This window comes from Eumetopias jubatus, unplaced genomic scaffold, assembly GCF_037043125.1.
Source record: "Eumetopias jubatus isolate StellerSeaLion01/CBP00866 unplaced genomic scaffold, mEumJub1_p1.0 scaffold_2, whole genome shotgun sequence".
NCBI classification, from domain to species: Eukaryota; Metazoa; Chordata; class Mammalia; order Carnivora; family Otariidae; genus Eumetopias; species Eumetopias jubatus.
In genome coordinates this window covers 85,907,299-86,449,930 of record NW_028274808.1, presented here as the reverse complement: position 1 = coordinate 86,449,930, position 542,632 = coordinate 85,907,299, and the positions used below count along the sequence as shown (strand labels likewise).

Below are 542,632 nucleotides of genomic sequence, written 5' to 3'. Positions count from 1 at the left end.
AGCTTGGGTGATTCAGAAATTCAGCAAATCCAAATGGCAGCGGGCTCGTTATCAGGCAGGAAACAAGCCGCACGGAAGGCCCGGCAGGTTCCTCCTCGCGGTTGCGGTAATGGAAAAGGAGCCACCGAGCGGAGCTAATGAGGAAGGACCCTCCGTCTGGCGCGCCTCCTTCTCGCGCCTTCCGCCCTGTACGTGTGATGCCCCAGTGCCTCCAAGTGCCAACCACTCCATAGATTCGGGCTCTTCAAGTGGAGAAAATCACGGGGCACCCAGTTCCCGGCCCAGCCACTTAGAATCATTATGGCATTGCCTCTTACAGGTGGCGGTAAAGGGTGGCTGTAAATAGCTGGTTAAATGGCTGCAAATGTACACAATGTACCGTGGAATTACAGGGTGCTGCTCTGGGCATCTGCCAAGAACAGCTACTGCACGGGAGGAGGGGACAGGAGCGAGCGAAGAAAAGTTGTTCCATTTTGTTTTCTGAACAACGAATGAGACTTGGGGGATTTCAGAGTACTTCCAACACCCGGGCGACCACGCCTTGTTTTTGGCTTTGTGCTTAAGTGCTAGATATTTTTATCGAGTATTGTGAGTTTCTTCTTAAATTCAGTTTTCCCTTTGTGAAAAAAAGAACAATGTTAGGGACACTCGTTCCATACATTGCCAGGAATTTCAATTCCTTGTGACTGTTTTAGAAACAGAGGGAAGGGCTCTGGACCAGGAGTTAGGACACTAGGGTTCTGGTGCTGCTGACCTGCAGAAGGGTCCTGGGAGCCCCCCGCCCCCCCCTTGCCAGCCTGAATTCTTCCTGCAGGAGATAAGAGGCTTAGGCTAGACTACTCTGAGATCCCCAGCTTAGGCTAAAGCACTCAGAGGTCCCTTGGCTTAGGTTAGACCACTCAGAGACCTCCCAGCTTAGGCTAGACCACTTTGAGTTCCTCCTGCTGAGGCTATACTGGTATAAGGTCCCTCCAGCTTAGTCTAGGCCACTCAGCGGTCTGCCATCCTAGGCTTGACCACTCTGAGGTCCCCCCTGGCTGAAGCTAGATTACTCTGAGGTCTCCTGGCTTAGACTACACCTCTCTGAAGTCTTCTGGCTTAAGTTTAACCTCCTGAAAGTCCTCCAGGGCTTTAAAGCTACACAGAGGTGTTGCTGCAGTGGAAGATGAAAGAGCCATTCCGGGTTACATCATTTTCAAACATGAACCATGGTAAGAGGAGTTTATTTCTGATTTTTTAAAAAAGCTATCAGGGGCGCCTGGGTGGCTCAGTTGGTTGAGCGACTGCCTTCGGCTCAGGTCATGATCCTGGAGTCCTGGGATCGAGTCCCGCATCGGGCTCCCTGCTCAGCAGGGAGTCTGCTTCTCCCTCTGACCCTCTCCCCTCTCGTGCTCTCTATCTCTCATTCTCTCTCTCTCAAATAAATAAATAAAATCTTTTAAAAAAAATAAAAAATAAAAAAGCTATCAGGTACTGAACTTGATCACTCACTGGTTTTGAGTTATATGATATTTGTTCTTATTTCCCCCTTTTAAACATAGCATTTCCTCCCTTACGTATTATATGGATGCACAAAAACACACCAGATACTCATCTTATCCAGTTTCCAGTTTACCAGGGGGCAAAAAAAGATGCTGAAAGCTATAGGAAGCAAAAATAATTTGTTCCTTTACTCAAAGGGAGCTAAAGCAGGGGACAGGTGGGCTGGAAGAAATTGCCTCTCACAACACAGATAGAACAACAGGTGATAAGTTTATGGCGAGCGGGTATGTGGTGGTGTGGGGAGAAATCATGTCCCAAGTGTCCTGTCCCTAACTTTAGGTTCAGAGGAGGATGTCTAACTCTCCCCTGGTGCTGTGAGGTCCCACCCCCCCACTGTCAAGTGCTCACTTTCCACCTGCTACTTTGAAAGCACCTGGAACCCTGCCCACGGCCCCTGTCACTGAAGCAGGCCTTCTCTGGACTGTAAGGGTGGGGGTGGGGAGCACCAGGGCCTTCCTGTCAGAATGGGCAGTAGGGAGTGAAAGTTCCCTGAGAACCTTCCTCAGATTTGCACACGAGGCAGGCAGCAGCGGTGGGGACACAGCCACAGGCCCCTTCCCCCTACCATTCATCCTTGCTGGCTCTGGGCCCAAAGTTTAGGCAAAATTGTTTTTATGGTTCCCTTAAGATACATTTACATTTTTACAAATCATTCCGTGTACGTTTTCGATCATCTTCTCTAGACTGATTCTTATTTGTAGCTCCAGAACCCAACACGGTGCCTGGTACAGAGTGAAGGTTAAGCCTTGTCCATGCTGATTTTGCAGAGAGGAATATTTTGTTTTATATAAACAGCGCTGAGTCTCCCAGACTGGATCCTCTTCCTGTGTTTTGGCAAAGTGCTTTGTTTTAGCTCAAGTCTGAAGAGCGATTTTGAGTTGTTCTACTTTCCCACATCTACTGGCCCCAAATCTGCTTCCATCGCATTCTTTCCCACAGTTGCCTTCATTGAGAGCTCATGTCATAAACCCTCTTTGCACTTGGCTCCCCGCCATTCTCCTCTGTCGTACTCTGTCCCCACCAGTGTGGTCACAGGCTAGAAAATCAATCAAGCTCTTAATCAGCATGTGCAGCGGTGGCAGCACGGCCCAGCTCCTCACTCAGCAGATCCAAGAGCACAGCCGCAGCGAGCCCCACCAGGAGGAGGGGGCTGCACCGGACCTCGGACAGCCAGGGCGGGGGGGGGGGGGGGGGCGGGGGGGGCGGGGCGGGCGATGGCCTTCATGCTCACACCAAGACGTGACTTTTCTGAGCTGCTTGGTCTTGCTTCCTTGCATCCCAGGATATACATTTCTCTTCACACTCAGCTTGGGAAACGTAAGTCCCTCTGCCACTGCAGTGAGCAATAGCAATACTGAGTTATCTTCTTCATTTTACTGCCCCTGTTTTTCCCCCAGAGAAGGATGATACTTACAAGACTCAGGGAACTCTTGAGATCAATATATTTTTAGAGGCATCTTGTATTTTATGCACCTTCCTACATTTAGGGGCGACAATTCTGTCAATTCATCTCTATGCACTAAATGAATTGTGAAAAGCCTAGTGGATGGGGAGCTCATGCAGGATTCACTGGTGCTGGCTAGTGACCCCGACATAGGGACTCCGGGATGACTGATCCCTCATCCTGCCCTGCTGGTAGGTCTGGAGGGGCCCCTGGCAGTCTTCTGAGCCTCCATGATCCTGGAAGGCAGGAATGCCTCAGGTGTCTTGGAGGAACTGTGGCTGATATCCTGGCTCTGCTTTATTTGCTTATACGGCCAACAGGGAGACAAGAGCAGAATGGGTGAAGGAACTCTTAAATAACCAGCAAGTCTTAATTTGGCACTGCTCACCCCTTAACAAGATTTTTTCCCACCAAGTTCGCCAATTTGATTGAATTTTCACCCCATTTGTTTTATATCCTTCAAGAACTAGCCATGCAACTGGGCAATTAAGCTCTCTGGACCTTAGTTTTTCCATCTGTAAGTGGGCTCTAAAAATTCTTTTCCTGGGAGAAGTTAAATAGAGCATGAAGAGCCTCAGGGACATGCATAGAAAAGGGAAAGGGGAGGCAGCCAGGGCAACTCTCACAGACTGAATATTCAAGACCCAAGTCATCTCAACTTAACAGCACTGAGATCTGGGGTTGAGAGAGAGACCTTTATCTCAGTCTAGGAAGAGAGACCTGGGCCTTTCAGGAGAAATCAAGGTGCTTGGATCCTGAATTACTGAGTCACTAATCAAGTGGCTGTGTTAGTGACAACTGCAGAAGCTCTGGAGGGAGGGCCGGGGAGAGGAGCAGCGAGGAGAAGGGTGTGGGGGAGGAGATGTGCATGAAAGGGAAGCATTTACAGCATGTGGTGCACAGCAAAGAGCAACGAGGAACATCAAGGGCACCACATACAGGTCCGGGGAGCAAAGGAAGAGATGGCGAAAAATTCATCCTGCTGGAAATAGACATGACTGCAGTCATGAAGAGGACTCCCGAATTCCGGGTGACCTGATTTGATTATGGCAACAGGAAGTGCAGGAGAGGGCAGAATAACCTGACCTGAGGAAGTGAATTGAATAATAGAGAAGACATCATAGTTGCTATGGTATTAAAATACCTCGCATCACATTAAGCTTCTTTTTTTTTTTCTCTTTTGCTTGATTCTTGTTCTTGCAACATGTTAATGTCATTGCAGTATATCCAGTAAACTAAATTTAGATCTTTTGAGACATGGGGGAAGGGAAGAGGCAGCCCAGATCTCCCTATTTGGGTCCACTCTGGGCAAATATTCTTCCTCCCCAGTGTGCCTGGTTCTTTTGGTCCTTTCGTGGTGGGATATGAAAATCCTTGTCGGGCTTGGGTCTGGTGAAGCTGCCGAGTGACGTAATTAAAAAACAAAACAAAACAAAAGTGGGAAACAATTTTCAAAGAGGCACCTGCTTTAGAAATTACTTCAGAAAAATCAGTAGGATGCCGAAATTTGAAAAACACAACTACCATCAAAACCAAATATATTTTCCTAGGTATTATTTGATTTTATTGCTTTAAAAATTATTTTACTTGGCTATAATTAAGACTCTTAGGTCCTGCCATCATTCATATTCAAATGCTACCATGGCCAGGGGTGGGTGTGGTGTGTACTTTATTGACACTGCTGTATACTGAGTGAATAAAAGGGTATTTCTGGCTGACTTATTTACCACAAATGACACCACATTCATCGAGGCCCTGATCTTGCCCTTCCTTCAGTGGATTCACATGAATCAGACCTCAGAGACTGATGTATATACCCAAATGATGACCAACAGCCCAGAAAATTCACGTTGTCATGGCAAGCACAGTCTTCCTCTGTAGATAAATATACTTGAGAAGATAAATTCCATCCAAATGTTTGCTTAGTTAGCCTAAAGTTAGAATAAATGAGATTAGTTGTGTGGTCCTGAGGAGAAATACTCCTGAAATTAGGAGGCTGCCCGCCCACCCCACTCATCCCCGCTTAGATGGCCCTGCCAGCCTCTGAGACTTTGGGCTTCTTTTTCTGCATGCTTTAGCCTCTTCAAACTGGTTTCTCCAGCACAGCATCCTATACAGCCAACTAGGCAGATTTACACTTTTAAAGTCATAATCACATTCTATTTCTACCTTCCCGATATCACAGTCAAGTCACTTTGATGGGGATTTGGGGTCTTGCCAAATTCCTCAGTCACAAATTTAGTCACTGTCTTGGTTTACTCCCTCTGAATTCTAGTCAAATCCCTCGTGTGTGCCGATTTTGCCCATCTAACTTTCTGAGGTCTTAGAGAAGGAGCACATTTTTGCTACATGGGCCACCAACAGCAACCTAGCCTTCCTTAGGTCATCGTGCACTTTGGATAAAGAGATCAGGCTTATTAAGATCATATATTCTGGGCTGTGATAGAGTCATCCATGTTTTCTTGGGTATCCAGCCAAAGGATAGTTCCTCTCCTCTGTTGGGGAGGTTGAGAGGTTTGGCCTTTTGCTATGATGACTTAGGCTGTGAAATTTCACCTTGAGGGTGCAGGTGCCATCCACTAGAACGTAGATGGAGAGCAAAGTGGGCTCCTCATTGTCCAAACAGGACACGGACTTTGAACTCATTATCTAGAAATGGAAATATTCACATGGCCCTGTTAACTCAAGTCATAAACCAGGACAAGTTGATGACATCTTTGGGATCCCTGGCCTCGAAAAGACACTTTTGACCCATAAACAGCTCATAGCAGGAGGAGATTCATGCTAAACCATCCCTTTTCTGAGTGTACTTTGCTGGGCATCAGTCTTTTTTAATGTAGAGTGTCCTTTCAGGTCATTTAAGGTCCTATTGCTCCTCCTTGATTAGTCCATAGCTCAATTCCCAGGAAAAGAGGCTGTGGCCAACATTTTGGAATATCTTTCAGCCAAATTTAAAGAACTCAGCTCCAAAGTCCCCATGCTTAAGATAGAGGAAGATGGAGAAGGGCCCTATGGCAGGCCTTGCTCTGTCTCCACAGAGAACAATCCTAGCTGAGCAGCCTGGGTGTGGGGGCACATCTTGTGTAAGCACTGAGCATCTCTTCCCAACCTGGCATCTGGTCCATGCCTTAAGCCTGGGCTGAGCAAGGGCTCCCCATCAGAACAGGGAGCCTCGTTATTGTTCAGCTGGGAAGGTGGGGCACCTCCTCCACATGGCTTGGGCTCTCCCTCTCTGGACTGGCTTCCCCCTGTGATTCTCTACCCATTCGATGTGGCCAAAGGTGGTGAATTGAAGCAGGCTAGGTTCATTCTCAGTTGTATATAAGATAAGAGAGAGGGGCAAGTCAATTTTCTTTTCTTTTCCCTTCCGCCAATCCTGTATAAGATTTGGGTATTTTGCAATAAACTTCCCTATTTCAAAATGGTCTGAAAATGCTTATTGCAAGTTTTTGGATTATACAGTGGATTTATCTTATTTATAGGTTCATTTTCATCCAAGGGCCATTTCTCTTATTACCATTCTTTCCTAATTTTTGGAGAGCTTTATCTTGAATAAAAAGTAATGTGGTATCTATGACCTCTTTTGTATCTAAGAGTAATCTCCAAGATCATGATGATTCAAAGACTTGCCCAGGATCCCACAACAAAAACATGTCCAGTTGGGGCTGAAACCAAGGCCCATGGGTCCTTCAACCATGCCACACATCTCAGTGCAGAGTATGAGATCCTTTGAAGGGTGGGCACGGGAGGGCAGGTGAGAATTGAGAAGGGAACAGCATGGAGGGACAGTCTACTGGGTCCCAGGAGCTTGATCCTGATGATTTCATTTTATCCTGAAAATGATCTTGCCAAGGATTATCTCCGAATAAGGATTAGGAAACCTGAGGGTCAGAGTCTAAATAACGTGTCTGAGGTCACATAACTAGTGATAGTGGGATTGGAACCATGACTGTCCACACCATGAAAATGCACAGAAAGGAAAGGAAAATAACTGGACAGTGGTGGAGAAACAATTCTAGAGGAAGGCAGAGTAGAGGAAAAGTTCAGGGATAGGCTTCACATCAGATTTCATGGTGTCAGCAAACTGGATGTATGGTGGGCATATACATGTCTAACCTCGGATGGCAGAGGAATTTATGTCTGGAAGTACGCTCTTACAGAGGAGTCTCAAGTGACCCTCTCTTATTTGAGATGACTCTCACTTCTTTTTTTTGAAGATTTTATTTATTTATTTGAGAGAGAGAGAGAGAGTGTGTATGAGTGGGGGAAGGGGCATAAGGAGAGGGGAAAGCAGACTCCCCGCTGAGCAGGGAGCCCAATGCGGGGCTCGGTCTCAGGACCCTGAGATCATGACCTGAGCCCAAGGCAGACACTTAACTGACCGAGCCACCCAGGCGCCCAGACTCTCACTTTTTTAAGATGACATACTACTCAGGCCCAATTTGTTCAGTTTTTCTGGCTATAGCGGCTAAAGTGGAGGGCAGAAACTGAGTCTGCTGCTGCTGCATCAGGCCTCAAGTGCCAGGCACAGTGCTGGATGTGTGGCTGTGCGGGAGATGAGCGCAAGCCTATTGCCGGAGGTGTCCTCTGCCACTGACCGACCCAAACGAGCCCACCGTGGCAGGTGGTTGGGTATGGCCATCTTGGGAGCAATTTGTGTCTGACAGATGATTTTTGAACTCTCGGCACAGAAAAGGACAGAAATATGCTTTTCGGAGAACTTCATTATATTAAAAAAATCCAATCTTACTCTATTAAACCATCATTTACTATGTATTACAATTTGACATTTTTTTCATACTTTCATTCAAGATGGATTTGTGGATAGTATTTCTAAAATTAATAATAAAAATGTAAAAGCCCTGTAATCTAAGAATTATGTCACATACAAGTAAGCAGTCATATGCTTTTGAAAATAGATAATATATTTCACAGCACACATCTCTAAATACATGAACTAAAATGTTAACAGTGGTTAAGTCAGAGTGATGTGATCTCAAGTGATTTAATTTTTTCTTTTTGTCATTTAAGAAAGTTTTTTTATAATAACTATTATTAACTTACATAATTAGGAAAGGAGTTTTTTTTTTTTTTAATCCTACTAGCCAGAGGCAAGCTTCTTTACTTTTCTAGGTTTTATTTTTCCTGTATGTAATATGGAAATTCTAATAATTTCCTTTGGAGAGAGCAGTTGTGAGGATTACTCAATGTATTGCAGGTAAAAGCACTTTAAAGAGTTGCAGGCACAGGGTAAGTGCCCACTAGCCGAATGGCCACCACCGTCCCAACTTCTTCGTCTTAGTGAAAGCTTCTGGTTCTACTCTCACCTTCTCATGGAGTAGGAGTGTGGCCTTTCAAGTCAGATCACATAAGCTGTTGTCCTGCTTAAATCCTTCTGGTGCTGCCCTTGTACTCAGGACCTGATCTAACCAGCTTGGCTGCAAGGCCCTACAGGATTTGATTTCTCACCACCTCTGCAACCAATTCTCACATTACCCTCCCTCCTCAGTTTCTACACTCCAGCTACACTGAAGAAGCTGTGGGAAGCTTTCGTTCATGGAATAAAATCAAGTTCTGGCTAACCTCAGGGCCTTTGCACTCCCTGTTCCCTTTGCCTGGAATTCTCTTCCCTGTGTCTGTTCATAGCTGGGTTTTGGTCTCAGTGCAAAAGTCCCTTCTCAGGGAGGCCTTCCCTGACCATCCAACCAAAAGTAGCTCCCCAAGCACACTTCTCCTGTTCAGTACTCCCCCCCCGCCCTGCTTAATTTTCATCAAAGTATTTGTCACTACTTTACATGTTCTTGTTTGTTTTAGTCTGTTACCTAGTGTCAGTGTCCCCATAAACCTTGTTGGTTTTTTCAGAGGTTTCACTGGAACAGCTAGAGCAGTGTCTAACATATCATAGGTGCTCGATATATGGTTGTTGGATGCTTTAATTAATTAAGTAGATGATCGTTGTCAACTGAACGAACAATTCAACCACCACCTCCCACCACCTTCCCCTTAAAAAAGGCTGACATTTTCCTAAAGAAGAAGAAGGCAATCAAATCACTTTATTTCCACACCCCTCTCCCAGTTAGAAAAAGGATGATAGAATCAAAACGGTCTGTTTCTCAGGGTTCCCCACATGGGGCCAGATTCATAGCTTTCTATCCCAGATTGAGACTTAAAAAAAAAAAAAAATAGGCTGCCCAGATTTGAAAAAGAGAATGCTTGTATGCTTTAACTCTGATACATAAGGCTGGACAGGCAGTCCCCTCTCTACAAAGAGGTCGTGTTCCCAACATTTCTCTGTGTATGTTGTTTGTTTCCAACACAGAATGCATTTTTCACTGGAAACAATGTTCCCAGACTATCCCACAAAAGCCTATTTAACCCACAATGCTCAGTAGAAAAAAGCATGTTGCAATTCTAGGACACAAAATGAGGAAAACGAATGCAAAGTACAATTTAAATGTTTATCTTGAATAGGAGTGCTTGAGGAAAAGCAGCTTCCCACAAAGGAGGATGAGGCGAGGGCCAGGGGTGTGGAAGTTTCGGAGAGCAGAGCAGAGGCCCAGCTGCCCCGGCCCCACACGGCTGAGGGGCTGAGGCTGTGCACTGCACAAGAGCTTCGCCGCCTCTCAGGACGGCTCGGGCATAGGCAGGTCTGAGCCTGTCCGAAGGAACGTTCCTGCAGGTCCGCATGCAACAAAGGGCACGAGCGGGCCGACATCAACGCTTCCACTCGTGGAATTTGAGTGGCTAGATTCAACATGTGAGACTTCTTCCATAAAACCGAAATCCGAGTATGATTACATACATACATACATAAAATCAGTGACTCAGGACCTTTATCCGGGAATTTCGGCTTGAGTTATCTAAGTATAAACATGATAATACAACTTAAAAAATCATTGGTTTAGGGCGCCTGGGTGGCTCAGTTGGTTAAGCGACTGCCTTCGGCTCATGGCTCAGCGGGGGGCGGGGGGGGCGGGGGAGGAGCGGGTCTGCTTCTCCCTCTGACCCTCTTCCCTCTCATGCTCTCTGTCTCTCATTCTCTCTCTCAAATAAATAAATAAAATCTTAAAAAAAAAATCATTGGTTTAGTTTTGGTTTCATCTTTGAAAATCACTGAAATTCCCATTAGGTAACTTAGGAACTTCAGGCATTTTCCTCCTTGTAGCTGATCTTTCTGCCACTACCTTGAGGCCAAAGCTTTTAACACCTAAAATTTAGGCCTCCCAAAGAGGGCGCCCCCCCAAATTAATTTCTTAAGTATTAGAGGCATTTGACTCTTTCATCTATAGCCCTAATAGTTTATATACCCAACTGGGCAAATTCAAGGGGAAAAAAATCTCATTGGAAAAAAAAAAGATCACATTATGTATGTGGAACACATCACACACATGTTTGCTTCTGACAGAGGCAGAGCATTCTGGACTAAGAGTGAGGAGGTTCCACTGCCCAGGCTCTGGTTCTGGATTTGGTGCAGCCACGTCCTCCAGGCAAGTTCCTTCTTGCTCTGAAGTGCTCAGTTTCATTGACTGTAAAATGGAAACAGTCGTACTTCTTACATGACTATGTTTATCATATTTATAAAATATGCAGACTCAATTATTGATTAATTTATACTAAGAGCTAGAAGCAGGGTCTGGACAGTCTCAGATGACTTAATTTAAAACCATTTTATATTTTACATAGTATTGTGTTTTGGTATTTAGCCTTTCTATCTGATCTGCAATTGTACTTTAAGCAAAATAATGAGATGAGGCCATTAATACTAGCCTCAGCGGTTTTCTAGGGATAGCTTAGTTTTCTCTTCTAGATGTGGTTCTTCCATGGAGCCTCCTCTATAGTGTCAGCAGCAACATAACACAGAGGGCTTTGGGGTCATATAGCCCTAGACCAAATCCAAGTCCCACCCTTTTTGAGCTGTCTGATCTTTAGGAAATTTCTCAAGTCTGCCTCTTTTCTAAAATGGGGATGACAGTAAAATGAAAGTGGGGATCATAAACCCAGTTCATTGGGTTATGGATAGGATTAGATGAGATCACACATGTAAAACCCTGGGACCAATGGTGGCCATTGTTTTCGTTATTTTAAAATCCAGGCTGGTCATTGTATCTGTGTCCTAGGGTTGCCACAGAGCACCACAAACTCAGTAGCATAAAACAACAGAAATGTATTGTCTCACAATCCTAGAAGCTGGAAGTCCAAAACCAATGTGTGAGCGGGGCCTGTAGTCCCTCTGCAGCATGCATGGGAGTCCTTCCTCACCTCATCCAGGTGTCATGTTCGTCGGCCATCTTTGGTGTTCCTTGGCTGGTAGATGCATCACTCCCCTCATGTGGCATCTTCAAGTGTGTCTGTCTCTGTGTCTACATTTCCCCTTTTTAATAAAACCCAGGCATACTGGATTAGGCCCCACACTAGTGACCTCATTTTAACTTGATTACCTCTGCACAGATCCTATTTCCAAATGAGGACACGTTCTGAGGTACTGAAATTCAGACTTCAACATATCCTTTTTATTTTTTCTGTGGGGGACACAATGCAACTCTGAAGAGCGATAGTTCTCTCTTTCAAACATTCTCCAAAATAACTGGTGTCTTACATTTTGCTCTCTAAAATCTCTTCCCTGCAAGCTGTTATCATCACAGAGACTTTGCTCAGCAAGAATTTTTTTTTTTTTAAAGATTTATTTATTTATTTTGACAGAGACACAAGCAGGGGGAGTGGGAGAGGGAGAAGCAGGCTTCCCGCCGAGCAGGGAGCCCGATGTGGGGCTTGATCCCAGGACCCTGGGATCATGACCTGAGCTGAAGGCAGACGCTTAATGACTGAGCCACCCAGGCACTCCCCAAGAAAGTTGAGGTATAAAAACAGAAAATCTTAAGTTGGTTCTGTTTGTCAATACACTTGAAAGCAAGGCATCTGCTGTTTAAAGAGGGAGGCATTCTTTCCAGCACAACTCTGTCCAGAGCATGTTGCAAATCGTCACGACCAGGCTGCCCCCAGAGTTAGCTGGAAGCTATCTTAGATATCACCTAGTTCAGTGGTTTCCCAAACTGGCTGCAAGTAAGGATTACCCAGGGAAATTTTAAAACATATTGATTCTTAGCCTTCAGCTGTGAGATCTTCCATCAGAGTTGCAGGGTAGAGTTGACCTTTTGAAAGGCTCTCTAGGTGATTTGGTCACAGTCAAGCTGGCACCCATATCTGGAAGTCCCTGGCGGATGGGGAGCTGAGGCCCAGAGAGGCTGACTGAGTACCAGGATTGGTCAGGTGTCAAGTAGTTGACTGACGCCCCCGTTAAGGGCTGCTTCTGCCCTTCCAACTTTTTCTCCCGGATGGTGCTAGTGCTTTAATACTGGTGGTGTTTGCAAGGAGAGCACGAAGATGCTCTCACTGCCTACAGTGGTTCCAGAGAGCCTTTCAACTGTAAAATAGCTTTGCCATGGGCTGTCCAGGTTTGGTATGTCTCCCTCTAAGCTTTTTTGTTCTTTGTTCTGACATAATTTTCCACTTCACTGAATCATGCTTCCACATTTTAAAATATAAACTTGGGTTTTTTTTCCCATTTTTTTCCCAGAAGAACTGAAAGGTTAGTTATAAAGAGCCATCAACACCCTTCCATCAGAAGCCACCCATGAAAGGTAGAGAGATTAAAGGAAGGAGGGACAGTCCAGAGAGAAAAGTGGGAGGAGATCAGCTTCCTGTAGAGGCGAGAGTTTGGGACGAGGAAGAGGAGGGAGAGGCCACCGTGGGGCATTATCCAGCTCCCTACAGTAAGAGACTGTCTGGTACCAGTGCAGCTTGGGACGAGTCAGCCTTCTCAGAGATAGGGTGACTGTGCAAGAATGGGCGAGTTAAGAACGTGGGTGTTGAAGTCAAGTGGACCTGGGTTCAGATTCAAGCTCTATCACCAGAGGGCCAGTTACTAATGTCTCCAAGCCCTGGCTTTCTCATCTGTCACGTGGGGGTACTAACACCTCATAGGTTGTGGTGAGATGTGGAATTCCTGATTCCTGGCAGACCGTGTATAAACGGTCAGGCTATTATCATGCAAGAATTATGTTTTTTTTTTTAAGATTTATTTATTTATTTGAGACAGAGGGAATGAGAGAGAGACACAGAGCACATGAGAGGGGGGAGGGTCAGAGGGAGAAGCAGACTCGCCGCCGAGCAGGGAGCTGGACGTGGGACTCGATCCCGGGACTCCTGGATCATGACCTGAGCCGAAGGCAGTCTCTTAACCAACTGAGCCACCCAGGCGCCCAAGAATTATGTTTTGAGGACTTGTGGGGGAACTTTTTCTGTCACTTGCTTGAGGCCTTCTGCACATTATCTTTCCACAGGAGAACAGTGGATCTGCATCCCACTTTAGCAGAGTAAGCCGTATGAGTTGAATGTGGCCTCACTTTGCTAGCAGAGAACGAGGCGCTCCTTCTGGCCATCCGTCCCCCTTTCTGGTCTGCCATTCGTGAGTCTGGCATAGAAACCCTTGCTCAGATGAGATCAATGCAGGTAAAGCAAATCGTCTTTGGGAGGGGAGATCAAGTAGGAGGTCTAGGACAGACAAGGGTAGCCGGTTGTGAAGAGGCCTTGGTGCCAGGCCAGAGAGGGAAACCCCACACCCGGTTTTTAGGGCAGGCATGAGGCTCAGGAGATCTCTGCAAGCAAGCAGGGCAAGTAGGAGCAGAGGAAGGGGATTAGAATTAGAATTCTGTCCAGGCCCACCCTGCTGGGGCGGGGGGCGAGGCGGGGGGATCTCTGTCGTAAACTTTGAATTCCTCCTGATTGTGACTGGCCCACCTTGGCAGGATGCTCCTCTCCAAGCCCCAGCTTTTTCATCTCTAAGATGGACAAAACCCAAGGCCTCCCTTATAAATTGATTAGAAAAAGTAAGCAGTAGATCAAGAATGTATATAAAAGTTTTGATTGTATTCGGTATACATTAAGAGATGTCGAGGACACATTCCCTCTCTTCTAGAGCTTTGAGAGGGCGGTCTGTAACCCTGGAAAGGACTAGGCAGGCCTGTGGCAGCCAAATTACATCATCCCTATTTTCAAAAGCTTTATCTTTTGCTCTCTGTGGTTGCGGCTGAATTAGTTGGGGTTGTATCAACACGGGGGGCAAGCACTGCATTGTGTGCGAGTGTGCCTTCATTTCTTAGAGACAATGTCCAGGTGTTATTTATATCCCAAATCCATTCTGCACTTCTGAAGTTTGCTAAGTCTTTTGATACACCGATTAGCATCCAATCACTTGACATATTGACAATGATGTTTCTAGACAGAGCAGAGATCCAGATCATTTCTTCTCTCCGAGCTTCCCTCGCCTATGTAAAAGAAGGTTGCCTGAGCCACAACTAGGGCCCCTCATCATGATAAAATCCTACATCTCAAGAAGCACTGGCCCAGGGCAGTCCACAGTGGGGATAATGCAGGCAACCCATTGTTAGCTGCAAGAAGCAGGTAAAAGTAGGGTAAAATGTGTGTCAGGTGCTCTCGCAAAGGGGAAAAACGAATCCATTCACTCTTCTTTTATCTTTCCTTCAACAAACATGTATCAAATACCTAGAATGTGCAAAGGAACAACAAAGCTAGGATACAGTTCTTAAGGAGCTCCCAATGGAAGGAAATGTGGGCAGATTACAGACCTCTTGGAAGGGCTTATGAAGGAAGCGGGGGGGGGGGGTGAGAGAGATTATCCAGGAGGGGACAGGGAATGCAACCTATGCCCTTTGATTTTAAACATCCTGCCTCCTTTCTCCATAGGCACCTTTCATTTGTTGGGCATGGGCCACTCTATTGGGCTTGAAACATTTGATCACGGTGGCCATGGGATAAGAAAGAATCATGAAAAATCACCGCCCGCTTCTCCCCATCACACTCAAAGTCAGAGAGACAAGCCAAGGCCTGAAGTGGCCCAATAGGCTTTGACAGTGGGGTGGATTCTGGGTTGGCAGCTCAGGTTATGCATGTGGCTGAGCGGAGGGGCCTTTAGGATACTAGCCCTTCCCCCTTATCTCCCTGAGTTTGAGAGAGTAGGGAAGAGACAGGGCTGCGGTACCTTAGGGCCAGCTCTGCGTGTGGCTCTCTTAAAACTTCTTTTCTGGATCATATAATGAATCCACCCACCATTTTGTGATGAAGGAAAGAGGGGTTATTATCTCTCCTACTTCACTCATGGGAATATTAAACAATTAAAAGCTTCAGTAATGTTCCCAAGGTCAGATGGCGAAGTAGGAACAGGGCTAGGGAAAGGATTCCAGTTTCTGGTCCTCCCAGTTTCGTTGACTCAGGCTTAGATCTCGCTGTTGCTTTAAATCCCACATTTAGTTAGGATTCGGGGCTGTAGCTATGAATTATTTCCACCTTAACCTTCCTCATTAAAAAAACAGAAAAAGAAAAAGTGGGGCAACTCTTGCTTTCCTATTCTTCTACTGCAAAACTGCTTTATGACTTTATGGAGCCGACGATGGTCATGGTCGCATTTCGCCCTCAGCATGTATGCATACCCTTGTTCTTTTGGCTATTGGTATTCTGCAGCAGCTGTGCCTTAAGGAGCCTGGAGAGCTCCACCAAGGATGGGCCGGAACTCCAGCTGCTGGTGAGCAAGTGTTCACTATTTATAGCGAAAGGGGGGCTGCAAAGCAATGGAATTTTTTCCTTCTGAGTCGTTTTGATGCAACCGACAGGAAGTGGGCCGTGATAGATGCTAAATTCTATGACATGAATGAAGTCAGTTGCAATACTTTTCAAACTCGGTTGTGCATCAGGAACCGCTGGAGGGGCTCGTTAGAACGTGGATAACTGGGTCTGGCCCCCAGAGTTTCTGCTTTAACAGGTGCATCGTTGACAAGTTTTCAGGTGAGGCTGATGCAGCTGCTTGGGAGCCACCTCTCTGTTATAATGGGGGCGAGGGTCCAGGGAAGGGCCATCCCGCTTGGCTGCGGATTGAACCAAAGCAATGCACTGACAGGCACCAAAAGACTCTTGTTGGTAATCTTACTGTCCTTGTCAGATCAATTTCTGGAGCAAAAGTGTTATTTCATAAGTAAAGAAAACTGCATTAAATGTAAAGGATAAGGTTCATAAGAAATATGTATGCATACTATTTAATAAAAGTTATTTTTCGTCTCCTTTTTCTAGTGAAAAGATGCAATTTACTTGGTCATATTATCACATCATAGTGTTTGGAGTTAAGGCTGGCAGATTTGACCTCCACCATCAAGTTCAAGCAAAGCCAAACCTGGGTCCTGTCGGCAGATGAGGCCATCCAGCCTTGGTCAGGAGCCAGGGAAAAGCAAGCAGGCAGGCAGGGGAAGAAGGTGGCTCATCTGCTGAGCAGATCAAGACCTTGGCTTTGGCCTTTGATTTCTACACTTGATCTTAGCCAAAAGGCCAAGAAGCGATTTTGGCCTTTGATTTCTTCCATGAGATTGACTGTTAAGGTTTTCTGCTTCTTTTGGAATGATATTTGATATTTTATGTTTTCCTCAAAAATTATCCATTTCACTCAGACCTTCAAAATATTAGCACATATTTGTACAAACGATTCTTTAATAAGAATGATAGTTTCCTTTATACAAATATTGAATCATTATGTTGTAGAGCTGAGACCAATATAATGTCAATTATATCTCAAATAGATAAATATAAGGTTTTTTTTTAAAGATTTTATTTATTTATTTGACAGAGAGAGATAGTGAGAGAGGGAACACAAGCAGGGGGAGTGGGAGAGGGAGAAGCAGGCTTTTCTGCCAGGCAGGGAGCCCGATTCCAGGCTTGATCCCAGGACCCTGGGATCATGACCTGAGCCGAAGGCAGACGCTTAATGACTGAGCCACCCAGGTCCACCGATAAATACAAGTTTTTTATTTATTTATTTTTTTAAAAGATATTATTTATTTATTTGAGAGAGACAGAGAATGAGAGATAGAAAGCATGAGAGGGAAGAGGGTCAGAGGGAGAAGCAGACTCCCTGCTGAGCAGGAAGCCCGATGTGGGACTCGATCCCAGGACTCCAGGATCATGACCTGAGCCGAAGGCAGTCGCTTAACCAACTGAGCCACCCAGGCGCCCCAATACAAGTTTTTTAAAAAAGAATTTTGGTTTCTTTTATACATGTGCTAATTCACTTTTGAATTCCTAAGTTTATTCGTATTTTCCCTTTTTCCTTTTCTTTTTTTTTTAAGATTTTATTTATTTAGGGGCGCCTGGGTGGCTCAGTTGGTTAAACCGCTGCCTTCAGCTCAGGCCCTGATCCCAGGGTCCTGGGATAGAGCCCCACATCGGGCTCCCTGCTCATGCAGGAAGCCTGCTTCTCCCTCTGCCTGCTGCTCCCCCTGCTTGTGCTCTCTCCCCCCCCTCTCTCTCGCTCTCGCTCTCTCTGTGTGTCAAATAAATAAATAAAATCTTTAAAAAAAAGAATTCAAAAAAAGATTTTATTTATTTACTTGAGAGAGAGAGTACAAGTCAGGGGAAGGGCAAAGGGAGAGGGAGAAGCAGACTCCCCACTGAACAGGGACCCTGATGTGGGACTCGATCCCAGGACCTGGAATCATGAACTGAGGCAAAGGTAGATGCTTAACCGATTGAGCCTCCCAGACATCCCTTAAAATTATTCTTTATCTTATTTTATCCTTTTTGAATAATCACTTCCTTCACACGCATTCTTCTTAAACCAGAAAGGTTTCGGGGTGCCTGGGTGGCTCAGTTGGTTAAACAACTGCCTTCAGCTCGGGTCATGATCCCGGGGTCCTGGAATCGAGTCCCACAACAGGGTCCCTGCTCAGCGGGGAAGCCTGCCTCTCCCTCTGTCTGCCACTCCCGCACTTGTGTTCCGGCTCTTGCTATCTCTCTCTCTCTGACAAATAAATAAAATCTTAAAAAAAAAAAAAAAACAGAAAGGTTTTAAGATTGTAACTTTTCTTCTGAACAAGTCTTTGACTATATCTCATAGATTTTAAGTAGTATTTTCAGTAAATTCCCCCGATCATTATTTGCTAAATTATATAGCTTTTTTTTTCTTATTTATGGAAGTCAAAGACCTTGAACAAAATTAATCAATCATCACTGGGTGTCCTGGCTTTCTTGGTTCACTCTGGAAGCTACTGTCTTTTCTTCAGTCTCTTGTATTTAATAGGATCTTTGTGACTGGTGTGCTAAACAAGGTTAAAAAGCACTTCGTTGCAATTTAAGAGGAAATGGAATTTGGAATATGAAGATTCGAGTCCTGACTCTGGCACTTCTTACTGGTAACCAAATAAACCACGCACTTTGAGTCTCACTTTTGTCCACAAATGTAGGATTGAATTACATGATCTCTAATGTCCTTTTCAGTGCATGACTCTGAGACATGTGGACTTAGTTTCAATTAAAGTGGTTTTATGATTTCTGGGCTGACTTGTGAGTTGAGGCAGACACTGGAAAAGCTGAGTCCAACCCTTGCCATGTTTTCTTGTGTGACACTCTCAGAGGAGAGAAAACCACATGGCCCTGGAGGCTCATTTCCTTCCCTTTTGTAGTAAGAAGCCAGCTCAGTTGGTGGGAGTTAGCTATGGGAGAGGATGAGGCTGACGCCAGAGGCTGAGCCCTGGAGCCTCTCCTTTCTTTCTTTTTTTTTTTTTTAAAGATTTTATTTATTTATTTGAGAGAGAGAGAGAACGAGAGATAGAAAGCAGGAGAGGGAAGAGGGTCAGAGGGAGAAGCAGACTCCCTGCTGAGCAGGGAGCCCGATGTGGGACTCGATCCCGGGACTCCAGGATCATGACCTGAGCCGAAGGCAGTCGCTTAACCAACTGAGCCACCCAGGCGCCCGAGCCTCTCCTTTCTAACAAGGCTGTTTCACGGCTCAGGAAGCTCCATTGCTACAGAATTATCCAGAAGTTCCTGTGCTTCTTTCCCCAAAGTTGTGTGGAGCACTAAAGGCACAGATTCCCTCTCTTTGGATCTTTCCAGGGTGTGTCTGTCTCCCTCTGCTGAGTCCTACACACCTCTCTGGGGAATCATGGGACCTCAGAGTCTTGTCCACACTCATTACTTCTATGCCTGTATGCTTTTCCCCAATAAATCCTGTTTTTAATTTACCCCACGTGTTCCCATTCCAACACATCCTATTTGATGAATATACTACTAGGTGCTTTACATACATAGTCTCATTTAATCCCCGCAACAAGCTTGATAGGTATATTATCCCTATTTCACAAATGGAGAAAACCGAGTGCTCAGAAAAGGGAAGCCATTTGTCCAAGGTCACATGGCTGGAAGATGCAGAGCTAAAGTTTGAAACCACATTGTTGAGTTTTAGGACCTGTCCTTTTAACTCTAAGAGGGCTCTATTCACATCCTAGATGTCATAGATGTTTTCCTGCAGGTGGTGCTAAAGGGTCTTGGTCAAAAAAAATTAGTATGTTACAAGTTTTTAATAAAGAAAAATTAAAGTGTAAGGGACACCTTTTCTAATTTGTCCCAAAGCACCACATGGATGAGCAGCAGCTCTGATGTAATATGACTATATCATAGGAGACGGTTAATACGTGATGATGAAAATGTATTTTTTTTCAAATGACACATTTAATTCAAGATACATTCAGCACTCATGAGAAGGCAAAGCCAGGTGTCAAGGGTGGGGGTGGGGGAGGGCCAGAGGTGTGGGTTCAGCGAGCCCAATACATTGACCTCAGAGGTCTTAAGGCCAGTGCATTCAAGATAGCTCAGCTTCTCACTCTTTCCTCACTGTGCTCTGTTGGCCCTTATTTCTCGAATCTTCTAGGACAATTATTGGGGACTAGTGTGTCTGCTCGAAGGAAATACCTGCTGTCGATATGGAAGGCTCTGATTAGGAACATCTGTTTTATAAAGGCAGATGGGGGAAAATCTTCGTTGTAAAGAAATTAACTTTATTATCTTTCATGAGCTAAAAATGACCCTTTGGATCCACAGTGCTTCAGGCCCATATGGACTGTAGAGATCCCTTACCTCCTGAATGGCATTTTGTTACAAAGTATCCTTTAATGCTTTTCCATAAGGCTCAAATGTCCTACTTCCACATGCTATTTTCAGTTTTTGTGAGCAAAATACTCTTCTGAGATCTGCCAGCGTCCACATTAACTCATTCTCTGCTTTTCTCCATGGCTGAGAAAATGACAGATTCTCTGGGGTCCAAGAAGGGCCCAGCCTTCTAGATTCCCCCTTGACTCAACGTTCATCTGGTTTAAACAGATTGTCACTTCTGGGCAGCCAGCAGTCCTGCGCAGTCCTCAAGTGCCCCTGAAGAACTCATGGTAGTAAATATATGAATATATTTTCAACAGTAGGTATGTACATGGATGTATCCACGGGTGGCTGATGTGCCTAAGCAGTGAGGTGAAGGTTCACATGGGGCTTGTCAAGTAAAGCACAAGACTTTGCTTCACACTCTAAATCCGCGCATGTAAATGCAGACGTATGGGGAGCCACACAGAAACATGCACATATCCATACAGAAATAGGTATATTATCCAGAGAGAGCACATGGATGCATGGAGGTCTTCCTGTAAGAGGCATACAAAATGCCTCCACAGACTCCTGATTTAAAGAATCCTGGGGTGGGGAGGGGGGCGCCTGGGGGTCTCAATCAGTTAGACGGCTGCCTTCGGCTCAGGTCATGATTCCGGAGTCTTGGGATGGAGCCCCACATCGGGCTCCCTGCTCAGCAGGTAGTCTGCTTTTGCCTCTGCCCCTCACCCCACTCTTGTGCTCTGTCTCACTCTCAAATAAATAAAATCTTTAAAAAATAATAAAATAAAAGGATCGCGGGAATTAGGAAGAAAGTAAAATTGGCACAAGTTCGAGAAGTTGAGTGCCTTGATGAGAATAGGTTCACAACCAAAGGCAAAATAATTCATGAGTGTAGTTCCTAGCTTAGAGTCCAATAACATGATTAGCTGTCATTCTACGAAGACCGGGGGGTGGGGGGGGATCTTTGATCTGCACAGGAATGTCCTTGGTAGGAAAGTAGTTTTCTGTAAGTTGTATGAATGACGTGTGTGAATATCCTTTACATCCAGGTAGTTTCCATTTTACTGATTGCAAGTTCTTCTGTATTAGCCTGTGGATAATTAATTTGGCCCCCCGAAAACATAAATACTGCTCAACTCAACAGAATTTTAGCAATACCGAAGATAGTGCCCCTTGGAATTTGGGGGGGCACTTCCTAGGGAAATATTAAGTCAGGTATATCTCATAATGCAAAAGTAGTAAGTGTATCCTGGTGTGTAAATGAGTCTCCTGAGAGTATGGTTAATATGAATTCATTCGGTAGAATTTGAGCTCAGAAAACTGAGTTTCTTATCTTTAAACATCAGCCAAAATAGCACTTCCTCAAGCAATTCCCCCGACCTCCTCAGAAGTAATCCCATAGCTTTCATTCATTCAACAAATACTTATTTTGCACCGAATCTGTGTCCGGCCACCTTCTAGGTAGGGAACCAAACCCACAAAACTCTTGTGGAGCTTATATTCTGGGGGAGATAGCACTGTGGACTCTCTTTTCCTGGAATGTCACATAAGGTGTGGTCACTCGTTTGGGATCCTTTGATTGTCGGATTTTTCCTCTTGTGTGAGGTCCGTGAGGCCAGGGTCAGTTTCACCAAGTGTTGTACATCTGACATTAACACAGTACCAAGTCGTAGAAAGCACTCAATAAATATTTAAGGGATGAGTAGATCAGTAAATTCTCAAAGCTTCATAACTGGACTCTGGGTCTCACGGAACTGATCCTAAACCCTCAGATCCTTTAACAAGTATGCATACCTGGAAGTTATTAATGAGCATCGCTATCTTGGTACATGATCTCTGTGCCATCCAGTCTTGGACACAGCCATAGAAAAGTCAAACAGTCTGATCAGGTAAAGAGAGGCCCTGAGCTTAGCTTTCCTGAGCTGCCCTCAGCTCTTAAATGGTGCAGAAGCTGAACTGATAGTTGGTGGTCTTACCATGGGGGCCTTTGTGAGCGCTAGATGAGTGGCCCCACAGCAGGGCTTGGGGTGGACCAGCTGGCCATATGGGCTGGCGGGAAGCCCAGGATTTTGCAGCGAGAACGGACATGAGGCTGGGTTGATAAGAGAGGAGTCCCCTACCCCACCCCTGCCACGTTCCTGCATTGCCTGCCCTAGAGTTGCTGAACCAGCATGTTTCAGCATTTGAGGCGAGTAGAACCAGCAAAAAGAGGCGGATCATCTAGAGACCAGCAGATTGTGATCAGCAAGTACGCAGACACATGCACCAAGCCAGGGTCACAACCTCCACCCAGGACCATGGGGACAGTCAAACACGTGTGCTAATCAAACCTATCAGAAAGATGCCAAACAAGACTCTAAGCTGGCTGGTTATCCTGCGATGGTGCATGTGCAAGTGTTTGTCAGTAAGGGAATGAATGGCAGCAAAGAAAGAACTCTGGACCACAGCTACACTGGGACAATCCAGGGGGATAGTACCAGATTTTGCTTGGGTTATACCAAGCTAGAAAACTCTACCTCTCCCCTCTTGGGGAGGCAAATGCAGGTCCCACCCATGTCCTTGTCTTCTCATATTCTATATTCCTCTTCTGTTGGAGAACTGGCTAGACTGTGTTCCAGGACAAGCCAGGGACACAAAGTTCTCTTCCCTCATATACCCTGGGGCCATTATAGGAGAGAAGCAATGGGAGGGAAAGGCTATCTGAAAGAGTGAGATTTTAAAGTTTTTATAATTAACTTTATTTTTTTCACACTATTTTATGTTATATATATTAATTATATATATTATTCATAATATTTTCATATTATTTTTTAAAGATTTTATTTATTTATTTGAGAGAGACAGAGAGAGAGAGCATGCAAGTGCAAGCGGGGGGGAGTGGAGAGAGAGAGAGAGGGAGAAGCAGACTCCCCGCGGAGCAGGGAGCCCATGTGGGGCTTGATCCCAGGACCCTGGAATCATGACCTGAGCCTAAAGCAAGATGCTTAACCGACTGAGCCACCCAGGAGCCGCTACTGAGATATTATTTACATGCGATGAAACAGATTTTAAGTACATAGTTTGAATTTTGACAAATGTATTTACGAAACCAATGAATGCGGCAATGACGACGTAGAACACTTTTATCACCACAGACGTTCATCCAGTCCTGAGGAATATTTTTATCTGAAAAGACTGAATCCTAAAAACACATAAATGATCAGATCAAAACAAACTTAAACATGGTAGGACCTAAGTTAGTTTTTTTCTGACACATCCACAGTTTCAGGGTTAAGAAAGATCAAACTAATTATAGACAAAGTAGGTACATTTTATCTGTATATCTCATTTTAAGTAGGAGCTAACTTTGTGTCCTTGCTATGCTTGAGAAGTTGAAGGATTTGATGTTGGAAATTAAGAGAATTACAGATAGACTAGAATTGGGGAGAAAAGACTATTTAGATGAAGAGGTAGGCATAAGAGGGCTGGTATACCCATATCCATTGCAGCATTATTCAATAGCTAAAAGGTGGATGAAAGCTTAATGTCCATTAGTGGATAAATGGAGTAACCAAATATACACACATACAAATATGTGTATATATAATGGAATATTGCAATATAAATATCGGAATATTGGAATAATTCAGTATCATTCAGCCTTAAAAAGGAAGGAAATTCTGACACATGCTACAACATGGATGAACCTTGGGAATATTATGTTAAGTGAAATAAGCCAGTCACAAAAAGAAATACTGTATGATTCTACTTCTGTGAGAGACCTAGAACGGTCAAATTCATAGACACAGAAAGTAGAATGGTGATTGCTTCGGGGAAGTGGGAATGGGGAGTTGTTTAAGGGGCATGGAGTTTTGCAAGCTGGAAAGGGCTCTGGAGATGGATGGCAGCAATGGTTGTAGTCCATGCCAGTAATCTGTCCACCTAGACATGGTTAAGATGGTAAGTTTTTTGTTAGATCTATTTTATCACAATTAAAAGAAAGAAAAAGCGGGTGATGAGAGGAGTGCCATCTGACTCCAAAGCCAATGCTTTACCATGACATATACATTCTTCCCTAGGCCAAAAGGGTACCGACTCACTTTGTTTTCTTTTAATCATGAGCACAGCTGTGGACCAAAAGGACCGTGTCCCACGAACCCCTGAAGAAGTGTGTCTGTGGCATGCATGCAAATGACCATGCGCTCAGGGGGAGCATTCTCCTTGGTGCAACTCAAGGTGGTAACTGGCATATGGACTTGTGGCAACAGGCTAATCAATAAGCATGGATTGAGTAATTTTTGTGATCACACTGAATTAAGCTCAGTGGAAAATGTCCATAAATTAGCACTCCTCAAAGATTTGCTAAATGACTGCCACGTTTAAGTACTGGGTTAGGAGCTGCGTGCATGTGCGTGCGCGTGTGCGTGCGTGGGTCGGTGTTGGGGGAGGGAACAGCAGGTGGGGGAAGTGAAGAGGGAAGGTCTACCTGTTGCCCAGAAGGAGGTTATGCTGTAGTAGGGGAGGTTAGTTTGTATGCAAATAACTACAGAACAAAGTTCAAAGTTACAAGTGGCTTGGTAGAGGCATAGAGGGGATGTTAGGAGGAGGGCAATTGGAGAAGGAAATTTCTCTACACTGATTTTAGCTCGGTGGTTGGCAGTTTTGCAGAAATAATTTCTCGTGCGATTCTCCAAACAATTTTGAGATGGATATTATAACATGGATCATTGAAGTTTAGAGAAAGCAAGTGACAGCCCTCCCCAGATCACATAGGCAAGAAGTAACAGAGCCAGGATTCAAACCCAGTCTTTCTGACTCAAAGCCAAAGCTTTATTTGCTGTACCAGTAGTCTCAAATTATGGAACCTAACCCAGAGGTATTCCAAGATATTTCAAAGGGTATGTGGGTGAAGACAGTTTTAAGGGTATGGTCAATTTTGTTTTCCAAAAATAGCTTTAACAATATTTCCCACCCATATGCTTTTCTGGAATCTTGCATACCCCGACAAGAAGAAGGAGTGTCTCTTCTCCCCTTGAACTGGGGTAGGCCTTTGTGAATATTTCAACTAATAGAGTTGGCAGAAGTGAAACTGCGAGACTCCCGAGGTAGGTTTACCTGTTCTCTCAGGATGCTCCCTTCTGAGTAGTCCTGCCCAAGTTACAGATTTGTGAGCAAAGTACACTATTGTTAATTGTTTGACCTACAAAATTTTGGGTGGTCTGTTAGGCAGCAGTAGATACGGAGTCATTTTCCAGATTGTAAACTTTCGTATGTATCTCTTCTAAAATGGATCATCCTGAGAACCCAGGATCAAGATAGATCCTTCCCAAAGGCCATTCTTTCATTCTTGTTTGTAAACAAACAAAGTTGTATATGCACCTTCCTGATTCTTACCAGGTTGCTTTGTCCTAGATCAGGAGTTGGAAATCTTTACCTGGTAAGAGCTACAGGGTAAATATTTCAGAATTTGTGGGCCACATTCTGTTTGTATGTTCTTGTGTGTGTGTGTGTGTGTGTGTGTGTGTGTGTGTGTGTATGTGTATGTTACAATCTTTTTAAAAATGTAGAATCCATTATTGGCTCGAGGGCTGTTCAAAAGCAGGCTGGGCAGGATTTGGCCACCACCAGCCAACCTTAGTTTGCTAACCTCTGTCCTAGTAATTAAAAAAGCAACTACCCCAAATCAAAAACCCCCAACCCAGCAAACAAATAAAAGAAAACCTCCAGTGCAGTAAAGAAAGCTACAATTTGAAATAATGGTGTCAATACTGAAAATATTTGGCTAGCAAACCCTTTTGCAAACTACATGTTTTCTAATTCATTGCTTTCAACTGTACTGAGGGAGAACCTAATTAAAATTTTAGCTGATAGATCATAAAGAATAAATTTAGATGTTAGATCGCAATGTGATTGTTGGTCTATAACCTGGAAGGCATTCAGCGAATGAAGTAAAACTGAAGTTACAAAATTCATTCCATTTTCACCTACTTATTCATGTCAACAGTATTCTTTGATGTGTGTGTCTTTATTTTTTTACTTTTATTTGGAACCCAACCTGGGCCTTAAACTGACCACCTTGAGATCTAGACCTGAGCTGAAATCAAGAGTCGGACACTTAACCAACTGAGCCACCCAGATGCCCTGGTGCATGTAACCTTAAAAAATAGGAAAAAAAAAAAGAAAGAAAGAAAAATGGGGTGCCTGGGTGGCTCCGTCAGCTAAGCATCGGACTCATAATTTCAGCTCAGGTTATGATCTCAGGGGTCGTGGGATCGAGCCCCTGGTTGGGCTCTGTGCTGGACGTGGAGCCTACTTGGGATTCTCTTTCTCCCTCTCCCTTTGCCCCATGCCACCACCCCCAAAGGAAATAGAAATAGAACTCATGTAGAAACTTGTGTCATTCTACCAATAAGGAATATTAATGAAAAAATACAAGAACTAATTATAAAAAAGCAGCCCCATCTAGTTAAGAGATACATTTCCAACACAATTTTACATTTCATCTTTAATAAATATATATATGTTGTTTTGTTCAATTGTATACTCCTAATAACTGTGGTTCTAACTCAATCCAAACTAAACATTTCAAACTCTCAGAGCCTAATAGTTATAGGAAATTGAAATGAATTTCCATTCCAATTTCTACACACACATTTATGGCAGAGATGTATGAAAGAATGATCAATAAAATATTTTTAAGAATAAATATAGTGCATTAGCACAAAATTCAATGGGGGAAATAGAATGGAATGAAAGCTCAAGGAGAAAAAGGAACAGTATAATATTTCCAATTGTCAAGAAGAGCTTATTCTTGTATTTTTTTTAAAGTGGATGATGGTGGCTCTCATATTGCTGTGATATTTAGATCTCACTGGATGCACTTAAAAGAGTGATATGACAGTTTATTTTGAAATGTCAATATTTATAACACGCCAGGGCAGCGGTTCTCAAAGTGTGGTTCCTGAGCTAGCAGCATCCGGATCACCTGGGAACTTGACAGATTCTCAGCCTGGCCCCAGCCCCACAGAACCAGAGACTCTGCGAGCAGGCGCAGCCATCCGTGTTTTAACCTGTGCTCCAGGTGACTCTGATGCACGCCCACATTTGAGAACCGCTGCATCAGAAATGACCGTCTTTGCAGTTACTTACACTTAGAATGAATATCTTTTTGTGTCAATTTAAAATATGTGAGGGGACACAGGGTCTCACAAAAAATTATTGAGGTCCTCAGGTGAAAATGTTTGAGGACCGCCACACCGGACCCTGCACCTCTTTCTATCTTTAAACTAAAGAAGGGTTTTCTCCCGAGGAGGGGGTAGCAGATTGGGACAAGCATTGGGGACGGTTTCACGTGGAAGTAAGGAAGGACTGGGACATGCACAGGGAGATGAGCGTGGTGGGCAGAGAGGACAGTGTGAAAAAAGCTCAGAGGTGGGGCCGCACAGGTGTGAGTGAGGAGAGAGCTGGGCTGGAGCCGGGAGTGTGGGCAGAGAGCATTTGGAGGTAAATCTGGAAAGACAAGATCGTGGTGGTGCCAGGACTTTATTTTGAGCAGGAGAAGATGTGGTCAGAGATACACTTGGTTGCAATGAGTCTGGCATAGATCAGATGGGAGGCGGTGGGAGGTGACATTGGAGGCAGTGGGACTAGATGTAGGGCTGCGTCCTGGAGTCCTCACCCCGGGGGTTTACCATCCTTTCTTAGCTGGAGTGGTCCCTGCCCACCATCACTGAAAAGCATGGGTGATGCCCATCAGGGGTATGATAGGAAATATATTTGGTCTTTGTCCCTGGTGTCTGACACAGAGCTCCTCAAACCCTTGGAATTCCCTGAATGATGGAAGGATCTGTTGGTATTCATAAGGAGCCCCTTTAGAGCACACCTGAGTTTATGCTAATGAGGTGACTTAAGGTGGGGCCTCTAGATAGCCTCGGGATGCATCTGGTCCCCGGAAAGACCAAGTGATTAGAAGGTTGGAACATTCAGCCCCACAAGTTCATCTCTGGGAAAGGGGGATGGGGGGCTGTCAATTAAGTTCTACCAAAACTCTGGGCTTTCATCTGGGTTGATGAAAGCATCCACATGCTGGGAAGGTAGTACACCCCAGTTCCATGGGGACAAAAGCCCCTGTGCAGGAAACACTTCTGGACCTTGCCCTATGTACCTTTTCATTGGGCTCCTCCTCTGTGTCCCTTATAATATCATGGCAAAGGTAAATAAATATTTCTCTGAGTTCTGTGAACTGCTCTAGCAAATTAATCAAACCTGAGAAGGGGTTGTGGGGACTTCCGACTTAAAGCCAGTTGCTCAGAACACAAGTTGGACTTTCAGTTGGTGTCTGAAAGGGGGACCGTCGGATTTTAGCCCTTAACCTGTGTGATCTGAGGCTACAGGTCGCATCATAACTGAGTGAAATTTGTAGGACAACCCGTCAGTGTCCCCTCAGAAACGGAGAATTGCTTGATGGTGTTGGAAAACATCCCACACCACCCAACCCAGGGAGACCGGCAAACCCTAGGGACAAGAGAGTCATGTCGCTGCTCTGAGGCAGCTAAGGTCCATCTGTCGCTTTGGGCTCTAGCCTGGTGCCACGTTTGAAATTCTTGCCATTCCCTAAGCAGAGATCATGCCCATCTCTTCAGATCAATGAGATGTCTGCAAAATGCCAGGAGTTGTTTAGGCAAAAGGAATTCACAAACTCCTGAAGCACATTATCATTATCTTTGTTTCTATTTAACCAAGGACTCACCAGGGAGACAGGCATGACATCATCAGAGCAATCTCTCATTGGCTGCCCATTCCCCAAGGGGAGGGTTCTCTTTCCAGTTGCTTAGTTCTTCTAAGTAGTATTTGCAGCACAGAGGCCTGCCCTGTCACTTCCTTTTCCAGATTCAATGCCTCTGATATCATTAGGTTATGGCAAGAGAGTGAGATTAACACCATGATGGTAGATTTTAGGGGACAGAACCGTGCACCTTGGAGGAAGTGGCTCTGAGGCTCCTGCTGTCGCCTTTAAGGTTGCTTCAGGTTTTGCATCACTACATTAATTCATCATGCAATATGCATGAGGGACAGGGATAATGAAACAGTGACACTAACGCTTCTATTTAGTGTCCTATAAAATGGAATGCAAATGAATTGGTTCTGTCGGTGCATTTCATCGCAAAGCTTAGATTTACAGTTCCTGCAAGGATTGCTGTTCGCGTGCTTGGGACGTTCACGTGCCACCTCAGTTTGCATCATCTGTCTCATTTCTTGAAGGTTAATAATTTAACTGTGTTTTTTTTTTTAAGTCTCATACAATTATGGTGAAGAAAAGGAGAAAATTGTCACAATTTCTTTTCTCCAGACTTGAATTTGATGTTTCTTTTGGGTGAAAAGAGTTAAAATGAACATCTCATTTTTGTGGGGCAGTTATAAAGCAACATAATTCTAAAGCGAAATTTCACTTACCCCAAAAAGCGGTTCTAATCATTGGATGATGAAAAAAAATGTAAAGAATAAGATTTCAAAGGGATGTTATTTGAAAGTAGCCACTGGGCAGGTACTGTAATAAAACTTTTAATGACCACTTTATTTTTCATTCCTGAGCTCATCTTTAGAGAAATTGCTTGGTGGTGAACGAAACCAGAGCGATGGCCTGGCAGACAAAACTCCTTGGTTTCTTTTTTCTTTTTTTTAAGATTTTATTTATTTGACAGAGAGAGATACAGTGAGAGAGGGAACACAAGCAGGGAGAGTGGGAGAGGGAGAAGCAGGCTTCCCACAGAGCAGGGAGCCCGAATGGGGCTCGATCCCCAGACTGCGGGATTATGACCTGAGCCGAAGGCAGACGCCTAACGACTGAGCCACCCAGGCGCCCCAAAACTCCTTGGTTTCTGAAATAAAGGTAGCATCCTCCGGTGATGAGCTGCTTCTTCTAAGTAGCCTGGCCCAATCTCCCTGAGCATTCCTTCAAGGCTGGTGGAGGCTGGTGGCGGGGCATCTGACCACACCTGCCACCTTTGTTGGAAACCTTGCAGGTGTGGGGTTGAGGAAGTCCTGGGAGGTGCCATAAATTTACTAAGGACACACAGTTCCCGAATCAAGTGAAACTGGCCCTCGGGACTACTGGCAGGAGGCTTCCTACATATAACTCTCCCAGAGCTCCACTCCCAGCAGCTTCACGGGGCCAGGTTTCTCAGCAGCACAGCGCTTAGGAGGATCTGACCCAGTGTGTGTTTTCTTTCTCGCAAGTATACTAGTCTTTCTGGGGCATGGACCAAATTTACAGCAATGATGTCCAAAGGAACCCATCAATAAAACTGTGTTTTGTGAAGGGCTTTTATGTTTTCAGAGAGGGTTTGGGGTGATATTTTTACATCTGAATGTTAAAAGCTAATATGGCACTGTGGTTCAAAGCTGAAGCTTTGGAATTACAGTGGGTTGGGCTCCTGGATTCAGCTCTTATTAGCTGTGTGGCCTTGTTAATAACTTTCTGAAACTCAATTTGTTTTTCTGTAAAATTGGGATACTAAATCCATGTTATGATCTTGGTGTATGGGTTAAATAAGAATATGTATACACGTATATATAAATACACATATATATGTATACATAAGAAATAAGAATATATTCTTAAATATATAAATATATATTTTATATAAATAAGCACAATGGCTAACAATAGTAAATATTCAAAGAAATTAAGAATCTTCTTTTTTTTTAAGATTTTATTTATTTATTTGACAGAGATAGACAGCGAGAAAGGGAACACAAGCAGGGGGAGTGGGAGAGGGAGAAGCAGGCTTCCCGCTGAGCAGGGAGCCCGATGCGGGGCTCGATCCCAGGACCCTGGGATCGTGACCTGAGCCGAAGGCAGACATTTAACGACTGAGCCACCCAGGTGCCCCAAAATTAATAATCTTCTTATTAACGCTACTATAAATTTGATCCATTGTTGAAAAGTTCCAGGTGGCTGAATCTTTTTCTTTCCTTTTTTTTTTATTTATTTATTTTTATTTTTTATTTTTTAAAGATTTTATTTATTTATTTGAGAGAGAGAGAGAGAATGAGAGATAGAAAGCACGAGAGGGAAGAGGGTCAGAGGGAGAAGCAGACTCCCCGCTGAGCAGGGAACCCGATGCGGGACTCGATCCCGGGACTCCAGGATCATGACCTGAGCCGAAGGCAGTCGCTTAACCAACTGAGCCACCCAGGCACCCTGAATCTTTTTCTTTCTACAAGATAACCTAACACTGTGAATCTGAGAGAACTGGGGTGGAGAAAAAATATATTGTGGTCTCCACTTCAGGAGTCCCTCCCTTTACTCGGGTGCTGGGAGGCTGGGTCAAGGCTAATATAATTCTACTGGTGGGCAAGCCGAGGGTTTTCTGTCAGGTAGAAGGGTATGGAGGCCTGTGGAGGAGCTGAGGCATGGATCTTTCTTCCAAAGGGTTCAAACCACAGCTCTTATTTTCCCTATGGTTCCTGTCTTTTGCTGGAATTGTAAACAGTCTACTGGGCTATCGTTTTAGAAGATAGAACATTTCTAATCATAAAAAAAAGAAAAGCTTTCTAGAGAAATGTCTCAGTTGGAGACAGAGTGGAGATTCAGATGGTTCTGGAAAGTAAAATTAGGTGACAATTATAATCCTCCTCCGTTATCTGCAGGGGAAATATTCCAGGATCACCAGTAGATGCTGGTGCTGGTACTGAACCCTTTATATGCTGTTTTTTCCTATGCATATGAGGGGGATCGGGACAAGTATCCCCAGAATGTGCCACTTTGGCATGTGGGTTATTTTGAACTGAAGGTACTTGAGACCCTGTGGGCTCAAGAGAAACTTTTGTCCCTCCCTTAACCACACAGAAAAATCTAAACCGAGGGTCCTCCCCAGAATAAGGGGTATTACTGGAGATAAATTTTACCTGAGTGACCCATCTGCTTGGCAGAGCAAACGTCTAATTACCAAACATCTGTCTTCTTATCACCCTGCGAAGTGCAGTCCTTTTCTCTGAAGTCCCAGACCCCCACCTCCTTCCCCTTACTTCAGAATGACATGGATACTTCATTTTGCCTGACTTTCTTTGGAATTCCCATGTCTGTGTGGATTCCCTGTACATACACTATTAAATTTGATTTTCTCCTGTTAATCTGTCGCATGGCAATTTGATTCTTAGTCAAGCTAGAAGGACCTTTGAGGGGACAGGATTTCTTTCTTTCTTTCTTCCTTTCTTTCTTTTGATTTTATTTATTTATTTGAGAGAGAGAATCAGAGAGAGAGAGAGCAGGAGGGTGGGGGGTGGGCAAAGGGAGAGGGAGAAACAGACTCCCCACTGAGCAGGGAGCCCGATGAGGGGCTCGATCCCAGCACCCTGGGACCATGACCTGAGCTGAAGGCAGACGCTGCCTGATTGAGGCACCCAGGTGTCCCGGGGGATAAGATTTCTTGCTCCTGACACATACACATCCATGATAAAGCTTAGTTTATAAATTAGGCACAGTAAGAAATTAACAACAACAACAATAAAATGGAACAGTTGTAACAATATGCTGAAATAAAAGTTATGTGAATGTTGTTTTTCTCCCCGAATGTCTTATTGTACTGCACTCACCCTTCTTTCTGTGGTGATATGAAGTGAGAGATGCCTGCATGAGGAGATGAAGTGAGGTGGACCACGGAGGCACTGTGACGCGGCGTTGGGCCACTCCCAACCCTCTGAAGAGCCTTCAGAAGGAGGATCATGTGCTTCTGGACTGCCCCTGGGTGACTGAAACCGTGGATAAGGGAGACCACTGTGCTGATGTCCCCAGGGGTGAGGAGCCCCCTGGGGAGAATGGTAACGCCCTGCCAGCGAGGCAGACTCCACTCAAAGGGCTGTTTTCAGAGCTGCCTCCCACACAGGCAGCACTGACTTCATGCCCTGGGGAGCAGAGGGCTTTGTGCCTGAGTTGAAAGGGCTTGTGACTAAGGCTTGTGGCACTCTGAGGCTCAAGAGCCCTTGTGTTGTCAACCCTCTGAGTAAAAGCAGGGAATGTTCTTTTTATTATTCTTATTAAGATTTATTTATTTATTTGAGAGGGAGGGAGAGAAAGAGACAGAGAGAGAGAGTAGACTCCCCGCTGAGCGCGGAGCCTGATGCAGGGCTCCACTTCACAACCGTGAAATCATGACCTGAGCCGAAATCAAGAGTCGGATACTCAACTGACTGAGCCACCCAGGTGCCCCAGGGAATGTTCTTACTTCACCAGAAACACGAGGCTTTTCTCCCACTTGGAGTTTCAGAGCCGCCCCGGCCCCACAGGCACCCAGGTGGAGCAGCGGCTCTGGGCGAGCAGAATAACCACCAGCTTGGAGGAGCTTCTCTGGGATGAGCGTTGAGGTCCCTTCTCAGCCAAGCTTGCAATTTTGAGGACACTATAAATACATACCTCGGAGATCCCCAGATATACTTCAGTGAGGGGAATCTTGATGTCACACTGGTGGAGGCTGTGAGTCATGGAGATTTAGGTGTTAATATATATGAAATCCGATCTGCGGTCACCGGCTACTGAAACCTGAGACATTTGGGCCACAGATAACACAAAAACAATTCCCACAAGATGTATCTTTAGGATGTAGCACTCAATTCTCTAATTTAACTATTCATGATCATTCACTAAAAAACCAAAAACTGCTCAAGATTTAAGCTGCATCTCTCAGATGCGAAAATCCAGTCAATCACCTCACGCGGCTTTATCCCCCACTGGATGGCAAACAACTTGTTTCAGATGCTTAGCTCCGTTGATGGATTTGGCCGTGTGGGACAGATTTCAGTTAAACCAGTGGAATTAAGGGAGTTTCTCACTGATGGTTGCATTGTTCCTAAAGCGGCTGCACTATTCTCTCGTAAAGCAGTCTCTCTTGAGGGGTTTTCCTCACACAGCCTCCAGGGCTATTAGGGATAACAAGCCCTTTACCTCAGGAACCTAGAAAACTTAAAAGCTTAGGACTCAGTCTTGGCGTCTCTTCTGACCCTGTGTGGGGAGGAGACACGTGCCTTTCTTTCAGAGTCAAGGGCTTGAAACACTGACCCAACAAAAAGTCTTTGCTGATGAACACAAAAACAGAGCACTTTGAAAGTATGCTTCATTGTAAGACAACTTTAGGGTATTTGAGATGATTTCACGTAGACGGCACTTGGCTTTCCCACATCATACAAGAGGAGTTACGTGAAAATGTAAAATCTTATTACAGGAAACCACAGAGGAAATGTCAACTTGTGCCTGGAAAACCAGATCTGAGAATTTGCACGTGTGATGCCACAGTCGGAGTAAGGATCTGATCAATCTTTCCTCCTTGGAGTAAATTCTTCATTTGGCATCTAGGACCTCACCCTTTCCTGCTTCTCCTCCCACCTCCTTGGTTGCTTCTCTCAGTCCCTCAGCTGGGCCCTCTGGATGCTGGCATGCTTCCCACTCCTATCAGCACCCCTCCCCTGGTGGACATCAGGGTCTCGTGGCTTTCAGTGCTATCCACATCCTGGTGCCTCTGTCTTTATATCTCAACCCGTACATTGCCCTGAGCTGCAGGCTTGTTCACCCATCGCCCCTGAATGTTAAATAGACATCTCAAGACTGACGCATCTGACCCTGAGGTCCTGGACTCTTTTCCCAAATCTGTTCAATCCACATTCTTCCCCATCTCAGTTGGTGGTGAGTTCGTCCTTGCGGTTTCTCAGGCTGAAATAACTACAGGGAGTTGAATGGTGGCTCCCAGAAAGAGAAGTCCACATCCTAACCCCCAGTACCTGTGAATGTGCCCTGATTTAGGAAGAAGATCTTTGCAGATGTAATTAAGCTGAGGATCTTCAGATGAGATCACATTGAATATCTGGGTGATATTCAATCCTCAATCCAGTGACAAGTGTCCTTATAAGAGACAAAAGAGATGACATAGACGCAGAGGTGAAGGCCATGTGAGGACGGAGGAAGAGACCCGAGTCCTGCAGCCATGAGCCAAGGAGTGCCTGGGCCCCCCAGATGCTGGAAGAGGTGAGGAACAGAATATCCCCTGGAGCTTCTGGAGACAAAGCAGCCCTGCCAACTCCTTTGTTTCAGGCTCCTGGCTTCCAGAACTGTGAGAGAAGAAATTTCTGTTGTTTTAAGCCTCCAAGTTTGTGGGACTGTGTTATAGCAGCCTCAGGAAACTAACACGGTCATCTTCAGCCTTTCTCTCTCTTTCTCTTGAGACTCATGTCCGTCTCACAGCAAATCCTCTGAACCATGACAGTGGATTTCTTTTTTCTTTTTCTATTTCTTTTCTTTCCTTTCCTTTCCTTTTCTTTTCCCCTCCTCTTCCTCCCCTCCCCTCTCTCTTTCTCTCTTCCTCCCTCTCTTTCTTTCCCTCCTTCCCTCCCCGCCTTCCCTTTTTTCTTCCTTCCCTTCCCTTCCTCCCTCCCTCCCTTCCTTCCTTCCTTCCTTCCTTTCCCTCCCCTCCTCCCTCCCTCCTTTCTCTCTCTCCCTCCATTCCTTCCTTCCTTCCTTCCTTCCTTCCTTCCTTCCTTCCTTCCTTCCTTCCTTCCTTCCTTCCTTCCCTTCCTTCCTTTCTTTTCTTTCTTTCTTTAATGCAAGTGCCGACTTAAGCTTTGATGACTGAGGCATCCACTTCAAAGAGGCATCACTTCAAGGATGGCCGTCTTGAAAAACATGAAAAACACACCGCCAGCCACAGGACTAGGTAAAAAGCCAGGCCACCTTCCCACATGGAAGCTCCTTTGTTTTGGAGGTCTTGGATGATTTCAGTAACTGACCATTTGGACCACTTGTTTTTTGCTTTTCCCACATTTTAAATCCCTGCTCTGGAGTTTTTAATTCAACGGTGAAGAATGAGCCTGGTGAAACCCTAGGGAACCCCCTGACAACCCAATGAAAGCCGAACCTCAGGCCTGTGCCCCCTCTCTGCTGGCCATCTTGCTGTGTGGCGCCAGGTGTGCTAGGCAATTTCCAGGTCCCGTAACTAATAAGCCTTTGTTTTTTCAAAGTTTCCTGAGGGTTATTGCTAATAGATGTCTTATAATCATTAACAAGAACCACAATGGCTGGTCCAACCACACCACTGGTTATCGGTAGACTGAGACTGGCACACAAAACACCCTATTTTCAAACTAGACCCAGAATCTGACAACTTCCTACCACCTCCATTGCTATGTACCTGGCCTGAGCTCCCCGCATGTCTTACCTAGAGTATTGCAATCCCACTAGTCTCCCTGGCTCTGCCTTTGAGCCCCAGCAGTAATCCTTTCAACACAGAAGTCAGAACATGTCATTCCTCTAGCTACCATCTCAGGGTAAGAGCCAAAATCTTCCTAAGAATGGGCTGCCATGGCCTTCATGATCTGTGCTGGCCTCTTATGTCTGTAACCTTGTCTTAGAATACTTCCCCCTTACTGCCTCTGATCCGGCCACTATGGCTCCTCTGCTCTTCCCTGTCTATATCCGTCACACTCCTACTTCAGGGCTTTGCACTCGCTTATTCTTTTGTCTGAAATGTTCTTCCTCCAGACACATACATAACTCTTTCCCTTCTCTCATGCAAGTCTTACATATCATCTTCTCATACTCTGACAACCCTATTTACAATTACAACCCTTATCCATGCTCCGTCTTCTTTCTCTGTAGCTCTTATTGCCATCCAAATACCACATATCTTACTTGTTCATTTTATTTACCATTTCTCTTCACCTGCTGGAAGGTGAGATCCCTAAGGAGAGGGAATTTGGGGGAACTTTTTTGTTCACTGCAGTAACTCCATCCTCTAGAACAAGGCTGAGTACATAGTCATTAATTTTTGTTTAAGGAATAACTGAAAATCAGAAAGCCTCAATGCAGTGGTCTATAGGAATAAATGCAACAAAATGGCACATCCTTGCTATCTTATGTTCCCATTCATCTTCTGGAGACCAAGAAAAGGGAGAGAATTCCATACCACACAAGATGTATTTATATATTTATTTATTTTAAATGTTTAATTGTAGTAAAATACACAAAGTACCATCCTAACCAATTTTTTTTTAAGATTTACTTATTTATTTGAGAGAGAGAGAGAGAGCAGGAGCAGAAGGGGCAGAGGGAGAGAGAATCTCAAGCAGACTCTGCACTGAGCGCAGAACCAGACACGGGGCTCCGTGTGGGGCTCGATCTCACGACCCTGAGATCACAACCTGAGCCAAAACTAAGAGTTGGAGGCTTGCCCGACTGCGCCCCCAGGCGCCCCCCCAATCTAACCATTTTTTTTCCCCAGTTTTATCTATTTATTTGACAGAGAGAGAGAGATTAAGCATGAGCAGGGGGAGTGAGAGGGAGATGCAGGGCTTGATCTCAGGACCTTGAGATCATGACCTGAGCCAAAGGCAGGCACTTAACTGACTGAGCCACCCAGGCGCCCCCATCCTAACCATATTTAGGTATACAGTCCAGTGGTGTTAAGTACATTCATATCTTTGTATAACCGTCACCACCGTCCATCTGCGGAACTCTTTACATCTTGTAAAACTGAAATTCTATACCCATTAAACAATAACTCCCCATTCTTCCCCCCCAACTCCTGACAACCACCATCTTACTTTCTGTCTTTAAGACCTTGATTATTCTATGGACCTCACGTGAGTGGAATCATATAGTATTTGCTTATTTGTGGCTGGCTTATTTCACTTAGCATTACTTCCTCAAGTTTCATCTATATTGTGGCATGTGTCAGAATTTTATTCCTTTTTAAGTTGAAAAGTTGTGCTTTCCAGTAGTGCCTATTATTCCAATTGGGCTCCCCAGGAGTGACCCAACCCCCCTCACCACATTCACTGCCTGTCCAGCTTAGGACAAGTCACCGAACTTGACTCCAGGGGGAAGCCATGATGTTGAAAACCGTGTATCACAGGGTTTCCCCACAAGTTGTTTCCCAAGATGTCAACCAGCTTTGCTGGGCCCATTGCTGGGATGGCAGAGGGAACTGGGCAGGATTATAGGCCAGAAAAAGCCCTCTCCTGCCACAGCATCCTTTCTAGAACTCACCCACTCATCCCTACGTGATCTGTTTAAGGGGCTTTGCTCCCATTTTGGTGGGTACAAGTCAACTCATCATTTCATGAAATAATCTCTATAAACTCTGAGAATTAACTCAGATGGCAGGCAGTCTCTGCAACCAGAGTTAAAGGACTGTCATAGGGAACTTCTTTCCCTGGAAGAAGTGACCCTCTGGCTTAGGCAGAGGGGGCGAAATTGGGCAAAGAGGAACAATCCTTATTGCTGGCAGTGAGGTGCTGTGAGGCTATCAAATAATAATTAGAAAACAATACATGTATATATTTTCTATGTGCCAGAGGCTATTATAAGTGTTTTGCAACACTGACTCATTCAGTTCTCTTAACTTTATTTTATGTATGCATGTAAGAACATTTATATGTGATCCTTTTAACAGAATTTTAAGTGTACAATGCAGTATTGTTATCTATAGGAACAATATTGTACATCTTGCAGAACTGAAATTTTATGTACATTGATTAGTAACTCCCCATTTTCCCCTTACTCCAGCCCTGGGAATCACCATTCTATTCTCTGCCTCTATGAGTTCGACATTTTTTAGATACCTCAAAAAAGTGGAATTATGCAGTAGTTGTCCTTCTGTGATTGACTTATTTCACTTAGCATATACTCCCAAGGTTCATTTATGTTGTTGCACATTGTAGGATTTCCTTCTTTTTAAAGGCTGAATAATGGGCGCCTGGGTGGCTCAGTCGTTAAGCGTCTGCCTTCAGCTCAGGTCATGATCCCAGGGTCCTGGGATCGAGCCCCGCATCGGGCTCCCTGCTCAGCAGGAAGCCTGCTTCTCCCTCTCCCACTCCTCCTGCCTGTGTTCCTGCTCTTGCTATCTCTCTCTCTGTCAAATAAATAAATAAAAATTTAAAAAAAATAAAGGCTGAATACTAGTCTGTGTATTCTTTATCTGTTCAATGGTGGATGGACGTTTAGGTTGTTTCCACATCTTGGCTATTGTGAACAATGCTGCAATAACATGAAAATGCTAATATTTCTTCATTTTGATTTTCATTCTTTTGGATAAATAGCCAGAACTGGAATTGCTGGATCATATGAAATCTATTCAAAAATGTTGAGGCACCTCCATACTGTTTTCCATAGCAGCTGCCCCATTTGGCATTCTCACCAACAGTGCACAAGGGTTCCAACTTCTCTACACCCTTGCCAACACTTGTCTTTTGTTTTTTGATGATAGCCATCCTAATAGGTGTGAGGTGATATCTCATTTGGTTTTGATGTGCATTTCCTTGTTGATTTGTGATGTTAAACATCGTTTATATACCTGTTGGCCATCTGTATGTCTTGTTTGGGGAAGTGTGTATTGAAATCTTTAGCTCATCTTTAAATCAAGTTACTAGGGATGCCTGGGTGGTTCAGTCAGTTGAGCATCTGACTCTTCGTTTCAGCTCAGGTCATGATCTCAGGTTGTGAGATCAAGCCCCACATCAGGCTCTGTGCTCAGCAGCAGAGTCTTCTTGGGATTCTCTCTCCCTCTCTGTCTGCCCCTCCCTCCACCTCCCCGCCCCCTCTCACTCTCCCTCTCTCTTAAATAATTTTTAAAAATCTTAAAAAAATAAATCAAGTCATTAGTTGCTTTGCTGTTGAGCTGTAGGAGTTCATCATGTATTTTGGGAATTAACCTCTTATCAGATATATGGTTGGCAAATATTTCTCTTATTCCATAGGTTGCCCTTTCATTTTGTTTGTGGTTTCATTGGCTGCGCAGAAACTTTTTAGTCTGATACAGTCTCACTTTCTAATTTTGCTTTTGTTGCCTATGGTTTTGGTGTCATATCCATGAAATCATTGCCAAGACCAATGTCATGAGGATTTTCCCCTATGTGTTCTTCTAGGAGTTCGCAATTTCAGGTCTTATGTTTAAGTTTCATTTTCAGTTGATCTTTGTGTGTGGTTTAAGATACAGGTCCAATTTCATTATTTTGCATGTGGGTATTTAGTTTTTCCAAAGCTATTTGCTGAAGGGGCTACCCTCTCCCCAATGTGTATTCTTGGCACCCTTGTCCAAGATCAGTTGACCCATACATGTGTGGATTTATTTCAATGTTATCTACTCTGTTCTATTGATCTATACATTTGTCTTTTTGCCAGTGCCATTCTGTTTAAGTGCTGTAGCTTTGTGATATCTTTTGAAATCAGAAGTGTGATGCTTCTTGCTTTGTTCTTTTTCAAGATTCTTTGGGCTATATGGAGTTAACGGGGTTCTTTACCGCCATTTTACAAATAAGGAATAGGAAGCATAGGCGATAAAGTGACTTTCCCAAGGGTGTAGAACTAGTAAATGGCAACACCTAGTTTCAAACCCAGGGAGTCTGATTTTGAAATTTATACTCAACTATTATACTCTATTGTCTCTCAGGTCTTTAAAACCATCACTTCACCTCTCTGCCCTATTCATATGTATATATTTCTCAACTTATTTCTCTCTAGAAAAAACAAACTGTAAGATCTCACCAACTGAAGAATCATCTTGCAAACAGTTGCATCGTCCAGAAAGCAGTTGCATCATGAGGCTTAATTCTGGCCCTTTGTAAGAAGCAAATTAAGAATGTCAGTGTCTCCTGGGTATATACAGATGTACAGTGCTTTGAACAAATAGGAGAGTGAAACTATGAATATAGAAAACAAAGTCAGAGGGTGGTTGTTTACATTACAAAAGGATTCTTTAATTTAGAAAAGAAACCAATATTGAGTGCCTATAAACAGCAACTCCCTAGTGCAAATGAGGGCTTGTTTGTTTGACTAAATGCTTAGGTCAGAAAAGCTTCCAAACTAAGATGTTTTTAGGTCAATGTGACCTTTTGAAGATTAATCAGAAATGATGGTGAATTATCGCTAAAATGATTATGTAATTGGTGAGAAAAGAGAATTTACTTACTCTCTCCTCTCAGATCATCCTAAAATACACTTTGGAAGACACATCTTTGACATGAAGCTAAGCAGACTTGTACACGGCGTTGCCGTGTGGAACAGTCTGGCTTTGCAACTCACACAGAATGAAAACTGGAAGACAGTGTAGTTGTCAGCATTTTCATAAGCTCCGTTGACAGGCGGCCAGACCATAACTTCTTATTTACAGAGAGCACACATTCCAGTCTTTTTTATGTGTGTGGTTTGTTAAAGAATAACAACTTATTTTTTCTCACAAGGAAGGTTTAAGGGCTTTGGAAAGCACTATGTCTTAGTGATTGTAAGCAGTTGCTTACAAAACGTTGGCTTTCCAAATGCTAATTAAATGTGACCATAAAAACCACAGCTATTGGAGGAGAAAATGCTGTGGCCAACATAACCTGAAATTTTGTTATTTCACAAGAAAATCTTAGTATTCAAAACACTCAATAGGACATCTGCAAAGGCTTTGGAGGTTATATGCTTTTTGTAAGTTCTTTTGATTTTATGATCAAACACATAATTCCAGTAGATTTCTTTTAACTGTAAAGATGAAATTTAATTTCTCCATAATGAGAAAAATCCCATATAGCCGCAGGGAACTAGATGTGTGTCAATCTGGACAGATTTAGAACAAGAAACAATTCATTTCTGGCACCAGAGGGCGCCAAAGCTCAAGTTCCTAGGAAGACCGCAAGCCCCAGGGTCTGGGCGTCATGGGTGAGAAAGCCCCTGCAAGGCCATTCTGTGGCCTTCAGAAGTGGCCTTCCCTAATTATTTCAGAGGACTGAGAATGTCTCCTATAAGGAATAACTTCTCTAGCTTGTGTTTTTGTTTTTTTGTTTTGTTTTGTTTTGTTTTGTTTTGTTTTTTACCTCAGTCTACTATTTAACACTCTCCTGGCCAAGAAATTCTCAATACCATTTGTTCATCCGGCTCATCGATATTTATTGAGCACCTATTATGCACCAGGCTCTGGGAACTCAGAGGCAGACAAGAAAGGCAAAGTCCCTGCTCTCATGAATCTGTGGTCTACAGGGGAAGACTAGCTTCAAACAAACCCCCACAACAGAGTGTGACATGAGCAGCCAGGGGCCATGGGAGTAGAGAGCAGGGGCCTAACCTCATCCGTGAAGTCATGGTCATGTATTGGTTTTCTGCGGCTTCTGTAACAAATGATCACAACTGGGTGGCTTAAAACAACACAACGTTATTCTCTCACGGTTCTGGAAGCCGGAAGTTGAAACAAGGTGTTGGCTGGGCCACTCTCCCTGCCAAGGGACTCCGGAAGAATCTGTTCCTCGTCTCTCCCTCATCTGGTGACTCCAAGCATTCCTCGGTCTGTGGCTGCATCATCTGCCTCTGTGGTCATGTTACCCCTTCCTCCTCTCTGTGTGTCTTCTCCCTTGTGTGTCTACATTATAAAGATACATGTCATTGCATTTGGGGCATGTCATGGATTGAATCCTGTGTCTCCTGCCCTCCCCCTGCCCAAGTCCACGTGGAAACTCTAATCTCTAATGTGATCATGTTTAGAGATAGAGTCTTTAAGATAATTAAGGTGAAATGAGGTTATAAGGGTGGGGCTTTAATTCAATAGAACTGGTGTTTTTAAAAGAAGATGAAAAGATACAAGAGTCTCTCTCTCCCTCTCTCTCCCTGCAAAGAAAGACCTTGTAAGGACACAGCAGGAAAGCACCCATCTCCAAGCCAGGAAGAGAGGGCTCTTTAGAAACCAACCTGGCAGGGGCGCCTGGCTGGCTCAGTTGGTTAAGCAACTGCCTTCGGCTCAGGTCATGATCCTGGAGTCCCTGGATCCAGTCCTGCATCAGGCTCCCTGCTCCGCAGGGAGTCTGCTTCTCCCTCTGACCCTCCCCTCTCTCGTGTGCGCTCTCTCTCTCTCTCTCTCATTCTCTCTGTCTCAAATAAATAAATAAAATCTTAAAAAAAAAAAGATCTTTAAAAAAAAAAAAGAAAGAAACCAACCTGACAGCACCTGGATCTTTGGACTTAGAGCATCCCGAACTATGAGAAAATAAATTTCTGTTATTTAAGCCACCCAGTCTGTGGACTTCTGTTATGGCAGTCCAAGCAGACAAATACAAGGCCCACCTGGATAATCCAAAATTATCTCCTCTCAAGATTCTTAGCTTAATAACATTGTTCGCCATATAAGGTAATATTTGCAGGTCGTGGGTCTTAGGACAATGGCCAGACTTTAGACAGGAAATGACCTGGAGAGTAACTGAGCTCATCCAAGGAGAATTTGGGAGAGTGAAGACAGAGAAGAGCCTAGGGCAAAGCCCTAGGAGAAAATAAAAGACAAAATGCATCCTTTGAGGGTGGAGGGATCTAGAAAGAAGACCAGAAAGGAGACTGGGAAAGGAGAGGAGAGGTGGAGAATATTTGAGACCAAGAGAGAGCTGGCGTCACAGAAGGTGAGAAAGCAGGGCTGAGTCTGCAGTGGCCCAATGCTGCCTGGAGGTCAAGAAAGGAACAAACGAAAGAAGGTTTGACTGCAGAAAGCCTTAACCTCGTCAGTGGGTGGCCCCGGGGAAAGCCATTCTGGTGCTCACGGAGCCAGAGCTGGAGTGGGATGGGTGAAGGGGTGGATGGAGAAAACAGGTCTTTCATAGAGGGGCAGGAGACAGATTAGAAGTGGGGACTCAGGGAGATTTTTATCTTATTTTTTAAGATGAGAGAAAATCAACATGTTTAAATATGAATGGGAAGAGTCCATAGAAAGGGAGAGACTGAAGACAAAAAAGAGGAGCCAGTCCATCCCTGATAAGTGATTGAGGAGGGGTCCAGAGCTCAGGAGGGAAAGATGGATGAAGGTGACCTTGAGTGTTGTAACTAGAGGGAAGGGGGAAGGTGGAAGAAGCCAGGGGGTGAAGACTTGGTGGGAGATGTTATAGATGTTCTTTTCTGGCAAGATCTATTTGCGCCTGGGTGGCCAGGGTGGTGGTGGGGGATCCACTGGGGGTGCCGGGGGTGGGGTTTGAAGCAGCCACCCTGGAGATCAGGAGAGAGTTGACTCAAGAAACAAGGTGGGGCTGTTGATGTCAGAGATGTTATCTCTGAGTAAGCTAGTTGGAAGGGTAACAAGTTACGGTTCTGTGTATTATTTTAGAGGAGGAGCAGGGCTGGTGGGACAAGGTCAACGTCTGTCCATGAAAAGAGGAGCTCTGGTCAGCAACATGGATCTTGAGGTCACCTAAGATGCTGACAGCTCTTGGGGTAGATAGAAAGAGCTCAAAGCAGGTGCCAAGATCTTTACTGGAAGACAGAAGCCTTTTGTGGCTTCAAGGCAAGTAGATGGAAGAGTCTTGGTTGCAGGAGGCTGGACTGGGGACAGGTGTTCCTCTGGCTGGCAAAGGTCTGCAAACCGGTCTAAAGAGTGGCTATGTTTTTTCAAACTGTGATAAAAGCTCATTAAAATGTCTTAGCTAAAAACTTACCAAAAATTATCTACCAACTTACCCAGTCAGTTGTGCAATAAATGGAGGCAGCAGGGGAAAAAAAACCCCACAGAACAGTCAATGGTTGTTTTCATAAAGGCATTCCTTTAAAATAAGTGGACTTATTGGACTTTTGGACTCCTGTCCAAAGCCAAACAATTCTTTACATTATAAACGGGTTTGTATTACCAGTTTCTTTTATTCTAAGTGTGTTTAATCCAGAGTTGGCTAAATCTCTACTTTAAATGCCACACTTAAGCCTCATTATTCATTTCTGGCTCAGTGGGGATGGACCAGAGCTGACCACTGTACTCATCATCAGAGCGTTAATATCCTTATTGAAGACAGCTATTAATTTCACACACCCTGCCTACTTTTTCCCAAGCCAAATCCTGCTTCTGTTACCTCTTTCACAGTGTATACCCCTTAATAAGTTTATATGTAGCCTGAGAATCCCCCTTTTAAAAAACAAGAGCTTTGTAGAACCATGTATTTATTAAGCATGTCTGAAGTCAGGTCAGTACTTGAGCACTGGAGAGATCACGCTTAGGAAAATTTCTACTATAGCAAGGAATTTGTATTCTTTTGCAGATACAATTTTTGCTATCCTGGGGCAAGCCAGGGTCTCTCTTTCTCTGATCTTGAGCAGACGAAAATTAGTCCAGGATGAGTTTATTTTTCCAAACGTCTGTGGTGGCTAGCTCAATGCAGCAGTCCCAGAGAGGCTATGGCGTTAAATGAGAATTTCCAATGTGCCAGGCTCTGGCCTAAATATCTTATATACACCCAATTTAAACATCACAAAACCCCCATAAGGTAGGTATTTTTATTATCCTCATTTTATGGACAAGGACACAAGCCCAGAACTTGAATACATGCCTGATGGGCACAAGCAAATGAAAAGCAGAACTTGAATTCAAAGTTAGATCAGTCCAAATCCAAAATCCATGCTATGAATGAACTGTTTCCTACTGTGGTAAGAATGCAGGGTGTGTGTGTGTGTGTGTGTGTATGTGTGTGCGCGCACATGTGTGTGCACGTGTATGAGAGTGAGAAAGGGATTTTCGGTGAGGATTTGGGAAGACAGGGACAGGCATAGAGAGAATAAAGAGTGTGTGAAAGGTTTGGGAACAAGTGAGACAGAGAAGCACTAGAACTAAGGAAAGGAAAGTAAATAAGCACAGATATAGGGGCGCCTGGGTGGCTCAGTTGGTTAAGCGACTGCCTTCGGCTCAGGTCATGATCCTGGAGTCCCGGGATCGAGTCCCACATCGGGCTCCCTGCTCGGCAGGGAGTCTGCTTCTCCCTCTGACCCTCTTCCCTCTCATGCTCTCTCTCATTCTCTCTCTCTCTCAAATAAATAAATAAAATCTTTAAAAAAAAATAAGCACAGATATATATTTAATGGCAAAACTATGAAGTGAGGTGTGGGAGACCTTTGTCACTTCGAGAATAGGCTTTTTCTCTTTTTTACTCCATGAAAATCCCCAGGATTTGGGATTTGGGACTGCCTTGAATAAATTTTTAGTTTTCACTTATGTATTTATGTATGTATTTATTTTTATTTATTTTTTTAAAGATTTTTAAAATTTATTTGACAGAGAGATAGAGCCAGAGAGCACAAGTGGGGGAATGGCAGAGGGAGAGGGAGAAGCAGGCTCCCTGACGATATGATCTGGGGCTCGATCCCAATCATGACCTGAGCCAAAGGCAGATGTGTAATGACTGAGCACCCAGGTGCCCCAGTAATCATCTCTTTTTCATGAGTGAAAGGACTATAATTCGAAACCCTGCCTTTAGCCTGTGAGCAGGAAAGTGACTACTGCTAAGCCCGTCAGATGTTCATCTTTGGCATTTGACTCTTCGATGTGCCATCCTATGTCAGTGGCAGGTCCTCACCAGAATTTGCCTGCTGTTACCCTTTGAGTTTAAATCTGGACTCATTTATAGTCCATTGATCTATATGTCTTTCCTTATGCCAGAACCACAGTCTTGATTATTGTTGCTCTATAGTAAGTTTTTAAATTGACAAGTATGAATCCTCTTAACTTCATTCTTATTTTTCAAGATTACTTTGGTTATTCTGGCTCCCTTGCATTTCCATTTGAATTTTGGGATCAGCTTGTCCATTCGATTCAGAAAAAAAAAAAGCAGCTGGGATTTTGACAGGGACTGTGTTGAGTCTGTAGATAATTTGGGGAGTGTTGCCATCCTGATGATATAATCTTCCAATCCATGAACTCAGGACATTTTTACACTTATTTAGGTCTTCTTTAATTTTTTCAATGATGCCTTATAGTTTGCAGGTACACATCTTACATTTCTTTTGTTAAATTTATTCCTCAGGGGGCCCCTGGGTGGCTCAGACAGTTAAGCGTCTGCCTTCAGCTCAGGTCATGATCCCAGGCTCCTGGGATCAAGCCCCACGTTGGGCTCTCTGCTCAGTGGGGAGTCTGCTTCTCCCTCTGCCTGCCGCTCCCCCTGCTTGTGCTCTCTCTCTCTCTGTCAAATAAATAAATAAAAGCTTTAAAAAAATTTATTCCTAATATTTTTTTTGATGTGACTTAAACGGAATTGTTTTCTTATTTTCCCTTTGGGGTTGTTCACTGTTAGTATACAAAAATACAGTTGACTTTTTTTTTTAAAGATTTCATTTATTTATTTGAGAGAGAGAGAATGAGGGATAAAGAGTACGAGAGGGAAGAGGGTCAGAGGGAGAAGCAGACTCTTCACTGAGCAGGGAGCCCAATGTGGGACTTGATCCCGGGACTCCAGGATCATGACTGAGCCGAAGGCAGTCGCTTAAAACGACTGAGCCACCCAGGCGCCCTACAGTTGACTTTTTATTGTTTTGATATTGTTTCTTACAACCTTGCCAAACTCAGTTATTAGCTCAATAGTTTTTTGGGTGGATTATTTAGGATTTACTGTATACATCTGCAAACAGAGATAGTTCTATTTCTCCTTTTCCAACTTTTATTTTACTTTCTTGCCTAGTTCCCCGGGTAGAACCTATAGTACAATGTTGAATAGAGGTGGCAAGAACAGACATTCTTGTCTTATTCCTTTTTTTAAAAAAATATTTTATTTATTTATTTGACAGAGAGCACAAGCAGGGGGAGAAGCAGGCGGAGGGAGAGGGAGAAGCAGGCTTCCCGCTGAGCAGGGCCAGGACCGCGGGATCATGACCTGAGCCGAAGGCAGACGCTTAACGACTGAGCCACCCAGGTGCCCCTCTTGTCTTATTCCTGATCATGGAGGGAAAGCATTCAGTTTTTTACCCCTAAGTATGATGTTAGCTGTGGGTTTTTCGTAGATGCCTTTTATTAGGCTGAGGAAGTTCCCTTCTATTTCTAGTTTGTTGAGTATTTTTACCATGAAAGGAAGCAGGTGTTGAGTACAGGAAAAAGACCTGTGTTCCATCTCTCTTTTTCCCTGTATGTGGAGCAGACCCACGCTTGTTAGAGCATAGTGAGGGAAAAGCATATTGATAGGGACCCTGTTGCTAGAGCTTTGATATACATTATAGGATGTTATATCCATTAGGGTTATCTTTGAATGTAAAGAATACTGACCTCAGTGGCTAAGCCATATCATGGCTCATTTTTCTGATGTAACAAACAGTTTGGAGGTGGTCAGTCAAGGGATAGATGTTCATGGATGTCACCAAGGACCCAGGACGCTTCCGGATTCCTACTCTACCCTCATTAGATTTGGTGCTCATCTTCACTGAATGGCTCTCCACCTCCATGACCACATCTGTGTTCTGTGAGGGAAATAGAGGAAAGGAGTGAAGGGCAATAGGGAAGAAGTAGGTGAGTCTGTGCTTTTTTTTTTTAAATATGAAAACAGTAGTATTTCCAGAAACCCCATTCAGCAGAGATTTCTGCTTGCTTTAATGTCATTGATCAAAATGAGTCACAAGGTCATCTCTAGCTGCAAGGGAGAAATGAATATTTTTAATGAGGCACATTGCTACCTGTTTAAAAATTGTGGGTTCCATTGGCTAGGAAGAAGGGGAGAATGGATATTGCTTAAGTTATTAGCTTATAAGTAGAATTGCTGGGAGTTAAACATAGGCAGTTTGATTCCAAAGTCCATACTTTGCATTATGGATTATGATAATAAATGTATTTTCCCTTTATTTATCCAATCAATCATTAGATATTTATTTATTGGGCTTAATATACATCGATAAACAAAACAGATAAACGCTCTGTTCTTTTAGAGGTTTACGCTACAGTGGGGGAGAGAGTAGGGGCCAAGAAAATAAAACAACCGACAATTAACACATTAAACATACTAAATAAGCCAATCATGAAGTATGTTGGAATGTGTTAAGTATAATACAAAAAAGGTAATAGAGCAAGGGTAACGGGGACTGGGAGTGGTTGTATATGGATAGGATTCATTGAGAAGGTGGGTTTGAGCACAAATTAAAGGTGGAGAAGTTCTTTGGAATCCTATCCAATTCCCCTTTTTCTATATTTCTCAGTGAAATTTAAGCCAGTCTAATATCTGCTACCTCCAACCTATAGGGTAATACTGAATTTATAGCACTATATGTAGTCTCCTTCGAATGTTCACTAAGCAGAGGACTCAAACTGAGATATCAAGTTACTGGAAACTGTAATCAATAATATATGCTTAGTCTCAACTATTGGAACAATAGGTGAAAACAGATATTCCTCCCCCCATATCTGATCTACATACATGTGTTGACTCAATCCAAAGGCCATCTATGAAACTCAGGGGCAAGGTAAACATTAAGTGACTGGCCTAGAGACCCAGAGGAGAAGCTATTGAAAAGTAAAGCCAAACATTTCATTCTCAGGCCTTGGCTGCCATGCAAATAATCTTCCCGTGAAATCAGCATGATAATACCCGAGAAGTATTGAGGGTTTTTGGGGGGTGTGTTTTGTTTTCGCTTTAGATGCTTGGTGTCTTGACATAAAATATTGATTGAACTGCTTTAGAGAAATCTTTTGATATGTCAGTTGTTAACAAAAAAAGAAAAAAAAAAGGAACTAAATTGGCGTCGACATTAAGTGTCTGGGCTGAGCCTCCTGTTTGTTTCAACCCCTCCCTGGATTGGAAACTCCATGAGGCCAGGGGATGTGTCTGTCTCCGTGATGCTCAATACTTATTTGTTGAATTAAAGGAGACAAAAAGGAAGGAAGAAGAAAAGAAAAAGAAGTCAAAAGAAAGAAAGGAATTGAAAAAGAAAGGAAGAAAGAAAAGAAATGAAATTCTCTTTATTCAATGGCCTTAGATATACTGCCTGGTATTTGAGTAGAGGACGGTAATGTTAAGCCTTTGCTGCGGGGACAAACATTTGCTTAACTTTCATACTGTGTGTGTACTAATTGTTTTTTACTAAGACAATCGTGAAAGAGGAATTTGTGCTTGAGAAGGCTGACACTAATTTACTCGTCTTTTTTTTTTTTTTTTAAGATTTTATTTATTTATTTGACAGAGAGAGACCCAGTGAGAGAGGGAACACAAGCAGGGGGAGTGGGAGAGGGAGAAGCAGGCTTCCCGCGGAGCAGGGAGCCCAATGCGGGGCTCGATCCCAGGACCCTGGGACCATGACCTGAGCCGAAGGCAGACGCTTAACGACTGAGCCACCCAGGCGCCCCAATTTACTCGTCTGTAACACATTAAAGTGTAATTGAGCTACAACATTGTATTAGTTTTGAGCGTACAAACATAATGCTTTGACATCTGTATTCATTGTGAAACAATCACTGTATTAAGTATATTTACGATCTGTCACCATACAAAGTTACATTTATTTTCTTATGATGAGAACTTTTAAGATTTATTTTCTTAGCAACTTTCAAATTTGCGATACAATATTTTTGACTGTCGTCCCCGTGCTGTACATTCCATTCCATGACTTATTTATTTTATAACTGGAAGTTTATACCTCTTAATCCCCTTCACTCATTTCCCCACCCACCAATCCCCCTCCCCTCTGGGTTCCACTGGCTAGGAAGAAGGGGATCTGTTCTCTCTAACTGTTCTCTCTATAAGTTTTGTTTTGTTTGTTTATTTGTTTGGCTTTTCAGATTCCAGATATAAGTGAAATCATATGGTATTTGTCTTTTTCTGTCTGACTTATTTCACTTAGCATAACACCCTTGAGGTCTGTTTGTGTTGTTGCAAATGACAAGTTTTCATTCTTTTTTTATAATTGAGTAGTATTCCACTGTATGTATATCTGTCTATCTATCTATCTGTCTATCTATCTATCTATATCATATCTTCTTTAGCCATTCATTCATTGATGAACCTTTAGTTTGTTTCCACATCTTAGCTATTGTAAACAATGCTGAAATGAACATAGGGATACATATATCTTTTCAAATTAGTGGTTTTTTTTTTTTTTTCAGATAAAAAACCCAGAAGTGGAATTGCTGAATCATATCGTATATCTATTTTTAATTTTTTGAAGAATCTCTATACTGTTTTCCACAGTGGCTGCACCAATTTACATTCTCACCAACAGTGTACAAGGGTTCCCTTTTTTCCACATGCTCATGAACACATTTTACTTTTTGTCTTTTTGATCATGGCAATTCTGATAGGTATGAGGTAGTATCTCATTGTGGTTTTGATTTGCATTTTCTTGATGATTAGTGATATTGAGCATCTTTTCATGTGCCAGTGGCCATCTGGATGTCTTCTTTGTAAACATGCCTATGCAGGTCCTCTGCCCATTTTTTGATTGAATTTTTTTTTTGTTAGTTATATGAGTTCTTTATATATTTTGGACATTAACCTCTCATTGGATATATGTTTTGTAAATATCTTCTTCCATTCGATAGGTTGCCTTTTTATTTTGTTGATGGTTTTCTTCACTGCGTAGAAGCTTTTTAATTTGATGTAGTCCCATTTATTTTTGCTTTTGTTGCCATTGTTTCTAGAGTCAGATTCAAAAAGATATTGCTAAGACCAATGTCAAGGAGCTTACCATTTACGTTTTCTTCTAGGAGTTTTATGGTTTCTGGTCTTACATTCAAGTCTTTAATCCATTTTGAGTTTATTTTTGTATATAGTGTAAGAAAGCGATCCAGTTTCATTCATTGTGCATATGGTTGACCAATTTCCCCAGCACCATTTATTAAAGAGATTGTCCTTTCCCCATTGTATATTCTTGCCTCCTTTGTTGTAATTTAATTGACCATATATGCATGAGTTTATTTCTGGGTTCTATATTCTGTTAATTGATCTATGTGTCTACTTGATGCCAATACCATACTGTTTTGATTACTATAGGTTTATAATCAAATGTTTGAGATCAGGGAGCATGATACCTCCAGCTTTGCTCTTTTTTCTTAGGGTTGCTAAGCTATTCAGGATTTTTTTTGTGGTTCCATACACATTTTAGGATTGCTTGTTCTATTTCTGTGAAAAATGTCATTGAAATTTTAATAAAGCTTGCATTGAATCTGTAGATTGCTTTGGGTAGTGTGGACATTTTTAACCATACTAATTCTTTTAATCCATGAGCAAGAATATCTTTCCATTTATTTGTGGTTTCTATACTTTTTTTCATCAGTGTTTTATAGTTCTTAGGGTACAGATCTTTCACCTCTTTTGTTAAATTTATTCCAAGGTATTTTATTCTTTTTAGTGCAATTGTAAAGGGGATCACTTTCTTAATTTTTCTGAGAGTTCATTGTTAGTGTATAAAAACACAACAGATTTTTGTATATTGATTTGTATACTGCAACTTTACTGTGAATTTGTTTATTCTAGCAGTTTTTTTGGTGGAGTCTTTAGGGTTTTCTATATATAAAACCATGTTGTCTATGAATAATGATAATGTTACTTCTTCCTTTCCAATTTGGATTATTTTATTTATTTTTCTTACCTAATTTGTCTGGCTAGAACTTTCAATACTATGCTGAATAACGGTGGTGAAAATGGGCGTCCTTTCCTTGTTCTTGATCTTAAGGGAAAAGCTTTCAGCTTTATGCTCTTAAATATGATGCTAGCTGTGGACTTGGCACATATGGCTTTTATTATGTTGAGGTATATTCCACATAGTTTGAGGCTTTTTTTTTTTGTCCTTAAACCAGGTTGTTTATTTTTTTAATTTTTAAAAAAATATTTATTTATTTTAGAGAGGGAAAGCACATACATGTGTGCATGTGAGTGGGGGGGGAGGGAGAGAGGAGAGGGAGAGAGGGAATCCTTAAGCAGACTCCCCACTGAGTGAGTATCCCCAAAATCATGACCTGAGCTGAAATCAAGAGTCAGCCACTTAACTAACTGAGCCACACAGGCGTCCCAGGTTAACTTAATTTTTAAAAATCTATGCCATACATCATTTTGGGAGGAAGTATGTATCTAATGAAATAAAAATAGGGTATCATAACTCCAAAAAGTTGTGAATCTTGGGAGTGAATCATCTTCCTGATAAAGTGGATCAGAGCAATGATGGGCAGTTCTGCATCAAAAATTTAAAATATGATCTGGCATGGGCTAGAATGTTCACAGCAACACTGTACATGTGGTCACAAACCAGACCACTCAAAGGCTCTGATCAGAAGTGATATATATATATATGTAACAGAATACAACAATGAATGCAAAGTCAACAAATTATAATTACATACAACATGGTTGGCTCTCCCAAACATAAGGTTGAGTAACAAAAATGACATAAAAGAGTATACACTGGGGCGCCTGGGTGGCTCAGTTGGTTAAGCGACTGCCTTTGCTCAGGTCATGATCGTGGAGTCCCTGGATCGAGTCCCACATCGGGCTCCCTGCTCAGCAGGGAGTCTGCTTCTCCCTCTGACTCTCCCCCTTCTCATGCTCTCTCTCTCATCCTCTCTCTCAAATAAATAAATAAAATCTTAAAAAAAAGAGTATACACTGTGTGATTCTATTTTTTATGCAAGTTCAGAATGAGGCAAAACAGACTGTCATGGTTAGAAGCCAGTCAAGGTCGTGGTTACACCTGAGGAGGCAGAGGCTGAAAGGGACATGAAGGGGTCCTGGGTGCTGATCATACTCCATCTCAGGACCTGGCTGTGTCTAAGGCTGACTACTATGATTTGTGCATTTTCATGTACATATGTTACACTTATATAAAATTTAAAAATAAATAAGCAAAAGGGGCAGTAGTCTAGTGTTAAGTTAGGCCTAGTCTGCTGGTCTATATCCACTTTGTTGAGAGTTGTTTTTTTTTTAAAGATTTTATTTATTTATTTGACACAGAGAGACACAGCGAGAGAGGGAACACAAGCAGGGGGAGTGGGAGAGGGAGAAGCAGGCTCCCTGATGAGCAGGTAGCCTGATGCAGGGCTTGATTCCAGGACCCTGGGATCATGACAGGAGCCGAAGGCAGACATTTAACGACTGAGCCACCCAGACGCCCGAGAGTTTTTTTTTTTATCATAAATGGATGTTGAATTTTGTCTAATGCCTCTTCTGCATTAATTGATGTGATCAAATGATTTTTATCCTTTTTTTCTTAATGTGGTGTATTATGTTGATTGATTGACAGATGTTGAACCATCCTTGCATCCCTGGAATAAATCCCACTTGATCAAGGTGTATGATCCCTTATGTATTGTTGAATTCGGTTTGCTACATTTTGTTGAGGATTTTTGAATCTATGTTCTTTGTTTATTTATTTATTTATTTATTTATTTATTTATTTGGCAGGCCAACACCTTAGTTTAGTTCAGCATCAGCCACAAAAATAAACTCTACCAAGGGCAACAGAGGTCTCTACAGCAAGGTGAAGGGTTCAGCTGCCAGGTGGTGAACATCAGGGGTGCATGGCAACAATGCAGGGGAGCAAATTAGGAAGCAGCGGGGCTGGTGGTGGTGGCAGGGTGGGCAGGTGCTTCACTTCTGGGCAGGCACGAGGTCGTCAATGGCCTGGCTATGCTCCAGCTGCTGCTCCACCTTGATGAGCAGCTTCACACTGTCCACCACCAACTGAGACATCAAAGACCCCGCCCAGAGCAGCTGTGCCCACACAGCCTGTGCCTTGTTTCCAAAGCCACAGCCGCTGGAGCACCTCTGGGAATTTCTCATGCTTGCCTAGGTGGAACAGTTTGATGTGCACGCCTGCCTGCAGCCCTGGGCCCAGACTGAATGGGCTGGTGAGGATGTAGCCTAGGTTACAGTTCCATGCGAATTCGTAGTTCTTAGACTTGAAGAAGGTTTCAGTCTGGGTGAGGCCATTGCAGAAGTGAGGGAACACCTTCATGTTGCCTCCCTTCTCATGGAGGTGACCCACAGGGGTCTTCCTGGTTGATCCACACCAGGAAGGTCTTATTGTCATTGTGCCCGATGCCGAGGCCAGTGGCAGGGGTGACACGCGCTTGTGGAAGAGGAAGTGGTCCTCGCTGAGCTTCTGCTGCACTCCCGCCGTGCTCTTGAGTGCATAGTACCTGCCCGCCAGGTGCCAGCTCGTGGTGGGAGCTCTGTCAAGCCTAGACTTGAAGGCAGGGTGTGCTCTTGGCACGCAGCTCCTCGTACAGCTCGGGGGGGGCGTCAGTGCCTTGGCCATGTGGTCGTTGTGGCCACTGAGGTCGCAGAACAGTGTGTTGTGGCTGTTTGGAGAAAGGCATGGAGGCCACGGACAGTGGGCGGCGGGTGGGGGCCAGGGCACTAGGTCCATCTTCAGCTCCAGGCGCGGCACAGGCCAACAGCCAGAATCTATGATGTTGTTGTTGTTGTTCTTCTCCTCCCTCTTCTCCTTCTCCTTCTCCTTCTTCTTCTTCAAGATTTTATTTATTTGAGAGAGAGAGCACGAGTGAGCACAGGGGGAGGGACAGAGAGAGAGGAAGAGAAGCTGACTCCACACTGAGTGGGGGAGTAGAGGTGGCTAGATCTCAGGAGCCTGAGGTCATGGACCTGATGGGAAATCAGAAGTTCTCCATTAACTGAGCCACCCAGGGAACCCCCCATCTATGTTCTTGAGGCATATGGGTCCTTGTTTGTCCTTCCTTCCTTCCTTCTTTCCTTCCTTCCTTCCTTCCTTCCCTCCTTCCTTCCCTTTTCTCCTTCTTCTCCTTCTTCTTTCTCTGTGTGTCCTTGTCTGGTTTTGGTTTCAGGGTAATGCTGGCCTTGTAAAATGAGTTTGGAAGCATTCCTTTCTTTTTGTTTTTTTCTGGAAGAATTTGAGGAGGATAGGTATTGAATCTTCTTTGAATGTTTGGTAGGATTCATCAGTGAAGTCATCTAGTCCTGGACTTCTGTTTGTTGGGTGTTTTTTGATTACTGATTCAAACTTCTTACTAGCAAGCAGTCTATTTAGATTTTTTATTTCTTCATGATTCAGTCTTGGAAGATTATACGTTTCTAGGAAGGTATCTGTTTCTTCTAGGTTGTCCCATGTGTTGGCATGTAATTGTCATAGTAGTCTCTTATGATCCTTTGTATTTCTTTTGTATCAGTTTAACTTCTCTTTCATTCCTAATTTTATTTGAACCCTCCCTTTTTTTCCTTAGTGAGTCTAGCTAAAGGTTTGTTGATTTTGTTAATCTTTTCAAAGAACCAGCTCTTACTTTCCTCAATCTTTTCTATTGTCTTTTTAGTATACATTTATTTCCACTCTAATCTTCATTGCTTCCTTCCTTCTACTAATTGTGGGCTTTATTTGTTCTTTTTCTATTCCTTTAGCTGTAGTGTTAGATTGTTTATTTGAAATTTTTCTTGTTTCTTGAGGTAGGCCTATATCATTGTGAACCTTCTTACTGCATGCCATAGATTTTGGGATATTGTATTTCCATTTTCGTTTGTCTCAAGGTTGTTTGTGATTTCTTCATTGATCCATTGGTTGGTTGGTAGCATATTTTTAAATCTCTACCTATTTGTGATTTTTCCAGTTTTCTTTTTGTAACTGATTTCTAGTTTCATACCATGGTGGTCAGAAAAAAATGCTTGATATGATTTCAATCCTCTTAAATTTATTGAGTCTTGTTTTGTGTCCTAACATATGATCTATCCTGGAGATTGTTCTGTGTATCCTTGAGGAGAATGTATATGCTGTTGCTTTTGGATGGAATGTTCTGTATATGTCTGTTAGGTCCATATGGTCTAGGTGTCATTGAAGTTAATGTTTCCTTATTAATTTTTGTCTGGATGATCTATCCATTGATGTAAGTGAAGTCAGTAAATTAAAGTCAGTGAAGTAGATTAAAGTGGTATTATTATATTGCTGTCAACTTCTCCCTTTAGGTCTGTTAGTATTTGCTTTATATATTTCGGTGTTCTGTGTTGGATGCATAAATGCTTACAAATGTATCTTCGTGCTGGTCTGTGTGTGTCCTTACATCTGAAGTGACTCTCTAGCAGGCAGCACATGCATGGGTCTTGTTTATTTAATCCATGCAGCTGCTCTCTATAATTTGTATTGGAGACTTTAGTCTAGTTGTTTCAGATTTGTAGATCCCAGGACTGACTGCAATCCCCCTTGGACATCAGAGCCAGGTGCTCAAAGCCAACTTTGGCAGGGCCACCATGGAGTGATGTGTGGGGACAAGGAGCTCGCCCATCTAGCTTTGACAAGGTTGTGGTGAAGTGGTGTGTGGAGGTGGTGTGCTGGCCTGGCTGGCTGAGGTGGTGCCCAGGGAGCAGCATGTGAGGGTAGGGGTGCCCACCAGTGTTCGCAGATTAGAGGGAGAGAGCAAAATGGCATCTGCCAGAGCCAGAGTAGAGGGAGAACATTAAAAATGGCGCCCACCAGCTTCTCTGTCCGATAGAATCCCAACAGGCTCCTGCCCTTCTGGCAGATGCTTTCAAATGAGCGAATGTATCTCTTTCACTTATGGTCTAGGTGCTTTTCTTTTCTTTTTTTAAGATTTTACTTATTTATTTGAAAGAGAGAGACATAGCGAGAGAGGGAACACAAGCCGGGGAAGTGGGAGAGGGAGAAGCAGGCTTCCCGCTGAGCAGGGAGCCCGATGCAGGGCTTGATCCCAGGACCCTGTGATCATGACCTGAGACAAAGGCAGACACTTAACGACTGAGCAACCCAGGCGCCCCTCTAGGTGCTTTTCAAACTGCAGCTTCCGTGCTGGATCCCAGGGCTCGTGATTCTGCCCCCGAGCCCTTTAAAAAAAATCCCTGTTCCCTGTGGCCCTATGGTTTTCCTGGATGTAGGCCTGGTTGGTTTTCAAAACCAGATGTTTGTTTCTTTGATGCAGGTGCCAAGTGTTGGGATACCTGATGTGAGGCACAAAGCCCTGCTCCTCAGGGAGAAGTTCCGTATTTGTGAGATCCCTCTTGACTCCAGGTTGCCCCACTGGGGTAGGATTTTTGGTGAGACCATGTCTCTGCCTCTTCTACCAGTCTGGTGTTGCCCTTTTATCCTTTGTTATGGAAGAGCTTTTTCAGGTGTTTTTTGGAGGGGAGTTTTTCCATATGTAGTTGTAGATTTGTTCTGTCCATGGAGGAGGTGAATTCAGGATCTTACTCCACCAACATCTCGAACTGCCTTCCTGCTAATTCATTCTTTTGCTAGTATGCTAATGCCTATATTTGGGAGGTAGGAATCAAGGCAGTGGCAATAATTTTCATAAAGTCTTTTTTTTTTTTTTTTTTTACATCAGTGTCAGTCAGTGTTTGACCATGCACATATTTGGGCTGAGAAAAGATCCTTTTATAGTGATTTCCAAATTAGAGAAATCAGGGCACCTGGGTGGCTCAGTTGGTTAAGCATCTGCCTTCAGCTCAGGTCATGATCCCGGGGCCTGGGATTGAGTCCCACGTCGGGCACGTCGGGTTCCCTGATCAGCAAACAACCTGCTTCTCCCTCTTCCTCTGTCTGCCACTCCTCCTGCTTGTGCTCAATCTCTCTCTCTGTCAAATGAATAAATAAAATCTTAAAAAAAAATGAATTACAGAAATCAATCTGTTTGTGACCACATTTTAAAAAATGGCACAGACAGAGAAGGATAAAACAGATATGAGTGCATTGTGCGCCGTGAGGGTGAGAATTGTAGTGTGGAGTGTCTACTGGATTAAGAGGTAAAATACATTTCTTACCACAAAAAGTGTTTTAAAGACAAATTTGAAATTCAGACTTTAAATCAATGAAGTGTTTGAGTTGGGGAAAATACTATCTCTAAATGATAAGTAAGCCACTGAAATCTCTTTGAAGTTCAAATCATAGTGCGTTTAGTTGAGAAGCATTCTGTAAACGTGTATACTGGTTCAAATCCAGCCTCCACTACTTCCTACCAGTGTGACCTTGGACCTTTGTTTCCTTACACATGATATGGGCACAGTGGTATCCACTTCACAAAGTTGTTTTGGGAATTAAAAATGAGTTAATTACATAAACTGCTTAGGAGAGTGTCTGGCACATAGTTCTCTGAGCACCGTCAGAGAACACAGTGTCTTATTTAACCCAAGACCAAGTATGAGTTTCAGTGCATGCAATACTTTGTAATTATCTAGAGTCTGGTTAGCTGGTTTTTATAAGCAGAAGCACCCAATGTCTTAAAAAAAACAAACAAAAAAACCCAACAACAACCATCTTCCCAGTTGCTTCTACATAAGACCGTGTGGAATCAGTAGAGGCTAACATTTTATCTGGATAGGGAGGTTTTTTTTTTTTTTAAAGTGTTTTTCACTTTTAAAACATGAATGCCCATAAGCAGAGTGTATACTCTCCTATTTACCCCAATCCTTATCACTTCTTATTGTCTTAGTTTAGCCACTTGACAATTTATATGACCTGGCTGATCCCTGGATGCATTTGAGTTTTTAAATTTTTGCTGAAGATTCGAGTGCCTGTAACTTTCTCATTCTGTATATTGTGCAACTTCAGACCTTTAAACTGAATTAAAACATGTATTACTCAACGGTGCTTCCCCCTATCCTCCATGTCTCCTGGCATTTTGCCTGGATGCAGACAGAGCAGTGGCTTTGGTAGAAGTATCTTATCCACCTACCTTGTGGAAGTTGCTCTGAAATGGCAAAAAGCCTCAATGAAGTGCATATTTTGCCAGGCATAAAGTCACATACATGTATCTAGGGACAACACCAGAGTTGTGTTCTGAGTTCCAGAACTGTGAAGATGGCAGGTAGAGGAGACGTGGGAATGTTCCATGTTTATACTGCAGCCCAGAGTACAATCAAATACATCTAACTTGGTGTGTTATGGGTCCTGGCTCATTTTTAACTAGGTTTTTTTTTTTTTTAAGATTTTATTTATTTATTTGAGATAGAGAGAGAGAGACACCATGAGCAGAGGGAAGAGGCAGAGGGAGAGCGGGGAGAGCAGGTAGCCCGACGCAGGGCTCGATCCCAGGACCCTAGGATCATGACCTGAGCCGAAGGCAGACGCTTAACCGACTGGGCCACCCAGGAGCCCCTCATTTTTAACAAGGTGTTAAATTTATATGGCACTGTTCTCTAAAAAGCAATGTTACCCATATTGGATCTAAAGCATCACCACATCACTCCTTTAGAGTGGATAAGTGGGTGGCATATGATCTGGAGAAGATATAGCCACCAAATGGCTGCTCATACTAAAAATATCTAAGGTTATATAGATGTAAAAGCCATGGTTTTCATCTCTTCCATGCTAAGAGTACAGAGATTTGACTTTTCTGGTTAATCTGACAGGTTCAGGTAGCCCAGAGCCATACAACTTGGCCACCCCTATTGATAACATTTGCCATTTCACTTAGGGCTATATAAAGACTCTCAATGTCTACAGTTCCCTCAGTGGCCATTAAAGTCACCGAGGAGAAAAAAGATCTTTAGAAAATACAGTGTGAATAATGGCAGCAAGAGAAGAAATTCCTGGTTATAGCCCACTCATATATTTTTGAAATGTAGGTCAGATCTAGAGGAAGTGAAAGAAACTTCCTGTTGAATTTTCATTTATAGCATATGTCTGGAAATCTCTAAATGTAATTTCTTGGTGTAAAATAAACTGCAGAAATCTGGGATGTGTCAGTCTGCTTTATGTTTATTGAAGCCATTCTATTTGAAGCTGAAATGTTGTAAAATTATATAGTGGAGTGAATAGCTACAATTAGTTTAACAGGCATGACTGTATACCTCAATCGAAAAGCTGTCAAGACCTCAAAAATCAGATACAAAAAAGATCTAGGAATCCTATAAAATCCTGTCTCCTAGGAAGGATAACATTTCCCTTTGGTTACTCTACATCTCTTTGCATATTTTACTACTTAGGCCCCCTTTATCTGTTAAAAAAGGAAAGAAAAGAAAAAGGAAAAGCATGTCCCAAAGAGAAACATTCACAAATAATGTTTTTAAAAGTTTTGAACTGATTGGGACAACTTGGATGTTTTGATGACTCCAACCAAGCTCTCAAAATAAAAAGAGTTTGGGAAGAGCTGTAAAGATGTCATCACTATGGTGTGACAGAAATCCCCATTTACCTTATCTACAGTCTACCTTGATTTTGGATTTTTCTAAATTGAGATGAGAACTCTATTAGCTGTTAACGTAATGGCACTCGATAAATGCTAGTTGGTGATGATAAACATTGCTTGATGTCACTTGTAACAGACACTGTTGACTGCCTTTGTACTAACACCAGGAGCTCTGATTTTGTGGTTGTGTCCACCCCTCTTCACATGAAGGGGCTTCACATGCTGTGTAATGGTCACCCTATTTTTCCCTCAAGGGGTAAATGATGATTTCGCTGAGCCAATCATGATAATTCCATTTTCCTTGTCAGTGACTGCTTTAAGGTTGGGCTTCTGACCTAATAAGACACGTGCATTTCCTGGAGAAGGTGTCTTCTCTTCTTTTGGAGGCTGTTGGATCTGTATAGGATGCCTGGGAGCATGGTAGCCATGTTGTGACACTGGCACAAAGCCAACACGTTGAGAGCAGAGAGACGGAGTGAATCTGTGTCCTCCATAGTATCATTAAACTGTCAAACCCTGAAGAAACCTACACTGAAACTTACAAAAATGCGGGATAATTAATTTTTTTTAATGTGGAGACCATATTCAGTTAGGACTTGCTGTTACTTGCTTTCCCAGACATCCTGACTAATACTGCAGCAAAGAAAAGATCTCTATAATGCTACTGGGAGCAGAGCCTTCTGCTTCATAGACTGAGCTAAGACTTGGCTTCTGGGAGACTGGAAAGGCAGCATACTATTGAGCAAAGAGCAATGCACCTTGGGTCAGAATAACTGGTTCTAAATCATACCCCTTATTTTTTTGAAGGTTTTTATTTATTTGTCAGAGAGAGAGCACGCACAAGCAGGGGGAGCGGCACGCAGAGGGAGAAGCAGGCTTCCTGCTGAGCAAGGAGCCCGACGGGGAACTCAATTCCAGGACACTGGGATCATGACCTGAGCTGAAGGCAAACGTTCAACCGATTGAGCCACCCAGGCGTCCCAGATCACACCCCTTATTTATTATTTGTGTGATCCCAGGCAGGTAATTTAATCTACTTCAGCCTCAGATTAACAATGTTAACTCATGGGCTGGTTGTGAAGGTTGAATTAAGTAATACGTGTGAAAGTCCACCAGATGGAGTCTCCTTGAGGGCAAAGGTTGTGTTGTGCTATCTTTGTATCCCTATCACACACTGGTTAGCATATAGTAGCAAATACACATATATCAACTACTCTGGCTAGTGTTTTTCATGTATTAAGTTATGTATTCATTTATTTAATTGTCACAAACACTATATTATTACTCCCCTTTACAGATGAAGAAAAAGGCTCAGAGAGATTATGGTCATTTGTCCAAGGTCATCTAGATAGAAAGTAATAGAGCCAAGATTTGAACCCCGGCAGCCTTCAGAGGCTAGGGTCTCAACTACACCATTTTCTGCATAGTAGGGGCTCACGATTTATCAAATGGATGAACGGTACCCGGTAAATATTTATTGTACAAATGGGACACAGTAATTGAATAACGATTTCACTTTCTTAAGAAAGAATGTGTTGCATCTCGATTTTTTTCTCTTAAAAATTTTTCTTCCAAATTTAATGGGCTTCTGTGACCATGGGTTAATTAGGGGGGCATTTTTCCATTGTAGTAAGAGTGACCTACAAGGCAGCCACCAGCAGGATCAGACCTGAATCCAAGGACTATTCTCTCTCTCTCTCTTTTTTTTAAGATTTTATTTATTTATTTGACAGAGAGATAGAGAGCACAAGTAGGCAGAGAGGCAGGCGGAGGGAGAGGGAGAAGCAGGCTCCCCGCCAAGCAGGGAGCCCGATGCGGGACTCGATACCAGGACGTTGGGATCATGACCCGAGCCGAAGGCAGCCGCCTAACTGACTGAGCCACCCAGGTGCCCCAGACTATTCTCTCTTAAGTCTGGAGACTCTCTGAAATGAAGACTCTGCCTAGGTTCTTTATCTCCTCCTCTCCCAAATGGCTTCTGAGAGCATGTGTTGAAATTCTTCTGGCTAGTAGAACATCCTGGTCGCACCCCCATGACTAGTGGTAGCTAAAAATTAATTATTGTAGGTCAGTACATCTCATTGCTCTGCCATGTCCCTCTACCCTGTGGCACCGCCATGCCTCTGCCCCATCCTCAGCCCCTCTACTGCTCTGCTCAGCACACTACCATCCCCACTCACCCCCCATCAAAATCTGTGGTCAGCAAACAGTCCTGAAGGGAAGAATTCTAACAATGGAGTCAAACACATAAATGATCAAAATAATAAATTCCACACCACGATACAGAATTGGGACTCATAGCTTAATGAATGTGTTCTTTCTCTGTGGACAACTAATAGAAGGACATTTCTCAAATCTGAGAGATCAAGCTGACAGGCCAGTGGGAAAGAGTTGGTCTGGGAAGGAAGAGTGACAAATGACATTTTAGAAGGAGAATATCTACTCCTCTTGCCAGGCCATATATGTAGTTTTCTCAATGATCCTATCACTTCTGAAGTATGTGGCCTTCATTCTTCCCTCTCCATGCTTTCTTTCCCTTTCTCCACACCTCACTTTTTCCCATCTTCCTAGGGAAGCCACAGTTTCCATTATTTGTCTATAGTTGATTATAGGACCAAGAACACCAGCTCTAGACCAGTCTTTGTGGAAATATTGCTTTTAAGTCACTCCAAATCCCATCACTCATACACCTTATAAATACAAACAGAGCAAGAAGTTTAGCAATTTTATAGGAAAAAAGGACCTAATAAACATTAAACTATAAACTAGCACTGCTCAAAGGAATACAATGCAAGCTACCTATGTAATTTAAAATTCTCTGGCAACCGCATTAAAAAAGTAAAAAAAAAAAAAAATAGAGGGGAGGGGGTAGGGGGATGGGTTAGCCTGGTGATGGGTATTGAGGAGGGCACGTTCTGCATGGAGCACTGGGTGTTATGAACAAACAATGAATCATGGAACACTGCACCAAAAACTAATGATGTAATATATGGTGATTAACATAACAATAAAAAAATTAATAAAAAAATAGCATTTATCTGCCTAAAAAAAAGTAAAAAAAGCCAAGTGGAATTAGTTTTAATCATATATTTTATTGAACCCAATATATTAAAAATAGAAACATTTCAACATGAACCCCATAAAATAATTAATGAGATATGTATTTTTTCATACTAAGCCTTTGACTCCTCTTCTACACTCATGACACATCTCAGTTCAGACTAGCCGTATTTCTAGTGCTATTGATAGCAAATGTGGCTAGCGCTACCATGTTGGCGGTGCACCCCTCTACTATTCATATCTTTGCACACATTCTAATTTTTCTGAACAGTCACATATATTTTGCATGCATTTTGAACCAGTGTATTCAAACTCTCTTGCGTTCTTTTCACCTGAATTACTGTATATATAAATAAATTTCACACGTACTTAGATGTTGCATGCATTATGTATACTTAAATAGAAAATATATATTTATCTCTTTGGTTGCTGTGGTCTGTATAAATGACCAATCGGTCATAAAGTCAATCTAATGATCTTCTGTTGTGTCTACTGATTGCGCATTCGCCTATTGGGCATCTGGGCAATTTATCACTCTTCTCTGTTCCAAGTATTGCTGCCACGAATGCCTTTTTTGAGAGCGGAATTCATTTTTTCCTCTTTCTATCTCTCCCGCTTCCCTCTTTCCTATTCTCTTGTCCCTTTCGGGATTATAGAGAGTGAGGTTGAGAAATCTCCCTTCCTCGGTTGGTCCAGGATCAACCAACTTTTCACTCTCCAAGTGCCGTGTGAGGGCATCTGTGTCTTCTGTGATAAAGGAAAGTAAGTGACGAACTCTGGGCCCAGGGCAGTTAATTCATGCATGTGTGTAGAGAAGGAACAAGGGGTGGTGGTGGTGCGGGGGCGGGGGGGAGGACCTTGAAAGGTGTTGAACAAACAGCTTCTTTCATAAAGGTTTTGCAGGAGAAAAGAAGAGCCCTTCATTTTGAAGTGTAATGAGAGGACAGAAAAGCAAAATAGAAAACACAGGCATGAATATGGATACAGTTCTCTACACGGCCCCGCTAACTAGAAAATGACAAGGAAAAGACTATCATGGCTTCTATTACAAAGGTGATGGGCTGGATGTAATTAGGGATTAATCTGAAATTTCTAGTACATCCCCAGTGTCTCAGAGCTTGACAAGCTGCCATCTGTCCAAGATCCCCAGGAGGAGCAGTGTGGCTGGCTTAATCGGGGGGGGGGGGGGGAGTGTTGGGGGTGGGGGGGGCTGCCCATAGCAAGCCCTTATCACAGTGCTAATGAACAGGGAGGCCTTCTAAGGGGGGACCTGGAGTGGTGGTGTCACTTTCCCTTTGTTGTGTGCACATTAGCTGGCATCTCCGCAGGGGCGGTGACTTGTCAGCAAGGAGACCAGTTGCTAGGTAACCAGGGAATTATGAGGGAAGCCCCCTCCCCCAGCCCCAAGGAAGCAGAGTGCCAAGGGGGCTCCGAGAAGGATTTGGTGGTTAGAAACAAACAAAAACAACTACAGCCTTGAAGATGGAAAGACTAAGGGCTATCCTAAGGAGTAGCAGGCGACTGTTTGGGGGAGGGGGAAGTGGAGTAGAAGGCCTAGAGAAGTGGAAGGAGGGGGAAGGAGGGGCCAGAGAATAATGGAGGACAAGCATTAAAAAGGGAGATAAGGAGAAGATTGTCGGGGAAGAACGCATCTCCATCGGTTCCAGAAATGACCTCATTACGAGAAGGGTACCAGAGGCTCCATCAACTCCAGGGGCCTCAGAAGCTTAGAACAGTCTATGCAAAAACCAGGCGAAGTAAGGTCTCTGGACCAGCCATGTCTTAACTGGAGACTTGTTGGAAATGTATCAAACCCCACCCCAGGCCTACTGGTTCAGCAACTGTGTTCTAACAGGTGATTCAGAAACACACCAAAGATTGAGAGCCCCTGCCACAAAGGGATGAGGTGGCTTTTGGAGGGTGAAGAGGGGGGTGTCAATGCAGATTTCACGAGGCAAAGTTAAACGGGCAAGGAAAACTTTATGCAAGACTATTACAAAAAGGAGAGAGGTGGGAACAACCCAGTCTGAACTCAATTGCCCTGCCCCAGAGGAGGGGAGGGATTTTAAAGACTGGGGTGAGGGGCACCTGGATGACTCAGTCGTTGGGCATCCGCCTTCGGCTCTGGTCATGATCCCAGGGCCCTGGGATCGAGCCCTGCATTGGGCTCCCTGCTCAGCAGGAAGCCTACTTCTCCTTCTGACCCTACCCCTGCTTGTGTTCCCTCTCTCACTGTGTTTCTTTCTGTCAAATAAATAAAATCTTAAAACAAACAAACAAACAAAAAACACTTAAAGACTGGGGTGAGCTAGTGGCAAAGTATGAGAGGATGTTGGTGGGAGACGATGGGGCGGGAACGGGGAGGAGTCCTAGTTCATTTGTGTTTGCTAATAAACTTCTATTTTTTTCCTAAAGATTTTATTTATTCATTTGACAGAGAGAGCAAGAGAGCACAAGGGGGTGGGGAGCAGAGGCAGAGGGAGAAGCAGGCTCCCCACTGAGCAGGGAGCCCGGACGTGGATGCGGGGCTCCCTCCCAGGACCCTGGGATCATGACCCGCTGAAGGCAGACGCTTAACCTACTGAGCCACCCAGGCACCAAACTTCTTCTATTTTATGACAGAAGGTAGTTTTACAACTTGGAGCAAGAGGTGCAGCTGAAGTCAACCCCTTGCTGTCCCACAGAGACTGGAGATAGAGGAATTATCTCCTTTGATGATTACATTTCGAAGAGATGGTCCCTAGGTCCTAGAGAAAGACCTTCCTGCGTTGTAACATTGGCAAGAGGCTTTAAAAAGGATTTATATACATCTCAAAGGGGCAGAGAAAGAATTTACCAGTTTTCTAATGAAAATGCTCTAAGAAAAAGGAGGTCAGTTAGGAGTCTGTCTGGAGGGGCGCCTGGGTGGCTCAGGTCATGATCCTGGAGTCCCGGGATCGAGCCCTGCATCGGGCTCCCTGCTCAGTGGGGGGCCTGCTTCTCCCCCTCTCTCTGCTTCTCCCCCTGCTCATGTTGTCTCTCTCTGTATCTCCGTGTCTCGAATGAATAAATTAAAAAAACAAATCTTAAAAAAAAAAAAAGAGTCTGTCTGGAGTTTTTAGAAAAGCTGATGGGAATGGTAAGGCTGTCTTGGTCAGGGGGGAGAAACAGACGCCTGGCACAGTCAAAGGAACTGTTGTCCCCTTTTTGAATTGAATTGTCTTTGAATTTTCTTGCTTCTCTGTAATCTTAACCCAGCACGGTACTACATCTTACAGAGCCCATAGTGGAGGTGACAAAGATGAAAGGCAGCTTATTCCAGAAGACACCGTTTCAGGGGAATGGACAGGAGGGAGAAGGGTGGAGCATGCACTGGGGTGGGATGCAGAAAAGCAGCTTGCGCTGAGCCTCCTCCCTCAGTTTGCTGGTCTCACTTCTTTCAGGGGCAAACAGACCAAGACACACAGAGAGGGAGGGCAGCTTGGGCTCACTTTGCTTGACTCTCTCTCAAGGTTTTCCAAAGCGCTGATACTATTTGCTTGCAACAATGTGGCTGTGGGTAAGATAAGAAGCCAGCTGAAGCCAGGGCTTTTCTGCTGCACTAACACTACCTCGGAGGGACCTGGCCAAGGTGAATTGTCCTCCAAGATGGATTTACAGGAAGGCTTCGTGCCTCTACCTGGGGGGTTCCTGGGGACATGGTTGCCCTTGTATTTGGGCATTAGAAGTCCTGCCAGAAGGGCTGGCTTTCTTCCCATTCCCATTGTCCGCCGTGGGCGTGCTTCTTCCACATAGCTGGTGACTGAGCATGCAGCACTGATTGGGCTTGAACTGTCAAAAAGGACAACAGGCTTTCGCTAGTGACCTTTTAGATAACCTGCCTTTTTGGCTTGGCGGGGCGGGGGGGGGGAGGTGCAGGGAGGAGGGGTGGGGGGTTCTTGGAATGGTAAAGAGGCAGCTGTTCCCGGAAAGGCAGCCAAGAGGCCTGGCATGGGGCCTTGGGTAATGTGCTATGGGAGGCTGAGCAGCCCCTCTCTGCCCAGCCCTGGCCACCACACGCCCTGTAGCACAGTGGCTCAGCTAACCAGCCTCCCGCCCGGAACAAGGGGCGAGGCTGCCACGGCCACAGGGCTCTGAGGCTGGAGCCGGGCTCATCTGAGTACCTGCGTCTGCTACAGCCTATCTGCTTTGTCAGTTGCTTCTGGGCCAATCAAATGGTGGCATTTAGTAAATAGAAAAGCTCTGGAAATATCCATCGTTATCACTTCATCTTGTGATCCTTTCCTTGCGTGTTTCCTTAGACTGGGGGGGGTTCTCCCTGCAGGGCTGAGTCCCAGGCTAATGCAGGTGCCAATGTGTGAATAGGATGCAGGGCCTGTCCCTGCTGCACTCCTTCGTCCACTGTACCGTCGCCTCTTACCATTTTTCATTTCCTCCATAACAATGTTGCTGACCCCAAAAAGGGTGTTCCTCCTTCATCATGCTTAGGAGTTTGAGAACTGCTCCCAGAAGAACTATCAGAAGATGGGCAATCTTGGTCATATTATAGGGATTAATAAGGATTCGTTTAATAAAAAACCAAAAAAACCAAAAAACTAAATTAGACAGAAAAGAACATCATCTAGCACATGGTAACATTTTTTTCCTTGTTCGTTTGAATTGCTACCGATGCAACAAATGGAGGGACAATGCTCATTTGTGACAAAGATTTACAAAATGGCCAAACCAACATTTTAGTGTGAGATAAGAGATTAATGCAACTGCACATAACTCACCAAAGAAATTATTTAGTGAGGGCTTACTGCGTGCTTGGCAGGCACATGACCAGGCACAGAACTGCTAAGAGCACATTTGCCTCCTGTGGGTCTCTGTAAGTAAGATGCCCTGTTGAGGAACAGAAGCCCAACGAGCCTGGAATTGTGCACATCAAAATAACATTTTCAGGGCTGATAGTTTTAAGAGACCCATTTAAAAGACACTATCTTAAATACATTTAAAAACAACATTACACAGTTCCCATGTTAAACTGTTCATCCTGTGGAATAAAGAAATTTTCCTTATGCTGTAAACTCTGAACCCAGCTAAACCGAGGACCGATCTGGAGAAATTAGTTGAAGCCATAAGAGGAAAAGCCTGGAAACAAACCATATCCCTCCCAAGTGTCTTTATTCCATCTAATTCTAAGGAACAAGCTGGGAAGCTCTTGTAAGCATTTGCATTGCAAAGCAGGCTGGAAATTGGCCTTGTTTAAACAGGCGCTCCTTGCAAGGCCGCCCTCCTGTCTCCCACCCCTGGCAGCCGCGAGCTGCCCCGGATAAAAGAAGCTGACACGTGAGCGTTGCTGCTGAAAAGAAGCCTTTGAGACGCTCAACTGTTTAACTAATTAATGCAGTTCCCCCCTTAAGGTTAGCAATGAAGGGGGGTGGATTTGTGAGCGATACACCACTTTGGGTCTATTACACGCTGGCAACGAGAGACGCAAGGTGCGTGCGCTCTGTGCAGTCCTGCCAACCTCGGGCGGAATCCTCCCCAATCCCTGGCGTTGCGGGGATCACAGCGAGGCCTTGGGCTGCAGGGCGGCTCTCCATGGGTCGGTAACAACAGGAAAGGCCCAGCTGCTTTTGATCCTGGCAGAAATCAGAAGGAAAAAAAAAAATCTGCAACTCCCACCGTGGAACTTTTGTCGTCTACACTGGGAGATTTAAAAACTAAGCGGGCCTTTGAGAATGCTACAAAGTGACCCGAGACAAAGGCAGAGAGCTCCCAATGCCAACAATTGCTTATGTTGGAGGCCAAGTGTTTGCTTCAGTCTGATGGCCAGACCCAGAAATCCAGGGAATGGAGGCCTGCGAACAGGGGTGGGGGGAGGTGGGCAGGCTGGTCGGGGAGGAGCCAGTGTCCTGTTGTGTGACAATCTGCGTGTCCCGTTTCTTCCCTTCTCCCTTTCCCACCAATTATGCCAACTAGAGCCAGGCCCATGAAAACTTGTGAAGAAAAATCCAGGTTCAGTATCCTGCACTAACCTCCCCACTTTATTATTATGTTTTGTTTATTTATTGTTGTTGTTGTTATTTTCCTGTATTAGTCTGCTTGGGCTGTCATGACGAAGTACCACAGGCTGGGTGACTTAAACAATGGAAATTCATTTTCTCATGCTTCTGGAGGCTGGAAGTCTAAGATCAAGATGGCGGCAGGGCTAGTTTCTGGTAAAGCCTTTCTTCCTGGCTTGCAGAGAGCCACCTTCTCACTGTGTCCTCCCCTGGCCTCTCCCCCTCCTCCTCTTCCAAGGACTGCAGTCTTAGAGGATCGGGGCCCCATCCTCATGATTTCATCTAACCTTAATCTAACCACCTTAAAGACTCTGTCTCCAAATACAGTCACAATGGGTGTGAGGCTTCAGCATAACGGAATGTGGGGGACACCGTTCTGTCCATAGCACGACGCTTTCCTCTTCTTTCCACATTTGCAGGCCTGTCCTTTTTATTTCTCTCCCTAAAACTCTACCAAAACTTCACTCAGGAAGGGGTGGAGCTGGCAGGGCCCTAGGCCTATGGGGGATGGAGAGCTGGGTGCTGGAAAGGTGTCCTTTGTGTGAAGACATGATGAGTGCAGTGGCTGGGGTGCAGGGCCGAGCACGGGCTGGGACACGGGGTGCTGCAACTAAGTGGTCACTACCCTGTCTATTGCCTTTTTACATCCAGCCTCTAGAAAAGGAGAGGCATACGTGTATCCATTTTCTCATTCCCATCCATTCTCCAACCTAGCCTGGTTTTCTCCACAATTCTGGAATGTTTTTTATTGAGATGGATAAAAACTGCCTGCTGAACATCTCCCTGCGTTGCACTGTAAAGGAACACCCCCCCCCTCCATGTTTCTCTGCTCTCACACTGCTACATGGACCACACTTCTCACACCACATGTGTGTGTTTATTGCCACACTGATCAATTCTGCTGGGGGGGCTATCATTCGATTCAGTTCTGACACTACTAGGAGATCATGTCAGATCCCACAGGAAGTGCACGGCAGATGCCAATTGCAAGTCCAAGTTATCACCTGTGCCTTTGACCTAGAGGCTATACATCAGAGGTTGCAACGATCACCCCTCCCATTGATTAATTTTCTAGAACAGAACTCACAGAACTCAAGAAAATAGTTTATTTACTAGCTTACCAGTGTGTTATAAAAGGATGAAATTCAGGAACAGCCAGATGGAAGAGATGCACAGGGCCAGGCATGTGAGAAGGGGCGAGGACCTTCCACATGCCCTCTCAGGGAGCCACTCTCCCCACACCTTCATGTGTTCACCCCCCAAGGAGCTCTCTGAACCCTTTCCAAATAGGTTTTTACGGAGACTTCATTAGGTAGGGATGACTGATTGAATCACTGGCCATTGGTGATTGATTCAAGCTCTAGTCTCTTTCCTCCGGGGAGGGTTGGTGTGCACGTGCATGTGTGCGTGTATGTGTGTGTGTGTGTGTGTGTGTGTGTGTGTGAAAGTTCTAACCCTCTAATCACAGGGTTGGTTCTCCTGGCAACCAGCCCCCATCCTTATGGGCTTTCCAAAAGTCGCCTCATTAACATAAACTCAGGTGAAGTTGAAAAAGGTTTGTTATAAATAATGACACTCTTTTCACCTTTATGGCTCTGGAGCTATTTCAGGAACTGAGGCCAAAAGACAAAATACTATAACAAAAGACGATCCCATTGTTCTTATCGCCTTGGAAATTCCAAGGGTTTTAGGAGCTCTGTGCCAGAAACTGGGATGAACACCAAATGTACATTTCTTATCATAAATCACAATATCATATAGACCTACCACATTTCATTCATTCATTTAAGCATGCATTCAACTGAGCATCGCATGAAGCCACAACCCAGCTTCCCCACCTTGGCCCAATGAGCGCCCTGCAGACAAATGGATCTTCAGCTCTTGGATCATCTCCTTACTTGACTGGGTTGTGGGATTGTACATAAAATTTCTCTCCTCTTACATTTGAATTAGAAAAGTGCTATCCAGCTTTTAAACACTGTCTGTCGCCCACATGGTGTCATTTTATCTTGGGGAGTAGGAACATGATAAAGTCGCTTTATTAGAACCATGCCATCTGTATTTTGGGAGAGGAGCAGAATTCCTCTTAGATATTGATGGTTCTTTTCTTTAGAAAAATACCTTGAGGGGCGCCTGGGTGGCTCAGTCAGTTAAGCGTCTGACTCTTGGTTTCGGCTCAGATCATGATCTCAGGGTTGTGATATCAAGCCCTAAGCCCTGAGCCCTGCATCAGGCTTTGCACTCAGTGGGGAGTCTGCTCGAGCTTCTCTCTCTTCCTCTCCCTCTGTCCCTCCCCCAGCTCATGCTTTCTCTCTAAATAAATAAATAAATAAAATCTTAAGAAAAAAAGAAAAAGAAAAATACCTTGAGGGGTGCCTGGGTGACTCAGTCCGTTGAGTCTCAGACTCTTAGTTTAGGCTGAGGTTATGACCTCAGGGTCCTGAGATTGAGCCCTGTGTTGGGCTCCGTGCTTAGCTTGAGGTATGCTTGAGATTCTCTCGAACTGCTCCTCTCTCCGCTTGCACTCTTTCTCTTTCTCTCTCTCTCTCTAGAACAAATAAACATATCTTAAAAAAAAAAAAAAGAAAAATACCTCGAAAGCCCTTTTGGAAGTACATGGTGGGACCCCCATGTGGCAAGGGTTGTGGGAGAACTGCCCACTGCATGTGTGTTCACTCACGTGAACGCCAGAGCATTGCCCTGGAAGGTTGCACCAAAGAGGGCTTGGGGGAGCCAGATAACTTGGAGAGGAAGAAAGGTGGAGACCTGAACAAAACTGGCAGAGTTGGAACCCAAGGGATAAAATGGTCCTTGCTATTACGGAATATTCAGTTTTAATTATTTCTGGCCTTATGCTCTTCCGTGGTCTCCTCCTTTATTTGCAAAAACAGGTACACCCTGGAGATGTCACGGGTTTGTTTCCAGACCACCCCAATACAGCAAACATCACAATAAAGCAAGTCAAATGGATATTTTGGTTTCCCAGTACATATAAAAGTTCTGTCTACGCTATACTGAAGATTATTAAGTGTGCAAGAGCATTATGTCTAAAAAGAGTATGTACCTTATCGCTAAAAACGCTGTCATCTGAGCTTTCAGCGAGTCATAATCACTGGTCACAGATCATCATAACAGATATTATAATGATAATGAAAAAGTTTGAAATATTGAAGAGTTATCAAAATGGGACACAGAGACACGAAGTGAGCAAATGCTGTGGGGAAAATGGTGTTGATAGACTTGCTCCAGATAGGGTTGCCAATGACCTTCAATTTGTAAAAAACGCAGCATCTGCAAAGCGCAATAAAGCGAAGCACAGTGAAATGAGGTGTGCCTGTATCTAGTAAATGTCTGTTCTACTTACTGGGCCATTGGGACTAGGAAAATGGAGTGACCGTGGCCACGGACAGAGGGTGATGGTGAGGGAGTGGATGGAGAAGGGAGGAGAACAAGCTGGATCCTGATTCTCCAGGGCTCACGCAAGAGGTGAGAGACAGACCCTTTAGCACCCTCAGGCTGGGCACTGACCTTTAGACAATCCATTCAACACTGTGGCCTCGCTGTCCCTTCCTCTCATTTCCTTGGCTCTCATCCCCCGGCCTGTCTCAGCCACTTGCTCCCACTTCATAGGTAGATCTTGTCAGCAGAAATTGCTGCCTCTCGTCCAAGGTTTTGGCCTCAAGCATCCTAATTGTCGATTACCCTTACATGTCCTTCCTGCTCACTTCCTGCAGCACCTTTGCTCTCAAAACAGTCAAACACGCGTGGATTTTCATTTTTCACCCACTGACTTTCCCATCCTTGCATTGCTGTTCACCCTTTCATGACCTCACTCATCTCCTAACCCAGCCGAGGGTCTTCGGGCCATCCTTAAAATCACCATCAGCTCCTTCTCCTTGCATCAAAATTTCCCCTAGCCCTTGTTAAATTGAATTCTCTCCCTCCTCTGTGCCTGCACCCAAAGAAGAGCTGGGAAAAGTCACACGTGGTCCTGATTATTCTCACTTTAAATTCATGAACTCTAACTTCAAGAGGGTAGACTCAGACTGGGTCCAATCAGGCAAACAGAAACTACTCTGAGCGTCTACAACAGTGGGAATCCAATACAGGGAATTGGTCCCCTAAGGGATGGATGGACTGAGAAGTCAAATGGGCTGAGGAGGCACCTGAAAGTCAGCAACAAACAACATGAAGTTCTACCACCTTTAGGTTGGAGACAGAGATGGAGACAGCATCACCAGAGCCCAGGACCAAAGGTACCAGGTGATGGGCAAAACAATGGTGAGTGTGCTGGGAGGGAGCTGGAGATAGAGAAGAGAGGCAGACAGGGCCAGGTAGGATGTGCAAGCCGAACAAGACAGAGAAATTCCTTGGCTTTGTCTTCCTCTGCCCTCTCAGCTCTCTTAAGGTTTCCACTGGCCGGCTGACGGAGGAGCCTGGGGACACGGAGCAGGGCAGGGAAAGGGTGAGGAGAGATGTAGGGAGAAACAGGACTGGTACAGTCCCTCCCTTTTGTTCCTCTGGCTCTTCTTGTCCTTTCAATCTGTGTGGGTCAGAATTCAGTCTGAGAAGCAGAAACACGCACACACATGCGTGCAAACACACACACACAAACACACACGTGTTTCCGTTATTGTCTGGGCTATGATAATAGAGTATCAGAGACTGGGTAGCTTATAAACAACAGACATTTATTTTTCACAGTTCTTTAGCTGGGAAATCCAAAATCAACATGTCAGCAGATTTGGTGTCTGGCAAGGCTTAGTTCCTGGTTCAGAGATGACCCTCTTTTCACGATGTCCTCACATGGTGGAAGGAGTGAGGAGCTCACTGGGGTCTCTCTTACAGGGGTACTGGTCCCATTTATGAGGCTTTACCCTCATGCCCTAATCACCTCCCCAAAGCCCCCTCCCCTACCAACACATTAGGGGTTAAGATTTCAACATATAAATTTTAGAGAGACACAAAAATTAAATATATATATATTTATATATATATATATATATAGGGATTTTATATATATAAATATATATATAGGGATTTTATGGGAACTTGACCTTGTGCAGTGTGGGACCTGGTTATCCAGTCTCTAGGTGGCTATTGTGTCTGTTGTTGGCGCCTGACGTCAGTAGGGCAGGCAGTTGGGGAGGGAAGATGTGAGGGGAGGAAGCAAGGATATACTAGACTCTCCTAGGTTGGGCTGAAACCATAACGATGGACTGCAAATCATGTCAGCCTTTCATCTCCCCCCCCACCTCCAGCCTGCTTGATGGGAGTGATCTATGGTACAATCTGGTGCCCTTCATCCCAGGATGAAACGTATACCTGGCCCAGAGTCAAAGAGGCTGAGGAAGGAGATCTGCCAGGGGCAGAGGAGCTGCAGACGAGCTGGGCCCCACGCCAGCAAGGAGAACCAGCACACGAGGGCCGTGTACATGAGTGATGACAGCCCCTTGTATTCTGTGGGGTTGACCTTCTCGTACAAAAAGAAGAAAATTGCTGCTTCGCTTCAGCCTTCTGAATCTCACACAAAATGTCCTTGCGGCCCAGATGAACCCAGAACTTCTCAGAAAGGGGACATATTTCTAGCTTAACTAAACTGACACTATACAAACCCACTGGATACATCTCAGGATGGAGTTTGTATTCTTCTTTTAATGATACTTAGGTTTAATTCCAAATTAAGAAAGTAGCAAAACAATGCTTCCATCTATCACACTGTGACTGTCTCTCATACAACCAAAAACATACTCCTCCAAAAGATGACCCAGAGTCCCCTTTTCCCTCTTTGGGTGATAATTATTTGTCTTTCTCACCGAGTTACGTTGTCTCTGGGAAATAGAAAGTTAAAAATTATGAATGCATTTATGTTGGATGGTAGGTGAACAGAAGAGGGGAAAAGAAAGAACTAGTTACTATAGACACAACTTCACATCAAAATAAGAGAGAAATGCTCCTAACTACCACCATTGTTGTTTCCACAGTGGATCATATGGTCTTCGCTGACATTTGTAACTTCCTTCCTCCTTTACTTCCTTCATATTTCCTTTGTCCATAGCAAATTTGACTAGACATGATTCCTTGTCTTCATTCCCAAGAGGTCTGGGCCATTGGCAGTCCTGATAATGTAGTTTTCCGTGGAGTTCAATGCAAGGCCTTAGAGTACTTAGAGACACAGAGGGAAACTCCTGCATTCCACACAGACTCCTCGGGGGGAAACCAAATTCCCCTCGAAAATCAGGACTGATCACCTCAGACAGTACACAACCCCCTTCTTTTTCTGTTGATTCCCTGGCTTGAGGAACCCGAAGTGGCCGGATGGCACGTTTAATGCAACCATTGCTGTGTCCCCACGTGGCAGCATTCCTTCTTTGGGAACTAAAATGTCTAGCCCAGCAAAGCTCGAAGTTGTAGGGATGGGAAGCAGAACTTTCCTAGAGAATGTCCCCTTTCCCCAAGTAATCCTCACGTCCCCTGGTAGCAGGTTGATGACCAAAGACACTTCCACAATGGAAGGGGCACACTTTGTTCTCATTAAAATAGACGCTTATTCTGGATACCGATTCCCCTTCCCTGCCTGCCATGTGTCTGACAAAACCGTGACCCTGACTGTGCAGTTGGCCTTGTGACAGCGGCATATGGACCCCGCTGTGGTGCCTGCACCCTAGGACTTGACGCGACTGTGACAGAACACCCAAGTGCAGAAATCTTGTCTTGAAGAAACCAAGTTGCCCTTTCGAGGGCCGAAGAGGCAGTGGGCCTAGAATGGCTTAGGTTGTTGACTAGTGCTGGTCTGCCCTCTGAGGGGATAGCAGGGCAGTCTGGGAAAAAGCAGGGGCTAGAGACTCATAGCCACCCAAATGAGCACACAGTCACTTCCCAGCTCAGGGAAACCCAGACCTCCATGCCCGGGCCCTGTTGGCCACCACCACACAGGAACTGTCTTCTTTATTCTCTAATTAGGCATTTCCCTTGTCTCCCTTCTATAGTTTTCCCTCAAAGGGACAACTTCTTCGGGATATCTTAATTCTCTATGACCTTCTTCTAAACAAGGCACCATGGAGCCTGGCCCGGGGCACTCCCAGGTTGAACAGACCTGAACTTTCAACCTGGGGACAATTCTGCCACGCCTACAGCCCCCAAAGGTATGTCAAGGAGATCTGGGTAGCCATCCACAAATCACCTCTGGGGTAGAAAGCCCGGCTAACGAGGGAGTTCTATGACCTCTAGTAGTGCTCGGCATTGGAGGGGGTTCAAAAAAGAGACATGAAGGGAAACGGGGCTTTTCATAGAGAAGCAGATAGCTGGTTGTGTTCTAGTTAGTTCATCAGTTAGAGACACGTAGAGATCCATCAGGGCTATGACATGAGCGCCTGGGACAGACCATCTTGCAATTACTTGGATTGCTTCAGCCGTCTTTATCCTTAACATTACACAATTGATGAAGTTCTTGAAGTGAACTTCCTGAGCACATTGTGACCTCTGACTTTTTCCTATACCCTCTTGGGTCCAAAATTAAACAAAAAAATTTTGCCCTTATTTTAAAAAATAAGTGATTGGGTTCTGTTATGGACTGAATTTTGTGCCCCCTCCCTGACTCATATATTGTAGCCCTGATCCCCAGTACCTTAGAATGGGACTGTATTTGGAGATAGGACCTTCCATGACGCGACTAAGTTAAAATGAGGCCGCTAAGGAGGGTCCTAATCCAGTCTGACTGGTGTCCTCATAAGAAGAGGAGATTAGGACACGCCCAGAGACACCAGGGATGCACATACAGAGGACACAGCGAGAAGGCAGCCAACTGCAAGCCAAGGAGAGAGACCTCAGAAGAAAACAAACCTGCCAATACCTTGATGTTAGACTTCCAGCCTCCAGAGCTGTGAGAATATAGATTTCTGTTGTCTAAGACACCCGGTCTGTAGTACTTTGTTATGGCAGCCGGAGCAGACTCAGGTCCCTGAGACCAGCATGTGTGTGTTGTGTGAATGCTGCGTGCATGTGTGTGCGTGCGTGTGTGTGTGCGTGTGTGTTGGGTAAATGGCGGGGAGGGGACCTGTCTGGGGAACAGTCCACCAGTTGCCATGCGGGAGGATTGCAGGCCCCGATTCCACCCTCCAGCTTGGCTCCTGCCCTCTCTCTTCAGGACACACTATTCCCTGATGTGGGTGGGACTAGTGCCCTCATGTCAGGGCTGGAGAGAAAATAGAATCAGAGATGTGGGTTAGCAGTAGGATGGGAAGGAAGAAAGAAGCAAATTCATTTATAGTCTGCAGAGAGCCAACCAAGGATCCCGGTGGGAGACAGGGCCAGGCAGAAGGCTTCACTTTCCTAAATAGAACTCTGTTTTGACATTCTCCTTGCAGCTGTTCTCCCCCACGCTTGTCTGTCTCTCCAAAAGCACTAATAAAAACCCGCAGATTTTAGCCTCTCACTGCGCCATCTGGTGGCGCTCGGGAGAGGTACAGTGGTTCTCGTGCACGCAGCCCCGTCTCCCCAGAACTTCCAGCACTGTCTTCTGTTCCGTAAGAGTGACAGAGAGGTAGCTTCAAAGACCTTTGGGAAGAAGGTGATGGTGCAGAGAGCACCGGGCTGGAGTCAAAAGTGGACTCTGGCTCTGCATCTGATTAGCTGCATAATCTTAGGCAAGTTAATTCATTTCTCGGTCCCCGAGGTTCTTCGTGTAAAACAAAGAATATGGGTCACTAATACCAACAGGATTTTGTAGGATTCACGGAGACAAAAGTCCCAGGAACGGTACAGGAATGTAGTGCCTCAGTAAATGTTTTCTCCCTCCTTCCCTTCTTCATTCTCGTAGTCCTCCCTCCCCCGCTCCCCACCATACCTTCCGTGATTTTGTAAATAGTCAAATGTTATTACCGCTGTAGGCACTGTTCTCCTGATTTGAGCGGTGGGGTTAGGAGGCCTGGAAATACCTGAATCTGCAGGTTGGGAGAACAGGAGCACGTGGGTCATGGGAGTCCCGGCGGAGACTGGGGGACCCCCAGGCACTGCCCTTGAAGGAATCAGAGCTAGGGTCTCGGGCCTGACCTTGACTTCTCAGTTTAGAAGAGGGCCCTGCCTGTTAATGATCAAGAACAGGAGGTGGAGGGCATGGGTAACCGGTTTTACATTCTTACTTTTTGAGACCTCCTCCAGGCCTGGGAATATGATGAGTCCATGAACTAAAGCAACATTGATAAGAACATGAGTCAAAGGCCCAAGTTATCTAAACAATGCAAAACAGACGAACATTATGCTCATGTAGAACATTTTCAATTTGGGTTAAAGGTAAAGAGGGAGGAGATAGAGGAGAGTTCTATGCTGAGAAGGGACTCCAACATATTTGAAAATAATGAAAACATTTTCCCCATACACTAAAAACACTTCTGATGCCATCTCTCCCGTATCTTACTGGGGTGGAGGGTGTGTTTCTGTATATGGCGGCTCTGGCAGACCTCATGTATTCTCCTGGGGGGGGCCACATTTGTCTTCTTCTAACATGCTATTCTTGGAATACATGATGTAGCCAGGCAAGGGTCCCACCCGAAGTCCTGGAAAGTATTCATGACAGAGGAAAGAAGAATCCGGGATAGACCTGAAATCCTTCTGGGGCCTTGCAGCCTTAAGACCAACAACCTTGACCGTCTTTGGTGACCCACGCTCCCTCTTCTTGCCCTGTACAGTGGACCCACAGACCCTTGAAACTGAGCCCTCTCCTTTTATTTAATTCCTATCTCAGGAACCCTACCTGCTTGCTCAAGTTCAGAGACCAGAAATGTGGGAATCCTTACGTCCTGTGTACCCTCCACCTTACTCCCTTCTCAGACATTTCTAGCAGGCCATGCCCAATGTTCTTGGCTTCGTCTCTCTCCTGAGCCCTCCACCTCGGCTCCACTGTGGTGGACTGACTCCCCGTGGGGTATCTGTAATCTGCCACCTGAAAGCCACCAGCCATCCTCCTGGAGTCCGTGGCTCCTGTCTGAGGTGCCACACGGCGGGGCACGGGGTGGTGTGAAAGGGGCAAATGGTACAACTTGGAAGGTGGAGTCATTAACTCGCAATGAGGTTGTGCCGGTGACTGCTCAGGCGTGATAAATTACTTCAAAGTTTAGGGGTTGAAAACACCCACGGAAGTAGGCTCATCCGTTATTTGGGTCAGTAGGCCACCGCAGGCCTGGCTCGTCTCTGCCCCTCAATGTCTGAGGCTGCAGCTGGGGAGCCAGCCTTGGGCTGAGAGCGACTGTGTGATTGTGCACTAGCATCCCCACACACAGGTCTGGCAGTTCGTGCTGGCTGTTGCCTGGGCCTGTAGGCGGAGCTGCCAAGCACAGCCTCCCACTCGGGCTCTCTCCGTGTCCCGGGCTTCATCCCAGCATGGCGGCCATGGGTAGCTGACTTCTGACCAGGCCGCTGAGGGGCTGGTCAGAAGCCGCCGCAGGGCCTATGACCACCGAGCCTTGGAAGTCATAGAACATCACTTCCGCTGCCTGCTCCAGGCTACGAGCGCGTGCTTCACACCAGTCCAGACTCACAGGAGAGGATGTAGCCCCCACTTCATGGTGACAGAAATCTCAAGGAATTTGGAGATATGTATTAAAACTGCCCCAGGGTAAACTTTGACCAATGGGAGACAGGACATGGAAGAAAGATAACATTTTCCTCTCCTCCCTTCAGAGGACGGTCCCGAGGCGCGGTGTCTCCCACAGCCTATCCCCAGACATCCCGAGCGGCTGGCTCCCTCCAGCTCAGCTGGGGCAGTGGCCCAGGTGGAAACACACTCTTCCCATCATTCCGCCCTTTCCCTTCGCTCCCGGCTGCCCGGCTGTTGTACTATCCAAATAAAGCATCAGCATTGACCTCTCGCCTCTGGTTCTGTGCTCTGGAGACACGGGCTAAGCTGCCATCCACAGCCTGTCACCAAATCTGATCTGTGCTTTTATTTTTATTTTTTTAAGATTTTATTTATTTATTTGACAGAGAGAGACAGCAAGAGAGGGAGCACAAGCAGGGGGAGTGGGAGAGGGAGAAGCAGGCTTCCCGCTGAGCAGGGAGCCCGATGTGGGACTCAATCCCAGGACCCCGGGATCATGACCTGAGCCGAAGGCAGATGCTTAACGACTGAGCCACCCAGGCGCCCCTGATCTGTGCTTTTAAATATCTTTCTTAGCCATTCACTTTTCTCCACCCACGCTGACGTTCTCCACCCTCCCTGCCATCTTCTCTTGCTTAGACCACAATATATGCCTTCCTCACAGATCCCTTTATGTCTTCTACGCTCGGGATTCTCCCCCATCAGTCCACACTGAAGTCAGAGTGATCTTTTTGGAACAAATCTCGTTACAACATGGGCCCGCTTAGAACCCGCATCTTCATTATGCAACAGGGCTACTCAGCCTCCGCACTGCTGACATTTTGCGTGGGATCATTCTTTGTGGTGGGGTCTGTCCTGTGCAATGTAGGATAAAGTTTAGCAGCATCCCTGACCTCCCCTCCCTAGTTACCAGTAGCACCTCACTCACCAGCCAGACACTGTCAAATATCCCCAGGGTTGGGGGGGGTGGGGCACAAAATTGTCTTAGTTGAGAACCTCTGGTCTAAAGTTAGCACCTGCAATAAAAAATTATTAAAAAAAATAAAAAATATTAAAAAATAAAAAATAAAAAATAATTAAAAAATAAATAAATAAAGTTAGCACCCTCAGCATGGTCCTGTGTGGGCGGGCGGGGCCCGGGCTCCCTGGCTCCCCAGCACTCCCCCTCCCCCCGCCCCCACGCTCCTACTCTCTCCCTGTCTCTGGGCAACAGCCGCCTTGCACTCCTTTCAGCATTCTGTGACCACGCCAAGGCCTTTTCCTCCTCAGGCCCTTTCACTGCTGTTCCTCAGCCTGGGGCGTTCCCTTTGCTCCTATCTCTCCACCCCCAGCACACACACCTGTAGCCCAGTCACCTAGCTGACATTTTGTTACCAGTCCTCAGCTAAAAGGCCACTTTGGGGAAGGCTCTTCTGCCCCCCAGGCTAGGTTACCCCCCGAATGGCATCCATGACTTCTCCTAGTACTCGTCACAATGATCAAGAATTAATTAGCTTTGTGAAGCCTTGTTAATGCTTGTCCTCACTCCTCTGTTAACTGCATGACCGCAGAGTGGCGGCTGTCTCTCTTACTTAGCACAGAGCTTGGCAGGGGAGAGGTGCTCATTTTGATATCGAATGAATGAATGAATGAATAAATACTCCTTACATGTATTCTTGGGAATATTTTCAGATTCCTTCCTTTCCTTGCTTTAGATTTTTCTCAGTCACTGCAAAGCAGGGCTCTCACTCCAGGTGGGGGCGAAGGCCCCGTTCTCTGATTTTTTACCAACCAAACTGTCTACCTGGTCCTGAGAATCTCTCCAGAGTCTGCCCAGCGTTCTGACCTACTCCTTTGCAATGCGTTTATGCGAATATTATGTGGAGTACTCCAGAATCTTACCGAAACACTCTAGAGGCCAGAGGCACATTGAAGGATCAAATCAAAGTCCAAGATGTTGTATTTGATTCTTTGGATCTCCCCCTGGGCTGCTGTATCCACCAAATGGGATTTCACTAGTGTTTTCTCACCTCTCATTCCTATAGTCTGTAACAGGGATGCCAAATGTGAAGTGTCCTGTTTTGGATCCTGTCTTTGGGGGCACAAACTGTGTTTCAATTGTGTTCAGTTTTGAACAGGTCAGAGTGAAGTCCTGGTATTTTTACATTTAAGCACTTGTGGGTTTTGTGCCTGTTGGAGGCTCCAGAGCGTCGTGAGGCTCCAGAGCATCGTAAGGCTCCTGCTGGAAATGGTCAGTATGTTGATCTCTGAGAACCTGAAAAATATTTTTTAGGGCATTGTTTAGAAATGACCTAGGCAAACAGTTTTTGTTAACTGACTTTTCTAGTCAGTTAATGCTGATGTGCATTCTTGGGAACCTCTGGAAAGCTGCAGGAGGAGACTAACGGAGCGCCTGCCTGGTCCCGAAGCTCCAGCTACCTTCAGAGGTGTGGAATCCTTGGAGTGGTGGCAACGCTGGGATTTACTCCCCCTAGTGGTTTGACAAAATATAACTTCTCTGGATGAAAAGGACAACGTTTAAGCCACAGCTCCCAGCCCTGAATGTGAGGCTGTTCAGAATCAAAGTAGGGATGAACTAAGATGACGAGTCCATGCGAGAAGAGAATGGGAAATGGGCTCACGGAGGCAGGAGGAGGTCGGGTGCGTAGAAGGGCCGATGAAGCTGTTCTGTCTGGAATTCTGGTCCCACCTAAGTTTGCCTGGGACCTGCCAGGGACTGAAATTCTGAGGATGCTTTGCTGACAAAGTCCCAGAAACAAATTCTGAGGATGCTTTGCTGACAAAATCCCAGAAACAAATTCTGAGGATGCTTTGCTGACAAAGTCCCAGAAACAAAGGTGAGAGCCAAATGCAATCTAAGGGAAAGCGGGAGGCATAAACAAAAAGAAAGAAAGGAAAAAAAGAAAACCATCTTTCAACCCATCTTTGAAATTCTTTATCCTCTTGCTAAGGCAGCAGAAGAAAACAGTAGCAGGGCCTCATGCCTCATGGTATTACCCTAGGTTTTCCTGTTTGGGGCTGGTAGACTGTTTTGTTTTGTTCTGTTTCTTTTTCTGCAGGCCCTGCCCTGGCCTACGGTCTGCTCAGATGCCTGTTTCGGTGAGTCAGGTTGTAACAGGCTGCACTGTGTTGGCAATCACTGCTGTTGGTGAGTCCGCCCCCCGCCTCCCCGCGCAGGCTTAGTGCCGCATTGCAAAGTGAGTAAGAGTTGCTCTTAACTGTTTGTTCTCAATCGGAGAACTTTTGTGTTTTCTCATCAAGAGGGGGATAGTTGCCCTTTCTTTTTGCCTTAACAAGCCCCAGAGAGACAGCCGGGGAACCCACAGCCCCCGCTTTTTTTCTTAAGTGGTCCAATCACTCAACACCATCTCCGAGCTAGATTTCTTTCCTGTCTTCAGAGGATGGCTAATGAAGGAAGCAGCGCACCAGAGACAAAGTAACACTGAAACCTTAACGGCCAAGCTGAAGAGAAATGCTGTGTTTTGGGGGCGCCTGGGTGGCTCAGTTGGTTAAGCGTCTGCATTCGGCTCAGGTCGTGATCCCAGGGTCCTGGGATGGAGCCCTGCATCGGGCTCCCTGCTCCGCAGGAAGCCTGCTTCTCCCTCTGCCTGACGCTCCCCCTGCTTGTGCCCTCTCTGTCTCCCTCTCTCTGACAAATAAATAAATAAAATCTTAAAAAAAAAAAAAGAAGAAATACTATGTTTTGGGTGCAGAGGAGGTAAGCTCTCCTCCTTTAGTGCAGAAAAATCTCAGTAAGTTCTCCAAGGCAGTAGTTGGTCTTGCTGGTGTCATAAAATCCACATGATTTCTCAGTTAAATTGATATTTATTTAAAAAGCACCCTTGGTGATTCTAATGTGAGAACAACCGGTCTAGATGCACATCAAAGCCAGTTATCGGGCAAGTGCGGCTAGCTCAAACCTGGAATTAGCCGAGACATGGGCCCCAGCCAGACTTCTCTCTGCTGGTAGCTCAGGGCACCTCGTCTCCCCCAGCTCAGCCTCGATTTCCCTCCTCTGTCTTCTCCTCCTGCCTCCCTCCAGGCACCCAGGAATCCCTTCTGTGGAAATCTCCTTCTGGCCTCCAGCATCCCCCCTGCCCGGCCTGCACCCTCCCCCACACACACAACAGTCCCCTCCAGCCCCACCTCCTCCTTCCTGCCGCCTCAGAAACTTCCATACCCCTTCCTGGCCTCCACTGATGCCCACTGTGGCTTAAACCAGCTAGTTCATTCCCCCTGACCACCGCCAACAGGGTGTGTGATCTCTCCTCTGTGGGGAGCAGTGAGATGGAGCCACTGAGTAAACTCCCAAAGACCCCTGAATCTGGTTCCTTATCTGTAAAATGAGAATAATTTACAACCTCATAGGAGTGATATTATGTGAGGCTGTGCATGCTTAACCAACATGAAATACACGCTTAATAATGGATCCTGGATGAAGCCTAGAAATCTACATGTTTAAATCACCTCAGGTGTTAGGTGTTGGTAGTGGGTGGTGAGGACCCCACTAAGAAATATTGCTTATGATGGTGGTTCTCCTCTTTGGCTGAGCATTAGAATCATCTAGGGAGCTTTCAAAAAGTTGAGGTGCCCAGGCTGAACCTGAGACCAATGAAATCTGTATTGCTGCGAGCAGAGAGAACAAGCATCGGTTATTTTTAATGACTGCTATGTGATTCCAACGTGCAGCCAAAGCTAAGAACAAGGTTTTGGGATCAGGAGGACTGGGTTCTACTGACCTTGAACAGATCACTAACCTCTGAGCCTCAGTTTGTCCCATCAGAAAAATGGGAATAAAATATGTACTTCATTGTTTGATTATGCAGATTAGTTGAGACAATTCTGCACGGGACCTGGCATGGTGCTTAGATCTTCCCTTCTGTTGAGTGGAATTGGGAACTGGGGGGCTGTGGTGGACATCAGAGGCCTTGGCAGACCGAAGCCCTCTCAGCAGCCTGGGGCCCACCCAGAGTGCCTCGGCCCTTGGGCTCAGGGCTTATCTGCCTCGTGCTGCTCTGGTTCCAGCAAATTTATGAATCCAGCTCTGGCCCGGCCCACGGGGAGCCTGGAGTCTCCCCATGGGGCAGGGCAGGGAGTTCATGCCAACGACCCCTGTTTTAAAGTACTTAATTCTACACACTAGTCAGTTAAAAAAAATTAGTAACGATTAAATGAAAGAGGCAAATCAATAGTGTTAGTTCCTTTTGTTGTTGTTCAATCACCAATATGCAATATGGTCTCTCCCTTATGGGTTAAAATTTTGTTTAATGTGTGGCAACCTGGAAATATGGCCACCATTATATTATTTGCATGAGAATATGTGTTCTGAGGTGTAAACATTCCGCTTACACAACCTCTCTTGGGACATGGGTGTAACACACGTGAATGTGCATGGGTGTGTATGAGTGTGTGGGTTTTGAATGTGTGCATGGGTGTGTTTAGTGTGTGTGAGCATATACGTGTGTGGAAGTGTGTATGGGTGTGTGTATGAATGTGCAACGTGTTTGTGTGTGTGAGTGCACCTGTGTGAGTGAGTGTGTGTATGTGTGTGTGTGTGAGAGAGAGGAAGGTTGCATGTGCTGGGAGTTGTCAAGAATGAGAATGAGAATTTCTCATTCTCCTCACTAGTCTCCAGATTCTGCTTTACTTTATCCTCTCCTAAGCCTTATGTAAACTTAAGACAACTCGGGCTGAGACCTTCTATTACTGTCAAAAGCCATTTTGAAGTAATTCAAGCACTCTGTTTCCATTCTTCTGGGAAATCCTTGCGGTCTTGGAAATCGTAACAGCATTCTACGATCATCTGTTGTCTTGTACAATGGCCTTCTCGACAAATAGATCTCGTCTCTTCTGGGCCCACCCAGGGCGGGAGGGCGTGGGGGAAAGTGGCAGAGATGGCCGCTTCTGTGCTATTTACTCTTTTTACTCTACTACACTGGCAACTGATCTCTCTTTTCCTTTCTTTTCCGCTCTTCTTTGTCCCTGTCTTTGAGCCTTGGTGATGCCCCACCATTCCTGGTATTAGGAGACAGTTTGTGTCTGAAGCTTGGTGGAAGCCGATTGTCACCCTCCCTGTGCCCCGTCTGGCCCAGGGCAAAGGTCTCTTCAATGGGGAAGATGCCTCGGCCTTCTTAAACTTCATTGTCTATACCTAGAAACGCAGAGCAAAGAGCTCCAGTTTCTAAAAGGGGAGGATATGCTCTGAGGGTTTGCTGCAATTCTCTCCATTTTTACACCACAAAGGTTGGGGCATGATTTCAAATCTAGTTTATCTGAGTTTTGTTTAAACACGTGCAATGTTGCTACAGGATTCTTCAACTGGTCAGGGCTTCCGGTAAGATAATACAATAAACTCTAGGCACATGGAGAACCTTGCACGGTCTCTTCTCCAGTGAAGAGTATTATGGCTGTTGATGTCATAATCGCTCTGATTATTCCTGGGCATCCTGGGGAAGGGTGTGCATTCTCCGTCTCTCTCTGCCATGAGGGCTTTTGGCAGCAGCGGCGGTCTGCTACTGTGCTAGCAGAAACCAGATGACCAGCTACCAGTTTCTGAGGGCCAGGAATAGAGTGGAGAAGGCAAGGGACGAATTTGGGGGCATGCAATTGGTCTGAGAGGGAGCATGCCTCTAGTTAAAGATATCATTTCTTTTCATCTATTACCACAACTATACGGAAATGGTTGCATTTACAGTTTGCATTTCATGAAAACAGATCTTTCACATGGGTCAGAGTGGTTTTTATGTTGCCAGACCTTGGCCTCCCTGCGTTGCCTTACCCAGAGTATCATTTTAGTAACAAACACTCATGAATAAGGTACATTTGTAGAAACCCTTATAGATTCTTTTGAGTTTCTATAGGTAGTACAAATATTTTAAAAACCACTTTATTGGGGCGCCTGGGTGGCTCAGTCGTTAAGCGTCGGCCTTTGGCTCAGGTCATGGTCCCAGGGTCCTGGGATCGAGCCCCGCATCGGGCTCCCTGCTCGGCGGGAAGCCTGCTTCTCCCTCTCCCTCTGCCCCTGCTTGTGATTCCTCTCTCTCGCTGTGTCTCTCTCTGTCAAATAAATAAAATCTTAAAAAAAAAACCCACTTTATTATAATTACCAATATGCTGCTTCTCCTTTTGTTTTTCTTTTCTTACAAAAAACGTAAGGGATGGGACACTTACCAGAAGGATCTGTGGGGGCAATGCTTTTCATCTTCAATCCATCCAGAAAATGTACAGAGAAACTCACATTTTTGCTAGTTTTTGTTCATGCTCTGGCAGTATTTCAACCATAGGATCATCTGGAAGTTTTGTCACCACAGAAGGTGATGAACATTTCATTATTTAAAACTTCATTGTTTTACACTTTCCTAGAAGCAAAAATTCTACCAACTTTTAATATCTATCAAAGCAGATTACACATGAATGCATGGGGTTTCAAAGCATTTGAGCACTTTTTTTTTTTTAAATTGTATCAATCTCTCTTAGGATCTGGATTTGGGGACTGACTGGGATTGGCTTGGAAAAGTGGGTAGGGAATCTCAAGATTGGTCTGGAAAGTGGGAAGAAGACAAATCAGTGGGAACCAAAGAAGGTCACTCCGGAATTGTTTTGTTTTGTCTTCCAAACTATTTCCCTAGTACAGATGTACCCGAGTTTCTCAAAACAGGAGCTATCAACACCTAAAGGTTGTGGTCATCCGCCAGGGGCCCCGTTCCCGGCTCCCCTCTTCCTTCTGCTGTTTCTCTTTCTCGGAGCAATCCTCTCCCTGTGAGAGCCTCCGTGTGCCCAAGGGCCCAGCCCAGACCTCTTCTTTGAGGCCTGTCATTTGAGGGGGTTATTTTAGTACCTGGTGATGCGAGTTCAGGGCAGCTGGCTTGCAGTTTAGAATCCCTGCCGTGTACTGAAGACCAAAACCATTCAGTCAAATACACAAGGAAGTTTCCGTGCTGTCCTGAACTTCTAGGATCTGCCTTCTTACATAACTGTCCTCTTCAGTGATTTCAAAACAAACGAGGGCAGAGGGAACCTGAAGGGACAACAGGGCATTGTGAGCAGAGCTGGTCTGCAACTCTTTGTAAATTAATTTTAGCATTCCTTATTCCCTATTGTTAAAAACAAGACAACCGGCCCCAAATAGAGTCACTTACGCTAAGTCCCACGTCAACAAACAGAGACTTAACTTAATGATTGTTTCAGCTCTTGGAGAAACGGCATCTTAAACTAGTCCATCAGGAATCACCTGATCCGCATTAGTTAAGTAATCTGTCTGATAAACCCCTGCCATGCCCTAAAGGAAAGTAACCTTGCAAGAAGCAATTTACTTTTTGTCTGGTCTAACTTCCTTGTTCCACCTCCTTTCTGCCTAGAATAGTCTTTCATTTCGTATAGCTCCTCAGAGCTCCTTCCTGTCTGCTGGATGCATGAGTAGTAAATAAAGACTAAGGTCTTTAACATGTACTCAGCTTAGTTTTTGTTTTTTAACACCATATATGTGTGGTTTTTTAAAATTCTCCTTTGAACTAGTTAAAAGGTCATCTAGGTTCTCTCAATGAATTCAATAAAACCTTTGATGTGTTTTCATTTTATATCTGTATGAGAGGCATGATTTTTACCTTTTAAAATATATCTTTTAACATTAGGTACACAATATGCTAAGTACTTTTCTAGATGCTGATGGAGAGCAAGAATTTTCTGTCCCCTCAAGGGTCTTTCTAGCGGGACTAAGAATCAAATTGACTTGAGGCAGATTAACAGGAGAAAGTCAAATTTAATGGTGCACATACGAGGTATCCACATAGACGTGGAAATTCCAAAAACAGGCAAAATGACGTATACATGTCATCCTGAACTAAGGAGAAGGGGATAGAGGTCTGGGACTTCAAAGGGAGGGAATGCACTTCACAGGAAGATGAAAAAGGGTAAATGTTGGGTAAACAAGTGTTTGCTGGGCCATACAGAAATGGGACATAAAGGATTCTGATCAAACAGGCCTTATTAAGTTCCTCTCGGTCTACCACGCCTAATTCATATCATACTGTAGTTATCCATAGCAATACCTCGCTTCCTGAAGCAGGTTCTCTGAATTATTTTTAGGCAGTGGAGTGGGGGGAGGTAAAGAGCTTTTCCTGAATCTCCTGGATTTAACTGAATCTTCATGCCAAAGTGGCCCATCTTGGGGTGGCCTGCCCTGGGCCCCTTGTATAAAGCCCTTTTGTGTGTTTATTTAACAAACCCAGAACACAGTTTTGGATGCTATGTGCTGTTCTAAGTGCTTGATAAATGTTAACTAATTCAATCCTCATAACAGCCCTATAGCACTTCTGTGTCCCTTCAGCCCTTATTAGCCCGTCTTTTCAAACTGAGTTTCAGGCTCAGCATCTGGGGCGAGGTTGTGTCATCACTGAGCGCCAGGGGAGGGAGCCCAAGTGCAAACCTGGGTGAGGCTGAAGCACACAGGCCTTCTGCTGGCCCTGGGGTTCCAAGTGAGCCGGGGGGTGAGATGAGAACGGGGCCCCAACTTTGTTTTGCAGGACGCTGCATCTTTAAGGAGCAAAAGGGTTATGCTGAGAGAGGGGAGGGACTATGATAAATGGGTTCTGTAGAGACGCCCCCAGCCAGGGAGGGGTCAGCACTGGGCCCAGTGGTGTAGGGCATTGCTCAGACTGGCATGATGCCCGTTGTGCTGTGTCTTATAAAAGTCAACTTAGGGGCATCTGGGTGGCTCAGCTGGTTAAGCGCCTGCCTTTGGCTCAGGTCATGATCCCAAGGTCCTAGGATCAAGGCCCTTGAGCCCCACATCCCACTCCCCACTAAGTTTGGAGTCTGCCTCTCCCTCCCTCTCTGTTCCTCCCCCGCTCTCTTTTTCTATCAAATAAAATCTTAAAAAAAAAAAAGTCAACTTAAACTATTGCTCCACTTGTCCCCCCAGGGCCCTCTTTCTTCTCAGAACATACACTTTAGTTTATTATTTTTCTAAATGTATGGTCACCATGCCCATGGGAAAGTCAAGGTGACAGTGGGAGGCAGCAGGATATGGGGGGGCGGCGCACAAATGGAATCTGCTGGACTCGGGTTCAAATCTAAGTTCTGCCACTTACTGGTTAGAATCCACTTAAATGAGCCTTAAATCTCAGTGGGATTAAGTAAATGCTTCCATCTCTTTTCCCACAAGAAGTGAGCAAGGGCTCAGCTGGGCCTTGCAGTTGGGGAAGAGACTCGAGGGTCCGAGGGTCCGGGGGGGGGGGGGGCGTGGGAGAGGGGGAGGGGAAGTCGGTTCCGAATTGGCTGAGAAGAAAGTCTACCTTCTGGTGTAGCTGCTAGAGGCCTGGCTAATCCCGCAGGCTGAGCCGCGTCCCCAGCGCCGGGGAGGAGACAGACTTCCAGCAAGCTCGGGAGGCAGCAACCCGGCCAGATAAAGATCTGTGACTGGCAGCTCCAGATCGACCTGCCTTCCCAATTCCTGTTCCAGAGCAAAGGTCACCCCGCCGTTTGCATCGGCCTCTTTTTTTTTTTCTTCTCCGCTTTGTTTACCTTATAAGGAAGGTCAACATTACAAAGTCGAAAGTGCCTGTTATCCTCCCCTGGATTTCGACAAATAGTTCCCTGAACCAGAACGTTCCATGTGAAAGATGGCTGGGCATTCAATCTTGCTGGCTGCTGTCTCAGTCCTGTCGGCCTGTCAACAAAGTAAGAGTGTCAGGCTGTGTGTGTGTGTGTGTGTGTGTGTGTGTGTGTGTGTGTGTGTGTGTAGCAGGGGGAGGGCGGTCTGGTTTTGAGTTTCATATTTACATCCTGGTGGCATAGGCTACTCTGGGTCATCCACGCCTCTTTCTCTGGAGACAGAGATTTGGAACATTCCAGGAAATAATTCTCGAAAAGGGGCCGAGGTAGGCTCTCTGAGCCCAGCGATTCTGCCACGTTTGTGGTTACAACCCACAGCCCAGTTCAGATGAGCGTTAGAAAAGCACTAGCTAACCCGATGGAAGCGGTCTATCCACACTTATTCGGAGTGTTCCAACGGAAACATCTTACCTGCTTTAGACCATGGCTGTGATTTCTTGAACCCTGATCTTTTATTTTTTTATTTTATTTTTTTAAAGATTTTATTTATTTGACAGAGAGAGACATAGCGAGAGAGGGAACACACGCAGGGGGAGTGGGAGAGGGAGAAGCAGGCTTCCCACGGAGCAGGGAGCCGATGTGCGGGGCTCGATCCCAGGAGTTGGGATCATGACCTGAGCCGAGGCAGACGCTTAACGACTGAGCCACCCAGGCGCCCCAACCCTGATCTTTTTTTTTTTTTTTAAGATTTTTTTATTTATTCATGAGAGACGGAGAGAGAGAGAGGCAGAGGGAGAAGCAGGCTCCCAAGGAGCAGGGAGCCCGATGTGGGACTCGATCCCAGGACTCTGGGATCATGACCTGAGCCGAAGGCAGATGCTTAACCATCTGAGCCACCCAGGCGTCCAACCCTGATCTTTTTAATTAATGTTTCTTAAAAATGAACTGCCTACGGTAGGTATAATAATCAGATCAGGTTTTAAGAAATCTGCAGAAATACGAGCTTCAGGTTAGGTGATGAATTGGAAACCTTAAAACCTTCCCACTAGGATTATTGGGTATCTCAATTGCCTGGTTATGTAAAGAGCATTTGCTCCATGGCGGGGTTGGGGGGGGTCACATTTGCTCAATTCTTACCATCTTATCTATGATATCAGCTTAACATGCTAAATGGGAAAAAGGGTCTGGACATGGGAGCAAGACTGGGAACCAACCGTGCGTATTTCTTTATTTTTCTAAGTGTGCTCCTCCCAGGAAGGGGGTGCAGAGCCAGGGTGCACAGACGGCCACAGCATGAAGGGACCACAGCTTTGGATAAAGTCCCACCCTGCATGCAATTTCAGTGTCTTGCCTAATCAGTTGTTTTGTGTATTTATGAAAATAGGATACCATGACACACCTTTTGGGGTTTGATTCACATTCTAGAGTAGAGCGGGCTGTTTATTGCCAACTAAAGCAGCACTTGGGTCTCGGGCACCCACCGTGCTGACCCACTGATTCACATACACCTCCATGGAAGCATACCAACCCTGTGTGTTTCCTCTTCCTGGTTTTGCAGGGAGCACAGGAGTGGGGCCACAGATGCCCCAGCGCCTCTGTCAGCCTCACAGAGAGGCTTCTGTTTACTGGTGGGTGCAGGGGACAGTGGGCACTGTGGCCAGAGGTCAGGTGGGCGCGTGTGGAGAGGAGAGGAGCCTGGGCCCGTGGTGCTTGGTGGTGTTAGAAAACAAAATTCAACTAAGTTGTAAAGATCTTGTTGGCTTTATTCAACGAGTCATGAATCAGGCAGCATCCCATCTAGCAGATAGAAAGGCTCTCTGGAGAACTGTACAATATGAAAGACTTACAGGCAGAAGCGGGGTTGTTTGTGGCAAAGGTCACATTTTTTAGATAGCATTTATCTATCGGGCAGATTGCCTCACTAGTGCTAACCAGGTAATTGCAGATTGGCTGGTGTAAGATTCCACTTCTGGGAGAGGTTGAAACCGTCACTAAGTGAGGGATTAAGTCTCAGTTCTGTGATACCAGCTTAATGCAAATAACTCCGTTTTGGGCCTGTTGGCTCTTTTTTGTTTTTTTTAAAGATTTTATTTATTTATTCATGAGAGACGGGGTGGGAGAGAGAGAGAGAGAGAGAGAAGGAGAGAGAAGGAGAGAAGCAGCCTCCCAAGGAGCAGGGAGCCCGATGCGGGACTCGATCCCAGGACCCTGGGATCATGACCTGAGCCGAAGGCAGACACTTAACTGTCTGAGCCACCCAGGCGCCCGTGTTGGCTCTTTTTTAACAGTGGTAGACAGGGAACGTTTACTGATTGGGTCGGGGAGAGGGAGAAAGAGAGAAGGAGAAGACAGAACTGTTGAGTTGACATTAAGGACCAGAATTTGCTGCTTCTGCAAAAGTGTGGTGTTTATGGAGAAGGGACACCATGAACCATGGTAGAAGCAGGTCAGGGTTTGAAGACAGACAGTCTCCTATCTGTCCAGCTCAGCCGCTTAGCAGCTGGGTGCCCCTGGCCAGGATATTCTGTCCTTCAATGTCCTTATCAAAGAGCATTAAGCAGGACACTGGGTGAGAAATGCCCACCAGGGTGCCTGGCCTGGGGTTGGCGCTTAGCATGGTCAGTCCCCATCCTCTGCTGCTCCCGCACAGAAAGAAGTTTCCGCAGGACTGAGAGGCAGCCACATAGTCAAGAAGCTGAGCTATGGCTGGGGCAGGGGGAGGGAGTGTCTGGATTCACTCGATTCACTCACCCCAGCATACATACATCCCTCCGGAGAAAGTGAAGAAAAGAGGAGAGACAGGCATAGCAAAAGGAGAGTATTCCCAAGTAGTTTTTAGGCGACTGGTAGGGAGGGAAATAAAATAGTGCCGTCCAGAAAAGGTAAACCAGCCTTTCCACCCTCCTCATGTGATCCCAGCGGTCGCCACGGTCTCTCTAAGGCCCCTGACCTGGAAGCACAGAAAGGGGCTTCTCCTCTGGGAGACGATGGCCCAACTGAATCCTTCTTCCCGGGGCTGGGGGTGGGCTGGGGGTGGGGGGAGAATTCAGACACCCCTGCCGTTGCCAGAAGCTCGTTGCTCAAGGTTGCTGCTGCTGCAGACAGGTGCGGCCAGGTGTTACGCACAGCCAGGAGGCTTTCACATACAGCTTCATTTCGAAGCTCGGTTCTTGCACCATTTACCACGTGTAAATCAAGGAGCACACATCTTTCATTGTTTCCATCTTACAGATGGAAGCAAGAAGGCTTACCAAGTGTTTTCTCCAAGGCCGTGTGGCCATGGTAGCAGCAGGGTACAGAATGGCCTCCGTATTTCCCCTCTGCAGACATAATCTCCTTTTTGGCTCCAGCAGGGCGCATGACTCATCTCCCCTCCCCAGAATCGTGCTGCCTCGTGAGGATTTAGCCAGGGCTGGAAACAGTGCTCAGTCCCACATTTTCCGGATCTTCACCCTGCTCTGTCTGGCTTCAGGGTGGCACTGCGGTTTGAATGAGAGACTCCAGCTAAGCATTTATACTTTAGATGTTCAGCTACAGCGTTTAAATCCTGAGCAACGGTTTATTTGTAGCAGAGAGGAAGTCAGGGGTAGGGAAGAGGCCTGCTGTGCGAGCCCTTACTTAAACCAGGCTCACTATTTACTGACTTGTCAGAGGGGAGATGGTATCGGCTCTCAGGAGGAAATGCATCACGCCTAAGACTGTCACACAAGCCAGGAACGTGGTGCGCTAAAGGAAACTAGTTTTGAAACATGAGCAAGTAGGAAATGGATATGTAGGTACTAAAACAAGTGAGACCATAATTGTGTTGGAGAGAACTGGTAAGGAAATGAAACCAGAAGAAATAATCTAAAGGGAAGTCAAAGACCCCAGAGTTAATTATGAGGCAGAAAGAGGGTGATAAGGATAGGAGGTGAGAACATCTGACCAAGGAGGAAGCCTGGGTCTGGAAGCCAGTGAGCTTTACAGGGCTGGTCATCAGATGTAAGTGACTCTGGCGTTGGGCTTAGATGATCGAATGCAACAAATGTGGCCAAGGAAGGAGGACAAAGTCATAATCATTTCATAGTAGGGAAAGTGAGTCAGGCAGGGAGGCATCGTTCCCAAAAGTTTTCTTGTGACCCTCCCTCCTGGCTCTTGTCCTCTCTAGGTAGCCACTGATCTGTTTTATGTCACTATGGATTCATTTGCATTTTTGAGAATTTTATATAAGTGAAACTATACAGGACTATTCTCTTCTGATCTTGCTTCTGTCATTCAGCATAATATGTTTGAGGTTCATCCATGTTGTTTTATGTGTCAATTGTTCATTCCTTTTTACTGTCAAATAGTATTCTATTATACGGATATACCACGTATACAATTTGTTTATCCATTAGCTTGTTGACCAACATTTATGTTAGGGTTCTCCAGAGAAGCAGAACCAATACAACACACACACACACACACACACACACACACACACACACACACACACAGAGGCATTTATTTTAAAAAATTGGTTCATGCCATCGTGGGGGCTGGCAACTCTGAAATTTGCAGGGCGGGCTAAAGGCTGGAAATTCCAGCAAGAATTGGTGTTGCAGTATGGAGCCTGAAGGTAGTGTGGAGGCAGAATGCCTTTCTCTTTGGGGAACGTTAGTCTTTTCTCTTCAGGCCTTCAGCTGATTGGATGAGGCCCACCCACATAAGGAGGATAATCTGCTTTACTTAGAGTTTACTGATATAAATGTTAATCACATCCAAAAAATATTTTCACAGAAACAACAAGACTGGTGTTTGACCAAACAGCTGGGCACCATGGTCTAGCGTAGTTGACGCAATAAAAGTAACAATTGCAGAGTTGTTCCTAATTTTTGGCTATTATGAATAAAGCTGCTATGAACATTTGTGTACAAGTTTTTGTATGGACATATGATTTAATTTCAGGGAAATAACTAGGAGTGGAGTGATTGGCTATATGGTCTATGTATGTCTAACTAAAAAAATCCATTCCAAATGGTTTTCCAAAATGATGGTACCATTTTATGTTCCCCCCAGAGTGTATGAGAATTCTGGCTGAGGCTTACCTCTCTTTTTAAATTGATATGATCTGTCTTTTTAATTTTATACATTTTAATAGGTACATAGTTGTATCTAATTATGATTTAAATTTGTGTTTTTCTAATCATTAGTGATGTGCCACATTTTAATCGTTAATCCCTCCATATACTTGCAGGTTATTTTGCTTTGCATGTAGGAAAGGCGAGATTAAAATACAAAGTCACACCCCCAGCGGTCTCTGGGTCACCAGAGTTTGAAAGAATATTTCGTGCACAGTAAGTAATGCTTCCCCCACCCTTCTGGGATCCGGGCCTAGCACATATAGAGAATTCTGATCAGGGGAAAGAGGTACAGAGAAGGTATCTCACTGGAACAAACCATGCTTCACAGCCAAACCCCTTTTCATGATCCTTGAAGCTTGAAGCATCTAGTACATGGAGTCTCTACCCACCTAGAGGGTACATTTACAGAAAAGCCTGGGATCTTAAGAAAGACTGCTATACATCTCTAAGCATGGCAGTTTGGTTAAAGAGCCCCTTGAGTACCCTGAGAGTTCGATAGCCTCCAGCTGGACTAGCTACGACATCAATTTTCTATCTTTATTTTTCCTTTCCACGTGGAACAGAGGTGGGTCAGTTTTACCCTCTGCCCATGAACCATTTCCTAAAACCCCAAACCTGTAAGAATGAGAAAGCTTTCCATTTCACACATACTTGTAGTGATTTTGATCATCTTGTCTTTTCAGATGCACACAGAATGTTCCACCATAAACACCATGAATTTGGCTGCTGCAGATGCTAGGGCTCCCTTTAGATTTCATCCCCAAAATAAGTGCTTTTAGAAACATTGCATGTGTCACCATTTATATGTCACTTGGTTCTTTTAATAATACTTGGGGATTTTTCATCTTTGTCATGAGTGATGTGGGCCTGTAATTTTCCTTTCTTCTATGATCTTTGTCTCACTTTTATATCAAGATTATACTAGTCTCATGGAATGAGTTAGAGAATTATTTTCTCAGAGAATTTTAATAAGACTGGGAGAGTGTGTTCCTTCAAAGCTGTTAGAATTTGCCTGTAAAATTATCTGAACTGATGTTTTCCTTATGGAAAAAATTTTAAACTATGGAATTTGATTTCCTTAATGATGATTGGATTATTCAGATTTTTATTACATCTTGAATCACTTTGGGCAAGTCATGATCCTTGAACTGACAGCATTGTTCTCTTGTCCATCTCTTTGTTTCAACAAGAATTGCACAGACTATTCCCCAGGCTTGAAAGTGTGGGATGTTAATAGAAGAGATAATTTTAAGAGGTGCCTAAACATGTTTTTTTCAACAAAATTTTATTGTGGTAAGAACATGTAACATGAGATATATCCTCTTAAAAAATTTAAATGTATAAAACATTATTGTTCGTAGAGGTACCGTGTTGTACAGCAGATCTCCAGAACTTGATCTCTTACTTGACTGAAACTTTGTGCCCAAGATACGATTTTCAGTAATGCTGAACAACATGATGAGAAACTCATTTCCATTCCAGTTGTCTTTGAATCTTTATGATTATGTCAAGTGGAAAACATTGGTTTGATGCCAGTCTGTCCCACACTTCAATATTTATTTTTATCAGAGTAATACACATGTGTGGTCTGAAAATAAAGTGAGGTTACAAGCTTGAAAGCAACAAATAACTCTCCTTACTGCCAATCCAACCCCAGAGACAACCATTGGCACCCTTCTGACTACTACTTTTGGTATTTACTTCCATATTTCTAAACATTATGCTTTCACTGCTATTTATTGATTCACAAATTTTAGACATTATCAATTAGCTTCCTTTTAAGGAAGAAAAAATTTCATGTCTCTCCACTTCCTCATTTCCTTACTTCCACCTTCCAGTACAGTTATATCACTTTATTGAGTTAAACCAATACCAATGTTTATATTATTGTAATTAACTAAGTAATGTTCAAAGCTGAGTCAAATAGTATACTGTGATTTCATCTCCTTCTTGTGAAATTTTTTGTTTTATCTGGGGTTAATGATTGCCTCTTTGTTTGCTTAGTTTCATCCTCAAATCTTTAACTGGAAATCTTCTCTTAATACATTCAAATACATTAATCTAGCAATACCATTTGTGTTTTTTCTTGGATCATTTCTGCTTGAGTCCTCAATCTTTCTGCTCCAGTCTGGAGGAGGCTTTTTAAACCTGCTACATGCTGTCATTGTGGACTTTCTGTCATTATCCCAGGAATTTTCCTCATATCCTCCTAATTTGGATTACCTGTTTTCCTGGATCTCCTATTTTCCTATTTGTTGGTTTTCTCTCATTTTGGTGGAACATACCCTGCAGAAGTTCCCTGAGAGAGGATGAATAGTTGGTCAAATTTTGAGACTTTACTTTTCTAAATATGCCTTTATTCTGCCTCACAGTTGACTGATGGCTTGGTTAGGCATGCATTTCTATGTTAAAAATCCTTACCCTAAGAATTTTGAAAATACTCCTTTATTATTTTCCAGTTTCCACTGATACTGTCATGATGTTCTGTGCCGTTCTAATTCCCGGTTCTTTGTTTGGAAACTGTGGAGGCTTTAGGATCTTCCCCTCATCCCAGTGTCCTAAGATGTTCTGGTGCTGTGCTTGCTTAGAGGCATTTGACTTCACTATGCTGAACCCTAGATAAGGCTTCTTTATAGCCTGAAAACGCATGTCTTTCTGTTCTAGAATTTTTTTAAAATGTCTTTTTCCCCGAATTTCCTCTTCTTCATTTTCTCTGTTCCTTTATTCTTTTTATATATTTGTTTTTTTATTTATTTAAAGATTTTATTTATTTATTTGACAGAGAGAGAGACACACACAGCGAGAGAGGGAACACAAAGCAGGGGAAGAAGGAGAGGGAGAAGCAGGCTTCTCGCTGAGCAGGGAGCCTGATGTGGAACTCGATCCCAGGACCCTGGGATCATGACCTGCGCCGAAGGCAGATGCTTAATGACTGAGCCACCCAGGTGCCCCTGTTCTTTTATTCTTAAAACCTATATTAGTTTTATGTTGACCTCTGGATGGGTCATCTAGTTTTCTTTTATCTTTGGTTTTTCATCTTCTTGGACTTTTGTTCTTTCTGGGAAATTTCTTGAACTTCTGTTTACTAATCTTTAAAAAAAATTCAGATATCAATTTTAATTTCTAAGAATTAATTTTTATTCTTTGTTCTTCAGTTATTGCTGCTGCTATTAAATTATCCCCTTTTTGTTTTATGGATACAGTTTACTCTCTTATATCTGAAGATTTTAATGATAATATTTTTAAAAAAATTTTTGTATCATTTCTGTTTTTTCCAAGTTCCTTATTTGTCGATTTTAGCCTCTGTCTTTCATTTTTATTTATTATTTGCCTATTAAGTATCTATTGAGCACCTCTATATGCCTGGCACTGTTCCAGTAGCTTATCAGTGAAAAAATTAGACAAAGATCCTTGCCCTCTTGAAGTTTACCTTACAGTCAAAGAAGACAGAAAGTAAACAGGTAATATTATAAGAAAATACTATATTATGCAAGAGGTGGTCAGTGTTAAGAAAAAGGAGAGCATTGTAAGGGGGCAGAGGGGTGGGTTACTATTTAGGGTGGTCAGCGTGGACCCCACTGAGAAGGTGACACCTGAGCAAAGGCTTGAAGCAGGTAAAGAGTTAGCCATGTGAACATGCAGAGGAAACCCTCTTGAGGCCGAGGGACTAGCCAGTGCAAAGACCCTCAGTGGGAATGTGCCTGGTGGGTTAGCAAGGAAGTCAGTGTGGCTGAGAGAAGGAGCTGACAAAGTGGTAGGAGGTAAAGTCAGAAAGGTAGTGGGTGGATCATGTAGGGCCTTAAAAGCCGTTGTAAGGACTTTGGCTTTTCTCTGAGTGAAACGGAAAGTCATTATTAGGTTTTGAGCAGAAGAGTAATACGATCTTATATTTTAAAAGGATCACGTGGTCTGCTTTGCTGAGAACAGTCTACATGGAGGCATTGGTAGAAGCAGGAAATTCAGTTAGGAGGCTAACTTGAACCAGGGAGGTAGCAGTAGACATGGTGAGAAATGGTCAGATTCTGGATATGTTTTGAGGATAAAGCCAAGAAAATTTCCTGACATAATAAATACGGAGTGTGAGAAGCGTCAAGAACGACCTAAAAGATTTGGCCCAAGCATCCCAAGAGACAACAGAGAGAGACAACAGAAAGAGAGAAGGCAGCAGGAGGAGCAGTTCTGGGAGGAAGACCGGGAGGTTCTGTTTGACATGTTGTGTCCGAGATGTGACTTAATGCTACAGCTAAGGAGAGGCTGTAAGCATTGTCATTCACTAAGCTACTTGGATCCTTTCTTGTCGCATCAGAAACAGCCTAGTACATTGTTTACACATCTGAGTAGAGAGATAGCAGGCAGGTGGATATACGAATCTGCATTTCAGCAGAGAGATCTGAGCTGGAAATATAAATTCAAGAGTCACTGGCACACGAAGATGATTTAGAACCACAAGAATGGAAGAAATCTCTCTTTTTTGGAAGAACTCTTTAAGGGAGTGGGTGTAGGTAAAGGAGAGAAGAGGAGCAAGGACTGAATCAGCCTTAGAGGTCAAGAAGACAAGGGTCCAGCAAAGGGATCTGAGCAACGGAGATCTTAGAAGCTTTACTCAAATGCCAGTGGTTCTTGATTGGCTATCTGTGCCAATTTAATACAGAGTATCAGAAAATGAATTGGAAGCTCTGTGTGCATGGGTGGGGCTTACCGAGTGGGCAGCTTCACCAAAGGGTGACTGATCAGCAGCAGCTTTTTTTTTTTTTTTGGACAGCCCCAGATGTCAGTATCTGTAGGTTATCTTTCTGGGACCATTTGGTTTCTCTAGAGAAAACCCTTAAGCCCCCTGTGGGGACAGGCAAGAATAGGGTGAGGGAGGAGGATGTGTATAATAGGTCTCACTTCTAGAAACCTGAAAGTGTGGTGGGTGAAGGAAGGAAGGTTCTTCCACTACACGTATGCAGGTGTGCACAGTTTTCAGTACAGAATTTTATCCCTACCCTCCATTATTTCTGAACCCCCCTTGCGACTCTCTGGTTTGGGTTTAGACAACAGACCTCCCATCTCCTGGGATAGGGAAGTAGGGATGGGGCTCGGAGGTGGAGGGGAGCTAAAGCACTCCTTATTATAGTCTGTCAACCGGTTCTTCCCTTTCAGCCTTTGGCCTCAAAGGTACCCGGAGTCCCTAGTTCCTGAGCCTCTTGGGGTTCTGGAATGAGCAGGATCTTAGTCTTCATTGGTCCTTCCTTCTGTAGGCACTGAGCCTTCATCTGTCCGCACTCTGTCAGCTCATCTCCTGTTCCCCTGAGTGCTGTCCTTCCACAGAAATTTGCTAACATCTCTTCCACTGCTGTGTCTGCTCCCACTCTCTTTGTTCTCGATGACTTTATATCTATTTTTTTCCTTTACTGGCATTTCAGTGAGGTTTCAGGAGGGAGAAGAAATAAGCATGGGTTCAGTCTGTCATGTTTAGCACGGAGTCCTCGTGATGTGTTCTCAACACCTCTTGAACATCCATTCTCCTATTCGACAGAGGGAGGGTCTCATGCTCCGAGCCTTCAGCAATCAACAGCATCTAATGAGAACTTGGTAAATTTTGTTCTCATGGGATTTATTTTTATACTTTATTTAGAAAGTGATATTCTTTTTCTACTCATAAAATTTCATTCTCCCTAAATTAAGTAAAAAAAAAAATATAGTTGATTTATAGAAAAATAGTGTTATATGGTGATGCTAAAATTTTGACAGTGATATATTAATACTTGAAGTTTGGGAGACACTGTACTATTTATACAAGTCATCACGGAAGGAAATTCCACATCTTCCTACCTTGTCTTCTGTCATCTAAGAACTTTCTGTTGGGGGGTGTTGGGCTTCTGGCATGCTCAATCTTTGGGCTGCTTCTGGTTCTGTTTGTTCTTATACTTTCCACAAATTTGATTTCTTTCAAGTTATTGCTCTCTCTCTCTCTTTTTTTAAGATTTATATATTTATTTGAGAGAGAGAGAAAGAGCGAGCGGGGGTGGAAGTGAGGAAGAGGAGAAGCAGGCGGAGAAGAGGAGGGAGGGGGAAAGAATCCCAAGCAGACTCTGTGCTGAGCACAGAGCCCGTCTCGGGGCTCAATCTCACAACCCTGAGATCATGACCTGAGCTGAAACCAAGAGTCGGACACTTAACTGACTGAGCCACCCAGGCACCCCCTGTCTCTTCTCTTCTATAGCTGGACACCATTTTGGGAAATATATCTCTTAAGTTTTTGTTTATAAAAAAAAGTATACACACCTAATTTCCTTGTTAGAAGTGTTTTGTTTGTTCTATTTGATTAATCATAGCAGAATGAAGAGGGGTTAAAAAATAATGGCCAATAATTAGGGCAGAGGGAGTGAGGAGTCATCAAATACCCTTAAGAACATAGTAGTAGTTGTCCTGGGTTCTCTCTGAAGAGTGTGTGGGGATGGCCTATTCACTTCCCTGAATTTCTTCTTAGAAGTTCCATAGCACCAGACCAAATCTTGGCTTAGACTATAAGGTTTAGGTAAATCAGGCCAAATCAGATTGAATTCTTTGCTAGTGAAGCCATTTTGATTTTATCTGAGGTAGTTAGGGCGGGATCCCCTGGGATAACCAGGTCATTCCAAAGCCTACTTGGCTATTGTCTTCAAGGGTAGGCTGTCTTGAGCTCTGCAAATCCCTGAGAGGAAATGCACTTTCTTTTCTGGCTCTCCTGAACCAAAGCATTGAGTCCTTCAGCCTCTCTTGAAGGTCTCATGATCGTGGCTAGATCAGAAATGCTGTCTTTTCCCCTACTCTTTTTTCCTTCTGCTTTGTCCTCAGTATGGCCGAGAGGCCTGGTGTTAGGACTAATCCTATCTCTAAGTGGAAACTGACATCTCCTAACAATCACTTTGAGGTCCCTCTGACCACCACAGAAGTAACCTATTTCCTGTCTCAAGCTCACCTCAGGTTGGATATTCATTTGCCAAGCAGAGGTGATTATTGTGGGACCCAGTTTACCCATATTACCAGCTCAGGGCCTCTTCCCCATTCAGTTCCTCTTTCCTTCCTATAGAGAGGGCCTTAGAGAGGACTTCTCTAGAGTTTTGCAGTCTTTTGCCAGAATCCATTTTTAAACTTGTGAACAAAGCAACTGTAGTTTCAACAAGGGCCATTCCTTCATGTTCTTGTTAAGCTTAGGAAATTTTATCTAGTCTAATTTGAGTACCTTGATCCCTTTAGATTGAAGGCTTTTATAAATCTAAAAAGTAGATCCAAGTAATACCTTGATCTTGTTGCAATTTAAGTACATTCCCTCTGATTCTATTCTCACCAGAAGAGAAGAATAGCCGCTAATGACCCCCTCTTTTTCACACAGTTGGGGACCGTTATTAAGTATCTTTCATCTCTGTATTTTGAGGCTAGGTAGTAATAATTCTTCAGCTTTTTTCCCCCAATCATTAAAAAATTTTGGTTGTTCTCTTTAGACTAAGATTTTTCGTATTATTTCTAAACCTGAAGCCTAGAATATATGTAGTGTCCCAACAATGTTTTCATTAGTGCTGGGTAGGATAGAAGAATTTCCTCTCGCTTAGTTCTTTGAATGCACCTCTATTTGCTTGATACTGAATTATTCAGTTCCTGTTCCAGAATTAGCCTGTCACAAGTAAACCCAGTCGTCGTGAATCTGGGCGTTCTTTAGAAATATTACTCTCTTCTTATGCTGCTATAGCTGTAAATTTTTTGTTTTTGCTGTTTCACTTACTTTTTGTAGTTACTTTGAATTCAGATCGTGAAATTTAGAGATTAAAACTAGTGGCTCTAATGTATGTCTAGAAACTATGGAGAAAGGAAAATTCACAAAGAAAAGTTTTCAGGTATTGTGCAACACTGGGATTATAAGTAATGTGGACCACCTATTTTTGTAGTAAGTACAAATAAGTTAAAAAGAGACAGTAAACATAGCCCCATTTTTCTTATAAGAGCACCCATCTTAGATATGATATTAGCTGAAAGCCTAAGGTGTACTTATCCACTGAGTTAGAAAGGGCTAGGGGTCCCCGGGGGAGAGAATGACTCTGAACGATGAGCTCTTCAAACTGCAGCAACCTCCTCCGCAAACCATCTGTATTAAGTCAGCTCGGGCTGCTGGAACAAAATACCACACACCGGGTGGCTTAAACAACAGACATTTGTTTTCTCACACTTCTGGAGACCAGAAGATCAAGATCTTGATCTAAGTTCAAGGTTCTGGCTGCTTGGATTTCTGGTGAGAGCTCTCTTCTTTTCGCTTGCAGATGGCTGCCTTCTTGCCATCTCCTCCCTTGGCGTTTCCTTGGTGTGTGCATGCAAGGACAGAGAAGGGGCTGGGCAGAGTGAGTCTGGGGGGTGTCGAAGAGCTCTCTGGTGTCTCTTCTTATAAGGACACCAATCCCATTAGATCAGGGTCCCACCCTTCTGACCCCATTTAACCTTAATTACTTTTTTACTCCACATACGGCCACACTGGAGGTTAAGCCTTCAACATATGAATTTTGAGGCTCACCAAACAGTCAGTCCATGCCACCACCAAATAGCTCTGTCACCCAAGCTGGCCGAGTCTCAGGTGGTGGGGGGACGAGAAGCAGCAGGAATGTGGACGAGCTGCGAGCCTCACTCTCTTATCTGCTCATCCTGGTGCTTAGCAGCAGCACTCCTGAATGGGGGTTCGATCCTGCCCTCCTACCAATGGTGGCAGCTGCCCTCTGGTGTTCCCACACAAGGGTTGCTCGACAAGGAGCAATTCAGATAGTTAAGAATCTATATAGAAAGATTAGCTCCAGCACCTTTCATCTGTGAACCTTTGCTGAGCATATTAACCTGTTGCTCTGACCCTCAACCAGTGTAATAATCGAAAAGACTTTCGAGGGTCAAAAGCCAGCAGACTGAGGCTGGGTCATCTGCTAATAGAGCAAGCCGCTCATGGCGGTGGGCAGGCCACTGCTTCCGAATGAGTCACCCGAACAGAAGGATAAAGAAAAAGGAGCAAACAAAAACTCAAAAGAGGAAAACCTCCTAAGAAGCTTCCTTTAAGTGGCCTTGTCTGTTTTTATTTCTTAAACATGTTCTACTGCTAGAAAGGTATTCTACCTAATCAGGTTTTCCCCTTGGGTACCTGGTTCACATTTTCTATGAACAAGAGTGTCATACATAGTCTCCTGTTGTGCTTTTATTAGAAATCTACCAAATAGCAGAGCTGTTCAGAAGAGTTTAAGGGCAGAGTTCTTCCAAGTGACGCGTCCATGCTGAGGGTGCACTAAGTAATCTGCTGTGAGGGCGAGGAAATTTGGGAGCTTCTATTTATATTTGCTCTTAAAATCTCATTCTTTAATATCTATTTTGTGTGTGTTTTATCATGTAGATGATACTCTTTTCCAGTTGATTCTATGAGCTGTGCTAACGGATCAACCCTATATTCCCAGTGGTTTAACACGATGGAAGTTTATATCCTGTCACGTAGGGTCCCATATGGGGGTTCCTGGTGGAGTGGCCTTCCACATGGCCATTTAGAGGCCAATGCTCCATCCATCTAAGGGGTGTGTCCCCATCCACATCCTCAGAGCTCTCTCTGTTCAACCAGTGTGTGGGGGAAGGGAGCTTGGCACACCCGCTTCTTAACCATTTGGCTCAGAAGTGACATATTTTACTTTCTCTTTCCATTGGCAGGAAATGGCCCCGCCCAAATCCAGGACGGCCCAGAATCTAATCCCTGGCTGGGCCCCTACTGCACAGCACAAACTTTTGAGGCCAGCTAGCTACCTCTGCTACATATAGGAGGACATATGTTTGTTTGTTTTTAATGGGGTTATGCAACCATGAGAACTATACAATCAGCAAAATTTGGAGACCAGTGTTTTTAGGAACTGCCCTGTTTGGCTGTCAGGCCACAGTTTGATTCTTTTTTCCAAAATGAGGTGAACTGAGCAACACAGTTCATGCTGAGACAGGGTCAGACGGTACTTAGTTCGGGACTGCCCTCACTACTGCCGGCCCTTGGGTCCAAGTGGGACTCTGCGGTGGCCATGAGTCCGGGGCCCCACAGCCAGGCTCCATTGGCGTTGGGGATGAAACCTGAGGGATTTCAGCAGCTTTAACGAGTCAATCTCCATAGGCTCCTTCAGGCCATCCTTTCTGGTGACCAGCTCTTTCTGGGTTGCCTAAGGCTTTCCTACTCAAAGTTCTGTGTCCCAGGAAACCCTAGGACAAACCGAGATAATGTATCTGGGACTGTCCTGGTTATAAAATTCAAAGTCCCGTGTTCAGTCTGGGGCAAACTAGGAAGATTGGTCACCCTACTGTCTTTCTAACAGACTCTTCCTGTTATTGTCCCTGGGTAGACTTTGAGGCATATGGTGACATCTGCCTATAACAAAGGAAAAGCTTCTCCCCTAATCATTTTATGGGGAACTTAAATATCAAAAGAGCACAGGATTACTGAGCACAGAGGGCTTTGTGGGGGAAGAGTAGACAGACACGTTTCCCTCAGTGTGGGCATGCAGGAAAGGGGACAGTCCATCAGTGGCCATAATCAGCTACCCCCTCTCTTCCATGTGAAGGAAAATGGGCGCAGCCGCTTCCATTTGGAAGACTGTTTCCTGGTGCATTTGGAGACTTTGCCTGAGGATCACCTGTCGTAGGGGAACAGAAGATACCTGCTTTCGTGTCCAAAAGAGACCAGAAATGATTTTCATTTTAGTTTTCTTGTCAGTGTAACTGTAATTAGTCACCAGTAGGATTGTTAAGAACACATTTTCCGAGTTTGGTCCCCTTGAGTTAAACAGCGTTTGTGGACAACTCGCTGTGAACAAGCTGTCTTGGGACACGTCCAAGCATGAACCACTTAACTGTGGTGGCAGAAAGACATGGTCGCATGCTGGGGGGTGGCGGGGGGTGGCGGGAAGGGGACCTACTGCACAGGTAGAATGGGATGCAAGGTATGTCAAGACCAAGCAATACCTGGTATTCTCAGCAGGCAACTAGAGAGAAGACCATCTGCAAATAGCCAGGCCCCAGGGCTGGCCGTCAGAGATGATTTTCCATCTCTGAGACATGATACTAAGACAGGGACAGAGCCTCCTTTCAGAGGGACTAGGGCTTAAGGCAGGTGAGCAAAAGTGGGGCTAGGAGCAAAGGATAATGAGCACCACTAAGAGCTGAGGCCAGGGTGGGACCAACAGTGACTGTCTACAAGGGACAGAGGGACAGCAGAACTGCCCAAACGCTCTAGGCTCCGCCCACCCACAGGGAGCACAAATGCACTTAGAGACGCACCCTTGCCTGAATCTCAATGGCTTCTAAGCACCCCTGCTGACTCAGGACCTCAGCACCCCCTCCCCCTGTCTTCTGGGTCACTTCCTGGAGCCCCAGGGGAGGCCCACAGGGACACAGGCCCTGCTGGCAAGCCCTTGAAGAGAGGGATGAGGGATCCTGCCACTGTCCTGCTAGAGTCCTCCCCCAAGTCCTGTGGATGCAAGCCCCATTAGCTTCCAGAGCTAGGGGTTTTGGGGGCCAGCCTTCAAGCAGAAGTCTTAAAAGTCTTGCCTCCACTGTAGGAGTCACTCAGTTGGCTTTTGGGTTCTTCTTTTTTTTTTTTTTTGATGTAGTGTTCCATGATTCATTGTTTGTGCATAACACCCAGTGCTCCACGCAGAAGGTGCCCTCTTTAATACCCATCACCAGGCTAACCCATCCCCCCACCCTCCTCCCCTCTAGAAACCTCAGTTTGTTTTTCAGAGTCCATCATCTCTCCTGGTTCGTCTCCCCCTCTGACTTACTCCCCCTCATTCTTCCCCTCCTGCTAACTTCTTTTTTTTTTCTTAACATATATTGCACTATTTGTTGCAGAAGTACAGATCTGTGATTCAACAGTCTTGCACAATTCACAGCGCTCACCGTAGCATATACCCTCCCCAATGTCTATCACCCAGCCACCCCATCCCTCCCACCCCCACACCACTCCAGCAACACTCAGTTTGTTTCCTGAGATTAAGAATTCCTCATATCAGTGAGGTCATATGATACATGTCTTTCTCTGATGGACTTATTTCACTCAGCATAACACCCTCCAGTTCCATCCACGTCGTTGCAAATGGCAAGATCTCATTCCTTTTGATGGCTGCATAATATTCCATTGTGTATATATACCACTTTTTCTTTATCCATTCATCTGTGGATGGACATCTTGGCTCTTTCCACAGTTTGGCTATTGTGGACATTGCTGCTATAAACATTGGGATGCACGTACCCCTTCGGATCCCTACGTTTGTATCTTTGGGGTAAATACCCAGTAGTGCAATTGCTGGATCGTATGGTAGCTCTATTTTCAACTGTTTGAGGAACCTCCATACTGTTTTCCAGAGTGGCCGCACCAGCTTGCATTCCCACCAGCAGTGTAGGAGGGTTCCCCTTTTCTGCATCCCCGCCAACATCTGTCGTTTCCTGACTTGTTAATTTTAGCCATTCTGACTGGTGTGAGGTGGTATCTCACTGAGGTTTTGATTTGGATTTCCCTGATGCCGAGCGATGTTGAGCACTTTTTCATGTGTCTGTTGGCCATTTGGATGTCTTCTTTGGAAAAATGTCTGTTCATGTCTTCTGCCCATTTCCTGATTGGATGATTTGTTCTTTGGGTGTTGAGTTTGGTAAGTTCTTTATAGATTTTGGATACTAGCCCTTTATCTGATATGTCATTTGCAAATATTTTCTCCCATTCTGTCGGTTGCCTTTTGGTTTTGTGGACTGTTTCTTTTGCTGTGCAAAAGCTTTTTATCTTGATGAAATCCTAATAGTTCATTTTTGCCCTTGCTTCCCTTGCCTTGGGCGATGTTTCTAGGAAGAAGTTGCTGCGGCTGAGGTCGAAGAGGTTGCTACCTGTGTTCTCCTTTAGGATTTTGATGGACTCCTGTCTCACGTTTAGGTCTTTCAACCATTTGGAGTCTATTTTTGTGTGTGGTGTAAGGAAATGGTCCAGTTTCATTCTTCTGCATGTGGCTGTCCAATTTTCCCAGCACCATTTGTTGAAGAGACTGTCTTTTTTCCATTGGACATTCTTTCCTGCTTTGTCAAAGATGAGTTGACCATAGAGTTGAGGGTCCATTTCTGGGCTCTCTATTCTGTTCCACTGATCTATGTGTCTGTTTTTGTGCCAGTACCATACTGTCTTGATGATGACAGCTTTGTAATAGAGCTGGAAGTCTGGAATTCTGATGCCGCCAGCTTTGCTTTTCTTTTTCAATATTCCTCTGGCTATTTGGGGTCTCTTCTGGTTCCATACAAATTTTAGGATTATTTGTTCCATTTCTTTGAAAAAAGTGGATGGTATTTTGATGGGAATTGCATTGAATGTGTAGATTGCTCTAGGTAGCATTGACATCTTCACAATGTTTGTTCCTCCAATCCATGAGCATGAAACGTTTTTCCATTTCTTTGTGTCTTCTTCAATTTCTTTCATGATTTTTTTATAGTTTTCTGAGTACAGATCCTTTGCCTCTTTGGTTAAATTTATTCCTAGGTATCTTATGGTTTTGGGTGCAATTGTAAATGGGATCGACTCCTTGATTTGTCTCTCTTCTGTCTTGTTGGTGTGTAGGAATGCCACTGATTTCTGTGCATTGATTTTATATCCTGCTACTTTACTGAATTCCTGTATGAGTTCTAGCAGTTTTGGGGAGGAGTCTTTTGGGTTTTCCACATACAGTATCATATCATCTGCAAAGAGAGAGAGAGTTTGACTTCCTCTTTGCCGATTTGGATGCCTTTGATTTCTTTTTGTTGTCTGATTGCTGTGGCTAGCACTTCTAATACTATGTTGAATAGCAGTGGTGAGAGTGGACATCCCTGCCGCGTTCCTGACCTTAGGGGATAAACTCTCAGCTTTTCCCCGTTGAGAATGGTATTTGCTGTAGGTTTTTCATAGATGGCTTTTATTATATTGAGGTATGTACCCTCTATCCCTATACTCTGAAGAGTTTTGATCAAGAAAGGATGCTGTCCTTTGTCAAATGCTTTTTCTGCATCTATTGAGAGGATCATATGATTCTTGTTCTTTCTTTTGTTAATGTATTGTATCACGCTGATTGATTTGCGGATGTTGAACCAGCCTTGCAGCCCAGGAATAAATCCCACTTGGTCATGGTGACTAATCCTTTTAATGTACTGTTGGATCCTATTGGCTAGTATTTTGGTGAGAATTTTTGCCTCCATGTTCATCAAGGATATTGGTATGTAATTCTCCTTTTTGATGGGGTCTTTGTCTGGTTTTGGGATCAAGGTAATGGTGGCCTCATAAAATGAGTTTGGAAGTTTTCCTTCCATTTCTATTTTTTGGACCAGTTTCAGGAGAATAGGTATTAATTCTTGAAATGTTTGGTAGAATTCCCCTGCGAAGCCATCTGGTCCTGGGCTTTTGTTTGTTGGGAGATTTTTGATGACTGCTTCAATTTCCATAGTGGTTATAGGTCTGTTTAGGTTTTCTGTTTCTTCCTGGTTCAATTTTGGTAGTTGATACATCTCTAGGAATGCACCCATTTCTCCCAGGTTATCTAATTTGCTGGCATAGAGTTGCTCATAATATGTTCTTATAATTGTTTGTATTTCTTTGGTGTTTGTTGTGATCTCTCCTCTTTCATTCATGATTTTGTTGATTTGGGTCATTTCTCTTTTCTTTTTGATAAGTCTGGCCAGGGGTTTATCAATCTTGTTAATTCTTTCAAAGAACCAGCTCCTAGTTTTGTTGATCTATTCTACTGTTCTTTTGGTTTCTATTTCATTGATCTGTGCTCTGATCTTTATTATTTCTCTTCTCCTGCTGGGTTTAGGCTTTATTTGCTGTTTTTTCTCTAGCTCCTTTAGATGTAGGGTTAGGTTGTGTATTTGAGACCTTTCTTGTTTCTTGAGAAAGGCTTGTATTGCTATATACTTTCCTCTCAGGACTGCCTTTGCTGTATCCCAAAGATTTTGAACAATTGTGTTTTCATTTTCATTGGTTTCCATGAATTTTTTAAATTCATCTTTAATTTCCTGTTTGACCCATTCATTCCTTAGTAGGATGCTCTTTAGCCTCCATGTATTTGAGTTCTTTCCGACTTTCCTCTTGTGATTGAGTTCTAGTTTCAAAGCACTGTGGTCTGAAAATGTGCAGGGAATAATCCCAATCTTTTGGTACCAGTTGAGACCTGATTTGTGACCTAGGATGTGATCAGTTCTGGAGAATGTTCCATGGGCACTAGAGAAGAATGTGTATTCCGTTGCCTTGGGATGGAATGTTCTGAATATGTCTGTGAAGTCCTTTTGGTCCAGTGTTTCATTTAAAGTCTTTATTTCCTTGTTGATCTTTTGCTTAGATGATCTGTCCATTTCAGTCAGGGGGGTGTTAAAGTCCCCCACTATTATTGTATTGTTGTCAATGTGTTTCTTTGCTTTTGTTATTAATTGCCTTTTATAATTGGCTGCTCCCATGTTAGGGGCATAGATATTTACAATTGTTAGATTTTCTTATTGGATAGACCCTTTAAGTAGAATATAGTGTCCTTCTTCATCTCTTATTACGGTCTTTGCTTTAAAATCTAATTTGTCTGATATAAGGATTGCCACCCCAGCTTTCTTTTGGTGTCCATTAGCATGGTAAATGGCTTTCCACCCCTTCACTTTGAATCTGGGGGTGTCTTTGGGTCTAAAATGAGTCTCTTGCAGACAGCATATCGATGGGTCTTGTTTTTTAATCCAGTCTGATAGCCTGTGTCTTTTGATTGGGGCATTTAGCCCATTTACATTCAGGGTAACTATTGAAAGGTATGAATTTAGTGCCATTGTATTGCCTGTAAGGTGACTGTTACTGTATATTGTCTGTGTTCCTTTCTGATCTATGCTGCTTTTAGGCTCTCTCTTTGCTCAGAGGACCCCTTTCAATATTTCTCGTAGGGCTGGTTTCGTGTTTGCAAATTCCTTTAGTTTTTGTTTGTCCTGGAAGGTTTTGATCTCTCCTTCTATTTTCAATGACAGCCTAGCTGGATATAGTATTCTTGGCTGCATATTTTTCGCGTTTAGTGCTCTGAAGATATCTTGCCAGTCCTTTCTGGCCTGCCAGGTCTCTGTGGGTAGGTCTGTTGCCAATCTAATGTTTCTACCATTGTAGGTTACATATCTCTTCTCCCGAGCTGCTTTCAGGATTTTCTCTTTGTCTCTGAGACTCGTAAGTTTTACTATTAGATGTTGGGGTGTTGACCTATTTTTATTGATTTTGAGAGGGGTCCTCTGTGCCTCCTGGATTTTGATGCCTGTTTCCTTCCCCACATTAGGGAAGTTCTCTGCTATTATTTGCTCCAACATACCTTCTGCCCCTCTCTCTCTTTCTTCTTCTTCTGGGATCCCAATTATTCTAATGTTGTTTCGTCTTATCGTATCACTTATCTCTCGAATTCTACCCTCGTGGTCCTGTAGTTGTTTTTCTCTCTTTTTCTCAGCCTCTTTTTTTTCCATCTTTTGGTCTTCTATATCGCTGATTCTCTCTTCTGCCTCATTTATCCTAGCAATTAGTGCCCCCATTTTTTATTGCACCTCATCAATAGCCTTTTTGATTTCGACTTGGTTAGATTTTAGTTCCTTTATTTCTCCAGAAAGGGTTTCTCTAATAACTTCCACGCTTTTTTCAAGCCCAGCTAGTATCTTTAAAGTCATGATTCTGAACGCTAGGTCCAACATCGTAGTAATGTCCGTATTGAGTAGGTCCCTGGCAGACGGTACTACCCCTTGTTCTTTTTACTGAGGTGATTTTTTTCGTCTTGTCATTTTGTCCAGAGGAGAATAGATGAATGAGAGAACAAAATGCTAACAGGTTAACAACGTCCCCAGCAAATATACTCTATAGAAATCAGAAAAGACCTGAAACCAGGGGAAAAGAAAGGGAAAGAAAGAAAAAAGAAAGAAAAAAAAAGAAAAAGATAAAAACAAAAACAGAACAAAACAAAAAAAATCAGAATATGATCATATGTGATCAGGCTAGTGCATAGATCAGTGCCACACACTAGATTTTGGGTGTATTTTGGTCTGTTAGAAGAAAGTGCCTCCTAAAATTTTAAAGGAAGAAAGACTCCTATATGTACAAAATAAGGGTTGATACAATGAAGGGATGGAAGATGACTGTAAAGATGAAAATTATAAAAGATTTTATAAAAGGAATTGATAAGAAGTTGTTTGAAAAAAGAAAGAAGAAGTTTAAAAAAAAAAAAGAAAAGAAAAAAAAGGGAGAGAATGTGATCAGGCAGGAGACTAGAACAAAGCCATACACTAGTGATTTAGGGTATATTTTGATCTGATGGAAGAAACTGTATCTCAAAATTTTAAAGAGAGAACAACTTATATATATATATATATATGCCAAAAATAAGGGTAACTACTATGAAGGGATAAAATATGACTCTAAAAATGAAAAATAAAAAATGTTTTTTTTAAAAAAGGGATTGATAAGATGTTGGTTGAAAAAGGGAAAAAGAAAAATTAAAAAAAACAGTTAAAAAAATTATCTTTGATAAACTAATGAATCATGGTAAAAAAAAAAGCCATGAATTCTATGTGCAGTATTCCCCTAGCGCTGGAGTTCTCCCGTTCTCCTTGATCGGTAAACTTGGTCTTGGCTTGCTGGCTGTTCGTGCTGATCTTCTGGGGGGAGGGGCCTATTGCCGTGGTTCCCAAATGTCTTTGCCGGAGGCGGAATTGCCCCGCCCCTTGTCGGGCTAAGCAATCTGCTTCGGTTTGCTCTCAGGAGCTTTTGTTCCCTGCAATCTCTCAGTACAGCTTTGGAGGACCAGGGTGAAAATGGTGGCCTCCCACTCTCCACCCGCAGGAGCTGAGAACTCGGGGTCCCGCTCCTCAGTGCGCCCCCAGAGAAAAGCAGTCAATCACTCCGACCTCCCCGGTCTCTGGCCGCACTCCGTGCTCACCCGGCCTGTGACCGAGCGTTTCTATCTCTGGCACCCAACCCCGTGTGGAATCTCCAAACCCAGCAGATCCCTGCGGTGCGCTCCTGCGCCACTCCTCCCGGGGGAGGAAGGGGAGTCTCCCCGGCTCTGCCGCTTGTTGGGTCCCTGATGGAGGAGCAGTGGCCCGACTGGGCCGCGGATCACAGTTTATGGCAACCCCGAGCTGAGAGCCCGCGCCTTGGCTCCGTCTCTGCAGCCGGCTTCCCCGCTCCGATACCTGGGAGCTCTGCTGCACTCAGGAACCCCAGGTCTTTCTGTGACCCCGAGGGTCCTGAGACCACACTGTCCCGCGAGGTTTCCACCCCCTGCTTAGCCACTGGAGCGACGTCCCTCAGCAGAGCCGACTTCTAAAAGTTCCGATTTTGTGCTCCGCGGCTCTATCACTTGCCAGAAGCGGCCGACGGAGGCCCCCTCCCCCGCCGTCTATCCTCCTGAGTATTGCCTCGGATTTACTTCTCCGCACGTCCTACCTTCCAGAAAGTGGTCGCTTCTCGGTTCAGAGAGTTGTTGCTACTCTCTTCTTCGATCTCCTGTTGAGTTCGTAGGTGTTCAGAATGGTTTGATCCCTATCCAGCTGAATTCCTGAGACCAGACGAAATCCAGGTCTCCTACTCCTCCGCCATCTTGCTCTGCCCCTAATCCGGCTTTTGGGTTTCTTTCAGAGGGGATCGCTCTGTGTGTGGCTGTACAATCAGTTTATCTGTGGGAGGAAGGAAATTCAGGAGCCATCTGTGTTGCCATCTTGGTGGCAAAAGCAAATAAAACAACTTTTTTTTTTTTAATTAAGAAAAGAAAGCCGGTCACGGTGACCTCAGCTAGAAGATACAGGTGTTAAGAACCGGTATCAACTATTTCTGGGCCAGTTGCCTCATAACCTTAAGCACACAAGCTTTAAGGAAGGATGTGGAATCATTTCTAATTCTCTACACTGTGCCCCTCTCCCCAGGATCAACTCAAGACATGACAGATGACATTAGAGTTCTTTCCAGTTGTGCTACTGTCAGCAAGGAGCTCAGCCAACCTAACCAAGATCACTTGAGGGCGTAGCACGGGAAGGATGAATATAATTCATCTTTTTTCTCTTTGCTAGGTGCAGATGAATTGTAGTTCCCAGAGAACTGTTCCTTTCTGCTTAAAATAGTATCAAATTTTCCGTCCAAGTCGTCTATGAATAGGGGCAATTTGTTTTGATGTTAGGACAGAGCTTTGGAATCTGGTGGTGACACAGTACCTTGGATTCTCTGCAAGGCATCGGTCAGCTTGTGTTCTCAGGACTTAGTTTTTTCCTCCATAAAATGGGAATGAAAAATACTCATTTACTTTAGGAGATTTTAGGGGAATTATTTAAAACTATTTTTTAACTGCTGAATAACTCAGGTGGAAAGCAGTGAGCGTGTAGGAATTTTTGGGAAGAGATCTGATTAATATAAGTTGTGTTATTTTCTGGGTTCTTTAGAGAAGATATGGAATGAATTTTAGGCTTGGAATAAGGGCCATCTCAAGGTCTGTCTTTTGGAAAAGAGCTAGAATTCATTCCTAATACTGGCAGCTTACATGTAGGAAAGTGCTTCCTGGCCCTGATCTGGGATTTGAACAGTGTTCGAGTCTTACCTTGGAAGAATCATTTGACATGAAAAGACATCTAAGTTTTTATGTAATTCTTATAATATTTTTATAAGAAGAGATTAGACATTTACCTCCAGATGAAAGCATAATGTTTTCGTGTTTAGTTTTCTCATAAATTAATCCATGTCTGAGGCGCCTGGGTGGCTCAGTTGTTAAGCGTCTGCCTTCGGCTCAGGTCATGGTCCCAGGGTCCTGGGATCGAGCCCCGCGTCGGGCTCTCTGCTCAGCAGGGAGTGTGCTTCTCCCTCTGACCCTCTTCCCTCTCGTGCTCTCTATCTCTCATTCTCTCTCTCTCAAATAAATAAGTAAAATCTTAAAAAAAAAAATAACCCATGTCTTTATTTTTTCCTGCAGACAAAACTGTGTGGAGTTTTACCCCATATTTCTGATTACATTGTGGATGGCTGGATGGTATTTCAATCAAGGTAATTTTAAAATACGATCAACTCTGTTCTAATGATGACTGTGGTTCTTTGAACCATTAAGGAACAGATGTGCGACCATACATCTACTGATCCCAGAAATTGTTTTAAAACAAAATAATCCATGTATCTGTGCATCAAAGAGCAGTGTTCTGCAGATAAGCTAACTTTGGCTTCATTTCAATTTAATTCAGTAAAAGAAAAAAACAACAACAAACTTGGAACAAACTGTAGGCTGGGCATTCCCGGATGAAAATGACATGAGCTCTGTCTTCCGACTCTGATTCCTTAATTCTAGTTTCTCTGCAACAATTCACCCTAATGATCATAGCTATTATTTATTGAGCACTCACTATGTGCCAGGTACTGTTTTAAATTTTCATCCAATGTACAGGATATGGAGGATTAAAAACCTTCCTATGAGGTAGGTTCTATAATTAATGCCTACTTTACAGATGAGGAAGCTAAATCACAGGTTAAGTAATTTGACCAACTTAACATTCATCGGTGTGGGAGAAAATTGGCTTTCAAGTATAGGCAGGGTCTATAGGTGTTTCCCCAGTAACCCATGTACCTTTTCTTTAGTTCACAAAAATATAGTGTTCCTGTGTGTAGCAACTCTGCAAACATCTGGGAATATCCTTGGTGAGCTGAAGGCTTAACCCAACTCGGCCTGTCTCTTTAACAGGGGTCAGATTAGCACCAGATACCTTAGGTGGAGAAATTCAGTCTCTTCTTGATAACTTTCATCACCTCATTTGGGTCTGACACTTGATGGCTAAGATTGCAGTAAACGCCAATCCAGCTGCTTTCAAAGGCAACCCCATCACTGTCTTCTTGTAATTTTTACTGTCAACTGAGGAATTTCAGATAAAATGTCCTTCAGAGAGAGACTTCTTAACTCTATTCCAACTCACATTTTTGTCCCCTGAGGGCATGAATGAAGGCGGTTGTTCCTTGTCAGGTAAGACTGCATTAACAACTAATAAGAAAAGTGCCTTTGATAATGGGACTCAGTCTCTGCTGTTTGACCCTTTGGATATTTCACTGTAATGGGCTGAATGAGGCCCACTGTCAGAAAAGGATTTTCTGTCATAATTTTCATTCTTTCTCATGAAAAGTTAAGTTGCCTATTAATTGTCCTGAATAGTTCTCATTGGCTTCGCGGGAGTTAAGTCATTAAAGCAGGGGCGGGGCGGGGGGGCCTTCAAAACTGCAGCCTGTTTCAGGATCTCTCCACTTCCTCCCTCACAGGCAGGTGCCCACCCCTCATCTCGTCGCTTGGCCCCCTCCTTCTCACCTGCAGGCCCCACACAAGCGTCCTCCCCTCAGGAGGCCTTCCCTGACCCCTTTTTAAGGGCGGCCGCCTCCGTCCCAGCTGTTCCATCCATCCTGCTTCATTTCCTTCACTGCACTTTCAATTCTGTGATGTTCTTCTAATTTTTCCTCCGTGTTGTCTGTCTTTGCTGATAAACTCTGTAAAGGTAGGGAACTTGTATCTATTTCACTGCTAATCCCAATCCTTAGAATAATACCCGGTATTGAGTAGAAACTAAAGAAAAGGTTTGTGATCTAATAAAATAAGGAATTTAATTTTATCCAGGATATCAGAGCCCTACAGATGGACTTCAGGTGTGTACCAGAGGGCTCTTGAAATTGCTGAGGAAGAGAGAGAGTCCCTGATGGTAAGGGAAGATACTGATATTTTCTGTTGGACAAGATGGCAGAGGATCATGCCACCCTTTACATCTCTTTTAGGTAAAATTTATATTCTGTATAGTGAAAGGCACAGGTCAGACATGTACCATTCAATGAGTTTTAACAAGTGTATACCCATCAAGAAGGAGAACATGACTACCACTCGAAGTTTTTTTTTTAAAGACTGTATTTATTTATTTACTTATTTGAGAGAGAGAGAGAGCAGGGGGAGGGGCAGGGGGAGAAGGACAAGCATGTGGGGCTTGATTTAACGACCCTGAGATTACGACCTGAGCTGAAACCAAGAGTTTCACGCTTAACTGACTGAGCCACCCAGGCACCCCCAGAAAGTTTTCTTATGCCCCCCCTTCATATGCCCCTCCTCATTAGGCACTTTCAGAGGCAAACACTAGTCTGGTCTTTTTCATCATAGTTTAGTTTTGTCCATTCTAGAACTTTCCATAATTGGAATCATATAGTATGTACTCTTGTGCAATGCTTCATTCACTCAGCAAAATGTTGAGACTCACTATGTTGTTGCAGGTATCCGTGTCTTTTCGTTGCTGAGTGGTATTCTGTAGTATGATTATCTCAGTTTGATTATCCATTCTCCTATTGATAGGTTTCTGGGCTCTTTCCTGGTTTTACTATTATGAATGAAGCTGCAATGAACATTCTGTACAAGTCTTTTTATGGACATGGGCTTTCGTTTCTTTTGGGTAAATATATAGGAATGGAATTGCTGGGTCAAAAGTATGTTTAGCTTCATAAGAAACTACCAGAACTTTTCCCAAAGTGGCTGTACTATTTTGCACTCCCACCAATAATGTATGAGGATTCCAACACCACCAACATTTTGTGTTGTTGGTCTGTTTAAATTTTAGCTGTTCCAATGGGTATGCAGTGGTGTCCTCTCATTGAGGTTTTAAGATGCAGTTTGCTGATACTGAATGATGTTGAATAATATTGAAAAAAAACTCTCATGTGCTTATTGGTACATTTGCTTATCTTCCTGCATGAATTGTCTATTCAAATATTTCGCCCATTAAAAAAATGAAGTTGTTTTCCTTTCACGATTGAATTGTTGAAGTTGTTTGTGTATTCTGGACACACACACGTTTTGTGAGCATTTTCTCAGTTGTCATACCACATTTTGAGAGACCGCCATCATATTCGTATCTTCTCTATTTTCTCTCTATAGGTTTTGCTACTTGTCTGGGACTGGTCTATATATATGCCCGTCACCAGTATTTCTGGGGATATTCAGAAGCAGCTAAAAAAAGGTAAGGAGAACCTACGAATTGGGTGTTCAGGCAAAGAGTAGCAAGATGGAGTCTGAATTAGCTGCACGTTCCTGACGGTATTGGTAGCCCCGATGGTCGTGGTTCTTCCCAGGCTGCGAGCAACTAGGGGGAAGAAGGGAACATCAAGTACAAGCTGTACACTCAGTGTGCACTCATGGCCACCACACTTGAACTCCTTGCAAGAATTGTGCACAATCTCCAAAAAGTTGCAAAGGAAATAATCCTGCCCAGTCTTGATCATCCTTCGAATGTGCAAAGGGGCCAGCCTCTGTGGCTAGGCATCCCCTTGAATTTATGGGACGAATCAAAATTTTCAAATGGCAAAAGCATGGAAGTTCTGGGCAGTGCCAGCAACGAGCAGCCTACCTCAGAACGCTTCCCTTCGTCACTGCCGCTGGTTATCACCTCTCTGCCTCATGTCTGTCTTGTAGGATCACCGGTTTCCGGCTGAGTCTGGGGAGTCTGGCCTTGCTGACGGTCCTAGGCGCCCTGGGGATTGCAAACAGCTTTCTGGACGAATACCTGGACCTCAATGTTGCCAAGAAACTGAGACACTTCTGACGTTACCCCCTCCCTTTGCCCACATGCTTGCAGAAGCTATTTCTGCCCTGAAGGTCGTGTGGGGTCAACTGATCAATTCTTAAAAAGAAAAGTCTTTGTTTTGTTTTTCCTGAAATGGCTTTGTAGGAACATACCCACTAGAGAATACATTTCCTGTTTCAGAATTAAAGTCCGCCCTGAGGGGATAGAGCCACATCCTCAGTGGAAGTACACAGGCTCTGGTTCTGGAAGCGTATGCTGAAGTCGCGATTGCTTATGTGGGGAGAAAGCAGCCTGACCATGTGCCGGGTTTTCTGTGGGGCCACCATCATCCCCTGCCTCTGATGACTGTCCCACTTCTGTCTTGATGGAACGTTCCAGACAGATGCTGATAAGGCAGCCGTGCTCACTTTATTGGTTGTAGGAGAGCAACATATGGCTGCATATGGGGGACGTCAGGCAAACACGTAGAATAGCCAGAGAAGAGAGTCATCAACTAATAGCACAAAACAAATCTGGGTGCAAAATTTACTTTTTAAAGAAAAAAGAGGGGGGGGCATTCATTTTTAAGGAACCATTCAGAGACTAGTGTGCAGTGGATGTCCTTGCCCCTGGCCAGGGGAAGGAGGGGCACCGTCACAGCTAGAGCTGGGTTCCGCTGTACGTCCTGTGTCCTGCATGGTTTGGGGCCGGCAGCTCTTGTGACCCTGCAGTGCGGTCACTGTGTGGCACAATGCAAATGGTCCTCCTTTACTTTCTTCATCTTCTTCTTCTTTTTTTTTTTTTAGGATTATTTATTTGAGAGAATGCACAAGTAGGGGGAGCAACAGAGGGAAAGGGAGAAGCAGGCTCCCCGCCGAGCAGGGAGCCCAGATGCAGGGCTTGATCCCAGGACCCTGGGATCATGACCTGAGCCGAAGGCAGACGCTTAACGACTGAGCCACCCAGGCGCCCCTACTTTCACCTCACAGTCTTCAGGGACGTTAGGAAAATGGAGTTATGAGCACAGATAACACATTTTAACATCCGGGAAAGGGCTCTTTGTCCATTTTTCTAAAGAAATCTGGACAGCCTCGAGTCTTTTATGGGCATCTTCAAGAAGCTGTTGACTGGGGGGGCACAAAGGAAGTTTTAAAGACTGAATAATAGGAAAAGAAATAAAGGCAATTAAACACCAGCGTTTCCAGAATAGTGGGGAAGCGATGACACTGCCCTGCACCCCACATAGCGGTACTAAATATTCGCAAATACACTGAGAACACAGCGGTCTGGGAATGGGGCTATCAGGATCCTACTCACTGGCTGTTTGCCTTCGAATAAGGCACCTCAGCAATAGGGGCCGTGCAGTGAAGAAGTGACGCCCGGAGCCAGACAACACTAACCTCCCTATAGCACGTGCTGGGGCCTCCTACTGCGGCTCTTCGTGGCTCTCGGCCTCCGTTTTCCTTGGGCAAAATGGGGCTTCCCTCACTCTAAAATGCTGTGTTTCTCTGGCCTTTTGGCTTGTTAGTATTCTGATCAGTTATGGTGACTTGTATGGTGACATTTAATTGTTTTACACATTGAAGACAATAAGGAAGAAAGAATGCAAATTTCTGACCCCGAAGAACAATCACTGCATAATCATATCCTTCTGAAGTGGGGAAAAGAACACTCGACTTTTCCCAATCTTGCACTTGAGGATTTACAAACAATTTCTATTTTGCATCTAAATTGGAGCTATTTAAAAAGGTAAACTACAGGGGCGCCTGGGTGGCTCAGTCAGTTAAGCATCTGCCTTTGGCTAAGGTCATGACCCCAGGGTCCTGGGATCCAGCCCCGCATCAGGCTTCTTGCTCAGCGGGAAGCCTGCTTCTCTCCCTCTGCTCCTGCCCCTGCTTGTGCTCTCTCTCAAATAAATAAATAAAATCTTAAAAAAACAAAACAAAACAAAAAGACAGACTACAAACACATACACAGCATTTGGTTAAAAATGTGGAAAAAGAAGAATGGGTACACCAGGATATCAGAGCTTTGTATCTTTAAACATCTGAACTGTAAAATTGATTTCCTTTGTTCTAATTCTGTTGTCACCAAGGCAACCTCTTGATTATTTTAATTCCTATAAATTTGGCTACAAGGAGGAAATGTGCTGGCCAGAGAGATGTGTTTCTGATCTGTTCGAGAGTTATATAGGTATATGTTTTGTATATTAATGAGTTGATGGGTTTTATTTTTAGAAATCAGATTCATTGTCTCAAAAAAATGTTAAGAAAAAAGGGGATGGAGAACCATTCTATATTAAAAGAGCCTTAAGAGGCATAAAAACCAAACGGCAATATTGGATCCTTGATCAAATCCTGGTTGGAAAAAAACAGCTATGGAAGACACTTGGGAGACAGTTGGGACAATCTGAATATGAAGTGAGAATTAGGTGATATTAGGGAATTAATGTTAATTGTGTGAGGCGTGAAATTATCTTGTGGCTAGGGAAGAGAATGTCCTAATTCCTCGGAGCTGCGTGTTGAGAGGTTGAAGGGTGAAGTAGCTGAATGGGGATAACTTACTTGAAATGGTTCTGCAAAGTATACATGCAAAGCATATATGGCAAAGTGCTAATAGTTACTAAATTGAGGCTAGTGTGCAGTTATGCATCGTTCTACTTTTCTATTTGATAATGTTCATAATGAAAAGTTTAAAAATCATTTCTAAGAAGTTAAAACCTAAAATCAGATTCTTGGTAGCTGTGAACATTTTTTTTTTTTTTTTTTTTTGATTGAGCACTGTGTGCTTGTTATGGGACCTGTGGGATTGGTAAGGCCACAAGTGTTAGTGGTGGGCCAGCAGCTGTCCGGGACCCGGCAGGGACACTGGGGCCCCGCTTGTGTGGGTACTGCCATAATCCCTTCCACCTGTTGCATGAAATCAGACAGGTTGTGGTAGCTTGCCCAGAAGACACCGGAGTGGGAATCAAATGTTGCTGGAACTTGAAAAAGAGACTAGAGGACAAAACTGAAGAGAGGAGAAGAGGGGAAAAAAAAAGAAAAAACAACAGAGCACGGATTATACAAACAAGTAGCCCTGTCCCTTCCCAGGCATTTCCCCTCCCCTACCTGCCTTTGCAGGGTTGGAGGTGGGTGCGGTGTTAATAAGGAAGAACATACATCCGGTCGTTTTTTTCACACTTTGTCTCCAGACACAGTTTTCCTTGAAAAGAGTGATCACAAGCAGATAGTTCATCTGATGCTTCTGAATGCTCCTTAATTTTCAGCAATAAAATACATCTTTCTCACTGGGACAGATGCTTAGTGACTTCCCCGATAGATGTTCCTTCTCTGCCTCTTCCCCCCTCACACACTTACTGCACTGGGATTACCTATAAGAGATCGTTTCAAAGGAGAAGGGGATGCCATTCATCCAGTGCACAACACACTTTCGTGTGAATGAAAACGTGTGGTTTTAATTACTTGGGTCTAGGAATACTCAACTCTTCTCAGAGCTTCAAGCTTTTACTTCTGTTTATCAGCCTCCCCCCCGCCCCCCATCAGTTCATTCTTCAACTTCTTGTTATCTGGTAGAATACTACGCCCTTATCGGTGGGACAAAGCCCCGTGTCACACAGTTTTCTCCACTCTGTTGTTATTTGCCAGCCAGTCTGGAACCATAGTCTTCCAGGGGTAGGGCCGGCCTCTCCCATAGTCAAGTGCATTCTTTCTCTTGGTTAGTAGGTATTAAACCTCTCCTTTGTTTTGGATCGGTTTTTGAGGATGATTTTATTCTGTGCTTGTGCCCTGTTTTTCTGTTTAACCCAGATAGTTTTGAATCGTGTTGTTTTACTATGCTTTTTCAAGTTTGAGGGAAAGTCTTAGGTCAAGTCTCCTAGAAGGGGAAGGGTGGATTCACATGTGTGTGATTCATTAGTGAAGGTCCCCCAGGAGGGCAATCAGAACAGAGTGGGGAAGGGCCAGAAGCCCCAGTAAGGACAACTTCAAGCAAAGTCCTAGCCTCTGCCTGATCCCACAGGGGAGCTCTAGAACATAAATCCTATTTCAGGGCTGGTCCAGGCCACCTGACTGCGTTCTCACACTCTTGCTCTAGCAGGACACTGACTAGGGTGGACCTGGAGAAATGTAAACTTCTAATCATTTCCAACAGTTTGTGGACGGTGCAGGCCAAGCCAGTCCTAGGCCCAGGGCAGCCCTTCAAAGAGAGATGCAGCAAGGGCTGGTAGAAATGAGGTGTCCGTGGGTTTTGTGTGTGTGTGTGTGTACACAGTGTCCACTACAGTGGGGCAAGACCCTTGTGTTACTCTTCCTTCCACATATTCCTTGAGGTTTCTTTTTTTTTTTTAAATGAAAATTTTACTATCAATTTTCTAATGAGCCAGTTGGAAATTGAAAATACTGAATCTACAAATGGACTTCAGTATGTTCTTTTCAAAGCTGACTTTCTTCTCTTCTGTTTGCTACATCCCTGGGGGTGCAAATTTAGAAAGTTTTAGTTGTGTGGTTGAATTGAAAGACTGGGAATGATTGATCTCCACTGTTAAATAAATGTTTAATGATATCACGAATTTTAAGACAAGAACTGCAGTTAATCAATTAAAACCCAGGCGTAGTATATCCGTTTAATTAAGGTTGGAGATCCAGTGACATTCCTAAAATAAACTATACTTTGGATCGATTCAGATAATGATCTTTTATTTGTTTTCTTTTCTTTAAAAGTGGTATGTCAACATCACTTCATTTCTACATTTCAGAGTTCTGTACATTTCTTAAAAGGAAATAAGCAATGCTCAATGTACAAAGTAAAAACAGAAAACTAGAAAAATCTGAATAAAATGGAGCAAGTTGCCATAGGTCATACAGTACAAATTAGTCATTAGATGTCATCTGAAGTGCAATATACCACTGCTGTGATGATGAGTTAAGGAATGAAATAAAAATACTCTATTTTAAACAAACAGTATATATATATTTATATGTATATTTTTTACAGATAGTAGACCCAGTGATATCTGCAGTATTGTAAAAACTTATTTACAAATAACTTTTTTAGACATTACATATACATCAGCACCGTAGTAAAAACAAAAACAAAAACAAAACAAAACGACCTTATTAAAATCTACCTCTCTATTTAGTTGGTCCCAGTACTAAGCATTTGGAGGAAGCTATTAAAAAGTAATGGAGCCCCCTTCTCCCATCGGCCACCTCCAGCTTCTCATCATTGCTCATATATTTGTTTCCTGTTACCTTTCAGAAAAAGGTAATTATGTTTTCTGTCTTATTTATTTTTATTTTCCTTTTTTGGTTTTTACCTGTTTCTACTCAAGAGTTTCCATGGTAGTGTCCCTCCCTGGGCAAGGAGTTCATGGTCACCTGCCACCAAGTCTTCCTAGGAGGAGACGAGCCCCTGCCTGGGCTCTTGCCCCCCTGGCCTCCTCTGGTCTCCATCCTGCCCCTCGCTCAGTAGATCTACCACCTTGGGCCACGGCGAGCAAGCCAATGACAGTGTTTGCCTGCCTGCCGCCTCGCCGCCCTCTGCCCCCAGCTTTCCGTTCCAGCCCCCTGTCTCAGGAACGCCCTGTGAGTGCAGCCGGTCCAGCTCCCCACAGCCTGGCTGCAGCGAGGTACGAGTAGGTGCACAGAGGGAGCCAGGCTTTTGGATGCTGAGGGAGCGTGTGGTGGGAGAAAAGCATGCTCCACTCTTACTCTGGACAGTAATTATGCCACATGGCCTCCAAAATGGGGCTGTGGGAACAGCAGCAAGGACAAAAGACACAAGCCTTATGTTAAGTAGCAGAGGTTGTCATCCTTTCCGACAGACTTCGCTTGGGGCAGATTGGAGTGAATTACAAAGAGAATGACTGTACCAGGACTTTGGAAGTGGATGACTTTGCCCATATGGAAGCAACTGTATCTTCCTGCTTTTTATCGTCAGAATGTGTCAGGTGGAGCCATTGACATTTCAGTTCATCTCTCAGTGTTTTAGATTTGTCTTTCTGGTCAGGGGGTACTAAGGGCAAGGCCAGTTTCAGAACACAGGGAGCAGGGTCAATGCCTTTGGGTCATGCCTCCCAGGGTAGAGCAGAAGTATCCGGTGTGGGTCACAGTAACCCACCATGGAGCATCAGAGGGGCCTGCTCAGTTCCGGGCAGAGAATATTCACTCAACTACACGTTAGAGAAAGAAAACTCCAGTGTTGCCTTGGCATTTCAGGCCTTGTCTAAGTGCTTGCCTTTATTACGATTCTGCCCAGACCCCCTAAAGACTTTTGTCTTCATTTCTTCTCGTATAGTCTGTAAGGAGAAGCAAGGGCAGGATGGGGTGGAGGCAAGGAGAACAACGGCAGGGGTGCGGGGAAAAGCGGCCACACTGGCAGACACGGCATCCAGTTGGGGTCTCTCCCCACCCTGTGGCCACCGGAAGTAGATGTGAACTGCCTAGCCGCATCGGTATGACACCGGGCCCCCACGAGGCTCCAGGCTGACTACCCGGAGTGCCGGCCGCCACCGTCACGGTCACCGGCAGAGGGCTGCCGGCGCCCCTTCTCCAGGCTCACGTGGCTCTCTTGGAGAGGCAGCTGACAGCAACGCCTCCACAATTCCTGAGGGTCCTCACAGGGCAGCCGACGGGCTTGGAGGAGCCTTTGTGGTCTCCTGTTCGTCGTGCCTCCCCTCCAAACACACCAGCGGGTCCCCACGCCTGACCTCTCTTTCCGGCAGGAGTGCAGCGCATTTCCGACCTGTGCTTTTGGCCCGTGCAACCACGCAGGGCCTCCGCGGGGCGCTCCCGGGCCCGCGGCTCTGCGGTGTGCGGTGTGCGGTCTCCGGCCCGGGCCAGGCGGGGCTGGCGGAGCCCTCACGCTGGGCAGCAGTCTGGCACGGCTGGAGCAGCGCTCCCTGCGCCCGGCGAGCACAGGGGCTGCCAAGCACGGGGGCTTCGGATCCGTCTTCCCCACCGGCCTCCGCGGCGTCCCCTTCTCTTGCAGCCGGGATACGCGTGGCGTGTTGTCTCGAGGGCTGTGTGAAAATCCGGTGAAATGAGGCCCAGCGGGGCTGTGGATTGGCACCTGGATCTTTCACTGTCAGCCAGCTGCAGTTTTGCTCAGTTTACGTGGGTCAAAAAAACAAAAAAAAAACAGGGATGGCTCAACATCCTGTTTCTTTTTCACGTTTTAGGCTTTCAACACTAGACTTGTGGCTCTCGGGGCTCCTCTTGACTAGGGGTTCCCAAACAACTCATCAAGCTCCTGCATCCACTCGTCCCCCGGCCCGCCTTTGATGATGGAGTCCACGAGGTCCGCACTGTCCGAGAGGCCCGGGAAGGAGGCCCCGGCTGCTTCGCCGCTGTAATTGTAGGGCATGTCCTGAGCAGGGTTCCGCTCGTAGGCCTGGCTCTGGCTGCTGGGAGCGAAGCTGCTGCTGGGCATCTGCTGCTGCGCTGGGGGCTGGCTGAACGCTGGCATGCCGGGGACGCCCTGGCTTAGGCCAGACATGACCATGGGTCTGGCCTGGCCGCTGCCTTGCTGCCCCTGGAGCGGCGGCATCATCTGCCGACCCATGGCAGCTGGGTTGAGGGTTCGCACGGCGCCAGTGTTGGCATCCACAACCTGGCTCAGTCCCTGTGGGAAGTGTTGCTTGGTCAGCCTCGGCTGGCCAGCCTGAAGTGGGTAGCTGGCGCCATTGTTGAATGATCCCATTTCTCCACTAGTCCTCCCAGGCATCCCCTGTAAGCTCCTCTGTGGCCAGCTCTGCGTTCCCTGCTGGACTGTTCCCATAATGCCCTGCAGCCTTGGCGGGCCCTGGGGCCTTGGCAGGGCTTGGCTCACCGGCCCTTTCATCTGCTGGTGCTGCTGGGTAATGGCTGAGTTCACCAGCATGCTCTGACCAAAACCACTCACCATCCCAACCCCTTGCCCAGAGGTGGGCTGCCTTGGCCCCTGAGCTTGGTTGTGTGTGATGCTCATGCCACTTTGGTTTGGGTGCTGCAACATTTGGGTCATCCCTGTGCTCATATTGTACATTCCTGGTTGGCTGGTAGGTGTGTTGCTATAAGGGGCCAGTCCCATCTCTGACTGGGCTGCTGCCGCGGCCATCGTCCCTGGGTTCTGGGAGGGTCCCATTCCCATCATGCCTGCGTTCTGTGCCATCAACCGTGACGTTCGAATGCTCTGGAGGGCCGCTTGGCTTCTCACGGCTGCTATATCCTGGGGAGAACCTACAGGGGAAAAAAAGACATACCCATTCACTCGTCCTGATAAGCAGTTTACTGTAACATGTTGTTGGGATTATCTTTAGGCATGACAAAATTCTTTTTTATGAAAGGATCTACTCTGATCATAAGTCCTTAATAAAAATGATTATTTTTCTGACTATAACATATGCTGATTGTAAAAAATTCAGAAAATATTGAAAAGTACAACAATGAAAACTAAAGTTACCCGAACTCCACCCCCCCAGGGATAAACACTGCTATTATATAAATAGACACATGAAAATAGGGATCGTACTGGACACATGATTTTGTAGTTGACTTGATAGACTTATTTTTGTGCACATTTCAAAAGCAAATTGTTTCTCACTCTTCTTGATAGGATGCCATCCTCAACCAATCAGACACCATTATTCTTGGAGGTGAGAGGGAATTCACCTACTGGGCTAAATTAAGAAGCAACGGCTGATCACTTTGTGTATTCTGTTTGTAAAGTGGAACATGGTTCAGTAGAGAACAGTATCAATAAAGACCATTAGACTAATTTCCCTTAAGACTTGAGCAGGATTTGAGAGGTTAAAGGCCACTGCTCCTGCTAAGAAGCTATTTCGACAGATGAGACATTTTTTGGATCCACTCTATAGATTTCCACATGCTCCAGATTCTCTGAATCATAACATGTCAGGGCAAACTGGCCAGCTTCCTGAGCTAGAAAAAGAAATCATCCTGCTACTTCCTCCTTGGCAATGAACTTTATGCATTTTTGCAGCAAAGTCCACTCACTCCTTCAAGTCAGCAATGACCACTTCTCTCAGCAGATCGCTAACATGGTTTTAATGATGCTGTTTATAAGTTGACCAGAGGATGAATGCCAAGTCCCTCAACTCTAATTAGGCATTTGAGTGAGTCCTTCTGTTATGGAAGCTGGACTGGATTGCCCGATGGAAGAACCAAGCGGCACCCAGAGATCTTGGAGGAGGTTTATTTAACGCCTGCGGGCTCAGAGGAGAGTGGTCTCCAAAGGCCTGAGCCCCGAGAACAAACAAAGGGGGCAATTTATACACTTCTACTTCTGCATACCGGGCACTTTTGGCACGTGCGTGAAGCAGGGCAGGGAGAAGGACCTGGATTGGTGTGTGCGGGAAGAAGAGCAGGGAGAAGAACCCGGAAGAGCCCCAGGGCAAGGACTGGGACTCTCTCGCTGGCTCGGTCGGCCATCTTAGGACACAGATTTTCCTTATCACTTCTTTACATGTTCCTAGGAAATTTCCAAATCAGCCAAGAGAATAGAAATGCCCCCCTTAGAACCCCAGTCAATGTTGTAAAGGGCTAGGAGATGCACAAAAATGAGTTTTTTCTATGTCCCTGTTAATAATGATTAAGTCTATGAGACAAAGAAAAATTGTTTTTGTTTTTTTTTTTCTGGACACTGAAAAAAGATGCAGCATGGGAGCCAATCGATATTATAAGCAAATGTGATACTACCTGGAACTGGGATGAGAAACCAGATGAGAACAGTGTAAGCTTGTTAAGCCTGGCACCTGGGCAGTAAGTGTGTTTCTGTCTTCTTGATAGGGTTATTGATTTCTGGGCAGCAAATATGTCTCCATATTTTCTTTCTTTAAGAAAGAAAATCATGGAAATTTTGATTATGACTTAAGTTTTTGTGGCTTGAGATCAATATCATGCTGCATTGAGAAATGAAATGGTTTCTGTGGGGGAAAGCTGGAAGGGCTGGAGGGAGATCCCTAGAAATGTTTCAATTTTCTGTTTTAAGCTTCATTATATCTAAGTGATTTAAAAAAAATCAAAAGTTCCTGTTAAACACTGGATGGAAGTATATATTGCGATTTATAATCTTGTTACGAAGTTTTGTGACCTTAACGACTAAATCTGTATCGACTGCATGGCCAATCTGATCAACTGTGGTGAAATGGGTTATTGAGTTGTTTATAAAAAAATTTTAAGGAGAAAATATTGCTGACCAGGAGAGACTGATTGGCTAGACCCAAATTACATAAATAGGCTGATGAGCTGCTGGAAACAGATGAAAAGACTTCCATATTTTGGACATTTTGTTGTATGTTTATAATGGACATATTGAGGGACTGGAAATGGTCTGGGCTACTTTGGTGAATGAGAAATAGGTTCCTCTTTTTAAAGGACAGAAATGCTGCAGTGCCTTTTAAGAGGTACTGAACCATTAATTCAAGCCAACCTTTATTTTAAGTATAAAAGGACTGTACTATCTAGGTATAACTTTTATGGGGGAAAAAAAAGGGCATTTTAAAACCAGCAATCAGTTCCATATTTTTATCCTAAGTAGTAACAAAATGCTTTTTATTAATCTAATTTTATGCTTTCAGTAATTTTAAATATGTATAGAAAAAATGCAAATGTGTCCAAAGAATTACCTTGCCGTTATCTGATTATTATATATGTTAAATAACAGGCCAATTTTTTTCTTCTTCTTCCATTTTTGTCTAAAACAGATATTATTGTGGGGACACTGTACTCAATATTAATTTTCTTGCCCACCGGTTCACGTCACAATGTCAAAGAAAATCTTCCATATTCAAATAGAGATCATAGGCAATTTTTTCTTAAAAAGGTCTGTTTTCTATTTTCACTTGCAGGAAGCCCGTATTCGTGAAAAATAAGCATTTCTCCATAGGCATGTAACATTGCCCAGAGGCACAAAACTCAATAAGAGAAAGATAGTCATTAAACCTTTGAAATGTGTAGTGGTGAGCGTTCGCGTACATTCTCATGCAAGTTATTCCTAACGGAACTCTCCAAGGACAGTATTTCTTATCTACCAATTTGCTGTTTTCCCAGATACATAACATTATGATATCTAAGGTGTTAGTAAAATAAAATAGGGAGGAGAATAAAAAGAGAAAAAAAGTGTATCAGTCAGCTCAGGGACCCTACAATGTCACTGGTTGTTCAACTTAAGTACAGCTAAATTTCTAGGTTGATTACCTGTGGTGTAGGGTTTTAGACAAGTTCAAAGAGTAGAACCTTTAAAAACTGGACCCAAAGCATACAGAATAACTCATAATACAGAAGAAGTATTACATTTCCGTGGGTCCCTTTATTCCAAAAGATAATAAATGAGTTATGAACCTAGAAAAGTCAAGGGACACTCTGCCGGGTTTATAAGATTTTATATTTTTAATTAGTTCTTAGTAGAAATCACCGGTGCTTAAAGTGTGGCCCTTGGGCCAGCAGCAGCTGCAGAGCAAGTCCTGGGAGCTTGTTCGAAATGCAAATTCTCAGGCCCTACTCCAGACCTCCGAAAACTGGGGGTGGGGCCAGGCCGGCTGTGCTTTTTTTTTTTTTAATTCAATTTAGTTAACATATACTGTATTACTAGTTTCTGGGGTAGAATTTAGTGATTCATCAGTTGCATATAACACCCAGTGCTCATTACATCAAGTGCCCTCCTTAATGCCCATCATCCTGTTACCCCACCCTCCCACCCCTGCCCCCTCTGGCAACTCTCAGTTTGTGCTTTCACAAGCTCTGCTGGTGACTCTGATGCAGCTAAAGTTTGAGAAGTATAAGGATACACCTTGGGGGGGGGTGCTCTGTGTCTGCAAGAAAAACTATGCGTGTAAGAGTGACCGTTTCTACTCCCCTCTACCCATGACCAAATGAGAAACAATTCTTCAAAGAATCTTGGTACTAATTTAGTGCACAAAACACCTGTGCACAGCTTCATTCCTTTTGTCCTTCCCTGGGTCAAGTCCAAAGGGTTCTGAAATGATACATGTGTTCCAGGGGTGGCAGGGACTGGTAGCTACTCAAGCGCCAGTATTTTCCCAGGCAAACTTCAGTGAGATCTGGCAATGAATACCAGTGGCTTTCAGACTCTTTAAAACCACTACTCACAGTGTGTGATCCAGTATATACATGTGTAGGTTTATAACAGAAACAAAAGCTTCCCTTATTATGATATACTCTGATAATTGTTTTCTCTTCTATTTCTTTTATTATTATTTTTTTAAAGATTTATTTATTTGACAGAGAGAGAGAAAGAGCGAGCACAAGCAGGGAGAGCAGGAGAGGGAGAAGCAGGCTCCCAACTGAGCAAGGAGCCTGATGAAGGACTCGATCCCAGAACCCTGGGATCATGACCTGAGCCAAGGGCAGACACCCAACCGACTGAGCCACCCAGGCGCCCCACTATTCTATTTCTCTTAAAAAATGTTGGTTGTGACCCACTGACTTGTCTTTACAACCTCCTTGTGTGTTGTATATATTTACATATATGCCTATTTATGTACAAGGGGATTCATAGCTTCTGGCAGATTCTCGAAGCCATAGATAACACTTGAGAAATTAGAACCTAGGATGTAGGTCCCAGGAAAAGGGTAGAGGATGGGAATTAGGATTTCTACTACTAAAAGCACAGCCGGCCTGGCCCCACCCCCAGTTTCCGGAGGTCTGGAGTAGGCCCTGGAGCCCCCTGAAAACTCCTGTGATGAGATTGGTAAGGGTCTTCAGGCTCACCCTCAACCCCATACAAGACCCTCAGGGGCTCTCTCTATCAGAGATGGAAGGGATTGATATTTGAGGGGACTTTCTACTACATAAAGGAATGGCAACACAGAGCCTACAATGTGCCCATTGCTACTGGGTCACGAGTCAGGATTTCTGCAAAGGGCAGCAGGATCAAGATAGTCCAGTCAAACTCAAGGCCCTGTGCATCTCCTAGATTCAGCAGAGACTGGAGGCTGCTGCAAGCCAGGTTCTTCCATGTCAGTCGTTAGAAGTGAGGGCTTTGGCCTGTTGATGAGTTAGGATTAGCAAGAGGGGTGTAGCACAGGACTGTTCCTCCCGCACTCACCGACATGACGATCCAGACATAAATAAGGCTGATAGGGAACCAACCAGGCACCAGCATGCCCTTGTTGGCTATTCAACTAGTGAAATACTTCTGCATCTTTGGTAAAGAACGGCTGTTCCAGCCCTGCCCCCCCCCCCCCCCCAACAGCCACTCTGACCCCTCCCGGGGCCAACCAGAACCTCTCTGTGACCCAGCCACCCAAAGGTAAATACCTGGCACAGCAGGAGACCAAAAATGCATTCTGACAGATTGGTACCCTCACTTTTTAAATATTTTTACTATGACCTGAACACAACCCCAGCCCAGGAGGCAATGCCCCTTGGCTACACTTGCACTTACACGTCATGGCTGGAAGGTATAAAACGGAAGAGGGGTGCACTGGCCTCACCTTGGAACTGATTGACCTGCTGCACAGGGTAGGGATTCCGCTGCTGCTGGAGGTGCTGACGGGGTAAATGTGATTGCTGCAGCTGCTAGAACGACAGGACAAGAAGGGCGCGGGGGGAGGGGTGTGACAGGGGGAGAGACAATGAAATATTGTGGTAGTTTCGAGGCAGGCACTTTTTTCAAACACTAAACCTTGTGTTGAGGAATCAGGTGCATCCAGGCAGGTACACAAAGCCCGAATTTGACGGATTTTCACAAAGCGAACACATTCCCGGTAACTGGCATCTAGATCAAGAAACTGAGCTCTGCTGGGAGCCCCGCAGGCCCCTTTCCAGTCATTACTGACCCCAGGGAACCACTTCATCTGACCGGGGAACCACTCTCCTGACCTAACAACACAGCCTAGTGATGTCTGCTTTTGTACCTCATGTAAGTGGACTTATACAACGTATTGGTGTCTGGCTGTGGCATCTGGCTTCTTGCATTCATCACTGTATTTATGAGACTCATCCATGTTGATGTGTGTAGCTGTGGTCAGGTCACTGTCACTGTTGAACAGTATTCCATCACATGAATGACTAGACCACGACTTATTTACCTATTCTACTAGTGATGGTCCCTTTAGAGTGTTTCCAGTTTTTGGCTGTCACAAATACTGCTGCTAGGAACTTCCTCGACCATGTCTTTGGGTGAACATCTGGCAGACCTCCTGGCCCATGAGGAGTGTATACTGTGGGAGGCAGTTTTGACTTTGACTACCTGCCATCCCCTTGCATGTTTTCCTTAGTGTTGCAAGACCCAGCGCAAGGGACAAGCAACTAATTTTTGTCCTAAATAGATGCTTCCGGTACAAGAAGATGGGATTCTCAGGGGTTACAAACAAGACTTATCTTATTCCCACGAGGCCACACTGCCTGTAAGATACATCCCCCTCCCGCAAGTAAAATACACAGCATTTAGTGCCGTAAGGAAACCGCGTGGGACTCTGCATGTACCAGGAGCCAGGAGGCTGGCGATTTCGTCTTTCTTCTTCCACTCCCGGGGATTCTGCGCTGCTAGCGCTGTTACCAATCTACTGGAAAGGCTATTATGATCATTACGATGCTGTATGTGAAAAGGGAAAGAAACTGAGAGCGAGGTGGAAAGAGCAGAGAAAGGGGTTTGAGTTTGCACGACCTTCGGCACGTCATTACCTCCTCCTGCCCCTGCTGAATATTCACGGAGCACCTTCCATCCGCAGGGGCTTATAAAGAACACACAACAAGGGCCCTGCTCTTTCAAGTGTTCATTATAAAAATAACACACAATGACCACTTCTTAACACATGTGTTTATTTCTATTTTTTTCCTCTTGTTTTTGTTTCTGGGCAGCTCTATAATTTTCTTTCTCTTTCTTTTTCTTTTCTTTTTCTTGACAAGGCCAGCCCAGTACTCTGGCAACCAAAGAAAAGAAAAGCCTCTGCCCTGCTCACCCCATCCTGTGGTGCCTACCAGGGTGTTTTGCACAAACTGTTGAAATTAATTAACTGTGTAGATAAACTGTAGACAAGAAACCATGCTAATCTTTTAGGCAGCAATAGAAGGGCATTATTGAGAGTAAACTGAGCACTTCAAAGCTTCTCCTCTGCCAAACTTCTCATATTATGTAAGAATTTAAGAGTCCCACTGCCAACTGGGAATAAGCCCTGGGGTGGCCTGGGGTGGGGTGGGGGTGGGGCTCCAGTTCCAGTCCCTGGCTCTGCCTCTTGAGCTCTGCCATCTCTGATAAATCCCATCAGCTGCCTGGCCTCAGTTTCCTCACAGGTAAAATACAAAAGCCTTCATGATCACCAATATTTCTTTCAGGTCTAAAATTCTAGGTTCTGTGGAGCCTTTATGAATGGATGAGAGGTGACCTGCTCCGTGCCTTTTTGAGAATAAGGGATTTAAACCTTAATTCACACCTGCTTTCAACCTGCTCTGTTCGGATTCTTAAATCCACTAGAATCATTTTAAAGTTCCCAAAGATAGGCAAGATCCCAAATCCTTCTGTTTCTCCCTCCAGGAAATCCCAGGATCTCTAATACTCTGCTTTCAAGACTGAAATTCTTAGGACACTTTCACGGCTGCTGCAGAGCTCAAGAAAGTCAGCTTGGCATTGACATGGCAGTATTCATTCTCGAGATGCAAAGCTGACAGGTCACCACCTGTGACCCCTCGCGAGCCTGCGCCCATTAGCTCTGTCTCGGGGCACAGGCAAGACGCGGCGCTGACTTGTTCCCGTGCATGCTCCTCACCTCACTTCTGGGCTAGTCCCACGGCAGGGCTCGCACCCGTGGCTGCTGCTCTCACACCACATTCCGTGACACCAGGACCACGTGACAGGTCCCCCCCCCACACGTGTACAGTTCCAAAGAATTCTACACGCATGATTCCATGTGATCCTTCGAGCAGCTACAGGAGAAAGGCTGGCGGATTATTAAACCTAACCTGGCAGATGACGAGAAGGGGGTGAGAGGTTTTTCCAAAATCACACCACAGGCAAAAGATGGGCCACATTTTGAGTCCGAGTAAAACTGTTCTTTCCCGGGTCCCTCTCCATGACTCGGTTTCCACAACTTGCTAAGAAACTACACCCCTTTCCCCATCTTTTCCAACGGGCCCTGTATTTCTGTGAGTGCTGGGTTCTGAGGGCTGCCCTGTTCTCTCGGCGCCTCGTCTGGGCATGCTCCTGTGGCAGCTCTTCTTCCACTCTTCTGCTTCCCTCCTTGTTCCCTGAGGTGTGGCTGCCCTTGCCGAATGGGACACTGCTGGCTGGCATAGCAGCCTTCGGCCTGGTTACCCCGGCTCCTATTTGTGCCTGGGGTCACGGCACACACATCAAAGGCCAAACTTCCTGGGATTGGCTGAGGAGAGGATTTACACAGCCCAGCTTGCCCTCGGCAGCTCCATTTATCATTGCCTGAGAGATATTAGCATGGTTCCTTGTCACACACCTTATGCAGGGTGAGAGGGATAGAGGTTTGTTTGTACAAGAGCTGCCAGGCGGCTGACTGACCTTGGTAGAAAGGGAGACAGTTACACAGCTGCTCAGGAACAAAAGCAAAGAAGGGAACATAAGTGAACTGTGCTCAACAGTATACTTTTTCTATTTGGGGGATGACTGGTGTTACTCTGAACCGCTGCTCTTAGTAGGGACCTCAACATGTCTGCGTCCCACACAAATATCGTGTGTGTGTGTGTGTGTGTGTGTGTGTATTGAAGGATGCTTGATAAATTTCCAAAATTCTGATTGTATTAGGAACATTCTGGAAGGGGAACTGTCAGGCAGAGCTCCGCTGGGCTCTAAGCCTCATAGGACAACCTCGCACCTACCTCCTATAATCAGAGACAGCTGCCCTGGGCAGACCCCACAGGAGCCAGCTAGAGATCTCTGATGGAAGGCCTCAGGCCTTTCCCAGGATAATACTGAATCAGGCATGGGCGTCTTGAAAAATAGAACACACTGAAACCTACAGAAGCAGCTCTCAGGGAAGGCTTTCTTTCAAAGCTGGAGGAATTATATGGCAAGGGTGGACAAAGATGCCTAAGGTAAGGCTTTATTTGTGTTAGGCCTTCCTTTAACTCAAAGATTTCTTGAGCTGTTTTAAAGCTGTTGGGAATTTTCTTAAGTTTGCACCCTTCCTGTGACCCTGAGTTCAGCTTTCCAGGTAGTTCTGTGGGCCCTATTATTCTTCTATTGTTCCTGTCCCATTGTTCATGACCAATTCTGTAGAATTCTCCTCAATCCCTCCTCCTGACATTTTCCTTCAAGAAATAAAGTTCTCTGAGTTATTTTCTTTTTCTCTTCATGCTAGAAATATTAGCGTCTATGAAGAATGTGAGACAGCCTCCCAACCCCCATACAGATGGCAAAGACTCCTGTACCAGAAACCAGAAGAAAAGGAGTCAGGCTTGAATCGAAGAAATGTCTCTGGCAAACGGGCCTTCAAATTGAGGGCTGAAGGCTGTCTTTTAAAAACAAACTCATTCATTCTAAGAAAAAGCCTAACTAATTGAAAGGTCTAAATTCTGCGGGTTCTTCTGTGATCCCGGGAAATGCTAGACTGTGACTCTCTTGACAAAGGGCATGAACTGGAACTCTCTGGCAGACTCCAGGCCCTGAATAAATAAATGCTTGCTGAATAAATGAATCATGTTACCTGCTCGGCCAGAATCTGTTGTTGTTGCTGCTGCCTCTGCTCCCGCAGGAACTGTTGCTTCTGCTGCTCCATCAGCTGGGCCCGCTGGTCAATGAGCATCTGCTTCATGATGGCTGCCTGGGGCTGGCTGCCGAGGAAGCCGGGGCCCGCGGGACTGGCCCCTGACACCATGCCGCCCGAGCCTGGCGGCACCGAGGACTGCATGGGGCCTGTGTTCCGGGGGAGTCCAACTGGGTGTTGCTCCTGGGAAGACAGGAAGACGAGAGAATGCACAGATTTCATATCTGAAAGGAAGCATGGGGCAGAGAGCCAAGGCTCTCCGTGGACCCAAGGGGTCCTGAGTGGCACACATTCTATTCCACAGAAACAACCCAGTAATCCTCAAATCTGGCCTTACCATGGTGGAACTGGAGAGGTACAGGGGATCAGTAATAGAGGATGGCGCTGGGACATCTGAGACCAAGTCCAGTCTGTTTTGGATGGGGCTGATTAAGGGACAAACGCCAGGTAATCCGCTAACATTCTGCATTTCTCCAAAGGAAAGGGATGAAGACCCTCAGGCTGGACCTTAAACCTCTTAACCTTTACTGCCCACCTGGCCTAAACGGACTCCTTCTTAGCTAGTAGGAGAGACCTTCACGGAAGAATTCTGGAATTTATTAAGCAATAGATCTATGATTCAATGGAATTCTAATTAATTTGCAACATTGGACAGCTTTGCTATACGTAAAAAGAAAAATCCTGCTAGTGGGAGTTGTTGATGGTGAGAACTGGAAATGTGTTACACCGAACAAAGCTACGTAATCTCCCGACATCTTTAAAAATAGAACCAAGCCTCCTATGTCTGGGACAGTTTATAATGTGGGGGTTGATTTGGGTCTTTGATTCTACAATTGTCTCAGTCAAATGATGGCAATTTTTAAGGACTGGTTCTTTTTTTTTTTTTTTTAAAGATTTTATTTATTTGACAGACAGAGAAGGATTGGTTCTTAAGGGAGTAGGAAGTAAAGTGGTGGAAAACTACCCACAGAATCTAGTGACTACTTGGAGAATGTGCCCAGAGGGGAAGCCCGTAACACCCAGATGGTGCTGGCCAGGAAAACTGCTGATGGGAAGAGTTGGTAGGTGATCATAAGATTTGGCTTCTAGATAGTTCCTTTCTTGTTCGTCCGCTAAGCACACGTGGTCATGGGAAGTATTGTCTGAATATTCTGCAGAAATATTCTTTTTAACTCATTCAAGTTTCAAGTAATTAATCTGACCACAGAGGATCTCATGTCTGAGATGAACACAAATTAAATGGGCACGCATGTAGAGACATACCCAGTCCTAGGATGAGGTACCAACATGAAGTCGAAGTCGTTAAGAAATGAGTATGAATAACTCTATAGTTATTTAAATATTTTTGTATCCAGTCAAACTGGATTTTAGTATTTTTTCCTACTTCTCCTTTGCTACCTCTTTTAGTCAATCAGGCTGGCACTGTCCTCTCAAAACATACAGTTGAGTTTGATCTCTGGCTCTCCTAGAGACACAGTTCTGGATCTCATTCCCCCCAGCCTGGGCTCGTGGACCTTCCCTCTGTTTTGTGGTGCTGAGTCACTCCTGCTTCTCCTTCCAGCGGTGAGATACCTCAACCGCATCTTCAGCTGCTCTTCTTCCCTCCCTCCACCGACAAACAACACAAGCAAAACGAACAAAAAACCATTACTCCTCTCGGCCTGGGAACAAGAGGCCAGGAAGTCTTGGGGAGTTAGTGCAGTAGCCCAGGTCACACATAGCCAACGGAAGAATCGGAAATAGCAGAATTGGAACACTGATCTTGAGTCTAAATTTAGTATTCCTTCCACTAGCCCAGGCCCTTCCCAGACTGCGGGTTGGTGGCGCCCAAGGTACACCTAAGAATTGCTTGTAGACTAAATATATAGTGTGTCTCCCGTAAGTGTACTGTGTTCTACTTTTCAAATGTGAGTGTTGTTGCAAAACCCTTTTTGTCTTTGTGTGACAATTATTAGGTAGACAGCTGTGAAATATTTATGTGAAAAAGGACTTATACTAAAAAATGCCAGGAACCTTTATGCTACCACAAAGTTTCCTTTAGGCCTGACCCCCACAGGCATCGTCTCTCCCATCCCCCAGGATTTGCTTTCTGTTTCCAAGCCCTTCCTTCCAATGGGATAAAGCTGCTTCTTGCCACCTTTAGAAACAAATGGCTGATTGACTAACACTTTAACAAATGGACCCGGGGCCCCTGGGTGGCTGAGTCGTTAAGCGTCTGCCTTCGGCTCAGGTCATGATCCCAGGGTCCTGGGATCGAGTCCCGCATGGGGCTCCCTGCTCTGCGGGGAGCCTGCTTCTCCCTCTGCCCCTCTCTCTCTCTCTCTCTGGCTCTCATGAATAAATAAATAAAATCTTAAAAAAAAATAACAAACGGACTCAATAAACAGTTAACCAATCAGCAAAAATACAGAATACAGGTTTTTTTTCCCTCCTGTGTATTTCAGTATATTTAATATTTTCCAGTTTTGATGAGGAGGAGAAAGTTAGGAAAAAAAAATGAGACCCAAGGGAACTTAAGTTTGCTTCAGCTAGTTTTCTGAGGGGGCTGGGCTGGTGCGGTTTATCTTTGGGCACTTTGAGATATTCTTGTCCTGTGTGACCAGCCCTGTGTAGCTGGGGCACATGCCCAGAAGTGGTAAGTAGTCCCGTGTTGCTCTCCTAGCCTTTTCTCCACCCTGGAAAGTAAGGGAGGGGCAAATGAGATGGTGATGTAGATACATCCAGCCACTTTGGGCCCCTCTCTTCTTGGTGGGAAAGAAATACTTCAAAAGCACGGAGGGGAGGAGGGGACGACTTCCCAAAGAGACAGGTAGGTTAGTACTCCCCAGGATTATGCATTTCTCCAAATGACTCCCTCCCAAAGGTTTTGCTTGGGGTTTCCCTGAAGACCTAGGGACAGGAGGGCTATGTGCATTTTAAAGGCTTGCCTTCCAGATGAAACATCCGTGAATCTAAGTTGATACGCCTTTAGGACTTTCCCAACAAACTCTAATACATTCAGTAGCGGGTGAGTGACACCTAGAGCCCCAGCCTCAAGTGTGTATTGCAGTGTGAAGCGCACCAAGTGACTTGCCTTACAAATGGAGCTGGCTGAGGCCATTAACTGTCTCATATTACATGGCAGCTTTTAACCGCCAGTGTAAGGGGGCTTAATGAGCAAGAGGTCTGTAGAATTTCAGGATTTCAAGCCACCGCTCTTGTTTCTAAGGAGGACACACACTGCGTGTGCAATTAGAGAAAGCCAGGCTGAGCTTTCGTCAGAGAAATATAATGCCTTGAAGACAAATGATGCAGTATTTTTAGTTTTAATTACTGGCTCTTTCTCCACCCCGCCCCCTGCCCAAGGACCTCCCTTGCCTTCTCGGTAGCTTCCCCTCAGAAAGGCAACTGGCTACACAGACCCTCATTACTCTCCACACCTTCTCACTCTTCAGTAAAATAAAAGGAGGGGGGGCAAAAATCAAAACCAATGAACCCATTTTACATAGCTTCTTCTCCAGGGAAAAGATCTTGGCAATTTTCTAAGGGCTGGAGAGAGGTAGGAGGTGTAAAAAACTCCCTACCTCCTCCAAAGAGGCAGTTTCCTACTTCAAAAAAACAGCTGTGGTAAAAATATCTCCCAAGAGCAGCCAGCTGTTTATTTATAAACCTGTGCGTAGCGAAGCTTTATTTCTCTTAAGTGTTTTCAAGAACAAGCGTAGTGTTTGGGTGAGAGGGGCCGGGGTGGCTGGCGGCGAACCAAGAGTGCCGGCTCCAGGGAGGGGGCTCCCAAAAGGCTGCCGGCGGAGACAGGGCCGGGGTGCCGGGACTTGGGGGAGAACTGGGGGGGGTGGGCTCGAGGAGGCCCCGGGCTGCAGCCTTTTCCAGGCGGTCCCTCGTCGGAGGAACAAGGAGCAGCTGCTGTTCTCCCCCTGCCCCAGCAGATGGTGGTGTCAGCCCGGCGCTCCGGCTTGCAGAGCCAGCTCCGCCCGCGCGGCGCCCCCCCCCCCCCCGCAGATGGCTTAATCATGACTCCTGTTCCTCCCCCCCACCCCCGGCCCCCGCCCCGCGCGTCTGGGCGGACGCTGCGAACGTGGAGCCAGGCAGTCAAGTGTTACTGCGTACAGCAGGTAGCCTGGCAACTGAGAGCATAATACCGAGCAGATGGTGTTCGCACGGCGTGATGGACATCACACACGACAGCCTGAGACAATCCAGGAATTCCCTGGTGAATCGAGGCCCTCTTTACACAAAATGAGTTCTCTCTCCCTTGCCGTGTATCTCTGGGGTTATCTCCCCCCCCCCCCCTCCGACTGACACCGAACTGGTTTCTTATTACCGACTTTCCTTCCAGCCCGAGGGGAGGGAGATTTCAGGTCGGGGTGGGGAGGCCGGGGAAGGAAACGGAAGGGCTGGGAGCGGGAGGAGATGGCGGGGGGCGGTGGCGCCCCGGAGCGGGGAGGGCGAGCGGCGTACACCAGCCCCCGGGGCTGACCCTCCGAGAGGGGCAGAGTTCCCCGCAGCCCCGGCTGCACAAAGCCGGCGCGGAGGGCGGCGCTGAGGGAGGCCTCGGCTCAGAGTCTTTGCAATCACATGGCCTACGAACAGCCTAAATGAAATTTAGGATTTTACTTAAAAAGTCCCCTGGGGCGTAATTTAGCCTCTTGACTCGATCCTATATGCTTACAAGTCCTTAGGGGGCTCTAAGAACTCAGGAGTGGGGCGGCAGGCCCGAAGATGCCTCTCAGCGCAGGCGTCTCTAACAAAGAAACAGTCGAGGCGGTCCCGGGCGCGGGCGAGTCGCCCGGGGGCCGCGGAGGTCTTCGGCCGGCGCGCGCTGCTGCTGAGCGGGTGAGCCGGGCGCGCTCCGGGGACGCATTTCCCGGGTCCCCGGCACACCGTGCGTGCCCGGGGCCAGGAAGGAAATGGGTACTTAGGGCTACCGAGCAGAGAGGAGGGTTGTTCATGTAGGAAAAAGTAAGAATAATAAAATGGATGTCCCAGAAAACAAATCTATGCTTTTCACACACACTGAACTGGATCAAGTAATTAAAAAAATCAACCTCCAGCCCAAACGGAATTTTGCCTAGATTCTATACATCAAGAGGCTCCTATGTCCAACCAATCACCAGCATCCAGAGGCTTTCTCCTGCAAAGATACTATTCAAGTTTTAAGTTTCAGAAGAAGGAAGTCTTTTCAAAGGCGGAAGCTAACGTTTCACGCAGAGCATCACTCTTGGTGGGAAAGAGTTCAGCAGTTCTCTGTCAGAGGGCAGCACAGGATAAATCCGACACCCACTGCAGCCTGATGGACGCGTCTGGCTGTGACTCCCAGAGGCTCAGGGTGGTGAACCGGCATTCTGAGACTCTGGGAAGCCAACTGACCTTTAGGTTTCAGTCCCCACCTCCTCAAGTGAAGATCGTAGTCATAAAACTCCTTTCTTGACCAACCAACGGAAACTTTGGAGGCGAAAGAGTTACGGAAAGAAAATGGTTAAGAAGGTGCTCACACCTCCCCCCCCTTCCAGTTTGGGCAGTTCAGGAACAATAATGGGCTAAATTCAGTCAGAGGTTCTGAAAGTGGGGTTCCAGGATCAGCAGCACCTGGGAGCTTATTAGAAATACAAATTTTCAGGCTCCACCCCCTGGCCTACTGATTCAGAACCTCTGGGAGCCCTCCAGGTAATTACGATGCCCCACAGTTTGAGTGGGGCAAATAGTACTAGTTTCCGGCACTGACTGCAACCTGGGGCATCTGAGCTCTCTGGGCCCTGATTTAGATTGCAAATCTTGCACCTTCAAAAAAGCAAGTCAGGTTTTGCTTAGGCTTTTATTTCAAATTCTTCAGCATTTGGAACAAAACTCTTAAATTTTCAGAGGGCTGCTCTGGCAATGCAAACCCAAGAATTCTGAAAGGAGCCCATGGCCATGATTCTTCCAGGAAGGCCAGTACCCCTGGAGGGAGTGGGGGTGCTGAGCAGCAGCCAAGATTGAGGAAGGGGTGAGGCCACTGAACTCCCTTGCTCAGGCAGGAAGCATAAACATCACTGGACTTCCCATCTCCTGGTCTGATAGGAGATAGAACTATGGAAAGCTTTGAGGAGAGTTCCCTCTGTTGGAAAAGGTTCTTCAAACATGGAGAAGACCAGAAGCAACAATGGAAGAAGACAAGTTACAATTATGGGGCACCTACTGGATGCGTTCGCCTGCATAATTAAACACATTTTTGTTGGTTAAAAAAAACCCCAAGTCTCTGAGAGGTTAAGAAACTTGTCTGATGACCCACAGCTGGTGGTGGTGTCTTCGGGATTCTCACTTTTCCATTGACCATAACATGCATCTGGTCTAAATTGAGCAGACCACCCAAGAGTAAAGAGAAGTGGGAAGGGGGTGGGGAGGAGAGAGGAATGGGCATAGAATAAAAAGGTAGAATCTCTACAGGGATCAAAGGATGAAGCTGAAAGAGCACAAAAATATGCATCATTTTTTATATGTTGCCTGATACCCAAAATTAGGATGACTTTGTGGTATCAACTTTGACATTTAAAGAAAGGGCATAAGATTAGACCATTCAACCGTAAGTGGAAGGAAGAAACAAAATAAAATAAAACCTTAGAATTCTCTTTGAAGTCGATCAAGTGTCAGGGCAGACACTTGGTTTCAGGATGGTGACTTCTTTTACAGACTTTCTTTGTCCTTGTCCAGAACAATTTTTCACAGCGGATCTGAAGAGTTGCTTACTATAAATTCACAGCAAAGCCCCAACAGGGCCCATCCCATATACAACCCTCTGTTTCTGCACATTATTGAAGAAGGTTGGATAAAAAGGTTTGTTTTATGATCTGTGATGGTTGTGTCCCCATGACAATTGAGTTTTGAGGCAGTTTACAATTTAGGAAGCTTATCACTGAAACAGCAGTGACTTGAGGCCCAGTGGTAAGTCTGCTAAATGGGTTCAGCAAAGTTCATTGTTCAACCTCAAAGAAGGAGCAGTTTACATTGGAGGAACTCACCAGGCCTGGGTAGAAACACAGTTCCATCATAGGCCCAGCAGCTGGCCCTCTGGACAACATAACAAATAGCTTGCTATTATTACTCTTACAGTTTTAACCTCTTGATCATGCAGCCCTACAGAGTCAGGGTGAGGAAAGAGCTGTGTTTCTGTTTCTCGCTTAGCTCCTAAAACAATGAGGACTTAGACTTTAAACTTGGCTTTCTTTCCAGGTTCTCAATGAACAGAATGGAGTTTCTATCCATTTAACTATTTAAAAAATACATGTGTTGCTGATTCCCCCTCCCCCCCATCTTGGGGAATATTTGAAACATTGCCTAAAAGTGTAAGGAACAAGAAAAGCAATATTCATTTTAAACGCTCAGAGGCAACCATGTTAATATTTTGATGTGTTTTTGTATTTCTTCCAGCTTTCCCCTCTGTATACAATAATATACTTACCATGGTCATGGTAATGTTACATGCGTGATTGTACCACTGTTTCTAAGTAACACAGGAGAGTAGAAAGTTCCAGCCTTCCACATGCTTGCAAGTTACACTTTTCTGGAGGAATGACATCCTTACGGCAATGTATCTGCCAGGCCTGTAGGTTCTGTATGAGTCTTCCAGCATCCAGCAGGGAGTGAGGTCCATGGTTGCAACAGAGTAAATATTTGCTGAACTGAACTGACTAAATTGGTGGTGATGAATTATAGCCTAAACCAGTATCATGTATGACTGGAGAGGAGAAAAAAAAAAAGATGGCCCTACAGTGGATGGCTTCTCCAAGCTACAGGAAGGATCCTCCAGTGAAGATGAAAGAAAGGGTTAAATTTGGCAGTCCAGAGCAAGACTAGATGCATCAATGATAGGAAGGTCAGGCTTTCAAGGACTTACGTGGGGGTAAGAACAACAAAAATACCATTTGTCCTTATCACTGCTTTGAACATAGTCACCGTAGGTCCCTCCAATGGAAACACAACTTTGAGAGTTATGTTTTTCCTCTGCCTTTGATGTAAATTATAGAGCCCTTTTGATCCCTTTGTTGTGATTAAAGCAACTCTAAATTGGTTAAAAGTTCATTAGTGCGCAATAGGAGCAATCGGTACATCCATACCATGAATACTAGGCAGCCAATAAAAATCACGCCTTCTTAGATTGTCTAATCACACAGAGAACAGCTTACAATATATAGTGAAGAAGGGGGGAAAAAAGCAGTTTCTAAAACAGTACTCACAGAATAATGTCAGACAAGGATTATAAGTGATTTTTATTTGTATGCCCTTTCAGATTTTCTATTATGAAAATATTACTTTGAATAAATATTATTATTTTTAAAGAATTTATTTATTTGACAGAGACCTAGAGAGAGAGCACAGATAGGCAGAGCGGCAGGCAGAGGGAGAGGGAGAAGCAGGCTCCCCGCTGAGCAGGGAGCCCGACGTGGGGCTCGATCCCAGGACCCTGGGATCATGACCTGAGCCAAAGGCAGACGCTTAACCAACTGAACTGCCCGGGTGCCCCTGAATAAATATTATTTTTTAAAACATGCTCTAAAAAAGAAAGTCTTTAAGTTATCAAAAAAGAGAAGAAAGACACAAAGAAAAGGGAAAGAAAACGGGCCTATTTTCTTGTTTTCAAGGATTCCAAAGTTCGGATGAAGACAGAGGCCTAGGGCGGGGACTGAAGGCTTATCAGAAGAAGTGAGGTCTCAGAGTGGCTCAAGCGGTGGGAGGGGAATGGCTTCCAGAGTAGAGGGACAGAGTGATCAGAGACTTGAATACATCATGCCCTGAAATGCCATTTCTAAGGACTCATCTCACGGAAATAGTCATAGCTTTGTACAAAGATTGATCTCGAATAGCTTGAAGGATTTAGAGTAGCAAAAATTAAAAGCAGCCTCAATGGTCAACATTTAGAGGATTCATTAAACCATAACCCCCCCGCGCCCTTCATTCAGCATACTTCGTCTAAACAGCCGTGGATGGGATGTCGTGAGTTCAAGAGCAGCCCTGGCTGTGTCTGGGCCCGGGACTATCTCCACCTGAGCCCAACCTTATGCGGTGCAGTGTGCTGCAGACATCCTTAAGCTGCAGTTCTCCTCTGGAGACCTGGACATGGCATGAACACGAACCAACTGGGTTTAGCTACAGGCTCAGCAACTGGGCCAGCTTTTCACTGCTTCCACAGAACACTCCCACGTCCCAGGGAAGGCCCTGACCGGCACTCACTGTCTTCCGAAAATTCGCCGATTCACCGGGACGAGCCTATCTGTCCTGCACCACCCTGCTCTCTGTGGTTTTTCTCCAGAGCGTGGCCACAACCAGCCCTATCTCGAACTTGAGAGACCAGTGAAAAGCCACCGTTGGCCTTTACGCCTTGTCTTCTCCGCAGGGGGCTGTAAGAAGACCCCAGCCCCAGGGGCGGCCAGACCCGCCACCGCACAGCATCTGCCCGCATCCAAGTGGCCTGAAGGACACATGGGCTGCAAGTGGTTTGACAGCTGCTGCAGGAATTAGGGTTTTTGTTTTTTTTTTTTTTACCCAGTGTTCGCTGCCTTTCTTCCCTGGATTTAAAAATAGAGAGGGGGAGGAAGGAGCCTCAGCTGTCTTCAGCGGAGCTGCTGGGAAGTGTCTTTCTCTTGAGCTACTGTTACCCCCCCAACTGTACCTTTCTCTTTTATTGCCTCCCCCACTTTCTGATGAAGTCATCACAGCAGAGATTGCATAACTGATGCAGAGGCCTATCTTGTGTTATACTGGGAGACAGGCCAATGTTTCCGTTTATAGACAAGAGCACTACCACGCTGCCAAATGGAGCTTTCTGCTGCAACCACTACAAGACAGGAGGAAGGGAAAGAAAGCTCTGAGCTGGGGGGCGCGCTGTGAGCAGAGGTGGGTACTTCCTCCACCCTCTGGGCAGCCTTGGGAGGGTGATGGAGGGACACCGGCTCCGAGTGCCTGGGCGCAGCCCCTTCTGCAAAGCTGCCTGCGCCTGGCGCTCTGCTCTCCCTGCTCCAGGACACAGGGACGGTTTGTCTGGTCAGCCTGTTTGGCGTGTTTTCGGACTGCTGAACCTGTCTGTGGGCAAACCAGGTGTGATCACCCCGAGGCTCTGGGAGGAGGGCTGGCCTTGCCACACTCCTTCGAGCAGAAACCAGGCCGGCAGTTGTGGAGTCGGAGGAGGCCGGGACTTTGCGGTGGGGGGGGGGGGGGGGATGAGAAAGTAGGAAAAAAGGGAGTAACATTTAGAGATCTGGGGTTGGTCCATCACATACTTAGATATTTTGGCTGAGAACCAGTTTCTCAGAGGAAGCAAGTCTAGAAGAAGGGCTCCCATGGGGTCAAGGAGGGCTTATGGGCAGGTGGGGATGGGGGTGGTCTTTGGACCCTGGATCTTATGTCCTCAATGATCCTCCAGTTGAGATTGTTAGCTGTATTCTTCACACAAGGTTTTACATAGGGTCACTGAGAAACCCTGACAGAAGTGGAAGATAACTTCTATTTTATGCTTTTAAGTTGTACCCTGTTACCAGATCATACTGTTCTAAATCCATTATGAATTAATATTCTTTTTAAGTCCTGTGTTTATCCTGTGAATGGTAGAACACCACACTATTTTTAAAAAATAAAAATATTATATTACATATTTTTTTAACCCTATTGGCATTTCTTCGTTTTGTAAATATATCTGGTGACTCAAAGAAACAGAAGTGGCCAGGATCTTTTGTTAACCTTGAGAAGAGTTGGGGACAAAGTGGGATAAAAATCGTCTTAGAAGAAACGTGGGCCCCAAAGATTCTCTTTGATTTCACCTGCGCTGCAGTACGCACAGCTCCAGACTCCTGCTGCACACTTGCAGTATCCTGGATAACGGAATCTGGAAACAATTCGAAATCATCCTCTATAGATCTTAAACTTTTCACTCATTTTAGCAGAACTTCACTCAGGTAGCATGATTCAACAGCACCTGGCATACAGCAAGTGCTCATAAATGTTTGCTCTCATTAGCACCAATATTAATAATGAGGAAATTAGAAGCTTGAAGTAGGGCCGATATTTTCAGCTCCTATTTTCTTCTTTCTTAATGGTCAGATCAGCTCCTTAGCCTTATCAAGGAAAATACCCTTTTGCTTAGGATAAAAACTAAGTTGAGAGCTAAATAATGGACTCAGACCCTAGGATGATGGTGAAGTTTATGTGAAACTTTCATTTTAGTGAGGAATAAATCCACTCATGTTGACAACAGCATATAGGCTTTTTAAGATGGAGGTTATGTGCGCATTATCTTTTGCCATTTATTCCTGCTCAAAGCATCAGCATTTCTGCTTAACCATCTGGGATAGATCACTGTTTCCCATTCCTTGCTGTCAGAAGCTAAGGCCAAGTCTGACCTCCTTATCATAATATCACCTCAGGTGCCCATCCCCTCCCCCTTTCCCCAAAGTTTCTTGTGCTCTTCTTCCTCTAGCTAGCTGACTGAATCTTCTCCTCCTCTGTGCTTTCCAGAGCTGGGTGAGCCCCCTTACCACATGCACGTGATGCCCGCACCTCCCCCCCCCAAGCAACGCCTCCTCCAAGAGCTTTCCCGACTGCCACTTTTCTCCAGGTTGACTGCTCGTAGGAGGTCAAAATCAGAACAGTAGGGTCGGGTGATTAATGCCGGAGTAGGAAAGGGAGAGCCAACCTGCTGCTCAGGGGATTTATCAAACTGAGAAAGCTTCCCCAGCATGAAGGATCATATTTCTGGTCTTCCTTACCTTTGGCCATTTCCCTAATATGCATATTTAGTTTCCTTGACCGTGGTCCAACTGATTCCTTTCTCCTTTGTGCTTCATCTCTTTATCCTCCCCCAACTTAAGAATAGGCAATTTCTCGATCAGCCATGATGAAATCCCTTCCAAGTCTACCCAACCTGTTCTGGAAGCTGAGGATACATATAAATGGCTGGACACCTGCTGAGGAGTGGGGAGGTGGGGGGATGAACCTCTAAATTGAACTGCAAGTCTGTCTCAGGTTCCCATTACGTGACACACAGGAAAAGCCAGTACATGAGAGATTCCCTTCTTTATTTACCTTAGGGTCTCAGGACTTAATTTTTACTGAAGATTACTTTCTGTATAAGCCCCAGTGAACACTACCTCTTAATTCATATTTAGGAGCATGTAAAAAAGGATGACAGGGCCTATCTTTCATTCCTTTTTAGGTGTAGTCATAGAGAATTTCCAAGGAAAGAAGAAGTCACTGAGTTCTCATCAGTTAGTAAACATAAGCCCCCAGGGAGTCGATGCCCATGCACAGGGCACTGGGGGCTATCTCACGACATGGAGGGGCCATCCCTGTGCCTCAGAGCCCAGCCAGCATTGCCATGGAAACATCTGGAGCTGTAGCAGGGTCCCACTCACTCTCAGTGCCTCCCCAGAGGCTTCTTGGGGACAGAGCCCAAGTATATCCTGAAGGCAGATGCACACACATCCTAGGTGGGAACCTAGAAAGGTCTGGAATATTCTGATTCACTTTCTGCTGAAGGACTCTGATAAGAAAGGGTCCCTAGGTCAGTAAAATGTATTGCCAAGGGTGCTAACCCCACGTAAGCTCAGGGACCTGGTCTGAGAACGTGGAGACTTACACCTCCCCTGGAAGCTGTAGGTACTGCACATCCGTAACGCCATTTTCAGTTTCAGTTGTTCTTAGAGAATACTTGGCCCCCGGTAAAACAAGCAAGCAAACAAATAAACAAAACGAAGCAAACAAGTGACAACTGAACTTGCATAATAGAATATAAAAATCCATGGCTATGGGTTGTGTTTACAAGTTTGCTTTGATTTTCTGGATGGTAAGGTACTACCGCTCCATGGCGAAAAAGCATCCATCACCTTGAAAATGAGCCCACACCACAGACTGTCCACCTGAAATCTGAGTACTAGGACATTATGTATACATTTCCACTGAAGTTTTCTTTCAATCCAACGTAACATCCTGCTATAAAAATGCTTTGATTACTCTAGGAACTCCCAAGGGCCTCCGGCACCCCGCACAATGGCAGGTGTTGTGGCTGGAATCTAAGAGAAGGGCCGCCATGGCCTGGTCCTGTGGGATGCTGAAGTCCCAGGGAAGAGACAAGGTTTCCCTTCATTGAAAAGCTGGAAAATGATCCCAGCTCATCAAAGGTGAACCTGTGCCATGTGCTCTGGTTCCATAGGATTTCCATAAAACCAGCCTGGTCAGACCTGGGATGGTCACAGTTACATGGCAAAAGAGGGTGGGACGGAGGACACATAGGGTTCTAGGGACTGGTTGACCTGGGGCAAGTCATTGAACATCTCTGAGCTTTAGTAGTCCCCCTTATAAAGTGAGGACACCTGCCCAGGTGATCTCTAAGGTCCCACCTGCCCTAAAATTCTCTGGTTCTGCTTGGCAAGAGCTTCACGGACACGGGCACACGTGACCAGGAGCCTCGATGGAAGTAGGTTTGGATTTGAGTGAGCGGAGGAGAAGGAAGGAGCAGTCATTAGTGGGAGGGAGGCGGCTGTGCCCAGGCTCCAAGCTGGGGTGTGCACTGGGGTGTGTGGGAGAGAAGCTGCGCTGGGTGGTCTGGCCATGGACAGGTCTGAATGCAGTCACAGACATGCCACCCAACCAACAGAGGGGAGCCACAGCAGTCTCCTTAAAGGGGATAAAATGATCAAAGCATCACTTTCATAAGATTAAGCTGGGGTCAGGTAAAGCAGGGATCAGAATGGGGCTGGATCAGAAAGGAGAAAACTAGGGGCGCTGGGTTGAGAGGCAGCCATTGGAGTAATCCACCCAGGAGGTGAGGGGAAGGTGGCCGAGACTTGGTGACTGACTGTGGGAACTGAGGAGTGACGAGTCACACAAACTGCAAGGTGTATTTCGGCAAGAGGAGGAATTCACACTCTTCACCATATGCAGTGTCTGGGGTCACGCTCCCATCCACTGGTTCTCACCTCCTCCCGCTCACGGCTGTGTTATTCTCACTCTGCCCTCACGTGGCTACTGGAAATCTGGCCCAAGAATGCGATCCCCATCTAAAAATTGGGCTTGAGCATGAGTGACTCCAGTTTTCTTTGTCTTCCCTCAATTTTCACAACAGAATTTATTTAAATGTGACTACAGTACACCACCCGGCTTCGAACCTGAGTAGGACAGTAGGCGTATGCCTTGAGTATTTTCCAAGCCCTAACAATATCTTTTGGGGCTGAGGAGAAGATGCCAGACAGTCACAGGAAATAGGACCAAAACTGCTTTGCGAAGAAGAAACCTTCTCATTTCTGTTCCTTCCTTCACTTGTTCTCCCAACTTTCTACTTCCTGCGAAGCATTTTACTTAACTCTTTTCGAGAAGGCCTGACGAGGAATAATGAACGTTAGATGGTCCCCGGTTACAGGGGCTTAAAAATGACAAGTGGAATTCATAACAAGAGTGATACCTACGGATCTCCTAGGTTTAAATTCAATAGTGGATTTTAAAAACAAAATCTCTCTCGGGCTTCATGCTGTATCTTGTTTGTGATATAGTTTCTTAAGATAGTTAATGTTGCAATTATAACACCAATGTTTAAAATCTAAACTGGAGATGATAGTGAAAATAACTTCTAACAAAACAGTTAATTACTACAAAACCAGTCAGGCCACTAAAAATTCATGACTGAAGGATACGTTTGGCGGTTCCAGGTGAAAGCATGTTTTTTATCAGCGACTGGGAAACTAGGTGTCTTCTCTGAACGAATAGAAAAATCTTCTCTTTGAAAATCTTCCTATCCCTTATGGAGACAACACGGAGGGGAAGCAGATACTCTGGTCTACAGCACTCTGAAATTACCACCGGGCTCTGGAAAATGGATTGCTTCACCTATTTGTTCTGTCTTTAATCTGAGGGAGGGGCTGCAAATCTCCCCATCTGTCTCTCTTGCTCTCTGGGCCCCTCGTTACCATGGTCTTTCCCACAGCGTCTGAAGGAACAAGATTCTTCTGACGTCTGACACTGGACCTCTGCAGGCAGCCAATTTGTTTTCCTTTTGCCTCCCCACCCCCTCCTCCTCTCTCCCTTTCTAATCGAGGATATTCTTTCTGTGCATCCACCAAAAGTAATGTGTCAAACTATGATTATGTTTTCTTTTATTAAACAAGCAGAAGAGAGACAGATTGCTTTCCTCCTTTGACCAAGTGAAGGTAATAAAAGGCCCAGGGAAAGTGGGGGTAGGAGGGGGGAGGTTGGCGTCTGCTGTCCTGGCCTAGGACAGCTCTTGTCTCGGTTCATCCAAAGGAATTCTGGGCCGCCCGCTGCCCATTTTACTCAGCGGCCCAAGGCTAGCAGCAGTAGCTTCTGGACCAACTGAGTCTGTGTAGTCCTCAGCCAGTTCAGCCTATGTTCTGGGGAGAAGCAAAGGGGCAAGAATAGAGGAAGACCCTGCCCTCCACTGTGCAGGCAAATCAATCCTTAAATAACGTATTTCCTAGGCCCCTGACGATCTGAAAGAAGTTAGCAGGTTCAGGAAAAAAAATCCACTTAAACCCTTACAACTTAATCCACACTTCTGTGCCGTGGAGAAAGCAAATGTAATTTGGGAGTTTTGGGGGGACATGGGGGAGAGGGTACAGAGCACAGGGTAACTCCCTCCCCTCTTAGACAAGGATTTTTCCTTCCAGTGTTTGTATATCCCTTAAGAGAATGAATTTTGGGGGCAGGAACTTTTAGAAATCCTGCATGATCCTTATTTCTTGCACATACGATATAATTACTGATACCTATAAAGAGCAACAGAATGCCCACGCACGGGTGATGGCCTCTGGATTAGGAATGGCAGAAAAGACTCCCAGCAACACGGGCCTGTGGGACACTGGCTTCCCCCTACTCAGAGGCTCTCTGGAAGAGTGCTTCCATCCTTGATGTTTGCTGTCCGGGGAGCTAACGGAGAAGCACGTCCTCGGGGAAGTGAGGTTTAGGGCACTTGGGCCCCAAGAAGAGACACCTACTAGGTGCGAGTTTCCAGTGCCGGTCACCCGGTGACTTGATCCTTACCACTTTCCTTATATGGGCTCCGAAGAAAGAGGCCCACCCCTCAGAACAGTACCAAGGACTTGAGTACCAGGAGGAGGAGCTAGAAACTGGGAGGGATGGAAGTCAGGTCAAAACCGTCGGGGGAAAGGATGTCTGCTTCTGAACAGCAAAACCAGGACTGGGGAGAGGGGAGGGCAAAATACGTAAATGGAAATGGTTGGAACTGAGGAAGCAGGATGTTGCTGCAGAAGAATCAGGTTGAGGCAAGTCCAAGGACAGACCCTGGCTGGCAAGCACCTCCATCCCTGCCCCCCAGCGCAGGATGACGTTTGGCTTGGAGACCTTCTTATCCGAAGCACTACTTTCTGCTGTCTAGATGTTTGGCGCGGAGGTAAAGAACAGAGATGCTATTGCAGTGAAATTTCTTATTTCTCTTTCAGTCTGAATGCAGCTTTGGAACGTTGAACAATCTCAGGTGCCTGCTCCTGAGGTTTTGGCTTGTGAGGGTAGGGAAAAACCTGACCAGCTATTCCGTAGGCAGCCATTCTCAAAGCCTGCTAAACTCACCCCAGCTTTGTTTGGCTGGCCTCAGAAGACAGCCTCTCTTGGGGGTCTCCCTTTGTGCGCACACCATTTCTGATCCTGCATCACTGGCCAGCAGACTGGGGGCATGATTTGCGGCTGCTCGAACCCTCGAAGAGCCAGAGGTCACCTCCCCCTCCCTATCCAGGCCCTCCAAACCCTCAACAGAGAACAGTCCTGCTGTCCTAAACAGGGCCCCAATGGAACAAACATTTTCTTCCTCAGGAAAGATCGGGAATTTCTTCAAATTGAGGAAAAACAAAGGATGGATTATGAATATATAGTTACTACATTTACAAAGATATTATATGCCCTGATTATACAGAATAAGGGTTGAAGTTCATATTTGTCCTAACACTTTCGCTTTTCAGTTTTTTTTTGCATGAATGCAGATTTTTAAAACATAAAACATACATTCATGCTAAAGTACTAAAAAAGTTTTCCCTATGAGAAATGGCTACTTAAGCACCAAGGGGCCAAGTGATAGCTTTTGTGGCATTAACAGAGATATCTGCATACATTTCCCCCCTAATCTGTTTTCTCACAGATCTGAGTGAAAATCAGATTGTTTTGTGAGGCAAAATGCAGCCGCAGGAACAGCTCGTAAAGCTCACCACAGACATAACCCTCATAGCAACGGGAGCCGTTTCCTCTGGCTTATGAGCTCTGGTACTTGTCAAAGGGGGGCCACTGATCAGAGACATTTGGGAAGTCATGAGTCTGTCAGAACACGTGAAAAGGACAGTGGCACGGAGTCCACACTGGTGTCGTGCAATTTGCATGAACACTGCTGGACAAATTCTGTTTTCCCATGCAAGTCACAGGCCCGCAGCAGCGGTGCTAATTGGGCGAGGGTGCCACTCAAGTGTGGGACCGAACAGGAGCTCTCGCTCCCCGGATGGAAAATACGGAGTTCTGAGCAACACAGTAATTATCTTACAGTTATTTTGCATGACCACTGCTCCATTATCTTTGTCCCCCCACCCCCACCCCAAGGTGGAAGTGAATAAGAAAAATCACCACCCGCGCCTTCAAAGTGGGAATCATTTTATCTGAAGTCAGCCTAAGAAAAGGAAAAGAGATGGCAGGGGAACAGTTATCATTTCATTAATATGGATGGATTAGTCATGTCACCAGAGTGACAGTGAATTTGACTGTACCCTGAAGTACCAATAAGGATGCCAAACATAGCCGTGAAAAACGCAAGAAACTCTGAATGGCAGAATGCTTTGGAATTCATCGGTGAGAATGCCAGTCCCCCAAGATAAGGTCGTTGATAGCCCACATGCTATTTCAAGGCTAGGTGAAGGGGAAAGCAGGGTTAAGATTTCTCAGGTGCCTCCCACTAGAAGCTTTAGAACCTTAAGACAGATGCTCTCCTGTGGGTCACTCTCCATCTCCAATAAAATCATTGTTCAGAGGGAAGGAGAGGCCTTCCAAGTGGTGGGTCACTGGTCCTCCTTCTGCAGACTGTCCAACATTTGCTGACTCTGCACTAAATGCAAACCAGACGGACTCTAGAAACGGCCTTTGGGGGCAGGTTTGGGTTTTCTCCCCCTTTGCCCCTTGGCGATATTAAGCCTTAAATCCTCTTTGAATCTGAGAGTTAGCGATGGTGCTGTATCTAAACCATATCACGTCACGTGATGAAACCTGACACAGAGGCCTTCCCTCCTCCATTGTTCCTGGGTCTGACCTCAACGCAGAAGTCTCCCCTGTGCGGCTGAGAAAAAAACACATTTAAAGAGCTAGTTAGGCTCGCCTCAGGTTCAGCTCACCTCTTTTTACATTTAGTAACGGTCTAAGACCACTGTATTTTGAATTTCAAAAGTTGGTGATACATTTTCACCTAGCATTTCCCATCCTCAAGTTTCATCAGTTACTAGCCACCCCCCACCCCACCCCACTCCTTCTCTAATGGGGGTGGGGGTGAGGTTTGGGAAGAAAGGTTTCTGTTCTGCTTTCACGTTTCTGAGTTCAGCCCTAGTTGAAAATGGTCATCCATCTGCGGGTGGTAGGAGTGGGGGCGTCTCCCCCCGTTTGGGACAGCTGGTGAACCCTCTCCAGCGATCCAATTGCTCCTCCCCATGTTAAAGACTTTTAGACCTGGAATCCAGCACAGGTCTTCAGGCTCTAACTCTGGATCGGACACGCAGAGTAGGCAAAAGATGAGTCTCCAGCGCAGGTGGCGTGGGGAGTTACCCATAGGTATGTTTTGCCAGATAACAAAATGCCTCTTAAAAACTCTCTCCGGTGTCTGTCGCAATGTAACATATATTCACATTTGGGTTTAGGTTTTCTAGGAGATTGCTATGATACTTAACATATTACTTGGGGTGGTTAGAGCCCACATTGCCCCTAATCCTAGAGAGTGCCTAGGTTCTAAGTGGTGGCATACAGGATGGGGCAGGCTTGGTGGACCTTAGGGAGGCTTGTGCCTTGCGGGAGGGAAGGAGAAGACACTGATATAAACCCAGCCCGGGTCACAGTTTTGCCCACAGCGGGTCACAGCGTTACATTGACATCTTTGACATCCAATCCACAAAGAAACCATTCTTACTTCTCGCAGTGTCTGCATGCAAGGTTACAATATAGCCCCTTTCATAAAGAAAGGTACGCATTCAAGCAGAGCCCTCCATGGAGCCCCATGCATAAGGAGGCTTGCACTGCATTTATTACTACTGTGGTCTGGGCCCGGCAGCAGAAATTACCAGCCTGACTCTGAAATAGACTTATCTTCTCCCTTGCAGTGTGACTCAGGGATTCAAATTCTAACTTTCCTTGCAGGTAGGGATTGCAAAGATTTCTACAAAATGTTGCAGATGGCTATCTTTAGGTTCTCCCCATATATCGTATTTCATCAAGCGTAAGATTCATACATTTTAAGGCATACATGATGTACTTCTAGAAAGAAAGAAGAAAGCTCCCACTCAACTGTGGCATGCCATTGGCTGTAAGACGCATCCTGATTTCAGAGATGTAAATTTGTGCATCTCGGAATCAGTGAGATATGGTACTTCGGCCTGTTGGTTATGTGGGCGCAGGCCTGGGCCTAGGCACTTACTTGTGCAGCTGGTGAGACCAGGGTGGTGGTCACTCCTCTGCCTACGGGCCATATCTACCCTGGACCTGGCCTGGCTGTCTCTGTGCTCACAGCCCCCCATCAGAAAAGGGGTGAGTGATGACAACCTATCCTTGGTCTCTTTTCTGGGAACCAAGAGAGGAACAGCTGGAGAAAGGGGCTGCAAGTCACCAGAAGCCTGGGCAGCTGAGGCTTCCCTCTCCTGACTTCATTCAGAGCAAGACTTGACACAAAACCTTTTGCATTTTCCTAAATGATCGTTAAAAAAAGTATCTTTACCATGTACCATTGCACATATTTTTTCCAAGAGAGCCTGTGTGTAGATAAGAAGGAACAGGGCCACTCAAAGAAACACAGGATTACCACCAAAAGGATTTTAGATTGATTCTAGAAGAAGAAAAGCTGGGGGCAGGCAATAATTTTAAGGAAAAAAAAAAAAAGGACCCTCTACATTTATAACCGGAGTTCTTCAGGCTGCTAATGCTTCTGGTCATTGGACACTTCCTTGTGGTGACAATAGGAAGAGCGAAGAGGAAGAAAGAAGGCAGGGAGGCAAAGTTTCTGCAGCGGGGTGATTTTTTTGGACCTATCTGCTGGGTCAAGATAATAGGATACAATACAAACCTGAGGAATTTATTCTTCCTGTCTTCAAAAAGACTTACTGCAGTCTCGAATCTTGTTTGGGAAAGGGCTCAGCTAATAGAAACCAGATTTATAGAAAGAGTGGGCGCCACGTGACTCAATATCTATTTTCCTTTCCTTTCTCTTTCCCTCCTTGTTCTAGTTTCCTTTCTTATTGTGGCAAAATATACATAACACATAATAATTTTCATCACTCTTAAAGGTACAGTTCAGTGGCTTTAAGTACATTCCCGGGGCAACCACCACATTATCTCTTTCTAGAACTTTTTCATCATCCCAAACAGAAACTCAGTGCCCAGTAAGCCGCCTTCCTTTCTTTGTTCTTTTCTTTTTTGTTTCCTTAATTATTTTTGCTAGGAGCACTTCAACGCTTATGGATATTGATCCAAATTTGGAAAGGAACGTGACAAATGCAAAATGGGAAAAGTCCTGACCCAAAAGCGAAAAACGATTTTTAGAAGCTGGTAACAGAGCTATTATAAACAGGCCTTGAGAACCCTTGCTGGGAAGATAAAATATGGTTTAACAGAATGATTAGAGGGGAAAACAAATGTGTTAGAGCAACTACAGAACTTTTATGTTCCTTACCTGCGCACTTCACTGAGGCTGAGGCTGGAATGAATGAGTTTGTGAGGCTACTCAAGCCAAATAGATACTAAATCATCAAATCCTAGCCCTTTCACTTCTTCTGTCTGTCCGTTGGTCCACCTCTGTTTCCATTCACAGGTGTACCTTTACTGAGCAAACATTATGTATGTGCCAGGCACGGGGCTCTGCCCGAAAGTAACTCCTGCGTCAGAAGGCAGACAAATATGGAAACAAAGAATTATGCAATGAGCAAGACGCAGACAAGTGAATGATTAATTCTATTCAGGGGCTAGGGTGGGGGCAAGGGGTGGGACTTAATGAGAACCCTCTTCACCCAAGGCAGACTTGGTGTTACCTACTGTGTGTTGGATATTAATATGTGGTAATGTTATAAAGTTATGAATATGAAATTATAGACGATGTACAACATGGAGCTATAATGTTAGTTGAACAGCAGAATGGAAAATCGCATATGCCTTATGACTACAACTGTGTTAAAACTTAAACAAGTATATAATGCGGAAAACATAAATATGCAAAACAAAGTTGTATTAGGGTGCTGAATTATGGATGGCTTTTAAATTTAGAAATGTAAACATGCTCTTATAGTTCCTTAAAATTGTTTTTCTTTTTGATTATAAATTTATCCACTATGGAAAGTTTAGGCAACAAAGAAAAATATAAAACAGGAAAACAAAGTCACTGGTAATCATTACCACAAAATGGGAATCACTTGGTTAATTCTTCCAAAGTCCTCAGTCTACTAAAATAAGGATCATATTATGCCATGCTATGGATGTGGTATTTATTTAACCAGTTGTCTATTGTTGGACATTAAAGCCATTTTCAATTTTTTACCATTTAAGTCACACTGAAATGAGCTGTCTTGTACATAAACCTTTGTGCGTGTCTCTGATTACTTCCTTTGAATAACTGCCTACAAGTAGGAGTTCTGTGCCAAAGAGCATGAATATTTTTAAGACTCCTGTTTTGGAACATATTCCCAAACTGCCCTCTGGAAAGATTTAACCTATTTACGCTCACATCAGGAATACACAAGGGCCTCTGTATTACACTTTGGATTCCATTTTTTAAAATGACCAACAGCCCCAGTGCAATTATGATTCTGGGTGTTTCCTTCCTAATGACTACAATGGAAGATGCTGCAAATAAGATTCATTTATAGCATGTAGTCACCCAAGCTTTTCCCTCTGTTTCTCTTCCCCTACCCAAAGCCCTGCAAATAGGCATGGTCAGTCTTTGCTTCTCCTCATCAGCATGCTGACAACAGATGTCTCCTGCCCTGCCTCTTCAGGGCACTGAATGCCACAAACACTATTCCCGGGGGCTGTCACCTGAGATTCTTCAGCTGTCTGCTCAGAGGCGAAGCCCCTGTGTATCAGAGTGAAAAGGCATGTCTTTATTCCTGTAGTTGGCTGGACCAGCTGGCCAGCACCGATTCTTAGGAATGACAGCTGGTTTGCTGTTCCATATTTCAACAGCCTTAAGCCAGGATAACACCTGCAGGCTCTGGGAAGGAAAAACGCCCGGACCGACACTGGACAAAGCCTGCTCTTGTTATTTGGCGTGGACCTCACACTCCTTAGCATCTTGGATCAAAGATAACTATGCCAGCAATAAGGGCAACCAACCAAGTGAGGGTCTACTGCTCTGTTACTATTGCAGTGGATTTGATTCAGGGTTTCAGATTACTTTTTTGGTTCCCAAAGACGGTTTATTATAATAGCAAAAAAAAAAAAAAAAAGAGGGAGCGTGAGCTTTTGCATGTCAGTATTAGATGAACATCAACGCACGTGACACAGAGAGGGTGGGTGGTCCTGCTGATGAAACTACTGGAAGCTAGGAAGTTCCACCGAAATTTCTGGTTGTCTCAGTTTTAGGTGGTGAGTCAGGATAGGGCAATAGTTCAAACAGAAACAAACAACCCCCCAAAACTCTTAACTCCATAATTTCCAATTTAATTTATTTAATGGACGCTGGTGGTGGTGGTGGGGGCGGTCCAAGGGTGGTGGAGACCATGTTTTCCAAGTTTGAAGTCAAATTTTAGCTTGGCAGAACTTATGAAAGAACACCCTCAGCAGTCCGGGGAGAGGAGATGTTAAGGGTGAGAATGAGAAATGGAAAGTCGCCTCAAGCATCTCCATAATTCCTTAGGAAAGCTGCACATAGTAGAAGAAAATAGCTACTTTGGGCAGAGCACTGGAGCATTGTAGGTTGTTTGCAGAATGCTACTTTGACTCTTCTCATCCCAATTTATTAAGTTGTGTAGTATGTTTTAAAAGTAACTCCCCCCTAACCATGAAAAAAGTTGACGATTTTGAAAACTGTGATATGTATGGATCAATGGTTATTCGCTTTTAAAGTCTACCATGGTGTTGAATGAAATGGACCTCCAGTTTGGAGAAGATGTTTACTAGGCCCCCCAAGACATAGAAACTAAAGCCAGAAGTACGTTGGTCCAGGTAAAACAGAATCACATATGGCTGGCGAGAAAAGGAAGGCCTTAGAAAGTTGGCCCCCTACATTCTCATAGAATATCCCATGAACTCTACCTCGGAGCAAAGGACTCCCAGCCTGAACCTCCAGTGGACCCTGAAGTACCAGCTGACTTCAACCTCAGAGGGAATCTGCCTTGGGGAAGCCAGTGTATACATTCTAGCTGGTAATACATTATTTCTGGAAATGACTGGGATGTGTCTTAGCACTTTGGTTGTGTGAAGCTGGTTTAGGCTCTTACCAGCACGAACAGCTTTTTGCTGACCGCACATTGCTCCTGCCTCTGCAGCTTTTTGCTCCGGACTGGGTCAGTGTCCTACTGCTTGGCACAGGTGAACAGTTGTTATGAGGAATATTAGCACACAGTATTCTTGAGAACCAAAGTAAGAACAATTCCTTAAGGAAACATCCACCTTCTCCCTAAGGTCTTTTCCAGGGGTAGGCTCTCTAGCTTTGCAGGGCCTGATATGAATGTATGACTAAATCTCGTGCCAGTATATCTCCCACCATCAGCAGCTTGAAAGCAGATTCAAATTCACAGCAAGCAGTACTCACAGTGGAACCAGAATGAAATGTTACCTCCGTCCAGCCTCAAACTCATGCCTCTAAAAATGGTGCTACCATCTTGCTAGCCTGGTTTCTGGGCCAGGGAGTCATCCCAGACTTGTCCTTTCCCCTCCCATTCTTCATGTCTAACCCACTAGATAGTCTGGTAGGTTTACCTCCTTCGTATCCTCCTGTCTGGCAGTTTCCTTGGTCCAGGTCATCAACACTTCTCTTCGGGTCACCCTGCTAGTCTCCTCGCTGCCTTGCATTTTCCCTTCTTGTTGCCGTCCCATACACACTCCAGCCACCCGGTCACGAGACCGACCTTTCTAATGATGCTTGTGCTCCTCAGCCCTCCCCCGAAAGCTTCATGCTGGGTAAGAGTCGTAGAGTCCTTCGCGGGGCACGCTTCATGACCTAGCTCTCCAGCCCCGTCTGCTGACTGCCCCCACCCGAGCCCCATGCTAACTCTGGTCCTACCAAATCACTTTTATTTTTTTAAAAAGATTTTATTTATTTATTTGGCAGAGAGAGAGAGAGAGAGAGAGAGAGAGAGAGCACAAGCAGGGGGAGTGGCAGGCAGGGAGCCCGATGCGGGACTCGATCCCAGGACCCGGGGACCAGGACCTGAGCCGAAGGCAGTCGCTTAACCAACTGAGCCACCCAGGCGCCCCCAAATCACTTTTATTTGGCTGAATGTGTCTTGCTCTCCACTGTTTCCTCTGCCTCTAATCCCACCTCCCCCCTTCATTCTTCACCTAACTAACTCCTTCTAGTCATCCTTAAACACTGATCGCTAACATCACACGCAGGATGTTCTCTGTCATCAGCTCCGCTGCTTGCTTCTCCTCTGAGCATCCGAAGCACCCTCTGCTTTCCCTCCACTGGCCTCCTAATTGCCTGGATTACAACCACATGCTCACCAGTCTCTCTGTTAGGCTGTGAGTCCCTTGCTTCTTACAGCGCCTGTCACACAGGGGGGATTCGATGAACGAGTGAATGAGTGACAGAAAATAGGTCTGTGATTAGCTTCTTCAAATAACTTTCCTAAATTCCTACCTGGTCCTTCCACAGATCCATTTTTTTTTTTTTTTTTGGCTTGAGAGAGCGAGCCATTTGCTTTCTCTGAGGTTCCTATCTAAATCACTGTTCCTAGCAGCCATGGAAGAGAAGGTGCGCTTTCCTACTTGGCAGATGTGGGCCGTGTACACATTGCTAGATAAAATAAGTGAGTAGAGTAGGCAGTGAGTAGAATCTGAATATATCTTTTAAAGTTTTTGTTTTGGTAATATTTTAAGATGTGGTTACTACAGCTCTTTGTTATCTGTGTGTACAGAGGTGGCCAGAAAGACTGAGGTATGCCCAACTGTTTATTGGATACCAGACATGTAATTTGATCTGGGTCTGAAACCTCTACCCGTAGGACCTCCTGTTGCCTTACAGGGTACAGTTCTTGACATCACGCTTATTGCAAGTTTCCTGTATCCTTTCCTGCCGTGTTCAACGGCAGGAGTTTTGTATGTTATCAAATACTCCTTCTGGCCCTCTCTTGATTCCCCTCCTTTTATTTTCCATTGACAACTTTCCCCGAATAAGCTTTTCCGCATTTTTTCCTATGCCTTCTGACGACTAGCTTGTCTCCTCTGCAAGCACCTCTGTGGGATCTGTATTTTCCTCAAGGCTTTTCCTGGATTGTACTAAAGTTTCACGAAGATCGCCAGCCACTGACAAATATACCAAGTGATATCCCTGTTTCCAAAATATCAATCACACATTCAGAGAACCACTGAGCTGGAAGGGACCTCTGAGCAGCCTGCACCTGAACTTCTCTTGATGAGAATCTACAAGACATTTGGTTAGATGTTTGTCCATCCGCCCATCTGTGAAAAATCTCCGTGATTGATTGAGAGACTGGTTCTAAACTGAACATAATGCATTTGGAGACAGATGTCCAACATATCACAGTCACCCAAAGGGAACCTTCTCGCCCATATGATTCCTCTTCTAGTCCCTGATGTACAAACTGACATTTGAGGGGAAGAGAGAAATGTGTCCAGATAAAACTCTCAGGCTGGAAAGTATGGAGCACAACAGTTTTGACAGAAAAAGAAAAACTACAGCAGAACAGCAGACCAGTAATTCTCCTGGGGAAACAACATCAAGAGGGTTTGGGGGGCCACCACGTGTTGCGTCAGCACGCTAAAGGGCACAGCATTCACAGAATGGACCTGCCGAACAGAGCGATGTCCTCAGGGCTCACACCACGGGGAGACTGTGCCTCCCACCATCCCACAACCCATCCCACGCTTGCCCTGGGTGCCCGGCCTTCCTCCTCACCTTGAACCAGCATCTCTCTCTTACTAATTTTGTAGCTGCTATTAGGCTGTAGCACCTGCTCTAGGTGAGGGAAACTAGTCCTACATTTTGACCATAAATTATGTAAGCACCTGCGCAGAATGCCTTCTAGATCATAAAAAAAAAAATAAAAAAAAATAGATGTCAGAGGCTATCTCTAGGATTATTGGGCATTTTGGGGGTGCTTTTTTACCTATATTGTACTTCCCATATTTTCATAAGAAGTATGTATTATTTTAATGTTTGGGGAAAAGGAAAAGGATTCAAGATACAACTTTTTTTTTTTGCATCTGGGGTTGTAGAAACACTGTTGATATTGGGAATGAATGAATGAATGAATAATGGAAGACTGGAATGAATAATGAAAGCCAGAGCCAAGGCAATAGCTCACTTTCACACAGAGGGTAAAGAAAGGTGAACACGATATTGATTTCTGGCAAAACTTTAGGATGAAAGAGTAAACACAGAATTTGTGAGAATATACAAAACAAAGAGGCCACCTTTCACATTACCCCTTAGTGTTGTTAAATCTGCTAGAGTGGAGGAATGCTACCTATTTGACATATCTCAAACCAACATGGGACACGACAAACTTTGTCAGGATGGCTTTCAGACAAAACGGAGAGAGGTGATGAGGAGAATTTAAAGGTAGGCTGCCTAGAAGCTGCTGGAAAGTCTGGACCCTACGGGATCCCTGATGGTGTCAACCTGGGAAGAGTTCCCTGCTGGGAGTTGTTGTCCAGTTGTCCATTTGGATGGAGGCAGTGGGTAAGATGGTACAAATCTAAAAAGATGAGCTAAAAGCTCTGTGGAGTTTCTGAGATACGGAAAAGTTGAGTAGAACCTCAGATTAAACTTAACAGAAAAGTCTAGAATTTAGGGGAAAAAAAAAATCAGCTGTCCAAAATTCAGAATGGGAGGTAGAGCAGTGGGTTAAGTAGAATTCAGGCTTTGGAGTCAGGTGGTCTGCTGGGTTCAAATCCCAGCACTTTGGGCAAATTCCTAGCCCTCAGTCTGCCTCAGTGTAGATGAGAGAAGTAAGGAACATACCGAGGGCACAGTGATGGGCACGGTGCCTGGCGCATGGGCACAGGACATGCTCAGTAACTGGTATAGCTGCTCTTATGAAACGTGGTCTGACAGGAGCTCCTTGTATGCAGAACACTAAGGAATTTCGCTGCCCACAAGAGTAGCAGGAACTGACAAAGTGATGAGGCTGTAAAACAAGTGAATTTGAACTTAAGCTGTAGGTTCAGGAAAGAAACTGTATTATTATATTCCATACTGATAAGATGCCAGCTGGAATACTGTTCCAGCTCAGAATGCCATGTTTTAAAAGTGACATCAAGAGGCTTGAGGGTATCCGGTTGTGTGACATGATAGTGAGAAATAGCAGAAGATACTAGAATTATTTGGTAAGAAAACATGAGTCTACCACGGGTCAGGATAGCGCTCTGTGGAGATACCTGGAGGGTTATTATAGAGAAGCTAGAGTCACGTTATTCTGTTGTTCTAGAGGACAAATCTCTCAAAGTCTTCAGCAGAGTTTGCTTAACAAATGGGAGAACTTTTCAACAGAGTGACAGAGGAACAGATTGCTTGATGAAGCAGCAAGTTCTCGGTCACTGCAAGCGTTCAAAGAGAATCTGGGGGGGGGGCATCCCCTAGGGAAGCTGGAGAGGTTTGCACCACAACTGCTCCCCTTCTTCCCCTTCCCTACTCCAGCAGTATCAGCCTCTACTGCCCCCCTCACCAGGCTCCCCTTTTCCCATGAACTACTATCAGGTAAAACAGAGAGTCTCCTGATTCCTAACCTTTTGCAGGAGGGCAGAGACGCACATTCAACCAGCAAGCATTCGCCGGTGGCAGGCCGCGCGCTACTTGACAGAGGCAGCAAAGATGGATCCGGCGTGCACCCAGGGAGCACCCTGGCTCGTAAGAAAACACAGCCGAAACAGATCCCTGCGGAACGGTGAGGCCGAGTGCAATGACAGATCAGCACTGCGCGGGCCCTGGAGGGGCAAAGGAAGTTCAACTAACACAGCCTAACTGGGGCAAGGAGGGTTGGGGAGGGTTTTCCTGGGGAGTGGATTCTGGAAACAACGGTATAGGGATCGGTGAAGGAAAGCATTAGAGGCAGCAGGGACAATATGAGCAAAGGAATGGAGGTAAGAAAGCCCTGTGGCCAATCTCATGTGTTGCCGGACGGTGAAGTGTCGAGCATGGGAGAGGAGGAAATTGGGCTGGAGAGGCTGGGAGGGGTGAGAATCCAGAGTCCTGCCTGGGTTTCTAAGGGCTCGCACGCCACATGCACACACTCATCCTCTGAAGGACTCTGGCTCAAGCTGCAGAGTCTCAACTGGTCCCTGGTCTCTAGGAATTGTTGGTGCAATTGTTTGTTTCATTACCATATGTCTGCTCTGCTCCACGAGGGCAGAAACTCTGGCGACCTCGTTCACTGCTGAATCCCCAGCGTCTAACCCAGCTCTTAGCACGTAGAAGGTGCCCGATAAATACTGTAGGTTTCTACTGAAAGAAAGATTGCCGGCAGAGAGGATGCAAGCTCACAGGCTTGTTGGAAGGTCTCTCTAAGTGAAGACATGTATGTTGCTGAGAGTAGCACCTGGCCCTAGTAAGCAAGAGTAAGGGAGAAGCTGTGGCTATTATTAGTCTTTTGCATTTCTTGTTCTCCTGTTTTGTTGGTTTTGCAAGCCCACTGTTTAGTACCTTTGTATTTGTTGCTGCCTCTGCTTAATAAATTTTGATGAGTAAGGGTTGTTTGCCATTTTTCAGACCTCATAGGAGGTAACAGCCCAACAAGAAATCCTCAAAGTACAGAGAGTTACAAAAACATTCAGCATCATAAACCACACAATGACATGCGAAGGAGAGAGTTGACAGACTGGTTTCCTCACTGGGCCTCCTCAGGCTCATCTCTGTAGGTCTTCTGGAGAGTGAGTGTACCCATGTCAGAGAAGGCATCATCATGAGACTGATGGCCAAACACTGGGGCCCCCGGAGTGAACCCTGGATAAGAGGCAGGTAGAAAACTGGTGGGAATGAATAGTGCTCTGTAGACCCTACTGACCCAAAGGAACTTCTGAGGCGAGTCTGATCTGATGGAGTGAGACTGGGCGCTTTCCCATAGCCTCCCTGAGGAGGGCAAGAATGGGGAGGAAGTGCATATTTGGTGGTCCAAGGGCAAAAGTCAGGCTTCCTCACACCGCTTTTTCTAGCTTCTTTCAGCTTGCCATCTTCCTGGCCAACGGATGGCCTGGGACTGACTAATCTTGGTTATAGAGAAAGGGACCATTGTCATTCAGTGTATACAACTAGTTCTGAAGATTCAGTAATTCAAGATGAAGTTCCTGGACTTATTCAGAAACAACAACTTAAGTTTTTAGGGTCCGTTAAAAAGGTCAATGCATCCCTTGTGGACAAGAACTCCCACGAGGAGGTTTCTCCTACCACAGACCTCCTATGAGGTCTGAAAAATTGAACATTCTTTTCCTTTTTCAAGTCCCCAAAGGATACGTTCCTTAAAAAAAAAAAAAAAAAAAAAAAAAAAAAAAATCCTGGCATCTCTCTCCTCCCCTGAATGACTAAAAGCTCCAGGCAAAGTTGAAGAAGAGTCTGGATTCTGTGAGAGCGTGGAAGGGGCTGCCCTGGGCCAGCTGCTATGGAGCCATCTGTTGAACCAAGTCCAAGTACATGGTTAAGACAGGCACGGTGTTCCAATATACCTGGTCTAGGTCTCTACCTGGGCTTCTGGTCGGACCTTGAATCGGTAGAGAAAATGAAGCTTAGGTATTCAAAGCTCAGGGGAAGGTGAAATCACTTCAGTTGCCAAAACAAACAAAATTGCTTAATTAATCTAACTGAAAAAACCCTCTTCATCATTGGATTAAAGAAGTCATGTTGATGCTGCCCCTGTTTATTTGGCTGAGTGCTGGACTGAGAAGGTATATTTAGCCTCAGTGTGCTTGCAGGATTGCATCTTGCAGCTCAACAGGAAATATCTGGAGTCACAGCTAAAGATATCTCTGCGTGTTCAGAAATTTACGAGCAGCTGTAAAAGTGGAGCTATGGTGGTCAGAGGGCTGGAACAGGCTTCCTTTCAAATGAGAGAGGCCTTCGAATTAAACACTCAAATATACCAAGTTCATGGCAGGCAGAGTGCACCTGACAGGCTAAAAATAGCCAAAGCAGCGGCTTCTGTTGCTAAAATAACACTGAACTGATATACTCCTTTTCTAAACCTACAAAGAAATGGGTGAGTGGGGAGAGGGTGGGCTCTGAGATTCCAGAAAAGTGTGTTGGAAACCATGCCAAGAAGAGGGAAGCCATCTCCTACCTTGGCCACGTTTCAAAAATAGCTTTCCAAAGCTGACTAGGAGCTGAAGTAGCAAGTAATCAATATATTATTTTTCAATAACACGAGAGGAAATGGTAGCACCAAAAAGACAGTGCGTACAGGGCTCTATCATCCTGACGACCAGCAAACCTTTCCATCTTGGTTGAAGAACATTTTTTTTTCCTAAACATCATTTTGCTAGACTCTCTTATCAGCTCCCCCATGCCCTGCTCAGTGATGCCTGATAGGAACAGTCCCTACTTACTCGCGTCACACACTTGGCAAAGCTGCTTGCTTGAGTACAGACAAGGGTGAGTGTGTGTGATTGTATGTTGCTGGACAGAGTAGGCTACCACACTTCCCGGAATGGCCAGTGCATCCAAGAACAACTTCACTTCCATCCTGTGACCTGGGACACTCTCTCATCTTTCCATGTCTCCATTTCCTTTTCATGTAATGTGGAGCTCATCAAGATCACCCTGATGACCTCCTCGGGTCGCGTTGTGGGGATAAAATGAGCTAATGCATGCGAAGGCATTTTGGGAGTCTGCAAAGCTTGAAGGTGGATGGAAGAAGTTGTTGCTCTTGCTATTGAGCATTCTACTGGAAAGCTGGGCAAAGAATAGCAATGTCTCCATGTGACCGTAAAGCGCAGTGTGCACAGACCTCTAGGCTGTGTCCTCTCGTGTGGGATGGTGCCATCTCAAGCAGGTAAAAGCAATGTCCGTGTCCTAGTTCAGAGCAGTAGGGGCTGCGGGAAATCTGCTTGCTTTTGATCTCAGTGTGGCTCACTGCTGTCATCACCCCGCTTATCCTCCTAAAGTACTTTAGTGCTGCTCCTCTTCTGGGTGGCCCACAAAGCAGGGGGGGGGTGGCCTGGAGTCCCCGAGAAGCTGGGAGGGAGGCAGGGGTAGGCCCAGCCTCGAAGTGAATGGTTGCTAGGTTATCAGCAGTGCCTGCCCTGGGACTGGTCCCCCTGGCTGGTCAGTTCTAGTTGGGAGGTCGAGAGACGCCCATCTCCTCTCTCACCCACTACGGGCTGCTGTTCGGCCATCATTTAACTGGTCATTATTTATTTTCGTTCGTTCTTCTCTTTTCCCTCTCATTTGTTTCACTTGTTACATCCAAAGCTGATGGACAGAATTGTGTGTTCACCATATTGGTAACCGTGAGGCATATGGACAAAAATACGCATGCATATTTGTCTAAATCTGGAAGGGACTATTAAAAAAATGAAATTTTTTGTTGTGTTAGGACGGAGGGATTATGAATGTTTCCCTTGCCTCTTTTTCACACTGTCTATAATGTTGTTAAATAGTCTTTAAAATAAGAAAGGAAAGGAAGTGTAATTGGAGTTTTAACATTTTATAAAATGGCATCTAGTTACCCTGATTTTGACTTCACTGGGCTTGAAAGTGCGAAGTTAAAGAAATGCCACATAGGCTAATGTACTTCCATGTAATAATTATATTTTCAGCCTCTAAACTATCATAAGGGTGGCCTCTTGCATTTCAAGGTGCTTTTTGGAGTATGCAGTTAAATGGCAAAGGCCGTGAGATAAAAGTCAGAAATCATAGCATAGCTTTTTTATTTGGAAAGCCCATAGTTAGAAGTCTACAATCTTTTCAATCAACAAAGAGTTAAATATTTATGGAGTGCTTTCTATGTGCTGAACATTGGGCAAGGTTTTGTATATTTCCCCTTAGTTAATCTTTTTTCCTATTTCTCTTCCCCAAAAGTGATTATCACTGGTTGTTTTGTAAGGCACTCAGCAGTCAACTTGTTTGTGTACAGTTTTTTTGTTTTTTTAAAGTAGTAGGTGCTGGGGCACCTGGGTGGCTCAGTCGTTGAGTGGCTGGCTCTTGATTTCGGTTCAGGTCATGATCCCAGGGTCTATCAACTGAGCCCTGTGGAGGGCTCCACACTCAGTGGGGAGTCTGCTGGAGATTCTCTCTCTCTCTTCCCCCCCTTCTCCCTCCGCTCACTCTCTCTCTCTCTCTCTCTCTGTCAAATAAATAAATAAATCTTTAAAAAAAAGAAAAGAAAAGAAAAAAAGGAGTAGGTGCCAGGGTGCCTGGCTGGCTCAGTTGGAAGAGCGAGTGACTCTTCACCTTAGGGTTGTGCGTTCGACCCCCATGTTGGGTGTAGAGATTACTTAAATAAACAAAAACTTAAAAAAAATAGAGTAGTAGGTGCCAAGATAGTGGCAGTGAGGGGAAATTCTAATAACTTGTGGTTTCTCAAATAAACAACCAGAAGCCATTACAAAACCAGGTTTGGCATCTAAGGCAGCCACCACACCCCGCTGTTTCTTCAGGGATACAACAACAGAATGGGCAGCGGCTGAGAGTTTGGTTTTTCTCCAGGTACTCCCAGCTCACCATTTCCTCGAGCGCTATTTCAAAAGTCATTTGCTCCATTTGACAAGGAGGTAAGTGAAGACAGGGTGAGGTGAAAGCGCCAGCTTCAGGGCAGGCAGCAGAAGGAGAGCAGAAGGGAGCCACGGCCCCCCAGTGCACGGGCTCTACCACCTGCCACGGCTGTGCGCACCTGGTGAACTCCATGAGACTTTACCTGTGAGCCTGGGCTGGTCACTTACCCTCTGCATTTCCGTATATGCGCGTGGAAAATTGGGGGTTATGATACACGTCCCTCCTACGTCACAAAAATGTCTTGTGTACACGTATCGCCATATTACGGCCCATTTCATTATCCTACCATTTGGTCACTTTCAGAAACTGAACTGCTATCCTTTTGTCTCCCAAGGAAACAAGCAACTCCACTCTGGGCCAGGCCCACCCTCCGTCCATTCAGCTCAGCACTGAATCTCTTGTGGTGGCACCAAGGGACACGTTGAGGGACGTGTTAGGAAAGATGGCTGTCTACGTTGACAGGTGCGTTAGGGCCACATAGCGAACCAATGCATTTTCTCTAACATCTCTCTCGTCACAGAGCTATCATCCATGAAATTCGTTTAAGTATAAACGCTATTTATAGTTCTGGTCTTACCACATCTTAAATTGATAAAATTCCGTAAGCTTATGAAACCAGTCATGTAAATCAGTAATGTTGTTTTTTTTTTCTTTTTGAATTTGCCTCTTTCAAATGTCAGGGTGGTTCTCCTGCTTTTGTCTTACTACCCCAAGATATGGTGACGTGCCCAGGTTTGTACTAATCACACATTTGGTGGTTTAAAAAATTTCAATTACATATAGCTTCTCTCAGTCTTTATGGATTCAGACAAAAGAATCCAACCTTTTAAGTTTATTCTCACATGGTGTTTTTTAAATCAAAGGTTCTTAACTTTGGTCTGAAGACCCCAAGTTAGCCACAGATGTGCATGAAATTGTGTGCAACGCTGTATGGGCACATCCATGTATTTCTCTGAGGTAAAGGGTCAGAGAGAGTCTCAAAGGAGTCTGTAACTCCATAAAGTTTAGGAACCACCACCTGGATCACTTGGCTCCTTTTCAAAGCTTCTTTAGTTCTGGTTTGTTATTTCCTGAGAATGGCATATAATATTCTAGATGAAGATATGTCAAAATTCTGAGCAAGATTATTTTATTATATTTGTAATTCTTCACCAGTGTCTGCTATTTTGGTGAATTTTTTGGCTGTACTAGCCACCAATGTATCCATGTCTTTAGAGGATGGTGTATAATGACTCTCACTGTCCACTTTCTGAATGGAATGTGATCCCAAGGAATATTACCATGCCTTTAGTGTAAGCTAACTTGGATTATTTTCCCTAGAAGCACTGCTTTACATTTCTCCATACTGAGTTTCATCTACTCCTTGTCTACTCCTCAGCTGTTTGTAGTATCAGATTCTTTGTAATTTATATTAGGTGAATTTGACTTTTCAGTGTGATAAAGTGTCCTCTGCAAATTTGCACGTTGTCCTGTGTACCAAACAATAAACAAGCAACCAAATCCATATGGCAGAAACAACTAACTGCCCCCAAAATATAGTGCTCGTCTTTCCACAGTGGAAAGTCATGACTGGGAAGGGGCTCCCTGCCAGAGACCATGGTTTCTAGAACCTCTTGTGTCTAGATAGGGCCAAATAACTAGTTCTTACCGGGAGGATGTAAGCAGAAGTGAAAGGTGTCCTTTTGGCCAGAATTGTTTAAGAAAGGGGATGACTTTTCCATCATTTCCCTCCTTCCGCTTGCTAACGGGATACCGAAGACCCTGGGAACTTTAGGATGGCAGAGGCCCATGAGGGACAACCCTGGGTTCCTGCATCGCCAAGTGAAGAAAAGCCACTGGTGACCAAGAACACCCACATCAAACTATTAGGTTTCCAGTGAGAAACGAACATTTGTTGCTTGACTGAAATGTAGCATTTTTTTTTTATGACAGCAGATAGTATTCATATAGGCCACCATTTGAATTATTTCCACTCATAGAAAGTTCCATTTATCTCTATCCTTTATTCAAATATGCCTATGTCATTTTCCCTGAAGCACTGGTGTCTGAAGCATTTTAATAGGTTCTGTATAAAGGACCATGTCAAAGATACTTTTGATAGTCTTATGCCACAGATTTAAGTTATTTGCCTCAATCCAGGTTTTAGTAAAAGATAACGTATTGGAAAAGTATATTTGATTCCTAGGAAACAAGTTGCTTTTCCACATGTTAATATTTATTATTGCTCAGATTCATCTGGCCTTAACCATATTAACAGTGAGGGCTCTGCCAGTTAAGTACAAACAGTTAAGTACAAACACCTAGTTTAGTTGATATGTGTACGTACTTCCTTATGAATCAACAGCAATGTAGACGAGGAAGACCAGATCCTTAAACTGCTCTACTAATGTTTATGAAATAAAGCAATATCCATATGAACTCTGGCGCTGCTCTTGGTACCACAATGGTGAAGAGAAGGTGGCTTGGGTGGGCCAAGGTAGAAACCAGTTCTGCCGCAGCGTGTCATGTTCCTGGCAGTAGATGGGCTTTCGGTAGGCAGAAGTCAAGGCCTGAGAGTGATCGTGGCTCTCTTGGACCAAGAGCGGGACATTCATTCTTCAACAACCTGCTTACACTGGGGTCAACAGCCTGTTTTCCCCCCTTTCCTCCCAGGCAGACATATAGGACCAGACTGTTTCAATTCACTTGGTCTCAGTCAGCACTGACACAGAGTGTACAAGATGCTACATGGTGGGGGCAGGAGCCCTGGGCTGTGGCTGGGCCCAGTCCTGGCCGTGGCTGTGTTGGTAAGAGCACAGCGTTTAGGAAGAATAGCCTGGTCTCTTTCCTAAGCTCACCTCCTGGTGAATCCACTAAAGGAATTCTAAGTCTCGGCAGAAGCGGAGGCCCTGCCATCAGCAAAGGCTTGGAGTACCCCCAGGATGGTAAAGAGCCCTTGGGTTTCCAGGACTCAGGTGGGAGCGGGGAGCAGGCAGGCAAGGCTACAGAGCGGCACAGCACTGGCCCTTCTCCCATAGGAGGGCAGACGCTGCCCTCTCACTCTGAGGGGCTGTGAGGTCCCCGAATCCTCATGTAGTAGCAGACGAGAAAAGGCAAAACACACTCCCCCGAGGACACCATCTCAGGGACACTGAGCACAAATGTTGCTTTGATGAAGTGTACTCTCCCGTCCATTTTGTGCTGTAACCCGCAGGAGAAGGCTACTGGCACAACTGTGATATTCTCTACCCTAAAGAGCCTTTCCAGGAAAACCATTTTGAGTGACGTTATCTTCCAGGAGACTGCAAGACTTAATATAATCACAACGAAAATCTACATATACATATGATGCTTATCAACCAGCAATAAAATATGAGTGATTCCGCAGAGCTTTCACATCAAGGCTCTTTTTCTCCCTTAGGAGGAGTCAGAGACATCCTGAGAAGCATTTTCCCTACCTCTGAATATGAATAAAGTAAATAATGGTATTGGAAAAAAAATCTTGGACACTTCTGGCTTAAATGGGCTTAGAGAGGAAGCTCTTTAGAGTCCAACAGTTAACTGTCCCACGGGTGGGACAAGGGAGGGAGAAAGAAAAAAGAAGTCCCCACTTTAGTACTTAACTTACACTTTTTCTTTCAAAAGGACCACGCCGTTTGTGGCCCTGGTAACAAGCTCCGCCCAGCCTCCCAAGGGAGCTGCTAGATCGGGAGGAGATTGCCAGTGGTTGGGTTGAAGCAGGACAGAACAGGATCCTGGTGTCAGAGGGCGAGGCAGGCACTCAGTTGGAAAGTTGTTCTTTGTTCTTTAAAAATAAAACATTCGACCCTCCTTTTTTGGATCTTTCCCTGGAATGAAGCCAGTCAACTGCTGGCTTCTTTTCAGGATTAGCTCAATAGCCCTCGGCCCAAAGGTGAACTCCAAAGACCCTCAAGATCTTCTGCCCCTGATAAAATGCTGCACAACAAAGTGAATGACATAAGAGCATGTTTCTCTTGAAAGGACATGGCTGCAGTATACATTTGTAAAGCAAAATAGGCCCAGTGGAAAGGGTGAGAGGACAGGATGAGGGAGAGAAATCGGGTAGGAAAGGCTGCCCAGAGGTTGGGAAAGGACTAATGAGTGGACGTGGCAGTGTGCTTTAGAAAATTCTCTAGGAGGCCAGGTGGCAAGGGCTCCTCCTATGAAGACCCCCGCCCCCATGGAGGATGACACCACACCAGAGAGTTTTCTACAGCACACTGAATCTTTTCCAACTTTTCTCCATTCATGAATTCTCCACCCAAAGTTACAGCAGCTTTGGTTTATAAAATGACAGCGATGTATTATGCCGCATATCTAACAAACAGAGGGGTCGCAGCCCCTCTGCTTTGAAGAGGCTCTATTTGGGGAATGTTTGGGGCAGCCGTTGTATAGACCAACCGCACACTGTGAGGGGTCCAAGAATCAAAGCTGTTTCTCAGCACTCTTCTAAGATTGAGCCTCATGCTGATGGTCCTGAATATAAAGAGCTCTCACAACATAAAGGGACTCTTTCTGCAGTATCTTTCCTAACTACCTCATCGTGCAGCCATTTTGAGACTAAATGCATAAATAAAATGTCAGTGAGTGAAGAAGACCTTTCCTTCCCTGGAAGAGGAAAAAGATGCCATGGGCATTTGCTGACGAGTGACATCAGCAAAAACTGGGAAGAAGATTCATTGAGTAAAATCATTATTTCCTATATAAGTAGTTGGGACTATAGAATGTCAAATAATGGGCAAAATTCACTAGTTAATCTACATACTATGCTTTTAGCATTTAGCTGTTGGAAGTAATTTTCTGGTTGAGAAAATAGAAGTTGTAAATTTTGCAGCCTAGGCCAGAGTTTCTTCATTAGGTGGTCCAGAGAGACCACTGGCACCAGAATTAGCTGTAGGTGCTTCGAAGATGTAGACTCCAGGGACTTCTCCCAGACTTGGCTCTCTGGGGTGGGCCTCAGAATCTTCATTTTGAACAAGTTCGCTGGGTGACTCTTTTGCACACTGAAGCTTAGGAATCACTGCTATGTCTTTAACCTCCTCCTACTCTCTAAAGCAGAAAAAAAAAAGATATTATAGTCCTTTAGGTATAGTTCTTGCTCACCTAGTTCATGGACGTTTTTAAGAAGTTATCTGAACATTTTGGCCTCCTATTAAACTTTTACATGTATGATAGCAAGACCTAAAAGGATGAGCCGTGCAAAGTGGAATGGGTTGGTGAACTTTCCATTGTCAGAGGTGTTCAAGCGGAGGTTGGAAAACCCCTTAGCAGGGATCCTGTAGAAAGGATTCAAGTATCAGTACAGGGGCCCAACCCTGAATTAGGGTTTACATTTCCTCCAGCTCTGTGACCCTATGATAATATAACAGAATCAGCTTTTATTTATCAAGTACAACATTTTAAAACTCTAAGCGTATACTCAGAAATTTTATTGGTATTTTGTAAAAGAATCAAGAAAACCAGTCTATAAACCCGAAGTTAAGAAGGTGGGGCTAGAACCAACAAGAAACTTGGGGATTCTTAGATTTAATGACAGCTCTGAAACTCACTGGCTAACCATGTACTCATGATGACACACAGATAAAAGTCAGAGTCTGTCATCTTGATAATGGTCTCCACATCCCAAGCACCCCCATATCTGATGGGACTAAAATGACTGTTGAGTCTTCTCATTCTTTGACTTGGCATCCATTAGTCATAGACCTTGAATCCTTCCCAATTCTTCAGGTTCCTCCACCCCAAAGAAGGATGTCATTAAAGGACCAAAGGAATCACAGTTCTCAAGTAGATAAATGCCTGCCTGTGCTGGTCGACACAGCTCTTTTCCCACTGCCCTCGCGTTTACTCTGTTGGTTAAGAATATATGTGCGTATGGATCACTGCCATTACAGAAAAAAAATGCCAGAGTAGATGGTGGTGAGCGTGGCTCGCAGTTAACATATTACTGAAAGGCTTAGTGCTCATGGGAACAGAGGACGGGCCAGTGCAAAATGAACTAGAAAGGAGATCCTGAAGCTCCCCCAATCAATAAAAACAACAAGCCAGGTAAAGCAAGAAGCGAACTTGTGGAGCCTGAATTATCTGGGAAAACCACTTGCATATCATATTGATAAAATGCATGCCAAATCGCCCACACTCCAAGTCATGTTGTGTGGATGGTATGCAAGCACCTCGACGGCTCTGGACCTCAGATTTGACATAAGGACTCTGAGAAGATGACCGAGGAAAGAAATGTTCGATGTGATGAAAAATCACAAATAACAGGACTCCAACGAAGTCACATTTATGAATTATTTCTAGGTGTGCACTTCTGAGAAAAGCTCTCAGGTTCTGGAATCTAAGACAAATGGTTAAGATTCGAAGAAAGCCACCCCTGAACAGCCTAGCACTGTGGTTGGCACATCCCAGGAATTCGATCTGTAGTCATCAAGAGGAGGAAGAAAGGGGTGAATCAACGATGAATGAAGGAAGGAAGGGAGAGACAATAATAGACTCCAGAAGGAATTAGAGCTCGATTCTGTAGCCTACTCCTACGAGTGACAGCACTCTAGGGAACCCTGGTATTTTAGATTCAGACATCTTTATGTATATAGTCTTGCGATGCATGAAAAGGATTTAAAGTCTGTGTTGTTCCATTAATGATCAAGACAGGAGGACTCTTAAGAAGGGAACAAAAAGTAAGGACAGGGGAGGACACAGGAGGAGAATCATGTTTAAGAACTAATTGAAGATTTATGAGAGTGATTTTTGAATCTTAGGCATGAATTATCTAACCATGATAGCTAAATTCAGTGCAAATGGCGGTCATAGGATGGCCCGAACTGTTACATGATATTTTTATTGAATCTTCACACTGCAAAATTCGTGGAAATTAAGCTGTTTGTAACTTACTTTGGAGGAAAGAGAAATAAATGTGCAGGTAATCATTAATCAGGTCGATGACCTGTCTTTTCGTGCAATTTGATAGCACCACCTGGGATACGAGTCAAACTCTCTTTGGAGTAAGACTTGCTTTTTAGCATACCAGCAACCCGCCAAATCCATAATGGCGAATGACACGGGTCTGAGAATCCGAGGAAAAGCCACCATGACTAGAATGAAAGGATGATGCAGGGGTAGTTGGGCTTCTCAGGGCTGCATGGGATATGATTCTCTGGGTTTTATACTGCTCCTTCCTCAGCCCTCAGGACTCTTAATCCTATTTTCATTGCCCCAGGTAAACTGGGAAATATTTTCTCCTCCTAGACTGCAGTTACTCACACAATAAACAGGTAATAAACATTTTACTGCCCTAAGCAACCTCCTGCTAGGCAGGCAGTCAGAAGAGAAAAGACCCTGCAGAGAGTAACCCCCTACAGGATAAACTGCAGGGGACAAAGGATGTGAGTAAGCGTTTAATAGCGTGCCCCCTCTCCGGGCTCCAGGAGACAACTGGGAGCTGCTGGGGCGCATTAGCCGGCCTGTGGTCTAGGACTCCTCTCTGCTTGAGGCTAGTGGGGAAGATTTGATTTCACCAAAAGGTAATTTAGTTGCCATTTCAAAGCTCTGTCTAGCTAAATTAAGGATGAGGAATGAAACTGGAGTTTACAATCTCCCAGGTTAAACCAGGGGTTGTGAGACTGGAAGGCACAAGAAGCGACAGTTGGCAGCCGGCTGAAGTGGTTCTGGGGAGAGAATCCATTCAGTTCGATTTCTGTTTGATTTCAGGTTTGCATTTGATTTTCTTAACACATCCTGGTTTCTTGGTTATTGTTTATATCTGCCCCATACATCAAATCAAATAGTTGTTACCATCCGTTGGCTGTGGGGAAGGCACGGTGGCCATCCTTTGACATCCTATTTTTCCACTGTACAGGGTTCCCTCAAAAGCCAATTTACCTTAAGGCATCTCCCGGTTCCCACTGCTGGGGAAATCTTTCCGTTTCCTCTCATGCCCAAGGTTCAACTTGCAGCTGTCTGAAGTCTCTGCTCCTTCCCCCCATCGCAGGGAAATGAGGACAGAGCCAAATAGAATACAATAAGCTCTGCTTCTACCTCTGCCATTTAACTTATGGGAAATAATAATCTCACTTACATAAATATTTTCCACCAAATAGCATGCCAAATCTGAACGTATTAACCCAAGGTGAATGATAAATGCCTCCACATAAACAATTTTCCAATTCACGTAGGTCAAAGAAGTGATTATTTTGTAAACCAACAGTTCTTTGGTATCAATTGCAGTTAATTTATGGCATTTTGCTCTAATGGAATATTAACTTTTGCTGTCTTTTGTGGCAGAAGTGATGCAGTTGTCTAGCAAGAAATAACCTGCTGACGTGTCTAAAGAGAGATATTTGAGATAAGACAGAATCCAAAGGGGCTGCTGTCTTGACACAGGGCTCCAGAAAACCCCCACGCCGCCTATCTGCTCTCGTTTCTCTTTTGAACCTTTCTCGAGAGGGTTCAGGAAGTGAGTCTGCAGATTGCACGGTAACGATTAGAGGGCACTTTGGTGATGCGCACGGATAGCAGAGGGAGGTATCACGAAGCTACGGGCAACTGTAGGAGTAAGTGTTGCTGTGGGGCTACTGGCCCCTCTGGGGGGGGGGGTGGCTCTCAAGGACAGTGAGTCTTTCCCTGAACTGATTTTGGAGGACTCCTGCAAAAACACGGTGGGAATACGCCCAAAGCAGATACTTGCAGAGTGGACCACTGATACTCCCAAACCAAAGGCGCAGTTGCTGGATGGCAAAGCATGGGCACAGACAGAAGCAACGGGACAGAGATCCCAGGTGGACCAAGGATCCGAGTCAGGGCATTCATGGAGAAAAGGACATCATCTTGGGATGGCCCAGGAGAGAGATATGAAGGGCAGGGAACAATCTGGTTTTACTGGCATTAGACTGATATCAGACTTCTGTGCCCTACTTTGGCTCCAGCATTTACAAAATGACATGAAGGGAACCGGTGAGGACCCAGAGGCCAGCGACAGCCACCATTAAAGGGATAGAAAAAATGGTCCTCTGAAGCAAGATGAAAGGAATTGTGTTGTGTATCCTGGAGAAAAAAGGTTAAGGGGGGACAGTGATTGCATTCAAAGACTGGAGGGGTTTGGGAGGGGGGCACTGATCAACTCTTCTCCACATGCAAGGGCAGACTGACGGGAAGTCACAGGCTTAAATAAGAAGCTGGAGAGCGTTCATTGGCTAGAAGGAAGAACATACAGAAAGGTACAGGCTAATAGGGATCTTGGATTCAATGTGTCCAAAACAGAGTTTCTCTTCTCTTTCCTCCCTGTCCACCCTCCCCCTGCCCCCTGCCGCCCCCAAACTCCTGACACTCCCGAAGTCTTCCCTATTTCAGTAAACAGTACCAACACTTAACCTGGCCAGGTAAAAAACCCTAGGAATCATGTACATTTCCTTCCTTTCCCTACCCATCCCCAACCCAGGCCTTCAGTAGATCTTGTCAGCTTTACTTCTGAATCTGACTACGGATTTTCAATCTCCACTGTCGCCTTCCCAGTCCAAAGCATCATCGTCACCTGCTTGGACTCAAGCCAGGAGGACCCCTGCATCTTCCTTTAATCCAGTCTCCATATGGCTGTTTTTAGAGCGTGAATCAGACCATGTTCTTCCCCTCCTCATCCCTACCCAAAGACTTCCCATCATGCTTATAATAAAACTCATACTATTTACAATGGCCTTCGAAGTCCTGCATCATCTGCTTCCTGCTGCCCACAGTCCTCATTCATGCCTCCCTCCCTGCTGCTCACGTTAACCACGCGGACTTTCTTGCTGTCCCTGAACAAGCCATTTTGGTTGTAGCTTTGTGCTAGCTGCTGAAGCGCCCTTGCCCTTGCTCCTTACTTAGCTGGCTCCTTTTTGTCACTCTGGTCTCGGCTTAAGTGTCACCTCTGCAGTCTTTCTCCAGCCACCAGAAATGTACACTCTGAGAGTAGAAACTTTATCTGTCTTGTTCACGATGGTATTTTCAAGCGTTGAACAGGTACTGACACATTGGGGTACGGCAATAAATATTGCTTGAATAAAGAAAAGGTTGACTATAAAAGCACGTTGCTGTTTACTATCTCAAGAGACCTGGGGATGAGAAAAAGAAGCTTTTGCAAATAGGCTAGGTGATCTTTTGGTCAGAGAGCCACAGGGCTGGGTACTTTTGAAGTAGGGAAGGTGGGTGGGGTGGGGACCTTGCCTCATCCACTGAGGTCCCAGTGAAGAGTTATTAGGGTGAGGGAATGTTGGGGGAGTTACCCTGGGCAACAGAAAAAGCACTCACCTTGGGTCTCAGAGGGCAGTCACAGAGGACAGAGAAAAGGGCTGAGATGTCAGATCTACTAACCCACTCAAAAACCATTAAGCTGGATCAGCTGCTAGGATGAATTGAAGTTTCTATTTTCCTTCTTCTTCATACAGAGTCACAAGACTCTCTCGTCTGAGCAGAGTCTGAGCTTCTCCCTTACCCGTCCAGAAAGTTAATCCCTAGCCCTACCTCCATAACATTTGTAAGAACCTGTGGCTTTAAGTTCCCACAGGAAATGCTCAGTCATCTTCAATCTACTTTCACATAGACTACTCTGATTCAGAATTGGATCAAGGAGGGATAGGAAGGACCACCGGAAGGCATGATTGCAAAAATTCTGTAAGCCTTGCATGCAATGACTTACCATCACCCCCGCCAATTAGCTAAGGCTTTAAAACCAAGGCCAATGGCTTCTATTTTAGTTTTGCTCTGAATTTCCCCCCAGAACTGAGGGCCGTCTTTGGGGACTCTATAAATGTTAATGATTGACTGACTCATAAACCTCAAAGAATACATAACTCTAGCAGGTTTTTGGTAGGCTTTGTTGCCCTTCAGTTCAAAATCCCAAAGTGTTATCATCAGGTGGCTGATAGAGATGAAATATAATTAAAATAAACGTAGGAACTTCATTTTAAGAATAATTTATGACCTCCCTCTCCAACAGGCCTCCAAGTGGCCACAGTTTTAATTGTGCTTTTTAAGGCTAGCGCCCTGATTTTCTACATTTAACACTGCTTCTAAAATGCTTGAGAAAGGCCAGTAAAAATCTCCTCCGATTTAGAAATACAAGTTAAAGTTGCTCTCCATTTCAAGAAGTATTTCTTAGACTCTATCTGTACCCTGAGATTTGCCAGTGATACATATGACCATACGACATGATGACAGACTGCAACATAGACTGGATTCTTTATAAATCAATAATTAGAGGAGGGGTGAGGGACTGTCCGCTTTGGTGATTTCATTTTCAGCCACAGCTGGCCAGACTGCTTATTGGAAAATAAAAGTCATGGCAAATTGAGCTTGACAATAACCAGGCTTGACTACATAGGCCCCTTCTCCACCCTCTGCAATTAGAATGAGCGGAGGAGAGGAGGCCGACAGGGAAAGACTTTTCCTCTGCTCTGTCACAGATCAGTCTTAGTTTATTTCGTATGGCACAAGCCATATGTTGTATGTGTAGGGGCTGCTCGAGCGCTCTGCTGTTCTTGTGCCTCTATGCTAGCGAGGTGTTGCCATTTTGGACTTCCAGGCTCCTTACAAGAAGTGTGTGAAAACCGAGAGCCATGCTGTACCATGCTATACTGGTAGTTACATATAAATTAAATTAAATTAAAGTTGCACGAGCCACTTTTCAAGGGCTCACAGCCAAGTGTGGCTGGTGACTACTGTATGGGACCACCTAGATACCGAACATCTCTCACATCCCAGAAAGTTCTGTTGGACAGCCCCGATCCAGAAAAGCTCATTGGGTGCCAAGAGGCCCTTCCTTCTTTGTTCGCAGATTCTGAGATCATGGCTATGTTTGTGGGGAAGAACAGAACTGAGTCTGCTAGAAGTTGAGAATTCTCTGGGTGCTGTGCATCTATCCATCTGGAAAGCAGGTGCCACAAATCTGTGATTCAGGACTCAGTTCAAGGAACTTTACACCAAGGACAGACTCTGAACTAACCTCAATTTTTTTTAAATAGGAACATAAACTGTGCAAATGTTGATTTTACCGAACTGCAAAAGGCACGTGGAATGCTTTATTCTGTATTTGCCACCTTTTCATTGTTACTCATGAGTGATCCTTGACAAAACTGCTTTTTATCCTCTATGTGGCTATGCATGTCTTCCATCTCTGATGACAAAGAGTTACAGAGGCTTTGATAATTCACCTTTGCTCATAGGACATTGACATCATAATTTTGATGCTCAATACCCTCTGCCCATAAGTCCAGTCACTACAACTGGTTCCACCATTTTCTTACCTAAAATATATTAGTCTCTAGATATTGCCTGCATTGTATATCATGAATTCCTAAGTTCTTAATTTAGTACCCTGAAATGTGTTATACACCAACACTGAAAATTTAAGTTGTGGAAGAAAACCCAGAAACATTCTAAACCATGAAGCCATATGACCCATCCTTCCCTCTTTGGATCAGAATTTATCTGTACAACTCAGCTGATGAACTTTGGGGGCGTGAACAGTGAAAGGGAGAGCTCTCCATACCTCCAAATTGATATAAACCTGGGGCGTTCGTTGTACAGTTTGAAAAGTTGAGATGTGGTGTTTAAATTTGGCCAACTCCATAGTATTTAAGTTTGGCTGACCTCAAAATCCTGGTTCTACCACTAGACTGAATTTATGGTAAGAACTTGCTTCCACTGATCTTGAAGTATTTTCATACAAATAATCTGCCCTGCACACCCATTATGGTTACTTTCTCTGTACTAGCCTCATTTATTCTCCTGCATTAGGCAAGATTAGCTCTTATTCTAATTTCATAGGTGGGCAAACGGAGGCAGAAAGCCGGTAAAAGACGCATACCTCCCACAGGGCAATGAAGTGTGGTTTTACTTCCAGCACACTGAACAGAAACCAAGCTCATTTCACAGCTGGGGTACACGGGCACTGGTTTTGAAGCCAGGTGATGCTGCCTCCACTGAAAACCTGGAGAAAATATCTGGCATCCTAAGGGTCAAGGCAACTGAGTAAAATGAACAGCATAAACTGTTAAGGATGACAAACCCCTTCACGATATTTACCGTAGGTGCAAACACCCCATTTATATCACTTGATGAGAAAATATACACCATTATCTGTTTGGTACAACAGAAGCAGAATGTGACTGGCTGACCAGGGGTGCTGGGAACCAGGGGGAGCTGCACCACATAACAGGAGCATGGAGGAAACTTGGCGGGAAGTGGCGGGAAAGAGAAAACGATGAGACTTGAGAATTATGGTGAGATCTATATGCCTTAACTCATAAATCATGATTAGACATCGTATCAGTTGTAAAGAAATCAGCCAAAGAATTTTTTAAAACCATTTCACTGTTTTTTTGGGCCAACTTGGCCCAGTGAAACTTATGGTTCACACGAACACGGAGACGAAAGTGTTGGATCACGTACCTCTGTGAAAAAGACTTCCTCGGATGGCTCTCCCCAGGTTAACAGGGCCCTAAGGAGGGCCGCACACACACCACGTGGCAGTGGAGGTGGGCCTTCCTTGGACCTCTCTCAGTTGGCCTGCAGTGAATGGCGAAGCCGGGCCAAGAGCACCTGTAGGCTGTGTTCTTTCACCATGTAGTTGGTGGCCCGGGGCAGGGTCTGTGAGTGACGCTTCACTGGAAGTGGGGCGGGGGAGGGCTCTGCTGTCAACTGGGCTACTGGAACATGTTTGGGGCTCAGTTTGGGAATGACTCTTCATCTAAGAGTGTCTCTTCCCTTCATCTTTCAGATCCAAAGTAGGGCCTTACAGTTTTACTTGCTGCTCTTTCCTATGCTCCAAATTTGGCTGTGGGCTGCCTATTTTCAGAGTCTGGGAACCTCAGGAAGGGAGCAACGCATAAAACCTCCAGCAAACATGAATCCTTCCCCAGGGCTTGGCATTTAGCGGCAGCTCCATCAGGCATTTCGAATTTAGAAAAAAAAAAAAAAAAAGGCACAGGCAGCCTCCCTAAGTACAGGGCCTTAAAGAAAACGTGGTACTTATAAGCCCTTTGTGCTCTGACTCGCTGCGGCGCAGGACCGTGAGGATGGATCCGTGTTGCCAGTTGTTCCTATGTAAATGCTACCTCGAGGATACAGTCTTCACCGGGCAGATGGCTGATTTCTCTGCTCTAACCTCATTTCTCCAGTGTTCCTGTGTTCGTGTGACGTCCTGCCCCCAGAGTCAGGCCCTAATTGCTGTCAAACGTTCAGAGACAAAAGTGGTGTCTCCGCATCCTTCATGCGAAGGCTGTGTCTGGCTGTGACCCGTTGTGGCTGCGACAGAAACCGCGGGGTGGGCAGTACCTGGCGGGGCGGGGCGGGGCGGCGCCCAGCCGGCTTCTCTGCTTCCACGTGTCGGGCTGAACACTGTCCTTTGTTACCGCTTGCAGCCCCGGGACTCCAACGAGCCGAGAGCCCCGGGTCTGTCCCTTGGGATCACTATCCACTCCCGTCACGGCTCCTCTCTCCGTCGGCCGGTCTCTTGGCGTCAGGCTGACCATGCAGATTCGGGCAGGGCCGAGCAAGGGCCCACGGGCCTCGGCACAGATTGGGGGGGGGGGCGGCTGGCTAACCTGTGGCCCCGTGGAAGCTCTGCTGCCACCGAGCAGGCAGGTAATCCTAATAGCCAGGACCCTGCCAGTCAGTGACGGGCCGTCTGATTGGATGCACATTCATCTTCAAATTACGTTGTGTGACAGCCCGGGCGGCTGAACACCATTTTAACATGCAGATTGACTCCTCGGAGACTCTTCATTATGCATTTAGCGGTCTGTTTTCAGACTAACCAGCATGTCGGAGAGGCCCGCTATCCTTTTTCCACCTGGGTGGAGGAAATAGCTCGCGGACTGCGGGGGAGCCACTGATATTAACATGCATGTGTTTACTTTCCTGGGCATCGGCTCACAACAGCTTGAGGGAAGGAGAGGAAAAGAAAAGACCCTTGGTTCTGAGATTCCAGGAAAATGGCTATGCAAAATAAGCGAGCCTTTGTTGAGGAGAGGAGTCAAGTAGGCCAGGCCAGCCTGATGCCCGCCCTGCTGCCCACTAGCCTGGCTGGGCGCGTCCACACAAGCGCTCCTCTTATCGACACACAGACCCGCTCTTTCTGTCCCGCACACACAGCCTGGAGTATTTTAAGCAGTTTCCAATTTCCTGTTTCTAAAACTGTCTTGCCTCTCCAACGGCATTCCAAACGATCCTGGGGGATGACAAGACAGCCAACTTGGAGGGAGGGAGCACAGCGTCTGGTTAGGTGGCTTGGGGGTTACCTAGGAGGTTCTGGGGCCCCCTTTTCACCCCTTCCCTCTTCCCTTTCTGGTGCGATTTACTTCCACTTGCTAAGAATATTTCTCTGTGGCCTTAGGCCGCTACTGTGTGAACACGGATGTTTTCTTGTTTGAGTGTATGCCCATGCATGGGTGTGTGTGTGTGTGTGTGTGTGTGTGTGTGTGTGTGTGAACCACATTTGCATTGCTTTTTAAAATTCCCACCTCTTTCTATTTTATCCACCAATGTGGTATTTTCTCGATTCTTCTGAAAGACCAACAAAACTTGGAGGGTGTCTAGTTCCTTAGGCCTTCACTTTGAGCTATGCTTTGGCCAGGTAGCAGCCCCCTTCTTTCGCCTCTGATCAGTGGGGGCTTCCAAAATTGGGGACTGAGGGGGCTCTCCTGCTTCATTTCTTTGTTGTCACCAGAGAAAGATGCTAGACAGGTTTAGAAGGCTAGCTTGACCACAAAAGCTTATGAGGCCAAGGCTGATACTTGGATTCTGAACCAAGAGCCAGCCTGCCACACTGTCTAAAAGCCTGCCCACCCCTCAGCTTCTGGGTCCTCCCAGGTATTGCTGGATCCTGATATCAAGGACATGGATGGAGTTTTGCTATTTACATGTTTAAAATATTAAACAGCAGAGTTCGTTTTAGTAAGGCTCTGGGCAGAAAGAAAATAAAACTGACAGCAGAGCTGTATTCCTAATTCCTCTGGAAAGGCTGTGAGGAGGAATAAAATGGTTACCAATGCTTGCTCTGGGATCAGAGTGTTCCTGATGACTGAACTGGGCAGTAAATGCAGCTTTTTATTTTTGTATGGAATATGGTGATCCCCACTGACAAGAACAGGTTGCATGTGGTTGCTGGGCTGTTGCTCGGCTGGGGTCGCACTGTAGAGTATTGTTTGGAAAGATCTCACCCAGCAAGAACAATATGGCTACCCAGTGCCTGAAGCGGAACGTGGAGAGATCTGTCCCCTCATTCACATATCTCACTCATTTTTTTTTATCCCTGTGATAAAACAAATGGATTTGCTGAATTTAACTGCTACTGGGAACTACTCTCTGTTTTGAGAAAGGTCCTTGATTAACAAATGAAGCAAGGGGCCGTGTATGGTTTGCAAGGTTCTCCAATATGAGAGGAAGGGGACTGAATTTCAATTCTAATCGTAATAGTTACTTGCCACATAACCAGGGAAGGTCACTAAATCCCGTGTCTTAAAGTCATGGTGGTAAAATCTGGGTGTTGTGGGCAACACTGTGTCCCCCACATTCACATGCTGAAGTCCTAACCCCCAGTTACCTCAGAATGCGACTGCGTTTGGAGATAGTGCCTTTAAAGAGGTGATGAAGATGCAATGAGATTATGAGGACAGGGTGACTGGTGTCCTTATAAGAAGAGATGAGGATATCAGCACGCAGAGAGGACCTTGCGAAGACCCTGGAAGAAGACGGCCAATCTACAAGCCAAGGAGGAGGATTTCAGAAGAAACGAACCCTGCCGACACCCTGACCGTGGACTTCCAGCCTCCAGAACTGTGAGGAAATGAATTCCTGTTGTTTAAGCCCGTCAGCGCGGGGTACCCTGTCCTAGCCGCCTGGGCACTTCAAGGGCAGGAGAAACAATGGTGGGGGGAAAGGGGAGTTTCACAGGATTTGGAGGATTTCAGGCGTCATTTTAGCTGATAGGTCTTAGGAAGGGTGGCCCGTAAATCTCAGCCCAGATGCTAATTTCACAGGGATTGGGTGGAAATCAGGTTGTATTTCTGTTGGCAAAACACCTGTAACACTGTACTTGCTCTTTAGCTTCCTGGTTTTAAGGCAGAACTGACATCTTGAACAGAGAAAATGCTGTGAAGGACCTATCTGGCCCTTCAAATAAATCTCTAGATTTCCGTTTGAGCCAATCAATCGGTTCTCCAAGGTGTCAGCTGGTAGCAGACAGATCTGTCAATACAACAGTATCGCCATCACCGGGCAGGTTGTGTTCGCAGCAGGAAGCAGGGCTCAGCAGTTACTTATATTTGGAAAATGGATAACCGGGATTATGTGTTTCAGGAGATGAGGTTAAAGTGGGGTCAAGGGCCGGGTTAATGCTAGTACAGTTTCCACTGGAGAAGGAGAGCATGATGTATTGATTTCAGGGAAATGATATGTGTTTCTAGCCTTGCTTCCCAACCCTGCTTCTCATTCGCCTGGGGACGTTCCTTGGCACAGTCCTAACACCCTGTGCCTTCTGGAAGCACCCCTGCCAGTTCTTGCTGTGGGAAGTGCTGAATCATGAAAGTGGAGCTGGAGGAAAACGAAATATTCTGTATGTAACTGAAACACGTACGGGACTCAGTTGGGTTCGGTTTTCTCCTGCCAGCTGCCAACAGCACTCAGCTAAGCCTTCCCCATCTTGTACACTGACTTGGTCCAGTATCCCACAGGGAACTTTCTTACACTTCCCTCACTCGTTCTCAGCCGAACAGGCACAAATGTTAATGTAATTCTGTGCCCCTTAATCAAATACAAGGCCCCTCCTGGAACAGCGAAATCTACAACTTGAAGGAACACTGGTTGAAGATCATCTTATACCTTTGCTTAATATTCTTTTGTTGTTGTTGTTGTTGAATTCGCCAAGTGTTGGCTTTTCATAACATGGGACACTGGATCCAGGGAGGAAGGATCCCTTTCTAAATTGTTATTCCTGCTCTCTGTATTACACCTCTTCTTCTTTCTCCCCAAATGCCATTTTCCAAGTCAGTGAGCTCACATAAATCCCAAGTCTCACAACTTTTAAAAAACTATTTTCAGGTCCCTTCTCTGGGATTTAATATCTCTTACAATAACCAAAACTGGACACAGAATGGCACTAATGTTTTATATGCTATCTTAAATTTTCTATATTATTTTTTTCTTTTAACCCCCAAGCATCCTATCGGGTTTTTAAATTGCTACTACATACCAGACAGATATTTTCCCCAAGTTATCAGCCACAACTCTTAAATTATTTTACTATGAGTTCAGAGCCTATCAGAGATTATGAGAAGTTTAGATTATTTTTCCCAGAGTGCATTATTTTACACTTAACCAAATTAAATTTCATCTGCTTTCACACTACCCAATCCCCTAGTTTGCTTAGCTTTGCCTGAAGTGTCTCATAACAATCCTTAATTTTTTATTAGCCGTGCCAATTCGAAGCTTCCTACTTAACTCTCTGCTTTACAGCTTTTGCCCTCTACTCTCTTCACACTTTTGGAAATCAGTGGGATTTAAAAGGTGTGGAATCAAGCGCTATTTGGTAAGATTCTGTGCTAAGTGGTAGGTACAAGATCCCCACGAGTTAATGACAACGCTCTTGAAGGTGAGACACCAGAGTCAAATTCAACCTCAAGAAGTACCTTCATTCCTATGCTGAGAAAAAGCGATCCTGAAATCTTCCCAATTTCATTTGGATATTATGCTAAAAAACTCAGATAGGAATCCTAGCTAATTTTCTTGTAGAGCCACCCTCTGTTCTGGCTTCCTTTGCAGCCTGTGGTGACAGTAGGGAACCTGCCAAATTCCTGCCACACTCCTATCCCTCCCCCCTCTTCTTCATGGTGGCTTTTCTTTCGACTGAATAGAAAGTAGGATCAGTTAGCTCACTAGATGCTGTTCTGTGGGTATTTCCTGCTTTGTCTCCTCAAATGGCAAGAGAAAGATAAATATGTTGCATCTTGGCCCCAGTTCTTTGCTCCTAGCTGTCTCTAATCCTTTCCCCCACAGCGCCAAAAGAAGGGATATGGGGCCTAGCAGAATGAAATCCTTCCAATTTAAAAATTAACATTAAGGATGTTGCCGTGTGGAAACAACCTGGGTGTCCGTCAGTGCATGAATGGCTAAAGAAGATGTAGTATATATATACAATGGAATATTGTTCCACCTCAAGAAAGAAGGAAATCCTGCTGTTTGTAACAACTTGGATGAAACTTGAGGGCATTATGCTAAGTGAAATAAGTCAGACAGAGAAAGACAAATACTGCGTGATATCATGGTATCGCTTATATGTGGAATCTAACAAAGTTGAGCGCAGAGAAACAGAGTACAGTGGTGGTTACCAGGGGCTGGGAGGTGGGGAAACGGAGATGTTCGTCGAAAGGAACACACTTCCAGTTACAAGATTAACAAGTTCTGTGCATCTAATGAACAACATGGTGATTACAGGTAATAATATTTTAGTATATACTTGGAAGGTTGCTAAGAGAGTAGATCTTAAATGTTCTCACCATAAAAAAGAAAAGGTAATTATGTGACAGGATGGGGTGTTAGCTAATGCTAGGGTGGTAATCATTTTGTAATACATGAATGTATCAAATCAACACGTTGTATTCCTTAAACTTGCAATATTCTATGTTAATTACAGTAAAGTTGTGGGGGGGAAAGGGTGGCCAAGAAATTAAGTTTTGGTCTGTGTGAAGTAAGTGAAAGTTTGGGTAGATCTTTTTGGGAATTTCCTTCAAAGAGGGCATCCCTCCTTCTGTTCCTGGGAGTTCTGCCTGGAACTCTGATGTGATGGCTGGTACTCTAGAAGCTATTATAGACCATGAGGGTCACAACTTAGGCATGGCAGAGTAGAGAGCCAGAAGAGGCCTGAGTTTTTGATGACTTGGTGGAGCTTGCCAGATTAGCCCTGGACTGCATACTCCCATAGTTCCTCTATGAGAAAAAATAAATAAACTAAGTTGCTTAAACCACTATTGCATGGGTAGGTGAAGCTGGAGGTGGGGAACCTCCGTTATTTGCAGCAGGATTTAACTTTAATCAATACAGAAAGACTTGGCTTAGGTTTATTTCAAATAACCAAGACATTTGAATGCTAGAGAGTGGCCTTAGAGGGCATCAGGTACAATGCTTTTAAATAAAGTCCAGTTTATTTTGTTTCTTGAATACCTACTATGTGAAAGTCATGACTAAGTGCCACAAGGGAGACAGAATGCTGTGAAATATGTTTTTTTTCTTAAAGGATCTTTAATCACATAGCTGAAAATAATATAAGGCAGAATATATCAAACGTCGGGCGCCTGGGTGGCCCAGATGGTTAAGCGTCTGCCTTCGGTGCAGGTCATGATCCCAGGGTCCTGGGATCGAGTCCTGCATCGGGCTCCCTGCTCCTTGGGAGCCTGCTTCTCCCTCTGCTTCTTTCTCTCTCTCTTTCCCTCTGTCTCTCATGAATAAATAAATAAAAAAAGAAAAATAATATATAAAAGAATATATATATTTCTTTTATATATATTCTTATATATATATTTATATGTATAAAAGAATATAATATAATATATTTATTTATAATTTATAATCTTATTTATATTTATTTATATTATATCATATATTTATAATATATAAAGAATATTCATATATTCTTTATATATTATATATTATATATACAACCAAATATATAATATATAAAAGAAAAATAAATAAAAAAAAAGAATATGTCAAACGTCATGAAGGAGGTACTTCCAGTGTGCTGAAAAAAACATTGGGAAGATTATAATTGATTAGGGGGCAGGGCGAGGTGGCCTGGACCAGGGAAAGTTTCACAAAGGGTGCTTGAACTGAGCCTTGAAGAAGGGTAGCATTTCATAGCCAGGGTGGGCAGAGGGAAATGCAGTCAAGACAGAGGGAGCATCGTGAGCGAAGAGCGGCAGAGAACAGGGAAATCCAGTCTGTGCGTGGGAATGGCTGGGGCTCCATCCAGTGTGACCAAATGCAGAGGGTGGGAAGGTGCAGCCAGGGTAAAGCCTGGGTGGGGGCTGAGAATCTGAGTCTGTAGGGTTTGGAATGTCCTGTAAAAAATTTTTATGTTAGTCTGTAAGTCCTGGGGAGCCATCAAAGTTTTCTGACCAAAAAAGTGATACATGATCATCTTTAAAAAAAGTCTTGGAATACAGAAAATATTGGAGATCAGAGAGAACAACCAAGAGGTTAACTCCAAAGATATTTTACAAGCTCAACTAGGGCAATGTTGGTGAGTTCAGACAGGAGGCAGGCATAGAAGGATCTGGATATGGGGGTTGAGGCTGACTGACCCTGAATGACTGAGAAGCTTTTGACGCTATTAACTAGATTTTGAATACGGTGAGTTTGAAGTGCTGGGGTAATAGTCTCAGAAGTCTAGCTGACTGTGGGAATGTAGGTTTGGAACATGGGACATTCAAATCTTGTTTGGAAGCTCAAGTGGAAAACTAATTACTCAAGCCTGCTCAACTGACAACTCCCTGAGGATGCTTGTCAAACAAATCTCTCTGAGGATGCTAGGAAGAGGCCGGAAGCAGGGAGGGATGGAGGAGCCACCCATCTAGCCTGTACATTTAGTCGACTCCACCTAAGTGACCAGTAGGGAGGGATAACGTCTACATCTGAATGAAGCGGGGTGTCGGGGTACAGAAGTCAACCTAGAAGGCACTGGTTCTGAGATGAAGGCTGCACATGCACATCAGCAAATGAAGGAGAAAGTGAAGTGTGGGGAGAAAAGGAAAGGTAGGTGGGCCTCTGGTGAGCTCACCATTTTGTTTAAGGTTTGTGGAAAAGATAGAGTGGGGAAGACAGGTCAATGAGAAAGACTTAGAACAAGCAGCAGGAAGAGAATAAGAAATGCCCTTGGATGCCCAAAGCTGGAAGCTTTCAGAAGGAAGATAACTTCCTTATGAAATAGCCATGGGGCATTAGAGAGGCTCTGGGCCGCGAATGAGTAGGGCTTGGTGTGTATCCCAGCTCTGCTGTTTGTGCCTGGGTGACCTCAGGAAAGCTAGGTGAATTCTGTAAATCTCAGTTTTGTCACATGTAATAGCAGGGCACTAAAAACACTAACTTCTTCGGGTGTGTTAAGAATTATAAAAAGCTTAGTAGGGGACCTACCCTACAGTAAGTACTCAAGGAATACAAATCAAACAAACCAATAATGATAAAGAAAGTCCTAAGAATATATTATTTCCCACCCTCCCTTTTTTCTTCATGTGTAAATAAAACTACTTTTTTAATTGTGAAAAGTATACATAACAAAATGTATCACTTTAACCATTTTTAAGTGTACAACTCAGTGGTATTACTACATTCACAAAGTTGAACCATCACAACTATTTCCATAACCTTTTCATCATGCCAAAAAATCTCCATACCCATTACATAGTAACTGCTCTCTGTCACTGGTAACCACTGTTCTACTTTCTCATGAATTCACCTATTCTAGGTCCCTCATATAAATAGAATCATAAAATATTTGTCCTTTTGTGTCTGGCTTATGGAGCATAATGCGTTCATGGTTTTCATCCATATGCAGCATGTGCAAGAATTTCATTCTTTTTAAAGGCTGAATAATATTCCATTGTATGTATATACCACATTTTGATTATCCATGAATCTGTTGATGGACGTTTGGGCTGTTACTATCTTTCGGCGATTGTGAAAAATGCTGTACTTGAATAATCTTACATTAAAATCTCCTTAACCAACCAGCTTTTGACTAAGTTCCCATAGCAACATGGAGAAACTTGAAAATTTTTATCGTGTCCCTTCTTTTTCTTTGTTCTGGAAGTTCTGCAGGGAGGTTATATCATGTAAAAAGACCATATTAACAAAAATTAAACAGAATTTTTGAATAGAAAAGTAAGCTGATATCATGACATGAAATCAAGCTTAAAGGAAAATTTCAGACAGAATTTTGTTTAGGTATCTTTTTAACTCTTAATATGTACTGAATTTTAAGTTTTATCATAGAAACTTACTGTTGCATAGATCTTTAAAATTTATAAAATGTAGTTTTATCCACTGTCCTTGAAGAAAATAAGGGGCCCTTTATCCAAACAATGTCAGTGACTTATAAAGTTATACATTTTCTCTGAAACATAATAAAAAGAAGTTTTATAATAATATATATAATTATTTCCTCCAGTGCACTTATTTATCTTTTAATTCTCTTAATTTCAAGACGAGAGCCAAGGCAGCTTTACTTATAATACAGGGAAATGCCCCTCCTGAAGGTTAACCATCAGGCTGTTTGGCCATAAGGCACGTTATTCCAAAATCAATATTATTCCAGAGCCTCGAGCATATTTTACAGTGTTTCTAGTCCATTGTGTTCTAGCCACATGTTCTGTATGATTTCCTCCCCAACAAGCTATTGTTAACAGCCAGCTCCCTGGCATTGTCATAGGAGAAGAAGGTGTTCCTTCCCAGAGCAGTGGCTGGGGACAGATGGACACAGCAATTACAGAGGCCCCATCTGCTGGAGGGCTGGATAGACTGGAATCTCTGACCTTTTCAGCATTTGGGCCAGTGTATGTTGTAGGCTGGAGAAGCATTAATGCAGGCACTGCTACATCAGTTTTGGCTGCTTTGAACAAATTAATTCAACACAGTCATTTATTGAGCACTTGTTAAGTCTCAGGCACTACGACAGGGGCCAAGCATGCAATTCTGCTCATGGAGATGTGGTGAGAGCAGAATGAAAACATCATCACTGTCCCATACAGAGGGCTGACACTCAGGCTCAGGTATATTAAATCTGAAAGAGACCTGAGAGCTCATCGACCCCCATTCCCCCCTTAAAAGCAAGCAAATGGTATCTTTACAAAGAGTGTATTTACAACAATATAGATGTCTTGGGACCAGAGATGTAAGCTGATATCTCAACACCAATTCAGGCTTAAAATATTTAGGAAAGATATTTTGTTTGACATTGGCATATTCATGTTCCTTATAAATTAATATGCTCCAAATTACAAGCATTCTACAATAATACTATCTCACAACTGTACAGAGGTTATGTGAATTAACCAAGATCACACAGCTATTATGTTCTAGTCTGTGTTTTCAGATAAACAGCATTAAAAATGTCATGTACTTTGTGCTTTAAGCTACTCAGACACAAATAAGACTAATAGAATGTCCTCAGCACCAGACAATGCCAAAAGCCCTTCTTTCTCTGATTACATGATTCTTAGGCACTATTAATATCGCACTGGATGATAGATTTGTAGCTCTGGTAGAACTGATTTTCTTTAATAATGTTAATAAGGACCAGTGGGCATTACCTCACTGGTAGAATACAGTCTCATTTAACTAAAGAAAGGATATGCGTTTATTCATATAACAGCTACCTGTGATGGTGAGTGCTCTTGGGTCATCTCTCCCTCAAACCCATCTGGCCTAAACTGAAGAGTTATAGATTCATGGAAAAAGCACCAACCCAATCTGTTCACATCAGAGACTGGGAACAGGAAGACTCAAAGTGGCTGTGGGACCTCCCCAGCTCACAAATTCCTCTTGGGAAGCCATCGCCACTGACTTTGTGGATCTGCCAGGCAAGGTATCAAGTTCTTCTCTCACCAAGGTATTTGCATATGGTCCACTGGCCAAGTGGACGCTCTTGCCCAGGTCTCTGAGTCTCCAGCAGATGGATGCAAGAATGGAAAACACTGGGAGTGAACTCAACCTAGTGGTGGCATCCTGAAGGTCTAAATGCTGCTGCCTGTTAAAGAGCCTTAGTGTTGCTCTCATTCCCATACTTTTCCAAGCATGGGTCTCCAGGGTTCTGGAATCTGTGGGCTACCTTACTAGCTTTAGCTTTTCTACACACACACATATATATATATTACATATATATATATATATATACACACACACATAATATTTAGAAAACATTATATAATTATTATATTAAATGTATTATATGATTATATTATTGAATGTAATATTAATATAAAATATATATGTAATATATGACATTTTGCTAAAATTCATCTAAGTTGATTTTTACCACTTTTTTAAAAAGATTTTATTTATTTATTTGAGAGAGAGGCGGGGGGGTAGAAAGAATGAGCAGGGGGAGGGGCAGAGGGAGAAGCAGGCTCCCTGCTCGGGAGTGAACTTGTGTGGGACTTGATCTCAGGACCCTGGGATCATGACCTGAGCCGAAGGCAGATGCTTAACTGACTGAGCCACCCAGGCGCCCCAGATTTTTACCACTTTCTACCAAAGAACCTAACTTACACACAGTCTGAGCCCAGAAATGCAGATCTTCATCTCTGGAGGGTATTACAAACTTCATCTATAATTTGTTCATGTGTTATTAGCAAGCAACTACAAGTGAGTGTTTGAATGTTCTACCTGTAGTGTCTACTGGTGGGGCACAACCCCAGAAGAATATTACTATAGTTGTGCACTGAGAATACATTACTTCCCTAATTAGAAGGGAAAGGATGAAAGAGATAGCACTGCACATCTTGTCTACTCACCTTTTAACATTAACCAAAACTCCTTTGTCAGGAAGTACTCATTTACCAATGGAACTGTCCTACTACATGGCTAATCAATGTCCGTGCCTATGACCCCCGGCCTTGTTATGATCCCAAGGTGACCTATAAATCATTATCAAAGAAAGATTACATCATACTTACTTCATTTTAATGTAATGTGTATTTTGAAAATTTAGAATATTCATGTTTAATATTCTAATTACTCTAAAGAGTAACTAGAATTCCATATTTCCTCAGAATGCCAGATAACAGACAAAGCCATCACATATCCTTGGCCAAAAAATGATGCTCTACTTGGGAAGGCTCCCCTTCTTTCTGGCTTGATGCGCAGCCCCAGGAGGGACACATGTAGAACGGTGAGGAGGGGGGCCAGTCACCTACGTTGGATCAGCAAAATCAACCTATACAACCAAAGTGGTGGTGCTTGGTGTCCTCACACCCGAGCTGACTATGCACCAAATGCCCGGGTTCCTTACTCACCCTCCCTCTGTTCCTGGCCCTGTCTATACATCTCCTCACAAGGCCTTAGGCATGCTGTTATTTCTAACCCTTTCCATCTCCACCTGAACAGATAACCTTGATTCTATAATGTGAACCCCATGACTTATGAAGCTGACCTTCAGATTTTGGCCTCCACTTGGTCTGAAAAAGCTCTCTTCCAGCTTTCAAACTGACTTCCTGTTGGAAAAAGACTAGCCTCCCTGCTCCCAGTTCTGTGGCTAAGATGTAGCTGGAGGGGGCACATCTGCATTCCATGCCGGAGGAGCACATCTATATTCTATTCTTGCTGCTGGCACTGCCACCAGTCTTTGCTCCTCAGCGGCCAACATTATTCCTGTCTTCATGCTGCTTAATAGAGGGGGGTCGGGTGCCAAGAGGTTGCCTGCCCCGAAGGTTTCTTTTCTGAAGCAAGGTAGGAATTGGTGGCAGTGACACCTAGGCACTCCCAAATAGCTGAAGTTTTCGAGGAAAAAAAAATTATTCTGCCTCACCAATATAGTTATCTCTCTTAGAGAGTGACTGAGATGGCAGCGATATTGCTTCTTCCCTAGGGCTCAGGAAGGGAAGCCACGCGAAGGTAGGTGAGAAGGCACAATTGAAGTGATGGAAGATTTGCATCATACCTGTCCGGTATGTCAATAATCCATCCTGAGATTCAGGGGAGCCCGAAAAACTGTCTAACTTGAAATTTCATTAATAATACTAATAAAAAAAAAAAAAGGCCAACCCGACGACAGCACTCACATCATGTTGAATTTAACAGACATTTTACTGAAGGAGACAACAAGTGGTAAATTTGGAAGCCCCTTCAAATGTAGACTTCTGGCTGTTGTTTTTTAAAAACAAAAGTCTAAGGATGTCAACTACATTTGAATGCAATTGAATGGGTCATGCTTTATGTGTCATGCGTATTATACATGAAATGTTTTTGAATGCATTTTAGTGAGTGTTAAGGGTGAAATTAGAATGGTTTCAAAATCTGAGGCAATTTCCTGTTAAATTGTCAAAGCTATTTTGTTATAGGAGCTTCTGGGGAATGTTTAAGGCACCACAGTTCTTGTGTTTCCTTTCATAAGAAACCAAAAAGGTGGTGGAAATAGTCGAAGTCACATTTTCTAGTAAGGAACGGACTCCACTCTTTTCTCCATAACATAGAGAGATTCTTGGCATCAGGTTGACAAACCTCCCTACCACGGAGATGTAGTGCCTTGAAAGCTGCAGGCTGGAAATGAGCTTCTGTCTTTTTAGAGACAGTGTTAAATGAGGTTTTAAGCTGACCCCACTTACAACATGTTGTGGTGTTGCTGTTGGGACATAAAACACTTCTGAAGGATCCTAAATTATTCTAGGACACGGTGGTCCACTGGTGTGTTCCCACACTGTGCACATAGAAATACACCCACAAATCCAAACATTCTCTTTGTTTCCCATAGGCACAGACTCCCACCTCACACACCCACCCACCCACCCCCCACCTGACCCCATGGTAATAAGTAAAACTGTATCTTCAGCCCAGGTGTATCACAACGCCAGCATCTGGCAGGGGAAGTTTTTTTTTTTTTAAAGATTTTATTTATTCATTTGAGACACAGAGATACAGAGAGAGAGAGAGAGAGAGAGCGAGCACATGAGCGGGGAGAGAGACAGAGGGAGAGGGAGAAGCAGGCTCCCCACTGAGCCAGGAGCCCAATGTGGGGCTTGATCCCAGGACCCTGGGATCATGACCTGAGCCGAAGGCAGACGCTTAACCAACTGAGCCACCCAGGTGCCCCTGGCAGGGGAAGTTTTAAGGAGCACGTGGAAACCTCTTCCCTGAGGTTGGAAAACTAGTTTCTCTCGGGCAGGCAATGTGAGGTGAGATCTCATCAGACATGGAAATGTGGGGGCTTCACTGTTTGTTCTAGAATGCCTTTTCTGTAATTTTTTTTATAAACAAAGGATAAGATCCATCTCTGACATTGAATCAGATTCGTTACACATTATAATCCTTGGCTTACAGACATGATGGACTATTATGAGGCTTTAGGAACTGCTGATATCTGCTTGGGTTTTCGAGAGAGAAAAAACTTTGAAAAAATAAGATATTTTATGCTTCATGTGCCTGACAAGGGTGTGTGGGGCCAATTTACAGCAGGGGCTTAATATATTTTTGATGAAAATTGCTGCAATGTGGCACACAGATTAAAGAGAAAACAGCTATTTTGTAATGACAGCGGTAGATTTTGAAATGAAGCCCAGCTGGTACAAAAATCCTACATGGATTTTAAGAGACGCTACCCTCTTCCCATGCTTTTCAGTGCCAGTTAAAGTCCTCCAGGCAGGAGTACCCTCTCAGAGTTTTCTGTGGGCATGAACTCCATGGCTCCTTTAGAAGAATTGGTCCATTATAATGGAAAATCAAGTTATAGGACTGTGTTAAAAAACAAAAAAACCAACAAACATGGATTTGCACTGGCCATGGTTTTGCGCACTCTTCCAGCGGCTGTAGTAAACACTTAATATGAGATAATGAGCAGAGGCTACTTCTGTCCTTTTCCAGCAGCAACTGTAAAAAGGTTACAATAGATAGGCTTTAAGGTGATCACAAATCAGAAGAGAAAGGAACGGACTCCACTCTTTTCTCCATAACACAGAGAGATTCTTGGCATCAGGTTTACAAACCTCCCTACCACAGAGATGGGGTATTCACCAAAATTCACCAAAGCCAACCATAATGCTTGGGAGACAGCAAGCATGAATGGATGAATGAATGAATGAATGAATGAACCAATGAATGAATGAATGGTGATTAGCACAAAGACTCAGTAGTTAGGTTCTCTGGATCTTATTTAACACTTGAGCACTGGACTTGGAGTCAGAGAACCTTAGGTAGATTATCTAATTTCCCTTAAACTCAGTTTCTTCATCTGTAAAATGGGTCTGATAATCCACAGGATTGTTGAGATGCCTAAAAGTGATAATGTCAAAGTGCCTGGCACAGTGCAGGTGCTTCATATTTTATTGAAACTGTAGATTTCAACTTGTTTTTGTAACAGAAGAGAATAATATATACGCCATGTGAAACTTCACAGTTTTATACTTTACTTCCTACTTATAAAGTTAGCGTTATTTTAAAGCAGTGAAAAACATAATGGATACATACACATGTTGATATTTAACTAATTAGAATCTGGTTAAGGGGTGGTCCCGGCCAGCTGAGGCGATGAACAAGTCAGTAGGTTCATGCTGTGGGACATGGTGGGGCTTTGGACTCGGGAGAATGTGGTGAGAGGCCAAGGTTAGGATCACTTACAATCTAACAACATCAGGTGGCACTGACTAGATAAACCTAGAAAGTGACATGGGACAGCTGGCCCAGTTTCTGCGAAGTCAAGGGCATGTAGAACGGAGGTGAGGCGATATACTGCTCCAGATTAAAGGAGACAGAATCCAAGCACCACATCCTTGTTGGAAATCCTCCCATTCTCAGCAGTGAGGGGTTGCTGGCTAGTTGGTGACCACTCAGAGAGGCAGAGGTCAAATTCAGGTGTAGTTGGAGTTTGCTTTAAAAATACTTCAGCAAAAAGTGGGGCGCCTGGGTGGCTCAGTCGGTTAAGTGTCTGACTCTTGATTTCAGCTCAGGTCTTGATCTCGGGGTCATGAGTTCAAGCCCTGCTTCGGGCTCCACACTGGGCATGGAACCTACTTATAAATAAATAAAATAAAAATACTTCAGCAAGAGAAAAAAAAACAATAAATGAAATAAACATGCCTCCCCTCCAAAAAGGAGACTTAAAGATGTAACACCTAAATGCAATAGGTGGACTTTGTTTGGATCATAATCAACCATAAAACCAATCATAATGGACATTTGGAGGCCATGTTAATATAGACTAAACAATTACTAATAACCTAAGTGTGATAACAACACTGTGTTTACATAAGGAAATATCCGTATTTTAGACGTGAATACACACACACACACACACACACACACACACACACACACACACAATGTAGGGGTAACATGACCCGAGGTCTAGAACTTGCTTTAAAACACTTCAGGTTAAAAAAAAAAAAAAAGGTGGGAGGGATTGATCGAGGAAATGTGGTGATACCTTGATAATTGAATTTGGGTGGTATGTATATGGGAGTTCATTATAGTAGTTCCTTACCACTTGCTTAGTTTAAAGTTTTTCATAATGAAATAAGAACAAAATAATTTACTCTTTCTGAGATTTGGTGCCAAGGGTTTAAAATCAGTGATATGCCCTAGGGTGAGTCATATGAAATAGCCATTTTTGTGGATCAAAACAAGTTGAATGTCAGCAACTTAATATGCTTCAACCCAATCCATCCCAAAGACGCTCCACATGCCTTTCATTTTTGACATTCTATCCATAATCCTAGGCAAAGCCAAACTCTGAACACAGCTCCATGTCCAAAGTTGTTGGGACAGTCCTCTACAGGGATGGGTGCAAGGACTTAGACAGTTGACGAGCCACCTTCAATAACTCCTCATATAACTGTAGTGCATTTGTCCAAATTGAAAGGCAAGGGTCCCAACTAGAGCTGGGTTGTAGCTTTAGAATTTTCTTCAGTTCTGTCACATGAAAAGTAGTTATCCATCACCAGGAACCTTAGCATCAACCTTTAAAATGGGGATATCAATGCTACTTTTCTCACAAATTAGTTCAAGTTAAAGTGAATTTTTAAGAGGTTCAGTTTTTAAATTTTCTTTTGAACCTCTCTAAAATATGAAATGCAAAGTGTGAAATATAAGTAAAACCCCCCCAAATTTCCTTGCCTTTGGTAGCCCTCATCTTACTTCCTATAAAGTACAATGGAAAGATAAACACAAAAGTCGGAGCTGTTGACATTTTTACGGTCAAACCCACCAATCACTGGTCACAATGTGCTTTCCTGATGTGATCTACCCCAGGATTCTCCCTAATACAAGTATAGCATGGCTCAGTCTATGAGGTAAGACAGATCAGGGCCAATCCCATAAAAATATGCTTCCTCCAAGGGTGGACATAGAAGCCCTCCGAGACTGACATGCTGCCAGTTTCTAAATTTAGTCCAGGGCCTCACCTCTAAAAGTAAAGAAAATAACAAAACTGATTTTGGTATTGTACTTTAAAATAGGGAAGGTTATCCAATTTAACTGGATGTATAAGCAGTTCCTTTTAAATCCTGATCCTCTACCAGGACCATTTGTGACCTTCACCCATTACATTTTATAATTTTAAATATCCCCACAAGTTTATCTCTTTATCTGCACGGGGCAGATTAGAAGCAGCTGAATCTGTTGGTCTATAAGTAATTAGTTTAGGCAGTTACAGAAGCCTAAACTTATGGGTAAGGTTTTGAGTTTCTTTCCAGAGCTTTCTTCTCTGTCCCATGGTTAATAAGAGCATTCCAACCCCAGCCTGCCTTGCTGTAACCCCTGCTCACCCTAGGTTCAAAGCCTGGGTGAGAATATTGAAAAGCATGAGGTGAGGAGGTGACTAGGGCAATTTTTTGCGTGTAAAGTACTACCCAGAACGAAATGACCAACTTCTAAAATGAATCACTTCTATGAGTTATAACCATTTCTGTTTGGGATCAACAGTCCTTCAAGAGATTCTTGCAAAGAAAAACATCCCAACACTGTATATCAACCCAATGCTACAAATTGTCTAATGATAAAGGTGGCTGTTCCACTGTCAAGGTTGAAGCAACTGAACTCAGAAAATAACTAGACAAATGTTCATAGATACAGTGTGTGCGTGCGTGCACGTTAAGGAAAAATAGACGGTTAATTTAAACCACAGGCAGCGGGGAGGAAACTCAAAAATCCAAGGAAGGCACTTAACTAAGCTCTTTCTGTCCTCGTAAGACAGGGCAGATCAGGTTCATGTAAGGAAAGTAGGAAGGAAGCTTGTAAACCAGAAACAGGATGAGACTGGGACACAGAAAGGGAGGGAAGGGGTTTGAGGCCCATCTTTTTCCCCAGGTTAAAGTGATCCATGTTTTCTGTTCTGTAGAAATTAAAGACTGGACTTTTGACTCGAGCAGTGCCCCTGCTACATCGAGTGAGGACAAAGCACAGCAGCTGATTTCAATTGTGGCACTTTACAGTTATTTTTTCAGAGGGCGGGCTCCCAGTAAGCCCCGTGACTCATATTTAAACAGAAGCAAAGGCACTTTAATATTTACCCTCTCAAGTTTCAGAAGAAATAAAGGAAATGGGAGAAAAAAGGGACTATGAGACCAAATATTTATAATATCAAGGAAAAAAATGTACATTTTTTTGTACGAAATGTAACTGCACTGTGAAAAACTGTGTCTGTTCTTCCATCATACTAAAGAATATATAAGTATATTATTATAGTGTTAAGTCTATGACAAAAATTATTTTCATTTCAGAAAAGAGTAGCCAGGTTGTTTTTTTTTTCAGACCTTAACAGCATACATTTTTTTTTAATGTTACACGCACCACCCAATATAAATATTCTTAAATGTTTTCCTGTGAAGGTTGATGAGTGCAGTGATTTAGGAGTCGTTAGAACGGGAAGAGGGCCACGTCTCTGTCTAGATTTGCTTCATGATTACCTGTCCCATCTTCCTTGAGAAGGCAGAGTCCCATGGGAGACTCTGTGTGTGGTCTCAGCAAAGCAAATTTACAAAGATGTTGCCTTTCTAGGCTATAAACTCCTGTGTATGGGGCTGTCTTGAATACCTGTGTACTTAGTAATCACCTGGATGATGAGAATAAATAAAGATGAAAAACACTGAAATACATAACTCACTAAAAATGATAAAATTTCTGTTTTCAAAGTTGTACAGAGGGGAAAGAGATTTTAAAAAGGCGAAAAGAGAGAGTACCACGAAGCTTCAGTTGTCAGCTGGCCCTTACCCACAAGGAAGGCCTTCTTCCTTTGGAAGACTGCGCGCACAAGACACAACAGAAAGAATCAGAAAGGCCTCTGATTTGTTTTCATTTGAAAACTCAAAGTCAGCTTTCATTTTTGAAAGGAATGAAAGATAATGACTCAAAATACGCCAGACTAGTTTTACAAACAGCCATTTGCCCAAAATGAATAATAATTTTGGATGATGAGTTGTAAACAACACTGATTTCATTTATTTTGCAACTAGTAATCCTGTTGAGGAGAGACAGGGCTGGCAAATTGTTTGAGTTATCTGCAATGTTTTTGGCCCTTATTTGGAAAGTTGGGGGAAATGCTGGCAGAGAAAAAAAATAAAATGACATTTTGATACTTGTAAAGAGCTGTATCCAGGTAGGGAGATTTTTCGGGGATCTGGTCTGGTGCTTGTTGGGCTTCAGATGTGCCTGGGCTTGGCTGATGGATCAAGCTGGAATCTGCTTAGTTCTTGGAAATAACCAGGTTTCAAAGGGTACCTAAAAGCCCACTATGGGATAGGACAGTTTCAATGGCAAAGGTGGCCTTTTGCACAGGGCTATGATCATCACCAGACCTTTTCCTAAGAGGGCACTGAGTGCTTTCCCAAGGAGAGGCATGGCTCCCAAGGAGAGTTGCCAGATAAAATAGAGGACACTCAGTTAAATCTGAATTTTAGATCAACAACGCATACGAACACATCTACACACATATTTAAAAAAATTGTTGTTCATCTGAAATTCAAATTTAACTGGGCTCTCTGTTGTTTGTTTTCTAAAATCTGACAACCCTACTCCCAAGCTAAGGGAACTCACCACAGGGGAGGGTCGGGCTGCATTGCCGGTGTGGGTGATGAAGACCTGAGGCTGGGAGTGGGGGCAGGGGAGGGAGAGAGAAGGAGCACAGACTGTGGGCTCAGAAACCCAGGGCTTTTTTCCCACCAAAAGGAAGGCCATAACAGGTATGCCCTAGTGAAGACGGCAAAACCGAGGATGGATTTTAGACTGAAATCAGCGTCCAAGGGAGGCCCAAATGTAAGGCAGCAGGAACAGGGTACGTGTGTACCCACGTGGGCGTGCATGTCTGTTCATGTCTGCCTCTTTGGAAATTCCAGACAGCAACGATGGCTTAGCATCAGCAGCAGAGCGAATATCTAAGGTGGGAAAGTTGTTCAGTGAGAAGAAAAGATGTTCAACAGCAGTATAATCTTGTCAAGAGTTCATTCCCAAATACAGGGCAGGTGGCAGCAAGTCTAGGCTCCCCAGATGCCCAAGAGACCTGGACAGAAGGTGGCCAGAGAGACAGACTGCCCCTTCAGGATGAGGTTGGGTGTGTGGTTCAGGGTGTTGTGGTGGGGTTATTTCTACACACCAGTGCTCTCTTTTGCTACAGAGTTTCCATCCTAGGGCTCAGGTCAGCATCAGAGCACTTCCAAATCCCAGTTCCTAGTCCCTTCAGCTCCGCTGCGATCCAGTTGGTCCTGGATGGGGTAGGTAGGGTGCAGGATGGAGAGGATGATGATGTCCTGTAGCTGGGGACATTTGTTATGAGCTGGTTGGTCTTGAAGCTGACTAGAACCTCCTCCTGGAAATGAGTATACACCTAATGTGCATCTCTCCTGTGAGTGCCTGGCACAGCTGGGTAGGTGCTGTCACTGTGCCCCTTTCTCTCTCTCCTTGGTTCCTCCTCTCTTCGATCCAGGGGTTTCTGTTGAGTGTGTTCACTGTTTTCCCATGAACAACTCACTTCCTTTTGCCTTCCGCTGTGCCTGTCTTCCTTGCATTACCTTAGCTTTGGCTTCCTGTTTTTCCTTCTGTTTATTCATTCTCTGGATACTTCTCTACATTTCCCTCTATCCACTACATTGGAATAATACAAATTGCCAAAGAAATACACCATCATTACGTTCTCTTAAAAAATCAAATTGAATAGAGTCGTTTGTTATAGGACCAGAGTCTTCCAGGTATGGGTATCAGAAGAAAGGGCTCAAGTCCTGGCTTGACGGGTAAGTGTGGGCTTCCGACCAGTCCTTCCTTCTTTTTAAAAATGAGGATAATCATTTCTTCTAAATAGGGCTGTTGAAAAGGTTAAATAAAAGGTATATTTACACATTAAATATGATGTTGTAAAACTGCTTTGGAAACTGAGTAGCACTTTTCAAATATAAGTATTATTAGCTAAATGACAAAAAATGTCTTAATGCTTAATTGTACTCTATAGCAAATAGTGTGAAATGAACATGTTATGGTGTTTAGAAATTATACTACTACTCTTCTTCATACATGCTCCCCTCCCAAATACCCAGATTAGTGGTTCTTCCAAGATGCTTAATATGAACAGGTGAACTCCCGTAAAGTTTTGGGACCAGTTTAAAATGCAGCGCTGGCAGACACAGGTTTTAAAAAAACTTTTTTTTTTTAAACCACAGTTTACCATAATCCTTCAAATGTAATAGCTTACCATGATTTGGAAACAGTAAAGATTTTATAAAGCAAAACAAAACAAAAACCGGAACCCCTATGATGAAGTTCTAAGGAGGTATCTGTTCTTTCTCCAAGGCGTATCATCATAAAGAGCATTTCTCTCAGCAGGTGTTTGGGAGATGTGTAAGTTAATGACCTTGTCTGCTATCAAAGCAGTGGAAAGGGCAGTTAGCACAGGGGGCTGGCCCTGGTGCAAGCTGAGATATTTGGTGGATACAAGGTGGCAGCTGAAAGCTGCTCATGCTACCACATCCTTCCACGGTACTTCTCCATCTGCAAGTCCTCCAGAAACACGATGAAAACAGTAACTACCACTCCTCAGCACTTGAGAGTTTATAAAGTACTTAGGTATATATATACATATACACATTGTTTCACTATATCCTCATTAAAACTCTATGAAATAGGTCTTAACTCCTGCAACTCAATTTCATAGAAGAGGAAACTGAGGCCAGAGTTGAACAGCTTGCAGGGTGATACAACTAGTGAGTCCAGAGCCAAATCTCAATTTGGGGCCTTAGTTACAAATTCCACGCTAGTTCCAATACCTAGTTCACATGGTGCACGCACATCGGGTGTACCGGGATATGACAGAACCTTCATACATGTGTGCAAAAAGATATCACTGAAAAAGCTGAAGAGCAGGAGGCCCAATTTCCTGCCTTGGCCCTGCCCCAGAAGGGCTCTGTGCCCAAGGACATGTCTCCTCAACAACTTGGTCCCCCTCCCCCCCTTTTTTAAATCTCATCTGATCAGTGACAGACTTGGAGTAGCCCAGTCATTCTCAACTTTTTTTATGGTCTTAACAGTTGGCAAGCACATAAAATTCTGCCACAGCCTCTCCCCACAGAAAAATACACACATGAAAATACACACACAAACACAATCTCACTAACAACTTCAGGGCATTCATGGATCCCAGCAAGACTAGATAACTTCGGGGGCACCTGGCTGGTTCAGTCGGTAGAGCGTGTGACTCCTGATCTCCAGGTTGTGAGTCTGACCCCCATGTTAGGTACAGAGATTACTTAAAAAAAAGACTAGATGACTTTGGCTAGCTGCTTTTTAAGGTCTAAAAGCTCTAAAATTCTATAATACATTCCATTTCTATAAACATATTAGTTTATATATGCATATAGTCTCATTTGCATGTGTAAATTTAAGTATTACTATACTAAAATATTTACTTTTATACTGGAAAAATGTGTGTTTTTAGAAATCAAAAGAAAAGTTTCACTGAGGTAAAACCTGAGATACGACTTGGAGAGAAGTATGACTGAGAAGTAGGGAATAATGTATCTAGAACACTGCCATTTAGTAAAGACAAATAGCAATGTGTTTAAAAACGGATTTATTATAGACACGAAATTCATTTATTTCTCACTTAGCCAAGAGTGGTATATTATTAGGGTTAGTCACTGATGGCAATATACAAATAGCAGTTGGATATTTCTTGTCTGAGAAATAATACCTTAAAATGGGTTAATTTAATCCAATTAGTTTTCAGATGGAAATTATTTAATTACTAATGACTTCTAGCTTGTCAGGTTCTGTTGGGTTTTCTCATAGTCTAACCTCAATTTAGCTAATCAGGACCCTCCTTTTAAAAATGCCATTTTGTGATGATTTCAGAAACAGAAATAATTAAACACTTGAGTTACCCAGAAATAACCTTAATAAGAAATGAATGGGAACTATATGAAGAAAATTAGAGAATCATAAAAGAAGACTTGAATGAATGGAGATAAATTTCATACTCCTGAATGGGAAGACTATACACTGTAAAGAAGTCAATTCTTCCCGAATCATTCTATAGATTTAGTGTAATTCAAATCAACATTCCAGAGGGATTGATTTATAAATTTAATGAAATGTTTTATAGTCATTCTGGAAAAATAAACTGGGAGGAAGAGCGAACGCAGCTAAAGACGAGCAATGTGAACCATGCAAAGTTACTATAAAGCCAGAGTAATTTAAAATTGTGCTATTGAGGTAAGAATTGATGGGTCAATGGAAGGGAAATGACAGTCTAAAAAGACATCTTAAGATAATGTTGTATGTTAAAAATAGAGAGAAAGGAAGGATTATTAAATAAATAGACAAGAGTTGAGAGAAAAATTTGAAAATAAACCTGCCCCTCACAACATACCAAAATAGATTTTCTGAAAAGCGTATAATTAACTGTAAAAAAAATGAACTCCAAAAACATTTAAAAAGTCAATATTTAATGATTTTCACATAAAGTCTTTCTAAGTATAAAATAACTGGAATTTATAAGAGAAGAGGTTAATAGTTTTCATTGCATAAAAATCTCAAAATTGCACATAAAAAAGCCTTAAAAATTAAGAGGTAGATTAAAAACTGGGATAAAATATTTGCAAGAAATGCAAATTTTAATATGTAAATTTTTAAAAAGAAGAAATATCCCATTCTAAAAGTGGGGAACGGGCATGAATAGAAGATAGTTTATGAATGAAAAATACAATTGAGACAATAATTCTTTTTTTAAAAGATTTATTTATTTATTTATTTTAGAGAGAGAGAGAGAGAGAGAGAGAGAGAGAGAGCATGAGTGTGCATGAGCAAGGGGTGGGGGAGGGCGGGTGTGGGGAAGGGACAGAGGGAAAAGATCTCAAGCAGACTCCCCACCAATCCCACAACCCCAGCTCACGACCTGAGCTTAAACCAAGTCAGGTGCTTAACCCACTGAGCCACCCAGGCACCCTTAGCCAATAATTCTTAACAAAGATGTTCAATCTCACTAATGATCATACAATGCAAATTAAAATGGCAAAATACATATTTTCTACTATTATACTGTTAAAATTTTTTTCAGTTCATGGGCACCTGGATGGCTCAGTTGAGCAACCCACTCTTGGTTTCAGCTCAGGTGGTGATCTCGACATCTTGAGATCTGGAATCACGGAGTCTACTGGAGATTCTCTCCCTTTCCCTCTCTATTCCCCCCTCTGCCCCTATCCCTGCCTGCAGTGTGCATTCTTTCTCTCTCTCAAATAAATAAATAAAATCTTAAAAATTTTTTTTAAGTTCATAATTCTTAAAGCTGGAAAGACTATGGAGAGAGAGCTCACCCAAACGGTGAGTATAAACTGATAAAATCTTTCTGAAAACCAATTATACAGCCCATGTCAAGATCTAGGGAATTGTTAATAACTTCTAACCCAGAAATCCCTCTTCTACGAATCTATACTGTAACAGTAATCAGAAATTCCACTGAAGATTTGTTTACAAGGATGTTCATAAACAAACAAACTAAAATGTTCAACAATTGAGGATAGATTAAATTTTAAATAATTTATGGTATAGTCATACCAGAGGAAATTATGCAGGCATTAAAAATCATGTTTTATAAATACTGTTTAATGACAAAAAGTTCTCAATAAAATAAGTGAAAAAAGTAAGATACAAAACCAAATGCTGCATGATTTAATGCTGTATATATCAAAGCCTTATATTAATCTTACATGCAGAGAAATGACTAGAATGAATTGCTTCAAATGATACTGAAGAGATCATCTTGGATGGCACGATTATGCACGATTTAAAAAACATATCATGTGTTTATTTTTAAAACATTTCGGAGATAAGTATATTTTTTGCATTATAATATAATGTAAAAAGTAATTCGCTGAAATTCATCATGATAATTTAGAGAGATAATACACGCTCAGTGGCAAATGAAACTAGATGCTTCATCTAGTTCATCACCTGGCTTCCATACCTGTTTCTGTTTTCTCTGTGAACCTGAACAAGTCACTTATCTCTCTCTAAGCTTCGGTTTCTTCAGCTTAAAAATAGCAACTGACAAGACCTGCCATATGGAAAGCTGCTTTGCAAACTGTAAATGATCATACAAATATAAGCTATTATCCTTGTGTGTGTGTTGGGGGGGGGGCGCTGAATTTAGAACCACAACCTAAACAGACCTTCTAAATTAAAGCAAAAATGTACTAACCCGTATCTGTAGAAGCCTTGATCCTAGAAATCTTAAAATACATGTACTTGTTTCAAGGAACCGTCTTTGGTCCATGTACAAACATATGCTGATCTGTAATGACTGGCTTGGTAGCCCAAAGCGGAAGGATTAATTACTTCCCGAGTGATGGGTGGACTGGAACACGTAAGAGAAAGACCCAACCCAGGACGGGCTGAGCTCAGACTCCGCAGGGTACCCCAAATGAGCATACATGTACCCCAAACATCCTGCGCCTCTGGGGCAGAAGTGACCTGGGGAGAACGCACCTGGCATTATGTCTGGGGTACACCAGGTGAAGCATAACTCTTTGCCGCCACCTCACTCTCCTCTTGAAGTCAGACAGTTGGTGTCAAATAAATTGCAAAATAAACAAGGTCGATTTTCCTAGGAGCTTGACAAAGGTGAAATGGGCTCTGTGCAGATAGGGATATACCACGTAAATGGCACCTTCCAAGTCTGATATTTCTTCTTATCAAACAAAACAAATGACTGTGAATTCTAGCTTGGCAGGTTCCACATTTGTGGTAAGGGCAGACAGCTCTGACTCACAGCTAGGGCTAGTTGGCAGGACTGAAGGGTGGCACTGGGAAACGCCCACTTTTCCACTCATGTCTAGCTTTTTTTCCCTCAGTTCCTCTTCTCTATCCATGGTCATAATGCTGAGGAGAGTTATAACTTAGGGTGTGTGGAGAGAGACAAGGCATTCATCTGTCACAGAAGCTCCGCAATTTTCCTGGCTTTTCAAGCTGTGCTCATAACACAACACTGAACTCTACTCATCCATCATTCATTCATCCATCTATCCATTCATGTATTCATTCATCCATACATTCATTCTTCAAACAGCTACGTGTGCCCACAGAAGCCCCCGCCACTCCCATCTCTGGTGGCCTCAATATGTTCAATGAACATACATCAGGGTACGAGTGAAGGGTGTATATCACCGGCCTGTGGCCAACTGCTGCAGGCGCCACACCACTTCTAAGCCCTGTTATTTGATTATCACCATCTTTATTGGCCACAGAGGGGAAGGGATATTATAGCTTTGTGGCTTTTGAGAGTTCGGTCCTTAGTGAACTGCCAAGCCTCAGCAGCAGCTCCCAGATCACAGTGTGGGGGATTTTTATGACCACATCTCAGTTCTCACCAGAAAAGGCAAAAAGGAGGAAGCAGGTGACACATCATAGAATACACAGCAATGGAGAAGCCTAACAAAGCCAAATCCTGACCATCCCCCTCTTACCTCTGTGTTCTCTCCCTCCCACTTTTCCTGCCAACCCTCCCAAGAACTCCTCCCAAACTGTACTCCAGAAGAATTTAAATTGGCTCAAGCTCAAAGAGAAGGAAACATAAAACTGACTATTCATTATTCTGTGCCATGCTCTTTTTTTTTTTAATATGGCTCACTGAGCCCACCCCAGTGTGAGCAACTCCTGAGAAGAGGGGGTGCACATGTGGGTGCACGTGCATGTGTGTGGGACAAGCCAGAGGCGATGGCACAGTGCGTGTGTGTGTGTTGGGGGGGAGAATGTCGGTGTGTGATTTCCCCCCTCTAACTGCGGAGCCTGAGAGGCACTCCTCTCTCAGAGCAATTACTACAAATGATTTATGTGGCCAGTCAAGAGGGCCTGCCAGGGTTCTTATTTCATCTCCAGAAAAAGGAACTCTGCTGGAATGTTATCAGGGAGTTTGGGATTAAACTGACAGCTGCCTTTTGTTTTCCCTGTGAAAGAGCTTCTCCTTTGGACTGTGGCATTTGGTTCCTACACAGAGAGCCAGCACTCAATGTAGGCAAAGACCAGCTAGAGAAGGGCCACAAAGGAAAAGAAAACATTTGTAAATGGGAGAGGTTTCTTTCTTTTCCCTTCTGTTTTTCTCTTAGGAGGATGTGTTCCTGGTTGCTGATTTTAGAAGGCAACATGGCTCATGCGAGATTGGAAGATTGTTTCTTTTTTCACTGGAACAGAAACAACCACAACACCAAACCTCTTCCCTCTGTTACCAGCGCTCATTTAGTAGGAGACAGGAAAACAAGGGTGCCTTCCGATTTGGATTGTTAAATGTGACCCTGGTCCCTGTCCCGTTAGACTGTGTGCATTGGTACATGTTAGGTCACAGGGCACGGGGTGTGAAACAAGGCAGGGCACAAGGCACTCCATCGTACATACAGACGAGAAAATTCCACGGACATAAAAACACAGGAACCATATGTGTTCTCACCCTCTGACAGCCCAACTCTAATAGACCGTTGCAGTTTTCATAAATCCTCAGTGGTGGCCTGGCTGGCCACAACCCTCCCCTCACATTAGCTTCCCCACCTCCTCGACCCAACCTGGTTTATAAGGGCCTCACACAGCTTTGCTTTGTGTGGAGGGAGCAAAGGGGCAGTCAGTCACTGGGGTTGATTAAAGACACACACACACACACACACACACAATGATGGTCCGGTGACTGCATAATAAAGCTTTGTAGATAAATAATAGTAAATACAAATTAAAGAAGCTCTCAAGAGATCAAGGGACGAGTGTGGTAAAAAGAGGTTGGTGGGTGGGATAGCTATAAAGGCAAGGGATATGAAGGAAGATTAAGGGCTATAATAAAATACGTGGACTGTAAAATCACCTTTATAGTCACATTCTCTGTGTCTTATATTCAGACATTCTCACATTCAGTGTATTTTTTGACTTGTGATCCCCGAATCTCATTTTCACGAATGCTCTGCCAATAGGTGCTGTACAATGCTCAAAACAAACTTAATTTTTAGCAAGTAACATACATCTGCGGTCTTCACAGCATATGCTGACACGGCGGTGTGTTCGGGAAGCAGACCAACATAAGGGATCACAGGAAGGGAAGCAACGTTTATGGAGGGCATATTATGTGTCTGGTATGATGTTATATGCCTTATAAACATTTTCTCCTTTATTTCCGATTGCAACTCCGTGAGATAGGTGTTTTTATTCTCATTGTACAAATAAAGTTACAGATGCTAAGTGAGACTAAACAACTTGCTCAAGGAAGTACACCTAGTGTGGCAGGCACTATTAGCTGTCTAGTGAATACTCCTCTTCCTTTCTTCATTAGAATCCTGATTGTATTTGAGGAGGAATTCCCAGCCTCCCTTGCAGCTAGAAGTAGCCACGTAACACAGTTCTGGCCAATGAGATGCATATGAAGTATGCTGGGAATCTGTGAGTGGCTCGCTCTCTCTCTGCCCCCTCTCCTTGTCCCTTTTTTCTTCTTCCTGGAGCCATACGTGCAGATGTTAGGCCCGTGGTGGAGACACTGCCTTACAACCTTGAGAAGATAATAAATATGAGGATGAAAGCCACAGACGAGGGAAAAAGAAAGGAGGTGGGAAGCACCTGACATCAAAGATTGGTTGCATTTCCTCTCACTTACCTAACTCTGGCTTGTTACATGACGAAAATGAAGCAATTTTTTATTATCTAATGTTTTTTATATAGACAACTGACATCTTATTAAGGGGTAGAGCTGGAACTGAAACCTAAATCAAATATACCTAAGGACCTAGGTCATAACATGATACTTAATATATTATCATATTATGATATACTGTGTTTCAGAGTGCCCACAGTCTGGAAAAGCCTTAGACAAGGGGATGAGTATGGTCTAATTTCTTCAGCTCATACTGAGACTCATAGCTTAGGTAGTTCTAGTTCCTTGGGCTGTTGTGGAGTTTGGGGCTGGATCTCAGTCCAGAATCCAGGGAATTGGTTGGTTGTGATCGTCTGCGAGTTTTAGACTACTTACTAGTAAACCAGGAGAATCTGACTTATATTACTTGGGATAGCTCTAGGTCACACTGCATTTCTTTCTTTTTTTTTAAGAGTAATTTTTTTTAAAGATTTTATTTGTTTATTTGACAGAGAGAAGGGGGAGAGAGAGAGAGCACAAGCAAGGGGAGCAGGAGAGGGAGAAGCAGGCTTCCCACTGAGCAGGGAGCCCGGTGCGGGGCTCGATCCCAGGACCCCGGGATCATGACCTGAGCTGAAAGCAGACACTTAACCACTGAGCCACCCAGGCGCCCCAATCACACTGCATTTCTTAAGGGTAATCTGATGCAGACCCACATCACTATGGCAGCCCCAAGTGGAAATATTCCAAGACAAGCGACTTGCCAAATAACCCAGACAGTTTTATTTTGATGCATAGAAAAACAGTGTATCCTTTAGAAACAAAGGGTTGGTTCACAAATTGCAGTTAAGCATGGCAGATTGAATACATGTTTATCTCCACTCCTTTTCTACCTTACCTCCTTATCCTCCACAAAAATGACAAAAAAGGAGATTTTTTAAAAAGAAAAAAACAAAGCTCTACACAGAGAGGATAGGAAAGGAGCCAAAAGCAGATATGAGATGTCAACATAATTTTGGAAACTGGAAAGCTGATGAATGAGTGGTAGCTAATTTAGCAGAGCAGAAAAAGCTGAAATCTGAACTTCCAATGGGGAAAAGCCAAGGAGAAGGGAGCCAATGTATGTTAAGAACCTTAAAGAGCTCAGGGATGTACATTTTTTGTGGCAGACACTATTGGAGGCATCAGATACCTGTGATGATAGGGTGTAGACAGGGCTAAAAAACAGGAGTGTTGGTTGAAAATCTGTATAAGAAGGGTTAGACACTAAGACCCTTCTTCTGTGCATGGCCATACCACTCTGCTTCCTCCGCCCTGAAAGGGTTGGTGGTTTCCTTTTTCAAGAAGTGGAAGCAGAGGGACTTGGCATATGGACACAAAGCACAGCTGAAGGAGGTGGTGGTGGTGGTGGGGGGGGTTGCTATACTGGCAACAGGGAAATTAAGTGGAAATCTATGAGTCAGTGGTGAGATAACCTTCCTCCCTCCAAACCTTTCTTCCACTTAGCTTCAGGAACACTGGCAACCAGTCTTATATCTCCTGAACAGAAGATCAGTAGGCTCCTCCCCAGGGAAATTAACCGGTCTATGAGAAAGGACTAACTGATTTTGGATGCCCCATGGCTGGGTTCCAGGCCAATCACCACCACTTGGAAGTCCTCACATATAAACACAGGACTCCCAGTTACACTGTTAATATCTTCCTCTTAACAATGAATGTATAGGTATGAGGAAAGCCTCTCACACAAGATGCAGAGTCCAAACAAACAAATAGAAAAGAGAAAACAGAGGAAATAAAGGCAACAGGAGAATGATTTAAAAAAATCATTAATATCAGAAAAAAATTAATTTATAAATTATGAACAGGATGGTATATAAATAAACATTTTAAAAGCAAAAATAAAACTTATAAATTAAAAACAGTAGTAGAAATAATGTCAAACTAAAGGGTGTCAAACTAAAGTAGAAATAATGTCAAACTAAATCATGTTAAGAAATCTTTAGAAAAGTAGAACAAAAATCAAAAAGATGGAAAAATAGAAGAGAATAAGATAAGAAAAATGGGAGATCAGTCCAGAAGGTATAGTATCCAAATAACATGAGTTCCAGAGAGAGAGAAGAGAAAACAAAGTGGAGGAAATTGTCAATGAAATCACATAAGAAAATTTCCCACAACTGAAGGACATGAACGTCCATATTGAAAAGGCCTAGAAAATTCCCAGAGCAATGAATACAAAAGGGACTACACTAGGATACATACATCATTGTGAAATTTCAGAAAGCCAAGAATTAAAAAAAAAAAAAAAAAAGACCCTCCAAGTTTCCCAAGGGTGGGAATTAGAAGAGCAATGGGCATTTTGGCAGCAATCCTTTGCAAGCCAGAAGAAAATGCATTAAGTGCTCAAAATTCCTCCTGAGAGTTATGTATAGCCTAGGATGCTACATCCAGTCAGATATGAGAGAAGAATGAGCTATTTCCATATGTGCAAGACCTCAAATATTTACCTTTCGTGTAAATTCATGAGTTCTCAGGCAGTGGTTAGAGGAGATATTCCACTAAAACGAGGACTAACCCAAGCTGGAGAAGACTTGGCTGCCATGAACAGGGGACCTGACATGGGAGCCAGGCGGAAAGGAGGCTCGGGATGCCAGCTCTGCAACAGTCTTAGCACCAACCCAGGTGGGAGGAGAAAGATGAGGAGCTCCAGGACGAGTAACTCCACGAAGAAATGGATTGATCACCTATGTTCGCAAAGGTACTGAGAGGAGATTTATACTGCTGATGAAGAGTCTGTGAATGGCTTAAGGGCAGGAACTTAAAAATTAAGCAAGCAAAGAGGGACACCTGGGTGGCTCAGTTGGTTAAGCATCTGCCTCTGGCTCGGGTCATGATCGCAGGTCCTGGGATCAAGTCCCGCATCGGGCTCCTTGCTCAGCAGGGAGCCTGCTTTTCCCTCTCCCACTCCCCCTGCTTGTGTTCCCTCTCTCTCTCTCTGACAAATTAAAAAAAAAAAAAATTAAACAAAGCAGTACAGCCAACAACTGCAGGATATAAATGTTATCAAAGCCTACCATTTGGCTCAGCTATGAACACTTATCTACCATACTAGACACGCACACACACACGAGGACTGATTTTACCAAGACTTGTGATACAACAATAATTGAGGACAAGGAGGAAGAGGAAGCATGTTTGAGAGGCAGAAGGGGTAAGTGAGCTGAATCCATATTTTCCGTGGTAAGGAGTCAACGGGTAATATCTAAAACATGATAATCAAGAGATAACTGTAGAAACATGTTATTAAAAATACAGAGGTTCATGCCAGAAGAAACAGCTGAAATATTGTCAAGTTTTAGGGAACAGAAATCAGGAAGGGGAGAGGTGTAGGGCAGGATTGCTGTTTTTATCATATACACTTTATAGAACTATGCAGCTGCTCAAATTTTGAAACTGTATTGCTCAGATAAAGATACCAACTGAAAAACAAAAGAACAGACTAGTTCTTGCCGAGGGCCACTTAGTGTGTCTAATTCTCTGAGGCTTTGGAAGCCATCCTGGGGTGGGGAGCGGTTTCTGTCCCAGGGGGTTCCATGCTAGTATAGCACCATGCCTAAGCTTCTCCGAGTCCTGATTCGTAGCTGTCGTTTAGATATGCCCAAATTGCAGTGAATGGTCATTCAGGTCACTGGAAAGCTAGAAAGCTCTACTTCTGAATGAAAGACAAAGAGGTCTGTTCTGTAACTTAGCGTCCACTCAGGTGTCCATAAAATGGATGGCCTGTAAATTTAGAAACAAGGGAAGGTAAAATCCTGAGGTGCACTGTGCTTATTAAAATAAAACTCTTTTGAGGACCAAATCATTTCTCTCAGAACAGGCAATAAGACCTGTTGAATAATCATAGCCAACATTTATTGAGAGCTTATTATGTGCTAGACACTATTTTAAGCACTTTGTAGATACTAACTTAAATAATTCTCAAAACACTTCTACAAGATATGTACTGTGATGTATGGATGAGAGGTCAAAGTCTCCATTTTACAGAAGGGGAAATTAAGACATGAAGAAATCAAGTAACTAGCCCAAGATTATATAAATGGCAGGGTGGGATTCCAAAGACCCAGGCTCTTAATTTAGATCCATCTTTATAAGTTATAAAATTAATATAATTATCGGCACGTGGAGGCCTAGGTAGGAAAAGATATTTTGCATTAATGGTGTTTTTTTTTTTTTTTTTTTTTTACAAGTAATATTCTGTTTGGTATACCCTTTCTATGGATTCTAGCGCAGGCTTCCAGAATTCAACTGGGATAAGGTTAAAAGTTTCAGTTCAAAACTGAAGTTTTCTCGGAAGCTGAGTTTCAGAAATCAGGTCAGGACTTCCTTCCTTGCCTACAATTCATCTTAGACCTCAGGAGATAAACAGCAGCTTGAGCAGTAACACAGTAACCATAAGGATGACGATGAGCATAATAAATAATACTTAAATGTTTGAACCCTTGTGCCACTTAGGAAAAAAAAAAAGAAAATACTCATTGTATCTAATGGTAGAAATATCACATCTGTGCATATATTCACCTCAGCCCCAATATAATTCTTTTAAGACTGCCAAGCTCTGAGACCCAGAAATGGTGAGTCACTCCGGAGGGGCGGGGGGAGGGGGGGCCGCAAAGATAAAAATAGAGATGTTGATTGCATTGTTACTAATTCAGTTTAGCTCCAACAGCCCGGGTCTGGTGAGTCAACAGCAGTGACAAGAAGATACAAGAAAGCAGCACACTGCTCTGTGGGGCTGAGCAGAGGGGATGCAGAGGGCCACATGGGGAACTTCAAGCCAAAACAAGACCAACAGCATTGAGGCGGTGGTGTGAGTTCAAAAACAAACAAGTGGAAAGTGCTGAGGGCTAAAATGGGCTCAGATCGATGAGCGGCAGTGCCACTGACCCTCTGGTAAAAGCTGCCTTTTGTAAGAATCCCCTGAATGTGGGGGATGGGGCCTGCGGACCGGGAACCTTGGAGGCCAACTTGCACCGTTCAAACAGCGTATTGTTTTCTCTGGGGTATAAGGCTTACTGTGATTCCAGACGTGTCGCCATGGCAGCGGTGGGGGAGGGAGGGAGGAAAGGAGGAACAGATGGGGGTCACCAAGGTCCTCATTCTCATGCAAGGACCCCCATCGCTCCCCCCTCTCCCCTTGATGAGTCCTCCATTGAGCTGCATCTTCTCTCACTACCCCAATGACGTTAATCCAGTTCAATCTCATAGATGTTTTCCAGTGCCTACTGTGTGTCAGTCTTTCACTTCTAATTAACAGTAGCTTCCATTAAGATACCTTACCTCTGCTTGGTTATGAAAAACTTAAACAGGAAAAAGACCTAAGTTTCCTACTCTCAAAGTTTATCTTTTCCTATTCCCAAACCTAAATAGGGAGATATGTTAAAGATATATAGCCTCTGGTATGTAATATAATGAATAAATGTATATGGATCTGATTGTCAACCCCTCATGCTAACCTTATATTATAATTACAACCTTATACTACAACGAGGTAGTCTGTTAGCATCCTTAGAGTTACTGTGTGATGGTCCTCCTCCAATTTCTCGCCTGCCTATAACACTACTAGATCAATCTTCCTGAAATATGCCTCTGCCATGATGTTACCCTGCCTGCCTTCAGTGGTAATCCAGTCGTCAGCTTGGAATTCAAGATCTGCCATAGCCAGTCCCACCCCACCTACTAATCCTCCTCTGTCCTTCCAATGTTTCCATGTTCTTGGGAGGGTGTGATAAGTAGAATGAGTGAATGGATGTATGAATAGATCCATAAATAAAAAATAAAACGGGCAAACAAACATCAGAAAACTCATTTCCAACTCCATCCTTTGGCTCATGCAGTTACCACAGGACTCCCCTCAAGAATTAGTCTTTTCCTTGGCTTTCATCCATCCAGTTTCAACGAAGGTCTAATTTCTATCTCAAAGGTTTCTCAAATTCAGTATGATCCCAGTGAAGTACATGATCTCCACGCTCTGCATCTCAGTGACTGGAACCACCACCGTCAATCAAGTTTCACAACCCAGAAAGCTAGGCTCCATCCTGACGCACCTCTCTCCCTCAGTCCCAAATATCAAATTCGGTCAAAGCCCTTTCGCTGTCACCTCCTCAAGGTATCTCCACTCCACTCACTTCTTTTTGCTCCAGTAGCCTTCCACTGCATTCTATCAGTTTTCAAATCAGAGGACTGAAGTCTACTCAGTTCTCTATGCTGTGGTCAGAGGGATGTCTTCAAAATGCACATGTGATCATATCGCATGCCTAATTAAAACTTCTGTGGCTTTCCATGGCTTTTAGGACAGTGGGCAGAATCCTTACCACAGGTCCTGAAGCAATCTGACCCAGGTATATGTCCCAGGCTCCAGCCACCCCACCATCCTCTTTGTGGGGCCTTCTGGAAGCTCCACTGGCTCGCCTAGCAAGCTTGCCATCTTTCTCCCAGCCTTGGGGCCTCACCACATGATTTCTTCTAGCTGGAATGCTCTGCCCTGGGTGCTCATCTGCTGGTGCAGTGGTTCTCAAACTTCAGGGTCCATCACAATTACCTGTAGGGATGGTTAAACCCCAAACACTGGGCCTCACCCCCAGAGTTTCTGGTTCAGTGGGCCTGGGGTGTGGCCTAATGATTTGAAATTCTAACAAGCAAGCCTCCAGGTGATGCTGGTGTTGCTGGTCCTGGAACTACACTTTGAGAATCACTGCCCTAGCTACCTTCTTTTGCTTTTCTAGATTTCTGAGAAGTCTTCCCTGACTACTCTCCCACCTTCACTAGGCTCTAGACGGTCAAGGCCATCTATACACTTCCTTCATAGCACTGGCCCTCCTCCTGTAATTATGTATCTGTGTGATTATTTCACGAATGTCCGTCTCTGTGTTAAGACTCCTGTGCATGAGGTTAGGGACCATCTCTGTTTTGTTCAGCGTTCTGTCCCCAGCTTCTACCTGGCACACAGTGTGTGCTCAATAAACATTTGCTAAATGTGGTCGAATCTCTTATATAATGTTTGCTCTAGTTAACTGAGGGCATATCACTGTTCCTTCCTGTGATGGTTAATTTCATGTGTCAGCTGGACAGAGCTTAGGGATGCCCAGACAGCTGGTAAAACATTATTTCTGGGTGTGTCTATGAGGGTGTTTCTAAAAGAGATTAACATTTGAAACAGCAGACTGAGTAAAGATGATCCCTCTCACCGAGGCAGGTGGGCATCATCCAGTGCATTGAGGGCCTGAATAGAACAAAAAGATGCAGGAAGAGCCAATTCACTCTCTGCTTGAGCTGGGACATCCACGTCTCCTGCCCGTGGACTTTGGCACTCCTGGTTCTCAGGCCTTGGACTCGGACTGGGACTTAGATCATCAGCCCCTCGATTCTCAGGCCTTCAGATTCAGACTGAATTACTCTACCAGCGTTCCTGGTTCTCCAGCCTGCAGATGGCAGATTGTAGCACTTCTTGGCCTCCGTAATCATGTGAGTGAATTCCTATAATAAATATCTTCTGGTATACCTATCTGTCTATCATCTATCTATCTGTCATCTATCTTATTGCTTCTTTTCTCTAGAGAACCCTAATATACTTCCTATGTATGGCTATTTTACTTACAAGAAGCCCACCTCACCTTGGAGTCGATATATTCTAGAGCTTCCCTAGAATAAGAAAATCATCAGATACTGTTGAAGTCCAGTGATAATTGGAGAAAATGTGTCAGAGCCAGAAAAACTGTTTATAAAAGATACTAGCGCCTATTGTGAGGCCCACTTCGTTGTGATTGAAATAAGCAGATGCCCAGCTATCTTGCACGAATAATGGCAACCACCAGCGAGCAGGGTCTCCTCCAAGGTGAGAGAGAGACAAGTTCTGCAGAGAAAGTATCTGCAGCGGCTCCCGGGTTTCCTGGTTATGACACTCCTCCAAGTCTTGGCTTCCTATTGGTAAAATGCAAACATAATCATAGCACTTAAACCTCATAAGGTTGTTGGGATGATCAGAAGAGATATTATGTGGAAATAGTTTAGTGCAATGCCTAGAATGTAGGCAATACTAGAAAATGTTAGCCATTATCACAGGTTGGTATTACAGTAGCCTTCCTAATGTGGGTCTTTTAGGATTAGTCTAATTTAAAATATTCTGCCCCCAAACAGGACAGACATTATTTTTTTGTCAGGAAAGCATGGTTGCACATGTGACCTCTATCAAACATCTTAATATTTATATACTATCTTGTATTTTAATTAATTCAGCAAGCATGTATTAAGCGACTACTGCATGCGATCATTTGGCTTGGCATCAGGGGCATTTACAGATGAGTAACAATCTTACAGGGGAGAGAAACATAAATAACCAACTAAAATGTAAAGGCGGAATGAAATAAACACTGTGAGGGCACCCATAAAAATCTACAGGTATGGCAAGGAAGGTGAGATCATTTCTGACTGAGGTGGTGTCTGGTTCGACCCGGGAAGCAGAGTGTGATCTCGATGAGCAGAGAAGCAGAGCGTTTCGGGCCATTCCAGGCCTGAGGGACGTCGTGAGAGGGAGAGGAAGCTGGGAGGGCATCTAGGGTCAGGTTATATATAATCTTGAATGTAATGCTAAGAAGTTAGCGTTTTGCTCCACAGGTGACATGGTTCCAAGTGTATCCTCTATTTGAAGTGGCTCAATATTTTGTCATTTTTTCCCTCAGGTTTGGCTTAGGGAAGACTGGCGTGATGTCCACAGTCATTTGACTGGCTGGATTTGCAAGACTAGCCTTCCATTTGCCTTCACCTCTTTAAGGACATTTTCTTCCACTTGGGCTATATTGCCAAAAAGTAAGTGGTCACAGGTAGTTATAACTATTTCTAAACACCCAAGTGTTCTCAGCGATAGGACTAATTATGAAAGCAGGATTGGTGCAAATATCGAGATAGAAGGAGGTAGTTTTCTTTTTTTTTTCAGAATATTTCAGTATTTTATTTATTTATTTTTATTCTTTAAATTTTTTATTATGTTAATCACCATACATTACCTCATTAGTTTTTGATGTAGTGTTCCATGATTCATTGTTTGTGCATAACACCCAGTGCTCCATGCAGTACGTGCCCTCTTTAATACCCATCACCAGGCTAACCCATCCCCCCACCCCCCTCCCCTCTAGACCTCAGTTTGTTTTAAGGAGGTAGTTTTCTTACAAATTCTTGACTCAGATATTTCTCCACTCTAATCCTACCGAGGTTTGAAGAGGTTCTTCAACTGATTCTGAGTGTTTACCTTTGATATTTTATGTCAAAATTAAGGGACACAGAGTCCTCCTTTTCAGCTGTTTTCCTACGTGTTGAACAGTCTGCTCATTTTCTTCTGCTCCAACTCCTCTGGTAAGAGAGTATTTTGATGACTTGGACTTTCTCATTTGGGCAATGGTGCTGTGCTCAGCACTCCAATACCCTAACTTTCTCCCTCTCTTTCACCTCTAGTATAATGAAGAAATGACCTCTCCATCCACAGGGATGTGGCAGATATGACGTAGGCATTCAGGTCAGCAGTGCAAATCTCCGACACGGCCATTTTTCTCATCAGGAAAATGTCTGTCAGCCCCTTGACCAACTTATTTGGAGATCCTGGCAACGAAGGGGCTGTTAAACAAATGGCACAGAAACCTCTGCTTCTCTTTGAAAGAGACTGCTTTTAAAGGGACACGAAACTGCAAAAATACCGGCTTGTATTAGAATATAACTTCATGTTAAATGTGTTTTCAGGAAAAGACGAAAATTGAAGAGAAACCTGAAGTCATTTCAAGACTGATGCTGAGCTATCCTGTCACTCATTTCCCTGGAACTTAGGCTGATGAAACAAAGTATCTCTTCTGTTGTCACAATTTTCTCTAGGTTATTTCTGAAAAGCTTTACTCTGGTTTCAGGAATGGGAAAACAGCAACAACAACAAAACCTTGCTCTCCATGTCACTAAACCAAAAATCCAATCTCAAGTTGTTTACATTCTCAATCTCCTTAAAATATTGGGATCATACATAGTTCTTTATTCTGCATATTTTCACTTATGATATAAGGGACGTTCCCCAAGTTCTTAAACACTCTTCTAAAATACTTTAATGGCTTTGAAATATTCTTTCAGTTGAGTGTACCATAATTTGTTTAACCAATCCTCTATTTTTGGTCATACAGTTATTTTTTGTAATTTTTTACCACTAAATAATGCTGTCATAATAATGCCAAATAGCATGCACATATATATGTATTTTTTTCTTTCATCTCATCTCTGATCACGTTTTTAACATAAATTTCCTTAAGTATAATTGCTGGGCCAAAGGATAGGAGTACCTTTGAGGACTTCTCTCCACAGACTGCTAAATTGTTCTATGCCTATTTCCCATGTGTGAAATGTCTGGTGACACTGCTTGAAGGTTTCTATGAGAAAACCCATTATCAAATTGACTGGAAGCAGCAATTTCTGTTATCAAAGTAAATCTATTGTTATCATTATCGGAATGGATTATTTTGTTTGCCTGAACGGAGCTGATCACTGAGTTTCACTTTAAGTTAATTAGATGAACTATCAATTGCAAAGGTTGTGAAACACACGTATTAGGCAACAAGCTAATCGAAGGAAGCGAGGCCCTGCTGCAAAGGCCTGTCTTTCTACCACCCACCACCCAGAACAACAGCAGAGGCCGAGAGCAGGGGAGTCAGGGAACGTGGCCAGGCTGGTAGATGTGCCGTCTCTGAGTTCAAAGCCTGACTCTGTACCCTGACTCTGGTAGCTGGGTGACTGGGAGCTAGGCTCCTTTTTCTCCTCTAGGTAATGTGGGTAATAGTGCCTCAATTCAAAGGATGTGCAAGGATTAAGTGGGATAAGACACTCACCACAGTACCAGGTAAATGGTAAGCATCCAGGAAGTACTTATTTTTTAAAATTATTAATTCCAAGCTCACAATTGCCTATGGAACTTCAGTATTTGGAGAGTAGATGAAATGGGAAATAAACCATCTAATTGGGACCAGAAGTTTCTAAACTTCACACAGCTTTCTTAGCCCTCTGTGTTGGTAAGGCCATTGAAAGTCAAGATCATCGTCATCATCAGCATCATGGTGGTAAACAAGGCAGTAGAGGCCTCAGAGACAAGGGCTCCAGAAGACTAGTGCCTCCCACTCTGCGCTTGGTGATTTTCTTTCTTCCTTTTATTTATTTATTTATTTAAAGATTTTATTTATTATTTGAGAGACAGAGAGAGAGAGGGAGCACACATGAGCAGGAGGGAGAGGGACAAGGCAGACTCCGCTTTGAGCATGGCGACCGACATGGAGCTCCCTCTCACAACCCTGAGATCATGACCTCAGTCGAAATCAAGATCGGATGCTCAACTGACTGAGCCACCTGGGTGTCCCTGGTGCTGACTTTCTAGTGTGTGTTCTGGGCCTCAGGCCTCCTGCCAGCTTTGGGCAACAGGTTTGTGGGAGGAAAATCAGGCCTTATGCTTTTGAGTCTCAGGAGTGCCCCTCTTGGCCCCAGACATATGGGCAGGGCATTTCTGCCAGCGTAAATGTTCTCCACACTTAAGCACAGCATCTGCTCCATCAGAAAAGTGGGCTTCCTTTGAATCCATTCCTTCCTTTTGCCAACCACAAACAAAAAGGAAGCAGCTGCAGAAGTACACACAGACGTCGGGGCCTCGGCAAGATGGCCGCTTGCACGACGGGGGGGGGCGGGGCGGGGGAGGTATGGGCCCGCTTCAGTGATCTGCTCCACATCTAAACCCTAAGCAGGCCGGAAGCTAGGAATCTTAATTCCAGTCCCAGGTAAGGAGTGGGAAAGAATAATCAGAACTCCATCTGCTTTGCTTTTCAACCAAATCGATGCCATCATCTTTACAGCAATGCAGCAAGCACAGACCTGACTCTGAGGAACGGAAGAAACGGTTGTCTACAATCTCTCCCCCCAAAGCGCTCTAAAATCAGGCAGGGGCGTGGGTGTACGGGTCTGTGCCTTGAATCCTTCCTATTTAGCTGCAGGTGTAGAACACATGCAGGGACCAAAAAACCAGAACAAAACAAAACAAAAAACAAGAAAAAAAAAACAAAAAAACAAAACACCATAGTTTTAAAATGAATAAAATGGACCAAATGCAGGGAAAACTTGGATATTTTACAGTTTTGTCTTTGGGATGTCAGTGGGTGTTAGGAAACTCATAATGCTGGCTTACTCTTTCTTAGAACATCAGTAAATGATTCCTCATCATCGAGGTCTGCCACATTTGAACACCCGTACCTTGTGATTCCATGAATACGCTCAGCATCGGGAAAAGGTAAGTTTCACACTGCAGGTTACATGAGGGACCACTGGCAACGGCTGAAAAGATACCCAAAAGTCCAGCTGGGAATCCTGAACTGAACTGGTCCTGCTGAGGCTAGCCCTCCACCTCAAGAGGGGACCTTAACCATCCTTCGCCTGAGTTATACCTCTCGCGGCTCTGCGTGTGAGTGTTGACCTTCCCTGTCCTTGGCCTTTGTGTGCGGGCTCTGCTCCGGTGGGAGGCAGTAAGTAGTACGGGAGTGGGATTTAAGGCATCGGCAGCTCATGAACGCTTTGCTCAAGACCTTCACTCGACCTTCTGTTAAATTCATTAAACAAGGACGGACGTGGTTCTGATACCTAGACAGCTGAAGGAAACAAACAAAAACCTAAGTCTGTAAAGGTCTCATGGAGAAATCAAAACCTAAGGACAACCAATCAAAAATAGCCAACTGGGCTTTTCCAAATAAGTTACAGCCAATCAAATAATGTCCTTGCTTTGCCTCTGCCTTTTCTCTATTCTTTGTAAGTGTTTCCCCTTAGTTCTGTCTGCGGAGCACTCCTAACAATTTCTGGTTTGGTGCTACCCATTTGAATTGATTTTTGCTCAAATAAATTCTTAAAAAAAAAATCTAAATATGCCTCAGTTTATCTTTTAACATCTCCTTCCCCCTGCTCTACTTTTTCTTTTTTCCATAGCACTTACAACTAACACACTACACACTTTACACTTAGTTATTATGTTGAACGTCCGCTAGAACAGAATGTAAGCTGCACGAGGGCAGGTGTCATTATCTTTTTTGCACACAGATATTTTAAGCATTTAGAACAAAAGTGGCTGGCACACAACAGGTACTCAATAAATATTTGTTTCATAAATAAGCCATTCCAATTTAGATTCTAGTTAAGCAATTGGTAAGTCCAGGGGCCAAGACCCATTCATCTATTTGAAATAATTACCCCCACCTTCTCACCCCTCAGGCTCAAAGCCACTCCTGGCATCCACAAAGCAGTTAGCTCTGACATTGCCAAACAATCACTGTCACTTGGTAAAATTGAGGAGGAAGTAAAATATTTACTGAGGCAGAAACTCGGGGGGGCAGTAGCCTGGGTTGTTTTCAGTTAACTAATGATGCCCGTTGACACCCCACACCCACCTCGGTATTTATTTCAGAAGCAAAACAAACAAGTGTATGATTTCGACCTGTAATTCAAGAATATTCAAGGTTTTAGTTAAATCTACACATTGCTCATCGTGCCACTAACTAAAATGAGAAAAGATCCTTGCTTAAATGGCTTTCCATCCTCAGAATACCTCCTACATTTGTTTTCAGTACATGCTTAAGAATGGTCTTGAAAGTATGCAAGAGAACAGAGGACAAAAATAAAATTATACTGAAGCTGGGATCTCTCAGTCTCTTCCAGTTGCTGAGCAGCAGAATTAGGGCAAATATGTATCTTTTTTGTCCAAACCAGGACAAGTGGTATAAACTGGGACATCTTTGGCAGACTGTACATACCGTTGTCTTAGATATACTCAGCTTCTATCACATTCGAAGATGGGAAAGGGCTGGCAAAGATTAGGGCATCTGAAAAGTCAAAAGTTCTGTGGTTTGCATCCTCCTTGGTTTGAATTCAAGGGTCACAGATGTTGATCAAAATATTCACATTGGCAATTTACACGAATTTCACTAGTTTGTAAGTATCAGGCGACACTGTTCAATAAATGACCTAGCAAATTAATCTATTTCCCCCCATTAGTTTCCAACTCTTTAGCATGACAATATCAGTTACCCTGTTCAAGCAAAGGCCAGGCAAGCTGTGGAGCTGACACATTCTGATTCCTCCTCGGAGAAGCATCTGTCTACTTACCAGCCACCCCCCGCCGCCCCCGGCCATCACACCATCCCCTCCTTGTTCCAACCAGGCCCCTATTTTTCAGTTCTTGCAGTACAATCAGAAGAAGTGAAAGAAGACCCTGATTTTCCAGAGGGACATGGCAGTCTGAAAAGGTAAAGATGTCTTCAACATCATTAGCAGTTCATCTTCTAAAACCTCAGGGCAGCCTCTAGGCAGCCCCTCCTGCAAACCGCCCCCCCCACCCCCCCAGCCACTCCTCTCTTTTGGTGTCGGCTTATCAAATTAATGAAGCCTATCTAGACGGGGAGGAAGTTGGGGCAGAAGACTGGCTTAAGAGCGATTCAAAGCAAGCCCCTCCTTCCCTTTAAAAAAGAAGTACGAATAATCGTGTGTGTGTGTGTGTGTGTGTGTGTGTGTGTGTGTGTGACCAGAATTTCTTTCTTTTAGAATGAGAAGAGGACGGGGAAAGGGTGTTGGGGGTGGGGTGGGCTGGGGGGTTGCTCCTAGATTGTCTCCTGGTTCCCTGAAGGAGGAGATGTCTATTTACTTTCCCTGACTGAACATTTGCATGTTAAAAAGGTGCAGTTCCTTTGTGGGCAGGATTTACCAGGGCCGCATTTTCTACTTGACGGAGCAGAGTGCTGGGCTAGGGCTCCAGGTAAAGGATAAAGCAACTTCCTGACGTTTCCTCTCACCTTTTTATAAGACGGTGCCCTCCGTCACACAGAGTCTCAGGGAGGCCAGGGTGGGATTTCTGCGACACTGTTTCTGAGTGGGAGGGTGGGGGTGCAGGGCGCAGGAGACAGATCCCACCCAGCGGCCGTGGGCTGTGAGTGCCATTAGAGCCTCCCCATTCCCCCAGATCCGGAGAGGCAATTTTCAGCGCGAGGTACAAAACACATCAACATCTCTCATCACGTCACTGACCTAAATATAGACAATGACTTCAAGGGGGAAGAAAGTTGCACATTCTTTCATACCTGCAAATGCAGAAGAGCTCTTCAAACCAGCACTGGCCGTGAGGAACAATAGAGAACCAGTCATATGTGAAGAGAGAAGAGAGAAGGGTGTTCTAGAATGAGGGCTGTGATAAGGCCATGACAGATTCTCAGCTAAACATCAATCCTCATTTGTAACCTGGGGCCCAGGGATATGGCCCTGGGGGTGGTTTTGTGGCCCCTGTCAGCTTTTCCAGGGGGAGTTCAGGGGGGGAGGAAGGGGCATGTGCCCTGGATCTGCCAGTCTGGTCTCTTCACTGGGTCAGGCAGGTCTCTGAGTCAAAGAAAGGGGCCACTTGACTGAGAAGCCATTTCCTTCCCATCGCAGAAGAGCGTGCTGTTGGTTTCTTTGTTGTTCTCAAGCGGAGCGGAAGTCCCTGGCAGCCACTTTTAGCCCTCCCTGATCCCAGCCTGCCACTTGAGCATCCTGACTCAAATTTTAGGCAAAACTCACAGAGGACTGGAAAGCTGATGTGGGTCAGCTCACTCGTTTGCGCCACGAGGGGCGTCCAGAAGGATTACTTTTCCCTCATAGTATGAACTCGCACTTGGGTAGAGTCTTTTAATGTTAAGTTCATAAGAGTGCTTACCTTTTTATTAACTTGGGGATTATTCACCTGCTGGGTGAACAGAAGGGCCATATTAGAAACTTTTATGAACACGAATCCTATAACTAGGGACCTTGAGAAAGATAACTGAACAAAACATTAAGTATGGAGAGAACGGGTGTTGTCAGCAATTAGGACACAACTGTGGGTAATCAATCGCTGAGAAGTCACATGTCTCTCACATATTTCTACTGCCCTTCCTGTTCACTCAGACAACTATCTGCATAAGAACAGCCTGTGTGGAGGCTCCCTGAGTAACATAATTGCCTGCTGTTAGGGAACCAGCAAGCACTTCAGGCTTAAGCTGTCCACAACTCCAGTATTTAGGCTGAAACACAAACTCATGCTCTTTTGTGTTAGCAAAGCGCCCATGAACGCAGCCATCGGTTTGTTTCTTCAGAGAGCACATATGTGACCATTGTAGGAACATATTATATCCTCACAAAAAGAGCCTTATCCTTTGGAAAAATAATAATGGAAAATCACAGAAAGAACACATCTTATACAAGATCATAAAAGGAAGCTAAAGGCACCACTACGAATGAAATAAAGTGAAAACAGTGAAAAGAATCCCAGTGAGAGTGGAGGACAAAAAAGACAGTAAACCAGAAGCTCTAGTTGAACACAACAATGAGGAAAGGTTTTGGCTAAGGCAGACCTGTATGTGCCCAAGATGAGTACAATCTGAGCAGGACAGTCTGGATAGCGACATCTCTGCCGCTTCCCTGGCACGGGGAACCCTGTGGGGCTCACTGCTCTTTTAAAATGTGACGCTGAAGCAGAGCATGGAAAGCAGGGGGCTACACGGCCTCAGAATCAAAGACACTTGAAGGGTGACAGAAAAAACGGTTCTGGATTTCAAATACCAGTTTTAGGTTATCATAACCAGAATAGGACTCTAGACGCTTTATGATTTGTTAAAAAAAAAAAAGAGAGAGAGAGAGAGACAGATTCTCAGCAATGCTCTCCTTCAAAAAGACTGAATGCTGATAGTTTCTAAAAAAACACTGGGGTGAAGTTACTTGGAGATTCTGACACAGTAACAGGGAAGTCTTTCCAGAAAGTTTGCTTTTACTGGGGTTCTGCTTCTCCACACAGTCCCTTGGAAGTACCCTCTCTGAGATAGGTGCATGCAATTAAAAATTACCAGCAACTAGAGGGGTAAAAAAATAGACAATAATTTGGTCAAGAAGAAATATACCCAGAGTCATTTTTTTCCAATCCAATATCTTCGTTAATTAAGCATTTCCAACCTATGCTGAGAATACTAATAGTAATCTAATACTATACTACTCATTACTAATAAAACATATTTATGAAATGGAAATATAATGTGCCTATTTCCAAAATGTGGTTATAAATGACTTACTCTAAGCCACAATTTAAAATGCTTTGAGAAATGAGTCTTTAATAAAGAATTGATGAGGATGATGACTGCTGATAATAATTCTATTTGGTGAGATTATGTGGTTTGCTATGGCAATTTGAGCTGAGGTGATTGCCTCAAAATTTACTGCAAGTAACTAATATAGGGAAATTTAATTGATGATAAATACAGCGGTGGTACGTCAATTCTTGAAAAAGTGAGCATGTAATTGAAGAAGCCAGCATCATCTTGACTGCTGATTATATTTAGTCATTATAGTGCTGTCAGGATGTTATTTGTCTGACATATCTGCACATAGTAGGGATTTAAAAAGTGAGTGAATAAGCACCTATAATTATTCCTCAATGTGGGTTCCTATATGCAATTATAGTTAATCATAAGCCCATTAACATTTAGAAAAAAACAATTACAATATGGCTTAGGATAGAGACATGATGGTATTTTAACAGTCAGTGAAGTAGATGTTCAGCATGCTCAGACAGCTCTGACACTAGGACACCAGGATCTGCCTGAGCTTTTTGAAAGTGGGACCAAGACTACCAACAAACCACTGCTGCAATGGTATTACTACACTAATAGGTCAGGGTGTCTTGACTTGAGCAAAGCATTTGACGTAACCTCTTTCACTGTTCTTTTGAACGAAGAGAGTTAAGTGTCCCAGCAGGTCTGCAGAACTATCATACACACATATAATCTTACTAAGTACTGTCCTGGATGGTAAAATGCCACAGTAAAGGAAAACCCTGACCATCATGGAGTTGAGAGTCTAGGGAGGGCAAACAAATGAACCACCAGTTAGATGCCACATAATAAAGGATGCATGTTGTGGTAACAGTGTGGTGTAGGTGCTTCAAGGGGATGAAAGTTGACCGTGGGCCAGAGAAGGCTTTGCAGAAGACGCAATTCTCTTTTCCTTAAAGTATATTTTGATTACTGATGAATTATGGTCTCTATGTATAATCTAAAATCAAACCAAACCAAAAGAACACAGGCAGCGTTGGCTTCAAGGGTTGGTTATGGGGTGGAATCCTCGGCTAGGCCCCTCCCTCATGATCCTGACAGAGGTGATTCTTTTTTTGTTTGTTTGTTTTGCTTTCACCAGAAATACTTCTATTTTTGTTTTTACTCTTCTTGACTCTGTCCATTGGCGTGTATATTTTTCCTTTCTCCCCCACCCCTGTTTTAGTGAGATGTAATTGACATACAGCACTGCATAAGATGAAAATGCACAGCATAATGATTTAGTTAACATTGTGAAATTAATACCAAGTTACCAAGTAAGCGTAGTTTTTTTTTTTTAAAGATTTTATTTATTTATTTGAGAGAGAGAGAGAATGAGATAGAGAGCATGAGAGGCAAGAGGTTCACAGGGAGAAGCAGACTCCCTGCTCAGCAGGGAGCCCGATGTGGGACTCGATCCCGGGACTCCAGGATCATGACCTGAGCCGAAGGCAGTCGATTAACCAACTGAGCCACCCAGGCGCCCCCAAGTAAGCGTAGTTAACACCTATCATTTCATAAGATATTAAAAAAGAAAGAAGAAAAAAAAAGGTTTTTTTTTTCCCTTGTGACGAGTACTCTTGGTACCTACTCTCTTAACAACTTTGAAATTTACCATATGGCAGCGTTAGCTCTAGGCCTCACGTTGTACATTACATCCCCAGCACTTATTTATCTTATTACTATAAGTTTTATCTTTTGATCACCTTCCTCCAATTCCTCCACCCCCTCAGTCCCACCTATCTAATGAAGTGGTGCTTGCATTAAGCCTTAAAGGACAAACAGAAGTTTATGAGTCAGAGAAAGTGGGGCCAAAGCCTTCCAGGCAGAGAAATGGCCGGTATGAAGACATGAAGAACAGTTGTATTTGAGGAACTGCTGTGGGGGGTCCCAGAGGATGCCTGAGCGAGGGAAAGGAGATGAGGCTGTGAAGGTTGACAGGGGGCAGATGATGAAGTTGGATGACATATCAAGGGGTCTGGATTCTACTGCGTGGTGATGGACAACCCCTGGAGGAATTTTGCTCTCCATTTGTGTGAGTGATTTGTATACTGGTGTGGTGAGAAGGAAGAATGACAATTACAAGAAAAAAAAAATAAAGCTTAGCAGGCCAGGAAAGAGGAGTATTAATACTTGAATACACAGATTCACAAATATAACTGCTGTTGTACAGCGCTGGGAAAGTCTTGTCTAAATGTGGTTCACATTAAAAGATTTAAGGCTTTTAACTGATGCAAGCACTTGGAAGCTGCAGACAAGTTGTGATGATTTTTACTAAACTCTGCACTGGTCAGATGACATTTGGGGTCTTAGATACAGGTCTAGGAATCTTACCTTTTAAAAATACATCGGTTATTATGAGCATGTCTGAGAGAGGACAACCTTTGTAACACAGTATTGGACAGTCATGTTAATACAAGGAATAATGGAAAGAATTGGGAATGGCCAAGTTGGGAAAGAGAAGGTAGAGAAATGGGAAAGCTTTTGTTAGTTCTCTAAAGGCTGCATATGAAAAGGAGTAGATTTACCCTGTGTCACAACATCAGAACAAGGTGGAGGTGTGTGTGGAGACTGATTTCAGCTGAATGCAAGGAAGGATTTCAGCTGAATGCAAGGAAGGACTTTCAGATCATTCCATATCCAAAAAATGGAAATGAATGACCAAGGACTTGGTAGTCATCCTGACAAAGAATTTTGGAGGAGATTCTTGTTCTTGGCAAGAGGTTGAGCTAGATGACCTTGACAATCCTTTCTACCCGCAGATCCCATAAAGTTGTCAATACAGCCTGGCGCTATCAGATATTTATAATTTCAAAGTAACCAATGATCCCATATAATTTATATCTTTGAAAATCTAGTTCATGTTAAGATAATCACCAACTATTTTGCACACTGTGGTTTTTGAGAAGAGTAAAAAAATAAGACCCAATCCTACCATCTCTCCTTTCCTCAAGAAGGCACTCAACGTGATCCCATGGACAATTACTGACCTCGTATGAAATTGCGGATTGATCCCAATTTGGTATTAGTTAGGAAGCAGAAATAATCAGAAATAGTTAAGTGAACAACGGAGCTTAAAATCTACTTTGAGGATACAAAGGAGTCCTTTGAACTATGAAACCAAAACAATCAAAGTGGTATTGATAGAGCACATAGAGCATATCGGGTACGCCACATTCTGGTTTCTAGGCTCTAAGAAGATACACAAAAAAATGAGAATTTTCTTTTCCAAATTTGTACCGATGACACAATAATGATCAACAAAATCCCTCAGAGAATAGGAGAGGTTTCAACTTTCATAAGCAAGGGACCATCATTGAGGTCACGATGAGGAGGTTTCCAGTTACTTGTTCCTAAACCAGGAGGAGTATCAATTTCATACACCAGAGATCTACTTCCACCTATTATTTATTATAAAATCCTCAGGGTGAAAATTAACTTTAGACTGCTGTTTTAAATTTTTAATGATTTTTTAAAAGCTCCAATGAAGATCTCTGGCTCTGTTTGGGGCAAAATAACACTAAACTCTTAAGATGAAAAATCTGGATTAACCAAGTATTTTAAGATGCACTGACACCAAGTCCCAAATCCAACTCTGAGATCCCTATCAGAACCTCCAGAATGAGACAATCCTGTCTCAGTGCACTCTGTTTTTCCAAATGATAAACATACCGTTCCCTGATTATTGATAAAGGCATCATACACAGCAACATCTTCTATCACTGACCAAGATGATGGGGCCTTATTGATTCCAGTGACCAAGTGAGAACCAGAAGAGTACTTCTCACCTGACAACTGCATGAAATATACGTATACATTGGAACATAACCTCACACCCCGAACACGGGTCTTCTCTGGTATGTGGCCAAAGCCAAGATTCTGAGCATGCGGCCAGAAAAAAAAAAAAAAAAAAGATCATTCAAACTAAACATGATAAGCTGAGGAACAAAGACCAGCACTATTCCCGGTTGACTCCCCACACATTTGAGTAAGGTTTGTTTTCCTCTAAATGGGTGGGAGACTTGCGGGAGGACTTGGGATGTAGTTACTGTCCGGACCTCTCCTCTCCCTCGAGAGAGTCTCGAGATGCAGTAAATACAGCAGGAATTTTGCCTGGTATCTTTTTGCCAAACCTTCAGCCTCAAAAAGTAAGGATGTACAAAAGTTATGGCTTAAAATATTTTTCTTTAAGAGGGAAGATCTTCATATTAAAATGAAACGTGTAGAAAAGCAGAGGTCCACGTGATCACATAATCTGTATAAACAAATGATCTTTTAAAGGTTGCTTGGCGGTAAGTTTGAGTAGCTGATATCTGTGTGTCTCATCCTTCCGTGACCAGCATGGGCCCCTCCTCTAAAATTTTAATAATAACCTCGGAAGGAGGGAGACACATCTCCTTTATTTCCAGTTAAGAGAAACAACAACAGGCCAGAGAGCATAACAGTAATTTATGATTTTGCTGGTGTATTATCATCCAGTAGTAAGTGCAACTTGAAACTGCCAATTATCTCATAAGAGGGGTATCACCTTTCCTGCTGTGAATGACTACCTCAGTACGTGTAGGTTCCGGCCCCTCGCTCTTCGGCATGTCACCAGCAGAAAGGAGCCAGGGCAGCACAGTGGGAAAAAAACAAAAACAGTCAAGCCACAAACACTCAAGCTAGTCCAGCCTCTGACTCGGGAACCAGAAGAAGGGCCAGAGGACGATGAGAAAGAAAGGGGGCGGGGAGCAGCAAGGCGCCGCCTGGGGTAGCGGTCCGTAGGTCACACACACGCGGTGCCCGGCAGCAAACTCAGTTTACAAAGAGACATCTGTTCCATTACTCCAATGCATTGTGGCTAATTACATCCTGGCCGGTCTGTGAAATGACAGCCACTTATTCTCCAGTGAACCGTAAAATCTGTACATGTTCGATTCGGGGAGTGGGAGAGCAGAGGAGTGGGGCAGCCAAGGGGAAAGAGAAAAGCCAGGAGAAAACCGAAGAAATCCCGCTTTCCGGAAGAGCCAGTCCTGGTTCTCCCGCAGGAAGAGGATGAGAAATAGGGCTTCCACTCGGAGTTCAGAGGCCCTAAGTTTAAGATGAAAGAATTTGTTCCCCCAGCTGTTGCTTTTCCTTCCTAGGCAAAGACCGCAGTGCCGGGGGCGGGGGGGGGGGGGGGGCGGGGGGGGGCGGGCAGGGGGTTGCTCGCAGCTCTCCATCATCATTACCCCAGGGTTGTGGCTTGGGGACAAACCGACTTGCCCATTTGCTTCAGTCTCCAGGGCCTTGTAAAAAGAGGCAGCTGGTCAGAACCAGGGTGAGTGCTGATGGGGCGGGGGTGGGGGTTCTCCTCTAAGCTCTCAGGAAAGTAAATAGCTGCATCCATTCTCACACGGGGACCCTGTGTGAAAGCGAAGCCTCTCTGATAGATTATGGGTGGGGGGTGGGCTTCCTGAAGAGTGGGAAGAAATCTACACTAAAGATTTTTAAGAAGAAAAATCTGGGAGAGGAGCTGGGTGGGGAGGGGAATAAAAAAGATGCTCCCCCTTGCTTTTGGTTGACATTAAACTTGGTCCTAAGGAAAATCCAAAATCACTTATGCAACCTGGTGATGGGTACGGAAGAAACAGAAATGGAAAATAGAGCACACTGCCATTTTGAAATTACACTTCAATCCACTGTGGGTTTTAATAGGAAACTTATCTTCATTCCTACACAAAAGCTTTCTGCCTGAGGATTTATACACTTCTATCAGAATCGGTATTAAGCAGCTGATGATATTATGGGTTTCTAGTGTGGTTAAGCATTGATCTTTCATCCCCTTGGAACAATACTATCTTCTGTGGATCACACCGCTGGCTTGAAGGATCTGGCATCTCTCTGGAGGGGAGGGTTACCCTGCAGTTTCTACTTGCTGCCACCACTAGACATAGCCCGTTCCCACTCTTGGGCACCCAAGCTGCCACCCCAGCCAGGGCTGTCTGGAAAACAGTGCTTCTCAATCTTGGAGGTACAGAGAAATCACTTGGGACTGTGGTAAAATGCAGGTTCTGATTCAGGAGGTCCTGAGTGTGGCCTGAGCTTCTACCCTTCTAGCAAGTTCCAAAGTGAAGCTGAGGCTGCTGGCTCCATGGAGAGCAGCGAACCTCTAAAATCCGCCCCCCCAATATACATATACACTTCCGCCCAATACTAGTTGGGCTAGTGTGGAGGAGCGGTGGAATAAAGCACAGTGGGTTGGATATGAAGCCGCGCATATAAGCACTAATCTCGAGGCAAAGTCATTTTCATAACTCTGTACTGACGACACAGATCATCAAAGGGTGACTGTCCCTTTTTGGGTGTGACCAGAGGGGAATTAAGTATAGTTAAGGAGCAGGTGTGAAACATGAAATAGCCCTGATTTTATTTTTCACTCCAAGAAATTAATGTTGTTCAGTTCACAGGGGAAAACGTAATCTTAAAAGAGTCCTGGGCTTTTAAACCCACGTTCCACCAATCCATTTCCAGCTGGGCAGAGAAGCACACAGCTCTGGCAAAAATCCCAGTTGTAGGGACAGGGGAACAAGGTAAGGGAATCTCCCCTCTTCTGATGTGTGTTTTTGCATATAGTAATTGGGATTTAAATTAAAGTTAACTGAAGTTTAACTAAAGTAACTGTCTTCGCTTAAGCGCAGAGGCTCAGGGAGAGAGCTGACCCTTTCATCCCAGCTCTGAGAAGGCCCCAGGTACTAGCCAGGGGCTCAAGTACTCTTGGTTGCAAGCATGTTTTTTTTTTTTTTTTTTTAAGATTTTATTTATTTGACACAGAGAGGGTGAGCACAAGTAGGCAGAGCGGCAGGCAGAGGAAGAGGGAGAAGCAGGCTTCCCGCTGAGCAGGGAGCCCGATGCGGGGCTCGATCCCAGGACCCTGGAATCACGACCTGAGCCGAAGGCAGACGTTTAACTGACTGAGCCACCCAGGCGCCCCTGCAAGCATGTTTATATTTCTGTCCTGTGTGGTGGTGACTGAGTTTTAACTTATGCCTCAGGGAGCCTGATAGGCTGTTACAAATGCCAAGTGTTCAATGAATGCTGCTGACTGACTGAAGATTCCTGAGTTCAGCTTTCATTTATTATTTGAGGTGTCCGAAGACCGATTTCATTTTGGTGTTTGCCGTATTCCTTCCAGAGTCTGAGCCTATGGGTTTGTATGAAGCAGAAAGCTATGAGTAGCTTGTAAGGCGTTTGCAGGCCCTCCCAGCAGTGGGGGGCCACATACAGACACCCAAGACAACACTACATGTTCACATGCCTGGAAAATAGTTTTTTTTTTTAAAGAGTTTATTTATTTATTTGAGACAGAGAGAATGAGAGATAGAGAGCACGAGAGGGAAGAGGGTCAGAGGGAGAAGCAGACTCCCTGCTGAGCAGGGAGCCCGATGCGGGACTCGATCCCGGGACTCCAGGATCATGACCTGAGCCGAAGGCAGTCGCTTAACGACTGAGCCACCCAGGCGCCCCCTGGAAAATAGTTTTAAGGCTGAAAGGAGCCTAGAAATGATCGAATTCGGCCTCCCCATTTTACCAATGCGGACCGTCCCCATTCTACTCAACAACCTATCGTCACTGAGACAAAATGAGTAACTGGGCGCCGTCAGCTCCTTGACATGAACCCAATCTTCCTAAATCTCATTTGGGGGTTTTTCTATTACATCCTGCTGCTTCTCGCCCAGGTTTAATACGACTTTTCCAAAAAGGCCTTTCATTTCCTTCCTGCAACAACAGAAGAGTCAAATATTATTTCCAAGAAGGAGGAACATACTGAGGCTCCAAAGAAGCAAATCTAAATGCCAAATTTTAAGAAAAATTCCACCACTATAATGGAAAAGAGACCTTATAATTCAGGGAGCTGATCCTCAGGAACACGTTTTTCTGCTTACCGTTGAAGGTAAGGAAGCCTCGGCTGAGGCGACCTGGGGCTGCAGCATAGGATGCTACTGGGGTTCTGTGAGAGAGAGCAGACTACACAGAACGTTAGCCTGGAAGCCAGGAGACGTGGTGGATCACCGTGGGCCTTGGTGATCCAGGGCTGACATGCCTGTAAGAAGACGTCAAGACTCACTGTTCCATCTCCTTACTTAAACAGCAGTTTCTATAGATAAACCACATTAGAAGATGCACCAAAATAATAGGTACATAAATAAACAGATACATACAAATAGGAGCAGAAAGGTGTTAAAGAGACCAAACACTTACATTTCGGCCACTCAGTTTGTCTGCTTTACACTCCTACTGTCTGCCAACTTATCAATAAGAGCAACAAATCTAGAAAGGGCAGTTGGGGGAAACATAGCAATACTATAAAATCCCAGGCCCACATGGTATAAGATGACACAAGCAGGGATTAGGCTGGTGATAGGAAATACCCTCAGAGGGTTGTTATGAGAACATTTCTAATTCAAAACAACAGTGATAATCAACTTTATTCAATTATCCACTTCTGCTGTCTTGACGCCATGGTTGGGGGTGGTCAGATTACCAATTAAAAATGGAATACCACAGTTCCAGCAAGCAAGCCCCAGGGGCTTAGCAAAGTGTTAGAGCCCTCCTTTGATAGGATAGTGAGGGGCCCTTCTTGGCTGCCTGACACATGTGCATTTCTCTAAAGGCCAAGGAATGCTGGAGAGCTTGGACTAACTTTATTCTCCGTGGAATAGTTCATTACTCTCACTTACAAAACAATATTGTTTTTATTATGATTCAACTATTTCTCCAAGAAGGTAGGAGGTACTTGCAGATCTTTCATTTGCTGAAGGTTACTAACCCTTGCCCTACCCTGACTGCAATCTCTTTTCCAACAAGAGCACAGTTCAGCTCTGAGATGGGAGAAGAGCTTTCTCCTACGTTGCACTTGCAATTATTTTATAATGCTATTAATTGTAAGGATAATAAAAACTGTTTCACCTAAACAAAAACTGTGTTGTCCCGTCTGCATTAGATGAAAAGAATGGAGGATAGGCTGACCGAAAGATCTGTCCATTTTAGCTTATACTCCCAGTATGGGAATGGTCTGGCTAGGCAAAGACTGGATTTGTGGTACATTTTCCTGGATCATCATTACCGGGGTGATGGAAGGTGCTGGAGGCTGCCTTGTTTATACCTCTCTAACATGTCTTCCTCTGGCTCCAAGGCTACTCTTAACAGTCATATTAGTATGCGTGTGAATCTACTATTAATTTTCTTTTTTTTTTTAAGATTTTATTTATTTATTTGACAGAGAGAGACACAGCGAGAGAGGGAACACAAGCAGGGGGAGTGGGAGAGGGAGAAGCAGGCTTCCTGCTGAGCAGGGAGCCCGATGCAGGGCTCGATCCCGGGACCCTGGGATCATGACCTGAACTGAAGGCAGACGCTCAACGACTGAGCCACCCAGGCGCCCCGACCTATTAATTTTCAACCAGGCACTAGATTTTTAACTTTCTTTTTTGGGCTGTTTCCCCTCAAAATGCTGCATTTCAGCAGTATTTCCCCGCCCCACAGATATGTACCTACTCCACAGAGTCCCTCCTTCCCTCCTGTCTAGTATCATTTTGAGCCTAATTTTGGGGAGGACAATACCCATTAGATATTGTCCAGTCGTTCTTCTTCACCCTTGAGCACCCCTGCGTGGTCCATTGAGCTAGTTTGGGAAAAGCAAGAAGTCTTTCTTAGAAAAAGGAATCCTAGGCTCAGTAAAACGCATTTCTGAGAAAAGGAAATTCTGGAAGTGTTGCTGTTCAGGTCCGTGAGTATAAAATTTTTATTTTTGGTTCTTTTACTCATTCGCTTTTTCCATTTTTTTTCTTGTAAAATGGGCGTATTGTCTAAATTTTCTGTAAGAAAAATGGTGTTATGTTTAGGACAAGGTACTGTTTTGCGCATCCTAGTTCCTTTCACCTTAACGACAGAAAAACCATCATTATTAAACACTCACTGCCACTTTAAAAGCATCCCCCTAGAATCAAGATGCGGTATGCACCTTGCTGCCCTAACTAATAATGGTGAGGTTAACGATGGAGATGTGGCTTGCTTGGCCACTTGATACAGTGTCGGTGACATAGCTCTAAATAAATTTCCGAGGTCTTCTGCCCTGTGGCTGAAGTCACTTGAAAACATTCACTCTAAACAATCAGGTGAGCTAAGTGCCCAGCCCTAAGCCAAATTCTCAATAAAGCTGAACCGCCTTTTCAGGGGGCAGATTTCTGGGAGCCAGGTGGCCTGCACATCTGCAAGTCTGGCTTGAGGACACCATTTGCAATCAAGAACCTTCTGGCATCGTTCCTTGTCAGAGCAGACTGTGATCCCCACACATGCCCCTCCCCACTCCTTACAGGGAACGAGGTCTGCTTGAAGAGAATCAGACAGAAGCATGTGAGTCTCAGTTGGCACAGAAAGTTCATTGCTGTCCACCGACACACAAATCAGATCCTACAAGAGCAAGGCAGGTCAAGGGCTGAAGCCCTCTGGAGACACCTTCTTTACCAGAATGGGAGTTAAGAATCAATTGCTTTTGGCATGTTACCCACAGTTTTTCAAATCCGAAGAATCGCAAACCGGCTCATCTACATAGCACCCCTAGTCCACCGATCTCTTCTTTTTTAAAAAAATGGAGGGCCCTTTTGTTGGCATTCCTTCTATACCTCCCTCAAGAGGAACTGCATTTGGGAGCTGATATGCAGTGAGTGTGTACACCCAGCATGTGTTTTCTCGTTCCCACCCTACATTGTTTGTTGAAATAAATATGGAAATAAGCCCGAGCAAGACAGCCAAGCCAGCCAAACTGAAATAAATTCATCACTCATGGGCTCTCAAGGGAAGGAAACCGTGCATTTTTTTCTAAATGATTACTTCTGAAGCACTGAAGGAATGGCTATATCACTAATGAGGCCTGTGCGCCCTGACTGCTGATTATAAATGACCTGCAAAGAGACAAGGAGATGGTGGCTAGGAAGGGGAGCTGCTGGGAAGAGGCCAGGGCAGGAGCTGTGGGCGCAGGCTGCTGGTGGTGGCAAGCAGGAGAGAGGAGAACCTGGAATCAAGCCCCCCTGCCCCGCCTCTCTGATCCAGCACTGAGTCCCCCAGAAGAGCATGGGACTTACTCTGTGTAAAGTCAGCTGAATGGAAAGGTGTCTAAAGTGCCCCAAAGATAGACAAGCATCCCGTGTACAGGTACTTATGTCCCCAGGAACATCTCTCTACTCCCGTGCATGGAAGTTCTTGGCAGCATCCCGGGGCCTGGAAGAGACCCGGATGGAGATGACAGTGACATGCACACCACACGAAGCCACTAAATGGTGCCACGGCTCCTGGCCCCCGAGATCCTGCCTTGACAGCTAGATCCCGGGGATATAGGCAAAGAAGGTGTAAGTACCGTTCATGAGATGCAATCCTTCCCGGAGCTGGGGAATTCCGGGACAGGCTGACAACAAGGGACTTGCAAATGGGGTATCACAATGCTTGGATGGAGAAAGCCCTGACAGATCCCGAAGAAACCTCTCCTCCGAGCTTCGTGATTCAATGGCACTCCTATGTTGTACGACGTGCTTTAGGAAAATGCCCAAACATCTCCTGGTGTGACCTGATAAGAATCACTCAGGAGAACCCACTGGGCAATGTTAACAGCAGCAGCTCTAGAAGGCCCGGCAAGGAATATTCTTGACAAATGAAATGACCCAGTCTCCAAGTGCAAGGGCAGAATGACACGGTAGTTGCTTTGTAAGATGAGTGTAAAATCAGGAACTCCTGGAGATGTGATGTGCAGCATGGAGACTGTAGTTAATAATACTGTCCTGCATATTTGAAAGTTGCTAAGATAGTAGATCTTAGAAGTCCTCAGCACAAGAAAAAAATTTTTTTTTTTGGTAACTGTGTATGGTGACGGATGGTAACTAGACTTACTGCGGTGATCATTTGATAATGTGTACAAATACTGTACAGCTGAAACTAACATAATGTTGTATGTCAATTATACCTCAATGAAAAATAAATAAAATGGGGGTATTATTTAACCCAAGGAAATGCAGTAATTATCTTTACATCCTTATGGAAAGGTAGAGGCAGAACTCCTGCACCCAGTCAAACAAAGACACCATGGCAGGGCATGAGCTAGGTTAGCGATGCGTGGTGCTGCCAGAGGTTCCTGAACTTACGGAAGATGGTTGCTCTCTTTGCCCTTGGCAGCAGCGTGCTCTACGGAACGCTCTGATGGGGCCGCACAGGCAGCTTCTCATCTGTCCTGTGCGTTCTTCTGCACGTGCATTCAAGGGTGGGGAGTCCTATGTGGCCAGAGTGAAGACCTGGGCTCCAGCTCTCGATTCGACGAGCACTCTAGCTCTTCTAGGTTATCAGCAACCGGTCCGGTCACGGTGATCGTGAATGAACCAAAGATTCTGGAATATCACGCTCCATCTCCTACAAGTCCACAGGGATAACAACACTAGAACCAAAAGACATGAGTTCGATCTAGTCACCAAATGTGTCAAAGCAATACTCATAAAAAAAAAAAAAGGGAGGAAAAAGAAGGAAACAAAAGACTAAGTCTAAAGTTCCACTCAGTTGACTTCCGCTTTTCAGCCTCGTTTGCTGCAGGAAGAGACACGCGCGCACTTCACTCCCTCTCTGCAGCCCTCTTGGGCAACAAAGAGAGCGGAAGGGTTAGCAAAGAGAAAAGCCACACACAGCAGGCCCCAACATTCCCTTTCTTCATCACTGGGGTGAAGGCTATTTCCAGACCTCGCTTTCTCTCTCATCTTCTCCGCGTATGGTCAAAGAATAAACAGGGGTTCTCGAATAATCCTAGCAAAGAGAAGAATTAAAAGGCACCCATTCCAAGATGCAAGCTCCTTGCCTTGCCGCTTCCAACAGAGGAGCAGAGAGAATCCCACCAGATGCCGCCTCACTCTCGTCTAATGAGTCTGACCCCCGGCCGCAGCTTTAAAAGGGGGCAGCAGCGTGTCAGTGTAAACAGCTAAACCTAGTGTCATGTCAAGTGGTAACAAGGCCACTGCTGGGTTTTTTTTTACAAGCGCTGTGCACTTAGCAGATAAAAATGAACATCCTATCGCTGGCCTCCACGAGTCACACTTATCAACAGTGAGAAGAAACAATGCTTTGTTTGATAGGTGTTACTTGGTGCCAGTGATAGGAAGGCACATTGCTTACAGGCTGCCCATTAGCGTGATGAAAAGGCAAGGAACAGTTGCATTAACAGAATCTTTCTGCATGTGTCTACTGGTAAGTAGTTCAGGGCTTCCTGATGAGAGAACTAATTACCCTCCACAGTGCCACCTGGGCTTGAGACAACCCATGTCAGGAAGGGGCTTTGACAAACACATTTATTTGTCCAGGACCAAGTCCAGGACCAGCAACCTCCATTCTTCCTGGTATCACAGTGGAGCCAGATGCACACAAGATCAATAAAAGGTCCTGAGTTCGTTGCAGGCTGGGGGCAGTACCTGCAGACAAGGCGTCCCCTGGGAGGACGGAGGCTTCCAGCCACGGCGGGGGTGATGTGATCACAGCCCGCCCGGAGTACAGCTCTGCTCGGGCACCGTGACTGGACATTGAGCTGCAAGTTCTCATTTGAAGAGAGTGGCGAGGTTTGAAAGACGTCAGACAGCGAAGGGGAGTTGAAAAGAAGGGAGGGGTGTTTTATTGATGCTAGAGCCCTTGCTTTTTGACAGAAGCATTGTAAGCAGATAAATACTGATTGACACTGTTATCCCTCATTTCATATGCAAGGAAACTAGAGTACAGAGGAGGTGACCATATCGCATATCTGGAAAAACGAAGAGAAACGGCATTTACTGAGCACCTAGTATGTACCGGTTATTTTCATATACATTATCTACTTTGATGATTTCCACACTCCTAGGAGGTAGGATTTCTAGACATGCATACGCAGATGCGCGCGCGCGCACACGCACGCACACACACACACACAGGCTGAGGAAAGTGAGGCTTAGAGATTAATCAACTTGCTCAAAATCACACCCTTAGGGCTGGATTCACACCTCGATCCATCGGACTTGAAAGTCCCTGCTCATTCCACACCAAGCTGTCAATGCCGAGCACCGAGCCTGTGCAAGAAGCCAGGTGATCGGATTTTTGGAGTTCCTGGAGTCCCTTTCTCAAGCTGCTGGAGCGTTCAGGAAGCTCTCGGGCTGTCTGTGGTCCCATGCCATCAGTGAGGCTTTACCGTGGCAAATAGCCCACTTCCTTTTGTTAGTTGCAGACACTTTCTTCAACTTCTTCCTCTAAAGAAAAGGTAAGACTGAAACTATAACTAGTGGCATCTGGTCTTCCCCAAAGCTCTGTGTGTATCCATTTGATAATGGGGCTCCGACAACTACCTTATTTCCCTCAACTGAACTCCTCAGTGTACTGTACATCTCAGCACACAACAGAGAGAACATGCCTGTCTTTCTCCTAAAGGCGAGTGTGTTACTAAGACATGTCTCCTTTCTGGGTACCTGTGCTCATGTTCAAAAAACACAGCAGACAGTAACTTGGAATATCACCATTTTAGACTTACTACTCAGTTCCAGTACGGAGAGGTACAGTGTTTCAAAAACCATGAACTAAAACACCGACTTACCGTCAGGTCTTAATTACCCATGTTTAAGGACAATGCAAAAACAAAACCAAAAACCCGGTTAGTTTAATATTCATGATAATTTCATCTAGCCCGTATTTTTACCTTCTCAGTTCATCAAATCTTATGTCTGAGAGAAATTTATGGACTGCCTATTCATAGATATAGATAATTATATATAGTTGGTATTTTTCTAGAAGTTACTCGTAAAGTACCTTAATTTGTTTGCATTTTCTAATGAAATAGCTACTGTCCCGAGTTTAACAGTCAAAACTCTCCTGCTTGGTCTGGTCCCATCCTAGTCTGGATCCTAGCTTTTTCATGGTGGGAACCTCCCCTCATTTCCCGAGACCTCACTCAAAGGCCTGATGAGGCAACCTCCTGTGGGCGGCATTATGGCCACGGAGAAAGAGCCCACCCAGCGAAGGAGAAAGCTTTGCCCACAGGGCCCCTGGGAGGTGCCATTTTCGTCTTCTATTGCACTGCACTGACATTTTTAAATTATAATGACTCCATATCCCAAATGAGTCCTAAGAACATTCTGAATCAGCTAATTAATAAATCAATTGCTCTTCAGGATGGCATTTATCAAATTCACAACTAATATGTGAGGTGAGGTTAGAGGGGAAATCTGCAGCTGCTATACCACTGGTAGAATCCGTTTATGTAGGACCAGCTTGTTCCAAAACTGTCACCACACTCTGGCTATAAGTTAAGCACCTTCAAGTACCTATGCATACTATTTGAGTCCGTTGAGGCACAATTTCATCGAAGGAGACAACAGCTTACAGAATAACAAGTAGCTGCTTGAAAGAAGGAAGAACAGGAGCATCCCTACTAATCAGACACTTGGTGTCCCATATGGTGGTAGTAATTGAAACATCCTTCTGGTCACACTGTTGAACTAAGATTAAAATCAATTAGACGCCACTGTTTAGATGTTGGTGGCATTCTGGTGTCTTTATCTTGTTCATTAGGCACACGTATGGAATGGGGATTGACAATACCAAGCTGGGCATACTCCATCTCAGAGAGTAGACCATTGGTGAACTTCTCAATTTCTTAAGATCCGAACCTTTTCCTATAGGCTTCAGAATCACCGCCAGCGTATTTGGAATCTGTCATGACAACGGGGCTATCAGAGCTCTTAATCGTCTACCTAGCGCCCTGTACAATCTCCATTTCTCCATCCTACACTGTACCCTCCCCATCAACACAGCCAACTGTGCTTCTTTTCATGCCGCCGAGGGGCTGGCATTGACAGTGTGGGTGGGAGAGGGGAAGTATGGGAAAACAGCCCAGATGTGCAGGCCTTCAACAGTGGCGTGATATGAAGTTGGACTGGAAGAGAGCAGAGGGGCAGAGAGCCCCTGCTCAGAGGCCAGAGGTCTGGGCAAAAGCCTGTTACTGGTTTAGTCCAATTCTGGCCCACATCATTTACCCTCTTTTCCTTCTTTATATCATTGTGAACGTGCTTTTTCTCCTGGAGGGGACTTTTTTTTTTTTTAAAGAAGAGATAATGGGTGTTGGCCGTTCAGTTAAATGGTTACTCAAGCCTCATGCCTCCCAGAATCCCATCCTGAGGGCAGATATCAAGAAGAGAGTATATGTGTGGAGAATCAGCAATGCCACTGTCTAACAGAGAGGACAGTCAAAGAAGAAAGAAGATGGAAGGAGAGAAACGGCGGGGGGGCGGGGCGGCGGCGAGAAAGACAAGGGGAAGGAATTAGACACGTGGCAGGGCTAGACAGAGTACACAGAGGGTGCACCAATACAGAAATGGGAAAAGACATAAATTAAGAATGAAAATAGAAAAGAGTGTCTTTATCCAAGGTCAGGGTGTCTGAATCAGGTCAACTTGGCAGAGATACCCGGGCAGGAATGAAAGTTAGCAAAACGAAGTGCAAGGAAATCATATTTTGTTGTATGACAAGTTCATTTCTGAGCACCGAGATGTCAGAAAGTTTCCATTAATGCCTGCATTCTCTTCATGACTGTACGAAGATCTCACACACTAAGTGCTATCCAGAATTAGACTGACTTGAGACCAAGAAAAAGCAGGAAACCGCTTTGAATACAACTTTACTCATCTCAGTGTTTTTGGATTTAAAACAGATGCTTAAATGAACTAAAGCATTTGTGATGTGATTCTTTTCTATTTTGTAGTCCCATTTATAAATCTACGGTAAGTGGTATATAATCATTTCATTGGCACCACCATCTCCTATGCCTGACACTATGATAATTCTGAAATACAAACTGAATAAATACATAGGTAGGTCATTTTCAAAATGATTTTTATTTGCTCAACAGATTGAATCTATGCTGTGGTAAAATTACAGTTAGTTAAGCAAATCTTGAGTCAGAGTAAGGTTTATCAGGATGATGTTGATCCTTAACCTGTTAGTCTAGAATATAGTTTTAGGAGCTGGAAGAAATTCCAACATCCATATAAACAGAGAATTCACAGAGCTTGAAATGCCCCAAGCAGACTTTCTTACAGTTATTTGTGACAGTCTGACAGTGACAAAAAAAAAAAAAAAAATCAGGAGCTGGAATGCTTTATCCCCCACTTTGTGGCTGACTTTATGCAAGACGTCATAGATCATCTTGTGCCTTAATTTCCCTTTCTGCAGATTGCCAGGAGCCTTGTCGACTAGATTATAGATTATAATGAGCTAGCATTCAACCTTATTTTTATTTTACTAGCCAGAGTCTGTCACCAAACTGAGCATTTTTGTCTGTAAGAGGAAGAGTTTAAGAAATAAATGATCTATTAATATTTTAAATATTATTTTCTATTCACAGATGTATTTTAAAATCATCATTGGTTTACGCCTTTTTGTGGCAGACAGAGCTTTTCTCTGCAGCTGCAGTCCTTAAGACATAGCTCCACTTAAACATGTTTGCTTCTCCTCTATACTTAAAAATACCAATTGGGTGGCTTCATCAGGATATCCTGTAATTTAGAAAATCAAGGTGATTCATTTTTATATTTTGGAGGAAAACTGTGTGGTTTTCCCCATGCAGCTACCGACCCGTGTCACAGCTCTTTGGGAGCAGGAAGGCAGTGGGGATTTGGCAGTGGGGGCAGGAGGGACCCAAAACTGAATTCTAAGACTGGATGGATCTGTTTTTTCTCACACTGCATTCAATAAGATTTTCACAGTTCACACTTAGGATTTTCTGAGTATAGGCAGGCCAGAGACTGAGTAATGGAACTGAGCTCTAACTGACTTGCAAATGGGTATAAATGTCACTACTTAAATCTCTCTGTGTTCTTCCTTCCCTCCCTCCCCCCGCCATCCTCCCTCCATTATTCAGGCTGTGTAAGATTAGAACATTTAAAAAGACATATAGTGTTCTTTTTTCCCCGATCAGTATAGATTGTTATCGGTTTAGGTAAGTGGGGAAAGTGGGGCGGCCAAGGGCAGAACAGAGAGAATAAGATGGCTCACTGATCCAATCTGTTGGGCAAATCACCAAAATATTTTTTTAAGTGGTTCCTGCAAGAATCACAAGGGATTACATAATGCCTGTTTTAAATGTGTATTCCAGCGTACCCGACACTGTCATTTTCTCTCAAGGACTTCTGGCAGCTCAGATTATGGGCAAAGGTTAGGTAAGCTGGAACACCTTTCCTGGGCCTCTGTACACAGCCTCTTAAATATGATTTAGAGAGTTGCGAATGATTAAGGAACAAGGTGCCGTGGCAGACACCAGGCGGCTGGCTGACTGTGCTGGTCAACTGTTGGAGCGAAGCACAGAAAACAGAACCTTCCAACACACTGCCCAACCATGCCTAGCTGCTCATCGCCACACTCCTGGTAATGACAGGAAACACACTTCACCTGATTATGGTGACACAGAATACACGGCTGCGCTATTGTTGTGAAAGTCTCGCTTGAAAGAGAAAGTTAATCTGGAGAAATGAAACGACTGGAGGGCCAGGCCAGGCTCACAAAGCCGGGCCCCCTCACGAGCAGAAATTCCTGTCTGCGTGGGACTCGGGAAGAAACGGAACTGGGGATATTTTGTTTGTCTCCTCGCTCGTATGTTTGATCTGGGCAAGAGGCTGTTTTAGGGATCTCCAATCTCATCCGTTTGATTTGTTTTTCTCTTAAGCATGTGTGCTTAGTAAATTATATATGGTAAGCGACCCAGGGGTATGCCATCCCATCTCTTTCAATACACTTTTCCATTCTGACAAGGAGCTTCAGTGGCTTGGAATAATCCTCTTCAATTGACAAAAGTGGCCCCCAATTTCTAAGTTTTTAAACCATTAGTGGCTGATCAGTTGCAACAAATAGGCTGCCGCCGCCACTGCTGCACCTAATGATTGAATTTTAAATATTCATGATGGATGGATGTCTGTGTGTGTGCACGGAACTGACAGCATCGACGGCTGCTTCTCACCAGGGCACCGTTAAAGCCGAGCAGAAGCTGCATATGTCAGACATTTTCCAGCTAAATATTCCAGTCATTAGAAAAATTATTCTATCGTATAGATTCAGCAGCATTAATGAGTGAGATATATGCAACTACAAATGCACAATATCGAAATGGGCAGAACCCTTCCCTCAAAAACAATCCTTTAATCATTAAAAAAAAACAAACCCCACTGAGCACACCAGCAATTTTGATAGTGTTTATGTTGGGGTGTTGTGATTTTCGGTGGTTTAAATTTTCTTATTTTTGCTTCTCTGTGTTTTCAAAAACATTTTCTACAATAAACGTACATTGTTTTTGTAATAAAAGCTCACCTGAAAAGTGCCATGCTAAGCAAAATAACTATCATACAATTTTGACCAATAAAAAAAATTCATTGAGAAACATGCATTGATAGCTTATACAAATAAACATGAAAGAGGAGAAGAAAGTAAGTTATGTCTAAGTTTAATCTATAAGTGGGAAGTGAGATCTATTTTTCCTCTAAGAAAAACAGCAAAGGCAAATTAATTTTTAGAGGAAATTCAACAGAGAGGCTACAGTGGGACATACTATGCTTTATGCGATGAAATGACACCAAGTGTGTTCTCTGGCCATTATTTGTGGCTGAGATTATAAACCATTGAGAGAAACCAGCGGAACTGAAAAATGCCCTCTGTTTTGATCTACTAGGATGAGCCCCTATTTCTTTCTTGTTTCTTTCTTTTTTCTGTTCCCTTTTAACTGTTCTTTCCTGGAAATGTCCTTCCTGACTTACATATTTAAACATTATTAAATCACACTGTTTCTTGCATTGTACATTCATGTCATCCTTGTTCAACTGGACACACGTTTAATAGTATTTATGACCACCCCGATCACAGGAAAAGGAAAGAAATAATGAACAAGCACAGGTATCATAGAGAGCCAAACTAGATATACTTAAACTGCTCCATGTGTGAACACTTCGGTCATTCTGTAATAAGATTCTTTAGTGCTCCAGACCAGTGACTAAGTGGTTAAAAGAAAAACTGTATTAACTGCTTGGCTCTGATTAGTCCCTAGAAACTTCCTGTAGAAAAGGATTAGAGTAAATACATTGAAAGGAGGGCCCAGATTCTGTGTCTACAAGAAACATGGTGGCAGGGTGGGGCGGGGGGGGGGCGGGGAATAAGACAAGGTCTGAACTCCTGGCTGATAAATGGTTTAAACTGTACAACCAGCTTTGGCTCTTCCCAGTTACGAGGTTAGATCGTGAGTTTGCGCAGAAGAAAGAGAAACAGCAGGGATGGGAAATGATGAAGGCAAAAGTAGCCTCATTGGAAAAACTAGTTGTAAATTTTGAGTCTGAAAATCATGTGTCTCCTAATGATAATGTGCTTGGTAGCAAGAACATCCCCAAGTACAGACTAGTTGACTCAAATGAGAGCCACTGTAATTTAACTGCTCGGCTTTTCATTTGTCATGTTTGCTCTGTCCTATCAAAGTACCCCTTTACAGTTCATCTGTGGTTCAGCTCGTTTCTTGGAAATTTTACATAAAATTCTGAAAGGCCACTTTTCTATAATTGTTAACATTTAAAATAATATTTGGTATTTAGAGAAGTTATGCAGACAACTACCTCTTAAGAAAATATGGCTTAGTATGCTTACTGGAAACAAAATGACATATGGGCCTTTACCCTATGTATAAAATGACGTGTTCTGTGACTTAGGTGAGATTTTACAGATGAACAGAGCTATTGGCATTGTAGACCATCTTTTTAGATGGCTTAAAATTCTCCCTTGCCTAAGACCCAATTTTATTTAGATTCAGTGTTTTTTTTTCCCCCTTCTTCTAGATTCCGTGCATTTGTAGCTAGTTGTCCTGTAGCTTGTATCAGGATAAAAACAAGATGAACAAGTAGCAATTTATGAATTCTAAGGTTCAAAACACGGTTCTGTGTAAAAAAGAAGTAAACATTTAAACGATGACAAAACAAAATCCTAAGAGATAGCTTCAAGTCATCATTACTGTCTTAGCACTCTGTTCATCCAGTTAATCTCATTGTGTGTAATAAAAATGACCATACCTCCTGATTTGCCCAGGACATTTCTGGCTTAGAGTGGCTGTCCCGGTGATCCGTTTGGTTAGTGCCCCCTTTCACCCTCAGAAGAATCCTGGTTTGGATGATAAATTAGATGGAATTGTTTGAGGTTTTCCATGAGCCAACAAGATAAGCAAGATTGTGTTGTCAACATTTAGCACCGGGACAAACCTCAACCTCATTATTTCCTTTGCTTCCAAAAGGACTGTTGAGAGAATAAAGCTTTTGCTGTACATATATACCCCTGCTAAAATAGAGAGAACTATTTGCAAGATGAAAAAAGAAGAGTGCATTCTACCAAAATGTAGAATATGGTCAACCTTAGAAGATTACCCATATTTTAAGAGCCCCTTTCTGGAAAAGTGGGAAATTGTGGTAGTTTTAGATGGAATGTCTTTGGATTTTAAACTTTCATTCCATTGGCGATTTGGGTTCCAGAACTTTCTCTAATTACATTTTCCTTTCAAATACTGTCCTTTTGGGTGTCTTCTTTCTGAAGGTAACAAATGGTCATATAACCCTGCAGACTCCTCACTGGGGTTCCTAGAACTAACTAGAACTAGGAACTGAAGTCCAACCTCTTCTCAGATACATCAGACTTATGAAAAACCAACTTCTTTTGGCCCATGCCTGCTATTGGCTAGCAGGTTTGGCATCACAGACTTAATATGCCACTTGAACTCCTTTCTCCTTCTCCAGGGTTTTTTGAGACTCCTCAAAGGAAGGCTAGCTTCCTCTCACTCTTAAAATCCAATTTATATTGCCAGTGCCCAAGGCTGTAAATGCTGAAGCTTGGAGGGAAATACGGGAGAGAAGGAAGAAAAAGAGCAAGAAAGAGCAACCAAATTGTTTTAGAATATTGAATGTCTTCAGGCTTTTTCTCTTCTCAAACACTGATAACCAACATATAAATAGTTCATTATTTCCATTTTCCAAACAGAGTGTCCATGTTCATACCTGGCAATATGGGGCTAATATAAAGATGTGAAATAGGCTGGGGGAGCACATTGGCTCAGATTCTTATGCAGAAAGTAGATTTTGTGTGCATGGCTTCAGGACTCTTCTGGATATTGCAAATGAAATAGCAAAGCGTGGTTATGTTTGCAGAATGTGATGATTTCAGTTTGTAGACAAATGTTCTCACACTAAAACAATGGCCACTTGTGAAGAGCTGATCATTCAGGGAAGGTGAAGGGCTGCTACGCAGGAAACTGACCTTAGAGACTTCTGGAGCGAAGAGCTCAGGGGTCACTGATAGAAAACAGAGAAGTGAAAGCTGTCCTTTTAAGTCTGTACTCAGTCTCTTTCAGACAAAGAAAGAAGTTCTAAGACCCTGATTACCTTGGGGCTTGCTAATTGAAATCTGTTTGACTGGTAACATAGCAATCTCCACCCCGTTTCTACCAGCTCCGTCCCAGACTACTTTAACCACACAGAATATTACAGACTCATAGGTTCACCACCTGTGGGAATCAGGCTCAAGGGAAGTACAAATTTTGGAATTATTGAAAACATATTTCAGAACACTTGTTCTGTTTTGCTAAAAATCATTTAATCAGTACATCATCACCACATTATAGAACAAAGCTTGATGAAAACTTTGCAAGGCATGACAATTTTAGGGGTGAGTTTAATAGTTTTTAATAACTCTCTGCAAATCACCTTATGTGCATGCCATAGTTAGAGAGTAAAATGTAGAAGATACAGGAAGCACCACAGGTCCAAAAATGTGTGAAACCTATCACCAATAGCTTAATTTTATTCCCAGTGTTCATGAAGATTCAGAGGACTGTGTATTTTTAGTTGTATGGTACTTTTCCCATTTCCGGATTGTTAGTAATCCATTCCAGGAACTTCATGTTTGCCAAAGTGCATAAGAAGTATCCTGGTTAAGGCGTAAGTCGATGCCTTCCTTATTGGACTCCACTATTGTGAAATGGAAAGAGCCCATCAGATTTGTCTCCTGGCTCTGCCCTTTATTAGTTGGGTGCTCTTGGCCAAGTCATGCACCTTCTATGGGCCTCTGTTTGCTTACATATAAAATATTTGTCCTCTCAGGTGAGGATTAAAAGAAGTAAGGTATGTGAAAATGATCTGTAAATGGGAGTGCACAGGACATGTTACTACTGTCCTCTTTTGTTATAGGCGAAGAACTGACGACACAAAAAGACAGACAACGAAGTGACCAGAAACAGAAGCAACTCCGTTACAAAAGTGCAGCCAGACCTGGCAGCTCTGCGTTTCAGGGAATGCACACCTTCTCATTTCCACTTGTGTTTATACCCAGACTAAGGACAGGCTTCCAATCTACCTAAAGTCTCATCAATTTCAAGTGGTATCAAAAAAGTTGCTTCTTTGTTCCCCCTTTGAAGATGGCAAAACCAAACTAACAAACGTTGCTGAGGATGCTCAGATATTCTGGCTACAGAATAGTCCCTATAGTCTCAAGTGAACAAAGTGAAAGAGGAGCGGGGCTGGGGGGCAGGTTGGGGGGAGCTCTGCAGGTGTATTTGCTGGATGCCAGCAGGGAGCTGGAAGGATGCTTTGAGGATTATGGAGCGGGCCTGGAGGTCCCTAGGGGGCAGGGTTTTAGAGGCTGGGTGATAACACACAAAAGGCTCTTCAGCAGGCAAATGATCTCTGATCACTTCACTGTGCCGAGGCCAGCAGTGAACCCCATATAACACCTCAGTGATAATTCCCTTGCCAGGGTCTTCAGGCACCCCAGGTTAGAAAGTCAGAGGATGTGGAGGAAGAAACTTCAGGACTCCAGAAGGTTAAGGGACCTGGATGGGGTCTGCCTGTCACCAGCTCTGAGACCTAGGTTGAGCACATATTTTCCATGCCTCAAGTTCTTCACCTGAAAACAGAGGAAAATAACCTCACAGGTGGGCTGAGAATTAAGTCTGATGTCTCCAAAGCTTTGATCTCAGTGACTGGCAACATAGTAAGTGTTCAAGGAATGTCAGCTATTTCTGCTCCCTAATTCAGCTTCCTCAGTTTCCAGTGAGAAAACCGAGAGCCGGAGAGGGAGAGAGCCTCACTCGAATCCACAAGGCTCAGATTAACGGCAAAAGAGGGATGACATATCTGATCATTTTACCACTATTACAGTACATTTTCCTCCACACCCTGTGCGAATTTTGATGCCCACTGTGTCCCTGGGATGGCCATCTGTTGAATGGACTGGATGAGCTTTGAGGGACCTTCTAGGCCTACAGAATCAATGATGTTTAATGTCAGAGCAATACACTAAAACCATTTCTCAATGTTCTATATTGATGGCAGGGAATATTTTCACGGATAACCCCTAGATGCAGATGACCCACTCAATGCTGGTTCAGGTATGGTGGCAATAGTGGAGAGCAAAACCATGGTGTCTAATCCAGGAGATTGCTGTCCTCAGGGTGACCCCACTCCAGGTTTAAGATTACTTATCAAAGATGAATGCTGTTTAGGGAGCAACGCCTGCCCGTTGCTATGGAACATAGTGTGGGTACTTTGGTCTTCTAGGGCTCTCTCAAGCAGTTTGGGAGCTATCAGATAAATTCCACTGGAGAAATGTTCCTCTCTATTGATGGCCCCAGCCAGGTTGTAGAATCTGAGCCTTAGACTCTCAGAGCTCATTGTGACCATTCTCACCTTCCCCCCTGGCCCGCCCCCGCCACAGCCTCTCTCTGTTTCCTAAATCATCTATGGGCTCTCACCCAGGAGAAAGGGAAACCAAGCTTGTTGAGTCTACTAACCATCTATCTCCAATTCTAAATCAGGGGACTTGGTTATGGGGGTGGCTCTGTGTCTAGGGCTCTGTCCCTTACCACTAGAGTTGGATATGTATAGATGTCTAAGGTTTCCAGACAATCCACCAGAGGATGACTGAAGTATAGCTGGAGCAGGGTGTCATATGGTAAGCAGTCCTGTCCTCAGTCTATTTGAATATGAACTTCATCCTGTGCTACATGCTAGTGGACAATAAATCTCGGGGTCTGACACTTTGGGAGGTCTGAGGGAATGAAGCTGCTGCAAGATAAAAAGTGTTTCATGCAAAGAGATGAACCATCATTAGAATAAAAAGTTTATCAATGTATACATTAGAGAAAAGAAGTCTGTCTGAGGAAAATGGCTTCAGAGATGTTTTACAGTTAAAGCAATTTTTAAAAGGCCCCCCTCTATTTTTTCCCCTGTTTTTCAACACATGTTCTAAATTTATCATCCTAGTGGTCTATCTACATGTGCTGCCTAGTGTTCTTTGCTTCATATTTCCAAAGGATTTTTAGTTCTTCAGGTTTAAAATCACCACAGAATTTATAAGGAGTGAAAATATTCCCCAACCTTACATTTGGATGGATCCCTCTACTTTATGAAGTGCTTTTATATACACTATCTCATCTTTATCATGAGCATCAAAGGTCTGATATCATTTGGAGAGCATAAGGCTAGTTCAGGTCTGTGGAGATTGTATTACAAAGCCCTTCTTTCTACGTTTTAATTTCCACATGGCAGCAAAAAATGTTACGAGTTTACAGAAAAACAAAATCAACTCATTATGAGGAAACCACTACTTTGCTTCCTTATAAAAATTCCTTGTAAAACTTGTTCCAAATATGGGCTCTGGAAAACTCCCACTCACCCTTTAAGACTGTTTAGGGCTCGTTTTTTCCCGAGCATCGACCTCACACTGACTCATTCCCCACTGGACCGTGCACCCTTGCCCGGGACTCCAGATGCACCTGTGTTCACCGTCATGCCAGCTCATTCCACAGGGCACTGCGGCATCTGACTGGACTATAAGCTCCTCGACTGCTTTTATCTCCCCTGTTCTTACCGAGTCCACACTGAGGTACGTGGGAGGTATTCAGGATGTATGGAATGAGTGGAGAGAAAAACACATAGGAAATAGGTACCCTTTGGAGAGTGTGCAGTGTGAATGGGGGCCTTCTAATGTGGTCAGAGTATATTCTTAAGCAAGAAGATGAATATAGATAGCTCTTATTGTTTATGAAGTCACATTCAAATCGGGCACAGGAGAGGAGTCAGAAGGATCCTTCCATAAGCACAAGGACTTGCGATTTAGGGAATCTGAGTGGGCACCAACAGTGGTTGAGCCTAACTCTTTCTTGCAGCCTATGCAGCTCTCTGGATGGGAAGATACGAGGGAGGCCAAATGAGCAGGTGGTGCTCAGAGTCCAAAAGCGAATGAAAGGCTCCATCTTGATATGTTATACGCACGCAGTTAGAGGCTGGAGTAAAGCCTCTTGTCCAAGTCCTATTTTGGCTGCATAGCATTGGAGTGAGAGCTAAAGCTACACATAAGCCACGAAAAACCTTGTACCTTTAAGAAAAGTGGCAGTCTTTCACCTCTACACTTTGCGATTCTGCGGAGAGGACTAGAGAGTTCTGGTGCCCCATCCTGCCCACCAAAAGAAAGTAAATCAACAATTATAATCTTTGCTATTACTGAAGAATATAATTTGTAACTCTTAGGAGACTGCAACTAATAAGCCATATCTATGTGCTATTTTGTAATATTAACAGATGCTTAAGGCAACAATAAATATAAATACACAAAGGGGAGGCAAAACTGTATATGAATGTCTATGTGGTCCCCAATTTTAAATTCTAGTAGTGAAAAAAAAAATGAAGGAAAATCCAAATAAGGAAAAGTCACGAAAACACAACTTGAATGATGATAATTAATTAGCATAAGCATAATGAAATTTTGTCATTTTAAACAACAAATAGAGCCCAAAGCAAACAGGAAACACAAATATCAGTGACATTAAACACCAAAAAGAAAGAGTAGTGGGGAGTAGGTTTAACCTCTGCACTGGGTTTACTGCTGGCTGAGGCAGGGAGAGGTTTAAAGGAGATTAAGAAAGATAAACAATGTCTGTTGAGCCACTCTTAATTTGGCTGCATGCATCCAGTCAAGCAGAAGGTCTGTTTTGAACTAGTGGGCTTACATACACCCAGTGAAGCCAGGAGGACAGGCATCGAGGCAAGGAAGCACTGGCTCTAGAACATGATGGGCCCCCACCCCCGGCCCCATTACCCCCACCCCACCCTCTAGTGAACCTGAAAGGAAACTTGCCATTACCAGGTTCTGATCCGATGGTCTTAGGTCTTCTTCTTTGGTGTCTAATAAATACACCTATGGATAATAAGTTTTCTTGCTCATTGTCTTGACTAAAAGAGCCCTGTTTATTCTCAGAATCACAGAATTTCAGAGATTGGACGCTAAAGGTCACTGAGTCCACCCATCAGTTTATCAAGCAACCATTCGGCCTATGATCACCTCTAGTGACAAAGACCTCATTTCCTCTTGAAACGGTTACCACCATCCTTGAACGGCTCTGAATATTAGCGAATCCTTCCTTAGACTGAGCCAAAATTTGTCTTTCTGAAATATCTACCTTTGGCCCCTGGGTAGAGAATAAATCTAAACCACCTACAGTATGAGAACCTTCCGAATGTCAGAAAATGCTATTACGTACTACCCAAGTCTTCTCTACTTCAGGCTAAATACACTCAGTTCTTTTAACCTTTTATCATATGGTTTTGAGCTTTTTCACCCTTGTGGCTGCCTTCCTCCGAATCCAGTCCAGTTTCTCTACCTCTCTCTCCGAGTGTGGCGTTCACCACACATGCGCCGCACAGCGTGGTCTACCAAGCACGGGTCACAGTGGACCACGCTCACCTTTTCTGGGTTACCCTATACTCCCGTAGACTCGAGCTGCGTGCCAAAGGAGTATTTGCTACACTTACTGAGCATCTACAGTGTGACCGGCCCTGTCAGTGCTTTACATGCAATGACAGAGAGACTGAGAACCAGCCTCTGTGCAGGGGCTGACATGATTCCTATTTTATACCTATGGGCCCGAAGACACAGAGAGGTCAGGTAGCTTGTTTAAAGTCACACAGTCCCTGCAAGGCTCCCATTGACGCCTGACAGACTTGCTTTTGATAGGTTCCGCCCAACATTCCAAATTGTGGAGACTTTTTTAGATCTCCATCCTTGCCTTTCAGCGTAATGTATTCTTCTTCCTCCCAGCCCCAGCTCCTGTCCAGCTTGATAAATGTGCCCTTTATAACTTTATCCGAGTCATTCATAAAATTTTGACCAGAACAGAACTACGGCTGGGCTGATGACTCTGGGCTTTTTTTTTTTTTTTTTGCAATGCCAGTGGAAATGATTCCATTTAGTCAAACTATGAGACTTTATTTAAAAAATGAATTCATTGTAAGTTCCTTGAATGCTTGTCACATGTTTCTTTGCACCCCACACAGCTATCTAAGGCTCAGTAAAAATCACTGAAAGAAGTACTGTATTCTGAAATATGGAGCCTTGAGGAGGGCACAAGGGGGTGGTGCGTGTGCCGCCTGTGGTATGTAAGCAGTTTCTCCCCTACTGACTGTTCCGTCGTTAGCCCTGCCTCTCTGTTGGCAGATGCCATTTTGTGCTTTTCACACATCAGCAACACTGGTGACCACATCCAGGATGTAATGCGTTGGAGACCGGGGATCCCACTGCGCACTAGAGAATTTTAGGAAATGAACTACATTGAAGACTGAATTGAGCATGGCTGGATCAGAAGCAGGTCATGATGAGAAATGTCTGTCCACCATGACAAGACTGGTGTCTAGAAACTAGAGAGAAGGAGACGTTTGTGGTATATCCTTCATCTCTGAATATGCCATGATGCATTATTACTGCACCCGCTCTCTACACATAATAATAACACAATATCAAAGGGCAGCCCAGGTTCTTCGAAGCGCCATCCGTCTCAGCACGCCATGGATCTGTTAACATGGTGGGTCAAATCATGTCCCCAGATACACACTCACAGGAAAAACCTCTCTGATTTTACCCTGAGAGTCAGCTTGTCCTCTGACACCAACGTTATCAGAGGTTCTATATTTTATAGAAAATATCTTTAAGTACGTTGGAATAAAGAACACTGAAAACAGTGTTAACTTCGAAAATAATAACAAACAAGGAGTACTTAGTGTCAGCTCATTAATTTACATGCATTATCTCATTTAATAGTCACAACAATTTTGAGAGAAATATATTAAAACTATTTCCAATTTACAGATAAGTAAACTGAGATAGAGATGTTAATTACTTTGCTTGTAATTAGCAGAGCACTAAAACTAAAATGGGCAGCATAATACTTATCCTCTTAAATACAGTGTGTGTCACACCAAGACACAGACACCAAGATGGTATTAAAAGTGCAAAGATTTTTTTTTTAGAAAAAAGAATGAGAGAAAACGGGGAGAGAGCCGGAGAGGAGAGCTGTCAGAGCCCAGTGCAAGCCTGACCCCAAGCGAAGGCGAGCCAGGGGTCAGCTGGAAGGTGGCAGGCTCACAGACTGGGCGAGGCCTGGCCTGTCTGCTGTGGAGTCCCCGAGTCAGCTGTCGGGGGGGGGGGTCACGGCTCACCCGGGCTCCAGAGAAGAGCAGTGATGGGAGCCCAGAGAGCAGCTGAGGCCTGGAGTTCAAGGTTCCCTGGCACATTCTCACGGCCACCACCTGCTGCCTCCCACGAGCTTCAGAAGGGGGGCTGTTAATTTGTTCTTAAGGTGTAAAAGGTAAGTTGTATCAGAAGAAGGATTTTCAGCTATCAGCAGAGCCATTTCAAAACTCACAGCCTGCGTGGCCAGACTCACTAATTCTCAGGCTACAGAGCGGAGGGCCTGACCCATGGGAGTGAGGGTCCAGGTTCCCGAAGATGCTGAGCAGAAGCCCTGCTCCTGGGAGGGGAGGATGGAGAGGTTTCCTCCCAACAGACTCATTTCAGGTTCATGACTCTGCTCGCAAAGAATGCTCTTCTGCAGACAGTTTCATGGATTCTCTGAAAAGCATTTGGGAGAGGGGTTTCTCATGGACATATTCCAGCAAGTTCCCAAAGGGGAATCTCTTGTGCCATGGATCGCAGGGAAACAAGTAGAGAAGTTCCAGGAACGGATCCTGGCTGAGCCTAATGCTGCTCACACACTGTCCTTTAAATCTTCTCTTTCTCAAAAGTTTTCTTTTGTCCTAATCAATTCAAACTTTATTCATCCACAAAATAAAGAAAAGTGTGATAGAACCACTTCCTTTATGTTTTTGAAACACAAGAAGAGCCAGGCTTATTTGTTCATTCTGACCACAGCTCTGCATCTACCTAGTCAGGAATCTGGGTCAGTTTCTAACTTTGTCGATCTTCTGAGCTCAGGTTCCAACTTAAGTTGTGTGCACAGATTACACCCAGGGGGCACTGAGCTTATCCTTTTGAATATACCTCCAAATATATACCTACATATAAATATTTAAACACACATATATGTGTATATATATATATATAAAGTGTTCTCTATATATCATACAAACTATCTAAAATAACATATATATATATTATGCTTTGTGTTCTCTATATATCATATAAACTCTCTAAAATAAAAAAATGAAACCCTCCTTTTCCCTGTTAGACCTAGGGCCAACACACAATTCATGGCTCCCTCTCCAGCCCTTGACTTTTTGACCTCTCTGTGGTGGCGCCTGGAGGCCACCCTCAGACCTCACACATCACTCCTGCCTGGCTGTCATACCTCCCGGACGCCCAGATTCTACTTTCTCATCCCTTTCCTTTTTTGTTTCCTCCTTACCTGTCTAATTCTTAAATACTGGTGTTCCCAAAGGCTTACCCTTGGCTCATTCTTTTTCCCCTGTGTATATTCTCACCACATGATTTTATCTACTTTCATACTAGAAATCTTAGGTATACCTTGGTTCTCCCCTACTATGTTTTCCCTTCCCTTCCAACCTTGTCCCACCATCTGAAACTCCAACCAACCTATTGCAAAATATCCTCTGCATCATTATTCCACTGTGCTAAGGGTACTAATATATACGAGTGCCTTTCTGATGCCACACAGTCTGCAAGGTGCTATATATATATATATATATATATATATATATATATATATGATATTTATTTATATATTATACTTATTTACATTTATATACATAATATTATATGTAATCTCACAAGCCTTGCAACAATCAAGCAAAATAGATTTTATAAATTCTACAATACAGAGAGGGAAACTGAACCCACAGAAGTTTAGTTGATAGCCTGAAATTTAATGTCGGTCAAGGTGGATCTTTGCTTTGAATCAAGGTCTTGAACTCCAAAGGCAGACTCCCCCTGCAGCCCACTGTTAGGCTCCTACACACCCACGCCTCCCATCTTCCTGATGGTGGCTTCCAGACACTACCTGCCTGGTGCACTCTCAGTGTGGACAGAGTTATTTTTTCCAGAAACCAGGATGATCCTGTCTCTCCTTTTCCAGAAGCCTCTGCTGATTATACCTCAGGATTAAGTCCTTACTAGCTGGTTTGACCAGTGGTAACCAAACTCATCTGCACACTGGAATCACCTGAGGAACCGTTGAGAACTGTTGATGCTTGTATCCCACCCAGAAGTTTGAGTTCATTGGTCTCAATTTTGAAACTTTTGAAACTTTTATAGGATCCCAGGTTATTCTAATGGACAAACAAGTTTGGAAAAGGCGCCAACACCCCTACGTTCTGGTTTTTATCTCTCTGGCAACTGCCTCCCCCACTCCAAACCCCACTGTGGCTTTGACCATCCAGTTCCCTGTCCTGGAGTCCTTCCTCTCTTTGACAAACTTCTACATCCTTTGATATTCAGCTCAAGTGTACCTTTGATTTTCTCTGCCCTGACCGCTTTTGCTTTTGCACTGGCCACTTATGCTACTGGGAATCTGGCTGTCTACCCAGTGGTTAACCCAGACATGTGCTGGGGAAGAGTGGATACCTCTCTTCACGATCTCCCGGAACACAGTGACTGGCAAAGAGGAATTGCTCTGTAGTCCATGAATGAATGAATAAACGAATGAATGAATGAATGAGTCAATGAATACCTATGTAAGAACTGGAAATGACACCGGACTAGAGTAAGACTCTGAAACCTAAATCTAGGTAGCAACATGGCATCCAGTTACTAGGTATGTGATCCTCCTTAAACTCCTTAAACTGTTGAAATACTTTGAGTTTCGGTCTTCTCTTCTGCAAGATGGAAATAATAATAGTAATACCTTCATGCAGGGTTGCTGCAAAGGTAGGAACTGATATTTGTAAAATGCTTAACATAATGTCTAACACTCAAGTAATAAAAACATATTGATTTTATTATTATATCACTAGCCCTGGTTTGTTCATTTGTGTGCAGTGAGATCTGGCGAACATTCCATTACCTTTTCTGTGCCTTTTTCTCATCTATGAAATATACACAGTAACATGGTTTCTTTTCTCAAAAGAAAGATGGAAAGGATATAAAATGTTCTACAAATGCAACAAATTACACTTGGTATGCCATGTTTGTGTTTACTTCCTAATCTCTGTACCTTCTGTGATAATATCAGAGCAAGCACTTTTCTTCGACCGAAAACCCCTGACATTTGGGGAAAGGTATCCAGAAACATCCTTTAATTCATATTTGCAAATACTATAAGAGCACATAAGTTTTCCCGGAAAATACAACAAATTATAACTAAGTATTTCACTAAGGTCACACCTTCAGATCCAGAGCGATCTGACAAATACAGAACCACAGGTATTTTTAAAGCTTTTAAAATAATATTGGCCACAAAAATAATTTCCCACTGTAAGTGTCAATGACATCACTATTGTACTAATGGCAGACATAAACCGAACAAAATTAGTAAAATCTAAAGAGTAGCGATGCATAAAAACAAATTTCTTTCAGTAGTGCTGCTGTGAGGTAGATGACAGGCAGGGAAGCAAAGTGGAAAGGGACAGACTCAGGGCCACTCTGGGCCACTGTGTGGCTCATTCACAAAATGATTTGCTTGCCTCTTGTGCTGGCCTCAAATTCATACTCCAGTATACTTATCAATTACTTATACCATGACTCTGGCTTTGCTGGTGTTAAATAAAAAACTTGAATAATAAATTCCTGAATACCAGAAGCCAACTGCATTCACTTACTCCTGTCCTACAGCTGCCATCGACATGCTCAGGAGCTGGGGGACAATGCCGGGGTTGGGGGGGTTAAAGGACTCTCAAGGAATCTCAAATTCTCTGCCTACTAACCTGATCAGGGATAAAGCTAAGAATGGATAAAAAGACTTTCAGGACTATAGTAATATAAAGTTGTATCTTGTTTTTTTTCCTTTTGCTATAAAGCTTAACTTGTTACTCATTTTCCTCCTCCTAAATCACTTTAATTAATTAATTGATTCATTGAGAGGGAGAGAGAGAATCCCAAGCAGGCTCCAAGCCCAGCGCAGAGCCGGATGTGGTGCTCAATCTCACGACCCTGAGATCACGACCTGAGCCGAAATTAAGTCAGAGGCTTAACCGACTAAGCCACCCAGGAGCCCCAAATATTGTATTTATAAAACAGAAAAAGAAGTTGTGAAATGGAGATAAATTCTAATGTTGAAATATCATTAGAATTTTCTTCCATTCTACAGAGTATGTATGTGTGAAACTTAGAGTATCTTTTCCTCTTTAATTCTGCAAATAGTACAATTTCAAATAGAGCAACTATCCTCTATTTAAACATTCAACATTTATATTCAATATTTTGCACAAGTTATTTCTCAATATTCAATATTCTAAAAAGTTATTTTTTTCTCCTTGGAGAATCAAAATTAGCCTTAAATCTTATTCTCTTCTGCGGCAATATAATGGGGAGAAGTGCTTCCTCCTGAATGGGCTCAGAGGCCAGTAGGCAGCCAGCAGATGGAACAAGGTGCCGGAACAAGATGGAGCCAGGTGACCTTGGGGAGAAATCATTCCCAGCCTCTGCTTTTAGCTCCAAAACCATTATTCTTTTGCCTTTCATATGTCTTGTCACTGAATCATAGAGTCCTCTGGCTTCTATAAAAGCAGCTTTTTCATTCTCTACCTAAACACAATAATAAATTAAGCCTATCTTTGTAGAGGTGATCTAGGTCTGGCCTTCTCTGTTCATCAGCCTCGTTTCCATCCTGTTCGGCTCCTTCCAACTTATACCCACCCCACGCACCCCCAGCCCTCCCCAGGAACTGAGCAGTTTTAATGACCTTGCCGTAAACTCTTCCCCAAGTCTTCCTTCTTTTCTTCAATTATGCCCACAGACACAGGCACCGAGGGGCTCCGCCCTGCCCCCCTGCTTTAGATGGCTCAATCAGCTCCTCTGGCCACATCCTTCCCAACCGGGGCAAGTAGTCTGTAGGGCCCAGGTGAGAGTGCAGGTCCCCCTTTTAGACTGTGTTCTGGATACCTAGAACCCCAAATTCCCTACCCAGTGGCCCTCAGGTCTGCTCTCCCAGGTTATTCCTCTAGAAGGTGAATACTCGCCTGTGTGCACTCTAGACCCGAAGAATGGCCAAGGGGTGTGTGTATGGACCTTGCGGGTGTGGGAGGGAGCGTTCTGTAAGTATGGGAAGGCTCTGTGCTATAGGGATAGAAAGAGAATTGGATGGTCCAGGGAACCCATGCCTCAGAAACCCCAAGAGCCAAAGATTCTACATTCAAACCCAGCCTTCCTTTGCTGTTGCTATGAAGGTCTGCTCCTCAAGGCCAGAGGATAGAATGTATTTTACTTAATGGTTAGTTGGATGTATAACAAATGTGAAAGCCTATGGTGTAGAGGCCTGCATTTGCACTCTTGCCTTGAGCCCATCAATGTGAAGGGCAGGCTTGTTTCTCCTCACCCAGCAATTTTCCTACAGCGCTCCTCTGTTAAACTCCCATGCCATTCTGGTGTGAATGTTGAGCAGAATCTGAGACTTCAGGGTGGCTGAATTCCCCTTCCTAGCAGCCGGGCCTTGGTCACATCATTCCCCTCCCTCTCCAGATTCAGCACTGACAGAAGGCCCAGCGGTTCATTCGTAAACAGGGAAGAGAAACTGTCGTGGGTCCTGCAGAGAGGTTTTCAGGAAGCTTGGGTGCTCCTGGGGTCAGAGCCTAGCTCGTAGGGAGCCCGTTGGCTGTGGTAACCACAGACAGACAGGTGACCTCTTCTCTCCCTACTGTGTTCTCTCACTCCTCTCGTCTAAAGTGTGTTTCAGACAGACAGGGGGAGGCTGGGACAGAAGTCGGCCAAGCAAAGACGAGGGGTGGGGGAGCCCTCGGCAATTCCAGTTTGTCACTAATGATTTGTGTACAATTCAAGGTCAGAGAATGATATGTGAGGCTTGTGCGCCCACCCACACAAGCATACACAATTTAGTACTTGATTATATCAGCATATAGCACTAATACATCTAATGCTGCCTTGTTCACTTGCCTCTCCAATTAGACAGAAAACGCTGAGGGCAGGGACTACATGTTAACCTTCTTTTGTTCCCCCTAACACCCACCACCTTATTAGGCACATAATGGACATTTGATAAATATGTTTTGTTAAAAGAGGAGTGCCTCTGTAATGAAACAAATGTGTTCTTGAAATGTTCTGAATAGAGCGAGTTTTGTAAACGGAATTCTATTTGAATGATGCTGGGAAAGTTGCAGTGGGAATAATATGATCAGTCCTTTCACAAATTGGGTAATCGTTCCATTTGGATTGTTACATATTTTTTACCCTCTTGGGCCTAAACAAGGAAATCTCATCCTAGGACAGGAGTGTGGGTGAATCCTCTGCGACTGTATCCAAATTTGTTGTGGGAATGTGTATTTTTCTGGTGAGATTGCTGTAGCTTTCACTGTATTCTCAAAGGGACGTGCTACTTAAAAAAAAGAAAAGTTAAAGCCCATGGGTCTAGAAGGTACTAAGGAAATTGGTCTAAGCTTCTAGGAAAATAATTTACCAGCTTTGGTAGATAGAAAATAATAACCAGAGCTAACATTTGTTGAGCATCTGCTATGTACCAAACCCTTGACTTTCACCATATTTAATCTTCCCTGCAAGGTAGCATTATCATCTCATTTTGCAGATGAAGACACTGGAGAGACTTGCCTCAGGCACATAGTTTTTAAATATCAAATGTGGGATTTGAACCAGAATCTGTTTAGTTCCAAATTAGGAAGCTTTGCATGAAAACTGTTTCTGTCTCTCTCTCTCTCTCTGATGCCCTACTTAAAATAGTAACACTGATAATCATAATAGTAAATAAATTAACTTAGAGTATATTATTATCCCCATTTCACCGATAGGAAATCTGAAGTTAAGAAATATGTCTGGGGTTGCTGGGTGGCTCAGTCGGTTAAGCATCCGCCTTCGACTCGGGTCATGATCTCAGGGTCCTGGGATCGAGCCCTGTGTTGGGCTCCCGGCTCAGCAGGGAACATGTTTCTCCCTCTCCCTCTGCTCTTCCCCCACTCGTGCTCAATCTCTCTCTCTTTCTTTTTCTCTCTGAAATAAACTTAAAAAAGAAAAAGAAATATGCATGACATTCAAGTATAAATGATAACTTGCAAAAGACTCCCCGGCTGGTAAGTGAAGGGGCCAGTATTCTAACCAAGTTTCATCCACTTCTTGAGCCTGCTGTTCCTCGGTGCCTTCCACAGCCCTGGGAGGATGGCCTGGCTTCCCCAGGACTCACACAAAAAATCTGTGGACTGGCTCCTAGTTTCAGGATACCATAATTCTTTTGGAATTCAATTCTTTTCCTTTACATTTTCTAGAGATGAGTGCAATCCTTCAAGCATTTGAACCTAGGGCTGTGTTAGGCACTGTGGGAAATGGGAAAACATCTGTGTGTGTGTGTGTGTGTGTACACACGCGCATGTGTGTAACATACTTTTAACCAAAATTCTGAGAACATGTCTGATACATGATTGCATTTAGAGCTATTTAGGAAAATGGAGACCGCGCACTCAGTGGGCAGCTGTAATACTCCCTCCTCAGTCCTCAAGGAGGACTACCTACAAATTTAGCAGGAGCTCAGAGACAGTTCCACTGATATCGGTACATATGGAAGGTTGGCCAAAAGATCATTCAAGAGTCATCCGAAATTATCAATTCACTCCATTTAGCTATTCCGCTTGATATGATGATAGTACTAAGATGTGCAAGTACTGTTAGCTCTTTGAAATAAAATAATGTTGAAACCCAGCTTTAATATATAACCTGGAAGGCAGTTTTACACAGAAGTTAAGCAAAGCCTGGGCCCTGAATTCAGAGATCGGAGTTCCGTCTCCACTCTCCCATTTACTAGCTATGTGCCCTTAGAGAAAAACCACTGGATTTCTCTAAGCCTCGGTCTTCTCACCCATAAATGGAGATAAAAATACCTTTTATGACACAGTTTGCGAAGATGAAATGAGGACATGTGTGTAGGATAATGCTTGAAACACAGTATTTGCTAAAAAAAAAAAAGGGTCATACTTTGTTTTTGTAACCTCATGTCTAAAGAAATAGAATAATTAATCTGTAAAATTTCCCCCTAAAAATCAAAACAGGATAAAGGATACAAATAAATGCTCCTTGTCCACCCGTGGTAACCCTGGGATTAAAAAGAAAATTCTGACAATAAAGCTCACAGGAAAAGAATTCTAAAATAAGTCTTTCTCTGTGTATAGGCTTATCCAAATTTCCTTCCTAATCTTATTTATTACCGGTGACGTGTTATGACCAAAAATAATCTTGTGTGACCCGGAGTGAGCCACAGAAATGGGTGGGGCACCTTCAACATGCTATGGTCTTTCTGTACAAGGCAACATCAGAACTAATTCTTTCCATCCCTCGTCGGTGTGAGAAACATGGCAAGAAGAAGACAGACTGAAGAGCCTACCTGGTACTTTCCAACCCTTGCTTCCACAGTCATTTAGTATATGCAAGACAAAATTCTTTACAAAATCCTAATTTTCGATCGGAAAAGTCAGGGTGATTGCTGGCGGCAGGGCAGAGATATACGAGTATACACAATAGTGAGGAACTCAGCTCTTCCCTCCCAGCTGACAGACAAGCCAATTAGATCCATCGACTTGTTGCTGATCTATGCTTTCAAGGACCCAAGGAAGTCAGCTTTCTAGAAGCAATACAATTTTTGCTTTTAATATGCAATGTCCTTCAGTGAAAATGACAAGGAGGTTGAGGTAACTTTAGAACGCTGGAGACAAGAATTCTTTATCCAGAGATAAAGGTGAAGAGACCCAGGAAGCTGGGTAAGAACAACGTAAAAAATGTATGCCTGCATTCTTACCAGGGAGCTAAGATGATGCTGTAAAGCAGGACATTCTCAGACATTTCTGGATTGCTTCTCCATGCCCAAAAGGCCTGCAGACCAGAAAGGTATCGGCTCCCATGTGCACGGCTAACCAGATACCCTACCCCTGCCCCTAATTCCAACAAAAAGGATATAATACTCACCAAAAATAAATAAATAAATAAACATCTATCTGGAAGATGGGGTAAAGGGGAAGAAATAGGAAAGGGCTGGAGTTTCTTTTTTCTTTTTCTTTTTTTTTTTTTTTACTGGTTATTATATTCTAGGAGAATAAAAGTGATTCTGAAGCCACTGCCTTGGCAAGCATAGAAAATGCAGACCAGAACGTCCAATGTGATCTTCAGATGGCTTTCTAGTCCCCATTTCACTCTGCGAGTCTCAACAATGAGGCAAAATGGCATCAAGTTTAAGAGCTCAGGTTTGGATTCAGACTTTGCTTTGGTTCCTAGTTCCAGTACTTACTCTGTGGCCTTGAACAGACTAAACTTTGTATGACTGAGTTTCAAGATCATTTGACGATGAAATGCAATGGTTCATGTCAAGTGCTTAGCCCAGATTTTGGCACACAAAGCAGTCCATGGACGGTAGCATTCCTTTGGATCAGAGTTTCTCAACCTCCGAAATACCGACATTTTGCCCTGGACAATCCTTTGTTGTGGGGGCTGTCCTGTGCCCTGCAGGATTTTTGCAGCATGTCTGGTCTCTATTCACTTAGATACCAGTAGCAGTACCCCCCTCCCCCAGTGGTGACAACCAGAAATGTCTCCAGATATTGCCAAATGTCCAGTGGGGCATTCCCTAGTAGTGAACCACTGCTTTGGATCAATCCAAGATCTAGAAGACAAGAACAACTCCATTCTACTCCTTGGCATTTACATTTTTAAGCCCCAGCTTTAGAAAATTCATACTCTTACTTTGAAAGCCTAGTAATAAATCACATAATAACTATAGTGGTCTCAGTTCCTTCATCTTGAGACGGTATTATATCTGGGTTCACTCTCATTCTAACCCTGAAACGTCAATTCCTAACACTTTCATTTCACCAAGAATTTAAACATGGTTTCTCCCTATGAGGAAACTTACATAAGGAATACATATTCAACTGGAAAAATTAGGAAATGCAGCTAAGGAAAAAAAGAAAGAAGGGAAAAGAAAAGAAATATAATTTATAGTCCTGGCAGTTAGAACTAACTAGGGTTAACATTGTAACGAATGGGTTTTCAGATATTTTTTGAATACATAAATGTGTGCATATACACAAATACACATGTACGTATATACTCACACAACACACACACATATCAAGCAAGTATTTCTTGCATGCTTGTCATTTTTCCCACTCATTAATTCTAGCAATCTCCAGACCTAGTGCTAGACACTATATATTTTTTCTCATGTACCACTTCCCTTAAGAACTGGTTCATCAACTCATGTTTTCAACCACCATCTGGACATGGATTAACCAGAAACCTACCGCTTTAGCGCTTTATTTCTCCACTGAAAGACATTTTTAATTGACTGTCTGACTGACAATTTAGTTGAACAGTGTTACGACTACCCCCTTTACCAATAATGATGGCTATATTCAGGTTTGTTGATGTTGTTGTTGTTGTTTGAAGCAGGCTCCACACCCAGTGTGGAGCCCAACTCGGGCTTGAATTCACGACCCTGAGATGGAGACCTGGGCTGAGATCAAGAGTCAGATGCTTAACCGACAGAGCCACTCAGGCACCCCAGTTATGTTCAGTTTTTTAAATTAGGTTTGGAAGTACAATTTGACCCCTTTTCCTTACATGCCCCAAATCATGCCCATGGTCACCTCCCTCCTTCTCTGACTTTTTCTTTGGCTCTACTTTCCCGGTCACATCAGTCGGGTCCTAATTATTTTGTTCCAGGTGTGCTGTTTCCTAGCTTCTCTCCTGCCAGTCACTTTGACCAAGATAGCACTCTCCTCTTTTTCAGAAACCTACAATGACTACCCATTGCTTTTTGTATCACAGGTTAGATCTCGGTTAAGATTTCTTAACCACGAGCTCCAAGCGGCCTCCTCACTGCCTTCAGATCACCTCCCAAGGCCTGGTCTGTTGCTACCCCTCAGCTTGCACTTCTTATTCCTTATCAACTCCTCACAGCCCCAAATTCCCTCACTCCCCTTTCTGAACAACAGTCCATTAAAAGTACAGTAAATCAAAGCACAAGGCTGATGTCTTTTAAAAAAGAAGAAAAACTAGAACATTAATAAATTATCCTTCTGCTTGTGCTTTTGTTACCAGTGGTAGCTAATTATTTATATTAAAAGGTGTGTCTTTTTAAGATTATTAATGAATGCTTTATTTATTTATTTTGATTTCAAAAACACATTTGAATTTTCCCTGCATTGGATGAAATGTGTTCATGATCCTAGGAAGTCAATCTCACAAAATGATTTTTCTTGTCGCAGAGTTTCTCATCAAGGCACATGCGTTACTTAATCCAAAAGATAGCCAGTTTTCTCAATTAAAAAGTGTACAAAAGAATAACCCTTGAATTCCATCATTGTAACTCGGACGACGTATCACTCTATCAAATATAAACAGGAATCTGTCTGCTGTTATTATTTAAAAATTATTTTAAGTCCAGCTTTTACTAGAGGATAAACTTCTTAAGGGCAGGGACCATACCTTTTACATCCTTTTGTGATGCTCACAGTAATGGGAATACAGCTTGCCTGCAACCGGTCCTCAATAGATGTTGCTAGGTGATTCGCATATGAAGGGGAAATGGAAAGAAAAGCCTGGAGGACTGAAAGGATTTGCATGCACGCATCTTGCTGTGAATAATACAAACGTGGAGCCTGGGCACTGAGGGCTTCGACCCTTGAAACAGTCAATAATTGGAAGTTATAACGTGACTCACAGCAGCACCCGGTCATACGATGGAGAGCGGAGGAATTGGAGGGGGTGCTGGCAGAACTCTGGGGGCTGCAGAAGGGAATCGCAGCACGGAGCACGCAATGCTTTCAGGGGGAAATACTTAGCAGGAGAGACAGCATGCGGAACGAGGGAAGGAACACTAAGGCAGAAACAGGAAGTGCCTTAAAGTAAAAAGGTAAGGGAAAGAATTCTTAAAGCAGAGGTGAAAGCTCAAGTAACTAACAAGGTTGAGTTTGGTGTGGACAATAGCACAGATCAGATGCTAGGTCCTCTAAAATTTTTTTCATACTTTAAAAGCGAAGGTTTCTTCACATGTGAGCACAGAATTCTACATTAATTCTCTGCCAGGAGGTATAGTTTTGATATCCGGTCTAGGGCTGCAAAGTAAGAAGCAGCAAATTTCTGGTGTGTTTGGAGTCTATGACTTCGTTCCCTCTGCCCCCGCCCTCTGAATTGGACACACCACCCTGATCCACATTTCTGCCACTGGGTTCTTCCCTTTCTAAGCTTCTCTGTGCCAAGACCACTTAAGCACTCTATGAAATGTCAAAAGCCTTGCCTGGTACTTAGAGTTCACAGATAGGTCCAGAAATTCTTGACACTCCCTTTGGAGTGTAATGGACTTCCTCAGACCTATGTGGAAAGTAAATGTCATTTTAAGTTGCTAAGTTTGTAATCGGTTACATAGCAATAGATAACTATACAATAAATTTTCCAATAGAACTCTTATTTATTTTGGAGTTAAGTTTTTTTTTTTTTTAAGTTTCATTTAAATTCCAGTTAGTTAACATACAGTCTAATATTAGTTTCAGGTGTAGAATTTAGTGATTCAACTCATCCATATAATACCCGGTGCTCATCATAATATGACCCTTTCAACAGATACAGAAAAAGTATTTGACACAGTACAACAGCCATTCATGATAAAAACCCTCAACGAAGTAGGGTTAAAGGGACCATACTTCAATATAATAAAGGCCATATATGAAAAACCCACAGCTAATATCATCCTCAATGGGGAAAAACTGAGAGCTTTTCCTCTATAGTCAGGAACAAGTCAGGGATGTCCACTCTCATCACCGTTATTTAACATAATACCGGAAGGCCTAGCCTCAGCAATCAGACAACAAAAAGAAATAAAAGGCATCCAAATCGGCAGGGAAGAAGTCAAACTTTCACTATTTGCAGATAACATGATACTCTATGTAGAGAACCCAGGGGCACCTGGGCGGCTGTCAGTTAGGCATCTGACTTTGGTTCAGGTCATGATTTCAGTGTCCCAGATCAAGCCCCATGTTGGGTTCCGCACTCAGCTGGGAGTCTGCTTAAAGATTCTCTCTCTTTCTTCCTCTGCCCCTCCTCCTGCTTATACCGTCTGTCTCTCAAATAAGTAAGTCTTTAAAAAAAAAAGTAAAACTAAAGAAAAGAAAACCTGAAAGACTCCACCAAAAATCTGCTAGAACTGACATATGAAATCAGTGAAGTCGCAGGATACAAAAGCAACATACAGAAATCTGTTGCATTTCTATACACTGGTGATGAAGCAGCAGAAAGAGAAATCAAGGAATTGATCCCATTTACAATTGCACCAAAACTCATAAGGTATCTAGGAATAAACCTAACCAAAGAGGTAAAAGATCTGTACTCTGAAAATTATAAAACACTGATGAAAGAAATTAAAGAGGACTCAAAGAAATGGAAAAACATTCCATGCTCATGGATTGGAAGAACAAATATTGGAGTTAAGTTTTAAAAGTTTACTAAAATGCCCATTTTAATCTACATGCTCCCAAGAGAGAAAAAAAGCTTAAAGTAATAATAGTTTTCATTACTTTGGGAATACTTGTTTACCTGCTCTTAATACATAAGAAATTTAGATGTTATAAGTGTTCAGTTAAATTTAATCCTGCCCTCCTTTAGCTTCTGATTTTGACAAAGACAAATGATTTTTCTCATATAATGAGATTCCCAAAACACCTTGGACACTTGAAGAGTCTAGGAGACCTGGAAGGTAAGGGGTGGGCAAGTGGCTAGATTTTCTATTGAGGTGTTTTTCTTGTTTAATCTCATTTATCACAAATGAACAAAAAAAGGTGGCATTTTCATATTGTATATTAAAATATGACAAACAAGTAATTTTTATTTTAAACAGAAGTAAATGCAGGAGGAACAATCTTGTCATAGCTGGGATGAAAAAAACCTCTTTTTATGAGCATTGAAAACTTGCAAACAGTTGGCTTGCATAAGAGAACATCAAAATACTTTTACTACTTTGTTTGCAGCCCCTATCTATAAAATTTTCACATATATGATACTGTGTTTCTCCCAGACTCTTTCCATCCTTGTTTGTCCTAGACATTTTAGACACATAATATATGTCTGTTGAGGGGCGCCCGGGTGGTTCCCTCAGTTGAGTGTCTGAGTCTTGGCTTTGGCTCAGGTCATGATCTCAGAGTCCTCAGATTGAGCCCCCAGTCGGTCTGCACTCAGTGGGGAGTCTGCTTGAGATTCTCTCCCTCTGCCCCCTCCCCGCTTGTACTCTTCATGAGCACATTCTCTCTCTATAAGATAAATAAGTAAATCTTAAAAAAAATGTTGAATGGATGAATGAAAAAAGTTGATTTAGAGGAAAACTGAAGCAGAGTTATATTCCCTCAGGGATTAAAAAGTATGAATAGCATATGATACGACTAGTGTTTTAAATTAACAAAATATACACAAATAGGGCCTATGGTGGGTGTGATACTATTCTAAAGGCTTTACATAACTTAAGACACAGAATTGTCATAATAATCTTATTATTATCATCCCCATTTTCTGGATGAGACACTTAAAGCTGACAGAGGGTGGGAACTTGCCCAAGGTTCTACAGGGAATGAAGTGGTCAAGTCAGGATCTGGATATTTGTCTGGGCTCCAGGGTCAGCTCTTGCCACCTCCCTACCACGGCAGTTCTCTACCTGGTCTCACCCCAGCTCCTACCCAGACAGTTCTCAAGTCCAGAGAAGGCGGGAGTGGCGGGAGAGAGTCCTGCAAAGCGAAGAACTGGGCCTGCTTTGTGCTGTTTTGGGGAATTGTGTTTATTCACGAGTTGCTCTCACTAGATCGCCAATTTAACACTCTGCCAACTGTCCAATTATTCGTGTTCACGTGGAGCGAAGTGGGTTCTTCTCCAGCTGCACACCTTTTTTTTTCTCTACATAATTAATGAAGCTCATCAAAACCCTAGAAAACAAGCCCAGAGCACCAGCCACTCTCATTGACATGTTAATAGGGGGTCAGGTACTCCTGACCCCACCACTGGATGTTTATCTGGCTCCAGCGCTGCTCACAAATGTTCTATGTTGATGACAGGATGTGGATGCCTAAGGGCTGCGTTCCTCCTCCTGATCGGTGGCCACATTACACACAAATGGCTGCGAAAGTATCTGAAGGCAGGAGGCCACACAGATCAGGTAAATTCTGATGATGAGGGCACAAGGCCTGCTGTGTGCAGGTGGTCCAGAGGAGAGGGTCCAGCACCACTGTAAAGAGGCCTCCCTCGCCAGTAGAGGACAATGGGGAGCGCTAATCTATTCTGTCCAGTTTAGGATTACGGAACATTTCAAAGATGATGTAAAGAGTCAGAGGCTTCGAAATAGCAAACAATTTTCATTTGGCTTCGCCTCTGATTGCCCTTCTGAACACAGCAGATTTTATTGTTGCTCTGGACCTGCCGTGTCCAACACAGTGGCCAGCAGCCACGCGTGGCTACTGAGCCCTTGAAGCATGACTGCTCCAAATTGAGCTGTGCTGTCACTCTAAGAGACACATCAGACTCCAAAGGCTTGGTTTGAGAAAAAAGAAAGAATGTAAACGGTCTGATTAATAATTTTTGTATTGATTACATGTTGACATAATAACACGTTAATATATTGCGTTAAAAACAAAAATATATTAAAAATAATACCATTTGTTTCTTTTTGCCTTTGGTAATGTGGCCAACAGAAATTTTTAAATTCCATGGCTTGGATTTGTGGTTTGCATTATATTTCTGTTGGTCTGCGCTACTCTAGATTTGGAACACCTCCACCTGTTAACCGCTCTGAGAGGGGCGCAGAGGACAAACGATTTTCCAGGTCTTTTCTCGGGGCTCTTCTGCCACATTCACAAAAGTCTGGCTAATAGGTGATATTGAAATCAGCGCACTCTCCGTCAGGAAAGCTGTTCTACCACAGACATGAACTGCCTTCCAGAACCTTCAGTCAGCCTTCAGCCCGACAGCGTAACACTCCAGGCCCTGACTGGCCCCGGCGCGAGCACACCATAGCACTGTGTGGTACATGTAACTCATATTCTTGCTGCACTGACTTGAGAAGCCGACCCTCCTCTCTGCATCTAGCAACTTTTAGGGAGTGAGCAGGTGTACCCGGAGCCACCGCCGTGGGTGTGCTGTGAGTGGATAACACAGCGGTATGCAGCGGAGGGTACACAGGAGGGGGCCGTCATGCCTGGGGAGCCTGTGGGGCTGTGGCAGCAGTCCATCTGCTTAGAGGGGGCGTCTTTTTCCCAATTCTCACCAAGGCACCAGGAAAACTCGTGATGGCCTGAGACGGACCACTTTCTACACCATCTTTCTTGCACCACTGCCGAGCCTCAGTTTGGTACTGAAAGTAGTTCTTGGCTTAATAAGTCCATTAACGTCCTTTGTATGAACTGGCTAGAGCTCGGTGGAGAAAAGAAGCCCAAATAAACTTTCAAACATCTCAGATGCAAAAGCAATTAGAGGATGCAAGTATGTTTATAGACCTCTTCTAGAAAATCACAATATTAATAAATGGGAGTTATCAGTTTAGATGCTATTTGGGGTCAATATTTTACTGTTTAGGAAATAAAAATGTAGAGGTAACCTGCATAATCTCATGAATCATATTAACTAATCATGACAGTGTCTTGGAAATCTAACTAACATGGAAGGTATTTTGATTCTTTATGCATTGGATCAGATGCAAGCCATTTGGTGTCATAAAAAAGATTAATTCCACAGAAACTTGCTCAGGAACCAAGATATAATATATATCCCTGTATAGGAAAATAACATTTTTTTCCCAAAGAGTTTTATAACCTCTAGAAAAACCGAGAGTTGCTATAAATAGTTAATGAAGGATGACATAGTATGTTTTAAAACTTGGAACCCTGGTCCTCTAATATACTTGCATGGTGACTCTCTTTAATGGATAAGATGTGACCAAGTAAATCCTTAATATGGAAACATTACACCACCAAAATGATATGTTTGTTACTACTCTAAATAAAGAAACCAAACATTTTCATAATAATATGAATTTATTGAAAAATAAAAGCTTGCAGAAACAAAAAACCCAACTCTAAAACACAGGAGTAGCTCTTTGAGGCTCAATGTAACACAGACTTTTAAAAAAATTGCTATAAGCTTCCTTCACACCTTTTGCTGAGTGTGGAACAAGTACCTCAGCAAATGGGAAATACAAATCAGAAGAATAAGGTAAAAAATAACAAGGGTTGGAACTGCTTTTAAATACGAATAAGATGTGATATTTAGATTTATATATGACCTGCTCGTCATCTTTCAGAAACTATTATACCACCCCAGTATTTAATCTTATGTTCATAAATATTTGATTCATGGGGTACCTGGGTGGCTTAGCTGGTTAAGTGTCTGACTTCATGATCTCAGGGTTCTGAGATTGAGCCCCGGGTCTGGCTCCTTGCTCAGCGGGGAGTTGGCTTTTCCCTCTCCCTCTGCCTGTCCCCCTTCCCCCCCGCCCCACTCCTGTGTGTGTGTGTGTGTGCTTGCTCTCTCTCAAATAAATAAATAAATAAATAAATAAATATTTGATTCATTTCCCTTTCATCTTGTCACAAAATCAATCACCAAGCTCTGTTATTTCTTTCCTTTAACTGCCGCTGGGCCTGTTTTCCCTGAAATTGTAAAGGACACAGCCAAATAGAGATTCTTACTGTCTCAAATTTGAAATGGTAGAAAGTCCCCTAACTGTTCTCCCATGCATTTCACCCAACTGTTCCCCAACACGAACCTCTCTCTCCAGCCTGGTAATCGTCTGCATTGTGCCCACTTTAGGAACAACCCTTCACTTGAAGCAGAATGCCCTTCCACCCACTCACCATCCGACCTAACTCCTGGTCACTCCTGGTCTACACAAAGCCTATCTCCCCATGGAAGCTGCTCTTTTCCACTCCAGGCTGTACTGACTCCTGCCTTCTCTCTGCCCATAATCCCTAAGGTAGAACTTCACCACTTGCTGCCTGGTATTGACTTAACCAGTGTGTCTCCTTATCTCCTTGACCAGAACGCACGCTGTGGGACACTGTAGATGATATTATTCTAGTATCTCTTTTTCGTCCCCAACAGTTGGAATTTTAGAAGTGAATATACAACAGGGAGAGCATGCCTGGTCAAGTTTCACAATTTTCCACCCTTGTGACAGACCCTTAGGTTAATAGACTCTTGCCAGGGTAAAAACAAAGCCGGACCTACTGTCTTATGTGTGAATGCACTGGGTATCCACTGGGAGGCACTGGGCAGGGGCCTCAGGTGCAGTGAATGACCTTGAAAGGAAGGGAATGTCAAACTCAAGAAGTAGAATGAAATTAGGCCTCCAACACCTCCCCAAAGCTCAGGAACACCTGGGAAAGGTGCCTGAATTCCATCCTTGATATACCAGTGTCAGAAGATGGAACAGCAGAGTTGTGGCTCTAGTGATGTGTCTGCAAGCAGTCTTTCCCTAAGGAGGATGGCCCCAAAGAGGCCCTAAGCAAGCTTAAGTGTGCTTCCTGTAATGTGTGCACTTCCATTCCAAGGCAGAATCTCTCTTCTTATAGGTCCTGAGGAAAGCAGGTCAGCACACACAAGGCCATACCCTCCATTGGTCCTAAAGCAGAGGCATGGACAGCCAACCGTTTCTAGGAGAGACAAGGGAAACGCCACCCTTTGCCCAGGTGGAATTGGGAGGTGGGGGTGGAAATGAGGATGGACTGCTCTGTGCTATTAAGATAATCAACAGGAGTAATTCTATGATTTACAAACACAGCTAGAATCCACAAGATTTGATCTCTTAAAAAATTTTGCTCTATCCTAAGAAAAATCCATTAAGTGCAGAGTAACCTAATTTTCCTATCTTGCTTGAAAAGATACAAGTCTTGGACCCTACAAAATTCATAGTTCCACAGACGCTAACTGCCATGTATAAGTATATACAAATACTGAGAGTGAAATAAACATACGTTGCTTTAATTGCAGATTCAGAGTTATCTTATGTACAATTTCTCTATTAGAAAACGGTAGTGGTGGTGGGTTTATTAAAATGCACACTCTCAGACTCCATCTCAGACCTACTGACTCTAGTATTTGGCAGCAGAATCCGATTATCTGCATCTTGAACAATTTCCCCAGGTGATTCTTAGGCCCACAAAAAGCTTTAGAACCACTGATTGTTGGGGTACAAGCTCTCTAATTAAGCAAGAATATTCTTGTCCCATGAAACCTTTAAAGGGTATTCTCACAGGGTGCTAATTAAAATCTCTTTCTTGCACAAAACGATTATAAAATAAATTCCTAAAACTTCTTTTCTGCTGTTTACTCTTAGCCTCCTATTTCTAAGACTCTGACAGAATATCAATCAGGATTTTCAAAATATGCCAGTGTGTGTATGGAAATGACTTATTATACCTACCAAGATGAACATTTCATTTATTACCTGGATTTTTGTAGCACTTCTGCCCACTGGTTTCCTCGCAGCTGGAAGGCCCTGGATTCAGTCAGTGATGAGTGTTCTGTCAATATTTTACCTTGCATCTGAGTTGCCAGATACTATTGGCTTTGTCAGGGTCATGGAACCTAAATTGTTTTTATAGTCCTTGAAGTAAGTCAATAACTTTCAAGATCCTAAAAACCATTCAATGGTTATAATCATAAGATCTTATTTTAAAGAAGCCCGATGATCATGTTGACACTGCTGTCCTTTTGAACACACTTATTTGACATACGCAAATTTTATAGTAAGGGAGCACTTTAGATTTTATGAAGCCAGCTCTACTAAAGCCCAAAATGTTAGAAGCAATAATGTGAAATTTGCTGTAAAACATAAATTTTAATATTAGACAATATTCGATATTCAGATAGAAAATACTGAAAGTCATTGAGGGAGCCTCTGGTAGGCTGAGCACCCACATTTATCTTGGCTTACTCCAATGCCCCATTACAATGAGAATAAAGGGATAAAAATGGTTAAACATTCAAGAACAAAGAGGATGGGAGATAGCAATAGCAATTGAGGGGTATCAACAAAATTTTGGAAGATGAAAATCAGATGGCTGAGTGGTAAACAATTAGCAGCTTAGAGAAAGCTAAATCTAAGCCTGCAGTAGGGGAAGCCAAAAATAAAGCAAGATGATTCAAGCCAAAGAATGCTATAAATTCTCAGAAATTAGAAAGACCTCTAAATATCAGGGTGGGAGGTGGGGTGTGCACAAAACGAAAATTGGCTAAAGTCCTGCCCAATTAAGAGGTAGACCAGATATACTGCCCCAGACTGGAAGAAGGAAGGTGTACTACTTGACAGAGAGATTAAACCACAAGTCTTTGGAATCCCAGATCCCAGTTGTAGCTGGGTGAGGGTGAATTGAGGAGCCATACAAAAACAGGGAGATGAAACGAAAGTCTACACAGCATTTAGTGAGACACTCCTCACCGTCACTACCACCTAACCAACTCCCTTCCTCTGCTCAGCTCCAAAAAGCGAGCCTCCAGACTTACAAAGTTCAGTAGTGAGATTGAAGGAGTCTTTTTTTGACCACAAGGAGGAAAATCTACAGACATTGACCCAGTAAAATGGCTGGGTTCTAGCCCAATCCCTCTACAGCAAAGCCCCACATATGACAAGCCCTGTGTAAACCCACAGAGCAACTAATTAGCTATATTATATCTCCCTCTTAAAATAATTAGACATTTGAGAAAAGCTTCTAACATGAAAGAAAGAAAAATCAAATGAGCATATGGGTAAAGGGTGCTTGGGAGAAACAGAGACAAAGCAGAGAGCATGAGAAAACTTACTTAATTTAATGAATTTAATTTAAACGATAATATCCTTAGATCAAAAAGAGTAAATCAGAGAACAAGAAAGAACTTATGGAAATTCGAAATGTGATAAAATGAAATATTTAATTTCAGAGTTGGAGAATAAAGTTAAGGAAATCTTACAGAACATAGAACAAAAGGACAAAGATATGGAAAATTGAAGATATGAAAATAAGAGAACAATCCAGGAGGTCCAATACATGAGGAATAAAAGTTCTAGAAAGTTAAAAATAGAGAAAAAAGAAGGGAGAAATATTCAAAGAAACAATACAAGAACATATCCTAAGGATATTTTTCCAGATTTTTAAAGAAAAAGTTCATAGTACCAGACATGGTGAATGAAAAATGGCTACATTAAGGCATACCATTATGAAATTTCAAGAATACAGAGAAGATCTGAAAAGCTCTCAGAGTGGGGGGAAGAAAAGCAACAGTCACACACATAGAAGGGGGATCCAAACGTCACTAGATTTTTCAACAGTATGAAAACCACAGAATCTTGAAGAAATGTTTTTGAAATTCTGACTGAATGTTTCCTAACTATAATTCTACATCTGGCAAACTGTTAATAAAATGTGAGGATAAAGTTATTTTCAAAGACAGCTTTCATTAAAACAATATCTCTTGAGCACCCTTTCTTAAGAAGTTCTGAGGATGTGCTCTAGCAAGAAAGAGGTGGAGGGAACAAGAAAACAGGTAATGTGATGAGAAAGGGGTGAAACATTCCAAGAATAATGGTGAGGGGCAGTTGGAGTATTTCAGTTCAGTAGTAGACCAAGAAAGCTGTAGATAGAAGAAGACTGGAGCAAGAGGGTATACACCTTCAGGAGAGACATTAAAGGAAAGAAAGATCAAGGAAGAGAAAGAGAGAAGTGAGAGCAAAGGGAGAGAGGAAAAATAGGAACGAAAATATAAGAAAAATAGATTATTTGATTTTGATCATATCTCGAGTTTTACAGAGTCGGACAAGTTTGAGGATGGATTGAAGGTAGGTATAAGGACAACACCAATAAAAAAAGAGACTATTATTAATTCGAGGGAAAACAAAAAGTTGTGTAAGAAAGGAAATATAATCAGAGTATACTACATAATGCAACTGTGATGTGCTATGCAAAAATCACTCATGTAAATATGGAATACTTTAAAATCATAATTTGTGATACATCTAGTTATACTGAGAGTTTAGGGAAGAGAAACAGACTCTGTGTGTGGGGGTTATGCTTATGAGGAGGTAGTATAAGCAGGTTAAATCCTCATCTTCTACAGAATCAAATCATTGAAAAATTGAGAACCAGCAGTTGATGGAAATAAATAAGAGAAAACAACTTAAGAATGGAGCGGATGAAGCGGTAGACGGCTATGTCTCCTCAGAAGCCTTGCAGTACTATTTAACTTTCGAAACTATGTCATGTATTATTTGAATAAAGTAAACAATATACCTTAAGGAAACTAAACAAAGCAGCTCCAGGTTTTTAGAGTTAAGGAAAATATATCGTCAAAGAGATTTCCAAGATGGCTGTGAATACTAGAGCTCTGTTCTTTTTGTGGAGATTTTATGGCTAAAAAGCTCATAATAGTATACCTCACATGGTACCCAACATATTTTGGTAAAATAAAATTGAAAGGGGAAAACATTCTATAAAATATGAGCATGCATGTTCTCATTGTGATATACACAGCCACACACAGCCAACACACACGTAAAGAATAATGTAGCACACTAGTCTATGATTTATCTAGTCCTATGACAGTAACTACTAAAAATTAACATCACATTTTGGAAATTATTCGCTTTCCACTATTCCACGTAGGAATTATTTTTGGGCTTTGGGTAACCCTGTCACATTCCTTGACCAGCAGGCAGTCATTTGCTTTTGGTGTACTTCTTTCAGAGTTCTCCACTGTTTTTTTGTTTGTCAGACACAGAGACTGAGTTTGCTGTCCCGGCAACCCCATTGTTGTTCTATTGGTTCAAGATAACCACCTCGGTATCAAAGGATTCCTTTTAGACCTGTCTTTCCGGTTCTTCTATTTGATCTCAAAAACAGCTCTGTGTTATTTTTGCTAATGCTCTCTCCACTGGAGCTGATAATCAAGTAAACATATTTTTGGCTTGAACTTTGATAATTGCCGTGTTTAATGATTTATTAAACATCGTTATGTTGAAGACACAGTGTTAGGTACTACAAAAAAATAGCAAAAATAGACAGACACACACAGAGACAGAGACGGAGGGAGGGAGAGAGAGACAGACAGAGAGATCCTGTCTTCGAGAAATGAGATTAGGAAAAGATAATAGAGTGACATGACCAAAGTAAGTTCTGGTTATTTCAACACAGAAACACAAATTTTAAAAATTAAAGAGCAATCCTGAAGGCCCAGTATATGATGAAGTTCCAGAGAGTAAAAAAAAAAAAAAGAAAAAAAAGAAAAAAAAGAAAGAAAAAGAAAAGAAAAGAGAAAGAAGAAAAGATCAAAGAAATAATACAAGAACATAACCCTGAGAAGATTCTAAAGCTTATAATGGTGGAAATTTTATCGATAGTTTCACTGTCACTGTTTTAGCTGCAGTTTGATGGGACTTAAGAGAAGAAGTAAAAAAAAAGGATGTGGCGAGAGAAAGGAAAAGAGAGGGAGTGTGGAGTGGGTTTTAGCACTATCTCTAGAAGGAGGGAGGAATTTACAAATAACATATGTAAATGAACAGACAATAACGGTATCACCTCAATCCAACTGACAAAGTGGATAAATAAGGATTTTTTAAAAGGAATTAGTGAAACATAAAACTTTTTTTTAAAACAGGGGATTTTCTTTGCTTAAAAAGTATTTTTCCTGATGGTGGAATTAACATACATTATATGACAGAAAATTTAGAAAATTCAGTCAATTATAAGAGGAAAACAATAATCACAATTTTGCCAACCCAAAATTCCACTCCTAATATTTTAGATACTCAGAATTTTTCTACACATATCAAAAAACACAACCTGGACTGTAACATACAAGCTATTGTATGATCTGATTATTTTGTTCATCTTATGAGCATTTCCATGTGATTAATCACTTATTAATATCACGATTTTCATGTACATTATTTATTTTTCCAAAATATTTATTTTGGTCCCCATTTTTCATTATCATAAGCTTGTTTCATTACCATGAGCATAATCTTTGTACATAAATCTTTAATTTTCTAATTATAAGGAATAACATGTACATTCTGAGTAGTGGCATTACTCAATAAAACATATTTGAAATTTTGAAATAAGTTTTTTTGTTTCTAGTTTTTGGTTCCCTCTTTAAAAAAAAATATCCAGGTAAGGGAGAAATGGCATCTTCTGAGAGAAATGGCATTGTCTGCATATATCCCAATCAAGTAAACATCTGTATAAGATAATTACCTTGAAATAAATGTTTCAGTATCATTGACTTTGGTATTCAAGTCGTTCATTAAAACTAAGTGTTGATCATGGTCCTTGTGGCCAACAAAGAGTAAAGTGAATTTTCACTAGCAACAGCAGAAAACAAATTTGAACTATACCTATGTATAATTATATTTTATATCTTGCCTGTAATTTGAGCTCGTATTTGTGTAATGCACTCGCATATAGTGTAATTAACTATTCTGAGAGCTATGTAAATACTGCTGCACAATCAGGTGAAAGCATGAAATAAATGGTATGTTTGCAGAAAGATATTCATATGTTTATATATGTATTTTGAAGCTTGTTTCAAACAGTGGTGAGTTAATATTTCATTAAAAAGTGTGCTTTTGCTTGATGGTTCTTTTTGAGGTTAAGAAGTGATTATTCTAATAAGGCCTCAAAAAGGCAGACTCTGTCCACTCTGAAAGTACCTCGTGAGATGGAAGGAAAAGAGGAGGGGCCCAGAGATTTAATCCAGAAAACCATCACTTTTGTTTCTACACTTGACTGAGTCCTTTCAAAACATGACCTCTGCAGCTCAAGGCTTCGGTTACTCATAGTTAGGCAAGCATAAGGACCTGAAATAAGTACCTTTAAAATTCATGTTCCAGCAAAGACAAGAACTTCATCCCAAGTTAGCAGATTTCAAAAGACATTTAGGGAGGGTGGGGAGTGAGGATGGGTTCACATTGTACCCACATGTCTGCAGAGCCTGTGAGTTGGAATTAATCATCTTTGGTCTGGCTTGGAGGAAATACTTCACTGTTGCTCAAGGAAAAACAGCAAATGTAGAAGCACAATTTGTATTGAGATTAACAACAGACCATTCTGACAGCTTGTGATCTCATAAACCTCTGACGCGTCTGGGCTACAACAAACAATCCTGTGTGTTGCCTCTATTTTTGCCTCCTTCAGAACTTAATACTGAAGTGTATAAAATGTTGCATTTTCCAATGGTGCTTTTTTCCTTAATGAAACCAAGATAAAAACATAAAAGCTCACATTTCAATGATGTTTTTCTACCAGCTACTGATTACAGCTGGTGTAAACCAAGCTATATTTTTATTTCTCCAGACAGAATTTCTCTGGAGCTGGCTGGCATGTGCAGACAAGAAACCACTGTGAGGTTTTGGGCTTGGAAGGCTGTGAAGGACAAGAATCAAGCCATAGAGCTCAGGCCTGTCTCTGCAGGCCAGCACTACCTCTATCAAGCCTCCATCAAGCGGCGGGAGGGTGGGTGTGGGGTGGGGCGGCCATCGGGGGAGATGCAAACAGCCCCTAGTGATGCAAGATCTGCCTGTAGTACTTCCCAGAGCTTCTAATGCATCCAACTGTGGACACACATCCAAGTACTCGTTAGAACCTGTTTGCAAGTGAGAGCCCTTAAGCAAAGAATTTGCTGCAAAACCCCCAACTACGATGCAAATGTCAGAATCCTGACAGGACTGAGGCACAACATAGCAACTGGTAGTGGAAGGGTGGCTCCAGCGAGTTCACCCATGTTGGAGAAAAGGCAGTAGAACAGTGCATGTCCCCCCTCCTTCAATGTAGATAAGCTGCTCCCGGTCAGGATGAGGGGAGTGAATGCTTGTCAATGAGGATTCACTCCCCAACTGGTTGCCACTCATTTTTACCACAAGTCACTGAGAGCCCTACACCCCTAAACCAGGATGTCCTGAAGAAAGACACTGGGAAAGACGAGAATTTATTGTGATCCAGCACTAAGATACATCCCCCATCAACTTTTCCTGGATGAGAGCTGAACGCATCGGGAAGGTTTTATTGTCACGCGGCGTTGGCGCAGCATCTAATAGTGCCAGTTCAGCAGCCAATGTTTAAACGGGGAATGGTCCTTCAGAAATCCATCCTCCACTCTGAAACTACGGACAACTCTCCCACATTCAACCATCAAGAATCCATGTTTCCATTATTCACAGTTCAGTAAGACAGATGGAGATGTTCAGGGCCTTATGAAACTGTTGCGGAGATCCCTTAAACGCTCTGGCCTTGCTACCACCCCGAGTCTAGGACTCTGTGACCTGGGAGAGAAGCCCGGGAAGGAACAGCATGTTTTGCCCTGTGACCTCTATGGCCTGTCTCTCTCGAAGTGAGAACTTGACCGTAATTTCTGGTTCCTTTTCTGCGGGCAGGAATAAAAGAAGTTTGATTCCTAGGCATTCAAACACAGGAAAGTCTACTGTCCCAGCCTTTTCCATCTCTTAGAAGAAAGGGGGAAAACAAAACAAAACAAAGCACAAACCAAAACCTACGCCTGGCAACGCCAAGACGCAGTACGGGAAGGAATGGGCACGCAGGGAGCGACAGCCCGCCGCCCGCGGAGCGCGGAGAGCAGGGCGGGCCGCGGGTCTGAAACGCATCAGCAGCGCGGCGCGAAGCGCGGCTCGCTTTCACACTCACCTGACCGTGGGATGGAAGCGCGGCGTAAGCCATGGGCTGCGTCATCACTCCTTTCTGCTTCATGAGAAGCATGCGCTTCTGCTCCTCACTCAGGTGCGCCCTGGGGGCCTGGAGCTGCGGCGGCGGCGGTGGTGGCGGCTGCTGCTGCTGCGGCGGCGGTGGCGGCGGCGGCTGCTGGATGTAGGGCATCACCGGGTTTTTGTTGGGGTTGGCCATCGGGGGAGTCATCCTCTGACTCAAGTCCGCGTTGAAATGGGTCAGAGGCTTAGTGTTGCCGTAGGTGAGAATATTGTGCTGTTTGTTTAAGGAGTTGGTACCCAAGTTATTTGGCTGCTGATTGATCATATTCATGTGGTTCTGAGGGAGGTAGTTATTCATTGTCGTCTTCTGCAGGTTGTTTGCCATGGGAGGCACTACGGGGTTTTGGTTGTTAAAGGCTTGGGGGTACATCATTGGGCTATTTGGTTTTTCCGCAGCGAAAGCTGCTCCGTAGGGGCTGGACGGGGGCCCCAAGGGCGACCAGCTGGAGGTCTGGTTTGAGTGGTGCTGTTGCTGCTTCTGTTGCATGAGTTTGGCCCTCTGTTGCTGCTGCGCGGCCATCTGCTTGAGCTGCTCCGCTGGCGACATGTCGGAGCTGGCCACGGCCACGGGGCCCGCCGCGGCACCGGCCACGGTCCCTGCTGCCGGATTAAGGAGATAACCGTTTCCAGGCCGGGGTGGGGCTTGGCCTGGAGCGTGCGCTTGGCTGGGAGTCTGAGGGGACTGGACAGCACAGTTTGCTGGTGAGCTGGCGGGGTTTGGAGCTGCGGGAGTGCTGGCCGCCGAAGGCAAACTCGCGGCCGTGGCGCCCGTAGCGAAGGGAGGGCCGGAGGAGGAGGGCCTCGCCTGGGGAGATCCCATGGAGACGTGTGCAAAAGGAGAGTGAGAGGGGTCGCTCTTCACACTCGTACTCTCCTGGGAGAGAGGGGTCTCCGTCGCCGGCTGCGAGAATTCGGGCTCCTTCTTCTCCTCAAAGTCTTCGTTGAACAGGTCCTGTATGTCATCCTCAGGAACTGTGTTGGCCAGCTCATCGATTAATTCTTGCCACTCCTGATCATTCAGGTTAATGTCTGAGAACAGCTTGTTCTGATTTGAAAGAGACGTTTCGGATGTGTCTATGCAAGTAGGGTCATCTAGAGGCTCTTGTTTGAGGTCCTTGCTCTGCAGGATGGTGAAGCTGTCCTCCAGGTCACTGCAACCGTTGACAGGAAGTTTGATCTCTGGAAGCCTACCATTCTTACTTAGATCTTCTAGAAGCCCAGGAGTGTGAGTCCCACTATTCTGCAAGGGCAAAGAAGGCTTCAGGTCAAGTTGGTGAAGAGGAGAAGCTGAAGGCAGTGGCATATTGAGGGTTTCCATTCCTGTAGGAATGTCCTTTCGTATTCTCTTGCTCGTTGGAGAAAAACTCCCATCGCAAGCACCATTCTGCTGGTCTCCATTAAGTGGTGATCGGGCTCCTTCCAACTTCCTCTTCACAGTCTCTTGGAGCTGGGAAAGAAACAGGAAAGAGGGTGAGTAAATCTCGAAGTCATCGTTCACTCTTGGAACAAGGTGATGTACAACTGCTGTGAACTAACTTTTAAATGCTTTATCACACACGGGAACGAAGTTCCACATCTAATTTCAAGAGTGGCCAGGCTTCAAATCCTGTGGGAAAAGGTTTTATCTAAAAGAAGAGTTCATGAGGCTAAGAGATAGAAAACAAAATAAAGATTGGAGGGTGGGGAACAAAAGAAAAAGAGACAGTTAAAGGCAGTACTTCCCCTACAGCAGAGAATCATCCATCGTTATTTTCCAAAGCAACGCATAATGTGAGACTTGGCCCCAAATGTGTCATACTTGTGCAAGATGTTAATACCTATCTTAACTTTTTCTCACATCTTAACTGAAGACATCAAGGAATTAAATCAACAATATTTAAAAAAAAAAACACTGAAAATCCTCTAAGAATACGGAATTTAACACTTACTGAATAGCACAGAAATGAAGATTAATGGTTGACATAACCCACAACCTCCTTTCAGTTCTTATTTACTCGGCCACCCAGCACCTTGTGATGCAGCAGCCCGCTCTGCTCTAAAAGCACGCTTCCATTGCTTTCCATGCTATCACATTTTCCTGGATTTCCTTCTTTCTCTCTGTCTGCTCTTTCTCAGTGTCATATGTATTCTTCGTTCTTTCTCCTAAATGTCGGGATTCCTCATTGTTTGCTCGTCAGCTTTTTTCCTGCCCCCTCTACGTGCTTAACTACATGACTGCATCCATTTCAACAGCTTCAACCATCTAGAGAAGCTAGGCTGAGGACCCTGTTAACGAGGTACCCAGTCCAGTCTTCTCTGCGGAGTTCTCCTAACTTCAGCTTCTTCTTCCTGGATGTCTCATAGGCATCTAAAACTCAACACGTCTCAGCAGTGAGCTGCTTATCAAACATGATCCTCAACCATGCTCTCCATCCCAGTATCTACCCAGTTCCCTACTCAATATCTACTCACTTACCCAAACTGGAAACCTGAGCATTCTTCTCAAAACGCCTCACAGCACCAACCACCAAGTCTTACGGATTCCACATCTAAAATAGCCCTCGAATATGCCCACTCATCTCCAACCTCACTGCTACCATCCTAGGCCAGGATACCATTTTCTCTGGCTAAACTGTTGCAATAGTCTTCTAACTGGTCTCTTTGCCTTGCCTCCATTCATCCTCCATTACTCTTTCATCTCTTCTTTTATCCATTGCTTTGCTCTCCAACAATCTGTTCTCTACGGTGCCACCTCTTTCAAGAAATATATTGCAAGAAATGTATTTCCTGTTTATAACTCTGCAATGGCTTCCATTGCCTTTAGACTGAAATCCAATCTGAGCCCACTTCACCTGGTTTCTGCTCATCATTCCAGGCTCATCTTCTTGCTTCCCTGTTTAGCATCACCTCCCTGTCCCCTGCCAAACATTTTCTGTCAACTCCCTTGAAAGTCTTTCAGTTTCTTAGATGTGCCAAGCTTCCTTCTACCTCCAGGGTAGAAAACATGTTGTATTCTTTTCTTAGAACAAACTTCTCCCACCCCCCTCCCCTAGATCAACAGCTATCCATCCTTCAGATTGTATCTTAGATTTCACTTCCTCTAGGAAATCTTCTTACATCCCTTCCGCACCCCCAACTACATTAGATACCTTCTTTGATCCACCTATATTGGGTTGGATATCCTGGAATAAGTTTTTCCAAGCAACCTCTACTTCCCCAATTAGAGCTCCTCCCATACTTCAGGGCGATTGCTTGAGTGTCTGTTTAGTGAGCTCCAAGAACGTGGGTACTCTGACTGATTTGCTTACTGTGTATCTGTGGGGCCACACCTAGTGTTCAGGTTCATAGCAGTAGTTGATAAATAATGGCAAACTGAATGATTAATTCTGCTGTCTAATTCACAGGAGCTGACAGAGGTGAGTTTTAATCAGAGCAGGAGGCAGCCCCATTTGACCATAAGAAATGCCTGACTTTTTTGTGTGTGTGCCATGGATTGGTTTATTTATAGGAAGGATCATGTTTGCACAGACTGCTAACAATTTAGTGTGCAATCAAATAGAGGGCCCCGGTGCGCACGATCTGTGATGGATGAAGCCATGTGATGCTCCTTCAGCTCAGGCACAGCACCGTCCATCTGTAGCCCCAGCCTTTTGGAGACACCCCTGAGACCCCTACAAGAGAGTTTTTTGCTCAAAAAGCTGCAGGTCAAAGAGGACCCAGACCTCCCCAGTGGGGACTTTGTGCAGCAGGAGTCCAGCCCCGAGGGTTGCGGGGCCTTTGCTTTCCTGTTCTGTGGGAACTTTTGCCACTGGACTTTGAGTACGACCCAGGAGCTGAGGTTCCTGGTAATGGGAACTCTTACCCTGGAGAATGTAGAGTGTTGTGTCCACTAAACTGGACTTACCTGAGAAGTCCAGTTAAGAAAACTCTTGTTAACTCTATGGATTTATTAACTATAAACCTAATTCATCTGTCTGCCCCCTTCCTTTCTGCCAGAAAGGGGCCAGTGTGTGGGGCTCTGGTCAAAAAGCTTGACATAGGGGAGGTACTGAGAGAGTGCCTGCCGAATGACCAAAGGAAGACTAAGTCAGGTTAGAAGAGGGGTTCAGTAACTTCACAGAGTGGAAGGCAGAAGGCAGGATGACTTGGGGAGCAGGGAGGAGGCAGAGCGGTCCTCCACTTGGGCACTCTCTTATTCCTGCAAAGGTGCAGTGCATCATGGAAGCAAGGGGAAAGAGGAGCAGAGTTCCCTCTGACCCTGTTCTTCAGCACTCACACGTGGAACTGCCAGGGCTCTAGAGGAGCCCCACATATAATAAAACCAATTTGCAGATGGTGTGGGGGACTCTAAACAGTACCACTTGATTGTTACGTTCTCTTAAGTGGAGGATTCCACTTCAAAAGTAAACAGAAAAGGTCCTTGAGTAAAAATCCAGTCTAACCCTTGTTCCTAAATCTGGTATTTTTAATAACAACACCAAACACTGTCTGCAGTCACTTGGTAGAAGCCCCGGAATTGCTGAAAACAAGGGCCTAACTGGGACACACTGGAATTTGACTTCAAAAAAGATACTGGTTCAATCCATCCTATGAGGCAGAAACTGCTAGAAAATTATGGCACCAGGAAGCCATGGTTCTGAACACAGGTATGGCAGATATCACAGCTTCAGGGCCTAAAGAAGAGAAGACTTGGGGCCCTTGGCACCACTGGAAGCGATGTTAAAAATAATGTCATAAAAATGAACCTGACTTTATTTTAGATAGTTCAGGTCCATGATTCTGTTCTCGGCCATGAAATAGATGGGGCGGGATGGGGAAATAAAGACAAATGGTCTGTTTGTTACTCTGTAAAACAGTGGTGGCTGAGACCATGCTGAAGGACAGGTCTGGCTGGGAACCCCAAGTTTCACCTCTTCCCAGCTGAGGGGGCCCACCTGGGTGAGGCAGTACTGGGCAGTAATACAGAAACAGGAGCCCTGGCTCTGTAGTTAGAATGCGTGGGGTCAAACCTGAAACTACCACCTCCCCCACCCCTACCCCCTAAGAGTTAATACATATAAATGTCGTCTGGTACTTAATACGTTAGCTATGATCCCCTCCTTTAGAAAGTGAGTTACATGAGGGAAGGGATTTTTCTGTTTTGTTCACTACTGGGTCCCCAATAGCTCAGAGTTGATGGTCGATCATTATCTGTTGAATGAGTGGATCCTGGAAAACTTTTTTAACTTCTCCTAAGTTTTAGTTTCCTTATCTGCAAAATGGGTTAATATAATATCTAGCTCATAGAGTTACTGCGAGAACAAACTTAAATGCAGTAACATGGAAAACACTTAGCTTCATGCCTGGTAACCTGTAAGTACCCACACTAAGCCTTAGCTATTATTATCTTTGAAATTCAGTGATACCAGTATAGTCCCAACTGCAAGTGAGATCAATTACTTTCTGGATCTTCAAACTACAAATAGGCAGAATGATAATATTTCTGTTCCATAGCTGGCAAAATCCTCATGTTTTCCAAGCATCTGGCGTAGGTTTTTTTAATATGAACAACAAAAATCAAGTTTGCCATTCAAGCTGAAGTCCAGATGCTAATGCATTCGTGCCCTAGACTGTAGAGCGGCACAAGATCCTTGAGGTTCAAATTGAATGCATTTTCAGCGTGTGACCTGAATGGAGCTGCTGAGTATTTCCTTTTCCTTGAGGGCCTCAAGTTCTCCACTGCTGGTCCCTTTATTGACATACAACATTTGGGAAATAAGCAAATAAGAAAGACATCACTGAATATGCTATGTTGTGGTTTTATGTTTTGTTGTGCCCCAAATAGTTAGAGCAATCTTAGAATCTCTACTGTCTATCTCATTATTGTTTGCTATACGGAAAGGTGGTCTGTGAGTCTCATTCTCTCATGTCCCTCTCGCAAGACAGAAGGAGAACAGGCAGGAAGAGATAGAACCCGTGAGCTTGAGAAGGCTGAGGAACTCGCAAGCACTCTGCTCAGTGAGTAGGAGGATGGTTGACTGAATAGAGGGGTATCCTTGTGAGCCCCTGCCACCCAAGGACTCAGGTAAGAGTCTCATCCCAAACGGCTTCATCTCAGGGAAGTCCCTAGCCCTTCTGCTGTACAAAGCTGGAAGCCTCTTAGTATGATTTGTGCCCTTGTGGAAGAATCACAGAAACTCTTTACTGAGCATCAGCTTCCTTGTTCCTGTATTCCTATTATTACATATAAATGTTTTCACCCATTAAGAGAGGCTGTGGTGCCAGGAGCTGAAGTATGCTGTTCATCCCGTGCCTGTGACAATATGGGCCGCTAGCACGTGTCAGTTACTCCGAAGGAAACAATTCGTCCTCCAGAATGGCTTCAGCACGAGTCTCTCACCTCCAGTGTGGCTCGATAGCGTTTATCTCCATGAAACCGTGATGTGCGTGGATGTGTGTGTGTGTGAGAGAGAGAGAGATGGAGAGAGACGGACAGACAGAAAGGGGGTAAGGAGGTAGGGGAAGAGAGGAACTGAGAGACACAGAAAGAAACTGAGGGGCTGAGAGAGACAGGATGGTTTGGGAGGCGTGATATGGCACTCACACCAGTAGTAAGAAGAATAGCTTTGCCTTTGGGGTTATGAAGTACTTTCACACAGGATCATATTTTATCCTCATATAAAACCTTTGGGGCAGGTCATGTGCTGGTCTTACGGCTCTATGGGGAAAAGGTCAGTACTTTGGAGAAGGTGGAATGGGGCGGGGTAGATGACACCCATAACAGGGATGAGGAACATAGCTAAGATTACCAGGCCTCTGCTCACACGGAGGGGCTTCTTAGGGGTCCCCTGGGCCAGCATACCCTCGAAAAAGAGATTCTTTCTGCCTTTCGGCTTTAAGCAGTGCTAGTAAGTCAAAAAACAAAACAAAACAAAAACCTCATATTGCCTTGTCCCTAATTTTGCATGAAATTGGGCAGGGTCACAGAGCCTGGGGATAAAGAAGATGATACTGCTATTAATAATGAAGCCTTTAAGATGAAAGCCATCAGGGTAAGCCATCAGATTCCTTGTCTCCTACGCCTAATGCTTGTAAAAAAAAAAATAGGGTTTATTATAACTATCTTATGGAGAAGGAACTTCAGGCATAGTAAGATAAAGCAAGATTACAGAATGACAGAGCTGGGGCGAGCGAGGTGGGGAGAAGGGGACGGAGGCTCCAGCCAGGTTCACATTCAGACTCAGGCCTGACCGCAGGGCCCGCACCACACCCTCCCCCGTGGACGGCAAAGCTTGGCTGTGCCTTCATCACTGGCACTGGACTCCGATGCTCATCGTCAGAATGCTCTCTCACACTGTTTCCAGGAATTATCCCCGATCCCATCCTCTCCTACCACCCACACCCAATTAAACCTCAAGAACTATCTGTTCTTACCATCTACGAATTTTATTTTCATCTTCCACCCCCAATGCCACTGCATTCGTTCAGATCATCGACACGTCTCTCGTGATTTCTGCAGCAGCTCCCGAACGACTCTGCCCCAGTCTTGCTCGCTCCCCTCCAAACCGGTTCTCTGCACTGTGCCTGTATTTTTCTTTATAAAGCGTGAACCTGGTCGTGCCCATTCCCCACCTGCAGCTTTTCTGCCTTCAGCATCACCTAAATCCGGCACAGAGGCCCTCCGCAAGTTGGTCCTCATCTCCGCTTACTTACCCCTCTCCTGTCTTACCACCTCTCTTCACCTGTCCACAGCCCCTCCCAACACCAACCAACTCGGACCCTTTGGCTACACGTAATTATTTGTAGTTCTCAGGACATACGGTGTTTATTCTCTGTCACTCTGGGCCTTTGCATATATCCTCTTATCCAGCTTCCTCACCTGACCAAATCTATTTGTCCTTCCCAATTCAGTTTAGACATTACCTTCTCTGCAGTCACTCTTGACAGCCCCTCCCCCAAGGCCCGATCCCGGCGGCCATCCACATGCTCCGATGGCATTCTCATACATACCATCCTGTAACTGCTTTCCTGTTCCTTCGTGGGACTTGTACTTACGAATGACCACTAAGGTGATCTCTCAAATGACTACACTGAATTTATGGAATTATCCCCCAAAGTACGCGCTTGAAAATGTTGGCCTGCCTAGCGTTTTCATGACAACTGAGTAAATGTCCAATTTATTTTGGTTCTTTTAAGGTGCTGGAAATGGCTTGTGAACTGTGCCCTCCTCAATATTTTTGAGGACTCTTAAGGATTCAGGGAATCTCTGCAGAGAACAACCAGAGAGCACAGGAAGACAATCGTGCAAAGGAAAACTGAAACTGAAACCCAGAGACTTCATGTGGCATTACCGAGGTCAGATGTTTTGACAAGTGTGTCAACTCAAAATGCTGGATATTTTCAGAGCTGAATTTTGAATTTCCATACAAAGGCTTTAAGTGGTTTGCACTCACCAGCCAGCAGCGTGAGTGAGCTTTCTTCACCATATTAGAGATACAACCATTTCCCAGGACTTGAAGATGAATTGGAATTTCAGTTTGCAGATACTATAACCAATTTAGAGGCTCAAAGAGAACACTTTGGTCATTTTGATCTGCTCCAATCAAACCAGAAGATGATTCACTGTATCAATTTTCATACGGTTATTCTCTTCCCATTCTACCAGCAGATAATAAGCTTATGAACACGTGGATAAATTTGAAGAGTGACCCAGAATACTCATGTGTTAGATATTTTAATTATTAGAGTATGAACAGTGTGCAAAAACACTTCCAGAACTGTCTTCCAGATTTAAGCACTCTTAGAAAGGATCCTTTGAGGTTTATTTAGAGGTTCAATTTTCTAGACCATTCATTATCCAACTCTAAAGTGACCTAGAGAACTGTTAAAAATGCAGATTTCTTAGTCCCATTACCACAGTTTCTGATTTAGTAGCTCAAGGTGGGACCCAGAGTGTGGCACTGGTTGGAGGCACAGGTATCTAAAGATATTTAATAAAAACCTTGATTCCTCTGAGGTGATTGGTCCAGGATCCCTAGTTTTTAGGAATTCTGATCTAGAATAAGAATTCTGTTGGTATTCTGACATTCTGAAGTTGTTGGTATGGTTTTTTTTTTAAATATACATACACACACAAACCCAATGTCCATATAAAATGTTCCTGAGTTAATTGGTGATACTCTGGGACAGCTCACAAACAGGACTAAGAAACAACACTCTATAGAGTGTTTTAGTTCAAACCTCAGAGGACCCTGGATTCTATAGAAACCTGCTGGATTTCTACAAGACCTTTCATGAAAATGTTTATTTTTTTACATTTTAGGTTTCTCTGAGCAAAGTAATATCCTAGACCATTTCCTCCCTCCATATTATACGCTTCCCTTTACTTTCATTCAGATGAACGGAGGGCATGCTGTGTACCCATGTGCCAGGCGCTGAGGGGTAGACTCGGTCCTAAGAACAAAGAACACACCCGAAAGTAAACACATGTCAGACATGTATTGACAAAAGTTGAGTAGTTTATTTTTAAGATCTATGTGAAGGGCAGAGCAACACAAAAGAAAAAGAGAAATCTTATCACAACTCCTGAAGTCTTCCTCGTCAGCCTTACATACTCCTAACATTATTTTAGAAAGAAAACAACTTTACAACATAATAAAAGTCATATGAAAAATACACACACATACACACACACACACTACACACACATACACACACATGCTATTTTCCTGAGAGCCAAGAGTTAAAAACTTCTCCTTGTGATCATCCCAGGGCGTAGTTTCTCTGGACCCGATCAGTGGGCAATGTTGGGTCTATGGAGGGAATGTCAGCCATGGGCAGTTAGAAATCCCCATTCTCAAATGCCCAGGAGGAAAAGGATCATCTTAAAAGGGGCATCCTAGTGGGTATCTGTAACCTCAGCCACAGAAGCCCCAAGGAGTGCCAGGGCCCTGCTTAGCACCCCAGCTCAAGGGAACAGGGCCATTCAGAATATTCTGGGGGACTTTGAGGTTATTTTTAGAAATGACCATGATCTTTTTCCTTTCCCCTATGAGTCAGATTTAAAACTCTATGTCCAAGTAGTCCTAGGTGTACACAAGAGTGATCGTACCTCTCTTCGGTGTTTGAAACATGGATGCTCACCCAATTCCAGCTGTGAGGTCCCAGAGTAAGGTACTTTTCAAAAGCATTTAAAATGTGTGTGTGTGTGTGGTTGGATTTTTATGTATGCTTTTATCCTTCAGTTATTCTCTTTTTTTAAAGCTTTTATTTATTTGAGAGAGAGTGAGAGAGAGAGAGAGCACGAATGGGGAGAGGCAGAGGGAGAAGCAGACTCCCCGCTGAGCAGGGAGCCCGATGCGGGACTCGATCCCAGGACCCTGGGATCATGACCTGAGCCGAATGCAGACGTTAACCGACTGAGCCACCCAGGCGCTCCCTATCCTTTAGTTATTCTTAAATGTGTAATAAGCACCAACTGAATGTACAGCAACATATTGAGAGTGGTCAAAAAATGTCAGTAGCAGTGGCAGACAGGCCCCTGACATTTAGAAACGCTAAGTCCCAACCTCTCAAATCTCCATACTTCCAAATACAGAAATGTTCATACAGGCTCTTGGCTTTCTCTCAATTGAATGGACAAATTATGTTTTCATCACAAGTCATACGAATCCTGTGTACGTTTTATATCTGAAGTTAAAATGCTTTTCACAAGCTTCATACATGTAGTTCAAATTGGTGCTTCAACAATTAGTATCTACTCATTAAAAACTGAGACTGTTGGGCGCCTGGGTGGCTCAGTTGGTTAAGCGACTGCCTTTGGCTCAGGTCATGATCCTGGAGTCCCGGGATCGAGTCCCGCATCGGACTACCTGCTCAGCGGGGAGTCTGCTTCTCCCTCTGACCCTCCCCCCTCTCATGCTCTCTCTCTCTAATAAATAAATAAAATCTTTAAAAAAAACCAGACTGTTATTTCTGCAAATGCCAAGGTGATAGGATTTTCGAATCTCCTCACATAGTTTTCAGTAGAAAGCTCTAAACTTTTTTTTGAAGACTTTATTTATTTATTTGAGAGACAGCATGAGTGGTGGAGCTGGGGAGATGGGGGTGCAGGCTCCCCACTGAGCAGGGAGCCTGACGTGGGGCCTGATCCTGGGACTCCAGCATCATGACCTGAGCCAAAGGCAGATGCTTCACTGACTGAGCCACCCAGGTGCCCAGAAAAGCTCTAAACTTTTAAGTTTTTACCAGAGAATTTGATTCACTGCTTACTAAATGTTCAAGATATCCTTGAAGTCATTTAATATTCTAACTGGCTGAGAGCTTACCCTGTACCAGGCATTAAGCTAAGTGCTTTACATACATTACCTTGATTAATCCTCACAACAACTCTCTGATGGATGAGGAACGGGCTCAGAGAGGATAGTAATTTGTCCCAGGGCACACAGCAGAGGCTCTTCTCAGCTGCTCTTGTTCTCACCTACTCTGCTATTCTGCATCCGATGACTCCTGTCCTGATTAAACATGAGCAAACCTTGCTGAGAGATTCTGGGAGAGGGTTTTAGACACCCGTGTCGTGACAGTCTAAGGAGGATGTGTTCATGTCTCCCAGTCAGATCTGCCTGATTCACAGAAAAGCGTTGTGCTCCTCTCCGAGGGAAGATGTTCCTCTGCAAATTTAGCATGTGTTTGAGAAGTGATGAGAGCTGTAGCCCTGAAAACTTCCGGAGGGAGCGAACGTGCGCATCCCAGTGGCAGTTTCCTTTCCTTGGTAGCGCTCCGTCAGAAAAGCTCCTCTGAGATCTGTGGTTGCCATCCGAATTCCACAATCTGAACCCCGAACGGCTCTGTCTTCTCATACACATAAACACACGCACATGTATTACATTACGTTTATTTTTAAGGACAAGAAACAATTTTCTTAGGAACGTCTCCGCCATCTCTTCCTAGAAGTCATGCATACGTTATGTATTCAAACACGCCTATATGCATGACCTCGTATTACAATCTGAAATTCCTAATGGGATTTTATTTAGAGCTGTAAAGAAATGACTGTGAAGGAGGTTGGTGAGGAAGAAGAAAAGAACCGTAGGGAGGAAGAGGGCAAATGAGAAGATCAGATCTTATCTGCATCATTCACAGCTGGAGACTTAACACCAACAACACAGACCCAAGAACGGGCATGTTAGGACAAAGCACAGGAGATTCTGATTTGTTTATTCTCTGGGAGGAGGAAGGCGGGAAGGAGAAATCCTTCAGGGAGGCTCAGTACTTTTCTCTCCCTTGGGTAAAAATCAAGAATATTTTTATTGCACTGTTTACTCAAAATGTCCCTTCTCTTCAATGAGAAATTCTCCTTTTAGTCTTTAGTCCCTTCCAGGAGACCAGTTTACTCAGGGGCGCTTAAGTCGTGCACCCAGCTTGGGGGACACAAATAGCCCACAGCACCCAGACCCAACACTGCTTTCAAACACAATCCCAGCATGTGTTTATCTCCCTTTGGAAAACCAAAGTTTGAAATAAGATCTAGTCTATAAAAAGCCTCTTGCTTCCCTCAAAGAGGTCAGACATTGCTCTTCCTGGTGAGGCGTAGTCTGCATGAAGCACAGCGAAGAGCTACTTCCTGGAAGAGAATTCTCAACTTCTCCCACCCACACACTCCCCCCATCGCAGCCCGTGAGCGAACAGGACGTTATTCTTCTTTTTAGACAGTGTCTGACTCCCAGACCCCCATTCTACAGCAGGCTTTTACTCCAAAGCTGAAAGCTCGCATTCGGGTAAACAGGTGTGATTCACCCGGCTCTGAAAATGTTCAACCGGGCAGTGGCCCGCGCAGCACCGGGCACCCGATCCACGAACAGCTGAGCTCGGGAGGCTGGCGGTGGGGTTTTCATCTGTGCGGAGAAGCTGCTCGGCTTCATCCCACCAGCTGAAATTCATTTTTCAAAAGAAATTAGACCAAGGTACTGTTGTTATAGCAACAGAGTCACTTACCCAGCCTCTTCCCTACAACCTCACTCTGACTTCTGTGGGCAGCAATTTCAGTTATGTACAGGGAGTGACCAAGACCGAGCCCGGGTGGGCCTTTTCTTATCCCTTTAAGGGGGAGAAGTGTAAATCCTCTAGGTCTAATCTGAAGCCCAAAGACAAGACTTGACCGTGTTCCATAGAGTTCTCCCGGTCCTGAAAGTCAATGAACGGTAAAGATCAGAGGAAAAACCTTCAGTCCCTACGTTTTCATCTCTTGGGTGGGAATCGGACATGTAACCACCAAATTTCCTGGGGTTAACGAAGTACTGGTCATTTCGGAATGGGGACTTCCAGTGAGGATGGCCATGTTGGCAATCACAATCAGATCCTCAAGTGTTTTCATTACTTTAGTCCCCTGGGATTTTACTCTATTCTTGGGGTTGTGGATTTCCCAGTATTTCCAATCACCCAATCACCCACTCCAACCCCTGAAAACGACAATCAACTCCAAAATGCCCCTTTCTTGATGAAAATGTACATTTATTACCGAACCTCTATGGCAAATAACTCTCCAAAGGAGTCAGCAATGTATTAGTCTACATTCACCCCAGGGATACCCCAAGTGGCAAACATCTATGAAGCCAGTGCTCCTGACTAATGTTACAAGCTGGATTGTGCCCTCCCCAAACTCATATGTTGGAGCTCTAACCCCAGTACACTTCAGAATGTGATTGTATCTGGAGATAGGGTCTTTAAAGAGGTAATTAAGTTAGGGGCACCTGGGTGGCTCTGTCGGTTGAGTGTCTGCCTCTTGGTTCGGCTCAGGTCATGATCTCACAATCTTGGGGTTGTGGGATGGAGCCCTGCATCAGGTTCCATGCTCAGCAGGGAGTCTGCTTGAGGATTCTCTCCCTCTTCCCCTCCGCCCCACCTCTCTAAAATAAATAAATAAATCTTTTTTAAAACGGGCATAATTAGGTTAAAATAAGCTCATTAGGGTGGTCCCTAACCCAATCTGACTTGTGTCCTTATAGGAAGAAGAAATTAGGACAAAGATACACACAGAGGGAAGACCATGTGAAGCCACATGAAAAAGACAGCCATCTACAAGCCAAGGAGAGAGACCTTAGAGAAACCAACCCTGCAGATAGCTTGATCTTGGACTTCCAGCTTCCAGACCTGGTGTCTCAGCCACCCAGTGTGTGTGCTACTTTGTTATGGCAGCCCTAACAAGCTGATAACGACGAATAATCTGGTTTAAACCTATCTCTGTCCTCTCCGAGTCTTTCGTAGGTTAGGCACTCCATAAATATTCTATCTTGCACGAATTTGCTCATGCTTTGATTCAACTGATGTAGCACCTACTGTGTGTCAGGTTCTGTGTCAGGCACTAGGACCCAATAGTGAACAAGATTCAAGAGCTTTCAGAGTGGAAGGGAAAGAAAAGCAGAGGTGGGGGAAGGACAAGGTTGTTTGTAGTGAGCACCAGGGTTATGGAAGCCCACAGGAGGGGCACCCTTCAGTCCTGGAGGGACTGAAATGGAAACTGAGACTTTGGACTCACCGTGTGGTAAGAAGCTGGAGAAGAAAGAAGGTGTGGCTTCTAAGTGAAACCTCAAATAGTTGTGTCTGGCTTGAGCCAGGGTACAAGGGGAAGAGGCTGGGGAAGTAAGAGCCAAACAGATCAGGAAGGGCTTGTCTGCCATATTATGAAGTCTGGACTTTATCCAGAAGGCTTTGGGAGACACAAATAAAAAGAGTCACTTGTAATGCGAACTTGAGGTTTCATGATGACAGAAGTTGGTTGCAAAAGGTAAAATATTTGAAGTGATCTGTTTGCTAGGCCTGTCAGAACAGAATACCACAGACTGGGTGTCTTGACTAATTTTCTCACACTTCTAGAGCCTGGAAGTTCAAAATCAAGGTATGTTGACAGGTTTGGTTTCTACTGAGGCCTTCCGTCTTGGCTGGCAGATGGCCACCGTATCACTGTGTCCTCACATGGCCTTTCCTCTGTGCATGTGCATCTCTGGGGTCTCTTCGTGTGTCCAAATTTTCTCTTTGTATAGACACACCAGTCATGTTGGACTAAAGCCCACCCTGATGGCCTCATTTTAACTTCATCACCTCTTAAAAGGCCCAATTTCCAAAGACAGCCACATTCTGAGATACTGAGGGGGTTAGGACTTCAACATGTGAATTTTGGGAAAGGCACGATTCAATATCATTCCTGTACAGCTGACCAAGCAAACGGCTAAAGCTATCCTTAACTTACAAAATTAATACGACACAGATCTGGTCTTGAGGCAAGTAGTTCAACAACTGCTATTTGGTCCAGCGTTTAACAACGTATTTTTTAAAAAGTGTTTGTCTCCCAATTTTAACCCCTAATTCAAAGTACACTTCACATTTACCCCTTAACTACTGGCTAACGAGTGTGGAAAGATGGCTCCAAGCAAAACCTCAATGCAGGCAGAAGAGACATGCCATTATTTAGGAGATGCCAAATAAGGACCATTCCCTGAGGCGTAGTATAAATGTTACTTTACACGGATAATCCACACCACCTCAGAGAGTCGCAGAGAAGGAAAGCTGAGGCACAGAGAAGCTAAGAAGACCACAGTATAATTCAGAGGAAGAACAAGGAATGATAGTCAGGATTCCCTGCTGCAGCCCTGTGCCCCATGCAATCAATTTCTTTGCCTGTAACAGGTTCAGAGTTTGTCAACTTTCTGTTCCAATTGTGGTGCGTTGTCAATGTTCTGTAACAGTGTGGAGTCAAAAGTATGTATTTCAATGGTTTTATCTTTCTTACCTAGCCATCCAGATATTATTTATGCAGTTTCTATTATAATGCTACAGTTAGGTTTGCTTAATATTTTCTGTAAGTGCCTACTTTTGCATGGTTAGGAGCACTCTAAAACTCCAGTGGGACAGAATTTTCACCTTGGTCTCAGTTCTGAAGCAAAATTTTTTGTAACAACAAATGATGACTTTAGGGATATTTTTGAAATTACCTGACTGTTAAAAAAAAATGGGGGGGGAGTGGGAGATTTTTACTGCAATGAATATTTTGTTACCTTTTGTCCAGCTGAACACCACAAATCAAAAAGAGCTGAACATAAAGGCATCAAGTAAGGCAATGTAATAGATTTCACTGAAGACGGCCCACACTGCCAGATTTAAGTAAATGAGGTCTGCATTCACATGCTTATCAGTATTTAAAAATACCCTGAGTGTACACAACAGAAAATGTCAGGAACTTGAAAAGCAAAAATATGCATGTGGCTCTTTCCAGATCTCACTAAAGCACAGCAACTAAACAAACTTAATTATGTGATCGGGCCGCAGTTACTTAACCTTTCCGGACCTCTGTTTCCTCAATTATAAAATGAGGGCTGGCCTGCCCGATCTCTAAAGCTTGTTCCTGCTCTAACAGAGTCTCTATTGGGACTCTGGATTCAAATCAGTGACTCACTTTCAAAAATCACTCTGCAAGACACTGTTAACTCAGATGGGCAGCTGAACTTTGTCAGGTAGCTACCAACTAACCAAGAGCCTCATTTCAAGTCAGAGAGCAAGAATTCATTAAATTCTGCTGCACGTGTTTCTTGGCTTTAGGAAATTTGAAAAAAAAAAAAAACACTTACATCCAAATCACAATTATCTTCAAAACAAAACAGAAGTGTGCAAATCACATGGTTCATTTAAAAGGATTCTTCATTTTTTGATGGTCAGCTTGGTGTCAGGTGCTGAGCTGGGTACAGAGAATGTGAAAGATGCACAAGACCCCTGCTTTCAAAGAAATTCACAACCTGTTGCCCATTTTCATTCTCCTCCTAAGTGTCTACTGGAAAAGGCTCGCATTATGTGTAACACTTGTCAAACATAGCCTACAGCCACATTCCTATTCTGGTGACCACAATTTGGTTAACTTCTGGAACAGTGTGTGGCTCTTCTTTACGTCTACCATGAAGATTCTGAATAAATGGTCTGAAATTATACGAAGAGCCTGAATGTGCCAGTTTGGGTCATTAGATACTGGACCAGGTTATAAGTTGGAGCTCTCCACCTTTTCTGGGTTATCCACTACCACATATGTCACCTAGAAGAGGCAGATGAGTGTGGGCCTAGTCTTAGGCTTCGAGTCAGGGGCCCTGGGTCCTAGAACCACGTCTCTCATGACGAAGCTGTGTGTTCTGTGGAAGTCAGTTGAATATTTGTACCTCCATTTTTGCCTGGACAAAATAATCTCTACAATTCCTTCTAAATCGAGCAGCCAGGAATTTTACTCGCTAGTTAATTGGGACATACTTGGAAGGTGAACCAACTGACATTTTAGGGTTCCTCTTAACCTTGTGGCTTTTTTTCTAAAATACGTAACTAATTCCTAAATTTGAGAGAATGAAAAAGTTTGTGTTGGTTGCTGTTTCTACGCATTATGTAGTAAAACCTGATTAATTCAATTCCTGATCATTTTGCCTTTAGCTGTATGTAACTTGGCCAAGGGCCAACCTGATATGTATTCTTATGTACGAAAAAAGAGCTTACGATGTAAAGAATAGGAAAATAAAGATCATAAGGGGAATAGTAGGAATGCTTAACCTACTTAAGGCAGCAATGGGTCTCAAGGACTCAAGCACTCAAGAGACTCAAATTTAAGTAAACAATTGATACATGCATTATGAACTCTTTTCACATATTAATTAAGGTAGTTCCCCAAGGATGTTTATTTACTAACAGTTTGATAGTCTAGTTTGAATTGCAGTTGTTACTTTTAAATATATACATGTAGTATATATTTACCACTACACTTCAGTTCAGATTTTTCTCAATTCAGGCAGCTGTTTGCCCCAATTAGTTTAAATTATGGAGAGTCTATTGTGTTCATAAACTCTTCATCTAAATGGCAGAAATGACGACTATAAAATTTGTCTTGGGTTTGTTGGAACTCTGCAGCTTACCTTCTAGTCTGAGATTTGTAAAGAATGAACATGGAATGATTAATGGCCATTACTGATTTCTTACAGCTGTAACTTATCAGAATATGTATACTCTAATACTGTACCCATGGTAATTAACTCATTACTATGAAGTGTCACAGAAATGCATTATGCGAAGTATGCGTTGAATCACATTTAGCAATTTCTTTTTGTGTTTAAATCCAGAAGCTTAGTGTTCTCTAATAGCGGGAGCTTTGCATGGGAGTTGGGGGCTTTACAAGAGAGTTGGGGCTTAGCATGGGAGTCATGCCCAGGAGCTGGGGTTCCTTGGCAGCAGTATAACAAGCCTTTGCGACTTTGGCCATTCTTGTACACTTTTCTGCACCTCAGTTCCTAATTTGAAAATGGGCATATTCATGTGTGACCCCTACTATACCTCATGGAAAGGATTAAGCAGATTAAGTCTATAAAACAGTTGGTCACCAGGAGGAAAGGCATTAAGGAAATTACTCAGCACACGGTAGTAGTGACTCCTCCAACTGCACGAATATTTCACGAGCAGGTACACATAATACTTGACATTTCTTTTCTTTTTTTTTTTTTTTAAAGATTTTACTTATTTATTTGACAGAGAGAGACACAGCGAGAGAGGGAACACAAGCAGGGGGAGTGGGAGAGGGAGAAGCAGGCTTCCCGCCGAGCAGGGAGCCTGATGTGGGACTCGATCCCAGGACTCTGGGATCATGACCTGAGCCCAAGGCAGATGCTTAATGACTGAGCCACCCAGGCGCCCAATACTTGACATTTCTATGGAGCTTTTCATGCAAGCATCTTAACATCACTTAAAGAAATGCATGGCAACAATTATCAGACATCTGGGAAGCATCAGCTCATTGGACAGAGAGGGTAGAGACACAGGAGCTTTGTTTTTAACATCATAGTATTCAAGACTAGGGTTATATTCAAATACAGTTATCCCACAAATCTGAAGATATGGCCTTAGAAATAGAGCAGTGTTCATTTGAGAGCCATCTGGCCATACACAGGAGGTAACCTGAACAACATAGGTGCAAAACCTCCCTAAGAAGTGAGCACATAGTTGGAGATGGGCCCTGTTAATTTAACTGGATGAGGGAAGTCAGCAAAGGGACAAAGAAATAGTATTAGTGAGAGATCAAAATAAAACGTCATCAGGAAATTAGGAGCCCCCCCCCAAAAAAAAAAGAATTTGTGGTCAGATTTGTAATGTCAGTTGCAGTTTGAAATGAGAACTAAGAGACCATTAGATGAGTATCCAGAGTAATTCACTGGGAATCTAAGAGAGGGTTCTGCTAGGATATCCAACAGCATCAATATCATCTGGGAACTTGCTGAAATGCAAATTCTTGGCCAGTTCCCCAGATTTCCTGAATCAGAAACTCTGATCGTGGAGCCTGAACTCTGTGTTTTTAACAAGCCCTCAAAGTGATTCTCAGGGGTTTGAGAATCACTGTTTAAGAATAGTGCTGCCTGTCCAACAGAATTTACCAAGATGATGGAGATATTCTGTATCTACGCTATCTGACATATTAGCATCTAGCTGCATGTGGCTGTTGAGTACTTGAAATGTGGCTAGCACTATTGAGGAACTGACTTTTAAATTTCATTAATTTTAATTAAGTTTAAGATAGCTACATTCAACGAGTGGCTATTTCATTGGATAGCAAAGTTCTAGAATGATGAATGCCAGGTTTTTGATCAGTAAGAAAAGCAAATGGTGAGGAAAGGAGATGCTGAGTGTGACTTTTTTGTGTAAGAAATCTGGTTTGGAAACTCAAGAGGAAAAAAAAAGGCATCATGGCTGGTACGTCAGGAGGTGAAGTAAAGGTTTTTTCTCAGGAAAAGGAAGTCTTGAGTGTGTTTGAATGTGAAGAGAAATCAAGAGAGCCGGAGAGGTTGGCCCTAAGGAAACAGGGACAAATGAAAAATTGTGATGGAGAGGTCTAACTGTGGTAAATATCCATAACATAAAATTTACCATCTTAACCGTAAAGTGTACAATTTAGTGTTATTAAGTACATCCACTCTGTTGTGCAAACGTCTCCACCACCCATCTCCAAAACCCTTTTCATCTTGCAAAATTGAAACTCTATGCCCATTAAACAATAACTCTCTACTCCCTCCTTCCCTCAGGCCCTGGACACCAGCATTCTGCCGCTATGAATTTAAAGATTTTATTTATTTATTTTTATTTGAGAGAGTGAGAGAATGAGAGAGAGAGCACATGCACATGGTGGGGAGGGGCAGAGGGGGAGAGGGAGAGAGAGAGAGAGAGAGAGAGAGAGAGAGAGAGAGACAATACCAAGCAGACTCCCCGCTGAGCATGGAGCCCAACATGGGGCTCAATCTCATGACCCCGAGATCATGATCCGAGCTGAAACCATGACTTGGGTGCCTAACTGACTGAGCCACCCAGGTGCCCCTCTGCCTCTATGAATTGAACTACTCTAGATAACTCATGTAAGTGGAATCATACAGTATTTGTCTTTTTGTGACTGGAATATTTCATTTGGTATAATATCCCTACGGTTTATCCACGTTGTAGCATGTACCAGAATTTCCTTTCTTTTTAAGGCTGCATCCTATTCCATTATATGCATAGACCACTCATCCGTCTATGGACATTTCGGTTGCTTCCACCTTTTGTCGATTGTGAATAGACTGTGCTGCTATGAACATGGCTTTACAAATACCTCGAGGCCTTGCTTTCAATTCCTTTAGGTACATATCCAGAAGTGGAACTGCGGGATCATGTGGTAGTCCTAGTTTTAATTTTTTGCGGAACCTCCACATTGTTTCCCATGGTGGCTGAACCACTTTACATTCCTACCGAGATATTTGTTTCTGAGACAATGAAGAATGGAACATCAGAGCCATCAAGAGAATGATTTAAAGACACTGTGGGGAACAGGGATGTTGAAATGCAACTGTGTGTGTGTGGTGATGGGGGAGGGAGGCAGACAAGGCTGCTTACTTCTCAAAGTTTCAATTTTCTCACTTATGATGATACAAGGATCTCAGCTCCAAGAAAGAACAGTGCTGAGGAGGAAACACCCAGGGCTTGAGGAGAAAGCAAATGAAGGTTTTGTAGAACTGGTCCATTATAAGAGAAGAATGTGGAAGCTCTCTGAGGGCTCTGAAGCAGAGGTATATACATAGAGTGTAGAATATGTTATGGGATTGAATTGTGTTTTCCCCTCAAAAAAAGATATGTTGAAGTCCTAACCCCAGTACCTCAGAAAGTGACTTCATCTGGAAACAGAGTCACCATAGGTGTAATTGGTTAAGATGAAATCATACTGCAGTAGAGTGGGCTCCTGATTCAACATGAACGTGATCGTTCTTGTAAGAATACGGCCATGTGAAGACGTGGAGACACACAGAGAGAACACCATGTGACGGCAGAAGCAGAAATTGGAGTTACGTAGCCATAAGCCAAGGAATGCTAAAGAATGCTGGCAAACCATGAGAAGCTAGGAAGAGGCAATGAAGGATTCCACACAGAGTCCAAGGGAGCATGGCTCTGTTGACACCTTGATTTCAGACCTCCAGCCTCCAGGACTGTAAGACAGTGAATTTCTGTTGTTTTAAGCCACCTCGTTGGTAGAACCATGTGATGGTGGCCCTAGGAACTGATACAGCTGCAGAGTATGAATCTGTAATAGGCCAAGGTCATCCCATGCCAAGGCCAAAATGAGTACTTCCAAATTACTGTGCCTCCCGCCTATGAACAATATGCTTTCTGACACACTGTGATAATATAGGTGATAAGTCAATGTAATATATATTTTGAATCAAAGTCCTTACCTAAAGATTCTATTTCTTTCTGTCTTCACAGGAACACAGGGAGCACGCATATAAACACATTAAATTGTACGCTTCTAAGAACCAAGATGGGAAGGAAATCTCAGTATCTCAGGGCAGAAGTGCTGTCATTACTTGGAAGTCCTTCTGGATTTTATTTCACCTGCATTTGGCCTCTAAATTTTTTTTCTTCTGGGTTGTAAGTCTGAGTACAGCTCTTGCTTTACTCGTAAAAATCAAAGACTTCTCTAATTTTTTAAATTTCTACGTTTGTCTGCTTTTGCTGACTCTGGCTTGTATTGTAGGTGCTAATTCATGATTTGGGGAAGATAGTATTACAGTTATTTTCCTGCTTTTCCACTTGAGTTTTAGGGAAACAGCATTGAGGTGATGAATACCAACTTAGCTTAAGCTACTGAAGAAGAAGCTGCCTGGTTATGAACTCTGGGGTGGGTCTCCCCCAGAGGTGGACGGGTAATGGCTGTGGGAGCTGGGGGGCCAGGTGGGGTCAGCACCGTCACTGCCTGCAGAGTAGGCTAAGGGTTGAAATCCTTCACAGTGTCTCGGCAGAAGAGTCTGGTTGGTCTACAGTGGAAGGGGATCTCAGCTATTGCAGACGTGGAAACAGCGTGGATTATTTGATGAAGCAGAATAACCTTGAGCATCTGCCAAGTCAAAACACAAGTTGTAAAAACAAAGTCTCTCCCCTGCTGCCTACTTGCTCTTCTCCCTTTAAAACACAGCTCTTACTTTTGTTAAAATTCACCTACATCCTAGTAAAAATGGAAGAAAAGAGCCATTAACTGTGGTTGTAACAACAACAAAAAAATCCAGAGATAACTATATTTTAATACTTCTCTACAAGAAACATATCCAGTTCACAGACTCCTTCTCACCCTCCCTTCCACAGCCCCTCGAATTAAAACAAAACAAAACAAAACATTTTTTTTAAACTTTGGCTTTTCATGAAAGGCATACAGCAGAAGTATCATTGTTCCAAAATTCCAAAGCAATTTCACAATCATAATGAAATGATGGAGGAAATGGTTTTGTTGAGTTCTTGAAAACAATCACCCCATGTTGCTGTGTGGTAGATCTTTATAAATGATAAAGGGATTTGCAAAAATTAGTTCATTCATTCAACACACACTCGCTGAGCATCATTTATGTACCGGGCCCTACGTGCAAAGCTGAGGATGCAGAGATGAATAAGACACAGTCTGCCTGGGAGAGCTCACAACAGAGGGAGACAGCTATTATTATTATTCATTATATGTGGCGAGGCTTCCCATGCCCTACTCCTACCTCCAGCCCTAGGAACCTCGATTTTAATTCACAAAGAACCATATTGTGGGGAGAAAAAAAAGAAAAAAGAAAATGACCACAGTAAATCCTGTAAAGGTGGCAGGTCTCTCCAGAAATATAGCTACACTGTGAGCTTAGACCTCCTTTAAACTAAGGGCAGGGGAAGAAAAGAACACAGCAAAATGCATATGCAAACTACCAAACCGAACCACAACAAACATCTGGAAGTAAATTAGAGAAATTCAAAACTCACTGGGAAAGAAAATTATTTATAGTATAAAAATTAGTTAAAAAGGAAAATGAAACACATTGGAATAGGGTCAAAAGCATCTTTCTCTCCTTGTCCTTTTCAGAATTGCCCCAGAGTGTCATACGAGGGAAGACATTACCCTCAGCTCCATTGGAGACTTTGAGCTTCATAGACAAAAGGATCCATGTCTAGAATTGATAACCCGATTTCTACATATTTGGGGATGAACTCAGATGAACCAACTCGAATATCGAAACTCAGGTTTTCTGATGTGATTTTATGCCTGCTTCAAATCAGTGGCTGAGGAGAAAAGTATATACACAATAAATCTAAAATCATTCAATTACCTTAAGTCCATTGGGAGGTTTATATTTACTGAGAACAGGCATTTGACTCTCATATTACAAAGACATGCAAATGACCCCCAAGTTGCAAAATCATTCTGGATAGCTTATTACTCCATTCTCAGATGTTGGAGGAGCAAGGGGAGGCTTGAGAGTTTGATCAGGAAAATACTACGCTTGTCATTTGGCAAAAACAGCATGCTAACACAGCCTCTGGAATTACCAGCTGTATGAGTGTCAGCTCACAGGAAGGGAAAAACATCCAGCCCCTCTTTGGAAACAGATTCATGCTGCAAAATTATCCAAGTTAATTTCCTTCTGTTAATTAAGCCAGTATCTTTATTAGCAAAGGGAGATGACCAAGTCTAGTCTATATCCAATGACTCACAGAATGATGAGGTTAGCTGGCCCCATCTCTGTGTTAAAACTTAACTTGCAGATAGAGTGTCATAGAATCTGTATAAGTAGTATTAGCCCTACCCAGTACTTAGTTCTGCTTTTACCACTGTTGAACAAAGGATGCTCTCAGAAACTACCACCACACGTTCTGCTAACCACTAAATTCCCACACGGCTTCATCTCCGAGATCTCTCTGTGTGTGAGCCCAGGGTCCCATAATATCCGGTGCCCCTCGTGGGGCTGGAGACCAACCATTCAGGTAGTCATCTGAACCCCTCTGTGACAAAGTACCTCACATGGAGGATGGGTTCATGGTGGACACACTCTGACTTCCTCCTTATCATAAGCAAAATTTTGGTGGTGATGACGGGTGGGAATGGGGACAGGAATTCCTCTAGAATCGCTCGGGGATCCAGGTCCAAAACCAAGGTAAGTCTGAAAGTAATGCTGAACCAAATCACTGACTGTTATGTTACCCAGGCCGGCCCCAACAACTGAGGCTCTCCTCGAAGTTATCAGCAAACAGCAACCATTCGTTGGGCATCCATTACATGCCAGGCAAATCCAAGATCCTTCCCTTAATTCCCACATCAACCCTGCAAGGTAATACACATTATTTATACAAATGAGGAAACCGGGGCTCAGGGAGATTTAAATAAATTGCCCAAGGTCACACAGCTAGTGTGAGGGAGCTGAGATTTGAATTCCAAAGCCTGTGCTTTTCCGTTCCACACCTCTCCACTTGTGAATGGAATGTGTTTCTCATTTCCAAACTACTCTGAAGTGAGAGTGGCTCCGAAGTGAGATAGGAAGAGGGAAGGCCTCCTCAGAACTCTCTCCCCTCAGCGGCGGGCTGACACATAAGGAAGTATTATCTGAAAGTGGACTTCCTGTAAGGACTAGAGCTCTTTCGGTGATGGTGGTAGTGACTAATCACATTGCCAGCCACTTTCCAGGGACATCACTCCAATGGAACCAACGTGAGCACATACTTCCCAGGAAACCAAACCTAGCCTGCACAAAAGCATCGGGAATGTTCTGCTCTAGGTAAACATGGCCTCAGCTCCTAAAAGGACAGAGGGCCACCAACCATGGTTCATCGCTAGAGCTACACAAACTCATGGTATGCTAGCACTGCCTTTATCTGGGTCCTCCTAATTCTGTGTTGCTCTTAATTTATTTTCTTTGTTAATACCTTTCACTTTAATTTCACTTTCCTCATATGACTGGGCTAATACTGCCTAGTTCAGAAGATGAATATAAGGACTAAGCAAGGTAACATAAGCATAAGGTGTATTCAACAGCACCACTTACAGTCTTTGCAACTTTCCTCGCCCATTAGTAATTCCATAGTAACATGGTAACCTGTATGGGTTTTCAAGTGGGTGTTCTCCAGCCCCCCTAGATAATATTGTCATCCAATACAGAAGCAATGCAAACGTACAATTTTAGATGACAGAACCAGGCTTCCACAATATGGACACTGCTGTCTTTTTAAACTTGGGAATTACATAAAAATGGATTTTAGGATCTCTGAGAACCCCCAAAAGTTGTGTGCAGAATTTTGTGCATATGTGTCTTTTTTCAGAAGAGAGGGCCTAAAGCTTTGATCACATTCTCAGTGTGGTCCATGACCCTCCAAAAACCTAAGAACCACTCTTCTATAAGTTAGCAGTAAACAATGAGATTGGGTGGAACCTGTCTTAGAAGCAGCTTTGATTTCCCTGAAGCTCAAAGCCATGTGCTCTTGCAATTCTAGATTGTATTAATGAACGTATGTTCTAGAGATCTGGGAAGACATATGTATGTTCTATCCTGATGGCACCTGGCAGGCTGGGCTTGACTCTGGAGCTTATTTTCTTCAGGCAGTAGGACAGCAAGAGGACATGACTGGGGAAGAGGAGGCCCCAGAAACCCTGTCACGTGAGAAGCAGGGGAAGAAGCAGAAGCTATCTCGTTGGAGAAAGTGAGAGCAGTGCAGTGGGAACACCACACCTCCTCTTTAGTTGCCAACTGCTGCACCGGAAAAGGATTCGATTTAATCTAGCGAGCTCCAGAATATGGAACCAAGATCAAGGGCTGGGAGTTATGGGGAGAGAGAATTCAACCTCTATATGAGGGGGAGCTTTTAAAAACGATTAGAGAGATTCAAAACAGAAAGGGCTACCTTGTGAGGCTAATGAGCTTCCTGTCCCTTGTGTCTTCATACCAAGGCTGCGTGTTCATCTGTCAGGAATTTGTAAAGGGGATTCTTTATTGGGTGGAAAGTAGGAGACAATGACCTCTACGATTCCTTCTAATTCCATGATCTGATCTATTAAGATTTTATATCTCTTATTAAAATTTATAGTCAAAGATCCAAACACATGTTCCCATGCTTCATATAATAGATACTTGCAGCAAATGACTTTATAAAGGGAATAACCACTCTTTTTTTTCCACTTTTGATTTTTATGTATTTGTTTTCTCAAAATGAGGTGTGCCTGTGTATGAAATGCTGTATCTGCATTTCCAGCCCGTACTCCTCGCATCTGTCTCCTCTTTCTGAGTCCCCACTGCCCCCACCAGAATTCATGGCACTGTCATCTCTCCCTGGGCACCTGCACTATGCTTCTACCTGTTTATTTATTTGTTTTTACATAATCTCTAAACCCAACATGGGGCTCCAACTCACAACCCCGAGATCAAGAGTTTCACGCTCCTCCATCTTGAGCCAGCCAAGCACCCCCTACCCTCCTAACTGTTAAACCTTGTATCCCATCCCAGCCTATTCTGCATGAGCACCTAGAGTAATCATTTGAAAACATTAATCTGGCTATGTCTTTCTCTTAAACTTGAAACCGTGGCTTACAGGGCGCTGGATGACCTGGTGTCTCCAAGCCCGTTTCATGCCCCCGTCTCGTGACACGCTCAACACGCCAGCCCCCTCTGCGCCTCCTCTCCCCAAAACGCCAGCCCCCCTTGCTCCTCCCTCCCCTGCAGTTGCAGCCTCTGGGCCTCTTCTCCCAGTTCCCTGCCTTCCCTCATGATTCAGCTCAACTATGTCCTCAAGAAGGCTGTTCCTGGCCACCAGGTCTCAGCCACACCTCCCCACTTACACCTTATTACATCACTCTGTTTCATTTTCTTCATACCGCTTATTACAACTGATAATCATCTGGCTTCTTATTTTTGATTTGGTATTGGCTTCTTCCCTGCTTTGAGTATCAGTCCATTGAAGGTATGGACCTGGTCTGTGTTGTTCACTAACCTTCTGCATCCAGAGTCTAGCACAGGGACTAGCTCATGGCCTGTGGTCAGTAAGTATTTCTGGAATGAAAGAATAAATGAGTGTGTGTGATTGCATGAACAATTCTGTCCGGTACTGATGGTCAGGTCAGGGGCGGTGCGTGACTGTGTTCTTCTTAGCATGTAAGCATGACTGTGTTTGCTTGATGCCTCATTCTCTTACCTAGGACAGGGCTGTGTACACAGCAGGCCCTCAAGAGAATTTTGGATTGACTCCCACGAAGCTCACAAACGTCATTTAAAGCCAAAGATTAGAGAAAACAATCTTTTCCACTGAAGATAAAAAGATATTACCCATGCCTCAGAACGTCCTTACACACACTGTGTGGTAAAATCCTAGAGAGGAATAGCATAGCTCCCTAAATCTGGGATAGTGTGTCTCCCCCCAGCCCCCCACCCCCGCCCCCGGAAGGCTTTTAGAAAAAAATATTCTGGCAGTGAGGAACAAGAGATGCTGGAATGGGTTACTGAGGAGGTGGTAGAATCTCCTTTTCTGGAGCTCTTTAAAAATAGAACAGCCATCTGGGATGATTTAGATATGGTCTTCATTGAAGAAGGGGGATGGAAGAGGGAATGAAAGATCTAAGTCCCATCTCGTCCTTGATTTTCTGATATTTCACTTTAAAGTTGGATTCATAGCAAAAGCCTGAAAGGAGCAAGGAATTCACTTTTTCTTTTCAGCTGAAAGTTAAATCCTATTTTACTTTGAACTATAATTCTGCTGTATCACTCTCTTCTCAAATGGGCAATTTGGATGTCATACTTTTTTTGTTATGGAGAAAGTTTGGATGAAACTTAACTTCCACGTTCTCTTTCCTAGAAAGGAAAGCACAGGGATTTAAGATGGGAGAGGTTCGCTGTCAGGAAATGACAGGCTGAAAAGTACAAGTCAGCATGGGTCCTGCCCATGCCACTGCAGACAACGGAGGGGCAGGAAGCGGCACATGGAAACAACACATCCCACAACAGGAACCTGCTGTGGTCACACGCAAAAGTCAGCTCTAGGAGGCTTGTCCGCCGTTCCTAACAATTGATTCTTCATTTTTTTGTTTTGTTAAAATGGGATCAAGCTTGGGAAAGTCATGTCAACAGCATAAAGTATATTTTTCTTATAGGTGGCTCTGAAATTATAGCAATTGAACTGTCTCCCGGCTTTGTTCTTACGACTCTTGCTTGATTTGTCAAAGCTGCATAGTCAAAAGAATAATAGATTTTAATACACAGAAGCCTGAATTTTACTATTTTTTCTATAGAGGCCACATTGTAAAAAGCCTTGTTAAATTTGTTTCTCAGCAGTATTTGTATGCCATAACTGTTTTTCTAACCTAAATAAACTTGGTTGTGATTAACAAATACATTTATTTTTAAATGTTCATTACAAGCACTGTTGTGCATAACAAAGTAATGACCAATATGGCTCAACTTTGGCTTTGCTTTGTTTTGTTTTGAAAGGGAACACAACCAGATTAATGATGGCATTAACTTTTTAAATTTTTTTGGCCTTTCTGTAAGTTAATGAATAATCAATCCATATTTCTATGGAATATTGTGTTAAGTCAGAACACAGCATGACCATAAAGGTCTTCACAAACCATACTGGAAAACTGTCCCTGCCACTTTATAGGACATGCTCCTTCATTTACTCCTTGCTCTCGGGACGTTGGTTGAGTGTCCACATGGGTGAGATCTCTGTGGATCTGTGTGTGTGCATCTGTGTCCACTTATGCTAGAAACGGAACTTGAATGCCAGACGCTCACAGCAAGAGAATTCTAAGGTAGAAAGAAAAACTCCTAAAAACAAAAAGAAGGAAATGGGGTATTCTCAAAGAACTTTGACATGAATCACTTTAAGGTGCCTCCATAACACAAAATCCACACATTGTTGTGTTTTGGTACATCCTGTTAACAAAACTGTTTGCTAAAGTGGTCACCACCCACCTTTCATTAACGGATGGAGGGTACATATTTGTTCAGGGCAGAGAGAAACATCTGATCCTTTAACGGAGCAGGATTAAGGGTCTGCAGAGAAGCTGTAACTTCTACAGAACAGTGGTTCCAACTTTTCCTCCCCTGAGGCCACACTCTCAGTGCTGGAGGCCCTGGGATTACTGCCTGCGGTGAGTGAGGTGTGGGGACCAGGCTGGGGACCAGGCTGGGGCCTGGGTTACGGAGCTGTGGCAGAGGAGAATTTCATCTCTGGGGTAAAAAGCTGGATGAGTTTGGGCCCAGCCAGGCTTGCTCTCACGAAAGCGAGGCGTGTGAACATGACCTTCTTTCTATCTGCTTTATAGCCTTCCTTCTGCTCCAATCACCCCCACCCCCTTTGCGCAGGTGGGAACAGGTGAGAGTCAGTCCTCCCATACCCCCCCCCCCCCGGCTGAATCTCCCCACCCTATTCTTATTGCTCCTCATTTGTCCCCTCTCTCCTCTCCATTTTCTGCTGCCCTCCGCAGGCATGTGACACACTCTGTGGGAGGCCCGGGCCTGACTCTGGAGCCCCTCCTACACTGACCCTCACATCCAGGCTCCAGGATGGCTCACACTCCAGCCCCACAATCTCCCTCTCCTGGCTCCCGGTCAACTCTCTCCCCCTCCACTGCTTGCTGCCACGCTGGAAAGCTGGTCAGTTTGTTATTTACAAACTACAGTTTTCAGGCTCACTTCACTCTCTGCCCTGCTCACTATCGCTCCTTTGGGGTTTTCTCACAGCCTTCTCTCACGAATTCAACACCACCACTCCCTCAGTGTAAAACAAGCGTCTGGAGCTTGCTGGGGCTTGCAAAAAGAAGGGGGGGGCTGCCGCTTTCCCAAAGCCCTTCCTCTGGCACTGCAAATGTTAACGCGGATCTGCAGGGAGACTGCAATTCTAACATAATGAGATATTAATGAGCTTTGCACATGTCCCTAGCCACAACAGTTCTCTCCCCCTCCCCCCCCACCCCCCGCAGGCCCTCTTCGGCAAATCTAAAGAGAACCTGCTCCTTCTCTGACACTACGATGCCTCCACTTGCCTTCGCACCTGCCCTCTCCCGCTCCGCGCCCGGGCTGCCCTGCTCACCTCAAGCGGTCCAGCACTACAGAGCACCAAATGGGCTGGCACCGCCTTGTTTCCTGGCCTAATGGATGCTTGTTTAAACACTGGAGCTGTTTGCATTGCTGCGGCTCACTGCATGTTAAACACAGTCCTCTGAAACCCTATCCCAATCCAATAAAGGTATCAGCAGTTCAGTGTGGGGAGGCAATTACTCTATGGTCCCAAGTGTGCCTTCTAAGCTCTAGGAAGGAAAATTTGATCGAACAACTAAAAGGAAAATCTGATTCGGCTCAACATCACGTGGAGGACACAAGGCTTAACTGCAGCCAGGTCTGTGGAGGGCAGAGGGAAATCAATGATGAGCTAGGGAGAGCAACCGCACATTGTTAAGAGGGCTTTAAGCCAGCCTGTTAGTAACACCATCCCCTGCCTTTGCGGAGAGACACCTGCCTGTCCTCCCACTTCGGCTCCCTTTTTCTTTCTTTTTTATTCCTAGTGGTATACTTATTTATTTTTTAATGACAAACTGCCATCCTTCTTAACACTCTCCACCTCTCACTCACCTTTAATTCCTTAAGCACTCATATAAGAAAAAATGGCTTTTCTTGTGCAAGATCATTACCATATCAAAGGCAATAGAGAGAGAGCAAAAATGATAGCGGGATAATATACCGGCAGAGAGAAGAAGGCAGGTCTGCTTCAGAGAGAACAGTGGGTCCCTAACCTCAGGCTAATGATACCAGTCGATAATGCAATGGATCGGTTTCCTGCCTTAGCTAAGTCTGAAAAACCAGGGGAATTCAACACAAGATTTAAATATATTTCTCAAAAGTTTTAGAAAAGGGAATACTCGCCTCCATTTTTAAGTTACGGACATGAAGACATACGGGGCTTAGGTTTCTTTTACCTCTCCCTGTTCTTCATTTAAAAGCCTGCCCTGCAATGGTCCTTCTCTCCACCTCTCCGCCAAAGAGTGAGAAAGCAGCGATGGATGCACCTGGCAACACTGAGAAATGCCACACACCATGCTCACGGGGGCGCCATCCACTTCCCAGGCATCTTGCCAAATCGCTGCCTATTCCCCAAGGAACAAGGGATGTAGCCAAGATGGAGCCGGAGCCCTGGCGTCAGGATCAGGCAGCAGTAGCTCCTGTCTAATGGGCAGAAGGATAAAGCTGTCCCTTCAGAAGAGACAGGGACCAGAGGACTAAGGCAGTCTGCAATCCCTCCACTCCATGTGATCCTTGCACCCCAAGGCTGAGAGGGGGAGTGAGCTCTCCCTATGACACGGTTCCAGAAGGATAAATAACACACTGAAAACTATTCGCTCTGTAACCCTGTTCATGCAGCCTCTAGACCAGCATGCTCAAGAGTCTCCGACCTGGCCTTGTACTCTACTCTGCCTCTTTGTCATTCACTGCACTTGCCTTGGAAAAAGTCTGGCTCCCACCCACCAGGCTCCAGGTGCTGGGGCAAGTACACAATGAGGCTCTACCAGGCGAGCAGCTCAGCTGAACGGTCTTGCCCTTCGGGGAGGCATGTACTCCTACACCTCCCTTTGTCACGAACTGGGAACAGTCATGGCAACTTGTAGAGAATGCTGACCTTTGAGGCCTAGGGCGGCTGATGTCAGGTCAAGTATTCCGGAATTTACATAAGCCACGGAGAGCATATTTGGTTCTTGTGTTCTCCTTGGTCTCCTGACTTAACATTCATGGAATAGCCTCATCACCTCAGGCCTGGAAAATATGGACAAGTGAACAACAATAAGCCCCTCCTGAAAATTATAATAAATGCCTTCCTTGTCCTGTACACTGGGGAATGAAGTGTTCCATTTAAGATATATATATATATGTATGAAAAGCTTTCTAACAATATTGGATATTTTCCTGGTTTATTAAAAGGTAGATGACATTTTTTGATAACTCATAGGGTCACAAGGTACTGATTCTGTCATAGGTCTGTTGTTTATTTTCTTTATCTAGGAAAAATAAAAGGGTAGTTATTTGACTATCATCTACTTTTATTAGGAAAGAAGAGAACCTTGCAAAAGATAACAGACCAATACCTTAATGACACTGCTTTACGGCCTTGTTTTGAGATATGACCTTGTTACATGTCCAGAATCCGGCATCTGTAGGAATGCTAGATGTGTTCCTCAACAAAGCATGAACTCTCTCCCACTGCCACTCAGCAGCACAGCACATCTTACTGTTTGAAATATCACCATGCAACAAAAAAAGTGATACTGACCCCAAACTTTTTCAACCCACTGTCTTTCTTCTCGCCCCAGACACAGAAATTCACAAAATCCTTGCGCTCCTATAATGTCATGCTAATCCAGAGATAGCAGCCACATTATAGTAAAATCACAGAAAGAAATTCTACTCCGAAGACGGAGACGTGCGGTAAAAGAGAGTATTTTGTTAATGGCACATCTGAGATGATCGAAGTAGAGGCAATCACAGGTGGGCATAAAGGTATTCCTCTCCTTTTGATTGCTTCTTTGTGTGTACATTAAGAGGCTATTTTTACTTAACACAGAAAGAACCATCTCTGAAGTCTTTACCTTTCATTATTACTTGCATAAAAACTTCTGCTCTTTTTTTTTCTAATTCGTAGCACGTGAAAATTGCCTCCATGTAAACATCTTGAATTCTGTTAGCCTGAACCAAAGAATGGCATTCTGCCTTACCACCATGAAATAAAAATCATAGCCCATTGTAAAATTGTTCAGTGGCTACTTAAATCAGGTATTCTAACACTTTCCTCAACTGGCAAGCCTCACTCCCTACTAGCACTTCTCTCAAAGAGGTGTGGCTTCAAACTTTGATATCCTACTTGGATACAGATGTAAAAATCTTTCTTCCCCTCAGGAAATGAGTATCTTGTTCATCTCATTCATCTCATTTCAGTATCCCTTTAGCCCATCCCTTTCTGACGACAAAACAGCTGGAACGCTTTGTTAGGAATAAAACCTAAGATCCCCAAACCTGAGTTACTGAGGATGGAAAAACCCAGATGAGCACCGGGAAGAACAACTCTTTCTTGTGACCTTTTATCCTTCGGTGTTTGGTAACACAGAGGTCTAATCCGCAAAATGATTTCAGCTTCTGTTGGGAGAACTATACCTTTGGGAGCAAAAATGATTTTGAGATTAGCATCCAGCAAATTTGGACCCCTAAGCAAAACTAAGGTCCCTCTTTCATGAGCCACCCCAGAAATGACCTCAATCTGCATTGTACAGAAGGGTGGCAGAGGGGATCTTTTGTGAGTCCCTGTTCTGGAGTGGTTGCTCCTATTGTCGATAAGATAAAGTGGCCAAGAAATAGGATATTGTCCCCCAAACAAGAGTATAAAGATAAATACAAAAGAAGTATAGGAACTGGGGCCATGCTGTCACCTTCATCCTCACCATGCAGAGTAGGGACCATTGATGACTTCTGGAAAAGGTATCTGTCTGGTTAAGAACAAGTTGACAAAGGGCTTATTATATTCTATTTTTCTGTGTGTTTGGATATTCCCAAAACTAAAAAAATTTTAAAAGGTATGTCAACTGAGTATGTCAGCTGGTTCCCTGGAAAAGGAGAATATATAGAAGGAAAAGGAAATGAGTATTCTAATAGTCCAGTCATCTTAGGATTGGAAATCCCGAGCGCTCTGCCAAGTCACAGTGCAAAAAGACATAGGAGGGAGAGAGCCCAAATGCCAGCAGGGTCCTGCTCAAAGACCTTCCTGGGGTGATCCAGATGATCCAGGACCTTCCGGAAAAGGTCCAGGAAAAGGAAGAAATGCTGCTGCCTTCAGCATGTTCTCAGAAGAGGTTCCGGACAGAGCCTTGGTCAGCTGAAAAATCCAAATATCCACACACAGAGAAGGCATATGTTCTGTATTTTCTGACCTGAAGGAGAGCACTTTTGCATAGGTGGTTAGACCCACTTATCTAGAAATACGTGGAAACAAGAGATGGGAGACATGGAAAGAAATGGTGCGTAGAAAGAATACAAAGGATATCATTTGACTGCTTGACTTTCTCTAAAGGTATTTTGGATCCTCTTTGGTTAAAGAAATGTTTATAGTGTTAATTACCAATAGCCTCCCTTTTTTCTTTTTTAATTTCGAACTATTTTTCACCTACAGAAAAGTTGCAAAAACAGCACAAAGCCCTTCTTACCCTTTACACTGCTTTCCTTGATGTTAACATCTTCCATGACCATAATACACTGATCAAGAACAGGAAATTAACATTCATATGGTATTATTAATTAAACTACAGACCTTAGTAGAATTTCACCATTTTTTCCCCACTAATGTCATTTTTGTTTCAGAATCTATCCAAGACGATCCCATATCACATTTAGTTCTATTTCTTCTTAGTCTTTTCTGGTTTGTAACAGTTCCTCAGTCTTTCCTTGCCTTTTTTTGCCTTGACACTTTTGAAGAGTACTGAACTGTGGTTTTGCCGAATGTTCTTCAGTTTGGGTTTGTCTAATGTTCCTTCAAGGCTGGAGGGAAGTCATGCATTTTTAGCAAGACATCTACGAAGACCTTGTTGTGTCCTTCTCAGTGCATCATATCAAGGGTTTGTGATGTCAATGTGTCTTATTACTGGTGATGCTCCCCTTGATCACTTGGTTAAGTTAGTGTCTGCTGGCTTCTCCATAGTACAGTTACTATCTTTCCCTTTGTAGTAAATAAGTATCTTGGGGGAAATATGCTGAGACTATGCAAATCCTGTTTCTCCTCAGACGTTGCTCACTAATTTTAGCATCCATCTGTGGATCTTGTCTGAAACAATTATTACTGTGGTGTCTGCCTAATGGTGATTCTATTTCCCACTTTACTTCAACGTTTATTTTCTGGAATTCTACTTAAGGAAGAGCCACCCCCTTCTCCCCTATTTGCTTTCAGTTTAAACCCCTATTAATCGAATCTATGGGTTAAAATTCAATACTATCATTCTTTATTTTGCTGCCCAAATTGTCCAAACTGTTCCAGCTTTGGTCACTGGGAAGACATTTACGTTGACTTCAGTGTTCTTTTGAGAAGAACTTGTTGTTTTTGTTGTTGTTGTTGAGTTTTTTGTTTGTTTGTTTTTTGAGAATTTCCTTATTTATTGGCACTATAGGATGGAACTTAAGATAGACTCATTTTGTGTTTTCCCTGCCTGAGCCCTGGAATCAACCGCTTCTCCAAGGAGGGTTGGTTCTTTTTACTGGGGAATGGTATTTAGAAGCAAGATATGGATGATACAAGGTGAGCTTATTGCATCTCAGCAGACAGAACTAAGAAATATATGTATGTATACTGACCTATTTATATACATCTATCTATCTATTAAAATATATAGATAATAGTAGTTTATCCTGTTACTCTGATCCTAATCTGACACCACAGGGTTCATTTTACCCTACCTCTCTCCTTACTGATAACTTTTTCTTCATCAGCGCAATGCCCATAATAGCTTTCTTTTAACTTAAAAGATAGTTATGTTTAATCATCAGCTCCAAAGCCATTCACTGATTAGGCTGGAAATGGGTTTATTAACTTGGTAAATATAAATGGGCATGTTCTGTGTCGAAGGCCCTCTCTACAAGGCACTCTTGGTGGAACAAGGATGACTCTCAGACCCTCCCTTCAGGTAGTTCAGGGACTACTGGGAAATATATTAAAATGATACAGAAAGTTAGGAGTGTTAGGAGAAACAAGTAAATTGCTACGGGCATGCAGAGGAAGGAGAAATGCACCCCTATTGAAGGAATAAGGAAAGGCCTCTGAAGAAGCTGTGGATCTTTAAGGGTGGGTAGGATGGGCTCTGTAAGGATTAGGGGAAAGCAGTCCAGAAAAGGGAGCAGCTTGAACCAAAGCACGAAGTGGAGACCGTGCACAGCAAGGCGCGGGAAGGTGACAGTGTGTCTGGGTAGAGAAGAGGGCCTAGGAGGAAGCATGGTGGCTGGAGCTGGATCACAGAGCTCCGTGTTTGGCTGGCCATAGCAGAATCTGGGCTCTGTTCCGTGGGCCATGGAGAGCCCCTGAGAGTTTGTAAGCAAGAAGAGACTTGACGGGAGGGACACTGTGGGACTCACAATGGAGGGGGGATTTGAGGGACTGGAATGGTCTTTGGAGGACGGAAATCAGTTTGGAAGGTATTGATATAGGTCAGAGAATCCGAGAGCGACTGAATTTGGGCAAGGACAACAGGTATGCAGAGGAGGGCATATACATGAGCTATCATGAGTGCAGTTGGCCACACTTGACAGTAGATTACATGAGAAGAGCAAGAAGTCAAAGGTAACTTCAGGATCACAAGGAAGTATATTAAAGAGTATCAGAAACTTATAAGCAAGATGGTGGGAAAGTGTCCAACAGCCCCCAAAATGCAGAGTTGAGATAAATCACTTCCCTTGTGACTATTTTCGTGCTATTTTAGAGTGGACAGAAAAGGAGAGAAAAATCAAACTTTTAATCAAGCAGTGCTGTTACTTCGTAGCAGCAATGCTAAATCTCCACTAGAGTGGAAAACTGTATTAAAAATCAAAGTGAAATTTCTAGATGACAATGACATTTAATTAACCCATGGTGCTGGTTAGCCACTGGCATTGATAATCACCACAAAGCAGCATTTTCTTTGAAGTAAGATAGTTAACACTTTCTAAACTAGAAGCTGCCCACATTTTATCCATTATGACTTGAAGGCTATTAAAACAGAGCCATGTAACTTCAGTCACCAGGGAGTTTTAGAACACTGAAGGCAGAATGAAACCAGCACAGCTACTCTATTAATGTTGTCTCACTATTCAGATGTGACAGTTTATCTCAGGGAACAGCTTAAACCCAAATATAGTAGCATCTACACCATCATGACAGCACTTACTAGTTAGCACACAATGTATAGGCATAGGCTGTGCTTGCTGGAGAATATTTGGCTTCCAGGCTCGAGAAGCAACTACGAGTCAACTGTTGTTATGCCAGTCTCTGTTAATTACATTCTTTTTAAGGCAGAAAGAGCTAAATTTGTTCATCTGTTTTGCAAGATGCCAGACAACTTAACCATGCCATAGGGCAACAGGAAGGATAGAAGTGGAGGAAAAGAGAGCGAATAATTTTTCTTTTATTAGATGGTGCAAAAGTGTGGAACTGTAGACCCATTGGCTATAAGGAAGTCTGGCATGGATGCTCAGGCTTGCATGAGCCAGGTGATCTCCTTCCCCCTGGTTGTAGAGGTGAAGACACTTGAAGCCTGTCAAGGTGTCCCTCCTACCCTAAAGGCTCTCTTGGAATGAACCTACTCAAATTCTTCCTATAGAAATGTAGATCATCTTAATTGGTGGCCAGCTGTTTTTCTTCTTCAGCAGAGTCAAAAGAGCCACAGTGAAGGAGAGGTCCACATTTTCTACCAGAAAAAGCTCTGTGACCGTAAGAGCTGTCCACCACCAGAACACGTCTCCAGGTAGAATTTGTGGACACGAATTCCCACACTGAATTCACAAAGGTTTTGAGGAAGACTGTGCATTGGACCTTCACTAACACAAAGAAGGGCCAAGGGTACAAGATGAAGAGGACATCCCTACCATTACAGAGCTCAGCAGCTCTGAAGATATTAAAAGGTCATTCCTGCAGGAATTAAGCTCTTTCATTACAAAATTGCTGTATGAAGAAAACATTGTTATCAGTTAAGGCAGGCAGGGTTGGCAGGACTGAAGAGTCAATTATAAGCACTCAAAACACGGTAGCAAGGAAGAGGTTAAAGGCACAAACTGAAGCAGTGAAGACACAGGTCACATGTCCTTGTGGTGTGCTGTCCCCGTTCCTCTCTCACAATACTCTCCTCCCCTCCTTGGCCACTTGCCCTCTTCTCGGTCCTTTCAGGCACCCTCTCTAAGTCTCTTTTTCTATGTTTATATGAGAAGTAATCTGACAGTAGACCTTTCTACTATTTCTTTTTTTTTTTTTTTAAGATTTTATTTATTTATTTGAGAGAGAGAGAATGAGAGAGAGAGAGAGAGAGAGCACGAGAGGGAAGAGGGTCAGAGGGAGAAGCAGACCCCCTGCTGAGCAGGGAGCCCGATGCGGGACTCGATCCCGGGACTCCAGGATCATGACCTGAGCCGAAGGCAGTCGCTTAACCAACTGAGCCACCCAGGCGCCCTCTACTATTTCTTGATTAACCATACTTGAGTATGTTGGTTACTTAGGTTATCATGGTACCAACTGATTCCATGATGGGTTTTTTTTTTTAGCTCGTTTGTTTCTAATTATGAAATCGAAGGCTTTGTCACTGCTCTAGAAATTTCAAGCCTTGGCCACTTGTAGGCTGTGTGAATTGAGTGGTGAGAAGGGCAGCTACTGTCAAATCTTTAGTTCTCTACGAAAGATCTGGGGTAGAAGGAGAGTGAAATCTGTTTCCTCTCTCCTGGAATGACTTAGATTATGGTTCTTGTATCCTGAGAAGCTGTGAAGAAACCTGCACTTGAAGCAGGCCTGACTATACACTTTGTAGGGCCCAGGTGAAATGAAAAGGCAGGGCCCCTTGATCAAAAATTATTAAGCATCTCAAGACCGTGACAGCAGAGCATTCAACCTACCCCCGAGCTTCCGGGGCCATGAAGCCCAGCTGTCCTGCGTTCAGGTTCCTCTTCCCTGGCTACCTCATTGATCCTTCCATTAACCTTCGCTGGATAAGAGGCGTGGCAGCCTGAGCAAGCCTACTGCTCTTGCAGCTAAAATTCACCAACACATTGGACGTCAGGGTGGCTCAGTTGGTTAAGCCTTCGGCTCAGGTCATGATCCCAGAGTCCTGGGATCGAGGCCCATGTTGGGCTCCCTGCTCGGCGGAGAGCCTGCTTCTCACTCGCGCTCCCTCTCTCTCTCTCTCTCTCAAATAAGTCAATAAAATCTTTAAAATATAAAATAAAATTCACCAACACACTATAACGCGATTTGAACATGACAGGGTTTCCTTGCTCTTTCTTCTTACCTTGAACTGTCCAGAACTGCAGAGACATATTAAAATGTTTTGCATTTGTGTTTTGTTATTTTAAATGATATCTACTTATGTTTTTACGTTGTAATACGATGTGATGTTTTGGAACAAGCCCCCACAGTTCCTCTAGCTTTTTTCTAGCATGCTGAAGTTCTTGACAGTTGTGTAGGTCCGTGGAATGCATTCTCTTCATCAGGGCACGCACCTTTATCTCCCTCTGGCCTAAACCTCTTCCCAGTGTCAACACTCGTCCCATGTAGCCTCCAGTCATCTCCTTTTCTGGAACTGCTTTTAGAGAATGAAAAGAACCTTTAAGAAGTTTTAGAAAATTCTTAGAAAAAATTTCCCGATTTGCAGAATATTTTGAATGCGATTTTTGACTGCCTTTCTTCAACCAAATTTACGTAAGAAAAATATGTAAATAAAAGGTATGCAGGTCTCATTTCCTACATCAGGACACTGACTTTCTCCTGTGCTCTTTTTGTTTGTTTTTTTAATTGTTAAAGCTTTATTTATTTATTTATTTTTTGGAGTAGTTTAAGGTTCACAGCAAAATTGAAGGGGAAGGTACAGAGATTTCTCATCTACTACCTGTCCCTATGCTCAGACTTTGATTCCTTAACGTACACATTAGCTCTTTACTCGTTCAGATGTTTTTGTTTCCTTGATAGTTTTTGGTAACTTAGAATATTTTGATATTTCCTTCTAATTCGGACTGGCTGGAAATGGAGAAATGTCATCATGTGGGAAAACGAAATTATAAAATATTTGGAAAAGAAGTTAAGTTTCATGGATCTCAGGATTATGCAATACCTCAAGCTAAGGTTAACAAAGTGTTGCTTAGTTAACAGGGACTTGGATCAGGTGCTTCAATAAACAGATAAGGCTTATTTGTAATTAGCATATTGCTTGTTTACATATAAATGAGTGCTTGTAAAGTGCTTGAGGGGAGTTGAAAAATGGCTTATTAAGAGTTTTAAATACGCCCTTGCAAATCATTTATTTCAATACTAACAGACACTATTTTTGAACCGAGTGTTTGTTAGGCCAAGGAAATAACCAAAAAGCTTAAGTCACCACAAATTCCAAATAGGTACTGTCAATTAAATCTTTATTTCTAGAAAAACATTACCAAAAGTCCCTTTAAAGGTGGGTGTGTATGACTGACCAACAATTGGAAAAGATAATATGATACTAATGTAGTTTCAAGCTCTGTCACCAGCACTGCTGATCTTCCACATCTCCATTTTAAAGGAAATGACCAAATTCCACAAGTTTTGTACAGGAGGCCACATCCCTTGGATCCTAGCTGGGTTGAACCAGGAATGAGCACCTGACCCAAGGAAAGTCTGTGGTATCTGGAGGACAGAGCTCGCCCTATCAGCCTCTGACCCCGTGAAATGTGGTGGGAACAGAGAAACGCAGTTAGCCGTGGCAGCAGAGCCTAAAAGATCATGAGTGACACAGAAGAGAAGGCAAGGGGGCGGAAGGGGGTGGGATGAGCCACAAGGGAAAGCGGAGTTCCAAAGAAATTACTATGAGGAGACAAGAGATGTTGACAGTGGAAGGAAGGAAGGAAGGAAGGAAGGAAGGAAAGGAGCAGAAGAGCAGGAGGGAAAAAAAGAGAGAAAGAGATACAACTACAGACACACAGACCAGACAGAGGACAGATGGACCATGTGACCCTTGAGGGGCCATGCTTTGCCCCCAGAGATTCCCTTGCTGGCTTTTTCCCACTTGGGCCCAGCCCATAAGCATCCTTAGAGTAAAGCTCTTTGTGTCTGAGATAAATTCAATGTGTCACTGTTCCTTATTCTGTAGCTTGCTGCCAGAGACTTCCCCAACCCCACCTCCCCCCACCCCCACCCCACCCCCCGCCTAACACATCCTCCTAACAGGAGCAAAGGAAAGGCGCTGTGGGGTGTGTGTTTGTGGCCCGAGGGCAGGCTGGGGAGACATCCAACACCTAATACGTTGACACCAAAAGCCTTCCTTCTTATACATGTGCATTTGCTTAAGTCTGTCTGTACTCTCGCCCCTCCGGAACCCCAGAAAGGGTCTTTTTCTGGGATTGTAAAGGCCTAAGGCTGGCGAGCGAACGCCGGCGGTGACCGGGCCCCACTCGTTGGGCCTGTTGCCAGCAGCCGGTGGTCTGTCATACCCCTTTGATGTTCACAGTCAGGACAGCTTCTGCCTGCTAAATATTTATTTAATCCAATTTGGCCAATCAAATTTCAGGTCTAATAAATGATTACTGTAACAGGCAGCTCTTAACCCACAGTACCCTTCTACTTCCTGAGGTCAGCCTGGGGCTTTGTTTGAAAACAAGGAGCCAGCACAGCAGGGAGGCGGGAGCCCAGAGGAAGAAAGTGTGGGAGAGGGTATGTGTGTGAACATGTCGACTGTGAGTGTGTGTGAGTGTGAGTGTGTGCTGAGGTGGAGGGAGAAGGAGGGGAGGAAACAGAGAAAACCAAAACGGAAATGAGAGGCTGTGTGAAAACCTACGTGGAAATTCTCTTCTCTCATCTGCAAATCCAGATCAACATGTAAAAAACCAGCGGTGAACTGAGTTTTCAGCTTTCCGGGCAGCAGTGACGTCATTCTCTATCAATCAGAAAGCAGATGCTCCTCTCCTCCGTCCCTCCAGCACCCTCTCAGAAAGAGGGTGAGGGAGCCGCCAGGGCGCTTAAGCTCCCGTTTCGAGTTCCATCAGAAGACAAATAGGAACCACGAGGCTCTCTCCACCCCTGAGTTCAAAGCCTGTGGAGCCAAGGAACCTCCACTTCTGGCTTCTGAGGGGGGTAGTCCTCAAGGGGCGGGGAGGAAAAACCAAACTCAACTCCACACATTCTTCCCTAAATGTCAAGGAGACTTGGTGGGCTTGCTGCCGTTGTGTTTCTAAACCTCTTTGTCCTAGCAACACTTTGTAACCTCCATGGAGTGCAAGATTCTTTATCTGCAGAGAGAAAATAAACCCTAAGGCATACAGCAATTTTCTGCTTGTTGCATCTTGTGCCTGGTTTGTTTCAACAAAGCCAGGTTTCCTTAGCATCACCTGGCCCCATCTAGAGAAAGGCGTTGTCAGGAGAGTGTAACCGTGTTTAGCAAAAGCTCTCTGCTTTGCCAGCCACTTAATGTCCTGGGCAATGTACTGCTGCCAATATCCACTCAATTTGAAGGTATTAATCATCCATTTTACTGTGCCCCCCTACTGCCCATCACCCCCACTTCCTCCGCAAGACACGGAGCACAGCAGGCCCCTCATGTAATCCAGCCTTGCCGGCAGATGCAGTTACATGGCAACCATAAAGACACTTCCTTTTTTTCCAGACCAATATTCTATTAATCCTTACAAGTTTATTAGTTCTGACTCATAACAATCCATCAGCCATAAGTGCAATAAATGATGCTTGGAAATTAATACCCACATTTCAGCAGAGGAGATTTTACATGTTAAATTACCTTTAAAGTTATAAATAAATAACATACGTGAAATAGATTTAAGCAATAAACATATATTCGGCAAACGATACTCAGGAAGCTTCCAAGTCAGCAAGAAAAAAGTGATTTGGGCAGTATCTTGTTTATAGGCCCTCCACTCCCTGCCCTCCTTCTCTTCCCTGGGAAAATCATAAATCCATCATGTCCAATATTGGGCCCATTTCTTTTGTGGGACAAAGGGTGCTTCCTTTATCTAAAACTCATTCTCAAATGCTTCAGCTTTCTTAGGTTGTTGTTTTGTTTGTTTTTGTTTTTGCACTTGTTTTATTTTTTTTTTAAGATTTTATTTATTTATTTGACAGAGAGAGACAGCGAGAGAGGGAACACAAGCAGGGGGAGTGGGAGAGGGAGAAGCAGGCTTCCCGCTGAGCAGGGAGCCCAACGTGGGGCTCGATCCCAGGACCCTGGGATCATGACCTGAGCTGAAGGCAGCCACTTAACCGACTGAGCCACCCAGGCGCCCTTTGCACTTGTTGTTTTAAAAGGATAATTTAGAAATTTTCCAAGATATCTTTGCTTCCAGGTCCTTCTCTCTATAGGTACCCCCGTCTCCCAGCAATGCCACTTGAATAGTTTTTAAAAAGTGACCCTCTCAAAGAAGTCCTGTTGAACCCAAAATATTAGAAACTCCTCCTGCTCACGGGAGCCAAGAGGCTGGACTCAGGAGCCAGGAGTCTGTTCTGTTATTTTATGAAAGCAAAGGAGGGTCAAGTTTCTACCAGGTGTCAGAAAACACCAGTTTAGTTTTTATTTTTAAACACAGAGAACAGGAAAGAAAGAGAGAAAGAGGGTGTTAGAAAGAGGGTGTTGCAGTGCTATTTGCCAACTTGTATTTCTTTCCACCTGGATCTTCTAAGAGACGCACTCAAAATCAGAAGTTTTATAGAGACACTTTTCTTTCAGTACTAAATTAAATCTGCATAATTTCATCAAATTTTGTCCCTTGTGGAAATGTAATTATTGCACTCTCGTTTCCTAGAACTAAGTATTTTATTCTTAACCTCATTCACAGATTTAACCCACAACAACAGAACACTACAGGATGCAAGTTAGTGACAATTTTAAGTGAATTAAGGGTCGATGACACAAGTCTGTCTAGTCTAGACAATACTGTATCAAGGGACATTTTTATCCCTTAACCTCAAAGGCTACAACAGCAGAACGCAACTCTGTGTTAGCCACTCCTCTAGCTTGTCTCCTTCCTTAGGTCTCTTTTTTTCCCCTTGCTTCTCTGCCCACAGACGTGCTTATGGATTTAGGAGAACGGCCTCCATAAATTATACCACACCTTTTCTGACTTCATGCAATTTCCCCCAGACTTCAAAATTTCACCAACCAGACAGATCAAGATGCACTGACTTCAACTCGATGTCCCTGCTGGCTGCTGAGGCTAGACAGACAAACACTGATTTCCTGGTGGTCAGCAGGGTAACAGTGCTTCTTTGATACCACACACACAGTGCTCCCTGTTTCTCCCTGTCTCTTGCGCCAGTGTCCACACACTTCCAGCCCCACAGAGTCTGGTCACCGAGGGCTGTGTGTGGTTGCCAAGACCAAGAGATTTTAAAATACAGACAATGGCATATTCTGAAACTACAATCGCCGACATTTTGTACCGCCCGTGGTCACGGGCTGAGATCCGGACAGATGGAGCAGGAGTGCTCTGAGTCCTGGGCATCAAGAGCACGGGGTATCTCACAGGTGCAGGAGACCCTTGGGACCATCTAGTCCAACGCCATGTGAGAAGGTAAGGAGGAAAGGAAAGAAAAGGAAGCTGAGCTCCAGAGTCACAAAATGACTTGCTCAAGGTCACAAAGCCAGTTGGAGGCAAGCCAACGCCAGAATCTGGGTCTACCATCAGTTAGTAAGACTTTCTACACTTATTCAAGCCAGCTCCAGACCAGATAATCAGAAAATATCATGACGTTCTAATGCATACGCCCATATTACATTAGCACATTACATATTATAATAGTGCCTGGGTGATGAGATATGGTATGACTGTGGGCACGCAGTGGTGGTGGCAGTTATGAGAGGGGATGAAATACTTTCAAAGCTGGACACATTCTGAAATTCTGGCACAGTTTCATTTTGCCTCAAGGGTTACACAAGGGATCAAGATAAAACTCTAAATTAAAACAAAAACGGATAATTCACATCAACGGAGGCCATCTTTTCTGTGATAAAGGTGCTTTAAAGACACATAAATAAAAGATGTATTTTATATACTTATATATTCAGTCTGAAGACATGTATAACATGTATCATAATTAAAATGATGAGGTTAATTTTGATGTATGGCCAATGGTAGTGTACCTACCCAGTGCACAAGCATCTCTGGATATGCACAAACCCAATTAATATAATGCATGGTACATCTATTGTCTTTGCCAGACATAATTCCACTAGTAATCTTTTATAACCTTGATGTATATATGACTAAAGTTCTGTCACCAATACTGTTTCCTCACTCTGCATGCTGTGAAGACCGAGCTTTGATTTAAGTCTGTATTCTACAAACAGCCTTATTTCCTCTCTCTTCTGGAACACATGATACCTTTACTCATGAAGACCATGGCCACATCACTCATTCCTTGCTACTCCATTCTCCACATCTTTTCTGATGCTGCCTCTTCAATGACAGTCTCTTCTATATGTTTCTTCCTTTGTCACTGCCACACACTTGAGGTTTCTCCACCTCTGATGTAAACCATTATTGTAAAAGCCTTATAAGTATTCTCATTTTTCTTCATTCTTGACAGAGGCATCAGAATGATTACCCTAAATCACAACTCCAGACATCATTAAGTTGCTCAGAAATCATGGCTCCCTGTGGCTAACTGAGTAAAGTCCAAACTTCTTGGCCTGATGGTCTGGGTTCTCCAAAAGATGGTTCAGTCTGGCTTTCTACCTTTGACGCTATCCTCTAGGCACCCTTTGGTATTCCCATCATGTACCTCAGTACTGGAATGTCCTTTTCACACATTCTTATCCCCACTTCCAGCCTCCATTACCACTCACCAAAGCTCTGTCTGTTCTTCACAGCCCATCTCTACGGTCCTATACTCAACAAGGCCTTCCCCAAATCTCTCAGCTCTAATTCCCTCTCTTCTCTCCTGTGCTTCCATAGTACTTTCTTAATAACTCTACTGAGAGATCTTAAAACATTGTTATGTGTCTTTTCCCCCATTCAATTATACATTCCTGGAGGGCAGTGATACCTCCTATCCATCTGCACAAGGCACCAGTAGAGAGCCTTCTACAAAGTAGGCTCTCAGTAATTGTTTGTTGAAATGAATGTGAATGTACCTCTACATTTGCCACTGCTTCAATTTTCCAAACGGCATGGCTCTTTTGCATTTCTCAAATTGTTCTTTAGGTGCATCCTTACACCTTCCCTTCCTTGCCCTTCTGCTGCCCCCACCAGTAATACTCTTTGTAGTTGTTTCATTTAACGTGCCAGCAATGGCCTTCACTTGGGTTTTGGCAGGCTTATTTTCTCCACACTTATCTTACTCACTCTATGTCAGATTGGCACAATATCTGGCTTAGTTCGTTTGGGCAGCTATAGACTGGGTGGCTTATAAACAACAGAAATTTATTTGTCCTAAGTCTGGAGGCTGGAAGTCCAAGATGAGGGTGCCAGCATGGTCAGTGAGGGCCCTCTTCCAGGCTGCGGACTTCTCGTTATATCCTCACATGATGGAAGGGGCAAGGCAATTTTCCCAGCCATTTGATAAGGTCACTAATTCCATTTGTGAGGGCAGAGCCTCCCAAAGGCCCTCCCCCCTGATTCCATCACCTTGGGGGTTAGGTTTCAACATATGAATTTTGAGGGGACAAAAACATTCAGTCTATAGCAATACCTAAAGATGTACGAGGGCACCTAGAGTAAAGAATGATTGGAATCTGTACTCCCCGACTTACTGGCTACGCGACCTTGAGCAAAGTACTTCACCACTCTGAGCCTTGGTCTCCTCGTGGGAAAGGGTTAGTAATTCCTCAATTCTGTGAAGACTACTGTGACAATAATATAGATAAATCAGCTGGTATAGAGAAGGCAGTCAATAAGTAGTACAAGATATACTTTAGACCAGGCCAAAGAAAGTTGGCTGAGAAAGGAAGCAAATTGTTTCCTGAAATTTGTGTTAGCTGCCTTGAGAATGAACGCTTATACTCATCTTCAAATCCTGGCTCCCTCCTTGGAGACCCACTTCACTTCCCCCCAGTACAGTGGATTCTGAATTCCTTCACATGGATATGCTATTATTTATCTGTCTTCACATGCATGCCATGATGCAATGCCTGGCACATGTCACCCTTCACTTTAAGAGCACAGAACAGTTCCGACTCCATTTCTGCTGTGTCCCAGCAACACAGAGATACGATGTAGACGGCTGCTGCTGCTGAACATTTACTTGTGTAACTCGGGAGTGGGTTCAATCCCCAGACTTTGTTATTAATGAGATGTCCTATAATCTGTGTTAAATATAGATAATGAGTGATGCTGATGAGTGGGTTGGATGTCATATTTGTGTTCGTTCAATTACAATCATAAATTAAGATGCTCTGTACCCCTACTATGTAGATTTGGTCTAGGGTTTCATTATGATGACATAATACTCTCTTAGTTTTCATAAAGACATGCTGGCTTTTTTATTTTGTTTTCTATTTCTAGATTTAGTTGTACATTATTGGCAACATATGCTGCCCAGATTCCAGAATTTGGTAATAAATTATATTTATACTACCTTTGAAAATTCTTTTCAGGGCATAAAATTTTCTAGCCTACATTGTTATATGTGTTTAATCTTTGGTTTTCCTACCATATTATGTAGAGTCTGCAAAATGACCCATAGATTCATGAGGGTATCACTGTGAGTCAGTTTCTGAAACAAAGCCATCAATACACAGAGGTAGGTCAATGAATTAGGAATAAGATCTTCATCAGTACTGGTACTATGCCTGTAAAAAAAAGTTTTCTCCCCACCTGTCATGCTAGAGCCTAAGTCTGGTGCACAAAATCAGGATAATGTTAATTTGCTGTTGGGGGATAGTATGGTATTGAAGTCTTTTTCTCAGAGTCAGGGGAGGATTCTGGAGGCAGAAAGAATAATAATAATGATCAGACATCAACAAAGGCATGTGCACTCATGTGTGCCTATGTGCATGTATGTGCATAAGCATGTGTTGTGTACATGTGTATCTGTGTAGAGAATGGACATATGCCAAACCTCACCAGGGACAGCACAGAGAGCAATTACCAGCCCCTGGGCCCTCTGGTCTACCAGCACCCTTATATTTCGAGATGACTACATACTACTGAATGGACTACACAATCCTTTCTTACTTCACATTAGAAACCTTTTTTTTTTTTAAGATTTTATTTATTTATTTGACAGAGAGAGACAGTGAGAGCAGGAACACAAGCAGGGGGAGTGGGAGAGGGAGAAGCAGGCTTCCCGCTGAGCAGGGAGCCCGATGTGGGACTCGATCCCAGGACCCTGGGATCATGACCTGAGCCGAAGGCAGACGCTTAACAACTGAGCCACCCAGGCGCCCACATTAGAAACCTTTAACACCAAAACAAAGGGGTGTAACATCAGAATACAACCCAGAGGAATTCACTACATTCTTTAATAGCCAAGCTTAGAGATTCAGAAGTCCATGACCACTTACAATGGGCTGATGAACACAGGGTTGGAGTTCTGCCATTTCCCATCCTCTGCCCTGCTCCAAACATGTTGTGGTCTGAACCACCATATGAGTACTGAAGTAAGTTCTCTGTGATTAATCTGGACATGAAGCTGACCAGAAGGATCAGACCAAATATCACACCTCAGAGCCATGATTCTATGACCATGGCGTGAGGCCTCTGGGTCCCTTTTGTCTTAAGAGCGTATCTTACTTAAATCACTCATCAGAAAGATGATTTAAATCAAACTTCAAGAAGATACAATTTCATTTTTTTTCCTTCCAAGGTATGCCCCTGTTGTATATATTCCTCATATTAATCACAAAAAACTCAGGTTTATAGTTGTCCCATGTAAAAAAGATACATATGATATATGTAAACTACATAGAAACACATGTTGGGGCAGTTACATTCGCAAACTGAATTATGATTTGGCTATTTTGTTCCTCAAAGCTAAATAGAGCAGGTATCTGTGAAGTCACAGAGACACAAAACATTTCCAGTCTGACAGGTTGATTTGGGCATCAGTTTTTGATCTGCTGTATTAGAGTAACAACCATCAAAACTCCAAACAACCAATATTAAATTTCTGCTAAAGTAAAATGCTTGTATAAATGTGTTTGTATTTTGATCTTTTTCTTCAACAAAACACATATCATTTTTAAGCAAAATATACAAAATCAAGATTTATTTTATTTCTACATGGGAATTGGGGTGCTGACAGAAATAAAAAAGAATGTTTCTCTTAAATAAAAAGATTCATCCAAAATGAAAAACTTAAAATATAGGGTTGTTTGGAATATCATCTTGCTCCCTCCAATCATATAACATTAAAGAGCAGAAAGCTTCTTCTGTTATGAAAGAAAAGTTTACAATCTTTCTAGCATATGGAGGTAAAAGAAGACATTGGAGGAGCCAGGCATGATTGATAGGAAAAGAAAGGAGGTCTCACAATTGATGGGGTCTGGACACAGGCTCCGGAGAGAGGTCACAAATTCCCAGGAGTTAGAAAAGTAAAATGTCCATGCTTTGAAAACAGAGAAAAGGAGTAGAGGAAAAACAAACTGAGCATTCGAGAAGAAGAATAGGAAGCCAATGTAATTCGAGCCCTGGGGTGCGAGGTGGGTTATGGCAGATAGGCACAGAGGATGGTCTAGGGTGCAAGGAGAGAAGCCTACTGAGCATATCGACAATTCTGGGGAATGACCAGCTCTGGGATCCAAGTGATTATGGAGAGTATCATTTTGGCTAACCAAACAGAAGGAGCCAGGACCAAGAGTGGATGTGTATCAAGTTGGACTCAACACCTACACTAAATGCATGAAATTTATTTGTTTAGAATATGTACAGTGGAGAGCTTCTTACAAAAGCAGATCTCATATGTTAAATAGCTAACTTTTTGTTGATTATCCACAATCTGTTGCTAACCCACTACAAAGAGCCTGGAATACAACCTGGTACTAGAAGATTAGGTTGCAGGCCCAAAGACAAAATTTTAAAAAAGGAGGATCCCCCATCCCAAACAAGCCCTTGGCAGTGATGAAGGCAATCTTCAGGAAGTTCTGATTTGAGGTCCACTTCCCTGCATATTAAATTTTAGTTTCTAGATTAAAACTGAATTATTCCAAAGCAAATAACTCTTCCTATTCCTGCAGATTATTTGCATTCCCACTTTACTTGCTTCTGATGAATTCAAATGTTTAAATGACCCACAATACATTGGATGTGACCTTGTCCCAAACCTTGTTAGGAAACACTTTTTAAAGATTTATCCTTAAAAATCTCTGAAGTTTTGTATTTGGTATTATGGATTGATGGTGGCTGGGTGCCAATTCTTCTTTTTTAATAGCCAAACATTTATCCTAATACTAAAACCAAAGCACAGACAAGACAGCATATTTCACAACACTATTTCGCATATAATTTAAACTCAAAGTTTTAATTTCATGGAGATATTTAAATGTTACCAAACCATCATGTTTGCTTTAAACTAGCTTCACGAACTTTGTTCCTCCGAGTTTAGACAGCCTGATCCTAGATACATATTTAGTAAATGTTTGTTGGAGGTTTATTTGCCCCCCAAATTAATAAAATGAAATCAAAATGTTATTGAAATCATTGAAATGTATTAATTCCTCCAGATTGCGATTTGACCAGTGCAGCTTCAGCTACCTATCCACGTCCATCATACCAAAGCATCTATTCAGGCAGTGGTTTTTAATAAGCCACTGTATGAAACAAACAAAAAAAGTGGAAGGTGTTGCCTGGGAGCTAATAGCAGTAATAAGGAGCCAGCGGATTGCTCCTTAATAAGTGTATGCACCGCACATCTCCTCAGTCCTGATTAACTACATTCTATTTTAGCACCAGACATCTTCTAATGAGAAAATGTTAAGTTTCCCCAAATGGTATGATGGTAGAATCAGAATGGAAAATACCAATAAACCTCATGAACAGTACACCCCCCAAAAATGGGAGCTTGTAAGTGGTTTCATTTTCCTTATTTCCATCTTGATTTCTTTTGAATTAATCATTCAATATACCTAATATTGAAAACTTACTATGTGCAAGGTGCAATAAAATCTTGTATTCAGAAGCTCAAGATAACATATGCATCAGATTCTTTAAAGGTGGTTTTTTTAAAGGCGAGGGGGAGTTTATTAATTACCTAGACAAACCATCCATGCTGATTCTTTCAGACTCAGGGAACATAGGTTTGAGCAAATTTTCATGGTTGATATGAAGGACTTACAGCTAGAATCAAATACTTTTCAGTCTGTGTAATGAGCCTGACAATGTGAATAATCTCAACGCGATAATTTTTTTCGATGCTAAACACACAGGTATCTACAAACACACAAAGGTAATCCCTGAACAGTCAAGAAATAACTATATCAAACACGTAACTGTGAATTCTGGGGATAATATGATGAATAATTACAGATTTTTTTTAAAGTATAAGTTTCCATGCTGGATAAAATTTATTTCTAGTACAGTAATCAGCGCATTACTTGAATAACCAAAACGAGAGCCTTCTAAATAGCCCAGTTGACATCCCTGGTTTTATTCAAGTAAATAAATGTCAAGTAGTATGATAAGAGCCAAAAGGGGTGAATAAAACACAATTCCTGCCTTCAAGGAGCTTATGAGGGGGTGAAGAAATACTATACTTCTTAGCTACCCTACATCAACTCCTATTGGTGCTTCAAAAGGAAAAATGGCACCTCAATTCCTCTGGGCAGAGTAAGCTACACACACACACACACACACACACACACACACACACACACACACACCCTTTACAAAAGCAAAGTTTTGCAACATGCTATAATTAAGCTCACATCCTGGCAGTAAAAAAATCAAGTTTTATTCTAAATATAGAGGAAGGCTCTCCACATTGCAACCTCTCTGATGGTTGTTTTTAAACTTTAGTTATTGATACGTCAGTGGCACCTTTGCATAAAAGAATCACTTTCTGAAAACACATACAGTGGACATGAATGTACTGCTTTAATTTTTTGTCGGGAGTGCAGATGTTCTTAGTATCTCTGGTAAATGTTCTCCCAGACTTGTCCTTCCTGTAGCTCTGAACCACTGTTCAGCGGCATTTTTCTTCTTGTTCTCAAAGTAATGAGGTCCTGTTGGCCAAACAGACATGGGGAGCAATCCATAGCCCATTTCCTAGGCCTCAGTGTTCTACAAGGGCTGTTCCCAAATCTCCTCCGGAGATGACACTTGGCCATGGCAGAGAACCTACACACACAGGTGGCTGTCATGAGCCTAGGGGAAGTCCTGCTCAGTAAAACAGCCCCTATACTGGCACGAAAATAGCTTCCTAACATGTCAGATTGGACTCAGTGGTATTTCATGAAAGAATTACAGACCTGAGAGCAGTTCAAGCCACACCTTGTAAAACACCTAGCAGAGGTGGGGCTGATTTTAATGAATGAGACTTAAAGAACATTAGAGGGTAGTGGTGAACGTTTGGGCTTTTGCCTTCCTGCTACCTAGAATCCAGCTCCCTGTCATGAACCTGGGGCAAGTTCACCTCTCAGTTTCTTCGAATGGAAAACAGTGATAATAATGGTACCAACTTCTCTGGAGTATTGTAGAGATGACATGTGATGCGATACATGTAAGGCATTTAATATGGTGCTTGATACATAGAAGAAGATCTCAATAAAAGATGATTTTTTAATTAGAATTTTTAGGACAATAAAAGCTACTGCCCTACACCAAAAAAGTCAAACATGGAAGTATACCAGACCAAAACTGATGTAGAAAGCCCCAACAGTTTACAAAGATAGACTAGATGTAGGAAGGACATTCTTAAATACTCCCTCTCTTCTACCCCTACACTTCATTTCACTGTTAAGAACAATTGACAGGCCTTTAGGGAAAATATTTCGGCTTTGAAATAACTGCTTAGAAAAGGTATAAAAACTATATTTAACTGCCTCTCCGGCAATTAGACCATGGCCACGGCCACATCTGCTATTTGCTCATCAGGAAACTGCTTCCAAGACATTTAACATTCATAGGTGTATTAGCTCATTATTAATACGCTGAAAATTCTCCATGACACTATTAACTACAGCCCAGAATTTGATACAAGGAGGCTCCATCTTGGTTTCAATTCACCTAAGAGGATTATGAGCAGAATTCCCTGAAGGATGACACTGTATAAAGTGGTGTCATACCTGGAATACATTATACCCAAATTTCCAACGTATCATCTATTTCCAAAAACTTTTCCTCAATGATCCCAATTCTCTCCTCAGACTGTTATCTCTTCATAGTCCCGGGAAGTAATCATCATCACAAACACTTATGCGGCACTATGTGCAGACACATATGTTAATACATTTAACCCTCCCAGGAGCCCTAGGCGGTAGAAACTATCACCATCATCCGCTTTGTACACTGGAGGACACTGAGGCACAGAAAGGTTCACTACATGCCAGGATTTGAACTGGGATTTGAACCCGGGCAGTTTCACCCCAGGGTTCTTGCTCTCCCTTCTGGCTATGCAGCCTCTGGGTCTTACCGATGATATATTTCTCAAAGTAGAACCAGTGGTAGAAATTAAATTACCCCCAGCCTCTTATCATAAGGCAAAGGTGGCATCAGGAATTAATGTCCTGCTCTTTCAGGGCTCTATGCTGGCCCAGGTACTCTCCTTCTGACATCAAGGCAAAAAGGACCATTTCTGAGGAACCCATTAGATCCGAGATTATACCAAGAACATCTGTCACAAGCAAACCAGCCAGCATGTCACTGAGACGGCTTGGCTTATAACACAACTTTTACTCTAAAGAAGCTTCTATCATTTGACCTATGGGCATCTGAATATAACGTTCTTCTTTCAATGTACAAATCCCCCACGTGATGGCTAATTTTACGGGTTAACTTGGCTAAGCTATGGTGCCCAGGGGTTTGTGCAAACACCAGTCTAGATGTTGTTCTTTAAAGATGTGATTAACATTGAAATCAGTAGCCTTTGAGTAGAGCAGATCATCCTCCTTAATGTGAGGGGCCCTCCCATCTCATCATTTCCAGACCCGAAGAGTAAAGACTGAGGTTTCCTGAAAAAGCAATTCTGCCTAAAGACTGCAACACAGAAACCCTGCCTGAGTTTTCCATCTGCAGAGTTTGGACTCAAGATCACAGCATCAACTCTTACCTGAATTTCCAGCCCGCTGGCCTGCTCTACCGATTTTGGACTTGCCAGCTTCCACAATTACGTGAGCCAATTTCTTAAAATAAACCTCTCTATTTATATACATACATTTATGTGTATATATATATGTGTATATATATGTATGTGTATATATATATTTATATAAAATATATACACATATATAGAGATATATATGATATATAATGAGATATAGGCATATATAGCTCATATATTCTCACATATGTCATTTATATGTATATATATATCCCATATATATCATGTATATGAGATATGGAAGAAAGATACATATATTCTATTAGTACATATACCAATTAGATACATATACCTATTGGTTACCTATCTATATCTCTACTTCTATAGACACACACACACCTCCTATTGGGTCTTTTTCTCTGAAGAGCTAATACTCTCCAGGGCCCCACCTCTACCACCTTTAACATGGGAGGCTCTCAGTAGAGTAATGAATTACAAGCAGGTCCGGCCTCAATCCTAGTTCCCCGCTGTAGTTCTTCTATGAAAAGATGAAGTTGGCTACTTTATGGACTGAGCTCACAGACTAGCCAGCTTTCTGGAAGTGGGTACACGTGCTCTCTGATTCAGCTGTGGTAGACTCTAACCCACACGCCCTCTGTGAATGGCTGTGGTTTGACAAGCTACAAAGACACACATCCTTGTCTGTGGAAGTCACCACATGGGGCCCCAGAGGCCGGCTGCTGCCCAGCTCGGAGTCCAGCCAAGCCCTGCCCTCTGGGACTAGGACTCCCGGTCCCTGATCATCGTGACTGTCCAGGTCACTCGGGGCAGCCTGAGGGATGTGAAGAGGCAATCTGGTTTACAATCGTTTTCTGGTAACTATGTCCTCCCAAGATCTTGGAGAACCACCACCTCTTTGCCTTCATGGCTCCCAACTTCTATCTGCCACGTGGGTTTGGTTATTTTAATCCCATTTTGCCTGCCCCTAACCGTTCCATTCCGGCTATTCAAATTCCTCTTTGGTTCCAGCTCCCAAAGAAAGGTCCTGGTAGAAAACCAAAATTTATTTCCTTAAGAAAAGATCGCAACAAGCTGAGGCTCCCTTTTTCCCCCTCCTTTCTTTCTCCCCACCCCGCCCAAACCGCAAAGCCTTGTGCTTTGTAAAGAGCCTGTGCTGGGAGTGAGGAGTATGTCACACCAAGAAAATCCACTGTTGCCCAGAGCTGTTTTCCTTGTGGCTTCTTCAGTAGCAGGCGTACTGCCGTCAGTGTTTATAGTCAGCAATTTTGAATGTGCTGACATGGAGAACGGTGACCACAGAGTCCCTGCAAACCAGCCAGAAAGAGAAAACAGATGCGGAAATGTCAAGGCGATGCTAGGCCTCTCTCCTCCCTGCTTCCCCAAGGTCTGCCGCGGAGGCACCACCGGCTCCTGGAGGCCGGAGGGGCAGGATGGAAGCAGCTCTCCTCCTTCTGCCTCCTGCTGGTCACCACAGCTTCACCCCAGTGTTTCTACAGTGGGGGCTGACTCAGGCAGGGCTGCGGAGGACGTGGGGCCAGTGTGTGAGGTCTCCCTCCCGGCTATGGGCTGAACCGAGGAGAGGGGACGAGGGAGGACAGGGGCAGGCTGCTAGGTTCCCGGCGGCTCTGTGAACCTCTTCGTCTCCAACACTTCACTGACAAAAGTTCTTTATACTGCTGATTTGTTTTTGTGCATTTTTCCCCCTCTGGGAGCAAAGGAGAGTTGGGAGAGCAAAGAGAGTGCCAGAAAATTGCTAGGTAGCAAGTCTAGCATGAAAGAGAGAGAGAGAGAAGGAAAGATAGAGAGAACTAAATTAAAGCTTGAAAAGGACGATTATTGCTTTAATGTTTTATAGGCAGACTGGGATTTGGGGATCCTGGAATCCTTCTATTCTTGACTTTACCTGGGTTAGATAATTGGGAAGTCATTTAGTCTGAGGAGCTCAAATAAATGAAATGATGAGCAAGGTAGTGGGTCTCCCAGCCTACAGACATGGGCAAGGGAGCTGCTCCGGCAGCTGGGCTCACACACTAGCAGGGACAAAAGCTGAACTTGATCTTTGGCCTTCTGTCTAAAGTCATGGTCCTCAAACTCTTACAGGCCACATCAGTGTTACAAAAATCCGTACCAAATCGCCCACTGTATTTCTACATGGCAAGAAGTGCGGGGGGGGGGGGGGGGGAATCCCACTACAACAAAATCAGGCACATTTGCAGATGAAAACTATCGCAGAAGGGTTAGCTATCTACCAAAGATGTGTGTATCGCCTGACCTATGTCAATTTGATAGTGGTTAGCAGGTGTCCAGTCCAACTCTCCTTGCATCTAGATGGGGATGCAGGACTTAGTTCTTGCCAAAAGAATGTGGGCAGAAATGATGTGTACCATTTCCAGGGCTGATCCATAAAAACCTCCAGCAAGATGTCCAACAATCCTCCAGCCTCTCTCTTTTCCCATCTGCCAGCTGGATGCAAAAGGTCCTAAAACCCTTGGAGGAACTTCCAAATGGAAGGAGCTGGTTGCTTGTTCCACAAATGCCTTTGTTGGACTGTTGCATGCCAGAGAGATAAACTTATATTGGTGAACCACTGGGGATTTCAATGTTTCTCTATCATGAAAGTTACTTAGAACTGCACAAAATCACTAAGTGATATCGGAGGGAAAGTATCTGTCTAATTAGACACAATGACGTAGATGGTGAACGTGGTGGAGATGTTACACGTGGTATGGGTACCATTTGGGTTAAGGGAAACCCAATATATATGCCTACATATATGCTTATATATGCTTGGGATGGGACTGGAAGGAAACATAAGAAAATGGCTAACAGTGGTCACCTTTGGGAAAGGAAAATGGGAGTCAGGAAGGAAAGATGGGAGGGAGATTTATCTTTCATCATATACTGTTTTTAACCTTTCGAATTCTTGTACGGTGTACATTTATTACCCAGTCAAAAGTTACACTTAAAAAAACACCAATTCTGAAAGAATCCGGTTTTCAGACCACCTGGAGAATGCTAACAGACACTACGATTAGTCCCCAGGGCCTTTTTTGAAAACCAGTGGTTCAAAGTGTTGACATTTAAAAATACATAAAACTGTACTTTTCTTGAAAACTCCAGGGATGGGCAGAAGTAGCTGCTATTCCCACAGCGCATCTGAATTCTTGGAGTTAACTTTCTCATCCTCTTAGAGACTCTCCTTTTCTTCCAATGGTGACAGGAGGCTGGAATTAGAGGAGTTGTCTCTTCCGCTAGGTCGGGTTATTCCTAACTGCGCATTACAAGTCATGGTGCCGGGTAAAAAGAAGGATTTCTGGGCCTCCTTCCTGAAAATTCTGATTCAGTAATTCTGGGGTGAAGCTAGGAAACCGTATCATTAAGTGTCATTGCCTTCTATGCCCAGGCACACTTGGGAAACCTTATTCTCAGCTGAACATGTGCCCTACGTGCCACCTTGGATAAGTTGCTTTGCTTCCATATTTTATGTCCCTGGACTACAAATAATGAAATTTATGACCTGTGAAACCCCAAAGTGTCTGCTGCAACTAAGGGGATACCTGTGAGAATGGCAGAGCTCCCTACAGAATGGCATTATGTATAAGTGCCAATTATTGCAATCACTGTTAGCATGTGCATTTGGCATTGCTATTTTAGGTTTTAAAATATGCTTTATCAAAAATACTTCATTTTAAAAGAGGAGTGGAAAACATGTCTGTGTTTCCACGGAAAGCCTTCGTAAGAATTTCTGCTGTGCTGCGAGGTGTTTATAGCAGGGAGCTCACTTTGGGCCGGGTCCTCCACCCATGACAAGTACGGCTGTTTCCAGAATGCTCAGGGCAGGGCAGGAGCCGTGGGGAAGCTCTGCAGTTAAGTCCAGTGGCAGCAACTGGTTGTGTGGTATGGGTACTTTCTGGAACAGGGGTAGATGCAAGAGATTCATTGTGAGTGAGAAGTGTCTCCAGCAGTCTCGCAGGTTCTGGACCATTTTATCTTCTGTTCAGCTCACAGGTCCCATCCTTAACTTTGAATATTCTAAAATCTTTTGCACCAAAAGGTCATCCATACTGACACCCTCTGTGTAACTCAGATTCAAACGAGTTCATGTCCCTGATTACAATTTTTCTCTACATCGATGATCCAAACAGAGAGGGACAGCAAACTCTATAGATGCTTGTTTGCTAAGAAATAACATGAGTGATTAAGAAAACCTGTTTAGAATGACTTGATAAGTTTTCTAAAATATCTTAAGAGTAAACCTTGACATCTTCTAAGGAATAACTTGAAGATTTCTTTTTTAAAATCTACAAGTTTATCTGCAAAACAGATTGGGGTGAGGAGGGAGAGAATCAGTAAATTTAAACCATAAATTTTCTGATCATCTATTTGGAGAACATTCTCATTTTTAAAAGATCAGGTCCAAAAAAGCAAAGCATCTCAAAAGAAAAAGAAAAGAAAGAAAGAAAGAAAGAGAGAGAGAGAGAGAGAGAGAGAGAGAGAAAGAAAGAAAGAAAGAAAGAAAGAAAGAAAGAAAGAAAGAAAGAAAGAGAAAGAAAGAAAGAAAGAAAGGAAAGAAAGGGAGAGAAGATATTGAAAGAAAGAAAAAAAAGAAAAAAGACAAATGTGAAGTGATGGATGGGTTAATTAACTAGATGGGGCAAATGCTTTTTCACAATGAATACATATAATAAATCACTGCAATGTACAATAAATACCTTTTTTTAAAGATTTTATTTATTTAGTGAGAGAGAGCAAAAGCGAGAGAGATCACAGAGGCAGAGGGAGAAGCAGACTTGCCTCTGAGCAGAGAGCCTGATGCGGGGCTCGATCCCAGGACCCTGAAATCATGACCTGAGCGGAAGGCCGATGCTTAACTGACTGAGCCACCGGGCGCCCTTGCAATATTCAATAAATACCTTACAATTTTATTTGTCAACTGTACATCAATAAAGCTAAAGTTAAAAACAGAAAACAAAAAACAACAAAAAAGTGGGGGGTGTCAACTAGGTATGATTAAAAATTGTTTCTTTTTCCTTTTTGGCAACTACCTTGCACATAAGGTGCTGTTTAAATTTCTTTTATCTTTTTTAATCCTTCTCAAAATAATGAAATGCCCAGCTTACAATATTTATGATGATGGGCCACACGGGGTCTTTAAATGGACCACCTCGAAGCCTGGGATAGCGATTTCCGGGGCTTATCAGAGCTGTTTCTCATGCCTGTTTGGGTGTAATGGGAAGACTTCCCAAGCTCCCGTATGGTTAGTTTGGGACCACGCGACTCCTCTGGCCAGGGGCTATGAGCAGAGAAAGAGTAGGTGTGGATTCTTCCACTTTTTCCTGCTGCATCAAGGGCATATATGGGAGTGGCAGTGTTGTAAGACGCCGGGCCTCCGTCAGCCTGGATCCCTGTCCCTGGAGGGACTAGGTAGAGAAAAGCCTCTCCAGCCTTCTCCCATGGACTTGAGTTGGAAATGTAGCAGGAACACATTTGCTGCGTTAAGCCAGTGGAACCAAGGGGTGGGAGTGGGGGTGGGCAATTTGTTACTGCAGCATAATCTTACCTTTCCTGATTAATCAAAACTACTGGTTTAAAAATCTCTAAGCTCCACTCAGGACCCCGGACTTCTATCTGTATAATTGGTAGGTAAATCATCTAATTTTTCTGGGCCTCAGTTTTTGTTGCTGTTGCTGTCCTTCGTGTTAACTGCAAAAGGGGAATAATAATTTCTGGCACATCTACCACTCAGGGATGTGTGGGATCAAATGAGTTTTTCCAAAAGGATTTTGGAATCTGTAGATAGAACTCTAGATGTGAAGTGTTAACAGCACTGTTGCTGTGGATTTGTCTGGAGAACTTAAGGGGCTAAATGTGGCTGCTTACGTGGGGGTCAGTGATTAGAATTCACTGCTTCATCATTCTTAAAAAGCCAAGCAATACACGCCAGTGACAGATCAGGATCACAAGGAGTCAAATTCTGATACCACTTGGAGAATGATTCGTTATCTTAAAAAATGTCAGGGCTAGCTGAATGGTTTCAGAAGCCTCACTTGCAGCGAGCAAACTCAACTATTTGCCTCTGGCATAAAAATAAAGGAAAAAATAGAGGCCCCAAATGAAAGGCTTGGCACAAAGCCCTTTATTTCCTCCCACAGCCTGTCACAGGGGGAGAAGGAGGGAGAGCACATGGAGGAACGGAGAGATTGGGCATTCAGGCTCCACCCCGCATAAAGAAACAGGGAGAGTGATATACATTCAGAAGGGATGGTGCAAATCTATTCTGTGTTACTCTCACAGAGAAGGCAGATTTCTCTATGGAGGAAAGGAGAAATAGAAGAGATGGCCTCCACACAGAGAAGATCTAGAAGCAGGGCAAGAATCAGTGTCCCCCGCCGTCCCTGACAAAGGGTTGAGGCACTCTGCTTCTAACTCAGGAGAAGGGCTTCCTGACCCTTAGAGCAGATGACATGGATGCACAGATTGATCTGCAGAGGGCCATTTTCACCCAGCTGCTTATGTCGTAGGGTAACAACTGACTTCTTTTGAGCACTTACTAAATGCCAGGCACTGACATTGTAGATATCCAGAAAATGAAGCACAGCAAGGCTCGGTAACTTGCCTAGGGTGCACAACTGGAATATGGCAGAACCAGGAGTTAAAGCCAGAAAGAAAGAAAGCCAGTCTAGCTCCATATGCTGCAGTCTTAACCATGACATTTATAAGGAGTAGAAGAAGGGAAGGAAAATGGAGGGCAATCATATTGCCTGCTACATGTCTTGCAAGGGGCTTCAGACACATTAACTCACTTGATCATCCCGTCTATTCTGACGTGATTGGTATTCTTACTGCATTTATGGTAAAAAAAAAGAAACTCAGAGAGGTTAATGAACTTGCCCCAATTCACACAGCCCACAAGTGGCAAGTTAGAAATCAAATCCAACTTGATTCTGCCAGATGAAAGCGGGAAGGTTTAGGGCTGGGAAACAAGGCAGAATCTGGGGAGGAAACCAAAACACATAAAGAAGGTAGAGGAAAGAAAGAGTACAGAAGATAGGAAGAAGCTGGCTCTTCTGGGTTCTAAGAAGTAGAATAGATCTCAATATAGGATAACTCCTACCAAGAGTTCTCCACATCACAGAGTCTTTTTGTCCTCAGTAAGGAAGGTAGTGAATGCAGCGTTTGTGCCAAAGAAAGGTAGACCTTGCACCTCAAGCAAACCTTTTTTAAACTCAGCAAATGGAGAGCTACTATGAAAGTAGCCAATTGCTTTTTTTGGCTGTCTTTACATCTTCTCACACTAAATTGTTATGATCATATACTTCCACATTTCCTATACTTATGAATCACTGAATAATTGTTAGTTGTTCTGTTGTTGTTATTTTGCATCATTTGTTAATCCTCAGCTAAAATGTTCTCCCAACCTGAAGCTAGAGAGGCACAATGTAATTATGACACAGGAGCAAAAGAAGCTCATTAACATACCCGTGACTGACACGGAAGATCATTAATTAGGCGTTCTGAGCATAAGTATATATGTATAAATTAGCATCTATTCACCATTTAAACTGTAAGCGATTTTTCATATCTGAATATTAACTATGTTGGAAAATTACTAAGTTTTCCTGAGTGAATTCCACAAACAATACCCATCCCTGGTAACAAAAACAATATGAAGAGAGGAGATTCTATGAGCAGAACTGGACACAGTGGAAGGAGTCAAATTATGTGATTACTCTTCATCTATCAGTGTCTTCAACTATCTGTTTCCTCGGGTTTTGGATTTCTGACTATTCCACCTGTTGGGAGCGTTGGGTGAGGACTCTTCTCTGTCGAGAAAGCTTAGATATGGTACTAGCACTGACATTCTAGAAATGCTTTCCTCACATCCATATTCTGCCATTGTACATTCATTTGTTCTTTCAACACATATTTATCATGTGTGGTCTAGGTACTGAAGACAATGTACATGAATATGGCAGTTTCTACTCTCAAGGACTTTACAGTCTAGCAGGAAAGATGAGACATACAGGTGACACACAAAGCTATAATGTAAGGTAGAGAATTACATTGCCAAAGAGTACCAACCCTACTCGGTGGAAGAACAGACTTCTGGCAGGGGGAGGATCAGAGAACGCTTCATGGAGCAAGTAGCATTTGAGCCAGGTATAAAGGAGGAGTAGAGGAAGCGGATCTAGCAAAGTTCAGGGCATGTAAGGAGAGTCACCTACTGGAAAAACAGGAGTCAAATCAATGTGTATCTTCAAACCCAGCTCTTGAACTGTGCTACCTCTGTAGCCAACAGGAGCTCCTCCTCCATTTTTTTCAGTGTGTCTAAAGTACCTATCCCTCTGGGGCCCTGGAAAACTACTAGTATCAGGACCACAGTGATAATAATACTCTATTGTCCTTCACATACATGAAAATGATACTAATTACTTTGTAGAGCTGGGCCTGCATTGTTTTTCTTGCAGTAATGTTGGATTCGTGCCAGCAAACCCATCATTCTCTGTTGATTTCTCTTGGGACTGGTGGCACAATTGTAAGATGGCTATCCAGGATGAAAGCTGGAATTCACGGTTCTTAGACGAATTTTCTTCCAGGTGGAGCTAACAAGTCTATGTGGGGACTGAACGAAGAACCTGGTCTTTGGGGCACCACACTATAACTACCTCCATTCACCAAGGACATGAGTTTCACTGGTATGTCTTCCCCAGCAGAAGACTAAAGCGTTTTAATAAAATCTCGTATAGGAAGAAAGGCAGCTAACTGGATAGTTTGTAAACAGGGTAAAATCTCAAAGGCTCCATGGTTTTTGACACTGTCTGGACAAACTAGGTAGCCCACAGATCAAAGGCCCAGGGCATGGGCCTTTCTTAAATGTCTTGAGACTGCATCCATGGGGATTCAGGCGGTAGAGCTTCTTATTCTAAAATCCTTATTCTAAGGCCTCCATAGCACATCAGTCCCTGAAACACCCTTTTATAGGATTCAAGACATATCTGCTTCATATTGGGTACTACTCTATGGCAGAAAGGAAGGCTGCCATCAAAGTTAGATTTCAGGTGTGCTCATGGAATTAAAAAATGAAATGGCCAGCAGTGGTTTTCAGGAGCATGTCAGCCTTTCTGGTCTTAGCTATTGGCAGGTACTGAAGTGTGTGAGGCACTCTGGGTCCTGAAGGAGATGAACAAGTTACCTATAATGGACTAATCTGGAAAAACATCAACTGTTATTGAAGAAAGAACTATCTAGGATCATGACTGCTGATTTCTTCCATGCTCCTAGCTAAATATAAATCTATCTTCTATTTGTGGGGCAGAGTCATGTAGAACAAGTATAAATATTCCATCATTCTAATGGAAGTAGAACTTTTTTAGGCCATTAGTACCCATGATTAAAATGATGAGAGAATTCTTAACTCTTAGAACATTATAATGGAAAATAATTAATTAATTGAAAAACCATTCATTAAGATTATGTTATATATCCTACCTCATGCCCAGCATGTAGTAGAAACAGACAAAATGGAAAGTGAGAGTATCATGTAGTTGGAGAGAACCATAGAGATCCAAGTTCCTGCTTGTCCTAGAAATTCAGAGGAAAAGAAAGCTCATGGCAGACTGAGTTTATTTCAAGCAGCCTATCTGGGGGCAGGAAGATACAGGGTTGGGGCCTAAAGAAAATGAGGAAGTTATATGATCTTCATGGTAAAACAAAAACAAAAACAAAAACAAAAACACAGCTTGATTCTTGGAGTGACACAGACAGAAAAAAAATCTGAGATAGATAATCTCAACAAAAATTTCTCAAATTTTATGTGTCAAGGAAGGAATATAGGGATGCCAGGGCAGCTCAGTCAATTTCGTGTCCGACTCTTGGTTTTGGCTCAGGTCATGATCTCAGGGTTGTGGACTGGGCCCTGTGTCAGGCTCTGCACTCAGCACAAGTCTGCTTGAGATTCTCTGCCTCTCCCTCTCCATCTGCCCCTCCCCCTGCTCACGTGCTCTCTCTCTCTCTCTCACAAATAAATAAATACAATCTTTTTAAAAGAAGAAGGAATATAAACATGTGGTCCTGTGTACATCTACTGAAATGCATCTGTTGATAAGAGATGATTTGCCACAGCCAATGGCTCCATTTGCCCTTCTCCCTCACCACCTTCTAAAATTGAACAAAGCTCTTCCCATGGTGGTCTTCTAACAAAGACGGAATCCTGGATTTTTATGCTGAAGCTCCTCTGCTATACCAACTGTAGTTTAGTAAAACTTCACAGAAAGAGATATTCTGAGCCCAACCTACGGAGACACGTCCCAATTTAGGCTGCGGAATGAAAATTACAGGGCAGCCACAGAGGCAAGTTTAAAATTAGGACAAGCTTCACTTTGGGCCTCTTAAGCCTCAAAGAGTTAGTACATGAGGCAAAGGAAAATGAAAAAAATATATATATCTAACAGTAGGAACTAAAAAGCAAAATCCCCAGACTTCTGTTCCTTCCTCTGGTCCTCCTGACATGCTAAGCTTTTTGTACATCTGAAAATCAGCAGCACCGAGCTTTGTTAGTCCTTCGGCAGCTCCACTGGAGCCACAGCCTGTCGGGGCCTGCAAGGAAATTTTGGAGGTAAACAAATTGGGATAGTCTTGGCTGGGAAAGAAGGAAGAGGAACTGGGGAGAATCTTCCCCACTCTGAGTCCTTTTATACAAATCCCTGGCGCTCAGTCCACAAACTGGCCAGGATGAATATGGAAGATGGTTCTGTTGGATGCATGGAGCCTTCTTAGGGTATGCCTAAGTCACCAAGTCCAGTCCAGCGACAGATTTGGGGTTGCAGGGTAACAGAAACTGTCACCTCTTTTTTTAAGTTTTTATTTAAATTCCAGGTAAGAAATGTCAGCTCTTGATTGCCCCGCCAACTAACAGTGACCACCCTCCCTCAAGATGTGGTCTCTGGGGAAAGTGACTGGGGTAGTAAGGTGTATTTACTTCTTACCTCTGCAGTTTCACTGCTCTGTTTCTAAAAGGTAAGAAAACACCACCTATATTTACTTTCTTTTGAGACCATTTTGACCGGGTGACATGTTTGTAAAGAGTTTGAATTCTGAGAAATGCAATGATTACTCAATAGGAAAGGTATTATTCTTACTCTTCCACAAACAGGGTTATTTTCACTTGAGCATTTGTTTTCAGAAAGCTCAAAGGTATACATGTTCAACTATCAACACGCAACCCTCCATTAGATTATCCTGAAGCAGGTGCCACGTATCTGAATGGGGGAGGAACGCGTCAGATGCGATTGTCCCTGCTAGGTCCCACAGCGGGTCCATCCCAGCCCCCTTTTCCAAAATCATCTGTTAGTCAGATTTACTTCCTAGCCTTGGAAGTAGCTTGTCTTATATGTGCCTTAATTTCTGGTTTTACATTCCTAAGAGCCAGAAAGTGGAAGATAATAAAAAGTGGAAGCACGGTCCTGGTCTGAAGTACACTAACCACGTCTGTTAAAAAAAATGCCCACTTTTGTTATGTCACTCTTTGGAAAAGAATTCTCAATAAATAGGAAGTAGAATGAGTCTCTCAGTGAAGTATAAATACCTTCCTATCCTAACTCATCAGCAAACTAGGAAGTCAGAGTTAGAGACTCATTGCTCATCTAAAATGGCCATGTTAATCCTATGACTTTCTTAGTCCAGAGGGCCAATAAATCAAATCATCGTATCAGTGGGCCTCCCCCGACAGGTGTTGCCTTTTAGACCACAAAACTCACTTTGTCAGAGTGATTGCAGCTCAACTTAGAGCACAACTAGTTACACAACTTGATCTCATTGAAATATTTGGTGCCTGATGATATGTTCAAACAAATTCACCAGATCTTGAGTATGTTCTGGCAATTAAAGCTATTAAGTGAGTAGATAGACAGCAGGTTTTTTCATTGCTGGTTGAAAAAGCCAGCTTTCTTTTCTCCCCTTTTTATGTGACAGCACTGTAATTAGCCTTAATCAAATACTATTTGTGTTAGGTGCTGTAACTTTGCTTCCTTAGCCAGGAAACTCTGCCAATCTAGGAAAAGCAGAAATACAACTCTGGTCAAAAATCAGGAGAGATGGGCATGAGGGATACGGGAAGACTGTGCTATCTTTGCAACTTTCTATAAACCTAAAACTGTTCTAATATAAAGAGTTTAATCTACAAAAAGCAAGAAAGAGGGAAGAAGAGAGGAATGAGAAGAAGAAATGCTATTTAATGTGAGACTTGAAGTTGAGCAGTTTACCATGTAAAAGCAAGCTTTAGCAATAGTCAAGTAGTTAAAAACATATGGTTCATTTGGAGATTCTGGGTTTATTCTCCCACTACGCTGGGGATACTCCAGTGCTGCCTTTTTTGTTTTTTTTTTTAACCTCTGCAAGTAAGTTCATAATGGAGACCAGAGCCAGGTAAAGGGAAAGACAATAACCATGAAGAAAATTGATTCTTCCAACATCTATCCAAACTTTTAGTTTGTTTCTCTCTGTGTCTCAAACCCAATACTTCTTTCAATATCCCCGGAAGGGAGAGCTCTTCAGATAGTTTGCAAGTGAAATTAGTGAACAGGTAAGGCAGTGTTTCTCAAAATTTTAATATTCATACAAATTGTCTGGGATCTTGTGAAACAACACATTCCGACTTGGTAAGTCTAGAATGGCCCCCAAGATTCTGTGTTTATAGCAAGCTTCTCATTGATACCAAAGCTGCTGGTCCATGGCCCATCCTTTAAGAAGCAAGAGTATACAGAACAGTAATTGGGTGAATGACCCAACTGGTCCAAAGCAGAAGTACAGTATCTTGTCTACATGGCTGACAATAAGATGTCTGCATGAAGCAGTGGCCAATAAAACAGACATTTTCTATTTTCCTTGGTCAATAATCCCTACATCAAAACTTTAAAAGACATTGGTAGAATGGCATTATACCATTGGTCAAACTGTCCATTAGCTCAGAGAATCCCAATAATAGATGTGCCTCCCTATTCTTGTTCAAAGTGCCCCAGCCTCTCCTCATATCTCAAATTCTGTATCTATAAAATATTAGCTATTAGAACTAGTAATATTTTGAGGTTAAGGAAAAAATGCCATGCAACTCTTAGAGCCTCCCCAAAAGTACTTTGTCATTTTAGGGGCTGGATCTTCACTCTGTTCCACAGCGGTGCCTATTGCAAGATGAAGGAGCTTCCTGCCAAATGGTTAATATTCACTTGACAAAGACAGGATTCATTTTACTCTATCTAAAATGATAAGACCTGGGCATCAGTTACTTTGAATAACTAAAAAACATATTTCTTCCAACTCGTGGAAAGTATTGTGGTAAATGCCTCAAATGTCACATTTCTAGTTCTCCTCCACTAGTTTTGTTTTTGTTTTGTTTTGTTTTTTTATCCCTTTAATACAATTTTTGAATTCCAAATGGTGGGTCTTCTGTTTATTTTAGATTTCTCCCATATCTTGAATAATGCAATTCAAGTAGGCTTTATATCCAGGGGTGTGCAGGCAAATATTTAACAACCAGCTCTATAGGAAGAAAAACCCTGGTATGTAACTTTTGCCAATTTTGATGGTGTGAGTACTCCCACTATGGCTGATTTCAAGTACCAACCTGACTTTACTGAATAAAGAATTAGGAAAAGATGTGCATAATCACAAACCTATACAAGTCAACTCTGGTATACACTAACAAGTGACCCCAAAGATATAAAACACTGTTGTTTTCAAAATTAAATTGTGATAATCCAGGAGGGGTAAATGTATTCTATAACTTTAAGATAGCCTGTCTCTTAAAATGTTCTCACTTTGTTATTGAAGAGAAGTCCATAAGCCCTTGTGTCTTTATAAACCAAAAATAATTCCCTGCTAGTGTTTTTCTTTAACAATAATCTCACAATCTGTATAATCTTATAAAGTAAGCCCATTTAGATTTTAATGACACAAACATGCTGGAAGTTCAGAATTCTATATGACCTTGAGAGTTGAACTCTTCCATTTTTGTTTTTGGCTCATTCCAAGCTCTTCCTTCCATGAACTATAGGACATAGCTCAGTCAGCCTCTGTGGCCTATGGGTCTGCAAAAAAGGCTGAAATCACTGTGGTTTTCACTGTCCCCTACAACTACCTCTGAGAATAATGGTAGCTTAATATCTTTATTTCCTCTCCTATGTCAGAAATGATCTGCTTCACATTAAAAAATTTTCTATCAAAAAGTACACCAGAATGAGAAAACTTCATGTTTAACAAAAAATTGTAACATAGGAGCATTTCTTTTTGCCTATTAAATAATGTATATAACTCTAACATGTCATTCCTGCATTCTACTTTTAATCTACCTGAGATTATTTAAGTGTGTTTTCCATATTTTTACCCCCAGTACACCTGCTTATCGCCAGTGAGTTTCTTAAAAGAAGGCAAACGCAAATGTGGCTACAGTTCCCAGGATGGGGCTGGGGGAGGAAGGGCATTGGTGAAAAATATCTGGCCAAGGAATGTAATTAACTTGGAGAAAAACATTTGCATCATGACTATACTCATGTCTTTTTCCATCAGCAAAAGCCCAAACCAAGCAAACAAAAAGCCACTACCATTTGCCTACTACCCCGAACACAAACGATTTCTGGCAGACATCAAAAAAATACTGCTTGAAACAAACCAGAAAAAAAAAATTGCTTCAAGTCAAGTCTTCCTGCTTGCTTCCATCAGGCTCACCTTTGTATCTTTTGACTTGTGTACTGTGTGCATCTATTAACTCTTCAAAAATATATATACATGTGGGCTTTAAAGTCTTCCTATTTTTTGAACTTTTTAAAAATTCTTTTTACTGAGCACCCCATTTATGACGAACACATTAGGTTATAACACATGAGGAACACGGCCCAGTTATACCCCCTACCAATCACCAGATGTTAGGAACTAGAAACATGCAAGGATTTTTCATGTTAGAAAAATGGTGGAAGTCAGCTCATCAAAGGCAAAACAGGCAGAATATGTCCCTGCTTTTGCCTCTCCTAAGATGCATTTAAATTCACGAGGTTCATCTCTAGTTTGACAGGATTATTAATGGGATGGGCTCACCACTCCTGTGGATGGATCTGTTAGCCACAGGAAAGCCTTTTACTATCCTGGATGTGTTTTACCAGTGCCTGATGACTGCCAGCTAATCTTCAGATTAACCAGAGATTCTGGCTAGTGATCAGTTTCTAACCGAGTCAAACTGGTAACATTATTACCACTAAATTGTAGTCTAGCTTTTTTTTTTTTTTTTTAACAGAAGATTCCGACATTAACCAGAAGACCGGCTAACAGGCTTGAACAGTGACAGAAATACTCATCATGAAAAAAAAGTATTCACAATACCAGATCCTCCTGAATGATTGTGGCAGAGACCTCTTGACTTCCCACTAATCAAGTACACTAGCCCTAATATAGGAAGATATTTTATAAGAGACATGAAGAATCAGGATATATTTGAGGAATAGACAGATATAGACATGAACATCACAGAAATAGCCAGAGACATGGATACATTCTAGTAAACAAACAAGTATTCATACCATTTTTAACAAGTGGGAATAAATTTAATTAGGCATAAATTAAGAACGAAACAAAGATATCCTTATATTCTCTATCAGAAGAAACAAGCAAAAATATACAGCAGCCCATGGAGAAGAACTCTCAGGGAATCTTCACAGATATTGGGGAATTCCTTACTGCTGGGTAAGAAACCAAGGAGAAGGGGATGAAAGGAGGGACACACAGGTGTTCAAGGAAGGCAGCCATCCCCGCCAAATTTACAAGTTCTTGCCCTGAGGTCACTTTTCTGCCTCTTCATTTGTGCACTTCCTGTTGGTAGCATTTGGGAAACACAAGAAGGAAAAGGAATTGAAAAGCAAGCTGGCATTTAAATACAATCTTACTCTATTTCTCTGCAGCTTAGAGTACATTTCTTTTTAAAAATAACATGAAAAAATATCAAGTTGGTTTTCCTTTTAAAGGACACACACACACACACACACACACACACACGCACACACGCACACACACATACAGGGCTATCTGCCGTCCCCAGCCATTTCCAAATGAAATCTGCCATCCTGAGGCTGCATGAAGAAGGCAATGAGAGAAGCTCTCCCTGCCAGGCCTAAAGAGTTCTAGAGGGCACCGAGAACCAAAAGCTCTGCGCAAAACCCAGATGCAAGCAAACTGCAAAATCACAGTGCCTGCAAGACTGGATTCTGGCTGGCACAGGTTCGGAGATGATTTTTTTCAACACTGGGGCAAAGGGCAAAGGAGACAAACTCCCTTGCCTCTTGGCCGCCCTGTACTGCTTTCAGATCTTGCTCCTTGTTGTTTTCTTGCCATACTTTTATCTAAATTTTCCAGCAGACATCCCAACAGACACACAGCCCAGGCTCCATCTGATTTTAGAGTCACATTAGGCTGTCTATTCTTCCTTAAGAATACTCAGAGGATAGACAGAGGCCCATCCTGGGTTTATACGCATCTTAAGTCACGTAACACAGTGGACTCTATCTGACTTCCATTAACTGGCTGCTTTATCTCAGTGCCTCAGTTTCTCCTGAAGCTATTAATCTCTCTTGAGACATCCATTCCAAGTACCACAAACTGGATTCCTGAGCAGTAGGCAAAACCATTCTTACAGTTAACAATAGCTTAATAGTAATACTTATATATCACTTATGGGCCAGGCACTCTTCTAACTGCTGCATCTATGTTAAATTACTTAATCTTTACAAATTCCCTAGGTTTTACTACCCCCATTTTACAGATGAGGACACTAAGGCACATACAGGTCAAGGAGCTGCCACCTTGAGATGTAGAGGGGCTGGAAATCCTACAGCGTCATGGCAGAGGCCTGCTCTCAATTCCTACCTCTCCGTAAGAACTTTGTCAAGCAAAGAAAACTGTTTAATTAAACATTTCATTTGCATGTCCTTTAGTGGTTGTGGGGAATACAGGAAGCAAATCCGCTCCATTGAAAAGTGGAGGAAGGTGAGGCTGTTGACCATTTCATCCTACCAGCATTTTCCGCTTGCAGGAAAGCAAGCCAACCAGCATGCAGTCCCAAAACTGCCTGGAAGCATTCAGACAGGTGACTGTAAGCCAGACAGCAGATGCGAGCAAGGGCAATTGAAAACCGGTAAATGGCTCTAGGTGGCCCAAGCCAGGGTGATGTGGAAGGTGGATGGAGCAGGGTCAGCCAGCTGGTAAATGGGAGACCTCAGATGAATGCTCCTAGAGCCTGTGGCACGGTCAAGATAAGGATGGGCCCTAACCTGTGGAGGAAGGAGCCTGGAGAATGTAAGAGAAAGATGATCTGCAACCCCCTCCTCTTTCCAGATCACCCCACTGCATACCAGTCGATGCTGGTTGACCATAGACTTGCACCCAGTTCCCTCAATATAGGATAGGTAGGTAGGTAGGTAGGCAGATAGATAGATAGGAGAGAGAAAGATTGGTTAAAATACCAAAGACTGAGCCAGTCACTCTTCACTTCACCCCTACTCCTTTCTGCTTCCCCACATTTTTGCATCAGAAAATTACACTTGAAAAAATGAACAAATACACACACCACACACACACACACACACACACACTGTATCTCCTTTCAGCACATTCTTTTGTCAAGGACATTTATAAGCAGGAAAAATTTCCACATTTCATAATTTACAACAAACTTTTCATTTGGGTATTAAAATGTAGACATTTGAAAAGCTCCCTGACACCACTTTTCCCTACAATGGCAACAAACTTATGTAAAAGAATTCACAATACAGATTTTATGTTAATATTCCTTAATCTTCACTTCTTGCATTTCAACTTAACTTCCCTCTTAGGAAACAACTTCCAGACTCCCCTTCAAATATTCATAGAGCCTATTGTGGACGAGGAAATCACGCTCGCCATAAACACATCCATCCCAACTACCCTCCTCAACCTGGCTGCCCCCATGAATGCTGGGAGCCGTGACAATGCTGGCCATTTTGTACCACAGATAAAGAAGCATTTGTGAGGTGAAGCAACTGATGGAGGGGATACATGCTAGGTAATGTCTTGGAGTTCTTAAAATCTTGATATAGATAAGACGAACCAGGTTTTTAGACCTGGGTCTGCCACTAACATCTCACCCTGGGCAATAGCCAACAGCATTTGATGTGGATTTATTTATTCAAGGTGAGCTCTGAGGTCAAAGGGTTCCTGTCTGCCAGGGATTCATAATGTAGTGAAAGAGACAGAACTATAAACACGAACCATAATCAAAGCAGAATGCAACTAGTGTCATAGAAGTTGTCTGCAAATGGGTGTTGTGGAAATGCAAAGAACTGATCATTAAATCAAACTGGGAGAATCAGAGCAGGCTTCATAGACCATGGGGCATTGGAGTTGGGCTTTGAATGGATTAGTTGAATGCTGATGGGTAGAGAAGAACCTGAGCAAGAAAGAAGAACATGAGGGAGAGCTGGAAGTAGGAAATGCCAGCAGCATGCAAAGGCAAGAGAGTGGGCAGGGGTGCTGAAGCACAGTTTGTGGATGAATGTGGTGGGAGGAAAGTAGATGATGGCTCAGAAAATCATGGCAGGGACTCTGGATTTACTGTGCCCATTTAGGGTTTCAAGAGGAAAACAGAGCAATGGTTTTAAGAATGGACCAGAGAATCAAGAGATGAGTAAGCAGAAGGGAGGTTGGGCGGATGCCCAAGTAGTTTCAATGACAGATGATGAGGAAAGTCAGTTACTTCTCGGGGTCTTAGTATCGTTTTCTTTTCTCCAAACGAGGGAACAAGAACAATCATAGAAGAGATGAGAGTAAGTGCCTTGAGGCCAACTTAAGGGCTTGCTCTCCTAGGTTCTAATTTGCCTGGTACATGCCCTCGTTAGGGCAACTTCCATGGAATTCTCATGGTTCCCTTTCATGTCTGTCTCCTCATTATTAAAAGTGCCTTATGAGCAGGGCCTATGCCTTTTCATGGTGTTTGCAGAGCCTAGAACAGTGCCTAGCACACAGTAGGCAGTCAAGTATCTGAATTATTCCACTCTATTATGTCCAGTTCCCAGACACAGGCATGGAATTTCCCATGACCACAGATAAGCAAACAAGAATGTACATTTCAGGTTTATACTGCTAACTAGAAACTGTCATACTATGCCAAGGACGCCTTAGAATATGTATCTATGTTTGAAGGACCTTAGAATTAATTTTGCAATCTCTTCCTATTCTAGTTTTCCCCTCTAGTTTTCAGAAAGTACGGCTACCAGCTCCCACCCGCTTTGAATGATCTACCCCTGCTACAAACACTCCCCATTGTACCTTCGGAGCTACGTAAATGGCACTGCACCTGTGACTCACCACCAGCCTACTGGGCCTCTCTCAATCAACCACCAATCTGGTGATTGTAAACTAAACTACTGAAGTATCCAAAGGTAGCTCTCTTCATCTCTAGCTCAACAGATTCTATTTCAAAGGTCAACCTCCCCCATATTCTTGTACACACACCAGGTATAACCATATTTAATGACGCTGATATCTAAATAACACAACAGAACTTACAGAATAAACCCTCAATATTCATGAATCCCCAAATTCAGTTTGTCTTGTACTTTATAGTAATATAAATAGGACCAAAATTGTAAGGGATCTCTTCAACCTCTAGTGACTTACTTCTCTCCTAAGGAGTTATTTTTTTGCATTAGTCTGATTGTTCTTTGAAACTATTTTTAAAAACTTTTTTAATTTCCATATGGCAAATTCGTTTAAGGCCTTGACCTAACCACTCTTTAATCTCCTCAACATTTCCATTTTTTTTTTCTGGTCAAGAAAAATTATTTTCTTAGCCCTCTTCACTTCTATCCCCAATACTAGCATTTAACTTTCTTTGGAGAGCCATTTCGCACAGAGACACCATGGTTCTATCATGCTATGAAAATTACCCCATTCAGACTTGGAAGAGACCTTGATAATGGTTCTTCGCAACTGGGATGATTTGCAGCAGGCTTGGCTTACTCACTAGTGAACCCACTTACTCTTGTAACCCCTCCAGCTTGTAAAGTCAAGATTCAGATTTATGCATTGGCAAAACTACAAATTTCTTCCTATCTCAGATCTTTTAGGTTCATTTAAATACACAAAATGTTAAATCTGCAAATACCAGGGGTCTACTAAGGGGCCAATAAGTGTTGTCCTTTACAGTAGCAGCCATAGTGAGAGACAATACAAAATACAGAAACAATACAAAATCTGTCACAAAAATATATCCAATTCATTGCTCAAAATGATTTTAGAGCTCAACTTTGAAGTGGCTGTCAGAACCAGTTAACAACCCTCATCAGAAAACAGATGCCATGATTTTACAGTCACATCTTGGTTTTGACCTGAAGTCATATCACTCCATGGTATCACCAACCACCTTAACCACTGGACTTAGCTCTTGTGCTTTTTCAATTCCTACAGGAGTCAAATCCTTTAAAACAGTTGCTATTAAGTAAAAGTAATAGTCAGAAATGTGTTAAAATGAGGGAGCTTTTTGGAAAGGCAAAATGTTCTACATCATAATTGTGGTGGTAATTATATAAATATATACATTTATCTAAACTCACATTAGTGTACACTGAAAATGAATGAATTTTATTTTATGTAAATATCTCAATTGTAAAAACTGAAGATAAGTATGAACTGAGGAAAATTTCCAAAGAGAAACTGTCCATAACTTAAGTATAAAAATAAATGCATGAAGCTTTTGACAACTCTAAAGCAACAACACTCATTTATAGTATTTAGGGAACTATATGTGTAAATACACAAATATACAACAAAATACAACAGAGAACACTTTACCTAGAATAGGTGCAAAAATACTAGATATTTCATTTTATCTTTCACATGAATATACTATCTGGATTCTCTGAGAAGACTGTATTTCTCATGAATTCACTGGGTCATTTATGTCTTATTTTGGATTCGTAACCACTGATACCCATCTGTTAGATGACTAGTTACAGTCCAGTGTGTAGCCATAAATGAAGCTAGTTGGTTCGTTTGGGTACTTCATCCTTAGCATTACTATAATCACGACATGGTCAGCTGTCATCAAGTCAGACCATGCGTCACTCACTAATACTGGATGTGAAAAGAGTTCTCCAAAGCTAGCAGGAATTCTCTACAAGTCTTTCCAAACCTCAGGAGCTTTGCTTTGTCTGCCATGCACGAAAACAACGGTAGACTGAATTCACTTTCCATACGTCATTCAGTTGTTTTGGTCATACGAAAGCCAAACTCAAAACAGTGCTGAATTTATTGGCAAAGGTTAAAACACTGGAAAATCATTATTGATTTGTTTGGGTGGGTCTGCATTTTAAAGGTGAAGTGTAACAAGTCTATGTTCTGGGCCACAGCCTCTTGGAAAGCACTCTGTTTCATTGCATACTTATTACTGGAACAAGGACCTAGCATCACCCCTACATGGAGCTATTTTCAAGTAAGCCTTATGCTTCAGGAGGATATCTCTGGGTCAAAAGATGAATTAGTTCTTCTGAAATAGTTCTAGTAGTCCATCAACATCTGTGAACATCATAAGTTCACATCTGAAATTAAAATTAATAGTTCCCCAAAGAAACAGCTCAGAGGATGGGACTCAGCCACGACTGTCTTTCCTTTTTGGACAAAGAATGGTAAAAAAAATTAAATAAATAAATAAATAAATAAACAAACAAACATTCTTGTTTTTAATCCAAAATGCTTCAGTAAATCTTAGTGAAGCATCAAAAAAAGATGTATCATGTTGAGATGACAGGATTCTCTTTTACCATTTCATCAGAACAAATACCTCCAAGAAAGGCAACATTTTTCATTTTTCATTCTCTCGTCTCACCACATTCACAAGCAAATCCCTAAAATCCAAAGCCAAATCGCACGCAAGGATTTTAAGTGGCTTTCTGATTCAGATTATCTGTGAATTCAGAATGTGATTGATGAATTAAGGGCCTATGATGTTCCTTTAAAAACAAACCAAAAAACTCTACTTACTTTTACATGAAGTTGAACTTAATAAGCATCTGTTACCTAAGTGCTATGTTAACTAACATTATAAAGGACTTTGGAGAAGTAGAAGGCACAGTACCATCCCTTAAAGAGCTTATCATCTAATTACAAAAGCTCTTTACACATCAAACAACCAGCTAAGTGAACTTGAGCAATGTCCTAACCTTTGCTGGGCCTCAGTTTCCTCGCTTGTAAAACAAAGGAGTCAGAATAGATGATGTCGAGGCCCCTTCAGGTCACAAAGTCCACAGACCTTTGGTATGATACCTATGAGACCCGCTGAGAAAACAGTGCGAGACAGTGCGCCACTGAATCCAACGCACACTACAAGTAAGCAATACCATAGGTCAAAGCAGAGGGAGATCAATTTTGGGGTGGTAAAGGTTTTCTTGAAAAGCAGAAACTTCAGCTTGGACTTGAAGGATGAGTAAGATTTGAAGGGGTGGGGGTCACCCTTCACTGAGAGTGCAGAAGGCTTTTGCAGGGTGAGTGGAAAAGTTCTTGAGGAGGGGCAGGGAGGATGAGGAGTTTGTGTCTGACTCTGGGGATAACAGGAGTGTGTGTTGTCAAGGGGTGGGGTTAAGTAGGGGAAGTAATGATTTGATGACACATTCCTATTAACCTGCAGATCAAATCACACTGTACTTCTCAGAACCACGCAGGAGCGTCCCATCTCACCTAGATCAAAGCCAAAGTCCTCGCAGTGGTCCACGAGGCCCTGCATCATCTGCTCCTCCCCACTTCCATTAACTCCCCTTACTTCTCAGTGCTCTCTTCTACCAGCCTTCTCAGACATTTCCTCAAACACCTGACAGGCTTCAAGCTTTTACACTTGCTATTCCTCTGCCTGCACGGCTACCTCCTCATGTATTTGCTTGAAAGTCACCTTCTCAGTAAAGCCTTTCCTATCACCATATTTTAAATTGCAGCCCACTCCTTCCATGCACACAAAGACGTACAGACTTACTTTCTCTTTCTTTCTCTCTCTCTCACACGCGTGCACATGCGCGCGTGCGCGCGCACACACACACACCTATTTCCCTTCCCTGCTTTATTTTTTCCATAACACCTACCACATTCTCCCGTACTATACCACTTATTCTGTAAAATGTGTCTCCATCTGCAACCCCTTCTCCCTCCCCAAAGTAGAATGTAAACTCCATGAGGGCAGGATCTGTGTCTGTTTTATTCATTATTGTAGTTCCAGAGTCTAGAGAACCTAGAACAATGTCTGGCCTAAACCAAGACCCTAGTGAATGAATGCATGAATGTAATGAAAAGGGTGTGAGGCCAATTAATCTCACAGGTCGAACTGTAAGCAGGAAAGCCTAGAAGTCATTACAGTCAGAGCACGAGGTTATGACAGCCTGAACTGAAGGAGGGCCACGGGAAGAGAGAGAGACCACACTGAGAAGTAACAACCAGAGGGGACCATTAACGAATCCAATATCCAGGCGTGGGCTTAAAGGAAAGATATTCACCACTGGGGGTGAGGAGAATGTTCAAGGGCAAGAGAGGACCTGGAAATGCACTGAAAGTAAAATGATGCATAGTCTTAAAAACAAATACCAGATTTAACTTCAGTTGTTTCCAAACGTAGTTGATTACAATTTTCCTCCTGCTTACATTTCTGAGAGGGGCTGAAAGGACAGTAAGAAAGAAGGAAGTGGAGAACGTACAACATGCCGTGTTGTCCTTTTAAGGCAACTTCAGCCTGAATGGCAGGGCAAAACCTCACACACATTTCACAACCAGTTCTCTATCAGCTCTCTCAGGGGCGCAAAACAGAAGACAGGAAAGACAGCTCCTGTGCTTCTGCTTTGTTTTTTCCTTTTTTCTTCGCTTCATTATGTTTTCTTCTCCAAAACAGCAATCAATGCAGATGACAATACATCTTTCTAACATCGGCCTTGGTGTAATTAAACGTACTGAAAACAGAAAAAGAAAGAGGGTTTGTGGCATAGCCTTTACCCGTCTCTGCAGATGTTAAGACTTGACTAGAGTCACGGTAAGAAATGACTGTATACATGAAGCTAGTATCTTATTCCTGTATTTCTTAGGAAATTATTAAAACACGATACATTCTCATCCAATATTATTCGCAATCATATTGTGATACCTTTAGGAGAAAAAAAAGGTAGATGGCTCTCTTCCTCATTTAATGATATCTCAAGCAGAGTTGAAAAGGTATACGAGGGTGGTATGTAGGTAGGAGATGAGCTTTAAGAGGGTCCTACACTTCCACTAACTCAAATTTTACTATTATCTCTTTAGAGATTCAGTATTTTTTCCCAGAGGCATTTGCATAATTAGGTTTGCTTCTATATTTGTTTTTCTGTCCTTCAAATACATACCCTAAATCAGCCCTAAGTCAGTGGTTGTCAACTGGGGGTGATTCTGGTCACCAGAGCACATTTGGCAATGTCTAGAGACATTTTAGTTGTCGCAACTGTGGAAGGGAGTGCTACACACATCTAGTAGATAAAGTCCAGGGATACTGCCAAACGTCCTACAAATACACGGAACAGCCACACGATAAAAAATTATCTGATCCAAAATGTCAGAGTGCTGAGGATGAGAAACCCTGCCCTATATTAACTCAGAGATCACCAAATTATGATAAAGTCATAACCTCTTTAGTCTAAGTGTGTCCTTCACAGAGGTTTAAGTAGAAAAGTCAAAACCTGCAACTTGCATTGTTTAAAAATGCAGCCAGACCCTGCTTTGGAACATTCTGTCCCTATTGGTAATGCTAATTAGGAACATTGAGATTAAATCTCCAGATAAGCGTTAAAAGGATGTTCTATGCTTTCTTCTGTTTCTGCACAGAAATTCAGGGAAATTCAGAATCACAGAATCAGGGAACACCAAAGCTAACAGAGACCTTAGAGGTTATTATGACAAATACTCTCATCTTACCAGTGTGGGTGGAAGAGTGGGGTGGGGGTAATGCAGAATGAGGTCAGGGGACTTGCTTCCTGGCCCACAACTGGCTAGTTTTACTAGCTGGGACTAGAACTCACCCCGTCCCCCTGGTCTGTGCTCCTTCTACTTCAATCAGAAGCAGATGCGGAAAATGGAGCCCAAGAAGGTCACAAAGAAACCCTTGGACTGAAATCTACCTCTTGGTTTCAACGTCAAAGGCATTAAGCTAATAAGGAGATGCATGGCGTGCCGTGCTCTCTACCCTTGGGAGCGGCAAACGACCCAAGCAGGTGGAGCTTCAATGCCAACTCTGGCTGCAGACCGCTCCTGAGGCCCAGCCAGCATTAGCCAGGGCCTCTCAAGGGGGCCCATGAAAAGAGGACAGAACAGTCTCAACAGTTGGCAGGTACATCTCTGAGGCCAATTCTCTGAGAAAGTCCTCCCCCAGAAATGAAGATCTAGAAATTCTTGAAAAACAAGTGGCAGAGGATGGCCCCTCTGCTCTTTCTCCTCCCAGTGTAGGGGAGTTGTAACCTCCCCACATCCTCCAGATGCTTCCCATGACTTCCCAGCACCAACCACATCATAAGAAAGAAGAAAACACACAACTGCACCAGGCATTTGCGACTTCCTCTCTCCCCAGTGTCTCCAGTCCAGGCCCTGGTGGGTTGTCAAAGACCCTTCTCGGGCCTCTTTTGGGCTCTCCGTTCCCAATCTGCTCGTGGTGGCTCCGTTGGCCTCCCCCATGGATGACATCCCTCCCAGAGACTTTGCCAGTCAGCCTGCCCCTTTCCAGCTGCCACCACCTGGCCTTTCCCCACAGAACCGACTATAGGAAGCAGATCCGTCACTTCTCCATTTCCAGATGGCGCTGAGACAAATACACATCCCCCTTTCATTTTCACAGGGCTTTATGACTAGTTACTTTTAGAGAAACTAACACTAACAGAAGCAACAAACCTTCTTGTGTGGTATTAGTGAGTCCTATCAGCCATTGTTTATTAAGTATCTTTTATGTGTCTGGCCTTGTGTTAGATGTTATTCCTACATTCCCTCTAAACCTTTTAACACCCCCAGAAGGTGGGTATTTTTATTTCCATTCTAAAGGTGAAGGAATCAAGGACCGGCCGCCACAGAGCCAGCAAATCACATTTTAAGACATTTTCGTCTAGGGTGCCTGGGTGGCTCAGTTGGTTGGGCGACTGCCTTCGGCTCAGGCCATGATCCTGGAGTCCCGGAATCGAGTCCCACATCGGGCTCCCGCTCAGCAGAGAGTCTGCTTCTCCCTCTGACCCTCTTCCCTCTTGTGCTCTCTCTCATTCTCTCTCTCTCAAATAAATAAAATCTTTTTTAAAAAAAAAAGACATTTTCGTCTAAGTTACCTCTTTCTTCAACATGACAGACGAGTCTAGACATGTCTGGCTCACAGCTCCATCCTTAGATCTTTCTCATCATGTTCACTTGAACATCCTTCTCACATTTTGTGCCTAGAGGCAGAGTTCATCAACCCTCCCCTGAGACAACCACTGTCTCCTCCTCCCTGTCTGCCCCATCTGCCTAGCCCCTTCCATGTGGCCACAATAGTGTTCTCCACCTGCCGCCTTAGCTACATCTAGGCCCAGCGGCTAACCCAGCTGGATTCGTGGTTTTCTGGAGCAACCACCATTGGTAAGTGGGGTCCGAGACTATCCCACTGTCCCACACAGGGTCTAGGTGGGAATAGACAGAGTCTCGGGGCTGGACTGGGCATCAAGCTGTAGTTCACTGGACCATCCTACTATCGGCTTGGCTGGCCTGTGACAGTACTGAGCCCAGCCCTGACCCTCAGCTACTTCTCTGGAGGCCCTAATTTCTACTGGTGTCTTTTTCCCAGGGCTAGAGCCTGGCTCTGGTGTCCTTCACCTCATCTTGAAGGGCCTTCTTGGCCTTACAACCTCTATACCCACAGATAATAAAGACTGCATCTACCCTTAGAATCAGATGTCGAGCTCCATGCTCCTCCCTTAAAGACTCCCTCTTCCTGTGCTCCCCTCCCTGCCCCCACAACTCCTTTGCCTGTTAGCATAACCTTCTTTTGACTTGATTTTGTGCTAGCGTCTGAGGCGTGGTGAGGGCCTCTTGGCCAGCCTCCATTCCTGGTTCAGACTCAGGCTACCTCGTTCTTCTGACAGGAGAACATACCAAAAACCAAACAGCTTGGGCCACAAGCCTACCCAACCCCTAGATCCCAGTAATTTGGAAAGACCTATAGAGGCGCTTTTAGTCTAATAATAGAATAAGGAGTCCAAATCAAGAGTCACCAGACTCTGGGGGGATTCATTATCCACTCAACAAATAATTATTGAGTAGCTACTATGTAGCCAGTGCTAGTGCTGGTATGTGGTTCTGGGGATCAGCTGAGGTTCCTCCCTCAAGTAACTCATAGTCTGTTGCAGGGAGACAGGCAATAAATACATAAACAAATGAGAAAACAACTATTGGTGGTAAGCCCCATGCAGAAAAGTAAAACAGGGCAATGGGATAAAGAGAGAATGGTGTAGTCAGAGAAGTCTCCTCTCTGGGTGATCTTATGGTGAGATCCAAATGACAAGAAGAAATCCAGGCAAAGGTCCTGGGTTGGTAATAGAAAAAAATGTCAGGGTTGTTGTTTTAAATAACCTTTCATTTTGGAACACTGTATTTGTTTGCTAGGGCTGCTGGAACAAAATACCACAGACCTAGCAGCTTAAACAATGGAAATGTAATTTCTCACAGGTCTGGAGTCTGGAAGTCCCAAATCAATGTGATCAAGGGCTGGGTTCTTCTGAGGCTTCTCTCCTTGGCTTGAAGATGGCATTCTCTTACTGTCTTTTCATATGGTTGTTCCTTTCTGCATGTGTATCCCTGGTGTCTCTTCCTTTTCTTGTAAGACCATTAGTCATATTGGATTAGGGCCCTACCACAATGGCCTCATTTTAACTTAATCGTCTCTTCAATGACCTTATCTCCAAATCTGGTTATATTCTGAGGAACTGGGTATTGGGACTTCAACACAGAAAGTATGGGGAAGGGAGGAGGGGGACAATTAAGTCCATAATAAAGAGTTTTAAATTTACAGAAAAGTTGCAAAGATAGTACAGAGAGTTCCCATATACCCTGCACTCGGTGTCCTCTGTTGTTAACGTATCAATGTGGTACATTCATCACACCTAATTATGGACTGATACTGACATATTACCATTGACTAGAATTAACACTTTATTCAAATGTCCTTACTTTTTATCTAATGCCATTTTTCTGTTCCAAGATCCCATCCGGAATATCACACTCCATTTAGTCATTATGTCTCCTTAGGCTCCTCTGGCTGTGACAGTTTCTCGGACTTTCCTTGTGTTTGAAGACCAGTTTGGAGAGGACTAGTCAGCTGTTTGGGGAGGACTAACCAGCTTATAGAATGCCTCTCACTTGCGATTTGTTCTGATGGTGTTCTCACAGCTCTTCTGGTGTTACAGGTTTGGGGGAGGAAGCCCACAGAAGTGCCCTTCTCAATACATCTTATCAAAGGTACATGGTATCAACATGATTTACCACTGTTGATACAAACTTGGTCATCTGAGGCAGTATTTGCCAGATTTCCTCCCTGTAAAGTTACTCTTTTTCTCCTTTCCATGTTTTCTTCTTCAGGGGGAAGTCACTATGTGACTACGTGAGCACGTTCAGGAGTGGGAAATCATGCTCCACCTCTTTGATGGCTGAGCCATCTACATAAATTATTTGTAATTCTTCTGTGTGGGAGATTTGCCTTTCTCTCCATTTATTTATTTATTCAGTAATTTATTTATATCAGGAGGGACTCATGGATGTCTATTTATACTCTGGGTTATAATCCAGCGCTACTTTATTTATTTTGTTGCTCAGATTGTTTCAGCGTTGGGCACTGAGAGCTCCTTCAGTTGGTTTCTGTGTCCCTTTGGCATTCTCCCATTACTGGGGGAGGGGGGGTTGAACACTTCCTTACTTCCTGCCATTACAAGATTCTCCAGGCTCATCTTCTATATTTCCTGTTCCAGCCCTACAATCAACCATTTCTTCAAGAAGCCCAGGTTCCTTTTACTAGAGAATGGTATGAGAAACCAAGATCTGGGGACTAGAAGTGTTCATTGTTCCTGGGATGTCATTTCTAGGCCCTCTCAACTGACTGAGCAAAGGAATGCATCTGCGAATAGTAACCTGTGTATACTCACACTTATAAATATTTCTATTTGATAAATAAATGTTTCTATTTGTATCCAAATGTGACTCTATTAAGTTAAACTCCAGTTCATACTAATGTCTCCAGCACTGACCTTAAGGATCCTTCTAGCCTTCTCTCCCTGCTTCACTGTAACACCCCACTTCAACGTTGAGAAACCTGCTTCCCACAATCCACCATCCATTTGCTTAGTTGTTCATTTTCAATATCCGCTATAGTTGTTTTAGTATTGTTAATCTGTACCTTCCAAAAGAAAAAACTATCAGAGAACAGTGCTTATGTACAGGTCCTTTTGCCTTGAGTTTTGCAGGCCCTACTCATTTCTTTCTTTTTTTTTTTTAAATAGTTTAATTTAATTTAATTTAATTTTTAAGATTTTATTTATTTATTCATGAGAGACAGAGAGAGAGAGAGAGGCAGAGGGAGAAGCAGGCTCCCAAGGAGCAGGGAGCCCGAGGCGGGACTCGATCCCAGGACCCTGGGATCATGACCTGAGCCAAAGGCAGACGCTTAACCGACTGAGCCACCCAGGCGCCCCCTACTCATTTCTAAATCTACTGAGGTCAGCACATTTATCCTCTACTCTCTTCAATGAGGCTACTTCATATATTTGTAATAGATTCTTCTGTCAAAATCTGCATTCTATCTAGTATCTTCTGACTCCCTACATACAACTTTTTAAAATCTGTACACAGTAAGGCTCACTCTTTGTGCTGTAAAGTTCAATCAGTTTTGACAAATGCAGTGTCATGTATTCATCATGATGGTATGATACAGAATAGTGTCACCACCCTAAAAACTCCCTGGTGCTTCACCTAGTCCACCTTCCCCGCCTCTCAAATACTTGGCAACCACTGTTCTGTTTATCTCTATAGTTTTGCCTTTTACAGAATGTCATAGAACCATACAATATATAGCCTTTTCAGCAGCATGAACACCGATGTTTTTAGAAAGAGGTGATGGCCAACAGTGTTCAATGTTGCTGAGTGGGAAATAAGTACAGAAGAGTGATAGGTATCAGTGTAGTACAGGCTACGTCTGGAAGTTTCCAGTAATAGAGCTGAACTTACTGATTGCTATTTTAGTTCTCAAGGTACATGACTCAAGCGTGAGAAGAGGACTGTAACACCAGACTCCTGAAAAGGGAAAACTTACCATGGAGCAGAGCTCTGGAGAAGAAAGATCACATCTCAAAGATCCTCAAGTCATAAAGTACATCAGTGTTGGGTAACAGGCAGAAGGATGGGCCAATGCTTTGCAACAGTTTAAGTCTCATAGCACACAATAAAAGGTCAGTGCTCTCAGATGTGCTTAAACTATTTATTTGAGCTAAAATGGATTGTGATCAACAGTGAAACATGCCCAATTAACTTGGGAATCACTTAAACCAGCTGTCTATGTCATTTTGCTAAGAGGCCCTGAATAAAGAGTGCATATGTACAAGGATTAAGATTCTGTGCTCTCTAGAAATCACCATGTATAGGTAGGTGTCCACCGAAAGCCTCATCCAGGGGCAGGACACACATGTCCATATGTGCTCTGGCTTGTAGGGAATTGGCTAGAATTCCACTGCATGCTAACAGATGCCAAGGAGTGTTCAAGAAACAAACAAAAAACACCAAAAGAGGCAACAAGATTTCCACTGAGACCCTTACAACAATTTCTTTCTGTAAATTTTAGAATACAAGCTCTTAATGACTGGCCATTCAAATAGATCAGATCTCTTTGCTGTCTCTAATACGACACCTCCTCATACTCTTCTCAGTCTCATTCCTGCTGGCTTCCCAAGTTCACTGGTGGACCTATTAGCACCAGTCATGTTGTTTCTTCCAGCTCTACTGAAAGCAGTATCAGGAGGGGCTGAGCAGCAGACCAACACATACCTTCCACCATCCATGGCTCTCATTGTTCCTCTATAGATGTCTAGGTACAAACTGCTTTTTCTGATTTTGGTCACAGTATTATGACTTGTCATCAGGGTGAATCACATGTAAGAGTCATTTGTTTATTTTCTCGGTTGACCTCCCTCTCTCCTTCTACTGTGTCTCCTCCTTGCACTGAGTATAAAAGTTCCTTAGTGTACATCAGGGACAGGCGTATTTGCCAAGATCCAAGGAGAAAATATCTTGGAAGAAAGCCGAGAAAATGGTGTATCCACTGAATTTCTACTTCTTTTTATAACTACTTTTAGTCATTATCAGTGGATTAAACACACACGCACACAACTGATTAGTTCTGGTTGTTATTCATTATTCTCCCACTTCTTGTTTCTAAAAAATCTGCATTACAAACAACCCTCCAGGATCTTATTCCAATCAACCTATCTCAGGTCTTAAAATTAATATTCCTAATACAACCACTATGCCATTCGACTTTTTTTTTTAAAGCAACAAAAAACCAATGCCAATGAATCACGAATCTCCATGAAAAGAAGGCCAAAGAGGTTAACCTGAGAGTGAAGCTGACGTTGCTAATCTAGAACCTCCTCTGTGCTTCTCTGCTCACTAAAGCTAGTGGTTTGGGTTAACACAGGAAATGCAGTAAACACACAGTAAACTGGACACACAAAGCAGCCACCAGCAATTTGCCTGGTGGGGTCGGATAGCATGTGGCTGATAGGTCTCGGGAGATGAGGAACAAACAGCCATGATGGATTAAGTGATTGCTATTGGCTGTGTGCTTGCCCTGCATATTTCACCACGGACAGTAATCAATTACCAGAGACCAGTAATGATACCAATCAAACGCACTTAGCACTTCTGCACTATCAACCTGAGGGTTGCCGACCTGCCAGTTTGAAAAGGCTTAAGGCTGTGTGAGAAGTGATATGTGAAGTAGCCACTGGGAAGCCTTTAGAACGGGGGAAAGCAGGCTTCTCTCCCTTCACGTTAAAAAGATAAAAGGATAAATTAGCCACTCACCTGCCTTACATTAAGGTTTCTTTTAAAACAAGCAATAGTCTCCCTCTCCCCCACTCCCAGGGGGATGACCGTTTATAAATATTTTGGCATAATTTGAAGTCTCCTGGTCAGCAGTTTCATGTGAGCAAACAGCCTCAAAGAAAATGACTGAACAGAAGCTGTGGTAAAGCAGAAAGACAGCCAACTGATGGCTTCTAAATACCACCAGTCACCATAGAGTTCCGTTGCTATGATGTCACTCCCTGTCTTTTTGTTCTGTGGTGGGAAGGCCATTCATCATCCCTGGAGGTCCAGAATGCCCCAGTCTAAAATGCTGTTTTTTATGGTGTCCATGAGAAGTTGAAAAAGAAATGAGTCTGTCTATGTTTCTAGCATGTCAAAATATAAGTCAGTCCCACCTCTTCTTGGGGCTGGGCATCCTATTTTCTTCCTTTACGGTGGTCTTCATTTATACTTTGGCAGCTCTCAGGAAGAAGCACAGAGCTGTGAGTTTGCGGAATAGTTCCGAACCCTCAGGGAGCTGCTGGTGCCCTCTCTTCTGTCACCTGTTTGTTCAGTGCCAGTCTTTATGGAAACAGTGGATCGCCCCACAATTACTGCTTTGACGGACCTTTTGCCTTGACAGTAATGGTAACTAATCAAATCAACTAATGGTGACTAATAATGGTAACTAATCAAAAGGGTGGGGTGCGGGGAGCCTCAGAAGAGTTGTCCCACACTTAATTCTTGAGGTTTATTTTTGCTGTGTTTTAACAGTTTTTCCAGACAAGTATAAATTCCCTTCTTATGAGCTGGAGATGAACAGGAAAGACCAAGTCCATGAAAGGTTTCCATTAAACTGTTGTTCAGGAATCACTTCAGTTCTTTAGTTGTCCTGGCTTAAACTTACACAAAACAGGGATAGGAAAGAGCAAAGGAAAGAACATTTCAGGGTGGTGGAAAGAGTCTATATCGTAAACGGGGTGGTGGTTACACGACTGTATACATTTGTCAAAGCTCAAACTGTATGCTTAAGATTGGTGCGTTTGTTGTATGTAAATTTTATCTCAATGAAAATGAGTTGAAAACTCCTAACAAGCAACTCCCCACGAACAAGACAGATCCTCAGATGGGGAAGCGAGATAAACATGTCCTTATCTTACCCCTGTGAAATGGGGTGGTATTTTCAAATACCACACATTGAGAGAATCACTCTGCGTACCCCAAACCGCAGAGAAGAGTCCAGGGGGCGTGCTCACCGTTCAACCCTGCCGCCTCTCCAAGGCAGCGGCTCTGCACAGATTTACTAAATTGCAAGCTGCCTCAGTTGGAAGAACTGCCCCCTTCCCAGAGATTTATGAACTCTGTCTATCCAAGAGCACAACCCAGAGTAGGGCTCTGGATGGGAGAGAAGCAAAAATCTTGGCCAAGGCCACAAATCTCCCAGAACCACCAGAGGGGCTGCCCTCTGGTAAAAGAACGTTCTGAATGGAATCATTCATGTCCCATTATCAAGATTGTTCCTAATAATATGTGCCACCTTACCGATGCCACAAGGGCATTGTGAGAATTAATGACATAATGAGGCCTCTGGAGTACCTTCCCCATGAGAATGCCTGGAGAATCAGAACCATCCACTTCCCCCAAGCTCGAATTTAAGGACAAAATACTTCCAATGGCTTTAGCTGCCTTCTCCTTGCTCTTCCTCCCTATTATGGTATCTCTATTATGCAAACCTGGACAAAGATTTTGTTGAACTTGTCACCGAAAGTGTGTAAATTTTCAGCTCCACCCTCTCCAGTTTGGGATATTATATGACACGTCTGTGAGTCATGGACCCCCACAGGTTGCACTGTGAAACCCAGAAATTCTGCCCAGTCCCTATCCCCACCAGCATCACCAAGGGATCTGTGATAAGCTTCCTTCTGCTAAAAAGGGAACATACTCGAGTTGTCCTCCAACCCAGGTGCCTTGGTCGGGCTACTCTTTTTCTCAGAAAGACAATGGCGATGCCACGGCCCTTAGAGGACTGGAGAAGAGCAGGGAACGGGTGAATGTTAATGCTGTGAGCTGAGAGCCTGGCATTTTCACAATTTTGTTTCTCTAGCCCCTGCCCTTAGCACCACTGCTCCCTCCCTACTCTTTCATGCTTTCCAAAATCTGAAGTACTGTTGACTACAACTGCTATAGTTATATGGGTAACTAACCTCACTACAAAGAAATGTTAATATTTACTTACCTTGACAGACCTAAAAACCACATGTAATAAAAAAATTGAGTGCTTATGAGCCACGTGTGCTAAAAAGATAACTATAGTAAGAATACTTACTAACTTAAAATGTAATATGAAGATAGTATTAAAATCAACACATATTTACAACATAAATCTTGTCCTTGAAAATATTACTGGAGGTTTATAATGTAAGGGTTTGGGGCGCCTGGGTGGCTCAGTCCGTGAAGCGTCTGCCTTCCACTCAGGTCATGATGCCAGGGTCCTGGGATCCAGCTGGCATCGGGCTCCCTGCTCAGCAGAGTCTGCTTCTCCCTTTCCATCCGCTCCTCTCCCCATCCCCCATGCTTCCATGCTTGTGCTCCCTTTCTCTGTCTCAAATACTTAAAAAAATTTTTTTAAATAAAAATAAATAAAATGTAAGGGTTTATGTCTGGATTCTCAGTTGTTTCCTGTGCCTATCCTTGCACCAACAGCGTATCTTCTTGAATACTCTGAGTTTATAGTACATTTTAAAATACTACATGGATACTAACTGTTCATCTTTTTCAAAACTGTTTTAGCTATCATGGGTCCTCTGCATTTCCCTATAAAGGTGAGGGCCAGCTTGTCAATTTCTACAAAAAAATCCAGCTGGGATTTTCATATAGGGATTGCACTGAATTTAAGTATCAATTTGGAGAGAATTGCCATCTTGACAATATTTAGTTTTCCAATAATGAACTGGAATGTCTCTCCATTTATTAAAATCTTTAAGTTCTTTTAGCCATATCTGATAGTTTTTAGTGTACAAGTCTTATACCTCTAATAACTTTATTTCTAAGACTTTCCTTTTTTTGGATACTAGTGGGAATTGTATCACTTGATTTAATCTTTTGATTGTTTATTGCTTATAACAGAAATGGAATGTTTTTTGTATATTAATCTCATACACTGCCACCTTGTTGAACTCACTTATTCTAATAGTGTGTGTGTGTGGGGGGATTCCTTGGGATTTTCTACATAAAAAATAAAGTTATTTGCAAATAAACTTTCTCATTCTTGATGTTTTTATTTTACTTTTGACTTGTGCCACCGTCTAGATCTTCTGGTATAATATTGAATAGAAGTGGCAAGAGCAAACATCCTTGCCTTAGTGGGAAAGCATCTTGTCTTTCAGCACTATGCTTGATGTCAGCTATAGGGTTTTTGTAGATGCCCTTTATCAGGTTGAGGAAGCTCTCTGCTATTCCTAGCTTGTTGAGAGTGCTTATCATGGATGGATGTTGGATTTTGTCAAATGCTTTTTTAGCATCTGTTGAGATAAAAACATGGGTTTTTGTCTTTTATTCTATTAATGTGGCATATTAATTAGTTTTCAGATGTTAAACCAACCTTCATTTAATGGGACACTTAGTTTCTACTGACTGGTTTTCTTCCTGAGTATGGGTCACACTCTTCTTTCTTTGCATATCCCATAATATTTTGTTTAAAATGGACATTAAAGATGGATATATTGTAGTAATTCTGGGTTGTAATATTTTCCCCTTGAAGGTGGTGGTTGTTTCTGTTTCTGTTCATTTCTTTTCTGTTTAGTAATTTGCCTGGATTAATTCTGGGAAATCCATATCCCCTGCAGTGTGAAGTCACTGATGACTCTTCTCAATTTTGTTTTTAATCCTGGTTTTCTAGTTGTCCCCCTGTGTCTGCACAGCCGAATGGTGGGTCAGTGATTTGACAGAGACTGTGATCAAACACCTCAAGCCAGGGAAACTTCCATTCTCGGCTGATGGATCTGCTTGTGGGTAGAGGAGCACAACTCAAGTTCAGGCCCTCTTCAAGTGGGTCTCAGCTTCTGCTCTCTGCTGGGCCTTTTTGTATTTCCTCTATGCATGGGACTCAGCCTCAGGATCAGCCAAGAGTGTGTGATTAGCTTGGGCCCTCTGTTGTCTGCTGCCTCTGTGGACAGTCTCATCGAGAAGTGTGCTTACCCCAACTATGCCTGCAACCTCAGAATAAAAGAGCCACTAGCCTCTCCAATCGCCTGCCACCACCCACAAAGGCACTGGGCCTGAGCACGGCCCACCATTCCCGATCAGGTGAGTTCTCAGCAGCAGCAACCAGCCAGTCCTTATGAACTGTGGTCTCCTGACCCCGTAAATCTCCCTGACAACTGAGCTGGGCAAGGGATGGGTGCAGCCCCAGGCAAAAATTCCACCAACTCCCACTCTTCTCAACAGAAATTCAGCAGATTTTCTAGTACAAACATTTCTCAGATTGTTTCATGCCTTTATTCAATTTCCAGAGCACTGAAATGATTGTTTTTGTTCATTGTGTCCAACTTTATATTTGCTTTTTTTAAGAGAGGGTTTGTTGACCTCCTTACTTGGCCATAGCCAGAAGTCCCGCCCCAAGATTTATTTTTAAATGCTGTGGATACTACACAGAAACTTGGCACTCCAGATTATTTATATCCCATCCAATATGACTTTTTGTAGCATCGAATGTTATATAGTTCTTTGTAGGTCTGATAAAACATTTATCTTTTCAAGTGACTAGGGCCCAACTTGACAATGTGGAACAAAATACAATTAATAAAGATTTAAGTCAAACGACTTGGAGGCCCAGTTCTGGAAACACAGCAGGAAATAATGACCTTTGATTCACAGATGTGGATCACCACTCATATTGTGAGGAAAAATGGGCTTAGGTCCCTTTTTATGATATTTCTACCTACTATGCTTCACCAACTATCTATATCAAATGCCACACAGAGGATAGAATTAAAGATCATTTGGAAAAAACCCCTCCCCTAAAAACATCCAATCATAGCTACATTTTACTTTTTCGCATGATCTTCTTCTTCAAAGTCACAGTGGGTTTTCCAGTTAATCTCAAGCAAGTATCTGATTGAGATGTTGTTAATGTTAAACAGCAATATCATTTGACTAATATACTAAAGCTGTTCATGGTCATCTTCATTTACCTCAGTAAAGACTGTTCATTACTTTCAATGGCTCTTTATTGCTATATGTGTGAAACTGTAAGACAAAGAAAGCCTGCAAAACAGTAGGAGATCCGTAACCTCTCTCCCCCTATCCCTGAAGGAGAAAAACAACAACAACACAGCACTTCCTATGGAATGATTCAACCCGGAAATAAAAGGAGCTTTGCCCGCATCAACTAAAACTCACCACAGCTGGTAAAGTTAAACTCAATACCGGCCCCTTAAAGGAACATAAACATATTTGCCTGAGATCATGTAACAAATTGGTATAACCAGAAAAGTAGACCAGAAGGTTTGTCCTTTAATTCCATATCCCAGTCTCCTTCTACTCACATCAAAACCGAACTATAGGGCCAGTTAGCCAAAGCTTTATCCCCGGCTCACTTCCACTCGAAAGTTTTCTTCCTAAAACAGAACCATGGCGTGAAGGAGGGCAGAGATTGGTTCACTGGGTTAACAGTGCCCTCAGTGGAAAAAGAACAGAGAATTAAAAGATTTGGCCTTCTTTTCCTTCAAATGTAACGCAAGTATGATCAGAAAACCAAATCTCAAATAAACTAACAAAACACAGACTGATTTTGCTGTTTCAGCCCAGAGTGGAATAGATGTGTGTTAAATTTGCAACATACCACTCCAATTTTCTCCATGAGCAGTTGCAGTTTTAGCTACCATCAGTTCTTACCATGTTAAAACACATTTTCCGAGGCTCTTCTCTATAATGGAACCACTCTAAAGGTTCCAAACTGCTTTCTCATGGGGGATGTTATCCCATACATCCTGATAACTGTTATAATACTCATTTAAGGAAGATAGGGAGCAGGTATTTTATTTCCGGTGAGAGGAAAGCCAAGAGCTTAAAAGATGCACCCAAGAGGTCTCAGAGTTCCAGAGTAGCAAAGTGACAAGTCAAAGTCGCTGATGTTGGTACAGAGCTGTGTCCAAAAAATTGAGCTGACTCCCTCCTGGGTCATCACCACTTTATGTAAGAAGTGGGTCAAAATTACAAGGGGAAAAAAAAAAAAAACAAATACTCTCACTGGTCTACACATCAGTACACATGCACACCTTGATTTATCAGAGGTTTTATTTTGTATGTTAACTAACCCAACAATGTTTCTCAGATTATCCAGATGATTCTATGAAAACCACAATGAGTCTTTCCCCATGTACCATAACTTACTTGGATAATGAAATTTATGTTTGCCTTACAAAAGTTTATCACTAACATCATATCTTTGACTTAACAGATGCTGTCAATCTGTAGTGGGAGACTTTCCTTTTCAAAAAACAAAACAAAACAAAACAAAACTAGATTCGTATCTGGACTACCATAGCTTTCTCATAGCAACATGGAAAGATGAAAATCATGCAAATGAACTCTCTTGTTTTCTCTCTACCTGAAATCTGTTCTGTTTAACTTAAAATTCCATTTGGAGTAAGTTTAAAATCTGAAGAATTATTCCAGTTGAGGCCTGAAGTGGGAAACCTTACATAGAAGTAGAAGCAGAAAACACAAATCATGACTTTTAATAAGTCACATTGGGAAAGAGTGAGACCAGCCAACTTCCTATCAAATTTATTTTCATGACACATTCATAAATATTCAGAAGACAATAATGAGTTCAAATTCCACCAGACTATGGGTTCTAAATACTAGACCAAAAATCAGAAGACCCAAGGCTTGTTGTCATTATCATAAATTACTTATTAAGTAGCAATCCTGCCCTAACACTGTGTCATTACATGGCTGTCCTTAAGGAGCTCACACTCTGGAGTAGATACGATATTCAGACAACACAGAAAACCCAAATACGTGAACATAGTTGTACGTATCCCTTGATTTGTTTATTAGGTATACCCGAGCCAACTTGGCAAAAAAGAAACTTGTGTGCATTAGAATTCATTTTCCAATTACACAGCATCCGTTGTCCCACAGAACTCCCCGTGGTCGTCCTTTACCAGCTGCACCAGTTCTGAGCCACCACAGGCAGAGCTGGTTGGAGCCGCTCCCATACAGGCAGCAAGGAGAGCCGAGCAGGGTCAAAGCACCCAGCTCCAAGGTTGGACTACAAGAGCTGGGTGTTCAGGATCCTGAGCCTTTAATAGCACAATTTGGGCTGATGCTTCAACGGACCCATTCTTTCTCAAAATTCCTCTCTGCAAACGTAAATGAAGATTTAGGGTTCTAGAACTGGAAAGGACTTCACATGGGAGTCCACAGGGGTTAGGAAGTTTCTACTGGTGCTGGCACCAGGACTTGACCTCCTGCCCCCAGGCCCGTTCTGCGTTTAACCCGCCACTCTAGGCTGGGGTACATTTGGAAATAAGATTAGCATTGCTTCTTGGGGGACATGGATTAGGTCTGGGTTGCCTAGGGGAAAATTCTAGATGGAGCTCCTGGAGTTTTAGATATCCTGGGAGGCAAGTACCTAGTGAAAGGGAAATACAGGACACACTTGGGTATAAAGGAGAAAAAGCACTAACTGGTGCTGAGGGGGTAGGGAATGGGTTGGGGGGCAGTGCAGAAGAGAGCAGCAGAAATAAGAATTCTGCGATAGCTAGGGCCAAGGAACTGATGCCTAGAAGGCCAACGGTTTTATCTCAAGTAGCTTAGGAGGGCTACAAGAAAGGCAGGGCCCTAGCTCGCTGGCTTTGCTGTGGAGGGTTAACACTGGGCAGTTTGTTTTGTTGCTCCTCATTTTAAAGTGGGGATAATAACATTTTCCAGTGACATCTTTCAAAGGGAACTGAGCTTTATACTAAAGTGTGCCCCTGCAAGAGCCTTGAAAGAGCACGGGATTCAAGTCCTAGCATGGCCACACACTGGCTCTGTGTCTGAGGAAACATCCAGAAGCATCCTCTAAGCTCAATTTCCATATCTATAACAATATGGGATTGGCTTCTTGAATTACGTCTGTCCCAGCTATACGATTTCCATATGCGAGATGCTTTAAGTTCCCCAAGGAAAGTTTTTGTATAAATTAAAAATGGCTTTAAGAGCTCTCTCAACCCAAGTGTTCTCCCCTCCATGCTCTCCTCCTCAGCACAAGCTCGAGAATCACTTAAAAAGCATTGTAAGCTCCAGGTAATGGGTAGAAGAGAAGGGAGCAACTGTAAATGGGCTCTTTAGAGGAAAGCCCCACCAAGCCATTAATGCTTTGCACGAGACAGAATATGGATTGGAGTGTTTATTTCAGAAGCCTTTCTGAACACCATACCTGGCTATTTAAATTCACAAGGCATTTGCTGTCGCATTTTGTTCCTTATTAACAATGACACAGAAGCCAGGGTACACCGACAGTTTTCCCAATATCCCAGGATATTGGGGGAGGGGCGTGACTCACCAGCACTTTCTTTACTTACTGATGTGGCACTTAAGGATAAGCCCCACCTCCCCATCCAAGCTCCCACCTCCCCGCAGTATGTTCACCTAGAAACTGTTAGTTACACCAAGAACACGTAACTCCCAAATCCACACGGACACCCTGTCAATTTTAAAGGCATCGTATCTTGCGTCTTCACTTCTTCGAAGCTCATTAGAAACAGTATCTTCTGAGCACTGACTTCTTCGCCAAAATGTTCTTCAATCACTGTGAATCCCAAAACCAGGCAGAGAAGAAGGGGCCTGGGGCGGGGCGGGGCAGGCAGTGAGGGGAGAAAGAAAGAAAATGGGATGCACAGAGGCTGAGTGAGGCTGGCTACGGAGTGTGTGACAGGAGCTACCCACCGCAGACAAAGAACACCATGCGACTGGAAGGGAGACAATGAGGGCTCAGAGAAAACGCAGAACAGCAGCGGGGGCTGGCAGGGAAGCCCCGGGCGCAGCCCCCCTCCCCCGCCTCCGCACCCCCCTCCCCCCCAACGCTCCGCTCACTCCTTGCCAGCTGACGGGCTCACAGCACATGCTCCACTATGGAGACACACACAGTCGTTTCCTGGCTAAAAAGGATTTCTACCGTTTTAATTAGGTGGTGTTTTGTTTTGTTTTTAAGATAAGCAATAACACCTCTCCGTTGACACATTCCCCAGATATAGCTGTACTTTCCACTATCCCAAGAACAAACACTGATTTCTGGTTTCTGGAAGAGTTTAGAATTTCCCGTGAAATAAATGATTAAGAGGGTGAAAAAAAGAAGTTCAGCCAAGTAGTTCAAATCCGTGCTCGTTCCCACAAACGCAGGTAGAAACATTTTGATGGTGAGTGCGATGGGGTTTGAGAGACAGGGGCTTATTTTGTCGGTAAATTAACCTGATGGGATCGCCACCCTTTGTCTTGTTTAGCTTGAGTGATAAGACAATGCAGAGGGGTAGAATTTTCAGGACTTCACCTCTCCTCTTTCCCAAAAAAGATCTAGAGCAGGTTAATTCACTAGTGATTTCCAGTCATCCTTGACAGAAAAGGAATTGGGGATTTCACAAGTAATATGTGTAAAATCTTCCTTAACCTAGAAAACATTAGGGGGGAAAAAAAATCTCAGAACTGAGATCTAAAACCAAAATATGGAAAAGAGAAGAACAGTGCAGCTGCTAAAGAGCCACACTAGGATACTGGAAACATGATCACTACATGACCAGACCTTTTTAAAACCACTGTCTGTTTACAAACAAAGCACTCATTAAATAACACCCCAGGTAATGCTGACAGGAATGGGGTCTGCTCCTTTAAATAACAACAGATTGGAACAAAAATATTTCAATACCAGCAGACAACGAATTAAAAATGAAACATCTTTTCTAACTGGAAAAATGCAGATCTGGCTGGGAAAATTGATTTCCACCCACCCTCCCTTCTCCCAAAAGGAGATGAGAAAAAAAAAACAAAAAAAACTAGAGATGAATTTTGGTAAGGAGCGCCGTAAGCATACACAGGGGGATCTGCTCCTATTTCATAGGTCTTTGGGAAAAAAATTTAATATGCACACGTGAGTCAAACACTCAGCGGTAAAATACATTTAATGTTTAATTGTTTTTATGCACTGCAAGAGGGAGTTAAAGTCTTGTCATTCACCGGGTGAAATCTGATCTCTCTCAAACCATCTCACCCAACAGTGTTAAAGACCTTACTGCTCTGACATAATTCAACCTCAAGACATCTTGTGGGAAACACAGGTCAGTTTTAAAGCACCAGGTGGGTAAACAGTCGTTATTTGGTCTCCCGACCTTGAATTTTAGGGGTTGTTTACTTAGCTGTTGCTTAGAGGCTCCCACTTAAGATCATGGGCCATCCAAGGGTTTTCCAAACTGAAGTAGACTTTATAAAATAAGCTAACTCTTCTTCATCAGAACAAATGACGTGCCAAAAAAATCCTCTTCTGTCTTGTCCTTAATTCTAAGGTATCATTAGGGAGAAGGGGAGTGGGGAAAGGAGGGACACACAACCCTCCTTTGCAGGTTAGTATTACAGTAAATAAGAAAAGAAAAATTGGGAACATTTCAAAACCCCTGTACAAAGTTGAAGAAAAGGTAGTCGACAGGTTTCCTCATTTAACAGAAGTAGTTCTATTGACCCCTAATGGGCAAACAGTTTCTGGGCTAACTTTGCATCCGACCATAGCTGGGGATAAACTAAAATCAATATTCTGTATTCTATCAAATTAAAACAACAAAGCAGGTAATAGAATAGTAATAATAGCAAATACATAGAGTTTACCCTGCGCCGGGCATAATTCTAAGTGCTTTGAGTGCATTAACTCATTTAATCCTCTCAACAACACCTTGAGGTAGGTACTGTTCACATATGAATATAAACTTGGTGGTACCCGAGAAATAAAAAGCAGGGATAAAATGGGATAGAGATGGCTAATAACTTGAAAAGGGATCTCTGAAACCTATATACCCTACATGCTGCTTTACACATTGCTGGGGCAAATGATATACAAAGAAAGCATACAGAGATCTCTTATCTGCGTTTTGCTTAAATAGCTTTGTTCATACATTTCCACTGAAGGGAATACTAATCTCTGTAGAGAGAAAAGTAAGATTTAAGAGAGATTAGGAAAAAAAAAGATATTTCATAAAGGGTGGAAAGACCTCACGGTAGCTAAAAATCTATCACCAACTTGAGGAAAATTATCTATACTCATTTAAAGAGCAGAAAATTTCAAAAGAAAACTGGGCTGGTCCTTCTTAGAAATCATAATCACTACAGCTTTCACTTCCTGGGATTCTTCCTAATGTGAATTCCTGGTAGCAAAAATAATAATAAGGTATGGAAAATGAGGCAAAGGGAGACTAGGAAATGTTTCTGTTATTTCGTTACATTTGGGGGTGGGGCGGCAGAAGCCTCGGGGATCCAGAAAGAGGAAAAAGAAATAACAATTGAAAGAGGGTTCTTGTTTACATGGTGACAGATGGTGACTATACTTACCATGGCAAGCATTGCGTAATGTGTAGAACCATCGAATCACTATGCTGAGCACCTGAAACTAAGATACCCTTGTATACCAACTATACTTAAATAATAAAAAAAAATTTTTTTAAACACACATACACACATACAAAGCTCTTGTATCTGTTGCTTCTGCCTTCTCACCCATTTTTAAATTCAGTTGTTTGGAACAAAAGGGAGGGAGGGATGATCAGGTTATATTTCAAAGCCACCCGCCCAGAACAGCCTTAGAAGACCAGGCTGATCACACTCTTCTGTCAACAGCTAACTGAGGAAGTTAGGGAAAAATACTCATCTTACCAGGCTTCAGTTCTTAACCCTGTGCCTTTTTTCCATACTATCCTGGAGAAACCACTGGCTTTTATTCCCCCAAACTGCTTCCCTGCTCTTCAACTAAAATCTCTGGGAAAGCCTGCCTTTTTTTAGGGACCTAGCCCTTTAGGTCACACTAATCCTGTAACTCACAGTCATTTATTTGGCCCTACGGTCAAAGAGAATTTTTTATCAGCAAGAAAAGGCATTGTTGGGTGTTGTTAAGTCCATTTGGACTGCCGAGAAAAAAGATCCCAAATGTCTAAGATTCATGTCTGTGATATTTACTCTAGGTTAGTCCCAGAGTTCGAATATTTTTTTAAATGCTTTTGCATGGTGTTTACAGGTTGCTGACCTTTTAGAATCACATCGCATGGTGAAGACTAAACATTTTCTGACCAAACATTTCCTCAAGTAAAGTAGGTTTATTAGGAACACTGTTAGCCACCTATCATTCCCTTATAACACTGGTCCCTGAAAGAACTGCAAAGAGAAACTCTGAGCAGATAAGAGATGAAAAGGCAAATGACAAATCTTATTCTTTTTTCCCCCTCACAAGTTAAAAGCGTACCTCTATATTGATTTTTCAGATGCTGAATATACATAGTTCATCTTCCAGATAATCTCAGTGTGTCTCACTCTAATAAACAAATAAAATTTATGAGAATGGAAGAGACGGATCTATATCTGTAAACAACCTTTATACACACACACACACACACACACACACACACACACACTAGCATGTGTGTGTGACTCTTTGCCATGGAACAGACATTTCTGTCAGCCCTCAACCTGTGAGCCTTCACAGGGATATAGGTCCACCTGTCCATTTCCCCGTGGCACACACTCTTCACCGATTGATGTGACAGGAAAGGGACAGTGAAATTCTTCATAAGTTATCATTTGCACATCTGGCTTAATCTTGTGCTCTTTGAGTATCTAAAATGGTCATCTTTCCTTAAAATCCTAATGCCTTTCAAACTGACCTGATGGTAGTTATTCCGGCGAGCTTGAGTTCTTACTGTAACGCCATGATAGATACCCAAAATATAGCCTGTATTGACACCACTGTACAGACACAGGCATCTATCTGCTCAAGTGTGACAACAGCCAACGCTGAGACAACGCATCAGCCCGCGCCTGTTGTTAACATGTCATGCACATTTCAGTCTCTAGAACTTTGGTTTACTAACTGGGAATTGCCAGGAGACACAGAGAGGGGTCAAAGTCAGGAACCAACAGCCCCCCAGCCCTCACAGTCGTCCTGAAGCAGTATGAGGTGTCTTACTTTCTCCCTTTAAACAAGCTTTCCCTCAGCCCTCCCAACAGCATGCTGCTGATCCTCACCCATTTCCCCTAGTCCTTGCCGACGGAGAATGTATGCTCCTAGCCTTCTCCTTCGTCTCTTGTTCTGTTAGCAAGAGATCTCCTATCAAGTTTTTTTGTGTCTTCAATCAACCATGCTGACCAATGTTTATGAATCTTTACATTAGTCAATTATTTTACTCAACTGTAACATGTATTATAATAATAATAAATTTCAGACATCGCTTCACTAAGTTCTCCTTAAGTCAAGGAAATTATTCTCAGTAATCCAGGCACAAGAGCTACTCATTTATTTCATTGGGCAAATATGTACTGAGTACCTGGAAAGGTATCAGGAATCACAGGAATTTTATCAGTTTAAGCCAAACTCCTTTGAGAGAAAAACGTATCTTAGTATAATACCATTATTTATACATCTGAAGGCTGGTCTTACCATTTGTGGAGCAAATGACTGGACGGTATAGGAAATTAATGAACTTTTCGTGATCTACAGAAAAGTTTTTAACTAAGACAGTGTGAAAACAGGCACTGCTTTTATTGGGTTCTTCACATTCTAAAAATTTTGTTTCCTGGTGCAAAAGGTAGCTTTATCCTCTCCTGTATACAAGCAGTAATACTAGACCATTTTAAATAAATTGGAATCACATCAGAGAAACTCTGTTCTTTGCTCTCCATCATGTTCCACTTAAAAAAAAATTATTAATGTTAGCATATTTATGAGGGTCCTGTTTAGAAGTTAGTTTTAGACCTCTCTGAAAGAGACTCATTTCACCTAATTTTAAACTGCATATCTGGCATTCAGCAGAAGGAACAGATTTAAATGTTTTAACTGAGGTGGTTGGAAATTTGTACCACTAAGAAGTATACCTACACACACACACACACACACACACACACACACACACACACGACACACACCAGACACACACCAGACACACACACACACACACACACACCAGACACACACACACATATCTGTGTTTGTGGCATATGGTAGTGGTGTTTTTAAATGTTAGCGTTCATTCAAAGCGAATATATAAATATATACTTGCTAGTCTAGTCATATTTGCTCTTTAATTCATTCTCTTTGTAGGGGGAAGATCAGTCTGAACCACTTAAAAATTAGAACGAAGAATTTTTCTTTAAAGAAATGCTGTTTGTTTTCAAGCACATTAATAACTAGAACTAAATCAATAAAATGTATGTGTTGCCAAACCTAAGTCCTTAAGGTTTCTACTTGAATGCATCTTGTTGAGTATGTTTACATAACTACCACAGTTTCAGAAGATCTACTCATGTTAGAAAAAAATCCTCTAAAGATCAGCTGAAATAAGAGAAGTGTCAAAATATTTTGAAAGGGGGCACACGTGATAAAAATAAAGCCATTTCTCAATTTGAAATAAGGGAAAAAAATGAAATCAAATGATCCCATTAAACAATATATACAAGACATATAGGCCCTAAACAGTCTACTTTGATGACTTTCCAAAGCAGAGAAAGGATATTCATTAGATTTACTCCATGAGGTTCTTTTTGTTTTGGTTTATTGGGTGGGGCAGGATATGGCTCAAGTGAGCTAATGAGCCTACTAATGTTTATTAGCCTTTAAGGCTTGGCCATATACATCTAACCTCTCTCTCTGTCCGTTTGTAGACTGGCAAGTTTCTGTTTATGTGGAGAAGAGATGCTTTAATTAGCATATTAATCACTTCCCCAAAGCGCTATAAACAATTTAGTCTCTTATTCAACCCACTGTAAACAGTCCACCTCTAAAAAAGAGAGAGAAAAGGGAGGAAAACCTTTTTCAAGGAGAATTATAATGAAAATTTCTTCTTGCCTAAAGTATCAAAAATTCTGAATTTGTACATCTAAATTAATTTTTACACATATTAGAGAAGTAATATAAATCTCAAAAAAAGGTTTCCAGATGTTTTAAGTACTTACCTATTATTTAATACCTCTTCAATCAGACAAATTTTATAGAAAGTTCTAAAAACCAGATAATTCTTGCGAGTTTGGCAACCAAAAAAACGTTTACTTTGGAGCTAATTCAATGAGGAAAAGGAGGTAAAAGAATGAGTGCTGTTTAAATTCAAAAATGAGTTTTGCTTCTAAAAACTAAGCTTTAGTCCCCATGATGTATGACAACCTACCATACAGTATTTGCCAGAAGACATAAAGTGTGAGTGTGAAGGTTGTGGTGACAGACATACTGGGAAGGTCAATGTGTCAAAGATCTCTGGGTTTTGGTTCACTCCCCTTTCCCAGCCTCCTCTAGATAATCAGCCATCTAGTCCCTCCTTCTTACTTGGTGTGCCTGTGGCTCAGTCTCCTCCCCCGCCCCATACTCATCCAGAGCTGGAACTTTGACGTCTCACCTAGATTTCTGAAGTGTCCACCAAGTGGGCTTCCCACCTTTGTCCTCTCATGTACTTTGCCACCAAATAAATGTTCCCAAATTCCATCTTGGCACTTGTTCAATGGCCTTCCAAGAGACCACTCTGCCTAACAAATAAAACCCGTATCTTCTTTTTTTATTTTACTTATTTATTTGATAGAGAGAGAGGAAGCGAGAGCAGGAACACAAGCAGGGGGAGTGGGAGAGGGAGAAGCAGGCTTCCCACGGAGCAAGGAGCCCGATGCGGGGCCCGATCCCAGGACCCTGGGATCACGACCTGAGCCAAAGGCAGACGCTTAACGACTGAGCTACCCGGGTGCCCCAAAACTCCTATCTTCTTTTTTTTTTTTAAGATTTTATTTATTTATTTGAGAGAGAGAGAGTGAGAGAGAGCATGAGAGGGGAGAAGGTCAGAGGGAGAAGCAGACTCCCCGCTGAGTGGGCAGCCCGATGTGGGACTCAATCCTGGGACTCCAGGATCATGACCTGAGCTGAAGGCAGTCACTTAAGCAAATGAGCCACCCAAGCGCCCTAAAACCCATATCTTCTTAACCAGTAAGTCAAGTTCCCTAGGATCTGGCTCTAACCTACCTTCTAAGCTCTAGGTTCTACCCCTCTTCTTCATCCTCATTGTCCAATTATGTAGAAACCCAATGAGGCAGCTGCCCTGGCACCATCCCATAGAGGGCACTGAAACATCGCTGATGAAGTAGAAATACAGGGCCAGTTAACTCAGGTGTCTACCCTCAAACTCCGCACTCGTGAAATGTAAACCAGACCCACTCCCATCAAAGCAAACAATGCCCCGGGCGAAGAGATCATGTGACTGTATCCACATAAATTACTTCGATCCATGGTGAGTATAACTAACTGTATCCAATTATGAGTGATAAAAAAAAATAACTGTAAAATGAAAGACAAGTCCAAATAAGTTAAAGTGTCATGTTACATTCAGAGCATGTAATAGACATCTTATTTTGAACATAAAGAAACATGAGGGAAGGTATACTGATTTTATTACTAGAAAATAATTTTTCCCTTACTCTCCCACTAGAAAATGTTCAACAGATACTCAAGAAGCCAAATGCTTAGCTTGCCAGGGGTACCCACATATCGCTGTCTGTCTTCACCCTTACAATCTGATTTACCTATGGCCCCATGAACACACCTTGCCATCCTTCCCCTGTGCACATGTCATTCCTTTCCTCTGGAATACTTTCCTTACTTCTTCTTCTTCTTCTTCTTTTTTAAAAGACTTATTTATTTCAGTGAGAGAGAAAGAGAGAGAATGGGGGAAGGGGCAGAGAAAGAGGGAGAGAGAAACTCAAGCAGACTCCCCGCTGAGCACAGAGCCGGACATGGGGCCCGATCTCCGGACCCTGAGATCATACCTGAGCCAAAACCAAGAGTCGGTTGCTTAATTGACTGCACCACCCATTTCCTTACTTCTTTTATCACCCACCTACAATTCCTTTAAGACTCTACTTTTTTCTGGCACATTTTCCTTAATCTCACTAGCTAAAACTAATCTCTCTGTCCTCTGAAATTCTGTATTTCTGACACAATACCATACTGTCTTTTGTGCCATCTTTCTTTTTTTAAGAGAAAATATATACCTACCTCATGCCAAGCCCTGTTCTAAGAATCTTACATGCATTTTTTAAATTTATTTTTCAAAATAACCTTAGATATTATCTTTATTTCCATTTTACAGATGAATAGACTAAGGTTTATTCAAGTTAGATAACTTGTGGGAGCCATACATCCAGGAAAGAGCATGGTTTAAATCCAGATATCTAATTCTGGAGCCTGAGCTTTGACCAAAATGTCACAGGGCTTCAGCCCTGGTATAAGTTATTTGAGGGCAAGCACCATATTTTTGGTATTTATGTACCTCCCCACAGTCCCCAAATGAGACCTTTTCCTGATCATCACAGATAGTCGGTAAATGTATGTTAACAATGATGCTGGGACTACTTGCCTCTTCTGATAGGAATCCTGTGGAGATCCCACTACAGCTTCAACTGTTCTGAAAACATGTCAGGGTATGAACAGCCTTTCTTCCCACATGCTGCAGAAACAGCACTGCAGAAGTTACACGAGTTGAAACCACCTTTCCATGATCTTCTGCTAAATTAGCCTCATAAATTTTAGTCACAGCTTTTAAATCTTTCCTGGTCACCTTGTTTCTCAGTTGTTCTAAAGAGCTCACCATCTAACACTGTTCCAACTTCTCAACACTATAGTAGGAACAGTAAAGTAATGCCACATGCTCATTTGTTAAGCAGCTTGACATAAATATCCAACCAAACAACCAGAGAATAGAGTAATTAAAATGACACAGCACTGTAAAGGATTAAAAAAAATAAGGATGTCCAAAAGTCTAATGCAAACATAACTGAATTTGAAAGGAGATGACTCATCAAAGCAGGAGGGGAGTACCAAGATTTAGCTATATGTCTATCATCATAAAAACTGGCAACAGCCTACATGTCCAACAATAAGGAAATGCTTAGATAAATGATGGTGTATCCAAACAATGGAATACTGCACAGCGATCAGAAATTACTCAGTCATTAAACAAAAATATTTATTGAGTGCTTCATTTGTATGAGATAAGTGAGAAAGAAATGATGCCTGCCCTCATGGTGCTTAGATGACGATATCAAAAAATATGTAATAACAAAAAATTTTATACTGTTGAGTGACATGGGTTACAACAGAGTTGTTGCTTTTTTTCATAATTGAAGATATATGTGTTCTATGTTCATCGTCTTCCTTGAAGAAATAGACATCTTAGTGAGTAGGTCTGGCAATATTTAATTTTATAGAAAAAAGTAAAGCTGCATATCCTAAAACAAAATTCTGAGTGAAAAGTCAGCAAGTACAAGAAAAATAAAGATTTGGAACTGCAAGTGAAACTAATTTTCAGATAGCTTTTTGAAATTTTTCTATACACATTAGGAATATACATTGTTTTAAAGTGTGAATTAAAAGACTTACAATGACCGATTATGATGGTATTGTCTATTTATGCATCTTAGAAAAACAAAAAAGAAAGGAATCAAAGTCAAGCACGAAAAGCAAGATGAAATGAAATTTAAAATCTCTTATGAATGGCAATAAAAAGGACAGCTAACACTCTAGGTTGCTGTTTTGTGTAAGTCCTGAGGATATCTAATTAGCAAGAAGATAAGTTCTATAATCACTTCTTAAATTAAACAATAATAACCTGTAAGATTTATAATATTCAAACCTCTTTACTCTTTTAAATTCTTCATTTTTAGCAATAGAGGGAAACTTCCAATTGATAAAGAACATATTAAAAAAAAACCCTCATATTTAATGCTGGGAAAGACTGAAAGCATTCCTGCTAAGATAAGGAACAAGGCAAGGATGTTTGCTTTCATCACTGTTACTCAATAAAGGATAAGGACTGCTAGCTAGGGCAATAAGGCAGGAAAAAGAAACAAAAGGTATACAGATGAGGAAGGATCTGTTCCTATTTGCAGATGACACGACTGTCTATGTAGAAAATCCCAAGAAATCTGCAATGAAACCCTCCTAGATCTAGCGAGTCCAGCAAGGTAGTAAGTAAGATCCAAGATTAACAAACCAAAATACAATTATATTTCTATATATTAGCAATAAATGTGGGCACCAAAATTAAAAGTATAATGCCATTTATAATCACTAAAAATGATATAGGTGTAAACCTAATAAAACATATATAGGACTTATATGCTGAAAACTAAAAAAAAAACATGATGAATAAAATCGTTGAAGTTCTAAATAGAGGGAGAGGTTGGAACACTCGACGTAGTAAAAAGGTCAATTTCCTCAAACTGATATACAAGTTTAATGCAATTCTTATCAAAATCACAAGATTTTTTTTATGTAAAGACAAGAATATACTAAAATTTATATGAAAATGCAGAGATGAGAGTAACAAAAAATTCTGGAAAAGAATAAAGAAGGGAAGGAAGAAATGGAAGGAAGAACAAAGTGGAAGCAATCAGTCTACCTGACTTCGAGACTTAGTATGTAGCTACAGGTAATCAAGACTGTGGTACTAGTGAAGAGGTAGGCACTAGATCAATGGAACAGAATAGAGAAACCCAGAAATAGATTGACACAAAATAAAAATGTTCGCGCGATTTTTTTTACAAAGATGCAAAAGAAATTTTGTGGAGGAAGGATAACTTTTTCAACAAATGGACGGGAGCAATTAAACATAAGCCCCCCCCCCGGCTCCCAAAAAAAGAACCTGGACCCTAACCACACACCTCATACAAAAATTAACTCAAAATGGATCACAGACCTAAATGTAAAACGTAGAACTATAAAAACTCTTAGAAAAAAATAGGAGAAAACCTTTAGGATCCAGAGCTAGGTATAGAGCTCTTAAACTTTACTCCAAATCACAATGAATAAAAGAAAAACTGGTAAATCGGCCTTCATCAAAACTAAAAACTTTTGTTCTGTGAAAGACTCTCTTAAGGTGATGAAAGGACAAATTACAAATTGGAAGAAAATATTTGCAAACCACCTACCTAACAAAGGACTTGTATGTAGAATATATAAAGAATTCTCAAAACTCAGCAGTAAGAGTCCTCAAAACAGCTAGCTAGCAAAGATACTGGGAACTGGATCATTCATACCTTGCTGGTGGGGAGGCAACATGATATAGTGACTATGGAAAACATTTTGGCAGTTTCTTAAAAAACTAAACATGCAACTACTGTACTATTTAGCAAGTGTACTCTTGAGCATTTATTGCAGCAAAGTGACAATTGTGTCCACTGAAAAACCTGTACCTGATCGTTCACGGTAGTCTTATTCATAATCTGGAATTAGGTCATCCTTCACTGATTGAGTGGATGGTTAAAAAATCTGTGGTACATTCAACTCATGGAATACACTACTCAGCAATAAAAAGGAATGAACTCTTCATACATGAAACAACTTGGATAAATCTCCAGAGAATTATGCTGAATTTAAAAAAAATCCCAAAAGGTTATATAATGCATGATTCCATTTATATACCATTCTTGAAATGACAATTACAGAAATGGGGAGCAGACTAGTAGTTGCTAGGGCTAAAAGAGAGTGTTTGGGGGGTACAGGTAGCTATAAAAAGGCAACTGTGAGGAATTCTGGTTCTCAAATGTTCTGTATCTTGACTGTATCAACATCAATATCCAGGTTGTGATATTGTTATTATAGTTTTTCGGGATGTTATTATTGGGGGTCGTCTACAGACAATTGTTGGTGTAGATATCCCAAATTTAAGTAAATCTAAAATTTTAATTTGAGAACTAACCTTGATTCTAATTTAATCTGCCAGGTGTTCCTTTCACCCATTAACAGCTTCTGCTGATATATGTATTGAGCAAAACCAAACAAATGTTTAAGATACCATAAAAAAAATTAAAACCCTTCACACAACGCTATTAAAGTAGAAAATGAATGTGTGAATACTGAAAACAAATACACACATATTTACTTGTGGAACAAAAGTATACTATGATATTTGTGTAGCAGTGATGGACTAAATGTTCTAAATAAGGACAACAATCTTGTTTTTCTTAATATAATTTCACTAAATGGAAAGGAATAGAAAAAAGCACTGGACGGTTATTTGGCCCGAAAATAGTAATTTCAAACATCACTTTAATTAAAGTAGTTTCGTCCTATTTCTTGCAATTACTTTTCTGTAGTTACTTTCTTTGTGAAAGGTAAAGCCCAATAGTCTCTGTGTGGCCATGCTTAGTCTCTCCCATTCATTCATTAGATTGGGGATGCTATGGATTCAGCATCCACAAACACTGCTGACAGTCTATTACCAGGTACTACTTGGTGCTGAGGGAGGCAGGAAGATGAATTAGAAATGGTCTCTGTTACTCATGTTTTAATGGCTTAAAAAATAGGTTGAAAAATGAATGGCTCCACATAGCTAAATGTTTTTTATAGTCTTTCTTCATATTGTACATAGCATTTTTTAACACTGCCAGTTTACACTTACTACAAATTATGTAACTAATCCCCTAACGTTGGGCATCTGTGTGTTTTCTCACCTTGCCATGATTGCAATTAATACGGAGCAGTAATAACTGACAATAAACTAGAAATAAAAAAGACCAAATAAACTGAAAAATTAAAAAAGTACTTAAAAGACAGATGAAATTGTATACGACTTCTCAACTTAAATTGCTAATACATGAAAAATGAGTAATTGGAGAGTGATTTTTTCTTCCTCTTCCAAATTGTTGTTTTTCAAACTCTTAACCAATTTGGGTTCCAGTTGCTTTCTATTGACTAATCTGTAAGTTACCCTTGAAATCTACCCTCCAGCCATGCTGAACTACTTTCAGTTCCCCTACCTTTTCCAGAGATTTGCTGTTTCCTCCGTCTGGAAAACTTCCCCATCCAACACTTTGACTGACTATATCCTACTAAATCTTCAGTCTTTGAAGACACTTTTTTTGTGTGTGAAATCTCCTTCAGATCCCCAGAAGGCTACATGAAATAAACCCTATGTGTCCTATAATTATTTCACCATATGGTAATTATCTCTTTACTTATCTGCCTTCCCCACCAGACCTGAAGCTCTTTGAGGCAGGGAAAGTATTTGTTTACTGTTTTATCCCCAGGATTGAGAAAATGGCCTGATCCACAGCAGATGCTCAATAAATATCTAGAAGTGATGAAAGAATGAGCACAAATGAATGAACAAATAGGTTTTTAAACCTCTGGCATAGGAAGACAGGCAACCCTTTGTTCACCCAGATGGCCAAACGCATGAAGAAATTCCCTAGAGGGGCACCTGGGTGGTTCAGTCGGTTAAGCATCTGACTCTTGATCTCAGCTCAGGTCTTGGTCTTGGGGTCAAAAGTTCAAGCTTCACATTGGGCTCCAAGTTGGGCTCCACGTTGGGTGTGGAGCCTACTTAAAAAAAAAGAGGTTCCTTGGAGATACCCCAAATCTATTTTAGAGCTTCATCTTTCTACTTGTCATACAATCTAGAAGCTTAAGTACTTTTCCAGGAAACACCTAATCTAACAGGTGTCTCCTGTGACCCACTCTTGCAAGCAAGTACCAAAGTCCTTTTTGGCAGATACCGTAAGGTCCAAGAAAAGAGTAGCTTCAGTGTGCAGTGAGAGGCTAACAGTGTGGGGAGTGAAGCTGGCATGAAAGAGTGCCTATGATATAATTTTTAAGTAGATTAATTTGACTGCTTCATTTTCCTGGAGAAATATTAAAGGCATGGGTATTTTTAAAGTGAGGACTTCCTGATACTAAAGTCTGTCACTAAGTTTCCATCTTTCTCAGTATTCAGTCTGCAAATCTTTAAACACCGGTTCTGAGAGACCTGGGCAGTACTCCCAGGGACAAAGGCCTTAGAGACCCAGGATGTGTGTCTGTCCCTTGTTTTCTCACGTCTCATTTCGGAAGGTTCTTACCACCGCCAACAGCAGGGATGGTTTTTTTTTTTTCCCTCTGACCTTTGTCAACTATGTTGCTGTACCGCATTTGGAAGTATTAACAATGGTCATTACCTGCCCTGTTGATTCAGTGTTAAGTATTAACAAGGCCTGTGCTATCTCGGCTGCTGCCATATTTTTCCAGAAAAGACATGCCTATGTAAATGCCCTAGTGTAAACAGGAGCCTTGTCTTTTTCTAGGTTGGGGTAGGGAGCTCTTCTAAGGGAGGGGACTTAGAGATGAAGGATAGAAGAAAGGAAAGAAGAACACTGCAGCTCTTTTTAAAATAGAGTTTTCAGAAACACATAGAATAATTGCACCATGAAATCTTGTTCATGGCTGATTTTCGTCTGAGCGTTAGGTCAGTTCAAGTGTTTGCCAACATAGGGGCTAGAAAGCAAGTATTTCCGGGTTTGTTTATCGTGGCTTCAAACAGCTTTTAAGTAAACAGTGTATAAATATTTTACAGAATAAAGAGAAAAGAAGTAAGCCTTGGCATTGAACTCTCTTTGTTTAGGGTTTGCAGGTTTGGTTTCTTGCGTGATGCACCTATGGCGGGGGGGTGGGGTGGGGGGAGGAGAGCCTGTTGATGAGGGGACAGAAGGGAGCTGACAATATTTACTTGAGCACAGAGAAGGGTGAAGTGGTTTATTAAAAGTCCTATCAGATACTGCTTGTTGGACAGTGACATCGCAAAGCTTGCAGAGAGGAGGGCCAAACACCGTGCAGAAGAGAACAAATACAAATAAAAAAATGGACTTGGGGAGGAAAATCTTTCACTAGTGTCAGCTTTTCTGTAAAACTTGGCTCACTCTCCTAAATTTACCTAAGTTTGGGCTTAGGTCAGGTAACAGGCCAAATTCTGTCCTCAGGTAGTGGCAGGGAGCTTCCAGAGAAAACAAACTGGAACCAAACACATGCTTCCTGGACAAGGTCTGATGCGCAGGAAGCAAAGCTGCAGGTCACCTTTTTGTTCGTAAAGTGCCCAGGCGATTACACAGAGATGAAAACGGACCACGTGAGGAGAATAGAGGACTGTTTCTTTTCTGTGCGTAAAAATAAAACAACAATGCCATTTTCACTGGGATTTACAAATTTGTGTGCTGTTTAAGAGCAAGGCCTTTGGAGTTAACGCTTGCAACCTTATAACTTCAATTTAACCATCTCCTCATAGCTATGTGATACTGGACAAGTTGCTTCATTATGTTTTTAAATTACTTACTGAAATATTTCTAATCTTCTACTTCTCAAAAATGAGCATGGATTACTTAAGGAAAAGAAATTAACTAGGGATGGAAATAAGAGTGATTTCCTGGAAGTGCTTTAGCGATGCAACCTTTACGTAACAACATCTGCCGCCATTTACTGAGGGTCTAATATGTGCCAGGCATTTCAGAGACATTATTCTAATCGTTGAACTACCCCGCAGGGTTAATACTATTATTCCCAGCTTATAAAATGAGAAAACTGAGGTTCAAAGTAGCTAAGGAATTAGACTTGGTCTCTAAGCTGATAAACGGCAAAACCATTTATGCACATTTCTTACCTCATTTCTCTCTCTCTCTCTTTTTTTTTAAGGACTCCAAAATTTCCCCTCCCTCTCTGATTCCTCTTTTCTTAAGCCAACTCCAGATCACAGCTATAGTGGGAGTCTCCTTGCTTCCTTCTTTCCCTTCTTCAGCCAGCTTAACTTTCCTAAGACCACTCCCCCCACCTACTTCTGGGTGCCACTGACCCTGATACTTCTCCTTCATATGATCTGACTTGAGTGGGCCCTGTCCTCAGCTCCACTGCTCCTATCAGACCCACCTCCACAATCAACGCCATCATCATAATGGCAGTAAATACTTAGTCAGCACTTTGCTAGGTGCCGGGTACCTTATGAGCTACGTACCACTCTCATCCCCATTTTAGAGATGTGGAAACTAGATCACTGGAAAGAGTTACATGGCCCACCAGGGAACCAAGTAAGTGGCAGAGATGGAGAGCTAGTCCCAGCAGCCTGGCTCCAGAGTCCCCGGTCTAACCCGATGCTAAGCTGCCTCCATAGCCCTGAAGGACCCGAAGTAAGTTCTGATTCCAGCAAGTGAGTCTGAGCAGGAGAGAGAAGGATTTGTTTAAACAGCGGGGAAATATGTTTTAGAATGTCTGAAATAAAACTGCTTTCTTTTTATTGAAAATGTGTGATTTTTTTTTAATCACTATAGATAAAATTATTTTTTAGTGGGCTAGCCTTAGGAACGTTGTTTTTTATGGGAACATAAATTCTGAGTTCTCCCCTCTCCCCCCAAAAAAGACTGGAACAAGCTTTTGGTAAATTCGAGACTGTTTTTATTCCCTTTCAGGGTAAAGTTAAAAGTGGGGGAAACAGGAAAGAAGAGGGAAAAGGAGGCCCTTCAAATTCCTGGTGGATACAAATCCTGCACAGCAGAACGCAATCGGGATAATACATCCCAACTTTCTAAGTGTGCTAAAAATAAATGTAAATGGCTCATTAGAGCTAACCTGGCAGCCAAAAGTGAATATTAATAACATAGAGGATCAATAAGATGCCTTGCAAAGAACAACGGATTAACTTCGTTCTCGAAATAGCACAACTTGTGTAGGCCAAGGAAGAAGCAATGGGGCAAAAGGCAGAGTCACGAGAGAAATTCATCTGTTCTTTCGACAACGCAAGGGATTGAGAATAGAAAATAAAATGTGCCCAACTCTTTTTGGCTCTGCCCACTCTATAAGCAGTTTGATCAATTTTTACCTTTCCTTCCCTGTCTCCATCTGCCACTACCAACTCCACAGAAGAATGTATAACCCTAGTTCAAATACAGGTCAAGATGACTATTATAAATATTATGAGCTTATGCTATTACTTTCTCCCTCCGTTCTTGTCTCATGTGCTTCAAGGTAGTTTTTACCCAAAGTATAGTCAATGAAAAATAGGGGTTCCATAGTCATATAAACCCGAGAAATGCTGCATGATAATCCCCCTTTTAAGATACTGCAGGCTTTCTGAAGTCTTCCAGGAAAGGCACCTGTTTAACATATGTAACCCCGTGTTTCCCAAGCCTTTTGGCCACATAAACCTTTTTACTTAACTCCTATTAACATCTTTGTGCATAATGAAGGTCCAAACACTGGTCCACTGGTCCGGAAGGAGGGCAAACAAAATCCCCATCTTCCCTTCCGGTGTGACTTAAAGAAAAGTCACCGCACTTCCCAGGACTTCATTGTCTTTCTTTTTTTTTCTTTGTTTTTTAGATTTTATTTATTTATTTGAGACAGAGAGAATGAGACAGAGAGAGAGAGCACATGAGAGGGAAGAGCGTCAGAGGGAGAAGCAGACCCCCCCGCCGAGCAGGGAGCCCGACGTGGGACTCGATTCCGGGACTCCGGGATCATGACCTGAGCCGAAGGCAGTCGCCTAACCAACTGAGCCACCCAGGCGCCCAGGACTTCATTTTCTTTAAGGAGCTGGACCACCTGACCGAGGCTACCTGGATGGAGGCTCTGTCCAGCCACATGGTTCTAAGAGTATCTTCGACTCGTCTGCTGAAAGGTGCATGGTCGAAAGCACGGAAGCTGGGCTCTGTGGGCGCACTCTAGACCGGCTAGCTCCCTCCTGCTGGGCCCACACCTCAGAAGCGCCTCACATCACCCAGGAGCAGCCTAGACAATGGGCTCTTTTACACCCTTGACATTCAGTCCTTTATGCCCAGGCTGAGCACTAATATTGCAAAGGCTGTTTTGGGGGTTTAAATGGAGGGAGGGAATTTGTAGAGAATTGTTAAAACAAGCTTACATTTGTTCTTTGAAACATTTGCTGGCATTCAAACATGGCTTTTAAAATAGTTTCTTGTGCTTTTTCATTTAAATATGCAAGTTTAATAAACATTATTCACCCAAAACAGAGAAATGAAGCAAACTCTTAAAACTGATTCTTTAGGCCTACGTTCTTTGGCTACATTCTCAGCTGATTTCACTTGAAATGCTGTTAATCCTGACATTTCAACTTTCTTTTTGGAAAAACTGTCACAATCCAGAGGACCATTCCTAATACTGAAAAATACAACTTTTATACAGTTTCACAAAATTATTTATCTTTTACTTTTATATTTCCATATTTTTCTCCTTTAAAAGTCTAAAGAAAACTAAGGGTTATCTGTCTACAAGTTGAGGTTGACTTCTTTTTTTTGTTTTTATAGCAAGGACATGTTAGTGATATAACAGCAATCACTACCGCTATTTCAGTGCCTAGTATGTGACAGACTTGATTCTGAGCATTGTGTATACGTGTGCATTAATTAATCTGAACAACAACCCTATAAGATAGGTACTATTATGATCCCAATTTTACAGATGTAGGAACTGCGAAGCAGAGAAAATGAGTGACTTGCCAAGGTTATACACTACTAGTAAGTGTCAGGGTTGAGATTGGAATCCAACTTTAATCACTACCTTAATCACTAGGCTTTCCTACTTCTGCTTATATTTGTAAAACAATAGAACCATTGCCATAAAAACGTACAAATTGTTAAGGGATGGGTGTGGAGTTCCTTAAGCTCCATGATACCGTGAAAGAAAAAGGAATCTCTGACCTCTTGGTTCTACTGAAGTCAGGGGGAAAGGCCTGACATATCAGGAAGGATAGGGGTTAGATGCAGGAATACACATTTTGTCTGTTCAATGATGTGATGCTGGCTTCCCTAAGGAGGCTGTGAAATCTCCTTTCCAATACTTAACAAAAGTGAAAGAACCCTCTGAAATATTCTGAAAAAGTTCTCATGGAAATTAAAATAGACTAAGTTAACTGTCTTGAGCCTCACTACTCTAATTCCTTCCTGGGAGTACTCTAGGATTATTTTTCCAAGTCATTAAAAGCATGTTTGTCAACATGTTAAGGTGGCGGGTTGGGTGGGGGTGGGGGTGGAGGCACAGAGAGGGCAGGAAGCAGGGAGACTGAAAAATTTAGGAGACATGTAACGTACGACTTTGTCCCATCCTGTGAGTGACACAGACCAGCTTGCAAAAGGCTTTTTTTTTTTTTTTTTTTTAGGATAACTGAGGACATCTGATTATGGACTGGTTATTAGATGATACCAAAGCGTTACTGTTAATTTTGTTAGGTCTGATAATAGCACCATGGTTGTAGGGGAAATCTCCCTAAGTTTTAGAGATGCATTCTGAAGTAAATGAGGGTGAGATGACATGATGTCTGAGATTTTTACTTTGACAAAAAAAAAAAACAAATGAGAGAGAGAGAGGAGGCTGGATGAATGAAGCGTGGCAAATCTTGATAATTGTTGAACTGTTCTGAGTAATGGAACATAAGGCATCCCTAGACTGTTCTCTCTGCTTCTGCCTGTGTTTTGCAATTTTCAGGATAAAATAATTGATAAAGAATATGAGGGATCCTTCCTGATGAAAAGAGATAGATGATAGGTAAAATACTTAAAAAAAAAACTACTCTAGAAATAGCCAGGTATATGCCTGGGTATGGAGTTCAGCTGTCCTAAGACTGGGGCAGGAGAAAGAAGTCACAATGAAAGGGAGGGGCACAGGGCAACGATGGAGCAGAGAAAGATGGGGAGTAAAGCACCACAGCCGGGCGTTTCAGGAAGATCGTAGAGGACTAGCTTGTCAGCTCTCATTTTGCTACTTCTGCTTCAACTTGCTTTGGAAGTGTGCTTCTCACCCAGCACTCTCACTTACTGTTTGAAAAGTATTAAGTAAAATGAGCTTGCTATCCCTGTTCACCTTTTGCACTTGGTGTTTATTAAGATTTTATTTATTTGTCAGAGAGAGAGAGAGCGCGCGCGCACAAGCAGGGGGGAAAGCAGGCAGAGGGAGAAGCAGGCTCCCTGATGAGCAGGGAGCCTGATGCAGGGCTCAATCCCAGGACCCTGGGATCAGGGCCTGAGCCAAAGGCAGACACTTAACGACTGAGCCACCCAGGCGCCCCTGCACTTGGTGTTTATAGTCTCACCCACAGACTGGCTCTCAGTTCTTAGGAGTGATTTGATTATTGAGAGGGTGTGTGTGTGTGTGTGTGTGTGTGTGTGTGTGTGTGTGTGTGTGTGTGTGTGTGTGTGTGTGGTCAGCTCCTCCTCCATCACAGTGGTTATAAGATACATCCTTATCTTTTATCCACTGTGTGTGTGTGTGTGTGTGTGTGTGTGTGTGTGTGTGTGTGTGTGTGTGGTCAGCTCCTCCTCCATCACAGTGGTTATAAGATACATCCTTATCTTTTATCCACTGTGTGTGTGTGTGTGTGTGTGTGTGTGTGTGTGTGTGTGTGTGTGTGTGTGGTCAGCTCCTCCTCCATCACAGTGGTTATAAGATACATCCTTATCTTTTATCCACTGGGTAAAAGACCTTTATTATAAGACCAAGAGCCAAATTTCTATTTGGCATTCCAGTTATGCTGCATATACATCCATCTTCAGGACAGGTAATATCCCTCAATAATTAGGAAATAAGTTTTTTTTTTTCAAAGAAAATGACCACACAGCTAAATCATTATACTTTCTCTAAGTACCTTTACTAGAGGCTCATCAAAACATATTAAAATGCAAATAAAAACCTTTAGAGACAGGAATAAACACTGAACAAATTAGTTGGTCAGACTCAACAGATACTATATTTTCTAGCATCCTCTTTCCCAGCCACCCCCCCAAAGACAACCACTGATATATTTTGTTTCTAAACATACACAAGGTTTTTCCTTTGAATCATGTGCTATGGTAAATTCTGCATCCAAGTTTTCTCACCTAACATTAAATATAAATGTTTTTACTGTTCTAATTATTTAGAAACACTCATTAATGGCTGGAGAATAGCCCATCAAGTGGAGAGAGTAAACTTTACTCAAATTTTCCCCAACTACTGGACATCAGGGTGTTGCCATGGTTCAGTATTCTAAATAATACTCTAATGGATGTCTTTACCTGCAATATTCTCTACATAATTTGTAGATTTCCACAGGATTAATCCTTAGAATGTAACAAAAAGCTAAGAAAAGTATCTAGCAGTTTACCTTAAAACAAGAAAGACAACATTAATTTTTCAAAGGTCCCACGGACAGGTGAGTTTACACTAGGTAAGCCCCGTGTCTTTACTCCATCATCTGTGGCTCACACTGTGTGCTTGAAGAAAAACGTCACTCTGTCTTGATGCTTCTCGGTTGCACGCAGTGTTATCCTTAATTGAACCTTCGTCCCTTCCCCTAAATGTTTCTTGCTCCCGTTGCTTTTCTTATCCTGTCACAACATGAATTTGCAGCCCCGAGTCTTCTACTTAGAATTTCATCACTCCTTTGCTTGCTCCCACCGCAGATTGCCTGCGCCTCTCATGCGGCGCTTCCCTCCTTCTCCCTCATGGTACATTTAGTTGTTTGCACTGTGTGTCCGTTGAGTCTCTCTATGTCATCTTTTCATCCCCTACAGTGCCTGGGACTGTGCTCTGCGGAGAGTAAACGCTGTCAGCACATTCGCTGACTTGAATCAAATTATTAACGTCATTTTGTCCTTGAGCGGGTTAGCTCCCTTTACACTGTCCTCTGCCCCACCCAGTGCTTAAAAACACCTATCTATTTAGCTTCTACCAGTTTAATGAATGTGCTGTTTACATCCTTTCCTAGATAATAAATGAAGATGTTAAATAAGACGGTGCTGAACACAGCTTCCCATCCCCTTCTAGACTCAATATATTGCCATTTATCATTACACTTTTAGTCCTTCGGGCAATTTTCAATCAATTTGACATATTCCAGTCAATTTGAATTCATTTTCTGAACTAGATTTCATGAAACCCAGTATCAATTCTTCCATTAACGTCTGGATGTATTTAGAAATAATAATATATCTACTGCACTCTTTTGTCCATCTGTTTTCAGATTTTCGAAAAAAAATCAATTAAGTTGGTCTAACAGGAAAAGCTTTATAAATATATGTTGTTTGTGGCTCATCACTCTAAATCCCCTAGATGTTCATATATTTATTTCTCAAATGTTCTCTGTGCTAGCCATGTAGTTTCCTAATTCATTTATTTATTCAACAGCTGCCTATGGAATACTTGTATGGGCAGGTATTGTGCTCGGAACAGGTTTAAAACTAATTCTATTTCAAAATTAATCACTCAGGAGCTCTTGTTCTGTGAAATATATAGGACAATGCTCTCTTAAACTGTTATTTTTACTATATATGAGCAACACTGGATCATAGATGGGGCAGGAGGAAGAGAGAAAGGAGTCTTATTGGTAGCGAGGATAAACAGAGGTTCCTGGCTAAAAATGGGCGAAAGTAGCTAAAATAAGATATTAGAATGAATCTGTGCTTTGATTATATGTGATATCCCTGCTAGCAATGCTCTGGACAATTTAGAATTCTCTCTCTCTCTCCCCCCACCTTTCTCTCTCGCTATTCTTCATAGTTTCCAAAGGAGAGCTTCTATATTTTGATGAATTCATTACTACTTCCATTAACACTGGTTAACACATCATCCAAGACCTTGCCTATTTATTCGTTTTCTTCTTCTTCTTTTTTTTTTAATGAAACAGGTCTTCATTACTGTTTAATTATCCTTATTTATCTTCTTAAAGGCCAGTTTTAAAAAGCAGTTCAGAAGCTCAGCCATTTTGCCATCAATAGCTCAGTCATTTGAGCATAATCATTAAGCTTATCTCCCTATTCATTTAATGTGAGGCCTCCTTTATCTCTGGTATGCCTTCCTTTCTCTTCTTTATTATGTTTGTATTATTACCCTCTGCACCACTGATCACCATAAATACTTCTTGGTTCTAACTCTGGAACCTCTTTGATGATTCATGTTCTCCTGTGAGAGTCCTACAAGACAGACTTCATTTATTCTCAGGTTTCTCCTTTTCTTTTTTCTTTCCCATTTTTGCACAGTTGTGATTGTCACCTGGATATTGCTTCTGGTTTTTCCAATAATGTCTAGCCTTTGTGGTGAAACCACGGGCTCTGAGTGAAGCACCTACTCAATTTTACAAGGTGACAAGTGCTGTAGAACTACAGGACCCAGCTAACTGGTCAGAGACTGCTCAGGTACAGCTGTTCCTGCCCCTGTGGGACAGATGCCACCTTTTCAGTAAAACCCAACCCTGCTCAGCACAGTACAGGATGAAGGCTAATTAACCAGGGGAAAGGGGAGATGATCCCCATTTGTGAGCTTCCCACCTCAAAATAGCACACTTGGTCATTTCTAGCAATGGTTCTCTCTTTGATCCCGGCATTGCAATTCGGACAACTAATTACTTCACTCACTTATCAATTACGCCTCAAAGACCACAAACTACGAGAAACACTAACTTGTCTTTTGTTTCTGGGTAATATCCAAGCTTATCTCTGGAAGGTATATCAATACATTCACTCTTTCTCTTTTTATCCCTTATTTTGGGGTTTCTGAACTTGTGGCTGGTAATTGTTAGGCTAGATTAATTACCAACTAGTTTTGACCCTTTATTGTAGCACAGAAATACATTTTTTAAAAGATTTTATTTATTTGAGAGAGAGAGTGTGTGTGTGTGTGCATGCACGCACAAGCGCTGGAGGGGGGGGCGGGGCGGTGCTGGGCTGAGAGAGGAAGAAGGAGAAGCAGATGCCCCGCGGAGCAGAGAGCCCAATGTCGGCTCAATCCCAGGACCCTGGGATCACGACCTGAGCCAAAGGCAGACACTTAACCGACTGAGCCACCCAGACGCCCCCAGAAGTAATTTTTTTAAAATAGCAAAAATTTTAAGAAAAAGATTCATTTTAAAGAGTCCAACTAAGAAGCAGCCACAAACTAGAGGGAAAAAAGGGCTTATTGCTCTATTACTAAGTGGAATACAATTTGCAAATATTACATCTATCATTTCAATTATGTGCTTCTTTTAAAAAGTCTGAAATAAGACACCCCTTATTATTACATAAATGCCATTTTTTTCTATCAGCTTAGCAAATGTTTGCATTTTTCTTTCAAATCTGAAATAAGTAAAGGTGTCAATTTATTGTTCTTTAAAAGTCATACCAAATAAACCAATCTAAATTTTTTTATTTCAAACCTGTATTTTTTAAAGTAAACTCTACCCCCAATGACTCACGACGCCAAGATCAAGAGTCCCATGCTCTACCAACTGAGCCAGCCAAGTGCCCCCCAAATCTGTATTCTCAACTGAGGTTATTGTGCCTAGTTTGAAGAGGACTCTTAGCTTGGTTTGACAAAATAATTGATTTCTCCCCTTTCTGTCTGAGTAAGAGCTACTCACATAGTGACACTTTTTCATTCAGGAGTGGCTATAGCGTTTCTCTGAGTGGGAAGAAATGAATACAGGGAAGTACAGACCTTTTTTCCCCACCACATCTTTCCCTTTGCCCATCCTGGTGTCTGTGTCCATATGGTCCCAACTTATTTCCCCTACAATTCTTTTCTTCTCCTTCAGTTCTGGCACAGATCCCGTCCAAGGTTCATTCCATCCCTCTCCTTCCATTTTTAGGACAACTGCCTTCTTCGTCTTTAAACGCCACACGAACCACACAGCAGTAACTTTGTGGCAGCTTTGTTGGAGATGGAGGAGTAAATTACTTTAAAATTACAACCATGTATTGATAAACTACCCCACACAAGGTACTGGATGACGAATACCAGCTCTGGCAAGCAGCCTGCCCTCAATTGTCCAAACACATGCCAGGGGAAACACTATCTCCTCAGGGTGAAGATAAATGCCACAGGAAGACACAATCAGCTTTCACTGACTGGTTAAACCGAAACAAAGGCCTGGCACAGCCTCTCCCAAGGCACGCCATCCTCTTGCCATCCATACCCTCCTAGCCTTCCTTTTTCTCCTCATGCTATTTTTTGTTTTTACCTTTTCCATCGTTTTTGCTTCGCATTTCCTAAAAACCAAAGATCGCCTTACCTGCTCTCTGCTTCTTTGCCTTCAACTCTCAGGCATTTCACTCCCCTGCCCTTATGGCTCTCCAGCCTGGCCCCCCCAGGGCGGCTGAGGCACAAATGCATGTTTCCAGTCGCTGCCTCCAAGTGCTTCCGGGGGCGGGAGTTCAGAGGTCACCCCCTGCCACTGGGCAAGCCTCCTAACAGAGGAGACATCTTCGACTAAACCCCAGGGATGGTAAAAATCATCATCATTATTACCTCTCTAGGCACGGCGGCATTAGGCAGAGGTTGAGGCTCCTGCCTTTGACAATGAGAAACTCGGAAATGACATAGGTTGGTAACATAGCATCAGTGTATAATACCATCTGAAAAACTCAGGTTCTAGTTACCTCATGATAGCAGCAACGGCAGAGATTAACATCCAACCAAAAACAGCTGCAGAGTCTAGAGATACTCTGCCTCTGCACCACATCACCCTCGTCCTTGATGTTGCCACTCGTTGGGACCACTCTGGCTACTCTTATTATTTGAGAATTTTTTTTAAAATGGGACATTTAAAACACACTGGAACCCAAGTAGATTAACAACAGAACTTCTCCATTATTCTTCCAGTGCTTACTCATTCTATGACTTAAATATTTATTCCTCAAATACAGCCAGTGTGTGTGTCCATATGAAATCATTAGAACACTGGACCTTCAGCTCTCCTCTGAGGGTCAAAGCTGAGATTTTGTGTATATAATATTATTATAGAAAGAATAAATATTTAAAAATGAACTAAGTAAATTTTTTTCTCTTGCTTATAGGCTACCACAGAGAACAAAAAGTTTCACACTGGTTCAAACTCTGAAGAAGTTTGGGCCTTTATGTGAGGGGACTATAAAATTATTAGAGGGTAGGCAACAAACCCTATGAGCCCGTCACAGTTCTGCCACTGAAATTGTGTTATATTAAATTTTGATTCAAATAAGTAATCCATCAGCAAAGGCTTCGCAATATTAGTTCTACAAAGATTTTCAATGAATGACATTGTTAAAGTGGAATTTAACCTAAATTTTATAATAATCCTGTAGCAGTGGCATGGAAACTTATATCCATAAATTTTAAAGTTTCATAGGGTTAGTCATCATGATATTTTGGAAATGACAAGATTAGTTTAGTCAGAAACTTCCTTCTACCATCTTTACTTGCCAAGATGCCATCTGAAAAATTTCCTCTTTCACAAAGATGTTCCTTCTCTCCAAACTGAGTGTGATCTCTCCACCCTCTGAACTATGCTCAAATTCTCACACAGGACTATTTCCAGCCTTGCTTGATTCCTCACTCCCAAGCCCTACTGGAAGTAACTGTATCAGCAACTGAAACTAACTTTGCAGATTCTGCCCTGGCTGATTGGCCAAGCGCCTTCCATAGCGGGTGCTAAATAAATAAAAATTGTCCAACAAAAAAGTGAAACTTCAGATCCTAACTGTAGCTCAGCCTCAGATCTGCCTCAGTCTTTAATGAAACAGGTCTCATTCTCCTACTCACCAAACAGTAGTCCCAGAGCTCTAGTTGTATCCAGATGAATTTAGATCAACAGTGCTAGAGTCATAGAATTGGAAAGAGTTCTGGATATAATTAGCCCAACCCAACTGTTTTAAAGGGGTTAAAGGGGCTTTCGTCAGAGCTGATGCTCAAACTCAGGCAGCACTGAAAGTGGCTACTCCGGCCTATTTTTGCAGCAGAATGACCAGGTCTTGGAATCTGTTGAACCTCTAGCATTGAATGAAGAGTGATTTTAATCTAAATGAAAATCTCAAACTTGAAATTATCCTGTTTTCAAGGAGCCTGAAACTGTTAATTAAGTTATACACACTTAAACCAGATACTTAATACCATCTCACTTTTCCATTCAGCTCTTCACCAAGCCTAAGCAGGCTCAAAGTCTTCTGACCATCAAAACTGAGTTATCTGAAAATAATTTCTATTGCACACTACACAAACGGAAGAATCCTAGACGCACACATGCATTGCTCGCACAAATAAGTAAACTGGTATAATCTCTCTGAAGGGCATCTGGCAATATGTTTTAAAAGATTTTTAACATGGGAACATGTTAAAACATCAACACGTCAATGTCACTTCTAAAGATTCATTCTAAGGGAAAATTACTAGAGATCTAGGAATATGATCAATTTTTATTCTTCTTTCTTTGCACTTTTGGATGCATTCCAAGATTTATTAAAATGAATTTATGTCATTTCTGCCATTGGGGAAAAAAACTCATTATTTATAAATAATGAGGGAATTGGGGCGCCTGGGTGGCTCAGTCAGTTAAGCGTCTGCCTCCGGCTCAGGTCCTGATCCCGGGGTCCTGGGATCGAGCCCCGCCTTGGGCTCCCTGCTCAGTGGGGAGTCTGCTTCTCCTTCTGCTGCTCCCCCGGTTTGTGCTCTCTCTCTCAAATAAATAAATAAATAAAATCTTTATTAAAAAAAAAAGAATAGGGTGCCTGGGTGGCTCAGTTGGTTGGGCGACTGCCTTCGGCTCAGGTCATGATCCTGGAGTCCCGGGATCGAGTCCCGCGTCAGGCTCCCTGCTCAGCAGGGAGTCTGCTTCTCCCTCTGACCCTCTTCCCTCTCGTGCTCTCTATCTCTCATTCTCTCTCTCTCAAAAAAATAAATAAAACCTTAAAAAAAAAAGAATAAGGGAATGGAACTGGCTGTTTACCCTCCAAAATCCCTTTAGCTCTTATACTCTGGTTGATTTTTTTTTTTTTTTTTTTTTTGGTCAAAGGTTATAGAAAGGGAGAAATTGTGTTTTCTGGAAAAGGACCCCAGCTTGTAACAGTAAACAGATGTTCAGAGCATTAGTTGGTATGAGAATTTTCAAAAAACTAAAGAAGAATAAGTATCCAGCTGACCCTCTTCTTCCCATATGGATTTCACATAATCAATAGACCTAAAAATACTTATTGAACACATCCTATGACCAGCATGCACTGAGAGATATGCAGAAACAAACCTCAAGCGTTGTTTTCTTGGCCTACATAACTATCAGTGTCTTGTAGCAATGACATAAGCCCAAGAAAAGACCATGAAAAAGAGGTAGTCATTAATTTCTAAATACAAAATATAGGAATTTGAAACAGGGAGGAGCTCATGCAGAACTAGATGAGAGGAAAGGCTTTGCAGAGAAGAAAGGATTCAAGCCTTGAAAAAGAGATAGAGCATGAAGAAGCAGAATATGGGAAAGGGTCTACCAGGTAGGTATAGGGGTGTAAATAAAGGTATCCAGGGCCTGGTGCTCATGAGACATTTCAAATGTTTCACCTGTAGGATAAAGCTGAAACCCACAGCACAAGAAGCCCTTCACAATCTCACCTAAACTCCTGGCTTCAGTTCTCACGGACATACTGAATTTCTCTCCATTTTCTGGTTCCTTGCCTTAGCATATGCTGTTCCAGCTGTTCTTCCCTTATTTCTCCACCTGTAAACTCCTACAGATTTTAAAGTCCAGCTCAAACATCACCTGCCCCATGAAGGCTTTCCCTAGATGTCCACAGCGTTTGTTACATGCTCTTCTGCTCGTGCTTTTATTTAGCTCCTTTCAACGAAAGAGCGTAATGACTCTGCTTATGATCCTGCCTCTCCTGTTTGACTGTGGACTCCACAGGCCCAGGGGCCACAGACTTTGTTTTGTTTTCCAAACTTTGCATTATTAGTTTTGAGGACAGTGTCAAAAGAATTGCTGCCAAACGAACAGATAAGTAAATGAATGAACGAATTTAATAAAAGCGAAAATTGGAAGACAGCGTGAAGAAAGACTCTACTGGTTTTGAGTGGTAGAACCCTGAGAAACAAGGGTCAGAAGGCAAGGCTGACTGGCCCAGGCTGAAAGGCACCTTGAGTCTCTACTAACATATGATCATCTGTCACCGAATCCCCACTGGGCGTCTACTCTGCCAGATGCTCTATGAAGCAGCTCAGCACAGTGGCCAACAACACTGAGTCTGGAAATCAGAACATCTGGATTCAAAACCAGCTCTCATGCTTCCCAACTCTGTGATCTTGGACAAGTCACCTAACCAGTCTTCCAGATCTGAGTTTCCCTGTGTGTAAAATGGGTATAACAACAGTACCCATCACACAGGGCTGTCAGGAGGATTAAATAATTCACGTGCAAGAACTATGTAACTGTTCAAATGTTGGCAAGGCACCGAGTGTAAAATGAAATGATACCTGCCTGCATTAAGCAATGGTTTGAGAATTTAATTTTTCTTCAATTCTACTTTTTTTTTTAAATAATCTCTACACCCACAGGGCGTTCAAACTCATCACCCAGAGATCAAGAGTTTCATGCTCTACCAACTGAGCCAGTCAGGTGCCCCCTCAATTCTTATTTAAAAATCTTTGTAGGACATATTAAATGATTCACCTGCCCTTGAAAATACAAAGCCTAAACATAAACAAATTGTTTTTTCAGGACTAAGCATCTTGCAACAGGTCTCCTAGTCATCATCACATATACAGCTCTTCTCACAGTGTGGACCAATAATAGTAATGACAACAATAGCTTCGTATGGCACCTGCGTATTTGCAACAGGCTTCTATACCTTTCACAAGAATCCTGTGAGGTAAGCCCACCAGGTACGGTGATAGAGGCAAGACTAGGAACCCACAATTTCCGTGACCTTGGCCAGGGCTCCAGCTGCTTACCAAGTGGCCTCACGGAAGAGACAAGCTGAATACAGACTGATCTCTAGTCTCAACCTGGAGGTTAATTTCTTCTAAATGAACATTTGATGCATGATAATTTAGTTGTGGTTTGACTTGGACAGAAATGGAGGAGATTACCAAAAACTTTAAACTCTTAATAATTTGTTGAGGTTTTCCTGTTCAGCGTTCACATATCTATAAATTCAGCTGTTCAGTAAATGAACAAACTTGTGTTTTGTTTTGGATTTGAATGGGGGGCTAATAAAGAAGGCAGTTCTATTATTTGATTGTATTTGACTCCCTAATTGTCTAATTCCAATAAATTCCAGCTAATGATATATAACCAAATCAAATAATGCATTGGTAGGTGTCATCCACGGGTAGAGGGAGGCAGAGTAATGTTCGCAAACCCCACTGGAAAGCAATTACTATTCATAGGTCAAAATGCATTTAGTTGTGCAACAATATGAATCAAAGATCTTCAACAATATAAATCAAACCCTCAAAGATGTAATGTTCCTCTTCCAAATGAGTAAAATCGATAGTCCTTTTCAGATCTGATGTTTGAACCCAGGAGCCAGATTTTCCCTTGTTTCATCCAGTAGTATAATTACTGGAATCACCACTTAATAAAATATAGGTTTTAAGAGACAAAAACATTCTTTACCTCTAGGGAATACACGGAAGTCTTTCTATTAAAATGCTAATAGAACAATAAAGTTTAACACCAAATTGCTCCATCTAAGGTTGAGGGGTAGAGCTTTAGTTTAATTCCTTTCAGAACACACTGGGTACCTTTGTGCTAGTTTTAGCCTGCTCTATGTCTTATTATGGAGTTCACAGTAGCACAGCTTAGTTGAGAATAGACTGAGATGAACTCAAACCAGAAACAAAGCGTATCTACAAAAGGGAATGGATTGCATAGGCAAGTAAGGATCGGGACATGTTCCTTTTCTAAACGGCTTGTCACTGTACTACAGCCTTATGCTGTTAATAGTATTTCTGCTGTTAACTGAGCTTAATACCCTGCCAGTCAAGGTTTTCATTAAATAACAAGTGCGTGTGTTTTTCTAATGCAGTCGAGGCCCATTCTAGCACAGTATGTGCTAAAATGAGGCAAGGGGATAATCTACCGATTGCCCACGTCATGGCCTGCTTTTGCCTGCTTTCCCAGATTCATTTGCAGCAGGAAGACGCAGCGGTCGGGGGGAAAGATGTACAGAGAGACCTCAGTCAGCCAACATGCAGGAACATAAGTGTTTACCTGCTACACCTTCCTTGTCAGGGAAAACTACAGAGGACGAAAGAGCTACGGTGATTTCAGACCTGCCCCTCCTGAAATAGCCAGGCCGCTGCTGTGCCACACAATGACCCTTTCAAGTCGGGTGCTGAGCTAGATCGGCACCTTTGCCTCGACCCCTCTGATGGCTTGGTGCAGACTGCACGGTGCACCAGCTACTCCAAGCGCAGGGCCAGCAGGACCTCCTTGAGCAGAGGGAACAGAGATGATGAGAAGGAGCAGCTTCCCATTTTCCACCTCAAACGCTGCCAGTATGCTCCAGCCCTCCTCTGCCCACTCCAAGTGAGATGCCCTTTCTTCCTGTCTCTACCTCACAGTCACACGAGAATCATTTGCTTAAAAGTGGCTCGTTGACTAAAATCATCATGCTTTCTTTAATTCTGTTCCTCACAGATGGTGCCCTAGGGCTGATGTCTAGACTCAGGCTCTTGGGATGTATTTTAGGAGACATCTGGAAGTGGGGAAGGAGAAATGGGGAGGGGTTGGTCAAAGGGTACAAAGTTCAGGATGCAAGATGGATGAGTTCTAGAGATCACCTGTACAATATAGGGCCTGTAATTACGTATCATAGGCTTACATAAACTTGCCAGGAGGGTAGATCTTATGTTAAGTGCTCTTACGACAAAAGGAAAAAAATACATTTTTAAATATTTTACTTATTTATCTGACAGAGGGAGAGAGAGAGAGCATAAGCAGGGGAGGGGCAGAGGGAAAGGCAGAGAATCTCAAACAGACCCCAGCTGAATGTGGAGCCCCATGCAGGGCTCCATCTCATACCCCCAAGTTCATGACTTGAGCCGAAACCAAGAGTCGAGAAGCTCAACCAACTGAGCTACCCAGGCACCCCCAACCCCAGGAAAAAAATATTTTAAAAATCTTCTTTTAAAATAAAGCAAAGGGTGGAAGGAAACTTTTGGAGGTGATAGATAAATTTATGGTCTTCATTGTGGTAATGGTCTCATGGGTGTATTCTTACCTCTAAACTCATGAAGTCGCATACATTAAATATATACAGCTTTTCTATGTCAACCATACCTCAATAAAGTGGTTTAAAAAAAAAAAAACAAAGGGAGCAGCTGGGTGGCTCAGTCGGTTAAGCGTCCACCTCTTGGTTTCGGCTCAGGTCATGATTGCAGGGTCCTGGGGTCGAGCCCCAGGTCGGGCTGTGTGCTCAGAGGGGAGTCTGCTTGAGAGTCTCTCCCTCTCCCTCTCCCTCTGCCCCTCCCCCTGCTCATGCTCTCTCTCTGTCCCCCTCACTCTCTCCCTCTAAAATAAATAAATAAATCTTAAAAAAAAAAAAAAGGCAACTACCACACCCGGAAGACGGCGTTGCTCAGGAGCACGACACAGTGCATGCTGTGATTATAGCCATTCCCCTGGGCTCCTCAACCCCACTGTCCGCCATGAACTGAGACTTGCTTCAACCACAGGAATATGTATCATACAGATACTGTCACAAGTCCCTTATCACATGCCTGGTCATTTGCAAGTATCCCAAGCTGAGATCACTGGGGCCAGCAGTGGGACAACTGAAGTAGAAGACACTGTATTGTTTCACTGGCATCCTTGGTCGGCTGCTGATTGTGTGATACAATTCAGTCAATTACTGGGACAGTGAAGTATTAGGAGCCCTGATTTGTGTTTCCCAGAAAATCTCCAAAATCAAGGCTTTTTACAGTGAAGCACCATAAATGACTTTTGACCATCTGCTTTAAAAAAAAAAAACGCGGGGGGGGGGGGCGGGAACTAGAAGTGATTAAGAAGTTCCTTGACTGAGGTTTTCATGTGAATCTCTGACACATTATCTTTTTGCTCTAAAACTGGAGTGTGCACTTTAAACAGAGATTTCAATAAATTAATGCATTTACTAAGAAGAAATGGAGTCAATTTAAATGACTAAGCAAGTGACCTGAATATTATTTCCTCTAAACAGTCTAAGCAACATAAAAAATAAGATGAATACAAAAAGGCATCTGAGTAATGCCCTATGTCTACAAGATTGCATTGAAGCAGAGCGTGTCTCAGGGCGACATGACTCATGGGTAGCCTGGGGCTTCGATTCTGAGCAGGCACACGCACAGCTCGCCTAGCACAAAGCTAACTAGTGTTAGTTACACAGCTAACTAGTTATCTGGGCTACCCATGTTCGAAACATAACCGGGCACACATCTGCCTTCAGTAAGACAAGACCCACTGAGCTTAGGGGTGACCTAAGATACATGTATTCCAAGGCGTGTCAAACTGTACTTTTCAGAAAATCATTTCGTTTAACTAACTCTCAGCAGGCACCCCGACTAGACATAATCTATGAGGGCCTTTTGTCTCAGGCTGCACCGCTCTGCCGTATGGGGCTCTCTTTGCAGTGATAATTGGTCTGGCTGTCCATTCCACCCATCAGGTGATAGAAAACTATCAATCAGGCTAAATGCAATGTGAGAGAAGTCTCTTTAGCCAATTAGTCAGTAATGAGAACATTAGCCACAATATCTTCTGCAGAGGGCACCTTAGCCATTCCACTAGAGTCTGAGAAGATGACAGTCTCTGTGTGATTAATAAAGATCACAGGATGCTTCAGAAATTCTACATGGGTGAAGCAGAGAATCAGAGAGAAATGCACTTGGAAATGCGGAATGTTTTCAATGCCACCAAGTGCGCTTCTGCAAAAGTACTCCAGAAATACAGAACCAAGCAATGTCAGAGCTGGAAGGATCCAACTCCTTCAGTTTACAAATAAGGCAGGGAACAAACTGACTTGTCCAAGGTCACACAGCTGGCTGGCAAAGGTGCACCTCTCATTGCTCTAAATAAAAATTTTAGGGCTGTGGAAAACAAACAAAAGGCAACACATCAATATGGAGAGACTCCTACATGGCTTGTGATATTTTTATATGTCTTTTATCTCCACTGAAAGTAAGGATCTTGGCGTTTTACTTCCCTGGCTTCCTAGGGCTGTAGAGGGTATCTGGAGGAAGTACTTCGTGTGGATTTAGGGCAGTAACATCTAAGCCAGACTGTCTGGATCCATAATGCCAGCCCCACAACTTACTAGATGTGTGGCGTTGAGCAAGTGCTACACTCATTGTACCTTGGTTTCCCCATCTGTGAAATGGGAATAATAACACATCTGCCTTGCAGGGTTGTTAGGAGGATTGAAAGAGTCAGTCTACGTAAAACACAAAGAAGAGATACTGCAAGCTCAGCTGTTGTTTGGGAAGGTGCTCTTGGGCTGGCAATGGCAATGACAGGGCTACTTCTATGTGTAGAGGAACAAGGCTAAGGTAAATTAGGGCAAAGGAAGCAAAACCTTCTATAACCTTCATTAGGATGAGGTTTGAGGGAATGACTCGAAGAGTAAATTCCAAAGGAAGAGCCAAGATGAGGCTAGTGTGGTTGAGACAGCTACCTCTGAACGTAGCGCTGAAGTTTTGGGTGATGATGTCATAACACCCCACCTGCGTGCTGGAATGCTCCCGAAGAGGATCACCTGGGCATGTTCAGGTAGAAATCTGTGTGCCCACTCACACCTGCAGCCCACCTGTCACAGGGCCACGTTCCAGGTGACTGCGCAGAGGGAGATTTACTCTCGTGCACATGAGCGGTCTCAGAGCTCAACATGCTTTGGTCAGAAACATCGCCATTCTCTGAGTCGCTAGGCCCTGGCCTTGGGGGTGACTTCACCTCTTCCAGAGGCTTCCCTCATCTGCTCCTCCCACTGGCCTCACAGCGCTGTAGGCACAGCCCTCACACCGCACAGGCCCTACTGCGGCGTGTCACGGCTTGTGACGTACACGGCTCCCCTACTCGTTCCACATCCGTCCTTCCTACTCCCCAGCAGTACCGCTTGAGTGCAAGTTCAGGCAGGTATTTGACAAAACGGCCACCTCAGTGGATCATCCCAGTGTAACACAAACTAAGCAATAGAAGCTACCCGGATATGAAGTGCTAACGCAGTACTATAAAATACCTCTGAGACTTTTCCTTTTTTTTTTTTACCTTTTAAGGGCAAATATACCATACTATCATCACTACCATCATCACCCCCCAAGCCCTCTCCTCCCAACAAAAAAAAAAAAAAAAAAAGAAAAGAAAAAAGAAAATGAGAGCAAAGGCTACGTCCTCTGCCACTGCTGGGGCAGAGGGACAAACAACACACAGATACAAACACTCCCAGAAGCTAAACAAGTGAATGAGGAAATGGACTGCACGAAGACATAGGTGGACAGACTAGTAAGACTAGCCAAGGGTGCTGGGTAGTAAAGGCCCAGGAGAAAGGGAGGGACACTGCCTGGCTTCTGGCACTTTACCTCTATACAGCATGTCTATCTGGTCTCAGAAAAACAGGGGAAAGGGGAGAGGAAGACGGCTGGGGAGAGGGAGGAGCAGGGAGCTTACTTTGTAAGATCTTTGAAGGTAGGAATGCTTTTTCGTTTTCATTTGTGTCCCGTCATAGTGTTAAGGGCATCTCTCATCATCTGAATGAGTGAACTGACATTGGGTAGGAGACAAAGAGAAACAAAGAAATAAGATCTTGAACTTCGGAGTTGCAACTCCTGTGAGCCAGGTACTCATCTTGTGTGGTTTTCAACCACTGTACAGAATGCACGAATGGAATTCACCTCTAGGTAGAGGGTGAGGTGCATCCTACCTGAACACCCACATTTGATCCCTCTCCCCCATACAAGGTTAATACGGTTGGTATCCACCAACTGGTCCATCCCTCCTTCCTCTAATCCTTCTGTGCCACGTTATATCTAATATTTTGTTCAACAAAAATTAGAAACTTCAAAGCACACCCCCTCAAGAAAATCAACAATACACAGGGTAAAGGGCTTAACAAAAGGACATCATAATTCTGTGAAAAATGCAAATGCTAAATTACACACAAAGTAATTGCCATATTTATGTCTTTCATACTGACCTCATCTTGCCAGAGTATAGGAATCAGTGTCAGGAATGAACCCTTCACTGATTTAAATAGTATTCAAATATATATATTATGCATAATAATAGTCTTCTTCCACTATTACATAAACATAAAATATTACTCTCCTTCTCTATTCTGGAGACGTTATGACAATCTGAGCTAATACATTTAATTCAACTCAAGTCCCTGAGAGAACAGAACTAAAATTACTATTTAGCAAGTGTATGATACATTCCACTTGTCTCTGAAATGCATTCTATGAAACCTTCATGGAAGAAACCACAGAATCACTGGGTTGTATGACACATTGTGAGTAAATTTTAAACTTTTATATTCCTGACATTTAAAAGAAGACATTATTTTTCTTAGGCAGGAGTTATGCCCAATAATATGCAAGCTTTTCTATACAAATGCATACCGAGGTACCCTAATTTTAGAGGGGCAAATTACACTACTTTGAGAGTGAGTCTTGAAGCACCGACTATGAATGACGGTAGTTCTACACATGCCACTGGGTAGATACACCTTGGCTGGCTCAGGTCCATGGAGCAGGGCAGAGGCAGACCGATGACCAAAGGACCCAAGAAGAAAGAGAATAAAAGAGATGGAAGAGAAGAGATGACAAGGCAGGAGGATCAACTATGTAAAAGTGAGGAAATGGAATTAACCACCTCCCTCCCCCTCATCAGAAGAGTGATCTCACCTCTAGGCTGCTAGGATTGTTTAAGATGGGGAGAGTATCTATTTTTTTTAAGAGTCAGACAATGTAAATCCAAAGAAAAACCATTCCTCTAGGATTTAACAGCAACATTGCAATCCCATGATCCAGACAGCTTGACTACTTCACTAGAGATCTCTAACTAGAGGAGACCTTTGTGAGGCTGCATGGGTAGCCATCTTTCATTCATGAGATAAATGAATAAGGCAGCTGAACTTTACTAAGGTCTTACTAACTGTAAGGTGGTGTTCAGAGCACATATTAACTCATTTAACCCTCACAAAGCTCCTGGGTGATAGGAAATACTATTACCCATACTTTACCAATAAGAGGTAGGGAGCGTGCCCAAATCAGCCAGGCAATGGCAGAGTGGGATTCAACCCCAGCGGTCTGACTCCAGACCCAGCACTGTTAACCATTTCATTACTGAGTGCGTTAATAAATGAATGAATGCCAAAGCTACGCTGGTTGTTTCTAGCTGGTGGCTTTAAAGGTTGCAGGCAGAGCTGGCGGGTATCACGAAGAATTCTAAACAAACCCTGGCTCAACATACCATGCATCCCCCCCCGCACCCCCACCCTGATCCAGCGTGTCCCTTTGAAAATGGGGCAAAATCAAAAGTGAGGTTCATGTCTCACTGTCTGACCCGGTCTCACAGGGACCACGAGACAAGGTTGTGTTGCAGGCAAGGGGTGACTGTAGAGCTTCCTGTGGGCCCCACGGGGCTTCCTGCTGGAGGACAGAGGATCTGTCCTGGTGCCCTGGCAGCGTTCCAAGCTGAGCACAAACCTTACACAAAGTTTGAAGTTTCAGTTAGTGGCAGGGTCTCTACTTCCTGTTCCTAGCTGTTGAGTAACAGTCTTGAACTTCACATCCCTGAGGTGTTTCAGGAACAGAGAGGGACCCAAATCTGATAAAACAGGTCTACCTAATGGGACAAAGAGACAAACCATTCAAATTCAGGACTGTTCCAAGAAGCACAATCGTACTAACCAGATGACAGTTTGAACACGAAATGCATATTTTATGAATGTATTTCCCCTTGCCCTCTGCTTCTCACTCCTCTCTTTATTTCTCAAGTCTTCATTTACGGACGCAGAATAGCAGGCATTTACATCAAATGTGCACTCATTTACCTAAGGCTCTGTTCAACCCTCGGACCCCAGACAGAATTCTTTTCCTCACCCAGTTTCCACTGGTTCCCTATATTTGAGAGATGTGCTGTTTCAAAAGCCTTGATTTTTGGTTTATAAGAATGCTGAGGAACAGGCCCCAGGAAAGCAATACTATAATATTTTCCAAACAGTCATCTGGAGTATTCGTGACCTTACAAAAATTTCTGGCGGTTTCTGACATCCAACTTCCACCCTTCCCTGAACTCTCTCTGTCTCCCTACATCCTGCCACATATTTTGAGGTACATATCTTGGGCTAGTGAAGAATTTAAAAAGGAGAAAAGTGAAAATGTCTGACAACTGCAATGAATTTTTAATTTTAAAATTGCAGCACTGTATGGAACATGTATTATCCAAGTATACACTGTGTTTTAATCAGATCAACTGTGCCCACCTAGATTTAGCTCTCGGGAAAATTCTAAGAAAGACAACACTCTCAATCAGTTTAAAATAGTCTATTGTGACAGGAAAGTACCTTGAAAATCAGTGAAGACTCATACATAGAACCAATTTCCCCTCTAGGGAAAATCAGTGAATATAAATTCATTAAGGTAGTTAATTCCTCCATGTAAACAGCTCCTTACATCACTGTTACTACTTTGAAAAGTCAGCAGCCTTTTCTAACGAACAGATTGTAGAACCTACAGTGAAAAGACTTGAGTTCTAATTACGCTCCTTGGGAAAAGGGAATAATAATACATGTTCCTTTTCCATTGGGATGTTTTAAGAAAAAATAAGACAAATGGGTAAAAATACTTTTAGTTCTTCTGGGTAAGGCGCTATCTAATCCCAAGATAGTTCTGTAAGCAAGAAGAAAATAGACTGGTGTGTTCTCTGCAGTTTCAATGAGGGCTATGGGCCCAAAATGTTTTAAAAGCAGAAAACTGTTAACACTGGAGATATTGTCAAAATACATTTCCCTCTGGTTAAGAAAAGGAAAGAAGGAGGGCTAAAAGGGTGGAGTGGAAAGGAATTGTCATCAAAGCATTGTTAATATGAACTGAATTATATTACAATGGCGATACTTCAACACGGGGAATGAAAATTGTTCTGTATTATTGTGGATTGACAATATGACAATCGTTCATTGAAAGGGGATGACAGCTGTAGCATTATAGCTCGGTGCACAACACAAGATGAATGAGTGTTACAAGTTCTTCCAGAATGGGCCCCTATTTCATGAGAGTATACATCATCCCAAAATAAATACGTGCCAATTTTTCACTAATCTCAGCAAATTTAGCATCTCTTTACAAACCAGTGTGCTACCAGCGGCCTGAAAGTACCAGTGTCATGTCCCTGCTTAGTGGATTTGCAGCAGCTGTGAAATGTCAAGTCAAAATGCCACGAGAGATCTATACAGCGCCTTGGCAGAAGAAAGCTCAAGAAATGGTAAAATGCCTTCGCCTGGACAAGCGCGAACGACATCAAACCATCTCCCGATCCACAAGAACACTGTTTCTGAACCTCCTTCTTGGCATCAGCCTCATTCCACCATGTACAAGAGTCCTCTTACTCCAGACTACTCATCCTAGAAGAAGTCACACCATGTATACTACCTGAAATTAACACACAGGGGCCACAGATTTTTCCTTATCTCCTTATGTGCAACAAAAGTTATCTCTGCTTAGTTAAAAAAGAAAACCAAGAGAAAAAGCACAAAAACCACTCATAATAGTACTACAAAGAGATAAGCTCTGTTCACATTCATATGTTATTTTTCTTTCCAGTTATGATGCAGTTTTTAAAAGCAGTTTTGTTATATTCTACTGCTTGCTTTTTTAAAACTTTGCAACCAATCTATTGTGAACGTTTGTCCCATCTCATTAAATATTCTTCTGAAACAGAGTTTTAATGGCTACCAATAATCTATTTTCTACCTATACCATAATCCCCTATGGTTGGACACTCGGGTTGTTTCCAGCTCTTCACTAGGAAAAAAATGCAGCTTGTTTGTAATATTTGTACACTCTCTAATTTCTTAGAATAAACTCATAAAACCTTATGCTAATCGTCTACGATCCTGACTGAGGAGATACTCAAAGTGAACCAGGGGAAGTCCTTGGATATGTGCCTAGAGCATAATTTACCCAATATAAGAGTCTGTGAAGTACTACTAAGAACAGTTGAAGAGGTATAAACAATGGGCACGTTCTCCATTCTATACTTAGAGACGACAGAATTGCTTAGCCCTTAACTGCTGTGGCCAGGTCTTCTAGAGCTAAGCAAAGCAATCTGTCTTGGTGGGTGAGGGAATGAATACTGTAAGCAAAGGAAGAGGAGTCGTGTGAATGGTGTCCATGCTTCCAAGCTCAGTATTCAACTTCCTCTAAAAACCTCTGAGTGTTCAGTAGTAAGATGTGGGAGTTATTTTATGCTCTTCTCCAAATATTTCTAGCTCTCTATCTTCCAGGCATACGGCAGAACAGCACTTCCTGGCCCTGAAGTGGTTAGATGAGATCACATGACCAGTTCTGATGCATAAACTGTGAGCTGAATGCCAGGTACCATTTCTGGGATGGAACATTAAATTGCTGATGTTAGACTTCCCAGAGCTCTGTCCTTTGGCACAACCAGTGGTGTGAGATGGTGGCTAGTTTGGTCAGAACGAGTTCCTGAGTGACAAGGAGAAGCAGGGTCCCTCTTGTCCCCCTCAGCTCACAAGAAACATGAGCAAGAATGAAAGTTTTGTTGTTTGAAACCACTAAGGTTTGGGGGTTGTTACTATATCATCACCTAGCCTCTGCTGATAAATAAATACAATCGTATTTAGCTGAGCTTTGTCCTCTAATTGAAAATATTCACATAAAGTTCCATTCTTCTCTATATGGTTTGAAAACCTAGTGAGTTACAGATACAACCTTTAAGCTTTCCTGGGCTTGCTTATGGGACAATTCATTAACTATTTTTCAGGGCCTGTTGGGTGCCAGGCACTTACACTGGAAACTTTGAGAAACATGAAGATGAGGAAGATACAGCTCCAACCCTGAGTTGCTTAAAATAAAGTAGGGAAGGTGCAGAATATCCATAAGGGAGGAATTTAGGGGTAGCAGTAGAGTTGTAAACGGCACTCGGGAGACTGTCCTGAAGCTGGATTTGTACCGCAAAATGCAGTCTGTATCTATTTATTTGTTTGTTTGTTTTTAAAGATTTTATTTATTCATTTGAGATAGAGAGAGAGAGAGAGAGAGAGCATGAGCAGGGGGAGAGACAGGAAGAGGGAAAAGCAGGCTCCCTGCTGAGCCACGAGCCTGATGCGGGGCACAATCTCAGGACCCTGGGATCACAACCCAAGCCAAAGGCAGATGCTCAATCATCTGAGCCACCCAGGCGCCTCTGCAGTCTGTATTTAATTATATACTTATTTAAAATGGTTTGGCAGGGAGGCTGCCGGAGAACCCAGGAGAGGGGCTATCTCCTCTGAGCCACCGTGCAAGTTCCCAAGGATGCAGCAAGTAGAGCTCAGAGCAGAACATGAAGAGTTCCAAAAGAGAGGGCGGAAGAGAGGGGTCAGGCTGCTTCAGAGGACGAGAGGAGGCAGTCTGAGTGGGAATGGAGAAAAGTTTCACTGAGGAAACAGATGGGCCTTTCCCCAGGGAGAGATGGAGGGGAAGAGAAGCAGTCCTGAAGGCAGGTGCCACTTAAGCAGAGGCACAGGGGGGAGAAAACAGAGCACCAATCAGATCTCCAGGGCAGGGAGGCCATCATTAAATGTCAAGAAAGAATGTGAGACAAGTGTAAAGGTGGGGGAAAGTTCTGAGGGGCGTTCAGGGGTCTGTGCCTGGACGGCTCAGCGAGGAAATTCAGGGCAGTGGAGGTGGGTGTGAAACAGGGGTTTGAAGGAAGAGAATCATCACCCAGGAGAGAAGCAGGTAGAGCTGGTCCCGGTGCGCTTCTGTTGCTGAAGCTTCGCACCCGTATCTGAATAGTGTAGTTGGTACAACCGAGGGGGCTACACACCAGGCATGGAGGCATCAAGCCGGACCTGACTCACACTGCATTGCAGCTCAAAACTCTCAGTGCAGGGTCGAACACTAACTAGGTGAGCGGTGAAGGGACCATAGTGAAGGTAGCTTTAGTTTGACATGAACACCACCACCCCCCACCCAAAAAATGGGCACAGCAGAAGATGAAGGTTTCTCTCAGGGCTGAGCATTTGGCTACCTGTACATAGTTGTGATTTAACCTGGAAGACACTAAAAGCAATCGAAATGAGGTCTGGAGGTTATTTACAAATTTCACCTTTGAGTAGTGTTAAGTGAGAGCGGGTGGCATTGTTTATCTTTTACTTCATGATAATAAGAAAAAGATACGCTCTTAACACCAAAAGAAAAGCATACTAGTTACTCAGCATTTGGTAAGGTTTTCCACTGGTAATTCCCTTTTGGTTAATCTGTTCCCGTATGCTTCCCTCTATGAAAACATTTTAGTTTTGGTTCAAAAAAAAAAAAAGACGAAAATTAGTATAAAGTCTGGAAAAAAGCAGATGGAGTGGGAGAATAATGATCACTTTTCTGTGTGATACAGAGTAAGTGGACTGGATTTCTGGCCATGTAGTAGGGTAGTATTTCAAGTATGAAAGGAAAATTTCTTGAAGGAAATGGACAGTTTAACCATGAATATGGTCTTTTTGATATCCCACCGAAACCCGAGCAAATCCAAGAATAGAGTACAGGAAACCACAACACCCTTGACTGAGAAATAAAGGCAGGTTATTTTTTCAAAAGGCACAGGGGCGACCAAATAATAAGGCCATCCCCAAAAGGTCAGGAGAAATGTACTGGCAAGTTACTGGGCATAGAACTGAAGAAAGTCTCCTTGTAACTGGACTTCACGTAGTTGCAAAAACAGTGGATGCCTTCCCTACTTTTATCACCAAAGATAGCAAACATCTTCCATGGAAAACTTAACTGGAATCTGTTTTGTTCTAAGGTCAGATCTACAAAGCCATAATTACCCAGGTAACTTGGGTCTGATGTTGCCCAAAATATCCAGGTAATTATAGGAGAAAGGTCATTTCCTCTGTATAATCTCAACTCTACCACTGGCTGTCTACACTGGCAGTTATCCAGTTAAGAACAGCCTTTCATTTCACTTTGTGTTTGCACAGACCTTGCCAAAGACTGTGACATCCTTAATAGGGTTTTTTTTTTTAATTTCCTTTATAAATATTCCTGCTCTCTTGCTCATTCCCTAGGATGATCTGATAATTTCCTCCAAAGGATGATACATAAAATCTCTTTTGCTAATTTTTACATTCAAGGAAATGCATTCTGGAATGGGAGAGTACCATGAGCCAGAAAGAAAACAGGAGAGGTGAAGAGGAAGAATGTACAGGGGGTGCCAAGATCTGCAAAACTGTGGGGATTAAAAAATTCATAGCTATGTCAAGAGAGGAAGAGAGAAAGAGAGAGAGAGAGAAAAAAAAGCGATGCAGATATGCAGGTCGACAGACGTCTTATTCAGAGTTTGAGCTTTGACAACACAGGCAGTTTGGGGGCAGAAAGAAGCACATCTGCCGGTCTGTGATTGCTCGAGAGAAGCGACCATTCCTTTTCTTCACAAAGAAAAAATGGCATTTATCTCAAGTACAGCAAGGCATATTAGGATTCACCTCCCCCATTCTCTTTCTTCCCTCTCCTCCTACCATCTCCCTCACCGCCTCCCCTTCCTGTTGGAAAAGAAAAGGTGGGAGGGGAGAGGGAGGGGGAGGAGGGCCCACCGGCCACAGACAACACTGTGGGAGTCTCTTTCTTCAGCTTTTACCAGCCTATGGGGGTCAGGATGCTATTGGTTCAGCTTTTCTGTGCGATATGGTGCCTCTCACTTAGCAACAGTGAGCAGGAGAGACAGGAAGCAACGCCACCTGGCTCAGCGAGTGTGCGGATGGTTTAAAACAAGCCACTCACTCGGAGGGAGACAGAAGGGGAGAGAGAGAAAGAGAGCAGTCGGAGCTTAACATATTGTACCATTAAGAGCAAGGCTTAATCAGGGTGTTAACAACAACCAACAAGCAGGCTACTGGGAGGGGGGAGAAAAGACTGGACAGGAATTATTTCTAACGAATTTATCTATGTATAAATTATAGAGATAATAATGCCTTCGTGTGTGTGTGTGTGTGTGTGTGTGTGTGTGTGTGTGTGTGTGTTTAAGGACAAACTACTCTGTGTTGCATGGGTGACGGATGGGGAAAGAGATGGGTTATCTGGGCAAAAATAAGAGGTGAGATGAATCTAAAACTCTACAGCGAGTTTACCGGGTTTTATTTGGTTTTCACACCAAGGTGCAACTAGAAAAGAAAAAGTAAAATTGGGTGCACTTGAAAAAGCAATTGGCTATGTAATCAGAAGATCATTTTTTTTAATTAGTCAACACAGTAGCTGTTTCTAAATCCTAAATTCCATTTTAGCATTTGAAAATTAACTTTCTGGAGTGGCAAGTGGCAAAAGAGAAGTACATCTCTGTTAGAAAGAGGTGTTTTTTTCCCCTCTTTGCTTCCTTTGTTGGTCAAAGGGAATTTCTGAGAAGGATGCTGATAGAAGTTCTGAAAATGCACACTGCCTGAATGTAACGGGGCTCAGGGCCAACAACAACAAGGAAATGTATTCTGCTTGTCCATATTCTTCCATTCCTCTTCATAGAATTTTCCTTTCTCCTCTGCCCTAGGTCCCCCACCAAACTTTAGAAGGACTAACCCACCTGTTTATCCACTCCAACCCAACCCTCCCCGTAACACTAAACAGCTTAGACTGAGACTCTAGGTGGGAAAGAATCTTTCTTCCCTTTTTAGAGAAAAATGGTGCCTTTGAGTACGGACTGGGGCCTTTCATTGGATCCAATGGGGACCTAGAGACAAAGACAAACACCCTGGACAGCACAGATGGACCTCTATCAGCCCCAATGAACCAGACCCGATTAACCCCTTCAGCTCTGAGCCGTAAAAGCCACTGACTACAGTGACACCTACTGCTGGGGGTACAGCTGTACAACCTGATATCACCTACCAGGTTCTCAAAAGCAGCCCTTTGCCCCACTGATGGGGGCTCCACGGAACACGTTCCTCACTGCTCTGGGCTCACACCTGAATGCGGAAACTTTCAGCCCTTCATGCCTTGCCTCAGAACCTGTAACTCGGGCCCTCCTAATGGGTCAGGGGTCTTCGCCCCAGGAGAGCCACCACACTCCCAAGTACAAAGAGATTCCCTCTGGTAGTGAGGCTACACAAGAGAGAGGGAAAACGTTGCTTGGTAAGAGCCCACCCTCCTTCAGAATCGCTCTTAAGGTAAAGTCACCTTCTTAACAATCCTCTTTGGTACCGGATTAAATTATCCTGAGAAAGGTGAAACTTTTACCAATACCAACTGAATTTCCTGCTACAGAGAAAAAAAACATGACAGCGGAGCCCTAGAGGTATTTAGAAATTCCACTTTCACAGCTTCTAGAATAGCATGTTAACTAATCCAAATTTCTTTTATTCTATATATTGTCAGATCCCAGAATTTCTGTCCCGTTGAGAAAAAAAAATTTAATTGTGAAAGTCAAAGTTACTCTTTTCTGAAAGCATAGCAAAAATGCCTATGTTAATGACAAAAATATCTCTAAGTCTATGATTCTTTTCTCTAGTAAGGACAACAAACAATGTCACTAACAGAATCTGTGATTTCTCCCCAAAACAGACAAAATAGATTTAAAACCATATTAAAGTTGCCAGGAATAGGAAGTCAGCATGGTTATAAAAGTAGAGCTTGAATCCTTTTTAGCAAAGACTATCTAATGAACCTTTACCAAGATAGGTACACATTAGACAGAACGCTAGCAACGCTGAAAATTCAAATATCACTTTTCTTTGAGGATGCTCAGAGTACTTTGCCAATATTTTGCTTTTTATTCCCAGTCTACTTAGAATAGCTGAATGTTACACTGTGATATTCTCGTTTCCTAACTGGGAAACAGAGGTGGTTTGCAGTTTACCCAATGTCACGGAGCACCGGAGGTGCTGAAATTAGAACCAGTCTTCCTGATTTAAAGCCCAGGGCTCAGCCACTGGACCACTGGTCTAGACAGTTCTGTCTGAGTAACAGGGAGGTCTACTTCAGACCTCTTATGGCGGCGTCTCATCCTTGTGTGTTCATTTGTGCTCCTGTCTCAGGGTTGTGATATCACTCTATTTACATTCTTCTTAAAGTTTTCTAATTTTGTGACCCCATTTATGGGGTACTTTCACAAAGTGGGTTAAGGGGGAAAAATCGGTATGTGGGAGGCTTGGGTAAACCTATGAAAAACCCAGACATGTTTCAAACTTAAGTCAAATGAAAAGCGAAGTTTACCCGCCTATCACCACCCAACTGCTTAGCATTTTAACACTAAAATGAGCATTAAGTGAGAGGATACTCAGAAAAGTAGCTGCATGGGCTTACCACTGAGACACAATCCACAAGGTGGAGCTACTATGGGGTATCCAGCTATGTGGTCTAATTAACAGACAACAGTGAAACTTTCATTCTTTTTCACAGAATTTCACACTGGCAGAACACACCTGAACACAGCCTGTACTGCGCATGCAAGGTAAAGCTCTGTGACTATGCCATGAATCACACAGCCTCATGTGTAGAAATCTGTTCAGTAGGGTCAGGGTGGTAGAAATGGCATCCTCAATGTCTCTCAAAAATCCCACACATTTCTATATAATAAGAGGCTCTTTCCCTCCAAATATTTTTAACCTACAACTATTTTCCCCTAATAGGGAAGGTAAATGGTGCTAAATTTGTCTCCATGATACATTTCTTCTGCAGACACTGTTTAAACCTAAAGCCCAAATATCCAGTGTTAACCTAATGGACATCATGTATTAATTGACAACAGGCCAACAGAACTCTCCTTGTTCAAAATGGGAAAGTTGTATTTTATTAAATCAATCGTGCAAGATGCAAATGCACAGTGAGGGGTTAAGCATTCTTCAGACGGTAAGATGAACTACTGGCACCAACAACTGGTGCTCCTGGTGAGAGGCAGATAGACCCCTTCGAATTTCAAAGTCCAAAACTTGCCTTTCCAGACAGTCTTTCCCAACGTTCTTCATGTCTCCCACAGCACCGACCCGGAAATGGGAGACACGTTTGACTCTTTTCTGCCTCATGCTCAGTCACTCAACATGCCCCTTGGACTATTCCTTTGGAATGTCTCACATCTGGCTGCCACTCCCATCGGAATTTAGGTAATCCATGCTGGGAACACATCACCTTACACCTGTATCATTTCAGGGGCCACATTCCCTGAGCATTCGTTCTCTCCTCTGGACCATCTGGCTTTGAGACACTGGTTACCCTTACAACCAACAGTGGCTCTTAGTTATTTAATTGTTTCAGATCTAAAGAATTTTGTCATAACATGGCTCATACAATCCCACCTGTATAGATAGATAAAACAGAACACCACAAACATGTATATGTGTGTATATCTATTAAAATTTTTTGAATGGGGGCACCAGAGTGGCTCAGTCAGTTAAGCATCTGACTCTTGGTTTTGGCTCAGGTCATGACTTCAGGGTCCTGAGGTTGAGCCCTGTGTCTTTGGGCTCCACACCCAGCAGGGAGTCTGCCTGAGATTCTCTCCCTCTCCCTTGCCCTTCCACCCACTCATGCTCTTTCTCTCTCTCTCAAATAAACAAACAAATGTTTAAAAAAAAATTTTTTTTGAAAGAATATACCAGGACTAGCATATCTTTTCTGTAAAGGGCCATTTAGTAACTATGTTAGGTTTCGGGGGTCAAAAGGCAAAATTGAGGTTCTTTTAGAGATACTTACATAACAAGAGAGAAAACAAATTTCCACATGCAGGTGGACTATACAAAAACAGGTGGTGGGCTCGTTTGGTTCATGAGCCATACATAGTTTGGCAATTCCTAGAATGAACATCAAGTGGTTAAAACTATGGTTAGGTTTAGGGAATGGGGTGGGGAATGAAAAAATAAATTAATTTTTCCCACATTTTAAAATGTCTGTATTGTTTGTATTTTTATTAAAGGCGTGTATTACTTTTTTTTAAAGATTTTATTTATTTGAGAGAGAGAATGAAAGAGAGAGAGAGAGAGACCATGAGAGGGGGTAGGGTCAGAGGGAGAAGCAGACTCCCCGCTGAGCAGGGAGCCCGATGTGGGACGATCTGATCCCGGGACTCCAGGATCATGACCTGAGCCGAAGGCAGTCGCTTAACCAACTGAGCCACCCACGCGCCCATAAAGGCCATGTATTACTTTCATGATTTGAAAAACAGTAATGGAAGACGTAATTGGTTGATCAATTAATTAAAATAAAGACTTCCTCAGAGCTTCCAAGTTCCTCCATATCCTTTTATTTGACATGATTTTACATACTCATACTATCATCTGTGTCTACTGGGATGGTGGTCTCTTCATTATTTGCCTAAAATCCTATGCCCCTCTCCTGTTTTCATACCTTTACTGCTTGGCAAAGCCCTCCTATTTCAAGGCTTATTTTCCATTTCTAACTTCTACCTCTAATACTTCCATACCTATGACAACATGGAGAAAACTTTAGTCCTCTGATCATCATTTGTCAGTTAATTTAGTGTATATTTATCTTGTCTCATTATTAGTCTGTGAGCTCCACACAGGCAGGGACCACCTCAGAACTTTCAGCATCCCCATAGCCCAAATAGTGAGGAATCTACCCTTAGGTGTTCAGCCAGGCACTTGACAGTGTTTTGGTCACCCTATGCTAAAATACAACTGTAGAATATTTAACATATATTCTGGGATCAATAGATGAAAGTTAGAAGGACAGAAATGTTGTCTTAATGTATGAAAATATTATTTTTTTAACCTTTAGAACTAACTGTCCACCAATGAAATACACTGCCTCTTGAAATAACAAATTTCCTGACACTAAAAAGTATTCAAAACACAAGTGTGACCATCTGTCAGGGATTCTGTGGAAGGAATTCCTGTATTATTTCCACCGGACCACATAGCCTCTAAAGCCCCTTCCCACTCAAGAATTTGTTATTCTTATTGACACTATTGCCCTACCCTAAATATCTCATTTATCTGTTAAAATTAGATGGTCTAAAGTAACAAGGGTGACAAGTTCACAACTCAGATCATCAAAAATTCTGCTTCTCTGCCATTTGCTACAGTTCTATGGATATATTAAGATGGTATTAATTGGCTTGTTTTAAGCAGGCTTAGTATATTTGATGAACCACCAATACTAATCTGAAAAAAAGATCCCAGAGCAGAGAGAATTTTTTTGCCCCTTATTTAGAAAGCCCCTTGGGGACAATTTTCTTATTGTTCATGTTTATTTCTGTGTTTATCCTTTTTAAAGAAGTTATTGGGTCGCAGTTACTAAGCAGCCATCTGAATGAAAACATGTAAATCACATCACACCCATATTTTGCTTGTTTTGAATCTAGCTTTCTAGATCCTTTAGGATTCTGGGAAAACCACAGATTCAAAAGGAGTCTAGAAAGACATATCCCACCACCTCTCTGGATGTAAGACTATAACCACTGAGCACTCAGCCACATATAAACATGACTGCAAAAAGCCAAAGTTCCAAAAGTACACACTTTGAGTTCTATGGCCAAGCCCCTACTGAATATCCACCAGTGGCCGGGCTCTCAGTACCAGGGACATCACCGGGTGAGCAAAAGAACCAGACCTTAACCCAAGGACTTACACTGGTCATCTAAAGCGGGATCAGTTTGTGGTAAAAAAGAAAGAAGTACACAGACTGCCTTTCCAAGTCTATCAAAGACCTACTGTTTTTATTCAAAAGACTAGAGATGGATAGCTGGTGACAGAAGAGATAACAGACAAGAAAGAAAAGCCCATGGAAAGAAGAGAAAGCAGAGAAAGAGAGGAATGAGAATCTGCCGCAGCAACAAGGCCACATGGCATCAAACCAAAGGGCACCGAGCTGTAGACACTGACAGAGAAAGGCTCACCAAGATGCTACCTGCAAGTTCATACTGAACCTTCTAGAGATCACCGGGGCACCTCCTGCATGCGTGTGCACAGCCTCTAAAATGCCACACGGTTCCTGCCACGCGGTACCTTCACGTTCGTGAATTACGCAGTGTTCGTAATCAGGAATTTTTGTACTTCAGTCTCCCAAGTATTTTCAAAGGGTGTCATGACATAAGTTCCAAAAAGCACCTATTTTGAGGCCTGGCACACAGTTCACCTTTAGCTAATGTTAGTTTTCCTTTCGTATTTTCCTTGAGTCATTAAGAAAAGATTCAGTCATGTTCTAAGTCTTTTGGCCATAAAAGCAAATCAGTGAGTGATAATCATAGCTTACAGTTTTCCAGTGCTGTGTGCAGCCTAAACTAAACACTTTAAATGGATTATCCCAACAGCCCGATTACATAGGGCCCACTTTTTGGGCATAGAAACTGAGAATTGAGGAGGTTAAGTAACTGACCCAGCATCAGAAGGCTAGTAAATAACAGAGCCAGCACTTAAAACCCAAGCAGTCTGGGTCTAAAGCCAGGGCACTCTTAACTACCAAGCTGAAACACAGTAAAATACCACGCTGACTCGCCTTCTCAACCTCAGAGGCCGTACTGACTTTATGCCTGCAAAAACGATTCACTTTTTTAATATCAGAGAATAAGTAAAACTTTGCTTTATTTGTAAATAAAAGTATACCTAAAAAGTTCTTCTCTTAAACACACACACACACAGAGACACACATACAATTAATAAAAACCATATCTTAGGAATCCAAAAACAAAATTTGCCCCAAAAGACTGATGCAGACTCCAGGAACGACTTGCCAGAAGCTTTTCCCCCCGAAATTATAGAAGAGGACATCAGTCATTGTGGTGCCAGTAAAACAGAAGAAATCTAAGGAAAAGCCTCTTGGTCAGCAAAAGAATGTTCTAAGGTGATGGCTAAGGTAACACTTTATCTGGCTTTAATAGAAATAGAGTATTCCGCAGAGTTGAGTTATCCAGATACTGAAGTTTAGTCATTGAAGTAAAAGGAATTTTTATGGAAATCTTTGTAAGATATTACCTACTTACATTCATATGTTCTTAAACAGAAAATACCATTTTCTTGGTGCTTCATGACAGGACATCATTATGAAGATTATCAGTAATAATAGGCTGCTATGCAATTAAGCGGGGGGGGGGGGGCGGGGAGTGAGGGTGTAGAACTCAGTAGTGCTCCTCGACCCTGCATAAAATGACCCCAAACTGCCACGCTTTCCAGGCGGCTTTTTAGATTTTTTTTTTTCTCCTACTCTCTGCTCTCTGAACTTTTTGCTTTCACGCTGCTTCTAGTCGGCTCTCTTCGTTTACACATGGTTGGCCTGTTGAAGATCTCAGGGTGGCTCCATGCCTCTCCAGGGTTAACTGTAAAGAGTTTCCACCAAACTTACCTCTCTCAGAGCTTTTTATTTGTAATGTTTATTTATTTATTTTGTAAACTCACTTCCAGGTTCCACATGGTTGAGGTGGATGGAAGCCTAACCTCCAATCAAACAGACTTACTCTAATTTTCTCTTTAAAAAAAAATGTGTGTGTGTGCGCGCGCGTGTTTTTAACCAATGTGGGTTTCTGGAGAAGTTTCCTTTTATTCATCTGAGAAATTAGGTACCACACCCTTTTAAAGTTAAATAACATATAACGGACCAGGAAGGAAAGAAAGGATTCTTTTAAAAAGTAAGATTGAATGTTGTTTTCCTTTCAACACTTCATTTGTTTTTGGTGGAAATCAACTTCAAGTTTACAGTATTTTTTAAATCAATAATGTAAGTTACTTTCGTAAGAAAAAGAATCCTAATATTTGATGTCATTCTTTCATTATTCCTGCTTGATTTTTGTCAACGCATGGATAGATACTTGATATGAAATGGAAGATCTTATGACATAAATGGCATTATTGTTCCTCTATACATTCACGGTATTTGTATTCCGCTCATCTCAGCCCATGTTTCCAGGCTTCAGCATAGCACCCAATCACCGTGGTATAGCTTTCTGGTATTCCTATTATTTTTGTTTCTCTACTCTCCTGTTACTGAGCATTTTGTTTATTTTATAATTTTTTCATTGTTGTTGTTTTAAAAAGCACTACAATGAATGTATTCATATAAATTACTTGTTCTTTTGAATTAGTCCCATGGGTTTAAACATGGATCTCCATGTTATTGACCTAATAAAAAAAAATCCAAGCTTGGTTAGAAATGAGAAATGAAAGAAAAAGAAAAAAAGAATAGGTATGAGAGAAATGAAAGAGTCTGGGATATGTTTTCTCTTGAGAAGGCTGCATCTTGTATGTAAATCACTGGTTGTATCATCTGTTCTTCTGAGCATGCTGAATGACACCGTGATTCAGGTGAAGATTGGTTTTTTTTCACTGGGATTTCACTTATTGCCTAGACATTCTACACGTAGAGCAAAATCAGAGTTCTGTGCTTTCTAGAACAACTCTCATGATTTCTACTTGAGGTTTATTTTCATTTTTTCAATTTGTCTAAAAGTAGTTGTATACTACAATGAAACAGATATCATTATATTATCAAAAGTTATCAGGGACTTTAAGCTTGATGAAGGAAAGAAAAACATTTTTCTTAATCACTGTAATATCCCTAGCACATTTACAGGAACATAGTAGATATTCAATAAGCAGAGTTATTAGGAATAAAGTAGGAATTCAGTAAGCACCTCTTGAAGGAATGACTGGGGGCAAAGAAGGGGGGTTCCTTTTCCCTGAAGGAAATCACTTTCCCCTACTGCAGAGCATACTTGTGGATGGAAAAGCTTTAAAAATCTGACAACACATAGTTCCTAAGGAATGTGTTCAGGAGCATTTGCTGACTGGGGATTTAGGTCAAAGTTGAAAATAAATATTCTGACATTTTCATTATCCAATTATTAGGAAAATGAAATAAATCCTTATTACTAAAAAAACATAAAATAAATGCACAAAGAAATGAATGAGTGTTCGATAAAGGGATTACCATGTCTGAACCAGAAGAGAGTCTGATATTAGTCAAATTTTATAAATTTGTATTAGTATATTCCTCACTGAAAGGAGTCAACCCTCATGAAGGAGGCTGGGGTGAAAACTGACCTTGGTGATTTGGAATGTGTCTATAAGAGTTAAAGATCAGGTTAAGAGATAGGAAAAAAATAAAAGGATCTGTTAGTTTTACAGAAATTGCCAGGGTTTCTATAGCAGTGCAATGGAAAAATCAAATATGCATCTTTTTCAAATAGGAATGTAAGAGGCATTAAAACATAGGCAAAAATGTTTTCCTCCAACAAAAGTTACTAAGTTTTGAACTCAAAATATCTTTAATTTTTTATATATGATGTGATACATGGAGCAATATCAATTTTTACTTGTGTTAAATAAAGGTCTGGAAAAGTCCAGCTGGGATTTGCATGAGCATCAAAGAAAAGGGACAGTTAAGCCCTTAGAAGTCACAGACATCGTTAGCACAAGCCTGAAATCAAAGTAAAAACTGTGAACCAAGATGGGGTAACTTCTCTTAACCCCAATACCCTGCCCCTGATACAGCTCAGCAACACAGGTCCTAAAAATAACATTATAAAGATTTCTTTGAACAGGGCATTAGATCAGTGCTAGCATGACCAGTCACGGTAAATGCAGAGAAAGCCATTTTAAAGCCAGACACTAAATTAAAAGGAAAATTAAAGTCTTGCTTATTTTATGGATTTCTCCTACAGAGAGTGTCAGATCCTACATTAATGTTATAAAACAGCGTTTGAATAGCCATTGCCTACCTAAAACATCACTGTTATAAATGATATTCTGATGTTCTTAAATATTCTAGAATCTATTTAAATACAGGTACTGAATATTTTGTATTATTCATACAGAAGTAAAAGGTTTGACCTATTCCTAATTACAGTGTTAATGCAATGATCAGCATGATCACATGTAAATAGAAATCTCACTACACATGCCACTGGATTTCAGCCACAGGGCCTAGGTTCTAGTTGAAATTCAATGACATCAGCAGAGAATAATCTGCTCAGCTAAAAAGGCAGAGCGAGAATAAGCCACTGTGGTCCCAGAAATTTTTGCTTTAATTCCAAGTTATCAAGGAATACAATGGCTCAAATTTCGTATCGTCAGTAGTGACAATAAAGCACGCACATCTGATGTGGATTTCTACGTGGCACTCACATGCAGAGATGGGTTTTCAAAGCTCTACTCATCTCCCCTTTGCATTCCTACTCCCCCTCAGCCACCAGCACCAAACCCTGGAGCCATATTTCATTTTTCACTGAACACTCTGGGAACAGTCACCACTTTTTATCAGAATTGGACTAAAAAAAAAAAAAAATCCCTGAGTAAGTTAAACAGTTCAATGCACCAAGGATATTTATCATAGAGCGAGATCTGCCTAATGAAAGTAATCCCCTAACTATGATATGGAAGACTGCATTCCCTCTCTCGTTAAAAAACATACTGCCTCTGATACAGGAGGAAGACGACATTTTAGCACCTCTAAGATTAGCAAGAAACAAAATGCTGTTCTTAGAAGGTCTGGTAGGAGAGAATTCTGAAGGATTTCTGAAATCAAAACAATGACCAAAGTTCACCATGATGCAGGAGTTCCAATATGTCCAGTCAAGGCAAGTAACAAGACTAAGTTTATACCCAGTTACTAAAATACAACCCTGGTCAATAGAATTTTTTGCCAGTCCAGATATATCTTCCTCTTATTTAATGAAAAATTTAAAAGTCTGATGCTCAGAATGGAAATGGTCTTCATGAGGAAGGCTGCCGCCTTTCCACAAAAGGTCACCTTAGTCCAATGCCTTGTTACTTAGGCTTTATTTGGTGCTGGCAGAAATTACTCCTAACTGGCAAAAGGAACTGAGCAGGGAATGACAATATGGTGCCTGTATACGCAACTGCCACAGAGCCCAGTGTTTTGACATTGTTACTGAAACAAACTCAACTATTTATGAGAGCTAAGTTGAATCAAACAGTTGGTGTGGCAAAAGAAACATCTGTTTGTGAAGACTTTTTTTGTCTAGAAAGTCACTAAGAAAAGGAGAAGGAAGCTCAGCAATCACACCAACACAAATACTACCTCTGAAAAATCACCGAGGGTATTGTCAAGTGGGAACAGATAGCTTGCACCCCGGCAGACCAGGCTACCCAGGAGCCTCAGGCAATACATCCCTACAGCTATCTCTTCTGAGTAGTTCCAAGTTCCCTCTCTACAGCCCAGAAGGTGCTTTTTAATTAATTATTTTGAATATATTATCTTTATAGAATGAAGCACAAGCCCTTTTGCCTTCTTAAACAGAGAAGAGTGCACAAAATCCATGTTTTCTTGACCTCTCTACCATTTGATGTTGTATTATCTCTACACCAGTGTGGCCCCAAGACCCCAAGCAGTAGCACCACCTGGGAACTTGCTGGAACTGTAAATACTCAGAACCCTTCCCCCCCCACCCCCACCCCCACCCCCCCCCGGACCTACTGACTCAGACACACAGGGGTGAGGCCAAGAGATCTATGTTTTTAATTTTTTTTTTAAAGATTTTATTTATTTATTTGACAGAGAGAGAGAGACAGTGAGAGCAGGAACACAAGCAGGGGGAGCGAGAGAGGGAGAAGCAGGCTTCCCGCAGAGCGGGAAGCAGAACGGGAAGCAGAACGGGAAGCAGAACGGGAAGCAGAACGGGAAGCAGAACGGGAAGCCCAACGCGGGGCTTGATCCCAGAACCCTGGGATCATGACCTGAGCCAAAGGTAGACGCTTAACGACTGAGCCACCCAGGCGCCCCAAGAGATCTGTGTTTTAACAAGCCTTCCAAATGAGTCTGATGTGGGCTAAGGTTTAAGAACCAGTGTCGTCCACTAAATGGCTCTGAATTTCTGTGCTCTTAGAGCATTCTGTCTGCTTTCGGTGGGTTTGGTTTTCCTTCTATTTGCAGTGTGGAGTTATTACTTATTTCTGCCCACCCTGTATGCCTCTATTGGTCCCTCTCCCTTCTAATTTGCTGTATCTAATCCACTATAGGCTTAGAAATCAGTTGTCTCAGTTGTTAAAAATCACATGTAAAACACAAATACAGAGGATCAAATGAGTAAAGAACTGCGTAGAAACTGGGAGAGCACCCCTATGAGCCAAGTGCATAGTTCGAGAACATAGATTTTGAGTCTCTATGCTGGCTAGTTAGAGGCTTTTCTGCTTACTTCCTTAATTGTACAATATTTACTTGTTTTTATTTCTGATGAGTAGCAGCAGTTGCTGAATAACTGAATTTCAGTAGATGAAATGTTTCTATGGTTTACAAGTGAGTAAACATTCATCTTAATATTTTTAATGTGATGTAATAACCAACATTCATTAAACATTTGCTATGCACCAGACACTGTGCTAAACATTTTAAATAGATTATTTATTTAAAGCCTCACAACGCGAAGTAGGTACTATTCTCTCCATTCCAGATGAGGAAACAAGAGGCACAGAGCCATTGAGGAATCTGCCTGAGATCACTGGCCTATTAAGAAGCATAGCCAGAACTCAGGTTAGCTGGATTCCAACGCCTTCCTGTTCCCTTTTTCTTCTCTTAACATCATTGGGCTATACAGCAAAGAGATAGCCAGGTATGCACTCTGAGCTTAGTGGGTAGAGAGAGACAGACAGACAGAAAGAGAGAGAATCAATCAAAAGAGTTAGAACTGTAATAAATGGTCAAAATTCCTCCTTCTTATGAGGAATCAAGGAGGACAAATGACTCAAGTCATGCCAACCTATCTCGAAAGTCAAAACTGCCAGTGTCCATGGGAAGAAAGGTTCCCCCACTTCTTCCCATGTGCTCACTGTGGTATGCCATCAGCACTTTCTCTGCTTTCTGCCTGAAGCTAATCCACATTTTGGGTAGCCTTAAAGGATTTTCTAATTGATTTCCCACAGGGGTCCACGTTCCCTTTTACACTCTACTTTGGAGCCCTTACAGTTATTATTTAAGTTTGTTTAAAGCACACCTAATCTTTAAGTATAAAGATCATGAGGTCAGAATCTTCTGGTCCATGGCTAAGGTACTACAATGGACAATAACGGACCATCCAGAATACTACACATTGAAATGTCCTCTTTACTTCTTATTTTGTGTATTTGCTTGCTTGCTTTTTTTAAAAAAAAGGGAAAGGAAAGAGATCTCAAGTTCTCCTTCTTAGAGTCTAAGATTTTGCTAGACATGCAGTAGCACTATGATATGATGTTCAGTGCTCTCTAAAATGTTCAATGTACAAACAGATGCTATGGGTGGGTGCTGGTGGGATAAAACACATTAGGCATACTGAAAAGAGATTATTTAAGAACATGTGTCATGAAGTATTGAGGCAGACCTTATGCTCCCTCTTCTCCATCCTTGGAGCTGCTGGAAAAATTCCTTTCCTTGTGGAGAAAATCAGAGGCAAACTTCATATTTCAACAACTTGATTATAATCCATACTTAATCACATAAGTGGGTCTCCACTTTCTAAATTTCAAACAATCCCCTTTGATTTGATTCTTTGAAGAGTCTGATCTTTGGGGAGGTGTTTTAGAAAAAAAAATGTATCCTATAGGTACTTTATAAAATCACTGAATTAAGGGGGAAATGTCTAAGTGTTTCATAAGTGAGGTATCTTAGCATTCCGATATAACACTCATAGCAGAGGAAACGGAAGAAGCACATTATAAGCCTCTTATGTTTTGATGAGGAAACCATTATCTAAGACAAAATGTAAGGAGAACAAAATCTTATCCAAAGTTTACCAAATCAGTGGCATAAAAAAGTGCTTTATCGGGGCGCCTGGGTGGCTCAGTCGTTAAGCGTCTGCCTTTGGCTTAGATCATGATCCCAGGGTCCTGGGATCGAGCCCCACATCGGGCTCCCTGCTCGGCGGGAAGCCTGCTTCTCCCTCTCCCACTCCCCCTGCTTGTGTTCCCTCTCTCGCTGTGCCTCTCTCTGTCAAATAAATAAAATCTTAAAAAAAAAAAAAAGTGCTTTATCATGGACTTTTACTTAACTGTCAATGTTTCTATTGTTTATTTTTGGGCTAGAGGTAGCTTTTTGCCTTCCCACACTTGAAGCACAAGTTTGTCTGGCTAATTCATGAAGGGAAGGCAGAAGGCAGAAGCCATCCGGCTTGAGTCCTCTGGTTCCTGCAGATCAGTAAGGTACAAGACTAGAGCCTTTCTAACTCTGCTGTGGCCTGGTCCTCTTTGGAAGCCAGTATTCACAGTATCGTACACTGATCAGCTCAGACTGTCCATCGTGAACACACTCCTTCCTTCCGTCTATCAGAAAAACAATCACCTCCTCTCTCTCATAACCCTCAACCTTCCTCACCTGACCAAAAACAACAGAACAGCTGTGCCCCCAAATTAAAGTGGGCCTTTTTAGGTTTTATCCCTTCCAGCTTTCTTCTAATTACCAGGAGATTTTCTCAAGACTCTTTTCAAATTGCTGGAAGGTTCCAATGACTACAAACTTCCTATCTCCGAGGTTTCTTTCCCCCAAATCACCATATGTTTAAGTCACAGAGACGCCAAATTTTTCCAAAAACCATGTCTGTCTGGGTTGAGGTAATCTCGACCCTTTGCTGACATGTAAAGCTACTTATGGGGTAAAAACTTCTACCCATAAAAGCATCTCCACCACTAAATGCCAAGACTTCATACAGAAGCAGAAGTAAAGACTTGCTATTTTTTTATAGAGGGCTTGCTGGCAAAATTCAAAAGACATTTTTGTGATAGGTGCATATATGGAAGTGAAAGTATGAATTAAGTTGACATTAAATACTCAGTTGTGTTTGGAATTATGGTTTGCTTTTACTTTCCTTTGTAAAATTCCATCAAGGTAGAATCCCATTTTTCTTCTTAATTTTTTTTCTGATACACATTGCTACTATTTATTTTACTGAAGCAAAGGAAAAGAAATATAAATAGAGCACATACCAGTTGGCTCTATGATAACGCCATTTCTCATAAAATGCAGCCGATTCGTTCTGCCTTTGGGAATCAGGAGCAGCCTTTCACCTACAGAGCTGTAACTTCAAAATCAATGTCTCTTGGCTATACCATCTTCATGACCTTCTGGATTAAAGGAGTCCAGATAGTATCTGCTGACCTTCACAAATCAACAGCCTTACAAAGCCAACATAGCTCGCTGTGAGCAATTGGGCCCTGACTCATCCATATTAAGATTTTTGAAACCTTTGGCAGAGTCTCTCCTAGCCTATACAGGAGCTGTAAATTTTACTCCGTCTTTAAAAAGCAATATGACATGTGAAAATCCAAAGCTATAGATCAACTGGGTCTGTGTGAGATTATTCTCATCATAAAGTGGGCTTTACTCTGCCCAGTGCCCTTGCCTCCACGTTCCCGGCACCTCCAGCAGACAGCAAGCCCCCTCAGGAAGCATACCAAAGCTCAGTTCCTGGCATGAAGAAGCTGCTTAATGAGTACCTGCTCAATGAATGACACCCCAACTTTACAAAAGGACTTACTCAGGATCTTCCTCCTTTGCAAGGGCTTAGAGAGTCAGGCCTCCTAGGGCACACCATCAGCAATGGCTGATGTATACAAAGTTTTCAAGGGCACACCCATGTGCCTCAAGGACGAGGCAGACCAAAAAAGATGGGTGAGAATAAATACATCAGATGGATGAAACTTCCCAGATTAGACCCTGGCTTTTCAAGACTGGTGTGTTATAAAGAACATGGACTTGAGCAGCAAACAAACCTGAGTTTGAATTGCATCTCAGTGACTGGGAAGGACTAGTGATGACTCTGAGCCTTGATTTTCTAATAGTAAAAGTGAAAATACTACCTTTGAAGGAAGGTGCTGTCAGGAGTAAATAAACTATGAAGTAGCTAAGATAGTGCCTTCAATAGGAGACATGCAATAAAGGCCAGCTCCTAACCTGTGCTGGTTTCCTGAATGACGTCTGCACCTCTGCTTGCTATCCATAACAAAGGTTTCGGGAAGCGTCATTCTGATACTTACAGAATTCTCTCTCTCAACCACACAGATCAGCAGCTTGACCCATCTGACGTGTATGTGGACAGATATGCCCTGGGAATTCATCTAAAATGCAGGAGTACCGCCTTACTTCAGCATTTAAGTATATTCGTACAAATAGGAGCAGAAAAAAAAATCACATTGCTGAAAATGACTAACGTGAGCTTTGGAGATTCAGAGCTGAGTAATTACAAAATAATAAATGTAAGTGTTAAGTGAATCTCAGTTGTGTTTCCACTAAGGTCGTCAGGGACAGGGGATATATGTCTAACACGGGAGCTGTGTAGAAGCTGCTGCAGGAAGTAGAGCCTGCCCTGGTCGAGCGCGGCCAAACACTTCCCTGACACTAGCGGGACTGCCCCAGATTTTCCCATCCTCCTAGCTGCTGCTGCCTTTCTGGGAGATTCCATCCAATTTAAGTCTTGATTAGTATCAATTTGAACCTCATACCTTTAGATCAGTGTTGAGAGATAAACCACAAATCTTTTTGTGCCACTTATTCAGACCCAGAAGAAAGGGATTTTATACCTTACAGGCTTTTTTTTTTTTTTTTTAATCTCCAAGACTTCTGATCTTTTATGTAAATGGGTTAGGGCCAGCCTCACGTATATGAGCAACCTCAACAACAATATTCATGTAGGAATTTCTGAATGATGCATTTTGGCATGCTTTTTCTCCAAATCAAGGCTTTCTGGAAGCAGGGAAAGGGACTCAGGATAGTAATCAAGGAAATCACTAAATATTACAATCCCAGGGGATCATTCAGGATAAGATTTTATATGGTGTGTGTGTGCATGAGAAAGACAGACAGAGAGAGAATAAGAAAAATAACAAAGAAAAAGAAGAGAAGGAGCAGAGAAGAAAAAATCCAAGGCTCTTAGAAGGGGTTCAATTTCCTCTATTGCTCAAAGACATGACTTGAGCTGTTATCAAAATGGCCAAGAGTTTACAAATCTGGCACACAGATTCTCAGGGAATTGTTGGGACAGCCACAAAGTCAGGGAAAGGAGACAGCATAATGGTATTTACAATAAAACTTGCAAACACAATTTCTATACGTTATGAAGTTATAATGCCCCAGAATATAAAAATAACTGGAGTGAGGAGGGGAGTGGTTGATAGTACTCAATTCTTAAAACACCACAGTTTTCTGTAGTGTCTCTACAGTTCTGCCAAAAGCATACTCAGCTGCCAATATCAGGCAGCTAATTCTATTTGTGAAAATAAATATAACAAGACTGAATTTCTTCCTGTATTTAAAAGTTTTCAAATATTTAAAATTTACACTTCAGGTAATACATAAATGTCAGTCTTAACCTTATTTTATCTGCTTTTGGGAAACAGAAAAGGAAGGACAAATTGAGGAATAAAGAACATACAATAATTACAGTAAATACTATCGAAATCACTACATGAAAAATACCATTTAAAATTAAAGTCATCTCAAAACAAAATTCAAGTCATTTCTAAATTAAGTGACCACTGTGATACTGCAATATATTCAAGTATAAGCTATGATCCTTTCAAATAAAATTAATTTAAAAAGTCATTAAACCACAGAATATTTGATTTCAAAGCTCAAAGATTTTTAAAATTTTGCATGTATAATTATTCTTGTAGTTATAATAGCTATTCCCAAAACTCAATGGCTTGAAACACCATTTTCTTTTAGTGAGTCAGAAATTTGGGAAGGGCTCCCTTAGGGTTTCTTATGGTTATAGTCACAAGTCTGTGGGTGCTACATCGTCAGAAGGCTCCAGTGGGCTGGACACCCAACATGGTTCATCTGCATGGCAGGCAACTGACAGTTGGTTGTTGGCTGGGCAGTCCACTGGAGCTGTCCACCAGAGAGCCTACCTGTGGCCTCTCCAGCATGGCAGGGTCAGAGCAGTTAAATTCCTTCATTGCAGCTGATGTCCCCCAGAGCAGGGGTACCAAGCAGCAAGAGTGGATGACAGTTACCATGGCCTTTTCTGACCCAGCCTTGGAAACCTTGGAAGTCATGAAGCTTCAACTCCATTATTCTACTGGTCCAAGTAGTCATAAGCTCACCCAAATGCAGGGAGACACAGACCTCATCTTTCAACGGGAAGTGTCAAAAAGTTTTGGCATCATGTTTTACGACTGTCACAATGGCTTCCTCAATCCTTGCATTCTCTATCATTCCTTGGAGGAATGATCATTTGTGCCCATAAACATGAGTGCACACAAGCTTTTTGTATAGTAGGTGTTCAATAAATGTTTGGAAGGTATATCATGAATACTTTTCTCAGAGGGAAGATTATGGCATGGCCCCTAATGAACTCACAAAGGAGTGATCGAAAATACGGGGCAGATATGAACACTTAACCAAGAGTCTATGCCTACGCACTTTTCAGACTCACTGGGCCAGTTCTTAAATTTGTAAAGGAATGAAAATAAGCATTGTTCAGTAAAGAGAACTCTACCAAGAGCTTACTCTATCAGCTTGCAAGTGAGAAAAATATGAACTTGAATCCTGACCTCATCACTTACAAGTTGGACCTTAGAACATATTATTTCAGGGGCGCCTGGGTGGCTCAGTTAAGCGACTGCCTTCGGCTCAGGTCATGATCCTGGAGTCCCAGGATCGAGTCCCGCATCGGGCTCCCTGCTCAGCAGGGAGTCTGCTTCTCCCTCTGACCCTCCTCCCTCTCATGCTCTCTCAATAAATAAATAAAAATCTTAAAAAAAAAGAACATATTATTTCACCCCCCTAAAATCTGTTCTCTCATTTTTCAATCACAAATATTACCACCTATCTCATATAGTTCTTGTGAGGATTAAATGTGTAAATACCTGTATTTTTATATCATTATTAATATTTTAAAATTCTTAGATCATTCCATAGAACATGCAAAGCACTCAGTGTTAGTTATTAATTATAGCCCACTAACCCTCATTCTGTTCACTTTCCGTCCACCTCTCTACCTTTCCACTCTCACCAAACATTTCACAATTGGACACAACAAACTTCCAGAACTTCTTAATTCCTTCTTTATGTTCTGACAAACATGAAAAAGAACAATGGAAATGCCCAAGGCTGGGTAACTTTAAGAAAAACCAGGCTTTGTAAGACACTTGAATAATCATATAATCAATAGGTGATTTTATCAGTTTCAAACTTACATAAGAAAAAAATTTCCACCTTGATTACTGCAACTTCAGAATGTTACTGTCCTGTAGAAGGTAAAATGTGAAGTCTTCTTCCTTGGACAAGGTTCTATGATGGGATGACTGCCTCTTTCTTCAGTAGAGGAAAATACGACCGAGAAACAAAATTCATGTGGTATGTCTAGAAGTCTGACGCTATCAAAGAATGAGCAGGGATGGTTTTTATGGCAGAGGGCCTATAGAATAGAATTTATGGTTAAATTATGCTACAGGGAAGGGTCACAGTGGAATTATTTTTTCTTTTTTTTAAATATTATACTGAAAATGAAGCAGACTTTAGGTTCTGTGAGGTCAGGACAATGTCTGGCTTGTTCACCATTGCATTTCTGGTACCCACTTCAGTATTTGGCACTTAGCAAAGATTTCAGGGTATCTGTTAAATGAGCTGCATAATTTTATGTTAAAATAAATGCCTGGGAAAAGAACCCTCTAAATACTTTAACCTAAGTATTTTGACTTTGAGGTCTACAGACAATCTTATTTTAGCCTATTATAATCTTGTTTTTCCATTATGAAAATGTTTCTCCCTTTTGAAAGTAAGCTTACTTTTTCAGTTCACTGATGAAGATAATCCGTATAAAGTAGAACACACTCTTGAGGAGAAAAAAAAGGGGGGCAAGCTTCAAAACTGAAGGCCGAACCCACAAAAACAAGCAAACAAACTGCTCAACAGATCTGCAACGGACACTCAAGAACCAAAATGAAATTGGCCTTTGCTTAGCAAAACCCAAATTAGAAACAGGAGAAACAAGTCTTGCAAATAAAAATGACAACTTTGTGACAATGAACCAGTTTTAAAGCATCAACACAGAGGGGGCTAATGGCCTCAAATGAGCCACTCGAGAGGGGAGGGCACCTACCCAAGGCAACTTCTTCATGCTTTAGTTTATTGTGTTCTTTATTTGAACATGATTAAGCCTTGCACACACACACACACACACACACACACACACACACACACACACAGATGATTTTTCCCCTCTGCATTTGGTCAAGGCAGATGTCATTTAAAAATCATTAGTAAGTAGAATGCCCCTTCCTTCTCTAGAGAGGAACCTCTTCCATGCTAATATGCATAGAGCGGTGTCTGACCTGGCCAGCATCCTCGCAACCCAGCCTGGGTCTTTACGAGAACTGCCAAACTTCCCATAGCAGAATACAGTGTGCCATGTAAGCAGGAATGTGGCATCTCTCTGTCCCAAACGTCAGCTTCCAGGCCCACCTGGTTAAGTCTCATCTTCTGTAGCCTCCTCTGTGTCTCAGTTCCTGGGGACAAGACATACCATGTCTTGTCAGTTGGGGAGGTTTCTCAACAGCTGTCTGAAAGAGCTTCCAGAGAGGACACAACATGTGTGTGACCTGGAGCATAGGCACGCATGCGTGCATAGGCACACCCACCCTTCCCCCCAGAAATACCATCCAGGAAGGCTGCAAGGCTGCCCTGAACTTGTTCCATCCAGTTGACCCTGCCAGCCTTCCCATCCACCCCCCCCCCACCCGTCCCCAAGATACATTCCTGCAGCTCAACAAAACCATACAGGAGCAAAACACTTGCCCAGCTTTCTAATTTTACAGCTTTTACACAGAAATGAGACCCCCTACCTCCTCCATGTAAATCCCATGGCCTCTGTTAGCTTTGAATGTTAAAAAAAAAAAAGAAAAAGGAATAAAGACACCTACTTTCTTAACATTGAGAGACCCAAATTGGCAGAAAATAAATATAAACACATAGACACTAGCCCCTGCCTTTAAAAAAATCAATTAGACCCACAGCCTCACAGTTATCTTACTCTAAAAAAAAAAAAGAAAGAAAATGTATTAGCAGACATCCTCTTTCAGATTTAATAAACAGAGAATCTTTACATTTATAATTTTACAAGGGTTAAGATAAAAAAAAAAGAGCATCTGCCTTATGTTCTCAGTGACCAGCTGGACAGATTTCTTTACTAATCATTAGTTAAGAAAGCTCTCATTCATTATCCAAAAGTCCCTTGGGCAGGCTTGGTGCGGGGTGCAAGAATGTCCCAGAATGTGATATTTGAAGAATGTGTTCATGTCTGAGATATGAGGCCAGGCAGTGGATGTGGGGGAGGAAGGGAAAGAACAGACAGCCTGTTGTGGTCCAAACAGCAACCACGAACACCTCAACATTGGTCTGTCACCCAGACACTTCTGGCTTCTTGTCCACGAGTTCCCTTGACAGTATTCATAGTGAAGAAAACCATTAGGTGCCAATAATCCCTTCTTCTCTAGACGTAAGTACCTCACATCAGGAAATTTAAAGAAACGTGGAAGACAATAGGCTGCTTGAAACTGTCACTTTGTTGGCACCTCTTCTGGGTCCACACAGAAGATGGAAGAAGGGATAGGGGTCTGATGTGTTCATCTTGCTAACAGAGTTTCCAAGGGTAAAATTTCTCTAAATTTAAATCACCATTCCACCTGCGCAACAGAAAGTGTATGTGTGTGTTCAGGCGGGGAGTGGGGAGGACGGGAGGATGCCAACAAGCCCTAGTAAACCTGACGGAGAGACCAGAATCAACGGCTCTGCAACTGTCTCGTTTTCTGTACCAATTTACATCTACCTTTCACCTTAGTCTCTTATGACTGTCCACCGGAGGGACTCAGGTACAGGCAGATGAGTGTCTTGGCCCTTTGGATCTTTCTTTCCACCCAGCGCTGAGCATCTACTGTGTGTGAGGTGCTATGCTGGGAACCCACAGGAATACATGAGAACCAGAGGTATGGGGATCCCCAGCCTGCCATTCTGGGGGGAGAGGGTATATATGAGTGAACATCAATCAACACAGCTTCTGAAGCTGGAAAGAAGTCTTCAAAATAACCCATACATTGCTTTTTTGCCAACAACTCACTGTAGTACTTTGATTGGAGAGCTCTGAAGAGGAAATTAATGAGAAGCCTTAAGGGTTAAGTAGAAACCAGGGTCACCAAAACCAAATAGGAGGCCAGCTTCAGAGTGGGTAGCAAAGATACCAGAAAAAGAAGGGTATGTACTATAAAGGAGAGGATCACTATTCATCTCCAGCTGGTCTCCAGCTTCCATCTGTTTTCCTTCCATCTGCAGCTCTCCCTGGTTCTTAGAAAACATCTCAGGCAGAATCTTAACTGACCTCAAGGGGGAAAGAACTAATAACAACAATAATAATTGTTTACCACGTTGAGTACTTACTATAGGCTTGGCACTATGTTCAATGCTTTAGATCAATCACCTCATTTAGTGCTCAGAATTATCTCTCTGAGGCAGGTATTTTTGCCAATTAACAGACAGGAAAAGTGAGACTGAGGCAGGTTAAGCACCTGGCCCAATGTCACACTGCTAGCAGGTCTAAGTGGCAGAAACCAGGTATGTCCCCTTCTAATGTCAGGGCTCCTAATCACTTCACCATGAAGGTTTCTTCTGAATCCTGGCCAAGACGGGTACGGATTTTCCAAAATTAATTTTACTGAAGAATTAAGAAGGGCGCCTGGGTGGCTCAGTCAGTTGGGCATGTGCCTTCGGCTCGGGACATGATCTTGGGGTCCTGGGATTGAGCCCCACATTGGGCTCCCTGTTCTTGGGGAGCCTGCTTCCCCCTCTTCCTCTGCCCCCCACTCATGCTTGCTCTCTCTCTCTCTCTCTGTCAAATAAATAAATAAAATCTAAAAAAAAAAAAAGAATTAAGAGAAAAGTAAAATACAAATACATAGAAAAAAATAGCAAGTTAAAATCCAAGTCTCTTGTGCTCTTAACATCAAAACCTAAATGTTAGTCAATTAATAAGTTCACCAACCCATTTTCCTCCCAGGGTGTTACGAAGGACATATAACACATGTATATGCGCTTTATATACTTTAAAACACGGTATCAAACTTGCTTATTATTTATTCTTTCTAGGAATATCCCCTCTTTATCCCCCAACCCAAGGACTGCAAATATCTCAAATGAGATATTATGGTGGCTGCGGATTCTGCTTTAGATATTTTTGTGCAATCTAAAAAAAGGTATTAACATTTAAATTTTATATCTTCAAAATGAAAATCTATGCCTATCGCTTTTGTAAAACAAGCAACAGGAATAAAGCTAACGAATCTTCACTGATGGAGATCTCAAGATGAGGGGTACAGATGAAAATGAGACAAATGAGTTTTTTGTGCTCGGATTGAAGATGTCACCAGTCATTTTGTACTGACTTTGCAAGTTTTCTCCTCTTTAAGGTCTCAGCCTCTGGGCCCTTGGAAGTCCTGCCTTCCCCTCTGCCCTCCTTCCCCTTGGTGCCCTTTGGTTCATCCAACTTTGTTGAGGCTGTTTCTATCCTTCTCAAAAGCTCCTTTTCTTTGCCATTTATTCTGAGCTAGCATTTGGCCTTTTTGACTTATGGCCTCTGCAGGGCATCATCTTTTCCTGAAACCCGCCTTCATCATTCTGCCCCTCCTCGTCTCCCTTGCAGAGTTTACGCTTCCTGAAGATGGGCTGCCATGAGCTGCTAGTCCCTGACTGGGGCATGGCTCATGTGCAGACACAGGATGCATTCTTATCCTCAGTAACTTCTGCAAGTTCTCTAATTTGAAACACCCTTAAGAATCTTCTCTTCCTCTCTTCACATCTAGAGCAGAAATCTTATCAATGGCGTTTATAATACCAATGCTCCTAATCCATACCAGCCTGCCCGGTTGGCAGTGTCACAAAAGGAAGCAGAGTTGACCTTTAAGCAACATGGGTTCACTTATATGTGGATTTTTTTTTAACAAATACAGTACTGTGAATGTATTTTCTCTTCCTTATGATCTTCTTAATGGTATTTTCTTTTCTCTAGCTTACTTTATTGTAAGACTGAATCATGTAATACATGTAACATACAAAATTATGTGTTAATCAACTGTTTATGTTATCAGCAAGGCTTCTGGTTGACCATAGGCTACTAGTAGTTAAGGTCTGGGGGTCAAAAGTTATATGTGGATTTTTGACTGTGTGAGTGTCAGCGGCCCTAAATGCTGCGTTGTTCAAGGGTCGGTTGTAGAAGGCTGTTCCTTCCTTACCCCACAAAATCTGGCAGCCCCGTGTCAAACGCAGCCCCAAAGTGTCACTCTAGTGGGGAGGCCAATGCTTTTATCCATCATATTGCCTCTTCTCAATATACTACTAGGCTTTGAGGTCAAACAGATTTGAATTCAAATTCCAACTCTCACAAAGCTCTGTAATATCAGGCAAGTCATTAAACCACTCCAACCCTTTGTTTACTCATCCTCAAAGTGGGGCTGATGATAATGTCTATCTAATCATTGCTAAGTTATTTACTAGGGATAATGTATATCGAATCTTTGCACAAAGGACACAGAAGTAGACTAGCATTATTTATCCAAATAGCCTCTAACCCTTCAGAGCAAAGCAGAGTTTAAAAATAAAGTCAAGTCCTTCTGTCCCCAAATACTTCTGGAAATAAATCAGTCACAACTAACAGTCTTTCCTAGAAGTTAGGTCTGTCCCTTCTTCCCTTCTTCCCTCCCTCCTCCTTCTTCCAAGAGGCCTGAAAACAACAACATAATCCCACTCCCACACCAATCATTTCCAATTTTATTACCAACATGCTAATAAGCATGAGCCTTATGACCCCTACTTTAGTGTAGAAATGGTAGAACCCTAGAGAAAAACAGGACTCTTTTAATCATTACCATTTTTTATTACACTTTGGTGCTTCCCACACAAGGCTTTGAGGAAAGCTACAAGAGCTCAGGGGCTGTCAATGGAACACCAGCCATGCTATGGTGATGAGGGTGGCCATTCTGAACTTTGCTTTCAGAAGACCCTGCACTCCGGTCCTGAAGCCTGCCTGGGCTTGATGAGCTATTTATGCCTTTAGAGGAAAATTTAAAACATGGACAACTAACGATTCAAAGAAAGGAGACGAGAGCAAGAGTAGACAAGAAGGGCATAAAAACGAAAAGACAACGACAGAGTCAAATAAATTAAGTTTTGTCTCTGGCGTCCACTGCCAGGATGACAGGAACTGCTTTGTGCTAGGCTCTAAGGGAAGGGAAGCTCCCAACTCAGCACAAATTCATCCGGGCCCATCCGGGGGACTGGAAAGGAAAGGAGACAGAGGGAGGATTTCCACCCCCAGGTCCTAAGGACCATTGTCAGAGGAGGAAAGATAGGCAGGAGAGAGAAAGAGAAAGGCCTGGGTGGGTGCTAAGTTACTGAACTATGTCCACAATGACATGAAAAACCCCAAGGATATGATCATCCAGATAGGGGCGCTCTGTCTTCTGAATCCCATGAAAGATCTCTTGTCTTCAGCAAGAAACCTGGGCAAGACCAAGGTCAAGTTCTCAGGGCTCTCTCTTTTCTGGGGCTCACCACTGTCAAGGAAACCTCAGCCTCACTTTCCAAAAAGGAAGGTAACCTCCTTCAGCACAATGGTCAATATGTAAGAAAGTAGTTGCGATTTCCCAGATGACCCCAGGCTGAAGAGCAAATTCTACATTACCAATGCCAAGACCTTCTTCCTCTTGACTGCCTTTGTTTATAGGCACTCAAAGCCAAGGAAAGGAAGTTAGCAGAATATTCATTTTCTTAATTGTTATATAAATGTCTCAGACTGACCTATGAAACGTATGGCATCACGGAAGCTGTAAAGCACTCCAAAATACATGTTTACAAAACGCAAGACAGGTGTTTGGATTCATTTCAAATGTATTTAAGAAAAAACAAAAAACAAAGAAAACCAATATGCTACTCCCAAAACAAAGACTACCACAGTGTGCGGTAGTTAATTTTGGAGAGAAGAAGCACATATAATCATTTACATTTTTGAAGTAAAGGTTAATTTGCAGGAAACGGGAAGTTAAGACATGTGTAATTAACCTGAAGGTACATAATATAAAGAATGGAAGGCAAAGACTAATGAAGGAGCTAGAAGGAGCTAGCACAGAAATGTTTGCAGAAATGACAAATGGCTGAAATATCTCTTCTTTAGCTCTTTTCCTCCTGTAACCATCACACACAAAAGCACTGGCCGTGGGTCAGAATGTGCTGGAGGACAGTGATACTCCAAGTATGGTTCCCAAGCCCCATGCTCATCCCCAAACTGATCACGTTCCACACCCACAGGATAAGTACGGGCTTTGAAAGGGCACAGTCAGAAGCCTTTACAGCAATTTGTAATCGAAGGAACATCCAAGCAGGTGATCATTCTTCTAATACTTTATTTTTACTGTATTTTGTAAAGGTATCAGTGCACAGTGGACTGGAAACAGCAAGGAGAGGATGAAACCGGTCTTTCACCGTGGGCAGTTTGCAGAGCACTGCTAAAAAACCCAAAATCTAAAATTGCGGTTAGTAAGCACTCCACATGGAGTCCAAAAAAATATATGGAGATTTTTCCATTGTTCACTTTTTACCTTCGATTTATATTTTCCCAGTGCAGAAGCCTGCCTGGCTAGTGCAAAAAAAAATGGTAAGAGAGGCTCCCGGCGTCAGCAGCTCTAGCTCCAGACACCGATTCTACTCCAAGCAATAGACCTGGCTTTCAGCTATTGATCTGGTCCCCACACGGCGAAACCCCATATAATCTTTTCGTTTGCTTCTACGTAAAAAGAAATTCTGCACAGTCTTCTAGAGAGGAAAAAGGAAGTATAATGTTGATTATTAAGCACAGCCAAATATTTATATGTCATTAAATATAAATCTATGAGCTGTTAGGTGGGTTCTTTTCTCCTGCATGCCTTACTCGAAAGGAGCATGTTACAATATATGGACTGCATTGCATTCTCTACCTCTCCTTTCTTTTTGTTTTACTATCTGTGGTTATGGCAATATCACTTTTACCTTCTAAACATATTTTAGACTTCTGCCTAGAATTGTTTTGCCCCTGAAATTCTGTTTATGAAGAAGGTGTGGATATAAAAAATGACTTAATGTCATAACATTAAACACATCAAGAAAACGAAAACATACATAAACATTCGTACATGAGCACAAATGTAAACATACATCTACAACATACTCCTAAAGTCCCACCAGCAAAATCCTCACCAACTCACTGTGCTATCACTGAGAAACCATATGCCCAAAGACCAGAAGGCAACAACAGTCTCATTAGTTACCATCACTAAGTGTTTACTGAAATAAAACTTTTTAGCTACTGCCCTGGTTATATATTAAGCAAGTCAGTTTCAAGTTCAATATGTAAAATGCAAATTTCACTAAATATGCAGGCATTGGTTGGCTGCAGAAGGGAGGAGCACTTATATTGGGAGAGCAGAGGAAGAAATAGATGGGGAGGTGCAAACAAGGATTTTTGAAATCCCATTAGTAAACAAACACTGGAATCTTACTGGCCTGATTTTATCGAATGGCTTTAATATTCCGCCGCTGCTACAAATGCTGGGGTCATCGCGTGGGAAGGCAAGACACAGACCTCAAGCTATACACCACTGAAGCATGTGAACAGTGAACGCCTGCCCTAGATCTTCATAAACAGGGCCTTTCCCATCAAAGACCTTTGTGGAATGGGGCTTGTTGTTTATCCTGCTTTCTTTCTCTCTTAGGTTTACTTTCCCGATGCTAAACCCTGTCAACTTTACTGCCCAGAAACCTGTCTTCAGAATAGGACTGTCTGCTTTGAAGACTCCTTTTAAGAAATGTCAAGGGGCAGTAAACATAAAATGGGATCCATAGCACCACCAATGACAACAAAAACGGGGCCCAAGCTAATCAGCCTCCTCCATAAAACACATGCTCTGTCTCTGTCTCTCACACACAGTAGCAGCCCAGTAAGATCTGTGGAGTGAATATAAGCAACAGAGTAGGAAGCAGCTGAAAAGAATTCCTGCTGTGTTCTCCCCTCATGCCTCCCTCCCAGTCAAAAGGGTTCAAGAAAAGAATGTTTTATTACACACCGCTGTTCACGATGAGCACTGCAAGTTTATTCTGCCTGGGGGCCCAAGTGGGGCGAGTTTGGTCATCTCCATATGTTCTCAAAGTGAAATTCTTCCCTTTCATTCTTCAGGCCTGGTCTAATTTAAAGCAAGCCAGAGACACAGCATCCATACATGGCAAAGCAGCATGTCCGCTCCGAGAGGGAAGCGGGCCCACAGCACGGGATCCACCCCAACAGAATGTGAGCGATGGTTTATTCCTACTTGCCTCCCAGTGTCCTTCCTCCTTACCTGTAGCTGCCTGGGCCTCACATGGGGTTCTGCTCACAGTCAGTGCGGCCCCCAAGGCCACAAGCCTGCATCAGGAAGGCCTTGGGGGTCCACAGCCTTCGACTTCAAGCTCACAAGTGAGGTCCGTCTCAGTGAGATCAGGAGATGAAGGTTCAAAGGAGGCACTCACCGATGCACCCAGCAGGCTTTCCCCAGAACATAACTAAACCACTTAGGGATTTCTTTAAAAAGAAGCTGAGGGGTGCCTGGCTGGCTCAGTGGATAGAGCGTGCGACTCTTGTTCTTGGGGTTGTTGAGTTCAAGCTCCACCTTTGGTGTAGAGATTACTTAAAAATAAAATCTTAAAAAATAATAAAATAAAATAAAAAAATAAAAAGAAACTGAACTTGCAACTTGTGAAAACTGTTACAAGTGCACCCTAAGGCTGGAGACCAGAATAAGACTCCCGGCCTCACGGGGGCTCCTCTCATACCAACAGCCGGGAAAAGGTTCTGTTTACAAGTCAGTTGTACTCCTGAGGCTCTGTCTAGCAGACAATCTCTGAAAACAGGTGAGGCTAGCCAACAACACTAGTAACACGGGGTATGTTACTATTATGTTTTTAATAACAATCATCTTACACGTGTATACTTGCTTACCATTCGTTCTATGAACAATTTCATTTTGTATTCACAACAAACCTAGGAGGGAGATGGGTAGAAATTACCATCCCGGTCTTAGGGAAGAAGAAACCAAAGCTCAGGATTGCTAAGTGATTCTCCAAAACAACCTGGCTAGTAAACTGAAAATAAAACTCAGGTCATGTCTCTTTCCACTACATCCCAGCCTATCTTCAGAAAGAAGACTTAGCTTTTTAGAAGCAGTTAAAACATTTCTCCCATTTTCCCCCATATTGCCCATTTTTCCTAAGTATGGGAAGAAAACACCCACTACTACTTTCATCCATACAACCAATGCTCCGTAAGTCACATCTGAATCAAAGAGCACTCCCACCACATGCCATTTCAACTTCATCCTTCTTGCTCTGGGCCAGATTTAGGGGGTTACGTGTGTCTAATATAGAATCTTAAGTAGTTGTGAAAACAGGAAGGAATACAGATGAATATACCCCTTGTTTGCATCAACGTCATTTGGACTCCTCGGACCTGACACTTGAGACTTTCCTGAATCGTGTGCTTTGTCAAATATGCATGTCTGTCTGCGAAACTTACGCCACCAGGCTGCCATTCTCCTTTCTAGAAACTCCAGATATTCTTTAGTTTTACCTCACTCCGTTTTACCAGAAGGTTCCCCGGAGTAGCCAAATGATGTTTTGCCAGCAGCAGGGTCTGGGGTTCTTGTTTTGTTTTAAAATCAGCGTGCCGTCCCCCACCTCTCCCAGGCTGTTAGTAGGCATTTGGCCCGCTCCACTCCTCCTCCAGGCCTGACTTCTCTCCCACACACTGGCTCCTGCAGGCTTCAAAGAAGCCCAGTGGCAAAAGAAACACCTAGATTTAAAAATAAAAAACAACCTGCTGATAGTGGAACTCAGTTCTAGGAGTATCAGGTACAACTCACTGTTAACCTTGCTGCCAACAGAGAACCACCAAACCCATCTCCCTGATACGGGTTATTTCCAGAAGTTTTAAAATCTATATGTCAACATCATTCGCACTTAATCAATACTGAATGCATAAATGAATGAATGAATGACTCCTCTTATCCTATAATATGCACTTAAGAGAAACTTTACCAGACTCTTACTGAAAATATAAATTACTGGACAAGCAAAGGTCAATGACTACTCAGATGTTTACCCTTCAGCGGTACATACACCTTTAAAGCCATGTTTACATGTCTTGTCACAATCATTTAAATGTTTCATTTGCTTACAAAATTTTTCTCAACTATTTTTTATGATTTGCTGTCCTATGAGCAATGTGATGTGCATGAACACACAGGTAATGAACACGGTGTGATGCTGACACTTCGTCATTGTAAAGATCAGACTCCTCAAAGACAATTATGATGTTGATTCTTTCAGTATACATTTTCCACCGGTAGATCAGCCATTTTAGAGTTTATTTCTTCCTAAGTTCTACAACTTCCTGTATCTGAGTATGTCTCAGATTTCCCCGTCATCACTTCATTCCTAATATTCCAGTTTTCACAAGTTACTAGGAAGCATGACCTTAAGCCAGCATTTATTTCCTGACCTCCAAAATGAAAAAGATTCATAAACAAAAAAAAAAAAAAGAGAGAGAGAGAGAGAGAGAGGAAGTTTTAGCAACTATTTTTGGACCCCATAAACAAAGCTGTTTTTTCCAGAGAAAGAGAATCCTTTAACCTACTTTGAGGACTAAAACATGGCCTGAACACATTTGTGGTCAATGTTTTATCATTAGATGGGAAAAGTATAAAAGTACAATATTTAAAATGCTATAGTTTTTTTTCTCCTTACAATTAGCAGCCACCTAGTTCAATAGTTTCCTTAGAAAATATCATTTTTTTTAAAGAGGCTAGTTCACACAGTTTAGTGTCGGGGGACTATTCTTGCTACTGAGGCTCAGCCGCTGGGTGATCGTTTGGAAATGCTCCTTGTAAAGTGCCCTCGAAGGCTTTCTCTATCTTAGTATCTGCTCCCAGGACCGCACAAAGCTCTTAGCGGGCTGTGAGCAAGCTCACAAAATCAAGGATTTGTTGACCTACCAGCCACAGCATAGAGAAACCAAAAGGTCTACCTAGCTGTTGTCTAACCTGTTTTTGTGTTTTCTTTGCTTATTTCTTCCCAAGCTCTTCACAAACAAGTAATGGGTAGTTAAATATTTGGGACCAGTTCCTCATCTTGCTTTGCAATCAAGGGCTAGCCCCAGTGAAGCAGCCAGGAATTTCAAAGGGCACCCCTGGTTTGGATCAGTTTCACAGGGGACAGAGCCTGGGCCCAAGGGCACCCTTATAACACTCAGGAGGCCATGACTTCATTCCCTGCCCCGGGTTACCTGAGCCACACTGTGCACACACAATAGCTATTAGTCCTCAATCATGAGGCAAAAAGAGTTCTCTACTTGGCCCCTATCTGACTCTCTTAGAAAAAGGAAAACAAGAGATAGGTCCCTGCACTGGTTCCTCCCACTTTCTACTGACTCCTGCTTTCCGTGCCTGTGCACAAGCTACTTAGACAAGTCATGTTTTGGGAGCTGCTTGGCCAAAGCAGGCGACACGTTTTATGAAACTGAGAACTCTGAAAATACTTCTGATTTCTTGTCTCTCGCACAAGCGCATGCTTCACCCACATGCACCTTGCCATTTTCATGTATGACATGGTTTCAAAATCAAGACTGAGGCACCCTTGCTGCTTAGAAACACTCGAAATCCTGCCTGTTGGGTATAGCTGGTGCCTTCGTTTAGGGTCACATTTTCCCGGAGACTCTAGCTCCAGGGGTCCTGAAAACCATCCTTTTTAACTGCTCTGTATCTGTGGCCATTTGTCCCACAGATTGCTTCTTCGGCCTCTAACATCTTTGCCAGTCAAAATTTACACTTCCTCCTGTCACTACTACTGGTCACAGTTTACTAAAGGAAATTCTGGCCCTAACTAAATTCACGTAAACTTTCCATTTCACCAGGATACCTTCTTTTCTTGGCTTCAGCACAAATCTTCTGAATCTAAGTAGCGGCTCTTAAAGGCCCTCCATGTGTGTTTGTTTTCCGATTTGAGAGCATCTCTCTGTATACATGCATAAAACATTAAAAGCTTCAGTCACATGTCCAAAGTCGCTCTAAGCTGGGAAGAGCTGGTCTTCAGAGGGGGCTCTGCCGCCCTGCCCCCCGGCTGCCGCCATAGGCTCTGCCTCACAAGCATGGCTAGAAGACCCTGTCCGCTTGCTGTCCACTGAAACTTTACTTTCTTGAATTCCACTTTGGTAAACACACATTTTCTGACTCGAACTCTCACCAGTTCAGCTCTGGTATCGATTTCTTTTCTTTTCTTTTTTGTCTCACAGTAGAGTTAAATAGCGCACTATCTAGTCGTCACAATGCTTCCAAGGGCTTCTACCTGTTGTCTTTCAATGACCCTCTCAGCCTTCATGTGAGAACAGAGAAGGACCAGGACACTTAAAATACCATAAATTGTGTGACTGGCTTCAGATCTTACAGGTATGGCAGACATGGAACTAAAATGCCAGATTCCAGACTCTCACATATATGGTTAATTCATCAGTACGACTCTGTCCCATGAATAGATAGTTAATATAAACTGGGTCTGAACCACATAAAGAGAAGGAGGAGTATGGCACGCTAACGAATGGTGAACTACTTCTCTAGAAATTTTCTTTCTGTTTTTGACTGTGCCTCTACATTTGACTCACTTAGGAAAAAGAAAGAAAACACAAAAAAAGACCCTTCTGCTAATCCCTTCCCTGTATTATAAACTTGCATTTTTTGTGTGTGATTTTAAGCTCTTTCACTGAAACCATGTTCTCTAGTTGTCAGCAGAGGGTCCGTGCTATCTTGTACATCTTGCCACTGATTATCACTTTAAATACTCATCCCTGTCAAGGCATCCCATTCTAACCCAAAGAAAATATCCCATTAAGCAATATTTGCCTTGACATTCTGTTATTTGGGGATCTGTACCATTTTTAGTTTTCCACTGTTGTAAATAATGCCGCCACAGGAAACTTCATTCTTTACAATTATTTGGGGTTTTCTATGCTTTGAAGGCTACGAAAAGTAACGTTTTAGCTCTCCTTACCTATTGCAAGAGTCTTCTCTGGCTATAGGTTACCCTTTTGGAAAGTATCAGCAAAGTGTAGGTGAAGATGTTTTCCCACACTGAGATCAACACTGGGTTGGAGACTTCTATTTACTTTGTTTCCAGTCTTCTAGGCAAACAACTTCACCTTAAAGTTGTCTTAATATATGCTTAAAAAGAGGCAGTGTTAAGAGTGAAGGAGAGAGTTTACACAGGATGGAATACAGACCTTAAATTATCATTCTGAAAAGTGCTATCCCCAGTTAGGAGTTAAAGAAACACATATTAAGACAACTTTAAGGTGAAGTTGTTTGCCTAGAAGACTGGAAACAAAGTAAATAGAAGTCTCCAACCCAGTGTTGATCTCAGTGTGGGAAAACATCTTCACCTACACTTTGCTGATACTTTCCAAAAGGGTAACCTATAGCCAGAGAAGACTCTTGCAATAAATAGGTAAGGAGAGCTAAAGCTTTAATTACTTTAAGAGTCATACCATAGGTGGGAAAAGGTGTCAAAGTAATTGTTTAGTCATGACTATGCTATCAACTCTTTAGGACAAAAACCAGACTTCTCTACTCAAGGAAAGTGGTAATTATTTAGCCTTCTGGAAATGAGTAACAATCATAAATATTTATTAACAGGTTCACACATATGCCAAACTGTTCACACAAAATTGACCGGGTCAGAGGGAGAAGGACCTTTCCCTCCTCCCTCACCACATTCTCGAGACATCATTCACTTATCACCCACCCCTCTTCTTCCAGACAAACACCAATTTCTTCATCACATCAGAGCTGCCCACCCAGTCATCCAGGGCACAATCTCATAATCTTCTTGGAATGCTCCATCTTCTGTCCAGCTAGTTCTACCTCTCAAACACCTCTCTTTTCCATTCCCACTGTCCCATGAGGTTTGGGTTTTCCTCATTTCTACCCAGACTAATGCATTTCCCAGCAAACTCATTTTCCAGCTTTCACTCTTTGCTCAGCGATCTCTCCTATGTGGTGCCACCAGATAAACTTCCTATCAGCACAGCTCTGACTTTGTCCCTCCTGTGCACAAAATCCTGGGTGCTTTATGCACCTCTAAATCATATTCCAACTGGTTTCCAACCCAAAAAACTGCATTTCCAATGGCACTCTATTTGTACCTCTCTTTGGTACTTATAAACTTCTTGGGGAAAGAATATTTGCATTATCATCTTCACAGTGCTCAGCAAGACCTTAAGTGTACTCAAAAGAACTAATTTGAATTAGAGTCTTTTGTACCCCATTTGATAGTACCTATTCAAATGTAAACTTCTTAAAAACAGTGCCTTAACTATATCTCCTATAGTTCACTGCTTTTCACATGGCAGAATTTCCACAAATAATTATTTAACAAATGAACTAAGCAAGCAGTAGATTTTTGTTTTGTTTTGTTTTCAGTAGGCTCCATACCCAGTGTGGGGCCCAATGCAGGGCTTGAACTCACAACCCTGAGGTCAAGAGTCAGAAGCTTAACCAGCTGACCCGCGTTGGTGCCCCAGCAATCAGTAGTTCTTGATCCCAATCTGGATCCACAATCCGTGTGCTTTAGAATAAGCCACCTAAAAACATATTGATATTTAAAATTCCAACTAAAAGGAAGGTAGTAATATTCAGAATACTCCTATAAATTAGGTATCAAAAAGAACTTATTGTAAACACAAAATAAACAATAGGCCTTCAGGTTAAGCTCCATAATCAAATCATATCTATAACAGATGCCGGCAAACTTACAGATGTGCCACAGGAAAAAATGTGTTTAGAGACTTTCTAAAAAAAATTGCACCTCCTAGAAATCTACTCCTTCCAAAATTGTTATCTTAAGTAAGTCTCAGTTTGCTTGATCAAATTTTGACCAAAAATAAGAACAGAGCTTCCCCTTAACAATCAGCTACACATTCTTCTTAATCCCAGTATGACGGGACAGATGGTGCCTGGACTAATAGCAGGGAATTCCAAGTTCATGTTCCTTCTTAAATTAGCTTCATGACCTTGGGCAACTCATTTCATCCTAGGGTTCTCTGTTTCTTCACCTGGGAAATGAGTGTTTGGCTCCAATCTTTAAGATTCCATCCAGCTCTAGAATTCAATGATTTATAGCTAAAAAAAAAAATGGGCTTTTTATTGATACATGCAACAACATGAATGATCTCAAATGCATTATGTTAAGTGAAGAAGTCAGATTCAAAGGGTACATACACGACGATTACATTCACATGACATTCTGGAAAAGGCAAAACTATAGGGATGGAGGGCAGATCAGTGGTTGCTAGGGAGTAAAGGAAGAGGGAGGGTTTGCCTATAAAGAGGTAGCCATGAGGAAATTTTCTTTAGAGGTGGAGTAATGAAATTGTCCTGTATCTTGATTGCGGTGGTGGTTACAGGACTCTACGCATTTGCCAAAATCCACAAAACAGCATACCAAAAAGAGTGGATTTTGCTATATGTGAATCAAATTATTTAAAGCATTAAAAACACATTTCTCCAAATCCAGTGCCAGTTTTGCTGACATAATAGCTGCACAGTTTCCCCCAAGAAGCAAATACTGACCTTCTGTATTTGCTCTCACCATTTTGTTCCAAGACTGATGAACCAACTTTGTAGCCAAATAATTTGCTGCTTGTTTTGTGGTGTTATTGTTGTTTTTGATCTTTAGATAGACATACTACAGAATCCTTTCTATGTAGCTCATTTTCTAGCATGGTACATCTAACAATGAAAAAGTAAAATGAACCCAAGTGGGAATGTTTCTCAGGCTGCCCAGGCCCTGCATGGTGTTTATGGAATGTTAGAATGTTGTTATTACTCTTGTGATTCATACTAAAGACATGAACAGTATGGAACGTGAATAATAACAACACAGCAGTGACAACAACAAAGGACATTTAATTGGCGCTTACTGTGTTCCAGGCACTGTTCTAAGTGCTGACATACAGCCTTACTAAGTACCATGGCAATCCTGTGTAGAAAAGATTTATTTAAAGGAACAATTTATTCATCTTTTGGAGAGTCTACAGCTACTACTAGTGATTTCACAAATTCTTATCTTGGCTTTCTTCAGAAGTTGGACAGAAAGGCCTTTCTAGTTAGACAAGCCACCACCTCCCCCTCCGCCTGGTGAGTTCGCGAAGTATGCACAGCAAAAAGCCCACAGAGATGACACTTCACAGCCAGGCACCAGGGCACTTTCCCAGTCCACCTTCACGGCCTGCAGCAAAGCTGGTACTAGGTGAGAGGTGACCATGTCCTAAAGCCTCCCAACACCAGGCAAGAGAAGGGCAGAGCTCCTGCATGCCACTACCAGAGGTCTACCTTTTCCTTTTCATCACTTTGCTGTTTTACATAGCTTTGGGCCACTGGGCAGAAAGGTGTCTCCAAGCAGACAAACGCCTGTTCCTTGAAATGACCAGTTCTCTGCACAAGGCAAGGGTTCTGTTATAACCCCTTCAACCAGAGGGGATGGTTAGTCAAAAGTGACCAAGCTGCCGAGGCTGAAAGAAACCAACTAAACAAAAACAATGAGCCCAGTAGACAGTACTTTAAAGGTATTTAGACTCAGAGAACTTTGAATGTAGTAGAAAGGCAGACTACACTGAGAAAGGGGTCTCAATTCGTGGGTTTGTTTAGTCGGCCTACCTCAAGTCCAAGCTAATCATCTCCATGGCTGCTGATGACCAGAACAGGGTTCAAATGGCCTTTCAAAGAAAGCAGGGCAGGCCTAGCCCAGCCTACACTAGATTGCAACTTGCGTTTTCTCTCACTCCCCCACCTTCCACAGGACCCCAAGCTTCTCTTTATTAAGGACCTCCACTTGAAGCAAGTGACACAGCCGACCACAGCTGCATCTACTTCCTATCCGTCTCTTCAAACCAGACAATAAGCTCCAATTCGGGCAGGGACCACTTCTGGTGCTCATCGCTGTATCCAGCAGCTTTTTTGGAATAAAATTAAAAAAAAAAAAAATCAGAGGGTTAATGGACTTCCTGGAGGATAAGCTGGCAACTTGGGCTGAGTTGAAGGTGCCGCTTTTGCCCGCCTGTAGACACCAGAATCCAGACTGAGGGTCCCCCTCCTTCCTGCAAGGGAGCTTCTACAAAATCCCCCAAACTCAATCCACTATCCATTTAGCAGAATGCAGAACATCAACTTCCAAAATCCAAATCCAGCTGGAGGAAGGGGAAGGGGTTGGGACTGGAGGGAGGCAGTCAACAAAGCAGTCCTCTGGGCCACCTACTCCCACTCCTCAAAGCAGAGTCAGATGGGAAACCGGGTGAGACAAGTTAACCTGGAAGCCCTCCTCCAATTAATGTGTTATTGCTCCTTTAAAACCGAGAACAAACGGCCCAGTGCTCGCGATCCCGGAGGCTGCCGAGCAGTAATTGTCACTTAGCCACTTAACTCCCCGCCGCACTGCTCACTCGCTCGTCGGGGTTTATCTCTCAGCCAATTACTGCTGTCATTTGCGTTTCAATAAGTGCCGTCAGGGGCCGGCCCCGTCGAGGGCGGAACAGGAAACTCTGGGACCCGAGGCGACTGCCAGAGCTCGCACCTCCCTCCCGGCTGGCTGCTCTGGGGGGGCTGCAGAGGTACTCCGGAGAGAGGCCCTCCACACTGCTCCAGAGGGACCCACGGCTCCCCACCACACTCTGGTTTTGCTCTGAGCCTGGGTCTACGCTTAGGCACCCGAAAGGAGGAATGTCTGACTCTTAAAAGCCCTAAGTCAATAATAATGATGGCAATATGAAAGCAATAGAAATTTTAGCTGCTGAGCGTGACAGCAGACAAGAGACAAGTAGGGGACGTAGCAGGGATTACTGCAATATATTATTGTGAAATCAAGGCAGGCACAGGCTCCAAATGCAAAGACATTAAAACCTTAAATCACTGCTCTTTTATGCACTCAGATTTCCACGCAGGGGGTTTATCCATCTACAACTTGGTCCTAAAGTGTAGGAAACATGTGGATTTTCCTAGGCAATCCTGAGCCGAGATACCTAAAAATTCTATTTGTATCCTATTGTCAAATTATATAGGTTTGTAAAAAAATTTGTACTTAGTTACAAAATTTTATTTAAAAAACAAATTTCCTTAAAGGCATAACCAGATGGGATTTTTTAAATAATTAGATTAGAAAAAAAAAAGCTTTGCCAGGTCATGGGTCCAAATTTTTAATTTTTGAAAAGATGTCATTTCTGGTTGCTCAGTGGGTCCTAAACACAAAAGTGAGGCCTCACCGTTTCAGATATTTTGTTTACTTGGCCTTCCTGGATCAAATCTATACCACTCATCACTGCATTAAGGCTTTGATCCCAGAAGGTTTAAACCTCTCCTGTTTGCAGAGGAAGCATCTTGGCTGAAACGTATAACCCAGCCTGAGACAACCTTCGGAATGCACTTGGTCTACTTTAGGGATATAAGCACATTTTAAACCCTGAGTATGGGAAGAAAGGGGGAAAGGACGAGAGGCTGAGGAACAGACAGGGTCTTTTATAACCAAACTCCTCAGTGCACCACAGTGACAGCAACTGGGAAGGCAGAATGTGCCAATGAGGGCGCAGACTATCAGTTCGCTGGGTAGTAAGCGATCTCTGGGTTGTCAGCATCTTCGTTTTCCCAGCTGAACAGCAGTGAGATTGTCCTGCAGCAGCAAGCTCCCCCTGACATTCCATCCTCTGAAGCCCCAGCAACCACGGGAGGAGGGCTGGCAGCCGAGGCCAAGCCGGAAGAGACCTGTTCTGGCTGGATCCACACACCCCGGTCTCTGGGTCTAAAATAAGACTCTTAACTTCTCTGCCAATGAGCTTTAGCAGGCCCGGTGACGTTAACATGCACTGTCAGTTCTATTTGCGGGCAAGGTCCCTGTTCACCAGGATTGCATCCAGGTAAGGAGGCGTGCGCGAGGGGGAGGGAGAGGGGGGCTCTCTGTGGATGGACCTGTCCTCCCACTGTATGCACAGAGAAGGTCTGAAAGGGCTGGTGAGGTGCCAGAGTAATTGTATACGTCATCTTGTGCTGTGCAAAGAAGAGTTGGCCTGGCTATAGTTAATTGCCATCCTCGGGCTACATGCTCTTCACTGAACACCAGTGAAGGGAGTCTGTTCGGTGCAGAACAAAGAAAAATCACAAGTCAAATTAAACTAACTGGGGGCCACCAATGCTGACTGTGGCCAGCCACACACAGGGAGCCTCGGACCATCCTCACTCATCTTCTCTCGGGCCTTCTAATTAAGAGAACCTTAAACTTGGAACCAATTTGCTCCTTTCTTGCTCCTTTCAGTCATTACCCTGACCCATCTCTGATGCAAGAGAAAACACTTCAAAAGATGCAGAGTTCCTAAGATAGCTAGTGGCCAGAGTGTAACCGTCTTAATTAAGGACCTACCCAAAAGTAACTTTTTCTTCTTTTCGGCTCTTTGTGCTTTTTAAAATGCTGTTTCAAGCTGAACAAACTATTTGAACATCATCCCCCTCCCCTTCCTCCCTCTGTCCTCTCTCTGTCTCTGTGTGTCTCTGTCGTCTCTCTGTCCCTTTCTCTCTCTCCGTTTCTCTCTTGGTCATGAAGTGTTCAATAAACTGTTGTTTTTCTTTTGTCTCAAAGCCAAAAGTCACTTTATGGAGAAACAAGTTCTTCTCCTCTGGCCCTGCCCCCTGTGAGTGGCAGCCCAATGGAGGTTTGGAAGCCTGCCACAGATCACCAAGAACAAAACCCAGGCCAGTCAGCAGGGCGGATGGGAGCCCACATCTCCCCAGGAGCTGCCTCACCACAACTGTGCTGCTGCCACCAACTGTCCTAAGAGCTGTCCCTCGGGGCCCCGGTCGGGAGCCCCACCTTTCTCAAACAATGTCACAAAGTCCCCTGTAGTTGCAATGCAACCTACCTTTCTTCAAGGTCTGTGACCAGATTCCATTTTGACTGAATGGGAAGAACCTTTGCTCCCACCTTAGCTGTTCCCAGCAACCTCAGTCGCTCTCCCCAACTTTCCCAAAAATCAGTGGAACCACCAGCCCCACCCAGATTCTCCAAGATCACACTGAGAGCTCAGCCCGAAAGGCCAGTGCTTCCCTGGGCATCTCTGCAGACAGGCCAAAGCTGCGTACCCATTATCTTCCTCTCCACTGTGACCCTTCCGTTTATGATAGCACAGGCCCTTGGGGCTGCTGGGAGGTCGTGCTTTCCTGCTTCCTCTCCTCGTCTCCTATATCCAACAGCAAGCTTTCTGAATTGTACTTCACAAACATTTCTCAAGTCCAGCTTCCAGAATCCAGACACAAGGCCACGGCCCTACTTCCAGCCTGAACCAGTCCTCTGCATGCCTCCCCCTCCCCCTCCGCCAGAAGGGACCTGAGCCATCAATCTGACTCCACCATCCCGGGTCCCTCCGCCCCATCCTCCAAGCCCCCCCAGCATGCCATTCAGGAACCTGTGTTCCTCTCCCCTGTCACTGCAGTCACTGCCTGAAGCACGGACCTGCACCCCACATCTGCCCCACCAGGATACTTCCTGCCACCGTGCTCTTGCTCAGGCCGGTCTCACCCCGTCACCCAGCTAATAACTGCCGCTTGGCCCAAGCCTGTTCTTTCCTTGCCCCTCCACCTTCAGATGAGGCTACGTGCCACTCCTCAGGGCTCTTGTAATGCTCTTACACATTTCTATCACTGCATCCAGTTCCTTAAAGCCAACTTGGGGGGACTGTGCAGTATTTCTGCTTGTAGTCTCAGCACCCATTACACAGACAGTGGCACCTGTCACACACAGTAGGCCTCAGCGACTGGGATCCTGCATTTGTACCGCAGGAGGACTGGCTAATGCCATCCATTACCGCAGCGCAATCAATACTTTAGTCTGAATTAGATCCATTTTGGTGTTATCTATTTAAAGACAGACTCCTAGACACCAAGGATTGTGTCTACGTAATGTATTTTGTCTGGCAACTTATGTACTTTGGGTACTTAATAATGTGATGGAGTTGACCATGATGACGACGACAGTGACGTCAACCATGACAGGAAACGAGATGATTAGACATCCTTTTATTCTCCGAAGCTCTGCAGTTGCTTAAAACAGTATACGATGAGTCACAGAATGACAGCTCACTTGTCTTGAAACCTTAACTAACCGGAATACAGCCCGGAACCTCAGTCAAACACACTTCTGATCAGCATGTGTGCACGCTAGAGCTTAAAGAGATAACTTTTTAGGGGTCATCTGGTCTGCACTCAGAACTTATTTGTTCTTTCTTTAACTCCACCTCTGATAATCTGTGCCATCTCATTCCCCAGTCACAGCAAGTGAGATGTAAAGTATGAGGCGAGGTGAGGTGGGAAGACGGCCCTCCCCCCCCGCACCCCCTCCCAGCCCGGGACCAACACAGTGGTAGCAGGGCTAGCGCTAACCAGGTGCAAAAGGGGAGACAAACTCAAAAAGAACACAAAGTACACAGCAGTCTAGCAGTCTGGGGACATTTCATGTTTAAGGACAATGAGTTCCACACATGTTAATAGACCCTAATGACACATCACACAATAGAGGTACAATATTTACCCTCATAACTGATGACTGAGATAGCAAAAGAGGGCTGAATTCTGTCCAACAGTCTCAGAGAAAAGGAAGTGGAGCACATTTTAAGAATGATTTCTATAAAAGTGTTTGGGGTTTTGGTTTTGGTTTTTTGTTAAGTTTTAGCACTTACTGGGGTAGATTGTGTTTAATCTGGAAATTTTACTGCTGAGATACCTGACAAATGAGCCATTGCTTAACTTCATCCAATGCAGAACTGTTAAGTAAGCACGTCACAGGCCTTGCGCACCAAGAGTGTACAACCTAAAACAACTCAACACCCTAGAGAATTCATTTGTATATGCAGCTTTATTTTAAAACACAGTGAAACAGGAAACCCTTCTGCCAAAAACTACCAAATATAGCATGTCCTACACCTCCCCATCCATGCAAAACACTAATGGACTACGAATTAAATTCAGGTCAAGAACACGAGAGAGGAATCTATTTCAAGGCAGCTTCCACTTGCAAAACAATTTTCTGTCAGTCTTGATGACCCTCCCTCCTCTGTCTCTCTCTCTTATTCTCTCTCCCACTGCCTTTCACCATCTTTTCTCAGATCCTGAAACACACAGGAGCAGCCCAGACAAGGGAAAAGGCAAAGACTACTGGGTTCTATTCACTTCATGCCAGTCACACGGTCACCATTTCCTTAGTGGTTCAGCAGGCACAACCCAGGTAGATCCAAAAAAGGGGAGGATGAGAGACACTTGGTTGTTTTTCACAAAAAAAACAGAAGTTGAAAATGGGATTAAAAGAAAAGGCTATTATGGAGAGACTCTTCTAGAAACAGGATATTGCAAGAAGGAATGTACCAAAGGGAAAGAAAGGGTGGAGGGTGGACAGAAGAAAGAAATTGGTTAATCTTCCAAGTAAAAAGGATGATGGGAAAGAAGCTAAAGTTTGGCCACTTATCTGACCATTCCTGAAAAACTGGAAATTTCACAACTGTATCTCCTAGCTCATTGTTTCTGCCCTTCCTGGTGACAAGAGGGAAGTGAACGCTTTCAACAAGATGGAAGAAATTACTACCATAGTCCCAATATTGTGTTACTACCAAATGTTTCCAAGCTGGTATAGGAGGGGGATCATTAAGCGGCTGTCACTGATTGGTCTGGCATTTTGTCAACCCACCTCAGTTAAAAAACTTGTCTTGAAAAGCTTCAAGTCTTTCATATTTTCTCCACAATAATTAACAAAAACATAGTAGACTAGAGAGAAATAAACACTGGTTACTCATTCATTCAACATTTACTGAGCACCTATTATGGGCTTGGTTCAGGGAGTTCTCACATTTTCAAACTGAGACAGATTCTATTTTGCATGTGTGAAGCGTGTTGATTTATCTGATTAAGAATATAATACTCAAAAGGGCAGTATACTCAAAAGGGCAAAGGTTTCAGAGCTATACAAATCCAGGTTTGAATTCCAGCTCTATTACATGCAAGGTGCTTGTCCTTGGGCAAGTTAGTCAACTTCTCTAGGCACTGGTTTCTTCATCTGTTTAATGGAGGGCTTGGTTTCATTGTTTTGTGAAGATTCAATGAGGCATCGGTTGTAAAGCACCTAGCAGAACGTGGCACACGGTGTTGAAGCAATCATTCATTCAGTAAATATTTACTGAGCATCTACTACACACATGGCTCTGTTCTAGCCATGGAGGCTCAGTAACAAAAAAGGGAAGCAAGAGCCCTCTTCTCATCTTTATAGGTCATCAGCACAACTTGTCAAGGCCTCTGAAAACCCATGCAAATGAAACAAAGTGGGTGTAGTGCCAATCTTCCAAAGGCCATGATTTTCAAATCCCATTGTGAGCGGCATCACAGATTGCAGTTTCAAGTGAGAGTCAGCCTGCAGCCATGGGTCCTGAGCTCCCAGGCACAAAGGCAATGCAGCTACTGGGTGGCTCAGGCTGTTCACTGGAAACCAAATGCAGACAGCTGGAGCAACCCACACCCTGGCCTTCAGGATTTGGGCAGAAATAGAAGCCAGGAGACACAGACTGTTGTCCCTCTTGCCTTTTGCTCTTAAAATGAGAAAGGTGACTTAATTTTGTTTGGGGAGGTAGGTGGGGATTGTAGGGCTACACAGAGGAAGTTTCCAAATGAACTGCTACATTGTTTCTGTTACTCTCTGACTCATTTTTACTTTTCCTTCCCAGCCCCCCCCCTTTTCTTGGTCTGTTCCACATGTGGCACAATAGAGTCTTTGTTTACAAGATTCTACTGTGCAATCAACCTGGTTATTAAGCCAAGAATTATTTATGCACAAAAAATAGAGGCAATATCAGGTAAACTGACATGAATTGTGTATTTCACTTTCCTATCTCTAACATTTAAGTAGATAGAATTGATAAAGCAGCTGAAAACTCTTAATTGTTTAAAAACCATATTCAAGTTGGAGGAATGTGACTGATATACACACTCATACTTCCATACATATATACAATCCAGGGGCAAACATTTTTTAAAGCCTACACAAAATTCTGTGTTCTCTATTTTTGTTACTGGCACAATCATCCACCTAGTCTCACAAGTGAGAAATCTGTAGTTATTTTCAACAAGTGAGGCAATGAGGTTTTTGTGGAAAGTCATACATGCCTTGTAGCCAAACACACTTGGCTTTGTACCTCAAATCCTACTCACTTTTAGCTATCCAATGTCAAGGAGGTTCTTAAATATCTCTAAAACTCAGTGACCTCATCTGAAAAGTGGATTTTGGAGAGAAACAAATTACATAAAAGATATAAGCAGGGTGTTTCCGAAAAAGTTGTTGCACCACCCCTCCCCCAACACATCACTCTCAACACCTTTCTCTTCCTTCCATTCTGTTGCCCAGTGACTGCTCTCCTCAACAGCCACCTTCTCACTGGTTTCTTGGCCTCTCATCTGTAATTCCCCCTATCCATCCAAACCTGCTATTAGGAACAGCAGTCAGAATGGGAAATTTGATCATGGCATGCCTCTGCCACAAACCTTTCTATGGCAATTACATTCAGAACAGATCTGCATTCAGAGCAAGGTCCACACGTCCCCAACCCATCTGTTCAGCCATGCCTCCTTTGACCACCCCACCTCTGCCCCCTGAACAACCGCAGCCCCCACGTTCCAGGCTCCCAGCATTGTTTGCAGAGCATACCATCTGCTCTGGTGCATTGACTCTCAGCACCTCCTCCAGGATGCCAGCCCCACTCCACCCCCTCCCATCTGTAGAGACCACCGTCCTCCTCAAGGTTCAGCTCAAATGCCACGTCCCATTTAAAACCCTCCCTGATTTCCCTGGCTGACTCAGGGTTCCATTCATGCTTCAGTGATACCTTGCTCAATTTTATTACTTAAGCTTTGTGTTCTCAGTTATCCATACCCATGCCGTCCTTCTCCACCAGACTGTTAGTTCCTCCATGATAGAAGCCAAATGTTACCCATTTCTTATTTTCAAGTTTTATCATTCCTTACATCAAGAAGACAGAACCAAAAGGTAAAAATGGGGCAAGATATTCTCAAGGTACTTCAAATTCTGATAAAAGAAAACTAAAATGCACTGGAAATGAAGTCTTGGGTGTATTAAAAATTTTTTTAGAAAAAGCCCAGCAACCCAGAGAGGTGTATGCCATCTGTGATGGATTAAAGATGGCCACAAATTCTTTGATCCTTCTTCCATTAACAGGTGAGTCTATTTCCCTCCTCTTGAATATGAGCGGCCTGTAACCGTTTTTGACCAACAGAGTGACATTATGCCATTTCCAAGCCTAGCATTTAATATGAATAACAGCTTTGGCCTTGGTCTCTTGGAACCTTGAGCCTCCCTATAAGAAATCTGATGAGAAATCTCATGGAGAGGCCCTGAGTTCACACAAAGAAACAGAAGGACCCAGGGGAGATCAGCCTTCCAGGCTTCCTTGCCAAGATGCCAGGCCAAGTGAGTGAAGCCATACTGGACCCTCCAGACCAGACCAACCATTGACTGAATACCACTGAGTGAGCAGAGTTATGCTACAGAATAGAAGAATCACCTAACAGAGCCCTGCCTGAATTCATGATCAACAAAATCACAGATATAATTAAAAGGCGGTTGTTTTAAGTCACCAAGTTTTGATGCGGTTTGCTAGCAGCTACAGGTAGCTAGATCACTATCTTAAGTACTTTTAGCTCGGCATCCTAGTCTACTTAATAGAATACTTTTCCTGCAAAGGAAATACTTATTTGTGACAGAATAGTTAGGAGAAACTGAACTTATCTTAAAGAAATGTGCATTACACATTACACATATGTATCACAACCCCAACTGTCCTAGAGCCTGGTAGATCTCTCATCTCAACCAGATGATCAGCAACCTGAGGGCAGCTCCCTTGTCTTACACTGTACTTGAATCCCACAAGGTGTGGCCCTTAGCAGGTGCTCAATACTATTTGTTTATTTGATTTATTGAATGCCAGCTTAGTCAGGAGCATTGTACTAGAAGACCTGCAGGCACAGAACCTAAATTCTATTCTTTACATTGAGAAGGGAAGAAACAAACTTGTCACCCACATTTGGACAGATATGGCTAGTAGATAACTTGAGGAACAAGCCAGGAGACTCCATTCCAGTCTTCTACCACCCACAACTCTTGTGCATGTGAGGAGGAAATCCTTGTGCCTTCATCTGCCCAGCTCTCAAATGAGGTGAATTGTGTCTGATACCTCTTAGATCAGGGTAAGGTATAAGTAAGTGAGGTTTTAGACTGAAAAATATCTTCAGTTCCTTAGACAAACAATGCTAGGGAAACTCAAGGTAATATCATTATTTTGCAGATATATGTGATTCTAGTATATAAAACAGCCTGAATTAGTAGATGCAATTCCATGTGCTGGGTCAGCTGGGCATTTGTTTGAAACTTATCAGATTTCTCCTTCATTGTCTTTAAGATCTAGCAAACAAAACAACACTAAAATGTATGGTGAATTCAACTAACTCTGTTTTTTTAAAGATTTATTTCTTTATTTTAGAGAATGAGAGAGTGCACCCATGCACAAGTGGGAGAGGCAGGGAAAAGGAGAAAGAATCTCAAGCAGACTCTACGCTGAGCACAAAACTCACTCGGGACTTGATCTCATAACCCTGAGATCATGACCTGAGCTGAAACCAAGAGTCGGATGCTTAATCAACTGTACCATCCAGGCGCCTCTCAGCTAACTCTTGAAGGAGATATAAGATGTGTTGGAACTAGAAAAAATTGCCTATGCTTTTTTTTTTTTTTTTGGTCTTCTACAAAACATCAGCCAGGCAAAATGTGGTGGAAAACTCAAAACTTACATGCGTAATGCTTTGTGTTGTTTTATTGTAATGCTCAGTACTCAGCAAAAAGCATGGGCTATTAGAAAATAAGCACTAGCCTGGGGGTGCCTGGGTGGCTCAGTCGGTTGAGCATGGGACTCTTGATTTCAACTCAGGTCATGATCTCGGGACCCGAGATTGAGCCCCACCTCCGGCTCCCTGCTGAACACGGAGTCGGCTTGCGATTCTCTCCCTCTCCCTTTGCCCCTCCCCCTGCCCAAGCTCTCTCTCTCTCAAATAAATAAATAAATAAAATCTGGAAGGAAGGAAGGAAGGATTAGCCTGTTCTTGTAGGTATCAATTCTTCCATCTATGAGATGGCATCTACTGAGGAGCTATGCTGATTGCGGGACGTCATTTCTCATACAACAACCCTATAACATAGCAAAGACTTCTGATTCCATCTTAAATTTAGATGGGGAAATTAAGGCCCAGAGAGCTTTTGTAATTTTCCTGTTTTTGGTTGCTATTGTTGCCATAACAATATACCACAAACCGGGTGGTATGTGTACTGTTGCTATGTGTACTGTTGTACATATCATGTCATGTTGTTTAAACAACAAAAATTTATTTCTCACAGTTCTGGAGGCTGGAAGTCCAAGATCAAGGTGCCAGCTGGTCTGGTTTCTCCAAAGGCCTCTGTCCTGCACTTGCAGATGGCCACCTTCTCACTGTGTCCTCATACTGTGTGCAGGCATTCCTGGTGTCTCTTTGTCTTCTTATAAGGACACCAGTCATACTGGATTGGGGCCCAACCCTTTGGCCTCATTTAACCTTAATTACCTCCCTAAAGGTGCTATCTCCAAATACAGTCACATTGGGAGTTAGGGCTTCAACCTGTGCAGCATTTGGGAGGATATAATTCAGTCCATCACATCTCCCCAAATCACAGAGCTAGTCAGTGGTGGAGCTGGCGTGTGCATCCTGACTCCCTGCCACTTCTTATGATCCTCCCAACCGCTGTCTGTGGCACTTCACCAACCCACCTCCACCTCATTCTGTGTCCACAGAAAATGGCCCTGTGTAATTACCCACTGCACAAAGTTAAGGGAACAAAAAAGCCAGAGTATGGACAAAATGGACAAAAGGGAAGCCGAAATGCAAAAAGTGTAAAATCCAGGAAAACTGACTCTTGGAAAGGCAAGAAATGTAGCTCACACTCAAACTTATTCTTCCATGGCCTAGAGTCCTCTCCCTGCCGCCATGATGCTGGCTTTGCTGTAACAGCAGGAAACTCCTCCATCCTCTCAAACGGTGAAGAAGGTCCTGGGGACGACCAGTGCTTCCTCTACTAGAAGCCACTGGCAGGGCACAACCCAGTGACATGCTTTTTGCAATATTGCAAAATAATATACAATTTAATTTTTTTATCACATTTTTGTAACCAAAAAATTTCAAGGACCCTCTTGCAGTGCTATATAGTTCATAAATGCAATTAATAAAGATTTACTGATTAGCTAAAATATGTTAAATCCAAAAAAGCAACACATGCTTTTCTCTTTCTCTCAGATAATGCAAGGAAGCATCTTATATTTATAAAGCACAAGCTTTCAACTATATTGGATTTTCCTTTTAAAAAGAACAATAATTTAAAGTGGCTGCTAGCAGAGAATTGTTAGGTGCATTTAAATGGGTATTTGTGTTCTGAAAATCTTAATTGGAACTCTTTTACTGTTGCTGTTTATATATGTGTTTGTTTTAGTTCTGAGGGAGAGCTGAGGTTCTTTTGCGCGTTAGCCTTTCATCTGAAATTCTGAGTTCATACAAAATTAATCCAGCATATTGGAGGCACAACTTTATACAAAGCATTAAGACATGCTGAAGTATTGTTTTAAAAATATATGAACAAATCAAAATGGTTTTCTCTGTGAATCATTCTATAACAAATACGAGACACAGCAGGACTGATGTAATTTGGGAAGACATAAAAATCTGTGTTGCCCATTACCTGTCCTCACGACATCGCTTACCTGGGCTCTACAAGATGGTCAAGACTTACTAGCCAACCCTAAGACATGGCTAATAAGGTAAAAATTTTGCTTCATTGTTAGTGTTAGTGGCTACCACAACATTAACATCAAAATCTCATTCTCAGTTTGACCACAGTAGTGACCAAATTTTGATTCACAGGTCAGGAAATGACTCAAACAGTAACATTTCTCTACTCTTTTTCTTCCAATAAAGATACAGTAAGTACTGTTGTACACATCATGTCAGTAATCTCTGGTCTTGAATTGAGATACTCATTTGGTACTAAAATCCAATAATGTAGAACCTTAAACAAGAGAATTAAGGCATCATTATAAAACTTTCTTTTTTTTAACCAACCAGAGATATTTAAAGTTACGTGTATATTTTAATAGTCTTATTAGTGACACTGCCCTTCATCCTAGATATCAATTCAAAGACTTTTTAGACTCTCTCTCTAATCTTTCTGAGTGGGGAGTGGGTATAGAGGATCCCAAGTGCTTATGTAAGGAGTAAAAGAGAATTCTGATATTTCCAGGAGGATTCCCTGCTTAGCAGGAACATGTTCCAAGGCCCTTGTCCTAAAGCTCCATCATGGCATAAAGCCTTCCACTTTCTGCAACGCTACCACCACCAGCGTGTAACTTCCTTATGCCTTTTTTTTGTGTCCTGTCACACACCAAAAAATGATGTGCAAAATGAAATCCTTTTCTGCGAATTCACTTGGATCTGCTTGGATCAAGCATTTTATTTACAACTTGAGAAAAAGCCCTTTAAAATGGTAATCAAAAGAATCATGATACTAGGTTTAACCAGTGGTGGATCCAGAGGTTTCATATAATACATCCATGACACATCAACACAATCAGTGACGGGGATGCTGGCTCATTGAAGCCGAAATCCTGAGCTCCTGGTTTGCAAACACCCAATGATATTAGCAGGAAAACATTTCTGTCCTTAAAAAAAAAGTATAACTGAGTATGAAGTGGCTATAGTTTTCCAAATTCAAAAAAGATTTTAAATGAGCTAGCATGTTTTTTCCACCTCAGTGCTCCAAATCCCACTTTTAAGTGTCCTTACTAATAATCCCATCATTCTGCATTATGCTATCCCACTAGGGACAGTCATCCTAAAATGAAGGAATCACTTGTCATCTTTATTTCAGGATATTTCTTTGTAAAAGCTGACTTTTCTTAGAAAAAAAATAAAAGAAGCCCTCCTGAGACCTGTAACAAGACTGGAGAAGAGGAGCCTCAAATTAATTTTCCATTTCCTGTTGTTTCCAGAAATCTTCCTCTTTGATTAGACATTCCCAACTAATTCTTCTATTCAGTCCTGGAATAGAAATATTCTTTTTCTTCCAATTGCTCCTTACTGTCATAAATGGTCAATGGATTACTAGATCTCCAGAGTAAATTTCCTTCCATAATACACGTGGTAAATTGCGACATGCACTAGTCTTAGACATAGCAATCCAACAGAAGTAGGCATTCATGTGTGCATGCGTGCATCCACAGATGAGTGAACCATGAAAGTCAAGAAGAATCCTCCTTATACAACTGGGACCTTGGACCCTGGCTTCTTTGTCCACGATAAAACAAAACAAAAATCAGTATTTCCAAATACCTGTAAAGTAGCAGGATCTGAAATCTTATACTAACAAACTAGTTTAGTGTGACCTGGAGACTGATGCACATCAGCCCTCCATTTCATCACTTGTTATGGCCTTAACGTTTACTTTTTTTAAAAAATTTTTTTATTGTTATGTTAATCACCATACATTACATCATTAGTTTTTGATGTAGTGTTCCATGATTCATTGTTTGTGCATAACACCCAGTGCTCCACGCAGAACGTGCCCTCTTTAATACCCATCACCAGGCTAACCCATCCCCCCACCGCCCTCCCCTCTAGAACCCTCAGTTTGTTTCTCAGAGTCCATCGTCTCTCATGGTTCGTCTACGTTTACCTTTTCTTAATACTGGTGTCGTAATCAGCTGGGCCATTTGTAAAGCACTGACACTCACAGCTTGAGAACAATTTAATTTTTTTTATCTAAAATAAACAAGGCTTAGCAAAGTCCTGCAATTAATTTCTAGAATGAAATCTATTAAACAAGGAGTTTATTAAAAAGGGTGGAGTCTAGGAAAACAAGAAAACAAAAAGCAGGAATTTGTGAACATTATTGAGTGGAGCACTAAAATCTCCATTATGTATACAAGCTCCATGATGAAAATATATTACTCAGCAGTTGGCAGAGAGACTAAAGCCTAGTCTAGTTTTCAGTCAGCTACGTGGGGCTCAAAGCTGAAGAACCATCACCACTAAGTCCTTTGAAAAAGCACAAATCTTCTTCAATTGAATTATTCAAATTATTTTTCTGGGACTGATGGGTGACCAAACTCTTTACCTATTCTGCCTAATATCTTCTTTTATTTGGAGTCTCACAGACTATAGATTGAAAAATGCTTTTTTTAGGTAAAGAAGAGAGCCTTCCACAAGAATGATAAAAGAAAAGGCAAAGGCACAAATATACCCTGAGAAAAAAGAAGGCACTGAGAGAAAAATACAAATTAAATAAAACAGAACAAAATCCAGAGGGAACTATCATGCAAGTCAACAACCTCTAGCTTCTAAGAACTTAAAAGGCAACAACCGTTAACCACAATCTTTGAACCCCAAATCATATGAATAACAAAAGATATACTGAGCTATCCCTGCTGACTGAACTCTAGAGAATCATTTCATACACCTTTCCTCCATTCCATCCCTCAGCTAACTCAACCCACTGCACATGTGTGCGTGTGCGTGTGCACACACACACACCCGCCATTTGCAGAATGTGCCAGGGTCTCATTCTTTTGTGTCTTTACTCACACTACTCCCTCAACCTGAATTCCCTTTCCCCTTCATCTACCTTCAATGATCAGTTCATCCCTTAATAACCAGCTCCATCATGAGCTCCTCTTGGGAGTTAGATGCCTCCCTGCGCTGTATTCCTCAATGCCTATGGTTATTACAGCACTTAACAAACTGTACTGTAATTATTAAATGCTTCCCTGGGTCTCCGATGCAACCGTCAGCTCCTTGAAGGCAAAGCTGGTCTTGTACATGTCTTGAAACCACGTTGTGGAAAAAAAAATACATGGAGTCTGGAGTCAGACATTTGAATTCTGGTTTTGTCAGTGTTCTTATCTATAAAATGATAATGATATATCTATTTCTCAAAGTTACTGTGAGGATTAAATAATTTCATTACCTCGCACATACTAGGTGCTCAACAATCATTAGACCTACTTCTTTTTGTTTTGGGGGTTCATGGGGGGGTGGTTTTAAAGTAAACTCTATGCGCAACATGCGGCTCAAACTCACCAACCCCAGATGAAGAGTCGCATGCTCCACGGACTGAGCCAGCCAGGTGCGCCCCATGGAGCAGCCTCCTTTTGAACACCACTATAAGCAAAATACCCACCGTTTACTACATGCCCAATACACGTGTGTGGATTAAACTGAGTCTGTAATATTCTAGCTGACCATTATATACCAATGGTATATAAAGGTAATTTTACCTACTCTTATTAGCTTAGATTTCAATGCTGAAGAATATGCCAAAGAAGATACCCCAAGTAAAACATCAGAAGCCGAGGCCACGCTGCCTAACACAGAGGCCTACCAGGAGCTACCCACTGCCTCATGTGCTCTGCCTGACTCACCAACGAACAGATTCTCCTGCCCAGGGATACTTCTTTTTAAACTTCATAGTACCTCTTTTTCCTCAACTATAACATGGAAATGGAAACATACGTGATTCTCTTCTTCCTATCTACCAAGATAGGGTGACTAAATGAGAACCATAAAGCTAGTTTCAACTTCTTGAGGCAGGCATCACATACTTACATACCCACACAAAACACACACATATTATGCTCACTGCTTAGCATTTGAGGGTTTCAGTTCAAGGCATGTACACATTTTTAAGGAGAGACAGAAGACAATGAGAAAAGAGAAGGGGAGAGAAAAAGAAAAGTAGGAGGAAAAGAGAGGTGTGGCAACTGTTCCCGACAAAGAGGAACGTCTCCATATTTGAATGGATCCTCCTACATATTCAAATACACTTAGTCCAATATGCATAACTGAGTCTCTAACTCCATAGTCTATGTAATACTTGAAGTGCTGTATTAGAAATCTATGATGATTTCTTATCACTTCTTACTACCAAAAATGTAGTGAAGCTCTCTGGGAAAAGAAGGACTCAAACCTCTGACAGTGTACAGAGCTGGCTCCCTAGCCCCCAAGCAAAGCTTCTAGACCTCGTGGTGTCTCCTTGCCTCTTCGGAAGCCACTATATTATCACGTTAGCTCAAGGGGGAAGCAGAAAGGCACCGTGCTAATTATGTGTATGCAGACAGCAGTGCGACAACCAGAAACCATTTTTTTCCTTTTAATAGTCCACTTTCATCTTATTAATAAAAAGTAAAAACTCCGTCTTCTTCAGCATCACCTAGGGTTTTTAATGGAAATCTTTTCTTCAACTAGGCTAGCTTTTCTCCAGCTGATCCTACAAACACTGCTGGCAATTTTTTCCCCCAATGCCTCTAACATATTTTCACTTAGCACCAGTTTGATGTATAAGATCTGACAGCCCGGCAGTTATAGGCCACCTGCATCACTGTCGCCATGACAACAGTGAAAGACAATCCATGATCCCATGCCCTGGTCACACGTTTCAATACAGCTTATCTGTCCAAAGCCACTGAGTCTAATGGAAGAGAGTAATTACCATCTTCCACTCATTGTCAAAATTCCCACCATATAATGCTCTTCAAAATTATTTTATTCCTCTCACATGGCTGCTTTGCAAAAACTAAAAGAAACCTCAAGTGGAAAGGGGGGGTGGGTGGGAGAAAGAGGAGGCTGTGACTGGTATAAATGGAGCTGGCTGCGCGTGAACTGTCCCCTCGCAGCCGAAGAGAGCTCCAGCCAGCAAGAGGGATACATAAACATCTCCAAGTGCGCTGATGATCATCCTAAGATTTTGTTGTAATCAGGGTAAGGAATTAGTAAAATTTCCCAACTTTAGCCTCTCCTACAGGCAGGTCATTACTAGCACCGCAGCCCCTGCCTAGATATCAGGAGCCCCCCTCTACGGTCCACCACAGCTCCCAAGGGCGGAGATCGGGAAGGCGCAGAGACCCGCCCATATGGACGCTTCTCCAGTCGGGTACCCCAGCACCCTTCAGGCTCCCCCTCCACACTCGAAAGATAAAAATGGATGCTTGGCAGGCTGAGGCTTGGATTCAGGACTGCATATTTTTAGTGGTAGGTACGACACTGTCTTTGAGGAAAGTCTCATTCATATAGTATTAAAGTGAAATTTGACCAGCAAATACTTTTGTGGAAAAACCTTGCGGAGAAAAGTACTTACAGGAAAGAGTAATTAAATATAAAGGCAAAGCCAAAAGTCATGTGGACTTGAAAAGAAAACTACAACAGCAAAAACCGAACTAAAGGGCACAGACGCAAACCCTTCAGGTGCAGGCAAGCTCAACTCTTGGTAAGACTGGTCCACCTTTTTTATCTTCAGTCATTTTCACAGAAATAAAATCTCCACAGTAACTGCCAAGAAGGTCATATGAAGCAGTTCCTAGCTTCATGGTTAACATAAAATTCTCCTATTAAGGGAAAATGAGCAATATCATATGATGGGATAAATACCAATCCACGAAAGGAAATAAGTTATACAATTTTAAGTATAATAAATTAATTCTTAGATTTTAGTTGTACACCTGTCAGAATGAACCTGAAATGTTTTGTTTAGGCGAAATCCTAAAAACTACAGCCATAAAACACTTACCCAGCTGTCAAAACATTATAGTTATGAACTAACATTACCTACAGTATGTATTAAGCTTGGCATTATATACATTATACAACAAACATGGAAAGCCTGACTAGCCAAAGGCCTCTCGAACACAGCCCCTTTAATTATTTAGTGGTTGGTGGACAGGACTTTCTTTCTCTTGACCACCCTTCGGTTCACTGTTCATTTGCAGTCCTCAGAGGAGACCAGAAAAAGAAGGTAGGAGATGACACTGAGGTTGAGGCTTCTAATGGAAAAATTCAGTAGTTTGCAATATTTTTTATAGGACACCAGAGATACAGATGCAAACACACAGATGTTGAGGAATCTCTAGTCAGAATGGCCAACCCATGACCAGAACATTCCATTCAATTCTGCCACCTTAAAACACATCGATGAAATGTTTTCATATGATCACTTGTGGATTTCATTTAGTCATCCTACTTTGTTCCCTCCCCCTATAGTGGAATTTGAAAAACATCACTTGGATAACAAGGGCTAGATAAATATAAAGGTCTTGATAGAACAGAGCTGGCAAACTCAAGTTGCTATCGGCAAATTTCCTGTTAACACCCCCACTGTGGTAGGAGGTCCAACTTGTAAGAGTCCTCTGTAATGTCTACTGTAATCTTCATTTAAAAAGATCTTCTCTACTGCTCCACCTCACTTGAAAAGCCCCAAAACTGGTTTGGAAACCTCCTCTTGAGGAAACCAGAAGCGTCCACAATCAACATAAAGAGTGAAGTATTTGTTTTCCCCCCTTCAACTCGTCCATTTCTGAGGTCCCAGGCCTCACCTTACCCTCCTTAACAATTCTTTGTCTTCTTGATCTTGACAACTTTGAAGATTTTGTGTACACACCCTTAAAGAATGATGCTCATTTGTTCCCTGTTTCCGCATGATAGATCCAAGGAATTCTTCTTCAGAATGACACAGAAATAATTCTGTGTCCTCACTGCATCATATCAAGAGGCATGGCGGTCAGTTTGTCTCTATATTGGCAATAATAACAAGGATTATTTGGTTAAAGTGAAATCCCCTAGATTTCTCTAATATAAAGTTACTACATTGCCTCTGTAATTAATAAGCAATTTGTGGAGAGATACTTCAAGACTATATAAATGTCCTATTCCTTATAAAACTATCACATACCACCTCTTAGCATACGGTGATGATTTTGTAATTCCACTATTCCTTTTGTATTTATTAATGGGCCTACTAAATAAGAGCTTTTGTTTCTCTCCCATCCCCATTTATTTCTTCATTCAATTCCTGTATCAGTATGGACTTATGGATTCTTATTTTACTAAATTAGTTATAATCCATTACCATATTTATTTTGATGTCCAAACATTCCTAATTTGGCCAGTGGGAGCCCATCAGGCAGGCTCCTCAGTCTTTACAATTCTCTGTCCACTCCCCCTACGTTCTGGCTCACCAAGATGCCCCAGGTCCATGTTCTACTTCCCTATCCCACCTCAGGAAGCAGCCTTTTCTCCAAGTCAGGCTCCATATTTTTAAAGGTAAAATGTTGACTTGATGGTTTCCAAGACTATGATGCAAATAAACCAGAAGAAGCAATGTAAAAATAAGCATCAGGTGTTCAACATCAAATGGAGATGCATCTGGTCAATCTGGAGAAAGTAGCCTAGCGCCCTTTTGTCATGTGCTCATTTCCACAGACATCAGAACAGGCTTCGCACTGGTCACATACAGCTGGGTTATGAAAGCCATGGGGCAGCTTCAGGTCAGAGAGGAGAGAAAAGTGAAAACACAGAGATCAGAGTTCCAAAGCAATACTGCAGGATGATGGAGACAAGGGATAGCATGCCAGCCAGTGTGCCCTGGGCAGAGTCAAACTTAACAAAGATTCTTTGCAGGACTAGTAGAGCCTACCTACCCAGGGAACCTACAAGGAGCCAGGGAAGATTACCTTTCCCTCTTGTGTTGGTACCAAATTATTTATCACATGTCACTTTTTCCAAAAATAGCTTCTGGGTCCATTTTACATAGAATTGCTTAGTAATCTGTGACTGATCTGTGAGAGAGAAAATACTGTTTTCTGTCCTTTCCAGAAAGAAAAAAATAAAACAAAGAACTTTCTTTAAGATGCTCAGAAGCAAGGGCAGTTTCAGGTTTGGTGAGGCCTGAAGCCCATAATATTTAATTTTTTAATAATAAAATTGCTAATATAAAATAAAGCATGACTATTTGAAAATTTGGGGGGCCCTCCCGAAACTCTGTAAAGGGCTGTGCGAGTGAGGGGACTTCAGTGTGCAAGTGAGGGAAGCTTCACTAGCTTTCATGGTAAAAATCCACCTCTGCTCAGAAGCAATCCCAGCTTCTTGCCGTGGACCCTAAGGTCTAAGAGGAGGGGAGTAATTCCTCAGTGAGGTCAGTCAGACAGCCTTCCACTGGTCTGAGAGAATCAGGGACTCCAGGAAACAGTACTGAGGATAGACCTACAAGATGGGCATCCAACCCCACCAGTGATCATTCAACATGAAGAAAGCAACCAGAACTCCCATAAAAGCATGGGAGTAACCTGTTTGGCAGAGGAGTGGAGAGTCTTGTTGGCGGTTTGTTAGCGAACTCTACCTGTACACAAATGTTAGTCCATCTACCCAAGTGAAGTGACAATTGCAACTAGTAGACCTAGAACCCCTCAAATCAAAGTCACAGGCGTAGTGTGAAATTTAGGCTAACAGGTCTTAAGTGATGCTGCTCTCCAGGTTGGCGGGAGTACTCACATTGTGGATCTGACTTGCATGTTCTTATAGTTGCCTCATCCTCCACTGGATCCACCCCCATTTTACCTGGTTTTCCACATTTACTGAACCTACTGCCATTGGCTGAACCCATTTTCCCATTTTCTGGCTGTTGATCAGGTTGCTTCCTCTGCCTGCGATGGCTTTCCCATCTTCTCTGCCTAGAAAAACCCAACTCATCCATCAAGGCCCAGATCAGATACCAGTTCCCTACATGCTCTTCCCCGATAAGCTCCTTACCTGCTCCCCCTGCCCTACAAAACATAATTAAACCATTCCAACCTCTGTGTTCCTACAACAGGTTTTTGTAAGTGTATTAGAGCCCATATCACATTAAACTGAGGAATGACATGTAGAAAAATCACCACCTACATTAGTACAAAGCCTATATCCATGGTCTTTGAATGTCCAGCAATCTCTCCAGTACCTGGCCCAGAGGGAGGCTGAGACAATATTTGTTGAATTAAAGACGGTTGCCAAAACTGCAAGTGTTCCTTTTCCTTTCACCTAAGTAGAGGCTTATCTTAATTAAAATAAAACTACAACATTATTTGGTTTTAAAATCATGTACCTGTATATAGCCGTATATAATTACAATGTAATCAAACCACTGATATTTTTAGGCCCCTCTTTCCCTTGAAACCCTCCTTGACTATCTTTGACAAAATATCAGTGTATTTCTGTGGTATAAGTTTTATGTGTATAGGTGTGTATCTTTTTCCCTTTTTTAAACTTATTACCGAAAATTTCAAATATACACACATAGTCAAAATAATGTAATGAATCCCCACTGCCCAGCTTCAAACCATGGCTTACCCTGCTTCACCATACTTCATATCCAATATCATAGTCTGAGTATTTGTGCCCCCCAGCTCCAAAGGTGATCGTATTTGTAGGTAGGGCCTTTGGGAGATGCTTAAGATGAATGTGATTAGTGCCTTATCGAAGAGGTTCCAGAGAGATCCCTAGCCTTTTCTGCCATGTGAGGATACAACAAGAAGTCTGTGACCCAGAAGAGGACCCTCACTCGACCATGCTGGCACCCTGGTCTCAGACTTCCAGCCTCCAGAACTGTGAGCAATAAATGTCTGCTTATAAGCCACGCAGTCTGTGGTAATTTGTTATAGCAGCCCAAATGGACTAAGACATCCACTTTCTCTTTACATATTCTATCAAAGCAAATCCCAGTCATCATATCACAACTGTAAGTATTTCAGAATGTACCTCTAAACATTACTGCCTTTTTTCAAAAACATAAACCATAAAACCGTATCACATCTAAAAAGTATTTAACAATAATTCCTTAATATCATCCAATAATTCAGCTAGTGTTAAAATTTCCAATTGTTTCCAAAAAAATTTCCAACTGTCTCAATTTTTTTACACTAGGTTTTTAGCAGTGAAATATACTGTTACTTCACACAACTCATAAACAAATTGTCCTATTTAAACAAAAAGCCTCAAACTTATATCCCATAGAGCCATAACATTCCACAGGACAAGACTCATGATGTCTCATTTCATTGCAATGTACTAATTATGCTGCTGAAATTTTGTTAAACATTTGTCCTATACAGATATGTAAAATAATTTGTTTTCAGTTCATTTACCTTTCTACCCAAAGATTTTATTCCGCCAAGATTTCCACATGAGTTAGCACTACTTTAGAGTTATTCATAGCCCATAACAATACATTTTATTTTGAACTCTTAAAGTACAAGTGTTTGCTTTTCCTGAAACTCAAGTGTTCACTCTTAATTAACACAAATGCTTTCACTCCAAATTTTCACTTTTAAAATAAAACTATGGCTAGAAAAGAAATGCCCTTAATAAGCAATTCATAAACAAGTGAAGTATGCAAAAAATATAAAATAACTTATAATTTTTACTTGGGCATGCACATGAATCCATAAATGTTTACACAACACAAGTCAATGAGCATAAAAGACTAAGACCAGGGTCACCTCAGGCAGACCGCAGTTCTGCAGGGATATTCAGAAGAAAGGGTGAGACTTAAGAATAGGTGCATAAGTTCATCTCTTGATGATCCTGGACACGTACTGTATAGCCCTTGTTTTGGAACTGGAAACTGATGCATAAAGAGCACAAAGTACACTCGATTTATGCAGTTGAAGTGTTTCTGAAAAACTGAACACAAATAACCATTCATATGGGGAAATCTTGCCATTAAATGAACAACATGGTGGAGACTTTAAGAAATTAAGATTCTTCTTTATAATGCAAAAATCATCCTTCTTAAAGCTAGATGTTAATATGGGTTTCCCCAGCAAATATACAAAGTCATGGGAAATACAGATGTCAATTTAAATATAGAAAATATCTACTAATTCACACTAATTGAAGATAAGGTGACACGGACTAATAAAAAGTAGAATTAAAAGTAGGAATTACTTCCAAATAAATACAACTGTACTTGGGGCACCTGGGTGGTTCAGTCATTAAGCGCCTGCCTTCGGCTCAGGTCATGATCCCAGGGTCCTGAGATCGAGCCCCGCATCAGGCTCCCTCTCCCACTCCCCCTGCTTGTGTTCCCTCTCTCGCTGTGTCTCTCTCTGTCAAATAAATAAATAAAAATCTTAAAAAAAATTAAATACAACTGTACAAACAAATATCTGCTAAATACATGTCCCTTTAACAACTTTGCACTTTGATGATTTTATTTGCAATTATTTTACCGTTCCCTATTCAAAAAAAACAAATGATTCTAAATAAAAAGTTTATTTTATTTTATTTTTAAAGATTTATTCATCTATTTTAGAGAAAGAGAGTGCCAGTGGGGAGAGGGGCAGAGGGAGAGAATCTTAAGCAGACTCCTTGCTGAGAGCAGAGCCCCACACAGGCCTCGATCCCAGGACCCTGAGATCATGATTTGAGCCAAAATCAAGAGTCCCATGCTTAACTCACTGAGCCATCCAGACGTCCCCAGGTTACTTTATTTAGTGGGTTAAACGTCCTCCCCTACTTACTCTGTTCATTTGTTTACTGATCTATTTCATATAAGGTTAAAAGCCATATTGCAATTATCACAAATTCTGGACCTCTGAGATGAGATTAAACTAATCAAGTCATACTGTACTCCATATTCTGAATTTTTGCTTTTTTTCATGTGTTCCAAAAAATGCCCTCCTATGTCCAGGGTCCCCAGAGAATCAGCCCTTTTGTACTTTAAGATTCACGGAGCTTAAAGTTCTGAGTTCCTCAGAACTGGCCCTTAAGTGTTGTTCATGTAGTCTCTTGGGGAAGATACACAAACAGAACATTGCTCCTGCATGTTCAGGACAACTGCCAGTCGTCAAAAATCAAGAGGGTGTCTACTCTGCTTAAGTACAAGGACAGGGAGGCTGACAAAGAAACACTAAAGAAAACACAAATCACGTGGAGCCAACTGTCTCTTGGATGCCCTGAGGATTCAATTCCTTCTCAAGTCAGGCTGGAAACTGCCACTCTAACCCCCGGCACCAACCCCACTGCTTCACAAGTTGCCATTTCCTCCATCCTCCACGGCTTTGGCCACTTCCAGGCTAAACCCTGAGAGCTGGTTTATACCCTACAGGGCAGGAAGTGAATCATGCTTCACTCAACTGAAACTGCAGCAGGTTTGAAGGAAGTCAACCAAATTGAATCAGTAACACTTACCTTGTTAAAAAAGTGTCACAGGATTGATATTGATGACGAAGAATTAGCACTTTGGATTTACATCTCCCCTCACAGATGAGATTTTTAAAAAGCATAGGGCACTTTACCCACCAACACAGATACAGCTGCTGAAATCACCTTCCATAACAGGGGCTCTGAGTGCCTCTCACTAATGACTGAGGCTCCTCGACTCACGGCAGGATCTCGAGCTTGCAGAACATGCCTGGTTCCAGACTCTTCCCTCTTCCTTAGCAGAATAAAAAAAGTTCTCCTTTTTGCTCTCAAAATGCAGATTTGTCTCCTCTTTTATCCTTAATGTGATCTCTGGTGATTTTTAGGGTCTTAATACAAGCAAAATCCTAATTATGGGGAAGGCCATTATTTTATATCTTACTTACTATAATCCAAAAGCATGGGGCACCTGCCTGGCTCAGTCAGTAGAGCATGTGACTCCTGATCTTAGGGTCGTGAGTTCAAGCCCCATACTGGGCATGGAGACTTCTTAAAAAAAAAAAAAAAAAAAGCAAATGTTTGGAGTTCCTAATTATATTGATCTAAATACTTCCCTCATATTTTCTTAAACACTCATTATTCTCTCTCAAGTAAGACTTTTAAAAGGTATTTCTAATAAGAATTCCTAAATATATACTTTTACTTAAGGCTGCTGACTACACAAAAATCTAATCTCTGAAAATAAAGTGAAATTTGAAAGCAATTTTATGTTTTTAAGCATATCCTAAACAAAGAACTTAAAAAGTTGAGAGAATATTTATTTCCTTAAGAAAATATTCAAATGATCCATCAGTAACAAAGAGGATACTCCAAATCAGAAATCTTTTGTAAAATAGACAGTTTTTTAAAAAATTCATAGAACACATCAAAATCATAAATAGGGAATAGAGAAACTGGTCTCATCTGATGCCATCTTCCCAGGTTTCATTAAAATACAAATTAGAAGTTTCTAAATTATAGCTATATCCTTAATAAAGTTACAAAAGCCTGAGATTATCAAAGGAGCCAAACAGGTTCCCTAAGTACATCAGACAGTATCAGAGGTCAACAGTTCAGATTAAAAAAAGTTTACCTGGTAATTCTCACGGTCGTTTGTATGTACATGTTTTTAAGGCTTCTCACAGATAACCATACCTAATAAAATATGCAAATACACAAAAGAAACCGAGAACTTAAATAACACACTAAATTCATTTTTTAGAATGTTCTAAAATGAGGGGTGCCTGGGTGGCTCAGTCGGTTAAGCATCTGCCTTCGGCTCTGGTCATGATCCCAGGATCCTGGGATCAAGCCCCACGTCAGGCTCCCCCTCCCTCTGCCTCTTGTGACCGCTCTCTTTCTGTCAAATAAATAAATAAAATCCTTTAAAAAAAGGATTTTAAAAAATGTTCTAAAATGAGAATCACAACATCTACAACAGGAACTTCTTCAGATACTACTGCTAAACATTTGGCACAAAATATTTTCTCTCTGATAATCAGCCACAACCCGTAAGACAAAATATTTTAGGGTTTTTCCTGTGGAAAAAAGAAAAAAGCTGTGTTCAGTTTTTTTAAAAAATAATAGTCTTGAGCACAGACTCTGGAACCAGACTGCCTGAGTTCAAACCACAATTCTACCATTTACTAGTTGTATGACCTTGGCCAAGTCACTTAGCCTTTCTTCTGTGCCTCAGTTTCTTCATCTGTAAATACTCCTACCTCATTGATTGTTCTGAACATTAAATGAGTTAATAAGTGGAAAATGCTTTCTATAGTGTCTGGTACACAGGAAGTACCATAAAAGTATTAGCTAATAATAATAATAATAATACATATGAGGATCTGGTAGTGGAACTGTAACCTTCACTATCATTGTGGGGCATCTATATTCCAGCAGGAAAAAGATGAGTTCCTAATAAAATAGAAGTATATAACATTGAAAATATTTTGGACAGCTCTGACTTATTCCTCTGGTCAATATTTATATTACAGCCCACTGGAATTGAACAAGCTACAGCAGGGGAAGAAAGCAGAACACTCTTCAACTGCAAAAATAACATACACAAGAGCCACTTCTGATCAAGTGATCCAGGTTGACCGGATTCTCTCCCTCCTGCTAAGCCCTCCAATGGCACACAGGGGAAGGACATGGGCTCCTACATTCTAAATGTAGTCAACCAAATCAACCAAATTATTTTTTGACAAGGAATCTGGAAATCAATGTAGGTTTGTCAGCTAGAAGAATGGTAGTTAACAGCAGCTTCAGTTAAAGGTGGCTCCAATACACATTCGAAAACTCAAAGTCTACGAGTTTTTCCCACAGTATTCAAGGCAAAAGACAGGTGTGGTGTAAGGGTGTTTTCAAAATTCACCCAGATAAGATCAACCTCAAGACCTTGTCCTCAGCTCCAGTCTTACCTGATAGAAAAACCTACTCAGTTTTCCACTACATAACACGTTTTAGAGACCATTTTAAAAGATGTTACTGCAATCAACAAGCTTAGTACATATGCTAGAGATGGCACTGTAACCATCTGTCTACTCATTTCAGGTGACATGAGGGGCACCTAGCTGGCATATGACTCTTGATCTTAGGGTTGCGAGTTCAAGACCCATGTTGAGGGTAGAGATTACTTAAATTAAAAAAAAAAAAGTTTCCATTTCAGATGACATGGCTAGATTCAGCCATTAAAGACTTAATTTGAAAGAAATCAATTTAATTCAACCAATTTGATGCCTTCTGAGATACATTTTTCTCACCTTTCTTTCTCAGACTTCACAATCCAGTGATGGGTATGAACTGGTGGTTCATTTAGTAGACTAAGTAAAGTCATTGCAGACTTTTTCAATAGTACCCTCCAAAGAGACACTTTGGGATGTCCAATATTTATGCATTTGAAGACAGGCACTCTTCTGTGGTCAAACAACTCTAAATCTCTCCATTTTGTCAACTACTATTATCAACTACTATATAGCTAATAGTAATAATAATAATAATTACCATGGGCTTGAAAAGAGACTTCCAATCACAATCAAGTCCGTCTCCTGAGGTTAAAAGCTAACCAAAGTGTGACGCCTACCATGTGAATCTGGGTGCCTCTCCTGATGAGTAACGAGCACTACTAAATTACAGGTTACTACCCATACCTTATACAAAAAGCCGTACATCCAAGCTAGATGATGTCTTATAAAAGTAGTTATTAACCAAAGACAAATTAATGAAACCTTTGGTTAAACTGATATCCTTCTTGTTTCTCTATTCTTTTATTGATAACAGGGAACTGTGCAAATGTATCTAATGTAGATTAATATTTTAAGAGTACCCAATCCATAGGCATCCTGCTTCCACATTAATCTTGTGCATTTTGTTGCATATAATTCTTCCCCCACAGTTCTCATTTTAGAAACAGTTGGTCCATTAGAATTAATCTGTTCCCCTATAAAGACTCGTCACAGCTAAGATCCAATATTTCTCCTTAATCTTTTTTTTCTCCTGGAGAAACATATGAATTATGTTATTAACTGTTTTTTTTACTCTCACTTTTCATGTTACAATTACCAACAGATAGAGAAAAGGTGTCTTTCACTTCTTGTTCCAAGAGCTAAAGAATCACAGTAACATTCAGTTTGCACCTCAACAGCATCCTTAGGAATGGGTAACATTGTGGTGAGCTTTAACTATTATTTAAAAAACAACAACAACAACACATTGGTTTTAGGGAAAATGTACTTCTAGTACAAAGCAAATCTTTTGAGCTAAAAACACTGAATCCAGACTAAGGGACAGACTTAACATTAAGCTTTTAATATAGCCTGCATTTCTCTAAGTTTAAGGAAGAGCTATTTTATGGAAAATTCTGCCACTGGATATGCTGTAGAGAGAAACATCCAAAGGCAAAGTCATTTTCATTTGAACACATAAACTATGATGAGCTCAGACTCAATTTCTTGGCTTCTTAAAGCTTTTGTTTGTTTTATCTTACACAATGGTCTCTGAAGCAGGGAGATTTGTCTGCCTCTAGTTGTGCCAACAAGGTTCAAATATTAATGTTTTACTGGGACTCACCATGGCCCAGGTAAAATTTAAAATGTTAAAGACCCCTTATTGTCAAATAAATAATCTGACCTTTAAGCTTTAGAAAACTATCTGGTCCACTTTACGACATAACCTGTTTTTAATAGTAAGTTCCAATATTCTCCTGAAATCGATCAGAAATATTCTTTGGTTGGCAATCATGACTAGACCACATATTGAAAGGAAAAAAGAGGTGTCGGGCTCCGTGGACTCTGGAAGTGAGGGGAAAGCCTCTATTTTTATACACTAACCACTGATTTAGGTGTGTTGACAGAGACCCAATATGGCAAAGCAAAAAAAGATTTTACCGAGCAACTTTATTTAATTAATTGACTCTGTTCCCTCAATGTGCCATCTAGGTCAAGTTTTAAAAACCCAAACAAAATTTAGAAAATATACTAGAGATATTTATACTTAAAAGGGTGCTGAGGCGAACTACTTCATCTAAAGAAAAGCACTCCAATGACAGGAATAATCAACCTTGAATTCATTTAGTAAAACCATTTTGTAAAGCTGAAAGTATCACCATTTCTAAAATAAAGCGCAGCAATATTTAACTAAATATTAAGTAAATATCTGCAAGTACTTCAAGTACTTAGGGCTTTGATCCTACTGGTAAGGTTTGAGCTTTTCTGAAATACTTTTCTTACTATCTCATCCTCCACTCTTACTCTCTATTAAACCAATATGGTCATGATATCATAATAAGACAGAAATAGAAATTTTGAACATTTCAAACTTTTGCCCAGGTAAAGCTCTATAGCTTTTTTAAAGAAATAGCTACCATCAGAAAAGAAGTGGCACAATTTGGATCATATTTACTTTTTATACTGTATACACTGTGACTCCATATTTATTTAGTCCCACCTTGTCCCAAAAAAGATTTACAAAGATTTTTGGCTTACAAAAATCCATACAAAATAAACTATAAAATTAATTATAAGGGATTGAAGATTTGGAAAAAGGGTAAAGGTATATATATGTCTACACACACAGAATAAAATAAGATCTGAAAAGTTATACCTCAATTTCACAGCATGTCACCTCTGAATAGTGGAGTTATGAGTAATTTTTTTTACAAAGGTGCAGTTTTTAAAGTTTTTACAAATAGATGAGCAGGGGCGCCTGGGTGCCTCAGTCGTTAAGCATCTGCCTTCAGCTTAGGTCATGATCCCAGGGTCCTGGGATTGAGCCCCACATCAGGCTCCCTGCTCAGCGAGGACCCTGCTTCTCCTTCTCCCTCTGCTTGTGTTCCTGCTCTCTCTCTCTCTCTGTCAAATAAATAGATAAAATCTTTATTAAAAAAAATAGATGAGCAATTACTGTTGGTGGGAATGCAAACTGGTGCAGCCACTGTGGAAGACAGTATGGAGGTTCCTCAAACCATTAAAAATAGAAATGCCCTATGGTCCAGCAATCACACTACTGGGTATTTACCCAAAGAATACAAAAACACTAATTTGAAGGGATATATGCACCCCAATGTTTATAGTAGCATTATTTACAATAGCCAAACTTTGGAAGCAGCCTAAGTATCCATCAGTAGATGAATGGATAAAGAAGATGTGGTGTATATATACAATGGAACATTATTTAGCCATAAAAAAGAATGACATCTTGCCATTTGCAACAACATGGATGGAGGATAGATCTAGAGAGTATAATGCTAAGCGAAATAAGCGAGTCAGAGAAATACAAATACCATATGATTTCACTCATATGTGGAATTTAAGAAATAAAACAAATGAACAAAGGGAAAAAAATGAGACAAACCAAAAAACAAACTCTTAACTATAGAGAACAGACAGTTACCAAAGGGGGGGTGGGCAATGAATGAAATAGGTGAAGGGGATTAAGAATACGCTTATCCTGAGCGGCCATCTTGCGTCCCCACGTGTGTGCACCTAATCTCAGCTGGTCCGCCCGAGACCCCTGAGCGCCAACCCTATTCCCCCGCGCGGTCCCATTTCCGCTCCAACAAGATGAAAGAAACTATCATGAACCAGGAGAAACTCGCCAAACTGCAAGCACAAGTGCGCATTGGTGCACCGGAAAGGAACTGCTCGCCGAAAGAAGAAGGTGGTTCATAGAGCGGCTACAGCAGATGATAAAAAACTTCAGTTCTCCTTAAAGAAGTTAGGGGTAAACAATATCTCTGGTATTGAAGAAGTGAATATGTTCACAAACCAAGGAACAGTGATCCATTTTAACAACCCCAAAGTTCAGGCATCACTGGCAGCGAACACTTTAACCATTACAGGCCATGCTGAGACAAAGCCGCTGACAGAAATGCTGCCCAGTATCTTAAACCAACTTGGTGCAGACAGTCTGACTCGTTTAAGAAGACTGGCTGAAGCTCTGCCCAAACAATCTGTGGATGGAAAAGCACCACTTGCTACCGGAGAGGAGGATGATGATGAAGTTCCAGATCTTGTGGAGAATTTTGATGAAGCTTCCAAGAATGAAGCAAACTGAATTGAGTCAACTTCTGAAGAACATAAAACTTGAAGAAGTTACTGGGAGCTGCTATTTTATATTATGACTGCTTTTTAAAATTTTGTTCATGGATCTGATAAAATCTAGATCTCTAATATTTTTAAGCCCAAGCCCCTTGGACACTGCAGCTCTTTTCAGTTTTTGCTTATACACAATTCATTCTTTGCAGCTATTTAAGCTGAAGAAGCCTGGGAATAAAGTTTGAAACAAGGTTAATAAAAAAAAAAAAAGAATACGCTTATCTTGATGAGGACTGGAACTGTTGAATCACTATATTATATACCTGAAACTAATATAACACTGTATGTCAACTACACTAGAATTAAAAAAAAAAAAAAGTGGAGAAGTTGATTGTTCTAAGATGTCCAGGTAGGTGAACTTCTTAAATATATTTCATAAACCACTACTCCCCCTCTCTCGTTCTCAAATGTAACTTTCATTAGGTCTACTATGTTCTGGTTCCTAAGTCTGATCCATTCAGAAGACTTCCCTTTCCAGTGACAGAAAAAAAAAGGACAGCACAGCCCACCTCATCAGAAAAAATCACGTTTGAAGTCCACCGTTACTCCCACCATTTAGATCTGAATGAGATGAAGCACTTAAAGAGTAAAAAAAAAAAATTAATTCAATTTTGTGGGGCAACATCTTTAAAAGATGGCTGGTTTCTTTTTGTGGAGGTGGGCACTGAATAGACCCTCTAAATAATGAAATGAAGATGGGGAGGTGAGAGAGAACTCACAAATTTTTAAAAAGTGAGGGGAGGACAGGAAAAAAAATCTTTGTAAGGTTTGTGGGCTAGAGCAAGTGGTCCTTTTTGTTCAGCCTCAAGACAAATAACATTTCATTGTGTCACTCTTTACTACAAACCTCAAAGTGAATAAGATTTGACATGCAAATCCCTACATTTTACTACAGTTTTTAGGGAAAAACCAGTCAGATTTCCTTCTAAAACTTTCAAACACTTAACAAATAACCACTTAACTAGTCTTCTCTCCTCTCAAACTTCCAACTTGAGTAGTCAAAATCCTTTTCCTTCCAGCAGGTCTACCTCTACCCTCTCCTCTGAGGTTTTTAACAATCATGCATTCTGCCTTTTCTAGCCAAAGTTTCCTTGAGGTTGCCTGAACAACTAGTCTTCATCCACCACTGTGCACACTTGTCAGGTATGTGTCAGCATTTTGAAACCCATGAGAGCTAAAAAATGATAGCTACTCTGACAAAATTCCCATGACACTACCTTCTTGATTAGCCCTGAACTGCACCTAGGCCAAACCCACGTTGGCTTACACCTCCTAGCAGGTGCTGAGGGCAGTGTGCAGCCCCTAATGCAGGGATGCCACCTCCTTAAACTGCACTGACTGCGTCTGGTGGGACAGCCTCTAGAAGGGAAAAACATTCAAGACATTTCCAAGTCTCTCTTAATTTGGAAAGAGGTTAAAAACCACTACAAAGTGCTCTCTCAAGAGCCTAGGGACCCTATACAAGTTATCCTTGAGCAGCACAATAAAATGGAGATGAAAGAATACAAGCCAAAAGCTATCACAACATAGAAGCCCAGGCGCTTCTTTAAAAAGCAGAACAACCAAGGAAGGTGGGTTTAGTGTTTGGACTTTCATGGCTACCATGCCTATTTCCAACTCTGATTAGTCTTTTTTTTTTAAAAAAAAAAGATTTTATTTATTTATTTTTCAGAGAGAGAGAGAGAGAGCACAAGCAGGGGGAACAGTAGAGGGAGAGGGAGAAACAGGCTCCCCACTGAGCAGGGAGCCCGATGCGGGGCTCCATCCCAGGACCCTGGCATCTTGACCTGAGCTGAAGGCAGACACTTAACTGACCGAGCCACCCAGGTGTCCCTAACTCTGATTAGTCTTGACTTGACCCTGCTTCAGTCCTTTAGCTAGTAAACTTCTAGAAAAGACAGATTACACCTTGTCCCTACCACAGGAAAGCCAGAGGGGCAGGCGGCAGAACCTTGGGCATCCTGAGTTCTTAGACTGGGATCATGAACAGAGTAATGTGTCCAGCATCCGAAACTCCCACCAAAGCAAGTCTGCCCAGGTGGATATCCACTCAACTGATGCCCTATAACCAATGCAAAGAATCAGATTCTATAAGGAACAAGAGGCAGATTCTTCCAAAAGAAATAATTCATAGAAACTAATTATTCTCTAATGTTCTTTAATTAAAGAAACTGGGCAACGACTTCGGTTTTTTAATTAAGCCCAACTTCAGCTTATTTTTCAACATCCTGAGGTTTTGACATTCAGTCCATACAGATTCTATTAAAAAACACTCCACCTCAGATCAGACCAGAAATTAATATTAATATTAATATATTTAACTAATAAATACCCAATAAAAAGACCATTTATTTTTTTAAAAAGGGCTATTAAAATGTATATATTTAGTAACAATAAAGAATTCACCACAAAAAAATTTATTGGTGATCACGTGGCTTTATTCCTCTTCTCCTTTCACAAGAATCCGTATTATATTACACACATATATACAGGGCAAACCAACTGACCATATCACTCCCAGGTAGAGAAGAATGCACAAGTTTTAAAGAGGCAACACCATAACTCAGTTTAATGGACCCTCTTTTAAGATAATAATAATAGTAGTAGACTGTAATAGGAATTGTAAAAACAACTACATAACCACAAACACTCAAGATATCTCAGCCTCCGGGAGGGCCCTTTTTCTTGAATGTGAGATCTGCTCCTAGCCACCTCCCTACCTCTCTGTGCATGCCGTTTTTTCTGGTCAAACCAGCCCCTCCTCTCCACAATTCTCATCCACTACCTCTGCACACCATCCCACTGCAACTACTTTGACACAAAGCCAGGAGCTTCCAGTTGCCAAATCCCAGGGCACTGTCTGGTCCTTATATACCCTTCACCAACTTCATCCACTCTGAAGTTTTAACCATCTTCAATGTCTACACCTGCAACTCAGGACCCCTGGGCTAAATTCTAGGCCTATATATCCAAATGATTATTGGACATCCCTTCAGGATTAAACTTTGCATTTCCAAAGATCAACTGACCATCTTCCCTCCAAAACTTCAGGCATTTCTTATACTGGGTAATGAAGCCACCACCCAAATTAGAAACCTCCCTGCCTCCAGGCCTTGTCTCAAATCCATCTTTTATATGGTCAACAGAGTGCTTTACCTAATGCTTACTGACTGCATTACTTCCTTGTTTTACAACCCTTTGATAGCATCTCTTCACCTATATCATAGGTTTTAAGCTCTTGAGCATGGCATATGAGGCCCACTGCCTCCTGATACCTGCCTATCTTACCAGCCTCTTCCCCCACCACTTTCTGCCCTGACCCTTCTGTTTCAACACTAAACAACTCAGGATTCCCCATTTATGCCCCATGTTTCCCACCTCTAACCTTCATCCACCCAAACCTTCTTCAAGCTCCTCCAGGTGGTAGCCCCGTTGCAGTTGTCACTTCAGTGCTTAGCCCAGTATCTGGCTCATGAAAGGTGCCATGTGAATTGTCAATGATGGAAGACAGTACATGTCAAGTCAAAAATGAATGACACCAACAGAAAGTGCTGAAGGAATCTGGACTCACATTGAAAGTCACTGCAATGGAGTCCACACATGTTAACTATTTCCCACACATGAAGTATAAGAAAGCCAGCACAAGCTCAACCCCTCCTTACAACATCCACCACACACTCAGAGTCATGCTCTATTTTTTTTTTTTTTTTTTTTTGGAGAAAGTATGTTGGCTACCTGCTAAGCCTGCCATCATGAGGCACAACAGTGGGCATCTTGGTGATGTGCTAATAATAACAGCTGATATTTATAGAACGCTTATTGTGTATCCAGACGTTCACTGAGACTTCTACATGAATTATATCTCTCAGTCCTCACATTAGCACTATAAAAATATAACTACTGTTACCCGTGCTTTACAGATAAGGAAACTGAGGCCCAGATACTGAATAACTTAACTAAAGGCAGAGAGATTTAATATTAAGGACACTATTCACCAGAACACAAGCCACGCCTCCATACATATGTCACTTAGTTCCTAAAATTGTATGTGTGTATCAAGAGCTGACCATGAATGAAGGTCAAAAGAACCTACTGTGTCATCAAACTTTTGAGCCACTGCCCCCACCAAATAAGAGTTCACTAAATTATCTCGCTAACTTACAGAATCACTGCCATTGCCTCACAGATGGCATCAGCAGCACATCAAGACCTAAGTGCTGAGACTGACACCTCATCTTCTCCTCAGTGAGCCCCTTCCCTTGGGCCCTGACTTTCTTCTGCCCCCTCATTTCTCCATATTCCCCCCTGGTCAGCTCCAAATTTCTCCTCCCACCTTTGTTTCTGAAGGGTGCTTTAAGACACATAAGGGGCAAGATCTCTTCTTCATGAAAATAGAGAATGCGTCACCTCAGGAGGTGCAGAAGCCAAAAACATTTGCAGGCTCAAGAAGGATTTAGACAAATTCATGGATGAGAGAATTCTGGGGTTCACATAAAGGCAGTATGGAACTTGGAGAGGAAAACTTATGCCAAAGGACAGCCACACTTGGCTATCAGATTGAGCACCTACTATGTGCAAAGCACTATTCCAGGCTCAGAAGACAGCAGAGAACAAGAGACAAAATCCCTGCCTTTATGGAGCTTCCTCCCAACGTTGAGGACCTGGCATTTTGGGGGAAGCCTTCCCTGTGCTGTCATAAAAGGGCACGCACACGTGGACTCTCACCATGCACAACTCCAAAGGCAGTTTGCCCTGGTCCTCGAGATTTGTGCCCAAAGCCTTAAAAAAATTTTGACTTTGGCAAACTGGAAGAGGAATAAATTGACAGAAGTAGATAGTACATTTTGAGAACACCCATGGCTATCAGGCCTCATGGAGGAGCCAGGCAACTCAGAGTTGGCCCCCAGCAACCCAGAAATGTCACCCTGTCCTTAAGGGCGGGGTAGAGTGGAGAGAGCCAGTCAGGGAAAACATGGTAAAAAGCAGCACCTGGGTGTGGACCTTTAAGAGCTCCTTTCAACCATGCTCCGCCAACACAGATAAACAGTCTTCCAAAGTCCTAAATCCAGCACCAACATGAGAAGCCAGCAGACACAGGAGTTAGTCACACATACTCTGGAGCAATATTGTCTGGGTTTGAATCCCTGGTTCTACCACTCATCAACCCTGGCACATAATCAAAACTCTTTGGGACTCAGTAGTCTCATCTTTTAAATGGAAACAATAATTACAACAGCCTCATAGGATGGTTATGGAAATGTGAAAGAGCTGATAACACATAAGGCATTTAAAACAGAGTCTGGTACTCAGGAAATTCGAGCTGTTACTATTACTACTTTTTATATTGATAGGATCATAGAAGCCCCCTTCCAGGCCATGGCAAATTCTGGAAGCCACAAAGATGCTATATAAAGGAACAGCTAAGAAGCATACACTGTCCCATTCTGAGGTAAAACCAAAATTCAACCAAATTTCTAAACACATACACCCCGGGGGTGCCTGGGTGGCTCAGTCGGTTACAGCATCTGCCTTCAGCTCAGGTCATGATCTCCAGGTCCTGGGATGGAGCCTCATGTCAGGCTTCCTGCTCAATGGGGAGTCTGCTTCTCCTTCTCCCTCTGCCTCTCCTGCCTACTCATGTGCTCGGTCTCCCTAGCTCTCTCTCAAATAAATAATATCTTTAAAAAAAAATAAAAAATAGGGCGCCTGGGTGGCTCAGTCGTTAGACGTCTGCCTTCAGTTCAGGTCATGATCCCAGGGTCCTGGGATCAAGCCCCGCATCGGGCTCCCTGCTCAGCGGGGAGCCTGCTTCTCCCTCTCCCACTCCCCCTGCTTGTGTTCCCTCTCTCGCTGTGTCTCTCTCTGTCAAATAAATAAATAAAAATCTTTTAAAAATAAATAAATATAAAAGTAAATAAACACATACACCCCAGCTCCAACACACACCTTCTTTCTCTGAATGAGAAAACTATTTTTCATCAAATTCAGGTAAAACTGATTTTGACTGCCGAACACATTTTTCAAAAGGTGAAGGCAAAAGAAAGGGTAGATTTATCCTTCTTAATAATGTCCCCTGGCCCTCTGGAAAGACAGGCTGGGTCTCTGTTTGCGGAAGAGCTGAAACAATTAGAACGGAAAAGGAGAACAGGAGGAATTTTCAGGCTGAGGGCCAACCAGCCCTGCAACTAAAGGAGCCAAAGCCTGAGCGGTCATCTACAATGGAGACACCCTAATATGTGTCACCGTTCTAATGAATCGACAGTGGTGGACACAACCTCAATGAGAAGTCCAAGTGGGGGTTAGCTAAAGCACAGACACAGGGGAGAGATGAAAAAAACCGTTCACTTAGAAAAAATCTTTTATCTGCGAACGTAAAGCCAAGCAGATAAATTGTTTTTGTTGTTTTGGGGTTTGGCTTGGTTAATTGTGGCATGAGACCAAAAGTGCACGGGTGCATCACGGCAGTAGAATACCCTGTGTAGTCCCCAGGCCAAAAGTGAACGTTAAATGCAACCAAGTTAAGTTGGCTAGTCCTTTAATTCGATTGGAGTGACTTTTATCTTTCACCTCGGAGTCATAAAAGAACATAAGTTGTTAGCAAAACAATCTGAAGTTGACTTAATTCTGAGGCCTTCTTCTGTCTTTCCATATGCTTGTCAAAACTACTCAGAGAGAACGAAAGAGAAAATATGCTTGCCCAAAAGGGGCGGACACAGGGGACAGAAAAAAATGGCTACATATACAAGAATATGCTAGATAATATACTACATCTGAAAACTTTTTGTTATTTATCCCACTTTAATGAGATAATCCCAGCATTCTTACTTATGAAGTCCTTTACTTAGAAAATGTGCCGTAAACCTACTAGAAAGCTAAACATTCTTAGAACTGAAAAAATATCTATATTTACAAACTATGTCCCCATCATTTGCACATAGAGTATGAGTCCTATAAGATAGCCTGTTACTCATCCTCACAATTTTATATTACCAAGTGCATATTTCTGAAAAAGAAATTCAACGAAAAGCGATGTCATATCATGTTGAGATAGTCTACTAGTAAGAAATCGAGAGTCTAAAAAATAGTTCTGAGGGTCACCTACACATACCTGTTACAAAGGCCTAGAAACTGAAGTTTGTATGATTTTGAAAAACTGATCAAAACCCATGGGATATTATTTGGCCTTACTGAATGAAGGGTTTTACTGACAAATCATTAAGAAAAGGTATAAAAAAACCATACCTTGGTTTCACTGTTGGATAGCAGATGGAGATGTGCCAACTGAAAGACAAAAGTGGCTCCAACCAACCAGAAAAAAAGTTGGTTTTTCTAGCCACACTTAAGACACTAGCCCTAAAATTCAGGACTAATGCCATAATTAATAAGGACGTGATGAAAGAGTCAGCCAATATTACAGTTCAGGTCCATGCAAGAAACATTTTTTTAGTTCCTCTTATAAGTCAATCCCAATCTTTGCTTTCAAGGAGCTCACCACGCAGCGCTGGCCACTCACCTGTGAGGAAGCTTGAGACAATCGCCACAATCATCCATGGGCGCTGGAGAGCATGGTGAGGGAAGGAGAGGCCCAGGGCTCTACACAGAAGTGACTGGCATAATTAGGAAACATCCCTTCATGTCTTGCTGACTTGCCTAATTTTAAACATCTTATTTTCAAGCAGGGCACATGCACATACACGTTAAATTTATAACCTATGATCTCCTACACAAAACCTGCCAGTCATTCCCGTGAGGGTCAAGTTCTTTTTTGTTTCTGGTGCGGTGGGGGCCTCTAGGTGGCCAGAAAGAAGGAGGCAGATAATCCTAGGACTTACGGTAGTACCAGCATGACTACGCAAAGCTACTAAAAATTTGTGTTTCATAAATGTTTCCTTCCTACTGTAAAGTGTCCTTACAAATCAACTGAATCAAACATGAGTTTTGTGGTCCTAAGAGATTAAGTGACTTGTTTAAGGTCACACCGTTTGTTGTGGCAACGCCTGAACTGGTCTTTCATCTCCTGGTGTCCAATATAATGTCCTTTTAAATAGACCAAATGGCATCCCAATCATGGGGGATGAGACCCAGAGACAGAAATGACTGTGGGCACATCTGTCATATTGATAATCAGAATGTCTGTCTGTGAAACACAGATTATATAGCCATCCAGAGAAAGTCACTGGCCTGGCACTGATTTAGCCGAGGAAACCTACCAAATAGGCTGGGAGAGAAACGGGGCAAAACCCCAAAGCAGCAGGCCTCCCCCAAAACCAGAGGCTGCAGTATTCACTTGTGCACCACGCCCAGAGAGCACACGGTAGAGCCTTCATCAGGGGAAGGATGGGATTCCCTAAGTAAGGGATTAAAGGGAGCAGATCCCTCAAGGGGTGGACTCACTTCTGTCACAGAACCACGAGCTGCTTCTGCTCAAGAAGGATTTGGTGCGAAGGCAGAAGGCTGCTCAGATTTTATGCAGAACCACAAAGATGCCTCAGTAGGTAACACGACAGGAAGGAGAGTCAGAATGAAATTTCCACAGCCATTGGAAGGAAAAGTGGAGAAACCTTCCCTCTCACTATTTAAAAATCAATTATAGGTAATGAAGAGTCCACATCCAAATGTCTCCCAGCAGTCCATGCCTTTATTTACTTCATTTGTTCCCTTCTTCTTCCTTCTAGTTCTCCTGTCCAGGTTCCATCTCACCCACCTCCATCAGTGGTGACAAGAGGACCAGAGCATCCGCAGTCAGCCCACTGCCCCAGCACCAGGCCCGAGGCTGTGAAGCAGTGAAGGGGAAGATGCTTTGGATCACCCGTCTCTGGCTTCCTCTCAGAATGAGACATTCTGGGTATTCCCCACCCTCCTAAACTCACAGGTGTTCTCTCCAATTTCCATGCAAGCCATCAGAGATGCCATCATTCCCATCTGCTTCCCGTAATAAGAAACTAACATCTTTCTAAAGGCACAGTGGTCATGAGGCTGGGCAGCAATTGAGCAAACACGTTTGTTTACCATCAGGGGGTGCCAAGGTGGGGCCTCGACCAATATGACTGTCGCCGCTCTCAGGCCTGTCCACAGCTCTGCAGCCTGCAGCTGACCTCTTACTGGCACACAATCCTCCCTAATAACAAGCTCAGGAATAGAGAATGGGAGGAGAGGCACACGCTCTGTGAATGCGTGTACCCCCATGCCCCTCTTTCCTCGACGAATAGAGTTAATCAAGCACGAGGCTCAGGAAAAACTGAAGAAAGAGAAGTTCTTATTAATGTGTTGACACTTGCCACAAAGCTTGGCCTATCTCAACAAGGCTCTTTACTTTCACATCTACCTGGTCTCTCGGACAAAAAAAGGAAAACCAAAGACGACTTCCAGATAACTATGCTTCTCACAGCTGTGCAGTCAAGAGGCGGAAAAACACCTTTTATAACTTCCTCTGGCGCTTGCTGAAAACTCTGGACTTTGGGGAGGCTATTAGAAAAAGGTTAAATATGAGACTAGATAATGATATACCAAGGGACTCATGTCAGGGTTGTTTGAACACCACTCAGAAGCAATTGCTGTTGAGAGTTGGCGACCACTTTAAAGAGCTCTGGAAGAAGGCGAAGTCTGCAAGTAAATGCTCTGGGGTGCCCCTGGGAGGAGCAGGAGAAAGACTCCTGATTTTGCACAAGCATCCGTGAAAACATTTATTCTCCATTCTTTAATCCAAAGATTACTAGGTATTCACATCTAGTAATTATTTCCTATAGGTGGCATATTTTCTTGTATTGTTCTTTATTTAATTTTATTTTTACGAAGACATGACTTCACATACACAATAGTACCCTCCTCCTTTTTTCTCAGTGTAATTAAGCTAGAGGGCCTCTGGTCTCCATGTTTAGACTTCCCTATTCATTTACTCTCAACAAATCTATCCGTCAGTTAGTTAAAATTATTTTATCAATAAGCGTTTTACTTCAAAGTCCTATTTGTGTAACTTAAGAATTAGTACGTAATAACTCTTTCCTGCCCCTAAAACTTGATCAGTTCCCCCACCCTTATAAAATTTGTGATGTTACCCAAAGCACTTTGTGCTATCAATTTCAGGGTTATGAACCACCAGCCACTGAAGCTACCTGATTGGCTCCTCGTTCCCTGGTGCTTTATAATGATAACTAGACAGTATATAATTACATGGTCCCCAGAAGATACTTATAATTGAATCACAGGGCATTTTGTGAATGTTTGGGACAGCGATTAGAGGACCACAAAGTGATAGTATTTCTAACTCTCACCAGCTAGAATGTAAATGAAGCACCCTAAAATTCAATTATAAGAGTCCTTTAGGTATTAAATAATTATAATGCAAATCACATTAGGGGGCAAGTTTTTTTTTTTAATTGAACTGTCCCCATAACCCCTGAAGATCGTATTTCCTAATAGTTTGCACAACACAGCTGGATTTTCAGATTTATGGTTCTTCACCCAACTGAAAAAGCTGTACCCAAGGTAGAACATAGGCAAGACCCTGTTCCTGCTTTTGCTTTGCCCTCCTTATTTGGTGACCTACTAAGTGGGTTGGGTCTCACTGTCGCCCCACTTCTCCCAGAAACATGCTGCATAATCAAAGTATCTAATATTATGGTGCAAAAATAAAATAGCCATAAAAATATTTACAAATCTAACAGAAACAAGCATACTTCATCTATGCAAACTTTCCCCCATTCTGAACACCCAGGAAAGTCTCATCTCTTCCCCTCACCTCTCCCCTTTCTCCAGCTTTCCCTCCTAGCTCTCTTCCCAATTCGCAACCATTCCTTCTGCCCTCAGTACCTGCCTTCCCTCAGGGCAGGTTGTGACAGTTGTAGTAAAGCCTCCAGGATGATTGTAGTTGGTCCCTAGTGCTCTGGGCAAGGATACAAAAGCCTCAAGTGTAGATCTTTTTCAGTCATTATCTTTCCGCTTCCATTTCTTAAAGGGAGGGAAGGTAAATATTGCTCCTCTCACTCAGGAAACTCTGGAAAGTAAAAACAGAAATACTTCTCCCCTGACTGATTTGTGTAAACACACTGTCAAGGGAAGGTTGAAAGGATGGTCAGTGAAGTTGCTCCTACAACCAACCCAGCAAGTAAAACAGAAGACAGGGCCCTAATCATTCCTCTGGATGCTCTGAATCACATCCAGGGGGCAGACAGAAACTCTCCCACCCCTGAATGCTACAGCAAGCACATATCCACTTACAGTAGACTGGTGACACATCTATCTTCCTCCACTTAAAAACCTTTTTTCAAGGCCAGTGATCAAAATGTAAAACTAAGGCCTGAAGAAATATCCATTCCCCCAGCAGAGCCCCAGTGTTAAAATACAACCTCTGATTAGTGATTAGTAAAACATCACAGAAATAAATATACATATACATACATATGTATATTTTTCCAGTAGATTTGGCCTTGTAATGACATTTGCTCATGAGAAAAAGAAATTTACTCATCCCAACATCACAACACTTCCTAAGTGTGTCCTGCAAAAAAAAAAAAAAAAAAAAAGGTCCCATAGAGACCAAGAATATAGTGACATTTGGTGCTCTTCAATCAGAGTATCAACACCATCGGTTTCCTCCTTTTAGCTCCTGAAATAAAAATATTCTCATGCACGGAGCACAATAGCACAGGCTACAGCCCTTCCTCATGGAGTGTGATTCTCTCTGAGAATCGCCTTCTGCTATGTTTGCAGGAACCACTCTCCCAGGACTGTATAGCTCTTCTGGATCTTTCCTTACACCTCAGAGTCAAGAGGAAAGGAACCAGAATGGATGACCATGACTACATAGAGGTTGAAGTCATAAAGGATTCAGGATGATGGCACCACTCTGGCCAACGTGGGGCGCATTAACAGGGCAGCCAAGGAGACCCCTCCAGAGGAAAGTGGAGTTAATTAGTCTTTTTATGCACACACACATGCCAGCTTCACACATTTAAAAAATAGACCCATGCTAAGCAAAGGGCCTATTTTAGCACGGTCTTGTAAAAACTAGATAGACGGGTACTCTCTCTCCTTTCTAGCAGCAACACTGGCCCTAACATACTTTCTGGCTTTTGCTATTCTAGCCTGAAGAACGAAGAGGTAACATGCAAAGTGCATCTAAAAAGCACTAAAACAAAACACAACAATTTTCACTCTCACACGAGGAACTGAGCACCAGTGAATTAACGCATCTAAAATTAATTGGCATTCCTGTAGAAAATTTTCCTTTTGTAATGTAGCCACTGGGCTGCTATGGAAAAAGATCCTAATTTATACTGGCTGAGCAAATGATTTGATTAGTGACCAAAGTAAGGAGGCGTGAATGCTCTCCAAGCATGAGCTTTTCCGCATGGCCTGAGTCAGCCACCGTACAGTAAGGCTGGCATGGTGCCAAGAGCCCTCCTGCCAACGAGACTAGAAGTTTCTGAAGAGCTACCACAGACCCAATGCTGGGAGAGTCCCCCAAACAAAAGGCGGCCACCGAGTCCAACAACTGGCTTGCAATGGCACCATATGCTCCACAATATTGTCCTGCTGCAAGACGGGGGCCTGTCTTCAGTGTTCCCGGGTGCTGCACAGCTGTCAGCCCACGAGCTGTTTTATCATTATTTTCACTGTTTTATTACTTTTCTGGGAATTCAAATCAGTGTAACCGTGCTTGATGCACTGGGTGAAAAATGGTGTCTCCCTCCCCCTCCTCTTTCAACCTAATGAATTGCCTTTTTTCATATCAAAGAGTAATGAGCACCAAACCACATAATATTTATTCATGGAACAAAAGACATAGGAATGGAGGGGGTGGGGGAAGCAGGAGCAGCTCCTGAGTGTGGAGAGCAGAAAAGCTGGACATTTTAAAGGAGCTCCTCACTGCGATTCCCAGTGACACTGGGTTCAATTTACAGGGAAATCCAAACCTTTCAGCTCTCCCCATTCTTTCCCTTGGAGCCTTCCATCAAGCAAGACCCTAGTCAATGCTAAGAGACCCTGCTGCTGAGAGCTGACAGTAACCAAACATAACTCATCCTATAGACTTGACAGTGAACTGTCTAAACCTTTTCTTTCTCGGTGGACCTCCCCTAAAAAGCCTTTTCTCTCTCCTATGAGCATTAAGCCAGTATATCTAAGAACATTCAAGATAGATCCTTTTACCCCCTGTATCATCATGGCCTCCATTGTGGACGAGAGCCTGATCTGGCCCAGGGAAAAAGAGCCATTGAAATAATGGCACTATTGGAGCCTTGCTCACCTCAGATGACATGAATTTTACCCTCCTCCCTTTCGGTGTTAATCTCTCACACTCTGTCTTCAAGTTTTCTTTTTAATCCAGAAAACAGAAAATAATATACAATAGTAGGAATAACTTAACCCAACCCATGGTTAATCTTCCTTGTAGACGTTGAGACAATTTAATTGTCCCCTTTACAAAGGATCCCCAAATTGGGAGGGGCAGGATGGACTACTAAGTCAAGTTAATGCTAAATGAGCCATGTTTCTTGAAGGCTTCCCTGAATACATGAGCCACCAAAGTGAAAGGAAAATTATTCTTTTAAGATAAGACAGCTATACAGAGCTCCCTCGAAAACGATCCACACTCACACTAAGAAAGAGATTAAAGGTAAAGGGCGTGCAAACCACATGAAATTTTAACACCACTGACTGAGCTGCTGTTTCTTCCTCCCATTTTATTACTCAAAGTCTCGAATTCTCCATTTAAAAATTCTCTTTTGGGAATAAAAAAAAAAGATTCGTTTAAATTATGAAAAATATTTAAATTTTTAAAAATCACAAAATAACTCCTTTCTTCCTATACCCTGTGCCACCCAAATGGTTGTGAATTTTAACACTGTAGAATTTCTTATCTGGATAATTTCCCTTAAGCCCAGAAATGCAATCCTTTTCTGAAGCAACCCTCTTGCCTCTTCCTCTTACAGTCTCATTTTTGTAAGTCTGTCAGAGCTAATTATCTCTCTCCTCAAATTTATGGCTCTTCAGTGTATCATAAACACATATATTAGGAAAAGTTGAAGAAACAAGTGAAGTGTGCATTATACTGTGAAGGAAAAGACAGACATAAATAATTATTCAAAGTATCCACCCTTCGTTAATAAAGTAATGAGAATGGCATTAGAAAGTGTGGACAGAAATACCAAAGCCAGCCAGTCCCCCCTTTCCTCTCCCATATATGGTTGTCCCCACCCCCTGAGCCAATACCAGAAACTCCCACACCATCACTTTAGGTTAAAGAGGGAAGCAAAATTCTCAGGTTTGCAATCCTTTGACATTCCAGACCACAGATAAACATGAAGCCTACCAAACCAGTACCACAGACAACCTGTGCCTCAACGAAGGGAACAAAGACACAAGACCCAATTCTCACAAGCACACACTGTCATTAAGCGCCCTTACTTGAAACTACTGTTCCATATTTCTGAGTGTTCCAATTCCAATCTGAAACCATAACTTAAAGTTAATAAAAGGCTCCTGAATGATTCATATCAATCCTTTCAACCTAAGAACAGGATCAAACACTGAAAAAGCAACAGCCCATTTGAATTTCAATAGCCTAAGGGCCAGATATCCCCCATCCTCAAAGCACCAGTTTATCCTACTTGGTCACCCTCAATGTTACCACTACATGTTCTTAGCTCAGTGTGGGCCCCAGGCGTATTCCCCTCTAACACATACAACCTGCCAAAAAATACTTTCTGAGTATGGCTATTTACCGTTACAACAAACAAGTTCTTCAAATATTCCTTCAATAGCTTCTGAGAATTAAGCAGCACGAAATCCAAATCTAAAATCATTGTTTCCATACTTCCGTGAAGAAAACGAATGTGTTTTTAAAAACCCAATAGCAGCTGCAAACCGTTTAGGAATTCCTAGTTAAACTGCAAAATATGCTTTCAACCATTTAGCCACAACAACATCTAAACTGAGAAAGTTGCTTCTTTATATAAATCACCTCTGTTTACCAAACCTCAGAGAACCTCCCGGTAAAGGGCCAGGGCAGGATGTAAGTGGCGAGGGAAATGTTGCAATCCATGAGGTGCCGAAGTGCCGATGTGCACACTCCACTGTTAGGAAATACCTTAAGTGATTAAAGATAAACACCACCGGCATGCTTTGCAAAGGCATCCATTGCTATAGCCACACACTCTTCTCCGGGATGAAGGGACCGGAGGGACGCAGGGAGAGAGGATGGACTGAAATACCATAGTGGATTAGGACTGGGACAATGGGAGCCCAGAACAGAAGATGGGAACAGGCAAAGGGAAAATTACCCCCGCTTGGGAACTCTGGCATTATTATCACTTAGACATTCTGAAACTAAAACCCAAGAATAAACTATTACAAGAGTTTTATCTCTTTGCCTTTCCTGAGCGTCCAGAAAATTCTGTTGAGCTTTGATGTGTCAAACTTCTTTGCATTAATGTGAATGTTGACCTCTGACACTCCTGTTTATGAATTTATATCCACAGTTATTGAACTCTCTTCAAAAAACAAATAAAACTCAAAAGGTCTGAAATACTTTTCTAAGATATGTTTAAAGAAAAAAAAAAAAACTCCACAATAAGGTAAGAATTGATTGTAGTCATTTCTTTCCTATTACAAATCATCTCTGGACCCTTTCAACTGGAAATAAGAAAATGCTTTCCAAAGGAATTAGAAATTAAAAGTTTACTACAACATAGGTGTGATCTCAATAGCCTTTGGGAAACAGGTTTTATCTAATAATATAATCAGATAGCTATGAAATAACCAAGATTCAAAACATATAACCATTTACTTGACTACAATCAATATAAAGGTAAATGTTATACTTCGTGCAAAATGCAAGGTAGTTGTTCACCTTGTGCATAGGTGAAAGTCATCCCTGAGAGAAAATGTTCTAGTGCTAGAAATGAAAGAAAGAGATCCAGGAATATTCAGAAGCAAACATGAAAAAAATACGATAATCCTCAGAGGGACCGAAGACTAGCAAAACTAAACCTGAATTTCGGCAGCAGAAGTGAGAGATTGAAATTTTATTGTCTGACCAGAACAGCAACAGTAAGGAACTCGTAAGTTTATCATATTGGATGGCCTGGATAGAAGATTAGGAAGAAGGTTCATATTTCACATACATTACTAACTCATGCGATTTAAGCTGTGGTAACAGAAGCTATCTTGCTGTCTTTAGGCTGAAGCCCCCTTCCCTTAAGTCTGCACCGAGCACACGGGTGCATTAACTTGGCTGGCCACAGGTTTTGTGAGGGCTTTTTCTCACGAAGGTGCTAGGTGGCTCAGCTCAATGGCAGAAAATGGTTGCTGCTAATCAACATGTCCATCCTAACTTGAAACAGAATGCCCAGTTGATCAAATCACTTGGTAGAGAACGACCTATAAAGTTCAGGTCCCCAGTCACTTACATTCCTACCCTGGGTTTATTTCTGTGGTTCAGGTAATTGCCACCTACATCCGGCACAAGCTTCCAGGTCCTACTGCCCTGTGACAAAGGTGAAACATGAGGTGGTGATAAAAAAAAAAAAAAAAAAAAAGGAGAAAGGAGGGACACACAGGCCAGAGGTATATGAGGCCAGGAGAGAGCAAAGCGGGGTTCCTCATTATCAAATAGCAGGACCAGCACCCTGTGAGAGACCACGTATCTTAATTTGGCTCCTGTTCAAACTGATCCTATAACCTAAAGGAAAGTCAAGTAGGTAAGGACTGTTCCTTGGCAGAGCATGGTTATTTCAAAAATCCAGCTGTTCGCACAACCTTTTCAAGAAAGAACACTTCAGGCAGGTGAAGGCAGAATAACGTTATAGCCGAGAACCCAAATTCTGGAGCCAAACTGCTCCAGCTATATAAAAACACAGATGATACTTATTAGCCTCTCAGTGTAGAGCAGCCGCTCTGCCAGAGGTAGATCAAAATGACCAAGAACTCCAATCAAGGGCAGTCTTCAGACCATTTCAGCATACAGGTATAATGAAAACTGATAGGACTTCTCACTGTCTAAACAAACACTATAAGGTGACTGTCGAGGCAAGTCCATTTTGATGCATTTTCTACAGTTGGCCCTGTCAGCAGGTTGTTATTACCATGTTACACAGATGACTGGATTAGTCAGGGTAATTTAACCTGTAGGAAGTGGCAACTCACAGACCTGAGATTTTTACGACCACTCAAACCTGCCCCCATTGCCACCCCAGGTGCTATAGCACCAAGTGAAATACATTTTACAAATGAAGCCACATGGATCTGTGAAACACAAAGCTCAGGAAAGGTAAAGAGAACTACAATCTCATTCAAGAAAGTGAATTTCCCACTTTCACAGCATGAACAGGTACTGGTTTAACTAGACTCCTACTAACTTCCTCTTTAGGACCAGATGAAAAGAAGGAAAGTCATTCTTATAAGATATGTTGCCAGATACACAACCTTTAAAAACTAACAATGTTCACCCTAGACTGCAAAGGCCAGCACCAGTTACTAGAGTTGACACTTTTTTTTTGAAGCTGTGTTTTTGAGGAAACACAATTATCATTTGCTCTAAAATGGGTTATAATAAGATTCAGGTGCTATATTAAACCATATTAGATTAAGAGATTTTTTTTTTTTGGTCAACCTTTTCTTTACACATGTTACGTATATAGAAAGAAATCCAAATCTGTGCTACAGAAATGCTCACATATGTATAAGGACTCTATGAACACGGATGTTCATTGCTGTAATGTTTAATTGGCAGAAATTGAGAAACTACAAGACTGTCTATCAATAGAGGATCATTTAATAAATTATGGACCATTTATATTATGGAATGCTATATAACAGTTAAAAAGAATGAATTGATATATATATATACACACATACATATGTAATGTTACATATATATATATGTATGTAATGACTTGGACAGACCTCCAAAACATATTATGTGGAAAAGGTATATCTCAGAACCATATGTACGACTCCATTTGTGTAGAAAAAAGCTAACATGTGATGATGTACAAAATATAGTATATATCTAAGGGAACAGAAGAAGGCCTGGAGAGAGATATTATAAACCATGGTAACTTCTGAGAAGGGGGTAACATGAAGGAGAAAAATTAAGTCACTTCTTAAACTACTTTCATTTAGCAATTTATTCAACAAATATTTTGGGTTCTTCCTATGTACAGTAAGTCTTTTTCTAGTCATGATGATATGAAGATGAATAAAGAGACAAAAGCTCTGTCCTCACTAACTGGTATTTTATTTCTATATTGTTGAAAAGTTTTATAATTTTATAAAGATGTCATGGGGCACCTGGGTGGCACAGTCTATTTAGTGCCTGACTCTTAGTTTCTGCTCAGGTCATGATCTCAGGGTCATGAGACCGAGCCCCGCGTCGGGCTCCATGCTTAGCTCAGAGTCTGCTTAAGATTCTCTCTCCCTCTGCCCTCCCCCCATGTACTCGCGTGCACGTGCATGTGCTCTCTCTCAAATAAGTAAATCTTAAAAAAAAAAAAAGATGTCATAACCCCTTCTCCAACACTTAGCCAACTGAACAACTTTTGCTGAGCATTTTCACTCAAGACAGCCCATTTCATCTTTGAACAGGTTTAATTTTGATATAACTGGGCTTTTTAAATATTAAACCAAACCTGACTCCTAATAACCACCAACCACTGATCCTAACTTTATCCCCTTGAGGCCATAAAGAGCATATCTAATCCTTTCTTCACTTGACAGCCCTTCAAATATTTTAAGAAAGCAATCATACCCTCTAAATCAGACTAAACACCTCCAGGTCTTCCAACTGTTTTTCATATGACATGGTTTCAAGTCCTTGCACCTTCCTGCCTGCTTCTTTCTAAATGTTCTCTTCTTTGACTAATTTCCTCTAAAAGCTGGATGTCAAGCCGTGATCGCAGTGCTACAAGTGTCACCTAGTCAAAAAAAAAAAAGGCAAAGAAAGACGATCACCTGCCTCTTTTTTAACAACCTTAATCTTATTCCCCACCACACCAATGAATCCTCTCCCCACACAAGAGGTTTCATTTGAAAAATAATGAAATATAGAAAACAGTGCAAGAAAACCATAGCCACAGAAAGCTTGCAAGAAGATACAAAGCATTTAGCACTCTAGGATTTTCCTAAACATTAGTTTATTAATGACTTCCATTAACGTGTTCTCATAAAACCACAAAACCATTTCAAGCAGCTACGGAACCAGGAAACCATGTTCTGCAGTGTGCATCCAATGAAAGCAAGGATGCCCCTTTCACCACGGTATCCCCAGTGCCTAGAAATCATGTTGAAGATGTAGCAGTTGCTCAATACCTAGTCATTAGATGTTGGCTTATGCCTGAGTGAAACAAGCCTCCAACTACTCAACTTTACGTCTGCCCCTGCGGGAGGCGAACAATTAAGTGATATGCAAGTAACTCATAAAAATAGGCCTTGGATTAGCATAGTGCCGTAAAGTCTTTGGGACTCTTACATATTCGTTCATTGGGGCCTAACAATCACTCTGTGATGTATAAACAAATGATCACTGTTCCCCTTCTGCCAGGCAAGGAGACAAGAGGCGGACAGTCAGGAAGTGAAAAGTCCGATGGTCACGTGGCTGGAGCGGCCATGCAGCACAGCAGCCCTTTAACTCCTTCCAAGGTACTCTCTGCCGCACCTCCTCCTTTCTCCACTCCTTAAGTAATAAGAGTGTTTTTGAAAAGCTGTGAATAAAGCCACACTGTGTATTTTCAACATCGTAGGGGAGCTCCTTATTTAAAGCAGGGTTTCTCAATAGCAGCAACACTGATATTTTAGACCAGGTACTGTGGGCACACTGTAAGATATTTAGCTTCATTCCTGGCTTCTAGACACTGGACCTCAGTAGAGTCCCTCCAGTGTGACAACCAAAAATGTCTCCCAACATTGCCAAATGTTCCCAGGGAGGGGAAGGGAGAAAATCTCCATCGATTTAAAAATCAGTGACTTAAAGGAATCCTATAAGTAGTAAATCCATCCAATGGCAGTAGTAATCATTTAAGAAAGCATGAAAATATTTTAGGAACATGATTTTTTCCATATACAAACAATATTGCCATTGGCTCTTGAAAACATATACATATGAGTTTTTGTAAGGTCTGAAGGTTCAGAATAGACTACTAAAAGCACACTTCACCTCTGTAAGCTCCCAAGACACCAGGACACTTGTCTGCTTACCACAAATGAGCAAAACCGATCATCTCTCGTTTCTCCCCCTTGCCATCCATTCCAGGTGATGCCTCCAAAATCTTCATCCCCTTTTGCCTCTGCCACCTTAACACTAGTTCCTTAAAGCCCTTTCCTGGGTACCAATCCCTTTAGATTCACTCTCAATCCCTGAGCTGCTTTCAGTATCTAACAAACAATCAAAGAAAGAAAAATAACCAACCACTGTGAGAATAAAGGGCACTGGCAGAGCTTGTCTCTTAGAGCCGCGCAATCCTTTTGAGTCAGGGTTACAATCCAGGTTGAATCCGCACAAACAGACTCACAGCACTTCAGCCTTTTCCTTTGAAGGGAAAGGAGCCTCTGTCCAGATATGAGTTTTCTGGAGGTGTTGAAAGATATTGTGAGAGGGGAGAAGAGATATACAGTAATGTATCCTAACAACGTCTTCACATGCACACGTAATCAATAGCCTATATAGTTGAGGGCTGAAGGGTCCACAACATGAAACATTACACAACCAGATTCTACCCAACAGGGTGGAGATTTAAGGAATTAGAAAGGAAATTCTGGAGGCTCTTAGTTAAAAAATTAAATATTTCACTCCAGTTTTGTACAGTGGTTAAGCCATTCATTGCTAAGGAGGATGAATGTTCATTATTTGTATTTTAAAAGATCCTACCTTAGCATAAAGGTCATTCCAACCAATGGGAGGTCCAACATAATTAAAAAGAAGTATCTAAATTATCCTTTTTTTTTTAAGATTTTATTTATTTATTTGACAGAGAGAGACACAGTGAGAGGGAACATAAGCAGGGGGAGTGGGAGAGGGAGAAGCAGGCTTCCCACGGAGCAGGGAGCCCGATGCCGGGCTCGATCCCAGGACCCTGGGATCATGACCTGAGCCGAAGGCAGACGCTTAACCACTGAGCCACCCAGGCACCCCGTGTCTAAATTATTCTTAAGGAATCACTTTCCTTTTGTCAGAGTAAGTACCGCAAGGCTTTAGGGATTTTTATTAAACTCCCCCAAGAATAGTACGCACAGTTTGCCTTAAAAAACCTGAACCATAGCAGTAACTTCCTTTTTCTATGCACATGTGTTATGTGGCCCTAAGGGAATACTGTGCTTCTTTCCCAAATGGACTTGCTTATCCACAACTCAAAAGCTCCTCAACCTTTCAACAGATGGAACAGCCAGGTAGACTTAAGGGGGGTGGGGGGGGGGAAGGGAGAAAGGTGTGTCCCTTCTCTGATCCATTAAATGAAACTATGATCTTTAAGTATTTATTATATAGCAAGCTCTCAACTCCATCCTCTAAGTAATTTTATCCAACCTTATTTGTTTAGTTCTTTAAGTTCTCCTAGGTTTAAACAAGAGTTTTTTGTTTTGTTTTTAAGTTAGGAGAATTAATCAGTTCTCAGTGATAGCTGATTTTCCAGAAGCTACATTTCCAACTCACAAACATGAATAATGAATTTTTGGAATGTGTCTGTCTGAAAAGCATGCTGTATTTTTAATGAAATTTAATTTGGGGGATCCTATAACTTTGGAGCAGTCATCTGTAAATCAGCTTTGTTAAAACAAACAGAAACCATTGTCAACTTAGTTTCAAACAACAGGAAAGTAAAGCATATTATTTTACTTAAAATGTCAGGAGATGGGGACATAACTCAGCCCGAAGCTGTTGAGAAGTCACTGGCATCAAGCCTAATGCTGATTAAAAAACAAACAAATAAAAACTGGTTATCCCCCTTAAACCTAACTAGAATAATACTGAAAAACCTACCAAGTATATACTCAGTCTTGGATGCAAGAGTGTGATTTAGCATTTTAACTTCTATGAAGCACTATGACCTATGTAGCAACACTGCTGAACGAATGAACTGAAATTTTAAAATTCAGTCTATTCTCTATTATTTGTGCTAATGAAGAGTAAATGGTATACAAAATCAAATCCATAATTAATCCAAAATAATTGGCATCCTCCCCAATAGTTTCATTAGTTATGAGAGGAGGAAGCACTGAAATTAAATTTCTCTTCTTATTGCTTCTTCCCACTCTTTGGTAAAGGTGCTAAAGGTCATTGAAAAGACCAAAAGGTTGGCAGCAGGAGGGGAAGGAAAAACAAAGCAAGCAACTACAGGGTCTGAAAACTGGATAAACAGCCTCTGATTAATAGAGTGAAAAAATGCAAAGCTATTTGGGAGAGTTAAAAGGCAGATATTATAAAAATCATGGGACTCAGTTTTAAATATGTTCCTCTTTATGAGATTTTGATGTCTGGTTGACTTCACAGTTCTCTATAATGAGTAATGTGGAAAAGATGACAGAATTTAGCCATTCTAAACTCAAGAATACAGTACAGAACTGTTAATTAACAAACACAGAGCACTAATCACAAATAAAATTCCATGCTATTAAATAATATATAAGTACTTCAAATGTGTCCAAGAATTACTATGTGATGTGGAAAATGGTTTATTATACTGGATTCCTTGTATGGCAGTAGCACTAGGATGAGAAAGAGGGATAGATACCCCCCTATGTCAACCAATGGAAGAGTTCCGTCAGGAAACCTCTTTAATAACAGTTTGCTATTGGTCTCAGATATTTATGTAATGACTCTACATAACTCTATTTTAATGTTTAAAATTCTCATCTTTCTTCTTACAGAAGTGTCAGTAAACCATATACCTGGACTGTTTATTTTCCTCATATCAGGTAACACAAACCTACAAAGATTCTAAAACTTGCCCTTATAATTCTAATGAGTCAGAATGGAAAGTATCAAATATACCACCTGCCTGAAAACTCAGCTTTCCCTGGAAAGGAACTCAGCCCTGAGAGCATTTTGTAGATTATGATTAATGATTAACTAAATGTGCTTCTACTTTTCTGATCTCTAGCTGCCGGTACTAAATAAAATGCACCACCACCAAAGAACATAAATAATATAATTAAATATGTATTGGAGCTTTAAAAAAAATGTTTCTTAATAATTAAAAGACAACACTTGTGAAGCACAGGGAAATGAAATTCCAGAAAGTTTTTCACAAACTTAAGGCACACCCTGTGTGGGCTATGGAAAGCTTTTCAAGAAGCAACTGTCAATCCTATCACCCAGGATAGCAGAACAGGATAAGCCAATGAAAAGGTTCCTATGAAAGATTTAGAAATGGTTTGACATTACAAGCCTGCCAAAAAACCTGGATACAGAGCCAGTAATTTACCTTCAACAGGGTAAGAAATGGGAAACCAGATTCATTTATAAGGAGGTTTAGCATTGGACTAATATGTTGACATTTCCTGGATCTGTTCCACGAATGGATGAGAAAATTTTGGATAGGTTGCTGTTTTCTCCAATACTCAGTAATTAATAAGTTTATTATCAATTGAATTTTATGTGATAAACTCTTCAGAGCAAGAACCACACAGATTTATGCAGTCTGTAAACTCCGTATAAATTAAGCACACTTTGAAAGTTATAACGGTGCTAACAGAGTGAAAAGGTCATGAAAACACAGGACTGAACCAGGTCAAGTAAGGCTACCACCATTTTGAAATTCTGAAGACTGCACTGTCATGCTTTTTGGTGTGCCTGAATGATTACACCTCTGTCAAGTCAGTCTATGACTTGAAAATGAATTTGTGTCAATTGGAGTTTACCTTAGAATTTTAACCAGGCCTTCTGTTCCATGTACAGAGAATGAACTATGTCTTTTGTTACCACAAATAATTAAAACTATTTTAGGAAAAGACACCTTTTTACCTGAGACTCTTTAATAAGTGAAATCAACAATTCTCACCAACAACTCTATGAGGGACAATCCCTTCTATACAAACTGCAAGTGTCTTGGGGGGGGCGGATGGGTAAATGTCATTTGACTGACTACATGTCCAGAAATTACCTTTCACCTGAGATACTGCAGCTTCCAACAGAGGCCTTTTTGAGCTAGCTCCCTGCTCTCTTAACAGGCAGGGCTATTAGGAATCCACACAAAACCTAGGTATCCTTCTAGAAGCCTGGAACCAAGGAAGATTTCTATTTCACTTCACCCATCCTGCTTTCTGTTTGCTTGTTTATTTTTTGTTTTCATGCCTGTGCTTATAAATGTATAAGATAAGAAAACAAATCAAAAGAGGTAAAGAACTGATTAGACTGCCTCCTTAACCCAAACCAGGCAGAAAGAGAACGAATCGATATTTAGTACTTTGGACATAGTGGCCCTAAGAAGGTAAACAATAGCAATAAAACAGAAAAGAATCCTACTCATCTTTATTTTTATCATCACCATTATTATTATTTGGCTCTGCTTGATTATTGCTTTTCTTTGGGGGTTTTCCAGATAGACAGCCCAATCTGAGAACTAAATGTAATTGCTCTGTGCCCCACCAGAGCCCAACTATAATCCAGCAGCCAAGTCAAGAAAATGAAGATTCAACATTATTTTTGCAACCTCTGCTTCCAAGATTTTATCTCATACATAGATTAAGTTAAAGTACTCTTTCAAGGGCCAATGCGAATTTTTAAACTAATTATTTTTAATAGCTTATCAAGAATGATGTTATTTTCTTTTTTGTGTGTACATGCAACTCTTTTTTTAAGAAGAGTTGAAGAGAAAAAAACTTTTTTTTTTTTACATGCAACTCTTTGCTTAAGAATTAAGGCTGTTTATTTTCATTACACTCATCACACATACTTCCCACGGATATCAGTGGGAGATGTATATGTGAAATATAGTTGAAGCTAGAATATACTGTTTGGTACATAGCCTTGGCATTTACGTCAATCTAATCAATGGGCTAAATTGTCACAAAATTGACAGACAAACGCTATTCTTCAGGCAATCATTTTTCAAGTCTGTTAACTTGCTAAGCTGGGATTCACTATGATATTTATAGCTTATGTCTCCTCCATCCAAGTAAGCATTGTCTTTGTATTTTCAAAAGTAAGCTCTGGCTTGAGCTTGCTACCTCCTTCCAGGTAACGTCAGGATCTTCGACCTCCTTCCACCTGCGGGTGTGTTATAACCCGGGAGCGCACACCCCGAATCCTCCCTCTCCCCCTCCGAAGGCCCACAGGGCAGCCTCGAGAGAACCTAACCCACACATGAAAACTTTCTGGCCGCTAACTCTACTGCTCTCGCCTGCGATCGAAAGCGACCGGGCACCGGGAAGGGTACTGGCTTTTGTTCCAGCGTTGCCCAGCTGGCGAGGTAACGCCACCGCAGTCCTCCACCCCGAAAGCTCGGGAGAAATTGCGTGGTGCTGAGATTTTGGAGCCTCACGGAAAAAAAAAAAAAAAAGCCTATTTTTACGCAGTTCGTGCGTGTGGGGTGTACAAACACATGAAAAGAGGGGGTGGAGCAGGTAGGCATGAAATTGTCAGCGCCTTTCAAAATCTACTTCAGTCTTAGGTTCACAAAGTGAGTCTCCCCGTATGTGGAAGGGCGCGAGGGGGGCGGGGAGAGGGAGACCACGCGGACTGGGAGAGAAATAGGTAGGAGAAGGGTACGCGAGATACAGTCGAGATGCAGGTCCGGCCCCGCCTCCGGCTACAATCAGAAAAGCTACAGTGTGCCAGTGGCTTTCGGCTTCCTGTTTGTAAAGCCAGAACCTCCCTCCCTGACTCCGGTGACAGACGTTCTTCCTCTAAACAGAGTCCGCCTCTTCTTCGCGCTCGGGGCAGGACCGGGGGTTAGGGAGTGTGGGGCGCGCGGGGCGCGGGCGGCCCCGGCGGAGGAGGCAGAGCCGCGGGGCGCAGCGCCCCTCCCAGCCGGGCGGCCTCGGGGGCAGAGCCCGGCCGCCAGGCGGACAAAGCGCCTCCCGCTCCCTCCCCCCACGGCCGCGCACCGAGAGGGAGGGGAAAGGCGGGCTAGAAGGATGTAGGAGGAGGAAGAGGAGGGGGAGGAGGGAAGGTGCAGCCGGCGGGACTGGGCAGGATCGCGCCGAGGAGGGTGGGGAGGGGGAGGGGGAGGGGCTGGGCGGCCTCGGAGAACGGGGAGGAGGGAAGGATTCTTGAAGCCCAAGATAAACAAATTGTTCCTCTTCACGTGCGGGGTGGGGGTAGGTGGAGAGGGTGGGGAGCGAGCGCTGCGGCCTCTCCTCTTCCCCACCCCCTAGCCGGCTCTTTGTCACGGAGCGCCGGCCAGAGTGCGGGCGAAAGCCCGCGGCCGCACCGGCACCACCCCCGGCGCCGAGGACTCCCAGACCCGGGATGTGCGCGATGTATAAACCGCATACTGAGGGGGCCGCCCGCGCCGGGCCCTGCGCGGCCGATCGAGGGGCGGTCGGCAAAGGAAACGGGAGACCGCGCGCGGCCGGGCCGCGCTCCTGGATTCCCACAGCCCGGCCCACCCCGCACACACGCGCAGCACTAAGCCAGGCGGCGCGGTGGGGGAGGGGGTTGAAGACACCTTTCCCAAGCTTCCGGCTTCCCCCCCCACCCCAGAAAGGAAAGCAAAAGAACCGGAGAGAGAAGATAAGAGAAAGGATTCTACCCTCAGGGTTAGGGGGTGGGAACTGCCCCTTCCTCCCCGAGAAGTTAAGCCATTGGCTGCTCATCTACCTCGAACCCACCCACCCTGCCATTTAAGCCTCTTTCACCTCCCAGCTACCTTCCACTCCTCCGGGCTTATTAGACCAGCCTGGAAAGTTGGCGGGGAGCGGGGTGGAGGCTGAAGCCGGCTCGGTGCAAGCAAGTTTAATAGGAGGAGGAGAAAGAATTCCCAGCGGAGTTGCGTGGTCGGGACTCTGGCTGCAGGCCGGGGGCGTAGCTCTCCCCTGCTAACACCCGCCAGGCCGCTCCCCCCTGGACCCTCCCGGCCGCTTCACCTGCCGGGCCAGCCTCGGGGCTCGAGCGGCGAGAGAGCGCATTCGCGCGCGCTCCCGCAAACGCGCGCGCGCAGCCACCCTCGCTCGCTTCTCACCCACTTCAAAGTTCATTCACAAAACTCTCAGACTTTCTCAGTCCAAAGGAGGTGAGCTAGGGAGAGGAGGCGAGAGCCTCTCCCTTCCTCCCCCCCCCCCCCAGGGGTTGAGGGCCTGGTGCCCGCCCAGAATCTGCGACAGCATCAATTTCTCCCTGCACCCGGCGGATGTGCTGAGAGGGGTGGGCGAAGGGGGACGGGTCTGGGAAGGCGAAGCGGCACGGCAAGGGGTGGGGTGGGGAGTCGTGAAGAGGAGGAGCGAGGTTTCAACTCTGGGTTCACTCTCTTTCAAATCCCTATCTAAGAAAGGGAGAGGGGGGGAAAACTTTTCCAGTGCCTCACTCCGACGCTCCTCCAGGCTCCCTCCGCCCCTCGCAGTCGTGACTGGCTTCTCCCCTCTCGCCCCCTCTTCCCCAAATCTGACAACCCTGACAGATTAACAGGTAGCGACGACGGCAGCTTTTCCTCCAGAAAAGTTGATGTTAACCCTTCGGCTTCAGCCCATCTCGCCACCGTACAAATCAGACACCCGTTCCCCCCATATAAGAAGCTCCACGCCCCCCCCCCACGCGCGCGCCCCACGCCTGCTGCCAGTGCGCCCTCACCATGATCAGCGTGTGGTTCCTCTGCTCCGCCGAGGCAGCCTCCGCATCTTGCTGGGGTTTGCTCTGGTGCTGCTGCTTGCCCGTGCCGGCGCCCGATTTCTTGGCCCTCTGCTCCAGGGTCCGCTGGTAGAGGCTCACGGTGTCCCGGCGCTCCAGCTCCAGCTGCTCCACCTGAGCCTGCTGATACCTGTTCTCGCAGTTGACGTGGTGCCGCCGGCAGCCCTCGATGCGCTGGCGGAGCCGCTCCACCACGGTGCTGTGCTTGGGGACCGCCGCCGAGCCGCCGCCGGGGCCCCCGGAGCCGCCGCCGCCGCAGCCGGCAGCGGGGTGATTGCTACTCGGAGCAGCGGGAGTACTATTGGGAGTATTATTCACACCGATCCCGGCCCCGCCGAGGCTGCTGTTCAGGCTACTGTTGATGCAAATACTACTGCCATTCGCGGCAGCAGCGGGGGCTGCGAAATCCCCCATCCTGCTCCCCGGGCACACTATTTTGGAAGAACTTTTTTTTATCCACCCCCCTATCAGCCTCCTCCTTGGGTCCAAGAATTAAAATAGTTTAAGTGGAACGCGGGGGAGACGCAAGCACATGGATGGAAACAGCGATCCCGACGGGGCGAAAAAAAGGGGGAGAGATTTTGGGGTGGGTTTTTTTTGTTTCCTTTTTTTAAACTGTAAAGCTCGAGGGGAAAAAAGGGGGGTGTTATCAGAATACCATCAGACACCTATCAACAAAAAGAATCACAACAAACTGAACCAGCAGCAAATCGGGTTGCAACTCAAGGGGAGATCCGCTCCTCTCCTGCCTTCTTTTTATAATCCATTATTTTCTAATAAATTCCAGGAGATTTCCGGTGGTTGGCAAGCATTTTCTCCCTACGTACCGAAAAATACACCCCATGTACACACACAAGCATATGCCTCCAGTGCGGACACGCGCGACACACACTCACTCCACACCGCATCGGAAAACGGCAAGCTTGCTTATTGCATTTTCCTTCCACAAAAAAGTTTTGGTGTTTATGCCGCCCCGTGTTCTCAAAGTACTTTGGCTGCTCAGTTGCATTTCACAGGAACCTAGATATCGAATCCTCGGGCTGGGGGAAGTAAACACATGGACAGTCCGAGGCGACTGCAAAAGTAGATCGGTGAAGTCCTTTGCAAAACGCCGCGCGGAGAGCAGCCCCTAACGCTCGGCTGGGCTGCCGCTGCCGCCGCTGCTCCTGCCACCATCACAATGATCAACTGCTCGCCGCCGCCGCCGCCGCCGCCGCCGCCGCCGCCGCCGCCACCGCCGCCGCCTCCTCCTCCTCCTCTCGCTCCTCCACCTCCTCCTCCTCCTCCATGCCAGCGGAGTGATATCAGGACGCGCGAGCTCAGTAAACACGGCAGCGGCGGCGGCTGGAGGCCGTGAGACAAGCCGAGGGACACGGCGCAAAACCCGGCCCGGACTCTCACCCGGCAGGAGCGGGCGCGCACGCACCGGCACCCGGCTCCCGCCTCCCTCGCCTCGCCCTCCCCGCCCCTCCACGCCCCCAACCTCACTACTACCCTGACTGGATGCCGAGCTGCCAGAAAAGAGAAAAAGAAAAGATTCTGGGGGATCTCGGGAATGAATCAACTTTTGACCTGTGTGTGTGTGTGTGTGTGTGTGTGTGTGTGTGTCTGTGCGTGTGTGTGTCTGTGTGTGTGTGTGTCAGTGTGTGCGCGCGAGCGTGTGTGTGAGCGCGCGCGCGCGCGAAGATGGCCGCGTGAACGCGCCTGGCTGGATTTCCTTATTCCAAGCGAGGTATCATGCAAGCCCAAGTTCTTGTTATACATTTATGCATTATATTGCAGAACTGTGCATGACCAGGCAGAAACATTGAAGCTTCACAGCAGTTGTCTGTCATCCTGACCCATGTGGAAAGAAAAAGACAAATGAGTGACTCGTTTTTAAAACCCAGGTAGTAAGTCCTTGCTAGTAATAACCCTGCTTATGGACACTTGTTCAAACTCTAAGCCAGTCTTAACACACAAATACCGAATTCTGAACAAAAAAGACATAGGCACCAAAAAACTTGGAATTTTATTTAATTCGCTGTACATGATTGTTGTTATTAAGGCAATTATTGTTTTACTACCCTTGGAAAAAAATTAAAATAAAGCAAGCAGGGACTTGGAGGTGAGACTAACAGTACATTTTAACAGACTGTTTTGAACACTAGGTGCTAATGACAGCAGTAATTAAGGGTCCTTCGTAAATCAAGTGGAAAGATTGCAGATTTCATGGACTAGAACTATAGGAAAAACACAGCATTTCACAGTTTGTCATGACCAAAACAAAAACAAGCAAAAATAACAGGTTTACCTTATTGCTAGATATATTTCTTTCTGCTTAAACGAATGCACAATTAAGTACAATTAAAATGGAATAACTACCACAGAAAGCAATTTAAACTTTCCTTTATCTTTCCAGATATTGAATATCAAAAACAAAACAAAACTAAACTAAGGATCAAATATAATATCTTTGAACCTGGACTTAATTGCATATACATAATTTTTTAAAAATTTAAATGGAGAAATAGCATTTCTGTGATCATCGGTAGTACAAAATCTTGATTGTGAGCTATTAATAATAAGGCATTTTGTATTATCTCAATAAATCTTATAGAATTAGTTTTTAGGGTAAAAATATACCCCAGTTTTCTAAAATAGCCAGGAATAAAAGAACTTTGGATCTCATGCATTAGTCATGAGATCTGATTTAAACCATCTTCATTTCTTGGCATTGCAGATTAGCATAGGATGCTATTTCTAACCTCATAATGTCAGCAATAAGAAGCTATATTTTTCTTCAATTAATCAGGCCTATATGTAAACTATATCTTTAACATCCACTGGATTATATGGTAAAATGGGCAGCAAAATATTGATTAATGTGGTGTGAGATTACCTCTAAGGAGTGAAAACAATGTGAGAGAGTATGTCTCATTGAAGCTACCATACCATTTCAGAGGGCTACTTGGTTACCATACAACTTTCTGTATCATAACGGCCCCTCCTTCAAGTCTGTTAGAAAATTTAACTGAATTAGTTCTATAGCAAAAAGTCAGTTCAGATTCTAAAAACATAGAGAAAATTATTAAGAAAAAGATATCACAAAGTAGCCTTTGTATTTTTCACACATTAACTAAATAATATCTCTCTTAATTCAGGAAACACATGGCTTCATTGCAGAGAGGAAGCTATGACTCTGCATTCACTCTATTCTCTCTTCACTATACTTTAATTCTTTAATTCTTATTCCTTCTCCTTCCAAGCACGTACATCTCCCATAGAAGACTACAGTTTGATTTACAGAGGCAGCAAATTTGAGGGTCTTGAGTACTGGGTCTTCGGTTTTGAAACCTGTGTACTAATGCTAGCTTTTTCCTGTGACTCAGAATTTAATTTTTCACTGAGAATTTGTCAATTCTGAAAAAAAAAATGACAACAATAGCAGCAGTATGCATTCCTATCAAGCTGTTTACCTCTCCTATCATGAAGGGAAACCAAAAATACGAAAGAATTTGCATCCTTCCCTTTGGGGGACCAACAGGTGGAGGAGCACATTTTGTGGCTTTACCCCAGAGTTCCCCAATGACAAATGGAGCTATTCTTGCACAACTACAGTTTGCTACTTGAGTTTAGTGCATGAGTGGACTGTACAAAAAAGAAAGGTTGACTCCTCATGGGTGTCTGTACACACACACACACGCGCGCGCGCACGCACACACACACGCAGGCACCCATCTTTCATCTCATGAAGATGGTGGGAATGGCAGCCACAAGCTCCAAGACCAAAACGTAGGGACAGAAAGGACTGAAGTGGTGTAATGGGCAATGGGGGAAGCGTCTTTGAGGAAACTGACCTGTGCAGTATTCCACTGTGACATCCTTGAGGTCAGAAACCCCATCCTAATTGTGCTGGCTGATTAGAAGAAAGAAGCAGGAAGTGAACGAGACTTGAGTCTTGAGCAACATAGTCAAGTCATGCTGAATTAGAGATCTTAATCTGCTCCAGTGACCTTAGAAGAAACAGAAGCTTTCATACTGGCTACTTCTAGACTCCTGTGATATACTCCCACAAGGTTTCCAGCTTTGTTGATCACCATCCTAAAGAACTCCTTGAAAGTCATAGAGAAGTCCAAGTTCTGGGGAAGCCATTTTAGTCCCTTTTCCCTACCATGCACTCTGATAGCATGACCATCTTTATCTTTTCTTTGAGCCTGCTGTGAAGCAAAACTTCCAGACGGGAACTATGGACACATCATCAGTGCTGCTGGTCTAGAATAGCAAAGAAATCTGAGATGCCATAGCAGTGATGAAAAAGAAATTATGTGGCTGCCTCCCCAGACTTTGATGATATCTCTCCGGATGCCAAAAAGAAGAACATGATGAATAAGTACCTGTACCAGGTTGTCCTGAGGCTCTGGCTCTGAGCCAAAGTTGGTAGTTCTAAGGAGTTGAACTAGATTTCCTTTTCTTTAAGCCAACTCTGCATCATCCTCCCATGTCCATCTGATAGGGCCCAGTGTCTCCGTGTCAAAAAAGAGGTCTTTGTGTAGAAACTCCAGTATATGTGCCACTTCTGCTTCCTGCTTAATGTGGATCAACAGAACTCTTTGTCACTGTACTATGAAAGAGTACTCTGCTGCCCATCTAAAGGTAAGCAAACCTTTATATAAGCCCACAGAGTGGGCCCTGGTGGTCCTGAATTACTAGCAGCAGTGGGGTGTGCCATCAGCTGTCTAGCAAGAGCTATCATATCAACAATTTCACAAATAGAATTTTGGCCTTCCGTGTGCCAGATGTCTGTGTTAGGCACTGGTAAGAAAGCAGAGCAGTGTAGGGCCCAATCCCAACCTCAGTGATGACCAACGAGACTCAGAGCAAGAGATGCAGTGATGGCACTAATATGAAGTGGGTATGGGAACATATAAAGGAGGCTTCGAGGGCATGCATGGGGATCTAAAAAGGCTCCCCTTGAACTCACACCAAAAACTGGGCAGAAGTAAGCCAAGCAAAGGTTGGGAGGGGGTACTCAGTGGGGAGCTAGGAAACAGCCAGAGCAAGGCCCAGCTCTGTTTCAGCAAATCCTCCAGTCGTTCCCTCACAGGAGCACGAGTGTGGGAGGTTGTGCTGAGAAATGAGGCCGAGGCTGGGGAGGTCAGCGGGACCCAGGTTGTGCAAGGCCATCCAAAAGTTTAGACGCTATCCCGGTGACAATGCTTCCATTGAAAGGATTAAAGCTGATTCACGCTTTTGACTTTGGCAATGCAATAGATGTGAAAGATAGTGTTTTCTAGAGTGTGTTTCTGAAGAACCTGGTCTTATAAGATGTTTCACCAGAAAGGCTTCTGAGCCAAGTAAGTTTAGGAGATGGCACGGGGTCTCTCTCAAAGATTCATGACCACATTGAAGGCCACAAGAAAGCTTGCAGCAAAATATGTTTAGCTGCGTTTAACGTAGTAATGCCCAAATCCTGTTATGTCCCACAAAATGAAACATATTAGAGAAAGCTCTGTGGAGGAGAGAGTAAAAATCGAAGACAGTTCCAAATCCACTTAAGTTCACAGTGATTACCTGGGCAGGCAACCTCTGACAAAGACTGCACTCCCTTTACCATCTGCTCTGCCAGAATCACCAGCACCCAGGGCTCAGGCTCTTCCCCCAACCTTCCCGGGGAGTGTTGAGTCTGACCTTGGAGTAGTCAGGAAGTAGCAACACAAAGGCACAAATCGCAGAGGGTGAATTTGACTAGCCTTTCTCAGCATTAGCACTTCAGGTATGTTATATTAATATCTACCTCTATATAATAAAACCTCCTTATTAGGGGGAAAGGTCAGCTTTATTTAACTGAAAATCTTAATTATGTAATATCTTTAAAGATATAGAGTTTCATTACTTTTGAAGCATGTGCTCTGTCTAGTCTAACAATTACTGGCCTGTTGGAATTATTTTAATGAGCTCCTTCTACCTAGTAAACCAACTGTATATAGGTGAGACATACCGCATGGACTAGGGGTGTTTCAGAGTATGTTTCCTTAAGTATTTAAATATTTCTAGCAAGACCCTGTTTACATTATTAATTTTCACTTTGTATTAAGAAAGCATTTACTAAGTTCTGGACCATGTCATAAATTTTGAGAAGAATATGAATTAAAGGGATTTATTTTCTTACTCATGTATTTTAATATGTGTATAATAGTTTTATGGTTATTAGGAGAAAGGTTATCTAAAGTCCATAGCAGACAAAATTTTTAAAACCCTCTCATTGTGTTGAACGTATGCCTCTACTCTCAGTGCTAAATAATTTGATATAATAAGGCATCTGTCTTGAACAAGGTCTTGCTTCCATATAAGATGTTGAAGACTTTTGAAGTTAGGGGAAATGTTTATAAAATCTTTTATTTATTGAAGGCCTATGAGCAGAAAACCTGTTAACTTTAGAAACAAGTATTTAACAAACAATCAAAGAACTGAATAATTGTACTTTCTTGTAAGCATTTGTTGGTGATCAGTAATAGCATAGGATATAATTTTTAATGGTCAGTATTCATTGAAAACTGGCTCTGTTCCGGGTTCTATTATTTATTCACTTCATTAGTGAAGAAACTGAGGCACAGGGAGTTTAAGGAACTTTCCCCCAAACTAATCCCCACAGATTAAAGGTGGCAGAATCTGAATCCGAACCCAAACAGTCTGACCCCAGAGTACAAGCTATTGAAGAAACACGACATGGAAATAGGTTCCTAAGCTTCCTTCAAATTTTAAGATTCTACATTTCTCTGAAACTAAAATTACTGTGTTTTACCCACATCTCACTTTAGCAGAGACTTGTTGCTGCAGTTTAGAAGGCTCTCAGCCCAGGAGTCTTCCTTCCAGAAAGCTGTCTCTGCCCATTGCTCTCTCCGTCCCTGTTCTGGGTTAGTGACTTCCTCGGCGTTCTGAGAATCATGAGAATTGCCCTGTCTTGGCACTTACATGATCACATTGTACTAATAAACTGTCTATTTACTTGTTTATCTCTCACTTGTGTTTTATCGGTCTTTGGACCTAGCACGGAGCCTGGCCAGGACAGAGCTTCATAACAGTGTCAGGGGAGTGAGTGGGAAAGAGCGAACGGTTCACAATTTACCAAAGTTATAAAGTTGGAAAGGGACTTGTGACCAGTCCTGAACAGTTGTCCTAGAGGAGAGGAATACTGTGCTGCCATTTTGTAAGAACCATTTGGATGCAATATAAGACAATCACAGTATGATGTAATCTATTTTTCAAAAGGCTGTTTCTTTGGGGTTTGAGGTATTCTGTAAATTGGCTTGGAGGAGTACAGGGGTGGAAGGGAGGCAGATGAGAGTCAAGCCAGCCTCTTACAGATTCTCTCACGGCACCCTGCTGTCTGTCCTGATGCAAGAGGAAGGGGCTTACGTTAATTGTACACCCATGGCCATATGTCAGATATTAGGCCAGGTTTTTTCATACGTTCAGCAGCCTAATAATCCCAGAACTCTAGAAGATATATAAACCAGAGTTGGCCCAAATGTGCCTTTAACATGAATTCAACTATATGCTCTCAATTTATTTGTGTGTGTGTAAATAGCTACTTCATCTGTACTGAAAAATAAACAGCGAAGGAAAGGGGATTATTTTGGAGTTGCTGAGAGTCAGTAGAGGGATGTACCAAATCATGCATACTTATTTTACTTCATGGATAATGTAAGGGTTTTAAGATAACTGCAACTAGATGCCTCAGAAAAATGTAACTTCACCATATCATGACTCCCATTTTATGGAGGAGAAAATAAGTCTTAAAGAGTTTACATAAGTTGTATTCAAATCAGCTCTCAAGCCCCTGTATTTGGCACCTGTCCGGATTCCCCGTTGTGTGGTTTTGTTGCTGTTCTATGGGGCCCTTAGCCATCTTGTCTCTGCTCTTGTCATCCATTCAGCAAATATTTGTTGACTATTGGCAAGTCCTGTGATAGGTGCAAGGGATGCATACTTGAACAGAAATCTTTTCCTCTCCACGGGAGCTTCAGGAAATGTAAATCATACTACAGGCTGACATGAGAGAAGTCTAGTCAGCTCTTGATTGACCAGAGCCTGAGGGAGGGATAGGAAAAGGTTTGTCACAGTTAAAACAAAACTAGTAGGAAGGGGATTGGATAAAATAATTAACCTAAGCTTAGTTGGAATTACAGCTGATATTAAGCAACGGTTTACCATCCTCTACATGCCATCCAAATAGTAAAAGACAATATGATAGAATAGTTTAAGAACACAAAGCATCACTTTTGTTGTCTGATGGAGAATCGCGCCAAGATACCTGTTTAATGGCTTGACATTTTTCCTCAGCTGTGCTCCCCTTTTAACATTGGAACAGAGCCTAGGCAGCGTTAGTTTGTCTCTGCGCAAACTACATTCTTCACTGTTACTCTAGTAGACAGTCCAGGTCAGCGGTTTTTAAGCCATGTTGAGCCCTGAGAATTCCCTCAGAGGGCCTCAGGGGCTGCTGTGTGTCGGGGGAGGAACAAATGGGTCTGGGCCACTCTTTAACCCAGCTGCCTTCTTTTCCAAATTGGAGTAAAATTTCCTTTGAATAAGGGTTCCACAGCTAAAAAGAGTTGAAAATGTTCTACATTTCACCTTATTTTTGCTAGCAAACTCTCCCTCCTTCCCCCAGGCAACCCTCACCCTCCAACCCGTACATACTATCATTTCATTCTCTTCTTGGTGTCACTAAACCCTGGTTCACATTGGCTCTGAATCGGTTAACTTTGTGGGGTTTTTTTAAAGATTTTATTTATTTATTTGAGAGAGAGAATGAGAGAGAGAGAGAGAGCACAAGAGGGGGGAGCGGGAGAGGGAGAAGCAGACTCCCCACTTAGCAGGGAACCCGATGCGGGACTCGATCCCGGGACTCCAGGACCATGACCCAAGCCGAAGGCAGTCACCCAACCAACTGAACCACCCAGGTGCCCTGAATCGGTTAACTTTGGCTCCAAAGTTTAATGATCCACTTGCTAAATACCAACTTCTTCAAATTTCTATACATTCCTCTGAGCTAGGCAGGTTTAAGAATGACCCAACTAAGTGTGCAACAAGATGGAGAAAACTATTTTCTAGAACTCCAACGGGTGAGTACTATGCATGTTCAGAAGGAACACTAGGATTATCTGCTTGGAATAGTGGTGGGGTGTAGTTTGCAAGACCCTAGAATCATGCAAAGGTAAATAGTTGATAATCTTTTTGCTAACAAGGGTATGTCCTGGTACCACAGGGTTTTTGTCCTACTGATTGGGGCATGCAAGTTTTGGACAGAGGAGGGGAGACAGCTACTGGTGATGGAGGCTTTTCCGCTACCCTCTGTTTCTCCTAAGTGCCAAATAAAGTGATTTCAAGGGCTACCAAATGATTAGCCTACCCAGGTCATTCATATGCCTTGGGATAGTCATGCCTCAGATTATATGCTGGCCTTTGGTGAGATCAGAAAATAATCAAACGTCAAATGTGACAATTTGGGGATCAGTGTATTAGTTATCTAATAATCTCCCATGAGACTCAAAACAAAGGTCTCAGCTTTGGCTACAATGCCCCTCAATTCTTCTGTATCCTCCTGCCAACTCTCTGTTAAAGAAAATCTTCAGCATGGGCAAAGTAAAAAAGTCTGTAATACCTCAGCTGCCATAAGGAACAGACCTGGCACAGGGATGAAGTAATGTCTGCCCAAGATAGTGGAAGTTCATTGATCCAATTCTGCTCACCATCCATGGATGAGTAACTGACAGATGTTGCAAAAAGACAAGAAGACAAGGCTGATTGGCAAGAGGCAGGATTCACCCAACCTTAAAGCAGAAACAGTGTGGCATCTGTTGGTTAAAATAAAGTTCTAACCATGGACATTTTGCAGGTTGATGTTACACAGATCTGTAGTCATTAGAAACTTTTATTCCTTCACAAAAAGCACTAGTTTTGTTTTGTTTAACTGCGTTAATCCACCTTAACTATTGTTGTTTTGGACTTCTCAATTACCATGCCTATGTCATTTGGTAACAGAACACCTTTATACCTTTTCAAAACCTTCCTACCTACATTCTCAGCCCATGAAGTTTGCAGAGGGGAGAGGAGACAGAACCTCTCTCCTGGCTCCAGGGGCATGTTGGTCACCCAGATTTCCTTCCTCTTGACCACAGTGATTGATTCAAAGATGGACATGTGACTGAAGCTGGTCCAGTTAAAGCTGTCTCTGGGAATTTTGCTGAAACTACCAGAAAAGGAGCAGTCTCTCCTTCAGAGATGATCATGGAAGCTAAGGACAATATAAACTTCGAGCTGTCTGGGGCCAGCTCTGATATAACATGGACAAAGTCTGTTTGAAAATAAAGCAAACCCAAAGGAAAACAGAGCCATGAAATGGAGATAGTCCTCATGGCACCATTTCTGTCCTGGATCCAGTTGGGCCTAAAGCCAGGATGCCCTGGAAATTACAATTATATGAGCCAATAATTCTCCCTTTTCCTACATTTTCCTTCTTTCTTTCCCTCTTTCCTTCCATTCTTTCAACTGTGTGTGTGTGTGTGTGTGTGTGTGTGTGTGTGTGTGTGGTATGAACAAAACATCCATCAGTTAGGGACTAGCTAAACAAATTTTATTATATCCAAATAATGAAATATATGCAATAATTAAAAAGACTCAGGTAAAGCCACATATAAATCATTGCATTACTTATTATAGAAAAAAAATTAGTGAAAACAACTGAAACCCTCCTTGGGAAATGAGATAAATTAAGTATATTGTATCCATACACTCAAATAAGCAACTGTTAAAATGAGTCATATGTAGCTAATTGGTTGACATTAAAAGATGGTCATGACATAGTGTTGATTAAAAAAGCAGGCTAGGGGCGCCTGGGTGGCTCAGTCGTTAAGCGTCTGCCTTCGGCTCAGGTCATGATCCCAGGATCCTGGGATCGAGCCCCGCATCCGGCTCCCTGCTCGGTGGGAAGCCTGCTTCTCCCTCTCCCACTCCCCCTGCTTGTGTTCCCTCTCTCGCTGTGTCTCTCTCTGTCAAATAAATAAATAAAATCTTTAAATAAATAAATAAAAAATAAAAAAGCAGGCTATGAAACAAGTTACAAAAACATTCTTTTATAAAATTATATAATTTGGGGTAAATAAATCTAGCAAACTCTTGAAACCAGTTAAACATTATTACCCTGGGATTTTTAGGTGCGTTTTTCCTATCATTTTATTATTTTCTATATTGCCTTAATTATATATGCATGTATACTAGGGAGAGAAAATGAAAACTTTCTATTTTCCAGAAAAAAGAAAAATAGAGAAAGGAAGAAAGGAAAGGAGGGAGAATCTGAAGAGAAGCCAGAACAGGAGTGTCTACAGTTTGAAGTTTGCCTAAACAATTTAGGAAGATTCAGGAAGGAAGTGGTACCATCTCATGAATCTTAAAAAAATGTATTTTCCAGGTGGACAGATGAGGAGAAGGCATCCAGAAAGATAAACCAGCAAAGGTGAAGTTTCACAAAAGTAAGAAGCCATGATGTCTTAAAGAATAAGTTTTCTGATATAGCTAAATAACTGTCAGTAAATTAGCAGTTTAATCTTAATAACTAGGCCAGAGTCAATTAAATTCAATGTTAACACAAGGAATTTCCTATCAGGATTGTGTATGGGATGTACAAGGGAAAAGAAAAATACGATACCTCAAGGACGCTGTTCTCTACACCCAATTGCTGACCCACACCTTTCCTTTGAGGTCTATTAAATATCTCTAACTTAGCATGTTCAAAGCAAAACTCTTTTTTTTTTTTTTTTAGGATTTCATTTATTTATTTGACATAGAGACAGAGAACACAAGTAGGCAGAGAAGCAGGCAGAGGGAGAGGGAGAAGCAGGCTCCCTGCTGAGCAGGAAGCCTCAGGCGGGGCTCCATCCCAGGACCCCAGGATCGTGACCTGAGCCAAAGGCAGACGCTTAACCAACTGAGCCACCCAGGCTCCCCTGGATACAATTAACATTTTTTTAAAAGATTTTATTTATTTATTTGACAGAGAGAGAGAGAGACAGTGAGAGAGGGAACACAAGCAGGGGGAGTGGGAGAGGGAGAAGCAGGCTTCCCGCAGAGCAGGGAGCCCGATGTGGGGCTGGATCCCAGGACCCTGGGACCATGACCTGAGCCGAAGGCAGACGCTTAACGATGGAGCCACCCAGGCGCCCCTGCAATTAACATTTAAATCAATAGAAAATAAAGCAGATTATCCTCCCCAAGGTGGGTGGGCCTCATCCAAACAGCTGAAGGCCTGAATAGAACAAAAAGGCTGGCCCCCTGTAAGTAAGAGAGAATCTCTCCTACCTTCACATGGGAACATTGGATTTTTTCCTGCCTTCACAGTAGCCCTTCCTGGGTCTTGAGCAGCTGGCCTTGGGACTGGAGCTACAACATCAGCCCTTCTGAGCCCACAGTTTACCAATTTGCCCTGCAGATCTTGAGGCTTATCAGCCTCATAATCGTGTGAGCCAACGCCTCATAATAAACTTCTTTCTCTATATTTGTATATATGTATATCCTATTGATTCTGTTTCTCTGGAGTACTCTGACAAATATATTCTTCCTTTCCCCATAATAGAAAAAAATGGTGAAAGAGTCTACCGTACCTTAGGTATAATAACCTTGGGGCCATCCTTGACTCTCCTCTTTCTTTCACACTGAAGGTCCAATCCGAAGTAAACCATGTCAGCTCTGCCTTTTAAATACATCCAGAATCTAACCACTAACTATCTTGTCTCCTGTTACCATCATGGTCCAAACTTCCATCATTTCTCATCTGGACCAGTGCAATAGTATCTTTACTGGTCTTCCTGCTTCTGCCCCTGCCTCTTTACAGTCGACTGTCCACACAGCAGCCACAGTGCTCCTTCTCAAACATGTCAAATCATGTCCAGCCTCTGCTCAAAACCCACTAATGAGTCCCATCTGATTGGGGGTAAAATCTACTATCTTCCTCACGGCCTGCAGGCCCCTGCAGGATCTGGATTCCCCTGCTACCTTCCTGGCTCTGTCTTCTACCACCCCCAGTTCACTCTGTTTCCTTGACTCCTTGGCTATTTTCTTCTTTTTCTCCTTCTTCTTCTTCTTCTTCTTCTTCTTCTTCTTCTTCTTCTTCTTCTTCCTCTTCTTCTTCTTCCTCTTCTTCTTCTTCTTCTTTTTAAATAGGCCAGGAATTCCCTCTGTTGAAATACTCTATTCTCAGATCTCCATAGGGTCCTACCTCATTTCCTTCAGGTATGTCCCTCAGACCTTCCCTGCCACCCTCTATGAAATAATCTTCTCCACCACCTCCTTACATCCTCTTACTCTTTTCTGCGGGCATGTTTCACCAGCAGACATATAGTGCATCTTATTTTATCTTCTGAGTCTCCTTCTAGAATGTGAGGCCCATGAAAGCGGACAATTGCCTTGCTTCTGTATCCTCTGCACTTGATACCTGTTGGCTGATGAATTAAATTTCTTTCCATACATTGAAGGAAACAATACTTTTGATGTAATCATAGTTAACAATTATTGATCCCATACCATATATTGGGCACTATGCCATGCTTCTTACATAAATTAACTCATTTAGTTCTCACAACAACCCTTGGGGACTCAGCATTTTTTGAATGAGAAAAGTAAGGCAGAGATAACCTTACTAATGTCACGTGCTGATAAGGGATGGAACCTGGATTCTGGCCCAGGCCAACTCCAGAGGCCACACTCAACAGCTAGGTCTCCCATTCAGAATATACTTCTTGCAAATTCATCAGGAGATACTGAAGAACAAGCAAGGATGAAAAAGACTATCCCCTAAATTTATGCTTCAGGGGTAAAAAATATTTCCCACTGTATAGTATCTCTACCAGTTCACAGCTTAGCAGCACAGCAGAAAGTAAACACGAGGTAGAAAGATCAGAGGACTCCCCTGAAGTTCACACTGTGACACTTTTGAAGCAATTTGGTCAAGACTAACAAGGTAACAGCTAAGTCTTGCTTGAAAACCTTTCTCGGGTCACGCATACCTTGTAAGTTAGTAGGAGCTTCATAAGCCCATTTGAAGATGCACACAGTCCTTTTAATCCTTGTAAATTTAGTCATTTGTATATTCAACAAATATTTATAAGCACCATTAGGTGTCAGGCACAGTTCCAGGCACTGGAGGTATAGAAATATCTTCTTTCATGAATTTTCATCCCCATTTGTAAAGAAATGGAGCTTATGTATCATAGTGACTTGGAGCTAAACTCTGTAGTCAGACTTGGGTACAAATCCCAGCCCTGCTGTTACTAGTTACATGACCTCGGGCAAGTTACATAACTTGTCTAAATCTCCAGTTTCTTTGTTTATAAAACGGAGGCAACATTGATAATCAGATCTACCACACTGGTTGGCCTATTAGGGGGATAAAATGAGATTGCCTGATACACAGTAAGCATTCAGAAATATACTACCTATGATGGTGAGAGTGGACTTGTGAAAATCTTTGTGATTTTAAATATGGTTTCGTATGTATGAAGACCTTAGAGTTTTCCTACTAGAGTCAGTTTCTCTTAAGTGACAAGAGCTTGTGCAAATTTTAGTGTCTTAAAAGAGTGCAAGTTTAGTCCACATTTTCAACCAGAATGCTGAATTTTGTGATGAAGTCATAGGGTCTTACACTCACAATTAGACATCATAATAGGGCTATTAAAAGAACTCTGATTCATTAATTCGTTCATTCTTTTTTCCTTCTGGGGTTATCTGGGAAAGCTGCCCATTTACAGAGAGCTCCTTTGGCTATCTTCCTTTGCCTTCCAGAGCCCTCAAAACAAAGTTCTTAAGTACCTCATAATGGGTCCATGAGATTGTTGATTTTGTTTATAACATGTCAGAAGTAACAATTTTTATACTACTAATAGACTCATTACAAAGTATAACGGATATCTCAGGTGGTTTCTGAATGGACTAAATATTCATATTTATTTATAGGCTCTTCTGCCTTCGTGGACATTAACGAAGAGTTTAAAACCATAAATTCTAATCCTAGGCCTGATACTAATTACCTGTTTGGTCTTCATTTCATTGGTGCTTTGGTGCTTACCTATGTGTATCAGAAAGCTATTGTCTGGGGCACCTGGGTGGTTCAGTTGGTTGAGTATCTGACCCCGGATTTTGGCAGACTCCCCGCTGAGCAGGGAGCCCGATGCGGGACTGACCTGAGCCGAAGGCAGTCGCTCAACCAGCTGAGCCACCCAGGCGCCTGTGAATCTATTGAGCTCTTAATTACTGTCCCCCATGAGCCAGGCAAATCAACCTGGGTCTATTGCACTGCCTGAGAAGAAATAAGGAATAAGTGACTGTATGTTTGCATGTCTGTTACCTTAACAGTGTGATTTTCCTTGGAATGTGTGTTGCAGTGTGACTATGTTTGATGCAGATAGATGGTTGATTCCCTGAGCTTGATGAAGTAGGGTGCTAAATAGAAGATGAGACATTTTAAGAATCCTCATCACTGCAGAGGAATTATTTTTACAAAAATAGTCACTCAATTTATAAAAATTATAACTAAATAAGGTAGAATAAATTTAAAGCATTTACCCTCTTGAATATTTAGCTGGTCACAGTCCTGAATTTTCCTTACCTCCACATACGTGACTGTGGATACTTAGGCAGTTGAGTAGCTATTTACAGGAACCAACTAAAAATGAAGATCCTTAAGAGCAAGTAGGTATGAAAAAGGACTGATTAGAAATTTTAGAAAAAAATGCGTCCTTTAAAATTAAAAATCTTAATAGATGGGATAAAGTCAAGACTGAAATTAGCCAAAGAGAGAACTGGAAAATAGTGCTGGGGAATTCACACTGAATGCAGCATAAGGAGACAAGAAACTATGAAAGAGAAGTTAAGTCATGAATAATATATGGAAAGGCTCCAAAATAAATCTATAGGAGTTCCAGGGGAAAACAGATGAAAGAGAAAGACAGAGAAACAATTTTTGGAGAGATAATGGTTGAAAATTTTCCACAATTGAAGACCTATCCTTGAAGTAAAAGTTCACAACAAATTCCAAGCAACATAAATAAAAATAAATTCACATTGTAGGGAAACTGTAAAATATCAAGGGCAAATTGGACAATCCTAAAAGCTACCATAGAAAACAGACATGTTGCCTATTAAAGACGGACAATCAGGCAGGCAGCAATCTCCTCATCAGCACTGATAGATGAAATAACTATCCAAACAGCCAAAGGAAAATAATTCCTTATCTAGCTAAATTCTCACAGTGAAACTAATCTATCATGCAAAAGAATGACAAAATAGACACCTCACCCATGGGAAGTTTATCCCTAATAGACCCACTACAGAATTAACTTGAATATAAAAAAAAGAGCCGAATAATATTATAACAATAGCTAACACTTTACATACACCAGCTACTTTTAATCCTCACAATAACCCCATGTCATAGATACATATTTTAACCCCATTTCACAGTAAGGAAACTGAGATACAGAAAAATTAAGATCTCATAGCTAGTAAGAATCAGGATTTGAACCAGGCAGGCAAGGGAGACATTGCATGAAAGCAATAATAATAAGCAAAGAAGTTGAGAAAATAAGTGGATATATTTTAATTAACCATTGACTATAATAATAACCTTTTTGTGATTAAAAAAAGGAAACACTAAAATTCTATATAATTCTATATAATAATAATATCAGGAGTTGTTCTATGTCTAAATCATGCTAAGACCCTCAGTGTGTTTAGGAGAATGGTTATAAATAGTAATTTAAAACTTTCTACAAAAATGTATAGTTGCATAGGTTAAAAATAGGGGAAGGGGGGTGGGGGGATGAGTTAGCCTGGTGATGGGTATTAAGGAGGGCACGTTCTGCGTGGAGCACTCGGTGTTATACATAAACAATGAATCTTGGAACACTACATCAAAAACTAATGAGGTAATGTATGGTGATTAACATAACATAATAATAAAAAAAATGTGCTTCAAAAAAAAATAAGGGTAACAACAAGAATAGAAATGCAACTTAGAGTTCCAAGATCAGCAAAGAAATTTAAAAATGGAATAAAGGCATTTATCAATTCAGCAGAAAGCAAGAAAAAGAGAAGGAAAATTATAAGGAAAAGAATGGCAAAAGGAAAACAAAGACAGTAGTAAAGACATATTCAAATACATCACTAATCACAATAAATAATTGTGAAATGAAATTTGCATATTAAAGGAACTTACTAACCTATTATATTTTTTTACAATTAGCCAAGAAATGTTATTATCCAAGTTTCATATCTGCCTCCTACAGATTAGTATTATCTTAATCAATGATACATTGAGAACATTCAAGAGATGTATCTTGCATTTCTAATTTAAAAACCCATATTTAAAAATTGAGACTTGTGTTTACATAACCATGATGATAAGGGAAATTAAAACCCAGACAGATGGATATTTATAAAAACTGATATTTCAGGAAAGGACTTGAAGTAAGAAGTTCTATCCAACTGTTTCTTTAATTAGGGAACAATTATTTTAGAATAGGGTTTGTCCTAATTGTACTCTAGACTATGTCAAAGGGAAAACTTTTAGCAATCTTCAAACTTTCTTTCACCTAAAATTTTAGATGGATTCCTTCCCAGAACGATTTTCTAATCAACATTATAGGAAATCTTCTAGTTGATAAAAGGCCAAATGTCTACATACTTCTTAAAAGTTGAATGAATTTTTTAATGTATTAATGCAGATGGCATCCGGTATTTAACATACTGAACCAGAAAGAATAATTTGTATTGTCCATGTGCTGTATGAATATGAAATTAAAATGTAATTCTCATTGATCAAAACTTAGGAGTCCATGTCATGATGAACTCCAAGAACACAGATTTCTGCATCTTCTGTGCAAAATGTACTTTGCAGTAGTAACAACATTCTGAGTTTTCAGGTTGTCATTATCTTGCTCTTTTTGATTGCAAAGTGCAAAAAATTTCTGAACAAATTGCCTGCACATTGAGAGCTTCCTGCAGCTACCACCACAATCAATACAGAAAAGTGTTTCATCATCTAGGGCTTCCTCCTGCTACTCCTTTAAAGCCACACCCACTTCCTACCCATCTCTAACCCCTGGCAACCACTAATCTTTTCTCTATCTCTATAATTTTGTTATTTCAACAGTGTTATATAAATGGAATCATTCAGTATGTAACCTTTTTTTTTCTCATCCATCATTATTCTCTTGGGTTTCATCTAAGTTATGATGTTTATCAATATTTCTTTCCTTTTCTTGGTGAATACTCTTCTTTGGCATAGATATACCACAGTTTATCCATTCACCCATTGAAGGACAATTGGATAATTTCCAGTTTGGGGCTATTATGAAAAAGCTGCTATTAACATTCATGTACAAGTTTCTGCATGAACGTAAGTTTTCATTTCCCTGTGGTAAATGTCCAGGAGCACAGTTGCTAAATTATATGATAAGTACATGTTTACTTCTTAAAAAAGGCCAAACAATTTTCCTGATTGGATGTACTATTTAACATTCCTACCAGCAATGTATGAATGATCCAGTTTCTCTGCATTCTTGCAGCATTTTGTGTTGTCATTATTGTTAATTTAATCCATTCTGATAGGTATGTAGTGATATCTTGTCAGTTTAATGTATATTTCCCTAAGGGTTAATGAAGTTGCCTTTCATTTTATGTGCTTACTTGCCATCTGTATGTTCTGTTTGGTGAAGTGTGTGGTCATGTCTTTGGCCCATTTGCTAATTTGATTATGTGTTTATTTACTATGGTACTTGGAGAATTCTTTTTTTTTTTTTAGATTTTATTTATTTGACAGAGAGAGCACAAGCAGGAGAGAGAAGGAGAAGCAGGTTCCCTGCTGAGCAAGGAGCCCGATGTGGGACTTGATCCCAGGACCCTGGGATCATGACCTGGGCCGAAGGCAGCCCCGTAACTGACTGAGCCACCCAGGCGTCCTGGTACTTGGAGAACTCTTTATATTTTCTGGATACAAGTCGTTTGTCAGATATATGTTTTGCAAATATTTTCTCCCAAGTTGTAATTTGTCTTTTCATTCTCTTAAGAGTCTTTCCCAGAGCAAAAGTTTTTAATTTTGATGAAGTCCAAATTAATAGCTTCTCCTTTTATGGATTTGTGCTTTTGCAACTTCGTCAACAATAAGTTGAATCTATTTCTGTGGATTTCTTTCTGGGTTCTCTATTCTGTTCCGTGGATCTATGTGTCTATCCCTCCACCCGTGTCACAGTTTTGATTACTGTAGCCATCTAAGTCTTGAAACCAGGTAGGCTGATTCCTCCCACTTTATGCTTTTTTTTTTTTTCAGAATTGTTTTAGCTATTCTAGTTCCCTTTTCATTTCACAGAAGTTTTAGGTAATCTTAACTATGTCTACAAAAAACCTTGCCTGGTATTTTTATGGAAATCACATTAAACTTGGGAAAATTGACATCTGTATTGTGTTGAGTCTTTTAATCCATGAATGCAGTATGTCTCTTCATTTATCCAGATCATCTTATAATTTTTATCATACAGATTCTATACATTTTTGTTAGATTTATACTTAAGTATTTAATATTCTTTGGAGCATTTGTAAATAGTATAGCATTTTTTAAAAATTCAGTTTCTACCAGTTTGCTGTTAGTATATAGAAATGCCATTGATTTGGGCATGTTGATCTTCTGTCCTGCTACTTGCTGAACTCACTTATGAGTTCTAGGAGGTTTTGGTAGTGGTGGTGGTGGGGGATTCCTTTGGATTTTCTAACTATATAATCATGTTATCTGAAAATAGAGACCTTTTTATTTCTTTCATTCAACATACTGTATTTTTAAAAATTTAAGTTCTGTGCTTCGTTCAAAATACATAGCTTAAAAAGATTCTGAAAATTTGAAAACAAAGAATAGAACAAGATATGCCAGGTAAACACACACACACCCCAAATGTTAGAGATTTTCTTAATATTAGAAAAACTAGAATATAAGCATTAATAAAGATAAAAATGGGATACTACAGAAGTACCAATCCACCAAGAATACATAATTTTCATAAACTTCTCTGAAACTAACAACATGGTCTTGATATCAGTAGAGCAAAAACTGACAATTATAAAGGCAATTTTTCAAAATATGGTGTGATATTTGAACACACTTATATTAAAAACTAATTAATTAGAAAAAATTGCAAGGAAATAAACAATATGAACAATAAAGTTATCAAGTTTGAGTTAATGTGGGTACACACACACCCCACATCCAAATAATAGAGAGTATGCTTTAATCAAGCCCTAGTGGAACTTCTATAAAACAAACCATACAAGTGAGGTTACAAATTTTAAAGTAAAGTTGCCATATAGACCACAGTCTCTCGTCATGGTACATTTAAATTAGAAACAAACAAAAAAAGAAAATTGAAAAAGCACGTATGTTTGGAGTATTGAAGATACACTTAAATATCCAATGATTAAGTAGGAAACCACAGTGGAAATAATAAAATATTTAGAAATAAACACTATGAAATTACCACCTGTCAAAAACTGAGATAGGCTAAATGATACTTAAAGATAAGTTTAGCCTTAAAATTAACAAGTCAGGAGGGCGCCTGGGTGGCTCAGATGGTTAAGCGTCTGCCTTCGGCTCAGGTCATGATCCCAGGGTCCATCAGGCTCCCTGCTCCTTGGGAGCCTGCTTCTCCCTCTGCCTCTCTCTCTCTTTCTCTCTCTCTGTCTCTCATGAATAAATAAATAAAAAGTTTAAAAAAAATTAACAAGTCAGGAAACGACAGTTGTTGGCGAGGATGCAGAGAAAGGGGAACCCTCCTACACTGTTGGTGGGAAAGCAAGCTGGTGCAACCACTCTGGAAAACAGTATGGAGGTTCCTCAAACAGTTGAAAATAGAGCTACCATATGATCCAGCAACCGCACTACTGGGTATTTACCCCAAAGATACAAATGTAGGGATCCGAAGGGGTACTTGCACCCCGATGTTTATAGCAGCAATGTCCACAATAGCCAAACTGTGGAAAGAACCAAGATGTCCATCGACAGATGAATGGATAAAGAAGATGTGGTATATATACACAATGGAATATTATGCAGCCATCAAAAGGAA

The 542,632-nt window shown here is 42.9% G+C and overlaps 2 protein-coding genes, 1 long non-coding RNA gene and 2 pseudogenes across 6 annotated transcripts; 2 read left to right on the top strand and 3 right to left on the bottom strand.

Moving 5' to 3' along the window:
- Window positions 1-54,287: 54,287 nt before the first annotated feature.
- Window positions 54,288-55,031, bottom strand: LOC114208176 (creatine kinase B-type pseudogene; annotated as a pseudogene).
- A 32,581-nt stretch (window positions 55,032-87,612) lies between these two features.
- Window positions 87,613-90,911, bottom strand: LOC114208224 (uncharacterized). Its single transcript, XR_003608992.1, has 3 exons — window positions 90,744-90,911; window positions 88,289-88,468; window positions 87,613-87,740 (listed from the first exon to the last, which is right to left on the bottom strand). It is a non-coding gene; the product is annotated as an uncharacterized LOC114208224 (long non-coding RNA).
- Window positions 90,912-90,979: 68 nt separating this feature from the next.
- MGST2 (microsomal glutathione S-transferase 2) lies at window positions 90,980-124,361 on the top strand. Of its 3 annotated transcripts, XM_028102212.2 has the most exons (5): window positions 90,980-91,128; window positions 96,218-96,317; window positions 116,081-116,151; window positions 119,048-119,129; window positions 119,582-124,361. In XM_028102212.2, the coding sequence occupies exons 1-5, from the start codon at window positions 91,071-91,073 to the stop codon at window positions 119,709-119,711; spliced, it is 441 nt and encodes a 146-aa protein (XP_027958013.1). In that variant the 5' UTR covers window positions 90,980-91,070; the 3' UTR covers window positions 119,712-124,361. The 3 variants fall into 3 exon arrangements, with proteins under 3 accessions (XP_027958013.1, XP_027958014.2, XP_027958015.1); XM_028102213.2 differs by lacking the exons at window positions 90,980-91,128; window positions 96,218-96,317 and adding an exon at window positions 98,978-99,049; XM_028102214.2 differs by lacking the exons at window positions 90,980-91,128; window positions 96,218-96,317 and adding an exon at window positions 104,280-104,355.
- MAML3 (mastermind like transcriptional coactivator 3) lies at window positions 124,349-522,751 on the bottom strand. 2 transcript variants are annotated; one of them, XM_028102224.2, is made up of 5 exons: window positions 521,433-522,751; window positions 286,609-288,135; window positions 137,308-137,550; window positions 133,129-133,213; window positions 124,349-127,891 (listed from the first exon to the last, which is right to left on the bottom strand). In XM_028102224.2, exons 1-5 carry the CDS (start codon window positions 521,901-521,903, stop codon window positions 126,894-126,896), a joined length of 3,324 nt encoding a protein of 1,107 aa, XP_027958025.1. In that variant the 5' UTR covers window positions 521,904-522,751; the 3' UTR covers window positions 124,349-126,893. The 2 variants fall into 2 exon arrangements, with proteins under 2 accessions (XP_027958025.1, XP_027958026.1); XM_028102225.2 differs by having other exon boundaries at window positions 133,129-133,210.
- Window positions 493,273-493,917, top strand: LOC148164863 (transcription factor BTF3 pseudogene; annotated as a pseudogene).
- Window positions 522,752-542,632: the final 19,881 nt, after the last annotated feature.

What these genes read in the sequence shown, in the direction of transcription:
- MGST2 (XM_028102212.2), top strand. Translation starts at nt 91,071, where the DNA reads ATGGCTGGGCATTCAATCTTGCTGGCTGCTGTCTCAGTCCTGTCGGCC. An exon ending in GAAAGAATATTTCGTGCACA is followed by an intron (nt 96,318 to 116,080) that starts GTAAGTAATGCT and finishes TTTTTCCTGCAG; the next exon opens with ACAAAACTGTGTGGAGTTTT. An exon ending in TGGATGGTATTTCAATCAAG is followed by an intron (nt 116,152 to 119,047) that starts GTAATTTTAAAA and finishes TTCTCTCTATAG; the next exon opens with GTTTTGCTACTTGTCTGGGA.
- MAML3 (XM_028102224.2), bottom strand. Translation starts at nt 521,903, where the DNA reads ATGGGGGATTTCGCAGCCCCCGCTGCTGCCGCGAATGGCAGTAGTATT. An exon ending in GGAACCACACGCTGATCATG is followed by an intron (nt 288,136 to 521,432) that starts GTGAGGGCGCAC and finishes TTTCTTTCCCAG; the next exon opens with CTCCAAGAGACTGTGAAGAG. An exon ending in GCAGGTCAATCAGTTCCAAG is followed by an intron (nt 127,892 to 133,128) that starts GTGAGGCCAGTG and finishes TTTCCCCTGTAG; the next exon opens with GTTCTCCCCAGGATATAGCA.